This window comes from Pristis pectinata, chromosome 12, assembly GCF_009764475.1.
Source record: "Pristis pectinata isolate sPriPec2 chromosome 12, sPriPec2.1.pri, whole genome shotgun sequence".
NCBI classification, from domain to species: domain Eukaryota; kingdom Metazoa; phylum Chordata; class Chondrichthyes; order Rhinopristiformes; family Pristidae; genus Pristis; species Pristis pectinata.
Genome location: NC_067416.1, coordinates 37,179,378 through 37,710,079, shown reverse-complemented (window position 1 = coordinate 37,710,079; position 530,702 = coordinate 37,179,378). Strand labels below are relative to the sequence as shown.

Sequence of the window (530,702 nt, the reverse complement as noted above, 5' to 3'; positions counted from 1 at the left end):
CAAAGAGTGTCACTGAAGTCACATTGAGCTAACCTCATCTAATTTTCTGCAGCTTGCCTCCTTAGCAACACATGGCAAGCTCCAAACCTGAAAAGGGCTAGGATTACATACTGACTGAGGCCACATACCAAATCCTCTTAAAACTGCTGTTTCCAAACTTCCCATCTTTCCTGCAACTGGAGGACTGTATTGTCAGCTATAATTGGGGCCATTTAGAAAGATGACCTGTTAAATAAAGGTTCAGACTTGTATGATGTATCTTTTGTTTATCATTGCACAAGATAGAATGTAAGATAGGCTCATAGCTGCTATGCACTAGTAGAGTTGTGTGGTTCTCATACTGTACCATTAAGCTATCAGCTCAGGCTAATAATTCGGGTAATGAAATCCCTCTATAGCAGCATGACAATTTCAATTCAGTTACACAATCTGGAAATAGAGTACTGGCATCAATAAAAGTGACCATGAAATTGATGAATTGCAATTAATATCTAACTAGTTTTGAGAAAGGAAACCTTTTGTCTGCCTTTTATGTTTCAACAGGCCCCTCCAATACTCAGTTGCATCATGTAGCTATTTAGGCTAACTGTATGCTATCATCCCAAGAATGAGTAAACAAGGTGTTTTTCAAACTTGTAACATTCACCAGTATGTTTTGTCCTATAACACAAAATAATGCTAGGGGAGGCTGCCCTCATGTTAGACCTATCTAAACTCTATTAGGATATGCCCTTTACATCCACGAGAGACTATTCATGAGTTAAGTGGCTGATGCACTTGGATGAATGATATATCTGTAATAGCTTGTCATATAATTTGCTGCTCTCAGGATGGTTCAGTAGCAAATTCCTCCAGCCTCTTTGTTATGCACCTAGTATTGGCGAAAGTAGGGGGAGGTTGGTGGCAGGTACACTCCCTTTGTACCCACACTGAACAGCAAACTGAAGAGCATGCAACAGGCTGTGATGTTGGAGGCCTTCGAAGGCCTGTATAGTAAAACACCCACTGATCTTTCCAAGCATCTAGATATCCATATAGCATTCAGTAAGATGCTGATGGTGACATAAGACATGTTTCTCCACTTACTGCAGTTTATTTCTTGGAGATATCAGGAATTACGGCTGAGGAAGATAGCTTAAATTTTCTCTTTCGAACCATACTGGAAGATACCAAAATGCAATGAGTGAAGGATGTCTGTATTTGTACATCGTTACGTATGTAAGTTATGTGTTTGGAGGTTGTAATGATGTCATTGCATGCATGTACAATGTAAGCATTGCATGTAGTAGGTTCCTTGCTGTTAAGAGTTGGAATAAATATTATTTGAAACTCTTGTGTCTTGTAATTGTTATCGTTAGAACTTAGCAAAACTCTAGCAGTATCCATTAGATTTGGCAATATGGATCAGAAAGGTTTATAAGAAGGGACAGAAAGGAGGAAAAAAAAATCAGTGTGCACCTTTAAGGGCACATCCTTAACCTATGGATTCTGAAATCTCCATGGCTGTAAGCAAGTATGGCAAAAACAGCAGGAATTGGATCTTGATGGTTGTACTTCCAAACTACAAGGTCAATAAGCATGTTTTGCACAGTCCCCATGGGTCAGATCAAAGTGAGACAGCAAGAGCTCCAGACAGCTGTTGATCACTGTGAAGCAACAGCAGCCATTAAAGCTGCAATAATCAATTTCCAAAGGAAAATTAATGCAGACGGTGTTAATCTGCAGGTAGTGGAACAAGATGAAAACAAAAACGCAAACATATGAGCAGTTAATTCTTTGGCACCATTTTAGTGGAAAAAGAAAATGTTTCAAGCACAAGTAGGCTTGATAGACAGCCTTAGGTCTATAATAAGGTATATGGATTATTGACATCCTGCTTTTCATAGCCAATAGTACTCATGAAGTAGAGGACAGTGCTGAAAACATGCAGGCATTGAATGCTGCACTGAGAGAACATAAAGCAACATTACTTATAGAAGTAAGCATCAAAACACCTAGTTAATTTGGAGGTAGTTCAGAGATTGGAACAGTACTTCACAAATATTTGAGATGGCGAAGGGCTATAAATTTAACATATGGTTTCTCCCACCTTTCAATCCATGAGTGATTATGCAAGTTCTCGTGTGGGCACCTCAGTGGTACAACTGCCTCACAGATCCTGAGATCAGGGTTCTTTTGTCATCACCCTGTGACCATGTGGGTTTCCCCTGTGTGCTCTGGTTCCCTCTCACATGCTGGTTCACAGGTTAATTGGCTACTGTTTTGCCTCTAGTGTAGGTGGGTGGCAAGAGAATCTGGGGGTGGGGGGGGTGGTGAGGAGAGAGTTGTTGAGGTTTCAAGAGAAAAGATTACACGGAAATAAATGGGGGAGTAGGTTTGATGAAATTGCTCTGAGAGTCAGCCTAGACACGATAGACTAAATGGCCTCCTTTGACAGTGTATAAGAAAGTTGAAGTACTTCATTGAACTCAAAATCTTAACAACGTATTGTGACTTTAGATAGTTTTTGTATTATGCACCCATAGGCATGTTCATGTGTAGTCCAAGATACTCAAGGATTCAGTCAAAGCTCTTGGTCACTAAAAGCCTGATGTTTGATGTGGAGTATAAAATTGTGATCTCCAAGCAACTGTAGTGTAAAACAAAAAGAAGCTGATTGACAAAATTGAAGACTGTTCTATTATGGGGAAGGATAACTATGACAAGCAGTTTAGTCATTCACCATCAGGAAGGAACAAGATCAGTCTCAAGATTTACGCGGGAGAAATTTTGACGCAGATGACTTGCATGGAATGATAGCCAGTGTTTTGAGTTGTCCTTGGTTGTAGTGGACCAGACTGGGTGATTAGTGATAATAGGCAGAGATTGGTTTAACAAGACTGCACATTGGTTGGACATAATTGTTTACTGCTCAAGCTGATGTTCTGATCAGATTAATACATGTATCGTCTGGTATTGGTAGTGAAAGTTTGATTTTCATATTGCAACTTATGAAGATTTTCCAGTCAGAGTCACTGAGATTGGTCAGGTAAATCAACATGATGTGTTACTAAAGAAGGCAATTACCAAGAGTTTTGAATATCAGCCAAAGATTGATAAAGAATCACAGGAACATGCGTCCTTGTCAACGTAAAGCAAGTTTAGTTTGGGTAGTTTTTTTACCAGTACATATACAATGAGCTGAATGTTCAGGGTCGTAAATTTTCTAAGACCTTCTATGGTTTCCAGACTAACACCATCTAACACACTGTTACAACCATGGAAATGGTTAAGTCAGCCACTTCAATGAGTCCAACTTTTATCAAAGGGGAAATGATTTCATTGTGCCCATCGATGCATTCTCAAAATGGATTGAAATCAAACATAAAGGTAGAATTTGTACAATAGCAGAATGCACCATTGAAGACATGAGTATTCTTGCTACATATGAAATAGCAGCAGAATTAATGTAAGGCAATGAACCACACTTCATTTTGAACATTTGACAGTTTTATGAAGTGATATCAGGTATCTCTTGTTTCCTCTGTATTAGTCTGCTATTAATAGGCAGCCGAGAGATCTTTATTTGAACAAGCCTTGTTCCAAGGTTACTCCAGCATCACAATGAATTGTCTAAATACTATATGACCCCACACTCCACCACCGTTGTTATTCCAGCAGAACTTTTAAAGAATGTTGTCTTTGTACGTGATTGAGCTTGGTACAGCCTAAACTAAAGGAGGGAATAGAGAAGCAGCAATTGAAGCAGAACACAGTGTTTTAAGGTTTAAAAAAAAACATTTTGACTGAGTGAGAGTCATCAGACCAGTGGGCAAATACAAAAGTTGGAGTGAATCAATCCAAACCTGTGGTCCGATAAAGTACATAGTTTGTACTGGAAATCATGTCAAATGTCCATGTAGATCAGATCACAGCAAGAGACGTTCTTGGAAAGACTGAAGTAATATATAATGTTGAACCTATTCCTGACATTGACACAGAGTCCAACATTGTCCAAAAATCACAGATCGACAGTAAGTCAAGAGTTTACAAGTTCCTCGGTTCCAGGAATGAACTTGTCAGAGACAAGTACACAATTGGAGAGGTCAGACCAACTAAGGAAACCAGTCAATAGATTAAACACAGACTTTGCAGATTCAATCTTAAAATTGTTTACAAACATTTTTTCAAAAATAGAAAGCAGGTCATTGCCAGTGCCACCCTGATTTTTTCTTCTCTATTTTAAGCAGTAATGAGCCAGGCTTTGTCCAAGTTGATGGGTATGTTACACTTTTTGAAGGAGTCTTAGAGAATTTCCTTCATCGGGAGAATGCAGACACCCAACAAAAGCAGTAGAAAAAATGCACCACCTCCCTTACTCCCCTTCCATCCAACCTGGCCCATCAGTGGCAGAGGCTATGGATCCCAGAATAGGCTCATCACCCACCTCAGACCCAGAGAACTGGAATGAAGGCCAGTCATTTTCAGCCCTGGGAAACAGTCTAATAAGAAGAGAGTGTAAATAAGTCCTGTGATCACAGCAAGTAGTGAAATCATCATGTGGCTATACAAACCCCATTATCATGAATTCCTTGCTGTTAGAAGTAACACTGATGTTGGAAGCTTTTATTCTTTGTTAATGTAAGGAGAACTTAACAGTATCCAAGGTCCACTTTAATACACTTTAATGGAGTCATTGCTGCTGAGTCATAGTTCTTTTGGAAAACAAGGCACATATCTCCAACTTAGGTCAGACTTAATCAAAAGCATAAGCTTCCCCTCAATATGTATTCCCCTGTAATATTGGTGTTTGGGTTGCTTTAGAATGAAGGAGTCATGACTGCTAGCTGGGAAGTGACATCTACATGCATGGCCCAGTTTTGAGGGACAAATGAATTGCACGTTAGAGGAGTGAAGATTTTATTCTTTACAAGTTCTGTAAAATTATTTTCTATCCAGTCCTCAGGATATGTGTCCCATTAACAATACTCTTGACTCTGGAGAACTATTTCATCAAAAAAAGTAAATTGCTCCCTCTCTTATTCCATGCTGGTTTTCCATGAGGAATATTATGAGACTGCCTACTCTGGTAAAGTAGATATCTCTTGCTTGATATCTCCGCAGGTTTGTGTGAACCTGATATCTTTATGCCTACAAGTGTGATGACCTTGCCAGCTTCTGGCAACGTCATTCTGCGCTAGAATAATTGGAAGTCTGATTTTTAGGACAGCTGTTAATTTATAACAAAGGAACAGGAAGAAGCTGTTCAGTCCCTCAAACTTGTCTGCCATTCAGTTCGATCGTGTCCAATCTGAGACTCAATTCCTTACCACCTTACCAAGGTGTCTTTACCAAGGAATAATCTATCACTCTCAGTTTTAAAGGCTCTAATTGAGCTTCAGCATGCACAAGGGAGATTGTTCCCACTTCCACTGCATCTTTGTGTGGGAAGTGTTTCTTAATGCCATTATCATATGGCCTGACTCTAACTACTGAAGATTATGGCCCCTTCACTTTCCCCGCCAGACAAAAATAGTTTCCCCAATTGAACTTGTTCAACAATTCAAACACCATCAGATCACCACTTAATATTTTACTCTCATTGAAATACACAACAGGTTTATGCAACCACTCCTCATAATCAAACATTGTAAGTCTTTGCTTTCATCCTGGTTAATAACATAAAGGAACTTTCCATTATTGTTTCCAAGAATAGGGTATAATTGTCTATAGATAGGGCTTCTTTGGAAAATGTGGATGCTTTAGTCAGCTCCAGTACAATCCAAGCTAGATTTCATCTCTGCTTTCATTCTCCACGCAAAAAAGAAACACTTTTTAAAATCATAATTACAGCATTCTAAAATTTATAACTGCATAAATTAAAAAAAGAAATGGCAGCCAAAATATTTAGGCAGAAATCTAAAAATGAATCTAACAAATATAAACAATAAAAATGACAGCTGGTGCAAAGCTAGATCTAAATTCAACTTTATAATATTACAAAAAACTTCACATATTACAAAGAAGATCTTGTCTGTTGTTTTCAGGTCTGCTGTTAAACCCAAGTGGGAGTTTGTGTACAGCACACAATGAACACTACTCTGACAACAAAATTCTCTCCAGCCATTGTATTAAGGTACCACCAATGATAGCAAATGTAAAGCTAAGCCTACCAATTACAGGTTTGTGTTTCAGAGTTAACTGAATAAAAGTAGTAACTCAGCGGGAACCCTTTTATTTATGAATGGGACATTTGTAGATTCAAGCTCCATGCCGGACACTTGGGATGTGTGCAAAGACAAGGAAAATGGAGTTTTTTTTATTCCAAAGTAAACTTTATACAAGGAAAATGGAGTTGAGTGACAGGTCAGCAATGACTAACTTGAATGGCGGCACAAGTCTGAGGGGCTGAATAGTCTACTGTTCCTTCGTTACAGATGGACAAATTAGTTGTGATGACACACCTGTAAACAACGATATATAGGAGCAGGTGACCAAAGGTTTAATCAAAGTTTTACACGGCATTTTAAAGGGCTGGAGTGGGGGTAGGTGGGCTGCTTCTTGCTGCTGGACAGCTCCTGCTGAGTTACTGCTTTTATTTAGTTAACTCTGAAACACAAACCTGTAATTGGTAGGTTTAGCTTTACATCTGCAATCATTGGTGGTCCTTGAGCTTGAAGAGATGCCAGATGGAAGACTGAGCTTCAAAATGGCAGCTCTGGTTGATATTACAATCTGGCTATTTAGCATACTCCCCGATTATATTACCTGTGCACTCGCTCATGCCCTGACCAAAATGTCATCTGGTGCAACTTGCAACACAGATGTGCAGGATAGTTTCAGAACTGATTTGACCTTTGTACAACTACAAATAGGCCACTGTGGTACTGAGCTATGCCACCACTATTTTAAAAAATTCAGGCAATCAATAAATGATAGCAAATGTTAAGCTAAACCTACCAATTACAGGTTTGTGTTTCAGAGTTAACTGAATAATATTTTCTTAAAGCAGTAACTCAGTGGGAGCCCTTTTATTTCTGAATGGGACATTAGTGGGTTCAAGCCTCATGCCAAGATCTGGACCTGTACAGATGGAGGGTCTCGTTCCAAAACGTCGACTATCCATTTCCTTCCACAGATGCTGCCTGATCCACTGAATTCCTCCAGTATCTTGTTTGTTGCTCCAGATTTCAGTATCTGTGGTGTCTTGTGTCTCCACAGGACAAGATTTATCAGGCTGGAAATTCTCAACTTATAAATTGCACTTGAAAATACACATTGAAGTGGCAATGCGTGAGGTACTTGAGGTAGTTTTTAGCAGAATCACTGAAGATGATTTTCTAATGCACATGATATGCAATACATTATGCTCAAAGGCATTCCAAGTCTCAGGCCTACTGTGTAATTATGCACTGCAACTACATGCTAAAATCATATGAAAATAAGAAACTCAAGATCATGATTTTACACCATGTTGGTTATTTGTCAATGAGAACTCTGCTTCAGCAAGTAGGGTCCACTTACAAGAGCTTTGCCTTTGAAAGACAATTCAGATTCAGAAACAAGCACCATATGTCACATTTGGAAGATGGAAATAGTGGTGGGTAGCCGAGGCAAAGAACTTTCTGAAAAAAACCAAGGGATCTTACCTGGAACATCAAAGATATTGGGATCATTGGTGCGACTTCATGGTGATCTCCATGTTAGCAGCATTGGTAAGAACTCACCTTTTATCTGACCATGACTTCCTTCCTCTCTTAAAGGTCAGTACCCATATCCAGGGTTTCTTCAACATGTTTTTTTGCATGCTGATTAATGTCATCGCTGCCCACCCAGCGTCTTCCATGCAGAAGTGCATCAAATGCACGAAGGACTGTAATTGAATTTCTCAGTGTGTGGGCCAAGTGTCAATCACTTTTAGTAGTCAACCTTCTTTCAATGAATACTGCATTGTATGCAAAAACTGTAGCACAGAACCAAATTTCTAGCATACCAGGTTCACACATTAGCCAAATCTTCCTTATTCCTGCAAATCTGTAAACATGATGGCATAATAACAGGGAGGAAAGTAAGTTGTGAAGTGGACAAAAGGAGGTTGACAAGGGATGCAGATGGATTAGGTGAATGAGCAAATATCTGTCAAATGGTGTATAATGTGAGAAAATGTGAAAGTGTCCACTTTGTCAGGAAAAATAGAAAAGAAGCATATTATCTAAATGGTGTGAGACTGCAAAGCTCTGAAATGTGGAGGGATCTGGGTATCCTTGTGTCTGATTTGCAGAAGGCTACTATGAAGGTACAGCAAGCAATTAGGAAAGCTAACAAGATATGTTAGCTTTCCTAATGTGTACAAAATGTGTACAAAAGTAGAGAGGTTTTGCTCCAGGTATATAGGACGTTGATAAGACCACTTCTAGAGTACTGTGCACAGTATTGATCTCCTTATTTAAGGAAGGATGTTAATGCATTGAAAGCAATTCAGAGATGTACAATGCTTATACCTGAAACGGGCAGGTTGTCGAATGAACAAGATTCGGATGGACTATATTGTTTTGGCTGGAGTTTAGAAGGATGAGAAGAGATTTGATTGAAACTTACAAGATCCTGAGGGGTCTTGACAGGATGGGTGTGGAGGTGATGTTTCCTCCTGTGGGCGAATCTAAAACTAGGGGATCACCTTAAAAATAAAGGGCCATCAATTTAAGACAGAGATGAAGTTATTTCTTTTTCTCAGTTGTGAGTCATTGGGGCTCACATCCTTAAAGGGCAGTGGAAACAGAATTTTGAATATGTTTAAGGCAGAGCTAGGGAGGTGAAAATTTACAGTGGGTTATCGGGAATGCTGAATAGTGATTACAATCTGATCAGCCATGATATTGCTAAATGGCAAGAAGGCTTGAAGCACTGAATGACTACTTTAGCTCTTAATTCTTATGCATGTATATATGTTTTCAAAGCAGTGATATTTTTCAAATGTTTTTCAAAGTAAATGCTCAAATTTCTGGTTGCCAAATCAGACTTCCAGAATGTTAGAACAGAGGAGTTCAAAAGAGAACAAAAGCAGATCTTTATATTATTCATTTGCCTTGGGATTCAGTCACTCACCAATCAAACACCAAAAATGGCACATCTAAAATAACCGTGAAGTCTCCAGCATTAAGCACCGTCAATGTCATCACTGGTTGGCAGCATGTACTAAGCACTGCCATGATAGCCACAGATTTGGGACTGCTTTGAGGTTTCATCAAAAATTTTTTAATGAACCAAAAACCCTTTTGTGCTGGAGCTGCAACTTCATGCAAGAAGTACTGTTAACAGATTAATATTAAACATTCATGACAGTTACGCAGTCTAGGGTTTTCCATATGATGATTATTTGTCACTTACTTTCCCATGTCCTATGTGGAAAGAACAGTTACTTAAAAGTTTGAATTAAAAAATACAACTTTCAAGCAATGTAGAACTGTATGTTTTTGTCTTTCAATGGAAAGGCATTATTAAATGTAGCTTGATTTTTAGGTATTTTGACTTCGAACCTCACTCAGTTTATGGGATGTTGTTAAGAGAATTGGTTATAAATTCCCCTATCCTTTTCATGGTTGGAACAGGAGTTTCAGACCAGTTGAATCACGTGTTTGATACAAGGCAGCCACCTGGAGGATGGATTATTAATACACCAAGTACTTTAAGGTTTCACATCTTTAACTTTTCTTTAATGGGATCTTTAACTTTTCTTCAATGGATTTTCATTCAATTTCCTCCTTCATTGTCCATTCTCAACTTGGATTCCGTGTTTTAAGGCTTTAGAGAGTGTGCAGAGACAAAAGTTGAGTGTTATACTTCACCTTTGTCTACAAACAATCTGCTGGAGGAATTCAGTGGGTCAAGCACCATCTGTGGAGGTTTGAAAGGAATCGTCGACAGTTTGTATTGAAACCCTGTATCGGGACTGGGAGTGGAGAGGGGAGATGGCCAGTAGAAAGAGGAGAGAGGGAGGGGTGAGACAGCAGCCTGAGGTGTCTAACGAACTGAGGAGAAGTGAAAGATGATGGGCAGGTTGCACCGGGTGGGGGAGGGGAGATGGTGTGGAGGTGGGAGATAGTGGCAGGTGGTTGGTAGATGGAGGTAGACTAAGAGAAAAAGTGAGAGTGAGAGACAGGTGGAGCAAGATGGGGGGAGGTCAGTGTGAAGATTGGAGACAGCTGTTAGAGGGAGATAAGGAAGAAAATAAAAGGCCATCAGTGCTGGAACCTGATAAGTAAAGAAGATGATAATGGGAACCATTAGAAGAAAGGTGAATGGCAGATAGAATCAGAACCAAAACCAAATAGGGGAGGGAATTCCCTAACCCTAACCCTAACCCTAAGAAGCCCTGGAGGGAAAGCCTGTGAGTGAACTGTGTGTGTAGTGGGAGGATGGAACCAGGACGGGGAGGGAGGGGGAAGAAAATGGGTAATGGGAGCTGGGGGGGGGTGGTTGGAAAGGGGACAAAAATGGGAGGACCAGAGGAGGATTGGAAGAAGGGAGGGGGTTTAAAGGGGGATAACTTCACAATTCAGATGTTGCAGATTCCAGCATCTACAGTCTCTTGTGTCTCCTTTGCCTAAAAACATATTGTTTCTAATTACCTCTGCAGGTGTCTTCTCCAGATCCATTCTGTTCAGGAATACAAAGGCTTTCTTACAAGCATAGAGGTAAACAGAAATAATCCCACTGAAACTGGACTTTTGAAACTCAATAATTTAAAACATACAAAATTAGATAAATCCCCTGTATCCTCTGGTTATCATTTGATTAAACCATACCAGTTTATATCCTGTCTCCTTTAACTTTTTCTGAAATCATTCCACCACCTCTTAAGATATTTTCCTTCCTTTCAATGTCTGTTGTATATATAAGCACTGGCTAATTAATGTACACATTTTGATGCCTGTAGGTTTAGCTTACTTGCTGTGCAATAAAATAATTCATTTGCCTCCGGGAATCATCATGATGTAACTGAACATATTTTTTGCTGGAAGGCTTAAGCATAACTGTTTTACATGTGCATCATGTTTGTAGACATGACCTTCAAGTTTAATCTGAATTCATTTTCAGTTCATTTAAATTTTGCACATGAATTAAAACATACACATATTTCAGTGAAATAAATGTCAAAGTGGATGTAGCAATTAGATGCACAGGATGGAATACAGTGATGGAAAGTAGGTGTAGTAACTGATTTTGTGGATAGTACATGGACTGGTGATATCCACTGGTTTCATCTTTTAATCTATACTGCTAAATCGCATTTATTTCAAAACAATTCATGTGAACCAGAATTAGAATGTCATTTTGTTTTATCTTAGAGCTAAACTTGATGGAGCATTCCCCTTTTAATCTGAGTAAGCCATTCAGCCCCATAAATCTATTCTGCCATTCAGTTATACCATGATTAATCTGAATTTTAATTCAATTTTCTGATCTTTGCTCCATGTCCTTTCAAAATATTTGCCTAAATGAACCATGTTGATCATAGTCCTGAAAATTCCAGTTGTCCCAGTATGTATAGACTTCTACATTTCCACTGCATTTTGTTTGGAGAAAGTATTTTCTGATTGTATTGCTAAATGTCCCTGCTCTAATTTTCAGAATGTGCTCTTTTGTTCTTGATTCCTGCACTCAGAGAAATAGATTATCAAAACGTCTTAACAATGTAAACATGTCTATCAGATCACCTCTGGATGTTCCAAACTTAGATCAACTTAGGTTCCTGCCATCCACATTTCTATTTTTTTCTTGTATAAGATTTATAGACGAAACTGATCCTCAGACTCTTAACAAATTAACTGCCAGTTAAAAGCAAAATTTAGAGAGTGCATGAGATGATAATGAGATTATGTTGGCAAGATTTCATAGTTATGGTATGCTCAGGTTTTGAATGTATTATGCAATTTCTTTGTTTAATGTATGGGTCCTACAGGACCTTACTGACCTGGAATAGAGGTTACTTGCCCAGCTAATGGCTATGCTCAATATTGCCACATGCTTCTCAATTTCTAATGACCTCTCCTTCATATTCTTTAATTTACATGTGACATATAACTCTAGAAATTCTAGTCCATCCTGGGCAAGACACTAATGACCACTTTGGTTGTCGAATACAGGACCCACTGCTCCCCAATTGTAAACATTAATTGCACCCTAAGGTCGTTAATATATATCAAAAAATAGCCATGGTCATAATATTCTAATATCAAATGTCTTATCAGTCACCACAGAATGCTTTTGTCTAATCTGAAATCTAGCTGCATTCTGTCATGTAGTTAATTCTTTATTGCCATACTTCTCCAAACACTGTCCACTCTAATCCTGTTAAATCATTGCTTTTAATGCGGCAGGCGGGCATAAGTGGCTAAGAACTCTACTGCTATTTTCTGATGTTCTTATTATATGATATTTTATCAAATATCTCTTGAAGGTCCACGTACACAAAATCAACCACAGTACCTGCATTAACCTGTTTGTAATGTCAAAGAAGTAAATCAAATTAATACAAATGATTTTCCTTTAAGTGGTTATCATTTAAACCTTTTTCAGAACAACTTTGTCTTGGATTTATCATCTTTTTCCTTCTCAGTGGTAGTAAGCAGTCACTTCAGATGTTAATTTCTGCATGACTCAGTATTCTGATTTACTTGCATGAATATTCAGAATGCAGGTTGGTTACTGCAAAATTCAGTGGAAGAGAAACATTTCAAGGAAGAGGCTGAAGAGGAAACAAAGAAAACAGAGCCAGAAAATAAGAACAGAAGAAAAAGCAGGACAAGAGTCACAAAAGCTGTTGAGATTGTGGCCCCTGTTGAGCTTTTACAGGGGTAGGGATAATCAGAGAGAGCAGAAGTGTAGAAAACAGGCAACAAAAGGATTAACAGAGGGGTTTGAGGAGATTATGATTGATTTCTTGAATCAGGTTTTCTAAACTTACAGTTTTTTAACGTGCAAAAAATCGTTTTAAAGAATTATTGATATTCTCATACTCCAGATCCAACAGCCCCACTCCCTCCAAAGCTGCTACGCAGTTCCACCCAATCGCTTGGTACTTGCATCGGAAGACGAACCTTTAATTACTGCTGTTTCCCATCAAACCTCTGTTACCACACCCAGTGTTCTTCCAAGCCCAAGGACCTTTCTCTCCAACACTTCCATAAAGACTCTCCCAACAGTGCCAAAGCACGTGACCTCCTTGCACGTGCTCTACCGTCAAGCGTACCACTATTCAAAGAAAGCAGTTGTTTTCCTCAGTATCATTTCCCTTTGCTAATACTTATTCCTCAATCAATAGCATAGTAAAAAAAGATTGTCTGGCCATTATCACATTGCTGTTGTTGAAAACTTGCTGTACAGAGTCTGTGTGGAGCTCTTCCTACATTTAAGGAGTGACTGCAATTTAAAAATGCATCAAAAATGCATTGGCTGTAAGGTCGTGAAATGGCCAGATAACTAATGTCTTTCTTTTACAACTTCCTGTATCTTGGATAAAAAAAATTACATATTTATCTTCAATCACATTGGTGACTCATGGGACAAGAACATTGAATTATTAATTGAAGTAGTCACTGATTGGTGAAATGTTGAAAGAATGGGAGTCTTGTGTTTATATGACACTTTTCACAATAGTAGGACAGCTAAAAGCATTTTATTGCCATAAACTATATTTTAGTCACCATTATAATACAAGAACTACAGCATCACATTATGCACAGCATGATCCCACAAACCGCAAAGTGATAATGATAAAATAATAAAATTTAGAGATTGTCAGTTAGTCATGTCACATCCATTGCATCAATGTATGTTCAGGCAAACAGGTAACTCATTGATCCCTAAATAGAATTTGCTGAGTTCAACACACACAAAACAATCCTAAATTATATGGGAATCTTTTAGTACTGTATCAAGACCTAAAGGGTAAAGAGGTTACAATATCCTGATGTTAGATTTATTTTTAACATTTGTAGGTAAATCCCTGATTAAGAGGAGCTAGAGAGAGCACACCACATGTCAGAGTGAAAGTAAAGGAATTAGTGGTTATTACAGCATTTATGACCTAAATTACAGAAAATATTGGTTTATGTGCAATGCAGGTGTAAAACAAAAGATTGTATTTCTAAACATTGAACATTTCCACCATAAGTAACAGATGCCAGTAAAAATTATTTTCAAATGCTACAGTAGTACATTTAGGTTAACTTTAACATCTCACCTTTATCACTTAATCATGCAATGTTCCAGAGCTTTAGTCTGGACTCACTATGTGTAGATAATGAAAGCAGATTAATTGTGCTGTCCCACTTACATTGGAGGTGCTACGTATTAAAGCTTCCATATTAAAATAATGCAGCTAATTTTCCTTTAAATATAGTGTGAACCCACACTAGAATTCTGCAATTAAAAGTACATTTCTGTAAACTACAAACAGGAATCATTATGTGGTAATTGGAGATGGTACAGCAATTGGAATGGTTAAAGTTAACTGTAGAAGGCAAGCCACAATCCATCAAAATGCTTCCTATCTGGATTAGACTTTGCATCCCTGGTAAAATTGCAACCAATTCTAGAGTCCTTAAAATGCAGATAACCAGAATAACTTACATTATACAATATCTTAAACAAATTGAAACGTCCTAAGTTGTGTAATTAGACAAAAACACATCTGACACAAAGTCACAAGAGGAAATATTAGGACAGGTAATCAAAAAGCTGTTCATAGATATAGCTCTTCAGGGAGGAAAGGAAAGTGGAGATGTTTCAGAAGGGAATTCCAGAGCTTCAGATCTAGACAGCTAAATGTGTGGCCCCCAATAATGGGCAAGAGAAGCAGAGGGATAAGATAAGATATCTTTATTAGTCACATGTATATTGAAACACTCAGTGAAATGCATTTTTTGCATAGTGTTCTGGAGGCAGCCCACAAATGTCGTCATGCTTCCGGCGCCAACATAGCATGCCCACAACTTCCGAACCCATACGTCTTTGGAATTTGGGAGGAAATCAGAGCACCTGGAGGAAAACCACAGAGACACGGGGAGAATGTACTGCATGAACATCTGTAGATTCTCAGCAGGTTGAAAGGCCAAGTGAGGAAATTTAAAGTCTTTATTGCTACAACACTGTCATATGCAGCAACCTCTTATTTTTCTATTCTAGACAATCCTTTTTCTGTATTGATTAATTTCATATTTGGACACATTCATTTCGTCTTATTTTTCCTAATGAGATGAATGCAGTTCTTTTGAGTGTGAATGAACTGTGAAAGCTAAATATAAACTGTTAACCAAAGAAGTGTTTGATCTTGATTGGAAGAGGTAGCAAGCAAAAATGAAACATACTTCATGCAGTGGAAAAAGTTGGAGCACAATTAAATTTTTAAGAAGTCTGTGGACCATCCCTTGTCCAGTAGTCAGTGATAAATGCAGCCCATGCAATGTGGCTCATGTTCCAACAACAACCTAAAGAAAATACGATTGAGACAATGGAGATTGGATTCCAAGGAGTGGTTATAAGTATATTCCTATTCAGAAAGAGAGGTTTGAGAGGGATATGATTTTCTTTTGGCTTTTAAAGATTCTAGGTTACGTATAAAGTCACAAGCTGCTTCACCTTGTCTGGAACAGTGGAACTAGAACTAAAGCTCTGATTTCTTTAATAACACAGAAGCTTGATCAAAGTTAGCGTCACTTTTACTCCAAAATATACTTTATTCATAAAATGTGTAAACACAGAATGTTCGTCAATGTGTTATAACAAGTAATGTTATTCCATTACTTAACATGAAGACATCATCAGTTATTAGCTATACACAAAGAAAATAGTTTGTGGGGCTTTAATACAAATTTAAACAAATTTGCATGCAATAGCAGAAGCATCCCAAAATGAGATCTCCGACAGTTTTTATTACACAATTTTAGTCTAGGATATACTGCAGCCCCTGTGTTTCCCACCAATCCCAGAAGTCCTGTAAAGAACCAGTGGACATCAGGTGCCTCCTCTCCGTAGCCACCTGTGCATGGACATATGGTCAGAGGAAGGGCAGGCAGCCAGCTTGGATGGATCGCTCTATGGCATACTGCCCGGACCTGTGAATGGCTACACTGACCAGGCCCAGGAACAGACCAATGAGGTGCTCCTATGACCTATGCTCCTCCCTCAGCACCACATATGAAAAGATCGGGATCATGGGGCTGAAGTGCAATCAGAACTTAAGGAACAGTCCTTTCAAATAGACAGGGACTGCTGTCTCTCACATTCCATATAGATATGGAAGGCAGACTCCTCCAGGCTCCAGAAATAGCTGGCGGCCCTGGAGTTCATGAACCATCTTAAAAATCAGTTGCATAGGACTGGTCTGTGCAGCACCCTGCACTCCAGGTCCTTGATATAAAATGGGAGGACTCCTGTGCAAAGAGACCTCCTAGTGGGACCCCACTTGCTGCCAGATGTCAAAATGGACCACCATGGTGAGTCTGGACAACAGACAAAGGCGAGGAGTGTAGAGGAGCAGCCCCATGTGGGGAACATCTCCACATGGTATGGAACAGCACAGAGGGCATTTCCAAGAGACAGCCTATGTTCTGTGGAACTGGCTCCCATTCTGGCCCAATGCAGGTTAGCTCAGCCAGAACTACCCCATACCCATGAACCCTTTCCAAACCTATTGTGACAAGACTGCCAGAGGTTTCAACCATGGGTCTCAGTGGAATGCAGCTTACTCCTCCACTGTCTGGTCCTTCCTTTTGTCCTGCCACCAAGGCATCTAGAGCATCTCCCTGCAGGGAGCACTTTGACTGGTGGTGGACATGTCCCAGGTTCTGAAAAGGTCTTAGTAAAAGACAGGCAACTCCTACAGAGCAGCAAGACTGATGCTTGCCATTGGGAGCTGCATGTCAGTGCTCCTTGTAGAATGAGCATGTCACCAATGCATGCCATCTGGGAGGATGCTCTATGCACATGTATCTCTGCAGGGACCGAAAACATCTGGGTAGAGACGCATGCCAGTGATTGACCACCATCCTCAATCGGGAGACTCAGAATAACAGCAGAGACCCAGTGTTTTCTCTTTCTGCATAAGTAATCCGCCTGTTTCTTCCGGACCTTGGTGGTAAAAGCAGGATGTGGGACCAAAGTTAAAAATGGTACCACAGCATGGAGGTCACCTGTTGTTTAAGTGTAGTGTAATACACCAATTGGCTACTGCCGCACTACAGGCGTAATGCCTGTATACTTAAAGAAGCCAAACCAACAGCCTTCCTAGTTTGATCTTAAAGCCTTGTCTCACTAATCATTGGAACTTATGGAGCCTCCAGGGGCAACACCAACCATCCAGGGTGATCACAGGCTGACAGCACTCCACAGTAAAGTTGTGCAGGCAGGAAGAACAGTCCCACTCTCTTTAAGAACTGCTGGTTGGCCTGTGTGACAGAAGCCACGTTCCTTAAGAAATATTGCAGAAGGGACAGAAATAGGCACAGGATTCTGCTTTGCATATTTTAGATTGGGTTGATTCTTTCAGGTGGTTGCAATTGTCAGGGTGGGGAAGGAAATAAAATCAGCAAAATCCAACATACCAGGGATAAGCCACCAGTGCAGGGCCATGTACCCAGTAATAAGACCATCCAGCACCTGCCTTATACCCAATTTCTCCATCATTAACTTCATCAAGCATTTTTTTCTACATCAAGGATGTAGATCTTAATGTTTTAATGAAGCAGGTTAGTCAGTAAACAGGATAGGTTGGAATATTTATGTGATATTGGTGAACACAAGGTGGCATTGTTTCATTTCCTTTGCTCACAAAGATTTGATTCTCAAATTCTATTGTAGTTTTTCACTGTTAGTTAAAACACAGGCATACCTCAAAGCCTTTTTTGGGTGGGGTGTAGAAATATTATTCTTCATCACTGGGTGTTAACAGTTTAAAATAGCATTCATCCAGATAGATATATTAATAGATGCCTGTTGAATTTCATTACTAGTCCTGAACAAACTATTGTACTTTTTTATGTATCGTAAGACAAAATGCAAAAAGTAAGTTATTTTTGGCTAGTCACATTACACTTCTAGAATTTCAGTGTCCAACGAATTTCTAAACTTGCCATTTTAAGGTTTCAACTCTTAAATGATGTTATGTTACTGTAACAAAGCAACTCAAATAACAGGGGCAGATTTAATTCTACATTAACCAAAAAAAAACAAAAATAAACACATATGCAACAGAGCAATTAAACAATTCACTTCTTGTTATGTCATCTTTCATCCAAACTCCCTCCATCTTATTCCTTATGAGAGGGCATGGTCGGTGCTGTCTATGATTTTTATTTGGTTAACTTCTTTTTCTTTTGTCAGTATCCCAGGTAAATTAAACCACAGATCCAAACTTCTATCATTAAAAACATTAAGCCAAACTTTTTAATTTCACCATCCAGATGCACAGATCTTCTCAGCTAAAGGAACTGCAGAAAAGTTACAGAGGGGAATGGACCATGCAGCCTATCCCACAGTGTTATGTTGTCCTCTCCATTACAAGTTAAACACTCCACGCCCATCTAGAACCATTTATTCACTCGCTCGAGACAAAAAAAGAATTTTTAAAAAAGTCTGCGGAGGAATTACTTTCCGACACATCCCTTAAATGAGCAAAACTAGTCCACCTGAGTGGTAGAGACACAAGACAAGGTTAAAGCTGATTGTGCCATGTGGATGATCCATCTCAGCCTCCTCCTGAGGTCATCACCATCACAGAATTCTTCATCCAATTTTGTTTACTCCATGTTATGTCAAGAAACAGTAGAGTGGAACAGAGCTAAGACTATGCACTCGCCAGTATCACAGGTGCAATGTAATGACTTGTGCTGCAGAGTTAGCAGTATAGCCATATTGTTTCATTTCATTATCATCTTCCCAGCAATGTATAAAGTTGGCAAGTTGTGTCCTTTTCATAAGAAGCAGGACAAATCCAAAACCAGCTTGTTATCTCCTCTCGATCCATCCTCTCAATCAGTCACAATGTGGCACTTACCAATAATTTGCTCAATAATACTCAATTTACTTTTCACCAGGACCACTCAGGTTCAGATTTCTTGGGTCAAAAATGGACAAAAGAGCAAAATCCGGGAAATCAGGAGGCAAGATGAGAGAGGCTGCCCTTGGTGTCAAGAGCCTTAGTAAAACTAAGGTGGTTATTAAAGGGAAAACCCTCCATTGGCTGGGATAAGATAAGATAAGATCTTACTTAGCACTAAAATAGATTGTTGTGGTTTTTAATGGTTAATAATCTTAGCCTCTAGACATTGCTGCAAGGCATTCTCAGGGCACTGTCCTAGGCCCAACTATAGAGTCATAGAGCAATACAGCACGGATACGGGCCCTTCAGCCCAACGAGTCCATGCCGACCACAGTTCCCACCCAGCTACACCCTATTTCCAGCTTTTGGCCCATATCCCTCTAAGCCCGGCCCCTCCATGTACCTATCCAAGTGCTTCTTAAATGATACTATTGTACCTGCCTCAACCACTTCCTCTGGCAGCTCATTCCATATACTCATCACCCTCTGCATGAAAAAGTTGCTTCTCAGGTTCCTTTTAAATCTTTCCCCTCTCACCCTAAACCTATGCCCCCTAGTTTTGGACTCCCATGCCCTGGGGAAAAGACTGTTATCATCCACCTTATCTATGCCTCTCATAATTTTAAACACTTCTATAAGGTTGCTCCTCATTGTCCTACGCTCCAAGGAATAAAGACCTAGCCTGGTCAACCTCTCCCTATAACTCAGGACCTCTAGTCCTGGCAACATCCTCGTAAATCTTTTCTGCACTCTTTCCAGTTTAACCACATCTTTCCTGTAACAGGATGACCAAAACTGTACACAGTACTCCAAGTGTGGCCTCACCAATGACTTATACAACTGCAATATAAGGTCCTAACTCATATACTCAATGCCCCGACTGATGAAGGCCAGTGTGCTAAATGCCTTTTTCACCACCCTGTCTACCTGCGACGCCACTTTCAACGAACTATGCACTTGTTTTCCTAGGTCCCTTTGTTCCATTGCACTCCCTAGTGCCCTACCATTCATGGTATAAGTCCTACGCTGGTTTGACTTTCTAAAATACATCATGTTACACTTATCTGTATTGAAATCCATTTGCCACTCCTCAGCCCACTTCTCTAACTGATCAAGATCCCCCTGTAATTTACGATAGCCTTCTTCACTATCAACAACACCTCCTAAATTCATGTCATCCACAAACTTACTGAACAAGCCTTGTGCATTCACATCCAAATAATTTATATAAATAATGAATAACAAGGGTCCCAACACCGACCCCTGCCGCATACCACTAGTCACCGGCCTCCATTCTGAGAAACAACCTTCAACCACCACCTCTGCTTCCTACCTCCGAGCCAATTTTGAATCCACCTAATTAGCTCTCCCTGGATTCTATGGGACAAAACCATCCAGACCAGCCTAGCATGCGGGATTTTGTCAAAGGCCTTGCTGAAGTCCAAATAGACAACATCCACTGCCCTACCCTCATCTAGCCTTTTGGTTACCTCTTCAAAAAAACTCCAAAAGATTCATCAAGCACGACTTTCCATACAGAAAGCCATGCTGACTCTTCCTAATCAGAATTTGTCTATCCAAATGCTGGTAGATCCTGTCCCTTAGAATTCCCTCCAGTAACTTCCCCACTACTGATGTCAGACTGACCGGCCTGTAGTTCCCTGGCTTATCCTAGCTACACTTCTTAAACAACGGAATGACATTAGCCACCTTCCAGTCTTCGGGAACTTCACCAGTGGCTAATGGTGAAGCAAATATCTCTGCAAGGGCATCTGCAATTTCTTCCCTAGCCTCCCATAAAATCCGAGGATGCACTCAATCAGGCCCTGTGGATTTATCCACCTCAATAAGCGCCAAGGAGAAATATTCATTAAAAATCCCACCCATCTCCTGTGGCTCAATACTTGGGCAGCCCTGCTGATCTCTAAGGGGACCTACTCTCTCCCTAGCTGTCCTTTTACTCTTAATATAGCTATAGAACCTCTTGGGATTTTTCTTAACCTAATCTGCCAGATCCATCTCATACCATCTTTTTGCCCTCCTGATTTCCCTCTTAAGTGTATACTTAATCTTTTTATAGTCATCAAGGGATTCACTCGTCCCCGATCTCCTAAACTCAGTGTAAGTTTCCTTCTTTTTCTTGACCAGAGCCTCAATATCTCTCATCATCTGGGGTTCCCTAAACTTGCCAGGTTTACCCTTCATCTTAACTGGAATATGCTGCATCTGGACTCTTGATATCTCACTGTTAAAAGCCTCCCACGCCATTCATTCCTTTCCCTTCAAACAGGCTCACCCAATCGACCTCTGCTAGATTTTGCCTAATTTCCCAAATTAGCCCTGCTCCAGTTTAGGACCCTAACCTGTGGACCTGTCCTATCCTTTGCCATCACTATCTTAAAACTAATAGAATTATGGTCACTAGTGCCAAAGTGCTCCCTGACTGCCACTTCAGTTACCTGCCCTGCCTCATTCCCTAAGACGAGGTCCAGTATTGCATCTTCCTGAGTAGGACCCTCTAGATATTGACTCAGGTAACTTTCCTGAATGCATTTCACAAATTCCACCCTGTCCACGCCCCTAACACTTAGGGTGGCCCAGTCAATACGGGAAATTAAAATCTCCCACTGTTACTCTTACAATCTATCTTCAGCACCTTATCAATGAACTTTCCTCTATCATAAAGTCAGAAGTGGGGATTGGACCCCCATGTTTACACAAAGTTTAATTCTATTTGTAGACACGAGGATAATAAAATGGTATATATGACCATGCAGGAAGTTCAGACAATGGTTGATAAGTGGGAAGTAACACTCAAACTACAATAGTACTTGACAATGGCCACATTCAACAAGAAAGAGTCTGGTTACCTCAGATGAACGGTCTCAAACCGAGATGTCAACTGTCCATTTCCCTCCATAGATGCTGCCTGATCCGCTGAGTTCCTCCAGTGCTTTGTGTGTTGCTTTGGAAAAGGATAAGGTTGGACTTGGAGTTAAGGTCTTAAACTGGGGGAGGATTGACTTCTGTAGCATCAGACAGGACCTGGCAAAAATAGATTGGGAGCATCTGATAAGTGGGAGCTGTTTAAAAGTGAAATAGTAAGAGTTCAGAGTCAGCATATCACTGTAAGGGTAAGAAGCAAAGATGGTAAGATTAAGGATCCTTGGTTTGTAAAGGAAATTGAGGGTTTAATCAGGAAAAAGAAAGTGTATGTCAGGTATGGGAAATTGTTATCAATTGAGTCTTATAAAGTTTATAGAGAATATAGAAGAGATCTTAAGAAAACAGTTAGGAGGGCAAAAAGGGACATGGAGAGAGATAGAGTCTCTCAGTCTTTGTGTGGAGCTAGGGGGCATGTGTGGTGTCCTGAATGAATACTTTGTCAGTAATCACCAGGGAGAAGGATGTTGGGGATAGAGAGGTACTGTATACACTGATAGTCTGGAAAATGTGCCTATCAGCAAAGTGTTTGAGATATTGAGGCATATTAAGGTGGACAAATCCCCGGGACCTGATGAAATCTACCCCAGGGTGCTAGTAGAAGCAAGGGAAGAGATTACTGAAGATATCTGATGGAGACTCTTGCATCATCTAGTCATAAGTGAGGTACCAGAAGACTGAACAGTAGCTAATTGGCAGTAGGGAAAATTCAGGAAATTATAGGCCAGTGAGCCTTACATCTATAGTAGGGAAACTATTGGAAAAAATTCTTAGGGATGAGATTTATGATTATTTGGAAAGGCAGGGACTGGTTTGGAAGAGTCAGCATGGGAAATCTTGCCTCACAACTCTGATTGCATTATTTGAGGAGGTTACTAAGAAAATTAATGAAGGCAAAACGGTAGACATAATATATGTGGATTTTAGCAAGGCTTTTGACAAGGTTCTGCACTGTAAACTGGTCCAGAAAGTTAGGGCACATGGGGTACAAGGTGTGTTGGCAAACTGGATCCAAAATTGGCTTGGTGATGGGAAGCTTGTTTTTAGAGAGTGGTGAAGGGTTATTTTTCTCTGACTGGACGTCAGTAACCTGTGGTGTACCATAGGGATCGGTGCAGAAACCTTTGATGTATGTCATATGTATAAATTACTTGGATGAGAATGTCTCTGCTCTGATAAGTAAGTTTGCTGATGACACAAAGATCAGTGGAGTTGTAGACAGCAAGGATGGTTGCCTAAGAATGCAGAGAAACATAGGTCAGCTGGAAAGTTGGGCAGAGCAGCGGCAGATGGAATTTAATCCAGGAAGTGTGATCTAATGCATTTTGGGTCATCCAATACTGGCCAGACATATACAGTAAATAGGACATACCTTAGAAGTATTGAAAGACAGAGGGACCTTGGGGTGCAAGTTCATAACTCCCTGAAAATGATGACAGGGGTGGATAGGGTAGTGAAGAAGGCATTAGGCATGTTTGCCTTCATAGACAGGGGTATTGAGTATAAGAGTTGGGCAACATATTGCAGCTGTACCAGACATTGGTTAGGGCACACATGGAATATTGTGTCCAGATCTGGTCACCACACCATAGAAAGGATGTGGTAGCACTAGAGAGGGAGCAGTGAGATAGGGTCTCACAGAACTCCCATTGAAGAGAAGAGGAAAACTTCTTCAAAGTCGGCATACCTTGAAGAGACTTCACAGTGGAGTAGCAAAATAGAGACACAAGAGACTGCAGATGCTGGAATCTGGAGCAACACACAAAAAGGTGGAGATCAGACCCTTCATTGTGATCTCTGTTGCTATTTCCTCTCTCCCCTCCACCAAGTGCCTATCACAGCACCCCGCCCCCCACCCCGCCCCCCAACCTCCCAACCTGGATCCACCTATCGCCTGCCAGCTCTTGCTTCACCCCTTGCTTTCACCTTTTTATACTGGCTATCCCCCCTCTATGTTTCAGTCCAGATGAAGGGTCTCGACCCGAAATGTCAACTGTCCATTTCCCTCCATAGGTGCTGCCTGACCAGCTGAGTTCCTCCAGCTTTTTGTGTGTTGCTTCAGATTCCAGCACTTGCAGTTTCATGTGTTTCCATGAGAACGTGTGTCTATTTCACGAACATGCTGATAAAGGCTGGCAGAGGCCAACTCTACTGGGACTAACTGTCTAGGTAAAGTTTCTTCTTGTTTAAAAAAATGCCACTGACTGATTGGAAACCACTCCAGAGGTTATGAGTTTCAGTCAGTTTTGCATTCCCAGCTGATTCCAACAACAATGAAAAGAGGTAGGAAAATATCAGCCATGGAGAAAAGGAGATCACTTACTACCACCAACAGCCAAGTGGTTTATTATCATTTGCAACCTTATGTAAAATCAATGGAAAATTCTTGTCAGTCCATTTATAATGACACTGGAAAAAATAACAGTGCTTTCCATGCCGGTACACATGTGCTCATTTATTATCTCCTAAAGTTATCTATTACTCCCTTCACAGAGCATCTTCACAAAAGACATTCAGAACAAACATATGAACAGACAAGTTAGGGGCAGGAGTAGGCCACTCAGCCCCTCTATTCCACTGTCTATTCCACAATCTATCATGGCAGATTTGATTGTAACCTTCCACCTCTTTGCTGATCAGGTATCTATCTACCTTGCATTAAACTACCTCACCACCCTTTGAACCTCTCCCCAACACTGTAACTTAAAACCTACCTTTAGCCTACTGAGACTTAATTTTGAAATAAAATTGTCAGATATGAGAGATGGTTCTATATGGTTGTGAAGGCTACCGATTGGAGGATACTCAGACACCTCATAATAGCACTGGAAGGAAAAAGCTAAGTTTAAATATTGAGCCCATAGGATTGAAATAGGAAGAATTTTACATTTACTCAATTATATTTGAAACAGTGGTGTTCCAACATTTATGCGACCTAATTTCATTTCAACAAAATTACTACATTGCTCTGAATTTATTTTATAAGTAAGGAGAGGTAGGACTGAAATCATAAAGAACTTCACAGGGTTGCAAGTAGAGTCAAAAATAGCAGGGCCTCAACAAATTCCTATCTAACTGTAACTCCATTCCTTGTAACATCCAGTTATACTACATATTTGTACATACTATTTGATCAGGATAGAGAAGTACATCTTTACAAGAAAGCTTTCCTGTTGTCCTATCACAGAGATTTAATTGGGATCATGGAAAATGCTCAATTCAAAGCATTTCCCGTCACGGTAAATTATGAATTATCACATTTTTGGCAATGAAAACAAGTAATCCGCGATATCTAAAATACACAGTAATGTGATATAATCTCAAAAATGGCCTTCTTCCAAGTCCCACAGATAAAACTTGGCTCTAGTTCAATATGCAGTGCCAATTTATACTGAAATGCAATAAGTCTCCAAAGGCTCAGTTCAGCTGCACTTTCTGATAAACTAGGTTGTCCCAATTTTTTTAATGGACTTCTGGCCCCATACAGGCAGAAATGATGGTAGTGAGCCAACAGGTGTTTTTTGCCACTGGGCAGAATACATATATTAGAAGCTTATGATGCAGCACAAGAGCCAGTAGTTTGGATTTATATGCTCTAAAGTACAAATATTCTGAATGAAAACAATGGTGCCTTTATGCTTGGGAATATAGTAGAGCAGTAGGTGCATTGTAATAAAAACTGTTCTGAGCAGGTTACTTCAGCAATGTTGCAGGTCAAGTTCTTGACAATGTTTAATTAACAGCAAGCTTCGGTTAAGTGATTTTCTTTTTAACCTCTACTGAATGATAGAAATTCAAGCAGAAAAAATAAAAGCAGCAACAAAAAACCTCTCCAAAAGGATTTGGTCAATGCTTCTGTAAAGCCAACAGAGGAAAGTTAGAACTTGTAAACTGAAGGCCTGTGTTTCTTCCCCACCCCTTCCTCCCACGCTCATATCTACCAAACCATTGGTACCCCAGTGAATCTAAATCCGATTTTGTTCCCCAGTCAAGATAAAGGAATGACATATAGGATACCTGGCCTTCGAGTTGGAATGTAAGAACATTTAAAAAAACAGAAGTAAGCTATTTGGCCCCTCAAACCTTGCCCACCATTCAATATGATCATAGCTGAAGTAATCCAGGCCTCATTTTCTCTTCAACTGCATGGCACTCAATTCCCTGACCTTTCAAAAACTTATCTACTTCCTCTTTAAATGCTGCCATTGATCTAGCCACCACATCCCTCCAGACATTAGAACATAGAACATAGAACATTACAGCACAATACAGGCCCTTTGGCCCACTATGTTGTGCCGACCTTTAAACCTCGCCTAAGACTATCTAACCCCTTCCTCCCACATATCCCTCTATTTTAAATTCCTCCATATGCTTATCTAGCAATCTCTTGAATTTGACCAATGTACCTGCCTCCATCACCTCTCCAGGCAGCACATTCCATGCCCCAACCACTCTCTGGGTAAAAAACCTTCCTCTGATATCTACCTTGAACTTCCCACCCATTACTTTAAAGCCATGCCCTCTTGTATTGAGCATTGGTGCGCTTGGAAAGAGGTGCTGGCTGTCCACTCTATCTATTCCTCTTAATATTTTGTACACCTGTATCATGTCTCCTCTCATCCTCCTTCTCTCCAAAGAGTAAAGCTCTAGCTCCCTTAGTGTCTCCTCATAATGTATATTCTCTAAACCAGGCAGCATCCTGGTAAATCTCCTCTGCACCCTTTCCAACGCTTCCACATCCTTCCTATAATGAGGCGACCAGAACTGGACACTGTACTCTAAGTGTGGTCTGACCAGCGTTTTGTAGAGCTGCATCATTACCTCGTGGCTCTTAAACTCGATCCCACGACTTATGAGTGCTAAAATCCCATAAGCTTTCTTAACTACACTATCCACCTGTGAGGCAACTTTCAGGGATCTGTGGATATGGACCCCCAGATCCCTCTGCTCCTCCACACTACCTAGAATCCTGCCATTAACTTTGTACTCCACCTTGGAGTTTGTCCTTCCAAAGTGTACCACCTCACACTTCTCCGGATTGAACTCTATCTGCCAGTTCTCAGCCCAGCTCTGCATCCTATCAATGTCCCTCTGCAATCTTCGACAATCCTCTACACTATCCACAACACCACCAACCTTTGTGTCATCTGCAAACTTGCCAATCCCTCCTTCTACCCCTTCATCCAAGTCATTAATAAAAATCACAAAAAGCAGAGGTCCCAGAACCGATCCTTGTGGGACACCACTAGTCACAGCCCTCCAACCTGAATGCACTCCCTCCACCACAACCCTCTGCTTTCTACAGGCAAGCCAATTTTGAATCCACATGGCCAAGTTTCCCTGGATCCCATGCCCTCTGACCTTCTGAAGAAGCCTACCATGTGAACCTTGTCAAATGCCTTACTAAAATCCATGTAGACCACAGCTACCACACTACCCTCATCAATCTGTCTGGTCACCTCCTCAAAGAACACTACAAGGCTTGTGAGACATGATCTGCCCTTCACAAAACCATGCTGGCTGTCCCTGATCAGACCGTGATTCTCCAAATGCCCATAGATCCTATCTCTAAGAATCCTTTCCAGCAGCTTGCCCACCACAGACGTAAAGCTCACTGGTCTATAATTCCCTGGACTATCCCTACTACCTTTTTTGAATAACATTTGCCACCGTCCAATCCTCTGGTACTATTCCCGTGGACAACGAGGACTCAAAAATCCTAGCCAAAGGTTCAGCAATCTCCTCCCTCGCCTCGCGGAGCATCCTGGGGAGTATTCCATCAGGCCCCGGGGACTTATCTGTCCTAATATTTTCTAACAGCTCCAACACAGGGTCTCTCTTGATATCAACATGCTCTAGAACATTAACCTTACCAACACTGTCCTCAGCATCATCAAGGCCCTTCTCCTTGGTGAATACTGAAGAGAAGTATTCATTGAAGACCTCACCCACTTCCACAGCTTCCAGGCACATCTTCCCACCTTTGTCTCTAATCGGTCCTACTTTTACTCTCGTCATCCTTCTGCTCTTCACATAAGTGAAAAATGCCTTGGGGTTTTCCTTAACTCTACTTGCCAAGGCCTTTTCATGTCCCCTTCTTGCTCTCCTCATACCCTTCTTAAGTTCCTTCCTTGCTACCCTATAATCATCAAGAGCCCTATCTGATCCCTGCTGCCTAAACCTTATATATGCTGCCTTCTTCCTCCTAACTAGATCTTCCACCTCTGTTGTCACCCATGGTTCCTTCACCCTGCCATTCTTTCTCTGCCTCACCGGGACAAATTTATCCCTAACATCCTGCAAGAGATCCCTGAACAACAACCATATCTCCACAGTACATTTCCCTTCAAAAATGTCATCCCAATTCACACTCGCAAGTTCTAGCCTTATAGCCTTATAATTTGCCCTTCCCAATTAAGTATCTTCTTGTCCTCTTTGCCCCTATCCTTGTCCATGTCAATGCTAAAGGTTAGGGAGCGGTGGTCACTGTCCCCCAAATGCTCACCCGCTGAGAGATCTGTCACCCGACCCAGTTCATTACCTAATACTAGATCTAATATGGCATTCACCACACTCTGCCAGCAGAAATTCCTATGCACCTCCATTTTAAATGACTGTACTCTAATCTTGTAACTATGTCCCTTACGTTGAGATTTTCCCACCAGTGGAAATATTTCGACACCTACCCTTTCGCACACCCTAGGAATTTTAAATGTTTCAGTAAAATTCATTCTTCTAAACTCCAAAGAATATAAATCTAATTTTTTTTCAGCCACTTGTGAGAGGACAACCCTCTCGTCCCAGGAATTAACCTTGTAAATCTCCTTTGGACAGCCTCCAATACCAGTCTTAAATAAGGAGACTAAAATTGTGCTCCAGGTATGGCTTCATCAGTACCCTATACAATTGTAACAATACTTGCCTATTTCTAAATTCCAACCTTCTTGCACTTAAGGACAATATTGCCATCTGCCTTCCTAATCACTTGCTGCACCTGTCTACTAACCTTCTGTGATTTGTGCACAAGAATATCTGGATCCCTCTGTACTTCACTCAACTGTAATCTCTCTCCATTTAGATAATAGCCTGCCTTTAGATTCCTCTTACTGAAGTGTATCACCTCACACTTCCCCACATTAAGCTCCATTTGCCATGTTATTGCCCACTCTTTCAATCTATATCCAGTTGCAGAGAACTAACATCCTCTTCGCAACAAGACCTCCCACCTATTGTATGTAATTGGCAAACTTGGATCATTTGCATTCCTCCAGGTCATTAATATAACGTGTAAATAATTGAGGGCCAAGAACTGATCCTAGTTACATCCTTCCAGCTGAAATAGACCCATTCGTTCCAACACACTGTATTTTATTCAATAGCCAAACCAATGAACTTTTTATTAGTATAATTTAATTAAACATGACAAAAAGTTAACATAATCATCAAGAATCACAGCTTGGTTGGCAAATGGAAAACACTGATATTGCATTGGGTGCTGAAGCTGATGAATTGAGGCTGAATTTCTGGGAAGAGTAATAACTGCCCAGGAATACAGAAACCAGGTTTAGGTCATTTGGCCACTTTCACTGTTCAAATTGATCACAGTTGATCTGAAACGTGCAACCTCTTCTCCTTCTTACGTGATCCCTTGGGATCAAGAACAACTTGCTTCCACTCCAGTTTTGTGGGTTCTGTGGTGACTGATGAGGCCAATGTGGCAACTGCTGACTCCTCAACAGATGATCCTGAAGATTGGCTGACAGAGCAGAGGGGATGGTGCTATGTGAGTTTTTACCATTTATGCAGGTGTGTTTCTGATACATGAACTCAAGGTTCTCAATGCCTCCCTAGACACTCCTCCACTCTGAGTAGTCGTGGGCCAGGAATTCCCAATAGACAGGGGATGTTGCATTTTTTCAAGGAGGCTTTGAGCATATCCTTGAGCCTTTTCCGTTATGCTTGATAATCTCTTCCCATGACAGAACTCCAAGTAGAGTGTCTGTTTCAGGAGACCGCTGTCAGGCAAGGGAACAATTTGGTCTACCCAACGGAGCCAACTGAGTGTAATTCAGACCTCAGTGCTGGGGAAGCTGGCCTGGGAGAGGATGTTGATTTCCTTATCCTCCCAGGGAGTTCGGAGGATTTTGTGTAAACATTTTTGGTAGTATCTTTTAAGAGTTCTGAAGTACCTACTGTACATAGTCCAGCCTTATAAGGTAGGCTTGGATCACTACTGCCCAGTAGACCATGAGTTTTAAGCCAAATATTAGGTCTTGATCTTCAAACATCCTTTTCTTCAATCAACCAAAGTCTGTGCTGATGCATTGAAACTAATAGTGGATGGAGATAGTCTGCTTCACTGAGGGGTGGGAAATGAGCCACTTTTTTTAAAACAAGAAACACACAGCATATCTAAAAACCTGGACTAAACCCAAGGACTCCAGAGCCTTGTTCACAGTTCTGTTATGGATTGTGAGGTCCCCTTGATGTTGCTTATTGATAATCCAGGAGCACTTGATCTATAATTTATTCCAACCCTTCTCTGAGGTCCCAGAAATCCCTCTCCCATGTTGAAATAATGCCACATCATGTGCTCAAATTAGGATACTGGTGTCACTCCCACATAATGAAGGCAGGCAGCTTTATACCATCTTCCTATACCAATAACCCACTACCATAGCTTTTTCATATTGCTTTATCATTTTCTGATTTTTGACTCTGCTCTCTCTATTTTTGCCACAAGGGCAAGAAAATGGCATTTAACAGGAAGGTTGGCTGGCTAGCCCTGGGGGAAAAACTGCTGAATGGCCCTCTTCTGTGCTGTAAATGCTTTAGAAGTTTATCTACTTTAGCAATTCCATTGTAGGCACACAGAATGAACAGCAAACTTGAACTGCCCTGCCCAAGATCTTCGATCCATTAAAATAAAGGAACAGAGAATCGCAGACTGGATGTATGTAGTTTCCGCATATACACTTCCCATTGCACACTATCATTATTGTTTCCTTCAATTCTTTATTCTCAAAGTTCTATCCTTTTGGCTTCTATGACCTGTTTTTTCCCTTCCGTCTGGTCTTAAGTGTCCTATTGTTAGTTCTGTTTTTTTGCTGGATGATGTCACTCAGGGACAAAAGTGACTGATCAGGAAAAATGAGCAGCTCCTTACGAACTTAGAAAATGGCACATGTGGGGGGGGGGGGGGGCAACACAAAGTGCCTCCAGATAACGAGAAGCAGAGGAAAAGATTAGCAAGGATTCAAACTGAAAGGCCAAAAGTAATGGGAGAGGTGTTCCCACAAAAACTGGAGAAGATTTGGGGTGAAAGAATTCCAATTATTTTAAAACTTTTGTTACTTGGGTGTTAACCATTCCTTTCCCCTAGCATTTTCACAGTTCTCTTATTTTAACTCTTCCAAATTAGTTCTTCTGTTACAGCTTTATTATGCCAAAGGGTTCCTTGTAATCAATACTTTTCAACCTGTAAAACAGCCACACCTGTATCCTTATTCTCATTAGAAAAACCAGTAATTTTCATTATACCAGTGAAATCTATCCTCACAAAGAGAAAGTAGTAACCTCATTTCACATGCTATCTCTATATTCACCTCAACCATACACCAATACACCATAAAGTAGATATAACTTTTACTGTTAGTCCTCTGAAACTTTTCACAGTTTTGAATGTCTTAAGCAGATATTTCTCAAACTCTTTTGAAAATAAACAATTGTTTGAGACTTTCTCCACAATTATGTTGACTGACATGGTAGCATAGTGGTTAACATAACACTATTACAGCACCAGCGACCCGGGTTCAATTCAGGCCGCTGTCTGTAGGGCGTTTGTACATTCTCCCCGTGTCTGTGTGTGTTTCCTCCCACATTCCAAAGATGTACAGGTTCGGAAGTTGTGGGCATGCTACGTTGGTGCCAGAAGCGTGGCAACACTTGTGGGCTGCCCCCAGAACATTCTATGCAAAAGATGCATTTCACTGTGTGTTTCGATGTGACTAATAAAGAAATTTTATCTTAACTCTCGTTCCACATTATCTTCACTGCTCAATTTCATGACCCTAATGTCCTTTCTAAAATAAAAATACTTTACATGCAATGGCCTGATACATATGTGTAGTGTATGGCACTAGATTGACATACCAGTGGTGTAGAATATGAGTTCTGTGGTATTTGCAATTTGCTGTGTGTCTGCCTTGTGTTGCCCTAGTGCTGGCTTACCAGCAGGGGGAGTCAGGAGGAGGAGGGATGAAAGATGACTGTACCCAAATGAACCAGTGCACTCTTCCTCTCTATTATCATTCCAGAACCAATAATGTCTTCCTACAATTACATAGGGCTTTGGGGAGACCACACTTGGAATACCGTGTGCAATTAAAGGGCAAGACATTTAGGACTCCGATAAGGAGAAATTTCTTCATTTGGTGTGGTAAGGCTGTGGAATTCATTAGTTCAGAGGGCTGCAGAGGCTAAATTGCTGAAAATATTTAAGGACGACTGAATATATTTAAGAAGGAGAAATTTCTAGATGCAAAAGTATCAAGGGGTCTGGGGAGAGACAGGATATGCTACTGGGGTAGACGATCAACCAGAGCCTATTTAATGGCAGAGTAGACTGGAATGATCTACTCCTGTGTCTATTTTCAATGTTTCTAAAGGCACAGCCTTCTCACGTTCTGCCAAAAGAAACATGATTTTCTTTACACTGTTCATTTTTTGGGAAGTTATTATCACTATTTATCACTAGTAAAGCCAGTATTTGCTGCCCATCCATAACAGCTCTTGAGCTGGTTGTGGTGAACTACCTTCCTGGCTTACTTTCTGATGAAGGTGCTCCCACAGTGTGGGAGTTCCAAAACTTAGACCCAGTGACAATGAATGAACAGCAATAAAGTTCCAAATCGAGATGTGTGACATGGAGATGACAGTGCTTGCTACCCTTGCCCTTCTTGGTAATAGAGGACCTTGGTTTAAGAGCTGAAAAATTCAATGATGCTGGAGAAACTCAGCAGGCCAGGCAGCATCCGTGGAGAAAAGTAGTTGGTCAACATTTCAGGTCAGGATCCTTCTTCAAGACTCAGTCCTGAAGAAGGGTCCTGAAGCAGGGTCCTGACCTGAAATGTTGACCGCCTGCTTTTCTCCACAGATGCTGCCCGGCCTGCTGAGTTCCTCCAGCATCATCGTGTTTTTCATCTGGATTCCAGATGGTTTAAGAGCTGTGATTAAAATTGCAGAGATAAATAACTTCATGCAGTTTGTAGATGGTTTATATAGTAGTCACACACCAGCGGCGGAGGGAATAAGTGTTTGGAATGGCGGATAACGTGCAAATTAAGTGAGTTGCTTTGTTCTGGATGACGTCCAAGAGCTTAGGTTTAGTCTGGGAGTTGCACAGAAGGACACAAAGATCTGGAGAGTGTCAGGGATTGAGGAAGACTGTTGGGTTCCATCAAAAGGTAGATGGTCAGGGATTGGGATGAGAGTCAGTTGCCTGGGATTGAGGGATCAGAAGGGGGCTGATAACCAGGGGGGTGATTTTTAGTTGGGAGTGGAGTTTAATAGTTATTTAGGGCAGTGGGAATCAATGATTAAGGAGGAAAGAAATTTGTTAACCAGCAGGGGCTAGTGTGGATTGATGAGAGGTTGGGGACTGGTTGGGAGGCGAGGCATGCAATCAGTGGTCAGGAGGGCAGGATGGGGTTAGGTAGGGTCATTAGATCAGTGGGGGTGTGGAGGTGTTAGGTCAACATAATTGGTTAATGCAGCTGGCTGATCAAAGGTCACATGAGTGGTAAGTGGGTAAAGGTCACTCGCTGAGATAGCTGAGGGGAGGGGTACATCCAGGTAAATACATTACTTATTGGGGACCTACCTAAGGTAAGACTCCATAAGATGGGCCTCTGTCTACGTTAATGGTGCTGAGGTGGAGATGGCTGAGAGCTTCAAGTTACTAGGTGTAAATCCTATCTGGATGTATCACGGCTTGGTACGGCAATTGATCTGCCCAGGACTGCAAGAAACTGCAGAGGGTTGTGGACACAGCCCAGCACATCACGGACACCAGCCTCCCCTCCTTGGACTCTGTCTTTACCTCTCGTTGTCTTGGGAAAGTAGCCAACATAATCAAAGACCCCACCCACCCGGGTCATCCTCTCTTCTCTCCTCTTCCATCCGGTAGAAGATACAGGTGCCTGAGGGCACGTACCACCAGACTTAAGGACAGCTTCTACCCCACTGTGATAAGACTATTGAACGGTTTCTTTATACAATGAGATGGACTATGACCTCATGATATACCTTGTTGTGACCTTGCACCTTATTGCACAGCACTTTCTCTGTAGTTGTGACACTTTACTCTGTACTGTTACTGTTTTTACCTGTACTTCATCAATGCACTTTGTACTAACTCAATGTAACTGCATTGTGTAATGAATTGACCTGTACGATCAGTTTGTAAGACAAGCTTTTCACTGTACCTCGGTACAAGTGACAATAATAAACCAATTCCAATACCAATAAATATCACCAATAATCTGGTCCAGCCACATGGATGCTATGGCCAAGAAAGTTCACCAACGTCTCTCCTTCCTCAGAAGGCTAAGGAAATCCGGCATGTCTCTGATGACTCTTACCAATTTTTACAGATACACCATAGAAAGCATCCTATCTGGATGCATCACAGCTTGGCATAGCAGCTGCTCTTCCCAAGACTGCAAGAAACTGCAGAAAGCTGTGAACGCAGCCCAGTCCATCATGCAAACCAACCTCCCCTGCATTGATTTTGTCTATACTTCCAGCTGCCTCGGGAATACAGGCAACATTATCAAGGGCTCCTCCCACCACAGTCATTTTCTCTTCTCCCATCTCCCGTCAGGCAGAAGATACAAAAGCACGTACCGCCAGACTCAAGGACAGCTTCTATCCCTCTGTTATCAGATTCCCAAATGGACCTCTCATACGCTAAAAGATGAACTCTTGATCTCCCAATCTACCTCATTGTGGCCCTTGCATTTTATCTGTCTACCTGCACTGCACATTCTCTGTAGCTGTAACGTTATGTTCTATGTTCTATTTTACTTTTTACTACCTCGATGTACTTATGTATAGCATGATCTGCCTGGATGGCACACAAACAAAAGCTTTTCAATGTATCTCAGTACATGGGACAATAATAAACCAATATTAATACCAAGTAGAACTCAAGCAGCTACACAAGTATTTTGAATGCTGACCTCTGTCTGAATGGTCCCCAGAAGGCTCAGTTTCTTGAGTTCTAGGCCATCTAGCAATAAGTTTAAATCAAGCTCCAAAATGCACTGTGGGGACTGTTGGATTTGACTGTTTTAAGTAGCTTTTTAACATGTATAGTGTTTAATACACCTCATGTAGCTGTACAAGGAATAACCACTTTTTAGCTTATTGGTTCGTCCAACGTTTTCTTATTGGTTGGTTTTGCCACAGGTATCTAATAGGTTTTCTTATTGGACTATTGTTAGCTGAGGACGACCTCTTATCTCAGGTATAAAAGGTGTCATTTTTTGTTAATCACTCTCTTGCCTCTTGCTGTCTTTCCCTTGGCCCTAGTTCATTTTTAGTTCTTTTGTCTCAGCTCATCTCCTAGTAGTAAAGCTAGTGCCATGTGCTCTGTGACTGTTTCTTGTTTTAAACTTTTCTAATAAAACTTTGTGAAGCACCAAGTTGTTGTCAACTCATTCTTGGACTCCTGAAAGAACCTGTGGATTTGAAAATAACTGGATCCGACACGACTATTTAAGTATGATGTGAAGTTTTCCACCTCTCCAAGACGTGCCACCCACACAGGTCCCAGCATCGTAAAAATGGTTTCATATGTCATTCGTATCAGTACAAAAAACAACCAGGAAAATCCAGCAAGAAAGGCAGTATCTGAGGAAAGAGAGATGGAGTTAATGTTTCAGCTTAAAGACCCTTCGTCAGGGCTGTCTGACCCACTGAGGGTTTCTATCATTTTATGTGTCTCTTTCAGATTTGCCTGTATCAGGACATAGAACATAGAACATTACAGCACAGTAAGGGCCCTTCGGCCCACAATATTCTGCCGACCTATATAAATTTTATCCACATTCAAACTATCCCTCTCTCTAATTCACCTCCTATAACCCTCTATTTTTCTTTCATCCATGTGCCTATCTAAGAGTCTCTTAAATGACCCTATCGTATCAGCCCCTACCACCGCCACCACGTGTTCTGTGATTTTTCATTTTTGATCCCAACCTTCACCACACATCAAAGGGTAGAAAATAACTCTGATAAACCAGCACCCTTGAGACTTTGGTTGTGTCAGACTAGCAGATTTTCCAGACTATTGGATGCTATTCCTATTAAAACCCATATTTCACTCTTTTTACATGTTACACAATAGTATAATAAATTTACCATGGAATCCAGTCAGTTTAAAGGAAGCAGGAAATTACTAGCACTCCAGACCCTGGCTCCAGCTGCAAACCTACCCATGTTTCTTCCTTCTGGTGTTCTGGACTCCAACCCCAGCTCTGGCTGCACAGCCTCCCATAGTCCACACCCCTGGCTCTGGCCTCACACCCCCTTGCACTCTAGATCCCCAGCTCATTCCAGACTAATGTGAAAGCCAGATGCCGACACATCAGGATTTCTGAACAATAGGATGCCAAGATATTGCTGTTTTAATGTATTTCAGGTCAAAATCTACCTTATTGAAAGTTCATTGACTTGAAAGGTTAGCTGTTTGTCTCACTACAGATGCTGCTGTGGTGGATGTGTATAGACTTGGTTTGTATCACATGGTATGACTTCCATACATTGTTATGCTCAGACAGTTTAGTCCAGAGGCTGTCTTCAATAAAGGATATTCTGTTTATAGCTCAACTCTATTTATTTATTTAGGCAAGGAGCAATGCAAAGAACAACTGCCTCTATCTCTTTCAGTGTTTATTTCAGATTTCCAGTATCTGCATTGTGACCAAAAGCTGATGTATGTGTCCAGGATATGACACAGCATAATGAAAATCTTGCCCCTGTAACCTTTGGATCTCAATGTTTTTTCCAACTCACATTTTCCAACACATATACACATTGGGGCTACTTTCACGACTGCTTTATTTACTGCAGATGAGTAATATCATGGTTAATTCATCCATCTTCCTCCAAGATCACAGGCTTTTTTAACAAACCTATCAGTAGCATTCCACAAAACAATTTTAATCATTTTAATGTGTGTAGTTAGAGTGGTTAGGATGATTAAGAACGCTGGCATGTTTTTAAATCAAAGCTGTACCAGCTTCCTCTGGAGATTACTGACACAGATTAGCCAGGTCCTGAATATAAAGGCACACAGCCATTCAGCACAAAAGCCATATTGCAAAACCAAAACCAGCCAACACTTCCAACTCTCATCCACTCTCTGGCAAAGCTGTATCCCTGAGAGGCAAAGAAAAACTCCAGCCAATTCAGCAAATGAGAAATTCCTCTTTGGTTCCATACAGTAATCAAACCAGGATGCAATAGTTGTCACAATCCCAATAAATGAGTAACTTAACCCTGTAACTGGAAATGCCCTCATTGCTCAGGAACTTGCGAAGTTCACTTTTACAAAGATTATAGCAGCTCCAGACTCATCACGTTTCAACGTTTTGTTCAGGAAACTGACGATTCTTATGCCTTTTATAGACGTGACCTTTCCTCTCACCCTCCCTATCCATTTCCAATGAGCTATTTAACAAGACCATCTCCAATTACTTCATCGTTTTGAAGCAATCATATCCCTAGCATGTTTCACCAAGGCAAATAGCCCCAATTCTTGGAGGAATAACTGAGACCCTTGAAGATCTGTTCATAGAGCCTCAAGATTTGTGCAGTCACCTACTTGATTGACCTAACCTTTTGTAATCTTGTGTATTTAGCAATGTGGCCCGAAATCCTGTGAGCTGCAGGCCTAGAAATCTAAAATATAAACAGACCTTGCAGCCAGGGTAGCATCTATGAAGACTGCAACTGAGTTTTAAAATGGAGGGCTATTTTATCTGCTTACCTCACAGCTGCTGACTGACATTAAGCCACATAAGAAAATATTAGGATAGCTTAAGTTCATTTTTTCTGGATGAGGGTCGCTGGCAAGGGCAGCATTTGCTGCTTATCCCTAAATGCCTGTGAGCTACCTTCTTGCTGTCATCTTTCTGGTGCAGGTGCTCCCACAGCGCTTTTGAGTAGGAGTTCTAGGATTTGGAGCCAGTGACATGGAAAGTTATACTTCCAATTCAGGATGGTATGTGGCTTTGAGGGGAGTCAGTAGGTGATGGTGTTCCCAGGTACCTGTTGCCATTGGTGATGGAGGATACATGAGAGGTGCTGTTGGAGTAACAGGGAAATAACTAGTGCTTGTTGAAGAGGGTAATCAATGCAGCCATGGTGCACCGGTGATGGGTGGGGAAATGAATCTTCAGTGTGGTAAATGGGGAGACAACCAAGTGGGCTGCTTTGTCTTGGATGGCACTGAGAGCCTTAGGTGTTGTTGCAGCTGCATTAGCCGAGGTAAATAGAGAGTATTCCATTACACTCCCGTGTTGTGCCATCTAAATAATCAAAATCTGTTCCAACAGAGAAGTTTTAGCAAAGATATTTTAACAAAGCTGAGGATATAGAGAATTTGAGGGAGGGAGTGCCAGAGATTGGGGATTTGGCAGCTGAAGGACAGGCATTAAAGATAAGCTGAAGATACACAGGGATCATATAGGATCATAGAATCATAGAACAGTACAGCACAATACAGGCCCTTCGGCCCACAATGTTGTGCCGACCTTTAAACCTCGCCTAAGACTATCTAACCCCTTCCTCCCACATATCCCTCTATTTTAAATTCCTACATATGCTTATCTAGCAATCACTTGAATTTAACCAATGTAACTGCCTCCACCACCACCCCAGGCAGCGCATTCCATGCCCCAACCACTCTCTGGGTAAAAAACCTTCCTCTGATATCTCCTTGAACTTCACACCCATTACTTTAAAGCCATACCCTCTTGTATTGAGCTGTCCCAAAGGAGAAAAATATCATTGATGGCATTGAACAGGAAAACTAAAAGGGATAGTTTTCACCTTTATTGTAAAGTGGAAAACCAAAGGAATAACTGTAAAAGACAGTGTGTAATCCACCATCTTAGTATTTTAAGAAGATGCTTAAAATATGGAATGGCTTGTACATCATTGTGATATATACATGGTGTATGCATCTAATAGTATTAAGACTTGGTAGAACTTATCATTTAGATTTCAAAGCACTACTCATTGAAGTCTGTATTTTCAGTTCAATCATGATTTACTCAAATCGAATAAAAATCAAATTGTATAAAAGATTCACCAATGCCTTCAGCGCCCACACAGCCTTTTGAACATTTGAAGAAATGAGTGAAGATCAAGACCTCAAACCAAGCACAAAGCTCACAGTGTAACAGGCAGGAGTGTCCCCTGCCCTTCTGCATGCTTCTGAGACTTGGACTACTTACAGCATTGGAGAGATATCACCAATTTTGTGTCCACAAAATCCTACATATCCACTGGCAGAATAAATGAACCTATGTCAGCATTCTCTCTTAGCCCAGCACCCCCAGCATTGTCATAGAGTCATAGAGCAATACAGCATGGATACAGGCCCTACGGCCCAATGAGTCCATGCCGACCACGTCCACCCAGCTAGTCTCAATTTCCTGTGTTCGGGCCATATCCCTCCAGGCCCCTCCTTTCTATGTACCCATCCAAGTGCTTCTTAAGTTATGCTATTGTATCTGCCTCAACCACTTCCTCTGGCAGCTCGTTCCATATACTCACCAACCTCTGCGTGAAAAAGTTGCCCCTCAGGTCCCTTTTAAATCTTTCTCCTCTCACACTAAATCTCTGCCCTATAGTTTTGTTCTCCCCTACCCTGGGGAAAAGACTGTTACCATCCACCTTATCTACACCTCTCATAATTTTAAACACTTCTATAAGCTCGTCCTTCATTCTCTTATGTTCCAAGGAATAAAGACCTAGCCTGGTCAACCTCTGCCTATAACTCAGGCCCTCTAGTCCTGGTAACGTCCTCATAAATCTTTTTTGCACTCTTTCCAGTTTAACCACAGCTTTCCTATAACAGGGTGACCAAAACTGTACACAGTACTCCAAGTGTGGCCTCACCAAGGACTTATACAACTATACTCAATGCCCTGACTGATGAAGGCCAGTGTGCTAAATGCCTTTTTCACCACCCTGTCTACCTGTGATGCTGCTTCAATGAACTATGCACTTGTACTTCTAGGTTCCTCTGTTCTATTAAACTCCCTGGTGCCCTACCTTTGAAAGTACAAGTCCTACTCTAGTTTGACTTTGTGGCCCTAATTACATGCTGCCAAGCAGGTTATGTAGCTCACATGTCCAACACCCAACTCCCTAAACACACACCCTTCTGAGCTCTGTATTGACATGAGATTATCAAGCAGGCAGAGGAAAAGATGCTGATGAAGCGTCTCGGAAGTGTCTATTTCTCTTTACACAGATGCTGCTTGTGATATTAAGTCTTTCCAATGTTTCCCCCTTTCATTTTGGAAAAGATTCAAAGATGTTCTCAAAGTCTCCTTGAAAAAGTGCAACATCCCCACCAACTCCTCGGAATCTGTGGCCAATGAATGGAAACAGAAGCATTCATATTGGCGTTGAGAACCTGATACTTCTGCACTGGGAGCACACAGAGGCCCAGTGTGAATGGAGGAAGGAATGCAACACCTCCCAACCCACCCATTGTTTCCCTTTCCACAGATGCTGCTTGATCTGCTGAGTATTTCCAGCATTTTCTGTTTTTATTTCAGACTTTATTTTCTACTGATTTCACTTTCTACAAGAGAATCTCTTCCATTCTGAAAGTTGATCTCACTGATTGGCTAAGAAAGATGGAGGGTCTGCTGGTAAAGTTGTATGTGATCAACATTCTCCTCTCCAGAAACCATAATAGAAGTGAGCCTGAATGAAAGATGCAGGACTGAGTATCATCCTGTGTGGCATTAAACCTCCCTAGATACTTGGAGAGCAGCAAACACACTCCATAATCAGTGTACACCACATGGACTGATGCCTGCAGCTGCCGTCTCAACCATAGGAATGAGGACTCCATATTCAATGAGCCAATTTAATTTCGATTGGCCCAGTAATTATAGGGAGGCTCAAAATGGCCCAAGAATTTGGAAAGGCCTGGGACACAAAGGCCTTGTTGAATTAAAGATGAAGTTACTATTAGCATTTTTTTTCTTCTCTTTCCAGTCCAACATTTGGCCAAATGAACACCCTAGTCAGTGGACAAGAAGAATCTGCCGCAGCAGCAGGGCATTCTTGAGAAGTGGGAGAGATGCCAAAATTGTGATTGGAGTGAGAGACTGGAAAAAGGAGGGTCAAACGAATTATATATAAATATGTGTGAAGTCACCGTATGAAGTATTTGATCATGTATGTACCATGCAAACCAAGAAGAACCTTGAATAAAAGAGACTTCTGGAGCTCTCCAGAACAAATCCAACCTATCAAGTCTCTCCTTATAACTACACCTCTCCATTCCAGGCAGCATCCTGGTGAAGAGATCTTGGTGCCTCCTGTATATTAGGCATATTGTGCACCAAGAATCACAAGGGTGCAGACATCACACAAGCATCAAGGTAGGATCCAAAAAGAATTAAAGCTGCTTAAGTAGTGAAGTCATTGAGCAGCTTGTGGTAGTTGGTGTGTCATGGCAGTTTCAACATGCACACTAGCAGGAAGAGGACATGGTAGGGGTATCAAAAGCAAGAGGGCTTAGGTTTTAGTGAGAAGAAGGAGTTTTAAAGGGAATACGAAGGGGAATTTTTTTTACATAGTGTGGTGGATATCTGGAACTCGCTGTGAGTGGAGGTGGCGGAGTCAGATACAATCACTACTTTTAAGAATCATTTACACAGGCCCTTAAATTGGAAAGGCATAGAAGGACACAGACCTAATGCGGGCAAATGGGACTAGTGTAGATGGGCAAAAAGCATGGATGTGGTGGCCGTTTCTGTGCTGTACAATTCTACGACTCAAGTTTAGGCTCAAGCAGAGAAGAATTCATGGCTAGTGAATGAGACAGTTAAACCTTGCAACTGTAAAAGTGGGATTGGAACAGAAAGGCAGCTCAGACATTGGGAGCTTTGGGATCTATTGGGTGCTGGAACCTTTCAGTTCTTATGTTGAATGGATGGAGCAAACTGTCCCTTCTGGGGCAAACTATGTCATTGAAATTGAGGCCAAGGGTGAAACGGCGCCTTCTCAAAGTGGAGCCATACAAAAATATATACGTCACTTTACAAAATTATAGAATCACACAGCACTTGGCCCTTTCAGCCCGCCTCATTCATGCCGACCGTAATGCCTATCTAGGCTAATCCCATTTGTCTGCATTAAGCTCATATCCCTCTATACCTTTCCTATCTAAAGACCTGTCCAAGTGCCTTTTATATCCTACAGAGGGAGGGAGAACAGCCAGAGGTCATGGTACATATCAGCACCAATGATATAGGTAGGAAAAGGGATGAGGTCCTGAAAAAAAGACTATAGGGAGTTAGGAAGGAAGTTGAGAAGCAGGACCTCAAAGGTAGTAATTTTCGGGTTACTGCCTGTGCCATGTGACAGTGGGTATAGGAACAGAATGAGGAGGAGGTTAAATGCGTGGCTGAGGGATTGGAGTAAGGGGCAGGGATTCAGATTTCTAGATCATTGGGGCCTCTTTTGGGGCAGGTATGACCTGTACAAAGAGGATGGGTTGCACTTGAATCCCAGGGGGACCAATATCTTGGCGGGGAGGTTTGCTAAGGCTACTGGGGGGAGTTTAAGCTAGAATTGTTGGGGGGTGGGATCCGAACTGGAGAGACTGGGGAAGAGGTGTTTGGCTCTCAAATAGAGAAAGCTTGTAGTAGGTACGAGAGGGAGGATAAGCAGGTGATAGAGAAGGGACGTGCTCAGACCGGTTTGAGATGCGTCTATTTTAACGCAAGGAGTATTGTGAACAAGGCGGATGAGCTTAGAGCTTGGATAAATACTTGGAGCTACGATGTGGTGGCCATTACAGAGACTTGGATGGCTCAGGGACTGGAATGGTTACTTCAAGTGCGGGGTTTTAGATGTTTCAGTAAGGACAGGGAGGGAGGCAAAAGAGGTGGGGGAATGGCACAGTTGATCAGAGATAGTGTCACGGCTGCAGAAAAGGTGGACGCCATGGAGGGACTGTCTACGGAGTCTCTGTTGGTGGAGGTTAGGAACAGGAAGGGGTCAATAAATTTACTGGGTGTTTTTTATAGGTCGCCCAATAGTAGCAGGGATATCGAGGCGCAAATAGGGAAGCAGATCCTAGAAATATGTGATAATAACAGAGTTGTTGTGATGGGAGATTTTAATTTCCCAAACCGATTGGCATCTCCATACAGTGAGGGGTTTAGATGGGGTGGAGTTTGTTAAGTGTGTTCAGGAAGGATTCTTGACACAATATGTAGATAAGCCCTCAAGAGGAGAGGCTGCGCTTGATTTGGTATTGGGAAATGAACCTGACCAGGTGTCAGATCTCTCAGTGGGAGATCATTTTGGAGATAGTGATCATAATTCTATCTCCTTTACAATAGCATTGGAGAGAGATAGGAACAGACAGACTAGAAAGGCATTCACTTGGAGTAAAGGGAATTATGAGGCTCTCAGGCAAGAAATTGGAAGCTTAAATTGGGAACAAATGTTCTCAGGAAAAGTACAGAAGAAATGTGGCAAATATTCAGGGGGTATTTGTGTGGAGTTCTGCATAGGCATGTTCCAATGAGACGGGAGTCACGAGAGGATACAGGAACCGTAGTGTACTAAGGCTATAATAACTCTAGTCAAAAGGAAAAGAAAAGCTTACAAAAGGTACAGAGAGCTACCTTTTGTTAGCTTTTAGGGATGTGGAAGAGTATAAGGCTACCAGGAAGGAGCTTAAGAAGGAAATTAGGAGAGCCAGAAGGGGACATGAGAAGGCCTTGGCCAGCTGGATTAAGGAAAACCCCAAGGCATTCTACAAGTATGTGAAGAGCAAGAGGATAAGATGTGAAAGAATAGAGCCTATCAAGTGCAGCAGTGGGAAAGTGTGTATGGATCTGGAAGAAATAGCGGAGGTACTTAATGAATACTTTACATCAGTATTCACTACGGAAAAAGATCTGGGTGATTGTAGTGAGGACTTGCAGCAGGCTGAAAAGCTTGAGCATGTAGATATTAGGAAAGAGAAGGTGCTGAAACTTTTGGAAAGCATCAAGTTGGATAAGTTGCCGGGACCAGATGAGATGTATGCCAGGTTGCTGTGGGAGGCGAGGGAGGAGATTGTGGAGCCTCTGACAATGATCTTTGCATCATCAATGGAGACAGGATAGGTTCCAGAAGATTGGAGGGTTGCGGATGTTGTTCCCTTATTCAAGAAAGGAATTAGAGATAGCCCAGGAAATTATAGACCAGTGAGTCTTACCTTAGTGGTTGGTAAGCTGATGGAGAAGATCCTGAGAGGCAAGATTTATGAACATTTGGAGAGGTATAATATGATTAGGAATAGTCAGCATGGCTTTGTCAAGGGCAGGTCCTGCCTAACAAGCCTGATTGAATTTTTTGAGGATGTGACTAAACACATGGATGAAGGGAGAGCAGTAGATGTAGTGTGTATGGATTTCAGCAAGGCATTTGATAAGGTACCCCATGAGAAAGTAAGGAGGCATGGGATCCAAGGGGACATTGCAATGTGGATCCAGAACTGGCTGGCTCACAGAAGGCAAAGAGTGGTTGTTGAAGGGTCGTATTCTGTGTGGAGGTCGGTGACCAGTGGTGTACCTCAGGGATCTGTTCTGGTACCCTTGCTCTTTATGATTTTTATAAACAACATGGATGAGGAAGTGGAGGGATGGGTTAGTAAGTTTGCGGATGACACAAAGGTTGGGGGTGTTGTGGATAGTATAGAGGGCTGTCAGAGGTTACAACGGGACATAGACAGGAAGCAAAGTTGGGCTGAGAAGTGGCAGATGCCATTCAACCCAGATAAGTGTGAAGTGGTTCCTTTTGGTAGGTCAAATATGATGGCAGAGTATAGTATTAATGGTAGGACTCTTGGCAGTGTGGAGGATCAGAGGGATCTTGGGGTCCGAGTCCATAGGACGCTCAAATCAGCTGCACAGGTTGACTCTGTGATTAAGAAGGCATATGGTGTATTGTCCTTCATCAATCGTGGAATTGAATTTAGGAGCCGAGAGGTATTGTTGCAGCTATATAGGTCCCTGGTCAGACCCCACTTGGAGTACTGTGCTCAGTTCTGGTCACCTCACTACAGGAAGGATGTGGAAGCCATAGAAAGGGTGCAGAGGAGATTTACAAGGATGCTGCCTGGAATGCGGAGCATGCCTTATGAAAGCAGGTTGAGGGAACTCGGCCTTTTCTCCTTGGAGTGACGGAGGATGAGGGGGGACCTGATAGAGGTATATAAAATGATGAGAGGCACTGATTGGGTAGATAGTCATAGGCTTTTCCCCAGGGCTGAAATGGTTGCCACAAGAGGACATAGGTTTAAGGTGCTGGGGAGTAGGTATAGAGGAGATGTCAGGTGTAAGTTTTTTACTCAGAGAGTGGTGAGTGTGTGGAATGGGCTACTGGCAATGGTGGTTGAGGCGGATACGATAGGGTCTTTTAAGAAACTTTTGGATAGGTACATGGAGCTGAGAAAAATAGAGGGCTATGGGTAAGCCTAGTAATTTCTAAGGTAGGGACATGTTCAGCACAGCGTTGTGGACTGAAGGGCCTGAATTGTGCTGTAGGTTTTCTATGTTTCTAAATGGTGTAATTGTATCTGTCCTCTGTCAGCTTGTTCCAGATAACTACCACCCTCTGTGTGAAAAACTTACCCCTCAGATCTCCTTTAAACTTCTCTCCTCTCAATTTAAACCTCTGCCGTCTAGTTCCAAACTTCCCTGCCCTGGGAAAAAGACTAACTATCTATCCTATCTATGCCTCTCATGAATTTTTATAAGGTCACCCCTCAGTCTTCTATGTTCCATTGAGAACAAACTCAACTTATCAAGTCTCTCCTTATAACTACACCTCTCCATTGCAGGCAGCATCCTGGTGAAGAGATCCTGGTGCCCCCTATATATTGGGCTTCCCCTTTTCCTGTCTTCAGTCCTTAAGAAGGGTCCTGACCTGAAACATTGACTGCCTGCTCTTCTCCACAGACACCACCTGGCCTGCTGAATTCCTCCAGCGTCATTGTGCTTTTCAGCATCCTGGTGAATCTCTTCTGCACTATCTTCATTGCTACCACATCCTTCCTGTAGTGAGGTGACCAGAACTGCTTTAGCAGACATCCTGTTGATGAAAGATAAAAATGACATCCATCACCCTCGGAGATCAAGGAGATTTACAAGTTTGGGACCAGGAGCCAAAGATGAGGTGACACCATTGACGATTATATAAAGACATTAAGAATTTATTGTGACATTCTCATTTAGGCATCTTCCTGAACCAAGCAATGTGGGACAAGTTCAACTGCAGTTTACCAGACAAGCAAATTCAATCTAGTTATTAAAAATGCAGCATTTGAGTGTGCATGGAAAATGGCCATTTTGATGGAGATGGCTTCTAAAACATGGCAAAGCACATTTGCAGGGGCCTGTCAGTGTCAATAGAATATATGGTCATACAGCAGCAGCATAGGGTAGCAATCCAAAATCAATCCCAAGTTACATGACCAGGTCTGGTGCATAAAGTGAGACAGGCAGTAGAAGCTCCTCCCAAAGTAATGGAGATCATCATTAATGTACCAGTTTAGAGTAGTAAAATGTTTTAATTGTAACAAAGGGGACGTATCCTCTGAGGTTAGACCTGTACTGGCAAGCCAGAATAATATACCACATTCTTAGTGCAGGGAAAACACTTATAACAGAGAGCTGTGAAGCAGAGGGTTGTATAACACTTAAGATTACAAGCAGCCTGAAGAGTGAAGTTTAAACAGTACATATACCACTATCAGCAATAATGAAAAGTATAGTAATTTTAAAATTAAATTGAAAGTTAATCAATGGAGGTATTGACACACCTGCTGATTGCTCAATTATGAGCATAAATATATATATCTGAGGGTTCAACATAGAACCATTAGGGAAGAGCAGAATCCTAAGTCATATATTGGCAGGACACTATAAATTCCAGGTCAGATGTAGTGTATGGTTTCTCATAGTGGTCAAAAAGTAAAGTTATCAATTATAGTAGACAACTGCACAATCAGGCCAAATCTTTTAGGGAAAGATCGGTTCATAGAATTAAAGGTGATTTGGAAGAATGTACTGTATTTAACATGAAAACTCATAGCCATGTCTAGATAAGCTCCCAGATCGATAAGCAGACCTGTTCAAAGACTGAAATGCCTGCATTAAGGGACACAAAGCCTGCGTACTTTTTAAGCCAAATGCTTGGCCAACATACCTCAGGCCTGGACTGGTACCATACTCACTGAGAACTCAAGTAGAAGAAGAGTTGTACAGACTCAAACAATATACTGTGTTGGTCAAAGCTACAGATACCCGCTGCTGTGGTGCCAAAGTAGACTAAACTGCCTCATTTTGGGGAGATTTTAAGGTACTCCTCAATCAATCCGTGAACGATGAACAGGGTCCCAAGTCTTTACCAGTTTGGAGCTGTTCCATGCATTTGCTCATTTATATATGGATAACAAAAGACGAGAATAAACCCCTAATAGGCTTTACTCATCTACCAAGTTGACTTACCAAAGTCATCACCTAATATATTTCAGGCATCATTGGCAAAAGGTATTGTTCTTTACATGAAGAGAAGTAGATTAGAATGCTTCTTATTACAAGTCAATTCAATTGACAGAAATTAGTTAATAGAGTTAGCTTTGTAGATGGTATTATAGTGTGCTTTGGAATCCATTGAATAAGAGATTGTTTCACATTGCAATCACAATTACCTAAACACAACGTTGGTACATTGGTATAAACTGTTCTAAGTAACATGTGAGGTCATGAAACACTATTGAATGTATCGTATAAGAACTCAGATCCATTCTTCCAGTATGTAGGCTTCCTGGAGAAATTGTATTGGATAAGGGGTCACAATTTTAGTCATTTCAATTTCAGGAATTTGTGAAAAGAAATGGGATTTAAAATCACTTTCCACTTTCTCAGTGCCTTAGCCTCAGATGGAGAAACTATGAGAGACCAATGTGGACCATGTAAGAGGTGCTAAAGAATATAAGTCATGGAAGATAGATTAAGTATAACTGTGAAGCATCAACTGGCAGAGTTTTTTTCTAAACTATATAAGTTGCTGTTTCATTCCACTGCATAGTGCATTTTTGCAGAAATGCTAATTCCAAGAAGATTTAGAATGCATCCAAGTCTAGTTCAATACAATCTGGAAGAGAAAAGGGAACAAAGGTGATAGAATCAAAGCAAACATCATGCGATGTGTTATAAAAGGAAGAGTTCTAGATTACATGATAAGGTTTGTGTGCTGAGATCTCCAGGAAAACTGGAGATGAGAAAATGAGATATCACAGAGATTCCTAGAGATCCCAAGAACTGCACTGTAAAAGCAGGTCAGAGATTCAGAAAGATTACTTGATAATAGCACAAGATACCCAAGGGAGGAAGATTTTGAGTTTGAATAAACCATGGGAGTCCTATATTTCTTGTAGAAGAGTCAGCACAGAACATGACTGAAGAGATTCAAGAACTGACATCTTCAAGGAGTTCAGAGGTGGATGCTACAGGAGCAACATCCATTGTGTCTTCATGATAAACACTGGTGACACCAGAACAGTTACAAAGAAATCCAGTCAATCAGTTAAACTTGTGAATCTATAAATATTGTTAAACTAGTTTCACTCTTTTAAAAGAGAAAAGCTGTGATCTATAACTAAGAGTGATATCATGGCAGGATTAAGATTAGGAATGAATTCACTCAGCCAAGATCTTGAGCAATAATAAACAAATGTAGTGTCTAGAAGAATGCTGACTGCTGACGTTAATTTCAAAGCATCCAAACAATTTCAAATTCTAACACTGGCACTGAAAAGTTAAGAATCATGTGCCTAAAATATTTCTGAATATCTCCGTGATAGAGAAGTTATATGCTTGCATTCAAATATAAAGATTGAAAAAGGAAAGCCCATTTAGCCCAGCAAGCTTCCTGTTTCCAAATCCTATATAGTGTTGATGTCTAATCCCAAGTGTTAAGACCATAAGACCATAAGCAAAGGAGCAGAAGTCAGCCATTCAGCCCATCGAGTCTGCTCTGCCATTCTATTGTGAGCTGATCCATTCTCCCATTTAGTCCCAATCCCCCGCCTTCTCACCATAACCTTTGGCTGCTCAGATACCTATCAATCTCTACCTTAAATACACTCAATGACTTTGCCTCCACAGCCGCCTGTGGCAACAAATTCCACAGATTCAGCACTCTCTGGCTAAAGAAATTTCTCCACACCTCTGTTCTGAATGGGCGCCTTTCAATCCTGAAGTCGTGCCCTCTTGTACTAGATTCCCCTACCATGGGAAACAACTTTGCCACATCTACTCTGTCCAGGCCTTTTAACATTCGAAATGTTTCTATGAGGTCCCTCCTCATTCTTCTGAACTCCAAGGAGTATAGCCCAAGAGCCGTCAAATGTTCCTCATATGTTAACCCTCTCATTCCTGGAATCATTCTAGTGAATCTTCTCTGAACCCTCTCCAATGTCAGCATATCCTTTCTTAAATAAGGAGCCCAAAACTGCACACAGTACTCCAAGTGAGGTCTTACCAATGCCTTATAGAGCCTCAACATCACATCCCTGCTCTTATATTCTAGTCCTCTAGAAATGAATGCCAACATTGCATTCACCTTCTTCACCACTGATTCAACCTGGAGGTTAACTTTTGGGGTATCCTGCATGAGGACTCACAAGTCCCTTTGCATTTCCGAATTTTTAATTTTCTCCCCATTTAAGTAATAGTCTGCCTGTTTATTTCTTCTACCAAAGTGCATGACCATACAATTTCCAACATTGTGTTTCATTTGCCACTTCTTTGCCCATTCTCCTAGTCTATCCAAGTCTCTCTGCAGACTCTCCATTTCCTCAACACTACCCGCCCCCCCCCCCACCTATCTTTGTATCATTGGCAAACTTAGCCACAAAGCCATTTATTCCATAATCCAAATCGCTGATATACAACGTAAAAAGAAGCGGCCCCAACATGGACCCCTGCGGAACACCACTGATAACTGGCAGTCAACCAGAATAGGATTCCTTTATTCCCACTCTCTGTTTCCTGCCAATCAGCCAATGCTGTATCCATGCTCGTAAATTTCCTGTAATTCCATGGTAATTCTTGTTTAGCAGCCTCATGTGCGGCACCTTGTCAAAAGCCTTCTGAAAATCCTAATACACAACATCCACTGCATCTCCTTTGTCTAGCCTGCTTGTAATTTCCTCAAAAAATTGCAATAGGTTTGTCAGGCAGGGTTTTCCTTTAAGGAAACCATGCTGAGTTTGGCCTATCTTCTCATGTGCCTCCAGGTACTCCGTAACCTCATCCTTGACAATCGACTCCAACAACTTCCCAACCACCGATGTCAAGCTAATAGGTCTATAATTTCCTTTTTGCTGCCTCGCACCCTTCTTAAATAGCGGAGTGACATTTGCAATTTTCCAGTCCTCCAGAACCATGCCAGAATCTATTGATTCTTGAAAGATCATTACTAAAGCCTCTGCAATCTCTACAGCTACTTCCTTCAGGACACGAGGGTGCATTCTATCTGGTCCAGGAGATTTATCTATCTTTAGACCATTCAGCTACCTGAGTACCTTCTCTGTTGTAATTGTGACTGCACACACTTCTTTTCCCTGACACCCTCGAGTGTCCGGTATACTGCTGATGTCTTCCTCAGTGAAGACTGATGCAAAATACTCATTCAGTTCCTCTGCCATCTCCTTGTCTCCCATTACAATTTCTCCAGCGTTGTTTTCTATTGGTCCTATGTATATCTACTCTCGCCTGTCTTTTACTCTTTATATACTTGAAAAAGCTTTTAGTATCCTCTTTGATATTATTTGCTCGCTTCCTTTCATAGTTCACCTTTTCCTTCCTAATGACCTTCTTAGTTGCCATTTGTACGCTTTTAAAAGATTCGCAATCCTCTATCTTCCCACTAATTTTTGCTTCCTTGTATGCCCTCTCCTTTGCTTTTTTACTTTGGCTTTGACTTCTCTTGTCAGCCACGGTTGTGTCCTTTTTCCATTCGAAAATTTCTTTTTTGGAATATACCTGTCTTGCACTTTCCTCACTTCTCGCAGAAACTCTAGCCATTTCTGCTCTGCCGTCCTTCCTGCTAGTGTCCCTTTCCAGTCAACTTTGGCCAGTTCCTCTCTCATGCCACTGTAATTTCCTTTACTCCACTGAAATACCGACACATTGGATTTCGGCTTCTCCTTTTCAAATTTCAAAGTGAACTCAATCATGTTGTGATCACTGCCTCCTAAGGGTTCCTTCACCTTAAGCTCTCTAATCACCTCTGGTTCATTACACAATACAGCTGACCCCCTAGTGGGCTCAACAACAAGCTGTTCTAAAAAGCCATCTCGTAGACATTCTACAAATTCTCTCTCTTGAGATCCAGTACCAACCTGATTTTCCCAATCCACTCACATGTTAAAATCCCCCACGATTATCATAACATTGCCCTTCTGACAAGCCTTTTCTATTTCCTGTTGTAATTTGTAGTTGACATCATGGCAGCTGTTTGGAGACCTGTATATAACTGTCATAGGGGCCCTTTTACCCTTGCGATTTCTTAACTCAACCCATAAAGGTTCTACACCTTCCGATCCTATGTCAGCTCTTTCTAATGATTTAATATTATTTCTTACCAGTAAAGCCATGCCACCCCTTCTGCCTACCTGCCTATCCTTCCGATACATCGTGTATCCTTGGACATTCAGCTCCCAAAGACATCCATCTTTAGCCACATCTCAATGATGGCCACAACATCATACCTGCCAATCTGTAGCTGTATTTCAAGATCATCCACCTTATTTCTTATGCTGCATGCATTTAAGCCCAGTATTCGGTACTTTTTGCTTTGATTGCTCTGCAACTCTATTGCATTGCAACTCATCCCACTGGTTGCAAATTTGCCCCATCACCTGCCTGTCCTTCCTGTCCTCTTTACTGCATGCTATCTTTGATTTATTACTGTTTTCCCCTTCATCAGCCCTATCACTCTGGTTCCCATCCCCCTGCCAAATTAGTTTAAACCCTCTCTAACAGCTCTATTAAACCTGCCCGCTAGGATATTGGTCCCCTTCGGGTTCAGGTGTAAACCATCCTTTCTGTACAGGTCATACTTCCCCCAGAAGAGATCCCAATGATCCAATAATCTGAAGCCCTGCCCCCTGCACCAGTCTCTCAGCCATGCATTCATCTGCCTGATCCTGCTATTCTTGCCCTCGCTAGCACCTGGCACAAGCAGCAATCCTGAGATTACTACCCTGGAGGTCCTGCTTCTCAGCTTCCTTCATAACTCCCTATATTCTTTCTTCAGGACCTCCTCCCTATTTCTACCTATGTCATTGGTACCAACACGTACCAAGACTTCCGGCTGCTCGCCCTCTCCCTTCAGAATACTCTGGACCCGATCCGAGACATCCCGTACCCTGGCACCTGGGAGGCAACACACCATGCCGGTGTCTCTATCAGGCTCACAGAATCTCAGTGTTAACCACAGGAGAAACTTACAAAATAATCAGGCAATAAGGTCAGACAGCTATCTGGCAGTAACAGCTTTGTTCTCTGAGGCTAGTCAATAAGAGTCCTCAAATGGTATTCTTTGGCTTCTTCCAGTAATGGAAGCACAGACATCTGCAGAGGAGTTGGTTATCAGGACAGACGTATTTTTCAAGAGAAGGAACATAACTGTAACTGCTAATATTTATTAGTTATCTCAGTATAATCATGATGATTTATCTGCCGGAAATAGCTCTTTGGTAGTTTATTCCTTTAGATCACACAGAAAGCTTGTTAAGAAGATAGAATATGGTTAAGGGGAAAGCAGTTTCCCCTTACTGGGAATACAGTTAAGCCCATACAGTTAAGGGGAAAGTGGTGCAATGGATGCAGAATGGGCTCAGTGACAGGAAGTGACTACTGGTTGAGAGGTGGTTTACTACAATATTCCTTGAAGGTCAGTTTTGTGTCCATTACACATTAAATTTTTATAAACACCCTGGAAAAAAGGGAGCAATATAACAAAGTCTGCAGTTGACAGGGAACTTGGCAATATAGTAAATAGTGATGAGGATTGATGTAGAGTTCAGGATGATAAATACTGGATAGTGAAATGGGCAGAAATATGGTAAATGGAATTCAATGTGGGGAAGCTTGAAGAAATGCAGTTTTGAAAAATTATGATGGAAAGATAACATATTATGAATGGCACCATTTGTAAAAGTGTAGACCTTGGTGCAGAAAAAAGCTGCTAAGGTTTAAGTAAAGAATTATTCAGGAGCATAAATAATGGAATCGAATAGAAAGGCAATGCGATCTTGCCAGAATTTTATAAATCACTGGTTAGGCCTTGGGTAGCTCTTTAGGAACAGCATATTTCAGGAAAGATATAAATCCCACAGAAAGGGGGACTTCCCTATTAGGAGCATCCTTCTCAGAAAAGGTTACAAGGTGACTGAATAGAGATTTTCATAGAGTTTCATCGATTCATAGAGTTATATAGAAATGGTAACAGTCGGCCCAACTTGTCCATGCCGACCAATATGCCTTCTATGCTAATCCCATTTGCCTACGTTTGGCCCATATGATGAGAGAGTAAATCTTCAAGATGAATGAGGGAGTAAATAGAGGTTAGTCAGAGGTAATAGATTTAAAACTACTGGTAAAGGTTTCAGAGAGGCAACCAGCATAATCTTCTTTCACTCAACTAGCTGCCAGGTCCTGAAATACGCTACTTGGTGGAAGAAGGTAAAGATTCTATGCCAAGGGCATCATTGCAGGAGCACACGGGTGTGGGCAATTGGGCATTCCAGCTTATCTGAGGAACCAGCTGCTTCTCTGCCTCGGGTATTTCATTTGGTTCTGTAAAGATAGCTAAGGTCACTACCAACACCACGTCCTACTAATAAAAGAGCAGGCAAACCACATCAACATGTGCAAAAGCAATAAGACATGAGCACCTGATCTGGAACTTCCATCACAATCCACCATCAACTCCGTTCCAAAGCAAATTAGTTGAATTAGTCTGAATCTGTAGTTCTCTAGAAGCTCAGCACAAAGACCAATAATAGCTTTGATATATATGTTATATAACCTTGTTTGGTACTGTTTAAGTCATAAGAACATCAGAAACTGATTGACAGACAAAGCCAACTAGTCTATTTAAGTCTGCTTCACAACCCACAATAGTTTGAGCACTTCCTACCCCCTCGTCAATAGCTACTTAATCTCCTGAACAAAGCTAAAACACAGAAAACCCTTAGAGACAATCAAGCAAAATACTCTCTGATCCACACAGGTAATTGAAACCAGGCTGGATGATCTCATAGACCAAGCGTTGTCCCAGAAAACCTTCATCTTCTATATGATCTGATCTCTGTCTGAAATTGGCACTGGCTTAGCTCCTCTCAAATCATTCAGAGCGTCAGCACCCACCACATGTACTTCGGAGGGAAATGAACCCCAAACATTAATCCTGTTCCTACTCTTGTATAGTTACTCTGTGGACCTGAATATCTTAAATGGGAGCAATCTCTTACCAGCCTTTAATTATTTTCATGGACCTCTAACAGACCATGCCTACATTTACGCTGCTTAAAGTAAATAGGTGAAGGTCATTAAACCTAAGCAGCTTAGATACTTTAAGGTATGGATCATTATCACGGAGCTTTACCCTTTCACACTGTGGAGAGAATAAAATTGAGAAGATTACCTCACATGTTGCCAAACCAACAAATTGCTGCATGGTATTAAAATGAAAATTAATGGCAACAAAATGTCCTGTTAGCCTTAGTTACAACTTCTCTACATTAGTCATAAGTTTTCTGTGATTTGAACACAATAGTAATTAAAACAGAGACACAAGAGACTGCAGATGCTGGAACCTGGAGCAACACACAAAGCGCTGAAGGAACTCAGCAGGTCAGGCAGCATCTATGGAGGGAAATGGACAGTTGATGTTTCGGGCCGAGATCAAGGGTCCAGGTGAAGGGTCTCCCAATGAATCTTTTCTGCACACTCCCAAAAACCTGAAGTCTGGTGCACACAATTGTGCATTATACTTCAGCTGGGATCTAACTAGTGACTTGTGAAGGTCTCAAATAATTTCCTTGCTTTCATACCTTAGGACCATATTAATTTAACCAACACTACTATAAGCATTTGTTAACAGCCTTCTCAACTTGTCCCCACGCTTCAAAGATTTGTGCAGGTATGCTCCTTGGTGTCATGGTTTCTGAACCATTTAGTTCAATGGCCTTTCCTCATTCTTCCCACCAAAGTGATCTCTTCAATCTTCTCTGCATCAAGTTTAATCTGGCACAAATTTGCTAATTTTATCAGTCTGCTTATGTCCTTCAGAAATGTATTGCTAACCTAAACCTTTTCATATTTTGAAATTTTGTTTCGGGAACAAACTTCAAAATTATGCTCAGGGTATCCAAGAATAGTGGTGCCAACATTAATCGCTATCAGATGCAACTAACCACCTAACTCTGGTCTGAGAAATAACTGTTCATCACCACTCACTACTTTGCATTGCTTAGTTAAGTTTGAAACAATGCTGCCACAGCCCATTATTCCTATAAGCTACAATATTTCTAGTAAGTCTCTTACACAGTATTTTAAGGTCCATTTATACATCAACTGCATTATTTTCATTAACCTGCTCCATTACTTGATTAATCAATTTGCTCAAACATAATTTATCTTTAACAAATCTCTAGGAGCCATTATTTATTTACCCCTATTTTTCAATTTATTAGGTTTATCTCAGGTTATTGTCAAACAAGACAATCTTACTCCTCTTTCATGGTGGCTGAAGAGGATGTACATTTTTTGGGTGAAATCAGAGCTCCAATTTATATTCATATTGTACATGGACATTTAGAATTCAGAACACAATTTGTAGGGTTCCAAAGATAAACACTATTGCAGAAAACAAAATTGCTGTAAATTCTTAGCAGATCAGGCAGCATCTGTGAACAAAGGAACAAACTTGGCAGCACATATCATAAAGGAAAAATTGAGGCAAAAACAAAGGAAGGGAAAGAAATGAGCAAAAGAACAGGGTAAAAGAGTGGAATGTTAAATCACAGAAGCCAACTGATGTGCTGCTAAATGAAGAGGCATATTCCAAAAAAAATTTGCAAAGGAATATATAAATGAAATTCATAATCAGAGCAGTTTCACAACTCACCATGGTAGTGTGCTGACCTGAATAGTGCACACAGAAGGGACAGTCAGTGTTCAACTACAGGGATCAATTCTGATGCAATTCATCTTGACTGAGTTAATTCCAAGGGTAATGGATGTAAGATCAAAATCAAGATTTGTTTTTTTCATTTGCCAATGAAACAAAGCAACTTATAATTTTCAATAAAAGGTTATGATCATCAACAACTGAAGCTAATCTATTATCCAAAAGCCACACATTTTAATTATTCTGTTACTGCAGAGTTGCACAACAGAAAGATTTGCGATTAGTCATCTTTCCATAATATGATTATTGGGATAAACAGTCTCACTCTGTGGTACTGTTTATATTGAAATGATGAATGTCAAAACAAGATTAGAGTTTGCTGGGAAAAAAACAACTTATTTACAGTTAACAGGGGATTGCTAAAGTCCATCATTCAGCACAAAATATATTTATGCTTAAAAATAGAAGAAAATTACCTTTGAAAATAATTTCTTTGGATATAAGAAATGTTGAGGATACTTAGAGTCATGCAGCATGGAAACCCCCTTCACCATCAAGCACCCATTTACACTAATTCCAATTTTTCCTCCCACATCCCCATTAACTCTTCCCTGATACTCCAGCCACCCACCTACAGCAGGGGCAATTTACAGTAGCCAATTACCCTAACAACCAACATGTCTTTGACATGAGGGAGGATAACAGAATACCTGGGGGAAACCCTTGCAGGCACAGGATGAAGAAGCAAATTCCACACAGGTCAGGATTGAATCTGGATCTCTGGAGCTGTGAGGCAGTAGCACTAACTTCTACACCACTAGAACAAATTCTTTTTGTCCCCAAGTGACAAGTCCCTTTCCTACCATTTGTGTCATCAGTGTATCATTATTGCATTGTATTGTGATGATAATGCAACCAAAGCTTGTATATAGTCACAGAGTTGTACAGCATAGAAACAGGCTCTTCGGCAAACCACATCTATGCCGACCATCAGGTCTATCTATACTAATCCTATTTGCCTGCATTAATCACTTATTCCTCTATTCCTTACTCATTCAATCACCTGTCAAAATGCCTCTGAAGTGCTGTTACTGTTCCTGCCTCCATCATCTCCTCTGGCAGCTCATTCCAGATACCAATTTGTCCTGGTGCAGGGTCTCGACTCAAAATGTTGATCCACAGATGCTGCCTGACACACCGAGCTCCTCCAGCAGCCTATTTTTTGCTCCAGATACCAACTACTCTTTGTGTGAAAAATTTACCCCTCAGATGCCCTTTAAACCTCCTTTCTCTCACCTTAAACCTATTCCTTCTAGTTTTAGACACCCCTACCAAGGGAAATAGACATCTACCCTATCAATGCCTCTCTTACTCCATCGCTCCAGGGAAAACAAACCCAGCTTATCCAATCTCTCCTGATAACTCAAGCCCTCATCTTTGTGAATCCTTGCTGCACCCTCTTTAGCTTAATCATGCCCTTCTTATAATGTGGTGACCAGAACTGCACACAATGCTTCAAGTGCGGCCTAACCAACATTTTGTACAACTGTAACATGATGTACCAATTATACTCAGTGCCTCAGCCAATGAAGGCAAATGTGCCATATACCTTCCTCAGCACCTTGTGTTCTCATTTTCAGGAAACTATGTACTTATACCCCAAGGACTCTCTGTTCAACAGCACTATCCAGTGCCATTCACTATGTATGTCCTGCACTGGTTTAATTTCCCAAAGTGCATAACTTCATCCTTGTCTGAGTTAAATATGGAAAAGAAATAAAATGCTTAATCTGGCAAACACATCTATTTGGAAGATACAATGGAAAATAACATGCTGATTTCGCTACAATTCTGTTCTTAAAGAATTTCCAGGCAAACCTACAAGTATTACATTGAAATATTGCAACTGGAGCTGTTGCATACACATAAAACATTTGTGCTAAATTTAAGGTCAATGGATTTTACAAAACTCAGGCAGCAGGAAATTCCATTTGTGTCTAACATGTAAATCCCAGTTACAGATTTCTAGACAAGCTGGGCCTGTTGACAACGATATTCATAATAAATAGATCCCGTTTACAGGAACTTCTGAAATATACATTAGCACCACTGTCCGCAAATAAATCTGATCTGGGATTAAAGGCAACAATCACTTCTCAAATTAGCAATGAATTAAAATTGGTAACAATATGGTAGGATATACTGTTTTGGAAGTTTACCAGGCTGATCACATTTAATAATATGTATTCCATGTGCCTATACTATTAAGATATATATATTCTATGTGATATGACTTTTGATATATTGTTAATTAGATACATTGATCAGCCACTACTCATAGCTGGGATGTTTGATTATAAACCTATCCTTATTACTCCCCTCACTTAACAACAGTGATGGACGCTACAAATTTTTAAAAAAATTGGGTGTCAAGGGTTATGGAGAACCAACATGAATGTAGAGCTGTGGCCAAGTTCAGCTTGGTCATTATCCTATTGAATTCAAGAGAAGGCTTGAGGGGCTATTTTCAGGATCTGGGCCTTTGCTGGTAGTTCAGCATTTTTGCCTGTCTCTGATTACCCGTGGGATAGTAGTGGTGAGCTGTCTTCTTGAACCAGCGCAGTGCTCTGTGAAAATGCTTCCACGGTGCTGTTAGAGGGGGGGTGGTTCCAGGACATAGACCCAATGAAGGATGATCATGAAGGACCAGTGATGGATTTCTGTGAGAGACTTTGTTGTCCAAATTCAGTGCCTAGGTCAATGCCAGGTGGTCCACCCATTATTGTTCCTTCTCTGTTTGTACATAGTGGTAATAGTGCAATTGAGTGGCTTGCTTGGTCATCCAGAGGGTAATTAAGAATCAATTACATTGGTGGATCTAGAGTCATATCGAACCCAGACTGGGTAAGGATGACAGCTTTCCTTCTCTGAACAACATGAATGAATTGGATGGGGTTTTATAGCTTACTCCTGCTCCTAATTCTTATATTCTTAGTAGAAATACAATTCAGCCTGCTCAGATATTTGGATGTCATTGATTTTTCTATTGATTTAAAAGAATACAAGAAACTGAAGTAGTGGTCGTGATCTACAATGCAAGAAGTAAACTTTGTGGTTGTCAAGAGCCACAAGAACAGACAAAGAAAATCTCCTTAAATGGCAGTGATCTGGCCACATCCTTATAAAAAGAATAAACTGTTCTGATCAGAACAAGGGGAGAAAATTGTCAAGGTGAGGCTATCGTCAATGAGGAGTCCTACAGGAGGAGAAATTTCTTCAATACACATTACCAGAAATCTCTCTAGAATGAGGGTTTGGTCCTGCATTGGTATTGTTATTGGTTTATTATTGTCACTTGTACTGAAATACAAGAACTTGTCTTGCATATCGATCGTACAGGTCAATTCATTGCACAGTGCAGTTACATTGAGTTAGTACAGAGTGCATTGAGATAGTACAGGTAAAAACAATAACTTTACAGAGTAAAGTATCACAGCTACAGAGGACATGCAGTGCAGGTAGACAATAAGGTGCAAGGGCACAACAAGGTAGACTGTGAGGTCAAGAGTCCATCTCATCGTATAAGTCTTATCACAGTGGGATAGAAGCTGTCCTTGAGCCTGGTGGTATGTGCCCTCAGGATCCTGTATCTTCTACCTGATGGGAGAGGAGCATCCAAGCCTCTACAGTATTCTATTGATTAGAACCGTAGTTCATTGTTTCTTAGTAATTGAATAACTTTTTGAGTACCAGTGTCTATGGCTGTTGTCACTGAAGCAGTAATTGAACTATTTTCCCAAATATAGGGATGAATAAAATAAATAATAACTACAACAAGAGCAAGTTGAACTGCTGTTGATGTGGGAATGAAGTGAAAGAGGAATGCAAAAGTTTAAGTTAACCTGACCACTTCTTTCATACTGGAAACACAGGCACAGATTATGAGTTACCTCAGCAATGGAAAATCTCTCAGCTGCTGGCAGAACTGGCAACCACAAATTGAGAAGCAGTACTCACAGAACCATTCCTGCAGCACAATTAGGCAGCAAGGAATAAAGTTTGGCCTGTGGCTATGCGTTCCCACAGCATCTAACAGTCAAAATAGGACTAAGAAGCTAAACCTAAGCAAGACCCTCTTGTGGTCCAAAAGCAAAATAATGCAAATGTTAGAAGTCTGAAATGAAAACAGAAAATGCTGTAAGTACTCAAGCAGCATCTGTGGAAAGAGAAACAGAGTTAACATTTCAGGTTGAAGACCTTTCATCAGAACTGGGAAAAGTTGTGATTTCTGGTTTAGTTCTCTCCCCTTTGACGATGAATATCTGATGAATGATAAAGAAGCAAATATTTATTTAGATATGGTGGTGATGGTAGCTAATTAGCAAAGTATTTTTTGATCTAGCAAGGAAATATAAGATGAGCTTCCGGAGCCAACATAGCATGCCCACAACTCCTAACCTGTATGTCTTTTGGAATGTAGGAGGAAACCGGAGCACCCGGAGGAAAACCTACGCAGATACACAGTAGTGTAGTGGTTACGCTAACCACTACACTACCATGCCTGCCCACAATATAGCTTGACACATCAGGTTATGAAAGAAACAATGTAAATATAAGCCTTTCTTTTACTTCCAAGCCCATAAAATGTTCTGTCGAAGGGCCGTTCCACGAACATAAAACATCAAGTATTAAACTTCACATTGTGTATGGTGGCTCAAAGTGAAGTTGTAAGACTAATCAGCAATACAGTTTTCTCTTTTGAGAACAATTCTTCTTATGTCCGGCCACCAAAGTCATTGCCCTTTCCATTGATGAGTACAATGAAAAGTTCATGATTGGCCACGGCAAGGTCCTGAACCATGCGAGGACTGTCTGCGAGTAGGTGTTGTATGGTTCAGGGTCTTGCTGAGGCCAACCGCAGGCCTCAGGTGTTGCAGTGTGGTCACATGTCACTATATCAGCCCCTGCCCAGCCAATATAGGCACTGGGATTCTTTAGGGCCTTCCAGGTCCTCCACATTTCCTGTGAGAAACTATAATGTCCACGCACACACTCCGTTAACCTCTGCAAGTGGTACTGCTACCCACCTGTGTTCTTGTGAGGATGTTCCCGATATTAGGTGCATTTCTGCAGCATTATGACCACACTAGCATTTATTGTCTATCCCCAATTGCTCTTGAGAAGGCGGTGGTGAGCCTCCTTTTTGAATGACTACAGTCCTGGTGAAGATGCTCCCACAATGTGCTGGGGAAGGAGATCCTGGATTCAGATTCAGGAATTATGGAGAAACAATATATTTCCAAGTCAGAATGGAAGTGGTGGTGTTCTCGTGCATCTGTTGCCATTGTCCCTCTTGGTGGTAGTTGTGGACTTGGGAGTTGCTACAGAAGTAGCCTAAATGAGTAACTGCAGTGCATTTTATAAATAGTTTGATGGTAGAGACAATGGTTTGATGGTATAGCAACACTATGACCACTTTGCATTACAGTGGATTTTTTTTGTTCTAATTGCATTCTTTCTTGTAAAAATTGTACATAATTTATGCATAATTTATGTTTTTCTTGTGAATGTTGTGTATCTGATGCTATGTGCCTGTAATGCTGCTGCAAGTAAGTTTTTCCTTGCACCTGTGCATACATGGACTTAGGCATATGACAAAAAACTCAACTTTAAAATTAATGATTAGAGTGCACAGTGTTCCATTACACCCCAAACATCTGACATTGTAGACAGATGAAAGACTTTGGAATGTCAGGAAACAAGTGACTCTCTGCAAGATTCCCAGTGCCTGACTCACTCTTGTAACCATAGTATTATGCAGCAGGTCTGAGTTTCTCATCACCCTTCGCCCCCAAGCCATTGATGGTGGTCAACTCAGAATGGTAATGCCACTGAACATCGAGGGTAGGTGGTGAAGTAAGATTAATGGCCTAAAACATTAACTTTTTTGCTGCATTTTCTGTTTTTTTTCATGGTTAGACCCTCTTGTTGGAGATGATCCATTCCTGCAGTGCAGATATTACTTGCTACTTAACAGCCCACGCCTGATTGATATCTAGGACTCGCGCACCATTGTCCTTAGGCTGGGATGATTGCCCCCTAACAACCACAACCACCTTTGTGGGAATGGTGACCCCAATCACTGGAATGTTTCCCCGATTCTGTTGTTTACAGTTTTGCCAAGGTAGCTTGATGCCACATTCAGTTAAATGCTGCATTGATGTCAAGGGCAGTCATTCTCACCTCAAGCTTGAAATTCAGCTCTTTGGTCCATGTTTCGATCAAGGGTGTGATGATGTCTGGAGCTCAGTACCTGGTGAAACCTGAATTAGACATGGGTTGCAGGCTTTTGGAGAGTAGCACTGTTAACGACACCTTCCAACACTTCATTGATGATTCAGAATACACTGATTGGGGGTGGTTAGTTGGATTAGATTTGTTCTGCTTTTTGTGAACAGGACATACACCCAGGCAGTTCTTCACATCTTGTGCAATGGTGGTGAAACTGATTCAATATTAGTTTGCAAACCGCAAATGGGAAATGGAGCACGGAGAAAAAGCAGGAGATGGAATTGAGCAGCTTGTCATTTGTGGCATCGACCCAAAGTGCTGGTAGGCATCCTTCTGTGCTGCATTATTGTAATTTCTCAGCTTATGGGTGGGTGGCATTCCTGGAAAACATTTTATTAAACAGAATTTCATAAATCAAAAAAAGCTGGGTGAATTGCAAAAGAACATTGACATTAAATGAGAGAGCAAAATTGTAATTGATGGGAGTCCAGTGTGGGGGAGGGGAGGTCATTCACATTGATCCCAAAAAGAATAGATTAGTTTATTACTTACAAGATTTGCAAATTAGTGTACAGAAATCAAGGCGAATGAAGTGCATTGAAATACACAGAGATGGAAGGTTGGGTACAGTAACACAGTAACCACATCACTGGGTGACTGACAGATTAAATGTGAGAGCAAAATTGTGATTGATGAGAGTTTATGGTCACACACCCCCATTTGTGAACTCAGAAATTCAATATCCATCTTGCTGGTATTGGCCCACCATACAGATGGACAGACCTCAGGATGCATGCAATACCAAGAACTGTCGATGGGCAACCAGGGTCTTTCAGAGCCAGTGGACTGTCCTTAATCGTATCTGTACATCACACATGCTTTGGGACTACCTGCTTCACAAGTGGAAGGAGATGAACAATCTATAGAGTGATTGTGTCCATCGATCTCATGGACACATCATGTCGACATGCGCTTATAAGATAAGCTGCCAAGGCACCTCATATCCCCACTTGGCATCACAAAGGAATAGCTTAACTAGACAGACAGGAGGAGTAATACTGTACCATGGAAAGATATGTTGGTTTTTAGAGGCTGTATGACAAACTCACCAGTAAATTACCAGGCTAAATGGGGTAAATTATGAGGTTAGGGTTACACAGTCTAGTCATTTCCTTGTACGTATATCCCTGTTCCCAACGGTTTCTCTAAGAAGATGCAGATATCTTAGAACATACGATATAGGAGCAGGAGTCGGCCATCTGGCCCGTCGAGCCTGCTCCGCCATTCAATAAGATCACGGCTGATCTGGCCGTGGACTCAGATCCACCCACCTGCCTTTTCCCCATCACCCTTAATTCCCTTACTATGCAAAAATCTATCTAACTGTGTCTTAAATATATTTAAATGAGGTGGCCTTTACTGCTTCCCTGGGCAGAGAATACCACAGAGTCACTACTTTCTGGGAAAGGTCTTGGACCATGCAAAGGGGATAACTTTAAAATTAGAGAAAGAACATTCATGAATAATGATAGGATGCAGTCCCACACACAAAGGGGAATGGAACTCTGGAATGATCTCAACACAAAGCTGATGAGGCTGGGGGTGAACTTTTAATTTCAAAATTAAGACTGAATCATTTTTATTCGATATGCCAACCAAGAGAAATGGAACCAAGATCGGTAAATGGAGTTCCACTGTGATCGAACTAAATGATGGCGCAGCCTCAAGGAAATGAATGGCCTATCCTAAATAAATAGCGAAGAGTTTGACCAGGTTTAGTTCAGAAATGTTGCTGCTTTAAATGGAAAATTAACAATGGCCAAAAGTCAATTACTTCAAATCAGCAATTTCATAGAACATAACAGCACAGCACAGGCCCTTCGGCCCATGATGTTGTGCTGACATTTTATCCTGCTCTAAGATCTATCTAACCCTTCCCTCCCACATAGCCCTCCATTTTTCTATCATTCATGTGGTTATCTAAGAGTCTCTTAAATGTCCCCAATGTATCTGCCTCCATAATCTCTGCCAGCAGTGCGTTCCACGCACCCACCACTCTCTGTGTAAAAAACTTACCCCTGACATCCCCTTTATACCTTCCTCCAATCACCTTAAAATTCCTCCAATAACCTTGTGTTAGCCATTTTCGCCCTGGGAAAAAAGTCTCTGACTGTCCACTCGATCTATGCCTCTTATCGTCTTGTACACCTCTATCAAGTCACCTCTCAACCTCCTTCTCTCCAAAGAGAAAAGCCTTAAGCTCACTCTTTTCAAGACCAGCTCTGGCTGTTACCCATCTGCTTAAATAATGGTCCAGATGAATGAGCTGTCAATTCACTTACCAAACAATGACAGCATATAGGAACATCTTGAATCTCAGATAAAGTGGATGGGCCAAGGAAAATTAAGACAAATGGTGCAAGGAAGCCATACCAACAGTTGGGTCTATTGGGTTACATGCACATTGCTAAGGAGGTAAGAAAATTTAACCTACCTTAAGCATGCCTTTAAGAATTATTTACAAGCACTGTCTAGATGAGGAAATGTTGCAAGGATAAATTATGCCTCTCCTGACATTTTGACATAATCATTCATTTCTCCATTAATCTCCCACTCTTTCCTTACAATCTATGCAAATTTTCCCCTTCAAGTGTCCATGCTTGGCTATGTGCAGATGCAAAATATATTTACACAATAGACTCTGGAGAGAGATTTATAAAATTATCTTTTAATGCAACATAAAACTGTATTGAAAATTCCCTTTGTTAAAGCTTATCCACAAACAATATCATTTTGTAAAAAAATCAAAAGTCATAGAAAGGTTACTAAATCCTTCCCCATCCCTCCCAAACCTGAAAATAAACATCTGTGCTATATTTACAGATAAATCATCACTCAAGGCACTGAGTTATTGCTAACCTTCAGCTTAAGCTGATAATCAAACCACTTTGTCCATTAGAAAGCCATTGTGCCTCGGTGTTAGTCTACGCAAGGTTAGCATGGCACCTCCTCACTGCAGTGAGACAAGCACATATTCTTCCAGTGTTTCGTACAGAAAATTCTTTCAGTCTACCTTCTGTAAACTGAAAAGCCTTCACTTTGGTGTACACAGATATCACTGACTTCTGAAAACTTTAAGAGGGATTCACAATAATGGATTTCCTCTTAGTTGCTAATCATTGAGAGAAAAAAAATCACAAAACTAAATTTTATATATGAAAGTGACAAAACAAAGCCTCTTCCCTTTGAGTGTGCAAATTTGTTTTCAATCAATCCAACAATTAAAAATCTATACAGACGAAATGCATAATTGCCATTGAAAATAGAAAACAATATTAAACTATTCACATATTTTTAATTACTGATTTCACTCATGCAGCAAAGATGGTGTTCACCTAAAGCTGGCTATGCAGGAGACTTAGCAGTTTAAGTCTTACAAAGTGTGTACTGTATATTTTTTTATAAATACAGTTCAGCCACTGTGGCTGCACTTGTCCCTGTTTTTAAAGGTCAGGCAGAACCGATCAATCTGGACGTGAATTTCAATATAATTGGGCAGCAGAAAAGGTAGGTACTTGGAATCTTCCTTCATTTCGGCTAAAGATCTTCACCACAAACAGCACAAACAGACATCATTTTTAAACTTTGTACATGGGACCAATGACAGTGCAAACAAAAAGGAACAAAGACATTGTCACAGAAAAAGAGAAGAGAAATGCTGAACCCGTTGCCTGGAGACCTTGCTGGGTTATAGGCTGCTACTGAAGCACTGAAGATGGCCTTGCTAAAGGAGAAACAAACAATCTTTTGAATTCCAAAGAAAACATTGAGTCTGAGAACTGATAGGCTTCTCCCCATTGTAGGAGTTATCCATTTTCTCAGACATGGTGATGAAGTGAAACAAATCTGTCTTTGAATGGGATCATGGGGATGGAAGATAGATGGGAGGGAAATTGACTTCATTTTCATCGATGTCACTTCTTAGTAGCTAATTACATGGTATCATCAGTGACACTTCCACAGATGAGACTGTGGAGTCCTCCAGGTTGGAGGTCAAAGAGTGGGAATTATCCAAACACTGGGCCTTGGGAACAAGCTGCTGGCTCACACAGTGCATGCCGGTTTGCTGAATTCCTTCAACTGAGAGATGAACTGGCAAAGCTAACTTTGTACTGCAGGAAATTCAGGACCAGAGTAATGTCAAAAACTAGCCTTCCCTGCCAACATTTCAAACTGGACTGTATGTATAGTGGCACACTAGACTTTGCAATTGTGCAGGCCATTTATTCCTGTCTATCAATGTTCATGTGAGTCAACAATAAAGCTCTCAGACAACAAAACACTTTCATATGGTAATAGGCGGGACATTCAGAACTGAACTGCAAACGATCCTAGAAAAACATGCATGCTATTTAGGTCCATCTGTTTCTGCTTCTTACATCTCCCACTGCCAAGTACATCCACAAACGTGCATATTAACTTTCTATTTTTTTTAAATTGAAAACTTTTATAGGAAAATGAAGGCACAAGTTTTGCCAGTATTATCTAGTTATATGGCCGATTCTGCACCAGCTCGATTTGCATGGGAAAGCTGCTGAAGAGCAGATACTTATTCTTGGTTTTCACAGTACCGATATAGAGCTGCACCAGTATCGCAACCAATATAGCCTTGCTTGTGCACATCTGTTGGAAGTCACAAGGAGCATTGGTTTTTGAGTTGATTTTGTGTGCAAATTGAGCCAGTGCAGGAACAACTAATTGATATTGTATCTACATTTTCATGTAAATTATGTCACTGAAATTGTTCTAATTTAGACCTGGTTATTGAGAGGATCCCTGGGAATGTATGAATTATGAACAAATAATAAACTGAATAAATCCAATCGGAAATTCAGGAGAGGCTTCTTAACCCAAAATTGTCAAGGATGTGGAATGTGGTTTCACAAGAAGTACCTGAGGTGAATGTTGTAGATCTATTTAAGAGGAAGCTAGACAGACACGAGAAACAATTAGAAGGATGTGCCATCAGAGGTGAGAGGAAGCTTGCACAAACAGTGGCATTGACCCAACTGAGGCAAATGCATGATTTCTATGCCAAAAATACTCCGTACTTCAGTGAAGGATCTGGCTGCATTAAAGTAATGATTTTAAAGTAACGTATAAAAAGTAATGATTTTTATAGCTCAGAAAATAAGCATCCTGAATGTGGCAAGCATGCTTAAGATGGCAGTAAAATGTAATTGGATTTAATTACTGACTGGAGGAATTGTTTCCGTACTTGAATTTGACTAAATATAGTTCTCTGATGACCAGGTATCCAAGCCACTTTGGACAATATAATTGATCCTACATAACATGCCTCTAGAATGGTGCCAGTTTCATTCAAGCCCCTGCACATGCCCACTCCATTTTATCTAATAAAATGCATCTTTCTATTTTTGAGGACCAGAGGAAAATATATGTTTCCAAAGGTCTAGGAAGCCAGGACATGTAAAATGCAGAAGCAACTAGATTTAAGTCCCTCTACTTAGCAGTACTTCCATCTCACAACCTGCTAACAAACTATACACACAATGCACTTAGGTTAGTGGTTCGAGTCTAATTCTGTGGTAGAACCTAACATTTCAGTGCATAATTTAAGTTTTTTGTTCTCTAATAAATAATATTGAGCAAGAAAGCTTGTGTTAATGAACATTCTCTAATCTGCGTATAGATTGGTACCATATTTGGTGAAACAGCAAAGGCAACCATGGAATACACATTGATAGGCCTGTTCTTTTTTCCATTTGGCACAACTATTTGCACAAAATCACGCAGGCTTTGGTCTTTGTAATCCAAACTCCTATAACATGGAGGGCTCTGTGCAGTAAATGCTCTCCACAGGGTTAATGTCAGGCACAGTTTGTGCCAGCCCTCTTGTGGCAGCTACAGGTGAGCGAGTTCCATTTCACTGCTACCACCGGCCACTGATGCTGGCAACTTCAGAATGATATTGTCGCGGTAACCGGCCACTCGCTCCACCTTCTAGGAACGTTGAACGGATATTTGGAGGCTCAAAGGGTTTTCGACAGTTTTTGTTCAATTCTGAAAAGGAAGCAAAGAGCAACAGTGTTCACTGCCTCAGAGATCCAGCTACCAGGTAAGATTCTATTTTAATCATTAGCAATGTATATGTAATTTAAATACTAATTATTATAATGCTACGTTGTTACTACTCTCTGTTCTCCATTCTTCTGTTTGTTTATAGATCCTGGACAGCCAGACTTGGATTGTTCAGTGCCCAGCAACATACATTCCACATAAGTGCCAAGCAACAGCTATCTTCTAACAAAGGCAAGTTTAACCACTTTAACATTCAACTGCATTATTGATAAAATCTTCTTCAACAAAGTTCTCGAGTTCGCCATTCATTCCTGCACTTATTCTCTGTGTCCCAGCCACTGGAAGCCAGCATTCCCTCATGCCTTCTTCACCACCCTATCTACCTGTGCTGCCACCTTCAGGGGTCTAGGGACTTGTACACCAAGTTCCCTTGGTTCCATAATACTCCTGACTATCCCTGATCAACTCCTGACTTTTCTGAGGGAGAGGAAAAATTTCCAATAATTTCGCAACCATTGACATTAGACAAATTGGCCTGTAATTATTTGGCTTATCCCTTCTGCTCTTCTTGAATAAAGGTACCACATTTATAGTCTTCCAGTCACCTGGCACCTCACTTGCTGTCAGTGAAGATTTAAGACCCCAGCAATCTCCTCCCTTGGCTTCCATATCCGTCCGAGATACAACTCATCGCACCTTGCGGATTCATCCACATTTAATACCTCCTTCTTAATGTTCTCTAGAAATTCACTGTCCCAACTGAAACCTCTAACTACAATGACTTTCTCCTTAGTGAATACAGATGAGAGGTATTCATTTAAGACATCATCCATGTCTTTTAGCTCTGTGTGCAGAATGCTCCTCTGGTCCCTATTGGCCCTGACTCTTAATATACTTAGAATATGCTTTGAGATTTTCTTATCTACTAGTGATATTTTGTAGCCACTCTTTGCTCTCCTAATTTTTGATGCACTCTCCTATACTCTCTATACACCTGAAGGGCCTCCTCTGTTTTCATACCTATCACCTGCTTCCTTTTTATTCCAAGGATCCTTGACATCCAGGATTCCTTAGACTTGCCATCCTTACCTTCACCCTTATGGGAACACCACCAAGTTCTGTCCACTGCTGATACATGGTGGCTGCAGTTTGTACCAACTAAAAACTGCGCTGCAGGTATTTGCCTCGGCCACTCGGGACAGCACCTACCCAAACCATAACTTCTACCATCAAGGACAATGGCAGTGGGACCATGGATATACCATCACCTGCAGCTTCTCCTCTAAGTTACACACTGACTTGGAAATGTATTGCTGGTCCATCATCATTGTTGGGTCTGAATCCTAGAGGTCCCTGCCCAACCACACTGTGGGATTATCTCCACTGGAAGGATTTCAGCGGATCAAGAAGGCAGCTCACCATTCTCTACCTTAAATAACCACTCTCTACCATCAGCACAATGTGCCTGTTGTATGCATTATTGAAGGAATATTTCACAGCAACTTGTTAGCACATCTTCAACAGCATCTTCCAAGCCTATAACCTCTGTAGGCTAAAGAGTCAGTAACAAGTGCGTGGATGCACCATCATCTCTTAATTTCAGCCTACAATTTCTCTGGCTTCTCTGGCTTCTCCCTGCAGGTGGGAAACTGCCTGTTTACTCTTTAAGAAGCACATAGTGCTTATAAAATATTCGTTAAGTAGCTTTCACTCAGCAGATGTATTTTACATGCATTGAGTGCTTTAAAAAGCAAGCTGTTGTTTTCTCACTAGCAAAGGTTAGGCAGCCAAACCACATGGCATCACATGCCTTACAAAAGAACGTTCTTTCCATAACAACAGTCAATAGCTCCTCCTCACTGGATGCGTTTGCCAATACATGTACTTCAAGAAAACTGCACAAATACTGACATGCAGCTCTGAACATGGGAACTGGTAAAAAATAGAAATCAATATTATATTGGACAACTACAACCACAATTCTTTCAACAGGTGTCCTTTACAACAGGGTTCAATCCTGATTTCTGGGGCTGTCTGTGTGGAGTTTACATGTTCCTTCTGTGAACATATGGGTTTCCTTTGCTGCCTTCGTTTCCTCCTGAATCCCAAAATTGGGTAGATTGGTAGTTTAACTGAATACTGTAAATTTCCTCTGGAGTGTAGGTCATTGGTAAAATCTGGGGGGATTAATGGGGTAGGTTGGGAGAGTAGAACAGATTAGCTGAAATGGGTGCTGATGGTCAGTGTGGCCTCAGAGGGCAAAGGACCTTTTTCTGTGCTGTTTGAATTCATGGTTTGTCACTTCTTGAGTCTACATTCTGAGCAGGGAGATAATCACTTCTGACCAAGTATCTCTGTGTCACTGGGAGGAGCTGGGAATTGTATAGTGTGGGTGGATCAGTGGAAGGATGTCCAGTAGACAGGATTACTTTCAAAGAGTCACTTAGAATTTAATAACAGAATTGCTCTGCCAGATGTCACTGTTTCTGCTTTACTGAGGTACCAAGTCAGAAGTCCTGGACATACAACCTGTTGCAGGTAGTTATTCTTTCCTGTGTTATGACTGAGCCATTGGGTAATTTACATTAAGCAGGTTAATGCCTCAATTAAATTAGCAGAGGGGAATTCAAGAAGTGCATTAAGTATTTGTACATTAAACTCCCATGACTTACATCAGGGCTGAATCTGAAAGGAACCTAGAAAACGATCAGAGGAAATCAGTCATGGTTGATCAAAAGTGAACAATGATTTTGTTTTAACAATTTATTTTGGCAAACAGTTGTTTACAAAGTGAGTGAAGATGTTATTGCTCCGTTTTATTCACTACAGTATAACTACATGCAGATTAGAAATAACCTTGTTGCTCATTTAATTTGATGCAAAATAAAAATGATCGAATCTTTGTAACAAGTTGAGAAATGTACAGAAGAAGTTTGTCAAGCTAATGAGGTTAGAACCTGTTTCATTAATAATACGATAATGTGTCTGATAATGTTCTTACAGCTGAGGCAACAGAGAGAAAGAAAATAAGTAAATGGCAGAAACTTTCAGAGTGCTTCTGAAGCAAACATCAGTCACAATGGAAACCAACATACTGAGGGTGTAAGATAGGTATGATCTGCATTAGCACCTAGTTACAGCAACCACAGCTGGAAAATGACAAGAACCTTGTACTATACCAAAGAAGTTACCTCTATTTTCTGGTATTTTATTTGTCACTTTAGACTTTGGGACATTTTAATATGCTAAAATTATACAGATGCAAAAGCAATACAATGCCGATTTTAGAAATCTGAAACAAGCAGGAAATGGCAGAATTACTCAATAAATCTGGCACCATCTGTGGAATGGCAAAAGTTGGAAACAGAGGTATAACAATTTGCAGCTGGGAAAGGTGTTGGTGGGGGGGGGTGGGTGAAGACTGAACTGCAGTTTTTCTTGTGCATTTTTGCAGCCATCCATCAAGCTTTTTGCTTCTTCATCGTGTGCCACAAATTCCAGAAGGAAAATGACCCATTTTCCAAATATTTATCCAAACAGAAGTTTGGTCAGATCCCAATCACCAAGGGTCAGTCATAGCACAGTTGAGAATAGTTATCTGCAACACTGTTGTATGTCCAGGGCTTCTGTCCTGGTACCTCAGTGACACAGAAACAGTGACACCTGGCAGAGCAATTCTGTTCTGCACACCACATCTCTGGAAATATTTACTGGGCGCGCAGGACTGAACACCAGACAGAGGGAAGATCTGCGATGGGGTGAGACTAATTCAGGAGGGTTAATGGGGCATTTAGAGGCTGATTCTACTTCTTAGTCTGTGTTTCTTAAAGCAGGGTTGTTGGACATGCCCAACAGGACAGGTTGTACTATGGGAGAGAGAAAAACTGAGCAAAAGTCATTGACAGATGATGGGAAGAAATGCCCAGTTCCAGCACAGGTAGAGCGAGTTACCTAAAATATTCAATATAGAATCTAGAAGGCTGCAATGTGCCCAGACTGAAGATGAGTTACTGTTTCTCAAACTTGCATTGGATCTTGTTGCGGTAGTGCAGGAGGCTACTGGCACATAGATTAGAGTTGGAATAGGATGGAGAACTAGAGGCAGACAACAGGAATGTCAAATCTCTCCTGCTGACCAGCTGCAGGTACTCCATAAAACCATCACCTAATCCGCATTCAGTTTCTCTACTGTAGGTGCAGGGTTTAATTAGCTATTCACCGATAACAGAAATGCTTGTAATTTAGCTCAGCACCCTCTGAATGGCTTCATTAGTTAGCTAAGTTCTGTGACCGATACCAGAAAATAGCCTCAAAATCAAGTAAGACTCTTTCTAATTAAGGCAGTCCTGTGATATTTAAGAATTTTGGCTATTACTGCACACTCGGGTATGGAATTGAGAATCATGCAGAGTTAGAGTCATAGAGTTATACTGCATGGAAATGGGCCCTTCAGCCCAACTTGTCCATGCCAACCAACTTGCCTACCTGTTACTCACATTCCTCTCTCCTCTACAATGGTGAGACCAAATGCAGACTAGGTGACCAATCTGCAGAACACCTGTGCTCTGTCCATAACCGTGATCTGCATCTCCCTGTTGCCAGTCACTTCAACTCCCCCTCCCACACTATCACTGCTATGTCAGTCCTCGACCTCCTCCACTGCCAGGAGAAGTCCAAGCATAAACTGGAGGAACAGCACCTCATTTTCCGTCTTGGAACCTTGCAGCCTAATGGCGTGGACATTGAATGCTCCGACTTAAAGTAATCCCTATCTCCTTCTCTCTTCTTCCTTTTCCTAGCCTCTTTTTTTCAACCCTTTTCTCTCCGTACCTTTGACCCATCCCCTGGCGGATCTGCTCTCCCCTCCTCCCTCGCACCTGCCTATCACTATCGCTTACCTGCATCAACCTATCACCACCCTGTGCCCACCCCGCCTCCCCTCTTTTGTCCACCTATCACTGCTCTGCTTTTCCCTCCTATATATTGAGCTTCCCCTTTTCCTATCTTCAGTCCTGAAGAAGGGTCCTGACCCGAAACGTTGACCGCCTGCTTTTCTCCACGGATGCTGCCTGGCCTGCTGAGTTCCTCCAGCATCGTCGTGTTTTTCATCTTGATTCCAGCATCTGCAGTCCTTTGTTTCTCTTACCTACCTGAGCTGGTCCCATTTGCCTGCATGTGGCCCATATCCCTCTAAACCTTTCCTGTCCATGAACCTGTCCAAAAGTCTTTAAAATGTTGTAATTGTACCTGTCTCTATCACTTCCTCTGGCAATTCGTTCCATATATCCACCACCCTCTGTGCAAAAAAAACTTGCCCCTCAGATCCCCGTTAAAGATTTCACTTCTCGCTTTCCACCCTGGGTAAAAGACCTCTGCCCCTTATGATTTTATAAACCTTTATAAGATCGCTCCATCACTCCAAGGAAAACAGTCCAAGTCTATCAAATCTCTCCTGAGAACTCAAGCCCTCCAGTCCTGGCAACAGTTGTGGGGGTGATAAGCAAGTTTTCCCTTATATGCTTCCTTTCACCATTTTCACAGACACCAACACAATTACTGCTGAAAATCAAAAAAACTTTGGATGCTGGAAATCTGAAATAAAAACAGAAATTGCTGGAAATACTCAGCAGGTCAGGCCATACCTGTGGAAAGAGAAACAGAATCAATGTTTCAGGTCAAAGAAGCTTGTTAAACCCAGTCAGAGACATCCCTCCTCCCTACTCTCTGTGCAGCCCAACGAGCTGTTTCTGTCTCCTTCCCAGTTCTGATGAAAGGTCTTCGACCTGAAAGGTTGAACTTGTTTCTCTTCCCACAGATGTGGCCTGACTTGCTGAGTATTTCCAGCATCTTCTGCCCTTTATTTTTCACCACAATTACTGCTAGTTGAGCAAGAAGACCCAGATTGGATACTGACCTGAAATGGCAAGCAGCATTTTCCTTCTGGCACCAAATGTGGTAATCCCGAGCTCCTTCAAATCCTGGTCAGTCAGAGTGAGGAAAGTCTGAATGTCAATCTGAGAAGTCATGAGAAGGACAGAGATGAATACTATTTCACTGGATATGGCATACAGAGAAAACATAGAAACACCCTCTCAACCATTGTTACCATCTTTCTGATACTGAATATTTACACGTCTGTTTCATTAATATCAAAATGCTACCAACTGATGTTTCATTTTATTGCGAAGGTGGAGATATTGAGTGACAATTTCACTCATACAAACAAGAATTCAATTCCGGCCGCTGTCTGTAAGGAGTTTGTAGGTTCTCCCCGTGTCTGCATGGGTTTCCTCCGGGTGCTCAGGTTTCCTCCCACTTTCCAAAAGATGTACATGTTAGGAAGTTGTGGGCATGATATGTTGGCGCCGGAAGCGTGGTGACACTTGCGGGCTGCCCCCAGAACACTCTACGCAAAAGATCCATTTCAATGTGTGTTTCGATGTACATGTGACTAATAAAGATATCTTAAATTTAGCAACCAAACCTTCAGTATCTTTATTCAAGTCACTGACATAAATTGTAAAAGGTTGAGGCCCCAGCACAATGTGTGATGTACACACTACTCGTTACATCTTGCCAACCAGAGAAAGACCCAGTTATGCCTACTCTTTTGCTTCCTGTTAGTTCCAATTTATGCCAGTAAGGGAGTAATTGTGCAGTGCGAGATCTGTGATGTCATGAAAACTGACGCCCGGAAATTATCACGTGATTTGCACACATGAAAGAAACAGGTGCCAACATATCCGAATTGAAATGAACTAAATTTGGGCTGTCACAAGCTAGCCTTTTATGTGTCTGGCTCCTCAGTGGAAAAATCACCCAAAACTTAACATCTTTGGAGCTAAACTGCCAAATCTCAATGTGCCTCATGAGAACAGTTTTAGAATTCAGAAGCAGCGGCACATTCCTCTGCTTGGGTTAAGCCACAGTAATAAACCCAAGAGGTGCGGAGCTCCACTTCACTAAAATAAAAACAGAAAATGCGACAAATATTCATGTGAAGCACATTGTAGCCCTCAGGATTTAACTCTGCTTTCAGCAATTTCACATCATCTCCCTTTCTAGTTTGTATCAGAACTGGCTGATTCCAATGAAAGGTCATCAACCTGTAAAATTAACTTTGTTCCTCTCTCTCCACACCCGCTGCCTGACATCCTGAAATTCACTTGGACTAAATTTGGGCTTTGTGCATTTGGTTCCACTTGTGAAAAATCACCCAAGGTGTAATACCACTTGGAGCCAAACTATCAACTTTTACTGAGCCCCTTGAGAATAGTTTTAGAATCTGGAAACAGCAGCGCATTTCTCTGCTCGGGCTAAAGCCACGACTTGCAGCATTTTATGTTTTTCTTTCGGGTTTCCAGCATCTGCTGTGCTTTGTATCTGACAGTTCCAGCAATGTTACTTGTTGCCCCACCCTGTTCTCATTCATATCCTTCTGTTTACATCTTCTCCAGACAGATCCGATGTGATTAACAAGCCTTCACTATCACCTCTCTGCCAGCACTACCATTATTTGTGCCATTCACTTGATCTCCACCCTTCTGCAGCTTAAAGTATGCTTAATTTCTAACTTTTCCTAATTCTTATGGAAAATCATTGACCTGAAGCACTAACTCTGTTTCTCTCTCCACAGATGCCGCCTGATCTGCTGAGCATTTCCAGCATTTTCTGTATACCTTTCAGACTTCCAGCAATATTTTGCTTCTTGAGATTTACTCCACATCTGGCTACACTGGGAAAGTGGAAATACTGAAGACCAAAATGAAGAAAAGGTCCCAATACTGACAATAACAACTAATGCTGATTCTTTATCACCACCCCACCAATCCCTTTCTCCTTACATCCCAAATAAATTTCCTTTCATTCCCTAGCAAGAATAAAAACAAGAACAAAAACTATTAAATTATCCTTGGGGGACATGCATATATTTCATTAATATGCAATGAGGAGTGGTTGGACTGACCTCTTGTTGCTGGAAGATATCTGTGTATTTGCCTAAGCCGAGCTTGCTGAAGAGTTCAGGCAACTCAGAGCCTTTGAAGGAATTATTGAGGCTGCAGCCATTGCTGCCCATCAGCGAGGAAATGCAGTCCATGTAATTAGTGCTGGTCAAGTAGTGCTCAGCTGAGGAGACAAGCAAAGCCAGATATTACACCAGAAAAAAAATCGTAAGCTCACCAGAGGTGAAACTGGTCAGGCAAAGCACGTTCATGGTGAATAAGGATGTACTGAATAATAAACCATTGTCTATCATTCTGGTAGTCCAATGATAATGGAGTTGATGATTAATTATGGAAAACACTATGGACTGGTCTACAATCCACCCAAATGGAATATATGGAAAACCCTGATTGATGGAGAAATTTGGGAACCACAGGTCCAAAGCTGCCCGTTCCTCTGAACTGATGTTGATTATCCACAAACCTATTTTATGTGGCTCACTAATGAGTAAACATTCACCAATAAGTCACATCTCACTGGTTAACAGGCATTCTGTCATGTATCTTGTGTACATTTATTGGATCAGTGGTTTTTGTGCTCCAATCCAAGTTAAAGTTTCAAGCTTATTTTTAGTACCTCTCAAAAATGACCTGACCATAAATAAAATAGATGATCTTGATCCACAGGAAAAATATTTCCCTTAATTTAGATAAGACAAGGGCAAATTAGTGGCTTTCCTATAAAGTCAGCTTGGGAACAACTGGTGTAGACAATTGCTCTATATTACTGTAAAACCTCAACACTATTGCCCGAAGTGATGTATTTCTGGTGGGATACAAGCATCCACACTGCTTCACCTGATGCCACTGAATGGACTGCTAACCTTTACAATTATGTCAGACTGCTTCCTCAGCTATACTTATGTTTATTCCAGACTAGGCTTTGCTTCATGCTTAACCACCTTGCAGCTGGTGGTATGGATTTTCAGAATGCTGCTAATGGAAATTTCTTGCTAAGTCCACATGAGTTATTGCACACCAGGCCAGCAGCAGAGAGCTATAGTCAATGAAATTTAACACAACATAAACAGTAGAGCAAGCACTTATTTTCACCTCTGCATGAATGCCAAATAATTGCATTCAGCATTTTAAAATCACAGTTGTGGTGACATGTCATTGACAATGTCAAAAGGGGATGGATGTTCACTATATTACACCAACAATGCTCAAACTGAAAGGTTGGGACTTAATAGACTGTACAAATAGTTCAGCCATTTCAAGCTGATGAAAGTACAGACAACAAGAAGAAATACCAGGTAAAAATATTGGTGTTGGTTTATTATTGTCACTTGTACCGAGGTACAGTGAAAAACTTGTCTTGCATACCGATCGTACAGGTCAATTCATTAACTGTTTCTCTGCTGCCAGAAATACAAGTGCCAGGGTATGATGGACTTGAGAAAACTCTGCACTCGGGTACTGCTAAGCAATGGGTGGCACTCTTTTACTGCAAATAGGGAATGATTTGTTACAGATCAAAATACGTCTGACTGCAAGACTGCAGTCGGTGTGAAAATATTTTGTTTCTTAACACCATCAGGACCTGCACCAGGGAAGTCCAGCTACATTAAAGTTTTACATGGCCTGCTGAGATTTGAAAGTGCTTGATATAAAGTAAATGACATCGACAGAAATAAATGGAGATATTCTAACACACACCTCCTCAATTTTCCAAAATTACTTCACAGAAACCCTTTGGGTCAGTTTGGCTGAGATCAGGAAATTAGAATTTAATTACATTTTAGATATAAGCATTGAAGCTGATGTTTTATAGGAGCTAGGATTTTATTTTTAAGTCTGTTTGAGGGCCCAGGTTCATGAAGACATCATACTGAATCATTTTCTAGGACCTTTTGACTATTCAGATTACAATACTATTATGCTATATCTTTTGTGTAAAAGGTCTTTGAAATCTGAAAGTCTCTCCCCCCCGAAAGGCTGCAGATGTAGGTTAAAATATTCAAGATCAAGATCAACAGATCATTATTCGGCAATATTACCAGGGGGTTGTCAAGGCAGGTAACTGTAGTTCAGGTAGAAATCAGCCTAGATCTTACAGAATGGTGGGACAGTCTCAAGAACTAGAGTGGACCATTCCTCCACTCCTGTTCCTGTGTTCCACTGATTGTGTAGCTAAGTCACAGGACATCTTCCTGCTGCCAGACTGCAGTTAAACCAGAGGAAGATAGTGAAACGGGGAGAGGAAGAACATGAAAACAGAAGGCAAAATTGTGGCAGTTCTAACATCATGATCAGACCCTGCATTGTTTCCATCACTGTTAGCTAATCCACACCTTCTGATGGCATCAGTTTAAACAACACTTTTTAACAGCAAATTATCAACATATTGGCAAGATAATGAAATGGAGCAAAACCATGAATATAAAAAGATTGTGAGAAGCACATTTATCGATAGCTCCTCAATATTACAGCACATTCTAAAGAGGAAAGCCCTCCGTCACAATACCTGAAATGCTTACATGGGTTATTTTTTTGCTTGGGACTGTTGATAGATGTTGGAAATTCACCATGAGAGCCATTCCGATCCCTCCAGTTATCAGACTCGCTGCCACCCCCAATGCACTCCCGACTGTTTGACCGTGATAGTGACACTGGCGACGATGACTACAGAGAAAGATTACTGTTAAATACTGTTGATACTTCTTCTCTTAACTGTGTGCAAAACTTGGGTGAACTCCTTCAAATTGTGACAGAATTCTATCCAAATCACATTAAGCTTCAGAAGAAGATAATCTTTATGAATTACTATCTTTTGGATGCTCATCTTACTGAGATTAGTTTTCCAGTTACAAGCAAGCTGTACTGATCCCCTCTCCAGCAAGTCATTTTGGATTCAACCACAAGACCAAAAACCATGAATCAGAGGAAGCCACTTCTGCCATTATGGTGAGTCCAGAAGAAGTCTCGACCAGAAACATCAACTGTCCATTTCCATCCATGGATGCTGTCTGACCCACTGAGTTTTTTTTTTAGCTCCAGGTTCCAGCATCTACAGTCTCTTTTGTCTCCAGTATGCCATTACATTCCTCAGTGGATAACATGGGCTGGGAGAGGCAGCAGCATAGCCTTTCGCCTACAAAGTAAATCAGCTAGCCTTACTGAGAGGTGCGAATTATCAGAACTAACCAGATAGGCTGGCGCTGTTATCCCTAGGAAGGGCTAGATTGAAGGGTGAGCTAGTTGAGGTCTTTAAAATTATGAAGGTACTTGAGAGAATTGAATGTACTTCTGCTTGCAGAAGAAACTGAGTGAAAGATAAGCATTTGTAGTGCATTTTAAAAAAACCTCAAGACTCAGAGAGTGGTTAAAATGTGGAACTTACCAATACACTGAATAGGTTAACCAAATAGCCGTGATTCATTTAAAGGAAAGTCAAATAAGGAAGAAAAGGAGTTAGATATGGAAGGGTAGGAGGATGCTTATGCGAATCACAATATTAGCACAAACCACTTCATTGACTGGCCTTATTCTGCAGGTAAATCAATGTGATTCTAAATATTTAGCTGCTTCTGACTGTGATTAACAATCCTATCTCCAGTTACAGAGATCTCTCACGGTCGGGCCGTTGTAACCATAACGGCAGTTGAGGATGGCAACAGTTTGGTGTAGTCTTGGGCAAACTGTCTCAGGCTTCTGATGATGGGAGATTCATTCATTTCCTGTAAATGATGCTGGACGACAACCAATCACAGCCCACCCGTGCCACACCCCAGGCACCAATCAACAGGGTTTGGCTGGAAGGTCAGTCACCTAACATTGCCCAAATGATAAATCACAACAGTAGTTGTAAAGCTGCTGCGGGGACAGGCTGCAGGGAGAGTGAAAAACAGGAAAAGAGCCAGAAGGACGGGCTGAGTATTTGATGCTGGGCTAGACAAGGAGACTAGAAAGAGAAGCAAGATGGGGAAAGTGTGTGATCAGAGAGGTAGATTTGGAAGAAAGCTGGGAAGGCAGATATTGGAGAAGAAAAGTGCACAATAAATGGAGAGGAGGCGATAGTGAGGACGGAAATACAAATATGCAACAGGTAGAAGCAGCACAAAATAAGTCAGATAGAGAAATAGGGACAGACGTGGGAGGCATGAGAAAGGAACAGGATGACAGAACGGTGGAGAAGAGACATTTTTGTTAATGCACAAGCAGGCAGAAGAGAAATAAGTTAGTGCCAAGGGTGAGACGTTACACATGCAGTGTATACCTTCAACAAATTACACTTTAATCACTGTGGTATAAAATTCCACACACCACTGAGAGCATGTTCAGAATGTAACCATCCACGCTCTCGCGCCAAGAACAAGATTAATGTTAATGTTCAGGTCGACAGCGGTTTAACTTTGGCCAAATGACATTCAAGATAATGGACAGTTTTGCACATTTCAAGAAAACAAAAAACTCTCTTCAGTGTTTTCTCAGGCACTGCCTTGTCAATATAGTCTAGAGTTCAGCCTTTAGGTGAAAAATAATGACTGAATTAGCCATCCACCAAACATTGTTAGTGTACCGTGTTTCAAAGTTTAACGTGTTTGATTTGCTGGAAGACAATCATAGTTCCAGGCCAGAAACTTAAAAAGGAATCTGCTAACAGCAGTACGCTGAGAGTAATTAATAACATGTGGCCAGGTTTCTGACTGAAATGGAGTACTCATCAGTCTTTCTTGGATTTTGCCATTGTTTACACAGCTAGAAGCTTACTGCATGGGTTTTAAAGCAATGGGATTCAGCACTTCTACATTCAGCCAAACCTTACAGCCAAGTAAAATATGAAATCTGATATAGATAAATCATTCCTTTCAAAATAAAGATATCATTATTTTTGGACTGTTGTCAGGTATGTTATTACCTGACATCTTGGTTAAAACTGAGTAAAAGGGACTACATGTCATATGATGCAGCAAAAGAACTCACTGCCACATTTTCTGGCTGCAAAAGTATCTCCCAAGCTAACCAACACTTAGTGGTAGCTAAAGAGACTCCACTTGGAGCATGCACCATAAAACAAAAAATGCAGAGCAGGGTTAAACTTTCACTACCTCGTAAGTGGTTGACATCGATGGTTTGTAGGACACGTGATTGGCACGTCTTAGTTCTTTGATTGTTTCTGCAGGCATTGATTTGGAGAACCCAAGGCCACTCCATGTGTTTGTCGGAGTCCTTATTTCAGTCACAACAGGCTTCTTCAGCATAGCTTCATAAAAACAGAAATTTAAGACAGTGTCACCAGAAAGGAGATGTTTCAATTCACCTAAGGTCATTTTTTTGGCATCTTAATATTGGCAATGAGAGTGCAACTCATCTACTTTGGGAGGTAAAGCCAAGTGGCTTTTTAGCAATTTGAGCTCCACAGGATAGGGTCAATGTCCTGCAGCCAATAGCACCTACGCCACTTCCAATAGTTCAGGAATAACTTGTCTCATCACTACCATAGTCCATTCAGGATGGGTAATAAATACGGACTGTACAGGCAAAGAATATGTTTTTATTAAAATGACAAAGCTAATTATATTCCAACAGCAAATATGCCTTTTGACAGCTCATTTTAAAATGGAATTGTTCAAGAAGATTAAATAAAAATGAGCTTGTGACTCATTAACCAGATGCAGGTGAAGGGGATCACGTTTCTGAGCTTGTTAATTTTATTCCATCTCCTCCATTTGCAGTGTTGTCAATGTCCCAGGACTGTTTATACTGTCCGAGTGCTGGATAAATCATGCCCAAAATGCTTTTGCAACCTTTAATCAAGATTCAAATCAAATTGTAGGTTTATTTCAGTTTTTTTTAATCTTGCCTTTTCGCAGCATTCCTCCATGAAAGGGAAACTGAAGGAACATAATTTGCACCCTTTACATCTCCCACAATTTACATGGCTTTCTATCATTAAACAAGGATTCTTGCCGGGTGGTAGGGGCTGATACGATAGTGTCATTTAAGAGACAGATGAAAGAAAAATAGAGGGTTATGGGAGGTGAAGTAGAGAGGGGGATAGGTGGAACGTAGATAAGGTTTATGTAGGTCAGCACAACATCGTGGGCCGAAGGCCCATACTGTGCTGCACTGTTCTACATTAAGTGAGATGTCTTTAAGTGAAATGCCACTAAAGGCTTTTAGACAAATACTATGCAAGATACTACTTACAACACATTTGGCATATGACTCACAAACTCAGGAATGTGTCTGGCCATTTACTGTCAAACTATTGGTCATTGCTACAGATCAGCGTTACAAAAAGTAATTAACATCGGCGCAAATTAGAATTCACTTCACACCAGTTAACAGAGAACTGAGAGCTTTAAATGTGCTGTTGCAACTGAACCTTTCAAAAAAAACAAAGACAATTCAGCATGAATGGTCAGTGCATTAGAGGCAGGCTCAAGAGCCTTTGCAGAAGCTCACAGCAACCCCTGGCAAGAGTTTGGAAGAGGAATCAATTTCTTGAGCTGTTGACAAACAGCAAGAGGTTAGAGGTTAGTGTCACACCACATACCTTTGGTTGCCAACAGCTTCTTCTGTTCATAGTCAAAAGCCTGAAAATGAAAAGAAGAAACAATGACTTAACAGCTCACTGAAATGTTGCTGCAACGCAGCAATTTCTCTAGGACGTTTGATGGTTCTACCGAAGGGGGAATGAAGTCACATCTGGACATGGCTCCCAGTCTCTGCAGTATTTTAAGACTGATGGAAACGGTATGTTAATGTTAATGCAATCAAGAAAAATATTTCAGTTCTGGTTCAACAAAACTTTCCAGTAAACATTAATTTATTCAAAGTGATTTTAGAAATATAAAATACTGAGTCCCCATTATGAATCTGACAAGCTACGGGCAGCAGTGTGGCCTTGTAGGTAGAGCAGCTGCCTCACAGCTCCTGTTCTATGCTGACCTCAGGTACTGTCTGTATGGAGATTGTACATTCTCCCTGTCACCCTGTGGTTTCCTTTGGGTTTCCTTCCACTTCCCAATGATGTACTGGTTGTGAGGTAAATTCACTGCTGAAAATTGCCCCTAGTTGAGGTGGCTGGTGGGAGAATCAGTGGGGGGGGGGGTTGGGTGGAAATTAATGGGCACATGTGAGAGGAAAAGTTGGAGGGAATTAAGTAGGAGAACGGAATCAATGGATTGATTTGAGAGCTGGCACAGACATGATGGACTAAGTCTTTAGGGCAGGCACAGTAGTGTAGCGGTTAGTGTAATGCCCCAGCGACCCGGGTTCAATTCCGGCCACTGCCTGTAAGGAGTTTGTACGTTCTCCCCATGTCTGCGTGGGTTTCCTCCGGATGCTCCGGTTTCCTCCCACTTTCCAAAAGACGTACAGGTTAGGAAGTTGTGGGCGTGCTACGTTGGCACCAGAAAACGTGGCGACACTTGCGGGCTGCCCCCAGAACACTCTATGCAAAAAAGGATGCATTTCACTGTGTGTTTTGATGTACATATGACTAATAAAGATATCTTAAATAGCCTCCATCCTTGTCATAAGGTAATATGACAAAATGACTCCCAAGTGATGTCAACCACGCTGAAGGGTGTTGGAGGGGGATTTAGGAGGAAATGACCCAGGCAACGTGACTACATTTTGAAAACAGTTTAAATAAAGATATATGTATGATCGTCTAGCACTTTCACAACTTCAGGGTGTCTAAAGGTGCTTCACAGCCAAGGAAATAGTTTGGAAGCATTACAACAGCTGTAATATTACAAATGTGGCAGCCAATAGGTGCACAGCAGATATGTGCAGATAAACTGCTGCAGTGAGATTTGTGAATTTAGAGAAAGGTCCGTGATAGGGTGGAGTGTGGGCAAGATTAGATGACAGAAGGGTGATGGGACTAGGCATAGGCATCAGTAAATGAAGTGAAGGTATGTCTGGAGAAGGTGTAAATAGCAGAAGATAAACAAGGATCCAGAATTACTGGTGGAGAAATTCTGGTTTGTTCCTCAATATAACACCATAAGGAAGATCAAACACGCAACATTCCCTCTGGTTGGTACTGTGGTTATCAGCCAAGATTTTTTTCTCAAGTCACTGGATTAGGATTTGTATCCAGGTGTGAATCCGACCAACCAAGGTAACATTTTGTACTCCTAATTCAGTCCCATGGTTCTGACAGTGCTTTATTGACTGGTGAGCAGGTACTGGTGAATAAGAGTGGTGCTGCTGGAGAGAAAGAAAAAAAGATGCCTGACCAGAGTTTATGTCAGTGACATCAGGAAAGAATATTCAGCTTAACTTTTACGTTAAAAGCTCTAGCAATTAACCTGCCATCGATTCTTTAGGATGCGGGAGAAAATAGGAGTACTCAGAGGAAACCCATGTGGTCACAGAGAGTGTGTACAAACTCCACATAGACAGCACCCAAGGTTAGGATCAAACCCAAGTCCCTGGAGCAAAGATAAAATAACTTAAGATAAGGTATCTTTATTAGTCACATGTACATCAAAACACACAGTGAAATACATCTTTTGCATAGAGTGTTCTGGGGGCAGCCCGCAAGTGTCGCCACGCTTCCGGCACCAACATAGCACGCCCACAACTTCCTAACCTGTATGTCTTTGGAATATCAGGGGAAACCGGAGCACCCAGAGGAATCCCATGCAGACACGGGGAGAACGTACAAACTCCTTACAGACAGTGGCCGGAATTGAACCCGGGTTGCTGGTGCTGTAACAGAGTTACACTAACCGCTACACTACCGTGCCTGCCCAATATCGATGGAATGAGGCATCGGCATTACCTGCTGTATCACAGTGCTGCCCTGGGACCCTAAATCAAACTCAATCTTGCCCTCACTCAATGGGTATGCCATCTTGTTCCAACAGTTGGCAACCTGCTGATCAGACTTGCTGGCCGATTTCAGTAACTTTCCAGTCTGTCGTCATTAAAGTCATTTGCACTTCAGTCTGGATGGATATCAACCAATTGAACAATAACTAGGGAACTACTTAGGCTTGGTCTATGAGACCCAGTACCACATGTGATTAACCACTGGTCCATTGGAAGCGTCCCTTCTTTTCAAAAGTCTCATTCAACAAACTGACCAGAGAACAATGACAGATAATCTAGTTGATCAAAGCAGCTTCATGAGTCTCTAGTAGGTCAGATTTGTGCATTCATGCCACAATGACTGAAATCAAGAACTTGTCTATATGTTTGATTTCCCACAGAATTATTGAATGCAAATAATTTTGAGTAATTTTTTTTAAGCTTAACTCATTTAATTAAGGCAAGCAGTTGTATAAAGGGGAAGTGTTGTCTTTTTCAAGAGTTCTGTGGGCAATAGCTATTCCTGAATTTAGTCGAGGAAGGCGAGGGCTCCAGTCATCTGAAGAGACCAGAGAAGCTGGAATTGTCCTTAGGAGAGTACAGGAGGTTAACAGGAGATTTAAGAGAGGTGTTCAAGGCTATGAAGGGTTCAACAAAGGAAGGAAAAATGTTTTCATTGGCAGGAGGGTTAGTTACAAAAGGACACAGATTTAAAACAGAGAGATTAGATGAGACAAAATAATGTTGTTTACACAGGGAGTTGTTATACTCAGGAATGCGCTGCCTGAAAGAATGATGGTAGTAGTTTCAATGGTAACTTTCATAATGAAATTGAGTTATACTTTAAGTAAACAATTGAAGAGCTGTGTGTAAGATGTAGACAGTGTGGCTAATTGGACAGCTCTTTCAAAGAGCACCACAATGGGCTGAATGGTCTCCCTCCATGCCGTATAGCTCTCTGACCAGCTTGCGTTGTATGGGGTTGATGGACTCTGCTCTGTAGGAATGAAACCAGAATTACAGAAGTAACCCAGTGACCACTCTGATGTTATTTAATGTTCCTACGACAACAACTTGCACTTATATAGTACCTGCGACATTGTAAAAAGTCCTGTGGTGATTCACTAAGAGTGTTATCAAAGAAAATGTGACATGGGAGATGTTAGGACAGATGGTCAAATGCTTGGTTAAAGAGCTAAGTCTTTGGAGTGTGTTAAAGGAGGAGGAAGAAAGATGGAAAAGATGAGGGAAAGAACTCCAGAACTTAATGCTTTGGAAGGCTACCAAATGGTGGTGACAATTGGGATAAGCAGGAGGCCCAAATTAAAGGAGCTCAGTTATCTCATCACAGATTAAAGATCTGCAGACAGGAAGGATGAGAATATTAGCTGGGCCAGGATCCAATGTAAGTCAGTGTTCAGGGGTAAGGGATAAGTAAGATTTGATTTGCGTTAGGTTACGGGCAGCAGAGCTTCAACTGAGCACAAGATAACAAAAGATTCAAGGTAGGCAGCAGCTGGGAGAAAACTGGTACAGTCTAGCGCTGGTCTGTAGCTGTTTGCTTGCTCCAGGCACGAGCCAGTTGTGATGCTGGATTCAGAATGAAAAGTAGCCTGTCGGTAATGTTTTGCAAAAGGCTGAAGTCTCTGCATGGGAAAACCATGAGTGATGAACCTCCATGGAGGTAAGATTGCACAAGTCACTACACCAATCAAATGTAAAGTGCTGGCTAATTACATTATTGTGCTCACCAATAAATAAACTGTTCAAGAGCAAAGCTTTGTAAAATTGAGTTAATCCCTAATGCCAATCACAAAGGTGCAGACCATCATACCTGGATATTTGCATAGGCCGACTGTGGAGCCAGTCGCAGTCGCTCCGAGTTCTGTTGGGCAGCAGCTCGTTCTGCTGCTCGCTCACTCCCAGGGGCCCGCTTGTCTGTAGCTGTGCCCTCAGTGGCACTGGAATCAGAATCGGAAAGCAGTCTGTCTGAAGTGCTGCAAGATAAAACCAACAGTCAAGTTTGGTAACTTAATTTTCCATGACTACCATCACTTCATGAAGATGTGCATTAGACAAAAATTACCAAGAGTCTATGGCACAGAAATGGACCACAAACAAACAAAACTGGTTAACTAGTCCAGCCTGTTCACCTCACTCTTATCAACATATTCTTCTTTTGCCTTCTTCCTTTCCTTTTACCTAATGTTCCCTTTTAAATGCATCCATGTTATTGCTTCAACTATTCAGTGTGGTAGCAAGTCCCATCTTTGAACCATTCTGAGTGAAGAGGATCCTACTGAATTCTTCACTGGATTTATTAGACGAGAGAGTTTCTCCCCCTCAGGGGGAAGAATTAACATTCAGGTAAAAAGAGAGTACAGATTTCTTTTTCACAGTTCATTCGCCCTTTTAAGATATAGATATCTTTTTATTAGTCACATGTACATCGAAGCACACAGTGAAATACATCCTTTTGCGTAGTGTTCTTGGGGCAGCCCGCAACTGTCGCCACACTTCCAGCGCCAACATAGCATGCTCACAACTTCCTAGCCTGTACGTCTTTGGAATGTGGGAGGAAATCGGAGCACCCAGAGGAAACCCAGCAGACACGGGGAGAACGTACAAACTCCTTACAGACAGTAGCCGGATTTGAACCTGGGTCGCTGGTGCTGTAAAGCATTACACTAACCGCTACATTTAAGTAAGTATGCTAGGAATTCCAAGTGTGCCTCATCCTTTGTCCAGCTTTGTGAAGGGCTTGTCCTCTTGAGAAAAGGCCCACAGTCTTTTTCTTGGGAATATGCCTGTACCGCCTAATGTCTAACTACAGGTAACCTCAACCCACGGCTTTAACAGGAGGATCTGATTATCAGTAGTTTGCACACAACCTCTCAGGTGGATAAAAGACACTTTGGTGAGATGAGATCAAGTACAAATCATTACTCTGCTTCACTTGACATCCCACGGAAGTGTAGCGGTTAGCGTTACGCTATTACAGCGCCAGAGACCCAGGTTCAATTCCGGCCGCTGTCTGTAAGGAGTTTATACGTTCTCCCTGTGTCTGCGTGGGTTTCCTCCGGGCGCTCCGGTTTCCTCCCATATTCCAAAGGCGTACGGGTTAGGAAGTTGTGGGCATGCTATGTTGGCTCCAGAAGCGTGGTGACACTTGCGGGCTGCCCCCAGAGCACTCAACGCAAAAGATGCATTTCACTGTGTGTTTCGATGTACATGTGACTAATAAAGATATCTTGTAATAAAGATATCTTATAATAATTGAACATTATAGGTTTTAAATGATGTCGCCATCTGATGTTCTGCTCTGAAAATACAAAATCAAATATTCAGCCTCAGTTACCTTTGTAGAATCACGAAAAGCTGATGATTAATTTACTGGATATGGCCTTTAAAATTCAATGGAACTAAACATAATGATATCTCACTTTGATTCAATGAGTTTCAAGGCAACTCATGGTAGCATGCATGTCAACCCTTTTAGTGGCCTAAGAAACTTTAATCTTCTATCACACTTTTTACCTGGAATCATCAATTATACAAGGTTACAGAGGTTTTCTGAAATATGACTGCCTGGAATTGAACAACCGACTGAGCCTCCATGTAATTCTCTTGGTTCTTTCTTTCACTCTCTCTAAATTAGAAATTTGCAGCTGATCTCTTAACTCTCTGGAACACTTATCTGCTTAGAGAATAACCAGATGAATTGCCAATTAAATCCCTCCACTTCTCTCTGCTGCTGTGACTACATATTGTTCTTCCAAAGGTAAATGAGGAAACTTCACAATAATGTGGGTGATCTTAACCCAACCTGCTCGGTGGAATTCTGTCAGTACAGATTAGATCCCTAAATTCCAGCCTTCTCGAACTGGTGCATCCAGCAGTAAAATACATCCCTCTGGTTGCCAGGTTAACTTCACACTAATACCATAATAGCAACACCACCAACTTTTGCTTTTCCTGGAAAGATAAACAAAAATCTTGGAAAGCTACAAAAGATCTCTACTTGAAATTTTAACAAAGTCAGACATGTGAAGAGGAAGAGCAAATGACTGCGAGTACTTTTCACTTTTTGGAAAGCACATCAACATCTCCCCTAATGAATATTTCATGGAACATAAAGGAGTTCTATAATACCTCTGTGTACCATAATCATTACTGAACACCTCCATTAAATCTCTCCTTCCCTTCCTCCAGTCTCCCTACATCAATAACAGCCCTGTAAGAATTCTGGTAAAATCTCCCCTGCACTGTTTCCAATGTCTTTTTCTTTGTGAATAATATATTTTAAATATTACATTTATGTTCAGCAGAGCAGTTTATTCCCTGCTGTGGTAGCCACAGTACAGTTCTCAAGTTACTCACTGTCGATGGCTGTTCTTGGTGCCCTGCAACAGTTCCAAAGCCTGTCGTTTTGCCACGGAGCTGGAAGAACCGTTGAGCATCTGCTTCAGTTCATTACTGTTGGCCGAGTGCGAGGGGCTTCTGGGCATGCCCACTTCCACAAAGGCATCATTGGAACCTGTAAAACCAGCAGAGTTGGAAGCCAACGCTCAAAGTGGCAGATAAGAAGATGACACATGAGTAGGCCCCATGAAACTGCTCCTCCCTCACTGAGATCATGACTGGTTTGACCTTGACCTGAAGCTCAACTTTCCTGCTCCCATAGGCCTTGGTCAACCAGTTACTTGCACAGACAGGAGTAGGGCTACTGTCAAAGGGTTTGGAGGAGGGTGTTATAGTCCAGACTTGGCACAGTAAAGCCAACAACCGATCCTCCACTGATCAGCTAGTGTTTGTGTCAGATCCAAAACTACAACGCAATCGCAACTGGGAATTAAAAACTATAGTTGATAAATTGTTTGCTGTTGGTTTTGGCAGAGTCCTGACAGAAAGAACTGGAGCCTCAAAAACAAAAATGGACATTCCCCCAGCCTGCTCACATCCTGATTTACAGCTTTTACACCACAGCTGGATTTTCTCTGTCCTAAGCCTGCTGTTGGCGTGCAAAAATAGCTTGTATCTGGTTGGGTCTGGTGACATTCCTGGAGGCGCCTCACCTAAATTCTCTTCTGGGTTAGTCAGACATTAATGTCTGATTCACGTACCACTGGTCAGCAGCAAGCCAAAATTTATCCTCGTACCCGGACGCTATCCTGTCCTCCTGGCCCAATCCCCTCCTACCTTTGTCCGTGACACATCACATGCTCTCCAACTTTTCCATAGTTTTAAAGTTCTCCGGCACGCACAACCTCACCTTCGCCATGGATGTCCAGTCCTTATATACCTCCATTCCCCTTCATGACGGCCTCACCACCCTCCGCTTCTTTCTTGACCAGAGACAGAACCAGTCCCCTTCTACTAACTCTCTCCTCCGCCTGGCTGAACTTGTCCTCACCCTAAACACCTTCACTTTTGATTCCTCTCACTTTCTACAGACCAAGGGTGCAGCCATGGGCGCTCGCATGGGCCCCAGCTATGCCTGCCTCTTCGTTGGCTACGTTGTGCAGTCTCTGTTCCAAGCCTACTCTGGCCCCACTCCTCAACTCTTTCTCCGCTATATCGACGACTGCATTGCTGCCACCTCTTGTACCCATGCGGAACCTGACGGTGTCATAAATTTCGCCATGAATTTTCACCCGACTCTCCAATTCACTTGGACTATCTCTGACACCTCCCTCTCTTTCCTTGATCTTTCCAAGTCCCATCTCAGGAGATTCCTTATCTGCCGACATCTACAAACCCACTGACGCCTACAGCTACCTCGATTACAGCTCCGCCCACCCTGTCTCTTGCAAGGACACTATCCCTTTTTCTCAATTTCTCCGTCTCTGCCGCATCTGCTCCCATGATGAGGCTTTCCACTCCAGGACACCTGAGACGTCCATCTTCTTTACTAACCGGGGCTTCCCCCCGACTGTGGTCGAGAGAGCTCGACCCCATATCTCAGTCATTTCCCACACCTTCGCTCTCACCCCCACCCCTTCCAGACCCAACAGGGATAAGGTCCCCCTTATCCTCACATTTCATCCTACCAGCCTACGTATCCAACACACCATTCTCCGCCACTTCCGCCATCTCCAGTGGGACCCCACTACCAAGCACAAGTTCCCCTCCCCATCCCTTTCTGCCTTTCTCTCTCTCCTACTCCCCCCCCCCCACCCACCCCGCTCCCACCCCAGGAACTTACCACTGCCCCCGCAATAGGTGCAACACTTGCCCCTACACCACCTCCATCACCTCCATCCAGGGACCCAAATAGTCCTTTCAGGTGAGACAGAGATTCACCTGCACCTCCCCTAATATCATCTTCTGCATTTGGTGCTCCAAGTGTGGCCTCCTCTACATCGGTGAGACCAAACGCAGACTAGGTGACCGTTTCACAGAACACCTGCACTCTATCCGTAACTGCGACCTGCATCTCCCCGTTGCCAGTCACTTCAACTCCCCCTCCCACACTATCACTGACATTTCAGTCCTCAGCCTCCTCCACTGCCAGGAGAATTCTGAGCGCAAACTGGAGGAACAGCACCTTATTTTCCGTCTTGGAACCTTGCGGCCTAATGCCACGAACATTGAATTCTCCCACTTTGTAATCCCCACTCCCCTTCCCCACATCATGCTTCTTATTTTCTTCCTTTCCCTAGCCTCTCGCTCTTTTTTCTACCCCCTTTTTTTTCTCTCCTTACCTTTGACCCATCCCCTGGTGGATGTGCTCTCCCCTCCTCCCCCGCACCTGCCCATCACTATCTCTTGCCTGCATCTACCTATCACCGCCTTGTGCCCACCCCACCTCCCCTCTTTTGTCCACCTATCACTGCTCTGTTTTTCCCCTCTATACATATATTGGGCTTCCCTTTTTCCTATCTTCAATCCTGAAGAAGGGTCCTGACCCGAAACATCGACCGCCTGTTTTCCTCCACAGATGCTGCCTGGCCTAATGAGTTCCTCCAGCATTATAGTGCTTTTCATCTAGATTCCAGCATCTGCAATCCTTTGTTTCTCAAGCGAAGATTCTTTATGTCAACTCCAAACTTGCAGCAATAACTGGACACAGTTTTACTATCATGCAATACAGAAGATGAAGAGATAAATAAACCCCGATACACAATAACTAAAACATTTCTTGCCAATGCACTGCAAGCTTCAGTTGATTCCCTCCAATAACAAAGCTCACTCTCATTTCAACTGAGCCAGCGCTACACTCTCCTTCTTTCACAGCTGTCCTGTGCAATGGGCTACAAACGGCAAACTTTATACACTGCCCACAAAAACTAACTGGAAACTCTGCCTCTTTATTTAATGTGTAAATTTCAACTGTCAAAGAAACTGTGGACCAACTTAAACTGCACAAGAACTTCAAGGCCCCATTGGATGCACATTAGTTTTTAATAGAATCACACTCTTTATCAGTAGTTTACCTTCTGTTGGAGTGGACTTGCTGGACAGCTGCTCTTGGGCATTAATTGAACTCTCCCGAGGTCCTTCAGGGTGGTTATTACTCAATACTTTATCAGCTAGACAGGGAGTTGAAATTCTAGTGTAAATAGCACTTGACGGCTGTGAAAACAAAATGTGATAAATCCTTGATCAGTTACACGAATCAAGTAGCAAAATACTGGAGAAAACTTGCTATGCAATGTTGGTTAAGCTCGTTTCATATCATGGCTATTCAGTGTGGACAACCACTAGTGTTCCAGAATTACAACAGTGTCTATGCATTAAAAATATTTTGCATTGAAGTCTCTTCTGAAAAAAGCTGTTGTCATGGAAGGCAGAACGGTGGTGCAGCTGATAGAGCTGAAGCAACACAGCTCCAGCAGCCTGGGTTCAATTCTGACCTCCGGTACTGTTCCTAGAGATACGTGGGTTGGTGGGTAATTAGTGACTGTAAAGTGCCCTTGGTGCATAGGTGAGTGGTAGAATCTGGGAGGCGTTGGTGGGAACGTGGAGTGAAAAAAATGGGATTAGTGTACCCTTTGTGTAAATGGATGGTTGGCATGGACTTGGTGGGCAGAAGGGCCTGTCCCTGAGCTCTGTGACTCTTTGAAAAGGCATTGCTTCAATACAAGTTCCAGGACCTGGAGATTCTTCATTTGCCACTCTGCATTAATGCTTCTCCCTCACACTGCCAAGAATCATCTTGACTCTGCCTTACGGTAGTGTAGCAGTTAGCGTAACGCTATTACAGCGCCAGCGACCCGGGTTCAATTCCGGCCGCTGTCTGTAAGGAGTTTGTACGTTCTCCCCGTGTCTGCATGGGTTTCCTCCAGGTGCTCCGATTTCCTTCCATATCCCAAAGACGTACGGATTAGGAAGCCGTGGGCATGCTACGTTGGCACCAGAAGCACGGCGACACTTGTGGGCTGCCCCCAGAACACACTACGCAAAAGATGCATTTCGCTGTGTGTTTCGATGTACGTGTGACTAATAAAGACATCCATCTATCTATCTACTTGGGTTTCAGACAGAGGCATTGTTAAAAAGGGAAATATTTTTCCTTTTCCTGTCATGAGTCTCTGCACTGGTCAATATGTGGATTCAGCACAGGTCAACTGTCCAAATGTGCCTCTCTTGTTCTATATCACTCTGTGGCAAATCTAAGAATAGGGCCTTGCCTGGTTGTGATGCTTCCTCACAAGACCAAATGGCTTAATTCTCTTTGTTTTCTATCTATACTCATGCCTTGGTGGTTTGCATATCATTACTTCAGTCCAGGGATGTGACTGGTTTGGTTTGCAGGGTCTGCTGCAGGTAAGTTTCCATTCCCTGAAAGTGAGCAAGTTATGCCTTCAAAAAGACCCCAGGCAACATGCAAGTGGTGCAAATATTTGATATGTGAGAAGTTAAATCCATGTCCAAGATATAAGACAAAGGTAAAGTGACTCCCTTATCCTCCAGGAGAGCATTTAACAATTGAGGTGAGTGAGGTTACAATCATTTACTGCAGCGTTATGTGTAGGGCTGCCAGCCCTCCAGCTGCACTCCTGCAGTCTCCAGGGATTAAGGATTAATCTTTACGACAGACACCTGAGCTGTGCGATGAACTTCAAAAAATTGTGGCTGAGTTGCAAACATAGCAAACAAAATTGTGGAGAAGTATAGTTGGGGTAGTTTGATACTGGAGGAGAACACTTTAAACTTTTTCTAAACTAGTTTTTTTAAAATCATGTCATTACTACGTGCCTGTGCATTGTTGAACCTTTGTCTTCTATCTATACTCATGCCTTAGTGGTTTGTGTATCACTGCTCCAGTCCAGGGATGCGACTGGTTTGGTTTGCAGGGTCTGCTGCAGACACAGGTCAATTTACAGTCTGGGAATGGATGGACAGACACCGAGTCCAGATCATGTCATGGAATGGTAGAGTCACACAACATGCAAACAGGCCCTTCGACATACCGAGTCCATACTGACTATCACACACCCACCAACAATAGTCCTACACCAGTCTCCTTTTACTCTTTCCACATAATTCCCCTGCGCACCAAGATTCTACCACTCAGCCACACTCTAGGGGCAAATTACAATGGTCAATTAACCTACCAACTCTCTGGGGTGTGGGAGGGAACTGGAACACCCGGAGAAAACCATGCGGTCACAGGGGGAACGTGCAAACTCCACACAGACAGCAGCGGAGGTCAGGATTGAACCCGGGCCGCTGGAGCTGTGAGGTAGCAGCTCTACCAGCTGAGCCACTGTGCTGCTTCTGTATGGGCGAGAGGGAGGCCAGGACCCAAGAAGCAGATGAGAGGAAGGCTGGGCCCCAGGAGTGGCTGAGAGAAACAACCAAGACCAAGGAGGTGGACAAACTGGAGCTCTGAGACCCAGGGAGTAGCAAAGGGGGAAGCCTCACCTGGGGCTACAAGAGTGTCTGAGAGAGAGGCCTGAGACCCAGGGAACAGTTTGGAGGGAGACCCCACAACTTGGGAACTGAAACAAAACAGATAATCTGGTCCATTAAGGAAGAGGACTGCTATGGTGGAATACTAAAAGTAATCAGAGGGGATCAGGTGAGGAGTAAGACGTTCAGACAGAATACAAGGAAGAATATTTTCGCCTCGAAGCTGGTTGAGGTTTGGAATGCACTGCCTGAGAAGGTGGTGGAGGCAGGGACCCCCACAACATTTAAGAAGTATCCAGACTAAGACTTGAGTCACTATGACATAGAAAGCTACCATCCAAATGCTGGTAAATGGGATCAGTATAGATGGGCAGCATGGATGGAATGGGAAAAAGGCCTGTTTCTGTATTGTAATATTGTATATTTATTTCCCTTCAAACATTTAGTAATTTACTTTTAGGCAACAGTGAGTGGGTGAGGCTGACAGAAAGTCACCCATTAAATGCGGGATTGATTTTACATTCCAATTGATGTGGACCCATTGGTAGCAGGAGATCCATATCCCCTCACAGTTGACAACCTTCATTGTTCATTTTATCATCTTTTCGATGGTAAGTTAACCTGAGCCCTCATTTGCTCTCCATGGTAGCTATCTCAAAGATGAGTAGAAGACTGAGGGATAAATACAGCTCCAACCAATACTTGAAAATAAAACAAAAACCCACAGATACTGGAAACCTATAATAAAAACAAAAAAATGCTGGAAACACTCAGCAGGTCAGGCAGCATCTGTGGAAAGAGAAGCAGAGCTAACGTTTCAGGCCAAACTGAAATATTTACTTATTCCTGAATCAACTTTGCTTTCAACAATATGATTATCCAGACATTAATGCACAGCTATTTGCTGCACCCAAATCGTTGCATGTTTCCCACTCCAACAGTGTCTACTCCGTGTCGTACTTCACTGGTTGTAAAGGTCTTTGGGATTTTCCGAAAGGGAGGAGGAAGGTGTCAGTCTTTTCCTTTCTACTTCTGTGCTTGGGATGGATAAGATGCAAATTGTCATGTTAAAACCTCTTAGACTTATGGAAGGTTAGGGAATATTTGTGAAAGAAAATTTGATTACATGCTGATGTGAGATAAATCTCATAAGCCTTGTGTGGTGATTGGTGACATAGGAATGTAGTGTATTACATATTTGCAAATTTTATTAATAAAGTATATTTCTGGGAAAAAAATTGCTTATTTTTGATACCTCTAAGAAATCACACATTCACAAGCTGCATTTTCATTAAGCTTCCAACCCATAGAGCAAATCAAGTTTCAAGAATGCTTCCTTTTACCTTGACGTGGCCATTGACACAGGACGTTGCTGTCTTATCGCTCTCTGGTGACAAGGCGCTGATCTGAATGTCCATGGGTGCTAGACCAGGGGGAGGCGATGGCGTGGTCTGGCCATACCCATGCAGACCTGACAGCAAGATACTGGTCAAGGTTGCCTGTGTTGTTGGTGGGATCATGAGGGGAGATACTGTGGAGAAACCTGTGGAGAATCAACAAAAAAGCAAAATGAAAACTGCAAAGAATCCCCTTTTATTTGTTTACAAGATTGCAACTTGAAGGCGGGAGTGAAGATTTCATGTGCCTCTACTTCATGAGTCACGACCACTTCATGACAGAACTGGGTATCCCTTGCTGATGATTTACCACCCAAAGGATAACATTAAGTTAAAAACTAGGACGCACAAAGTGGCAAGGGCTAGTGATAGATCAGAGGACTGGGAAGTTTTTAGGATCCAGCAGCAGAAGACTAAAAAGCTCGTAAGAAATGGCACGGTAGCGTGGCAGTTATCATAACGTTATTTTACAGCGCCAGTGATCAGGGTTCAATTCCTGCCGCCATCTGTAAGGAGTTTTTACGTTCTCCCCGTGTCTGCGTGGGTTTCCTCCGGGTGCTCCGGTTTCCTCCCACATTTCAAAAAAGTGCAGGTTAGGTAGGTTAACATGGGTGTAATTGGGCAGCAAAGACTCTATGGGTCGGAAGGGCCTGTTACCATGCTGTATAAATAAAGTTTTTTAAAAATAGTTTAAAAAAAAAGAGAGAAAATGAATTTTGAGAGGAAACATACTGCACATGTAGTATAAAAATAGTAAAAGTTTCTATGAATATACAAATAGGAAGAGGGTGGGGACGATAAATGTGGGGCTTCTGGAGAAGGAGGCTGGTGAATTAATAAGATAAGATTTCTTTATTAGTCACATGTACATTGAAACACACAACGAAATGCATCTTTTGCGTAGAGTGTTCTGGGGGCAGCCTGCAAGTGTCTCCACGTTTCCGGTGCCAACATAGCACGCCCACAACTTCCTAACCCGTACGTCTTTGGAATGTGGGAGGAAACTGGAGCACCCAGAGGAAACTCATGCAGTCACAGGGAGAACATACAAATTCCTTACAGACAGCAGCAGGAATTGAACCCGGGTTGCTGGCACTGTAATAGCATTACACTAACTACTACACTGCCGTGCCTGCCCCAGCAAACAAAGGAATGACAAACATGTTGAATAACTTCTTTGCATCAGTCTTCACAGTGGAAGACATTGCTAATATCCCTAAGATATCAGATGGACTAGTCTCAAATAACACGGCAGAACTTACAAAAACACCAATACAAGGGATAAAGCATTGGAGGAACTCAAAGGGCTAAAGGTGGGCAAGTCACCAGGACACGATGGCCTACATGCTAGGAACTTTAAAGGAAGTGGCTGCAGAGATAGTAGACCCATTGGGTGAAATTTTTCATCGCTATACCCCATGAGGGTATCAGAAGATTGGAAAACAGCCAATATGACTCCCTTGTTCACAAAAGGAGAAAGGCAAAAGGCAGCAAACTACAGACCAGTTAGTTTAACAGCTATTATTAGGAAGATGCTAGAGTCAACAATCAAAGAGGAAATAACTATTTAGGTAAGATGAATATAATTAAACTAGTCAACATGGTTTTATGAAAGGTAAATCATGATTGACAAATTTGCTTGAACTCTTTGAGGATGTAACAGGGATCTGTAGATGTAATGTATTTAGATCACCAAAAGGCGTTTGACAAGGTGCTACTGGGAGGCTGGTGCATAAATTTAAAAGCCCATGGTATCACAGGATGCGTGTTGGAATGGATCGAAAACTGGCTGTCTCATAGAAAAACAGAGTTGGAATAAGTAGGCCCTTTTCAGACTGGAAGGAGGTAACAAGGGGAGTATTGCACGGATCAATTCTTGGCCCACAATTATTCATCTTTTACATTAATGACCCGGAAGAAGGAACAGTATGTAAGCTTTCCAAATTTGCCATTGATACAAAAAATAGGTGGAAGGGCAAGTTGTGATAAGGATATTGTGATCGTGCAATGGGATACAGGCAGATTGAGTGAATGGGCAAAGGACTGACAAAAGGAATTTAATGGGAAGTGTGAGGTTATGCACTTCAGTACAAGGAATCAAAAGGCAGATTATTATCTCAATGGAGAGAGACTGCAGGTGAGTGAAGTACAGAGGGATCTAGGTGTTCTAGTGCATGAATCACAAAAGGTTAGCAGGGAGGTCCAACAAGTAGTTAAGAAGGCAAATGGTATTTTGAACTTCATTGCAAAGGGGTTGGATTAGAGGGCATAAGGAGAGGTTGGACAACTAGGGTTGTTTTCTCTGGAGCGGCAGAGGCTGAGAGAAGTTTATAAAATTATGAAAGGCATAGATAGAGTAGACAGTTGGCATCTATTTCCCTGGGTTGAAATGTCTAATACCAGAGGGCATGTAAGATAAGATCTTTATTAGTCACATGTACATCGAAACACACAGTGAAATGCATTTTTCACGTAGTGTTCTGGGGGGCAGCCTGCAAGTGTTGCCCTGCTTCCGGCACCAACATAGCATGCCCACAACTTCCTAACCCATACGTCTTTGGAATGTGGGAGGAAACCGGAGCACCCGGAGGAAACCCACGCAGACACGGGGAGAACATACAAACTCCTTACAGACAGCGGCCAAGGGAGTAAGTTCAAAGGAGATGTGTGGTGCAAGTTTTTTTTACACACAGACAGCGGTAGGTGCCTGGAATGTGTTGCCAGGGGTGGTGGTGGAGGCAGATATGATAGAGGGGTTTAAGAGGCTCTTAGATAGGTACATGAATATGCAGAGAATGGAGGGGTATTGACCACATGCAGGCAGAAGCGATTAGGTGTCATTAGCTTAATTAGTTTGGCACAACATCATGGGCCGAAGGCTTGTTCCTGTGCTGTAGTGTCCTATGTTCTAAGGGGCATTGACAAGGTAGATGTTGGGCTGTTTTCACTAGTGGGAGAGTCTTGAACAAGGGGACATAACTACAAAATAAGGGGGCGATGAGTTAAACCTGAGGTATATAGAAATTTCTTCTCACAGAGGGTGGTGAATCTGTGGGGATTGAGATTAAACAAATCCACATTTAGATTCCTACATTTTTGGATGACTTACAACCATGCAGATTTGCTGCCTTTTGTCTTAACCACACAGCCTACATTTGATAGTTAAACTCCGGGCACAAATGACACTCTTTTGCAGACAGATGCACATATTTAAGCTTTTGTTACCACAGGTTTCACTGAAATGGTAGTCCTTTTGACACCCAAGAGAAATGGATGGGTACAGCTCAGCAAGTGGAAATGGTGGAGTTATTCGAGCTTCATATTTAATTTTCCAGAAATCCCACTGCACGGTTGTTGAACTTACACCTCGACTATGGCAGCATTTTTGGCAGTAGTTATTTTTCCTTCTGCTGTTTCAAAAACCAGCACTGGATCACCACCTCAAAACTGGAATAACTAGAACTCTTTTCCAAAATTGCCTGGAATTTTGGAAATTGACTCTGCCTACACTTTCTGCTGCCTCAGGAAAGTAGCCAACATAATCAAAGACCTGTCCCACCCCAGTCATTCTCTCTTCTCCCCCCTTCCATTAGGTAGAAGATACCAAAGGTTGAGAGAATGTACCACCAGGCTCAAGGACAGCTTCTATCCTGCTGTTATCAGACTCCTGAACGAATCTCGTGTACAGTAAAGAACTCCTGATCTCTCAATCTACCTCATCATGGCCCTTGCACCTTATTTGTCACCTGCACTCCACCATTTCTGTAATTGTATCATTTTCAGACAAGAGTCCCAAATTTCCACAATGGGAATACAGACCACTTCATTTGGTAAAGATTGAATTTTATAAGAAAACAGATCACATCTTACATTACTTACTTATTATGACACAAGCTATCTTCCAACAGAACAATCACATCAGTCTGCTCCCCTCTTCTTAGTTCTTGTAATCCTGCAAACTATGCTCTCTCCACACAGGCCCATCGACTCCCCTTTGTCTGCCATTAATCTACACTAAGGGGTAATATACAGCAGCAATTAACCTACCAGATCATCTTTGGGATATGGGAAAAAATCAGAGCATTCAGCAGAAACCCATGTGGTCACAGGGAGAATGTGCAAACTCCAAACAGACAGCACCTTAATTAGCTCTACAAATGTTACAAAAATACCATCATACCTAAACCAGCGAGGCCTAGTCCAGCTGAAGCCAGGATATCGAGTCCATGACAAGAGAGTCCAATGGGACAGGTAACTGCAGGTGCTGTATTTGCCATGGCAACACCACTATTTTCCAAACCCAGCAGACATTTTCTTGCTTCATACATATTTACAGCATTTCTTTCCACGCTTTTCACAATCACTGACTGACCGGAGGAAAGAAGAGATAATTTTAAGTCTCACACATTACTTAAAATGCATCCTAGATCTTTAACATTCTCATGAATATGCACAAAGAAATCATTATTTTTAAGTTTTAAATAAACCACGATGACACAAGATGGTAGGCATGAACTTTGTGTCTTAGCCAGACCAATAGAGAATGTGAAAGGCATTTTGGAAAGAGGGAGAGGACTTGATAATGATCACTGCTTCACAGTTCCACTCACCATCTAAAGTGCAAAGACCTGGGAATGGGGCTTCGTGCCGGACACCAGCACGTTGGGAAGATCTGAACAGAGGGTGAGCTATTTGAACCAAAAAAGTGATGAGACATTTCCTTTTTATTTGTCTAGAATACGTCTTTTGCAGATTTCTGCAGATGAAATTTGTAAGTGGAATGTGAACAATGTGATTGTAAGAACAATTCTTGATTGTTATTCTATCAGTGACAGCTCTGGCTGGCCTACATTTTGATGTCAAGACAGAAAGGAGTCAACAATCCTAGTACAGTACAAGTATTTGTCAGATATGTCTTACAACACTTGGAAAATTAATTTCCTCATCAGAAAGCACCAAGGAATTATATTCCACTGAGCAACCAGATGTGCCCTGTGGTGATACAGGAATATATATCTGCAGTGGGGGAACAAACCAAATTCACCAACACATTTCTTACAAGACGGTTTGAGAAGGAGCACGCCACGCCAAGTTACAGCCATGCGGCATTTCCTGCTCTTCGATCCTGTGGGAAGATGTGTCAGCAAAGTAGTAGTTTGTGCAGGAAGATAAATTTATTCGTTTTGGAGCCATGCATAACTAATGTTATGGGGTGTCAATGCCTTACATATGGGTTTTTTGATGGTGCACCTCTCCACCACAGTGCTTGCTCCATCTTGTGCACACTTGGGCTCTGCGCAGATTGTGATTAGTGCTCATGATTTAAATTCTGTTTAAATCTTCATGATGCCAGGAATTGGGTATGAGTTTGAAAAGAGTAAGCAAATGAGACTGGAGATTTGAAACTTCTCTGGAGAAGTAAACCTTGCCACAGGGATTGGATGACACACAGACCACTCTGCTTTTGAGAAGAAAAGCTGGGAAGTATTTGCAGCTGAGGCAAAATATTATAGGTTTAGGTGATGTGGCAAACATCAGGTACAAACATGATGGGCCAAACGGCCTCATTCTATGCTGTAAACATTTTTGGCACCAAGTAGGGGAAAGAACACCCACTTGGATTGTATTATGCCAAAGCTGCCTGGATATAAAACACTGGATAAGATTTCCTCTGCGATTTAAGCAATAATACACTAAAAACTTTTGTTCTCAATGCAAAATCTGTCTCTAATCTGTTTCATTCATTAACAACAATAAACCCTCTGCAAATCCCTATGAAATTACAGAATTTGCTCAAATGTTGTTAGCATAGTTATAAGTTAGGTTCCAATAAGTCATTTTCACTTTAAAGGAACTCAGTACTGCAGATTTTTCAGCTATTGTAAGATAAAGTGCTTGATGGTCTATGTTATCACTGGGTAAAACAGTAAAATAACCTATTCCAAATAAGTAATTTCACCTCAAGACTGAAGGTACTCGAAGCACTCAGCAGCAGGTCAGGCAGCATCAGTGAGGGATGAAACAGAGTCAATGTTTCGGAACAAGGACCCTTCATCAGCAGAGTCCAAATGCCACTTGGTTTTGGATTTCCCGCTATTGTATTTTGTTTTGATCCATTTAGTTTCATCTGCTAGACTAAATCCAGCAATGTCCAGCATCACGAGCAACTTAACTCAGGTAATTTTCTGTAATTACGTTTTTGGTTAAAGCTACACTATTGTAACTCGGTGAATGATATGCTCTGGCTCAGTAGGACTAACATCTTTTTCTGATTTCTGCTCTTTTTGATTCCAGATTTTATGCCATGAAAAGCAAGGGAGGTGGTGGGGGTCGAGAACAACGGGACATATTTCATAACCCAGGCTGGACGATTCCAAGGCAATGGCAAGAAACACTGCTTCATGGAGAGCATGGTGAAAATCTAACTGAATGATAGAGCAGAGTCAAGGCACAGCGTGGTCTGCTCGTGGTCCTACATTATTTAATTCTCCCACTTTAAGTAATTCCCACCTCCCTTCCCCACAACCTCCACCCCCTCCCCACCATACTCTTCTTCCCTTTCTTACCCTCTCTTTTTTCTCCCTTTTTTTTCCCCTTTCTCTCCCTGCCTTTGACCCATCACCCCGTGGATCTGTTCCCCCCTCTCCCGCACCTACCTATCACTATCCCTTACCTGCATCTACCTCTCACCACCTTGTGCCCGTCCTGCCTCCCATCTTTTGTCCACCTATCACTGCTCTGCTTTTCCCTCCTGTACATTGAGCTTCCCCTTTTCCTGTCTTCAGTCCTGAAAAAGGGTCCTGACCCAAAACGTTGCCAGCCTGCTTTTCTCCATGGATGCTGCCTGGCCTGCTGAGTTCCTCCAGCATCATAGTGTTCTTCATCTAGATTATTTCCATTCATTTGAACCTTTGTTCTTGATTTTCCATTTTATGCTCACTTGCTTCATTAGATCCGATCAGGAAAAGAAACACAAACTCAGTAAGAGGAAGATTTATCTGTACTGCATACCTTGCTTGGTTGTTTGGGCTTTGGCTTGATGCTAATGAAGACATCCAACTGCTCCATTAACTGAGTGATCCTCTGTGGTTCCACTTCAATGTCTTCCTTCATATCGAACATCAACACAAGGGGGAGACAACCCTGGAGTATAGTATTATCAATTGGTTAAGTGCATTGATATTATATCAAGAACGTATCTGTTTTGCAAGCTGTTCTAACATTAAGGAAAAGGTCAATCCTAATTAAAGTTATTTCTATGGGTTTTGACTCACTTTTCAAATACAAATCAGCACATACCATGCATTCAACATCCTGAAACATTCCTTGGCACCCAGAAGGCAGTCATTTGGCCCATCGAGTCTATGTTGGCTCTCAGAGCATTTCTATCAGCCTTACTCCACCTTTTACTTCCCTCTGACCTATCTTTTTTCATGCACCCCATCACCTTCACCCAGATCCTTCTGCTGGCAACACGACAGGTAAATTACAGTGGCCACTTAACCTGCCAGCATGTCTTTGGGACATGGGAGAAAACCAGAGTGCATGGGGAAATGCACTCACTGATAGCACCCGAGGTCAGGATTAAACCCAGGGTGCTGAAGCTGTGAGGCAGCATGACTAACAATTGTACCACCCATTTCATCAGTAAACATTCATTTATGTTCCTTCTAGAAGTAGGTCATGCAAGAGCCACACTTGAATTGGTAGACCAACCTGTCAGTGCCCTTTAGATAGCCAATTTTATACAGGATTTCAATATGGACTTGACTAGTCTACACAACGAAAAGATCTCCAAGCTTGCCAACACTTTTGATAGGATAATGAAGCTGCTATTTAATAGTAACTACAGAGCTGAAACCTTTCCCAATCCAAATCTCTGGAAAAATAAAGGTTGACCTGCAGATGGAGTTGAACTTGGAAGTGAACTGAAGGTTTTTTATACATGTCAACAAGTGATACTTATGTAAAAGTTCTCTTAATGCTCAACTTCTACACGGTAAATGGAAAATAGACTCCTGGTGAACTGGTGCCTTTCATAGTATCAAGAATTCTTAAAGTGCTTCAGAGATAATTAAATGCTTTTGAAGTGAGTCACTGCTTTAATGAAGGGAATGTGGCAGCTAATGTGCACACTGCAGGCTCTCACCAACAGCAATATGATAATGGCTGGATAATCTGTTTTCTTAGCAATGATGTCTGGGGGTAAATATTGACCAGGACCAATGGGTTAACTCCCCTGCTCTTCTCCAAATGGTACCGTGGTATCTTTTACATCCATTGAAGGGAGCAGATGAACTCATATAGACTAAAGTACAAATTAGGAGCAGGAATAGGGCTGTGAATCCTACTGTGCAATTTAATAAGATCATGAATGATCAGACTATAACCTCAACTCTGCATTCTCATCTACCCCTGCTAACCTTTCACCCCTTTATCGATCAACAATCTACCTCTTAAAAATATTCATAGACTGCTTCTATCGGCTTTTAAGGAAGAGAGTTCCAAAGCCTCATAGCTCTCTGAGAGAAAAAGAAGTCTTGCCTCATCTTCATCTTTATTGGGCAATCCCTTATCTTTTCAGTTACCCTGAGTTTCTCCTACAAAGGGAGACAAATGAGGGAATCAAGGATCTAAGAGGGGGACAAACTGAAAAAAATCAATATTATTGAAGAAACCGTGCTAGGGAAATTAATATATCCAGCACTGCATTTAATATTTTACAAAAGCTTGAAAGAAGAAGCAACTGAAGTGTATGCACATGAATTTTAAATCTTGATTGATCTGGAAAAGTGCTGACTGCCTTGAAGAATCAGTTCAATGGCAGATTAAGCAACCATATCTGGATAAATATGGCATCTTTAGAATTCATATTGCGTCAGTCTCACCTTCATCAACTGGCCTGTAATCTGTGAAGTGGATCAATAGCCCCAACGTACAACCTGCACAGTTTTTATCCTCCTGATTTAATTGGAAGGAATACTGAGTGGGCAAAGAACATGGAAGCAAGGTTCCTTTAAGCCTGTTTGGTCATTCAGTTTAGATCCTAATTGATGTATCTTTACTCTGTTCACAGTCTTTGTATTACAACCCACATAACCTTGTCTCACATAAATCTATCAAGCTCAGCTCTGACATGTTAAATTGGCCGTAGTCACAACAGTTTTTTGGGCCAGAGATTTCCAGATTTCCAGCAGTTCTAATTCTAAGGTCATGTTCCTTTGTTCTGCGTTCCCCTGTAGGACATAATTTCTCAATCTATCCTAGAAACTCCTTTCATACTCATAAATACCTCAACTGATTCAAGCTTTCATCTTCTATACTTGAGTGAATACAACCCTTGGCTACAAACCCACGCTCATAATCTGACCCATTTGGCCTTGGAATGTTTCTGTTGACTCTCCGGAACTGAACTTAGTTTCTCTAAAAGAAAGGATGAAGCCAGTGCTTCATATAACACCAACACAATTACCATCCCTTTGTCTTCCAGCGCTGCAGAGCAAGATGCCATCGTCTGAGTAATTTTTCGTACGTGTCCACTAGCCTTTGGTAACACTGCAGAGGGAAAGGTCCTCCAACAGGCAAAGGTGAGAGATATGCTCCCCTTGCCATTACTGACCAATCAATTTGGATTGAATTTTTCGCAGGTCTTGAAAATGCATACAAGTCTTCACATGAGCCATAAACTTAAACCCAGTTTAAAAGTACCAGGAATTCAAAGCAAAGTGTTACACCTTCCAGAAATCTATTGATTTTTGAGCAATATTCCCATTTAAAGAACTTCAAGAACACCTTATTAATGAAGCTGTCAGCTGAAATGCATCACTTACTTCAACTACGTACAGTGGGGAAAATTAAATCATATCCACTCAAGCCAGGAAAATTGCATTGGCAAGATACCACCACGCTCCAGTGAAATAGGACATTCATAGTTTGATTGTAATGGGGTTCTTTGGTCACACTAAAGACTCGCTTGGGCCAATGCTCCTATTAAATTCTGTCACTCTGTTAAAAACTAAATTGGTGATACTGGAGAAGCTGCATTTATTACCTGTCCCAGTTGCTACGGCGATTACGTAGCTTGCTGGGATTTTTCTGCTGCCATTAAAAACTAACCACAAAGTCACATGTCAGCCAGACTGCGTAGGGAAGCCAGGTTTCCATCCCCTGAAGCACATTAATCAGTCAGTTTGTTTTTTAACTGCAGTCCAACAGGTTTAATGGTAATTTTTTCTGGTGCCAGCCCAGTTCAACCAGATTTAATTAATTCAGTTTAAAATTCATCATGCTGGGAATTGAACTCATGACTTCTGGGAAGCGAGTCTAGAACCATAAAAGTGCAATGATATCTTGGATGCAAGTCCAGTAACCTCACCACCATGTCATCATACACAAACCAATAGTATAAAAATATCAATGTTTTAACGTTTGAGAGAACCAGTCAGAAAAGGTTTCAACATTTATCGCAGTGATCACATGGCTAAACCATAAATGAATTATTGCTTTGTCAAATTAACAAGCCATTTTCACCCATAATAAAAGTTTCCAGTAAAAGTAATCATCAATGATTCTTCTAATGATCCATGTATTGATGTTAATGCATACCATGAGGTATTGTCTAGCTAGACAGACAGACTCAATAGTGCCCTGGAGGTAGACTGTGGACTTCTTCTGGGGATTGCTGGGATCTGGAAAGTGGATCTGAGCTCCAGCTCTCTGCATTATGTGCTTAATGTTATTCCCATTGCGACCCATCATGAAGAGATGGTGTTGAGGTGCAATGTCCAGTTGGGTGCTGACGGGTATGGCGCTCCCCAGACTGCCAGCTAGGTGCTCCAGCAACATGGCTGTCCCTTCCTGAAAACAAAACCAGACAGTTTGTATTAGGCACGCTGCATTCTAACAAAAGGCTCTGCCCAGAAGCTGGTCTGACGTCCATGTCTATCGCACTAACAGCTCAGAAACAAGGGCATTAAGGATAAATGCCCCATGCCCACTACACTCGAGGGTGGGGAAAGAGGAACAAGCTGGATTGCTCTCGCCGAGAGCCTACAGCAACTTGGACTGAATGGTCTTCTTCCAAGCTCTAACCCAGGATTACATAAATAACTTATCTAACTCAGTCAGCATATCTTGTCCTTTTCTCTCATGTGCTCATGAAGTTTTCCTTAAATGCATGCTATTTGCCTTAATAACCATGCACAGTAGCAGGTACCACATGTCTGAGCACTCCTTGAGTAAGGAAGTTCCTCCCTGTTGGATCTATTGATGATTCTCCTATACTTAATGCCCTTAGTTCTGTTTTCTGGCACAATTGAAAGTATCTTCTCCACATTTACACAATCAAATCCCTTTATCATTTTATTGACATTAAGTTGCCTATCAGAATCCGCTTCTCTCAGGAAAGGACTGCCAACCTTTCTCTCTTGATATTATGATGTATCGCTTTTTGATGTGTGTAAATTCTTAATTCAGTTACGAAACTGGAAAATGTATTTTAGCATCTTCTGCGTTGCCTCTATTTCATCTTCTTTAAACTTGGAGGCAACAGGTAAGCACTGTACTCTGTGCATGACAATTATTGATGCACCATAAAAAGCATCCTATCTGGATGCATCACAGCTTGGTATGGCAACTGCTCTGCCCAATACCCAAGAAACTGCAGAGTTGTGGACACAGCTTAGCACATCACAGAAACCAGCCTCCCCTCTATGGACTCTGTCTACACCTCTTATTGCCTCAGTAAAGCAGCCAACATAATCAAAGACCCTACCCATCCCGGACATTCTCTCTTCTCCCCTCTCCCATCAGGCAGAAGATACAAAAGCCTGAAAGCATGTACCACCAGGCTCAAGGACAGCTTCTATCCCGTTGTTACATGACTGTTGAATGGTCCCCTAGTACGATAAGATGGACTCTTGACCTCACAATTTACTTCATTATGGCCTTGCACCTTATTATCTGCCTGCACTGCACTTTCTCTGTAACTGTAACACTTTATTCTGCATTCTGTTATTGTTTTCCCTTGTAGTACCTCAATGCACCGTTGTAATGAAATGGTCTGTATGGATGGCATGCAAAACAAAGTTTTTCACTGTACTTCGGTACATGTGCCAATAATAAACTAATTCCAATTCTGTTCGACTTTAATATACATTTTGTTCAGTGAACGAAGAGTCAAGCCAAAGTGGCTCTCAATCAGTTTTGGTAAAAGTTCATTAATCATTGGGATCCAGTATTATGTCAGGTCATATTTAGGAGGATGTCAAGACTTTGGAAAGGGTTCAGGAAAGGTTAAATGGAAGCTGAGATCGTCCTCCACAGAGCACAGAAGTTAAGAGGAGATTTAATACTGGTGCTCAGAAAAATAAATAGGGAGAAACTGTTTATATTAGCAGAAGGATTAGGGCAAAGGGAACAAAGAATTAAAATAATATACAGAAGAACATGAGGAGAAGACTTTTTTTGCTGTTTTTGCACAGCGATTTCTTATGATCCAAAATCAACTGCCTGAAAAGGTGATGGAAGCAGTTTCAATAGTAATTTTCAAAAGAGAATTCAATAAATACTTGAAAAGGAAACATATGCAGGGCTGAGAAGCAGGAACAGGGTAATTGGATAGCTCTTTCGAAATACTTGTTCAAATACCCACCTTATTTGCTGAAAGATTCTATTCATTTTAAACTGGTCCAGAGAGACATGTTATAAATTTTTTTAAAATGTTTACTATGCACCGTACTGAAGGCAAAATCACTATCTTCACTGCCCTGGGGCCATTCTCACCTTGACTGCTGCAACATTGTTCTGAGACCCTCGAACAATTACTGTGGCACCATACATGCGTGATCGTTGTTTGAAGGATATGGAAATGTTATACGTTTGGGACAGATGCTGGATCGTTGGTGAGTTGGGGTCGGGAATTGGCTGCAAAATGCCAGCGATGGGTAAATCGAACATCATCACCAGAGGGAGCAGCTCCTAGGTGGCAAAACATTGCACAATAACTGTTACTACGAAAATACTACACTATGCATATGCAAAAATATCACTCTCTCTTATAAATAATAAAAAGGACTAACCGTTTCTGTTTAGGAAATTCTATTCACAGCTATACGTAAAATATTATTTTTATATATGAATATGCAATGTATGATTTTTTTTAAAAAGCAAGGTTAAACAATTAAATAACTTGCTGCAGGCTCCAAGACTTTTTTTTATTAAACATTATTTCTGAATTCATCTCTGCACATAATTTGATACAGTAATTTTATATCATGCACCTTCAGGAAATTTATGCTTTTGTATTCTGCCTTGCATTGTGTGAAAGGGGCAGTGTCGTATCATTTTTTTTCATGGGGGACGTAACAACTTTTATCTTGTTTCTTGAATCCGGAAACATCAAATCAATAGCCCAAGACCTATTCAGCCAAATGTCCTCTGCCAGCTCTTTGTGTGATCTACTGAATTTGTCCACCTACCCCTCTCTTTCCCCAAAACACAGTGGGTGTGACCTCTGGGGGGGGGGGGGGGGGGAGTTTTTATGTTGTCTTATGACCAGAGCCCACCCAGTGCTCTCCCCTTCCAGACTGCCTGATGCCACTGATGATGGGAGCACTGCAGCCAATACTGTGAAAATGACCTAATGCCACCTCTGCTTTCCCACTCCAGGTCCCAGAGCTCTTCAAACGAGCCAAGAGCTGGTAAGTAGCTCCAATATCCGGAATGGCAACAGTTCAATGGCAACACATATCTAGTTCACTGCTGAAAATGGTTCCAAGGTTCCTTGTGCAGTTGCACTCAGACTTTGGTCACAAATATTCTGAAGGCTTCCAACCACCCACAGGTATAAACAGTTACTTCTATCCACAGATGCACTATCAACCCCCTTCATGAAAAAGAATTGCAAATTTAGTAGAGAACAGTTTGATCTTCTTCAGTGACCTGGGTTCAATCCATCATATATGTTCTCCACATTCTATGCAAGCTAAATGAGAAATAAAAATCAGTTTACACAACATTTGGATGTTCATCTTTTAGAAGTCATATTTCAATAGTCTTGTATTTGGTTTGGTCATGTGAATGACCATGTACATCTATTGCTTGAAACCGTGATTAAAGATATGTGAGGTTATGCCAACAACACCACAATATCTGGGTCCATATATGAGTGCATCAGCACTGTCAGTATCAAGGGAATTTCACATCACCAAAACCACCCAACCACTCTCAAAATCAGCTCCAAAACTTACTCTTATACGACTTCTGGCTGCTTCCACACCGGACGGCTGTCCTGCTATGGAGACCTGTTAATCAAAGGAAAGCCAATGCAATCAATTAGAAATGTGGTTTGACAACATTTCCACGATGGAGAAAACCTTCAGATAAATTCCTGAGACCTTAGCCAAATCACTGCACTCTCTTGGTGATCCCTGGAGAACATGACACGTTCCTGCCAACTCCTTAAATATCTTAAAAAATGCATGAATAATATGCTAGTACTGAACATACAACAGAAGTCTGATCAACTCCCGGACACCAACTCATCTGCTGACAGCAAAGGTCCAGAAGCTCAATCCAGTTTCCATGAGCTCGTCTCATTTCACTATAGGCTTTATTTCTGAAGCAATTCCAACGAGCGGTAAGGTCACAGACCTGTAACACCAAAATCATTAAGGAAGGAAGACCTTTAATGCTAACTCTCATTCCTCCTCCAGGTGCTAACTGACCTGCTGAGTGCGTGCAGCAATTTCTTTCATTTCAGATTTCCAGCTTCTGCAGTATTCTAATTTTTTTTTCCACTCTCTCATTCAAGTCTCTCAACAATACTGCACACCTCACAAGAGAACCCAATCCTACTCCCCATTACCAAAGACTACGTCATCCAACTATCAGCTCTGAACTCCATCATCAACTACATCCACTAAAGCCAATTATTATTGGCACAATACCTAATCTCAAGCCTCATTATTTGGTAAGTTGTTATAAAGGAGTTAAGATAAGATCTTTATTAATCACATGTACATTGAAACACACAGTGAAATACATCTTTTGCGTAGTGATTTTTGGGGGGCAGCCCGCAAGCGTTGCCTTGCTTCCGGCGCCAACATAGCATGCCCATAACTTCCTAACCTGTACGTCTTTGGAATGTGGGAGGAAACCCGAGCACCCGGAGGAAACCCACACAGACACGGGGAGAATGTACAAACTCCTTACAGACGGTGGCTGGATTTGAACCCAGGTCGCTGGCGCTGTAAGTCATTATGCTAACCACTATGCTACAGTTCTCTGCATCACCCATTTAATCAGAATTTCAAGTTTTAGCCACACTGTACTCAATTCCATGTGTACCTTGGTTCAAACGAAAACCACAAGAGTAGTCAATAAGACCCAGAGAGTTCAGTGATAGCATCCCTTTTGAGTATTGCAGGTATACTTTCTTGATTTCAGTGTTTGTCAAATATTCCTGCAGTACTGCAAATGCAAAACTGCTCCGTAAATCCAGTCAATTTACACTTAACGCACATCCGTGGGCCAATTTGTCGGTACAATGCACAGCAGCTAATAAAGGTGTCATGGCCAGACAACACCTTCATCCTTTTCAACACCTGTTTCATTGTTTTCAACAACTGGGACAATAGGTACAAATTGGTTGCAGCAGCCTGAACTGATCTTGTTTAAGCAAATAAGCAGTAAAAATCATGCTTGTCATGTCATTAATTGCAAGTCAGCTTCATTAAAACATACTCCAAAATGAGAAGACAAGCTTTCATTGAGGAGAAGGGAACAAACAGTGACCATGGTGACAAACAACGTGTGAATCTGGCTCCCGTTCAACAAGAAGATTCATATTGTTTTTATGGTATGGCCTCTTACTTTGCAACTTGATTGCAAAATATAGAGCGATATTTTTGGATGAAGTATTAGCAAACATCTGAAATATGAATGCTTTCTTTCAAAAATTAAATTTAGATGTTGCCTGAAAACAATAAATTTTCATTTCCTTTACATGCCTCACATTTCGAAGCCCACTGTCTTGTGAAAGTGACTGCTCTCAACTGGGAGATATCATCAGCGTCTTCAGTGGCAGTGGTTCAAGCAATGATATCTGTTGTGTAGATCGATAAGTGCTTGTGATAGCATTGGAAACAAATCTAAGGGTGACACAGTGGCACAGCTGCCACACAGCGTCAGTGACCTGGGTTCAGTCCTGACCTCGGGTTTTGTCTGAGTGGAGTTTGCATGTACTCCATGACTGTGTGGGTTTTCTCCGGGTGCTCTGGTTTCCTCTTACATCCCAAAGATGTGCAAGTTAGCAGATTAATTGGCCACTGTAAATTGCCCCTAATGTGTAGGTAAGTGGTAGAATCTGGGGGGAGTTGACAAGAATGAGGTGAGAGAAAAGAATGGGTTTAATGCATGATTACCGTAAATTGGTGGTTGATTGTTAGCATGGACTCGGTGGGCTGAAGGGCCTGCTTCTGCGCTGTATCTCTCTATGAACTCTAAATCACTACCAGATACCTGTTATTCTTGGATTATTTATAATTTGCAACTAGTAAATATGAATCCAAACAGGTGCACTGCATCCATGAGTATCAAGTCAGAAGTCATTCACTGAATTTGCAAAGAGAGTTTTTCCCTTTAAAAACAGAAGCTATGGTGTAGCATCGACCCTAACCCTAAATTAGAATCCAATGCTCTGTTCCAGCGTCACTAGCTTTGTTAGCTCAACAAACATTTGCCATTCACTAATTACAAAAGCCATTAGTGGATGGAAATAAAAAGACTTGCTTGCAAATTATTAACATTTTCAGGAGAAAGATCAGCATCCAAAGTAAACCTCAAATAATTCACCATCAACTCAACATGGTGGGAGTGGAAAATGCCCATGTTTCCTGAAACCAGTCAATGACAGTCAAAGAAGAAGCAATGACCACTTGCGCTTTAACTTGGCACCAACCTGAGGCATTCCACATGGATATAACGCCTTGCTTGGCTAACAACACAGGTTTTAAGCTGCACCTTTAAAAAGGAAGGTAGGTTTCAGGAGGAAATTCCAGGGCTCACGGCCAGGACAGCTGAAGGCATGGCTGCCAGTGGAGGGAGCACAGAAAATTGGGAATGCAAAGTTCTTGAGGGCCGGAGGAAGTTTGAGATGGAGAGGGCCCAGAGCGCCGAGCAATCTGAAAACAAGGATGGGGAATTTTTGAAAAAAAGGCTTTGTTGGTGAACCAGGTCAGCACAGAGGTGATGGGTAAATGGGTGTGGGCCAAGATATGGCAGCAGAGATTTCAGTGCGTGGAAGTTTATGAAGAAGGTAAGGCTGCCCAAGGTAACACTGGACAAGTTAAATCAAAGAGATAACTGAAACATGGGTGAGGTTGGAGGCCTCCAGCAGCAGATATTTTGGGATGTAGTAGCAGACAAGCTTTGTCACCCAGAGGAGAAGGGGTCAGAAGCTTGGCTAATGGTCAAATAGGACAATGCCTGCTTCACCTCATGGCAGTAGCAAAGTACTGGGGCTTGAATCAGTGGTATGGGGACCGACTTTGTGGCTGGATCTTCCCATTAGAGAGAGAACCTCATCCAGGAGAGCTCAAAGGGTGGAGAATGGAAGCTCCATCCTTTTGACTTGTCCAATATTATTGCCTCTAGCGCAAGGGCTGGAGAACAGAAAGGTTAATTGGCAATTAATTTCTCTGGCACCTCTGTATATTCTCAGCTCATCTCCAAACATTTCAAGGTCAAAATGGAGCACTTTACAAGAGGAGTTACCATTGTTATTTAAGCAAAGGTTCTACGCACAGCAAGGAAATGAATTTTCAGGTAATCTAGCTTTGGTGTGATACTGACTGAGAGACGAATGTCAGTCAGGGCAGCCTGCTCTTCTTTGAGTGTTCCCACTAGAGCTGACAACTCAGATCTCGACTTCACGCTCCATTGAAAAGCTGTTCCCTCAGGGCAGCAGTGAAGCATCCCCCTCAGGACAGCAATGCTCTGTTCCCTGTACAGCGTTCCCTCAGGACAGCAGTGAAGAGACTGGAGGGGGATGTGAGCCTATAACCTTCTGACTTAAACCAATACTTGGCCACAGTACAGTGGAAATTTTCTGAATGCCTTACAACGAATCTGGAGAAGACTACAACAAGAACATATTACACAATCTACTTTGTCTTCAAATACATTAAGAACACCAAGCGAAGGCCAATGGAGTAATAAACCAGCTGCAAGATTGGATGACCATCCAAAAGGCCTGGAAACCAAAGGCACCAACTATGGTTTGAAATGCTGGCTCCATTGGGAATTAGAGTTGATGGATGGCAAGTGAGAAGGACAACTGGCCCAACTTCCCCCTGGCAGTTATGAAGTACAGAGCCCGGGAGTTACCTGATTGCTTTTCTCTGTCTGGTTATTCCGGTTAGAGTCAGGGAAATGAATGTGGCAGCCTGTCTCCTCCATTACTTTTTTGATGTTGTTTCCTCCTTTGCCAATTACATGGGAGTGCTCCGTGTGCGACACATCCATCTTCAGGGTTACCCGATTACTCTAATTCAAAGGCCAAGAGGGAAAACGATTGTAATTTAATGATTACTTTGCATCCATCCTACTCAGTTCACCAACTTCTTTAATTTTTTTTCATTACTGAATGGACTCAAATTATAGGCAGCGTTTTTCTTCAACAATGCTTTATTGTTCAAATAGGAAAACGAGACATGAGATTTGTATAGCGGTGGACTGGTATTACTAGTTGTTAACGCAGTGCTGGCTTTAATTAGCTCAACTGGAATTGTAGTGACCCCATAATTCTGCACCAAACTAGGTTAGTACATGGCCTGCATTCCCTTAGATGGAGAACCCAGAGGTGGAATGGGTAGAAGGGGAGCTGGAAGCCCTTGTGCCAGAGGTAAGGTCAGGCGATGGATGAGCGATTCCAGTTCCAGGAAAAGATCAAATTAAAATGAGGATAGCAGAAGGACTGAATACATCCAATTGCTGTTGATATATTTTTCATGAGAGAGAGAAAGAGAGAGCGAGAGAGAGAAAGAGAGAGCGAGAGAGAGGGAGCGAGAGCGAGAGAGAGGGAGCGAGAGCGAGAGAGAGGGAGCGAGAGAGAGAAAGAGGGAGCGAGAGAGAGAGAGAGTGGGGGGGAGAGAGAAACTGGGGAGGAGAGTGGGGGAGAGAGAGAGAATGGGGAGAGTAAGAAGAGTGAGAGATGCACAAAGAAGGGAGAGAAATGAGAGTGGGGGAGACAGAGGGGGAGAGAAAGAGAGGGTGGGGGAGGGAGAGAGGGGAGGGAGAGAGGGGAGAGGTAGTGGGGGAGACGGGGAGAGAGAGAGTGTGGGGGAGAGAGAGTGGGCGAGAGAATGGGGGAGAGAGAGTGGGCGAGACAGAGAGTGGGGAGAGAGAGTGGGGAGACAGAGGGGGAGAGAGAAAGAGAAGGTGGGGGAGGGAGAGGGGAGAGAGAATGGGGGAGAGAGAGTGGGCGAGACAGAGGGGGAGAGAGAAAGAGAGGGTGGGGGAGGGAGAGGGGAGAGAGAATGGGGGAGAGAGAGTGGGCGAGACAGAGAGTGGGGAGAGAGAGTGGGCGAGGCAGAGAGTGGGGAGAGAGAGTGGGCGAGACAGAGAGTGGGGAGAGAGAGGGGGCGAGACAGAGAGTGGGGAGAGAGAAAGAGAGTGGGGGAGAGAGATAGGGTGAGGGATACACAAAGAATGGAGAAAATTGAGAGTGGGGGAGATGGAGGGGGAGAGAGAGAGAGGGTGGGGGAGGGAGAGGGGAGAGGGTGGGGGAAAGGGACAGAGAGAGCGAGAGACCGAGAGAATGAGGGTTAAAATAGGTAAAGGGAGGGAGATGTAGAGAGAGAGGGAGGGATGAAAATAGAGAGGAGAAGGGCAGAGGGAGGGAGATGTAGAGAGATCAGGGAGGGGGAATGACCACGTCGGGGACAACAAGGATCATCGGTGGTGTGAGGGGGTAGGAAGGTGTGTGGCCAATGGGGTGGAAGAATTCAGGAGCACAGGGGAGGGGAAGGACGGGACGTGGGGCAAAGGGGAAGCAGGGGGTGCAAGAGGAAGGCAGTGGGAACTGAGTGGAAGGAGAGGATGGGGCATGACTGGTAGGAGGGGGTGCAGGAAAGGGGGCAGGTGGCAGCATGGGATGGGGACGTGGGGGGGAACGGGAAAGGGGCAAGGAGGGAGAAGAGGGCGTGGGTGGAGGAGGGAACGGGGACGGAGGGGACTGTGGGGATGGGTGCAGGGGGGAAGGGGTAGGGGAAGGGGAAGGGGAAGGCAGAGTGGAGTGGCGCAGCAGGGAGAGAAGGGGCGCAGGGTTTGAGGGGTTGGAGGACGGAGGAAGAAAGGCGAATGGAGGAGGGGGTCGAGCATTGATGGTGAAGGGAGAGAGGCAGAGGTTTTCAGTTCATGCACTAGGAGGAGTGAATGCTGCTGATTACAGTTCACAGAGCCACCGCAGTAACTCCACAAAGAGAGGCCCGTTGCTAGTTGACAATGCACGAGAGACACTCTGCCTTACTTTTGTGTCCAGAACAGACATGATTTTTTCTTTCGCTTCCTTCACGTTTTCTTTCTTTCCGCCAACTTTAATGTGGGGATCTGCACAAACAAAAGCAAAACCAGACATGAGATGCAAGCCAGCTGTGCTTGTTCAATGGCCCAGAGTTGCCAAACCAAGCAAGACCCTAGCCCAGGAGTTCCGAGCTTGGCTTCACAGAAACTGGGGGAGTGCGCTGTAGCGCATGCTGCGGAGTGCATCAACAATATATTGTGAAGGGCGCTGTGGGCCGTGCTGTGCAGTGCGTTATGCGGGGTGTTGTGGAGCGTGTTATGAAGGGTGCTGCAGAGTGTACTATGGAATGCATTGCAGAGCAGACTGTGAAGTGCTGTGCGGGAAGTGTTGTGCAGAGCCCGGTGGAGAGTGTCACGCATCTGTGGAGAGTATTGTGCAAGTTGTGCAGAGTGAGGTACTGCACGCCATGGAGCGTGTTGTATAGACAATTGTGCAGTGTGTCCTGGAGAATGTTAGGAATTGTGCACTGTGTTACGGAGGGCGTGTGGAGGGCTCAGTTGAGAGTATTGTGTAGTGCATTATAGAGGCAATTTGGTGGAGGGCACTGTGCTGGGTACTGCATTGTGGAGGGTGTAGTGCAGTGCACCATGGTGAGTGCTGTACAATGTGCCCTGTGGGTGTTGTGGAGCACACTGGGCAGTGTCCCATAGAGACTGGGGTGATGGACGTTGTAGAGGGCACTGTGGAGCGTGTTGGGGAGCACACCATCGAGGGCATTGAGCAGCATGCTGTGAAGACTTGTGGAACGTGTTGAGGAAGACTTTACGGAGAGCATTGTGCAGTATGTTGTGGAGAGAACCGAGCAGTGCACGGTAGAGCACTCTGTGCTGTGCACCTTGGAGAATGCTGTGGAATATGTTGAGGAGCTTGCTACGGAGGGAGCTGTGCAGAGCATTGAGCAGTGTACCATGGGGGAGTGTGTTCTGGAGTGCACAATGCAGTACACTGTGAAGCATGTAGTAGACAGTGTTGCGCAGCGCACCATGGGGAGTGTTGTGGAGTGCATGGTGAAGCACTGTGGAGGATGTTGAGGAGGACACAGTGGGTGGTTATGTGGAGGGTTATTTTGAAAGTCAAAGTCGAGTTTATTGTCATATGCGCAAGTACATGTACGCACAGGTGCAATGAAAAACTTACTTGCATCAACATCCGAGGCACATAGCATCATGTAAGCAGCATTCACAAGAAAAACATAAATTAAACAAAGTATACATTGTGAAAAGTGATGAGCAGGGGGTCGTGTTGAGGAGGTTATTGTGGAGGACATTGGAGAAGGTATTGAGGAGGTACTGATATGTTGTGAAGGGTGTTGAGAAGGCTGTTGTGGACAGGGTTCAACAGTACACAGAGAGTTGAGGTGGGGGGTTGCCGTGCAGTACAATGTGGGTTGTGTTGTGGAGATTGTTAAGCTGCACATCTGCACTGGTCATCACCACAAAGGCAGCTGTGTTCTGTCGTTGAGAATTTGGCTTCAGGCCCAGTGTGGCTGGGGTAAAGCAATCTGGAATTTGTAACATCTTTCCTGTCCTGTTTCAGACAGAGCAGGCCAACTCAGGTGAAAGGAGATGGTGCAAAGATAGACAGAAATACTCAGCAGATCCAGCAGTGTTTGTGAAGAGAAAAACCGAGTAAACTGATGAGCGTTAGAGAGATCCCAGGTTTTGAAGAGGCTCTAACATGTGGTATAAGGCAGCACACAGTTGGTGGTGGTGAGTCAAGCAAGTAGTTTGCAAGGGTGGGAGAGGTCAGACATAGTTGGCTGGTTTGGAGAAGACAGAGGAAGGGGGTGATTGGGGCATAAGGGGTTGGAAAAAGGAGCAAGGTTGATAAACGCAAGAATCGTGTCAGTCTTGATGATGCCATATCGAGGGTGATTGGAACAGGGAGAGTTACCCATGTGACCAGAAGTTAAACAAGGATGAACCAATGGAGGAATGGGAACTGACATGATATAGTTTGGTGTCAAGGAGGAGCCAAGTGATACAACATATTTTCAGTGACATTATTTACAATCAAGCTGCAAGAATAGTTGTCAAAATTCCAAGTCTGAGCCACAGAGCATAACATGATGCCCCAGAGACTTCATCCAACATTCTTTTGGTTTTGAATGTCTCACTAAATTCAGGCCCAGACAATCGGCCCAGATTAATGTCTGTTCTTCCCAGCCACAGCTCAGGGACTTTAGTTATACCTTACCCTATCAGATCCCGAAAGTATAGATGGAAGAGACAGCTGGGCTCTAGGTGCAGGCTTTTCCACCAATTTGCCTGTGACTGCTTGCTTATTATTTAAAAATGAGATGACTTGCAGTCTAATAGGATGAGAGCAAGCTATGGGAACAAAAGCGGTTTCTATGGAGTCACAGAATGGTTACAAGATAGAAGGAGGCCATTTGACCCATCTAATCCACACATCTCCATGCAAGCGTGATCCAGTAGCCCCAGTCCCCTGCCCCCTCCCTTTCCCTGTAAATTCTTTCTTTTTAGATACTTAGCCGGCATCCTATCAAACAAATGAATTTGCCTCCATTACTGCCTGTGGCAGTGAAATCCAGATCCTAAACACTTCCTATGTAAAAGATTTTTTTCTCATGTCATTTATTCTTATCAATCACCTCATTCTACGTCCTCTAGTTCTTGACCCTCACGCCAATGGGAAGGATTTCATTCTCTCTGCTGTCTATAACATTCATGACTGTAAACATCTCTATCAGATCCCGTAACAACCTCTTGCGTTCTCAAGAACAACCCCAGCCTCTCCAGGCTTTCCGCATAACAGAAGTTCCTCAGCCAAGGAACACTTTAGTAAATCTCTTCTGCACCCTCTCCATCTCCCCTAGAGTTTGGCAGTTAGAAGGAATCACATTATTCCATATATGGCCAAATCAGTGGTTTCTAAAGGATCATTATGACTCCATTTATAACACTCGGGATCTGAAAACTTTATTAGCCACTTTTTGAACCTGCCTTGCCACTTTTAACAAACAATGTATGTCTGATCTCCTCACTTATCCCCCAAACGTCTCTCTGGTATTGAAGTGCATGTAGAATTGTGCTCTCTAGTTTACATTCATTCTTCCTACCAAAATGTCACAGTTCACATTCCTCAGCATTCAGTTTCATATGCCACTTATCTGTCCATTCAAAGCTTGTCTATATTTCCTTGAAGTCTCCTTGTGTTTCCTTGGAGACACAAGAGACTGCAGATTCTGGAATCTGAAGATCTGCTGGAGCAGCATCCGTGGGGGGAAAGGAATTGTCGATGTTTCAGGTCGAGACCCTTCACCAGGATTCATGATGCAGTCCTGATTACAGGGTCTCGACTCAAAATGCCGCAAGTTCCTTTCCCCCCACAGAGGCTGTTCAACCTGCTGAGTTCCTCCAGCAGTTTGCTTTTTGCTCCACTGCTACTTTCCTCCACAATTCACTTGCACCTCCCAGTTTTGTTCCATCTGCAAATTCGGAAACTGTGTCTTGTATACCCAAGTGCAACTGATTAACTCATATTAAGGAAAACAGTGCTTCTAGTACCAATTTCTTGTGAACTTCACTCTACATTTTCCTCCAGTCCAAAACACCTTTCATTACTACTCTATTTCCTGCTACTTAAGCCAATGTTCTATCCGTGCTGATACAGCCTCTTTTATTTTATGGCCCTCAATCCTGACAACGTCTGCTATGTGGTCCTTTGTCAAATGTCTTTTGGAAGTTCATATGTACCACATCAATTGCCTTTCCCTCATCAACCCTCTCTGTTACTTTGTCAAAAAACACTTATCAAGTTAGTGAAGCATGATTTCACTTTAAAATTTCCATATTGGTTTCCTTCAAGCAATCCACATTTGTCTATGTCACTATTACTGTTCCAGAGCCTTCCTCACCACTGAGGTTAAACTGACTGGTCTTGGGTTTATAGTTTTTTTTAAAACAACTGCGTAATATGTGTTATTTTCCAATCCTTAGGAACCACCCTTGAACTTCTATTTCTAGACATCAAATCTTTTTTTAAAAAACTGATCAAATCTATCTGCTTTTAGAAATTAACTCTTGATCTCCCAATCTATCTCGTCATGGCCCTTGCACTTTATTTGTCTACCTGCACTGCACTTCCTCTCTAACAGCAAGACTGTATTCTGAATTCTGTTTTCTTTTTACTACCTCAGTTGTAATTATGTGTGCATTATCTGTCTGAATGCCATGCAAAACAAAAGCTTTTCACTGTGCCTTGTTATATGTGATAATAATAACTGAAACTTTCAAACTGCTCAGTCTTACCATCAATGGTCAAGGCCAATATAGCTAGAGGAACCTTAAGAAGCTTGCACACACACAACCAAATCATGGCTCTATTCAAGTACAAACCCTGAATGCCAGCAGAGCATATCTGTTCCCAGCAGCAGCACATTGTTATTGCATACAAATCATCAGGTAGTCACAAGTGACAAGTTTAGGTATATATTTACTCAACAAGCACCTACCACCCAATTAATGGAGTGAAATACTGCAGCTCAGGCAATATCTCTGCAGAGACAAACAGGGTTGACAGGTGAGATGGCATTGCATGCTTACTGGTGCCTCTGTCGAGAGCTGTCTGCTGGTTGCCACGCGTGGGTCAGCTTGTTCCTGACCAATGTCCCTGCGCGTCGCAACATGGAAAATCGGGAACAAGCTGGAGGTCCATGCATCTGACCTTCTGCCCAGTGCTGTAGACCAGCATTTCTGCCACGTGCTGCGGCACCACTCACTTAAATGGAGCAACAAACAATCTGCTGGAGAAACTCAGTGGGTCAAGGACTCCTGATGCAGGGTTTAAACCCAGAACGTCAGCAATTACTTTCCTTGCACAGTTGCTGCTTGATCCACCGAGTTCCTCCAGCAGATTGTTTGTTGCTCCAGATTCCAGCGTCTGTAGCCTCTTGTGTCTCCACTGTGTTTGTGTCCACTTGTGTTTGCTCACCTAAACTGCAAAAGTAAGTGCAGGTACGTGGTTGGATTTTTCTTATTTTACTTAACTTTAATATTTTTAATTGATTTCTATCACTTCAATGTATTTTATAGAATTTTGTATAATTAATACATTTAATTATTTAAATATGGTCATCGGGGACATTTAAAATTGTGATAAAGGTTATTGACAACAGTGAGCTGTCGAAGGGGCATCAGGGCAACCTGGGGCCGGGGTCTCAGGTTCTACTACCTGAGGCCTAGTTGCCACCAAAAGTCCACTGTGCTTCATGGGACGGCCATAGTAGTGTAGACTGGAGGATGTTTTGAGCCAACGGTGTGGCAAAACGCGAGCGCGTCTGCGGGAATAAGCACAGGGGGTGGAGGACGAGTGGTGAATGTAAGGAGCAGGACGCATTGCGGATGAACCCGTCCTATGTTTCAGGTCACTGATCTGATGAAAAGTCATCAGCTCGAAAGGGTAAATCTGCTTCTCTCTCCACAGGTGCTGCTTGGCCTATGGAGCATTCTGAATATTTTCTGCTGTATTTCAAACATTTTTCAGCGTTCAGGAAGCAAGAAAGTAAAACACTTGTGAAGAAAAACTATAAGAACAGTCTCATTCCCTGCATTTTGTCCAGGCCACATTCTGTGCAAATATAAGTATTGTCATATCTGGGAACCCTTACCGACCCAGTGACTCAACAGAGTGCAGGCCACATCCTGGTGTTTTGTAGCCACGCATGTTGCTCTGGAGGGGGTTTTGTACAGGGTGATCACCAGTCTGCAGTGACCCAGTTTGCACAGAAGTCCCTGGGGCCATGCTAACTATATTAAATTACCAAAGACTCTGGGTCACTGTCCCACCACCATCTCGGGCCCATTAATGGGAAGCATTAATTAACTTTTCTGTAAACTGATCAGGGTTGTAATTTGCCACATTGGGATTCACAATTGGCCCCATGTCCAGCAGTTAATGCAAAGGACGACAATGCTCTAACATGACTACAATGTTGGTGAAAGGTCTGTCACACATGCGTCACTTGTCACATCCTACATCTCTGACCATATATCCCAGAAGCAGAATCATCATTCTAATTTTTCCAGGGCTGCCAGGCAACAGGCGTATCACCTGAGAAACTTCTTCCTCAGGCTTCTTCTATGCTGGTAGAGTACAGATGGCTTAGTGGGACTTTAATGTTCCTCCACACCAGGCTTTGGAAATGTACAGGGACCTGTGGACTGTCCTGCCTATGTGTAGGAAATTGTCATAAATCATGATATTGTAAGCAGTGAGGATTTCAGCATTAAATTACAGAGATATTAATGGATTAAGTGGTTTTGAGGGGAGGAGTTATACTAAAATGTCCTGGACAACACAGAAGATGAACTGCTGGGTCTTTATATCTAGAGTAAAAGCTACACATCAAGTTACACCTATACAGAGCCCTGCTTAGATTGGAAAACCGGGAGCATTTCTGGGCACCACACATCAGGAACGATACATTGGCTTTGGAGGGATGAACTGTAGATTTATGAAAATGATACCTGGACTCCAGGAAAGACTACAGGAACCTGGGTTATATTTCCCTGATATTTAAAGATTACAGGGTAATTTGATTGGAATTTCCATGATATTTTGTGGGAAGTAACATGAGAGGTGTGTGGTTAGCACTTGAAGACACAGACTAAAAGGGAGAGTCAAGCCTTTCAGATTAAGAAACAATTTGGAACCATCTCCAGCCAACAACAGTTCATGCCAGGTCACTTGCTAATTCTGAATCTGGGATTGATAGATTCTTGTTAACCAAAGGTATGAATGGCTATTTGGAAAAGCCAGACATAAAGTATGCCAGGTCACTTGCTAATTCAACCATAGTCTCAATGAATGATAGAGCAGGTTTGAATAGTTAAATGGCCCACTCTTGTTCCTGTGAAGATCAACGTTACATGTTGTATTCTGAAGAGATATGGAAAAGTGAACACAGACATACAAGGGCACCACAACTACTTATAATGTGCACTGACATTCACCATGTGCCATTAAACTCACACTAGCTCATTCATTTTTCAAACCAGATAAGTTATAGATGCTATAAATCAGAAATAACAGAAAAGTCTAGAGATACTGGGAGATCAGGCAACATCTATGGAGAGAGAAACGGAATTGATGTTTCAGGTTGATGACTTTCATTGACTTGAAGCACTAACTGCTTCTCCCTCAACAGATGTCATTGAGCATTTCCAGCATTTTCTGTTTTTAAGTCCATCTTCTTGTTCCACTAAGACAATAATCTACTCTCCTGAATAAGAAAGATTCTCAGCTTGCACCACTCAACTGGAGAGTCCATTCAACTGTGCACCACTCCACAAAAGGAACTAATTCTTCCTGACCAGCCTAAATATGCTTTACACCAGTCTGAACTTATGGTCCCTTTTGTTACTATTATAAACTTGTCTCTGTTAGACCGAATAGCCAATATCCTTCATATAACTCAATTCTTCAAATGCCTGGGATCAGACTTTGCTCCAGAACTTGAACTTTTCTCTCATGCATCAGGATACAGAAGGCATAGGGCACAGTGACCTAGGCCCTGTACTGCTTCTCCATGACTTATACTTTATTTGCTCTTCTACATTCAACTTATTGTTTCGTAACATATCCAGAGTTGGATTTAACAATAGCTCATACCTCAGCATAAGTCTTTCCACATTCTTCAGAGGGTCTTTCTCATAAAATTAATCTTCTGTGTTAATTTTAATTCCCATCTTTGGATTCACGATGGCTCCTTTCTCTTCCATCCTCCCAGCGCCCCACTATCACCATCCGAAAATAGTGGGGCACTATCGGCAACAAAGCTAACCATGCCATAAATTTCTGCTTAGGATCTAGGTTATTGATGTAAGCTAAACAGAGTGGGGTTGGCTTGGTCATTACCACCACTCCCATTCCTCTTCCCCAGCCTCACCATTCCCATATTCCAACACTATTTCCCCAAGGAAGCAGCCAGTATTTACAACTCTTTAGCAACTTTCAGATGCGTTTCTAGACTTTGAATTCCCATTGCTCTAAACTAAACCAGCATTTTTCCCAAACTCTTTCTCAGAGTGTTCTTAAGGTCAAGACTCGCCACATTCATATGCAATTGGAATTTTTTCAGAGGGAGTGGTATAATTTGGAGTGCAAGGAAATCAAAGTTAATTTTGGGCCAAATTGATAATGATACTGGGGACCTAAAAGGCAACCTATGTGAAGCCAGAGGATGTGGGTAAGATTCTTAATAAATACTTTACAGCTGTCTTCACTGAAGAGGGGTCGATGCCAGTTTTGTAGTTAAGGAGGACAAATATGAAATGCTGGATGGGAAAGACTAAGTATTAAGGAGCTTAGTGTCTTTAAAAGTGGATAAACCATGAGGCACAAATGAAAAGAAGGTGCTAAAAGAAGGTAGGAAACTGCAGAGACTATGACTGCAATTTTTCAATCCTCCCTGCCATAGGAATGGTGCCAGTGGACCGGAGTACTGAGTAGCTATAGGCCAGTTAGTTTATTGGAATTATTGGAGTCAATTTTAAGAAGGAGTATAAACCTTCACTTGGAAAGATGCAGATTATTCAGGGGGTGGTCACCATACATTTTTTAAGGTCACGTCTCAGCAACTTGATTAAATGTTATGAGGCAGTAACAAGGAGAGTCAATGTGGGGGTGTGTTTGATGTCATCTACATGCACTTCAGCAAGGCTTCTGAGAAGTCCAATGTGAGAGATCGGTCAAAAGTCGAAGGGAGAGTTGCAAATTGGGATCTAAAGCTGGCTCAGTAGCAGAAATCAAAGGGTAATGATTGGCAGGTGTGTTTGTGACTGGAAGGCTGTTACCAGTGGAGTTTTGCAGGGAACGTGCTTTGTGATATTTATTAATGATTTAGATCAAAATGCAGAGAGCACGGAAGAGAAATTTGCAGTTGATGCATAAATTGGCCATGTGGCTGTCGGTGAGGTTGAATGCTTAGAGTGCAGGAAGATACAGATGGTCTGGCCAGTACTGCAGCAAAATAGCAAAAGAAATTCAATCTACAGAAGGCAAGAAAATACACAATAAATGGGAGGATATTGACTGGACTTTGGAGTGTTCTGTCCATAAATCCTCAAAGGTCACAGGAAGTCAGGAAGAAAGGTAGAAAGGCATATGGTATATTTTCCTTTATGAGTCAAGGCATAGAATACAAGACCAGGGAGGTTATTCTAGAACTGTACACAGTACTAATTAGGTAAGAGTTTGAAATACTGCATACATTTCTGGTGAACACATTACAGAAAGATGCGTTTGCATTGGGGAGTGTGTATAGGAGATTTATGTGGATGTTGCCAAGACAGGAAACTCATCAAATTGAGGTAAAACTGGATATGCCAGGTTTGTTTCCTTTGGAATGAAAAGGGGCAAGGAGAGATTTAATTGAAATGTATAACACTATGAGGGGCTAAGCTAGGGTGAATAAGAAGGACCTACTTCCATTAGGAAAGGTGTCAAATACCAGCGGCTCAAACTTAAAGTCACTGATAAAAGGATTAGAGAGAAAATGAGAACTTTTTTTATATTACCCAGACACTGGTAGGGATCTGAAACTCACTGCCTGAAAAGGGTAGTAGAGGCAGATTTAAAGAAGTACCCCTGGATGTGTACTTGAAGGGTTATGAGTTACAGAGCAGTGGACCCGGTGCCAGAAACTGGGATAGGCTGAGTGGCTCTTTTTTGATTGGCACAGATACAATGGCCTTTCCTGTGTCGGAAATTTTCTGTGATTCAATGCATGAACATAGTGAGTTCCCACTTCACTTTATGACCCTCGGGGTGCACTGTAATCTCTTCCGATATTTTTACCTTCCCAATCCACTTGGCATATCAGCTCCCTGAGAAAAGTCAATGCAACTGGTCAGACAGTATCATTCTATGCTGGTCAGGTTTGCCAGAGTTTGCTAAGTTATTATCGCACAGTTTGCCTTTAGAATTGCTCTGACATTGGTTCCTATTGCCTTATCTGCTAACAATATAAGATTAATGAGTCAGCAGTTGCCTGACAAGACAGACCCATTCTTCCCTTACATTCTCCTCAATCAATTATTAATTACGCAGTCTCCTCATTTCAACACGTTCAGTAGTTTTCTAACACGAGGTGGGCGTGCAGCATTGACCTGACCCAAAAAGAAGTTTTACGTGCTTGACATTTCGCCCACAAAATAATAATGCTCAAATACTGTTTTTAATTGATAAATCCTAATCTCTGTGTGGGCGTCTGGAGGCTGAGGGCATTTATACTAGCATTTAATTGATGAACTAAAAATAAATACAACTGCTGAAATAAGTGGATGCTAAATAAAGGTGACGGAAAATAATACAATGGAGTATCGACCTTTTGCTGCTAATTTTGGGTAAAAGGATCCTTTTCATCCTACTCCTCCACTGTAATGAAACTGAATGAATGAAGATATCTGTCCTTGATCTGATACATAGAAGCACCAAGTTAATCTCTGTAATTTTCCTAATTTGATCCCAATCTGCCACTAAGCGAATTAACTCAAAGTACTGGCAACAAGCAAGCTGCCCAGTCTTCCACTGTATTGACGCAAGTGGACCTGAGCTGATGCTTTACACTGTTTAACCACTCATGATGACCTTCATTGGCAGTGTGGCATTAGGAACTAGATCAGATCATGACAGGGAGCTGGGAAAAACATGACAATCTTGACTCTTGGGAGCATGGAAAAAGTGAAAGGCTTGGGAACACAGACCATAAGGGGCTAATGCCAGTCTTATTTTGTGCTCAGATAAGGTTCAGGAGGCAATCAGATGCTGTTGTGTAGAACATACAGTGTGAGGGTCAGGGGAAACAACAGGTGGTGTAGTGTGATCTAGAGAATGCTTGGGCTTGCTGCTACTGAGTCATAGAGTCATACAGCACGGAAACAGGCCCTTTGGCACAATTGACCCATGCCAACCAAGATTCCCATCTAAGCTAGTCCCATTTCCTTGCATTTGGCCCATGTCCCTCTAAATCTAAATCAAGTAACCATCCAAGTACTGTTTAAATGTTGTTAATGTATCTGTCTCAACCACTTCTTCTGGCAGCTTATTCCATATACTGACCAACTTCTGGGTGAAAAAGTTGCCCCTCAGCTTCCTATTAAATCTCTCCCCTCTCACCTTAAACCTATGGCCTTTAAGTTCTTGATTACCCAACCCTGGGAAAAAGACTATGCACATTGACCCTATGTTCTTCTCTAGTCTCCAACATGATGCCAAAGATTTGATGGCAAAGAGCTTGCCTTTGGCCTAACTGATATGGCATCATGTGAGCACTAGACTTCAGATCTTGTGTGACAGGGTATCCGACACAGCATGCCTACCCTCTTCTAGGAATCTGTCCACGTGCAGATGTGCCAGGGAAGCTGCTCAACCAATCAGATTGAAGAATCTTCACTGAGATACGCAGCGATGAAGGCAGGAAGTATAAATCAGATATAAATTAGATTTTAATAACATATTGGATGTAGGTAAAAATTGGGATAGGCCAATGGGATTAAGAGAAAGATATGTAGAAGACAGAAATGAAGGATTAATATCCCACGTTAACTAACTTTTGAAGGAATACGGTTCCACATTTGAAGTTAAACATTCAGAGAAACTGATTGTAGGAATTATCAGCAGAAATGTACTTAGTAGTGAACATATAAGCCCTCACTTATTGTATCTTTTAAAGGAAAGTCTATGGGAAGGTCAGTATGTGGAAGGGCAGCAGGTATCCCTGCCAGCAACTTCCAGACTTACACATTTCAATGTTCCAATGGACACTGCAGTTGCTGCCATCAGTTTTACTCAGTGAATGCTGTTGGTCCCATTGAGATAACTAACAAAATATCCATACAGTTATGTTATCAAACGTCATTTCTGAGAAACTACACAGCTCAATGGTCCAGACACTGACATTAACCTGACAGACCAGCAGACAAATCTTGCTCAGATTGTAGGGACAAAGGTCTGCTGGCTGCATGTTTGACAGCCAGGCGTTAATCCCAGGTGACCACCGGTCAATAGCACACGGATGTCCCTAATTTGACATAAATTGGCAGGGTCAGTTCAAAAGCTCACTGAAAAGCTAATTTGGGTAATAGAAACAAAGTCACCCTGATGGATGCAGTGGTTGGGAGTTGGTTAAACAAGAATTTCTGATGAAAGGGTAGCAACTTTGCTTGTTCTGAATCAGGGTCTCTGACATGAAACGTTAGCTCTGTTTCTCTTCCCACAGATATGGCCTGAACTGCCGAGTATTTCCAGCATTTTCTTTTTTTTATTTCACGTTTTTGGCATTCATGTTGGTTCTTTATTTAACTGCTGTTATCAGATTCTTGAATGGACCTCTTATATGTCAAAGATTAATTCTTGATCTCCCAATCTACCTCATTGTGGCCTTTGCACTTTATGTAAAACAACATATAAGTCAGTGATAATAAACCTGATTCTGATTTGTCTACCTGCACTGCACTTTCACTGCACCTTCACTGCACCTGCTACACCATGTTCTGCATTCTGTTTTCTTTTTACTACCTCAGTGTACTTATGTATGGCAGATCTGGCTGGATGGCATGCAAACAATAGTTTTTAACTGTACACGTGACAATAATAAACCAATACCAAGAATGAAAGCAGGGATAAGTCAGGTAACTACAGGCCAGTGAGCCTTGCATCAGTGGTAGGGAAATTATTGCAAGTAGTTCCAAGGGAGACGATTTATGTTCATTTGTAAAGGCAGGGACTGATTAGCGACAGTCAGCAGGGGTTTGTGAGGGGGAAATCCTGTTTCTCTAATTTGATTGAGTTTTTTGAGGAGGTAACCAAGGAGATTGATGAAGGTAGGGTGGTAGATGTTGTTTATATGGGTTTTAGCAAGGCAAGCTGATCCAAAAGGTGAAGGCACTTGGGATCCATGGTGAGCTAGCTAATTGAATCCAACAATGAATCAGAGGGCAGTGGTGGAAGGGTGTTGCTCAAATGGTGTACCACAGGGATCATTGCTGGGACTTTTGCTGTTTGTGACCTGAATGTGAATGTAGGAGGTATGATTAGCGTCTGCAGATGGCAGGAAAATTGGTGGTCTTGTGGAGAGTGAGGAAGGTTGTTTAACGCTACAGCAGGATATAGATCAGTTGGAAAGTTGGACGGCGCATTAGCAGATGGAAATTAATCCTGACAGGTGCGAGGTGATGCCTTTTGGGAAATCGAATTGGAGTAGGGATGTTTACAGTAAATGGTAGCACATTAAAGAATGTTGATGAACAGAGACACCCCGATGGTCCAAGACCATAGTTCACTGAAACTGCCAACACAGGTGGATAGGGTGGTGAAGAAGAAATATGGCTTTCATAGGCCAGGGCAGAGAATGTAAGAGTTGGGACTGTATATTGCAACTTTACGGAACTCTGGTTAGGCCACACTTGGCGCACTATGTGCTGTTCTAGTCGCCACACCATAGGAAGAATGTGATACTGCTGGAAAGAATGCAGAGGAGATTCACCAGGATGTTGCCTAGATTCTAACAACTGCTACTTAATACAGTGCAACAGGGCAAATTCAAAGTATACTGTAAGCAGGAAATGCTCAGAAGACTCAAAAATTCAGTCAGCATTTGTTGAGAGTGAAAGAGTTAATGTGTCAGGTCAACCTCAAGATTCAAAGTGACTCCATGTCACCATTTTGCTGCATTACCCACCTCGTTTCATTCCAAATGTGGGACAATTCATTTGCTTTGTGTGCAAGAAACAATTTAGAATTATCAGGAGAGGATTGTAGTGAAACTGAACAGCTGCACAGCTAATGAAAAAATAACCTTCTTACATAACTTGTGGAGGCACTGATTTGAGGTGACATCATATTTAAGTGATGGAGAATGCAGCTTTGCAACAGATGATGTATTGTAAACTCCTCTAATCATTTTGACCATGCGAAATCTCAAAGTACCTTTCGGCATCTGGTTATTATTAATGGGAAGAAGACCATTTGAAAACAGCTTTGTTTATGCCTTTGCGCACTTGCTGCTATGACAACAGAATGAAAATTACAAGCTGAGTTCCTGTGCTGTTGTGCAAGGGTCGGCTGGGGTCTGCTCAGTGAGGAAGTCTCACTGCCACGGTGACGTGGTGTTCAACCTAGACTGTCCCTTCGAGCTCATTGCTAAGATGGTCACTGTGGGGAAGTGATTGCACTGCTCTGAGGTTGTTCAGAAGCTAATTGCTGAAAGATGTTTTATGGGTTTCAGTTGCTCGTAAATTGCTCGTGGCTGACCTTGCGAGTGGCCAGGTTATCAAGATTAGGTCAGAACAACAGAAAATGCTTGGCTTTCCCTGCAGCCTTTCATTCAACCGAAGTCCTTCCAAACTACTTGAAAGCCAACAAAGCCTCTTGAAGTGCAGTCTCTATTGTGATATAGAAAATGCTGCAATTAATCTTGGCATAGCAAGCTCCCACAAACAGCAACATGTGATTTTGATGATATAAAAATAAAATGCTGGGGACACTCAGCAAGTGAGGCAGTGTCTGTCGAGAGAGAGAGAGAAATAGGGTCAATGTCTCAGTTCAACAACCCTTCATCAGAACTAGGGTTCTAGTGTGACCTTGATTGATGGGTAAACATTAGCCAGAACTTCCTCCCTTCTCACATTAGGATCTCTTAGAAGGAAGGTGGGGATCTTGATTTCATGGACCTGACTGTGCCAGTGGCAAACTGGCTGCTGTTCCTGACTTCCACGTCCATGCATTGCAGTGCAAGAGTCAGGAATGTGCTGGAGCTGGGCAGGTTCATCTAAGCACCCATTCTAGCTCTGCAGTGCACCGGGAGCGTAGCTCAGACTTGCCAATCTCGGTGCTTCACCCCAACCTCGGCATCTGTGGCACGTTCCTTTTTATGGGGTGGCCAAAATGAATCAAACCGATAAGTGAAAGTAAGTGCTTTGTTTTCTTTTATTGATTTTATATTGTTTTTGTTCAATTAGTTTAGAGTAATAGAATCACCCAGCAAGGAAACAGCCCTTTGACCCAATGTGCCTGTGCCACCTATCACATACCTATCCATAGCAATCCCACTTTCCAGCACTCAGCTTGCAGCCTTCTATGCCATAGCATTTCATCAGCTAAACACTTAATAAATGTCGCGAGACTGCCTTCCTCTACTACTCTTTCCAGCACTGTGTTCCAGATTCCAACCACTCTCTGGGTGAAAAAATTCTTCTTCAAATCCCCTTTAAATCTCCTATCCCTTGTCTTAAACCTAAGCTCTCTGGTTATAGATACTTCTGCTGAGTGGAAACTTTCTTACTACCTACTTTATCCACGTCCCTCTTAACTTTGTATAGTTCTATCAGTTTCCCCTCAACCTTCTCTGCTCCGAAGAAAATAATCACGGCCTATCCAGTCTCTCCTCAGAACTGAAACATTTCATTTCAGCCAACGTCCTGGTGAATCTCCTCTGTACTCTCTCCAGTGCAATCACATCCTTCCTGCAGTGTGGTGATCAGAATTATACACAGTATTCCAGCTGTGGCTGAACCAATGTTTTATGAAGTTGTACCATAACCTCCTTGCTCTTATATTCTATGCTCTAGCTAATGAAAGCAAGTATCCATTACATCTTATTAATGACTTTATCTTCCTGCTGCTTTCAGGAATCCCTGAACATGTACACCAATGTCTTTCCACTCCTCAGCGCTTCCTAAGGACCTACTATACACTGTGTATGTCCTAGTTTTATTAGTCCTCCCAAAATGCATCAATCCACATTCTTCAGGATTAAATTCCTTTTACCATTTCTCTCCCCATCCTACCAACTGATATCATTCTGTAGCCATCCTCCTCACTATCAACACCACCACCAATCTTTGTGCCGTCTGGAAACTTACTAATCATATCTCTTCCATTCACACCCTGAACAATAATGTATATAACAAACAGCAAGGTTCCAGCACTGATTCCTGTGGCACACCACTGGTCACAGGCTTCCAATTGCAAAAGCAACCCTCAAACATCACCTTCTGCCTCCTTTCACCAAGCCAATTTCAAATCCAATTTGTCAACTTGCCTTGGATGTCACAGGCTTGAACCTTTTGGACTAGTCTCCCTTGTGGGACTTGTTAAAGGTTCTTCCTGAATTCCATGTGTACTACATCAATCGCATTATACTCATCAGCACGGTCACCTCCTCGAAGAATGCAATCAAGTCAGTCAGATAGGACCTCTTGTAAAAGTCCAGCTGACTACCTCCCATCAATCCCTATCTCTGCAAGTGCAGATTCATCCTGTCCCTCAGAATTGCTTCCAATAATTTCACTTTCACTAATATCAGGCTTACTAGCCTTTAATTATCTGGCTTATTCCTGCTGATCCTCTAGTCATCTGGCATGTCCTCTGTGGCCAGAAAAGTTTTCGAAGTTTTTGTCAGAGCCCAGCAGTCATAGAGTCATACAGCATGGAAACAGGCTATTCGGCCTATCACGTCCACACCAATCAGTGGGCACCCATCCACATTAAAGCGACTCTGCTTCAGGCACGGTAGTGTAGCGGTCAGCGTAACACTATTACAGAGCCAGCAACCCCGGTTCAATTCTGACCACTGTCTGTAAGGAGTTTGTACGTTCTCCCTGTGACCATGTGAGTTTCCTCCGGGTGCTCCGGTTTTCTCCCATATTACAAAAAAGATGTACGGGTTAGGAGCTGTGGGCGTGCCATGTTGGTGCCGGAAGCATGGCGACACTTGTGGGCTGCCTCCAGAACACTCTACGCAAAAGATGTATTTCACTGTGTGCTTCGCTGTACATGTGACTAACAAAGATCTCTTGTCTTATCTTATTCTCTCTGGCATTCAACACTCTCTGGGTAAAAAAAGTCCCCCTCCCTTGCTTCTCATAGAACCCCAGGACAAGTTTTTGTTTAGTAACTAATTTTTTTGGGGGGTGGGGGGAAACAGATTTTAATATTTTTAATTATTTAAATCTATCTCAACTGTTTTCAAATGTCTTTATACCTCTGAGACTTTGCCCTGTGCAGTCCATCAGGGCAGGCCGGGGTAATGGGGTGGGGTGGGCCTGAAGATCCACCGCCTAAGACCTAGATGTCACTCAGGGGCTGCTGTATTTTGCAGGATGTCCACAGAGGGATGCCAAGAGCTCTAAATGACCTGTGGATTCACTAAAAGCCACAGGAATGGTACAAAGGGTGAGGAGTGGTGAGCACAAGCAGCAGGCTCATCGACTGCAATCTGGCTCATCGTCCCACCAGAAACTGGCACCTCAGTGATTACAGAACTGGATTACTTCTTGAATAATGGTAACTTCACTTGTGTTTTCCCTTTTTTTAAAAAATACAATTAGCTCTGCAACAAAATTTCACGTCTCCATAAAGTTCTTCTCTGGCAGACAGGATTTTTATTCAGAATCACCCTCTAAAATGACCTGCATGTTTATCTTGAGGATGCAGATAAATTGTAACCATTTACCACATATTGATTAAACAAGCTACAAATGTAAAATAAATTTTTACAATGCCAAAGCAACCATCCAAATTTCAAAATAGGAAGTGCTGGGAATGCTCAGCAGGTCAGGCTGCATCTGATTGAAGAGAAACAGGGTGACCGTTTTATGTTGAAGACCCCTCGTCAGAATGAGGGCAAAGAGATAGAGTTAATGTTTCAGGTTGAAGATCTTTTGTTGGAATGATTCTAATGAAGGGTCTCCGAACTAAAAAGTTAACTCTGTCTCTCTTTCCTCAGATGCAGCCTCACCTCTGAATACTTCCAACATTTTCTGGTTTTATTTTAGATTTCCAGCATCTGCAGTTTTTCTGATTTTCATTCGCATTTCAAAGCGGACAATCCAAGTCATCTAGGCCCTATTTGCAGAGGAAGTTCCGTGATGCCCTTCCCCCTATCCTCGGCCACAGTGGAAATGCTCCCGATAATTGCGTAACAACCATGAATTCCAACCAGGCTGAATCCACAGGAGCAGAAGTAGGTGTAAGCCCAGGAACCGGGTGGGCTGGAGGGTACGGGGATGATGGTGGGTGCCACCATTCCAGGGGCTGTTTTGGGAGCACTGTGTCAAAATGAGATGAGTTGAGTACAGATAAAGGAGAATTAGGATAATAACAGAACTCCCAAGAGCTGGAGTGGAATGGAGGGAAAAGTAACCTATAGAAGATAGGGTGGGAGAGAGGGAAAAGTTCATGTGGGAGCTGAGGTAAAATGGAGGGAGGAGTCAGTGTGGGATTAGGGTGGGATGGGGGAAGGGTCAGTGTGGGAGTGGGGTGGGATAGAGAAGGATGCATAAACTGTTGATGTGAAGACGCATCCCTATGACCGTTGATGTGAAGATGTGAAAACAATTTAATGATCAGATTTAATAACAGAAAGGACCAAATCATACGCACAATAACCCATAATCACAACAATATTTTCAAGAAACTTCCTGGCTAAAAATATAAAAACACCGCTTTTATTCTTGATATTTAGTTATGACCGCCCAATACCCTAGTGAACTCTCAGTACAACCACACACCACAGGCCCACTTTCTGGGCTGTTTGAGCTTCCGACACTTTTGCAGATGAAGTATGTGGTCTCGCCTAAATCATGGAATTTTATGGTGAATCCACTGAATCTGAATGAGTAGCTGGAACACTGGGCATTTTATCCTCATGTTTAACCTTGAGAATGACATCTTTACCCCTGCATACCAACCCCTCCCCCATACTGTTCAGCTAACATCTTCCCTCACACAGAGGTCCATCAACGTTTGCAACATAGTTTCTCCTGCCCTTAAAGTATTCATCACTAAATAGCCAGCCCTGTTCATCAAAGCATTATGAAGGTCTGATTCACTCCAAAAGCGATAAAGCAAGTCTGATAATGAGCACACTGGCTACTGTGGAACCACAAATGAACTTTACCTGCAGTGCCCCTGGGGAGTGAGCTGCATCTCTCATGCCTACAAGGTATCTACTATGTGCATTCATACCAGGTAATAAGCTAGTGCCAGCTCTCTGTCAAATAGTTACTTTAGAAAAGTTCACACATCATGCAAAGTCAATAACACTTCTGAAGTCTCCAAATATAATATTGCCAAAAAGTAATCTCCATCTCACCCTGTGGTCAAGCTTACAAATTGCCCAACTTTTTGGAAACACAGTGAAAACAACCTTGAGTGCCCAGAAGTGAAGCAAATTCCACTAGTAAATGTTATTCATCACTAAAAAGCAAGCAGTTCCCATCTAAGGTCAATATTTTTGGATAATGAGGGTGAGATCCAAGCAGAAAGAAAACATAATGTGAAGAAAAAGCACACTTGTAACATTAGTACTCATCATTCACTTCTTCGGGACTGTGCTGGAGAGAGATGGCCAAATGCTTTGAAAAAGGAGGAATAAGGTTTGAGCTCTGGACCTGCAGAATGTCAAACCAAGATACTTGGCACAGATGTCACTGTGGTCCCATAATGAAAATGACCTCTACTGCATCTCTTAAGTGCCCTTGTCCTCCTGTCTCTGCCTTATAATTCCCTACTTATACTCCACCATTCAGTTGACTTTGCTTCTCTTACCCTGGCCTCTTACGTGGAGCCCTGCCACTGCAATCCATACTTGCAGCTTCCCAGGTCTTATGTTCTCTAATTCCCTCCCTAAATCCCTTCATGTCTCTCAAACCTTTTAAGACACACTTTGAGAACAACCTCTGAAACCAAGCTCTCCATCACTACCTCGGGGCTGTCTGTTCACGTTTACTGTGCACCTCCATAAAGCACTAGGTGTTTTTCTGCTTTAAAAACCAGTGCCTGGAGACTGGAGTCCTTCCTTCTGGGTGCGTTAAATGGGGACGGTCGATAGCATCTGCACCCAATTGGGTGATGCACAACAAAAATAATTGGTGAAAATTCCAGTAGATAAACCACCAGGTGGTTTTCACCCTCCGTCATTAATTCATTCATTAACACACTGCTTGAGTGTTTGCTGACAGGAACTGCCTACGGAGCCACGGCATTCTCATGCTGACTGCTCGGATGCAAGCAGACTCTTTAAGTAAACTCTCCACGGCAGTCACAGTACAGGAGCATAAAGATTGCCATTGGAGGTGATGGAAGACAAGGGAGGCTGGGTGGGAGGGGGTGGGGGTTGTACAAGGCTCTGCAATATGTGTAGACATCACTGGTCCGGTCTCATGTGACCCCATACCAGTGGCCAGGTCCTTGCAAGGTGCGGGGTCCTCAAGGCGCCAGTGATTACAGCATCTTGCCCTGAGCAGCACGATACAGAGGTGCTGTGATCTTTGTCAGAGAAACCTGTGGACAAAAGCGCAACGCATAGAAGTGATTGTGGTAGGCACTATGGCCGAAATACCTATATACCAGCCGGTCCCTTTGCCCTCGATTACACGTATGTAATCTTCTTATTCATGCTGTGGGGTCCACTCCTTGTTTACAACTGAAGGATTGAGTCCTGGTGCAGGCTCTTGATCCGTAATTTTGACAATTCCTTCCCCCACAAAGATGCTGCTCGACCTGCTGAGCTCCTCCAGCAGTTTGTTTTTGCTCCAGCTTCCAGCATCTGCAGTCTCTTATGTCTCATACTTAGCAACAACTTGCCTTTAACCTAGAGAATCATACAAGTGCTTCATAGATTCAGACACCCATGCTTCCAGGTGTTTCTGGGTCTGACCCCTGTGTTTAAATGCTGACTGTATAATGGCTTCCAGTCTTGGACATCATTCACAGTTATAAGACCACATAATTAATTTCTATTGGTGGAATGTATCGGTAACAGGATAATGATAAAGTACAATGTATAACATAATAAAATGATCAAAAAAAGCTATCAATAATTCAGAAAAAAAAAAGACCAATGGTTCTGGCAGAGTCCCTTATTGTAGGATGCAACTGGGTAAAATTCAAAAGGTCTTGCAGTCATATTTGTGAAAGGTTAAAGAGTCTTTCCCGCAACTTTTTATTTGGGGCAGCAGTGAACCCTCGTCAGATCACTGCTGACCATTAAATTTGGGCCAACGTCTTCTCTGCCTTTCCATGTACGAGGCCAGGGGATGATGCTATCGTGCGTATTATCTCCAAACCAGCAAAGTTATAACCTGTAATGGGTAATATGCCACGAACTCATTGTGAAAAGCCCAAGTGTTCTTGAACTGACATACAAAAGTAGCTTGATGGCATAAAATTCCATACAGGGTCTCAGCCCTAGTAAAATTTCTAATACTTGGTCTTTATTTCACTAGAATGTATAAGTGTAAAAATGCAAAAAGAAACTAAATACAATGCTGTTTAATAATGAAACTACATATGGAATTTTGAGCCATTGACCAGCTGGAGTGCAGTTGTTACTCATTAGAGGGATCATCTTACTTATTACATGACAGACTGCTAAATCAGAAGCTTCCAAACTGGGGTCCTCCAGGAAATTCCAAGGGATCTGCCAGGTTTCTGTCTGTCAGGGCCTAGCAGATTTGGTTCACTGTGTATTGGGAGCTTTCTATTCTATACTTGTCCTATTGCTCTTGACAATATCACATTTCCAGTGCTGTAAACTATTAATGTGCATAACATTTATAATAACATTACTCTTTCCTTGAGGTAGCCAACAGGGTGTTTCAGAAGTTAGCAGACTGAATATGCCATTACCTACAGAGACCTGATGCAGAGTGCTGGTATTTTCAGAGGTCTCCTGGAATCTGGTTAATGTGGGATCCCTTGAGTACATTAATATTTGCAGAGGCAGGACAATATTTGAAAGTCTCTGAACAAGAGCTCCAGAACTATGTGGGCACTTGAAAGACATAGTTGGGAGCATGATATTTTATGGGGAGTTCCCCTGGGAACTTATTAGTAAAGGGGATCTGTAGTGTGAATGGAAATAATCATGCAGAAAAATGTCTGATTTAGGGGGATTTTGCAGCACTAATATAAAATCATTCTTTATGTGGTTCAGCAAGCTTAAAGAATGCATGGAATGCTCCCCACAATGGTAAAACGTGAAGGGAGGTGGAATAACTCTGTCCCGGGTGGGCTTGAACTTTTACCCAGATATTTTACAGAAAATTCCTGCACTTATTGAAGTGCATGACTGCATGCAGATGTGGGTGAGAGCTTGAAAAACGCATGGATCAGGGGTCAGACATCATCTGTTAATGCGCACACTTCCCATTCAAAATGGCCGATTCTCACCAGATCTAAACTGTATCTCCCCTTTAATTAAAACCAGTTCTGAGACCCGGATGTACCTTCCACTGCACCGAAGATTCAATTCTTCTCCACTTGTACTTTAAGTCAAGCACAGAGATGACATATTACTGAATTTGCAAGACAGATTTCATTGACATTTCTATACTAAACTGGGCTCTATTGATATCATGTTGCGAAGACAAAAGACATTTGTACACTAAAAATACTTTTTTGAGCAATTCCTCCCAATATATTCACAACTGATAGTAATATTAGGAGCCAATCTGTCGCTGACCACATGGGTAATAAATGTGCCCTCAGCAGCTCTAAAATCACATCACAGGAAGATCTCAGTTTTTTGTGCGCTGATAATCCTCCAAGTGAAACTGCCTGCCCCTAATCCCACTTCTTTCAGGGTGACCTTTTTACATTCCTCCTTTTCAAATACTGATCCAATTCTCTTTTTAAATGACATTTACAGCCGCAAAGTTAATAGTCACTTTCAATTAAAACACCACGTTCCCAGAAACCTTCTAGACAGGACTTTCTTCTGATCTCCCTTTTTTGTGCATTGGTCCCAATCCCGAGTCTAGACCCCCTCATTATCTGTTTACCACCTGAAGCAAACAATATGTCACTATTCACGTTCAGATTTTTCAACTTCTCAAGTAGATTCAATCTCACAAATTGGCTATTTATTAAATTTTATATTTTCTTGAGCAAAAAAAAGAGCAATTTGATCCTGGGCGTTAAAGGCATAAAACTCAAACTTGCACTCGTATTCCATTACTTCAACATTTGGGACATCCCAAAGCTCTATACAGCTAATGAAGCGCTTCTGAAATGCAGCCACTATCAAAACATAGAAAATAAGGCACTTGATTTGCATACAACAAGCAATAAAGATATGACCAGATAATCTGATTTACTGATGCTGGGTGAATGTCAAATATTGGCCTAGACATTGGAAGAACTCTCAACCCAAATCCTTAAAGTAGCCTGGATTCTTTTACTTTGGGGGTGGGAGTGGGGCAGCCGTGTGTGTGCGTGGGGGGGGGGGGGTGGTGGGGAGGGAGGTGGTAGTGTTAGGCAGACAGTTCAACATCTCATTCAATGAAAGTGGCACCCATGACAATGCAACACTCAGTTCCACACTGGACTAACATTCATATGATAGAGTGGAGGCCACATCTCCCTCCCAAGTGAGTATAAGTAGATCCCATAGCACTAAATGAACAATAACAAGAAACAAATCCAGTGTCCTGGCTAAATTTCCTCTCTAGTACAACAAGATTGAAACCAACCCTTCTGCAACGACATGAACTTGCCTTTATATGGTGCCCTTAAATTTGCAAAATACCCCAAGTTCTTTCATGGTGACATTGGTGAATATTTGGCATGGATTAGAAGGCATTAGGACAAGTAATCCAAAATTTTGGTCGAAAGGGTGGGATTTAAGAAATGCCTCAAAATATGAGAGGGAGAAATAGCAAAGTGGTGGATGAAGTGGACTTGGGGCATGTCAGAGTAAAGGCAAAGAGAATTTTAGATGAACCCAAGTTTACAAAGTTTGTGCATCTCATTTTCCACCTGAGATGTATTCATCTGTAAATTGCCGGCCAATTTTTCTTGCAAAGCTTCAAAAGTAATCCACAATTTGCAGGACATTGTGGGGCACCTTCAGAATGTACAAAGACACAGTGTTAATGGAATCAGTTTTGATAACCAAACACAAAGAATCAAACCAAAAAGGAAATACATTTCCATCAAACATGTTTTTTATAATATTGCTTCTGATTTAGATAAGGTGATGAATTTCAAAGAATAGCAATTTTCGCTGGTCATGTTAGGGAGTGAGTGCTTAAACGATTCAGGATATTCCACTATGCACTGTTTTAATAGAGGGAACTAACCCGTATGACTTAAAAACAGAAAGTGTTGGCAACGCTCAAAATTTGAGGCAGTATTTGTGGAAGGAAACAGAGTTAACTTCACCCTGAAACACTGACTTTATTTCTCTCTCAACAGATACTGCTTGAGCTGCTGAGTGCTTCCAGTATTTTCTAATTTTATTGATTTCTAACACCCAACCCCTTGACCTTTCTTCAGATTGCATTTAGATCAATGCCATACAAAGGTACGAAGCATTTGACCTGTCATAGCACCAATTTTCATTTATAGATCAAAATTAAGGGCAGCAGCTCTGCTTTACAAAAAAAATTATTCCAATTGGTCTATGGAACAAACTCACACATGGTTATGACCTGCAAATTAGAATCCAAACATTGTTCCCATTCAGCACTTCTGGGTCCCAGGTGCTGCAGCTCCCCGATTCCAATGTAACACAAGCAGTGGTGAGCCACTGAGGGATCAGTCCAGAGAAGAGGGAGTTATCTCTCCTATCTGTCAACCTTGCCTATAAAGCAAAATAAGACAGTGTCTCCATACTGGGTACGGAGTGTCTCCCTTTTGGGTTTCATAGGATGAAACCCAAGCTCCACTGAGTCAAATCCCTTGTCAGGGAGGGGCAGAGTTAATGTTTACCACCAGCCTTCATCCAAGTTGGGCTCTGAATTTTCCCTGGTGATGTGGGAGACCAGTTTTGAGAAGGGCACGTGACAATGCCTTGGACAGCAATTAAAGCCACAAACATTTAAATAAGTCAGTGTAAGTGGCCAGGAGTTCCAGGGACTGGCTGCTCTGGCACTTTGATCATCTCACAATTTAACAGACCTTCCATCCATTCCTCAAAGAGCCTTGGCCTTTCGTCGGTGCAGAGGGAGATCCCCAAGGCAGTTCCACAGCATGACTGGAAGCGCAGCTGCAGATTGTAACACAAGTAGAGGCTGCCCAGGTGCTGGGAGACTGGTCTTCACTTGGAAAAATGCAGTTATAGGGGAAACCTACCAGCAATTCGCTCTCTTCCTCTCTGGTCACGGTAATAATTTGATTAAGTGATTTAGTATGCTGCGGATTAACAAACTCCATGACCTGCACACTGATAGCCCTGCATTCTGCCTGGTTAAACATTAACTCTCAACAAATTATATATTCGGAAAAGTTAGGTGAATGCTGCGCTCACTGTGGTGAGGGTGTAATGGCATCAAACAACAGAGCTGCACTCAAGGAGAAGGCAAAAGAGGGAGAGAGGAAATGTTAGGTGGGAGGAGCTTGTGTGAGGCATAAACACCAGATGGGACGAATAACCTGATCTTGTGCTGTAGATTCTAAATAACTCAGCACAAATGGAGTCTTCGCACAGTAGTGTAGCGGTTAGCATAATGCTATTACAGCACCAGCGACCCGGGTTCAATTCTGGCCGCTGTCTGTAAGGAAGTTGTGCGTTTTCCCCGTGTCTGCGTGGGTTTCCTCCAGGTGCTCCGGTTTCCTCCCACATTCCAAAGATGTATGGGTTAGGAAGCTGTGGGCATGCATGTTGGCGCCGGAAGCGTGGCGGCACTTGCAGGCTGCCCCCAGAACACTCTACGCAAAAGATGCATTTCACTGTGTGTTTCAATGCACATGTGACTAATAAAGAGATCTTAATCTTAATCCATTGGAGTAGAGTTCACAATAAACTTGGTAAATGAAGCACTGCACTGCCCATTATGTGTGCATGTGTGCCCATTATGTGTGCATGTGTACCCATGGGTGCATGGGGGTGTGGTGGGATAGAGGTACATTGGAAGACAGAAAGGCTGTTCAGCTCTTTCAACCTGTGCTGCTCTCCTTCTGATCATATGTAGCCTGTGCATCAATTGCCTTGTTTACTTATTGTAAATGTTACGGATTAAGTTGCTATTTGGTGAATGTCCCTTTAAGACATACTACAGTTGTGTGTGTGTGTGTGTGTGTCTGTGTGTGTGTGTCTGTGTGTGTGGCGTCATTACGACAACAGCAGAAGATAATGACATGCTGATGTTTTGGTTCAGTCAGTAAACAGAAAGAGGGAGAGAGACACCCTGCCTGCTGGTCTCTGTATCGATGGATGAAAAACACTAACTGTGTCTGTCACTACAATCCACATATGGATTTGTGGAGTAATCCAGTGGAGTCCACTTTGTCATTAACCTGTAGAAGGAAACAGGTATTTCTGTGGATGGCCACGTCTCGAATGCCTTTCGGGATGGTAGATACTTCGGAACAAAGCAGTGGAGATCAGTGACTGAGGTGTTGCATGGGTTCCATCGTGGAACATTTGGATTTCGTAATTTCTCTCTATTTTCTCTCAACATTTTCTCTTCAGTCAACGGTGGTTTTGCATAAGCCATTGCTCATGTTTCACCTTATGACTTGCTGAACTGAACTTTGAGAACTATTCCTGGACTTGGGGTTTGGGAATTTGGCACACACACACTTCGAATTTAGTTTTTGGGGTTAATGTTTAATATCTAATATTTTTATTTTTCTTATTATCTTAAGTAGTTATTACTAAAATAGTTTCTAACACATACATGACACGGTGTGTTTCTTTTAAAGTTGCTGTACGTAAGACAAAATTCAACTGTTTATCTTTTGAGGAAGCAGTTATCTTTTTGAGGATGATTCACCACAGCCTCAGAATTAAAAGGTTATTCCTTTCCTCAGTTTTATTCAAGGAATGTTTTATATAAACCAGCAACCAAGATGATCTTGCAAATGAAAACCATAATCCGATCACTTACAATATGCCTGCAGCAGGGAATCACCATTCTGACAAATTCTGCAGCCTTGCCTAAATTAAATCTATAAGAATACAATAAGGAATAAATGTTCTCTAGAAAGAGGATGAATTTGTCTGTTTTCCATATCTAATAACTAAACAAGAAATCTCTTCTCATTCACAACTCATTACAGTACTGAGAAAGCAGGGTGTCAGATTGTTAGACGCTGTGCTCCTCCTACCCACACAGCAACTTTTTAGGCTGCTGCCCAATTATGATGATGTTACCCTTTTGAGAACACAGTGCAAAATGTGCTAACGTCATCTGGTAACCATTAAAATGGAATAACATCACCATCCTCATCAAAGGACTGCGTGACTGGAGTGGGATCCTTTAAACAGCTGTGAGCACTCATAAGCAAACCCTATACATTGGATATGTTCTGGTGCACCATGTTTTGCTTAATAACAAACATCAAAATAAAGGACAAACTCATTGTTAGGTACAAAATGTTTCACTAGTCTTTCGTTCCAAAATGGAAACCGCAGAGCATTGTAATTGAATCCTAACTTTGGCCAAAGTTAAAGCCTTTACGTACTTTCTGCTTTGAAATAACAATGGCTCACGTCTTAGATCTCTCACACACACAAAATATTGCTTTGAACTGGGATTACTGTTTAGAAATAAGGGGTTGCCCACTTAAGACAGAAATCGGGCATCTTTTTCCCCTCAGGCCATCAAGAGTCTTTGGAACTTGCTTCTAGAAAGAGCGGTGGAAATAGAGTCAGAATATTTTTAAGGTATAGTCAGATAGATTCTTCATAAGCAAGGGGCTGAAGATTACTGTGAGTAGATAGGAACACAGAGTTATAGTTACAATCAGATCAATCACGCTCTTATTAAATGGAGGATGAGGCATGAAAGGCAAGTAGCCTACAGTAACTCCTCATTTGTATGTATGTTGTATTCCAACCAACTTATCCAGTGCTATAACGTACATTGACAGTCATTGCCTCATATTTGAAAAGCAATGCAATGTTTCTAGATACTCCGTCCTTAAATTCCAACAAGATGTCCAAAGCCTTATTTTGCACTGTTCAGCTGCATTGTGTATTTTTTGCTTTTCAAAGTTATGTTTAAAAGTTAGCCAGAGGCACTGGATCACAAGTCAGTGCCACAGAACACAATGTGTGCTCAGGTGAGGAGTGAGCTTGAGGCAAAATCAAAAGGAGGAGGATCACCTGATCCGGGAAGAAAATTCCAAAAACGCATTACCCCTTGAGAGAAAGGACCCCAAAATTCGGCTGCAGAGACGTTAAACCTGAGATGCACTAACGCAAAAGCTGAGGATCCAAATTTCCACCTCCTTGTTCTGTGATGGCCTTATCACAATTTAGGAAAGATTGGCCAAACCAGGGGAAAATAGTGTGGCAGCTTATGCACAAATGTGCTCAGCACTGCTTGACCTTCTGTAATCACTGTAGTGTAGCAGTTAGCGTAATGCTATTACAGTGCCAGCAACCCGGGTTCGATTCCGGCCACTGTCTGCAAGGAGTTTGTACGTTCTCCCCGTGTCTGCGTGGGTTTCCTCCGGGTGCTCCGGTTTCCTCCCACATTCCAAAGACATATGGGTTGGGAAGTTGCGGGCATGCTATGTTGGCGCCGGAAGCATGGCGACACTTGCGGGCTGCCCCCAGAACACGCTAAGCAAAAAGATGCATTTCACTGTGTTTCGATGTACATGTGACTAATAAAGATATTTTATCTTATTTTGTGTTTAAGTTTAAATCCTTTACGTTCAAGCTGGCCACACAACAAGATCAAATTAATTGGGAATTTCTACTAAACACATTTGCTTTCAAGGCCCTAAAATAAGGCTATAAGGCATAGGAGCAGAATTAGGCCATTCAGCCCATCGAGTCTTCCCCGCGATTCAATCATGGCTGATTTATTTTTCCCTCTCAACCCCATTCTCCTGCCTTCTCTCCGTAACCTTTGACACCCTTACTAATCAAGAACCTATCAACCTCCATTTTAAATATACCCAATGACTTGGCCTCCACAGCTGTCTGTGGCAATGAATTCCACAGATTCACCACCCTCTGGCTAAAGAAATTCTTCCTCATCTCTGTTCTAAAGGGACGTCCTTCTATTCTGAGGCTGTGCCCTCTGGTCCTAGGCTCTCCCACTACTGGAAACATTCTCTCCACATCCACTCTATCCAGGCCTTTCAATATCCGGTAGGTTTCAACGAGATCCCCTCTCATTCTTCTAAACTCCAGCGAGTACAGGCCCAGAGCCATCAAATGCTCCTTATACATTAACCCTTTCAACGCCAGGATCATTCTCATAAACCTCCTCTGGACCCTCTTCAACACCAGCACATCTTTCCTTATATACGGGGCCCAAAACTGCTCACAATACTCCAAATGTGGTCTGACCAATGCCTTATAAAGTCTCAGCATTACATTCTTGCTTTTATATTCTAGTCCTCTTGAAATGAATGCTAACATTGCATTTGCCTTCCTTACTACCAATTCATCCTGCAAGTTACCCTTTAGGGAATCCTGCACTAGGACTCCCAAGTCCCTTTGCACCTCCATTTCTGAACTCTCTCCCTATTTAGAAAATAGTCTACACCTTTATTCCTTTAACCAAAGTGCATGACCATACACTTCCCTACACTGTATTCCATCTACCACTTCTTTGCCCATTCTCCCAACCTGTCCAAGTCCTTCTGCAGACTCCCTGCTTCCTCAACACTACCTGCCCCTCCACCTATCTTTGCATCATCTGCAAACTTGGCCACAAGGCCATCAATTCCATCATCCAGATCATTAACACATAACGTAAAAAGTAGCGGACCCAACAAGAACACCACCTGTCATTGGTAGCCAACCAGAAAAGGCCCCCTTTATTCCCACTTTTTGCCTTCTGCCAGTCAGCCAATCTTCTATCCATGCTAGTACCTTTCCTATAATACCATGGACTCCATAAACCAGCACAAGGACAATAAAGGTGATTTTAAAAGCTTTATGTGTGATTTTTATATGAATTTACTCAGAAATGAGAAATATACTCCAAAAAACTGTAGATATTGTGCTATATAATTTTTGAAAGTTTAATCTTAGTACTCCAGGGAGCTGATTTGACAAGATTAAAATTGTTTTTTGTAAGAAGCTTACGTCCAGTTGTTTAACTAGTTTCCACTCAAATATGCGAAGGTAAACATCTTAAGGTGATGTTTTTATCAAGGTTAAGCTGTAAAACCTTTCTTGCTTTGGGTAGATTTTGAGTTCAGCAATACGTGAATGAGCTTGAGCAGAAACTCAGGAAAGGCACTTTCGAAATTGGACCCAATTGGTGCCAGATTCTGTAATTGTGCTGAAGTGGAAACTCTACACCAGAGTTTCTAACACTCCTGTTGTGCATGCTAACTGTATGTAGCCAGAATTTTATCACTCAATAGCTGTCAAGTAATCAGCAAGCCTCGAATGTAACGATAGTATTTACAACACAAGAGTCAAAATCTATTTTGTTACTATGAACTGATATGAGGGGATAAAAATCTTTGCGTCTTTGAAGGATTGCAGGGATATAGACACACAAACATTATTTAAAGGCTAAATGATCCCATGACATTCCTGTGGTTGCAATCAGTTTCAGCTAGTGAAGCAACAGAACTGAAAGGCATTTGCAAAACAGACTCAAGAGGCAGAGTGTGGAAAACAAACAGGAAAACAGAACCATAGGCTCTGTGTCCCACAGAACTACATTTACTTATCATAGTTACTTGCTTCCGTGTTAACTCGTCTCCCTGGCAGTCCCTTGGGATCGAGGAAAACTCACTTCCACTCCCATTCTGTGGGTTCCGAGGTGACTGATGAAGCCAAGATGGGAAATGCAGGCCCTGGGAGCTCGAGGTGGCTGACAGGATGGTCAGTGGGTAGCTTGTGATCTGCTGTGCTCCTTCCACTGCTCACACAGGGTTTCTTTGTGCTCCCAGTGTGTGGACTCGAGGTTATCAGCACTGTCCAGAATGTTATTTCTCTACTGTGTGCTCCTGGGCCAGAGATTTCCAGGAGTAATTGAGGATGTTGCATTCCTTCAAGGAAGCTTTGAGCACATCCTTAAAGTTTTGTCACTGAGTAATCTCTACCCACGACAGAACTCGGAATAGTGTTTGGGGAATTTGGTGTTGGGCATACCAATGATGTGGCCCACCGAACACAGACACTGAGTGTAACTAAGGCCTCAATATTGGGGATGGTAGCCTGGGAGAGGACGCTGATATTGATTCATTTGTCCTTCCAGTGAATTAGTAGGATTTTGCAGTGATACTGTTTGTGATATCTTTCTAGTGCCTTGAGGTGCCCGTTGTAGGTAGACAAAGTTCTCAGAAGCATGTAGGAGAGCAGGGATCACTGCTGCCCAGTAGACAATGAGTTTTGTGTCCTTGACCTTCAAATACCAAGTAAAGGCACAGTGAAGGCAATGGTGAATTTTATCTTTGATGTCTGCCTTCACTAAGAAGCAGCTCCAAAGAGATCCACGCTTTCTTTGGTCTCACCATAAACCATAACGTTGGAGGATAGTGTGGTGCAGCAGGGGCAGGTTGGTAGAGGACCTTGACTTTGCAGATATTCAGTGCAAGGTCCATCCCCTTGGATGCATTGGTGAAGGAGTCGATGATGGCTTGGAGCACAGCCTGCAAGTGTCTGCTAACACAAGCACTGTCTGCAAGCTGCGGCTTGGGTACTGAGCTTTGGGTGACCTTGGTTCTGGAGTTGATCACTGTGGGTTGAACATTAGTTCCGAAGATTAGATCCACTCCAGTGGGAAGTTTGTTGGAACTGACATGCAACACTGCGGGGAGCATGACTGAGAACACTGCTGGGGCAATAATGCTGTCTTGTTTTCTGCTGGTCTTACGGAGGTTGGCTTTTGGAGACCCATGTTAATAAATAACATTGATCCACAATTTATGCGGACACCTTTTTTTTTAAAAACGTGTTCACTTGTGAATGTGGACGCTGCCAGCAAGACCAGCATTTACTGTCTGTCCCTAACCACCTCTTCAGTTCAGCCAATTAAGAGTCAACCACATTATTGGTTCCAGGATCTAATAGACACCAGACCGTATAAGGATGGCAGATTTCCATCCCCAAAGGACATTAATTAACTCAATAGGTTTCTTTTTACAACAAACTGGTAGCTTCATGATCACTATTAATGAACTAGCTCATTAGAATTAGAGTAAATTTTTAGTATTAAAATAGTTAATTGTGTTTACCATCTGTGAATCAGGTTTTGCTTGGTAAAATTTACCTACATACAAAATTTTACACTTGTATACTGGCGTCATCTGTTGGCATTAAGCTGCACTTTCGTTAAAAAGGGTTTCAGATAACCTGATGCTGGTGGTGAGCAGAATGTGTTAAAGTGAGTAGCCATTTAAGTGCGGAGTTTGCATTAAAATGGGTTTCAAATTCCTGATGCTAGTGATGAATTATTTAGTTACTTGAATTTAAGTTCCTCAACTGGCGCATTGACATTTGAACTTGCGTCCCTGGATCAGAGGCTCAGCTCTCCAGATGTTTGTCCGGTAACTCAACTACCAAGTTACTATATCCAATGTAGCATTTTCAGGGCAGTATCTGCTTATCCTTTTACATCAATGGTGCCGAGGTCGAGATAGTTGAGAGCTTCGAGTTCCAAGGAGTAAACATCACCAACCATGTAGACGCCATGGTCAAGAAAGTGCACCAGCGCCTCTACTTCCTCAGGAGGCTAAAGAAATTCAGCATGTCCCCATCGACCCTCACCAATTTTTATAGATGCACCACATAAAGCATCCTATCTGGTACATCACGGCTTGGTATGGCAGCTGCTCCGCCTGAGACTGCAAGAAACTGCAGAGTGGTGGACACAGCCCAGCACATCATGGAAACCAGCCTCCCCCTCTGTGGACTCTGTCTACACTTCTTGCTGCCTCGGTATAGCAGCCAGTGTAATCAAAGACCCCACCCACCCCCGACATTCTCTCTCCTCCCCCTTCCCATCGGGTGGAAGATACAAAAGCCTGAAAGCATGTACCACCAGCCTCAGGGACAGCTTCTACCCCACTGTTATAAGACTATTGAACGGACCCTTAGTACGATAAGATGGACTCTTAACCTCACAATCTACCTTGTCATGGCCTTGCACCTTATTGTCTGCTTGCACTGCACTTTCTCTGTAACTGTAACACTTTATTCTGCATTCTGTCACGGTAGTGTAGCGGTTAGCATAACGCTTTACAATGCCAGCAATCTGGGTTCAATTCTGGCCACTGTCTGTAAGGAGTTTGTACGTCTTCCCTGTGTCTGTGTGGGTTTCCTCTGGGCGCTCCAGTTTCCTCCCACATTCCAAAGATGTACGGGTTAGGAAGTTGTGGCCATGCTATTTTGGTGCCGGAAGTGTGGCAACACTTGCGGGCTGACCCCCAGCAGACTCTACGCAAAAGATGCATTTCACTGCGTGTTTCAATGTACATGTGACAAATAAAGATATTGTGGCGACTCGCTGTCTAGTCGGGCGAACCGGCTCGGCAGTCGGGTCGCGCGGCGTCGGAGTGACGAGGCCCAAGATGGCGGCGGGCCTCGTCTTTCCGAGCGACGGGGAGAACCCGCGCGCGGGAAAGTCCTGATGACGTAGGACTTACGTCATTGCCAGTTGTTTTGGGCGGGAACATTCTCCCTTAAAGGGCCCGCGCAAGGCGGGAAAATAAACCAGTTCTGTTTGGCAATCCTCCGAGTAGAGTCTTGTTTTATTCCGCGGTAGCAACCGCTACATTGGTGACCCCGACGGTCCAAACGGCTTTTGGACCCGCGAAATGGACGACAGCGCAGCAGCCAACGCAGTGGCCCTCAAGCTGCCCACCTTTTGGACACTTCGGCCCAGCGTCTGGTTTGGCCAGGCCGAAGCGCAATTCCACCTTCAGCAGATCACCTCTGACTCCACGAAGTACTACCATGTGGTTAGCTCTCTGGACCAGGAGACAGCCGCCCAGGTTGGAGACTTCATCCAGTCGCCTCCGGAGGAAGATAAGTACCCGGCTTTCAAAGACCTTTTGATCTGGACCTTTGGCCTCTCCCGTCGTGAGCGCGCCGCCCGCCTGCTTCATCTGGATGGCCTGGGGGACAGATCTCCATCCGCCCTAATGAATGAGATGCTGGCATTGGCCGAGGGACACAAGCCATGCCTGATGTTCGAACAGGCCTTCCTCGAACAGCTCCCCGATGACATCCACTTGTTAGCTGACGCCGACTTCAGCAACCCCCGTGGGGTGGCCGCCCGGGCAGATGTCCTGTGGAGGGCCAAGCGCAAGAGCGGTTCGTCCGTCAGTCAAATCACCAGGCCGCGAGCCCAACGCCCGCCTCGCCCGGCCCCAGCAACCGAGCAGCCACGCCCCAGGAACGCAGACGACCACACGGGTGACCAGCTGTGCTTCTACCATCAGAGGTGGGGTGCGGAGGCCCGTCGATGCCGCCCACCCTGCAAGTTTCAGGGAAACGCCAGGGCCAGCCGCCGCTGATGGCTACGGCGGCTGGCCGCCGACAGAGCCTCCTCTTCGTTCAGGACAAGAAATCTGGACGGCGTTTCCTCGTTGATACTGGAGCGGAGGTCAGTATTTTGCCCCCGACAGGCCGCGACACTCGTGACAGGCCACCAGGTCCTCTACTCAATGCCGCCAACGGTACAACGATACGGTCTTTCGGCACCCGTACGCTTCAATTACACTTTGGCGGCAGCCGTTTTACCTGGACCTTTACCCTTGCCACCGTCGCCCGACCACTCCTAGGAGCCGATTTCCTTCGGGCCCACAACCTGTTAGTCGACCTGTGAAGGAAGCGGTTAGTCCACTCTAGCACTCTCCGGACCTATCCCCTGGGAGAAATCAGCCCACCAGCCCCGCGCCTGGACTCCATTTCCCTTTCTGGCGACGATTTCGCCAAGCTCCTAGCCGAATTCCCATCGATTTTGGCACCTTCGTTTACAAATTCTAGGCCCACACACGGGGTACGACACCACATCATTACCACAGGGCCACCCCTTCATGCCCGAGCACGACGATTACCTCCAGACAAGCTCCGCCTGGCAAAGGAAGAGTTCCGTCACATGGAGGAGCTGGGGATTGTTCGCAGGTCAGACAGCCCCTGGGCCTCCCCCCTGCACATGGTCCCCAAAGCCACCGGAGGGTGGAGGCCCTGCGGCGACTACCGCAGGCTGAATGACGCCACCACCCCGGACCACTATCCCATCCCTCACATCCAGGACTTCGCAGCGAACTTACACGGGGCCCGCATCTTTTCCAAAGTGGACCTCGTTAGGGGATACCACCAAATCCCGGTCCATCCGGACGACGTCCCCAAAACTGCGATTATCACCCCATTCGGCCTGTTCGAATTCCTTCGGATGCCGTTCGGCCTTAAGAACGCCGTGCAGACCTTCCAGCGGCTGATGGACGCGGTAGGCCGAGACCTGGACTTCGTGTTCATTTACTTGGACGACATACTGATCGCCAGCCGTAACCGCCAGGAACACCTTTCCCACCTCCGCCAGCTGTATTCCCGCCTCCGCGATTTCGGCCTCACGATCAACCCGTCCAAGTGCCAATTCGGACTTGACTCTATCGATTTCCTCGGCCACAAAATCACCAGCGACGGGGCAACACCCCTACCCGCCAAGGTGGATGCTATCCGCCATTTTGCCTGCCCCGACACAGTCAAAGGCCCACAGGAATTCCTTGGGATGGTCAACTTTTACCATCATTTCATCCCTGCAGCAGCCCGTATCATGCGCCCTCTGTTCTCGCTGCTGGCTGGTAAGGGCAAGGACATCACCTGGACTGACGAGGCTGCGGCTGCTTTCGTTAAGGCCAAAGACGCCCTGGCAGTCGCCACGATGCTGGTACACCCCAGGACTGACGTCCCGACTGCCCTCACGGTAGACGCGTCCAACACCGCGGTGGGTGGGGTACTGAAACAGCTACTCGAAGGCCGCTGGCAACCCTTGGCATTTTTCAGCAAGCACCTTAGACCGCCCGAACTGAAGTACAGCGCTTTTGATCGGGAACTTCTAGCGCTGTATCTGGCGGTCCGGCATTTCCGATACTTTCCAGAAGGCAGGCCTTTCACCGCTTTCACCGATCATAAGCCTCTGTCCTTTGCCTTCTCCAAAGTCTCCGATCCCTGGTCAGCTCATCAACAGAGACATTTATCCTACATTTCCGAATTCACAACTGACATCCAAGATGTCTCCGGAAAGGATAATGTCGTTGCTGATGCACTTTCCAGACCAACCATCCACAACCTATCCTTGGGTGTCGACTACACGGCCCTAGCTGACGCACAGCAAGCTGACGACGAACTGCCCAGCTACAGAACCGCAGTCTCGGGTCTGCAGCTCCGAGATTTCTTGGTTGGTCCAGGTCAGCAGACCCTACTTTGCGACGTTGCGACTGGTCAGCCCCGCCCTATAGTCCCTGCAGCCTGGCGGAGACGCGTTTTTGACTCGGTACATGGGTTGGCGCACCCGTCCATCAGATCTACTGTCCGACTGGTCGCCAGCAAGTTTGTCTGGCATGGCCTGCGCAAACAGGTCAGTGAGTGGGCCAGGACTTGTCCGCACTGCCAGACGTCAAAAATCCAGCGACACACCAAGGTCCCACCACAGCAGTTCGAGCCTACCCGTAGGAGGTTCGACCACATACACGTCGACCTCGTGGGCCCTCTGCCGGTTTCAAGAGGAGCCCGGTACCTCCTTACCATCGTGGACCGGTTCACGAGGTGGCCTGAGGCAACCCCCCTGACTGACGTCACAACTGATTCCTGCGCCCGGGCGCTGAACTTGGGTCTCACGTTTTGGCGTTCCGGCCCACATCACTTCAGACAGAGGCACCCAATTCACTTCCAGTCTCTGGGCTGCATTAGCGAACCTGCTAGGGACGCAGCTGCACACCACCACGGCCTACCATCCTCAATCAAACAGGTTGGTGGAACGTTTTCACCGCCATCTGAAATCAGCCTTGATGGCCCGCCTGAAGGGTCCTAACTGGGTTGACGAGCTGCCTTGGGTCCTGCTCGGCATACGCACTGCCCCCAAGGAAGACCTCCGCACTTCGTCAGCTGAGCTTGTATACGGGGCGCCACTAGTTGTCCCCGGGGATTTCATACCTGCCCTTCGGGACCAAGGGGAACAACCCCCAGCAGTCCTACAAAGACTGCGCGAGAAGCTTGGCGCCTTGGCCCTGATTCCCACCTCACGGCATGGTCAAGCCCCATCCTGCCAGCCCAAGGAACTACGGGACTGTAAGTTTGTTTTCGTTCGCAGGAGCACACCTTGGGCGCCATTGCAACGACCATATGAGGGACCGTTCCGAGTCATACGGAATAACGGATCCACTTTTATTTTGGACATTGGAGGCAGGGAACAGGTTTTCACGGCGGACCGCCTCAAACCAGCCCATTTGGATCTGCAACAGCCTGTCGAGGTTGCCACGCCGCGACGCAGAGGCCGCCCCCCTAAGCGGCAGCTGGCACAGCCCATGGACCTTGGGGACTGTATCGCCGGTTCTGGGGGGGTTGTGTGGCGACTCACCGTCTAGTCGGGCGAACCGGCTCGGCAGTCGGGTCGTGCGGCGTCGGAGTGACGAGGCCCAAGATGGCGGCGGGCCTCGTCTTTCCGAGCGACGGGGAGAACCCGCGCGCGGGAAAGTCCTGATGACGTAGGACTTACGTCATTGCCGGTTGTTTTGGGCGGAAACATTCTCCCTTAAAGGGCCCACGCAAGGCGGGAAAATAAACCAGTTCTGTTTGGCAATCCTCCGAGTAGAGTCTTGTTTTATTCCGCGGTAGCAACCGCTACAATATCTTATCTTAATGTACTGATGTGATAAAATGATCTGTATGGATGGCACGCAAAACAAAGTTTTTCACTGTACATCGGTACATGTGACAATAATAAACCAATTTACTTATCGAAGTTCTTATCCAAAACTTAGTGCTGATCCCAAGCTTTTGCCTTAGCAACCAATCCCATCCTGACCCTAAACCCGATACTCGGCTTCTCTCCTGACTCTTTCCCTCTGAGCCGAGCCTGCTCCCAAGGCTCAGACCCAACCTCTCCCAAGGCGCCACTCCTGACCTGAACCTAGACCATTCTTCAATACCACATCTTCACTTCATTTATCAATGCCATGCCTAATTGCACTGCCTAGTAGCATAGACATGTACCCATCATCACAGCCAACCCTACCCACTGCTGCAAGGAACTCAATATCTTTCCACCTCTGGTTATAAAGGGACCAGGAATTCGTATGCATTGGCAGGCAAAGTGTGAGGCAGGAGGAGATGAGCTCCGAGTGGCACTGGGAAGACAGTACCCACAGATATTATGGCATCATTGTACTATTATGCTAGAGAAGGAAGCCATTCAGTCCATTGAGTCTATGTTGGCTCCTGGTAGACCAAACCCACCAATTCCATTCCCCTAATCCTTCCCTGCATCCTTGCAAATAATTTTCCATGCAATTCTGAAAGCCCCGGCTGACTCTGTTGCCACCACCGGTACAAGTAGTGACTCCGAGATCATAATCACTCTACATATTTTCTTCCTAAGTCCACTTTACGATTTGTCCATCACTTTAACTTTGCTTCCTGGAGCTTCTCTCTGTTACCTTGAAATAATCTTGTAGATTTCTATAAAATTTTGTCTCAGTCTTTTTGTCCAAAGGATATGTTGAATAATACAAAAGAAGAGCATGAAAGTGCAAAGGGTTCTTTGTGACCAACTGATTTGTACGTAAGGCTCAAAATTTATGGTTTTCCTGTGTCTCTAATGCTATGTGCCTGTGATGCTACTGCAAGTAATTTTTTTCATTGCACCTGTGCATACATGTACTTGTGCATATGACAATAAACTTGACCTTGATTTTTAACATCTCATCCTAAAAACAGCATCTCAAGCAGTAACTGTACTACCTCAGTAATGCACTGAAGTACCTGGTTGTGGCTTGTGTAGATATCTTTATTAGTCACAAGTACATTGAAACACACAGTGAAATACATCTTTTGCGTAGAGTGTTCTGCGGGCAACCCGCAAGTGTCGCCACACTTCCGGCGCCAACACAGCATGCCCACAACTTCCTAACCTGTACGTCTTTGGAATGTGGGAGGAAACTGGAGCACCCGGAGGAAACTCACGCAAACACGGGGAGAACTTACAAGCTCCTTACAGACAGTGGCCAGAATTGAACCTGGGTCGTTGGCGCTGTAGAGCGCTACGCACACAGTGCTCTGATGTAAGAGCCTTTAGTGCTATCGGTGAATCATGAGGAATTTTTACAGCCATCTGAAAGGGCAGGCAGAAACTCAGTTTAACATTTCCTCCAAAAGATGTTGCCTCCTACAGCGAAGCACACCGTCAACACTGCACTGGAGTGCCAATTTAGATTTTTGTGGAAGAATTTTTCATGTCACAAACAGCTAAATAAAAACATTTAAAAATACTCTTACAGAAAGATTTAGCAGTGGAATACACCATTATATAAAAAATGTCTACAATTTCTTTCTAACATGAGGGAAAATTCCCTAAATTTTTTATCACCACCATTTCCCACTGTACAATTAGTAGAGTGTTAGATTAGATCTGTTAGTAGTGTGTAGACCTTAAGGTCCTACACTCAGTGCAGCTATATATTTGGGGCCTTTACTCCAGACCTAATGAAGGCCTAAATTTTGTAGTTACAGAGTGTGGGCTGTGCCAGCTTTGTGGAACTGGTGCCTGTTTTTTTTAAAAAAGTGACCAAACATCCTTTTAAATTAATTGAATCAGTTAAAATAAAGGTTTTATTCTTCTATGAGAAGTACTGTCTTCACTGTCTATCATTTCACACAGTCCACCTTTGGTCCCTTGTCAACTTGTTTACCAGCACAGTTGTCACATGCCGTCCATTGGTCAGTGGGAAAAACAAACAACATTTATTTTGGGTACTCACCAGGATCTCTGCTGTGCGATTCTACAAAGACAAAGAATCCCAGCCTCCTGTGCAAAACATTCTAGAACTGAGAACATTATCCCCAGATTTGCAAGGCACCATCTGTACAAGTTAACTACAATTTGGAAAAGAAAGTCATTGATTTCAGCCAAATAAAACCTTAGTTCACATTGCAGTGGTGTGCTCCATGAAGGAGAAAGGGAAGTTTTAAGCTATAGCTACCCCACAATATAATTGGGATCCAATTTAAAGTGAGGTCTGAACCCAGATAATTAGTTTAAACTATTTCTCACATTACAGGTCTTCCCCAGGTTACAGCAGGGATCCGTTCCAGTGAACTGTTCGTAACCCGAATAGTTTGCATGTCGGAAATACGGCGGTGAACCGAGTTGTCACAGCAACTGGCAAATCCATCCCACTTCTTGCCTACATGCTCGTTCATATGTATGGGCCGTACGTAAGTCGAGCGTTCGTAAGCTGGGGAAGACGTGTACAATGAACAGAAGCACTGAGAACTGTGGTTTAAAAATCTCACAGGAGGGGGATACTTGAGCTAAGCATCTTCTTGTACAGGGCAGCTTCCTTTAACCCCATTTCAGTGCCTGTATATTTTATTTAGAATATTCAGTAATACTTTACCTATTGCTGTGAAAAGCCCCATTTGGGGCATTCGATTTTTAGAAGTCCGGTCTTTTGGTGGACATACTTGTTAAGGTGTAAAAATACATACAACTGTTTGCCTAATTTCATGGAGACACAAGAGACCGCAGATGCCGGAATGTGAAGCAACACACAAAGCACTGGAGGAACTCAGCGAGTCAGGCAGCATCCATGGAGGGAAATGGACAATTGACGTTTCGGGGTGGAGGGAAGGGGTAGGGCAAAGGGATCACCTCTTTCCCCTTCCCCACCCTCTCCATCTGCCCATCACCCACACACTCCTCCTACTGGTTCCCCTCCCCACCTGCCTCCCTTTATTCCACGCTCTAACTTTCTCTCCGATCAGATTCTATCTTCAGCCCTTTGTCACTTCCATCTATCATCTCCCAGCCTCTGACACCGTTCCCACTCACCTCCTCAGCCTATCACCCCTCCTCACCTGGATCCACCAATCATCTGCCAGCTTTTGCTCCACCCCTTCCCTCCACCTCTTTGTACTATCTCCCCTCTTTCTTTCCATCCAGATGAAGGGCTTCAACCTGAAGCGATGACTGTCCATTTCCCTCCATTGATGTTGGTTGACCCGCTGAGTTCTTCCAGTGCTTTGTCTCTTGCCTAGTTTCATGGTTGACTTTCATCTTATACAAGGTTTCTATTCAGGTATAACTCTTCCAAACATTGTCCCATGTTTGTGGTTGGTAATGTGTTTACAGGCTGTCTCAAGGGGTATTAAATCTGCTGTGTGTTCTCTGTCTGATCTATGTGGTTGACCCTTCCCAAACAAAATAGCTGAGCACGTCTTTCCATTGGGGAAAGCAAGCATGGATCTTTGCAGAGAAGAACTTGGTCTTTAGGTACAAGGTGCTTTGGACATTGCTGTACATGGAGCAAGTGTGGCCCATAACCTACTCCCGTGATGCAGCAACTGAACTACATTTGATTTCATCTGGTAATCCAAAACGGATCATTTCTGCAGAGATGCAATGTACAAATCTCCAGTGAAATGTAGAGAAAACATACCCAATGTGGCCCTCATTCTGATGATCCCCTTTGTGTGTAGCTGCACTAAGTTGTACGCTCATGCTGGATTCACAAAGCACCAAGTGTCACCATGTGCTGAGGTTCTGTCTGTCCCCAGTGTTGAGAAGGATGGGTCTGATCCCATTAGTGTAGGATGTTCCATTCAGTTGAACCATATCGTGCCGCTTGTCTCTCATAGAGAAGTTTGTATAAAAGAACATCTTTGATCACAACTTAATCAGGCAATAGTCTGCATGGAATGTTCTCAAGGCACTCCAGGTAAAGGATCCTGTTGGATGCTTCCCCGAGCACAATGTCAAGGTCTTTTGACAAACTGACTCATCACGATAACTTTCAAACAAGCCCCAAGAGCTTGCTTGGCTTGTGGTGAGGAGGGCCCTCCCTGACAGATGTTTATGCACAGCTGGAATCACAGCATCATTACATGCTGCCCTCAAAGGGATGAGACTGCCATCCATCCCGTTCTGGAGTGCACATTTGCCAAGGAGATTTGGAAGAAGATGCAGTGGTCTTCATAAAGGTTCATCCCAAACATAGGGCTCGACTCATTGTTCCCAGACTATGAAAAGCATCATTTACTGCTGGAAGGTTATCATCTCAATCGAAGGTGCACTTTGGTCTGCCCGAAACTTGCTGATCTTCCAATACAATGAGGTGTCCACTACTGAATGTTTCAGACTGGCACATTCAATAGTCTAGGACCATGTGTTGAGGATGGGCTGAAGCTCGGTGCTGCAAAGCCTCAATGTAGAAAGTCCACAGTTTGAGGCCTTTCTACCATTGCACATTAAGGGGCTACAATAAAAAAAACTTCTTGGACTTAACGTTCATGGAAGAAAAATGGAATTCATGCTAATATAATGCAAACCTTGTAAGCAAATGGAAGTGTCTTGTGCTATGAACGGTGACATATGAATGTTCTGTATTATATATTCGAACATTTTATGAATAAAGTATAGATTTGGGGGAAAAAACGCATAGACAATAAACCCTGGCCTCACTAGCAATTTCTCATGCTGAAAATAAACTTATTAAGAGTTTTTAAGGTGAACCCAGATAATGAACGGGTTCCATTTTTACAGATGTCCTTAAGTCGGTTTTGTCTATAAGTTGGAAAATTCACAAAATGGTATCCATACGTCCACAGTATTGTAATCAATGGCATCACAAAGCACATAAGGCTGATGAGAAAGAACAATTACTAAAAGTGGAGAGGGGAAACTAGTTCTGCCATCTATAGGAACAAACAGTGGACTTTTGAATATAATATCATGAGGGTGTAGCGGCTAACTACACACTATGGAATGAAGACACAGAGTCGCTGGTTCGAAATCAGAAGTCGAATGAACGACAGGGGCGCGGTGCACCTTTAATAACCCAAAACTTCTCGCGCTACAGTTCCCGCACTGACGTCACGCGCGGGTCACCTGACCTTCCCGTGCGCAGGCTTTCCTAGCCCGACGATGGGGAAGAAGGAGGGCCCCGCGCCATCTTGGATCGGGGCCTCCGACGACATTCGCAATGTCAGGAGCCGGTTCGATGCCAGTGCGGTGAGTCGCTACAAGGGCTCATTTGTACGTACAGGGGTTTGTAAGTCGGGCATTTGTAACCCAGGGACACCCTGTACAGTTCCATCATAGATTAAGTTCATCATAAATAAGTCTAAAGAACGAGGCTTGTTGCAAAAGGCAACTCAGAGGGAAACATGAAGGTTCTGATGGCTTCACCATTCACTGAGGATATATGTGCTGCCCGAGTGTAAAACCGTTATTTGAAAATACTTCACCAGTTATAAAGGCAAACATGGAGGCAACAGCTGCAAAAGCAGAGTGAGGTCTATTACACAGTTGCTTTATCTTGTTTTATTTACTGCATGTTTAATGAGCATACTCTAGTTCCCATGACAACCTGCTAGGAAGTTGTTGCATCAGGCCTGGTATGCCCTTGTGTCATAATGCACAAGAGGGTAGCATTCAAAACCTCTCGTTTATAGGGACTGAGGTCTTGTCATCACCATCCTTTCACAGTGAGTGACTTTAGTTCCCAAAGATAATAAGTGTACGTCGTCTGTGGTACAATGCAATGGGAAACCTTTAAACCTGACATTTACATCTTTTAACCAGCTATCTCCATGACAATATAACCTTGGCCAACGTTACTTTAACTCAATGCACCTTGCACATATTCCCTTGCCACTCCTCTTATGACTTTACAATAGGAGCGAGAATTCATTCCACTCCAGGACGCTTCATGATTCATTAAGACAATCTAAGCACTCTTCAGTCACTAAAGTTGAGCAAGGCTTCAAACTGCTGACAAACTGTACATTCTTCACATTGGACATCCACATATAAAGAACCTCATTCAGTACACATTTGAGGAGGTGTTATACTGCTCCGTGTGCCACATCGCAAGTCAAATGTTAAACCCGGATGCTGCCTGTGGTGTGTTTAGACATAAGCGAGCTTCAGGCATTATTGGAAGAAACTGGAATTTCTTCAAGATTTAGTCGACATTACTCCCTCAACCAGCTACATCGAAATAAATTAATTGGCTATACACTTTCTTTGTTTTTCAGGTCACTGTTTATTAAGTAGAATTTCTGTGGAGAGACAGAATTAATGTTCTGATGGGAAGTCACTGATTTGAAATATTAACATTATTTTTCTCTCCACTGTTGCTACAGGACTTGTTGAGTATTTTTCACATTCTCTGCAAACTCTTGCAAGTATTTTAGAAGCAAGTTGGGTTCTGTTGTCACACATCAGTTTTGCAGGAGTAGCTATTGATTTAGCTCTGATCTTCTGTAGAAGTCTCAACTATGCTTGGTTGTACATGAACAAATCGGCACATTGATTGCCAAAGCCTCAGTGGTATCTCAGAAGCCCATTATCTGTCCTTTTTATTGAGCATTTCTCTAATTCTGGGCATATTGCTCATGTTGATACCATTTTCTCTGTAGTCTTGTGGATGTCAATCCAGTATGAAGAGTTGATCTAATTCTCAGTTTGCATTGCTCTCTACTCATACAGGTTTTGCACAAGTTCTGGAGTAAATCCCCTTGCATCTTTTTGGAAATGTTGACTTCGTATCGAACTAGTATGACGTCATCACTGACCAACCAACAACCTCAATTAAAATTAAAATTTAATTTATCTTAAAGTCTAACACACATCATAAAACATAAAAACAAACTGTGGGCTGTGTATGCTTCACCTGAATTTCACCTGTTTCAGACATTCCTGAATCTCTTGCTGAGAAAGGGATGTGTAACTCCTCATCTCTCATCTTACCCAATTTTGCTGGCGTCAAGTTTACTAGTTTTATATCTTCACACCTTTATCTCCTAAAGTGAGATAGCACAAATCCTGGTTTTATCTCAGAGTAAAATCACAATTCTGAAATTTTGAGCGTTTTATTTGTTTTGTAGAATTGCTCTAGAGATCAATGATCCTTATCTGAGATAGCTTAAAGTGTTTCTTCTTTGGTAGTTCAGGATCAAGGATGACTTACTTCCAACTCCAATTTTGTGGGTTCAGAGGTGGCTGCTGAGGTCAATGTGGGAACTGCAGACTCTTCCACAGATGGGGCAAGTGGTGACTGATGAGGGGAGGAGGGTTGGGAAGAGGATCATTTTTGAGGTGGACAGTTCCTTCTGGTACTGCTACAAGGCCTTTCTGTATTCCCAAAACATGAATTCAAGCTTCTCACTATCATCTAGAGTACTCCTTCTCTATTTTGAGAGGTCATAGGCCTGAGATTCCCAGAAGTCAGTGGTAAGGTTCCATTTCTTCAAGAAGGCTTTGAACACACCTTTGAATATTTTCCTGCCCTCCTGGTAACCTCTTCCTGCATTAGAACAGAGTGTCGGTTTCGGAAAGCTGGTGTCAGACATGGAAATAATGTGGCCTGTCAAATGTAGCCAACTGAGTGCAACTAAAGCCTCAATACAGGGCATGTTGGACACTGACACTCATTCATTTGGCCTTCCAATGTATTTGGAGGATTTTGCAGACAGCAGAGACACCTTGGGATGCCCGCTGGGGTGGTCCAAGTGTCTGAAGTCTATACAAGGTTAGGGATCACTGCTAGCTGGTACGTATATAAATGCAAGGAAGAGTATTAGACAAGACTGTTGAACTCCAGGCACCTGTCTCTCCACATGAATTCCGGTCTCCTGGTATGCAAACGTGCAATATGCGTCAAGTTCCATTTGTCTTGTAAAATGCAAAAGAGGATTCAGTTTAGATTAGGCACTGGGCCAAACTGCAGCAATCCACTGCTGACCAGAGGGAATCAGAGGGAGAGAGGCGGCAGTCTTGAGACCCGATCAGCCCACTAACAACAGGAAACTCAAATAATGAACACCAGCCTCCTGCTTCTCAACTGATCGCTCTTGATAGAAACAGACTTACAGATGTAAGGATACAGGAATGCAAATGTGAAGGACGTGGAGAGAATGGTGTCGGCAAAAACCATGAAGGAAGCACTAAAAAGTATTGGCAATTGTATTTTGTAATGAAGGCTGGTACTGGGTGTTAGATGTTTAATGGGGTTGAGCAGCACAGAAAAGTACTGGCAAAACAGACAAGGGAAGGGATCAGGGTCATAGCAAGAGATACTGAGTCCCCCAACCAGGCCTGGCTGAGCCAAATGTGTGAAGAAAAGTTGTGACATTATGTTGGCCTAGGTAGTGAAAAGAAATTGTAGGGACGTATACTTGTGAGAGACTGGATACACTGCAGTTTGCGAGAGTTGGTCGGCCATGCAATGTAACCCATCACAGAATGTTGGAAGTCACACACTCTATCCTGGATGGATGTGATCATCAATAACCTGGGCCCTTTTCAGCGGTAGGGGCATCTAGCAACAAGACATGTCAGAGGGTGTCGTTGGGGTAACCACTCAAAAACCATTGCCCCAAAAGGGAGCCAACCAACAGATGTGGTTATTCTGACCCGGACATTCCTCTATCATGGCATCCAAGTCAAAGTATTACCTGTGATCCTCAACCTGAGACAAACTACCCAGCTGATGCCCCTTTGCCCACACAGTAACTGCTAATAGCCATGTCTGATAATCTGAAAGCTGTACTAAGATAAGAACGTGAGATAAGAGTGCAATGTACGCCGCAAGGGCCAGCAGGGGAGGAAGCAGCACTTGTGTATAGTTCTGGTCACCACACTACGGGAAGGATGTGGTGGCAACGGAGAGAGTGCAGAAAGATTCACCAGTATGTTGCCTGGAATGGAGGGCTGTAGTTATAAGGAGATATTGTGTAGCGGTTAGCGTAACGCTATTACAGCACCAGCAACCCAAGTTCAATTCCCGCTGCTGTCTGTAAGGAGTTTGTATGTTTTCCCCATGTCTGCTTGAGTTTCCTCCGGGTGCTCAGGTTTCCTCCCACATTCCAAAGACGCACGGGTTCAGAAGTTGTGGGCATGCTATGTTGGCGGCGGAAGCGTGGCGACACTTGCAGGCTGCCCCCAGAACATTCTACGCAAAGGATGCATTTCACTGTGTGTTTCGATGTACATGTGACTAATAAAGATATCTTACCTTTATTCTCACTGGAATACAGGAGGCCAGGGGGTGACCTTACAAAGGCTTCTAAAATTATGAGGGACAACGATAGGGTAAGTATTTTTCCCAGGGCAGGGGAGTCTAGAACTAGGTGGCACAGGTTTAAGGTGAGAGGGAAGAAATCCAGAGGGAAATTGGAGGAGTAGATTTTTCCACACAGAAGGTGGTGAATATCTGGAAGGAGCTGCCAGAGGAGGTGGTGGAGGAAGATACAATTACGGCATTTGAAAGGCAGTTGGACAGGTACTTGGATGGGAGAGGCAGAGAGGGAAATGGCCTAATACAGGCAAATGGGATTAGTGTAGATAGGCATCACAGCTGGCATGGGTGAAGTGGGCTGAAAGGGCTCATTTCTGTGCTGTACATTTCCATGATTCTACAATTGATGCACTTGGAGCTCTTTGATCTAAAATACACCTTGTGCCAGACTGGGCTGCAACTTGTGAAAAAGTTGCGATAATATCTTTATTAGTCACACGTACATCGAAACACACAGTGAAATGCATCTTTTGCGTAGCGTGTTCTGGGGGCAGCCCGCATGTGTTGCCACGCTTCCAGCTCCAACATAGCATGCCCACAACTTCCTAACCCGTATGTCTTTGGAATGTGGGAGGAAACCGGAGCACCCGGAGGAAATCCACGCAGACACGGGGAGAACGTACAAGCTGCTTACAGACAGTGGCCGGAATTGAACCCGGGTCGCTGGTGCTGTAAAGCGTTACACTAACCACTACACTACCGTGCACTGGATGGAACAGTGACACAGAAGGAGAAAGTGCAAGGACCCATCTCCGTCACCCCCTCCCTCCCCATTTCCGTGGCCACCCTGAACTTCAGAGATTGATGGAATTTTGGATCGGGGATATCTCAGAAGCAGGAGCTGCCGAGGACCTGAGGAATTTTGTCCGGGTTCCAACTCCCTCCCCCTCTCCCCTCTTGCCAAAGTCCCTTAGGAGTGGACTGAGTAGATGGCAACAAGTGATCCAAGGGTACAGATCTGAACACCCAGGACACAGTCAAGGGTTCCTGCATACGTTTATCTACCATGCTTCAGCCTCATACATACATAAACACTCATACATAAACACACCTCAAGCCAGGAAACTCAGGCCTGGGCTAATAGCTGAAGAACGGTTTTAGTTACGTGGAGATGGAGTCAAAAAAGATGTGCCTGTTCATATGATGTCTACCTCGACTGGACTCCAAAGATTTGAGATGCAGCTGAAGCTGCACTCTTTTGGAACTCTGAAGAATCAAAAATATACAAATAACTCACAAACGTTCTCAAGGGATTTTTTAAAAAATTAACGAGTTTCAATGTCAATGAACTGTGTTAAAGGCCTAATTGCCTGTTGAGTACTTTATATCAATATTTCAATTTGCACCATGTCTTCTTGGTTCAGATTCATTTAACATCACTCTTCTCCCAAATACGTGCTTAAAAGCTGATTGAACAAGTCATCTGGACAGAACATCCTGTTCACATTGAATACTTTGTTAGTTGACTTTCTGAAAAAAAACAATTCTTTAATCAGAGGGCCAGTAGGCATGCAGCAGTGTACTTTTCTATCTTCGTCACAAATAAACTGGGGCGAAATTTTAAAGTCAACCGTAAGGCGCTAACTGGGAATAAGTTAGAAACATAAGGAGGAACATAAGTACAGGAGCAGATTACACAGCCCCTCCAACCTGTCCTGCCAGTTACTTACATCCTGGCTGATCCTAACTCCACCCATCCATCTTGTTCTAAAACTCCTGATACCCCCACATTGCAGTTTTGACATTTCAATTGACCCCCCAGCTTTCTGGGACAGTGAATTATAGACGTTCACCTTCTGTTTTATGAAAAAGTGAACTCAGAATAAATGTGGTACACAAAGTTGCATCCAGCTAGAGCTGTCTACAACTACAACCCTTTTATATTCCTTTCCAGTCCTGATGAAGGGTCTCGACCTGAAACGTCGACTGTTTACTTCCCTCCATGGTTACTGCCTGACCTGCTGAGTTCCTCCAGCATTTTGTGTGTGTTGCTCCAGATTCCAGCATCTGAAGAATCTCTTGTGCCTCCTTTTATATTCTTGTCCCCTTGAAATAAAGGCCAACCGACCATTTGACTTTGTTTTTGCCCCTATCTGCTGGCTTTTACTAATATCGATCCATGGACCCCTAAATCTTCCTGCTCTTTTACCTTTCCCATCCCCTCGCCACCTGGTTCTGTCTGTCCATCATCCCCTCCTCACCTGATTCCACCCACACCTCCCCCTCCGTACTGCTATAAACTGGCAATCTTTCCTCTTCCCTCTCAGCCTTTCATAGTTCCTACATACTCAACATTTGGAAAATAGGAGAATGCAGATGCTGGAATCTGGGACAAAAACAGAATTCAGCGGGTCCAGCAGCATCTGTGGAGACAAAGGGTGCAAGTCGACATTTCAGGTCAAGACCCTGCATCAGGACCGAGAGGGAAGAGGAAAGATTGCCAGTTGATAGCAGTACGGAGAGGGAGGGGTGGGTCAAAGGTAGGTGAGTGATAGGTGGAATCAGATGGGGAGGGGATGATGGACACATAGAATCAGATGGGGAGGGGAGGGGAAAGGTGAACAAAGAAAACTAGGTGAACAGGTGAGCCTCTGCGGAAAAGAACACCAGGGGTGTGGGTTACCTGAGTGGGAAAATTCAATATTGATACTATTGGGTTGTAAGCTACCCAAGCAGAACATGAACTGTTGAGATATGAGAATATGAGATGTGAGAAACACTGACATTTCTCTCACAGATAGAAGTGTAGGATCTCACTGTTTTCCACATTGGATTCCATTTGCTGCACTCTTGCCCATTAACTTACAAAAGCCGCTTTGGAACTTTCTTCTCCTATTTACGGAGTACAATTTACTGTGCCAGTTCAACAGTGCCTTTGCCAAGTTGGATATCAGGCGTTCTGTGCCTTCATCCAAATTAAAACTGAGCCTCTAGTACAAATCCCTGAGGCTTGCCACCTGTTGTGACAATTTGAGTAGACACATTTTATTCTTATTCCATTTCCAAACCTTTATTTGAATCCACTACCCTTCTGAACAGGCTGATCCAACCCAGATGCATTTATTTTTGTTAGGTCTATAACTTGAAACATTATTGAATATTTTCAGGAAGTCCATAAAAATAAGATCCATTTACAACCCCCACCCATCCTCGTCTATTATGTTAGCCCTAATTTTTTTTTTAAAGCTGTTATTTTGTTGGACATAGTTTCCATTTTACAAATCCATGACAATTCTCTGAGTAGGTTATATTGATCTCAAGTGCTGAATCATTCTATCCATGGCAACAAATTCCATAACCTCTAGAAGTGCTAGCAGATTGCAGCAATTCTGACTTACAATGCTGTCTCACAATGCTCTTTTAACTAGCAATCTACATGAATAAATTTTATTTTGATAATACATTCTACTGAAGCAAAACCCAAAAAGCAGATTAATCACCAGCTTTATTAGATTGCAACGAGCAAATAAATTAATTAGAATGACAGACGCAAGATGGACTGCAGATGCTGGAAATCTGGAGCAACACACAAAACGCAGGTGGAACTCACCAGGTCAGGCAGCATCTATGGAGGGAAATGGACAGTTGACGTTGACTGACAATTTGAATGACAGTATTTTCACGTTTCAACATATCAAATATCTGCAGTGAAAAAGAGATTTTTATTCTACAGGAAGTTTTAATAACCACATGACATTCCTGTAATAATCTCTCATTCAGTGGTCTAGTACAACATACCGGGAGCACTGTACAAAATAGGATTAGCCAACAGGGAGTTCACTGATTGATATGGAAAGGTAAACGTAGATCCCATTCCTGCAGCTTCACATAATCACATAATGGGTGAAGAATTTAAGATTGATATTATATGCCACCACTTCAGCAACCATTCCATCAGCTCCCATCACTGCCAGGGAATCTCACTAGCTGTGAAAATGTATTGGAAATTTGGATCATCCAGCCAGTAAGTTTAATATGCGCAATAACAACAGGAGCTACGCTCAATTTACTTCAACGTATACATTACAACATTTGACGGTTCAGTTCAAACTGTTGATAGTAATCTTCCTGAAAAGTAACAGACTTAACCTCAAGCGTCCGTCCTGCTCCCCATTTACTCCTCTGATTTTCAGACCAATTCTCAAATACATTTTCTGTTTCACTCACTTTCTCGAAATTAAATAGAGCTACGTGTTAGTGAGATAAACAAAATTCATTTCATAATATCTTCAGCAAACTTTGCTGGCTGAGTTCAATAAGTCAATCACAAATGAGGGGGTTTGTATATAATTCAATAAAACTAGCTTTAACAGTATACGACAATTTGCACAAGAAAATTAATCCAGTGAACAGGAGAAATTAAACCAGAGACAAATGACCCTGAATTGGTTCATAAGTTTATATTCCACAAAGCAGACTGATGCAGGGTCTCAACCTGAAAATCAACCCTCTTCCTCCACAGATGTTGCCCGATCCGCCGAGTTCCTTCAACAGATTGGTTAATGCTCCAGAGTACAGCACCTGCAGTCTCGTGTCTCCAAAACAGATTATTTGCTGGGTTAGTTGCACATAATTTATTTATCACAATATTACATTATCATAACAGTTTATGTTTTACAAGATTAATTGAAATAGCATTAGGTCTGTCAGCCCCCTATGCTTACTCTGTTGTTCAGTTAGATCCATGGCCTCGAGACGTAACGTAATTCATCCACCTGACTCAGTCCTGAAAATTTCTGCCTGCATCCACTGCCCTTTATGGAGAGAATTCTAGACTTTTACTCCCCTTTGTGTGAAAACCTGCTTCCTACTTTTGCTCATGAATCACCTTATCGACCTTATCACCTTATCAAGTTATCAACCTAACAAAAATAAATGCATCTGGGTTGGAGCAGCCTGTTCAGAAGGGTAGTGGATTCAAATAAAGGTTATGTTGCCACATGTTAGGTTCTGAAATGCTGTACAGAGTTCATAACAACCAAACCATATGTCATAAAACTCACTGCAAATGACACAGGAGGGGATTCTGTCACATAAGGGGATTGCATTTAGCTTGCAATCCAAGGGAGACTACATTACAACTGGAAACAAAGCATCAAAACAAACTCATTTAGAAAATATTTGAGTGAAAAATGATATCCAAAACATTTAAGATAATCGCTGCTCCAAATGTGACTCGGTGATAACGACATAAGGACTTCAAATGATCAGAAAATGGCAAAATTAAATTAGTCAACCTCAAGCAGTTGAGCAGTTTTGTCCAACGTGAGGACAAGGTTGAGTGAGCTAGGGCTTTTCTCTCTGGAGTGATGCAGGACGAGAGGCGACTTGATAGTATAAGATTATGAGGGGCATAGATAGAGTGGACAGCCAGTAGCTTTTCCCCAGGGCAGCAATAGCCAATACCAGAGGACGTCTGTTTAAGGTCAGAGGAGGAAAGTTCAGGGGACATTCTTTACACAGAGAGTGGTGGGTGCCTGGAACGCACTGCCAGGGGTGGTTGTAGAGGCTGATGCAATAGGGACCTTTAAAATGCACATGGGAGTAAGGAAAATGAAGGGATATGGGCTGTGCAGGAGGGAAGGGTTAGATTGATCATGGAAGTGTTCATATAGTTTGGCACAACATCGTGGGCTGAAGGGCCCGTACTGTGCTATACTGTTCTATGTGATTAATTGCTGATTTGATGGGTTTTTTTACCCATTAACAATAAAATGTACAACTGGAAGTAATAAAATCATAATGGCAAGAAAGTGTCCACAATAGTAAGATTATAATTCTCAACTTGACAGTCAGTTGGCACTGAAATTCTAAGTTTGCAGAATGGACCGGATGTGCCAATGTTCCTTCAAAGGGTCGACTTACATTATTTTCTCAGCTGATATAGTTATAACAGGAGAGAATGAGTTTCAGGCTCTGGTGCAAAAACAGGCAACATTAAATCAGTACTTCTTCTTGTAATCCACCCAATTTATTCCCCCCATTTACGGGAAGGGATGCAAGATAAGCTGTTGATTCATAGTTGCTAATTATGTGTTAAAGCACAAGGGTAGCTCCACATAACCCAACCCATGCCCCGCAACACAAGACCCCTCAGCAGCTGCTCTGACAGAATCCAGCTCTGTCCCATTGATAGCACGGAATGGGCGACTGCAGAATGGGCAGCTGACAAAACAATTGGAGCTGTTGCATTCGTGAGAAATGATCCTCCCTCATGTCATCCCTGCCTTTTTGGGGATTTTTCCGATTCACTGCGACTCAGGATTCACAGGATTGCTACCTGTGCCACATGCTACTGAGGCAAGAAACAGGAAGATAGTCCAGTTTAACACGTGGCTAAGGGGGTGGTGCAGGAAGGAGGGCTTCAGATTTTTGGATCATTGGGCTCTCTTCCAGGGCAGGTGGGACTGATACAAATGGGATGGTTTGCACCTGAACTGAAGGCGGACCAATATTCTTGCAGGATAATTTGTTTATGCTGCTTGGGGGGGGGGGGGGGGGGGGGTGGTGCTTAAACTAGAGTTGCAGGGGGGTGGGAACCATATGGCAGGGCAGCAATTGGAGTGGCTGTGGGGAAAGTAGATGTTACGCCTACAAGCAGAGACAGATATCAACTGGTTGATGAGCATGGTGGAATGAATGTTCTGGGATGCGTCTATTTCAATGCAAGGTGAGGTCTATTGTAGGTGAGGCAGATGAACTGAGAGCACGGATCAGCACGTGGACTTATGATGCTGTAGCCATTAGTGAGACTTCGTTGCAGGAGGGTCCGGAGTAGCAGCTCAATGTTCCAGGGTTCTGATGTTTTAGACGTGATAGAGAGGTAGGTACTAAAGGAGGAGGGGCAGCATTACTCATCAGGGAAAATGTCACAGCAGTGCTCGGAGAGGATGTACTGGAGGGCTCATCTACTGAGGCAATATAGGTGGAACTGAGGAATAAGAAAGGATGACCATGTTAATGGGACTATATTATAGACCTCCCAATAGTCAGCGGGAATTAGAGGAGCAAATTTATAGAGATAAGATTTCTTTATTAGTCACATGTACATCAAAACACACATCGAAATGCAGCTTTTGTGTAGAGTGTTCTGGAGGCAGCCCGCAAGTGTCGCCACGCTTCCGGCGCCAACATAGCATGTCCACAACTTCCTAACCTGTACCTCTTTGGAATGTGGTAGGAAACCGTAGCACCCGGAGGAAACCCACCCAGACACGGGGAGAACGTACAAGCTCCTTACAGACAGTGGCCAGAATTGAACCCAGGTTGCTGGTGCTATAATAGCGTTACACTAACCACTACAGTTGCAAGAAATGTAAGGTTGTGATTTTAACTTTCCACATATTGACTGGAACTCCCATACTGTAGAGTTTGTCAAATGTGTTCAGGAAAGTTTCCTCAATCAATATGTAGAGGTCCCAACAACAGAGAATGTGATACTGGATCTCCTCTTAGGGAATGAAACAAGGCAGGTGACAGAAGTATGTGTAGGGGAACATTCTGGATCTAGTGAACATAATTCCATTAGTTTCAAGATAACTATGGAGATGGATAGGACTGGACCTTGGGTTGAGATTCTAAATAGGAGTAAGGCCAATTTTGATGGCATCAGAAGGGATCTGGCAGCCGTGGATTGGGATAGGCTGTTTCCTGGCAATGAGATGCTTTCTAAGTGGGAGGCTTTCAAAAGTGAAATACTGAGAGTACAGAATCTGTATGTTCTTGTTAGAATAAAAGGCAAGGCTAACAGGTTTAAGGAGCCTTGGTTATCGAGGGTTATTGAGGCCCTAGTAAAGAAAAAGGAGGCACCTATCAGATATAGGTAAGTTAGGATCAAAGGAGGCGCTTGAGGAGTATAAGAAATGCAAGACAACACTTAAGAGACAAATCAGGAGGGCAAAAAGAGGACATGAGGGTAGCAAGGGACAAAATTGGTCCTCTTTAAGATCAGCGTGGTCATCTATGCATAGAGCCAAGAGAGATGGGGGAGATCTTAAATGAATTTTTTGCATCCATATTTACTCTGGAGACAAACACAGAGACAATAGAACTGAGGCAAAAGGGTAATGAGGTCATGGATCATGGACCGTATCCGGATTACCGAAGAGAAGGTGTTGGCTGTCTCGAGGCAAATGAAGGTGGATAAACCCCCGGGGCCAGACAAGGTGTCCCCTCGGACCTTGCAGGAGGCTAGTGCAGAAATTGCAAGGGCCAGAGATATTTAAAATATCCTTAGCCACGGGTGAGGTGCCGGGGAACTGGAGGATAGATAATGCTGTTCTGTTGTTTAAGAAAGACTCTAAGAATAAGTCGGGAAATTATAGGCCGGTGAGCCTGACGTCAGTCATGGGTAAATTATTGGAAGGTATTCAAAGGGACAGGATATATAAGTATTTGGATAGACAGGGCCTGAGTAGGGATAGTCAACATGGCTTTGTGCGTGGTAGATCACGTCTAACCAATCTTATAGAATTCTTCGAGGAGGTTACCAAGAAGGTCAATGAGGGAAAGGTGGTGGACATTTTCTACATGGACTTTAGCAAGGCTTTTGACAAAGTCCCGCATTGGAGGCTGCTCAATAAGCTTGAAAGGGTGCAGAGAAAATTTACAATGATGTTGCTGGAACTTTAAGACCTGAGTTATAGGGAAAGGTTGAATAGGTTAAGACTTTATTCTCTGGTGTGCAGGAGAATGAGGGGAGATCTTACGGAGGTATACAAAATTATGAGGGGTGTAGATAGGGTGAATACATGCAAGCCTTTTCCCCTCAGGTTGAGTGAGACTAGGAGTAGAGGACATAGATTTTGGGGTGAAAGGGGAAATATACAAAGGGAATCTGAGGGGGAACTTCTTCACTCAGAGGGTGGTGTGAGTGTGGAACGAGCTGCCAGTGGAAGTAGTAGATGTGGGTTCAGTTGTAACAGTTAAGAGAGGTTTGCATAGGTACATGGACGGGAGGGGTTAGGAGGGATATGGTCCGGGTGCAGGTAGATGGGACGGCAGAAGATCAGGTCAGCATGGACTAGATGGGCCAAAGGGCCTGTTTCTGTGCTGTAGTGCTCTATGACTCTGAAGGATATACCCTCCAGTTCTTTGAAGAGTGAATTGGAATCTTGCACGTGGGTTTATGTTTCATCGGAAAGACAGCACCTCTGACAATGCAACACCCCCTCATCTGTGATGCCTATGACATTTAATATGCTTACTTTGCTGATCATTTAGCAGTGTGGAACACTTGACACCCATCATGATGATTAAGGGGCTGGAGGCCAAGTTATTGAGGAATCTACATCTGTTGAATACAAATTTGCTTAGGAAGTATTCAATCCATTACTCAGCTACAAAATGTGGATGCAGATGGGGTACTCTGAGCTGACCTGGCTCTGATATCAGAATAGAGAATCTACCATGAAGGTTGACTGGGGGGGGGGAGTTGTTGACATTTCTGGTTGAAACCCTGCATCAGGACTGAATGAAACACTAATTCCTGGCTTTAAATGGTAACAGTCACTAACTGAGTTATTAGGGAAGCAATTAGGACACACCACATGGAATAAAAACAGAATACTGGAAGAAATTGTGTTTTCATGCTGTATGATTCTATGACTCAAAAACAAAAGGGAAAGAGAAAAAAGTAAAAGGGCCAAACATGGGCAAATGGGACTAGCTTAGATCGGCATCTTGGTCGACATGAACCAGTTGGGCCAAAGGGCCTGCTTCCGCGCTGTATGACTCACCTCAGTGGGTCTATCAGCATCAGTGGAGGGAAAAGGTGTACGTTGACAATTTGGGTTGAAACCCTGAGTCAGGACTGGAACACATAGACCCACCATGACCAGCGCAGTGAACAACCAGATTCATCATTAATCCTATTACATCGCAAACTGGCCTGGCCCAGTTATGGACACCCTGTATGTTGAACTGAATATGAACTTTTGCTGATATTCTCCTTGTACCCAATCATGGTAGGTTTTAGCCCTGGGAACGTTGGCTGTGTTTTCATGTAGATAATTGTAATTAATTCAAGAAGTTGCTGTGGTTAGGTTCAAGTGATCTCGGGTAAAGAATGTTTTATCAAGTGGCTTCAGCCATCTATCTCTAGGAGGAGTATGAAGTCTGTGACAGAAACAACCAAAGCTTGAAACTGGCAACATAATCAATTCGCAACAGGCGTTCAAATGGTGCAACACAAGAGGTTATTAAAGAACATCATCGTGCATGGCATTAGGAGTAATATACTGGCCCAGACTGAGGATTAGTTAATGGACAGAAAACAGAGAGCAGGGATAGACATGTAATATTCAGGTTAAGTGGCTGTGACCAGTGGTGTACTGCAGGGCTTGCTGCTGAGACACCAGCTGTTCACAATCTATATCAATGAGTTTGTTGATGGGATCGTGCAAAACTATCCAGGATTACAGTGTAGGCTGTGAGAAAATGCAGAGAAGCTTTGGGGGTTTATTGCCAGGCTACGTGAATGGGGGAGGATAGAGCAAATGGAATATAATGTGGAAAAATATAAAGTCACCCATTATTCAGAAGTATCCGGTGCCTTTGTGTACAGATCAGTGAGCGTTAACGTGTAGATTCAGCAAGAAATTAGGAAGGCAAGTGGTGTTTTGGCCTTTATTGCAAGAGAATATGAGTACAACAGTAGAGGTGTCTTATTCCGATTGTACAGGACCCTGATATGACAGCATCTGGAATACTGTGCAAAGGTCTGGTGTCCCTATCTAAAGAAGGATATACCTGACGTCGAGGGAATACAGCAAAGGTTCAACAGATTAATTCCTGAGATATACCATACGAGTAAAAATTAAGTAAACTCTAGACTTTAGAAGAATCAGAAGTGATCTCATTGAAACTTACAAAGTTCTTAAGAGATTTGTCAGGGTGGATGTGGGGTTGATAATTCCCATGGCTAGAATATCGAGAATCAGGGTTGTAGTCCCAAGATAAGAGGTTGCCATTCGGGACAGAGTTGAGAAGAAATGATTTCACTCACAGGGTTGTGAGAGTTTGGAATTCTCAGCTCAAGAGGACTGTGCAGGCTCAGTTGCCGAGTATAATCAGATGGAGATTGATAGCTTTTTGGATATTAAAGGAATCAAGGGATATGGGATCTAGTGGAGGAAGAGAGCCAAGGTAAAAGATCAGCCTGACATTGAATGGTGGAACAGGTGGAAGGTGCCAAATGGCCTATTCCTATATTTCATAGATTCATATACAATAGGAAACCACTGTCCTAACTGGATTAGGACAATTGGAGCCTCTTTCATGGTAGGGTAGAGGAAACCACAAGGTACCTTCACATTCCGACAAACTGCAGCCTTTCATCAGATTCACAACTCCTTTAATGCATTGTACTGCATTTGCAATTTAGCACAATTAACAGGGAATGGTTCAGAGGAAAGGAGAGGGCATTTAATAGGATTTAAATAGGGGTTAAAATAACATCCACAGGATACTGTAAGTCCCAGCAGGAAGTCATTTCACAACATATTTGCAGGGCCACACAAATGGATGCAAAAGATCCCAAGGCACTATTCAGATGATGAGTTTTTCCTGATGCCTCAGCCAATATTCTTGCTTCAACCAAAAATAAATTAAAACAAATTATTGAGTCATTTTCGTTTTGTTGGGTGCAAACTGGCTGCCATGTTTCCTACCTCACAACAGTGGGTCTGCTCCAAAAATACCTTCAAGTGTCAGGAGGGTGTAAAAGATAAATTCAAGAGTCTCCTTTTCCCTCCCACAATTGGATGGCATTCCTTTTGCAGGTTAAACAGCAGGTACCTGTACCAGTCATCGGAAGAGTTCTTATCCAACTCAACAGCAAATATCCCCTCGGCAAATGATCATGTTATTGCTTATTTAAAAAAATCTCAGAGGGAAGGATATACTACATTAAAATTGCTTCTGCTTACCTCAGAGAACCAACTTTATTGTTTCCATTCAAAGAGATACTTTTCATTTTATGATTCCCAAGTACAGATATTTAGAAAGGTTATACAATTTCTATTTTTAAGGCTTAAAAAAAAGCCTTTTAATGATGACTGAAGACATCAAAGAACAAGCAAGCATGCATGTTCCTTTCAGATGGCTGATTTTACACAGAGCACACTATGTAGGCCTAGGGGACGCTTCCCAAGGGCTATATGCTATAGTCAGGGAGCAAAATGTCTGTGAATGGGAAACAACATAGGAAACACACACAAGAAAGGGAAAGTGTGAAACAATGAGGGAAAGATTGTGTGAGAGACCACGAATGAAAGCATGAAGGGAAGAAATGGCAGAACCAAATTGAAGAAAGCAAAGGAGTGGAATTCCAGTATTCAGACTCAGCAATGGCAATAGCATGACCATACATTTCCATATCAGAATTGTGTGCGACTTAGTGGGGAATCTGCAGGCAATGGCATCCCTGTTACCTAGTCTTTCCAGGTGGTAGGGGGTTTGTGATTTGGGGGTACTGCATCTTGTAGATGGTACACCCTTCAATCAACAGTATTTCTGTTACCTTGACCTTCCAGGTGGTCGGGGTCTATGATTTAGGGAGTACTGCATTTTGTAGATGGTTCATCCTTCAACCACAGTGATAAAAGGAGTGAACATTTTTCAATGGAGGATTGACTGCCAACTCAAATGGATTGCTTTGTCTTGGATGGCTTCAAACACATTAAGTAGTGGAGCTGCTCTCATCCATGTAAATATTCCATCACACAGCTGACTTCTTTCTTCTAGATGGTGGAGAAAAGCTTTTTCAGAATCAGACAGCTTGTCATTTGCCCCTGAATTCACAGCTTCAGAATTGTTCTCACATCCATAGTATTCATATATCTGGTATAAATAAGCTTCTAGTCATTAGTGACCTCCAGGATGTTGATTGTGGGGGACTTGCTAATGGTAATGCCATTGAATATAAAGGATAACAAGTACAGAAAATAGTGGAAGTACTCAGCAGGCCAGGCAGCTTTTGCAGAGAGACAAATGGAATTAGTGTTTCAGGTCAACGACCTTTCCTCAAAACCACGCCAGTTCTGCCAGCTTTGATGTAAAATCATCTACCTGAAACATTTAATCTGTTTTTCTCTCTCTACAAAAGCTGCCTAATCTGCCGATTATTTCCAGCATTTCTACTGCAGATTTCCAGTAAATGCATTTCTTTTTGCTATCTGAATGTTGAGGGTAACTGCTTCGTCTATCTGATGATGTTCATTTTGCTGGCGTAGTGGCTGAGCTGGAATTATATCCAATTTTTTCTGCAAGCAGGCATGCAGCTTCATTTTCCAAGAAACTACAAATGGATTTGAAAACTGCACTTCTTCATGACAGATGATCATTGACAAAGTAACTACAAATGGTTGGACTGCCCTGAGGGAAGTCCTATAGTAGTGTCCTGGGGTTGAAATTGTAGACTCCCAAGAACACCACCAGCTTCTTTTCTGCAAGGTACGAGTGCAACTAAAAGGTTTTCCTCTTCTTAACCAGTTTCACCAGGGCTCCTTGATGCCACACTCCATTAAGGGCAGATGCTCTCACCTCACCTCTGGAATTCAGATCTGTTGTCCATGTTTGCACTAAAGCTGTCAAGATGTCCTGGACCATGTGGTCCAGGCCAATCACAAACTGAACAATAACAAATAATAAATTTAGCAACTTGTCAGTGTGTCCTCTCCAATGCCATACACTATCATTGTGCTTACACCTCAAATACAATGGTTGTGTTGTCCGGAAGCTGTGAAAGAAACTATAGAAATGAACTTGTTTTTTATGTGCTAGGCTGAGAATTGTTTTTTACCTTCTGTCTTTAACACTTCTCTGCGTATGTGAAAGCAAGTAGATTAAACACAGCAGCAAGAGGTGTGGAAAACTTCAAGGGAGTAACATTGCTGTAAAAGAACGGTAATTAAGGGCCATTCTTACCAGCAGTTGAATATCATTGTTTACTTCATTTCATTATTTTTTACAGTACAATGATGAAATTAATGAAAACACTTGTAAAATGGGGGACAAAATGTGCTCTAACCCTCGGCTGTTGTCCAGGCATTTTGGCATAGTGTGCAGCCTGGGTGTGTTTCACAGGCCTTCAGGGGCCTCTTATGAATTACCAATTAATTTTTACCTCTCTCAAATTGCCAATGCTAACAGATCTTGGTGTTCTCATTATTCATCGATGAAGCAACAGCCTTTCCCAAACTTTCAAACCCATAAAATCCAAGCAATATCAGCCAACAAATACAAGTACAAGCAGAAATGAACTGCCTGAACTTCAAGGGGGAGGTAGACTGCTAGCAGCCAAGCGTCATAAATGCTGTAGTCATGGCCATGCTGTACAAGTGATAACAGCAATATTAGTGACTGCATAAAACACAAATGGTGGTCACTCTGCCCCCAGGCAGCTACTATCCACAGACTTAGATGCACTCTCTCCTCTTTCTACAACTACTGCAGAAGCACAGCTTCTTTCTGAAGGTTTCACCAACTGTAACTGAAATCCTGAAGCACTTTGTCAGCAGAAAGAGTCATGGACATTTGAAGCATTGCCCCTCAGAACAGAGAGTACAGATCAGAATGAGACTAGGGCTTTGGGTTAAGAGTATGAGTGCTGATTGCGTAAACATGGTTTGCACGTCAGTGTGATTGGAAATCTTGAAGGGTGATTAAAATAATGAAATGATTTGTTAGAGGAGATTGAGATAAGCTATATGATCTGCTGGGGGAATCTAGAACATAGGTATGTGATATAAAATTAGAGCCAGGTCTTTGAAGATTGAAAATTTAAAAAAAAATCTGAAATATAAACAGTAAAAGCTGGAAAAACTCATCAGGTCAGACAGCAACTGTGGAAAGAGAAACAGTTAACATTTAAGGTCCGGATGCTTCATCAGAACCTAGAAAGAGAGTAACAACTTAGCCGAGGTAGCAGAAAAGATGGGGGGAGGGTGATGGATGAATTGAAGGGAATTTCACTGATAGAATGAAATAATAACGAATAGGTAAAAGATAAGATTAAGATTCTTATAAAAATAAGATTAAGCACAGTCCAGATGAAGGGTCTTGAGCCGACACATCGACTGTCCCTCCGTAGATGCTGCCTGACCTGCTGACTTTGTGTCAGCACCTTGACTCCAGCACTTTGTGTGTTGCTCCAGATTCTAGTATCTGCAGTCCCTTGTGTCTCCAGATTAAGATTCTTTGTCTGTGTGTAATGTGTTGCTAATGTTGTATAGTCTGTGGTAGTGTTTTAGAGTCTGACTATACAAAACAAAACAGAAAAGAAAGGATGACAGGCAAAAATGGTCTGTTTTCATTAGAACAGAAAGAGCAAGTTATCTAAAGTTGAAGAATTTGATATTGAGTCCTGCAGGCTGCAACGTGCCCAGCCAGAAGATGAAGTGCTGTTTGCATTGGGCCTCGTTGTAATGGCACAGGAGACCACAGACCGAGAAGTCAGAGTGGGAATGGGATAGCAAATTTAAGCAGCAGACCCCAGAGCTCAGGGTCACTCCTGCAGACTGTGTAGAGCTGCGCTGCAAAGCGATCAGCAAATCTGTGCTCATCTCTTCCAATGCAGAGGAGGCCAGATTGTGAACAATGAAGACAGTAGATGAAATTTGAAGAAATGAATCACTGCTTCACCTGGAAAGACTGTTTGGGTCACTGGATGGTGGGAAGGGAAGAAGTGAACGAGCAGGTATTCGTTGAGGTTGGATGGGGAGGAGCCAGGTGATGGTGAATGGCAGGCAGGGATGGAAGAGCAGACCAGGGAAATCGTGAAGGGAGCAATCCCCTTCAGAATGCTGATGGGGAGCAGAATATGAATCTGGTGGTGGAATCTTGTTGAAACTGGTGAAAATTGCTAGGGATGAGCTGATGGGGTGGAAGGTAAGCAAGAGAGGAACTCTGTTTTTGCTCTGAAGAGGAGGAGAATATAACTGGTTTCCTTCTCCACAGACACTATTTGACCTTCAGAGTATTTTCTGCCATCTTCTGTTTTTACTTTATGGAAATCAGGATGTACTTTTTCTAGCCATGGAAGTCTAAGACATCCTCCCAAAATCCGTGGCTGCTGAGCAAGAGTCAACAGCAGACTTTTGTTGAATAAGGGTAACTGGGATTATGGAGCAAATCTGGGTATTGATCAGCTATCTCTTAATTGAATGGTGTTACAGACTTCAGGGTTCAATGGCCTCTCCCTGTTCCTCCAAAACTGGGTTGTCATTTGAAATACATCTGGGCAATGATAGGTGATAAGAACTTAAAGAACTGTAAGAAATAAAGGTAGCAGAAGCCTACCGAAAGAGTCAAGCTTTAAGGTTGGAGTCCTGTATTTGCTGGTACTTTACAACAGGCATTTCCTTTTACTGAAAGTTGATGACTACAATTTTGGTTTGTCAGACTAGCAAGACTTGATTTTCACTGCTACTTGTTTGCAACTTGTGAACAAATTGTCATCTGATCATTGTTAACTGAATATTTACATAACATGAAGTGTGAAAAGGGTGGTCATGGATTCTAGAGACACAAATACCTCAAAATTACTTGGGCACTTAAATCTACATTAGCAGAGGATTGATGTTCAAAATATGACTTTTTCTAGAGCTTCTGGGAAATGAATCATAGGTTCAATAAATGGGTTTTACTGGCCAAGTCCAAAGCATTTGTCACTAGGATGGGCTGTATTGATAAATTAATTCTCAGCAAATAATGAAATAGATATTGAGAAGTTGGGTTTTTCCACTTAAGTAAATACCTGATACATAAATGCTTTGTCAAGTTAAACCTGCTACCCAAGCTCTAGTGCTATTTGTTTTACTGAATTAAACTAATAACACAACTATACTATCATAAAAACTTATGTTTAACTGCAATGCTCAGCCCCTGCTCTTTTGATATTTCCCATCCCACATCCAACCTTTTCTTTTTAGTTCCATAACATCAAATGTCATCAATCAGTCCCTTTTCTCCAGCTTAATAAAAGAAGTACATCCTGAATTCCATCTTCTCTCACCCCATCTGCAAACTTTCCTTTGCCTACCAAGCACTTTGAACCCATTGCTATGTCACAATCTCTCTCTTCTCTTCCTGCTCAAAGCTCATGAATCAAACTTCCACCCAATAGAAGCAAAAGCACAATGTTCAATTGCACCTGCTCTGACTGCAGTTATGGCCCTCAGCACTTCCTGATCATCAGTGCCTTCTGTACCATCAGCCACTTCGCTCCCTCAACCCTCCCCATATCACTTCCAACATCACCACCTCCTCTATCCTTATGGTTGCTCCTGATGCATCCAAGGATTCCTTATGTTGATAAGTAATATCAGTAATATCATTTGGAGGGTTGGGGCTGCAGGGTTGATTTTCACATATACCGTTCCCTTCACTGACTTCATGGCTACAACCCCTTTCCTAAATTGCCATTAAGACCTTCAGATATTTACAAACTACTGAAAGAGTTGCACATCCCAAAAATGTTACACTCTATTGCCCTAAGTGGAATTACTTTTTATCGCTTTCTTCGGCTGTCATTTTAACTGTTTGTGTTGTCGTTTCTTCAGATAATTACTTCAAAATTGTGCACTTTTTAAAAAGAATTACTTAATTTTTTTAATGATACTTTTACCATCATCTTATGCATGTTCATATGTCTGTTTTGCACCTAATGAGATGTTTAAAAGCTGTGCTTATCACACCCTGGTTTGCTGGTTGTGAGAATTCTTCAATGAGTTTATCTGCTCTCCTGCATGATGACACCACTGCTGCTGGACACCCAAGACCTCCGGGAATTTAGTGTTGGAATCCGCGCCACAGAGATCGACGTAGCAGCCCAGCCCATCATGCAAACCAGCCTCCCCTCTACCGGCTCCACCTGCACTTCCTGCTGTCTTGGGAAAGCAACCAATATAATCAAGGACCCCTCCCACCCTGGTCATTCTCTCTTCTCCCCTCTCCCGCTGGGCAGAAGATACAAAAGCTTGAGAACACATACCACCAGGCTCAGGGACAGCTTCTATCCTGCTGTTATAAGGCTCTTGGATGGACCTTTCAAAACTAAAAGATGAACTCTTGATCTCTCAAACTAAGTCGTTGTGGCCTTTGCACCTTATTTGTCTACCTGCACTGCACTTTCTCTGTAATTGCAACATTATATTCTGCATTCTGCTTTTTTTTTAACTAACTCGAAGTACTTTTGTATGGTATGATCTGTCTGGCTGGCACACAAACAAAAGCTTTTCACTATATCTCGGTACATGTGACAATACTATAAACTAATACCAATAGCTTCATAGGCAGATTTCCTCAAGGCAAGCAGCAAGCAGGAGCAGAAACAATGCTCGGCAACAAATTTTTATCCATGCGTTCAAAGGCCTCGACAGCTGTTCACATTTTGTGACACTTCACTCAGTCATCTGATCAAGAGCATCTGAGCGATTTCTACCTGCCCAGCCTCGAAGTATCATCATTATGTTTGATAGAAATAAGATGTATCTGCATCTCACTCCCAGACTCACTACCATTCAAAGCTCCAAAAGCCTTGGATTACTATCTTCTCAACTGCCAACGGCTCACTGGGCCACAAAATAATAAGATTATGCTTACATCAGCAGTCGCTCATGATTATTGGTTGTGTCTGTGGCCAGAGTCAGATCCATCCCACAAACCCATTTGCGGTTGAAGGGAGGTGTGGGCGAAGGGAGTTTATGCAGGAAGTGGTAGTTCAGCTTAACATATGACAGATGGAAACCTGAAGTGCAAAGCAGGAAAGTCACATGGAAACAAGTGCACACGCCAGAGAAAGAAGTACAAAAACTCAAACATTTGTGACTTAGAAAGTAGATGTATATCGCTCCCAGTCCTGGAGCTTGGCTAGCACTATCCCATTGAAGGGAGCACTTTTCATAACACTTGGCGATTTCTTACCCAACAATATTATAATCCACTGAAGAAGGTTTTGTTCCAGAATATGAATATCACAGTGATGCAAACTTTGTATTCTCATTGCAGAGGATTTCCTTCTGATGGATTCATTACTGGCTGAAAGCCACTTACCTTTCTTGGACTTTGCTCCAATCTTCAGTTTGGATGGCCATGCTATTTGTGTGCCTGTTTCTTCCATAATCTGTTGAAAGATTGAAAAGCTGATGAAAATACCATCCAAATGCCTTGAATGCAGGCTTTATCACAATCACTGAACAAGGTAAGCAAACTGCACCCTCCCCACATACTGTCAGAGTCGGGGGACAATCTTACTAGAGATGCAATGAATCAGCTAAGAACACAAACACCGATTGAGAAGATTGCGAGACTACTATTTCAATAAAACAACCCATCTGATGGCTGCCACTACAATCTTTGCACCATTCTGCTGTTTTTGTGCTCGTCAATGTACTTATTGTTGTATTTGCACTTATTACTACCATATATACTGTTTACTCTGAGTTTCATCACACCCTGGTGTACATGACAATAAACTGATCTCAATCTGATGGAAGTCAGGGATGAATTTAGGGTCAGATGTGGAAGAAGACAAAGTCTTAAAGGACTAGAAGAGGTTACATGGAGCAGGAAGAAAAGATGAGTATGTTAAATTGGAGGCATTGGTGGACAGGGCATTGACGTGGGTCTTACCAAACAGCCAATAATGCTCTAATGATGCCATCTTCTTAAAGAAAAAGGAAGGTGTCAAGATGTGAGAAACAACTCTTACTTAAAACAAAATATTTCACCTAAGCTGCAATGTCCACAACAATCATGTTCTAAGGTTGCAGTCAAAAACCTGGCTACAGATCCCTTGGTCTGGATGGTGTGAGACTCACAGGAGGACATAGGCTTTATTCCTTTCGGTTTCACAAAACACAGAATGCAACACAAATGAGGGGTTAAACTAAAATTACAATGTGTTACACCCCCGTGTCTTTCAGAAACATTTCTAGTCCACCGGGAGCAGGAGAACGAGCCAGAGGGATGGTAGAGAGGGTGACAGAGCCCAGAGAATACGGTGACTGTTGAGACAAAAGGTAGAATTCATGGTGGGCAGTAGTCCTCCTCCCATGCTTGACTATCAGGCATAGTTGCACCATATACCGTTAGCATGGTGAGACAATGAATAGGGTCTGTTCCATGAGCCTGTCTGAGCAATTGCATGTCAAGTTATACAGCACAGAAACGGGCCCTTCGGCCCAACTTGTCTATGCTGACCAAGGTACATAGTACAAAGTTCATAAAATCCAACACAATGTATACAATAATGCAGTATATTATAGAAAAAAGGACAAAAATGTAAAACTCTACTGATAACAATTTGTCATGCCACGTGTCAGGCACAGGGATTCTGACTGCTGACGAGACAGGAAGCTTTAACACCCATGTCCAGCTGAGTTGGAGAGAACAAGAGCTGGAGGTGAAGGATGACATGCAGTGACTCCTGGCACTGACAGGCTTGCTGATCTTTCGTCTCCGAGTGACCTCCTCCACAACAATCACCATTCTCTTCTCAGATTGGCCAACTGTGCCTTCACAGCATTTTCTGGTTTAACATTCTACCTCATCCATGGAAGTTTGCTAAAATTAACCACCCAAGTGGAGATGCCTTTGGTTTTCACTACATTGTTCATAATCGTGCTTTCACAACATACTGAAGCTACTGTACTGTTACTTTCAATTTTCTTGCCAAAGGCAACCAAGAGAGGAATGTTGCAATAACAGAGGTTTCCTTGAAGTGCTTTTGTGGCAACATGCTCTCTCTGGAATACCCACCGGTAACAGGAAATCAGAAGCTCAGAGGTAAGTTGGAACATGGGGCAACTGCCAGGCTACAGTGTTTCAGGAAGGAAAAAGCAGCATTAAGTGGGACGGGGAAGTAGAGGTGAAGTAGGAGAAAATGGAGAAAGGAAAAGTTAACGGGGGGGGGGGTACATGACAGAGAGTGGTGGGAAGGAGAAGGGACAGGGAATAATGAAGCAAAGAAACAGAAGACTGAGAAAAGGAAGGAATGGGAGGGGAAAGGGAAAGTGGGAGAGAAAGAGAGCGGGAAGAAGGAGAGTAAATGTGCGTGTTAGAGAGCAGAGAGCAAGGTGAAAAACAAATAGAGATGATGGGCAGAGAACAGAAATGGCGCAATCGACTTTCAGCTCAGGTTGGTTCCCCTCCCTTTGCAATCATGCGATGATTTGGAAAAACAAGTTTAAGACATGGATCGATATTGACTTTCAAAGAGACCTTCTTCTTAGGAGGCCCCTCAAGGATGACTTACTTCTGCTCTGGATCTGTGCACTCTGTGGTCATAGAATCATACAGCGAACAAAAAGGCCCTTCCAGCCCACTTTGTCCATGGTGATCATAGTGCCCACCTAGGTTAATCCCCGTTACCTGCATTTGGTCCATATCCCTCTAACCCTTTCCTATCCATGTACCTTTTATACATTGTAATTGCACCTGCCTCTACCATCTCCTCTGGCAGCTCGTTCCATAAATCCATCACCCTCTGTATGAAAACTTGCCTCTCAGGTCTCTTTTAAACTTCTCTCCTTTCACCTTAAACATGCCTTCTAGTTCTAGATTCCCCTACCCTGGGAAAAAGGCTCTGACTATCTATCCTCTACCCCTCATAACTTTATAAACCTCCATAAGGTCACCCCTCAGCCTCAGTGAGAATAACCCAGCCTATCCAATCCCTCCTTATAACTACAGCCTTCCATTCCAACCAACATCCTGGTGAATCTCTTCTGCACTCTCTCTGTTGCTACCACATCCCTCCCATAGTGTGGCAACCAGAACTGTACAAGATACTCCAAGTGTGGTCTAACTAATGTGTTTTCTACAGCTGCAACATGACATCCCAACTCTTACTCAGTGCCTCAACCTATAAAGTCAAGCATACCAACTGCCTTCTGCACTACCCTATTCAACTATGTTGCCACATTCAGAGAGCTATAGACTAGCATCCCAAGGTCCCTCTGTATATCAACACTCCTAACGTCTCTGCCATTTACTATACTTGTCCAATCAGAATTTGACTTCCTAACGTGAACTACCCAACACAGATCCAAGAAATGAATGAATAATAAGAGTTCCACTCCAGCACAATGTTTGTTTGAGGTGAGGTGCAGCAATGCAGTGAGAAAGGTTGAAAAAGTAGTATCAGGGCAATGACGACGATAATGTTTGATGCTGGTCTGTTCTGAGATTGGATCTATTGTTGATCTGTTGGTGAGGATCATTGCTCAACATAAAATGAAGACAAATTTCTGCAGGCAGCCAAATTTGAGGACGGTGCACCACAGTCCCTCCCGTTTGATGGAGTCAAAGATTTTATTGAGGTGGAAGAAAGCCACATTGCTGCTCCCTGGGAGTTGTCGCAAGGTGAATATAACATCAACTCTACCTCTAGATGCCGGAATCCACCATGTGATTTAGGGAGCAAATCTTCAATCACTGGGAGAAGGCAGTTGAAGGAGACCCTGTCAATGACATTCCCTGTGGACAAAAGGCCGTCAATTCATGACTGAAGCTCCTTATTGCTGAGTTTTAGAACTTAAGCAGGGAACCCTCTGCTCCAGAAACCTTGTTCTTTCTAGTTGGTAAGTGGCCTTTCCAACTTCTTCTCAGTCAGGAGTGGCAGCAATGCTGGACCAAATAAGGATGGAGTCAAGTGCACTCACATCAAGGGTGGATTCGCAGTTGAGGTTATTCCTCTTAAATTCATTTCCATCCTTGGTTCTCAGTAGGACAGAGCCTTGAGTGTTTGGGCCACAGGAGGTTTTAAGAAACCCACAGACATAGAAGACTTATAATAGACACAAATGCAAACTGGTTTGGATACAGCCTCTTAAATGGTAAAAACAATTTTTCTTCTGGGGTCAAAGTCTTATGCTTCATAAAACCAATTTGTCACCAATTAAGATGCTATATTGCCTCAGCTGTTTACAAAGGGTATCATCTTCAAAATTGTGCAATAGTTGCTAAACATTTTCACTCCATATCCTTTCTGGCAATAAACTGACCCAAGAACACAGTCTGCATGTCCAAGTAAAAATTGGCACAATAACACAGCTACCCAGGTACTGCCAGAAACAGGCAATTATCCAAATCCAGGCCATGGTGCATTAAAGTGGAACATTTATTTAATACTAATAAATAACATTGAAACAAAAGATTAAAACAAAGAATTAGCTTTGGAGAGCTCAATCCAAACATGAACTAGTGCTTTGTTTAAATGCTGGGAAATTCAAACATTTCCTTAACAATCTTCTCATGACCAGTCATAAAATAAAATCATCTTGCTAATTGAGATTAAAACCATTACACACTGTAAATCATTAAAAGAGTAAAACATCCCCATTGAAGGTTCGCTGAGAGGGAACTGATGGCTAAGATCTCAGATATACCTGACTGGAGTTTCCTGACCACTAATGCCTCCAAGAGGTGTGTGAGCAGACATTGGTGATGTGAACTTTCTTCAGCCACAGCCTGCTCACTAAGGTACAATATTAGTCACTTTTCAGAACACAGTACCCACTAGTCGAATCCTAAATATGTACATTACAGTAATTTTTACAAAATCTATCCCAATACCAAGTCAAGCCTATTCTTTAATTGAGGGCTGTAATCTCCAAAGCAACCAATGGAGAGCTGGGAAATGAGAGCAACCTAAATAGTTACATTTTGGCCTGGCATGCATAATGGGTTAAATGGACTCCTCCTGTGAATAATATTCGATTTCTAGAGGCAAAAAAATGACCCGAGAAGTGACAGATTTTTGAAACTACCCAGTTGCAAAAGTACTAGGAAAAAAACAATTAATTTACAAGGAACAGAAGTTGCCGTACAAGGCTGTGGATTTAAATAACCAGGGTCAACATACAAAAACTGGATGCATCTCCAAAAGTTTCTTTATGCAAAATGAACAAAAACTGGGTTTTAATATTTAATTTGATATGCAGTCTTCAGGATGCAACCACTAAATAATTTCTGTGAAGCTCTGGTTCTCCATCGTTACCAGCTTGTTATTTTTAAATTGTTGGCACTATTACTGTACAATGATAACTCCTCAGGGATTGTAGTAATCTGAGCTGTTGATTCTGATGGCCCCCATTTGGCTCTTTGATGCAAACTGCTTTATATTCTCAGCCTTCGATACCAATGATAAACGCAGAGGCTATTTTAGTTATGTATCAACAGCATGAGAGTCTGATATTAATTTTCTCATATTTTTGGACTTGTAATGAATTGCAAATTCAGCAACAACAATTACATTTATATTGTGATTAATGGAGTAAAATGGCCCAAGGCTCTATGCAGGTGCATTATCAATCAGATTTTGACTGAGCCTATTTGAGATATTAAGATAGATATCCTAAAGCTCAATCAAAGAGGTAATATTTCCTGATGGTATCAAATAGATTGTACTCCTTAAAACAACACGCACATTTTCAATTTGGCTTTGCTACATATATTATTAACTCTGTGCAGGATTAAAACAAACAAATCATCTATACCATGAAAAATCCACTTTATTTTAAAATGAGCTGATTTCTCAAATTTTAATATCATCATGTGGCCTGTCTTAAATAGCAAATTGAACATTGTTGCTTTTATAGGATTGCCCATCCCTATTTGTCTTTGAGAAGGTGGTGCTGAGCCACTTTCTTAAAATACAGTGGTCCCTCTGACAAAGCTGCTCCCACAGTGCTGTTGAATAGGGAGTTCCAGGATGTATACCAACAATCATGAAGAAATGGGGATACATTTCCAAGTTCAGATGGTTCATGGTTTGGAGGGGAACCCGAAAGGAGTGGCACCGCCAAGTGCCTGCTGCTACTCGCCTTTCCAACGGGCAGAGATTGTGGGCTGTTGAAGGAATCTGGGCGAGTTGCTACAGTGCATCTTGCAGATAGTATGCTCTGTGGCCAGGTTTCAGCTACTTTGACTTGAATGGTGCTGAACTCCTTGAGCATTGCACTCATCCAGGCAAGGGGAGAATAGTCCCTCTCATCCTGATTTGTGCCCTATCAGCTGTGGAACAAAAGAAATAGAAGCAGCACTGGGCAACTCAGGCTCTAGCATCTGCTCTGCCAATCAATATGACCTTTTATCTTAGCGCCTCTTTCCTCTACTAACCCCTTATCCCTCAATTCCTTTAATGTCCATTTATCTATTGATCGCAGTCACGCACCACAGGATGCCCAGCCTCCGACCTGCCCTTGTAGCCAGAATATTTATGCTGATGATCCTGTGGATTCTGATCAATGGTGAGCCACAGAATATTGATGGGAGAATAGGCAATGTGGCCGATGAATATCAAGAGTGGGAGTTAAGACCCTTCTTACTTGAGGTGGTCATCTCCTGGCACTTGGACAAATGTGACATTACACATAGCTGAATGTTGCCCAGGTTTTGCTACCTGCAAGCACTGTTTGCTTCATTACCCAAAGAGTTTTAAGTAGTGTTGAGGGGTATGCAATCATCAGCAAGCTTCCCCATTTTTACCCTGAAGAAAAGGTCATTGATGATCCAGCTGAGAAGCAATGGGCCTAGGACACTGTCCTAATAACATCAAGTCAAACACAAAACATCACAGGTAACAGCTTGAAACCATCTTGTGTCAATGTCTAAGCCCATGAACTCCTGAATTCGTTGTTCAACATATTTCATCTGTGCTTGAGCACAAAATCCACAAATCCAGGCGGCATCACTACTGCACTGTTACACTTCTAGCAAACAGTGTAGCACTACAATAATTTTGAACAATCACATATTGAGGTTAGTTTGATTTTTGGCACTAAATTTATTATACTTAAACAGAAATATTGTACTGCAAGGGAAGTTATCCAACAAACCACCTGAACTACTGATAATTATAAATATCGATTATGTACTTTTTCAGCTGGATTCATTGGATAAAATACACTGCAACTCCTTTCCTAACTTACAAATATGCATCAAAATTAATTTTATTTCAAGTAGTCTGTCATGAACATTAGTAGCATTAATACTCAGGTTAATAAATAAGGCCATCATGCAGTATATAATGCCATGATTTTATTCTGGCTCTGATTTTTTTTTAAAAAGTCATAGTGGTAACATTTTCCAAGAATTTGAACTGTATTTACAGTTCAATTATTACATCAGGTTCCGGTTATATACCTCCTTGAATGCATGGTAGGCTTACTATATTCAGCATACATATGAAGGTCAAATCCAATTATTAATATAATTGATTGAATCAATTAACATAACCTGCTTAAGTCTAAGATCCTAGAATGGTCTCCGAAGACTCAGTCACAAAGGAGGAACAGACTGAAATGCAACTTACTTTCCTTATAAATCTGTTGCTCCACTCATTAATTTTCCAGGGAAAGTACCAGCTCTGGCTCGAAGGAACTTTGAGGGAGTGCAACACACAGGGAGGTGGAGGAAATGGTGAGATCAGACAATTATTATGTTTAATAGGCATGCAAATGGAGACTTAAATAGGGCAGACAGAAAAGGAAACAGTCCTAATGTGGGTAAATGGGATTATTGTAGATGGGCAAAAAGGTCAGCATAGACGTAGTGGGCTGAAGGGCCTGTTTCTGTGTTGTATGACTCTATGACTCTAAATTGAGTAATCAGCGTCCCTCATCAGCATCTAAACCTTGATGTCCCTCCACTAACAAGCAGTCAGATTCATGAACTTGTGTCTATATTACAATAATGCATATGCTTATAATGCTACGATTATGTCACATTGTCACATGCATGTTTAATATGACAAATAGGGAGGTTTCTGCTTAATTTTGTCAATAGACTTCAGCAGAAATCTGACGGACCTGCAGATAACAAAAATAAACAATGTAGGTCAGGCAACATCTTGGAAAGATAAACATTTCACTATTCAGGTTGTGAGTCTAAACATAAACACTGTTTCTCTTTCTATTGATGCTACCTGACCTACTGAATATTTCCAGTATTTTCTGCTTTCATTTTAGTTTTACAGCATCTGCAGTTTTTTTTTGCTGTTTTGGCTGTAGTTCTCAGTTTTGGTATAAGGGCCACAAGCTTCGAGAGAAACTGGAATCCACATCTTCCACATGCAACATTCCCATTTGGAAAGTTAATGGAAGAGGAAATCCAACTGCTCAGCCCAAAGGAACTGAAGGGGCCAAGAGAGTGTTAAGTAACTGATCCATTCTGGAATGAGCCTAGTTCTGTTGTTTTGAAGTACTGTTGGAATTTAGTACCTTGTTGTGTTCTTTTGTTTCTGTGAATTAGTCTAGATGTAAAAAAAATTGGACCAACTAGGTTTAGACCACACCTGACAATACTTCACCAGGCAAGGCAATGAGGAAATGTGCTGGCACCTCATACATTAGGGGCATGTATTTAGTGTAATTAGAGGTTCATTGATAAGTCTGGGTATATTAAACCATACCTCCCAATTCTGTCCATTCAGAGGTCTGGACCTGTGTTTGAAGACAAATATTATCAGGAAAACAGAATACTCTGCAACAGTGAAACCTGAAGTACAATGTGAAAATCAAAAAACTGCAGATGCTGGAAATCTGAAATAAAAACAGAAAATGAAGCCTGACTCGTTGACTGTTTCCAGCATTTTCTACAGTAGAATCTGCTGAGAGGGAGAGGAAGGTTTAAGATCTATTGGAATACAAAACAGCCCAAAAATGCAGTATGTTGCTTTATCAGTTCAGTATGTCATAGCATAGCAGAGCGCCAGTTCATGCCAATGTAGAAAGCATAAACAATTTAAAAAGAGTCTGGTTATTAAGTATCTCATCCCATGCCAAACTCTGTGTTGAGACATTAAAACAGGAAAATTCAAAACCTGCCAAGAGTTACTTACCTTTTGGATTTAAAAAAAAAACAACAAATAGGACTAACTTAAGTTATTTATTAATTACATCCTGAGGGGAGGGGTGGAAACTCAACAACACAAGACTAGACGTGACTCTAATAACTTTCTCAGTCACTGCTGCCACTTGTGTACAAGAATGTAATTTTCTTTAAAAATGAACAGAACATTTGGCAGTTACGGTTAACTTTTAAGCAGACACGATAATGATGTCCTTCCATTATGAGGGGCATAGATAGGGTGGACGAGCAATATCTTTTTCCCATTATTAAGCGATCCAATACCAGAGGGCATGCATTTAAGGTGAGAGGGGGTAGGTTCAGAACAGACGCAAGGGGTAAATTTTTTTTACTTGGAGAGTGGTGGATGCCTGGAATGCATTGCCTGATAGGGTGGTGGAGGCAAATTCATTGGGGGCTTTTAAGAGGGGCTTGGATCGGCACATGAATGAGAAGAAAATGGAGGGATATGGGCATTCAGTAGGTAGGAGGGATTAGCTATGTTGGCACAACATTTGTGGGCCGAAGGGCCTGTTTTGTGCTGTACTCTTCTACGTTCACCAGTTTGAACAATTAATAAAGCTTTGATATCACAATTGCCTGTATTGGCATGGGCATTGGTATATTATTGTCACATGTATTGAGATACAGTGAAAAACTTAGTTTTGCAAGCCATCTTTTCAAAAACATAAGTACTTTGAGGTAGTACAAGGGAAAGGCAGTAACAGAATGCAGAATATAGTGTCACGGTTCCTGAAGCATGGATCTTACCATGAACCTGCAGCCCAAAGGTGAACGAGTGAGAGACCAGGAGGGTGAAAAGCAAGAAGAAACAATAAATTAACGAAGGCGGGATGCAGGACCTGTCTTGTTAGAACTTTGTTTCTGTAAATTCATTGTAATTCCTCTCTGAAGATTGAAGCAGTACCCAACAGACATCAAGCATTGAAAACCAAAGATGCTGGAAATCAGAAATGAAAACAGAAAATGCTAAAAACACTCAGCAGGTCAGGAAGCATAATCATCCTTTAAATACACCATTAACCCATTTGACCTGCCCTGACCCTATCACAGATACCCACCTCTCCAGCCACCTTCTCTGCAACTTAAAATTATCTTTTTTTAATCTCACCTTCCCAGTTCTGAGAACGTTCTTGGAATTGAAATGTTAACTCTGTCTCTTTCCACAGATATTGCCTGACCTGCTGAGTGTTCCCAGAATGTTCTGGCTTTTATTTATGAAGTAATGGATTAAAGAGTCTCCACCCTCGACGACACAGTTGGGAAGTACGAAATACCATTCATTTTAGCAGATATTCAAGAACTCTTTAGTTTGCTATAAAATAAATTTAAAACAAAAACAATAAAGCCACCAAAATATCCTGTATTCAACACAGTCTGAAGTCCCACTTTTGATCCCTCACACCCAGTCAGAATTGAGCAAAGAGGTGCAATAAACTAACCTCCCTACTCGTGTTAAAACTCTGCTTATCCAAAATCTGGAGTCTGATTTTAATTAAGTTAGGGACAGGTTGGGAGAAAAGTCTAGAGCTGGACAGTAAGACAAGATATTTGATGGTTGTAACACACTTAAAATGCTGGAGGAACTCAGCAGGTCAGGCAGCATCTATGGATGGAAATAAACAGTCAACGTTTCGGGTCGAGACCCTTCATCTTGAAGCGTCTCGATCCGAAATGTCACCTGTTTATTTCCCTCCATGGATGCTGCCTGACCTGCTGAGTTCCTCCAGCATTTTGTGTGTGTTGCTCCAGATTTCAGCATCTGCAGAATCTCTTGTGTCTCATGTGTTTGATGGTTTTCATGGCTCCCTCAAGCACCTGAAGGGAACAGCTCGACACAATTGAACACTGGGTCTCCACTGATTCTGCCAGCTAGATCCTCCCACCTGCCCATTTCCTTGCGTCCCCTCTTATGATTCCTCCTTCTCTCCATGTGGCAATGAAGCCCTGGGTTAAAGTGGCCAGTTTACGGCGTGGGTAAATAACCACATGAAATGGTCACGTGTACCGCCATCGTGCAAAACCCCTTCCCCTAACCCCCATAACCACCCCACTCACCCACCCCCAACACCACACTCATCCCACCACCCTGATTTCATCCTACCCTCCCATGCACTGCCCCAAATCCTCGCCCCCACTACCTCCTTCCCCCCACCGCCCCCCCACACCGCTTTTTGCTCCAAGGGTTAAAAATCAGGGCTTCAGTCTTGAAGCAGCAATGAAAAAGTCGGTCTTTAATGCGGTTATGAAAAAGTAAAGGGAAGGAGGGTGGTCAGTTTAAACACCACACACTTCACTTAAAGCCAATTCATGTGAAATACCAACAGCAAAAAAAATACTTCTGCAGTCCGATTCCTGCCTTTATTTATTTACTAAACACAGCTGTTTGCATGGTTTGAAAAGGGGTCACAGCTGCTGAAAAAGACTTTGTTGGATCTAATTCATCTCTCTCTCATACAGTTTCATGACAATCAGTGTGTGGTTTCTGCCCAGTCAGACGGGTGTGATGGGACAGAAGGAAATTAAATGCTGCTTTGCTTTCAACTGACTTTCCCCTGTTTAGAAGCCAGGGCAGGTTGTAACCAATAACATAACAACCTCACTCAAGTTCGGCAGCTCATTAGGTGGTACCCTCAAGTTCCACGCAAGACAGCCAAACACAAAATCTGGAATGACATTTTGATGCAGTAAAGGGGGAGTCTGCACTGTCGAAGGCACAATTTCCTGGGTGGGACTTTAAACATCTGCCCCCTCAGATTGATGTAAGTGAACCTACAGCACTAATTCTAAGAAAAGCAGGCCGACTTTTCCTGGTACACGGCCAATATTTATCTCCCAATCAATGCCACTAAAACAGTTTGTTATCACAAACCTGTTTCAAGGAGCTTGCTGCTTGCAAATTTTCACATAATGCAGCAGTGCCTACTCTCAAATATTACTTTGCTGACTGCAAAATACTTTTAAGAAGTCATGAGGCTATGAAAGGTGATACATAAGTGCAGGTCTCACTGCATTTTCAAACTTTAAGGAATAAAACGGCCAACTCTTATGCAGAATCAACAACCCTATTAGACTCCTTCAGTAACTTATGAAAATTACCAGGGCTCCCGAAACTTTGGAGTGAACTTGGGTCACTGCGAGGAGGAGGACTTCAGGGCTATATGTCTACTTAACTGGAGCCTGATACCTCAATAATCTCAGGACAGCTAAACACGAAAGTCCCACCATTTTAGACTTCCATTGAGTCCACAATGGTGTTTAAAAGCAACATCATCACAATCTTAAATTTTAAAATGAGCCAAGTCCATTACACAAGCAATTAACCGTTAATACATTTACTCTAGAATGTTTTTTGTAATCTTAAAACAATAAAATAAATGATTCCAATACTCTTAAAGGTTCTTCTGCTAATAAATTATCAAAGTGTGTAATATTTCCCCCCCTTTTATTGGGTGATTCAGTGACACAGCTGGTAGAGCTGCTCCCTAACAACTCCAGTGACCCAGGTTCAATCCTGATGTCCGGTGTTGTCTGTGTGAGGTTTTCACATCCTCCCCATGACCAAGTGGGCTTCCTCCCACGTCAAAAGATGCATGGGTTGGTAGGTTAATTGGTCACTGTAAATTGCCCCTAGTGTGTAGGTGGGTGGTGGAGTTGATGGAAATGTGGGGAAGCTAGTGGGGGAAAAGGATTGCTCTATGAGTCAGCATAGACTTGATGGGCCAGATAGTCTTCTATGTCCTAAGGGAAGATGGAATATAGATAAAATATCAGTCCAGCTCTTGGTTCCTCAAAGCACGAAGCCATTTTACAGGAACTCAAGCAAAAACATGTCGTTTATTCAGCCATGGGATGTGTGCATCGCTGTAAGTCCAGTCTGTTCATCCTTCACTCCCCAAATAGGTGGTGAGCTGCTGGTACAAATGGTGAAGGTATTATCACAATGCCTTTAAGAATGTAATACCAGGATTTTGAGCCTGTGACAACGAAGGAACAGCAATATATTTCCAGGTCAGGAAATTGTGTAAATTGGAGGGCATCTTGCAGGTTGTAAAGAGTCCAAACCCCTGCTGTCTTCATCCTCCGGTATGTTTGAGGTCATGGGTTTGGAACATACTTCTGAAGAAGCCCAAGTGTGAATGCTACAAGAAGCTACAAGCTGCATTCAATTGGCTAAATGCAGGCTGTTAAAGAGTTGTGGATGAGCTGCCAGTCAAAAGGGTTAACTTCTCCTGGATGGTATTGAGTTTCTTGAGTGTTGTTGGTGCATTCACCTTGTAAGTGAAGTTTTCCGTCAGATTCCTGACCTGTGGCTTGTTAGTAGTCACGTGAATAACTGGCTCCTGAACTGTTCTGGTTGCTGCATGATTTGTGAGGCTTGCCGAGCTTGGTTTCCAGCTGATGGCAACCCTGAGGATGTTAATGGTGGGGAATCAGGAATGGTAATGCCATTGAGTATCAAGAGTAGGTGGTCAGGCTCTGTTAGAGGTGGCCATTGCCTGATGTTTGTGTGATATGAATGTTACTTGCCAATTACCAAGCAAGTGGGGCTCAAGGACAGCTTCTATCCCACAGTGATAAGACTATTGAATGGTTCCCTTATATGATGAGATGGACTCTTGACATTAGGCAGAAGATACAGGAGCCTGAGGGCACATACCACCAGGCTCAAGGACAGCTTCTATACCACTGTGATAAGACTATTGAACGGTTCCCTTAAACGATGAGATGGACTCTCGACCTCACAATATACCTTGTTATGACCTTGCACCTTATTGTCTACCTGCAATGCACTTTTCCTGTCGCTGTGACACTTTACTCTGTATTCTGTTATTGTTTTTACCCTGTACCTCAATGCACTGTGTAATGAATTGATCTGTACGGATGGTATGCAAGACAAGTTTTTCACTAAACCTCGGTACAAGTGACAATAATAAACCAATAACAAATACCATGCTACACGAAGGCAATGGGCAGCTTCATTTTCTGAGCAATTGCTAATGGACTTTGGACTCTGTGGGGCAGTTAGTAAAGCTGTTGCCTCACAGGTCCGGTGCCCCAGATTCCATCCTGACCTCCAGTGCTGCCTGTGTGGAGTTTGCATGTTCTTCCCGTGTTGTGTGGGCTTTCCCTGGGTGCTCTATTTTCCTCCCACATCCCAAAGACATGCGGGTTGGTAGGTTAATTGGCCACGATGTTACCCCTGTAACATGGTGGGGTGGGGTGGGGGGTGGGGTTGAGGAGAAATGTGGGAAGAATGGGGTGGAATTAGTAGAGATGGTCATTGCTGATCTGGTGGGCCAAAGAGCAAGTTTCTGTGCTGTATGACCCTATGACTATCTAATTTTTACTGGTTTGCATTCATTAAAAAATGGTCTGATAAGAAGCCAGATGGTTGCCTTTTTGATTACCACCCTGACATATCTGGATCTGCTTCACAAAGGTAGCAAAGTTTTGTAAAAATCCAGTCAAATGTGATATCAATTTTCAACAGTGTGTGAGTTAATAGGTTAACTGCAATGCATGACAGGCAAAGTGAGTGATCTTCAACCTCACACAGCTTTATTTGTTTAACAAACTGTATGCCATTCTTAACAAAGCCCTGGAAACTAAAGCTCTGGTAAATCTGCTTAATACCACTGCAGCTGAGGAGACTACCAATAACCATCTGTTAAGCAAAGTTCAGCCTTGAAAAGTCATCTGGTCTGTAGGATACTCATTTTAAAACCACAGCACTGTGATATTTGTTATGACCAGAGTTAAAATATAGAAGTAAAAGGAAATAGTAACAAAATCTTAAGTTCAACTGCTGGATTGTGAGGTGACAAGACTGATTGCATTGTTTCACAGGAAATTAGTCTGTACTTGTCTGATGGTGGACCTGAAGATTTTGGAAGAGGCAAGATCAGAGAAGAATTGGGGGTGGGGTGAGGGGACAGACAAGAGAACAGATGCGTAGGCAGATTGGGGATGGGGGAAAGAGCCAGTGGGTGGGGAAAGGGAAATGAGAGCCAATAGGTGGAGGAAAGAGAGGCTGTGGGTGGGTGGGTGGGTAGAGGGGAAAGAGTCAGAGTTTGGGAGACGATGAAGAGAGACTGAGGATGGGGGATGAAAGCTAGACTAATGGGGAAAGGGATGTGGAGAGAAACTTTGAGAATTGACGGGGAGGAAATTGAGATGTATAGCCATGTGGTGAGAGAGAAGGAGCAAGAGAAACAGATGCTTGGGGTAGAGTATGAGAAGTAATGACAATGCAGAATTACGCCCTTAATTATAACTGGAAATTAAAGCAGAACAAGCTTTAAATAGATTATAAAACCACCAGTTATCGCATGGACTTCTTGCTCAACCCATGGTACAGCAGAACAAATAAAGCTCAGCAGATTAACGTGGTGTAATTTCAAGACCACAGCCAGCCAACTCTGAAGCTTACCAATCAGAGTTCAGATTATCTACTCTAAAGATGCATGGCCCACTGGTGTACAGAATTCTTCTGCAATTTCAGTAGAGTAGAGCCCTACTCAAAATGAATGGGTTTGCACTAGAGAATGATCTTAAAACATATCTGCATTCTTAAATTAGGATTCCACACATTATTTCAGCTCCACAGCAACTATTTTACCCAGGTCTTTTAAATAAAACCTGCTTGTAGATCACACCTAAATATCAAGGGGTCAGCAAAAATTGGAAAAATGCCCAGTAAATATTTATTCCCCAACCAACATCACAAACACATATGATCTTGACATAATCAAACAGCTCTTTGCAGGAGCTTGTTGTGTGTGAATTGGTTGCTATGTGCTCTATACCATAACAGTGACCAAGCTACTGACGTGTCACCTGCTGCAAAGCTCTTTAGCATCTCGAGGTCATGAGCAGTGCTATAAAATGCAATTGTTTCATGTCTCTCCACTTACAGTTCAATTGCACCAGGGTAGATGATCAGTGAAATCTGAGAAGTACACTGAAGAGGAGAAGTCCATTTGGCCCACGATCCCAGTGCCACCTCTTTGAAAGAACTATCCAATTAATGGCGACAATGGCTAACACGAGGGGACATAATTTTAAGGTGATTGGAGGAAGGTACAAGGGGGATGTCAGGGGTAAGTTTTTTTTTACACAGGGAGTGGTGGGTGTGTGGAACGCACTGCCGGCAGAGGTTGTGGGGGCAGATACATTAGGGACATTTATGAGACTCTTAGATAGACGCATGAATGATAGAAAAATAGGGGGCTATGTGGGAGGGAAGGGTTAGATAGATCTTAGAGCAGGATAAAATGTAGGCACAACATTGTGGGCCGAAGGGCCTGTACTGTGGTGTTCTATGTTCTATGTTCTAATCCCATTTCCTTGCTCTCTTTGCGCATTTGTACAGAATTTTAATTTGTATTTATTCAATTTAATTTTGAAGGTGACTACTGAATCAGCTTCCACCTCCCTTTCACGCAGCAAGTTTTTGGCTTGTTTGGAGGTTGAACGGGAAATATCAAAGTCCATTGGGGAAATGAGACCATGGAAGATGGGAATTGTTTCCTGGAGAGAACCAGATCAAACCCACTTCCAAATATCTGGATGCTCCATTAAAAAAAAGTTGCTGTAGGAACTCTGCTGGTCAGGCAACATTTTGGGTCGAGACTCGTGATGGCCTGCTGCATGACCCCGACACGAAACATCGACTAGCAAAATAGGTAGTTTTGCTATTTTGCTCCACAGATGCTGCCTGACACTCAAAGTTCCTCCAGCAACTTGTGTTTTTGCTCCAGATTCCAGCATCTGCGGTCTAGTGTGTCTCCATTTTGATGCTCCAGATCTTCTCCAACCTCTTCCCTCAGCACTTCCTTTATAAGTCCATTGGTATATCAAATCTTTCTCAATGACAGTCTTCCAAGTTAAACTACTCAAATTATATCTTGCAAACAACAGACAGGGGCAAAGTTGAGCCAACATCAGATCCTTTAGGAAGCATATTCCACCAACCAAAGGCACAGAGTAAATAGAGAAAGAATCTAGCCCTTATGGTACCGCAAACTCACCTAACCCTTGCCAGAACAAGCTGATATTGGCAGATCACAATCCAGCATCAATTAGATATTAAGGGAATCAAAGAAATATGGGGTCAGTGCAGGTAAATGGCGCCAAGTTCAAAGATCAGCCATGATCTCAGTGAATGGCAGAGCAGGCACAAGTAGCCTACTCCTACTTCTATTTATTGTGTTCTAATCATTTTTTGACAATTTTCTGGTTGGTGATAAATGGGCAGCAGTTGCAGTTATCAGCAATGTGAACCTGCCCACAAAGTTCAGAGACCTCCGTGGATCCATTTTCTTGCACTAGTTTCTGTCTGGTGCCCCCTGTAGCAGATCACGGTGACAACGAAACCACCAAACTGCAGACTGAGGACTCTGTGCATCACGTATTTAGCACAAACAAGAGGTGAAAGGGGATAGATTCAGAACAGATCAAGCAGCTGAGAACTGGGCAGCAGCAGAAGATTCCACCAAAATCAGAGGCACACCTAGCAGAGCTACTGCTGTGTAGCTCCAGTAACTGTCCCTCAGTGCCGTCTGTGTAGAGTTTGCGCTTTGACTGCATGGGTTTCCTCTGAGTGCTCTGGTTTCCTCCCAAAGATGTGTGCACTGGTCAGTTAATTGGCCACTCTAAGTCACCCCTAGTGCACAGGTGAGTGGTAGAATCTGGGGGGAGCTGAACGTGGAGAAAACAAAATGGGATTAATGTAGGATTAGTGTAGATTGGTGATTGATGGTCAGTGCAGACTCAGTGGGCCAAGCTATTTTTTCTGTGACAATCTGTAATGTCTAATTGCGGCACATTTCTCATTCTACTGTTTCTACCAAACCAGGGAAACAAACCGTGGAGCGTTGAACATCATCCCAGGAGCAACATGCAGTCACACCTAAACCTGGGGTGCCAACTTGAGGAAGCTACAGTAACAGACTGCTTTGATGAAAGATTCAAACAATGCAAGAGCAAAATCAGATTCAGGTTTATTATCACTGACTTAGATGTTGTGAAATTTGTTGTTTTGTGGCAGCAGTACAGTGCAAAGATGTAAAAATTACTATAAATTATAAAACAAATAAATAGTGCAAATAAAAAAGGAATAATGAAGAAGTGTTCATGGGTTTATGGACCATTCAGAAATCTGATGACGGAGGGGAAGAAGCTAAATCGTTTAGACAAGAATGAAGCCCTTGCAACCATGCCCAAATTAGGGAGGGGTGCCAGAGTAGGTTTGGAACAAGGACTGTTGCAGGTAGCTAATAAAAAGTCAGGCATATTGGGGCCCTTGCGAATCCCACGGCTACAACTTTGATTTGTAGAAAGTGGGAGGAATCCAAAGAGAAGTTGTTGAGGGCAAGAATAAGTTCTGCCAGGCAGATGAGTGTTTGTTCCAGAAGGAAGTGGAGGGCCCAAAGACCTTCAGGATGGGGGATGGACGTGTATAGAGACTGGACATCCATGGTAAAGATGAGGCGGTTGGGACCAGGCACTTGCCAATAACCTGCTTCTCGATGTGTAATTTGGGTTTTGCCAGGATCTCTCATAGGCCCCCATCCGAGCTTTAGTCCAAACATGGCTCAAAGATCTGAACTCCAGAGGTGAGGTTAAGTGGGTGCATCTCACCAAATGTGGAATCAAGGTGCTCCAGTGAAAGTGAAGTCAATGGGCATCACAGACCTAACATGTCCAATGGTTGGAGTCACATCTTGCATAAAGAAAGATACTTATGGTAGTTAGAAGTCAATTATCCCACCAGAACATCACTGCAGGTGCTCCACTGTGGCCCAGGCCTAATCATCTTCAGCTGTCATCAGTAACCTTCTCTCCATCATAAAGTCAAAACTGGCACTACTCCCTGATGACTACATCACAACTCCTCAATTAATGAAGCAGTTCGTGCAGCAAAATCTGGACAACAATTCCAAGCTTCCAACATTCACGTATCAGACTTTCCAAAAAGTGAAAATTTAACCACTTCCCCTTGACATTCAATGACATTGCCACTGTCAAATACCCCATCATCACTATCCTGGGGTCACTATTGACCATAAGCCCAGCCAGAGCATCCACATTAATACTGTCAATACAATGTTACAGCAAGGGCTCAACTGCATCTTGGCAACGGCGCCATAAATGTGCATTTCTGAACCAGCCTCAATTGTAGCCAAGTGGGTCCAGAATATTGAAAGGTCACTCAGCCGAAATTTTCCTCTCTCTGCAGATGCTTTCTGATCTGTTGCGTATTCAGTATTAGCGTAAATCAGTGTATGACTTTATTTCATGTTTTCAGCATCTTTAACCATTCTGTTTTGGATTTCTATACATCTCCTCTGCACTCGCTCTATTGCTATCACATCCTTCCTATAATATGGGCAACCAGAAGTGAACGCAATACTCTTCCATGGCCAAAGTAGCATTTATACAGTCCCTGCCTATCCCCACTCTTCCTATATTCTATGCCTCAGCCAATGAAGGCAAGAATCACAAATGCCTTCTTTACACATAATCCTTCTGTCCTGGATCTGCACTCCCCCAGTTTCTCTACACTTTCTGATATCCTCTCATTTATCGTGTATTCCCTTGTTTACCCTCTGAAATAACATTTCCTCACCCCTCAACTGAATTCTATTTACCATCTTTGTTTGCACCTTAAATTGATACCTTCCTGCAGCTCAGAACTTACTTCCTTGCTGTCAAAACTTCTTAATTTTTGTCATTACATTGAAATTCAAGTCCTTGATAAATAACACAATAAAACAGGATTCCTAATACAAATCCCTGGGGAACCCTCGGCATTCAATTTTCCAGTCACTAAAACTCCTAATCATTCCCCTTCACTTTCTCCCACTGAGCCAATTTTTAATCCAACACCATTTCTCCTTGGTTCCCATGGGCTTCCATTTCCTTGATCAATCCGCCATGTGGTTCTTTGTTAAATGTCTTGTGACGATTCATGACGGCTACGTCAAATTCCTACCCTGAATGACCTCCTTATTACTTCCTCAATAAGATCAATCAATTTAGTCAGATTTGACTTTCCCTTAAAACAAAGATCAAGGATTGAAATGAAGAAAGGACAGGTTTTAAAAAAAGTTTGAGCAAAATGTAGTAACAATCTGAATAGGAGAAAATCAGGATCTGACCGAGTCCAGTCACATCAGGCACTCCCAATGCTTTTATTTCACAATTTGCAGAATTTTGCTTACTTTTACATGGCTGTTGCCATTACTAAACAGGAACAATAAATTAAAGGAAGACTTGCACAAGCTTTGCTAATGCATTCCAGGCTTGTGGTTTCTCTGTGATGTTTTACTGAATTATATTGCAGTCTGACAGAGAGAGCTCAAATTGTTTTCTAACTGTGCTGTGGTAAAGGATCCATTCTAGGTGATAAAAAATCTCCTGCATTTTAAGACCCTGGCAACCATGTCTGCTTCTTTGGCCAAAGGGCTGTGACTGTCTGTGGGTACTGAGAAATATTTTGCTGCAACTCAGTGAGACCCTTAGTAGAGCAACTTCTACGTATAATACTATGTCCATTCCAACAGATTAATGTGGAAGTTTTAATACCGAGCAAGTCTGTAAGCTTCAGCTCAACTTAAGTTCTGCTGTTTCTTGTATCCTAATGGGCTGGTTAGTGGCAAATAACATTCATCTCACAATAATGTCATGCAATGATCATCTCGAACAGATCAGAATCCAATCACCTGGACATTCACAGGCATTGCCATCACTAAGTCCCCTATCATTCATATCCTAGGGGCTACCAATGGCTCGAAACTCAACTGGACCAGTAACATAAATACATTGGCTACAACAGCAGGTCAAAGGCTGGGTATTCTGTGGCAAGTAACTCATCTCCTGAAACCGCAAAGCTGTTCCGCCAACTATATGGACCAAAATCAGGAGTGTGATGGAATACTCTCCACTAGCCTAGATCAGTGCAGCTCTGACTACTCTCAAGCTCAATACCACCTAGCACAAATATAGCCTGATTGATTAGCTCCCCATCCAGCACTCAAATCATTCATTCCCTCCACTCAGCAGCTCATCATGGCTGCAGTGTGTACCATCTGCAAAATGCACAGCAGTTTACTAACCAAGGCTACACTGACCCATAACCCCTACCACCAATACAGACAAGGGCAGCAAGGGTACAGGGGCACAACTGCCTGAAGGTTTCCCTCCAAACTGCACATCCTCTTCACTTGGAAATACATTGCTGGTCCTTCATCATTACAAGATCTAAACACCGGAACTACCAACCCGATAGCATGGTGAGACCACCTGCACCAGAAGGACAGTACCAATTCAAGGTGAATCACCAGTGCTTTCTCTAAGGCAATGACAGATGGGCAACAAATGATAGCTTTGCTAGAGACACCCACATCTGAGCAATGAATAATCTGAGCTCAATGATCTACAGATTAGATTAGATATCTTTGTTAGTCACATGTACATTGAAACATGCAGGAGGGGCAGGAGTAGCAGCTCAATTTTCCAGGGTTCTGATGTTTTAGACGTGACAGAGAGGGAAGTATTAAAAGGAGGAGGGGTGGCATTACTCATCAGGGAAAATGTCACGGCAGTGCTCAGAGAGGATGTACTGGAGGGCTCATCTACTGAGGCAATATAGGTGGAACTGAGGAATAAGAAAGGATGACCATGTTAATGGGATTATATTATAGACCTCCCAATAGTCAGAGGGATTTAGAGGAGCAAATTTATACATAAGATATCTTTATTAGTCACATGTACATCAAAACACACAGTGAAGTGCACCTCTTGCATAGAGTGTTCTGGGGGCAGCCCGCAAGTGTCGCTACGCTTCCGGCACCAATGTAGCATTACCACAACACTGGGTCTTATTAATAACAAGTTGCTATACCTGGTGTTGCTCCAGTTAATATGCTGGCAATCATGACGTTCATATTTACTTCCATGCAATCAGGTTTTATAACACTTTTATGTATTAAAACACAAATTATGTAGTTTAACTAAAAGTACCGATAAAAACATACACGCTGAAAATAAATATGCATACAAAAATTACATATGGTTCACTTTAAGTAATTATGTACATGCACAATGTGTAAATTTACTTGATTTCAATGTTAAAGTGCTTCAGAATACACTATTTCCTTTCTTTTGAATCCATTGTAAAAATGTATAGTTTATTTTTATCTGTAGCTCCAGAGCAACCAACATACAGCTGATCATGGAAAAAACACTGAGTTTTGAGATTAAAGTCACAACTTTTATTGATTGTCCTTGTGCCTTGTTAATGCTTAAAGCAAAACTAAGTCGAACAGGGACCTGAAGTTACTTGAATTGAAATTGTAGATCAGATGGGATAATTGGCACTGAGGAAAGAAGATATTTTCCGTAACTGCATCACCAGTCGGTATTGTAGTCTCAATTACATGTGGAAGTAACTTTTGAACTGATAATCTCCTGCTGTTACATAGTATTGGTGGATCCAAATTCCTGAGTAGCATGATTAGAGTTCCCTCTTTTAGTTCAAGATTAAGAGATGGCACACCAGCCGGTGACAGAGTGTTTAAAAATTCAACATGAAAATGTACAGCCTCATCAATGTCTGTCACACCATCGATAGATTTATATTGTACAGGAAGCTTTAAAAGAAAGTTTTTACTCATGGCCTGCAGTGTGTCATTTTTTTGGTGCTAAAACTGCTCTTTTACACAACCATATGCGGTTAAAATAATGTTGAGTGACATTTGGGAAAACAGCGTGCATCAGATCATGAAGTGATGCAACAATTTGGTCCAAGTTCTTCATTAAAATCATTCCAGTTCAGTCTTTGTGTTTAATTTTTCCCTTTTCCTAATCTGAGTAAATTTGAAGCAAACTCTCTCACAGATGGATCACTGTCAAACGCGTATTGGTCTTCATGTGTAATCATTTAATATTTTCCCAAATATATCACACTTTAATACAGGCTTTCAATTCCTCTGCTTTAGTACCCCATGCAATTACTGGTGGTGTTTGACAAGAATCTCCAGCTGGCACTAAAGTTACACCTCCCATCAATTTGTCATAGTGTCTAAGAACTTGCAATGTTCAATCTAATGCTTCAGTGGCTGTTTTGTGAGTCATTGTACATTCATCCCAGACAATAAGCTTACAATCTTTCAGAAGTTTTTCCTTTGCAGTTCCCCAATGTCACACATTGGAGTCTCCACATTTGTCAAAGTTAAAGGAGTTTAAATGCCAAATGTGCAGTTTTCACCCCTGTCAAATGTGTTGAAGCATTGCCTGATGATGTCACAGTCAGGGCAACCAGATCTAGTCTTCAAACTTTAGCTAAAAGTAGATTAATAAGGAAAGTTTTTCCTGTTCTACCAGAAGTATCAAACAAAAAATTCCTTAAACAACAATAGTATTGAAGGCATTTCTTTGGTATTTCATGAAACTTGGTTCTTTCTCTCATATATATTCATCCAACTGGTTTAAATCATAGCTGGTCTCCCACAGAAAGTTGTTGTACAAATTTTCAGTTTCTCTTTGTAGTTCAGGTAGACCAAAAGTAGTTGGGTCAGGTCCACCCAAATATTTAATACCTTGAAAATAGACCTGAAAGAAAAATCACTGAAAGCCCACCAATTTTCAATGGGGAAAATTAATATTAGGTCCCCTTTGGATTATGGAGGGGCTCCTATGGGGGTTTTAGGAAAACTAAGAGTGTAGTACACAACCTTATGCCAAACCTAATTTGCAAACTTTCAGATTTCTTGGTTGTTTTGCTACTGAGCTATGCACAAGACACACAAAATCGTTCTTCTGACACTCTGAAATATCCCATTCTTTTTTAGCAAGGCAATGATGGATATAAATTTTGAATTGAGATAAATATACCTGATTTCAAAACAACCAACTCAGAAGAAAATCTCAGCAATATACCTCAAAAATAGATCTGAAAAAAATTCTCATCAATTTTCAATGGGGAAAGTTAAAATTAGACCCTCTTTGATCTATGGAAGACCTCCTATGGGGCTTAGAAAAACTAAGAGTGTAGTGCACATTCTTAAGCTAAACTTAACTTACATGCAAAGTTTCTGATTTGTACTGAGCTTTGCACGGGTCACACAGACATTCTATTTTATTATACATCTTTAGGTTAGATTATCTAGGGTTTAAATCTTATTTCTCCCATGTTCTGTGACCTTCTCCAACCCTTCATCACTCAGAGATCCCTGCGGCCCTCTTGCGCATCACTGAGTTTCACTTGGATTAAAAGGTGTTGGATTTAAAACTGCTGTTGTGCCTTTAGCTGCCTGGGCCCTAATCTCTGAAATTCCCTGCACAGACCTCCCTGCCACTTCTCCCCCTCTCCTCCTTTGATTATGCCCTAAAAACATAATGTTGTCTTAGCTTTGTCATGGTCTAAATAACTCTTAAGGACTGGTGTCAGATTTTATCTGAATGTGTTCTTTTGTGATGTAGTGGGGCATTTCAGAGCATTAAAGATGCCTAAAGCATAAATTGCTGCTGTTGAGCAACTGAAGATGCTGTCATTGCAACTCAAGATGTTTTCTAAAAATAATCAGTATTTTTACATGAAGAGCGATAAATAAATGGAAGCTATTAATATCTGTGAATCAACGCCAAACTAGAGCCTGTCACTGACATTATTCACAAAGACCATTGTTGCACAGTGACCAGAGTACACTGGCAGCTCCTCTTAAGGGGGGGAGTGAGTAAATTACTGATTCACAAAGCAGGAACTCGGCAGCCTCCATCACAATCACTGAAAGCCCACCAATAAGCAGGATCAAGACCGAGTCTGCCTTTGATGCTCCCCCCTCCCCACCACTCCACCCTATTGCACCAGAGCAGCATAGTTTTATTGGGTTCTGCTTGGGCTCTCAAAGTAAGAATGAGCAGGGTTTGGTGGTCCCTGGAGCTGAGAGGCAGCAGCACAAACTGCTGTGGCACCATTTATTCACTTGATAGCATTTGATGACAGAAAAATGGGCCCAAAATCTCAAGTGGTTTACTCTCAGAAGGGAGGCTGGTGTGACCTAGCATTTCCTGTTGACTCTTGACAGTCTTTGAAGTGGCCACTGGGTTCTAAGTGAACTGTAGACGGCCAGTCCATTCCCTATCAATCCAAATAAATACAAGATCTTAAAGTGGCAGAAAGAGAGGAAGATATACCCACTTGGTGCACAGCACCAGAAGTTGCAAAGGGAGAGGTTGAAGGAGATCTGGGAGCGCTGGCGAACTAAACACTGAGGCACTGCAACAATTAGCAAGGCGCATCACCAGAGCAGAATTCTGCAACAGCCATGAGGAGGAAATAGATGAACGGAGCAATGGGAATGAATGAACTCAAAGTGAACACTTGCCGCTAAAATCATTTAATTTCGGTAGTCTATTGCACTCCCCCAGAGCGGATATCCCCCATGTCTTTTAATCCTCCACGCAGAAATGCATTTGAACACTTAGCTGCCTGCTGTTAATCCTTTCCCCTCTATAATATGCCTCTCATTTTACATTTTTTTAAACAAAGTTTTGATTTATTAAGTACAACTACAAATAGTCTCCTGCAATCGCTTGCCAGGCAAGTATCTTCACAGATATCTGGCCAACTTTTGCAGTGCACAGCCGAAGCCAATCACAATTAAAGTACAATAATTTGTTTTGAAACCAGGGCCATTTATAAGTTTTTACAGCCGGAGGATGATGTCAACTAGAGGTCCTACAACTAGAGCCGTAAATCATCCTGTAAAGGGGAGCATTTTTGCACCCAAGGAGCAGTTACACTAGGCAGTTCTGTGTTCCTGGCAGAGACAATGGGAGAGTCTTGTAGTCATCTATCAATGACTGAAAGTTTAATTAATCTGGGGAAATCAACATTTGTAGTTAGCAAAATAAAATTCATGTCAGACAACATGATGTCATATATTTAGAAGCACAGTGTAAATCAATTGGCTGTTTATTTAATAATATATTTTGTATAGTTTCACAGAGATCGGAAATGGGATGCAGAATATGCTGTAAATATTTGATTTCATTTTAATAGTTTCAATGACTCTGGCTCAAACCCTGCATGCAGTGGAAAAAGAAGTATGAACTATGATATGATTAACCAAAAGGTAACCAAAGGCCGAAATGAACATGCAGACCACACCGCACAATGTTGTTACGTCGAAACCAAAGGGTGCCAGAAGGCAAACTGACCAACAGCCGTTCTAATTAGAGAACTGCTGGAGCCCGAGTCAGTCCAAATGCAGTCCCACCCCAATGACGTCCCACCACGTTTGCTTGCGGCAATTTATTGCTTCTGTCAGATTTAGAATTCAAGGACAGAATCCATTGAAGATTTGCAAGTGAATGGTGGGAACAGTCTACAAAAACAAGCCTGCATTTACGTCATGTCTTTCACAATTCAGGATGTCTCCAAGTGCTTTGAAGCCCATTAAGTGCCTTGGAAGAGTGAAATGCAAACAAAAAATGCTGTAAATACCCAGCAGGTCTGGCAGCATTTGTATGGAGAGATGCAGTTAACCTTTCAGACTGATGGAAGGTCAGTGACCTGGAATGCTAACTCGGTTTCTCCTGCTACAGATGTTGCCTGACCTGCTGAGAATTTCCAACAATTTCTGTTTTTAATTCAGCCCTGATCTTGTTGATTGGTGGAGCAGGCTCAGGGAGACAAATGCACTCATCACCCTGCCACCACCCACCCCCCTCCCCCCCCCAACTCCCAATTTACACATACACATGTACTTCTGAAGTGGTCAAAAGTCTTCTTTGCTCAAAAACAACTGGCATTTAAACTGTGTCTTTAACATAGTAAAATGTTTCAAGATGTTTCATAGGTTTATTAAGCAGTATCCAATGTCAACTCAGTTCTTTGAAAAAATCATTCATGCATAGGGTGTGGGTGTTGCTGGCAAGGCCAGCATTCATTATCCACTGCTAATTGCCCTTGAGAAGGTGGTGGTGAACTGCCTTTCAGCAACGTACCAGTGAAAGGATTGAAAGTATTTCCACAATGTTGTTGGGGAAGGAGTTCCAGGATTTATGTTCATATATTTCAAAGTGAAGGCAGTGTGTGATTTGGAGCACTGTTTATGAGTGATGGCTTTCTAATGGACCCAGTGCCCTTGGGAGGTACTGTCAAAGGAGCCATGGCAAGTTAAATTCATACATTTTGCAGGTGGTATGCCCAGTACCTGATACTGGAGGGGAACAGTTTAGGATGGTGATGGGATGCCAATCAAGCTTTGTTCTGGATGGTGACAAGCTTCAGTAATGTTGTTGGCGCTGCACTTAACCCAGCAAGTGATGACTATTCCATCAGCCCTCTGACTTGTGCCACATACAGTAGATGGTGAAACTGCTTTGGGTGTCGGGAGATGAATCACTCACCACAGGTCACCCAGCCTTGGACTTGCTCCGTCACTTGTGACCACCCCAGTTAAAGTTTGATGGTAAGCTCCTTGAACCACTCCAGTTAAAGTTTGATGGTAAGCTCCTTGAACGCCAAGGGTAGGTGGTTAGACACACCTCCTTGAAATGGCCACTGTGGGACACTTCTGCTGCACTGCTGTCATTTGCCACTTATTAGCCCAAACCAGAATGTTGATCAAATCTTGCTTGATAAGAATATGGGCAGCTTTGCTACTTTTGGAGCTACAAATGGACCTGAACGGTCACCACAAACATCCCTACTTCTGATGTGATTGCGGGATGATCATTGCTGGGGCGAACCCAGGATGCTGTCCTGAAAAACTCCTACAGTGACAACAGGGGCTCAGATGAATGACCTCTGACAACCACAATCATCTTTCTTCGGTCCTGTGCATGACTTCAATCTGATTTCCACCGTCTTCAATTTGGCTGCAATTCCATGATGTTGGACTTAGTCAAATGCTGCCTCAACTCAAGGGTAATTGGCAGTCACTCTCAGTACAACTCTGAAATGCAGCTCCCCGTTCAGACGAAGGCTGCAATGAGAGCTGATGTAGACGAGTGTTGATGGAAGCTCAGCTGAGCCTCAGTGAGTAGGTTATGGCTAAGTAAGTGCTCCTTGACAGCACTGTCAACACCAGCCTTCACTTTGCTCATGACAGCGAGTAGATTGAATAGGCAATAATTACCTGGATTTTGACAAGCATGCGCCCTCTTCCACATCTTTAGGCAGGCACCAATGCTGTAACAGAGTCACAAGTAATTCTGGAGTTCTCAGCTTCAGCACTGCCACTGAGTTGTCCACTCCTGTAGCTTTTGTTGGACCTGACGCTCGGGCACCCTGCACTCTTCCCCCCCCCCCCCCCCCCCCCCCCCAACTACCTTTTCCTTCGGCAATGGGTTTTCTGTTGAACCTCAGCTTTCAGGAGAATCGACCCTCGAGGCACTTTGCGGTTTCCAAACCAAGAACATATTTGACCTACAGGAGGAGTTGCTGAGGCACCAGACTGGCTTATTCGTCATGGTCAAACCTACTCCATGAAGACAACCTCTTCCAACCCATCCTTCTAGAAGGTGGTGTACCCACTGCCTAGTCCTTTGAGTTGTCCATCTCCTGCCATTTGTGCCTCACTTAGGCTGGAGATGTCAGTGCCATTGTGTCTAAGTTCCCAAGCTGTGATAGCAGAGCAACATTCAGGTCTGTCACAACTGGGGGTTCTAACGTTCCATGTTCTGAACTTCAACTTGAGGACTGGAATTTGACTGTGAACAACATTTTTAACATGAGATAGCTGTTGAGATAGCCCAGCTATCACATGGGTTTAATGGACTACGACCTCAGTCTGGAAGCAAGAAGGTCTAGAAAAAACTAGAACAGGCTCTGCTGCACAGAGACAAAAAGGTAGATACATGCATGAAAATCTTTCCTCAATTACGCACACATACACACACACACGTGGGCTCATACACAAATTCCCTTGCCTCACTAGCATCTTCCCTCAGTCTCTTGATCCCCATAATCGTCAATCTTCCATCTCCCTAAATTGTCTCTTCTTCCAGTCCCCCATCTCCCATCCTCCTCCCTCTAACCATTACTTATCCACTGCTTCTTTCCCTGCTCTGTCTCCTTCCTCAGGCCTTCTGCTCCCCCATTCTCAGAATCTTCTCCCCCACAATCTTACCCCCTACCACTGGGGTCACCTGCTCAATGATGCCCGAAGCTGACGGTCTATAGTCTCCCAATGAGCTGTGGCAGCTCGTCGTATCCCAGTTCACCCATGGCCGCTCCATGGGGCTGGATTCATGGAGCGATTCAGGTCTCCGCCATGACCGGAAGCTGAGACCACAAGTATCACTCAGCTGCACAACCACGTTGGTCACTGCTGTGGTGACTGTTGATCATGTGAAGGCAACCAACAGCGGAGAGATCGACTTATCAGTCTGCTCTGCATTGGTACCATCTGGTGCAACGTTACCACTTTACAATGATCTCACCAGGGATGTGCGGTGGTCACTCCTACCACTCCTCTGTGGTCCAGATGCACCTGCAACAGGCGAGGAGAGAGTGAAGTAGGTTTCTGCTGGGTATTGGTTTCACACCATCACGTGTAGTCCTTTCACCTGTGTCCTTCAGGACTCCGCTGGCTTGGTCAGTGCCACTCGGTGATGGACAGTGAAACCTTTGCAATAGATCACATTCTGTGGCCTCAGTACTGTGTTCCTACTCAGTGGTGTTCAATGGCAGCTGAGGGATGATGATGCATGGCAATCAGCAGCAGGTTCCCTTGTCCTTGTTCAGACCAATGCCACGAAACTTTGAGGCCAAAAGTCCCAGCCCACTCCTTCCCACCTAAACACCAATCGGGCTTGCACTGCATGTGCCCCTGCCCAGCTACTGGGACATGACGTACCCAGAGATTACACAGGACATTGGCTGAATTCTCTGAGTACAACTGTGTCAGCCGTCGCTTGACTAGTTTGTGGAACAGCTGCCCCAATTCTGGGACATCCAGAGAAACAAAGGAAGACAGGAGCAGGTCTAGGCTATTTGGCCTTTCAAACCTGCTCCAAGATTCAATAAAATCATGGCTAACCTACCCCAATACCCTATTCCTGCTCTCTCCACAGACCACGATGCCTTTTGTGTCTTAAAATCGATCTCCTTTTTAAGTACATTTAACATCAGCCTCCAGCGGTAGAGAATTCTACAAGTTTACCACTCTGAGTGAAGACATTGCTGTGACCCCTGATTCTAGATTCCCCCAGGTCAGGAGAAACACCGTCCCTAATTCCAGACCTTGCAGCCCCGTCCGAATTATCTACATTTCAATAAGGCCTCCTCTCATTCTTCTAAACTCTGATGAATACAGGCTTAGTTTATCCAACCTCATCTCATACAACAGTCTGGTGAACTTTGTGCTGTATTCCATCTATGCCAAATACATCTCTTCTTGGGTAAGGAGACACAATACTCCAGGTCTGGTCAAACCAAGGTTCTGTATAATTGTAGCAAGATGTCTTTGCTCCTGCACTCAAATCCTCTTGTTATTAAGGCCAACAACAATCTGCCTTCTTAACTGCTTGCTGCACTTGCACTTCTGCTTTCAATGACGGCTGTACAAGGACAAATCCTTTTGTACGTCAACATTTCCCCATCTATTACCATTTAAGTAATACTCTGCTTTTCTGTTTTTCCTGCAGAAGTTCACTTTGTATTTACCCACATTACACTACATCTGCTCTTTATTGCCCAGTCACTCTAAATCACATTGAAACCTCTCTGCATTGCCCTCACAACTCATGATCCCACCCATTTCCATGCCCTTGACAATATTATATTCAATACCCTTATCCAAATCATTCATATATATTGTGAATAGCTGAGGACTAAACACTGATCCCTGTAGTACCCCACTAGTTACTGCCTTCCACCACAAAAAAAAGACCCACTTATTCCTACTCTCTGTTTCTTGTCTATCAAACAATTCTCATAAACCAGAATATCTGGTATATTTAGATATACCAGTATATCAAAACCCGAATCATAGAAATTACAGCACAATACCGAGCCTTCGGCCCACAATGTTGTGCCGACCTTTAAACCTCACCTAAGACTAGCTAACCCCTTCCCCCCACATATCCCTCTATTTTAAATTCCTCCATATGCTTATCTAGCAATCTCTTGAATTTGACCAATGTACCTGCCTCCACCACCACCCCAGACAGCACATTCCATGCCCCAACCACTCTCTGGGTAAAAAAACTCCTTCCGATGTCTCTCTTGAACTTCCCACCCACTACTTTAAAGCCATACCCTCTTGTATTGAGCATTGGTGCCCTGGGAAAGAGGCGCTGGCTGTCTACGTGCCTTAATCTTGCACAGTATTCTTTCATCAAACACCTTCTGAGGATCTGAATTTACTGCATACTCCGGTTCTCCCTTATTAATTCTACAAGTTACATCTTCAAAACACTCCTGCAGGTTTGACAATCACCATTTCCCTATTGGAAATCCATACTGAGTACGGGTGGAGGAGGACTTTGCAGAGACCACTAGGCTGGATGTGACATGGTGTCTGACCAATCTGGTTTGAGTGACCTGCTCATCTTTATCCTCATTGAACTTCGTAGTTGCGAACAATCTGCCTTCTTAACTGCTTGCTGCACTTAAGATTGTAGATTGTATACAATTCGGTGGCTTGCTCGGCAATCCCAGAGAACAGGTAAGAGTAAAGCACATTTCTATGTGGGGGGAGTCAAGTACAAGTCAGATCACACAAAGGACAGCAGATTTTCTTCTCTAAAAAGATATTAGTAAACATAGGGGAGTATCAGGCAAGAGCTTGGTTAGAGAGACAGATGTTAAAGAACCTCTTAAAGGAGGAAAGGGAAGCAGACAAGTTTAAAGAGAGAATTCCAGAGCTTAGGACCAGCAGGACTTAAGACTGTATACTGCCTTTTTCCATGTCTGAAATATTCTGCACATATTTACCGAGAACTGCTGAGGCCATTTTGTACTATCTAGATAAGTAGCTGCTCAGCTAGCCATCCTTCCCTTGTCTCAGTGTAAATATCTTCCAGTTATATCACGAGGAAAAAATTCTATTAATGATTCATCTGCCAGTGCCAGATAAACAGTCAAACTGTGCAGGCAGCTCCAGAGAAGGGGCCTCTTTCCACATTCCCCAAAAGATCTTGGCTCCTTTACAGGCCACATCTATCGTCTCCAGTGTTTTAACTGCTGACCTAAAAAATTGATGCAGATCTTTGAAGCAAAAAGTATGAAGAGCTTTGGCAGTCTGCTACAATTGCCTCCTCTGGGGACGCTCTGCAGAGGTTACAGCACTTGCACGTTCGTGCTGAACAGCAGTCCTGGTCTTCTACTTACAGTCCAATCTATCAACACTCTCCCCCATTCCTTGCCCTAACCCATATCCACAACCCTGCTTCCAATCCCAAGGACACCCATACATCTGCCACTGATGCATTTCCCAGCATGTCCCTGTGCCACAGTATTAAAATAAAACTTGCTGAAACTTAAGATGAAAAAACAATTACATTTTTAGAGCACTCTGCTCTTGCACCATGGAACCCTGAAGGCAAAAAGTAGTCGAGGTAAAGCCAGAAAAAGTGCTTCTGCCAATAAACTTCCACAAAAACAGTTTTATTTTTTTAAAAAAAGGCCTTTCTCATTTTGCACAAACTTAAAAGCAAAGACAAGCAAGGTCAGAGTTCAATAGTTAACCGTGCGTGATGTTAAAAGACTGGGGATGTGCAAGTCAACAGTTTAACAACTGCTCCAGCATTCTTCTTGTAAGAGGACTAACTCTCCTCAGTTGCACTTGGCACAAAGGCTCCTAGTGCTTGGAGGAGTGTAGCAGATACATAGGCATTTTGTTGGTGGGATTGGGACAGGAGGAGGAGGGATGATCAGTACAGGCTCAGCACTGGTTGACAGAATTCGGATTTCCAAAGTGCTAGAAGTGCCCATCAGACAAGTTGTCATTTCGTACTGCAAAACAGAGTGAACACTTCACATTACTGGCCTTTCTGTTTTCATTCCAGACTATCTTGTTTTAATGTTATTTTCAAAACAACTGGGTGAAAATCCTGAAACCCTGTAACAGTAGTGAGACTGCTTTCAGCACACAGCCTCTGGTGGCTTCGGAAGGGGCTTCTCCACCATTACCTCTTCAAGGTTGACTGCACTTGACAAATAAATGACAAGGCGTGCTTTTTCTATAAAACAGCAAGTCAGAAGTGTCAAGAATAAACTGCATAAAAGGGTAGTGGATGCCAATTGAATGGTCATTTTCAAAAGGAAGACAGATAGATATAATCTTGAAGGGGTAAAGCTGGCCAACAGAAAGGGACTAAATTAACTCTTCTTCAAAAAAATATAGTTGTACAGTATAGTGGAATTCCAACCGCTATTCCACAACCACAACAGTGGGATAAACAGATTATGCATCCCTCATTGCTCCATGTTAAAGTTGTCCAGTTTTGGACCCAAGGCATCTTGAGAAGTGGACTGAGATTTTCCAACCTTCACTAAATTAGGACCCAGAACACCAGGCAAGGGAGAGAGGGAAAAAAAAATTACACCTAGGTTCGAGCAACAGACTGCTCAGTGGGATATCACCAGACCATGCTGACTTCTTTTCAGAATAACATATGAAAGTCAATATCATCAAAATCAAACAATTATTTTTAAAATCAGAGAGTTTCATTTGGCAGCACACGGCCAATTTGGACAGCTGCTGATTTAAGTTCCATGCCAAAGGTCAAATCTAACCTTGCAATCCACACTAAAGAAGTGAAGAACTGTCTGAAATGCCACCTTTCACATGAAGCATTAAACCAAAGCACTTTATGACCTCTCATTTGGACGCCAAAGATTCCTGGAAGCTCTCAATGTTCCTTAACCAGCTCCACTAAAACAGACGTGGTTGCTTAGATCATCGCTGTTTGTGCACAAATGGCCCACATTTCGCCAGTGACCACACTTCAGAAGTATTTAAATTGGCTGTACAGCGCACTGGGGCAGGCTGAGGTTGTGAATGATGCATGGTCTTTGGTTACTGTATTCAGTCAGAAGAGAATGTTTACAGACTAGATCCCCTGGAGCAGGTGGTACCACATACTCAAGGAGAGAAACAAATTCTTTGGAACAAAGTGGCACCACTGACTCACTTGGGGCTATAACACAGTACATCCCTGAAGGCATGAGTCAGCTCAGCACGCATGTTCTGGCTGTCAGTGTTGGGAGGTTGCCCTCTTCGAGGATAACAATGGACCAGTTCTGTGAGGCCTCATTCTGAACAAAACACCCATGGCCAAATGACTGATATTGTTGAACTACACGAACCACCCCAAAAAAATTCAACTAGTGAGGAATTACGGTTCAAATGGAAAGCTCTGCCTGCACTTTCTCTGTAACTGTAACACTCTATTCTGCATTCCGGTATTGCTTTTCCCTTGTACTACATCAATGTACTGATGTGATGAAATGATCTGTATGGATAGCACGCAAAGTTTTTCCACTGTACCTCGGTACATGTGACAATAATAAACCGATAGTGAGCTGTGGAAATCTTGCTACTGCCCCCATTCCCAGACAAGATCATTGGAAAGTTTCATCGGAAAGTTTCATCTAACCCAAGTGAAACAAAGGAGAGAAGTGGAGCAAAAGATAGAAGCCCCAACCAAGAGTCCTTCTTCCATGTCCAAAATGCTATGTGGTCTAGGTTTTTAATTATGTCTGTGTTGAAGTTTGCAGGTCAATAATAATCAAAATCAGACAATTATTTTTTTTTAAATCAGATAGCTTCATTTGGCAGCTCATGAGAAACAATCTCGCCTCAGTTAGCAGATAGGGCATTCAAGTCCAACTGGGATGAATGAGTGTTGCACTTATCAGCTAATAATAATGGTATTATAATAAGTATGTGAATTACAAGAGAGCAGGCAGGTCAATAACTTGGCACCATGGATTTAAGGTGATAGGATCAGCGAGATTTGGGGTGGGGAAAGAGGGGATTAAGGAAACATTTTTCCACCCAGAGGTAGGTAGTAAGGATCTGGAACTTGCTGCCACAAAGGTCGGTATAGACAGAAACTGTCAGACCACTTGAATAAGCATTTGATGTGCTGTAACCTACAAAGCTGGGAATTTTGACTCAGCTGCTTTGCGGTTTTTTGGCTGGCATGGATAAAAAGGACAAAATGGCTGTTAATTTCCATGGTTCTATCCCACAGAAAGTCACACCTCAGTTGAAATATTAAACCTTTCTCTGGAGGTTACAAAAAGATCCCACAACACGATTTTCTGATGCTCCTTAAAATCTACCTCCGAGATCTAGTTTTGGTGAGCCCTCCTCAAGTATTTGGCTTGGTACCTGGCTAACACACCTGTGAAGTGTCTTGTGATATTTTTTTCAATCACAGTTAAGGCTCTTCAGTAATTGGCAATAATTGTTACCTAACCTTGTAATAAAAACTGAAGATACTGCCAGGCAGCTTCCATCCTTGCTGGACAGATGTTATTAAGAGTTAATGCCTTAGGTCAAAGACCTTTTGATAGATGGTCTGACAATGGGTCTGTGACTTGCTGGGTGTTTCCAACATTTTCTGTTTTTATTTCAGATTTCCAGCACCTGCGTTTTTTTTAATTCCCATTTACTTGACTTCATACAAACAGGGTTAAGTAAAAAATGTTCTGTTCTTTCTGTCTTCTATCAGCTTGCTTGTATTGTTGAAATAACAATTGGGGCCCCTTTCAAGAGGTGTCCCATAGGGTACCTATAAAAGTGTGGTTTACACATAACCTAATGAAGATAAAACTCTGTGTTTTTGAATCAATAATGAAGACTGCATCCTTAGGGGTGAGTGACGGGAAGAAAGCCAACAGTAAATCTTATAATCTTGTACTGGAAAGATGTGGTAAGTGGTGTCTCACATGGTCTTGTGTTCTGGCTGTTCTGCATGAATGCATAGCAATATTGTTGAATTAACATAGGAGATTTCTCATGTACCCCAGGTACCCTGTCACTGGAGTGGACTAAGCAACTTTTTGATAACTTAAGAGCAATGAGAACCCTGAACAAATTGGAATGATACTTCTTCAACATTGCTGAAATATTTTTTGGAAAAAAGGAAATAATGTACCAAAAAGCTTTCTTTTAAATATCTAATCATTAACAGTGCGTCAATAAAATTCTTGGCTTATCATCTGAGCTATCAGAACACTGAAAGGCATCTAAATACATTAGAATAACAGGAGATAATGAATATGCTTGTCATTTATCATCCACATGAATAAAACACTTTCCAGTTTTTATAGCTTAAGTTGCTGTTCTTGCAACTTTGTTAAGATGGTTCTCGAGGACTTTGAAGGATCTCCTTCACAGTAAAATCTGAGGATTTCAATCAGTGTTTAAACAGGGAAAAGAAATGTAAATGTTTAACAATGCCATCTCATAGACCAGTTGCTACTGACGAGTATTAAATCAAAATTCTTGAAATGAAGGAACTTTAAGGGCTTTTATTCATTCATTGATAAGATGTGGGCTTCACCAGTATGGCTAAGATTTACTGGTCAATTCCCCTTAAAATGACGATGCTTCAGAACAAGCTTCTGAATTAAGTGGTACGAAACATCGTGGGCCGAAGGGCCTGTGCTGAGCTGTAATGTTCTATATTCTAAAACTATAAAACCTCTGCTTGCTTGTGACATAAAAAGCTTGTTATTTCAATTTCACCTTCTGTTCATCATTTCCCCCCAACATAAACGAGCAATCCAAATGTAGCGTTAACTTCCCAAATATCAAGGTCGGCATTCAGTTCTCAAACCAGGCTGGTTTAATGGAGCTTATAGTTTTTACAAGAAAACAGAATATGTCAAAAACAACTGCACTTCTATCAAAGAAACATTTGGATCAGCTCCTCAACTCTGGATAAGTTTCAGAAACCCAGTTTGTATCCACAAGGTCACTTTGCAAACTTAAACTCATGCTTCAGGGCTTCTGAGTCAGTCCCTCTGAATCGAGGGTGACTTGCTTCCACTCTGGTTCTGAGGTAGCTAATGAGGCCAACGTGGGACCTGCAGATTCTGCCACAGATGGAGCAGGAGGTGGCTGAAGAGATGGTGGTTGGGTGGTTTGAGAGGGTCTTTGTGCGTTCCTGACACACGGACTCAAGGTTCACAATACCATCCTGAATACTCCCTCTCTGAATAGACACGGCCAGAAATTTTGAGGAGTTCGTGGGGATGTTTGCAATTGCTTTCAAGGACACTTTTAAGTACATCCTTGAATTTTGTTCACTACCTGACTGCTAATCTCCTTCCACAGCAGAGTGCCTGATTCGGAAGTCTGATATTGTTGGGCATGTAAGCAACATGGTCAACCTAGCACGGCCAATAGAATGTAACCAGGGCTTTGGTGCTCGGGATGTCGGCCTGGGAGAGGACACTGACGTTGGTTTGCTTATCTTTCCTGATGAATCTGAAGGATTCTTACAGAGATATTTTACCAGTGCCTTCAGGTGTTCACTGTAGATAGTCCAGTTCTACAGGAGGGCAGGAATCGCTGCTGTTCTCTAGAGTTTGTGCTAGATCCGTGTTCTTGATCTTCAAAAACCCTTATCCTCAATCAACCAAAGACTGTGCTGGCACAATAATGGCAAAGGCAGAGGTGAATTCCATCGATGTCTGCTTCACCAAGAAGTGGCTCCCGAGGTGTGGGACGTGATCCAGTTTTCCAGGGTCTTACTGTGAACGTTTCCTGCCAGATGCAGCGTGGTGCAGACCACCTTCGTGTGTGGCTGCATCAGGCTGTGTGTGGAACTAAAGTACATGGACGCCAAGATTCACTACGTGGGCAAACAGCTGAAGTTCTATCTGTGCCTGTGTAGTGGAGGATAGCTCTGGCCCCGTTGCCACACAACGTCCCAGTCTGCTGGACATTGTTCCATTACCTGTCCTTCGTGGAAGAGTTCTCCCAAGCAAGCACCTTTGCCTACATGTGCATCGGGCAGTGGTCAGCATGGAATGTCCTGCAGACGCTGCGGGACAGAGACTTTATGGGTACTGTGGGGTGGTTCCCTGAGCAAATGGTCCAAATCATCGGGCAGAATGCCTCATCACCAGAACTCACCAACAAGAACCAAGGCCTCGCTTGGCTGGAAATGAGAGGGGCCCCCCCCCCCCAGTCAGATCCTTCCTGTAGCGACGAAATATCACCCCCAACGCACACTGCCCTTGGGACGGCTGCAGTGGGGAAGAGACAGTCACTCTCCTCTTTGCAGGCTGTGGATTTGCTAAAGGGGTGTGGAAAAGGATGCAATGGTCCTCGTCTCTGTTCATCTCCAGCAGCTGTGTGACAGAGGACTCTCTGATCTACGGGCTGTTTCTGGGGACACACACCGAGGCAGACATCAAGTGCTGCTGGAAGGTCATCAATGTGGTGAAAGACACCCTTTGGTCTGCCCGAAACTTGTTGGTCTTCCAGCACAGCGAGATGTCCGCAAGGGAATGCTGCAGACTGACTCAGTCTGGAATGCAGGAGTATGTACTGAGGGATGCACTGAAGCTCGGTGCAGCCAATGCTAAGGCTCTGTGGGGAAGCCTGTCAAACATTGAAATGGTCTATCACTCCAGGGGACCACAAAAGTAGCAACAGTGCTATGGTTTAACAAAAAAGTTAATACTACCGTATGTATTGACCATGAATGTAAAAGGTATTGCACTGTGTTTATCTTTTGCATATATATTTTACTCTGAATAGTTTATTTTTGAAATAAAGTAAAAGAGGACAGGTTGTTGGAAGACCTTGGTCTTGAGGATGCTGAGTGCAAGGTCCATCGTCTTGTAGACTTCGAGCTGTACCTCCAAGCAGGTACAAATGTAAGCACCGCTTGCATACTGTGGGTCGACAACGGAGGCTTAAATGGCCCTGGTTGAGGAGTTAGTTACACAGTTTCCCATCAGTTCTGAAGATTAACTCCACTCCCTCAGGAACTCTTCCTGATGACCACCTTCGTCTGTGGCTGCATCAGGCTGTGCGTGGAACCCAAGTATGTGGGCACCAAGTGTCACTACGTGCCGAGGTTCTACCTGTCCCTGCTGTTGCGAAGGATAGGTCTGGCCCCATGGCCACACAGCATCCCAGTCAGCTGGACGCTGCCGCGTTACCTGTCCTTTGTGGAAAAGTTCTTCCAGACCAATACCTTTGACCACAAGTCCATCAGGCAGTGGTCAGCACGGAACATTCTGCAAGCACTGCAGGAGAAGGACTCAATGGATACTGTGGGGTGGTTCCCTGAGCAGACTGTCCAGGCCATCTGGCAGAATGTCTCATCGCCAGAACTCACCAACAAGCACCAAGATCTCGCTTGGCTGGTGGTGAGAGGGGCCCTCCCAGTCAGATCCTTCCTGTATGATTGGAACCTCACTCCCAGCGTGCGCTGCCCCCGGGAGGACTGCGCTGGGGACGAGACGGTCGCCCACCTCTTTGCAGGCTGTAGGTTTGCGAGGATGGTGTGGCGAAAGATGCAAGGGTCCTTGTCACTATTCATCCTCTGCAGCAGCGTAACAGAGGATTCTCTGATCTACGAGCTGTTCCCGGGGACACACACAGAGACGGACATCAACTGCTGCTGGAAGGTCATCAACTCGGTGAAAGACGCTCTTTGGTCTGCCCGAAACTTGTTGGTCTTCCAGCATTGTGAGATGTCCGTAAGGGAATGCTGCTGGCTGGCACATTCCAGGCTGCAGGAGTACGTGCTGAGGGATGCACTGAAGCTGGGAACAGCCAATGCAAAGGCTCGGTGGGGAAGGACTACAGTTTAGGGTTCTTCTGCCACTGGAGAGGGAGGGGCGGGGCCAGGCGAGAAAGCCCCTAAATATTGTAAATACGGGACCGGGTAGTTTCCAAGGAGCCACACGTGTGGCATCGGTGCTGTTTTCTAAATAAAAAGGTAACACAAATGAATGATCTGTACAAGAATGTAAAGGTTTGCACTGTTTTGTAATTGTATATAGTTTGTCTTTTATTATGAATAAAGTTTATTTTGTATAAAAAAAACCCTCAGGAACTTCAGAGTCAGAGTCATACAGTGTAGAGACAGGCCCTACCTATGTGACCATCATGTTTGTCTACACTAATCCCACTTCCCTTCATTAATTCCATATCCCTCTCTGCCCTGCTCATTCCAGTAGCTGTCCAGATGCCTCTTAGATGTTGTTACTGTTTCTGCTTCCACCCTCCTCCAGCAGCTCATTCCAGATACCAACTGCTCTGTGTGAAAAATTTACCCCTCAGATCTCCTTTAAACTTCCTCCCTCTCACCTTAAACCTATGCCCTCATGTTCTAGACACCCCTACCATGGGAAACAAACACTGGCTATCTATGCCTTTCATAACGTTATATACTATAGCTCTATCATGTCACCTCTCAGCCTCCTTCACTCCCAGCCTATCTAAACTCTCATTATAACTCAAGCCTTCCAATTCAGGTAACATCCCTGTGAATCTTTTCTCCACCCTCTCTAGCTGAGTCACATCTTTCCTGTGGTGTGTGACCAGACCTGTACACAATACTCCAAGTGTGACCTAACCTACTGTAACATGACATCCCAACTCTTATACTCTATGCCTCGGCGATGAAGGCAAGTATGTCATATGCCTTCCTCACCACCCTATCTACCTGTGTTCTCATATTCAGGGAACTAAGTCTCTCTGTTCAACAACATTCCCCAGGGCCTTGCAATTCACCTGCGTATGTTCCCTGTCCTGGTTTAACTTCCCAAAATGTATCACTTTGCATTTGTCCATATTCCCTTGCCCACTTTCACAGTTGATCTATATTCTTAGAAAACCTTCTTCACTGTCCACTATGCCACCAATTTATGTATCATCAGTAAAATTATGAATCACGCCACCTAAACACTAACAATTTCATTACAATGTATGACAAACAAGAGAGGACCCAGCACCAATCTCTGCGGCACACCACTTTGTTGGAAGTCACATGCACACTGTGGCAAGAGAGATTGAGAAAATGGTCGAGTCAACGACAGAGCTTTGTTAAACAACATTTTTTTACCGCAATTGATTCTGTTGCAGGCACGTTGGTTAGGATCATGGATTCCATGAAATTATGGCGCAAATGTAAGATGGAGATGAATTTCTGTCAGCGGTTGAATATGAGAAGGGTGTCCCACAATCCCTCCTGATGGATGGACTTAAAGGCTTTAGTAAGGTCAAAGAAGGTCATGTATAGTTAATTCCATTACCTGTTTTTGATCTTTCAAATTAATCTTGCCAAGTTACGTAGAGAAAGAAAATGAATCAGGCAATCCAGCAGCTGAATTGTAATCACAGCACAGAGTGACCAGCGGGAGCGTCACAGAGACACGGGCAGAGGGAGTGACCGGTGGGAGCGTCACAGAGACACGGGCAGAGGGAGTGACCGGTGGGAGTGATTAGCTTAGAATTGAAATGATCTCCTACCCTGATCACTCGGGTTTAATGATGTTTCTGCAGGTGGTGGTGGAAACATGGAATTCAAATTTCGATGTAACCCCCCCCATATCCCCTACGCAAGTGAGGCAGCCTGGCAGGCATTATGTCGAATTCCTCTGCCCACTTCCATAGTCCTCACCCCACTAATACAGACTCCCCTAGATTTGATCAGAACCAATGTGATCAATGTCCATCCTGACCCTACTCAGACCCATGCACATGCTTTTTCTCTTGGGTTGCATTTTGATATTTATTTATTTGTCACATGTACATCGAAACACACAGTGAAATGAGACTTTTTACGTTACTGAGAACGTGCTGGGGGCAGCTTGCAAGTGTTGCCACTCTTCTGGCACCAACATAGCACACCCACAGCTCCTAACCTGTACGTCTTTGGAACGTGGGAGGAAACCGGAGCACCCGGAGGAAACCCACGTAGACCGGGGAGAACGTACAAACTCCTTACAGACAGTGGCCGGAATCGAACCCGGGTCACTGGTGCTGTAATAGCGTTATGCTAACCACTACACTACTGTGGCGCCATTAAACTCATTGCATCCTGTCCACAATTTATTGCCTCTTCATTTACCTCAGCAACCCAGTTGCTCATTTCAGCCAGTCCTATACTCTGCCTCTGACCTTGTTGGTTCAAGTTGAAACAATTGGCTACAGAAACTCTATTCAAAGTTAATTTGCAAAGGATGATGCAAATATAAAGATGAAAATACCACAGGACGTATATTTCCCCAGTTATATATCCTTTCAGTGGTTCCCACCCATCCCCTCCCCAAAGCCTCCACCTCTTCTCCTCCAAGGACAGGCAAATATCTTTTGCAACTACTAAAATTTGCCCACTTAGCAAGAACAAGATTCTTCAATTTTTCGCAAATGGTTAGACCAGGTACGTGATTCGTACAGCAACATTACTGATCAGTTCTAAGTGGCTAATGATCTCCACGTGCTACCTAGTGGTATGACACTGACCCTCCCTCTCCCGGCACCCTTCCCCACTTTACTGCAAGGCTTCTCTGTCACCATATCTGTCTGTGGGACTAGAAACAAATACAAAGCAGACACAGAGGCTATTCAACCAGCTGTGCAATCCGAGCCATATCCCACTGTCCCACTATCCCAGCACCATGGGACCATGAGGGAGAGGAGCAGAATTAGGCCATTTGGCCCATCGAGTCTGCTCCCCCATTCAATCATGGCTGATTTTTGTGCATTGCACGAGTCGTGCAACTTCCTCCGCTTTAAACATTCAACCTTTATTCCTTTACAGAGTGCAGTGGTCTCTGTCACCGTGAGGCTATTTTACATTGATGCCTCCCCCCCTCCTTGACATCAACTCCTCAACTTGGGTCATTTTAGGTAAGTGAGCTGGAGCAGAATTGGCATTTAGCCTAAAATAGTCTGAGAAGAAATGCAAATTTTCAACACTTGGCAACATCTTAGTGAATCTACAGTGCACGTACTCCAAGGTATTAATACCCTAACTGTGGGTTATCCAAAACTACACGCAGCAGTCATTCTGTGACCCAATATAATCTTGTCTTGTTAGTGCCTCTATTTTTGCTTGCTGTGCCTCCACTTACAGCAATCTGCTGTAAGTGGTAAGTGGGCAAGTGGGCTACCTACTGAGCCAGAGCTACCCCCTAATGCAGAAGAGAAAGCTTGTCGAGAATCGCACAAAGATAAGCAATCAATAAGTTGCAGGTTTTAGACTGTTGTTTATTGCTACTGAGCCAATGAGCAGTTGTGATCCACCTGGGGTCACCTGGTATACAGTAAATGAGGTCAAGTCTAACTGTATTGAAAATAGGCAATGGGTCATGTTTCATCAGGGAACGATTTGGGGAACATTGATCATAATAGCATTAGACAAAGCAGCTTGGAAAAAGGACAAGATACAATCAAGAGGAAAAATATTGAAATGGAATAGGATGAATGTGCAGATAGGGTAGATAGTCTTTTTCCCCCAGAGTGGAAATGTCCCACAGTCAACAACTGTAACTTGCCTTCTATTCCATGAACTTCAGTTTTGGCCAACAATCTCTGATGGAGTTTTAAAAATACTTCAAAGACTTCATAATTAACATTGTTTACATTATCATGTTCATTGTTTATATCATCTCTTCAAAGAACTTCCAGGTCCCAGACAGTTCGATTCACTCCAAGTGAAATATAAAAAGATAAATATACTGGATATGGCAAACTCTATGGTCCCAACTACATCCTGGTGTTAGACCTCAAGACCTATGCTCCAGAACAGTCTGTGCCTCTGCTCAAGATGTCCCAGTACTGCAACAACAACAAGCACAGGGCATGTGACAGCTCAGGGATATCCCATGCATAAGTGTTAGGACAAATCCAATTGTACCAATTACTACCCCATTAGTCCATCCTCAAATGACAACAGTACTGCCACACTTAACTTGCTCATCAACACTATGTGAATTCACAACTACTGGGCTCCTGACCTCAAAACAGCCTGGGTCCAAACGTGGACAAAACAACTGGATTCCAAAGGTAAGATAAGAATGACAGCCAATTATCTTGGCTCCAAGACATCATTGCAGGAGTTCCTCAGGGCTGGATTCAAGGCCCTTAAAAGCTGCTATCGTATCTGTTTCCACCACATCCCCTGGCAGCATGATCCAGGCACCTACTGCTCTGTGTACAAAAACTTGCCATGCAAGTCTCTTTTAAACTTTCTCCACCTTTCGCCTTAAAGCTATGCTCTGTAGCACTTGACATTTCCACTCTGGGGAAAAGGCTATCTACCCTATCTGCACCTCATAATTTTATATACTTTTATCAGGTCGCTCCTTAGCCTTCGATGCTCCAAGGAAATCAATCCAAGTTTATCCAACCTCTCCTTATATAACATCCTGGTGAACCTCTTCTGCACCCTCTCCAAAGCCTCCACATCCTTCCTGTAATGCGGTGACCAGAACTGCACACGATACTCCAAATGTGGCCTGACCAAACTTTTTACAGCTGCAACATGACTTCCTAACTTTTATACACAATACCCTGACCGACGAAGGCAAGTATGCCATACGGAGACATAAGAAATTCTGCAGATGCTGGAATCTGGAGTTATACACAAAAATGTGCTGGAGGAACTCAGCAGGTCAGGCAGCATCTATGGAGGGAAATAAACAGTCGATGTTTCAGGCAGAGACCCTTCATCAGGACCATACGCCTTCTTTACCACCCTGTTTACTTATGTTGCCACTTAATGGAGCTATGGACATACACCACAAGATCCCTTTGTACATCAGTGCTCCCAAGGGACCTGCCATTTTCTGTATACTTTCCTCTTACATTTAACCTCCCAAAGTGCAACACCTCACACCTGTCTGGATTAAACTCTATCGGCCATTTATCTGCCCATATTTCCATCTGGTCAACATCCTGCTGAATCCTTTGATAACCTTCCACACTATATATAACTCTGCCAATTATTGTGTCCTCCGCAAATTGTCTAATCAGCCCACCTACATTTTCATCCTAATCATTTATATATACAACCAACAGAGGCCCCAGGGCTAATCATTACGGAGCACCACAGGTCACAGACCTCCAGTTAGAATAACACTCCTTCACCTCTACCCTCCGTCATCTATGGCCAATGGAGGGAATCCGATCTACCAAGTCTCCATGGATCTGATAATCTCTAGGATCAGCCAACCATGAGGGACCTTGTCAAAAGCTTTACTAAAGTCATGTTTGCAACACTCACTGCCCTACCCTCATTAATCATCTTCATCACCTCCTCAGAAAGCTATCAAATTTTGAAGACATGACTTTGTCCACACAAAGCCATGCTGACTATCCTTATTAAGTCTATGCTTTTCCAGGAGCAAGTAGATCCCATCCCTAAAAACCTTCTCCAATAATTTCTAAACCATTGATGCAAGGCTCACCGGCCTATAATCTCCTGATTTTCTCTACTGCCCTTCTACAGCACTGGCTATTCTCCAGTCCTCTAGGACCCTATGGCTAAAAAGTATATTGGTGCTGGTTTATTATTGTCACTTGTACTGAGGTACAGTCAAAAACTTGTCTTGCATACCAATCGTACAGATCAATTCATTAGAGTGTATTGAGGTAGTACAGGGTAAAAACAGTAACAGAATGCAAAGTGTCACAGCTACAGAGGAAGTGCACTGCAAGGTCATAACAAGGTAGATTGTGAGGTCAAGAGTCCATTCCATCATACAAGGGAACCGTTTAATAGTTTTATCACCATGGGATAGAAGCTGTCCTTGAGCTTGATGGAATATGCCCTCAGGCTCTTGTATCTTCTGCCTGATGGGAGAGGGGAGAAGAGAGAATGAACTGGGTGGGTGGGGTCTTTGATTATGCTGGCAGCTTCATCAAGGCAGCGAGAGGTATAGACAGAGTCCATGGAGGGGAGGCTGGTTTTCATAATGCGCTGGGCTGTCCACCTCTCTCTGCAGTTTCTTGCAGTCCCAGGCAGAGCAGTTGCCATATCAAGCCGTGATGCATCCAGATAGGATGCTTTCTATGGTGCATCGATAAAAGTTGGTGAGTGTCAAAGGGGGCGTGCCAAATTTCTTTAGCCTCCTGAGGAAGTAGAGGCACTGGTGAGCTTTCTTGGCCATGGTATCTACGTGGTTTGACCAGGACAGGCTATTGGTGATGTTCAAGGATCTCTGCCGAGACTCCAGCAACCTCCTCTCTTGCCTCTCTCAATAACCTGGGATAGATCCCATCAGACCTTGGGCACTTATCCATTTTAATGCTCTTCAAGAGACCCAACACCTTCTGCTCCTGAATATTGACATGCCCTAGAATATCAGCATACCCCTCCCTGATCTCACTGTCGCCCATGTCCTTCTCCTTGGTGAACATCAATACAAAGTACTCATTTAGTACCTCGTCCATTTCCTCTGGCTCCAAGCACAGTTTCCCTCTATTGGCTTTGAGTGATCCTACCCTCTCCCGCATTAAACTCTTGTTTTTAATGTACGTACAAAATTCTTGGGGATTCTCTTTAATCCTACTCTCCAAGGACATTTTATGGCCCCCTTTAAGCCCTCCTGATTTGAGTTGTTCTAGTTAAGTTCTCTCCTGCTTCCTTTATATTCCTCAAAGGCCCAGCCCAATTTCAGATTATTAAACCATGCACATGCTTCCTTTTACTTTTTGACTACATTTGCCGCATTTCTCACCATCTAAGTTTCCTGAACCTTACCATCCTTGTCTTTCTTCCTCACAGGAACATGTTGGTCCTGAAGTTCGACCAGCTGGTCTTTAAACAACTCCCACATGCCAGATGTGGACTTGCCCAATAACAGCTGCTCCCAATCTACTCTCCCCAGCTCCTGCCCAACAGTGGCGTAACTAGCCTTCCCCCAATTTAGCACTTTCTTCTCCGCACCACCCCCCCCCACCCCCCTGAGGTCCAGTCTTATCCTTATCCATAACTTGATTCCTGACTTCCAAAAACCACAAGCCAGGAAGTCAATGGAATTTCAGAATCAGGTTTATTATCACTGATGTATGTCGTGAAATTTGTTATTCTGCAACAGCAGTACAGTGCAAGACATAAAGACATTAAAAATTTCTCTTGTTTCTCTCTTCACAGATGCTGCCTGACCCACTGAGTGCTTCCAGCATTTTTTTTACTTTAAATAGGGAAACCAATTTGACTTAAAGCCATCTTCTTAAACTAACAATGGGGTAAACATACATCAGATTTCCAACACTGAAAATTAACGTGATGGAGTGCAGCTCAGAAACAAAAATGTTCAAATTACTCACCAAGGCCTCAATTAATGCATTAGTAGTCTGACAACGACCATATTTGTACAGTATCAAATACACAGTCACTGCACACATTGGAAAAGAGACCAAAAGGTCTCAATGCTCAACTGATGCAGTATTTTCAAAGACTATAAGCTGATGAAAACTGACACGCAAAGTAACGGCAGAGTCACTGGCCCCAAGACATTCCAAGATGTCCAATTCATTCCAAGTCATTCAGAAATGAATTACTAAATTCACATAAAAAAAAACATTCAGGCACGAAACAAAAAGTTGTATTTGATGTCTGTACAGACTTTCTGAATTAAATGTCGGACTCATGCCAGTTCTAAGTTATCCAGCCTGGAACTAAACTGAGGGCACTGTAGGTGGAGAACATGGTACCAGAACAAAGTAGGTGGAGAACACGGCAGTTAAGAGTTACTTGAATACATTAAGACCTTTACAATGTTGACTTCAATCTTTACAAAAAGTCCTAATAACCTACTGAAGACACACATTTATATAAAAGCTCCAAACTCATGATCAAAGGGTATGGTGGTGCCTTGACCACTTGTAATCTTGAGGTCTGGACTAATAATTCTGAGAATGTGAGCTGAAATCCAATTAGGATGGTTTAAAAATTTGAATTCTGTTTGAAAAAGATCTGGAAATAAAAAGCTGGTTCCAAATAAAGTGACTTTGAAGCTCTTGTTGTCAATACTGAACTCGTTAACCAAAGTCCTTTAGGAAAAATACTCGGCCATCCTTGCATTCCTTGACGTCAGTCCAACATCCATGTGGTTTAGACTTAACTCTTCTAGTGAACTATCAAGTAAGCCTTCGAGAGATATTGAACCACTGCAGAACAGAGAAGGCAAGCTCAACACACAGACTGTAGCAATCCAGGGTGACAGCTCTCCACAACAATAATCAATTGGCAATGCCTGCCCCATAAAGCTGAAATCATTTCTCGTTCGTGCATTCCTCCAGTCCCCATTTGAAACACCACTGGCAGTACTTTCAAATTGCTAGGCCTAGGGTTTCCTTAAATCATGGAATATCTGCTCAAAATCACGGAAAAACTGACAAAGAAAAACAAGTCATGGGAAACGGTGCATACACACACACACACACACACACACACACACACACAATTGTAAGTATCACTTTCATATAAAGAACTAACATTTTACACTAGAAGTTGAATTCATTCATCACACCCCCATTAGGAAGCATAACTCAACAGCAGAAGTGCGGGCTGCAGCGGCAGAATGATCTCCCGCAAAGTCCAGTGGCCAGGCTGGTTCAAAACTGATAGAACAAAGGAATGCTTCATCAAAAATCAAGGACATTTGCAAAAGTCACAGTATCTATGAGATACAGGAGCCCTGTAATGAAATCCTGGCCTTGCACATCCATGTTGTTCCATTGTTTAAGAAAGGCTCGAAGAGTAAACCAGGTAATTACAGGACTCAATTCAGGACAGGACAGGATTCGAAATTGGCTGAGTGGGAGAAGACAGAGTGGTTGTGGATGGTTGTTTCTCAGATTGGAGGCCTGTGACTAGTGGTGTGCCTCAGGGATCTGTGTTGGGGCCATTTTTATTTGTTGTATATATCAATGATCTCGACGATAATGTGGTAAATTGGATTAGTAAATTTGCGGATGACACTAAGATTGGACGTGCAGTGGACAGTGAGGAAGGCTTTCAAAGCTTGCAGAGAGATCTGGACCAAATGGAAAAATGGTCCAGAAAATGGCAGATGGAATTTAATGCAGACAAGTGTGAGGTGTTGCATTTTGGAAGGACAAATCAAGGAAGGATATACACAGTAAATGGTAGGGCACTGAGGAGTGCGGAGGAACAAAGGGATCTGGGAGTTCAGATACATAATTCCTTGAAAGTAGAGTCACAGGTAGACAGGGTTGTAAAAACAAAAAGGCTTTTGGCATCCTGGCATTTATAAATCAAAGTATTGAGTATAGGAGTTGGAATGTTTTGGTGAGGTTGTATAAGTCATTGGTGAGACCAAATTTAGAATATCGTGTGCAGTTCTGGTTGCCGAACTACAGGAAGGATGTCAGTAAGATTGAAAGAGTGCAGAGGAGATTTACAAGAATGTTGCCGGGTCTTCAGGAGTTGAGTTATAAGGAAAGATTGAGCATGTTAGGACTTTATTCCTTGGAGCGGAGAAGAATGAGGGGAGATATGATAGAGGTTTATAAAATGATAAGGGGCATAGGCAGGGTTAGGAGAGATTAGGAGAGATAAGTACGAGAGGACATGGCTTTAGGGTGAAAGGGGAAAGGTTTAGGGGGAACATTAGAGGGAATTTCTTCACTCAGAGAGTGGTGGGGGTGTGGAATGGGCTGCCATCTGATGTGGTAAATGCGGGCTCGCTCTTAACTTTTAAGAGTAAATTGGATAGATACATGGACGAGAGAGGTCTGGAGGGGTATGGGCTGGGGGCAGGTAAATGGGACTAGCAGAATAATGTTTCAGCACAGACTAGAAAGGCCAAATGGCCTGTTTTCTGTGCTGTAGTTTTCTATGGTTCTATACCTTGCTAATCTTCCACTTCAATCCACTTACGTTCCCTTTCCCAACTGCTTGCCAAACCTTCTATCAGTGAAAGCAGTTCTTCTGTACTTACTCTTAATGATTCCAAATTTGTTCTTTAAGTCTCATCTTTACTTTGAGAACAATGTCAGTGGAGAACATGGCAACTAAGAACAGCTTAGATACATCAATACCTTTACAATGCTACATTTTGACTTCAATGTTCACAAGAAATCTTGATAATCTCCTCAAAACACATATTATATCAAAGCTCCAAACTCAACATCAAGGGGCATGGTGATACCACGACCACTTGTAATCCTGCTCAAGTCTCGAGTCCAGCACCTCAAGTAACACATTAGTAAAAGCTCCTTTCTCCAGTGCTCTGACATCCTGTCTAAAGTGCGCTGTCCAAAATTGAACACAATACCTCAAATGAATACAATGATCTTTAAAGGTTTAGTACAACTCCACCCTTCTGTTCATGAAACAAAGGCTCTTACATGTGTTAAAGAAAGCTGCCTCAGACAAGGAATATAGTGGGTTAAGTTTATGTGCCAGTCAGAGGTCTGGGCATTGATCTGGAGAGGAGTTTCAATCTCATTTTGGTGATAAGGGAATTTAAATTCAAGAAATTAAGTAAATGTGGAATAAAAAAAACTATTATTGGTAATGGTGAAATGATGGATTGTTGCCAAGAACCATCTGGTTCACTAACGTCCTTCAGGGTAGGAAACCTGCCACCCTTACCTGCTTTGGTCCATGTGCAACTCCAGATTCACCACTGTGCTAGACTCTCGACTGCCTCCAGGTTTCAAGAATAATTAATGATGGACTACAAAAGCCTCATTGCTAACGATATCGCTACCTCATGAACAAGTATTTCAAAAATCCAATCCTACCCTCCTTTGAAGATAGTTTTGTGAGCTTCAAGTTCTCTCTAGCCCTGCAGTCCAGTTAATGCTCTGCCATTTATCTCTACTGCCTTTCTTCATTCTTCCTAACAAAAAGGATAGGATATTTGTTTATTCATTTTTCAGGATCTGGGCCTCACTACCATGGCCAGCATTTATTGCCCATCCCAATCACCCCTGGGTAGACTGCGATTAGCCACTGCCCCGAATTGCTGAAGGTGCACCCACTGTGCTGTTGGGTAGGAAGTTCCAGGATTTAAAACCAGCAATAATGAAGGACTGATGATATATTTCCATTCAGGATGGTGTCAGATTTGGAGAGGAACCTGCAAGTGGCTCCCATGTGCCTGCTGTCCTTGGCTTTCTTGATGGCAGAGATCCCAGGATTGGGAGGTGCTCTTGGAGAAGTCTAAGTGATTAACTGCAGTGCATTTTGCAAATGGTGCACACTGTAGTCACTGCATTTTGCATGTCATTTGCAGGAAATTTCAAAGTACTGCTAATCCAATTAAAAAAAAACTTTTAAAATACTTTCAAACCCACAACTTCTACCAGCTAGAAGGACAAGGGCAACAAAAGCTGGGAAACACCTCCACCTGGAAGATGCCCTCCAAGCCACATGCCATCCTGACTTGGAAATAGTTGGCATTCCTTCACCATCGCCAGGTCAAAATCCTGGAAGTCTCTCCATAACGGCATTGTGTGTATACCTACACCTCAATGGCTGCAGCAGTTCAAGGTGGCAGCTCACCACCACCTTCTCAAGGGCAACTAGGGATGGGCAATTAAATGCTGGTTCAGCCCACATCCCTTGAGTGAATAAAAAATTTTCTGCAGTAGTGCAGAAATCACAGCAACCACTTTGTAGAACAAGCTTCTGCAAACAGAAACGTGATATCAATCAGATAGTTTTTTTTCTAGTAATAGTAAGTGAAGGATAAGTACTGGCCAGAACACAGGACATAACTTGCCTGCTCATCATCAAACTAGTTTCATGAAATCTTTTACATTTATTTAACAAGAGCTCAATTTAACATCACAGGCAACAGAAAGCACATCCAACCATGCAGCAACCAATTCCGCACTGTAGTGTCAGATGAGATTTGTGTGCTCAAGTCTCTATAGTGGAAGGAGATTCTAACGAAGAATAAACACCAGCATAGACCAGCTGGGCTGAACACCCTGTTTCTATCCTGTATGTTTTATGCAGATCTATGCAATTTTCTCCAAGAAGCCTTTTTGTCACAAATAGTATCGGCCATATCTGCCATTTCTTTCTGTCGATGATCTCCAGAGGTCAGCCATTAGCCTCTTGACCATTGGTGACTTTTGTGCAATCTGTACATTTGAAATGTCATGCATGGCACAAATTCTGGTTACTGACATGTTGAAAAGAGCAGTGATCTTAAATTCCATCTCTAGGGGATACCCCTCCACACTTCCCACCAGTATGAAAAACCTTTGACAATTGTCCTGTTTCAGTCCCTTGGTCATTTTCCTCTTCACATTGCCTTTCTTCTTTCAATTCCATAGGATTTAATTTTGCTAACAAGTTTATCATGTGGTATCTCTGGAACTCCCTACCCTATAGGGTGGTGGATGTTAGATCATTAGAAGTACTTAAGGCGGTTTTGAAAGACTGGAGAATCGAAGGTTACATGGAACAGGCAGAGAAGTGGAGTTGAGGCCAGAGATCAGCCATGATCACACTGAACGGTGGGACAGGCTTGAGGGGGCAGGTGGCCTACTCTTATCTTCTTGCCACATAAATACCTGCCTCAGTGGCTTCATTGGCTCTCTTATATTTGAAAGAACTCCCTTAAGGATCATCAAACATACCTTGCCTTTAGCAAATCTGATACTGGATGCCACCAATTAATCACAGTTTTCCTCCCAAGTGATAATTAAATTTTGCCTGTGTTTACATGTTATTTAATTTTTGCCACAGTGAATATTGATGATGTCCTCAAGGGAATGAATTAGCACAATGTCTGAACTCCATTCCAAGAGGCTACTGTTAATTTCCCCCGACACCACTGTTGTTGGACAAATCACAGGTGGTGATGAGTCAGTGTACAGGAGCGAGATAGGAGAGCTGGTTGAGTGGTGCTGCAACAACAGCCTCTTGCTCAACGTCAGTAAATCTAAAGAACTGATTGTTGACTTAAGAAAGGGAAGGAGGGCAAACATGGGCCAGTCTACATTGGTGGAGAGAGTCAGCCGTTTTAAATTCATGGGTATTAACATGTTAGATGACCTGACCTGGGCCCAGCACATAAGTGTAATCACAAGGAAGGCGCGCCGGCGTCTTTACTTTCTTAGAAGGTTAAAGAGACTTGACATGTCACCCAACACTCTAGCAAACTTCAACAGATGTACTGTTTGAAATATCCTGACTGGTTGCAACATGGTCTGGTACGGCAATTCGAATGCGCAGGAAAGCTGCAGAGAGTAGTGGACTTTGCCCAATATATCACAGGCACATCCCTCCCCCACCATTGGTAGAATCTACACAAGGCACTGCCTTAAGAAGGCAACATCTATCATCAAAGATCCCCACCATCTGGGCCATGCCATCTTCTCGCAGCTACCAATGGGCAGGAGGTACAGAAGCCAGAAGTCCCACACCACCAGGTTCAAGAACAGCTACTTCCCTTCAATCGTTCCGTTCTTGAACCAACCTGCACAACCCTAATCACTGGAGTTTAGCAACACTATGATGACTGCACTAACATGGACTTTTTTTTTGTTCTAATTGAGTTTTCTTGTATAATTTTTGTATAATTTGTTTTTCTTGTCAATGTTGTGCATCTGATGCTATGCGCCTGTGACGTTGCTGCAAGTACTGTAAGTTTTTCTTACAAGTACATGTACTTGTGCATCTGACAATAAACTCGACTTTGATTTTGACTAATATTCATATTCTGTGGAGCACTCCCTCCTGTGACAGTATAAGTAAGCTAGGCAATAGGTTATATGATCCAGTGCTGAGTGAATATGGGGCAAATTTTCCTGTTTTTACACATTTGATCCTTTGAATGCAGCACATGAACTAATACCACACACAAAGCATTGTATTGCAGTGTACAGACAGGAAATGAGTCCAAACCAAAGTTACTGCTGTTATCCAAACCCAGTGGAAGATGACTGCACTGAAGAAACAAATGTAAGAGCCAACCTCAGCAAGCAAAAGCTGAGCAAGTGTCAAAAAGTCTGAAAATACATCCATTCACAACGTGATCCGCAGGAACACCAAGAGCAGGAGGCCGTTAGCTTACCTGCAGCTAAACCTACTACCCTATCACAGAGAGATGACTGTAGAAAAGATTATAAAGGCATCTCCACATTCCTTGTTGAAACATTACAGATGTTGTGAAGGCATTAATACTGTTGAAGTGGATTGTTCATATATTATCACAGTGACACGGAGGCATCTGTCTCCAGCATGGCCCTCAGTCACGCCAGCAACGTTGCTCTCTCCCCTTCTATCTGACGATTCTGCTGAACACTGCAACTTGCTGTGAGTGGGAGTCTCTATACTAACATCAATGGCGAATATTCCAACCAGAAATACAGTAGTGCACTCACTCCCTGACTCTATTGGGAAGGATTGAGAAGTAGGACCAAAGTGGGGGAGGGCTCATGAAAGCTGGAAGCCACTTTAAGGAACAAGAGCTGGTTATCGGCTGGATTCATCCACAAGGGTGCGAATTGTTGCTGACATACTTGCAGTTGAGAAGTACGATGAGATGACTTAAGTCCAGTAGAGCCATCTCATATCTGGCTCCACCAAGCACAATCTCAATTGTACTTGGTAAAGCCAATTATCAGATGGTAGATATGAGAGACTGGATGGGCTAGGTTCATTCTCCTTGGAGTGGAGGCAGCTAATCAGGACTGATAGAGGTAAACAAAATTATAAGGAGGCATGCATTGGGTGGATAGTGAGAAACTTTACCTCATCAGTGAGATGTCTAAAACGAGACAGTATAGGTATGGTGAGGAATAAGAGCGTTAGAGAGGATCAGAGGAATATTTTTTCACCCAAAGGGTGGATGAAATCTGAATGCATTGCCTAGTGAGGTGATGGAGGCAGGTGCTCTCACAACATTTAATAAGTATGCGGATGAGCACTTGAATAGCAAGGCATAGAGGGCTACGGAAATGGGATTGGTATAGATGGGTATTTGATGGTCAGAATGAACTGGTGGGCTGAATGGCCTGTTCCTGTGCTGCATAACTCAATGAACTTAAATTTTCAAAGGTTACTGGTCTGGATAACCAAGTTGCATCGTCTTGTAGAAACTGCACTTTGAGTTAATAAGCCAAAAACTATAAATGTTACCAGGACATCAGTCAAACTGTGATGAGACAAGATTCCATACAAGGACCCACTGCAATATTGAAGAGGTTGGAAGATACAATAAGGGTTTTATCAGTGGGACCTCCTCAAGTCACTTGATCATGCTGTTTGAATATTTCAAAATGAATCTTATTAAGAAAAATGGACAATCAATGAATTAGTACTTGGATTCTGTCAATTAGGTACACTGATATGGGCAAAAGCATAGGCTCTTCCAAGATTTCTCCATTAGATAGTGGCAAGGAAAGGAAAGTAGATAAGAATGTAAGAAATTAGGAGCAGACGTGGGCCATTAGACCTCGTAAACCTGTCCCTCCACTCTATGATTATGGCTGACTTGTTCCAGACCTCATTTCTTCTCATGTGCCAGTTTCCCACAGCCTTCAATTCCCTGATCCTTTTTTTCTTCTTTCCTCTTTAAATACATCCTGTGATCCAGCCTCAGTAACCCTCCAGAGTGGGGAATTCCAAAGATTCACTGCCTCTGACAGAAAAAGTTCCTACACACATCAGTTTTATATGACAGTCTCCTTATCTTATAACCATGTCCCCTTGTTCTAGATTCTCCCACTAGAAGAAACATCCTGACATCGAACCAGTTGCACCCATTAGGATCTATGTGTTTCAATAAAATTACCCCTTATTCTTCTAAACTCCAGAGAATATTGCTCTAATTTCTTTAACTGCTTGTGATAAGACAACCCTCTCACCCCAGCAACTGCTGAAAGGTAAAATCCCTTCTAGACTGCCTAGAATGCTAGCATATCCTTTCTTAAATAAGGAGAGCAAAACTGTGCACAGTGCTGCAGGTGTGGCTTTATCAGTACCCTGTATAATTGTAACAAGACCTCCTTACTTTAAACTCCAACCTTCTTGCATTAAGGGCCAATATGCCATTTACCTTTGAAACCACTTGATGCACCTGCCCGCTAACTTTTTGTGATTCATACACAAGAACACTTGGATCCCTCTGTACTTAACTCATCTGTAATCTTTCTCCATTAAGATACTGGTCTGCCTTTTGATTCCTCCTACCAAAGTGCATGATCTTACACTTTCCCACATTGAGCTCCTTTTGCCAAGTTTTCACCCACCCACTCAACCTATCTATATCCTGTTGCAGTCTCAATTATCCTCAATGCAGCATGCCCTCCCACTTTTTTTCGTGCCATCAGCAAACTTGGACACCTCACACTCTGCCCCCTCCTCCAACTCATTATTACAGATGGTAAATAATTGAGGGCCAAGGACTGGTCCTTAGGACACCACTAGTTATATCTTTCTAGCCCCAAAAGATCCATTTATTCTGACTCTCTATCCTCCATGCAATAACCAATCTTCAATCTACCCTTACGCACTTCTCCAACACCATGAGCTTTTGTGCACCTGCCTTTTATGTGGTACCTTGTCAAATGCCTACTGAAAAGCTACCTACATTGCATATAAAGGTTCCTCTTTATTGACTGTGTTCGTTATATCCTTGAACTCTAGCAAATTTGTCAAACATGATTTATCTTTCATAAAACCATGTTGACTTGGTTTGATTATATTAAGTTTTTCTAAATGACTAACTACTTCTTCCTTGATTATAGACCTCAACATCTTACCAACAACAGATGTTAAGCTAACAGACCTACAAGTCACCCATTTTTGTCTCCCTCCCTTTTTGAGCAATTGAGCCACATTTGCAGTTTTCTAATCCACTGGTATCTTCCTGGAAGTCAATGAGTGTTGGAAAAACTTCATCCAATGACTCCACTACCTCTCCAGCTACTTCCTTTAAAAACCTCAAGTGCTGACCTTCAGGACCAGGTGACGTGTCTGCCTTTTGTTCCATTTGTTTTTCCAATAACTTGCCCCCCGTGATAGTGGTTGTTACAAGTCCTTCCACATATGGTTTGAAACTAGCTCATCAAATATCTTTGGGACACAAGGAATACAGACGGTGAAATCTGGAGCAATCAACTGCGGGTCGAGCAGCTGAGATCCCCCAGCAGATTGTTTGTTGCTCCAAATAGCTTTGGGATATGTGCAGTACGAAGACTGGTACAAAGTACTGATTTATCTGCCAGTTCCTTATTTCCTGCTATTAATTTCCTAGTTTCATCCTCCAGGTGTACCACACTTAACCTAGCTACCCTCTTCCTTTTTATACATCCATAGAAGTCCTTGATGGTACTTGCCAGTTATCTCTCATGACCAATTTTCTCTCTTCTTACTAACTTTTTAGTCCCTCACTGATGGTTCTAATAAAGTTCCCAGTCTTGTGCTCCACCCCTAGCCCTTGCCTCTTTGTATTCTCTGCTCTTTGATTTAACCTTGACCCCCTTTGTTAACCATCGATAGTTCATTTTTTTCCCCTGATATCCCCCTTTCTAGTTGGAATAAATTTCTGCTGAACTTTCTGAAAGTTGATCCACGATCAGTCCAGTGGATTTGGGATTTTGTTTGTAAAGCCCAGCAAGTTATCCTTTTAAGAAAGAGCCCTGCTAAAATGACTCACTTTGGCTAGCTATTTAACCAGCACCAAGTGAATTGCATTTGAGGCAGCACAGAGGCAGTTACTTAATGGCAGGAAGCTTGGACTCAGTATTTCGATCAAAGATTGGCCCAATCACAATATAACCACGCCACCTTTTAGAATTAATCTTCAAGGTGCTTTGAATCCAACAGAAAACAATTTTAAAGAAAAGCAGCTCCCACTTCTGGCAAGTCAAAGGTGAATGAAGTATTTTATACAAAATGGCTGAAAGAGTAAAAGAAGAAAAAAAGACTTGAAACTTTGATGATTCAAGGTACTCTGCAGCCAATTAAGTACTTTTAGCATGCAGGCACTATTGCAATTCAAGGAACTGTGAGCCAATTTGAACACACCACCTCCCACAAAGTCGTATTCCAATTTTTCATGATGTTGGTTAAGAGGTGACCATTGACTTGCACACAGGGGATAGATCACACCCTAATCCTTCTAAACTGTGCTGCAAGATCTGTCGTGCCCACTTCAGAAAACAGATATGCCTCAGCTTAATGCCTGATCGGAAAAACATCATAGCAATAACACGCATGCTCCATCAACACTGCACTGGAGTTTCAGCCTAGGTACATCCTCAGTGGAGCTTCAGCTTATCACATTGGAAGTCAAGAAATGTAAACAATGAGCCACAAATGATATTCAAAAGGATGGAAAAAAGGCAAGTACCAGATCTAATCCTTAAACATTCCTGCTTCTTTGCATAGTTGTAGTCAGTTTTGCTTTTTAATTCTTCCCAAGATGTGACTGTTGCGAATGATTTATTGGCCTCTTCTGGGAACAGTTAACATTGGACATGGACCAGACCGAGCAAGGACAACAGGTTCCCTTCTCGAAAGGACACAAGTGAACCAGTTTTTTTTTTAAAACAGAAACCTGACTGATTCATAGCATCCACTGAAATGAAATATAATATTCCAGTGGCAACATTCAACCCCTAATGTCATCGTGGCGTTATCAAATATAATCACAGTCATTTTAACTGTAACATCATGCTCTTAAAGCAATGTTGAGGTTAAGCAGTTGGCCCAGAATGAGAGGATTTCTATAACCAAATCAGCAGCCCTTATCATTCAGAGTCAGAATCAGGTTTATTATCACTGACACATGTTGTGAAATTTGTTGTTTTGCAGAAGCAGTACAGTGCAAGACATAAAAATTACTGTAAGTTACGATAATAAATAAATAGTGCAAAAAGAGGAATAATGAGGTAGTGTTCATGGACCGTTCAGAAATCACATGGTGGAGAGGAAATAGCTGTTCCTAAAATGTTGAGTGTGGGTCTTCAGGCTCCTGTGAGAGTACTGAATGATGGATACCGCCTTCTTGAGGCACCACCTCTTGAAGATGTCCTTGACAGTGGGGAGGGTTATGCCCGTGATGGAGCTGGCTGAGTCTACAACCCTCTGCAGCCTCTTTCAATTCTGTACATTGGAGCCTCCATAACAGGCAGTGGTGCAACGAGTCAGAATGCTCTCCACCGTACATCTGTCGGAAGTTGCAAGAGTCTTTGGTGACATGCCAAATCTCCTCAAACTCCTCATGAAGTAGAGCCACTGGTGTGCCTTCTTCATGACTGTATCCATGTGTTGGGCCCAAGATAGATCCTCTGAGATCTTGACCCCCAGGAACTTGAAGCTGCTCACCCTTTCCACCGCTGACCCCTCAATGAAGACTGGTGTGTGTTCTCCCAACTTCCCCTTCCTGAAGTCCACAATCAATTCCTTGGTCTTGCTGACACTGAGTGCGAGATTGTTTTTGCAACACCACTGAACCAGCCAATCTACCTCAGTCCTGTACACCTCCTTGTCACCATCTGAGATTCTACCAACAGCGGTGTCATCGGCAAATTTATAAACGGCATTTGAGTTGTGCTTAGCCACACAGTCATGAGTGTAGAGAGAGTAGAGCAGTGGGCTAAGCACGCATCCTTGAGGTGCGTCTGTGTTGATTGTAAGAGAGGAGGAGATGTTACTACCGATCCGCACTGACTGTGGTCTGAAGGAAGTCGAGGGTGCAGTTGCAGAGAGAGGTACAGAGGCCCAGGTTTTGAAGCTTGTTGATTAGTACTGAGGGGATGATGGTGTTATACGCCGAGCCTGACGGTGTTAAACAGCAGCCTGACATATGTTTTGCTGTTGTCTAGTGCTCCAAAGCAGAGTGGAGAGCCAGTGAGATTGCATATGCTATAGATCTGTTGTAGTGGTAGGCAAATTGCAGTGGGTCCAGGTCCTTGCTCAGGCAGAAGTTAATTCTAGCCATGACCAACCTCTCAAAGCACTTCATCACAGTAGATGTGAGTGCTAGCGGGTGGTAGTCATTGAGGCAGCTCACCCTGCTCTTCTTGGACACCAGTATGATTGATGCCCTTTTGAAGCAGTTGGGAACCTCCAACTGCAGCAGTGAGAGGTTGAAGATGTCCTTGAACACTCCAGATAGTTAGTCAGCATGGATTTTCAGGACCTGAGGCCTGACATCGGCCTCCAAGACAGAGATCACAGGGTCGCCAGATGCTGTGGGGATTCGCACAGGTGTAGTGTTATTCTCCCTTTCAAAGCGTGCATAAAAGGCATTGAGCTCATCGGGGAGTGAAGCATCACTGCTATTTATGCTGTTGGGTTTCAATGTGTAGGATCTAAAATAAAGCATAATTCAAGAAGTGCAAACCCTTTTACATTATGAAAAGCTGATAACACCCTATATTTCCTAATCACAGACAACAGATTGTGCCTCCGTCAGCTGTTTGAAAGTTATTCAACACAAACTGGCCACCTGCTCATTCCTCGTGGACCTGCAAACTTTTCATTTTTAATTATACATCCTATTCCCTTTTGGAAGTTATTATTGGATTGGTTTCCACTGTCTTTTCAAGGCAGTGCATTCCAGGTCATAACTTGTACAAAAACACCTCTGCTCGTGCTCCTCTGGTACCTTTGCCAGTTGCTTTAAATCAGAGTTCTCTGGTTACTTGCCCTCTTGCCAGTGGAAACAACTTCTTTTCATTTTTTCTACCAAAACACATCAAGACTTTTAAACCCTCCTTTAAGACTCCCCGTAACTGCTCTAAGGAGATCAATCTCTCCACTTAATCAAAGTCTCTCAACACTGGAACCATTCTTGTAAACGTCCTCAGTACCATCCTTTGAGTGTGGAGTCATGGATGGAATGTTGCGGCTGAGACCTTGTCACTTCCTAGTAAATTCACAGCAAATTAATACGATTACTGCTTTGAGAAATTTTCCCTTCCCCAATGATTTACAAACTTACTCATCTGTTGCGCATACTTACACATTTTTTTTAAAAAACAGTAATAAATTCCAGAATTAAATTTTAGCTACATGCATCACTGCATCTTTATACCAGCTGTGCCTGAATCTCACAGGCAGCTGAATTTATACTAGGAGCAGAGAGACTCCATTTCCCACCCACCACAGTTCTTTGAGCAAGGGATAGGAAAATAAATCCAAATATCCTTCTGCGACAACACATTTCATCATTAACTAACTAAGCAGCGGCTGGACGCAGACCTTGAGAAAATATTGGAAGTGCAGGGGGCTGCTGATAGAGGTCAATGTGTGAAAAATGAGTCAGCATTACTTCCTGCAATAGAAAGATCGGAAGCAAGTGTCGAGACGAAACACAATATAAAAGATGCATATTCATGATAGCTATTCTTGAACTATTCATTTGGCTATCCCAATGGAGAAGATTAAGCTGATTACTGAAGTCTTCACAGTTGATACAATGCAAAACTGATTATAATCTGTATTTCAATAGTAAGGAACCTTCGATATACGCATGGAAAGTAATACCTTTACACTGTCCTTTCCCAGCATATACGGATCTCATTAAATAGTTCTGAGCTTATAGTTTGAAATATAATTCACAGATAAACTACTCATATTCAGCACTAATACCACCACTAAACCTTGACTGCTGAGGGACTGAGACATGGTACAGTACCTTCTGGAAGAAGTCTTCCCCACTCTTTCCTTTCCCTTCAGCGGCAGCTGTAAAATAAATGCTCAGGGTCAAACATATGTTACCATAAATTTCAATCAAACAAATAGTCAGGAATGCTGCAAATATTTAACTCTTCAACTTTCATTTTTATGCACAGTTTAAGTCTATGAATTGAACAGGTGTCCTGCCCAAGTGTATTGCAATGAAGAGCACATTTCTACAAAATAAAACAGAATGCTAAGCGATTACTGATCTCCCTATTGATTCAGAATCCAACTGAGTGCACTATTTCGTCTTCTACCAGCCAGGTAAATCCATTCCTCCCCATGCATTCTCCAGCCCACTCTCTCACTTGGTATAATGCCCAAGTCCATAAGAACAACCCCCATCCTAACCCATATATTCCCTGGTCTGCCTGCCAACACCAAGCGCACCCCCAGCTCACCAGCCCTATCTGAATGCATCCTGCCCTGTCTGCCAAACCAGAGTACTCACCTTATGCACCACTCATCCCAGAACCAATGCTGGCCCACCTGCCGACCCCAACAACCCCCTGCTGTATGTTCCCCACCAAGACAAAATAGCTACACAAATACATAGTAAACATGAAACAAGTTGTGAGTTTGTCAAAATGATTAGACTATGGTGTTAAATTTCTTATACTTGTACTCTGGTGCATTCAACAAGATCCCTTGTGGTAGGCTGATCCAGAAGATTAAGTCACATTAGGCATCCACGGTGAGTTGAGAAAAAAGTATACAGTAAATGACAGGACCCTTAACAGCACTGATGCACAGAGGAACTTTGGGGTGCATGTCCATAGCTCCCTGAAAGTGGCAACACAAGTAGAAAGGATGTTCAGCACACTTGCCTTCATAGATCAGGGCATTGAGTACAAAAGTCGGGAAGTCATGTTGCAGCTGTATAAAAGTTTGGTTAAGCCACATTTGAACTATTTTGTGCAGTTCTGGTCACTACTCCATAGGAAGGATGTGGAGACTTTGGAGAGGGCACTGAAGAGGTTTACTAGGATGTGGCTGGATTGGAGTGTTTTAGCTACAAGGAGAGGTTGGACAAACTTGGAATGCTTTTTTTGGAATGTCGGAGGCTAAGGGGCAACCTGATAGAAGTTTATGAAATTTTGAGAGGTATAGATAGAGTAGACAGCATCTTTTTCCCCAGGTTGAAAAGGTCAAACACTAGAGGACAGAGGATTAAGGCCAGAGGGAGAAAGTTTAAAAGGAAACGTGTGTGGCAAGTGTTTTTTTTTACACAGGGTGTGGTACATGCCTAGAACCTGCTGCCAGGGGAGCAGATACAATAGCAATATTTAAGAGGCATTTAGACAGACACATGAACCGGGAGAAAATGGTGGGATATAGACCCTGTGCAGGCAAATGGGATTAGTTTGGACTTGCATCATGGTGGGCTGAAGGGCCTGTTCTGCACTGTACTGTTCTATGTTCTAAATGTTGGGGCTCCCCCTGTCCATGAGCAGTGTCAGAAAACATCTACCAATGCTACTGAAATCTCTTGACTGTGCATTGGGTCCTTTGTATACAGATTAATTAGTGAATCCCAAATGGATCTGCACAATGTTATTTACATACCAGGTTAAGGATCAAAAAGTGGCAAGTGGTTTGTAGCATCTGTCAAACAAGCAAATGAAGTCAGGATTTACACTGGGAAAACTCAGATGAAATAAATCTTCTATAGCTGGGGAATCGAACTATAATTTGTGCAATCTTTCTTTGTTATTTAATCCTTGAAGTACAATAGGATTCTGGTAAATCTTCACTGCACTCCCTCTGAGATTAATACATCCTTCCTGGGGTGCGGAATGAGAATGGGGCACAGAGATCCAGGTGCCTTCTGGACTTTGTACAGCTGAGTCATGACGTAACGCCTCGTTCTCCAGTCCTCCAGATACAAGGACCACCATTCCATTAGCTGTCTTGATTCCCTTCTGTACTTGGCCAGGGCAATCTCATGATATTGTTCTATGAACCCAGAAAGCTATTTGAACTTTTTATTCTTTAGGAATACTATTCAGACCTCACGTTTGCTTATACTGAAATCCATTTGACACAGTCTGCCCATTAGTGTAATCTATTGATATCCTTTTGTAGCCCAAACAGGATATGATCAATTACCATAGAGTACCTGAAAATCAAAAACACTGCAGCTGTAGGGAATCTGAAATAAAAGAGAAAATGCTGGAAACACTCAGCAGGTCAGACAGCATCTGTGGAAGGAGAAACAGAGTTAATGCTTCAAGCCCAAGACTCTTCTCTCCCCCTCCTCAAGAATCTCTCGCCAAACTGTTATTGACCTGTACTCGTGTCTCCTTATCTTGGAAATGATAACATTGCCATAAGGTACCTTGCGATATCTTGTGAAGTTAAACATGCTGTTTAAATTGTTAATAAAAGCAGAAAGTGCCGGAAGCAGTCAGCAGGTCAGGCAGCGTTTGACAAAGGGTCGACAACTGTTTCTCCTTCCACAGAGGTTGCCTGACATGCCAAGTGTTTTTACCTGCCCATTACTCTGTCTCCTGCAACTCTGGAAATATCTTAACCTCATCAACAATTTGTCTGAAACTCTGTCAGTTCTGTCCTGGCCTAATATCTCCCTTGTGCTTCAGACCACCAGCTCACACTCACTGTATCACCTGGCACACTGAGCGAGGACCTAGACTGCTGGAGGAGCTCGGTAAACTTGAAGCCACAAAGAAAGCATGAAAACTTTAGCAGCAAAAGCAACCATGGAGTGAGGTGGAAATGGAGCCTTATACAAGTAGTAATATTATTCTGAGAAATATGAACCCATACATAAATAACTGGGCAGCAGGCTGTGCTTAGCTGAGGAATGTTATGATATGGGAATGAATAGGAAGTGATCTGCTACAATGGAATTCTGCACTTGGATCAAATATCTATTTATCTGAGCTCAACTGAACATTTTGTTTAATATGCAACATGCTCCCCAAGGTAAACACCAGGCCAGATGGCTTGACAATATCAGTGATGCAGAGTGTTCGCACTGGTTTTGAATTGGGATGTGCAAACAGGAAAAGACCCTCTGCTCTATGCTGCAGTCTTCCCAAACAACTGCGATATGTTGTCTATAACAGCATGAACATTCTCCACCCCATTCGAAGCCAGACTAAAAGAGACCGAGCCAGTCTGAAGAGGAAAGGAATCCTATGGAAATCTTCAGAAATAAATGAAGGCATGAAGTCAGAGAAACAAAGAACTCAACATTGTCCCTTGCAAACAAAGTTGTAGTGTACCAGTTACTTTCTGAATGAAAGTCAGAGAGAGAATAATGAGCAATCAAAAGCCTATTGCACATAACACCAACCAGCCCACGTCGGTCTCCTTTGGTGCCATTCAAGAAGCATTTTGCACTACAATATTCTCATTAGACCTTTAACATGTGAATCCTTTTCAAAACCACTGGATTTGACCAGAACTCTTTGATTGATGGATGACCACCTTGCAAAAGGAAAAAGCTAGGGCTAATTGAACTAATTGGTAAGACAGAAAAGGAGATAACTTGTCACTTACTTAGCAAAGAGGTCTGAGAAATGTTTCTAGAATTACATTTAGTTAATACGCATGTTGATTTGTGTGTTTGGTTGAACTATTCTGGTACCCTTTATTGTCATAATGTTCCAGCCTTGGGTGGTATAATTAAAAAGCAGTGAGCCTCCTGACAGTCCTGCTGTTGCCATGAAAGGGTTTGTATATAGACACAGTGCAGCAGACAACAGAATACACTGGCTGGCAAGGCCGTAATAAATCCTGGGAGTTCATAGTGGAAGTCACTACACATGTAAAGAGCGTTTATATGCTGCATGGTTCCACTGTGAATCCCAACCAATCACTAAATGTTGCTCCTTTAACAAAAGTAAAAATTCTCCCAGGCTACTTTACAGAAACATTTTCAAAATCTGGCACCATGCCAAAGAATGAAATACTGAACCAGATGACCTAAAGCTTGGTCAAAAGTAGATTTTAATGAGTAGATTTTAAAGGAGGAGCAGGTTTAAGGAAGTAATTCCAGAACTTAGGGCCCTGGTATGACCAACAATAGACTGATTAAAATAGGAGGCAAGCAACTGACCCAGACTGAATGAATACAGTGACCTGGGAGGTTTATATCTGAGAGGTTACAGGGATAAGGAAGGGGAGGTTATGAGGGGGTATGAAGAAAACAATTAAAATATTAAAAACTGCAGGGTTAAGATAATGCATTCTAAAGCCTTACAACCGTATATCAGCAACCTCTCTTTCTCTGGAAAGACAACTTGAGGAGAGGATAAATGTCAGTGCCGTTATTCCAAAGGCTAACAGATGCACATTTTCTCATAAATTCATTTCTCCTATTTTTTCATGACATAGGAGGTCGTCATTAAGCCCATTGAGTTTATGGCATAAAAGGTCAATATCCCATCAGTCTCATTCACCCACGTCCCTGTAACCTATTCTCTTTCACATGCCAATCAAATCCTCCCTCCCTCTCCCCACCAATTCTCCTGCCAATCTGGGAGTAATTTACAGTTGCCAATTAACCTGTCAACCACCTAGTCTTTGGTACGTGGGAGGAATCTGGAGCACCCAGGAGAAACGCACGCAGTCACAGTAGGAACGTGCAAACTCTATGCAGACAGCACCACAGGGCAGAATTGACTGCTCCCTCCCATCCTCTGAATGATGTCAGGGGATCTATCGTACCCATGAAAAATGCAGACTGAACTCCAATCTGACATCTCATTTGAGAAACAGTGAAGTATTCCTCAACCTAGATTGTATCACAGGCACATCCCTCCTCACCATCGGAAGTATCTATAGGAGGCACTGCCTTAAGAAGGCAACATCTATAATCAAAGATTCCCCACCACCTCAGCCATGCCACCTTCTCGCAGCTACCACCGGTAGGAGGTACAGAAGCCTGAAGTCCCACACCACCAGGTTCAAGAACAGCTACTTCCCTTCAACCATTCAGTTCTTGAACAACCTACACAACCCTAATCACTACCTCAGTATAGCAAGACTGTGACCACTTTGAACAGTTTGCACAATGGACTTTGTTTTTTTGTTCTAATTGTGGGCCTTCTTGTATAATTCTGTATAATTTATGTCTTTCTTGTGGATGTTGTGTATCTGATGCTATGTGCCTGTGCTGCTGCTGCAAGCAAGTTTTTCATGGCACTTGTGTATACATGTACTTGTGCACAGGACAATAAACTTGCCTTATGCTCAAGATTCCGTGGTCAGATTTGAATCTAAAACCTGGCTCAAAACCAGAGTGCCACACACACACACAGAGCCAATGTCCACATTATTGCAATCAAACAGAGATTAAATCAGTCCAGGGACCTAATTCTTAACACACCTGCATCCCCAAAGGAAACACACACACACACACACACACACACACACACACACACAGAGTTAAATTCACTAAGTCAGTTCTCAAAGAGTTAGCTTTCCCTGGGAATAGCCAATGGCTACACTCTGTTTACATTGAACTTCAGTATCCCAACTGTAGACAATGATTCCCAATCGCTGTTTGATCAACAAGCACAGACAGTTCTGACTGCAGCCCACAAGAATCCGTCTTTAAACCCTGCATCATTACCCAAGAAGGTGTCATACTGTTGGATTGTACGAGTAATTTGTGATACTATTTTAGACGTCTTGTCAGGCGATCCTGGATTGTAATTTAACCAGGTGTAGAAAATACCCAAAATACCATTGGCACAGGACAGTGAACTCTTCAACTGCGTGGGGTATAAACCCAAAATTATCTTGACAACCCAACATGAACTTCAGAGCATTGCAAACCACTGGAAAATGTGACTGACAGCCAGGTAGTTTAAGCTCAACACCACCAGCTCACGTACATTCTAATTACAGAAGAATAAATCAGAGGAATAAAAATGAAGTACACAAAACAAATATTCAGGTGCTGCAGGAAATGGTATCAATGGAATAATAACAGAGACTGTGCACAAAATGTATTAGCAATTCTAAAAGTACATCTTGCATTTATCTAGCACAACTCAAGACATCCCAGAGCCATTGGATTTTTAGGTCTGTCCAACACATCAAAGGGGGCCTTAGTTTGATGTTAGGTGCAGTAGTCCCACCAGAAGACACCCCTCAAACTATTGCCTGGAGATGATTCAGCTACCACTGAGTCACAGCTGATGCCTCCTCCCACCAATTCACTAACAACCTCCGCAACATCAAACAAGTAGAAGACCATAAGACGTAGGAGCAGAGTTAAGCCATTCGGCCCATCGAGTCTGCTCCACCATTCGATCATGGCTGATTTATTTTTCCCTCTCAACCCCATTCTCCTGTTTTCTCCCTGTGACCTTTGACACCCTTACTAATCAAGAACCTATCAACCACTACTGGAAACATCCTCTCCACGTCCACTCTATCCAAGACTTGCAATATTTGGTAGGTTTCAATGAGATCCCCCCCATCATCCTTCTAAACTCCAGCAAGTACAGGCCCAGAGCCATCAAACACTCCTCATATGTTAACTCTTCCATCCCTGGGATCATTCTCGTAAACTTCCTCCAACGCCAGCACATCCTTCCTTAGATATGGGGCCCAAAACTGCTCACAATACTCCAAATTTAGTCTGACCAAAGCCTTATAAAGCCTCAACATTACGTCCTTGCTTTTATATTCTAGTCCTCTCAAACTGAATGCTAACATTGCATTTGCCTTCCTTACTACTGACTCAACCTGCAAGTTACTCTTTAGGGAATCCTGCACTTGGACTCCCAGTCCCTTTGCACCTCTGATTTCTGAATTCTCTCCCAGTTTAGAAAATAGTCTATGCCTTTATTCCTTCTACCAAAGTGCACGACCATACACTTCGCTACGCTGTATTCCATCTGCCACTTCTTTGCCCATTCTCCCAACCTGTCCAAGTCCTTCTGCAGACTCCCTGCCCCTCCACCTATCTTTGTATCATCCACAAAGCTATCAATTCCATCATCCAGATCATTAACATATAACATGAAAAGTAGCGGACCCAACACCGACCCCTGCAGAACACCACTAGTCACTGGCAGCCGACCAGAAAAGGCCCCCTTTATATTCCCACTCGTTGCCTTCTGCCAGTCAGTCAATCTTCTTTCCATGCTAGTACCTTTCCTGTAATACCACGGGCTCCTATCTTGCTTAGCAGCCTCATGTGCGGCACCTCCTCAAAGGCCTTCTGAAAATCCAAGTAAACAACATCCACTGACTCTCCTTTGTCTATCCTGCCTGTTACTTCCTCAAAGAATTCCAACAGATTTGTCAGGCAAGATTTCCCCTTAAAGAAACCATACTGACATCAGCCTATTTTATCATGAGCTTCCAAGTACCCTGAAACCTCATCCTTGATAATGGACTCTAAAATCTTACCAACTACTGAAGTCAGGCTAACTGGCCTATAATTTCTTGTCTTTTGCCTCCCTCCCTTCTTAAAGAATGGAGTGACATTTGTAATTTTCCAGTCCTCCAGAACCATTCCTGAATCTAGTGATTCTTCAAAATCACTACTAATGCCTCCACAATCTCTTCAGCTACCTCTTTCAGAACCCGGGCGTATATTCCATCTGGTCCAGGTGACTTATCCACCTTCAGACCTTTCAGCTTCCTAAGCACCTTCTCTTTGGTAATAGCGACTGCATTCACTTCTGCCCCAACTCTCAAATTTCTGGCACATTGCTGGTGTCTTCCACAGTGAAGACTGACGCAAAGTACTGATTCAGTTTGTCCGCCATTTCTTTGTTCCCCATTACTACCTCTCCAGCGTCATTTTCCAGCAGTCCGATGTCCACTCTTGCCTCTCTTTTTTATATATCTGAAAAAAATGTTTGGTATCCTCTTTTATATTATTGGCTAGCTTACCTTCATATTTCATCTTTTCTCCCCTTATTGCATTTTTAGTTGACTTCTGTTGGTTTTTAAAAGCTTCCCAGTCCTCTAGCTTCCCGCTAATTTTTGCAATATCGTTTGCCCTCTCTTTTGCATTTCTGCTGTCTTTGACTTCCCTTGTCAGCCATGGTTGCCTCATCCTCCTTTTAGAATGCTTCTTCTTTGGGATGAAATTATCCTGCGTCTTCCGAATTACTCCCAGAAACTCCTCTGCCATTGCTGCTCTACCGTCATCCCTGCTAAGATCCCCTTCCAATCAACTTTGGCCAGCTCCTCTCTCATACCTCTGCAGCTACCTTTACTCAAAAATAATACTGATCCATCCAATTTTAGCTTCTCCCTCTCAAACTGCAGGGTGAATTCTATCATATTATGATCACTGCCTCCTAAGGGTTCCTTTACCTTAAGCTCCCTAATCAAATCTGGTTCATTGCACAACACCAGATCCAGAATTGCTTTTTCCCTAGTGGGCTCGACCACAAGCTGTTCTAAAAAGCCATCTCGTTGGCATTCTACAAACTCCTTCTCCTGGGATCCAGTACCAACCTGATTTTCCCAATCTTCGTGCATATTGAAGTCCCCCATGACCACCATAACACTGCTATTCTTACATGCCTTTTCTATCCCCTGTTGTAATTTGTACCCTACATCCTAGCTACTATTCTGAGGCCTGTACATAGCTCCCATCAAGGTGTTTTTACCCTTACAGTTTCTTAACTCTACCCACAAGGATTCTACATCTGATCCTATGTCACTTCTTGTTAAGGATTTGATTTCATTTTTTAAATCAACAGAGCCACCCCACTCCCTCTGCCCACCTGTCAGTCTTTTCGATAGGATGTGCATCCTTGGATGTTTAGCTCCCAGCTGTGATCTTCTTTCAGCCACGACTCTGTGATCCCCACAACGTCGTACCCACCAATTTCTAACTGCACTTAGAAGGGAAGTTTGTTGATATTTACAGTACTCAATTCCATTCAATGATAAATTGTTGCACGCTTACTAGAAAACCTAAGCATGAAGTAACATTCACACTATGTCAGGAAATGACCACTTCAGAATAAAGGAAGTCACACTTGATATTCAGGGTATTACCATAACCAAATCAACAGCATCTACAAACACGGGGCCTCCAGTGATTAGACACTGATATTGTGGTCACAACGGTCAGTCAGAGGATAATTATCCTGAGCTTCTCACTCCCAAAAGCAACACCAGCAGCTGCAAGGCATAAATCTCAAGAGAGTGATGGAATTCTCTTCATTTATCTGGATAACAATGACATTTCTTTCCTTCTTAAAGATCAAAATGGAATTACATGACAAGAGCGGTAAATAGCACAGTAAAGTGAACCTGTTAATGTAGAATTCCTAAATTTCTGGACTGGACTTGACCACCTAAGCTTGAACCTGGATGTGTGTGGCAAATCACGATTTAAAAAAAAAATTAAATTAGTTAATATTTTGAAGTGACTGGATCAAAGAATTTTGGATGTGAATAACCAGGGCTGCACCGCAAATTTATACGATAAATTGCGAATAAAGGTTGTTAACGCAGACACGGATCAATTTAAGAGTGGTGTGTGAAGAACGGAAGAACTGAAGAATCCAGCAACATTCCAGCACCTCAACCATCATCCTATACAAAGCAACCCTCTCAAATAGCACCACATCTATGTCTATGTAGCCACTCACTACGTCACAAGGTATACTGTAGCTACAATGTGTACCACCTACGAGATATACTGCAGCAATTCTTCTTGGACATCACCTTCCAAACCTGTAGCCTCTACTGTCTCGATGGGTGACGGCAGTATAAGCATGGGAAGATCACACTTCATAAATTCTCACCCAAGTTGCTCACCATCCTAATTTGAAGGTATAAATTGCAGTTTATTCATTACTTTGGGGTGAAAATCCTGGAGCCCCTATCCTACAGCATTGTGGGAATACCATCACTACAAGAGCTTCAACAGTTCAGAAGGCCAACTCACCAGCACTTCCTCAAGGCTACCGTAGCGGTTGCTACCGCGATGTGAAAAAACAAGACGCTAGTCGAAGGGTTTCAGAACAAGAACTGGTTTATTTTCCCGCCTCGCGCGGGCCTTTTAAGAGAGATTGTTCCCGCCCAATGCGAACGGCAATGACGTATCAGCTACGTCATCAAGTCTTTCCCGCGCATGGGTTCTCCCCGTCGCTCGGGGAAGACGAAGGCCCGCCACCATCTTGGGCCTCGCCGCTCCGACAACGTGCGACCCGACTGCCGAGCCGGTTCGCTTGCCCGGACGGTGAGTCGCTACACTATCATGATTTTGGCAATAAGCACTGATCTTGCTGGTCAGGATCACATCCCGTGAATAAAACCCTAAAAGTCAAAATGGAATGATATAACAACTTTAATCAAGTGTCATAGATAACATAGCAAAGTAATCCTGTATAACCCCATGTACGTGGCAAATTGTGATAAAGAATTGAATTAGCGAACATTTTGAAGTGACCAGATCAACAAAAAAATCTTAAATGCAGATAAATGGGATTACACTGCAGTTATATACAAGAAGTTGAGAGAGAAGACTGTCGAAGCAGACAAAGATCAATTTAAGAGTAGTTTGTAAAGAGTGAAGGAACTGAGGAATTGTGGTGATAACAAACAACAGGATCTTTTGGTTTTAATGATAACTCCGTGTGTTCTCTTATCTTAAAATCTAACAGAAACATATGGTTTAATACAGTGGACTTTCCACATTGGCAAAATGCTGCTTCTAAAATGACCAAAACTTAAACAAAAATACAAGTAAATCCTAGTCCTCCCTCAAAGGAAGGACACCGAACCTTTTGAGAAATAGCCCAGGGTCCAATGAAATTTGCCTTCATTTTGAAATATTAACCAAGAGTCAGAGCAACTGCAAAGCAAAAGCAACCAGGCAAAGGCAATAGACACAGCAGACAATAAATCCACAACATGCTCTTCTGAGTCATACACTGTGTGCTACGTTAGTGCTGGAACACAGACCCAGAGCCCAGCCCACATCAGAGTGAAGCGAAGACTCCCTGGAGGAAACATTTCCAAACCGGATGTCAATTTACACTAGTTTAATATCAGGCTCAAGCAGATTTGGGTTGGTATGGTAGTCTGGAGACACTAGAGCTGTAATCTGGAGCAAAAAAAGTGCCGGTATTGACAATGTAGACAACCTGGGTTATCCACCAGGTTTGGTCAACTGTGATCAGAGCCTTGATGTTGATCTGGGAGAGGACACTGGCATTGGCGTACCTATAAAGTGAATGAGTTTAAAGGATTTTGCAAAGACAGCTTTGGTGGCAACTCTCCAGTGCTTTGGGGGTAAGGTATCCTTGACTCCAAAGGGTAAAAGAGGGCAAGGGCCACAAGTTTGCTGTCAAATTTAATACCTTATTCTTTGAACACTTTTCCTCAGCATCTTGAAGGCAGTGATGGCACACTGGAGGTGCTGGTGAACATCTTCATCGACAGCTACCTTCATTGAGAGGTAGTTCCCGAGATATGAAAAGTGATCCATGTGCGTCAGGATCTCATTTCAGATCGTTATTGGCTGGGTGGCTTTGGGGCGGATAGTGTTGTATGTCTGGGACAGGTTAGTCGAGGACCTTTGTTGCCCAGATGTTTAGCATAAGGTCCTATCCCTTCTCAAGCTTCAGTGAAGCACTCAAATAATTTAGAGTGCGTCTATCAATTGTTAAATCAAAGACTGAGGTTGAGGTGATCTTGGTTCTAGGCTGAAATGACAAAAGCTCCGTGTTCAGCCTCCACTTCAGCAGGAAGTTTACTGGAGGCGAGGTGCAGCATTGCAGTGAGGAAGATGGAAAAGGTGGCTGGAGTTACGACAGAGCTTTGCATAACCCCAGCCTGCACCAGCGTGGGTCAGTGACAGACTCATGAGTAAGTATTGTGGCTTGCATGTCAGGGTGCAAGGGTAATACATGAGGAACGAGACCACCTGAAGAACGATAACAACACACCGAGACCAACAGGCAGATACATCCCTGGGCTCTTCCTTCCACGCAGGGAAGTCACATCTTTATGAGAGTTGCATGCCTAATTTGGCTCTATGTCTCAGTGGATTGTCACTTCCCATGCTTTTACAGGTTACTTTTCAAATTAACTAACCCTTCCTGAAGTGGGACTGATATTTGCTTTAACTGGCCAAAATATTGTTGCGTTTGGGGAGCAAGGACATTACAGGTTGTGTGCTATGCAGGTTAGATCATACAGAGAAACACAGGAAAACAGGAGCAGGAGTAGGCCATTGACCCCACGCTCCACCATGCAATCCGATTCTGTCTGATCCTCTACCTCAACAGTGTACTCCTACTCACCATGATTTTAATGCCTTTTGGTGCCTAGAAATCATCTATCGACTCCTTCATACTCAACAGATTTCCAGAGGCTCACCACCTTCTGAGTGAAGGACTTTCTCATCTCAGTCCCAAAATGACCTACTCTGTAAGCTGAGACAGTGAACCCTGATTCTAGACACTCACCCCACACTATCCTGTCTGCATCCTACCTGTTGAGTTCTGTCAAAATTTTGCATCTAGCAACAAATTGGTAAATTGGTTTATTATTGTCACTTGTACTGAGGTACAGTGAAAAACCTGTCTTGCATACCATTCATACAGATCAATTCATTACATGGTGCATTGAGGTAGTGCAGGGTAAAACAAGAGCAGAATGCAGAATAAAGTGTTACAGTTACAGAGAAAGTACAGGCAGACAATAAGGTGCGAGGCCATAACAAGGTAGATTGTGAGGTCAAGAGTCCATCTTATCATACTAAGAGACCATTCAATAGCCTTATAACAGTGGGATAGAATCTGCCCTTGAGCCTGGTGGTACGTGCTTTCAAGCTTTTGTATCTTCTGCCTGATGGGAGAGGGGAGAAGAGAGAACGTTACTAAATTCCACTGGAAACACGCTCAGTGTGATGGTGAGGGTTAGGGGAAAGGGCGGTTGTGGGCACAGGGACAGGGCAGCAGAAGTCGTCACAGTAGTAATAAACTTCCAAGGTGGACTTACATTACTAGATAGCACTGCGTAAACTGGGAATCAGGGCTCAAACTAATTCCACGGTGAAGAGGAGTCTATCAGAGCTCACATTCATGCTTCAACACTTGTGTCAGTGCGAAACCACTAAGTAGCTGCATTCCCCCTACAGCACCCATTCATCCATGTACCTGGCATGGTCCTGAACCCACATCACGGTCCTGAACCCACATCACGGTCACACAAACTGCAGAAGGTGCATCTAACTTGCTTTTGGGCATCTGAGCTCCATTGTCACACCTTCGCTAGCACAGCGAGGAGTGTTTGGTTATACCTTGCCTTTTGTGACCTTGGACGTCCTCCCCAAGCATCCACTTTTGTAGGTGGGACCTCAGTAAAATATCTCAACGGAAAGAGGATACATCTGATGACGCAGCAATCCTTCATAACTGCACGAGTTTTAGTCTAGCCTTTTTATCTGCATTCCAGGAGTGAGATTTGAACCCACAATGTTGTTTCTGCGACCAGAGAGCTACTTAACTAAGCCACAGTCAAACTGATGCATGAACCTGCACAGACAATTCCCACGTGTTTCTCAGCACAATTCGACTGGTGGTTGTAGGTTTACGTCCCATTCAAGAGAGTAAAGCACAAAAAAAAATCAAGACTACCACTCTAGTGCAATACTGAAGGACTCCTCACTACAGAATCACTCTGCTTCTCTCTCCAACACCCTGCCTGACGTGCTGAGTATTTAAAAAGAGAGTTTTGTGATTTTGTTTCAATATTGAAGGAGGTTGTGAATATACAACAATTCTGGGGGCAAGTCAAAACTGACAACCTGAAAGTGTTCATGGGGCCACTTCCATGAAGTACATTGGTTTAACAAAATACTTTTCCGCTCAGGTTTCAAACTTCCACACTTAACATCAGTTTTTGACTTTCTCTCCAACAGAATCCACTCTCCTGTTCTTTTATCCTCTCCAGTCTGGCCACTGCCCACTTTCATTCTCTCCTTGGGCCTTGCCCTCCTCACTGTCCCCATTACTTTCTTACTGAACTTGGTGCTCCCTTGTTCCTTCCTCGTCTTCTTGTTGCTCCTGATAGTCCGTCACTCCAATGCTCCTTCCCACCTTGCCAACAACCTTGATGCTTTCTATGCTCTTTTTAAAGCATTTGAGGCTCCCTGCAGTTAGTTAGAAAGTGTTTGTATTTGGATATTAAAAAAATGCAGTGCCTCACAGTTTTACAGCCATTAACTTTCCTCCGGTTGGTCCAAGTAAATAACACTCAGCAACAAACACTGAGTCTCTATGAAGCCTCTACAGCAGGCCAGTCAGAATGCTTGCAATGGTCAGATACAACTGGTGGGCCACATTGTGAAATGCTGCATTAAACCCAAGGCAGATCAGGTGGATGTGAAAGATCCCATAGTACTATCTCAAAATGAGGCAAGAGATTCTCACCAGTGGCCTGGTCAATATCTCTCTCAATTAGCATCATGAAAGCAGACTCTTTAATCATCCTCACATCGCTATTTTGAGGAACTTGTGGGAAAATTGGTTGCTGTCTTTTGTACGTTGCAAGATTGACTAAAATTCTTTGGTCACAAGGTACTAAATAAATGCAAGTGTTCCCTTTTTTCTCCCCAGAAAACCAGAGAAACAAGTACAATGCTGATAGCGAAAAAACTGCAGATGCTGGAAATCCAAAATGAAAATAGTAAATGCTGAAGACACTCAACAGGACATCTGAGGAAACAGAAACAAAATTAATGTTTCAGGTCGAAGACCCTTTATCAAACACTGCCTGACCTGCTGAGTGTTTCCAGCATTTTCTGTTTTTATTAGCATCTTATACAGACCCTCCCTGGGTAAAAAATGTCTGACTTATGAACGAGCTCCCATAAATATTATTAAATTCAATGAGAACCAGTCTTGAAAAGAAACCCTGTTTTCAAGTAACCTCCCCACAGTAATCAGACATCAGTTTTTCTTAAGAACACAGGCTGCCAGTTTCAATGTGGGAGGCCACTTAAGAGAGTTACTTTGAAAATGGACAAGCAATCACTTCTATTGATATCTGTGCAACAATACCTTGATAAACAATGTAACAGATACTGATACAGCCATCAAAACGAGCCATTCAGCGTGGGACATCTTAATTCTGTACTACTATAATTAGGCAGGGAAAGACAATAGATAACATGAGCATTTATCGGCCCTCATCGACACCATCCATTACAATACTGTGAAGGTATGGTTACCGTACCAAGTGATCTTGTGCATTTTCTGATTAATGGACAAAATCGACTTATGGACGTCTGTAAAAATGGAACCCTTGCAATAGCCCCAGGACGGCCTGTACAACACTTAACTAATAACTTATACAGCACTCTAAACATGACAAAAGGATAAACATTATAAAAACAAAAGGAGCCTGAAGACCCACACTCAATGTTTCAGGAACAGCTTCTTCCCCTCCACCATCAGATTTCTGAACGGTCCATGCACACTACCTTGTTATTCCTCTTTTGCACTATTTATTTTTGTAACTTATAGTAATTTTTAATGTCTTTATGTCTTGCACTGTACTGCAAAACAAAAAATTTCACAACATCCATCAGTGATAATAAACCTGATTCTGAAATATCAAGCCTGGAGAAGGAGATATTAGGACAGGTCAATAACAGCTTGGTAAGAGAATCCAGAGGAGGAGGGGGGATGTAGAGATGCAAGAGGACTTGGGGAACGAATTCCACAGCTAAGAACCTAGACAGCCAAAGGACGGTCAGAATTTCAGAATTAAGAAATTCAGATTCTTGTGGGTGGGAGAAGGGGAATGGTTATCATAAAAGGTAATTGATGTGTCTCTCTATCACATGAATTTTCAGGGCAGGTAACAAAGAAAAAGCTGCCTTACAATGGCCTTAGCAAAGAGGGGAACAGGACATGTTAACAACATGATCATCACGGAAAATGCAGTTTTTTTTTAAAACCAGATGGAGCATTTGGCACCATTACTTCAAATGAATTTACACCAGCTCTGGCCAGGATTTTGATTGACAATTTCCTAACCAAAATAAGCAAACTGCAGCACGCACACATTCTCCACAAATCAGGAGAAACTACAAAATCAAAACATTTTTATTCAGCTTTATTCTAGAGAACCACTTAACATGTGTCTGCGGTCTTGTGACGGAACTTGGAAAGCAAGACCAGCAGGGCCTGTTCCACCATAGATGTCCCATGAGCACTGTCTCACTCTGGATGTCCATAGTGTAAACAGCATTGATTTCCCCCCACCCCCACCCCATAGATACCCCATATTTTCGCACCTTAGAGGTCCTGTGATTTAAAATGCACTGCCCAAACTGCAATATCCCATTAAGAGTTCCCACGATATAAAGAGTATTGTCCCACCTTCAGTGTCCTGTGATAGAAACACCACAGTCCCATTGTGGGTGTCCTATCATTTAAACAGCAACATCCCACTGGGGATGTCCTGTGGCATAAAGAACACTGTCCCACCACTGACGTCCTATGATTTCAAGAGCAATATCCCACCATGGATGTCTGTGATATAAACTGTACTGTCCTGTTGTGAAAGTCCCACAATATAAACTGCAATGTCCCACCCTGGGTTTCTCATGGTATAAACATCAATGCCCCACCTTGGGTTTCTCATGGTATAAACATCAGTGTCCCACCTTGGGTTTCTCATGGTATAAACATGTCCCACCCTGGGTTTCTCATGGTATAAACATCAATGCCCCACCATGAATGTAAAGAACATAATCAGCAATGTCCCACCAGGGGTCTCCATGACATAAACAGCAGTATCCCACTGCAGGTGCCCAGTGATTTAAACTACACTGCCCCACCCTGGATGCCTTGCAAATCCTCAGTTTGGCTGGTTCTTCACTGTTTAATCATCAAATCCTCATTCAGAACAGGGCAACCAAAGGGGCATTATAAAAATTCCATGACATCATGGAAAGCTCCAAGTGAAAGAATCAAAACCATAGTTTAAAGCTGTGCCCAGTGTTCGGAAATAATTCCATGTTCAGAAGAACACAGGCAATGCTGCAACTTGATCCTGTTCACATCCTGGCACACGTTAGAGGATCTGTACATAAAAAAATTGTTCCACAGGCCTTTTCCATTTGATATCAGAAAAATAACTCCTAGAAAAACAGGAATGCTTGTCAGAGACACAAGAAATTCTGCAGATACTGTGTATTGCTCCAGATTCCAGCAAGTGCTGGAGGAACTCAGTAGGTCAGGCAGCATCCACGGAGGCAAATTAACAGTCGATGTTTCGGGCCAAGACCCTTCATCAGGTCCTGATGATCAGATCCCAAAACGTCGACTGTTTATTTCCCTCCATGGATGCTGCCTGACCTGCTGAGTTCCTCCAGCACTTTTTGAGGAATACTTGTCACTGGTTTTATACACTTTTATACAGAATTAGAGAGTCAGGTTTCAAATTGGGGTCACTCCGCAGCCAGATTCAAAGTAAGCAGATCACAATACTCCAAGTCTCCCGCTCCTGACCTCCCCCATTCTTTGTAATCTTACCTCAAAAAAAGCCAAGCTTTCTCTTTGGCTAAAGGTTCTCTGGTGGGGACATTGCCCCATGCCAATTGTAGGTCATTAATTCCCTCAAGAGGCTGATCCCTCAATGTACTTAATTAGCTCCAAGGTACTTTGAGATAGTTCTAAGATCCCAAAATGACAAATAGGATACCAACTTTCCACCAACCAACCCTCTCCTCCCAATGCGAGCCAGCCAAAGCCAGTCTGCATGTGCCTTGCTCTGAAGGGGTCAGGAGGCAGAGGGTGATGGTGAAGCGTTACTTATATGATTGGAAGCCTGTGACCAGTGGTGTACTACAGGAACAGGTGCTGGGATCATTAACAATATGGACATGAATGTAACAGGTATGATTAGTAAATGGCATGAAAATTGGTGGTGTTGATGGTGGCAAAATTGTCAGGTTTCAGAACGATATTGATTAGTGGTAGATCTAATAGGGATAGGACATAGCCCATGAATGGCAGGGGCCTAGGGAGTATTGAGGAACAGAGGAACCCTGGTGTATATGTGTCCATAGATCTCTAAAAGGCGGAAGCACAGGTAGATATGGTGGTGAAGAGGCATATGGAATGCTGACCTTCTTTAGGTGGGGCATGGAATACAAGAGCAGGGAGATCATGGTACAACTTCATAAAACTTTGGTTAGGTCACAGCTGGAATATGGTGTGCAGTTCTGATCGCCACACCAGACATGATTACACCAAAAAGGGCGTGGGGGAGAATTTCCAGGATGTTGCCTGGGATGGAATATTTCAGTTCTGAGATGTGACTGGATAAGTTAAGTTTATTTGCTTTGTAGTGGAGGAGGCTGAGAGGAGTCCTGGAGAAGGGTCCTGATCCAAAACGTTGGCCGCTTGGATTTCTCCATGGATGCTGCCTGGCCTGCTGAGTTCCTCCGGTATCATAGAGTTCTTCATTCAGGCTGAGTGGGGACCTGACAGAGGTATACAAAATTACGAGGAGCATAGATAGGGTGAATAGTGAGAAACTTATCCCCACAATGGAGATGTCTGCAACTAATGGGCTAGGTTTAAGGTAAGCAGTACGACAGATGGTATCGGAGGGAAAAGAAATACACCCAAAAGGTGAAATCTGGAATACGCTGCCTAAGAGGATGGTGGAGGCAAGTACTCACACAACATATTAGAAGTATCTGCCCGAGTACTAGAATCACCAAGGATTAGAAGACTGTGGGCTAAATGCTGGTAAATGGGATTGACATGGATGGATACTTGATGGTTGGCATGGACATGGTGGGCCGAAGGTCCTGTTTCTGTGCTGGATGACTCTATGACTCTGCAATCTCTTATCTTCAATTCAATTATCTTTGAAATATTCTGAAAACCCCTTTAGCCTTTGACTTTTTCTCTCCTGTCCAACCGAGAAAAGTTTTCACATATCTTGCCCAAAAAAAGGCAGAGACACAAATTAAAATAGTAAATGAAAATCATTCAAACTGCAGATTCTGGAAATCTGAAATAAAAACAAAAAATGATGTAAAAACTCAGCTCAGGCAGCATTTGTAGAAAGACAAACAGTTATAGAGTCAAAGAGTCACAGAGCAATATAGTGCGGATGCAGGCCCTTCGGCCCAATGAGTCCATGCCGAGCACGACGCCCACCCAGCTAGTCCCAATTTCCTGCATTCCGCCCATATCCCTCTAAGCCCCGCTCCTGCATGTACCTCTCCAAGTGCTTCTTAAATGATACTATTGTACCTGCCTCAACCATCTCCTCTGGCAGCTCATTCCACATACTCACCACCCTCTGAAAGAAAAAGTTGCCTCTCAAGTCCCTTTAAATCTTTCCCCTCTCACCCTAAATCTATGCCCCCAAGATTTGGACTCCCCTACCCTGGGGAAAAGACTGCTACCGTTCACCTTATCTATGCCCCTCATAATTTTATAAATGTCTACAAGATCACCCCTCATTCTCCTACGCTCCAAAGAATAAAGACCTAGCCTGGCCAACCTCTCCCTATAACTCAGGACCTCAAGTCCTGGCAAAATCCTTGTAAATCTTTTCCGCACTCTTTCCAGTTTAACTACATCTTTCCTATGACAAGGTGACCAAAACTGTACACAGTACTCCAAGTGTAGCCTCACCAATGACTTACACAACTGCAACATAATGTCCTAACTCCTACATTCATTGCCCTGACTGATGAAGGCCAGTGTGCTAAACACCTTTTTCACCACCGTCTACCTGTGATGCTGCTTTCAACGAACTATGCACTTGTACTCCTAGGTCCCTCCGTTTCATTACACTCCCAAGTGCCCTACCATTCATAGTTTAAATCCTACGCTGGTTTGACTTTCCAAAATGCATCACCTCACACTTATCTGTATTGAAATCCATTTGCCACTCCTCAGCCCGCTTCCTGAACTGATCAAGATGCCCCTGTAATCTACGATAACCTTCTTCACTATCAACACCACCTCCTAATTTTGTATCATCTGCAAACTTACTGATCAAGCCTTGTGCATTCACATCTATTTATACAAATAATGAATAACAAGGGTCCCAACACCGACCCCTGCAGCACACCACCAGGCACCGGCCTCCATTCAGAGAAACAACCTTCAACCACCACCCTCTGCTTCCTACCTCCGAGCCAATTTTGAATCCGCCAGGCTAGTTCTCCCTGGATTCCATGTCGGTGCATCTCAGTGCAATCTCTTCAATGGATGAAGAGAAGGGTACCCCTCAAGTGAGTTATTAACCCTGCAGATCACCCACAGCGATACAAACTTCTAACCAGCAGCAAATAGTGTGTGCACTGGGGGTCAAGGTGAGATGAGAGTTGCAAATGATCAAAAAAAAAGAGAACCAGAGCGAGGAATGGATGACACAAGAAAACAAGAGGAGGAGTACGCCACCTGGCCCCTCAAGGCTGCCCTGCTATTCAGTATGAGCATGGCCTATCTACACAGGCCTCAACTCCCCCTCTGTGCCAGCTCCTCAAAGCCCTCAATCCCCAATCTTTCAAACATTTATCTACTTCCACCTTAAATACTTCTAATGTTCTGGCCTCCACAACCCTCTGTGCTAGAGAATTCCAGAGATTCTCCACACTCTGCAAAATCAAATTTCAATGCACCTCTCTTTTCATTCACCGGCCCCTTATCTTGCAACTATATCAAGAGGAGATGATCAGAAATATCAGGATTGAACTTGGTGTGAGGAACAAATGAACATTGTGCTACTAGGGCAGGCAGGCAGGTGGTATTCATTCAACTGGCCTGCAAAGTCAGAAGACATACCAACTTGAGTAGATGGACGGAAGCTACAATGGGATATTCGTAAAGAGGGGAAAACACAGAAGATGGAATTCAGTGAGAGGAAATCTGAGGTAATCCACTTTGGTCCAAAGGTGAATAACCCAGAATGTTCTTTAAATGACAAGCTCGGGTCTATGGGATCACTGGGTGATTTAGGGGGCCCAAGTAGGGAAATCCTTAAAAATGACTCACGATCAGGTTAAACATAATATACATCTCATAATTAGCCAATTCTCCCTATTTGGTGGAAGTGCCTGAAGAATAGCTAGGATGGTCCAAAGCCAATCTGAATGATACCTCTGACCTTAAATACACACACTGCTTCTGCATTAATTCCTTGACTTACAAACTTTCAATTGACCAATTTTCACTCAAACGCCATTGACTGTAAGGTATGAATTTTCAATTTACATGAAGCTACTCTTCACTACAACAAACATCACTCCACACTCCGTACATGGAAATGCAGTACATCAAAATATCCATTTTGCATTTCACTCAGCCTTCACGATTTACAAGATTCTGCTTCATGGAACGTTTTCTAGGAATGCATCCTTTTTGTAAATCAAGGAAGAACTGTACTATAAGAAAGTAACTAACAAGTTCCTCTGCTCACTGCCATACCACGAAGACATCCCTAATTCTGTTAAAGAGAAAGTAAAGAGGTCAATGGCAGACTAACTCTTGGCCCCACCCATCCACTGGATCCACACTGGATTATGTTATTTCTTCCACTTGGTGGCTATAAACAAAAAACCTCAGCAGATGTGGTTGTTATGAAATGGTTTTCTTCTATAGGAGTGTGGTTCATTTTCATTTCCTCTAAAAACATCTGTAATTATACACCAACTCTGTCTACACCATCTCCCTCTCTCTACAGCAGAGAGATGGCCAATTTATAAAACATCCCGAGACATGTGAAATATGGAATAGAATGTGGCTGACCTCAGGACTTTCCTGCACTTTCTTCAATTAAGTAATCAAACCTTGGCCAAATCAGAGAGAAACGTATCCCAGGTGTGCAGGGGTCAGGAACATCACTCAATGGGACCTTTCCTGTTAATGACCAAGTCTTGAGGCAACAACCCTAAGGGTATGGATACCACCAATGTACTTTTAAGTAGTGCCACTAAATCCTTACAACACTAACTGCACTTCAAACCACGCTCATTAGACATTAAACCACGTGGAACGTCGCAGGCTTGTGGATGACTTTCTAAACACAAGTACTGTCTTTTTGCTCATGAACCACAAAGAAAATCACACAGTGTGACCACACCACCCAGGCACAATGATGTTTAAAATGGGGTGAATGCACAGCACATCAGTCCTGTGGTGGGGCTGGGCTACTCCTGTACATTGCTGTTTGTAGACACTGTTAGGCCTGAGTTGGGACCTTTGCTCCCAGCCCACCAGCCTATGAAATTTCTAGGCAGCTTCATCTGGTTGCTGACTAAGGGGAATGTAAGAAATAGAGGCAGTAGGCCACTCGGCCCCTCACGATGATTGCACCATTTAGTAAGACCAGGCTTTTACCTTGGCTCCAATTGCCAGCGCTAGCCACATACAGTATCCCTTGATTCAGACCTAAAAGCTTCTGTCTTCAATATACTCTGCAAATGAACTTCTACAGCTATCTTGAGTCGGGAATTTCAAAGATTCACTCTCTGGGTGAAGAGGTATCATTCAGTCCTGAATGGCTGACCTGGACTAGGAAGTCAGCAGAGAGCACAAAAATGGCCAATGCTCCTCTGCACCATAAATTAAAAGTAATACGGAATCTGTGCAGCCTCCAAATAAAGGCAATCACATCACCACAACAGTACACAAACTTCTTGTTTCAATGAAACTATAGAAAGGAAATATGTTTACAGAGTGCCTTTCATGACCTCAAGAAACCCCGAGCTCCATTACAGTTACTGAGGTAGAGTTTGCACAAACCAAGGACGTGCAAAAACTGTTGAAATAAAAAAACAAGCAAATATTGGTCTGCTTTAGTGATATTGGCTAAGCAGTGACCATCGTGTTTAAAAAGCATTTGGACAGGTATGAGGATAGGAAAGGAATAGAGGGATATGAGCCAAATGCAGGAAAATGGGATTTGCATAGCCAGGCATCTCAGTTGGCATGGATGAGTGAGGTCAAAGGGTCTGTTTCTATGCTATTTGGCTCTCCCTATGACTATGTCCTGCGCAATAATTTCCACTGGACAATGGAACAATTCAGCCTGAACAGGAGTTTGACATAAAGTCATGTTTGTTATCACCTCTTTCTGACTCTTGCAGGGGGGCATAAATTGATAAGAATGTGGGCAGAGTAGGTTGGAGGGAAACTTAAAGGGGGAAATGGAACTGATCTGTGGGCCAGCATAGACTTGATGAGCCAAAATGGCTTTTTCCTGTGTCAAGGAATGCGGTATGTGATGACACAGGTTTTCCAGTGTCATTGGACAGGAAGGTCCACACAGGCTAAAAGTGGCCAAACAGCCGTAGGGAGATAAGCATGCAAACTGAAAGGGCATTAACCAATTGAGCTTCAGTGAGAACCACAAATGGTCTTGATACCCATGGGCAAAGAAATTATAAATCCTATTAGCAGGCTACAGTTTTGTACAAGTAATCCAGAGCACAGTCCAGTTCCTTGGCTGTAAAACTGCAGAAATTTGAAGGATTTTTTTTATATTGATGAAACCAGCATCCCAAAATCCTTGGGGTGTGGGTGTGGAGTGAGGGATGGAGGTGCAGTTATCTGGCTGTGTACTTTGGTGAAAAACAAAGCAAACCTTCTAGCCGTCGGACCTTTAGGTAATGTTGGATCCAGTTACTTTCGAATCCACAGGTTCTTTCAGGAGTTCAGGAATGAGTTGAAAACAACTTAGTGCTTAACAAAGTTTTATTGGAAAAGTTTAAAACAAAGAAAGAGTCACAGAGCACATGGCACTAGCTTTACTTCTAGGAGATGAGCTGAGACAAAGGAATTAAAAATGAGCTAGGGGTTGGGGGGGGTGGTGAAGAGAGGAAGAACTGATTAACAAAAAATGCCACCTTTTATACCTGAGATAAGAGGTACTCCTTAGCTAACAATAGTCCAATCAGAAAACCTATTAGATACCTGGTGACAAAACCAATGAAAAAACACGTATTCACCTGATGGACATACCAATAAGCTAAGAAGCGGCCGTTCCTTGTACAGCCACTCGAGGTGTATTAAACACCATACATGTTAAAAAATCTACTTAAAGCAGTCGAATCCAACAGTTGGTCACACGCAGAGCGAGAGGGCGAGAGGGCGAGACACACAAACACACACCCTGCCAGAATATCAGTCCCTCTGGATTAGAAATCAGATCCACACACTTCATACCACTCGGTAATCTTGATGAAATAAAATTCCTTACTTTCACTGAGAAAACAAAAGGTGTTTAAATTGTGCATGCACAGAACTAGATTGGTACAAGGCATGTTATCTTTGGAGGCCATCAGAATTCTGTGGACCCTTTCATCTCAACACTTGACTACAATATGCGGGGGAGGGATAGAACATGACAACTGGTTGTTTGGAGGTGAAGGAAAGCTCCATTTACAAAATGGAGAGGTTAAAAATCTAATTAAAACCTTCTGTACAACAATGGATTTTTTAAAAAAAGTTGGATTAGAAGGAGGAATAATGCTGACTTAATACTGAGAAATGCTTTATTTTCCCCTCCTTCATTCAACTCTTTCCCCACAGAGAATTCCAGCTGCCAAGGTTTGCAGCTGTTTACACTTACTGCCAGAAACTTCATTTCCACTGACTGAAGTACCCCGGAGGTTAAGGGAGACCTGAGCACACAGCTAGACAATGCCAAGGGATGAAGGAGACATCCTCTTCACATTCTGGCCAGTGTTAATGGGCACAAGTCAAGCCCCACCTCTCACCCCATCACCTTTGGTTGTTATCTATGACTGTCACAATTTGATAGAGATCTTCTCCCCATGAGGTCATCCACAGCTATCATCTGTTTTGCGAGACGGACTCACCTCCCCCATAGTGTGCGCCTCCAAGTCAGACTTGGAAGTCAAGACTGAAAAAAGATACAAAGGGTGTGGGCGTTATTGAGGAAAATGTAAGTCTGCACGCACTTCCAGCTTAGCACACTGTGGAAAGAATACTGCAAACAGCAAAGAACTCCATCAGTGTCCCACAATGTGTTCTCAAACACGCAGGCCAAATAAAATGACCACAGAACCCCTCTCTCTGTGGCAAGGGCTGCTCCTATCCTTCCTTTGAAGCAAAGGTGTTTGGGGGAGGGGTGGATTACTTTAGAAACTTGCAATCAATCCAGTAGGAAGCTCTTGCCAAAGCCAAAGATTAATTTCAGCCCATTTAAGTTCATCTACATTCCTTTCACAGAGCAACATCAGCAACAAAATAATACCAAATAACAGTGCACACCACTTCTTAAAGGGTCCCCATTTTCTGGGTCTCTGTGATGCCTGGCCAGTGTTTACTCTTCTGGTCATTAAACTCATTGCTGTTCATGGCATCCTGCTGTGTCTAAAATGGCTGCCATGCAGACCTACATTAAATCAAAGGAAAGAAAAGCCTTCAATTGGCTTTGAAGTGCCTTGGAGTGTTGAGAGTTTGAGAAAAACAGTAAAAATGGAAGTTCCTTTATGAAGGACGACATTGTTGCTTTAAATACAAAAAGAACTGTTCTTTCTAACTCAAAAACAATCCAATTTAAAATGTAGAATAACCAATAACTTTCACTTGTACAGCACCTACAACAAAGCAAAACTTCTTGATGCACATAAAATACTGAGCCACAGAGAAATTAGGGCAGATGTTTAAAAGTTTGGTCATAGAAGTAGGTTTAAAGAGAGAAATGCAGGGAGGAAGAAAGCTTTAGGAAAGTGGTTCTAGAACTTACGGCCTGAGTTGCTAAAGGCACAGCCACCAACAATGGAGTGACTCAAGTAAGAGACAGCAAGAGGTCAGAACTGGAGGAGAACAGATACCTAAGCTTTGTAAGGCTGGATGCAGAAGAACCTGAGACAGGAAGAGTGAGACTATGATTTGATCTGAGAACAAAGATGTGAATTTTAAAATTATGTGGTTGATTAACTAGAAAGCAAATGTAGATCTATGAGCAGAGGGGTGTAAGGATTTGACATAAGTTATCCAGGCAATGGAACTTTGACTGCTTTAAGCTTATGGATGGTAAACAAGGAAAGCATTGGACTGATCGTCTAGGAGGTAACAAAGGTGTGGATAAGAGACACAAGAGGGACTGCAGATGCTGGAAACCTGGAGGAACTCAGCAGGTCAGGCAGCGTCTATGGAGGGAAATGGACAGTCGATGTTTCAGGTCGAGACCCTTCAACGGGACTGGGAAGAAAGATGGGAGATGGGCAGTATAAAAGGGTGGGGGGAGGGGTTGGTGCAAGAGCTGGCAGGTGATAGGTGAATCTAGGCGAGGGGGATGATGGGCAGGAGAGGGAGGGGGGAGAGTGGGAATGATGCAAGAAGCTGGAGGTGATGGTTGGAAGTGACAAAGGGCTGAAGATGATGGAATCTGATAGGAGAGGACGGTGGAGCGTGGAATAAAGGGAGGGAGGTGAACAGGGGAACCAGAGGGAGGAAGGTGTGGGTGATAAGCAGAGAGGGGGAGGGGAAAGAGAAGGGGTGATGGGGCCAGTGGATAAGGGAAAACAAAGGGGAGGGCAGAGGGAAGTGGTTACCGGACGTTAGAGAAATCGATGTTCATGTCGTCAGGTTGGAGACCACCAAGGCGGAATATGAGGTGCTGTTGGATAAGTGTTTGTTGCAAGTGAGATGGAGGGCCAGAGTCAGGAAACCTTACAGATCTGGGAACATTCTGGCTTCGTCACTAGATGGATACAGGGTCCGAGAAATATTTAAAGCGGCAAAAATATAGCACCAATGCTGGGAATGGTCTGGTATACTGACAGACAATTGTCGAGAAGAGGGATGGAGTCCGTTACTGACATGCTGCTTGTTGCAGCAACCTAATACAGTGACTCCAGTCTCCTCAGTATTTAGTTGGAGAAAATGCCTGTTCCTCTGACAAGCACTTAAGCAATTTAGAGAGAGGAGCTGGTTGCAGAATAAAGCTGGTTGCCATCAGCAAATACATGACAACCAATTCCGACACTAGATAATGTTACCAAGAACAATGCATGGATTATGAAACCGGAAGGGCCGATCTGGCATTCCCACAGATGATAGGGCAGGAGGAGGAGGAGGAAGAGATGTCATTGCTTTTGACTTGCAGGCTACAACTGATAGATAGCAATGGAGCCAAGTGCATATGATCCAATCCAGCTGGAATGAAATTGGAAAGCCACTGGAGGTGTAATCAACTGTACTAAAGTTCGTAGACAAGGTGAGTAGGATAGAATCCTTTGGACACGGCAACACTGGATGCCACTCACAACTCTGAAGGTAGCTTGGAACTGTTGCAGAGATTTGATTGGAAGGATTCCAATAAAGAGTTTCTGGGGAAAATGGGCAAAGGTTTGAAAGTCTGCAGTACTTTCAAGAGCTTGGGAAGCAAGACAGTACTCAGAACGAAGACTTGCTCCAGTGTTGATTGCTTTGTGGGGAGAGATGTTGATATTGGATTTGGGAAGCTGAGGAGACTGATATCAGCCAACAATAGCAGCTAACATGGGCTTTCAGGATCAGCGAGCAAAGGGAAGCTCGGTGGCCAACAGTTCAGTAATAAATGGGCTGACAGAGCTCCAGATATCTTGGTAAAAAATCTTTTATGGTACTTGGCTAAGCAGTGGGAATTTGTGGGGTGGTAAGGGGATAGAAAGGGGCTGGCTCCATTTTAAAAGACAAGAGGGGAGGAAGGCCAAGGTGTGAACTGGGAACATAGGAAGTGGAAGCATTTGGAGTGCGTTCAGTCCCTTGTTTGCTGTATCCTTCAATAAGATGTTGGTTGAGTTTTCCCCTTGGCACTAACCCCATATCCTTCGTTTCCCTTAATATCTTGATACAGCTACCACTGTGATAGCCCAGGTGAGCTAAGTGATGGGAAGTACAGCCAGGTTGAAGAGATTTCATTAGAACAGAAGCTGTCATCACCATCAGCCAGCTTTCAGTCAAAGCCATGATGCCAATACACAACAATCTCATGGAAGAGAAGGGAGCTGATGAAGGGAGAGGCAGAAAGGGCTGGTGGCAGCTGATTCAGGTTCAGAAGGTAGCAGTGGAAGAGCATTTTTCAGAGTAACCTCCAGCACTGCGGTGGGTAAGGAGGTCAGCCTGAGGCAACAATGGGCCCGTCGTCACTGCTGTTTACAGGAACTGAACACCTTTCAGGGCATGCCAAGTTGTACGCTTATCTAAGGATCCAAACCAGCAGTGGAACAGAAGAAAAGTCGGGGAACACTGCGGGAGCTAGGCGTGGGCAAAAAGGAGCAAAATGAAGGAAGGGCATCAAAGGCGGAAAGGTAGGCTAAAGAAAAAACAAATTTAAAAGGGGGGGGGTGGGGGGGGAGGTAGAGATAGATATAATGGGCTTGGGTCTGGAGCAGTTGCCATAATTTGAAGGGAATGGACACAGGGAAACCCAAGTTCTATTATTCTGATTGCATATAAATCAGGATGGAAATACTATAACCCTGCAGCTTAACATGACTTTGAGCAAATGCTGCTGACCGGCACATTCCAAGGTGCAGGAGTGCATGCTGAGGGATGCAATGAAACTCAGTGCAGTCACTACAGAGATTCTGTGGGGTAGGGGCCCGCCATCACTGGACCGAGGGGCTGACCCTGTATAACAGCCTCTCAAACACTGAGGAAACACGAGTAACTTTGAAGCATTGTAAAAGAACATATTAAATTGATGGTCTAATTAATGTAGAGGAAGAGGAGTAGCAATTGTATTTGCTGTGCATATAATTATGAATAAAGTCTATTTATGAAATTTAAAGAACATTGTTATTTCTAGTGTTCATCACAAGCAGGAAGATAGAGGGCCATGGATTTAGCACCCGGCGTCACAAGAACAGCGAGGGAAGACGGGATGGCAGAAGTGAACCTCTCCGCCCCAGGGGGAGGAGAAGGATTGAATAGATCACAATCCACAGCACACATACGTATCGCAACATCTCACCACCAAACGGCATGAGCAATTCGACTGGAACCGTGCAAGGTTGTGGGCTTACAAGGTTGGGGATGAGGTAGCAGGGGAAGAAGGATGGTGGAGAGACCCCACAACAAAAGCACAAGTGGATACATAACTGGATGCTTCTTGCAGATGAGTCTTATGAAAATTTACAATAGTGAAACAGACAAACTAAAACTTAGTTCTTTACTTAAGCCTCTCTCCTTTAAATTAACCAGCAGGAGGTGGACGTGCCTGAGAGAAAAGCCCTTCACGTTCTACTAATGTATTGGAATATAGGATGAACACCAATACATCTGTACAGCACATTTAATGTAACATAATGTCCCAAGGCATTTCACCAGGTGTAATCCAACAAAAATTGACAGCAAGCCAATGCAGGCAATAACACTAATCATAGCAGACTACAAACAATGACTGCTGGGCCTACCATGAATATACTTTTCATAGGAGGACTCTAGATTTAGCAACAACTTTAGCCCTACCAATCTGAATAGTTCTGCATGATGCAAGTCAAGCCTACAGATAAAAGGTTCTCAACTATTAGTCTGCTTCAGTACAATCTTCTGCCCTTAAAATAAATGGCAGTCAACTACAGTACTTACATAAGCAACTTCATACCGTAATGAATCTCCTGTGAGTGTCTCATTCTGAATCTCACTGCTCTAGTCACAGTAACCTTGCCAATTTAATCAAATGCAACAGAATCTTGTGTTCTCTGCAACTGCACTGCTAAAACACACCTTACTTACAATGCACTGCTGCATTGAAAATTGTGGAGCAATTTATCTTCTGTGGTTGCTGAACTCACTGACTCGTTAAATTAAAACATATTTCTATTACCAGACAGGTGGCTGCAGGTGTATACACACTGTGCCGTCTGTTTGAAGAGTACAATCTCGGGGGAAACCAAAATCTGCATGATAATAAGTTCAGATAAGATGGGAGAGAGTGGGTGATGGGGCAGGGTGGGGAATTGTGGAAAGCGTGCGAGTCAAACTAGAAAAAAGTTGCATTAATTTGTCACTGTAACTTTATGCACATATAATAATAGGTTGCTTACCTGATGCTATGTGCCTGTGATGCTGCTGCAAACAAGTTTTTCTTTGCACCTGTGCATACATAGTCATACAGTATGGAAACAGGCCCTTCAGCCCAACCTTTCCTGCCAACATTAAGATGCCCATGTAAGCTAGTCCCATTTGCCCACATTTGGCCATATCCTTCTACATCTTTCATAGCCTTGTACCAGTCCAAGTGCCTATTAAATGTTGTTACTTTACCTGCCTCAATCACTTCCTCTGACAGTTCATTCCACATACGGACCACCCTCTAGGTGAAAAAAATTTTCCTTAGGTTTCTTTTAAACCTCTCTCCTCTCAGCTTAAACCCATGTCCTCTAATTCTTGATTCCCCAACCCTGGGAAAAAGACTGTGTGCATTCACCCTGTGTCCCTCATGATTTTATACATTTTTTAAAACTCAGTTAATTTTCTCTAATCAAAAATGTGAAGGTAACTCACAGTTGAACCAACACAGGTTGACTGAATTACATGTACTTGTGCATATGAAAATAAACTCGACTATGACATCCAAGCAATTTCACACCAACACTGCGTGTGTGTCTATATCCAAAAGCATTTTCCACAGTACTTTTTCCAAGGTGTCTTAACAAGGGAAAAAGATGAAGAGAAATCTCTTTATTAGAGCATGGCAGGCTGAGGGAGCAACCTCATGTTAGCAAGAATGTATCAACACTAGAAGCAGAGCAACAGGGAGAGAACTAGCCAGCGGCATTAGTTCACGGCAGCTCTTTCAAAAGACCAACATGAGGAAATATGGGGCTAAATGGTCACCTTGTGTGTTACAGAAGTTTCATTGGGGTAATACCTTAGATTGTCACAGAGTGTTAAGCTCTCATGTTCAAATGGGATCTTTAAACAAAATGCTTTATGAATCTGGATATAATTCTGCATGACAACGGACCTGTACACGGAGGCTGGGCAATTACGAGCAACGGAGAGAGCAGTGCACGGTGCCAAGACAATAACCTCGTCATCGGCAACTGGGCCAATTGAAACTGCCCTTCAAAGCTCCTCGTGCGTAGGAGTAGGAAGGTCACACAAAGGTTCTTATTCTGCTGACTTCTTTATGAATCCCAACTGCAGTTCTAAGAGGAAACTGAGCATTCATCAAACTGAAAAAGAGGGTTGAGTAAAGAGGAGACCAATTTATTCTGAGATTTACCCAGGCAATCCGTGAAGCCCATGTTAAATTACTCCAGTTGTCCATTTTCCCTCTAGTGGCAGGTGGCTAGATTTTGTTTTTGTTAAACATGTATTAGTAATTTGAGAATGGTTAATGCCCTGTAGAAAATAAATATCTCCCCTTCTCACCTCAGTAAAAAAAATTCCAAAGTTTTGAAGCGCTCAATGAAACATTCAATTGATTTGAAGACTTTGCTATTCTGGGAAGGGAGGGACCGTGATTTCCCCCACCTTTTCCATGAAGAAGTATTTTCTGACTTCACGGCTAGGGTCAAGGTTTAGAGTTTTGGCCCTTGTTCGGGAGCATCACCTCAACTGGATCCTCTACTTCCTTATCGGGAGACCGCAGTCAGTGTGTATCGGTAGTAACATCTCCTCCTCACTGACAATCAACACAGGCACACCTCAAAGATGCATGCTTAGCCCACTGCTCTACTCTTTCTACACCCATGACTGTGTGGCTAAACACAACTCAAACGCCATCTATAAATTCGCCGATGACACCACTGTTATTGGTGACGAGGTGGTGTACAGGAGTGAGATTGATCAGCTGGTTGAATGGTGTCGTAACAATAACCTCGCACTCAACGTTAGCAAGACCAAGGAATTTATTGTGGACTTCAGGAAGGGAAAGTCAGGACAACACTCACCAGTCTCCATTGAGGGATCAGCGGTGGAAAGGTGAGCAACTTCAAGTTGCTGGGGTCAACATCTCAGAGGATCTATCTTGGGCCCAACACATTGATGCAATCACAAAGGCAGCACACCAGTGACTCACCAAAGACTTTTACAAGTTTCTATAGATGTATGGTGGAGAGCATTCTGACTGGTTGCATCACAGCCTGGTATGAACCCTCCAATGCACAGTATCGCAAGACGCTGCAGAGGGCTGTAGACTCAGCCAGCTCCATCATGGGCACAACCCTCCCAACCATCGAGGACATCTTTAAGAGGCGGTGCCTCGAAAAGGTAGCATTCATCATTAAGGACCCTCACCATCCGGGACATGTCCCCTTCACATTACTACTTTCAGGGAGGAAGTACAGGAGTCTGAAGACCCACACTCAACGTTTCAGGAACAGTTTCTTCCGCTCCACCATCAGGTTTCTGAACAATCCATGAACACTACCTCGTTATTCCTTTTTTGGCACTATTTACTTTTGTAATTTATAGATTTTTAACCCTTTGCACTGTACTGCTGCCACAAAATGACAAATTTCACATCATATGTCAGTGATAGATAATAAATCTGATTCTGATCCCCCACACCACCACTCTTCCATACACCCTATCAATTCAAAGTAAGGGACAGAAAGATTAGAAGCAGCGATGAAAAGGTTGCACAAGGCCTTCGTGGGATAAGGGCCAACAGAAGGGTAGAGGTGGGAATCTGTCTCGCTGATGGACAGCTTGCTTCGGCCTGGTCAGGGGGTAGTTTAGGCTCAGCAGACTAGGGTGTTGTTGGAGGAGACCAAAAGCAATGGGTTTGATTCAGTTGAAGGGACAGCCTGACAACATCTTTCCGTCACGTGTTGGGGGTGGACCTTAAGCTGGGTGCCAGTGTGCTGTCGGCAAGCATGGTCAACATCCATAGATGTCGTCACCAAGGGACACCAGGTAGCTGATGAAGAGGAAGGAGACAGGGATGGCAACTTATGGAGCTGCAGAAGTGTGGTGGGGAAGATGTTCTGGATACAATTACATTATAGAATCATATAGTAGCTGCAACATTAAAAAAAATATGCACAGATCCAAGCCACTCCTGTATAAAACTTTGGTGCAACAAATTAAAGGGGCACCCATTTCATAAGCAAAATAAAAATCAGAAAATAAATTTGCACCAGAACACCAGCATATAGCAAATATTATTTCTGTACTTGAAAAGGAATATCATGTGTCTATTGAATTGTAGGACAATTAACAACGTCAGCTGCAGGAAAGACAATAAAATCTTCAGATGTAATTGAAAAAACATCTGGAAAGGGAAAATTTAATAAGATCCAGCATAGATTTCAAAAGGGAAGGTCATGACTAAATAACTTGATTAAATTCTTTGACTCTAAGTAACAGAAAAAGCAGACCAGGGTAATGTGTTAAGTGGGTTTTTGAAAGGCCTTTGACCTGCTACTACATGGTGCTTGCATCAAAAATTCCCAACATGTGGCATCAGGAATGAAGTGGCAGAATGGATGGCAAGCTCAGTACAAAGCAGGAAACAGAGAATGGGGGCTAAAGGTGTTTAGTCAGAATTCCAGAAGGTGGGAAGCACACATCCAAAGGATTTAATTAGTTTACTCGATTGAAAGCAGTTCCAGTAAATTGTTGATTGGCCTGGAAAGAGTGAATCTTTTACCATTTATGCAAATGATTGGGAATCCAGAAACCCGCAGCAACATTTCTCCAGGTGCCACAGCTAAATGCTGGAGTAAATGAATGACGATGTAAAATGAATTTTAAAAAGAGTCAAAAATGTAAAATAGTCACTAGCAAGCCCAATAGAGAACTCTGTAAAAACTTCATGTAGAGAATGGCAAGAAGGTGAATCACGATACCACAAAGAGCAGCTGAAGTGAAGTACATTTAATCAGCAGCTTGATGTATGACAGTGAACGGAAGCAGAAGGTGTGCGATGAAGTGAGATGAGAGTGTGGGAGCAGGCTCACGCAGTGCTCCAACATCAGTTTGAAGCAGCTGCCTGGACAATTTGGTCAGTACTGTAGATGGTGTTGGTTGATTAATCCTGAGCAAAGCAAGCGAGAACTAATTGGATGGATGTATCCAAGGAATTTTCAAGTTCTCAATCTTCCTGAGCACTAGGAACACAGGAATTACAAGACAAAAATAAATCTCAGTCTAGCTTGTCCATGTTCTCCAACAACTCTGTCACACAATGTGATAGAATTGTTGATCACAGCAATCAATTGCCATTAACTGGTCCACAACAGATCCATATGTGCCAGGAAATTACTGACAGCATCCCATATTCTACTGTACCAATACAAGTCCAGTTAATTTGTGCTTTAGTGATCTGTTTGCACCTCTCCTTAGCTGCACACACTTACTGCTCATTCACTTAAATAACATTCCCGCAAGTTCGTTTTGAAACTCGGAGACCAGTTTCAAAACTGATGACAGTTTTATCCAGTCTGTGAATGCCACAAATGCAAAAAAAAAATGCTCTCTGTACAAAGGCCTTGAAAACTTCTTTTCCATTATATCAAAACATGTTGCACACAGTCCACGTACAGAACATCATGGTGTTGGCTCACTGGGACAGGCTGTCCCCTCCACCACACAAGGAAACAACTAGGGTAGGTCCACTTGGAATAGCTTTAAGTCTTGCCATATTCCTCCCTGATTAATGTGGTCTACTGAAAACAGAATCTGTGTTGTAGTCTTGAGGCACGATTTAAGACTACAGGATACTTCACAGAACTGGGACATCAAAGTTAAAACATATTTGAGGTATTCTGACTCACAGAAACCAAGACATTATGACCAAAAACAGCCCCTCCACCTGCAAAAAGATATTTCCACCTCCTCAGTGTAGCGGTGTTTGCTGAATCACTCATCATCGTCTCAATGGAGACCTCCGACCTTCAGTTCTATTACTCCATGTGAAGTGCCAGAGAAGACTGCCTGCTCCCATTCCCTTATTCATCTCCTGGGAAAGTTTTGTTGCCTGCTGCTAAGCTACCACAAAAAAAAAACATGCAGATGTGTCACCGTTTTCTGGGACCTAAAATGTATTGTATGCTGTTCGCAAGTCGAGTGAGCATCCTTCAATGCCATGTGTAAAATACTAAAAGCATTTTTAACAATTTCTTTGGTTAACTTACAATAAAAGTTTGACCAAAATCTTGCAGTTGGCAATTTTCTCGCTTCCAGTCAGTCAATCCATCAACAATGCTTTGCAGAGCTTCCCAAAGCAATAATCTGACCATCATGAACATCACCTATTACCACCAACTGAAGGCACAAGAGACTGCAGATGCTGGAATCTGGAGCAACAAACAAAATGCTAGGGAAACTCAGTGGGTCAGGCAGCATCTATGAAGGGAATTGGACAGTTGACATTTCAGGTCAAGACCCTTCATCTGGACTGCTCCAGACCAGATGAAGGGTCTCAGCCCGAAACGTCGGCTGCCCATTTCCCTCCACTGATGCAGCCTGACACACTGAGTCCCTCCAGCACCTTGTTTGTATCACCACCAACTCCCAGTTACCGACCAAGCCTCAGACCAGTCCTCCAGCAACCCAGGTTTGATCCTGACCTCAGGTGATGTCTGTGAGGTGTTTGCACATCCTCCTTGTAAATGCATCACGGCTCTTGTATGGTTTGGAAATGACATCCCAAAGATGTGCTGGTAGGTTAATTTGCCACTGTGACTTGCCCCTGGTTATGGTAAGTGGCAAAAGAATCAAAGGGGAATTGGTGAGTACATAAGAGAATAAAGTTCAAGGCTACAGGGAAATATGTGGAGGGGGAATGGGACTGATGGAATTCCCCTGCTGGAAGCCAGTATTGGAGCAATGGGCTGAATATCCTCCTCCTGCATCCATTTCCTACTCATGGGAGATGGGACAGTCAAAATAATGACAAAAATTAAAATAAAATTTAAAAAATCTGTACTTAATGTACCCAAGCAGTTCATCTATTCAATGGTAGAGTGAAGGCTGCCATTGCACACTCTTGGTCTCTCTATTAGAATAACTAAGAGTAACTGAGGACACAAATACACAAAGGTTGTAGCAGTAACATGAAAGAAATGCATGGCCAAACACTGCAGATTTCATTGAAAAACAAATTCCTTTTCAACAAAACTAAAATGCCCCAATGTACTTTGCAGGAGAATTACCAAACAAGAGTTTGAATGCTCCAAAATAATAAATGCATCATAGCTTTGTACAGCTTGGAAATAACATTAAAAGAAATGCTTGGGAAGACTGCCAACTTGTATGGAGAGAGAAACAAAGTGTTACAGGTTGTTATCACTGCATCTCTCTCCGCAGATGCTGCCTGACCGGTCGAAGGTTATCAACTGTTTTGTTCCTCATTTCAGGATTTCCACCATCTGCCACATTTTCCTTGTGTATGTGACCATGATTGACCCGCACCTGAACAATTACAACGAGAGTTATGAAACAGCAAACGAGCTGGCCACATTTGCACCTAATTCCTGGAAACCTCTGTCCAAGATTTAGTTAAGGAAGAGCTCAGCAATACTCAGGAAGCCCTTCACACCCAGTTCCAGGAAAAAGCACACAGTTGTGAGACCAATAACATGGGCCTCTATTCAACTTCACAGCAAGTGGGCCTTCGAAGACTGAGCAACCCGACAAAACAGAGCAGACATCTGGGATCAATAGGAATCGCATCCACCACAGTGAGTGTTCCATCACTGATTCAACAACAGCATTTAGGAATTTCCACTGCACATAATTGGCTCTGACCATCCATACTTCCCCCAAACGTAATTGGAGAAAAAAAGAAAACAGTCACCATATTTACATTGATATGATTCATAGCTGGGATCTTGGAGTGGTGCTGGTCTAATTAAAGTGCATTCCATCTGGTCTGGTTGCTCCCAGCCATACTGTAACCAATTGACAGTGGCCACAATTCAGGCAAGTTTTAAGGTCCCCATTAAGAATGATCAACGGAAACAATGCAGTAAAACAATCCCCAACCTCTCTTTTCATTTTCAATTTGAGCAGATGTTCCATCCCTCACCTACATTGTGCCCCTCAGCCCCCACTCCCACTGTGCTCAGCTCCCCTCCCAGCAGGTCTTATATACCTTCCCATGTAATAACATCAAAAAGAAGGGACAAATAACATGGTCGACTGAGACGTGTTTTCTCTCTAACAGTGAGGAAAAGAAATTTCCACAGAATATTCCCATGGCTCAAGCCAATGGTTACATTTTCAAAGAACAGTTGCCCATGTCATACATTTGACAATAATAGCGTAGATTGAAAAGTCTCACAGACATCAATGAGATGATTTATTGATGGGGGCATAATTTTGGTTTTAACACTGGAAGAACACCCTGCACTTCTTTTTTGAATAGTCCACCTGAACAGGAGGCAAGATACTGATTTACACCTCACCTAAGAATAGCATCTCCCATAATTGTGCCCTCATTTGGTGTACACCACAGGTCCTCTCTCACATTACATGGCCTGAATTTTCATGATGCTGAGATTTTTTTAAAAAGAAACAAGTACTGCACTCAGTTTCAGCAGATAGCCGACAATTAAGGCCTCAAGGTACACACAACATCCAAAAACATCTTGCAAATCCTCCTACTGTTTCATCGACAAATGAAGACAAACAATTCGATGTACACACAAATGTGGAGGATTGAAATCATTTATTTACTCAGAAGTGTTTCTGGCCACATCTGGATTTCAATTAGCCCCCATAGCTAGTGTTCAATGCCTAGAAACGTTGTCCTGTGGACACCTCTTGTTTAAGGAACAAGCTTTCATGCCTCCCAAAGATCTTCCAGTATTTCAATAGCACAACATATGCCTTCCAACTCAGGATGTTTGTCAGTTAAAAGCAAGCAGGCAAAAGATCTGGGTTTTCCTTTCTCAAAGAATGTAGGCAGCCATTTAGTTGGCAATTTTCATAGATTAACACTATGTTGATTAATTCCTAGTAGTTAGACATTTATAAGTTACAATTAATGAGTATGTATATACAGAGGTCCACATCCAATAAGATCTCCTGTATTCACTAACTTCCTCATAATGATGAAAAACAAATGTATCATCATTATCTCAAGGTATTAAAGAGACTTTGTAGACTTGTACCTTATACTGAAGCCATTTTATTTAATTCCAACACATTGGTTCAGTAGTTTTGCTTTTATGGTTCAACCTGCATTACTTCAACGTAATGCAGCATTTATTGACGAAAATCAAAATAAAACTGGAGATGCTGGAAATCCCAAATAAAAACAGAATATGCTGGAAATACTCAGCAGGTCAGGCTGCATCTGTGGGAAGAGAAACAGAGTCAATGTTTCAGGTCTGAGACCCTTTGTCAGAACCTGCTGAGTATTTCCAGCATTTTCTGTTTGTATTTCGACATTTATTCACAGTACTTCTGAACAATCTCCTCTAGTTGAATATTTAACTGGAAAACAGAAATCAAGACCTCAATCCCGCTCATGTTTCAAAATGCCAAATATCCACTGACCCCTTCAACCCTCAAATATTCTCTTCCTTCGAAGAAACTTAGTCCTACCACAGTACAATCCCAACACTTACTGAAGGTCCTCCAATGTAAATATGCACACGCACACTCCTTAATTTTCCTCAACTAGCCCACAGAATTGAAGGCATCTCCAGCAGTACAACTGCTGTTTCTAATCATGCTTGGCATAGACATTCTAATCTGGGCATCTCAGTTCAACATCTGAAGTACCAACTTTGACACTTGGAAGGTTAAATAGAAGGACAGCTTCTTTGTGAACCAGTCTTTGTCCATACTTTTATTATTTAAGTTAGTGGAGCCACAGTTTGCATTCATTACAATCCTTCTGCAATTCAATCACAAAACAGCACACTTCAAGGTGATTTAAAATCACTAAGTTACTTGTTTAAAATTGATTTTGGCAGATAGAAAGTATCTTTAAAATGCACCTTTGCGTTAAGCAGCCTGATTGTGGTGTGTGGAAGATCACACAGCACTAGCAACATCAATGAACCAAACCAGTCACAAACAAGACCGATCTTATACATTGGTAAAGTTACAACAGCTAATGGCAGGGAAAGAAATGGCTAGACATTGGATTGCATTACCTTGGGGTGTTAAAAACATTTTTGCATTTAACATTAATGCCAAATCTGGTCAACCCCACATCCCTCAAAAAAAAGAGCAAAATTGGTCAAAAACACTTGTGAAATAGCATGGAGCAATTTTATAACCAGAAGCTAGTCATAAAACAAGACCTGTGTAATTCTAAACAGGATCTCACCCAATCCCATGCAGCTCCTGACACTTTGCTGTACAGTATTCACAGAAAAGGTGGCATGAGCGTATTCTTGAATTGCTGCAGTCCTCCTCATGGAGTCTCTCCCAGTGCTGTTCGGGAGGGATTCCAATATCCTGTCAATGGGATGATTGACCTCCAACCACTATCATCATCTTCCTTTGTGCGAGGTAAGAGTCCAGCCATTGGAATGTTCTCCCCTTGAAGCCCACTGACTTTTGTTTTACCAGGGGGTCATAATAACACACTTGGTTAAATGTTGCCTTGATGTCAGGAGCAGTCACTCTCAATGCACACTCACCTCTGGATGCAGTTCCTTGGTAGACGTTTGGACCTGGGCTGTGATGAGGCCTGGAGGCAAATGGGCAACAACGAATACATTATTGTTCAGTAAGTGTCGCTGATAGGATTACTGATAACACATTCTATCACTTTGCTGGTGATTGAGAGTAGACTTGTTGGGTGAAATTCGACAGACTGTATTCATCTTGCAAACAGCATAAACCTGGGCAATTTTCCACATTAGTGGGTACATGCCAATGTTGCAAATGTATTGGAACACCTGTGGAGGTGTGGCTAATTGTGGAGATTAGGTTTTCTATACTACAGCCGGGATGTTGCCTTGTCCCGTGCCTTTGCTATATCCAGTGATCTCAGCCATTTCTTGATACAGACCAGGAGGAAGGCTCTATGCACAGGTGCACCACCAAGGCCAGCACAAGTTGAGCCTGTGAGGGAGCGGCCACAGTAGTGCGCTTCCCAGTTGGAATCCCCACACAATGAAGCAGTGCAGAAAGAAACTTCACATCCTTACAAGACCCATTAGGGTGATGTATACCCTAGCGCTTATACCTGCAGCATGTGGAGCCTCAGAAGATGATGCATTTAGTGCAGAGATCAGAGTTTTTTAAGCAAGTGCCAATCTTTCAGGAATACAGAGACATTGCAGCAAGCCATTTAAGTGACAACCCAAAAAAAAACTGCAGATGCTGGAAATACTCAGCAGGTCAGCCCGCATCTGTGGGAAGAGGAACAGAGCTAACATCTCAGGTCCAAGACCCTTTATCAGAAGTGCAGTTCTGATGAAGGGTCTTCAAGCTAAAACGTTAGCTCTGTTTCCCTTCCCACAGATGCAGGTTGACCTGCTGAGTATTTCCAGCAATTTCTGATTTTATTTAAGTAGTTGTAGGGACTAGTTTATTCATGTTATATCCAATGCTATTGGACCTGGAAAGCAGAATATCAGGGATTTCTGTGTGGCCCTATGTGACTAAGGATGTACTCTATAGTAACAACTGGATTGTGGAGATCACTTGGCTTGTATTGTGAATGAGAAGCATTAATCAGGGAGTTCCTTATAGCCTGTACTGACAATACCTGCCTCCTACACTCAGCAGGGAGATGAAGCCGTGGACACTAAGAAGGGCCATCCTCTATAGCCTTCTCCATCCTCCTGCTCTTACTGTTCTGTAGGCTCTGCCTCAGGGCCTGGGGCTCCAGGACTTCTTGCTGCTCTTCCTCTGGCACCAACCACTGTCTTCAGTTTGCGGGAATTGCAGTGTACAGCAGACATGTCTGCATTTGCTTACCTATACTGCAGGTCTCCCTGTCTGCTGCAAGCAACAAAACCTCATCTAGGTGACCAACATTTTCCACAATGATCCCGGTATTTTGTGGCTCTCGTATCTGCACTCAGCTGCTGTGGTTAGAGAGTGCATGGATGTAAGATTGGCAGGAGCACTTATCCCCCAGGACCCATTCCTCAGGGTGGTGCCATCTGCTGAAGATGTTTGGCAGTGCAGTGTCCATCAGAATGAAGGTGGTCACGTGCACTTCCTGACAACGTGGCGCACACCATAAGTTGCTGCTAATTTACAAGGCGCTGTAGACGGAGTGAGTGGAAACCTTTCCCGCTGCCGTAAGCACCGAGGTTCTTCATGGAGCCTCTATGAGTACGGTCAATGGCTGCTTGTACTCATGGGGACCAGCCCTGCTAGCAAATCCCAGTGCCCAGGATATCACCATTTCCCCAGTGAAGTCCAGTGAGTGAAATCATTGCTTTGTGCATTCAATGCCCATCTGACTGCTCTGATGCAGCAAATCGGGAGACGTGGCAGGGATCTTCTACAGCCACTTGTAAAGATCCCAGGGTATGGAAGGTGGAAGTCAACACGATCATGACTTCGACATAGGTTAGTCCAGGCATGAGAACGTCCCTGAGAGCCTTCCTGCAGAATGTCACGTAGCTCTGTGATAACAGCCTTGAAAACCCAAGCCAGCCAACACATTGCTCATCAGAAAAGGTCCAGGTGCAAGAGAGTCAGATCTTCACTGATGGACGTGCCTTTGCCTCCTGCCACAAGGTTCCTGAGCCACCTGTTTGGCCAGCAATGCCTTCAGCATGGAGTGCTGCCAGATTCCTGACTACTGAGACAATGCTATTAGCTGCAGCACACTCTGTAGGATTCAAGTGCTTCAAAGCTGCCTGCAGCTGCTTGAAACTGCCCAGGCAGATCTCCCGAGATCAGCACACTGTCCCCTTTAAATAATGACAAAAACAGCAAACCACCACAACATGCTCCAAGTTCTCCTGAGACTGGTCACAGTGTGGGGCTTTCCACTCCAATTTGAGATGATACGGCATGGCTGTGTAGGGGCAGGCACTGTAGTGTAGTGGTTAGCATAACGCTGTTACAGTGCCAGCGACCTGGGTTCAATTCCGGCCACTGTCTGTAAGGAGTCTGTACGTTCTCCCTGTGTCTGCGTGGGTTTCCCCCGGGTGCTCCGGTTTCCTCCCACATTCCAAAGACGTATGGGTTAGGAAGTTGTGGGCATGCTACGTTGGCGCCGGAAACTTGGCGACACTTGCGGGCTGCCCCCAGAACACTCTACACAAGAGGTGCACTTCACTGTGTGTTTTGATGCACGTGACTAATAAAAGGTACCTTAATCTTACCTTAAGTACACATTATGCTCATAATGAAGCTTTTGCAAATTGGAGTCAATATAGGTGGAAAGAGATGTTGCACCAAATAATATCATTATTAGTGTATGTCTGTTTTACTGCCATTGACTATGCAACCCAATTTCACCAAGAAATAATCCTTGTGTATAGGTAATAAGGACCTTTGCAATTCCATCTTCTCGGCTAAACAGACCTTTCAGGTCATAAAACACATTTCCTAGCCAACATGGTCACCAGAATAAGATCCTTTTAGCTCTTATGCTGAGAATAATATCACCCCGACACCAGAAGCAGAGATGTGCCCTCTGGAGTGCTCCAGCTCTGTGCTGATGACAAGGCTGTTGATGTTAATGACAAAATGATTCAATATTCCCTGCTTTTGTACTCAACATTTCTATTTGTGGATCCCAGGATCCTATAAATAAGATGGGGTTATTTTCTTTACAAAAAGGGTAATTATAACTTGAATTTCTTACCAACACAGTGGTAATGGCTTATTTCATTATTGCCTGTCTAGGTAACCCTATTCGAGGGCAAAGTGAGTTTTAAATGCGACCAGATGTGTCCCACTCGGTGAATTAACCAGCCCTATGTCACTGGTTCAATTCCTTGCTTAGCTACAGTGGCTATCAACTGTGGACTGAACATTCTGACCAATAGGCTGGACAGTAGACGGCACAGTGGCACAGCAGTAGTGCTGTTACCTAAAAGCTCCAGCAACCCTAGCTTAACCTTGTCCTCACGTGCTGTCTGTGTGGAGTTTGTACAATATCCCTATGACAGTGTGGGTTTCCTTCCACATCCCAAAGATGTGCAGGTTGGTAGATTAATTGGCCACTGTAAATTGCCCCTGGTGTGTAGCTGAGTAGGAGACTTGGTGGGAATGTGGGGAAAATTAAACAGGATTAGTGTAACTGGGTGCTTGATAGTTGGCACAGACTCAATGGGTTGAAAGGCCTGTTTCCCTGCTGTATTAATCTCCGAACGCGTGGACCTACTTACACCTCCAGACTGAGGGTAGATTTAATGGAGATGTAGACGATAATGAAACCTAGACATGTGAACAAGATATTCTCCCCTTCGCAAGAAAATCAACAACAATGGAGACAGACCTAAGGCATGCCAAGGAAGGACTAGGGTAGGAATTGAGCGATGGAATCCAGAATTTGTCGCCAGAAGGACAAAACAATAGAAGCAAAAGGAACAGTAAGCTACTTGCCCCTTCAAGCCTGGTCTTGCATTCAACAAGATTGTGGCTGATCTTTGACTTCAAACACCATTTTCCTGCCCCGTGCCATATCATTTGATTCCACCGTTATCCAAAAGCCTATCTAACTCAGTTCTGAATGCAAACCATTACTGAGCATCCACAGCAGTGAATTTCAGATTCACCACCTCTCAAGTGAAGAAGTGTCTCTTCTTTTCAATCCTAAATGGCCCATCCCTTATATTGAGACTGTGATCCTAGTACTGGACAGCTTGGCCTGGGAAACATCCTCCATGTCAAATCTACTAAGGGAAACAATGGTAGACACAGTGTTGCATTTAAGTAGGACTTGGATGAACGTGGACAGTGAGCTGAGGAGGTTAGTTACAACAGCTATTTTTTGGCTGGCATGATAGGCATAATGTCCTCCTCCTACACTGTAACCTTCTATAGTCCAAACAAACGTACCCTCATTTATTCTAATACAAAGGATTACAGATTATAGTCATTTCATTGCAGCTAGGCTGCTGAGGCAGGCTCATTGGTGGGAGGGAGGAGGAGCAACAGTTAAAACACAAGCGTCACGTGGGACTTGTTTGGAAGCATTTCCAATGGATGTATAATTGAGAGGTTTTCCAAAGAACTGAAGCAATTTAAATCCAGCCAGGCTACAACACAGTGTTATTTTGGTACCTTTAAGGTTTCATAAAGAGCTTATGACATAAACTGGCAAGTTGTAGAAACAGTGAATATAATAGATGCAGTTTTTAAACCCTTGGGATGCTACAAATTCTTGGTGATATCTAGGCAAGGTTAACTTGCAGTAATATTGGGCCTTGAAAGTGCCAGAGGTCTGTTTACCAATAATTCAAGCAGCTCTACATCATCTAGGATAAGGAAGCACCTGAATGGTCAGGTTCCCCACCCCCCCAACTTCACGTTCCCACAACCACTGACACACTGTGGACTGTCGACCAAATGCACTGCGGTTCCTTACACAGGCTACTCTGATCACATCTTCTACCAACAAGGAGAACAAGGGCAGCAGACACATGGAAACACCACCTCCTGCAGGTTTCCGTTCATGTGCTGGACCACCCCTGACTTGGCAATAACGTAGTAATAATGAAACTTAGGATGTAACACTGACTTGAAGGAATTTCTTGTCTGCAGTTCTATTAAAGTATTCAAGAACAATCTTTGACATTTGTTAGCACATGTGGTTTCTCCAACACTAAAACAACCATACCAAGAATACCTCAAGTTCAAACTGTAGTCTGTGCTGAATTAAAGTACAGCATAATTGACCTCAGCAGAAGCTTCCTGGAAAGATTCCACGTCAGGAATGTTGACTGGTATTTTCTCAACAGAGGCGCCCCCAGGATCTTTGATATTTTTGCTTTTTGCCTCAGCAATAACTGGGATTGGACAAGTTCCAGCTCCGTTTGCCGGTTCCCCAAGCTGTGCAAATCCCTGTCTTTCACCGAGAACATTCAATTGGATCCTAGTCAATTTACATTCACACGAAGACACACAACACTGCTCATGGATAAACAGTGTATGTGAAACCCTCATATAGTCTGATAACGTTATATATAGTTGCCTTCATTAGATTGGGATGAGAGCAAAGGGAAATGTTAAGACCAATTAAGATACAGAACCAGACACTTATTCCCCTTTGTGTCTCACTCTATTAGCGATTCAGGTGTGAGTGGGGTTGTTATATTCAAAAAGAACAACATTCAGAGGACCTCAGAGGCTTCATACCTGTGACCATCTACAAAAACAAAAGGGGACAAACCTGATTGGGTAACCAAGGAGGCATTGCCTGTTGTCTGTTACAGAGGAAGTCAATGCCAGGGTCCTCCTCAACTGCTTCTGCCCAGTGGTTGAAGAGCCAGTTCAGAATCGCAACGTGGATTCCATCCATCTCGAGGCGCAATGGACACAATCCTCACGGCACGTGAACTCAAAGTCAAAAGTCAAGGTCAAGTTCGTTGTCATGTGCACAAGTACATGTACACAGGTGCAATGAAAAACTTACTTGCAACAGCATCACAGGCACATAGCATTAAATACACAACGTTCACAAGAAAAACAAATTAAACATAAGTTATGCAAAATTATACAAGAGAACTGAAAGAGGAACACACAGGGAGCAGCACAACCACTACACATGGCCTTCTTTGACCTTTTAAAAGTTTGATTCCATCTAGCAAGAGGGAATGTAACATCCTTCTCAAATTAGGTTGCTCGCAGAACCTCATGTCCATCTTGTGTATGCTTCAATGTGGCATGCAAGCTATCATCTTAATGAAGTGGTCTAGAACAGCCCCAATCTCAGAGCAGACTGGGCTCCAAGTTATCCTTGGATTTTTCACTGAAGCATGAGTGAATGGGGCTTACACTTCACATCCACAACACAAATATCCTCCATCAACTTACTTGAATGCACAACACCACCCTCCAACAATAATGATCCAAGATAGACACTGGACAACGTGGATGTCTTCCCACATCTTGATGAAAGCAGACGTCTATGATGAAATTCACCACGCCAGCACAGCCTTTGGCCATCTGCGCAAGAGAGTGTTTAAACATCAGGTCCTCAAACCTGGTGCAAAGCTCATGGTCTATCAAGCAGCAATGATCCCTCCCTTTCTGTTAGTCTCTAAGTCTTGGACTACCTCCAGCAGGCACTTCAAGGCATTGGAGAGACACCACCACTCTCTTTACCAAAATCCTCCAAATCCATCAGTAAGCAAACAAATATCAGCATCCTTTTCCAGGCCAACCTCTCTATCATTGAGGCCCCAGCTGAATGCACCAGGCACCGGATATCATCCACATGCCTGACACCAGATCTCCAAAGCAGGTACCAAGGTCTACTCAGTGTTCCACCAAGAAATTACCAGGTGGACTGCAGAAACAATTCAAAAGATCTTCTCAGGGCCTCCTTGGAAATGCATAACATTGTCATGGATTCTGGCAATCCCTGGTCATGGCTGCTCAAAGCAGAGAAGGAATATTTGGGACAGTATTGAGAATCACAAACCCCCTTGCCAGATGTACACAGAAGCCCATCATAAACGGCAGGGGGAGCAGATCATGTCTGCCCCATCAAACACCTCCTGCTCCACCTGTGGCAGAGTCTTCTGGTCCCACATTGGCCTCCTCAGTACTGGACTGGAAACAAGATGTACTTGATCAAGAAGCACTGCCTAAGAGGAGGCATCTTGCCATAAATATTTCTGATGAAGGATCTAATGACCTGAAACATTAACTATTCTTTATGCAGATGATGCCCAACATGCCAAGTACTTCTAGAATTCCTGTTTTTATTTCAGATTGCCAATATCTGCAATTTCTTGACTTAAGTATTTTCTCACGCCCAATGTTATTTAAAGGAATTATTAGCCAGTGCGTACAAAATTATGCTCCATTCCAGCTTTCTCTTGACCATGAGTCTCTACGATAGTCCAACAATTCAATTATATGCTCGAAAAGCATATATATGCTAACAAATGTATTCAATTTCAAACTGGAACAACTATCGGAGCACTCCATTGCACGCTCTCTGAAGTGCATTTCGTGTTTCCCCTTTAATCAGCTTCGGTGTTTTTTTATTGTTTAGGAATGTCAAATAAACAAACCTTCACTTCCCCCAAGATTGAGATTTAGATTTTTCTTCCCAGCATGAACATGGATACATGCGTTCCTATGGAAAAGCCCCCATTTACAACAAACTGTGAAAAGTTCCACTTCAATCCTGGTTTCAATGGAGGCTCTTGCATACCTCCCATTCCACCTGCTCCTTCCACCTCATAAATATGCAAGTAGCATTTTTCTTCTCCCTGCTTTGCTGTTGACTCTCCTGTGTGCACTTACTTCAAGGTCACACTTTGTCAAACAGAAGCACTTCTCCATGTGGATTATATGCAGAGATCCAAAGTGTGAAAAACTGGTTTTGACTTGACTGTTTAAACCAAAGACATTCACACATTGACAAGCAAAAGAGGTCTTCCCAACCTGAATAGCATTGCAAGCACCTACATTTCCAATAACTTAACAACTCAGCATGCCATTCTATGCTGTGTGACTGTTCACAGAAATACACCACTATTTTGCAATAACAACAAAAGCACATAATTGCATAGTAACTTTAACATTCTAAAATGTTCCATGATGTTTAACAGGAACATTACTGAAGAAAAGTTGAAGCAAGGTGATATTAAAGCAAGGTAAAAAAGGTGGATTTGAGAGAGCATCATAGGGGAAGACAGAGAGAGCTTAAGAGGTAACTCTAGAGAGTGTCTCGGCAAATCAGGACACTTAACAATGGTGGTGTGCGCTGGAAAGCGCTAAATTTTTTCAGGGTGTAGGACCAGAGATGAACAACAGAAATATGGAGAGGTGCATGGAGGAACACAGAAACAGAGGTTACAATTCTACATTTCAATAGAAATTCTGAGCCTCAGGAAAAACAATTACACGCAGTACAATATTTACACAGCTTAACTACACATTCCAGTATAAGAAATTACTTCTATGGCACCTTTAATGCAGAAAATTAACCAACAGTACTTCCCAGAGCCAAAAGGAAAACAAAGGAGTTATTAAGAGGAGAGGTCCAAAGCTCTGTTCGAAGAGGTAAATTTTAAGGAGGGTCTTAAAGACAAGGAAAGTGCAGAGGCAGAGACAGACACGAAGGAAGGAGATATTGATAGAAAGCTGGAATCAGAGGAAATGTGTCATTTTTTCCTTCCCCTAATTTTTAATACCCAGAAGGTTGGTTCTCTACCAGTTGGACACTAACATCATGGATTTATCTTTAAAATGCTAGAAAACGACTACCAGGTAAAACTAACCACCAGAAAGTATCCAAATGAACAGGGTGAACATTTCTTTTCCTTCACCTTCTTTCTAAAAGCCTGTTTTCTTCCCACCCTTGGGGTAGCAATTGAAAAATATACAACAATATTTGGACAAATAAAATTACTTGAACATTTACCAAGCCAAACGGATAAAGATGGCAATCGAGCCACTGAGTACACACAGCCTCCACAGGAGAAACAGACCGAGAAATATATAACTTGTCCTGCCAAAACTAAACTGCTGCATAGCACATCTAGTGTTGATCTTACCCCACACCTATTAAAATTCTATTTATTTTTGGCCAACTTTTGAGCACATTACTAAAAAGATAAAGGAAGAATCTCAAAAATGTAATCACATAAACCTTCATCAATTTTGGCAAAGATAGAAAATCAATTTTCAGATATATCCATCAATCTTCTCCGGTTACTGATTTATACAAGTTTCTTCTTAGACAGCTCTTCAGAGGTGACTTAATTTGCTGTTGGGGCTCTCACAAGGGACTTGACATTACAGGCTCCAAACTGCATACTGAGGAGTGGAAGCTGGCTGCACGTGATTACTTTTAATGTGGGATGGCTGCTGCACCTCAGCTACCACGTGGGCTTGACAGAACGAGATCTTGGTCCAGAGGGAAAGGGATCCAAGGTGACTGGAGACCAGGCTGTACCACGTGGACATTAACTCTCAACAGTGGGTGGTCACGCACTTAGATGCCCTTCAGCACTTACTTTTTAATAAGGTTTTTGTTTATTAGTCACACGTGCATCGAAACACACAGTGAAATGTGTCTTTTTGCGTTACTGAGAATGTGCTGGGGGCAGACCGCAAGTGTTGCCACTCTTCCAGCGCCAACATAGCACGCCCACAACTCCTAACCCGTATGTCTTTGGAATGTGGGAGGAAACCAGAGCACCCGGACGAAACCCCCGCAGAAATGGGGAGGACGTACAAACTCCTTACAGACAGCAGCCGGAATTGAACCCAGGTTACTAGCGCTGTGCAGACAGATATGGCATGCACACACACACACTGGCCTCAAGAAAAGATGCCCTTGCCCAGTGCTGCCTTCTCACTCATCCCACCCCACCCCCACCATACACACTATATCCCCAAACCTCAGGGTGCCCGTGGCCCACTTGGCTCCTCCCACCATACACCCTTCCTCCCTCTCTCTTACACCCTACCACATAGCCCTCTCCATTCCTTGTGCCAGGGACCCTAAACTTTCGCCTCTCTTTTCTTCTGGCCCTCTGCTCTCCAGCCACCCCACCTTCACTGTCCTCTTTTCCTTACTCTTCCCCACATCCTCCCTCGCTCTTCAGACCTGGGAAGCAGGCCACCCTCCGCTAACACTGTGCGCTGTCGACCGAGTGGCTTTGCCTCAACAGCAGTCCAGGGTGGGGTTCTGAACGACAGCGTCTCTGGACCCCTGCTCCTTAACTCACACCCAGTCCCAGCTCCTACTCCCACCCCACCATCTGTCCCCATTCCCTGGTCCCACGCCACAACCACGTTCTCTGCTCCACACCAGCCACCCAAATACCTGCTCCCGTTCCCCGTCCCCTGCCCCATCATCTGGGCCCCTTTCCCCATCCAGGCCCCATCCCCCACCCCTCTACTCAGACCCTATTACCACCTGCACCCGCTCCTGGCTACACTGAGCAGCAGTCTGCCCTATTTATGACTCTAATCCCAGCAGAGTGCTTGATACTTAACGGATGCCTCAGTTTGGGGCAATTAGGGCTGGCATCCCACAAACAAATACAAAAATAAAAAGTATACAGCACACGATAAAGACAGCAACTATTTGGTCCAAACCAGTCCTTTGCAGCAGCAATCCAAAATCAATCCCTTCAGTCTGTTCTGAGCGCTTTCCATTTAATGTGGAGCTGCCTCAACTACTCCCTGTGGCGAAACAATCCATGCTTTAAACAAGCTGTGCAAATAACTATTAAATACCTCCAATTATATTGCTGCCAACATTAAATTGATGACCAAATACAGAAAATTGTCAATTAATTTTTAAAAATCTATTAAATCGCCACTTGGCCTTCCTTGCTGCAGAGGAAGCCAGACCAACTTTAATTACTTTCACCAAAACGCATTTAGCGAGATCACTCAACATTACTCTTTATAACTCCACACTGTAATTCCTCAAAAGTGCACCAAATGTCATGTTTCCTGAGAATCATGTGTAGTCATGGCTCATGCAAATCGAGTTTCTCAAGAAACAGAATAACCCTTGTTTTCCTACAGATGTCGGACAAAATGTGCAAATCCCAACACTAACTGAAGCAATTATACCAATTCACTGAGTGTGTCAAAATTTGAAGAGCACTCTGGAAAACTTTGGCTAAAGTTCTTGAATCTTTGGCTAATCAAAGCTTTTTTTTTTAAACAGTTTTTGTTTGGAAAGGGAAATCAAGTTAAGCCTACAATTTGCAAAAAGGATAAACTTGTGCACAAGCAGGATGAGAATTTAAAACTGAGTTGTTGCTGAAGCAGGGCCCATTGTAAGTCACCAACTGAGCGGTTGATGATGAGGGTTGTAATCCAGTAGGAGTTCTTAAGGAACAGAAGCTCATGGAGGGTGCAGGATGGGAGCCCAGCCAGGTGGGTTTGGGAGGAGTCTGGAGGGCTGGACTTGAGCTGCTGCTGAGATGAGACAGGTGTAGGAAACAGCAGTATAATGAACTTTGTGGTGAAGCGGGAATGGGAATGAGACCTTGGCTGGAAAGGATCTGGTTCAGCAGTGGTTCGAAAATGTGATGGGGATGGATGATAAAGATTTTGGTCTTCCCAATGTTAAATAAACAACCAAGGGTACTCTGTGGTAACCACAACATTGACTTTCCCTTCTCTCCAGCTCATCTTGGAGTCACCTGGTTTCCACTTGCCACTGTACTAGAAAGCACAAACATGTGAACTTCCCCATCATTCACCAGTGGAGCACAGAACAGTAAACTTAGAAAAAACATCCCTAACCCATCCAGATCCCAAATCGTCAAGTTCTGCGAACACTTGCAATTTTAAATCTTCAATGGATCTGGGAAAACAGGTAAAGAAAGGGTGAAAAGATGGACAATACAATGCATTGAAGTTTTTGTCTTAAAGAACTTTTCAAATACTTTGTGCTCAAAGTTGACTTTATCTTCTGGTTAATATGTACTACGCTGAAATAATTCAAACCAAATGAATATCATGAAGTGGAAAAAACAACATTATATAAGTCTGAGATAATGCTCTCTGAAATACATGCACATTTTTTAAGCATTGACAACAAACCAAACCACAACTTCCTCACATTTACAGTCTCTCCATTGCCCAATATCCATAGGATATAGTAGGGACCATGTCAACTGTGTTCTTGCAAAGGTCACACACAGAAAGGAAAGGTGCACAATGATTTTTCACTTACATAGCAACATCTGGGCTAGTCATATCTGAGAACTTAATGAGACACAGTGCTGCAACTTGTAGTGCTGCTGCCTCTTCGTGACCCGGGTTCAATCCTGGCCTCCGGTGCTGTGTGGAGTTTGCATGTTTTGCCTGTGACTGTGTGGATTGCCTCCAGGTGCTCTGGTTTCCTTCCACATTCCAAAGATGTCTGGGTTGGTAGGTCAACTGGCTACTGTAAATTGCCCCCAGTGTGTGGATGACGGGATTGGGGAGACTAAAATAACATGATGTGTAAACAGGTGCTTGAGAATCAGTGTAGATGTTGGCATCTCTGGAGCAGCAGAGGCTGAGGGGAGACCTGATGGAAGTTTATAAGATTATGAGAGGCACAGATGGAACAGAGAGCCAGTATCTTTTTCTCCTGGGTCAAAATATCCAATACTAGAGGGCATGCATTTAAGGTGAAAGTTCAAAGGAGATGTGCGGTGCAAGTATTTTTTAAAAAACACAGAGAGTGGTGGGTGTCTGGAATGCGCTGCCGGGGTGGTGGTGGAGGCAGGTACGACAGAGGTGTTTAAGGGCTCTTAGATAGGCACATGAATATGCAGAGAATGGAGGGATATGGACTTGGGTAGTCAGCAGGGACTAGTTCAGTAGGTTTATAATTACTAGTTTAATTAGTACAGCACAACATCATGGGCCAAAGGCCCTGTTCCTGCGCTGTACTGTTCTATGCCAGAATCAGAATTATATCACTAACATATGATGTGAAATCTGTTGTTTTGTGGCAGCAGTTCAGTGCAAAGACATGAAAATCTATAAGTTACAAAAATTAATAAATAGTGCAAGAAAACAAAAGGAATAATGAGGTAGTGTTCATAGATCGTTCAGAAATCTGATGGCAGAGGGGAAGAAGCTGTCCCTGAATCATTGAGTTTGGGTCTTCAGGCTCCTGTACCTCCTCGCCGATGGTAGTAACGAGAAGAGGGCACGTTCCAGATGGCAAGGGTCCTCAATGATGGATGCTGCCTTCTTGAGGCACCGCCTCTTGAAGATGTCCTCGATGGTGGGGAGGGTTGTACCCGTGATGGAGCTGGCTGACATTGGAGGCTCCATAACAGGCCGTGATGCAACCAGTCACAATGCGCTCCGCTCGTACATCTGTAGAAATTTGTAAGAGTCTTTGGTGACATACTGAATCTCCTCAAACTCCTAACAAAGTAGAGCTGCTGGATGCAGAGCTGTAATCGATAAACAGCAGCCTAACGTATGTCTTGCAGTTGCCTAGGTGCTCCAAATCCGAGTGGAGAGCCAATGAGATTGCGTCTGTGGTAGACCTGCTGTGGCGGTGGGTGAACTGCAGCGGGTCCAGGTCCTTGCTCAGGCAGGAGTTAATTCTAGCCATAACCATCCTCTCAAAGCACTTCATTACGGTAGATGTGAGTGCTACTGGTCGTTGAGGCAGCTCATCCTGCTCTTCTTGGGTACTGGTACGATTGCTGCCCTTTTGAAGCAGACCGCAGCAATGAGAGGTTGAAGTTCTATGTTCCATGGTGGGCTGAAGGGCCTATTCTTGCCCTCTACAACTATAAGACAGCAAGATCTCAGAGGATGTTGTTGAGATGCAAGGAGCACTATCACAACAGCAGAGGCAGAGACAGTGACAGTTTAGTCCTTGGGAGGAAGAAATAAAGGCAGCAGTGGGGGTGGAGTACAGGGCAAGGGACATGCACTGGAGACGTCCAATGCCAAGGGAAAACAGTCAGACTATGAAGGAACTAATGAAGGAAAAAGATTCTGAAACTGGCTCTCAGCAGGATGGAGAAACAAATCAGGATTTTTTGGCACAGTGACATGGGAGGGAGAGGGGAACAGGAGCACTGTAACACCGGGAGGGGAGGGACAGGGGAACGGGAGCACGGTGGACAACCGGGGCCGGGGGAACAGGAGTACGGTGACACTGGGGAGAAGCAGAGATTTCCACATCTGAACTCAAACAAACTGCATTGACCAACATTCTCATTATGCACCTGATCAACAGCCACATTCTTCAAGTGAACCCAATTCTAAGCTTCCACAGACTAAACAAAAAGTAAAAGAGCATCATTGTCATTCAGAGCAGGAGAGTGGGAAGAAAGGGTTGTGAGGAAACGGAGGGCAAATGCAATCCTAGCCCCAAACTGAGTGCTTCCTCAAACTACCAAACATTCTCTTCAGGGCTGTAAGTCTTCACGGCTGCAGTTCTAAAGGCAGATCAAGGCTTTTCTGATGCAAGGAGAGCTTCAGTGCTGGTCTTCCAAAACCTGAAGTTCAGTGATTGCCACGAAGGAAAACACTCAGAATCTCAGATACCAAAGGAACACTGTAATCACATCCAAAAAGGATGAAATTGGCAAACCAAGCCTGCACAAACACCGAGTCTAAAACGTAGAGAGACGCTATGTGACTCCCTTACATAAAGCACGTTGGGATTTTCTGCAGATACAAAAGCCTACTTACTAAAAATATCTTCTCCAGCAGTGAAGCACTTTTGGCACCGGTTGATCTATTCATGGTAAACTTGACAGCCAATTGGGCAAAGCAGAATACCAAATTAGATTAATATTTTCAAGACTTTTGGCCTTTATCCTCGTATATTCATGTTTATTATCCAAAACCATGCCGAGCGAACTTTCTCGTGCTGCCTCTCTTCAGTCTACACTTCTCACTGTCTTGGTAAAGCAGCCAACATAATCAAAGACTTCTCCCACCCTGAACATTCTCTGCCCTCCCATAGGGCAGAAGATAGAAAAGCCTGAAAGCATGCACCACCAAGGACAGCTTCTATCCCACTGTTATAAGACTACTGAATGGACCTCTTGTACAATCAAGATGAACTCTTGACCTCACAATCTACCTTGTCATGGCCTTGCACCATATTGTCTGCCTACACTGCACTCTCTCTGTAACTGTAACACTATATTCTGCATTCTGTTATTGCTTTTCCCTTGTACTACCTCGATGTACTGATAAGATGAAATTATCTGTATGGATGGCATACAAAACAAAGTTTTTCACTGTACCTCAGTACATGTGACAATAATAAACCAATCTCACCCGATATCTGAGCTGCAGCTTCAATCACAGTGGTGAAGCTGAAACCCACATCACTGAGGTTTACTATGTACCTTGCTTGCCTTAAGTGGCTTCCTCCATTTTGCATATTTTTTTAAATCATTTCCCGTTCAGGCTGCAGGCATAATCCAAAAGGTCTACTAACAATTATCAGCAGTACATACAAAGCAGCATGCTGACAGTGAAATATTCTTAATTTTTACTATTTGATTCATAGGAAACAAGTTATTTCTTTCTGACTTTAATAAAACTTCTGGCATTCCTGTATGTTCCCAAAACAGACTATTAATAGGTCCAAGTGTGATGACGTACACTTTCTAAACTTTTGAACTAAACGAAGAATTACCAAAAATACACCTTGGATATCCCATCAGATGTTTCTGAAGTAAAAGATATGGGTCCTTTCCTGGGAACAAATTAACCTCTTTCAAACACTTGAGATAAACTGTGTTCTGTTCCCACATCCAAGAGCAATGGTAGCAATAAGCATTCCTACATCATGACTTACTGAACTGTACCAAATGACACTTCGTCAATATGCAAATAATCAACCAATTCATTCTTCAGTTGAACCTGGCAGGGTAAATAGAAATGCAGTGTGGTATGTAGGGAGTGAGAGTTCACTCATGGGGTAGCTCTGGACAACAACTGAGCTTTCAGCCTTATACCACAAGGAGGAAAGATGCCAATAGTTTAAACACATTATCAACAAAACAGAAACGGAGGAAGGTGAAGGGGGAAAAAGGGAATCCTGCATTATTTTCCCCCAAATTAAGTGTTTTCTCAAAGAAGTTTTAAGCTTTCTCTTCACCGATGAATAAATTCTCATCTGTATCTTTCAGAAACAGGTCAAGATGAACGCCTTTCTAAAGTGGGATCCTGCCCAAACCCAGAACCCAAATCAACACGGCAACAACTCGGGGGTAGGGGCCCAAAGGAAATAAAGTGCTTCACACTGCAAAATGTCCTTCCAGGCAAAGCTTTGAATGGTGTACGTCACTCAGCAATTCCATTCCAACCCCACCCTCGCTGCCACCCCCACCTTCAGCTCATTTCTCTTCGAGAGACTGGACTTTATTTTCCACAACAGCCTGCTCAACTGCACCTCCTTCAAAACCCCACCATCCACATCCTCCATTATGCCCAGAACCTTGCACACCTCCATCACGTGTTCTGGGACCAACTATTCCCTTTTTCAACCCAATTCCCAGAATGAGGACCCAAGTGGATGAACACAATCCTCCAAGAAGTTGCCAGTCTATTCAAGTAGCCTTCAGAAGGAAGTGATTGAGCTGATGCAGATATAACTGCAGGACCGTTCCAAGGACTGTGAATTAAGAAGGATGTCTTGCCAAAGTTATGCCCTGACAGACTTCATAGAAGGCTTTCACCCTTCAGAACATCACATAACACTGGCTTTAACAAGAGCCCTGGCAATCAGCAAGCCCACTGCACAGACACATCCTATATTCCCATTCACCAGAAGAGATCTAAAATAAAGGATTTTGTTTATATTTCTGCAGCAATGTAGAAGCATCAATCATTGTTTGTCAAAACACAAAAATGAGAGGAGAATGAAGGAAAATGACTGCAGGTGATGGGGTCATTCTGACACAGGGTATGGATGAAAAGATCTCACGTTCTGTTGTACAGCCCTGCACAGAACAGGGCAGTGGCTGAGGGAGCAGGCTGATGTCAGGGTGCTCTCTACAGATGAAGCACGGTAATACCATCACCTTCTCATCTTTCTCTGCCTCAGTTGCAAAGCCAGGCTTTGAGGAAGCTCCTCTGGTAGGCTGCAAGAGAAAAACGTTACCGTACAAGTTGACTATCATTCCTAAAGACCTCCATTAATCTCTGTTTTATTCAATATGCTAATATATGCGCCTTCTGACTATGAAACTTATATCCAATTAACATCACCGTAATTAACAGAGGAAGAGAGATACAATGAAGTAAACAAAAAGTGATGTGAAAATAAAGCAAAAAGATAAAGGAATAAAGAGATGGAGATAGGCATGCAGAAATGTAAGGAATGAATAAAGATATGAATGCATGAGCTATGTGAGTAGGATAGATTTGTATTGAGATAAACTGTAACATACATGAATAGTGAGACAGGCACAAGTTGACAGACAAGGTGATTAAGATTAGAAATGTATTCACCAGCCTCACTGAATCTCTCTCCATTAATTACCAGAAATGAAATATTCTTTAACCTGTTACACAAAGCAATTACTGAAGCACAAGTCTGATGTAACTGGTCACACAAAGAACCACGACCACAACAAGCATTAGTACAGTACAAGCCACAAAATTTTATATTATAAAATACTGCGACAAAATGCTGGAGGCTCCAGGCTTGTGTTTGCCATGTGTTACAGCTCGACAGAACTGTGCTCATCTTCTAGTTGCGACAAGTGATACGAAACTGAATTTAGCACAGGTTCCTATCTCTTCAAGGGTGCACACACCTTTGAGATTTTACATCTAAAAAACATAACACTTGAGAAAGCTGAAGGAAAACATTTTAATTTACAGACAGCCACATTTTTGCAGCTTTTATTTTCCCCAAAAATAAATGCATACCATCATAAAGTTTAATAAATAATCTGTAAATTTCATTCTCACATTAAATGAGTGGTGATCTTCATGTTAATATCAAAAATATTTGTAGCAAAGTAGCAAATGAAAATAGGTAACAACCAAATACATTGAGGATGATGAGTGGGTCTTCAACAGTGGAGGCATTGACACAATGGGTGGTTTAGGTGCTTCACACAAAACTTTCACATATTATCACTGGCCACAGTCCATAAACTTTCTCTGGCCTCTGCAATCATTGAAAAAGAAATTCAATCTTTCCTTTGCTACTTGGAAGCTCTTACTGTAACAAAGCCACATTCCTCACCAACATACCCTTCACAGTTTAGGTGAAGGAACAGGCTTCTGGATGCAATATTGTTGAAATCATCATCTTTTGTGATCTCTGATGGTTTAATAGCTCCAGTCAGGAAGTCTCTGTAACAGAAGGGAAGGCTTTTGGAAATGCTCTGTGATAGTTTGCACTCAAGCAGAATGGATCCCAGCTGAGAAACTACACTCCTTGAAGAGTTGCTATACAACAGATTTGTATCAGCTGATCAGTTCCTCTGAAGTTTACGTTCAGTCCCGTAACCTTGCTTACAGATGTTTACGAAAACCCAGTCCTCTTGGGTGAGTGTTATCATTTGTTAAAAATCATCAGTCTTTTCATTTTGGACACAAGGAACAGGAGCAATAGACCAATTGAGCCTGTTCAGCCAATTCCCTGCACTATCCCCATATGCCTTGACTTACTTAACATCCAAGAACCTGTGTTTTGAATGAGCCGCCACTGTTCTCCACAGAGTAAAAGAGTTTCAAAGATTCAGTACTTTAAGTGAAGAAATTTCATCTTGTCTGTCCCACCCCTTATTCTGAGTCAGTGATCCCTGCTTGTGGAGCCTTGGACAGAGGAAACATCCTCTCTGCATCCAGCCTGAAGAGCCCTGCAAGAATTTTCTTCACTTCTGGTGATGGCAGTTAGGCACAGCCAAGTTTACCACAACAATCGAGAGAAGAATCCTCAGGCTGCAATTATGGAAAGTATTTCCTTGTATTAAACTTCAAAGTGCCTGAGAGTCCAGATCAATATTTTAGCTTGTGAACTGGTTTTAAAACATATGTGGTATACACCATCAATCATTAACCTGCCCCCAGCAGAGGAAAGAAAAACTTGAAGCAAATTCCAGACAATCATGTCCGGTGAATCATAATACCGGAAAGTTTTACGACTCCCTCCCTCTGGCCCTTCACCCACCCAAACTCTGGATTAACTGAGTGACCAGGTCAGTTGTGAAGCTTAGTCTGTCCACTCAGATAAAGCAGTTCCCCAAATCCCAACAGTTACTACTTGGTGCTGATAGTTTCAGCTGTGTGGCTTAATTGGTTGCAGTCTCATCCGAGTCAGATGGCTCGGTGCTCAGCCCCAACTGCAGGAGACTTGAGGACAAAAGCCCAGGACAGTGCTCTGGTGCTGTGCGGAGGGAGAGCTCGAAGGTGATAAGATTTGAAGTTGAGGCCACATCTACGCTCTCAGGAAGATGTAAAAGCATCCTCAAAAACATTAAGACTGGGACAGTTATCTCTACTGCTCCCAGCAAATCATTACGCTGAGTCAATATAACTAAAAAACATATCTGGCTATTATCACATTGCTGTCTAATGTTTCCTACATTCTAACAGCAACAACACTTCAAAAGTATTTAACCGAGAATAAAGCCTAAAGCAAGAGCGAAATAAAGGCCTCATAAATGCAAGCTCATTTTAAATCAACTTTGGTCCTATGTATTAAGTAAAGCACAGGGCTCATTCTATGTCAACACCTGATAAAGCATTTGGTGTCCACTTTCATATGGGAACGGCAGACTGGACTCATCTTGGGAAGGAGACTGGAAGCAATTTAGTGTCTATACTTCTGTAATCTTCAGCCATCTCCAAATAATGCATCAGTTCTTTTGATGTCTCCTCTTTCAATAGCAGCACGGGGCTCTTCACAACCTTAAGAATCCCTTTCGGCCCACTTATTACATGCAAACCTAATGAAAGACCAGTTTCCTCGTTTTGAGTACATACAAAGATCAGTTGTAATGGGCAATAGAACCAATGAGACACGGAGTACAACGCAATCGACCAATAGGATTTGCAAATCCTTCCAAACAGTTAAGTCAAGGTGGGCCAAATGGCCTCCCCACTACTATCAGCGGATCACTCAAGCAGTCGAGGTGACCACGAAATCCAGCCAGATCTCCAACTTCAAAGTGACTGAGTGTTTTTCATATCAGTTTAAGATCGACAATTAAGCCTCAGTGCTTGTAATTTCAAGATCCCTACTCTCGCTGCTAGCCGCGGAGCAGTAAAATTAAAGTGGGAGCATTCCAATATAAAAAGCTATCAAAGGGAATTTTATGAACCTTAATGTTCTCTCTGAATAACTCACTGGTAAGTCAGTGAATGGCTGAAACGCACACCAAGAACATCCCCAATCTGTAATGAGCTAGATGAGATAAGTTGAGCCAAGTCAACTGCAAGCAAAAAACAGTGAGGTAGTTACCCCCAGGAAACGATATAGTGTAGATGCCAAGCACAGGCAAGATCGGGAGCACATTTAGTTGAGGTGCCCTGACAATTGAAGACCTAGTCAACACACAATTTCAAGTCTCATGTGTGAGTAACAGCCACATTCACCAGAGACTGGACAGCGAGGAACTACACCCAGCCTATACCCTTTGCAGGTGGGTCAAACGGCACTTAGTAAGGCTGATATTTTGCATAAATTTAAATTGCTGAGCTTCCGTGACATCAAGAATCGTTTGATTCTAAACCTAGTGCAGTCTGCCACCAGTTCTATTGGTTCTGCAGAGGTCAGAAGCTGCCTGCTTGAATTATCAGTTTCTGCTGAGTGATACAACCTTAGCCGGGATGGCAGTGAGCTGCTACAAAATTGTAGTGGGTTGGGGTATAATCAAGATACCCAGGAATCCTGTCCCATGGCTCCAGACTACATGTTGGACACCTGAAGTCCTTTCCTCCAAAAGCAGACCCTTGTGCGTTCTCCACTTTCTTCAGCCCAACATTGCCAGAAACACTCAACACATCTGCTTCTCTGCTGCCTGACCTGCTTAGTGTTTCCAGCATTTTTTGTTTTTATTTCAGATTTCCAGCATCTGCGTTTTTTTTTTGATTTTCATTTACTATTGGGACCAACATTTGCTTCTTCAGCTCATGATTAATTTTTGTCCATTAACGCTTCAGTGTATTATCAATATATCCTCCCTCACATCCTCAAGTTCACCCTCAAAGGGCATTCAGTGCTGGTGTTCCAGTGGAAGTGAGGGGAGAAACTATTTGCTCATATGCCTAACCAAGGTAAGGGTGTCTCCCTTTGGTCATGAACATAAAAGCCTCTGGAGCAAACAAAATCCCTGAAGCGCTGAAACATGATGGAGGACAACTTCTGGTATTGGTTTTGGTTTATTATTGTCACTTGTACTGAGGTACAGTGAAAAACTTGTCTTGCATACTGATCATACAGGCATAAATTCACAACCTCATCTGGGAAAGGAGAGCATGCCAGAGGACTCAAGCACCACAACGTGGCCATCTTTGAGAAAGGCATCAAATTCAACTGCAGTACCTACAGAGGCATCTCCCTGGCTGCCCACCATGGGGAGAGTCATCCATACAGTCCTCCTCAACTGCCTCCTCATAGTGAGGATTCTATCCATGAGATACAACGGACATGATCCTCACCATGTGACAAATCTATGAAAAATGCAGAGAACAGCATTAATCATGGTACGTGGCCTTTTTCTAAACTTAAAACAGCCTTCCACTCCATCAGCCAACAGAATGCATGGAATATCCTTCTCAAATTTGACCTGCTTTCAGAATTCATCAGCAACTTACATCTGCTACATGATGTCATGCAAGTTGCAATGCTCACCACAGACCCAATCCCGGTCCACACTGGGGTCAAGTATGGCTGTGTTATCGCACCAATTCTCTTCTCAATCTTCCTCACTGCAATTCTGCACCTTTCAATCAGCACCCTGCTTGGGGGGGGGGGGGGGGTGATTGGGAAACTGTTCAACATCTCTCCAGGGACAAGATCACCCCAACCCCAGTCATTGATTTACTGTACCCTGACAACACTTACGCATGAAGCCAAGTTCCAAGCCATTGGCATTCCAAGCCAAGAGGATGGGCTTCACACTGAACACTTGGACAGCAAGGTTCCCCAACCAACCTGTCCACTATACGTCGCTGCCCTCCAAGAATTAAAATCCACATCTTGGAAATCACCTCTTATTGAAGGAAGACAGTGATGAAGTGTACTGCTAACTCCAGTGCAGGCTTCCGCTGACTGAAGAAAAGCATATTTAAAGACCAATCCCGCAAACCCAACACCAAGCTTATACTCTACTAAATAGCAGAGAGCCTCATCCTCCGATATGCTTTGGAGTCACAGACAACATAGAGCTGGCACCTCAAGCACTGGTGAAACACCACCAGCACTGGTTTGCAGGATTTTGCAGAGGCAATCAGGTGACCAATGTCAGTGCCCTCTTCCAGGGCAACATCCCCAGCAATAGAGACTAATTACGTTCAAACAGCTCTGGTGGGCAGGCACAGTAGTGTAGCGGTTAGCGTAACGCTTTACAACACCAGCGACCCAGGTTCAACTCCGGCCACTGTCTGTAAGGAGTTTGTATGTTCTCTCTGTGTCTGCGTGGGTTTCCTCCAGGTGCTCCAGTTTCCCCCCATTCCCCCCACATTCCAAAGTATGGGTTAGGAATTTGTGGGCATGCTATGTTGGCGCTGGAAGCGTGGTGACACTCGTGGGCTGCCCCCAGAACACTACGCAGAAAGAAAATGTATTTCACTGTGTGTTTCAATGTACGCGTGACTAATAAAGAAATCTTGTCTTACATCACACACATGCATGACACCAGGCCCCCTAGAAACAAGCATTCTGAACTCCAACACTGGGAGAGTTTCCCAGAACATAGATAAAGCGTCAAGGACATTCTCAAAGCCTCCTTGAAAAGGATTTAATGTCACCATTGATTCATGAGAATGCCGGACCCACGACCGATCAAAATGGAGAAGGAGCACCCAGGAGGGCAGTGGACTCTGGCGAAATCCATTCACAAACAGCAGAAGCAGCAGCAGGTTCTAGGCTCCCCACCCACTCACCGCATCAAGCAGAACCTGCCCCATCCGTGTCAGAGTCTGCAGATCCACACAGGGCTCTTCACCCACTTCAGCCCTGTCTGAGAAACGGAGTAAGAAAACCTGATGCAAGTTTAAAAGATTTTTAAAACTTTTTTTTAAAAAGTCCCATGCTTTATTTTGAAATGTAGCTTGAAAGATGAAAAACATTTGAAGGTCTTGATTTCAGCAGTAGCTGGATGTTCCTCCAAAAATAATGTCTGTATCTCGAGAGCCACCCCTCAGTGAAGGCAGACAACGGTGATGAAGTTCACTGCTGCCTGTGTGCCAGCACAGCCTTCAACCAACTGAGGAAAAGCACGTTCGAAGACCAAGTCCACAAACCCAGCACCAAGCTCATGGTCTACTAACCTCAATTAGACTATCATCAATCTAAAAGAATAATGAAGGCAAGACATATACAATCAAATGGTCTGTTACAATAAACCAACACCCAGAAGCTATTTACTTCAAAATCATCGAATGAAACTGTGAGTGTATTGGTTTAAATTGCTTTCAACCTCCAAATCTGGCCTAATTACACAGCAATGATAGCATATTAAGTTCACAAATTAACCTCTGTATGTCTTACTGTGGGTTAGTTAGGGTGACCATTGCATAATTAGAATCAGTGTAACTAGACAAATTCACAGATTGGGAAAGAAAGATTTCCATTTACATCTGTTTCAGGATCTCCCGATGTACTGCACAGTTAATGAAGTATTTTTGTATAAACAGAAGTCTCTCCTGTAATGTAGATCAACTTCAAAAAAACTAAGTTTTCCTTCAAAATAAGTTTATAATCTCAGTTCTTGACAATGGGGAGCCACTGATCAGGGACTGCATAAGATCTTGTACAGAGAGATGGTAGCCAAAGCACTCTGTGTCGGTGTAACATGCTGTATAGTTAAATGTAAACTCCCATGGGAAAACAAGATAGCAGCTGCCAATGACATCCACTGAACAACCACTGTTACAGTAGAGGAGAAAATGGGTCAATGAACGCTAGATACTGATGTCATGTAAAAGGCTGGTGCAGGCTCTTTTAACATTCAGAATGATTGTATCTGAATAGCTTAATAAATACACGTGTTTCAATCCTGTTGAAACTGACAATTTTTGAGTATGAAAAAACCCATGAAAATGATCAGATTGTATGGCTGTCAAACCCACTTTACACACCACTGTCAACTGGGCATAATCTCTAAACTAAATAGAAGTTACACAGGACAAATTATCTAACTGACCAAATATATAATTAGATCAAGTCAAGACAGGAATATGTATTCTCCCCTTCGATGTGCCTTTGTTGCACTGAGGCAATAGAACAGAATTATCTCAGTTTGTTGATTCATGAGAACATCTTAAAAAAAACTGCACCTTTCCCAAGTTCAAGTTTGTAACCATAACTTTTGATATGCATTAAAATATATTCCAGAATCTAATGCACATTGCTACAAAATCCTGAATTCAAATTATTGGACAGTTCAATCTCCCCACACATAGTTTCATTTTACTGTGTTACTTAATACAATTATTTTTACTATAAAAAGCAATTCTCTCTTCTCCCTTCAGGCAGAAGATACAATAGCCTGAAAGCACTACATTGAATGTTACAACACAGAAGTCCAGTCCAACCTTGCACAAGCCCCCTCTGATATAACCAGGCTCAAGGACAGCTTCTACCCCACTGTTATAAGACTATTGAATGGTTCCCTAGTACAATAAGATGGACTCTTGACCGCACAATCTACCTTGTCATGACCTTGCACCTTATTGTCCACCTGCACTGCACTCTCTCTGTAGCTGTGACACTTTACTCTGCATTCTGTATTGTTTTACCTTGTGCTACCTCAAGTGAATTGATCTGTATGAACAGTATGCAAGACAAGTTTGTCACGTACCTCGGTACATGTGACAACAATAAACCAAATCAATTTCATAACAGGAGTGACCCAAGTTCATTTTATCAACCAGCAACAACGCAATATCACGATACACACAAATATGTAGCGCTTTAATGTAAAACTAAACCCTCACTAAACTACACGACCGCACAGAGGTAATCCTACTCAGAGCACAGAACTTTTCTCAAAGCACAAAGATGTAAGGCAGCTCAAACCAAAACATATCACGCTGATGTTTCAGATGCTACAAACAAAACATATTGCAGAATTGACAAAAGAGTTCATTAGCTGATTTGGACGCATAACATCAGGTCAGTCATCTTCTTGGATTGCTACCCGGCAATTCTTTCCTCTTAGTCTGCAAGTATGGACAACCACTCCTCCTGGACGTTAGGATGTTTAACAGAGGTTTAGTAATGGTAGCGTAGCAGTTAGCGTAACGCTATTACAGCACCAGCAACCCGGGTTCAATTCCCACCGTTGTCTGTGTGGGAGTTTGTACGTTCTCCCCGTGTCTGCGTGGGTTTCCTCCGGGTGCTCTGGTTTCCTCCCACATTCCAAAGACGTACGGGTTAGGAGGTTGTGGGCATGCTATATTGGTGCCGGAAGCGTGGCAACACTTGCGGGCTGCCCCCAGAACACTCGACGCAAAAGGTGCATTTCACTCTGTGTTTCGATGTACATGTGACTAATAAAGATATCTTATCTTAATAAATCCAGTAGACAAATCAAGAAACCTCTATCATGACAATGGTTAGAATGTGGATTTAGCTTCCACTTGGAGTCGAGACAAATTGCATAGATGCATTTAAGGGGAAAATAGATAAACACAAGCAAAAAAAAGGATGTGTTGATGAGGTGAGATGGCTTAGAGGGGCTTGTGCAAGGCTGGACTGGATTTCTATGTGTAACATTCAACGTAGTTTTGTGCCTCTTCTGTAATCTATGTAGTTTCCGCACTGGCCCAGATCAGCCTTCCTAGTGTATTCAGGATATCGAATTACAGATTTTCAGTAAATTCTAAATTCAAGTCAAAAACAATTGTACCAATGTTCAGGTACACTTTACTGCTGTCTTTGTAATGACCGTGAATCTGATTGTTGTTTGAAATCCCAACACTTTAAACAAGAAAAACAAACTGCTGGAGGAACTCAATGGCTCAAGCAGCATCTGTGGAGGCAAAGGGGTGGTCAACATTTCAGGTCAAGACCCTGCATCAGGACTGAGATAATAGATGTAAGACAGCCAGTGTAAAGAGCCAAGAGGGAGGGGTGAGACAGAGGCTGGTAGGTGATGGGTGGAACCAGGTGAGGTGGGAGGGGGGGGGGGGGGGGGAGGGGGAGGAGGGGGGGGGGGGAGGGGGAGGAGTGGGGGGGGGAGGGGGAGGAGGGGGGGGGGAGGGGGAGGAGTGGGGGGGGGAGGGGGAGGGGGGGGAGGGGGAGGAGTGGGGGGGGGGAGGGGGAGGAGTGGGGGGGGGGAGGAGGAGGAGGAGGAGGAGGAGGGGAAATGATGCACAAATGGAGCCAGGTGGGTGACAGAGAGAAATAGATGAGGGGGAAAAAATTGGACAGATGTAGCCGGGGTGGGGGAGAGCGATGACAAGATGCTACTCTCAGCCATCACCGATCAGCAGGCACTTACACCAGCGACCCAGGGCACGCGGGTCGTTAACTTCGGAATAAAAGCTTCACAAACCTGTAGATCGACTCACTTTATTTTAAAACTGTACTTCAAAAAAAATGCGTTTGGGCCAAAAACCTGGAATGCCTGCAAAACTCGGCGGGCATTAACCAATGGGTTTCAAATTGTTGAATTGCTCAGATTTCTCTCGAGTTGCAAACAGTATGCTAAAGCTAAATAAAGCCTCAGGCTGAGACCGAGACCTGGTCTGACATCCTTCAATACTACTTGGCGACTGGGCTATAACTTGTTAACGTTTCTTCAAAACACTATTTAGGTTTTGCGAAGAGCAAAGGACTCCCCAGCCTGGAGCCTGGGTCGTGCTGTAGTTATACTGCAGGCTGTTTCGGGAGCTCAATGGATATGAGGGACCCTCACTGGGGGTCCAAGGGTACACTGCATCTGACTCAGTTAGACTGTTACCTCCGCACTCCGGATCAGCTGTAGAAGCGCGGGTTGACTCAGTATGTAGCGGGGCGTCCCGCAAGAGCTGTTGATATAGCGGCCACGCATTGAGTGCAGCTGTCAGAAGTACAACTGGCTTTCCTGGTGAAATAGCAATTTTTAGACATTAGCTGCCAACTGCTCAGAGAGCCGACCCCGCACACGCCCTTGGTTTGAGTTTCGGACTGCACCCTGACCCAGACACTGCATTTGTTGGCAGCCGCTGGTGAAAACTTCCCTGCTGTCTCCCACACTGCCCGACGAGCACAGAGAGGGTTTGTTTGCCCCCTCTCTCTCTCTCTCTTCTCTCTCTCACCTTGTAACATCGCCTCCAGTTTCTTACGGTCCACCCGGAATCTCTCCTCCACCCAGTCTGGGTCAGTACAGTGCGGGAGAGCGTGCCCATCGTCCTCGGAGGCTGCGAGCGGCGAGTCGGTGCTCCTCTCGCTGTTGGAGCCAGGGTCGGTGGCTCCGGGTTCCTGCAGCGGCTGGGGCGCCACCAGGTAGCCGCTCAGAGAGTCGCCCTGAGCCGCCATGGCTTGCAGCAGCGCCGCGCTCGGTCAGTTTCACTTCCAACAGGGGGCTGACCCGAGCCTGGGGCTGGCGTTGGAACTCCGCAACCACATCCAGTCTGCATCCAACTCTCTCTCTCTCTCTCCCCTTCCTTCCCTCTCTCTCTCTCCCCCAACACTGCAGAGCAAATCCATCCGCACAATTCCACCCAAAGTAGTCCCATTGCAACTTAATCTGTAACCTATTACAATAATCATTCCTCAGTGAAACGGACTTTCTCAACGAATGCAGGCAACGCTGAGACGCTGTTACAAACTGCTCAGCATTAACCCCTTGGAGGGAAATTCTGTCTAAAATGGAAAAATGGTCAACATTTCACGAACAGGCAAGAGACGGTGCTGTTAATCTGTGTTTTCTTTGTAAGGTTTTACAGCGGATTTTTTTTTTGGGGGGGGGGCTCTTCTCCAGTACACAAACTGAAGAAGTGAATGAACCCAACTTCCCCCCCCCCTCCCCTCGTCAGCTCGCCAAGATCTGAAGCGATTTCTACTTCCTAAAATACTTTAATCCCCAGAATCAGAGCAGCTACCACTTTCCTGCTCTCACTCCAATCATCAGATTCTGAAATAAAGCAGAAAATGATGGATGCAGTTAGCAGGGCAGGCAGCATCTTCGACCTGAAACGTTAACTCCGCTTCTCTACCCGCAGATGCTGGCTGACCTGGTGACTGTTACCAACATTTCCAGATTTTATTTCAGATTTCCAGCTCCTGCAGTTTTATTTTGTTTTCATCTTCGCCAACTTCTGATTTCAGTCCCTATTGCATGTGGGACAAGTTGTGCCAACTAATCTGCATATATCGTTGATAAAACGACATTGCTTTTAAAAAAGTGAATCATCAATCGTTTAGATTAGAAATTTAGACTCATTTCTGTTGTTGCCACTTCCAATTTGGGCATCCTTTTTGGATGCACTTCAGTGCCTCCACTGGTCATGGCCTGTAAGGGCAGCGTGACCAGTTTACATCGGCAGTCTCATTACACAAAGGTGAAGTAGCCAACACGTCTATCAAGCCTTCCTGAGTTAAAAGTTCCAAAGCACTCCGCAATACCGAAGCCTTTTTGCAGCAAAAATAAATTTATGCATAGCAAGGCACAAAATTTAGTGCAAAGTCAAAGTCGAGTTTATTGTCATATAAATGATATAAAGTATAAAGGATATAAATGAGCAGATAATCTACCTCTGTGATATTGATCCAGGAAGAAATATTACTCGAGAATGGGGTTGGACTCCCCATCTTTGAATAGTGATGTGTGTATACTACATCCAATTGAGGGAGTAGATTAAATATGACATTGATGATACCTGACAGCCCAGCACTGCCTCATTGCTATATTACAGAATGGCTGTGATTGTGTTCAAGCTACTGGAGTGAGTCTTGGACCCAGGACTTCTACTTCAGATGTAAGTGTCACCACTGAACCAAAGCAGAGCAGCCAGAATTTGGAATTGAATGTTAAAAGTAAGGTAACTGACTGCAAGATAGAGACTAAATTACACATGTACATCCTAATTCTATTACCAGTTAGTACCTAGCCTTGTTTTACTTGGATGGGGATTAATTTGGTGAAAAACTGCAAACTACTACTGATATTGAAATCACTTTGAATCTTCACTGTCCATCAAGAATGTGGAAGCTATCAACTCATCAGCCTGGCTTTAATAGTGAGTGAGAGCCACGTTATTCAGTCTGCACTGCAGATTCCATTAAGCCAGGGACTCTACGAAATTCACTGGTGTTATATTTTAATTTTCTACTGGCAAGTTTCATAGGGTGCTTTTGACTTTGTGCAGCCTCACAGATATCACTCAAAAAATGTAGACCCTGAAAGCATGCAGCCCAGTAGAGTCGACAACTCCCAGTGCTGTTCAGTTTTCTTTATAATTATTGACTTTTTATTATGCAAACATATTTGTATTTTACACATAAAATACATGTACTTATACAATAAGTGTAAACTTTTGCACACATATATATCTATTGCCAAGTAATATTTTCTTCATCATTTTCCAAATCAATGTTGATAGAGGTGTTTGGAAGTTACAGCAAACGTTGAATATCAGAAAGTAAATATTAAATCTTGTTTCGGTATTTGATTTTCCATTCTTTTGGCTTGCTTGCATTTACAAAATATCTTGGGGCACTTTCTGCATCCATATAAATGGTCAATTCTTTCATCATCAATATTGTAGTGCTCTTCCTTCTCCTCAACCACGTCCAGTTGTGTTAGCAGACCTCAGCGGCCTCAGGTTATGGAGGAGAATAATTGGTCAGCTTTGCTGCTCCTAATTGTTTCCCAATGTTCTCAGCTGGAAGTCCAAACAAGTTCAGGCTTGGCTTGGATAATCTATGGGCCAGTTTTGTTCTGAGGGAGTACTGCACTCTCAGAGATTAATCTTTCAGATAGGAAGCTATAAGCTCTCAGGTGAACATAAAAGATCCCATGGCACCATTTAAAGAAGAGCTGGGACATTTTCCTGGCACCCTTGTCAAAAGTTATCCCTCAACCTTCATCCTATATCATCTGTTCATTTAATTCAGCTGCCATACGTGGAAGATTTCAGCAAGTCCACTGCAGGAAGTGCCTACAGAACGATGGAGATGACTCTTCAAAAAGTAATTCATTGGTTCTGAAACACTTTGGGACACACTGATGATAAAACACAAAGCTCTATAAAAATGCAAGCTCATTCCCTTGTACCCTTGCGACTAGGATTTATCACTATCGATCCCAAACCCTTTTAACGAGGCCTATTGTGAATCAGAACTATCACCAAGATGAGTTTACACAAACTTTATTACAAAATTAAAATGAAATTTGTGACTGTTACTCATCTTAAAGGTCCTTCCTGACAGGGAGCTACCTAAGAACAGAAGGAAATATTCCAATATGGAAACCCTGATGCAGAATCTCCAGCCTTTCAGCAGTCCCTTCCTAAATAGACACTCCAATCATAGAAATAGCAACCTCTACCCCAGTATAATTACCCCCTATCTGGAAACATACCCCACTATGGAAAACCTTCAGAACCTCCAACCTTTCCTCTTCTGACCCTTCTGATACAGAAAGACAACCCCAATATGAGCACAAGAAATAAGAGCAGGAGTAGGCTTCATGGCCTCTCATGCATGTTCCACCATTTAGTAGGATGACAGCTGCTCTTCCTTTGCTCTTTTTCTCCTGCTTGCTGCTCATAAACCTTGACTCCTCTATAGACTAAATATATGTCTGTCTTGGCCTTAAATATTTTCAATGATTCATAAGAATACAAGAACATAAGAAATAGGAGCAGGAGTAGGCCTTCTGGCCTGTTGAGCCTGCTCCGCCATTTAATAAGATCATGGCTGATCTGGCCATGGACTCAGATCCACCTACCCACCTTTTCCCATAACCTTTAATTCCCCTATTGTGCAAAAATCTATCTAACAGTGTCTTAAATATATTTAATGAGGTAGCCTCCACTGCTTCCCTGGGCAGAAAATTCCACAGATTCACTACTCTCTGGGAAAAGCAGTTCCTCCTCATCTCTATCCTAAATCTATTCCCCGAATCCTGAGGCTATGTCTCCTAGTTCTAGTCTCACCTACCAGTGGAAACACTTTCCTGCCTCTATCTTATCTATCCCTTTCATAATTTTATGTGTTTCTATGAGGTTCCCTCTCATTCTTCTGAATTCCAGCACGTATTGTCCCAGGCGACTCAATCTCTCTTCATAGGCTAACCCCCTCATCTCCAGAATCAATCTGATGAACCTCCTCTGCACCGCCTCCAAAGCCAGTATATCCTTCCTCAAGTAAGGAGACCAGAACTGCACACAGTACTCCAGGTGCAGCCTTACCAGTACCCTGTACAGTTGCAGCATAACCTCCCTGCTCTTAAGTTCAATCCTTCTAGCAATGAAGGCCAACATTCCATTTGCCTTCTTGATAACCTGTTGCACCTGCAAACCAACCTTTGCGATTCATGTACAAGCACTCCCAAGTCCCTCTGCACAACAGCATGCTGCAAGATTCAGGTTCCACAGCTCTCTGGGGTGGAGGATTGCAAAGGTTTACAACCCCCCAATTCACATTCCTTCTCATATCTGTCAGAAATGGGCAAACCCATTATTTTGAAATAACGCTCCCAGTTCTGGATTCCGCCTCTCAATGTCCACCTTGTCAAGCTCCCTCAGAATCTCACTTCTTTCAATAAGATCATCTCTCATTCCTCTGTACTATAGTCAAGGCCTAACTTTCTCAGCCCTTTCCATCAGCCCAGGAATCAAACTTGTGAACCTTCTTCGAACTGCTTCAAATGCAAATAAATCCCCCTTAAATAAGTAGACCTAAACTCCACACAGTATTCCAGGTGTGGTCTCACCATAGCTCTTCACAGTGGCACCAAAGCCCTTTACAATGCATGTGCCTTCCTGACTATTTGCTGACCTTCATGTTGCCTTTGCTTCATGTACAATGCCACCCAGATCTCTCTGTACAACAACTTTCTGCAGTCTCTCTCCATTTAAAGCATATTCTATTTTTCACCAAAATAGATAATCTCACATTTCCCCACTTTATACACCATCTGACAAATTTCTACCATTTCACTAAAGCTATCTATCTCACTTGCAGATTACCTGTGTCCTTACAACTTGCTTTCCCGCCTGCCTTTGTATCATCAGCAAATTTGGCTGCAATACCCTTGGTCTCTTCATCCAAGTTGTTAATGCAGACTGTAAATGGTGAAGGCCCCAGCACTGATCCCTGTGGCACCCCACTTGTAGCAGCTTGAAAATAATCTTGATTTTCTGTTTCTGTTGGTTATCTGAACCTCCATCCATGCTAATATTGTACCCCCAATATAATAATCTCCTACATTGTGAAAAAAACCTTCAGAGTCACAGAGAGATACAGCTCTGAAACAGGCCCTTTGGCCCACTGAGTCCATGCTGACTATGAACCATCCATTTATGCTAATCCTACATTCTCGTCCACTCCCATTCCCCTAGATTCTGCCACCCTACAGTAGGGGAAATTTACAGCGGCCATTTAAAAAGGCCAAACAACCCTACCAACCTGTATGTCTTTGGGATGTGGGAGGACCCAGAGAAAGCCCACATAGTCTCAGGGAGAATGTGCAAACTTCACACAGACAGCGCCCGAGGTCAGGACTGAGGCCAGGTTCCTGCCACTGTGAAGCAATCGCTCTACTAGCTGCACCACTGTGCTGCTCAACAAGTAGGGTTTGTTCATCCTATTTATTGCATCCTCAATGTCCTCCAATAAACTCGTCAAACACATTTTCCTTTTCATAAAGCCATTATACAATTACTGCTCAATTCTGTAATGATTTTTTTCATCAGCATATGGCAGCTCAGTGATTGAGGTTGGAATGACCTTGATTTGGGAACAGAGTCCTTGAGATTTCAACCCACTGTGGAAAACAAACTTCTTCCTGAGGGATGGTCATGTGCTATTTCTTTAATTCCAGCACATGACAAACTAACTGGTCTATAGTTTCTTGCTGTCTCCCTCCTCTCTTGATAAGGTTTGTTAGGGTTCTGCTTTACAAATCCATCGAGATCTTTGCAAATCTAAGGAACTTTAGGAGTTCACATCCAATGCATCCATTATCTCTCGTTACAATATTAAGCCCTTTGGCATTCATAAATTCACTAAGTAGCTTATTACTCAGTTGCCTCCTTCCTTCCCTGTGGCTGGGCATCCTTCACCTACTCTTTCCTCGGACCCTCTGCCCTCCCCCACAGCTCCCTCAACCCTTCCCCACAAGTTCCCCAGACCCTCGTTCAGTCCCTAGCCCTCAGGAAGAAGTTTGTTCTCCACAGTGGGTTGAAATCTCCATTCCAGAATCAAGGTCATTCCAACCTCAATCACTGAGCTGCCATATGCTGATGAAATTTATGCATGCACATGTTGAGAGATTGACTCCAACTTACATCAACTTATTCACTTAAGCATACAAGACAATGGACCGTATATTATACAAAGGTCCTCTGTACACCTGTTCCCACTGCACAACACTGCCCTCCAACAATACAAGTCCATGATGAGACCTTAGAAAATATGGATGGCTTCCTATATCTCAGGAGCCATCTCTCAGTGAAGGCAAACAATGGTGAAATTCATCACCAAGTTCAGTGTGTGCCAGCTCAGCCTCTAGGCATCCGAGGAAAAGAATGTTTGAAGATCAACAGCGCAAGCCCAGCACAAAGTTCATGGTCTACCATTGAACAATCTTTAGACAGAGGTTGAGAGATACTTGATAAGTGGGTGCAAGGTTACCAGGAGTCACAGGAATGTTGAATTAAGGTTACAATAAGATCAGAAACAATCTTATTAAGTGGCAGAGGAGACTGGAGGGGTCATGTCCCCTACCCCAGCTCTCTTAAGTTGCCAAATAAGTGAGATTTTTTTTCTTCTTGTAATGCCCAAACGCAATTTAAAACCAGAAGCACAGAAAGGATTTGCTTTTCTTGCTTGGAGACCTTTGGGTCAAAGATGAGCCAGTATAATCTTAAAAATGCCTATACAGTACAATATAATATTTTATTCCTGAGGCGCATAGTCACACCAAAGAGAACACATTGGAGTGGCTGGAGTGGGATGAAATGTCCCGTCGTTGTAATTTCCCGTGATCATTATGAACTCATCGACTTGACTGGGACATTCACTGCATGTTGGGTTACAAAACACAAAGAAGTGTTTTTCCCCTTATGTCCCCTTTGGCAGCTGCCCAGTGCTGTGGTGCAGATGTGTTGGGTTCCTGGCAAGTTGCTTGCTTCTTAGAACAATAATTAATCAAAAATTTTGACTCAAGGAAGTTCTGGCCATTATCCTACTGGGATCAAACGTTGACCCTCTGGCAAAGCCGTCACTCTCAACCATCACACATTTATATTTTAAAGACGTGTCTTTATGATCACTGCCTATTTTCACTGACTGTCCCTTTTCCTTTCTTCCTGCCTATTCCTACAAAACATCATTTCACACTTTAACAATGTCACAGTGCCATCTTCAAACACACTGTCAAAGGAATAACACAATATGGCTCAAAATCTGGATGCCGTCTCTGTGTTTATCAGAAATTGGGTCCCTCTGCTCCCAAGTGCAGAAGGTTATGGGGCCACTTTATTCTGTGGGTTTTTGCATTGTTTGTTTCTTCCTCGCTTCATGTTACCCAATCCTCTCTTCAACCATCCACAGAGACGATGCTGTAGCTGTTCCAGTTTGCAGTGTGTTCTACTCCTTGCAGCACTGGGTAAAGGTAAAGGAATGTTTAAAAGCATCGAGTGCAGAAGTATTTAGCTTTGGCCCACGCGAAGCAAAATAACACTGGGAAGGGTTCCTCCACCTCCTGATGTTGGTGAACTGTTAACGTATGACTACGGTAGGCAAACCAGCTTTCCAGCATGCACACTCATCCTTAACCCCAGCCAGTGAATCAAATTCTACCCCTAAAGAAAAGGGACCAGAGAATGAGAGCTAGAGCATAAAACCAAGTTAGGGGAAATCAGACAGAACTGAGTGAACCATCAATAAATGAGAAAGCATGGAACAAGCCAGCTGCCTCAATAAGTACAGAGTTCAGAGTTTCATACCTTCTCTGAAGCTCTCCTCTGACATCACTCTCTCCCCGCACGAGCACAGCATTCTACATACATCTCAGTCGAATGGACAGGCATGTTAGTGTAGCAGTTAGTGTATCGCTTTACAGCGCCAGCGACCCGGGTTCAATTCCTGCTGCTGTCTGTAAGGAGTTTATACGTTCTCCCCGTGTCTGCATGGATTTCCTCCGGGTGCTCCGGTTTCCTCCCACATTCCAAAGATGTACGGGTTAGGAAGTAGTGGGCATGCTATGTTGGCGCCGGAAGCGTAGCGACACTTGCGGGCTGCCCCCAGAACACTCTACGCAAAAGATGCATTTCACTCTGTGTTTCGATGTGACTAATAAAAAAATCTTATATCCATTCTTAGAAGCTCTGCTACTAATGCCAAGCAGCTCAGTTACTTTCATGTGAACAAAATGCAGTTGAAAGAAAGAACTGGCACCTTTCATAATTTCAAGTCGTTATTTACAGGCAAATAACTAATTTTGGTGTGGTAAGTGTTGTAATGCAGCAGCTTACAAGTTCTCACAAACGGACGAAGTAAATAATCAGATGATCTGCTTCAGCAGTTGGTTGAGGGATGAACATCAGTCGTAACTCTAGGAGCACTCTCCTGCCTTTCTTCACATTGGGGTCTGGCATCATTTATCTTCATTGAGGGGGAGACACGGGTTTTTAGTTTCACCTTGTAACTTGGGACCTCTGACAACATACAGCCACTCCAACACTTCATTGAAACATCAGGTTGGATTGTGTGTTCACATCCCTGGAGTAGGATTTGAACCCACAGTCTGATTCGGAATCGATTGCACTACCACTGAGTCTCAGCTGGTGTGCTCTGAACAAGATAACTGTGAGTTAGAATTTACTTTGAGAACACACACCACCAGGCTTTAGGATGGCTTCTATCCTGCTGTTATCAGACTCTCAAACGGACCTCTTATATGATAAAGATGAACTCTCGATCTCTCAGTCTGTCTCATTGTGGCCCTTGCACTTTATGTGTCTACCTGCACTACACTTTCTCTGTAACTGTAATGCTATATTCTGCTTTCTGTTATCGTTTTCCTTTTGTACTACCTCAATGTACTTATGTCTGGAATGGTCTGACTGGCATGCAAACAAAAGCTTTTCACTGTGTGTCAGTACATGTGACAACAATAAACTAATTACCTTTTTGTGACTCAGCAAAGGAGGGTCAATCCATGAGTCAATTCTCATGGACCCCACACAGTCTGGGCTCCATGAGAATAATCTTGCTGCATGCTGTTCAAACTCCCTTCCACCCTGCTGCACGCACACATCCAATCTCTGCAGAATGCGTCCTCCCCGACACCAACAGAGCCAGCTCTCCTCAAATTATACTCAGTAACTTTCTGGAAAAAAAACAATCACTTAGCCATTAGTCCCAGCGCTAAAAAGAATGAAATTATGAGGAGGAAGGGCCTTTGACCTGAAACATCAACTCTGTTTCTCTTTCCACAGATGTTGCGTGACCTGAGTGTTTCCAGCAGTTTTTCCTTATGAGAATAGGTTGCATGAACCATTTCCCTTCAGAAAGGAAGACTGGCGTATGCTTAGGAGCATTCAAAGGATAGGATCGATAGGGGGAAAACTAGTTCCTCCGGGCAGGATGGTTCAGAATGAGTTGGGGGTAATCGTAATGTTAAAAATTTATTATTCAGGGTGATACTGCATGGACATATCCAAAACATTGTGGGCCGAAGGGCCTGTACTGTGCTGTAATGTTCTATGTTCTATATCAGGAAGTACTTCTTTATGTCTGGAGATGGAGGACTCCCTCTCTCTATGAAAAGCTATAAAGAAATTTCAAACTCCTATTAGAGAAGGTTTTTAAGGGCTACAGAATCAAATTGAGTCGGTAGAATTATGATACAGATCTGTCATGATCCGACTGAATTGCAGAAAGGGTCCAGTGGTCCTCCTCTATTTCCTACGTTCCAGTAGAGGGACTGCATCCAATGAGAAGGAGACAACCAGTTTGTATTCCATTCAAATTCAACCCAATCTATCTCAAACTCTACCGATACTCTACAGGCAAGATTCTATAGGCCAATTTTACCAATACACAGAACGAGGAGAAAAGATCACAGGGTATGTTGGGGTATGGGATATTTTTAAATTTTTTAAAAAATTTATTTACAGCGTGGTAACGGGCCCTTCTGGCCCAACAAGTCCGCACCGCCCATTTTAAACCCATATTAACCTACCCGTGCATCTTTAGAATGTGGGAGGAAACCGGAGCACCCGGAGGAAACCCACGCAGACACGGGGAGAATGTACAAACTCTTTACAGACAGCGATGGGAATCGAACCCCAATCGCTGGCGCTGTAATAGCGTCGCGCTAACCACTACGCTGCCGTGCCGCCCTACGCTACCGTGCCAGGAAGATTGTGACGGGAAGATTGACAAAGTAGTTGACATACAAAATTTGAAATCCATTCCTGAAATCAAAAAAAAGACTTGAATAAGCCCTGTGTGAATGTTGTTTCCAGCATGGACTGTATCCAAAACAATTTTTTTTGCCCTGAGTTCCTGTTTAGGTAATGAATTAAACCTAACAGCAGCTGAAGGACAAGTTAAATCCCATGATTATGACACAGGTTAATTATCTGAACAAACTGCAACCGCATCAATGCAAATCAAGCACTAATATTTGAAACGTACAGCACACAGGAAAGCCTTGCAATCAATGGTGCTGTGCCCTCTGCCGGAGAAATTAACTCCATTCCTTACTCTTTTCCTCCGGGTGCTCTGGCTTCCTCCCACATTCCACAGTTGTAAGGGTTAGGAAGTTGTGGGCATGCTACGTTGGCACCGGAAGCATGGCGACACTTGCAGGCTGCCCCAGAACACTCTACGCAAAAGATGCATTTCACTCTGTGTTTCGATGTACATGTGACTGATAAGGGTAACTTATCTTACCTTATCTTTTACTTTATTTCCCCCTTTCAAATATTTATCTGCTCCTCTCATGGAATGTACTTTGTCTCACTGTTTCTGGAAGGCCATTCAAAGGGTCATAAAGTAAAATTCTCCAGCCTTCTCCTGTCATTCCTTCAATAATCATATCCTACATTATCATCTGTTAGACAGCAGAATGACACCATCACCATTTCAAGGATGTGTTTTGCTAGTCAACCTGTCCCTTGTTAACTAGGTGCTGTTTGTTTGTTGTGACTGGTTGAGAGGAGCTTCAGTGCCATCTCTGGAAACAGCGAGAATAACAGAAGGGTAACTATTATCCTGAGGGTGGAGTAAATCCGAATACTTATAAGTACCATTAAAATTAAATCCTGCTGATTGCTCTCAATCAGACATTTAATGTTGCTAACTCGGTGACTGAGTAGGTCCTCTGGCAGATTTCTCACAGCCGTATTATGATGTGGGAGATTCCAAAAGCATGGTGGTATGTTGACAAGCGAATCAGACCAATTGGGGTCAGACCTGAGGAATTCAGCTGCAGCATCAAGGCCTTGAAAGGGAAGCCTCAGAGTTCAGATGACAAAGAAGGGAAGCCCTGGATTGCAAGAACATTAGAGAAGGAGGTGTTCAAAACACCACAGCAGGTCAGTCTGTATGTTTTGAGGCACTGGGGTTATTTGGATCAGAGCACAGTGGGAATGTGATTTAGAGGTGAACAGACATGGAGGGAGAAGTGGAGAGGAAAATTCAGGAGACTGTGGATTTGAAAATTTCTATAGTTGACTGTATCCCCTTCATAGTCCAAGCAGAATGATTATTCCACCGAACATCCAATTGGTTCTATTCATCTAACTACAACATCTGTCAAACTGTGCAGGAGAATGGCCTTAAACTGAACTGGGAATTAATACTGTAACTCCCACTGTGGTGTGAAGCAGCAGTCAGTATCAGGTTAGAATACTGGGGTAATTTCAATGCTGGGGATTTTTTGATGGAAGGGAGGTCTGTGCTAGAGGATTCTGCATCAAATGGTTCCATTATTTGGGGGACTTTGTTTCAAAGTTTTCTGTCTTGGGGGCTGTTATTTTAAGGGTTGTGTCTACTGGGTGGGGGGGGGGGGGAGGTGTTTCTGTATCAGATGATGTACCAGAGAATGGGTTCTGTGTGGTGATGTGTTTCTGTATTAGAGACTTGATTATCTGGGACTTCTGCATTGAGAGGTGTCCTGAAATATTCATGATTTGGCAGGGGGAGGGGGCGGTGGGGGTAGATGCACAAGGAGGATTCTAGGACTGGGAGACTTGCCTATTTAAGACAAAGGTGAGGAAGAATTTCCTCTCTCCTTGTAATGAATCTTGGGACTGTTTTACCCCAGAGAGCTGTGGATGTCAAGTCATTGAATGTATCCAAGACTTTGAATGTAATAAGACCAAGAAAGATGGACAGATTTTTGGAATGCAGGAGAATCAGGAATTATGGTGATTAGGCGGGAAAATGGAGCTAAGGCTAAGATAAAATCAGCCATCATCCTATTGAAAGGCAGCACAGACCTGAGTGGCCACGTAGCCTACGCTTGCACCTCATTTTGGGGTGGGGATTAGTAGTAGGTGATTCTGGAACAGGGTCTTCTAATTTGAGATTACATTTCCTTATTGGGATTTGCTACATTGGGAAGGAGTGTTTATTTTTAAAACAAAGGCTCCAGAGTGGGGAAAAGGTGGTGATTCTGCAAAGTTTCTTCTGCAGGTTGCAACCCCGAAAGCCAATTTTACACAAGGCCCTTTTGTTGAAGATTGTCCCTCCAGGTTTACCTGACGGTGTAAAATAAAATACCCATATACATGCACAACTCTCATTCTTATAGAGACACAAGAGACTGCAGATGCTGAAAATCTGAAGCACACACAGTGGCGCTGGAAGACCTCAGCAGGTCAGGTGATGAAGGGTCTCGACCTGAAACATCAACTGTACATTTCCCTCCATAGATGCTTCCTGACTTGCTTCTCAATGCAAGGGGGGAGTCCTTCATTTTAATGAACTAACTACATGGGCCTAAATTTATTGACAGCTTTAAAATGATATTCAGGATTCATTTCTGCAACCAGATTAGAAGCAACACAAGGTGTGTTACTGGTGCTGCATCTACTGGGTCAGTCTCAAGTGGTTGAGAGGTGTAGGGTCAGATTCCCTGGGAAAGCAGTCTCAGCTCACTTGGGTCTGCTGCCACATAGAATTTTAATCCAATGCTGTGCCACACCTGGTTTGTAGAGCTTCGTTCGATTTCCTGGGATTCTCTTTAATTGGACTGATCTCAGTATAACAGCTTAAAGGTGCTCTAGATCTTAAAACATTGCCACTTTAAACAGCTGGGAAAAGGCTCTACACATAATTTGTCCAGGCATGTGTGCAGTCACCTCCTGGGCAGCATGGCAAGAGGTCCAGCAAGGCAGACGCGGTGTAATGTAGGTGGAGTACTGCTCAACTGGAACCCAATCTCCAGCATGCAGTTCAGACAAGGAAACTGCTGTGTAAGTGCGGGCTGAGATATACAGGAAACATGCTTATTGAGCCCCATCTGGTGGCCATTTTGAGAATGGCAGCGGTCAGAGCGCAGACATGTAGTGGAAAAATGTGGACACCGGCCACAAAATTATGATAAATCTGACAATTTGCCAGATTCGAAAATGCATGAATTGAAGATAATATGCGAGCGGAGAAAAAAAAATGGATTCACAATCAGAGTACGGATAACAGAGTAAATAAAACAAGTTGGTATTGAAATACTTGATCATTCCCTCAGGATATTCCAAAGTGCTACAGAAAGTCCTTCCAAATTTGACCACTCGATTATATGGGAAATTTGCAGCCAATTTCTGTACAACAAAACCCCAAAAGGAGGAATAAGGTAATGTTTGGATCATCTGATTTTAGTACACTGATCCTTCGTTTTGTGCATGGGAATGTACTCCCCAGGAACAAGAGTGCTATTGGAACCAGCAGTAAACAGGGTTCTGTGAGCGCTTCTGTGCTGGGAACATGGCGGTCCCCCATTAATGAATCACCCCATGGGGTCAGTGTGGAGAGACCACCTGGGAGGCCTGGGCGAGTTGTGTGATGTAGGTTGCACGCTGGCCTACACGATACCTGGGTTTGTTACTGCAGAGAAACCTCTGGGCTGGCAGGAGACATGCAGCCAAAGAGAGGAGTCAGCAGTTTCCTCACATCCATCAGGAGGTGACGAGAGAGACCAGAGGATCCGAGAGGGCGGTCACACTTGGACTTCCCAGCAATGGACGTGGGATTAGCCCCACAATCTCGATGCTGAGCCTGCCCAACGCTAACCCTCCACAGGGAGCCTTTCCACACTGAGCCCACGGGACGAATCATTACTGGGGGGAGTACTAGCAGAGGGCAGGGAGTCGCACCAGGCTCCTGGCAGGACAGCGCACAGCCTGAGAGAGGGTCTTCTTTAAAGTACAGTGGGGTGCAGACACTGGGAGCAGGAGCTCTGTAATGAATCAGTGCCCTGTGCTGATGCACAAAGCTGGCTATCAGTGTCGTGCTGGAGACACAAGAGACCGCAGATGCTGGAACCTGGAGCAAAATACAAAATGCTGGAGGAACTCAGTGGGTCAGGAAGCATCCATGGAGTGCAACCACGAAGAAGGCACGCCAGCGGCCCTACCTCGTTAGGAGTTTGCACAGTAGTGTAGTGGTTAGCGTAACTCTTTACAGCGCCAGCGACCTGTGTTCAATTCTGGCAGCTGTCTGTAAGGAATTTGAACGTTCGCCCCGTGTCTGCATGGGTTTCCTCCAGGTGCTCTGATTTCCTCCCACATTCCAAAGACGTACGGGTTAAGAAGTTGTGGGCGTGCTATGTTGGCGCCGGAAGCGTGGCGACTCTTGTGGGCTGACCCCCAGAACACTCTACGCAGAAGATGCATTTCACTGTGTGTTTTGATGTACACGTGACTAATAAAGATATCTTATCTTGAGGAAGTTTGGTATGTCGCCAAAGACTCTTGCAAATTTCTACAGGTGTACAGTGGAGAGTATTCTGACTGGTTGCATCACCGCCTGCTACGGAGGCTCCAATGCGCAGGATCGAAAGAGGCTGCAGAGGGTTGTAGACTCAGCCAGCTCCATCACCGGCACAACCCTCCCCACCATTGAGGACCATTTTCAAGAGGCGGCGCCTCAAGAAGGCGGCATCAATCATTAAGGACCCTCACCTCCCGGGACATGCCCTCTTCGCATTACTACCATCGGGGAGGAGGTAAAGGAGCCTGAAGATCCACACTCAATGTTTTCAGGAACAGCTTCTTCCCCTCCACCATCAGATTTCTGAATGTTCCATGAACCCATGAACACTACTTTGTTATTCCTCTTTTGCACTATTTGTTTATTTTTGTAACTTATTGTAAGTTTTATGTCTTGCACTGTGTTGCTGCTGCAAAACAACAAATTTCAAGACATATGTCAGTGATAATAAACCTGATTCTGATTCTGATGTTTTGGATTGAGACCCTTCATCTGGAGTGAAAGAAATTGGATCAAGTAACTTGCTCCCCCCTCGCTCCTCCTTCCCCTCTTCTGATCTACCCAGTTCCTCCAACACAGACCCAACCAACCTCCCCCCCACAGCCCTCTATCACCCTGTTTCTTTCCCCTCCTCCACCCACTCTATCAGCCCATCACCCACACATTCCTCCAACTGGGTCCCCTCTCCTCACTGTTCCCATCTGCAGCCCTTTGCCACCTCCACCTATCACCTCCCAGCCTCTGTCATTAACTCCACTCTTCCCTACTCCATCTGCGTATCACCAACCACCCCCCCCCCCCCAACTTGGAGCCACCTGTCACCTGCCAGCTCTTGCTCCGCCCCTTCCCCTCACCTCCTTATACTGTCTATTCCTCCTCCATCTTTCAGTCCAGATGAAGGGTCTCAACCGGAAATGTTTTCTGTCCGTTTAACTCCATAGATGCCGCCTGACCTGCTGAGTTCCTCCAACCTTATCTTTGCACCAGTGTTCTGCTGTTAAAGTGATGAAATGGACCATGACAAGTGTTCTTCAAACTGTGCCATGGGATCTTACACTTGTGGGAATACAGGCAGTTCATCAGTGCCTTTTTTCAAAGTTGGCACCTCTGACTCCGAACATCAAGCTGGACTGGGTGCTCAGCAGAGGTTATTTTCAGAGCAACAAACAAACTAGAACAGTAATGACAGGAAGCAGAAGCAAAAACTAAAGAGAATGAAACAAAGGATAAGGTTTGGATAATTGGAAAGCAGGTTAACAGCATTATCCTAACAACAATAACGTGCAATTATATGGTGCCCTTAATGTAGTAAAATGGGCCAAAGAATTTAGCAGGAGTGTAGACAAAGGTATTTCACACAAACTCGATCAAAAGTGTAGGGCTTAAAGTGCATCTTAAAAGAAGAGAAAAAGGTGGGAGAGGCAGAGGGGGCTAGGGACAGAATTCCGGAGCTTGGGATGGAGGATGTCAAAGGTGGGGAGATGGAAATCGGGGACGAACATAAGGAACTGGAGAAGTGCACACATCTGGGAGGTGCAGGTCGAGAGAGGATTACAGAGGTCGGGAGAAGGCGGATCGTGGAAAGAATTAAAAACAAGGGTGAGCATTTTAAAATCGAATCTTTAGTCACCGTGGAGGTAGTGAAAGCAAGCTCAGGAGTGAAGATGGAACAGTGGCCAACAAAGTCTGGTGTTAAGTATTTGATGCATTAGAAAACATCGTCCCATTCTTAACGTCAAGGAAAAGACAGCACTCAAGTCCTTGGCCAGCTGAGGAGACACTGAAAGTTTCATTCCTGTAGTCCCCAGTCACCACTTAATCAACTTGAACTGCTTGATGTGTTGTACAATATTGAATAGCTGACAACTGTACCCTTTCCCACAAGCTATGCCGGTTTCACCAGCTGTTACATACTACAGAAGTGCCTTTGTTTAGCTAACAGCAATATAAAATAAGTACTGCTGTTAATTCCCTACACCTCAGTGCCACCATCAGTGATCCCAGCCAACCACACTGCAACAATACCTGGCTTGTGCAAGGAATTTTACCTGTGTTAGGTCAGTGCAAGTTATAGCTCACTGGGCAGCTGGTCTCTTGCCTCAGTCAGAAGGCTACGAATTCAAGGTTTAGGAAGTGGTTTGTTACAGCAACAACTTGTAATTATACAGCACCCATAATATACTGAAACATCCCTTGCACTCTACAACAGAACTACAAGATAAAACACTGACACAGCCAAACAAGGGCACATGGGTGGCATGGTAACACAACAGGTAGTACCACTACCGCACAGCTCCAGTGACCTGCATTTAGTCCTGATCTCAGGTGCCGTCTGTGTGCAGTTTGCACAATCTCCCTGTGAACTTGTGGGATTACCCCCAGTGCTCTGGTTTCTTCCTAGTGCTGGCATGTTAACTGGTTACTGTAAATTGCCTGGGGTGTACGAAGGTGTCTGTAGAATCTGTGGAGGGAGTCCAGAAGAAACGTTTCAACCCCAAGACTGGTGGGAAAGTAGAATTGGCTACTATTGGTTCTGGTAGGGGTGAATGGTACAGATGCAATTAGGAGGACTCAAATGAGAAGCAAATGGCGGGTTATACTGAAAGAGTTAGGGGAAGGAGGATGGGAAGAAGCTTGATGCAACTTGTATGCCAGCATGGATTGGTTGGGCCAAATGGTCTGTTTCTGTGCCATACATCTTATGTAAAATTATACTTGCAGATATAATTTATCCTTGCAGGTATAAAGTTTATACTTGCAGGGCTGTGTGAAGTTTAAGGAGATTAATCATTTGGGGAGATAGGATGAAATTGTACCCTCATGCATTGAAACCACCCCTGCTTTCTATGCGGGGGAGGGGGTGGGGGGAAGAAAAGTGATGTAATTTTTCCATTTACCTTCTGTCAGGACACTAGTAATTGAGGATGTCAATAAATTGCGAGTCTCTGCATTCAGGCAGCAGTCCCATCTTTTGAGGCACATCTGGCATGAGTCACCTGTAGGTGCCCCTTCCCAACCCTGTGCCTGCATCCTCGCTTGTAGTGTGTGTGAAATATCATTTCAAGATTATAAACAAGAGCATATAACTTGTTGGAAAAGGATCCTGACCTTTTTAGCAAGTGAAATAACTTTACAAGGCAACTGTTGACATTCTAAATTCTCAAGACAAAACTGGCTCAGCCCTATCCCTATCCCCTATCCCCAAAAGAGCTGGTCATTGACTTCAGGAAGTGGGGCAGAACACATAGCCCTGTACGTATCAATGATGCTGAGGCAGAGATGGTTGAGAGCTTCAAGTTCCTAAGTGTAAATATCACCAATGTCCTTGTCCAACCATGTAGACGCTATGGCCAAGAAAGCACACCAGCGTCTCTACTTCCTCTGAAGGCTAAGGAAATTCAGCATGACCCCATTGACCCCCATCAATTTTTATAGATGCACTGTAGAAAGCATCCTATCTGGATGAATCACAGCTTGGTGTGGCAACTGCTCTGCCCAAGACCGCAAGAAATTGAAGAGAGTTGTGGACTCAGCTCAGCACATAACTAAAGCCAGCCTCCCCTCCATGGACTCTCTCTATACTTCTCGCTGCCTCAGTAAAGCAACCAACATATTCAAAGACCCCTCCCACCTGGCCATGAAGATACAAAGCCTGAAAACATGCAACACCAGGCTCAAGGACATCCTCTATCCTGCTGTTATAAGACTCTTCAACAAACCTCTTATATGATAAGATGAACTCTTGCCCTCACAATCTACCTCTTCATGGTCACTGCACTTTCTCTATTACTGTAACACTATATTTGAATTCTGTTATTGTTTTTCCCTTGTACTACCTTGATGTACTTATGTTTTGAAATGATCTGCTTTGGATGATTTGCAAAACTAAGTTTTTCACTGTAGCTCGGTACATGTGGCAATAATAAACCAATTCCAATTCCAATTCCAATTTGTGAAAACGTAAAGGTGAAAACAAAATCTACTCAGAACCTAAGACTGTGATAACAGACATATAACAATATAGTGATGACTCACACTGCTAGACCAAATGCAAACAGAAGGAAGCCAAGTAAAGTATCAACCATTGACCAAGTGCTTCAAAAGAGCTGGTACACCATCTCCCCAACTGACTACTCATAGTCCTGACTGTGCACTTCAAAACAAAATAAAGGCAAGGAGTTCAGATTAACATTTAGGCCAACATCCACAATTAGCAGAGGTAAGGGTTGAGGGCAGGATAAATTACCCATGTGTTATTCAAAGATAGAGCCAACAACACTCAGGAATTTAGAAAGCAGATGGTCACAAGACTTGTTCCTCCTCAAAACAATATTTTCCACCACAACTTATTTACTAAATTGGCCAATATTTTTAAACTGCAATTCTGTATCACCAGAGGTGCTGCCTCTTAGATATTAAACTCAGACCTTGCTGACCTGCACCATTGATGTAAAATATTCCAGAGCATTACTTGAAAATGAATAACAAGTTCTTCCTGTGTCCTAGTTAACACTCATCCCTCATCTGGAACTAAGAAAAGGAGACGAAGTGATTATTCAACACACAAGATGCTGTTGGAACTCAGTGGGTCAGGCAGCATCTGCTGAGGGAAATGTACCATCGACGTTTTGGGTCGAGATCACTTGTGTCTCCTAAGTAACCCTTTGTTGTCCACAGGAACCTGTCATGTGATAACTCGCAGAACATTTTCTGACTTAATATACTTGAAATCCCACAAAGACAGTAATGAAAAGCAAATTTTTTGTTGCTGTTGCTGTCTCCTCCTTAAATTACGCTTCCCTGAGCTGTTTTCCGTTGGAGAATAACAGAGCTTTGAATTCATGCTCCTGTGCAGCTCGGATCCCCATTCCGTGGGAGAGAATTATTGGTTGAATATCAGTAATATTGCCGAGGCAGTGCTGGTTGTTTCTTGGTGTTGAATAAACTGAAAATTAAGTCAAAAAGATTTCCATTTCCATTGGATCAGCTTTAGTGTAGGTTTCACATGAAATGCTTTAGTGTAGATTTCACACGAAATTGGGTTGCAAAGCAATGCTAGATCATCTCCTTTGGCTTTTGATGATATACAGAATGGTCACATTGCCAACTCCTGAAATATACTTCTGGTAAAATATTTCATTTATGGATGAAAACTGGTCACATATTCCCTTTCAGCGCACTGTTTTAATTGCAGGTAGGAATGCTTCATTAAGTAGCTAACAAAGATGGTATTTAAGAAAATTGACAATAAAGGCTTTAGCTTTCATCTTGACATTGTTCTGGCTTTAAAAAAAAAACTCAATTTTTCACTAGTCCTTGCTTTATTACTTTAGGATCTGTGTTTTGTAAGTTAATACAGATAATGGTCAAAGTGATGAAGGATATTAAATGTATCACAATATTATTTCAAGAATCTCTTCATGAAATCAGTCCCATGATGTTTCATGAATGGGACATTGTTATGAACAAGTTCCTTATCTTTTTAGCTGTTTTACTCATCAAATTATATATTTTTTCTTCCAGAAAGTGATCTTCCTTAATATAAAAAAAACTGGCTCTTCACCAATTTTAAAGCAGTAATTATTTGATATGCCGATGACCTTCACACATTACAAACTACATTAAAAGAAGGATTATGCTCATCTCACTTACTAATTCTTTCTGACTCTCTATCATCTCATTTGTTTTCTGTCTTCCCCTTTTCCTCTCAACATTTGTTTCAACATTTTTAACTGTCCTGACTCTCCAACTAACAAGTTTATCGTAGCTTTTCCCAACCACATACTTTCAAATATTTTGCCCTGAATGGTCTCACGTTTGACTTCCAAGGCACTCAAACATCAACTCCATTTTCCCTTCAATTTTACACTAATTAGTGCACAACATCATAGCCAGCTTTCATTTGAGTTTTCTTTCATGATGATTGAGTGGTAGGGTGGGTGTATACATTGTGTGTTGGGGAGGGAAGGGGAATGCTATTACAGAGAAAGAGAGAAAATGGATGTTATGAAATGAATTAAAATTAGACTGTTGTTGCCATGCAGGGCACATGGAGCCACAGTGAGAAACTCGTGCTCTACTCTGTTTGAGTCCCAGGTATATATAGTATGGAGATAACATTTGGGCTCAATAGAGAGGAGAGGAAATGCAACAGGAGAATTCAGACACAATGGATTCCACAAGGCAGGACCTAATTAACCTGAAGGAAAAATAAAGCAAGACTGGTTAAAGATAATTGGAAAAGAAAATAATAAGTTAAAAATAAAAGTGAGGTGCATAATTAAAAGCAGAAGAGGCCAGGTACAAAGCAAATGTCAAAAAGGCTGCCTGACACATTGCTTTGGAGGTGAACAGAGGACCTTGGACGGGTTAAAGCTGTCACATGGTTAGCATGGACCAATCAACAACAGCGGATGGCCTCCATATGATGAATGTCATTCATTTGATTTTGGCTGACCCTTTTCGCTTAAAGATTGGTGAAACGATACCTGCTACCCAAGAGATCCAACCACAAGGACCAAGCAATCACAATACCATGATCCCCTTTCCCAATATTATTTCCCGTAATGTCCCAGTTCTAGAAATTCAGTGGCATTCAACAATAGTGATGGTTTCAAGCTGGCTCTACAAACAATCATACTGGATAATTCCCCTGACCGTTAAACTAGAAGTAAACCATCCACCTGAGATCCATGTCCACATTGTACAAGATAGTAGTGAGGCTGCATTTGGAGTATTGTGTTCAGTTTTGGTCACCCTGCTGTAGGAAAGATGCCATTAAGCCAGAAAGAGTGCAGAAAAGACCTATAAGGATGTTGCCAGGACTTGAGGGAATGGGTTATAGGGAGAGGTTGGGCAGGCTAGGACTTTATTCATTGGAGCATTGGAGACTGAGGGGTGACCTTATAGAGGCATATAAAATCATGTGGGTCATAGATAGGGTGAATGCACACCGCCTTTTTCCCAGCGTTGAGGAATCAAGAAATAGAGGGCATAGGTTTAAGATGAGAGGGGAAATATTTAATAGGGATCCAAGGGGCAACTTTTTCCACACAGAGCGTGGCATGTATATGGAATGAGCTGCCAGAGGAAGTGGTTGAGGCAGGTACAATAACGACATTTAAAAGATATTTGGACAGGTACATGGAAAGGAAAGGTTTAGACAGATATGGGCCTAATGCAGGCAAATGGGACTAGCTTAGATGGGTACTTTGGTCGGCATGGATGAGTTGGGCCAAAAGGCCCATTTCTGTGCTGTATGATTCCATAAAATTAAGATAGAAATTGAAATATGTATATTAAAATTTTTATCTTTAAGAACCATAATCTATATCCATTAAATTTCTCTTTTTTTTTAAATTTTATTTACAGCGGGGTAACAGGCCCTTTCAGCCCAATGAGTCTGCGCTGCCCATTTTAAACCCAAATTAACCTACCCGTACGTCTTTGGAATGTGGGAGGAAACCAGAGCACCCGGAGGAAACCCACGCAGACACGGGGAGAACGTACAAACTCCTTACAGACAGCGACGGGAATCGAACCCCAATTGCTGGCGCTGTAATAGCGTTGTGCTAACCGCTACACTACCATGCCACCCTAAAGCTTTTGACCCAGAAAAGTCACTAAGCAGTAATTACAGGTTAGTATGAGATAAAGAAAAAAAAGCTGATTTTTGGGATAATTTACAGCAATGATAGTTTGCTAAAACATGAAGATTTCATTAGAGAATGTTGTTTTAGGAAAGAAAATTTCAAGAGTGCACTATGAGGAATAGGGAATCATTAACAACATTGCACACATCCATGTTTGGACCTAAAATTGAAGTTGCTCTCAGTTTCATGGTGTTAATGAAAGAGAACAATGACAGTTTTGCCATCATTGCATTTGTAAGTATTAAGTCATTGCTTTTTCCTAAGATGGTTAATGCAACTCAAATTAGTATTCCACATAAGCCACCCAAAGAACTCCTGCAAAGATGGTCAACTTGAAAGTTTTAGTTAGTGGAGCAAATCTTAAAAACAGAACTTTATTGTAATACATTACTTATTGATACAATTTAAAGGACAAAGTCTAAGTAGCCCAACAGCATATTTTCATCAACGTTGCAACAAGATGCCCATATTTTATTACCACTAATCTGAAGTAATAACCAAAATGCTGCCAAACCATTTTCCTTCTCAATTTCATAATACAATAATCTATCTGTTGTCTGCGGCAGAGCTGTGCAACGTCAAAGGCTGATGGGTCAAATTTGGATTCAATCACTGCATCTCGATGCAATTTTATATCAGTAAGACACAGAAATCATCTATTCTTTATTAATTTGACATTTCATAGGCTTGCCCATCCCATTCAGGCTGCAGAGCTCTGGAAGAACCAAATTTAGGTGGTGGAGGATGGGAGGCTGACCAAGGTAACATTGAATAGTTGAGTATGGAAAAGTGTTTCAATAGGGCTAGGGATGCTGATGTCTCAGAGGCAGTCTCTGTTATGAAGAGAACCTGGAATTGAACAGGATTCTGTGTTTGTAAACCAGCCAAAGCTGCCTGAGATTGTTAACAGAGAGAGGGACTTCCAATCAATGCTGAATATAATTGCCGTTTAAATTTCACAGTGGGTTCCCAATGCAATATATAGATTCCTTGAAGCAGCACTTTTGTGACCAAGGTAAAAATATCAACTTTACTCAGCAACATAACGTGCTAAATTATGGCTGGAGTGTCAACATTAAATAATATGTAACATAGCCTCGAGCTGTTATATTCATCCACAATATTCAAAACTTTAAGATACAAGAACTTGAATCTTCTTTCCCCATCTTTTTTAAATCTTAATTTTTGATTGAGTGGTGGATTTAGTATTTGTTTATTCATCAAATATCTCTGCATCAAATATCTCTGCTTTATTCCCAGTTATTTACATTGTTTCACTTAATCCTTTCCAGCCTCACATGGTGGATATGTAGTTCTCATTGAACCTGCTGTCAGTATAGCTCCTTTCATTCATAGCTCCACTGCCAATTCTAAGCACATAGTAGCAAGTTATCATCGTCAAAAGGGCCTGGCCATTGGCTGGTTCCAGCATCAAAATAATACCTCAGGGAAGGCTGATTAAGGCACATGGGATTCATGGTGACTTGGTAGATTGGATTCAAAACTGGCTTAGCCATAAAAGACTGAGAGGTGGAGGGGTGTTATTCTGACTGGAGGTGGTGTTCTGCAGGGATCATTGCTGGGACCTCTGCTGTTTGTGATACACATTAATGATTTGGACAAAGATGTTGGTGGGCTAATTAGTAAGTTTGCAGATGACGCAAAAATTGACAGGGTTGTGGATAGTGAGGAAGGTTGTTAAAAATACAGCAGGATATAGATCGGTTGTCAATATGGCCAGAGAAATGGCAGATGGAGTTTGATCCAGACAGTGTGAGGTGTTGCACTTTGGGAGGTCAAATGTGAGAGGACAGTATACAGTAAATGGCAGGACCCTTAGGAGCATTGATGTACAGAGGGATCTTGGGGTGCAAGTCCATAGCTCCCTGGAAGTGGCAACACAAGTAGATAGGGTGGCAAAGAAGGTGTATGGCATACTTGCTTTTATTAGTCTGGGCATTGAGTATAAAAGTCAGGAAGCCAATGGTGCAGCTATATAAAACCTTGGTTAGGCCACATTTGGAATATTGTGTGCAGTTCTGGTTGGTGCAATACATGTGGAGACTTTGGAGACGGTGCAGAAGAGGTTCACCAGGAAGTTGCCTGGATTAGAGAATATTTAGGTTTCCTCCGGGTGCTCCGGTTTCCTCCCAAAGACATATGGGTTAGGAAGTTGGCGCCGGAAGCGTGGCGGCACTTGTGGGCTGCCCCCAGAACACTCTACGCAAAAGATGCATTTCACCGTGTGTTTCAATATACACGTGACTAATAAAGATATGATATTATTATAAGGAGAGATTGGACAAATTTGGATTGCTTTCTCTGGAGCGTCGGAGGCTAAGGGGCTTCGTCAACGAATATCTACACTTACTCAGAAGTATATAAAATTATGAGAGGCATAGATGGGGTTGGTACGTAGAACACAGAACATTACAGCACAGTACAGGCCCTTCAGCCAATGATGTTGTGCCAACATTTTATCCTGCTCTAAGATCTATCTAACCCTCCCCTCCCACATAGCCACATGAATGATAGAAAAATGGAGGGCTATCTAAGAGTCTCTTAAATGTCCCTAATGTATCTGCCCCCACAACCTCTGCTGGCAGTGCATTCCACACGCCCACCACTCTCTGTGTAAAAAATTTACCCGTGACATCCCCCTTATATCTTGCTCCAATCACCTTAAAATTATGCCCCATGTTGTTAGCCACTTTCACCCTGGGAAAAAGTCTCCAATTGTCCAGAGAGTCCAGGTAATCAGAGTCTTTTCCCCAGGGTGGAAACGACAAATACTAGAGGGTATAGGTTTAAGGTGATGGGGGAAAAGTTTAGAGGAAATTTATTTACAAGGCAAAGTTTTTTTTTACACAGTGTGGTAAGTGCCTGGAATGTACTTCCAGAGGAGGCAGTAGAAGCAGATACAATAGCAACATTTAAGAGGCATTTAGGCAGGCACATGGATAGGCAAGGAATAGAGGGATATGGATCAAGTGCAGGCAGATGGGATTAGTTTAAATTGGCATCATTGTTGTCACAGACATCGTAGACCAAAGGCCCTGTTCTATCTATGTACCTCAAGTATCACACTCTGCTTGTGGTGGAAACAAGACCCCTTAATCACTCACTTTCAAGAGTGAGGGCCCCAGAGGAATGGAAAATCGCACATATAACACTCCTGTTTAAGAAGGGAGGGAGGCAAAAGACAGGAAACTATAAGCCAGTTAGTCTGACCTCAGAGGTTGTTAAGACATTAGAGTCCATTAATAAGAACAAAATTTCAGGGTACTTGGAAGTACATGATAAAATGGGGTGAAGTCAGCATGGTTTTGTTAATACGAGATCTTGCCTGACAAATCTGTTACAAGTCTTTGAGGAGAGGATGTTTGCATTGTGTGGGAGTCCAGAATCTGAGGACACAGCCTCAGAATAAGGGGATGTCCCTTGAGAACTGAGATGAGGAGGAATTTCTTCTGCCAGAGGGTGGTGAATCTGTGGAATTTGTTGCCACAGAGGGCAGTAGAAGCCAAGTCATTGTATGTACTTAAGGCAGAGATTGATAGGTTCTTGATTGGTAAGGGGGGGGTTAAGGGTTACAAGAAGAAGGCGGGACAATAGGGTTGAAAAAATATCAGCCATAATTGAATGGTGGAGCAGACTTGATGGGCAGAATGGCCTAATTCTGCACCTATGTCATATGGTCTGTTCAAAACAAAACTTCACCATTGGCACTAATTTTTCCCCCCAAATGCTTTAAAGTGCAGAAAATGTTTTTTATGTTGGGGTTTTAAAAGGAATGTTTCTTTTCAGTTCTAAACACATACTTTCTGCCTAGTTGTCTCAGTGCATTCTGGGTACTGTTGTTCAGATGCAGAGGTCCTCCCACGTCCTCTTCTGCCTGCTTGTTGTTTTTAAGTGAGCAGAGTGAAAGCCTTGCCTTACACGTTCTTGCACAGGTTTTATCATAGCATGCACAGGTCTTTTTGGGAGAAATACATTTTGAATAATTTCTGCCATTAATTAATTAATGTTGTGGACAAATACTGTGATTGAATAAGTGAAAATGATGATTTAAAATGTATTTCTTACACACTGAATAACACAGATGTTACTTCACAGCTGCACATACATATCTTGGTAGCAATCTATTAGGAGATTAATTATTCAATTTTCTTCTTCAAAACATTCAATTTACTTTTAGCTAGCAATATATTGATTAGTGAAGTTAAGACAAATTGCCTATCATCATTTGCTCTGGAGAATCCTGATAGCTTTGAAGGATGAAACATTATAATTTTGCATCTAACACATATGATCTTGTTATCACTGTAAATTTTAGACTGAGGGGTAATGGTGGAAGACACATGAATATATTCACAGTTTTGGTCATAGGCAATCTAACCCCGCTCAGGTAATTAACTACAAACTCTAAATTCCATAGTCATGAATTTTATCATTTCTCACTAACCATCTTGCTGAGAAACCTGACAAATTACAACTAAAGTACTGGAACTTTCGTTCTATGGAACAGTGCACATCAGGGCAAGGTCAAAGCTGCAATTTATGTAAAATTCTTGAATAAAACAGAGAATGTAGACAGTATTCAAAACCCTGCCTACCAATCAATTGTGGTTGTAGCATGAGAATCACTGAAGTATAAAAACTCAAGTAGGATTTAATTGCAAAATTGACACTTAGGACAGAATTTAAGGTGTTCTCTGCAAGAATATCCTGGGATTATTGCAATTGTTGCACATAGTTGTTTATGATTGTTTGATCATTAGAATTTTTCTGTAAATTTATGTAGTGGAGTCACATGGTTGGACAGTTGCTTAGAGACCTATGCTTAACACAACTAGTGTGATTGATAGCGCAAACAGGTTATGATTACATATACTTTTAATATTACTGCTACTAAATCAAATATGAACAGATCAAAAACAAATGTTAAGCAAATGTTCAAAGAAAGAGCTGCTGAGTAATGTACATTGAAAAGTGCTGTGGATAAATTGATTACAGAACCACTGAACACGACTGTTCATGCTAATCAGCTGCATAAATAGATTCTTGCTTCCTTAGGGTGGAAAGGGGAAGGAACAGCATGGATTGCAACAATATGTGCTTCAGTGCACAGCTTAGGAATTCCTTTCTGCACCACTACTCTTAACTTAAAAGTGCTTTCTTCAATTCCATGTTACATAGTTGTTTTCTTTTCCTTTTAACTTGTCTGGCTGGAGGTCTGTGACCAGTGGTGTTCCACAGGGATCGTACTGGGACCTCTGCTGTTTGTGATATATATAAATGACTTGGATGAAAAGGTGGGTGGGTAGGTTAGTAAGTTCGCAGACAATACAAAGATTGGTGGTTTTATGAATAGTGTAAAAGATTGACGAAGGATACAGCAGGATATAGATCAGTTGCAGATATGGGTGGAGAAATGGCAGATGGAGTTTAATCCGGCCAAGTGTGAGGTGTTGCACTTTGGGAGATCAAATGTAAAGGGAGAGTACACTGTTAATGGCAAGATTCTTAACAGTGTTGGTGTACAGAGGGATCTTGGGGTCCAAGTCCATAGCTCCCTGAAGGTGGCTGCACAGGTTGACGAAGTGGTAAAGAAGGCATATCCCATGCTTGCCTTTATTAGTCAAGGCAACGAGTTCGAGAGTCAGGAAGTTATGTTGCAGCTTTATAAAATGCTGGTTAGGCCACATCTGGAATATTGCATTGAATTCTGGTGGCCCCATTATAGGAAGGACTTGGAGGCTTTGGAGAAGATGCAGAAGAGGTTTACCAGGATGCTGCCTGGATTAAAGGGCATGTGCTATGAGGAGAGGTTGGACAAATGGGTTGTTTTCTCTGGAGCTGTGGAGGCTGAGGAGAGATCTGATAGAAGTTTATAAGATTACGAGAGGCATAGTTAGACAGCCAGTATCTTTCTCCCAGGGTTGAAATATCTAATACTGGAGCGCATGCATTTAAGGTGAAAGGGGGTAAGTTCAAAGGAGATGTGTGGTGGTGGGTGCTTGGAATGCAGTGCTAGGGGTGGTGGAGGCAAGCATGATAGAGGTGTTTAAGAGGCTCTTAGATTGGCACATGAATGTGCAGAGAATGGAGGGAAATGGACATTGTGTAGGCAGAAGGGATTAGTTTAGTTAGGCATTTAATTACTAGTTTAATTAGTTCAGCACAACATGGTGGGCCAAAGAGCCTGTTCTATATTCTAACTTTTATTGAAGTATTGCTGATAAAAAGCCAATGCTGTTGATTACTAACAGGCATATTCAGTAAATAAACACATTACAAGTCTAGGAACAATTAATATGAATCACTGGGGTATTAGGTAATGCCATAATCAAATCAGTTTTGCTCTGGCATACTTGGTTTATCAAATGCCGATTACTTTTGTAATACAATATGAAGCTAGCTATTCATTGCTCAGGTAAACTTTGTTGACCAAAAGTCAAAGCCAAGACTTTATTTCAAAGTTTACATGGGTACGGGTTTGGATACTTTTAATATACTAGCTTGAGTCAGCTTTGACCCATTACAATGAAGCAAAGGTACAAACTGACCCTTTCGGTTAAGACTGCCTAAGTAATACCCAAAAAGGATTGCAACTGGCAAGGTCCTGGTAGTGATTCTCTTTGTAAAAATTATTTGTCTACCTACTTAAAAAAAAATTAAAGGAATTCAATTTATGAGCTTACCTGCTAAACCCAATCATGAACCATGTCCCAGCTGCTTTTGCTTTTTGACTTCAACAGTTCACTGTTACTATGTTAAATAATTTGGTCTGGGTAAACCAATTAGACAATTGCAGTGAAGTACAGTGGAAATCCCATTTCTGACAATAAAGAATTTTGCCCAGGGTATACTATCTTTGATTACGCTGCATTTAAGGATGTATCTCCAATGGACAGGCAATGGACAGTGTAGCGGTTAGCATAACACTATTACGGCACCAGCGACCCGGGTTCAATTCCGGCCACTGTCCGTAAGGAGTTTACGTTTTCTGTGTCTGCGTGGGTTTCCTCCCACATTCCAGACGGACGGGTTAGGAAGTTGTGGCCATGTTATGTTGGCACTGGAAGCATGGCAACACTTGCGGGCTACCCCCAGAACACTAGACACAAAAGATGCATTTCACTGTGTGTTTCCATGTACATGTGACTAATAGATATCTTAAAATGAGGGGGAAAAAAAGAGTGCAGGGCAATAATTGGAAATCAACTATCCCAACCACAGGACGTCACCGCAGGAGTTCCTCAGAGCAGTGTCCATGTCCAACCATCTTGTTCATCAATGACCTTCCTTCCATCATAAGGTCGAATGCAGGAATGTTCACTGATGTTCGCAATGTTCAATTTCATTTTATTCTTTAGAAAACGAGACAGTTCATACTTGCATGCAGACAAACCTCGACACATTCAGGCACGTGCTTATAAGTGGCAATACTTCACTGTGCAATTGCCAGGCAATGACCATCTCCAACAAGAGAATGTCTAATCACCTACCCCTGACATTCAATGGCATGCATACAGTGGCTATAACAAGAGGTCACAGGCTATATGTCCTGCAGTGAGCGATTCACCTCCTGACACCCAAGACTCTTCCACTATCTACAAGCCACAAGTCATAAGTATAATGGAACATTCTCCACTTGCCTGGGTGAGTGCAGGTCCAACAACTCAAGAATCTCCACATCCAAGACAGATCAGTCTCCTTAATTAACATCCCATCAATTATCCTAAACATTCATTCCTTCCACTACCGGTGCACAGTGGCTGCAGTGTGTACTATCTACAAAATGCACTGCAGTTACTCTGAGAAGCACTTTCCAAACCCGCCATCTCTACTCTGAAGGACAAGGGCAGCAAGTGCAGGGAACACCACCACCTGCAGGGGTGCAGAAGAACCAGTCTAACTAAGGGAACTAACTTTTTTAATAAAACTTTGGATTTATTAAAATCAACTAATTTAAATCCCTCCAGGATTTAAGCTCAAGTCTCCGGATCGTTAGCTCAGGATTTTGGATTACTAGCACACTATGGCACCATTGCTGTCTGTAGGATCATGCTCTGGGAATTGATTGCTACATTTCCACATCATAACAGCAACTATGCGTTGCTGACTGTAAAGCACTTTTGGATGTACTGAGAGCTTGCAGCCTTCTTTCACCAGATTACGAAATCCATGTCAATGTTGGGGAATACAAGATACTGAAACATTTTTATTTACATTATCAAGCGCTGAATATACTTCAATTTTTCTATATCTGGTTGCAGTATTTTTGTGTGTTGTGATAGTGATTTTCACAGTTGACTCCAGGAGCTCATGTTCTGCAAATATGTTGACACCCAAAGGTGATGAGATTTATTAAAATAAGCAGGTCATTTTGTCATCGTGTATCTCAGTGCTGTAAGCTCATATTTCCCCTGGCTCCAGAAATTCCATTGTGTAGGTTGGGCTACGTTAGACTTAAGCTGGAGCAGGAAAAGATAACAGTATCCCCATGATATTCACCATACAAGTGCAGTGATCAAATTCCAAAGGAATGCAGAATATCCAGTATTGATAGCCAGGAACACACACTGTCCAGTCAATCAGTACTTTGAAGAATGCACTTCCCTTGGGCGATTATGCTACCACTGCAACTATTTTATAGTGGCTAGGATACAGGGGAGCAAAATTGAGTGGCTTCACTAGTCAGGCTGCTCACCGTCTCCAATAATCCTCACAACCGCCAGTCTGACTAGATCATTTTAAAATTACAGGCAAGTCCAATGGGATTCCGATTTGCACTGGGTGGTATATTTAAACAATTAATAGATCCAAAATCTGGTGCAAAACAAAAACTGCCAAATGTTACGTGAATATTGGTAATAGTTTAAAAACAGAAGTAAACAGGAAAAATACCAATGCAATGTTAACTTCAGGGAAAAAAAATTCCAATTATACATTCTAAGGTTAGATGGAATGGACTAACTGTAAACCCCAATCCAAAATTCAATTTCATCATTACCTACTGCCCATTCCTAATCCCAATTTTTATAACATCTAACTGTTGCTGATTGCTGTATTTACTTCTCCCCCAAAAGTTCCTTTAAAAATCCTTACAACCCAGTTCATACTCTGGCTGACCGCCACCACTGCCTTAGTCAAAATAAACAAAGACATCCTGTTAATGCAATCTGTCTGCTCCTTTCCCAGCTTGTTGCTCTGCACCCGTTACCACAACTACCTATTCCATCACCCCCCACTGTCATGCTCAGAGACCATCATACCTGGATTTACTCTTCCTTGTCCTACTAGAACTGTTATACCAGAAACAGTTTCTCCTCCCACTCATGCAAGGTTTGTTAAGAAACATCATTTCAGCCCAGCTGGCTTGCTTTCCTTTGTGCACATCTTTCCCATCAGAAACCATGCTTGTAGACATAGGGTCAATCTCCAAACTTTTGGTGATGTCACCAAGTCCTCAGAGTCCACTACCTCCACCCATGATTATACAAACACCTGCCAGACAGGCTAACTGACATCAAACTGTGGGTGAACCAGAATATTCTCCAAGTTAACACTATCAAAATCAAAGTTGCTTTGTTGAGTTCAAAACAAATGCTCTATTTTTACTTGCAATTTTAGCTTATTCTTTAGCCAAGATTAAGTAACTTTTGATACCCTGCTGACTCAAATCTGAGGATCAAATCCCAAATACTATCAATCACATCATTATTTCTCCTCTCCCACTGACATCACTTGATTATTTTGAGGCCACTATTTGTGACCCATCACCTGAGCACCCTTTATACACTTCCAATTGATCCACAACTCTGCTACTCACATCCTACAGTGGAACAAGTCTCATAACAATTCTCAAAAATCAAAGTCGAGTTTATTGTGATATGCACAAGTACATGTATGCACAGGTGCAATGAAAAACTTACTTGCAGCAGCATCACAGGCACATAGCATCAGATAAGCACCATTGATTCATTCCATGTTTCCTATCATAGGTTGTCCTACTTTTCATTGCTTTCATCTCAACTTCAGGAAGGGGGGCGGTGCACATACTCCTGTTTACATCAACGGTGTCGAGGTTGAGAGGGTTGAAAGCTTCAAGCTCCTTGGAGTGAGTATCACCAATAGCCTGGACCAATCATACTGATGCCACGGCCAAGAAAGCTCACCAGCGCCTTTACTTCCTCAGAGGCTAAAGAAATTTGGCATGTCCTCTTTGACCCTCACCAATTTTTAGTGACGCACCTTAGAGAGCATCCTATCTGGATGCATCATGGCTTGGTATGGCAACTGCTCTGCCCGAGACCACAGGAAACTGCAGAGTTGTGGACACAGCTTAGCACATCATGGAAACCAGCCTCCCCTCCATGGACTTTGTCTACACTTCTCACTGCCTCAGTGAAGTAGCCAGCATAATCAAAGACCCCACCTACCCCAGACATTCTCTCTTCTCTCCCCCACCCCCCAAATCAGGCAGAAGACACAAAAGCCTGAAAGCACGTACCACCAGGCTCAAGGACAGCTTCTATCCAGCTGTTATAAGTCTATTGAATGGTCCCCTAGTACAAAAGATGGACTCTTGACCTCACAACCTACCTTGTTATGGTCTTGCACCTTATTGTCTGCCTGCACTGCAGTTTTTCTGTAACTGTAACACTTTATTCTTCATTCTGTTATTGCTCTCCCTTGTACTACCTCAATGCACTGATGTGACAAAATGATCTGTATGGATGGCATGCAAAACAATGTTTTTCATTGTACTTTGGTACATGTGACAATCACAAATCAATTTACTTTTACCAGCATATTCTGCAGTCTATCCCACAGACATTGATTCCACCAACCAGTAGTCTATTTTTATCTGAAAAGAGAACCTTTTACTAGCATTGTTCTGCATTCCAGAATTTCCCCTCAAATTCACTTGATCTGTTTTCCTCTCATGGCTTTAGCCAAGTCCTAGATGGCGCATACACTTCTCTCCCAGATTAAATACCATGGGATGTTTCACTATATTGATTACAGAAAAAGTGCTTTGCAAATATTCTATGCAAATCTGAATCTTTATTTACATGTCATAATTGAAGACTCTTCAGCTAATAATTTGTTGCATTCATTATTTCAGTTTACAAAAAAAAAGTTGCAAAAATTTGCACTACAGATCCTGTCCATAGGGGAGTTCTCTAACTCCACAATATGTAGATCACAAAACTGAATTTAGCTAACATTATTTCAGACAAGACTTGTGTATTTACAACCGGTAAATATCATCCCTTCTACTGAAGCCAAGAGGCTCCTCACATATGCCTAATTTAGACTGTATACACTAACTTTCTATGAAGTGACTATAACACAGTGCCTAGCATATCTGCTGTCACAAATTGTTTCTCTGCAGAGAAGTTCAAAGATCTGATGAAATCATTCAGGAATATATTCCATGTAGATTCATGAAATGGCAGGAATAGTAGTCAGTTTTCAACAACAGTTACCAGTATGGTCAATAAAAATAGTTCTCTTAGGAATAACCTTATTCTTCAGGTTTTTTCTTGCTGTTAACTGCCTTAGCTGTTTTTGAAGCTGTGGACGGCTTTGAAGCTTTAGCTTTTGTGGGAGTTGTTTGCAACGCAGTTCGATTTGATTTCGCTTTTGCCCGCGACAATCTTTGAGCTCTTTTCTTTTTTCTGCGAATGACATCTTCATGTCCTGTCTCAATCATCTGCTCCTCCCAGGACTTGATTTCATTTTGGTATCGGATTTTATCATCCTCAGCCAGCTGTCTGTACATCTAAAAGAGTAACAGTGAGTGCAAGAGATTTACACAAGAGAAGAAAAACAGTACTTCTGATGGCAAAGAAAGGAGGCTCATGCGAGGGATAAACATGATTACGACAAGTTGGGTCAAATGGCTCATTTCTCTGAAAATTTTATGTACATCAGGATCACAGAAATAAAGGGATTCTTTCCTTTGATTGATCTTTCTTTGACCATTTAATTCTCTTAAACAAGGGAGCATTAAAGGTACGAGCTTTGAAACAAAGTTTTACCAAAGAGGCTTCCACACAACCTCACCCGGTACCTCTACTTGTATGTTGGGGTTCAGGGTTGGGAAATCGGGCAAAAGAAAAGGATGAAGTGGAGAAGATAGGAACAGTGGGAAGAACTTGTGGCTTGAAACTTCAACTAGACACACAGCTAGGAAATAAACTACAGATCATGCTTTTCGCTAGGCCTTACAAATCAAATTTAAACAATATTCGCTTGCTCTGCTTCATGCCAGGTTTTGAACGCAATCTAGAACAGTTCAGTTCAAAGCTGAGGGCGAAGAGCTGTGGTCTTTTGGAAGAGAGCTTAAACTAGAGTAGCAAATGTTGTTTCTGGGATTAATTAATGTAGACATTATAGATCTGATGGCACCAATCAAAGTAGGGCCCAGAATTCTCTCTGTCATAGAATCATAGAATAGTACAGCACAATACAGGCTCTTCGGTCCACAGTGTTGTGCTGACCTTTAAACCTCGCCTAAGACTACCTAACCCCTTCCTCCCACATATCCCTCTATTTTAAATTTCTCCATATGCTTCTCTAGCAATCTCTTGAATTTGACCAATGTACCTGCCTTCACCACCACCCTAGGCAGCGCATTCCATGCCCCAACCACTCTCTGGGTAAAAAACCTTCCTCTGGTATCTCCCTTGAACTTCCCACCCATTACTTTAAAGCCATGTGATCAATAACCCTCCCTCACTCTATACCACTGTTGGTTACCTGGTGTGGTGTAATGCTTTATTGCAGAATAGCTAGTCTACAAAATGCTTTTTCACTGAATGAAAATTTTTGAGATGTCTTGGTGTGACCAGAGATTTTATGCAAATACATGAAATCACTTATGTCAATTTTACACAACCACATATAGACTGACAATATTAAGAGGGCTGGTGTCATTGAACATACACACCCAATATATACATATATAATTTATGTTAAAGATGTTAAACCAGTGATAACTTTTGTGTAGGACAAGAAAACTATAAAATCTAAACAAATGTTATTCATTGATCTAAAACTCATTTCCACTCAAACAAATGTTGATGATGAAGTTATTCTCATTCCAGAATATGCATTTACTTTTAGGACATATCTCTGGACTCTCTTGCTCAATAAATGCACTGGACAAGCTGCTACATGGGAAAAAAGGGATTGTTATTTCTAAGGCAATTTAATAAGTTCATCAGGATGAACAGAAAAAAGAATCAATTCCACAGCATTTGACAGGATTCAGGGCAGGCAATGGCACAGTGGTATGACCACTGGAGTAATGTTCTAAATAACCAGGGCAAAGTCCTGGGGACCAGGATTTGAATCCCACCACAGCAGACGGTGATAACTTTGAATTTGAATTCTGGAATTAAAAAGTTCAATGATGATCATGAAAACCATAGTCGATTGAGTAAAGACCCGTCCAGTTCACTAATGTCCTGCAAGGAAGGATATCTGCCATTCTTACCTGGTCTGGCAATGTGATTTGACTCTTAATTGCACTCCGAAATGGCCTAGCAAGCCATTCAGTTATAATAAACTACCAGAAAGCCACAAAGAAGCAAAACCGGATGGATCGCCCAGAATTGACCTTGGCACTGGAAATGATAATAGCAAAAACTGTCCTCAACAACATATCACCAAGAAGAACAAGGGCAGCAAAAACATGGGGACACCATCACCTGGATGTTCTTGTAGATCGCTGGCCAAAATCTTGGAACTGCCTCCCTAACAGGACTGCAGCAGTTGAAGGTGGCAGTTCACCACCACTTTCTCCAGGGCAATTAGGGATGCGCAATTAAATGCTGGCTCAGCCTGCCACACCCACATTTCTTGAACAAATAAAATAATTCCTATTTCTAGGGAACTTTCACCGTCTTCCCCACCACCCTCCCACCCCTCCCCAAATGCACGCACTAAAATTGATCCCGAGATGGTTTAAAGTTATGTCTTAAAATCTATCAAGGACCAATCCAGATCCACCCAGAGTTTTACTGCAGTGAAATTGGAGGCTACATATCATTGCGTGCTTACTCGCCAGTCAACTAGAAAATGAATTAAAATAAGTTGATCAGCAACTTGACAAATTAATATCCTGGGTGCTAAATCTGATATCTTGGATAACTAAGTAACAATCACCTGACCACAATATAAATCTTCCTTAGGCAATTTCACAGAAGTACAATTGTCTCTTGGGTGCAAGTTCTAATTGACATCAGCCATTATAAACAACGCACTCCGTTTTCCACAATGAAGGCAGCAGATAGCAATTCCATTATAAATGCACTCTTCATAGTTGCCAGTAGCTCAAGGTGAACCTTCTCAACCGGAAGGTTCAAAAACGATGAGCTAAATTCCAATAAACATGCAACAACAATTGGCTGGTTTTAGAATGATGAATTGGTCATTATTATTCTGGCTGGCCACGCTCAACTGTTTCAATTGCAATTCCCCACTTTTTCTTCACATTATGAAGTATCTTTGTCTCCCTTTATACACCTTGTTTTAAATTACAGTCTTTTCATGTAGTTCATGCAAATTTCTTCCTAGAGCGGTTTGGCTCTAAAATTACAATGTTGTCCTGAATTTGTCCACCAGGAAATGAATTATTTATCAATGCCATCTATTATTTTCAAACATTTCAATCGTCACACTCTTAATGACATCTTATTTTGAGCCCGTAACTTCAAATTATCCAATTTATTTACACAACTTCATCTCCTCCTACCAATTATTATTCTGGCATTGTTGCTAGGCCTTCAAAGTTATTACATCCCTTGGTGTGCAAAATTTAGCAGAATGCTGAAACATCCTATATGCTTCATTTGTGGCATGTCACAAAAGATCAACTCCAAATAGCTCAGGATTATGCATCTTTATTGAAAACCACTGCTTTATTACAAGCTGTAACTCAAATTTTGTATCCTGTAGAAGCCTTAAATCTGATAGCTAATTACAAATTCCCTGCAATGCAGAGCCTCTGACATAAGTATCTTCCCACAAACGTTCACACCTTAAGTTTTCAAAGGCAAATACTAGTAAAGACTGTATTAAAAGTGTTTGGAATAGAATCACATACACTGGGTTAGCAATATCCCTTGTACAGGGGCAATGTATGAGAAGTTCTGTGGGTGGTCATTACACATGACTAATATTCTATAGGCAGAATGAGACATGTTGTCTGATTATATGATTCAGAATTCATACATTGCATTAAAGAAACCTGCACAGCAACAAACTACATCAGATAAAGGTTAACAATATTTGAACTTGTGATATTTTAAAAAGGAGTATAAAACTTTGAATTCAATGATTAATAATACTGTGTTTTAATGATTCTGATCTCAAGAACATCTATCCAAATGGAGTTATTGCACTGTGAGAAATAAATAGTTTTACCAAACACAAGCATCATAGACCTGCTGTCCAGATATACTCCTTTCCTTTCAGGTAGAAGCCAGATTTTTTGAAAGATGCCCCAGTTCTGTCTCAACATGAAGGGAATTACTTATAGTATGAAAAATCTTATACTGACATGCAATGTTCAAAATCTGTTGTCAATCTGATATTTTTTTTGGCTAAGTTCTTATGCTCATTTATAACTAAAAATGCTGCAATTAAACATTCACCAACAGTAGCACTGCTGGTGTTTTGTATCTCAATTCCTTAGCCTGTACTGAGGAGAAAGAACTGTCCTGTACATAATTTTGTCTGCTCATCAGGCTGGTTTTTCAGAGCAAAAGAAATAACAAGAGGAGCAGGCCATTCAGCCCATTTTGCCTGCTCCATCATTCATCAAAGATTATAGCTGATCTTTTATTTCAGCATCATTTTCCAGAACTCTTCCCATAACCCTCAATTCCTTAACATCCAGAGATCTATCAATCCTGGTTTTGAATGAACACAAGTAAAGCTCTACATCCCTTTGGGTAGAAAATTCCAAAGCTTCACCACCCTGACTGAAGCTTCTCCTCAGAGTTCAACACCACTTTCCTTTATTTTGAAACCCTGCTCCCTAGCCCAAGATTCCTCAGTCAAGAAAAACATCTTCCCTGCATCTTGCCTGTCAAACCATTTAAGAATTCTGCACACTTCAATGAGATCTTTCATCCTTCTAAACGCTAGAGTACAATTCCATCCTACTCTCTCCTAATGTGGCAAACCTACCTTTCTTACAACCAGTGAATCTTGGCTGCACTCCCTCCATGGCAAGTACATTCTTTCTTAGATAAGACCACCAAAACTTTGTTCACCTTCCAGGTGCAGCCTCACATATTACAATTCTAATAAGACTTCCTTATTCCTTCATTCAAATGATCTCATAATAAAGGTCAAACCCCTCACTGCTTTCTGCACCTACATGGTAACATTCAATGACTTGTATACAAGCACACCCGTCCCTTTGAACACTACCTAATCTCTCAGTGACGAGTAAAATAATATCCTACAGGAGTTGGTGAATATTAAGACTACTCTGCTGATCAACATACATTAACGACCTACACAGGGCATCATGACAAAGTTCCAGATGACACAAATCTTGGAAATATAATGGAGATTCAGGAAAATAGTAGGCTTCAGGAGACAGAGACGGGTAAAAGGACAAATAACCGACCTGTATTAAGTTTCACTCAAGTATTTTTGTGTTAGTAGAAAAAAGTAGGACAGGCAATACAAATCAAATGATACAAAAAAATTCTAGAGGCATATGTACACCAAGTTGATTGGGTAATGGACCAGCAGCAAATTGTGATCAGTAATGCAGTGTGCAAGTGGTAGAAGCAAACTCAACAAAAAAAAAGTACAAATACTTGAAAGGCTATTAGAAGAGAGCAGTGGAGTGGAGTCATTTAGGTAGTTCTAGCAAAGAATCAGCACCACCATGATGGGTTAAATGGTCTCCTTCTAAGCTGTATCACTTGGTACAGAAACAAGGAAGGATGCACACCCTAAAAAAAAGGGATGAAATTATTTTGTCATAATTATTTCCTAACATCTACTTATCTGGAGATCACACAGTTTTGACTGTGTGGAACACTGAATTATTGGGCACTTCCAAATCACCTGAATGTCAAGTTTACTGTCTAAAATAATCACATTAATGCCAAAATACATTTTAAGCAAACACTATCAGCTGGAATGAGGACCATTCAGGATGAATTCCCCTTTTAATTTTGAAATAAATGTAACACAAGGCAAAGTGTCAAGGAATTCCCATGTGTTACATATGACCCTTTCCCACCACATGGGTCAAATTAATAACTGGGCAAAAACATCTGGCATGACATCTTCTTAATGGATGTGACAAGTCATAAACAGAGACAAACTAGCATAGAACTCTTCAGCCATACAGTGAAGCATAGAACTCTTCAGCCATACAAGTAAATCTTCCTTTACAGCATTAATGTGTAGTTTGATTTAAAGGCAGAGGTTCTAATGACTCAAATTCCATCCTTAAACCACTTCATTTGCAGTTATGGCTCAAGAATCTTTGAAACTCGACTGGACTTTTGATTTTTACTGAGCAAGAGCTCCCAGATTTAATACCTAACAAAACATCAGCACACTACTTAATGGAGAACACATGTATTCTACTGTCATTTCTCAACACAGAAAAACTCAATGACTAAAATGGATTTATTGACAGACAAGTAAAAGGATGCTGAGCAGCATGATGACTAGCATTACACAATTTTACACACAATCTTCTCTGATTCAATAGCAAAAAATGGAAGAACAGCAAACTCTGCCATTCTTTTCCGCAAGTTCTCAATAGGTACCCAGTGCTCACAGAGTTGCTTCAGGAGCTGATATTCAAATCCCATGCTCACCTCCTATGAGCAGATCCAGAATATTTATAGTCAAGTCTTTCTTGGTTTACTTATTTTGTTTCGGTGATCAGGAAATCCAAAATGTAAACAATTTTTAGCATTTTGAACAAGTTATAAATCAAGGTCAAGTGATCTACTAGTTCTTTTTCCTGATGTCTGAGAGCAGTTGAAACAAAAAACTCATTAAACTTGGATAGAATTGATATAAAATGCCCCAAATATTGCAAGGGATTCCACTAATTCCAGATTAAAGCCTCACTGGATCTTTGAATCAGGCATTTTCCAAGGACTTCAACATGAGGCAGTTGCAACTCATATTTAAGTAGATCTATAATCTCAAAGCGAAAACCCTCAGTAATTGAATGTTGCATATTCTATTAGATTAGAAGGATTTAGTGTTGAAAATAAAATGCTGTGTACCCAAAATAATGACACCTTACCTCAACATCACAAATATATGCACTACTTTTAACTGGGAATGGGATTGGCAGACAGAAAGTGGGGCAATTCAAATTTGCTATTATAAAATATTTGTCAGGTATTTGCTCAACAACTGAATGATCAGACACTAAAGGATCCAGGTAGGTTTGTTCAATGCAGCAGCTCACCTGGTCACTTCTGCATTCCTGGCACTGATTCAAACTTATCCAATTCTACAGTATTTTCATTTCAATGCTAAACCTACAGGCAAACATTAGCCTGAGAAAAATGTAAATTCAAGGTACAAATATTCAGAGGCCCAGGATTATCACTGTTGAAATCTTGTTGCAACACTTTAGCCAGGATAATACAGAAGATAGTGAGAAAATTCTCCGTGAAATCATCTTATTGATGATTTTCTATAACTACAATAGATTACAAATTGAATTGATGACATGATTAGTGGCTAGATTTCAGTGTACATTAGAAAATATTATTGGTGTAATATTTTAACAAGACTTTATAGGTATCCAAATTAATTTATAAATGCTCACTTCATACATTTTTCAACATGAACACGAAATATTGTGTATTGTTCTGGTCGCCACACCATAGGAAGTATGTGGCAGCAATAGAGTATAGAAGAGATTCACCAAGACGTTGCCTGGAATGGAGGGCAGTAGTTACAAGGAGAGATTGGATGGGCTGGGTTTATTCTCACTGGAATGTTAGAGGCTGAGGGGCGATCTTGTTCATGTTGATATAGTTATGAAGAGCATAGATAGGATAGTCACAGTCCTTTTCCCAGGGCAAGGGAGTCTAGAACCAGAGGGTACAGGTCTAAACTGAGAGAGGAGAAACTTAAAGGTCATCTGAGAAGCAAGTCTTTCCACACAGAGAGTGGTGAATGTCTGGAATGAGCTGCCTGAGGTGGTAATGGAAGTAGATACAATTACAATGGTTAAAAAGGTATTTGGACGGGTACTTGGATAGGAAAGGTATAGAGGGAGACACAAGAGAGATTGCAGATGCTGGAAATCTGGAGCAACATACAAAATGCTGGAGGAACTCAGCGGGTCGGGCAGCACCTATGGAGGGAAATGGACAGATGACGTTTTGGGTCGAGACCCTTAATCAGAACTGGAAAGAAAGGGGAGGTAGCCAATATTAAAAGGTGGGGGTAAGGGGAAGAGCAAGAGCTGGGGAGTGATAGGTGGATCCGGGTGAGTAAGGTGCAATAGGCAGGTGAGGGAGGGGGAAGAGTGGGAATGATGAAGGAAGCTGGAGGTGATGGGTGGAAGCGACAAAGGGCTGAAGAAGATGGAATCTGATAGGAGAGGACGAGAAAGGAGAAAAAAAATGGGGTGATGGGGCAGGTGGGAAAAGGGAAAAGAGGGGACAGAGGGGAGTGGTTTCTGGGAGTTAGAGAAATCGACGTTTATGCCGTCTGGTTGGAGACTACCAAGGTGGAATATAAGGTGCTGTTCCTCTAATCCACGTCTGGCAGTAGAGGAGGCTGTGGACATGCATGTCGGTGTGGGAATGAGAAGTGGTATTAAAATGGCTGGCCACTGGGAGATCCTGGCTGGTATGGTATAGATCCTGGTATGGAAGGATATGGGCTTAATGTGGGCAAATTGGATTAGTGTAGATAGACAGCAGGAACAAGATGGGCCAAGAAGGCCAGTTTCTGTGCTATTCCCTTTTATGATCATTATAGTACGGTTTAGAAATAGCAGTTCTGTTCACTGCTTTAGCACTCACTTAAACAATTTTGTTTTAGTTTTCTCCGATGTTAGTGAAGAGTTGGTTAATTGATACTAGTTTTTCTTCACCAGGTAATTCTAAAGTGCTAAGGCCAAAAGACACCTGGATCTGTGTTACTTCTTAAATGCTTGTCAAATAATAGCTCATTTATTGTTCGTAATTTAGTATTTATTTGACTCAGAGTGGAGAAGAATAACACTTCTCATTTCAAGCACTATGCCTCATCCTTGAGTGCAACACCTACTATATCACAGTGATATACTCTCCCATTTCTTGTCCCATTCATACTTGTACTCTACCTCAGGGGCTATAGATGCTCAGTCGTTGAATATAGTCAAGAATAAGATTGATAGATGAAGGGAATTAAGGTTAATGGGGATAGAACAAAAAAGTGGAGTGGAGGTAGAAAAGCAGCCCTCTCTCAATGAACACTGAAATGCTTGAAAGGCTATGGGAACAAAGCCTATCCTAAACAAGTCCTTAAACCAGCCTCAATAACTGATAAATAAAGAGCAGTTTTATTCTGTAGGTTTTGACTGCCAAGAAATGGACAACAAATGACCAAACTAATTCCACGCAGAAGCCTTGTATTCATTAGACAGACTCCATCAGTCACAAAGGGAGTTAAACCCAAGTTCCTGATGGGAAAATGTTAACACCCCCCAGGTCATGGTTTCTTGCCACTATTTTGAGCAGAAAAGTGAATTGGGCAAGAAATCATAAAAATGGAAATGTATGCTGGGACAGAAATTCTAAACCAATCGTTAAGAGATGAGGGGATCACTACGTATTTATGCAACATTTAATCTTGAAATACAAACAAAAGCCAACCTTACCTGTTTCTGTGTATCAGATAACTTTTGCCACTCATCCTGGAGATTCTTCAGCTTTGCCTACAAAGACAAAATGTTGACAATTTGTTTTGGGAAGAAACAAAAGACAGAAGACAATTAACATAGATAATACTAAATAACAGCACCAGTCAAATTGTGCACACTGACATTTAAAAAGGATAATCTTAGAAATCCAAATAAAGTCCAAATATCCAATATTAAATGTCACAGAAACATTTCTTGACTATATATCATTAATTCCAACAATTCACGTCTGGATCTATGAATCCCAGATGAAAGTAATCTCAACTAAACATTCAAAGAGTTATTTGTTAGCCCGATACATGAAAACAATTACAGGTCCTCCCCAGCTTAAGGAATGCCAGACATGTGTACAGTGAGCATTTGGGAGAGTGGTGGGATGAATTTGCCAACTGCTGCAGGCATCTTCTGCCATGTGGGAACTCAGTTTGCGGCTGCAGTTCCGACTTGCCAACAGTTCGTAATGCAAATTGTTTGCAGGGAAGTAACCCTGTTGTAACCAGAGGAGCACCTGTACACCTTCCAAAAGCGCCATTTCCAGAAATGTAATGCTGCCCTCTTGGCGAGTAGTCATGGACTTCCTGGAACACCTGCTATTCAAATCAGATGAGCTTCTGTTCCTCGTGTTGTGGTTTACCACTACTGCCCATTTTCCACAAAGTGTTAAAGAGCGCTACAGCACAGACACAGGCCCTTTGGCCCATCTGGTCCATGCCAGCCTGGTTTCTGCCTAGTCCCATCTACCTGCATCCAGGACCATAGCCCTCCATACCTCTCTCATTCATGTAACTAACCAAACTTCTCTTAAATGTTACAATTGAACCCACATCCACCACCTCCACTGGCAGCTTATTCTACACTCTCACAATCCTCTGAGTGAAGTAGTTTCTCCTTGTATATTTCACCTTTCGCCCTAACCCGTGACCTCTAGTTCTAGTCTCACCCAACCCGAGGGGAAAAAGCCGGCACGTATTCACCTTATCTATACCCCTCTTAATTTTGTGTACTTCTATAAGATCTCCCCTCATTCTCCTGCGTTCCAGGGAATAAAGTCCTAACCTATTCAACCTATCCCTGTAACTCAGGTCCTCAAGTCCCGGACCGCACTGCGATTGGATCTGTAGAGGATCCATCAGTTAGATATTACAACTTGCATGTCAACATGTAGTACACATAAAATGGAGAGAATATTTCCAAAGGCAAACAAAATTGAGGATTTTCCAATCCCTCTCAGATGATAGGGTCAATGTCTCTTGTTCTCTCAGGCTGACAAAGGCCACATACTGGTTGAGGCTACTCCTTGCACTTTCCTTGGTGCTTCTGGCATGGCAAAGATCAAATCATTTGTACCTGTTGATGCACAAAACCACACTGCAAATGGGGAGTAGGGCTTTGGCCAATAGGAATTTTGACACCAATAGCGTACATTGGGTTGAATTTGAAGATCATGAAACTCAGCAATGAAACAAATAGCAAGAAGAATATTCAGGACTTGTGAAATGGGGCAAATGATATATGATACAAAAGACATGAAGAGATGCAAAATAAACAAATGGTGTTACAGAGAAATCTGGAGGTGCAAATACACAAATCCTTGAAGGTGGTAGGACAATTTGAGAAGACAAAATCAGAACATGGATCCTTAACTTTATTAAATATTCATAGGGGAAACAAAGAAAAGGAAGTTACACAGAATCTTCTCAAATCACATTAGATGGCAGTTGGACTATCATGTCAGCACCACGCTGCATGAAGGACATTAGGGCCTGAACACAGGAAGAATACCATAAGGCATGCAGAACTTAGTTATATGGGGTGTCTAAGGAACCAGAGACTATTCTCCAACAGAAACAGGTTAAGGAGTGATTTAATGGTGGTGCTCACAATTGAAAACTATTTTACCATGTACTATCTCAATGCACTGTGTAATGAATTGAATCTGTACAACGGCATGCAAGACAAGTTTTCACTGTACTCGGTACAAGTGACAATAATAAACCAATACCAATAACCAAGTACCTGATATGCAATTCCCAGCGCAGAGGTGGAAGCAGATTTATTAATATGTTTCAAATGGGAGTTGACTCTTTAAAAAGGAAAATTTGGAGTATTATGTAGAATGGACTAATGGAATAACTGACAAAGACATAAATGCATTGATAGGCCTTCTATGGCCGGTACTCAACAAACACATCCATCAAATCTTAAATGTAAATGTATCCCTTGCAAGTACAAAGAATTTGATTTTACAAACTTGCTTGGAAATTACTGTTTCTTGAATAAAATAGGAATAAACAACAATGCACAAGTTGAAAGAAAAGCACTGTTTTAGGACTTCCATCACCTCCAATTCCAAGTGGATGAATTGATATCTGTAGGACCTCAAATTGGCAGAAGAGCAAATAACTTCTATAATTTATTTCTTTTAGTTTTTGACATAGAGTTACTTAGTTCAGCTCAACCTGCTCCAGTTGTGCTCCTTTGAAGTAACATACAATGCACGTGGAACCAAACTGAATGCAATAGTTTCACCCATTTCTAAAGCAATGGTAGAATGGAAGATTTTATTAGAATTCTGTGTATCAAAATTGAATATGAAAATACAAACAGAGCAGACAACTGCTCTAATCTGGCATTCAAGGAAACTGCATTATTAACAGTGTCTTGAAACATGCTGAACCATGGGAACATTTAAATAGTTAACATAAAACATTCAATGAGCTGCAGAAAACACTTTAGAAAAAATTCTTAGAGCTATTGGTTGGTCCAAAATTAATGCACGAGTTAATAGACCAAGGTTGCCACAGTCAAACTATCTAAGTAAAATGTTTGGGAGTGATCCAAAAAAGAAAGCTAAATTTTACTTGATGTAATTCAGTTTATTATTTGTGGGAAGAGACACAAAGAGTTTTTACAGCTTGTAAGCAAACTTGGTGCATACCAGATAAGTGAAGTCTCATTGTTAACTTGCCTTATATTTGCAAGGTGACTTACATCCGAAGTGGAATCCTTCAATAAAATGCTATCTTGTCATGTCAAACTTTGAAGATGATTTTGCTGTGTGAAACTGTGTATAAAAATATTGTTCTATTGGCCTCAAACCAAAAAGAATGAAAGTTTAACAAGTTTGTCCTAAGTGGAGAAGGTTTGAAGCCTTCAAGCTGAAAATATGATAAGAGCACTTAAAAGACACTTCACTTTGCTGGGGGGGCGGGGGGGGGGGGTGGGGTGGAGACAGAGGAAGAGGAATATAAAATATATATATAATGGGTTCATGCACAGTTTTCAAATTCAGAGTTCCATTCTCCAGTGCTGACAATCAATGACTCAGAAAATATATGGAAACCATTACAATCAGGTTAAAATATTTGTAACAGCAGAGCCTAATCTGAAATAGAATCCAAACACATTTCTCTATCATTCCCCACAATAATTCCAACATCAGAATACTTTTACATATAAATCTAATTCCTCATTAGGTAATAAATTTCGCTTAAAGCACCTTAACCTGATGTGCATTGCCATTTTTTTTGCTTAGTTAATGCAGACTATATCACAATTACTACAATGAGAAGCAATGCAACATTTGGGCAATATTAATGTTACACCTTTAAAAATAAATGCAACATTAAAGCAGAGGTGCCACCATAAATGGAAGGATAACACTGAAGTTCGCATGTACTTTTTTTCTCCCCCCCATTGTGATTGTGAATGGTAAGAGCAGGTTTTAACCTGAACAAGAGTATTTTAAGTAATTCATTTCTTAGTATTATAATTATTGCTTTGTTATTCTTACTGTGGAAGTGCACCTTTGGCGTCCTCAAAGTTTTCCGCCATGAAGATATTGAAAGCTGTCCGTGGACGTTTAGGCTTCCCCAACATTGTAAGCTTCTACATGCAACAAAAAATAGTTAAAGTAACAGTTCTTCACATCAAAACCCAAGTAGATACGTATCTGGACTTCAATAATTTCAACAGAAATTTAATGCTCCCCTCCTCCCCACCCCCAAAAATATTCTGCACTCCTGTGACACTTGAACCTGGTGCCAGGAACGTAATACATCATCCTGGAATCACTTTAGCAACCACAGGAACACTTGTCTCCCTTTGACGAATGAATTGCCCCATCATGATTGCTTCTTGACCTTCTTCCTCTCTATACAGCTGGGCCACTCACAATGCCAGAAAATGTCTCGGTTCCGGGAAGTGAAGGTGATCAGCCTCACCAGCATTCTGGCATTGCAAATGGCCCCAATTGTGGACCCTCTGAGCAATATGGAGAAAAATGGTGCGCACTACCAAAAATAGCGAAATGCTGACGTAGCCTTCTCCAGAATTATGTACTGTTGTGCAAAATAGAATAGTAATTCGTACTTACTCGCTTCTGCCTCATTGTTCTTTCGCTTGGCCAGCTTCTGTCTCTTTTCTTCCTTCAAACTGGCTAATTGAGTTGGAGTGAGTTGAGCTTCGAAGGCTGCCAATTCCAACTTATATTTTGCTTTACCATCACTGCTGCAATTTCATATGGCTGGAAGCAAGACAGTTATATTATCTGTTATTTCAAAAGGCAGTTAAGTCAGTTTTTGATAACAGGCTTAGCAGTAGTGAGCAAGTCAAAATATGTTGTTTACAGCTATTTTATTGCCAATAACTCTTGACCAGGAAATTGAAACCACTTACTTGTTTCTGATCTGCTGTTAACTGTCTCCAAGCTGAGCAATCCATTTAGTCCTTTCTACCACACTGAGATCTGTAAATAGATTATTTCATGTTAGGCCAAAACAAATTAGCGTCATGGGATTGGCTTATGATAATCTAGCACAGTGAAAGAATAAGACACAAGCTTCAACCATGGAGGAAACCCAAAATTTAGGTCCAGAATTGCACCCATTTGCTGATGCCTAACATCTCTCAAATTGCATTTAGGTATACAGATCCTACCCAGGTTATGAACACGGCTGCTGTGGGGCTGCAGGCACCTTCTGCCATGTGGGAACATGGATTGCGGCAGTATCATTGCTTCTTGCAGAGAAACCTGAATGGTTGAGTTAAATGCCCTGGTTTAATCACACATTTCCCTTGGTTGGCTTATGTTTTTATTTAAATATATTGCTAGAACTGCCACATTTCCAACTTGCAAACTGTTCTGTTACGAACAGTTCTCAGGAACGGAACCCTGGGGTAACCTGGTGGAGGACCCTGTACTTAAAAATTGCCAGAAATCAGCATAAACAACAAGTCCAAGAAAACTATTAGACCCTTCTATATTTCTGCTGCTAGTAAAAAAAATTATGTTTAGAAATCTGCAATCCGGAAAATTTCAACTTTTAAGTAGCTCTAAAAAATCCATTCCAAAATGCCAACAGTAGATTAATAGAAGAGATAATAAATATAGAGAATGCATACACTCCAATATTGCACCTAAAAGACCAGAAAAATTATTCCCGTTGCATTGTAATCTGAAAATGTGATGTTGTTAGGTAAGAGTGGAACTGATAGATCTCACATTTGAGAGTCAGTGATGTGGATGATTCAATCAGTGAAGGTTTTATGCATGAATACACAAGACTGAGGAAGTTTAGCCATTTGTAGATTGGTGAAAACTTCAATGCATATTTATTTAGCTGTACTAAATGAAACTAAGATGTTCAAACTGACATCTAGATGCAGTGTCACTCAAGTTTCTTTATTTACCAGTATCTGCTACTTTTTGTTCTGTTTTGAGTACGATTATCATGCCCAATCAAGTTAAGCAAAGAGTTGGGGCTTGAGGCATATGTAAGATTCCCAAAGAAGGTTCTCATGGTTGAAAGAGTAGATCTGCTTTGGATCTTGTGTTTTAAGGACATTCTTGCATTGAAGAGAGTGCAGTGAAGATTCACCAGGATGTTGCCTGGATTGGAGGACTTTGGTTATGGGGGAGAGATTTGGTAGGCTGGGTTTGTTTTCCCTGGAGCAAAGGAGTCTGAAGAGTGGCCTGATAGAGATATATAAAAATTATGAGAGGCATAGATAGGTAGATAGTCAGAATCTTTTTCCCATAGAATGATGACTGCCGCTGCAACTTCTAAAAATCTGATCTGCATCCTTAAGGAGCCTTTCCTGTTAGGCTTTACAGTGACAATCCAATTCTAGACGAGGTGAGGATGAATGGCTACTTCCACTATCATTCAGTCTACAGACGACATTGTTACATTGATCAAGATGATTTGAAGCATCTAATTTAGAAGCAACTATCCTGGACTTCCAGTACTTCTTCAGAGAAATTACTTGATTTTATTTGGATTAGTTGCTGTTGTTTCTATATCCTCTAACTAGCCTGTTTTCAGAGTATAACGACTTTTGATTTGCTGGAAACACAGACATACGTGGGTGCCTTGCTCTAACTCATTGATAACCAAGGTACAGTCAATAAATGTATGATTCCCTTTAATGTCAGACATGTTACATGATGCTTAGAATGTATTTTTTTCATATTTATATATTTATATGTATACACATACACACACCAAACCTTGACGTAATGATAGGGGCAATAGGTTGGCTCTGATAGTTTTAATTGCTAATCATTTCAGCTGATATTTCTGCCCTGACATTACAAAAGTTCAAAAGTGATCCATACCAAACATAGTGAGATTACTGGATGACCCATTCATTTGATTTCTGCCTGTAATTGTTTCATTCAGCCTCTGATATCACAGCCATCCTTTAGGTTTGGGAACTCCTCAAAGTCATTGAGAACAGTATTTTTGTATAGGCTGCTCACTGACAGCCTTCTTTTTCCTAAGCAAAAAGTGAAATTCTGCCAAGAGCCCAATTTTAACCTCAATGCTGACATGCCCCGCTCTCATCCTTCTCTATCCCTTCCATTCCCTCTTCTCCCTTGTTCCGTTTAATTTTTTTTCCCTCATAGGTATCGGCTTGTCCTACCTGCCGTGAAGCCCTCCAATCCAGAAATACTTGTGTCCAACTTATTTACAGCCACCCAGCCACTGCAGAAAAGTGCAACTTAAGAGTCTGTCTGACAATCTGACACAGTGCACTCAGTAGGGAGGATTGGTAATTATCAGCTGATATTATGCTTTCAAATTTTACCGTATCAAAAATAAAAAGAAAGTTGCTCATTTTATATCGTGGCAAACCTTTTTCTAACCAATCCCCAATAACTGGATCTCAAAAGCACCATGTACAATTCAAACTGTGCTTATTTCCTCCTGGTCTAAGTGCCATTGTATTCATGAGGAATACAAGGGAATAAGTAGTGTAGCAGTTAGCACAATGCTACTACAGCACCAGCGACCCGGATTTAATTCCCGCCACTGTCTGTAAGGAGTTTGTACGTTCTCCCCGTGTCCATGTGGGTTTCCTCAAGGTGCTCCAGTTTCCTCCCACATTCCAAAGAAGGAATGTGTGGGCATGCTGTGTTGGTGCCGGAAGTGTGGTGACACTTGCGGACTGTCCCCAGAACACTCTACGCAAAAGATGCATTTCACTGTGTGTTTCGATGTACATGTGACTAATAAAGATATATCTTATCAGAAAGCAAACAGAATGATTATAAAGATACATTTATATAGCACCCAATTCAATTTAAAGAAAAAAATCCTTAGGCCGTGTACTCTGTTGCAATATAACGTAGTCGATTGCACAGTGAATGGTCCAACAACTACATAGAGGTAATACCCTGTAAAATACATAGCCTGGAATTTTTGACTCCAGCCCAGTGCTAATGCAGGATGTATGCACGTCTCCCACAAGAGTTCCAGTTTCCTTGTCAGCATCTTCTGCCCCACCACCTATCATTGTGCTACATAGCTGGATTCCTTACGGAATCCATTAGGGCCGTGAAAATTTCCACAAGCTTCGCAGCAGCCAGGTTTAACCAGTCCATTCAAATCATAAGGGACTTCACTGGCTGGGAAGGAGGAAAGGAAAGCTTATTATTTTAGTTAAAATGTTTTTTTTGGTCACCTGTGTCTTTTAGTGTTCTGTCAAAATAATTCATAAATATTCACTGACCATGTTAACAGAGACCTTTGGCAGCCTTGGACAGAACTGTTGATCACAAGTTTTCTACAAGTGCAGCAGGCTCTCAGTACTAACGAAAGCCCTAGATACACCGGACCCCAATGGATTGTGGAAGACTGTGCCCTTGCCCACACCAGAACAACAGCATGATCGGGGGCAGGCTGCCAATGATTTCACTCAACAGGAATTCTGCCCCTGTTTTATTGCATTCGAGGTAAATATTGGCCATGATCTTTAAAACAAAAAATAAAACTGCAAATATACAATTGGAAATCAAAAGTCAAAGAACTGCAGATGCTGGAAATCTGAAATAAAAACAGATTCTATGGGAAATACCGATAGGTCAGGCATGTGTGGAAAGAACCATAGAACAAATATAAGCACAATACAGGCCCTTCGGCCCACCATGTTGCGCCAACCTTCAAACCACACCTAAGACTATCTAACCCCTTCCTCCCACATATCCCTCTATTTTAAATTCCTCCATATGCTTATCTAACAATCTCTTGAATGTGACCAACATATCAGCCTCCACCACCACCCCAGGTAGAACATTCCATGCCCCAACCACTCTCTGGGTGAAAAACCTCCCTCTGACATCTCCCTTGAACTTTCCACCCATTACCTTAAAGCCATGCCCTCTTGTATTGAGCATTGGTGCCCTGGGAAAGAGGCACTGGCTGTCCACTCTATCTATTCCTCTTAATATTTTGTACACCTCTATCATGTCTCCCCTCATCCTCCTTCTCTCCAATGAGTAAAGCCCTAGCTCCTTTAGTCTCTCCTCGTAATCCATACTCTATAATCCAGGCAGCATCCTGGTAAATCTCCTCTGCACCCCTTCCAACGCCTCCACATCCTTCCTATAATGAGGCGATCAGAACTGGACACAGTACTCTAAGTGTGGTCTAACCAGAGTTTTGTAAAGCTGCATCATTACTTCATGGCTCTTAAACTCAATCCCATGATTTATGAAAGCTAACATCCCATAAGCTTTCTTAACTACCCTATCCACCTGTGAGGCAACTTTCAGTGATCTGTGGATATGAACCCCCAGATCCCTCTGCTCCTCTACGCTGCCCAGAATCCTGCCATTTACCTTGTATTCTGCCTTGGAGTTTGTCCTTCCAAAGTGTACCACCTCACACTTCTCTGGATTGAACTCCATCTGCCACTTCTCAGCCCAGCTCTGCATCCTATCAATATCCCTTTGTAGGCTACGACAGCCCTCCACACTATCCACAACACCACGGATCTTTGTGTCATCTGCAAACTTGCTAACCCACCCTTCCACCCCCTCATCTAAGTCATTAATAAATATCACAAAAAGTAGAGGTCCCAGAACTGATACCTGTGGGACCCCACTAGTCACAGCCCTCCAAGAGAGTTAATGTTTCATGTTGAAGGCCTTTCTGACAAGGAGCCTTTGACCAGAAACATTAACTGTTTACCTTTCCACAGATGCTATTGGATATTTCTGAAATACAATGGGGTCTTCAGTTTCCACAGCTATTTGTAAGAGGATTTACTGAAGGACATTATGAAAAATAAGACGTTTCAAAGGGTACACCACCCTGTGCTACTAAAATGAATTTCATTTTAAATTAATTTTTTTACCTGGTTTTTGCTTAAATAAGATCGGTTGCTGCTCCACCACATAACGTAGATAAGCAGTGAGTGGCCGTTTTGGAGGGATGATGGGAGGCTTATCCAATGATAACCTTCGTATTGGTATGCAAAAGTTGCTGCAGCTGTTTCACAAAGAAAAGTTTCTGTTACTTCTCAACATTCACTGACAATGCAAGTCAAAGCAGAAATATAGGAAAATAAGAGTATTTATTTCCTTTTGACACTTGACGATAAACCTTGTCAAACATTGTGACAATATGGACCATTCAGAAAAGAAACAATGGCTATATATTTGGAATTTTAAAAGTGAGTTACAGTACAAAGTTTAAAAGCTGCACTCAATGAAACTGAATGCGATCAAAATGAACTTGCAATGCCAATCGACCTAATGGGTTCACGTTTGACAATTTTTGTTTTGACTTGTGGAAAACAGGTATTCAAATTTTACAAAGTCCCTGATAAACAGTTCAGGATTAGTTAACCAGCCTCAAGTTTGATCTGGAATATATGAAGCTTTGCAAAATAAAACCTTCTGAACAGATTAGTCAGATGGGATGCTCCTGTATCTGCTTATAATCACCATCAGTTCAGTAAACATGGAAAGGTTCATTGCAAAATTAATATGGTAGAGTTTGCAAACAATTAAATTTTTCTTCTAATGATGCAAAAGCAGTCTATAATCCACTGTAACTATAAATTGCTCTAAACTGCTTCCTTGCTGAGTAATTGTTTTAACTTCACTTACTAATTAAACCCAAGTTTAAAAAAATCTAGTGAAGAGGGAGTATGCTGCTCATCAAAGTTAAAAGGAGGGTATTTTCAAAGCACTGAATGGAACTAGAAATCAAACCAAATCAAAATTTAAGTTTCCTGTTCATTGTATAGTTTTGACCTCAAAAGTGGAATAAGTGTGAGCTCAGAAATAAGAGTGCAATTAATAAATCTCCCAAAAGTATTTTCTTTGTAGAAATATTTTTTGAACAATTAAGGGGTCACCAACAGTGCCACTTTGATTCATTAATCTGGTGTGAAGTGGGTTCAGTGTAAGGATGCAAAATTGGAACATGGCAAATCATAAGTATTATTGAAGACAATTTGAGTTTTCAGTAGCAGGATAAGAAAAATTAGATGTCTTAAACAGTGAGAATTCTGAAATCCATTTTTGGAAGCAATAATAATTGGAAACAGAATGAGTAGTACATTTGGCTCTTCATGCCTGCTGTACCATTCAATAAGATCAGGGATGATCTTTCAAATCAGTGCCACCTTTCTAAGTGCTGTATTCCCCAATTCTCTTAACATTTTGAATATAGTCAATGAATGAGTTTCCACAGCCCAGCTGGATGGAGAATTCCAAAGATTAATTACCCCATTGGGTGAATAAATTTCTCATTATCACCATCTGGTATGATCGCGTCCATACTTTGACCCTAGTTCAAGACACCCAGTCAGAGAAAATATCCCTGCACCTACCCTGTCAAGCCCTGCAAGAATTCTACGTTTCAATACATCAACACTCATTCTTCCACACACATGAAAATATAGGGCCAGAAAGCTCAATCTCTCTTAGGCCAATCTATGCCAACTGAAGAATGAATTTAGTGAAGCTTCATGCGACTCCATCCATTACAAGCATATCCTTCCTTAGATAGATAGACCCAACCTGTACAGAATGTTCCAGATGTGCTCTTATTAGGGTCTTACATAATAGTATTAAGTAATGTATACTCTTTTACTTAAAGTCTTGTGGTAAATATCAACATAACTTTTGCCTTCTTTGCTGCTTACTTACTTGTAAGCTAACTTTCTATGAATTGTGATCACACAGGTTCCTCTGAAAACCAATTCTTTTCAGTTTCTATTTTCTCCTGAAGTGGATAACTTCACATTCTTCCTCATTATGTTTCATATGCATGTCATCTCTCATTCACTGAGCCTGCTTATAACGCTTCAAATCTGTCTGCATTCACCTCATTACTCACATGATCATCCAGCATTACATCAGCAGCAAGCTTGGACACATTATCCTTGGCATTCTCATCCAAGTTATTCATGTAGATTGTGACAGCTGGAACCTCAGCAACAAACCCTGTAGCACTTCACTAATCACAAACTCCCAACTCAAATATTACAAGCCTTTTCCTTTGATCTTATACTATCTTTTAACTTCTCATTAGCCATAGTTTGATCATTTGATCACTTTTCCTATTGGGAATATTTGTAGCATTAACTCTTTAAATGTTAGCCAATGTTTATCTACTGTCATATCTCATAAGCTTGTTTCCCAATGTACCATAGCCAAGTCACTCTCATACTTTTGTGGTTTACTAGGTTTAGATTCAAGACGCTGGTTTCAAATTGAACCAAACCATTTTCAACCTTAATTTAAAAGCAATTCTACCATGTATTCATTATTCTTCCTTAAAGAGCCCTGAACTACAAGATTAAATAATGCTTTCACACTGCACAAAACTTGGATCTAAACAGGCCCCATAGTTGCTTCTTTAACAGGTCTAGAAAGCCAACGAGCAAACGTCGATGAATTTATCCTCCATTTGAATTGCCCCGTCTATATGTAGACTAAGGATGCCATAATTATGGTATTACCACTACTGGCAACCTCTCTGTTATGGAGGGATTGTGTTCCTAGGAAAATGTCCATAAAGCAATTTTCCATGATGTGAAACCCCATTTCCCATAGAATCTCATGTTATAGGTGGAGATGTGTTCCAATGGGATGTTTTTCCTCTCAATAATAATGATGAGTATCACAGCAGCTGGTTCATGGTGGAGTGGGGGGGGGGGGGGAGGGTGGAGAGATGGGGGAGTGGGGAGCACTTAAGAAATTGCCTTGTCAGTTTCTAAAGCAAATCTCTTCAGTGACAAGAAGCTGTGTTTGGAGACACAAGCAACTGCAGATGCTCATCATCCTTCCAGCCTTCAGTTTGAATGGAGACATACACTTTGAAATGTATATCAAATATACTGTAGGTAAGGTAGTTTAATGATATTACTCACAACAAACAACAGTAGTCGTTTAGGTTTACAACTTGCACCTAAATTTGCCGGCTCTGTTTCAGACATCAAGTAAATAATATGAAAAATTTTGAGGGAAAAAAACTGCTAGACAGTAAAATGAATCTGTGCATTTGTCAAGAAATAAAAGCTGAAAAAGTAAAAAATGTTTCTATCACATTTTGTTATTATTTACTTATTTCTCCCCCAACATAAATTCCATAATTTTGTTCCCCACCTTGGACTTTAGGAAGTGATTTGTGAATCCCATGAGGGTGAATTTCTGTAACCCGAACCATGACACAGTTGGGGGGGGGGGGGGGGGGGGTCACCTGCACTGTTGGCAGACCTTTAGACAACTCCCATCAATGCCCTTTGCCACTTGCTGTTCCTTAGCTCCACGCAATTTGATTCTCTTCATATAGATTCCTTCTAAGAGTCTCCCTCCTTATCAATAGTGTTTTTCGCATGGGATTAGTTCCACAAATATCAAATCGATCATTGAGCAGAGACCTGGCTACAGAGAAAGGTATTAATAAGGGAAATGATAAACTGCACAGAAGGGGATAGAGTACAAGTCTAAAAGTAAATCAATAAATGAGGCTGGAAGTTACAAAAATAATCAGAGGATGAATTTAAAGGCTTTGCATCTGAATGTATTTGCAACAAAACAGATGAATTGAGAACACAAATAGAAATTAATTTGATCTAATTACCATTATGAAGACATAGCTGCAAGAATGACAGAGACTGTGACTTGAATATCAAATGGTACATGACATTTAGAAAGAACAGGAGACTAGGGAGCAGCTCTTTGAATTAATAATCGTCTTAGAGAAGTAGATTACTCACGTTCAGAAACCCAGAGTGTAGCAGTTTGGGTGGAGATGAGAAATAACACAAGGCAAGAAGTCACTTGTGGGAGTGGTATACAGACCCCAAACAGTAACTACACAGTAGGACAGAGTATAAAGGAAGAAATAGTGGATAATTGTTGGAAAGTTATAGCAATAACCATGGGTGATTTTAATTGATTTAGGAAAGATAAAACCAAATGAGCAAAGGAAGACTAAATGAGTTCAGAATGCTTCTAGGATTGTTTCTTATAATAGCATATTTTGGAGCCAACCATAGAGCAATTTACATTAAACCTGGTATCGTGCAACAAATAAAGGATGAATTCATCTCAAAAATCAAGGTGCTGCTAATAGACAGCAATCATAATAGGGTTATACAAGAGATTCTGCAGATGCTGGAATCTGTAGCAACAAACACAAAATGCTAGAGGAACTCAGCAGGTCAGGCAGCATCTATAGAGGGAAATAAACAGTGAAGGTCAAGACCCTTCATCAGGACTAGGTTAAATTTTATATTTAGTTGAAGAAGATTAAAAAATGGGTTTATTAAATTTAACTACAGGCAATTATGACGGCATGAAAGCAAAGCTAGTAAAGTGAACAAATTAGTTTAAACAATCGATTGAGATGCAGTGGCAAACATTTAAGGGGATCTTTCAGAATACACAGAATAAATACATTCCAATGAGAAAAAAAATTCCAAGTTGAGATGCTACAGTCAGTGGGAAAAAAAAAGTTAAATATACCATCAGACTTAAAGAAAAAGCATAACATTGTGCAAAGGTGGGTGGCAGGTCATAGATCGGGCAAAATATAAAACTGAAGAACAACCCAAGAGATAATAAAAGGAAGGAAAAATTAGAGCAGATGATAAAGCTGGCTAGTAAGTTGAAAGATAAAATAAAGAAAAAGCTGCAGATGCTGGAAATCTGAAATACAAACAGAAAATGCTAAAGGGTCCTGGACCTGAAACATTACCATTTCTCTTCCCACACATGCTGACTGACCTGCTGAGTGTTTCTGGCATTTTCTTTTTATATCTAAATTGGAATAAATATTTGAAAAAGAATTAACATGTCACTGGTCCTATAGGTTGTGAGACCAGAATTAATAATAGAAAACAAGGAGATGCTTGACAAAACAAGTATTTTGCATCTGTCTTCATGATAGAGGATACAGGTTACATCCTGAAATTAGCTGTAAATCAAGAGTTGGAAGACCTCACGATAACTAGAATCACCAGGGAGGCGATGCTGAGCAAATTGTCGGGAGTTGTGGGTTACAAATCTCAGTCTTGAATGGACTTCATATTAAGCTGGTAAAAGAAGTGACTAGTGAGATAGTTGATGCATTGGTTTCAATCTTCCAGCATTCCCAAAATTCTGGAAAGGTTCCATTAGATTGGAAAACAGAAAAGATCTCTCTTTTATTCAAAAACCAAACGAGACAGAAAGCAGGAAACTACAAGCAGTTACCTTAACAGTTCTCATAGTGAAAGATGTTACAGCAGGGAACTTTCAAAATTGAGGTTTTGTGAAAGGGAAATTGTGGAACCAGATTTAGATTTTCAGAAAGCATCAGAAAAGGTGACACATCAAAGATCATTGCAGAAAATGTAAGCTCATGGAATAGGAAGTAACAAATTGGCTTGGATAAAAGACTGGGTGGATAACAGGAAATAGAGAGATATAAAGGGGTTTTCTGGCTGGCAAGATATAACAAGCAGTATGCCACAGGGATCAGTACTGGGGCCTCAACTTCTTACAATTTACTTAAATGATTTGAATGAAGGCACCAAATGAATGATTGGTAAGTTTGCCTTTTAGGGAGAAAAGTAAATTGTGAGGAGGTCAAAAAGTGAATAGGCAAAGATCTGGCAAATGGAGTACAACATGCAAAAATGTGAAATAATCTATTTTGGCAGGAAAAATAAGAATAAACTGTGAAGAGCTCTGAGATCAGAGCAATCTGGGAGTTCTAGTGCGTGATCTCTAAGAGACTAGTATGCAGGAAAAACTAACAGAATGCTTTTGCTTATTGGAAGGGGATTTGAATACTAAAGTATTCAATGCTAGTTATATTAGGCATTAGTGAGACCACATGTAGAGTACTGTGTACAGTATCGGTCTTCTTATACACAGAAGGATACAAGTACATTGGAAGCAGTTCAGAAAAGGTTTACTAGACTGATAGCTGGAATGGGCAGGTCATCATACGAGGAAAAGTTGGACAGGCTTGACTGATATCTACTGAAGCTTAGAAAAGTGAGGGGGAACTTGACTGAAACATAGAAGATCCTGAGGAATCTCAACAGGGTGGATGTGGAGAGGATATTTCCTCTTGTGGGAGAATCTAGAACCAGGGCTCACTTGCTTAAAAACAAGCAGTTGTTCATTTAAGACAGATGAGGTAAATTTTTTTCTTATAGGATTGTTAATATTTGTAACTCTCTTTCTCAAAGGGTGATGGAGGTAGAGTCTTTGAATATTTTTAAGGCAGAGGTAGATAGCTTCCTGATAAAGTGGCAAAGAGTGACAATGGGTAGACGAGAAATCAGGTCCCAAGGTTAGAATTGGACCAGGCATGATCTTATTATACAGCGGAGCAGACTCCAGGGACCAAATAGCCTACACCTGGTCAAATTATTAACTTTACTTGTAATTTTCTGATGTTAGTTAAAAGAGGGACATTGGCTAGAAGGACAACTTCCAAAGTTGTCACCAAATCTTTTAGGTGCACTCAATGCAGCATTGATTTTAGGTCTCATCTGAAAGCTTGAACCAGCAAACAATAAATCACTTCAACATTACGATGAACATGCGGCATGAATCCAAAGACTTCTAACCCACCAATCACCCTCCCCTCACCAATCCCAAGCCAAAACTAAAAGCAAAACCAACAAGGCATTGGATTGCTTCATTTTGCACTGATTGGTACTTATCCCTGTCAATGTTTCAGAAGGCAGATAGTCAGGATCTTTTTGCCTCATGGACACAGCTTTAGAAGTTGCAATGCTGTGAACAAGCACTAGATGCTCCCCAAATATTAATTCTACCCTGAAACCATTAGCGAGTGGATGAGGAGATTCAACCCATTCCTTATGGTGGAGGGAAAAAAATTACAGATAAGAAATGGAAAATATTAGGAATTTACTGGCCATTCACTAAATGGGAAAATGAACATTTTCAGTAACATGTACATTTCCAATATTTTCTGCTCCTATAAACAGAAAATAACCAACAGAAACACAGTATATAATAATCCCAATGATGTTGTTATTGTCCCCTGATGTATGTGCAAGGCCACTTTACAGAGAAAAATCAGAATCAGATATTTCTAACACATTAATTAAATCCCAGCATGCTCAGAATTTGATTTTTTTTTCTGTCACAGACTTGTGGGCCCAAATAACTCACCTAGAAGCAAGACTACTAGTTTTCATTACTCTACAAGACAAACAAATCCACTCTATGAAAAATCCAAATGATAAAAGTAGACTTTCTTATACAGTCATTCTGAACTGGGAACATTATACAGGATTTGCCAATTTATTTTAGCGATATGTACATTTTCTCCATTTCTACAAATCACACAGTGAATCCTATGAAAAGCATCTAACCAGAATGCAAAAGGAATTCAGTTTTTTTTTGATCACCCTGAGGTGTCATTGGCAAGGCCAGTCTTTAATGCCTACTGTAACGGCCCAGGATAAGGTGGTGCCGGTGACCTGCCTTCTTCATCAGCTGCAAGGCAAGGTTTTCTTGGACTTTGTTCCAACACTGATAAAGTATCCGTGATATATTTCCAGGCTGGGGAAAGTACACGAATAGTAATACATAGAGTGTGGTAAAGAGAGTGTTGTGTGATTAAGGTGATAAAGGGTTTGCTAATGTTATTTGAAAGGAGTAAGCTGGAGGTATAGGAGAAGAGTATAAGGTGTAACCATGGTAAAAAGGGAAGAGTATTATTTTGGGGGGGGGGGGGTAAAGGAGTATTATGTTGTCAGAGGAGGGATGGTTAGAGGTAAGGGGAGTGATGTTGCTGGGGGGGGGGGGGGGGGTTAGCAATGGAAACATGTCCCTGGGGAACTATCAGAAGGCCACATTGCTTGGGGGATGAAGGGGCTGTGAGCTGTTGAAGCCAGTACTACAGTCTTTCAAATGGAAAGTTTGTTGCTCTGCGAAGTGGGGTTGTGAATTTTGGGAGAGAAAGTAGTTGTGTTACATTGCTGGGGATGGATGTTTTTGTGTGGGGGATTGAAGAGGAGGGATGTTTATGGGGGGGAGGGGAATCTCCTTGTAGAGAGGGAGGGGGAGAATGGGGGATGAGAGGAAAAGGAAATTATCTCAGTGGGGACAGAAGAGAAGAGGACAAGGAGGGGATCTTGGGGGGGGGGGGAGCTGCTTGTGCAGTCTGAGGGAAGGAGATGGAAGCAAGGCGATGCTTTACTGTAAGCAGGAAATAATAGAGGGGGCAAAGGGTATCTCCTTGTGGAGGGAGGGGGCAAGGGCCATCTCCTTGCAGAAATGCCCCCTGGGCAGGGGGAGGGATGGGTGGAGGAAGGAGAGAGGAGTAGCACTCCAGCAGTGGCGGGGGGGGGGGGGGGAGAGGAGTTGATCTCCTGGGGGGGGGGGGGGGAGAAGAGGAGGAGATCTCCGGAGGTGGGGAGAAAAGGGGGCAGGAAGAGATCTCTGGGGGTGGGGTGGGGGAAAGGGGGAGAGGAGGAGATCTCCAGGGGTAGGGGTAAACAGGGGTGAAAAGATGATCTCCCAGGGTGGGGTGGGGAACAGAGGGGAGAGATTTCCGGGGGGGGGGGAATGGGGAGAGGAGGAGCACTCCAGTGGTGGGGGGGAGAGAAGTTGATCTCGGGTGGGGGGGGACGGCGAGGAGAGGAGATCTCCGGGGGGTGGGGGGGGAGGAGATCTCCGGGGGGTGAGGGGGGGAGGAGAGCTCCGGGGGGTGAGGGGGGGAGAGGGAGAGCTCCGGGGTTGGGGAAGGGGAGAGGGAGATCTCCGGGGGGTGAGGGGGAGATCTCCGGGGGGTGAGGGGGGGGGAGAGGGAGATCTCCGGGGGGTGAGGGGGGGGGAGAGGGAGATCTCCGGGGGGTGAGGGGGGGGGAGAGGGAGATCTCCGGGGGGTGAGGGGGGGGGGGGAAGAGGGAGATCTCCGGGGGGTGAGGGGGGGGGGGAAGAGGGAGATCTCCGGGGGGTGAGGGGGGGGGGGAAGAGGGAGATCTCCGGGGGGTGAGGGGGGGGGGGAAGAGGGAGATCTCCGGGGGGTGAGGGGGGGGGAAGAGGGAGATCTCCGGGGGGGTGAGGGGGGGGAGAGGGAGATCTCCGGGGGGTGAGGGGGGGGAGAGGGAGATCTCCGGGGGTGGGGAAGGGGAGAGGGAGATCTCCGGGGGGTGAGGGGAGGAGAGGGAGATCTCCGGGGGGTGAGGGGGGGGAGAGAGAGATCTCCGGGGGGTGAGGGGGGGGGGAGAGAGAGATCTCCGGGGGGTGAGGGGGGGAGAGGGAGATCTCCGGGGGGTGAGGGGGGGGAGAGGGAGATCTCCGGGGGGTGAGGGGGGGAGAGGGAGATCTCCGGGGGGTGAGGGGGGGGAGAGGGAGATCTCCGGGGGGTGAGGGGGGGGAGAGGGAGATCTCCGGGGGGTGAGGGGGGGGAGAGGGAGATCTCCGGGGGGTGAGGGGAGAGGGAGATCTCCGGGGGGTGAGGGGAGGAGAGGGAGATCTCCGGGGGGTGAGAGGGAGATCTCCGGGGGGTGAGGGGGGGGGAAAGGGAGATCTCCGGGGTTGGGGAAGGGGAGAGGGAGATCTCCGGGGTTGGGGAAGGGGAGAGGGAGATCTCCGGGGGGTGAGGGGGAGATCTCCGGGGGGTGAGGGGGAGATCTCCGGGGGGTGAGGGGGGGGAGAGGGAGATCTCCGGGGGTGGGGGTGGTGAAGGGGAGAGGAGAAGATCTCCAGGTGTGGGTGGGGGAAGGGAAGAGGACAAGCAGATGATCTCCTGGGGGGGGGGGGCGCAGTTTATGGACTGAGCGCGGGGGTCACAAACACGGCTCCCCACTCACTCCACGGACACCCTGGAGCCTCGACTGCGGTGATACCGCCCGCCGCTCACAACGCTGCAACGAACGGACTCGGAAGCCGCGGCGCCCTGGGGCCCGCAGGCTGGGGGGGCCGGAGGGGAACTCGGGCCTGGAGCCCGGGAGCCTGCGCTCGCCCACACCTCCTGCACCAAAGAGGCCGCCGGCAGCCCTTCACCCACTCCCGCCACTCACCTGACGGCCCGCGGGCAACCGAGCAGCCCCGCCAGCCCTCTGCCGAGCAAGCCCACGCTGAGAGACACCAGAGCCGCCATTACGTCGCTCCCGCCTCCCGCCACCCCAGCGCCGGGGGATTGTGGGACGGAGCGGGCAGCCGGTAGGGCCGCGACCACCCGACCGGGCGGCCAGTTTAGAGGCAGTGCGTCTCCCCCTCGCTGCAACGATGCCGGGCGACTCGATCAATGGTTCAAACCGACGACAAAGCATCGGTCACTTCCCAGCATTTTCTGGAATTTACGTGAGTCGGACAGCACGGAAAACAGGCCCTTCGGCCCGGCTGGTCCATGCCGACCAAACTGAGCTGGTCCCATTTGCCTGCATTTGGCCCACATCCCTCTCAAAGCTCAGATGCTGCTGCAAGTAAGCTTTTCATTGCATCTGTGCATACACATGCTTGTGCATATGACAATAAACTCGACTTTGACCTTTTCTCTCCATGTGCCTGTCTAAATGTCTTTTAGACATTGTCATTACTCCTGCCTCTACCTCCTTCTCTGACAGCTCCTTCCATATACTCACCACCCTCTGTGTGGAAAAACTTGCCCCTCAGGTCCCCTTTAAGCTTTTCACCTTTCATCTTAAATCTACGCCCTTCAGTTTTAGACTCCCCTATCTGGGAAAAAGACTAGCCATTCACCTTATCTTTGCCCCTCACAATATTATAACCCTCTGTAAGGTCATCCATAGCCTTCTCCATTCCAGGGAAAACAGTCCCAGCTGATCCAGTGTCTCTTTACAACTGAAGCCCTCCTGTCCCAGTAACTACCTTATGAATCTTCTCTGCACCTTTGCCAGTTAAATGAGATCTTCCTATATCTAGGTAACCAGAAATGCACACACTTCTCCCAAGTGCAATCTCACCAATGTCTTGTACAGTTGTAACATGATGTCCCAACTCCTGACCAATGAAGGCGAGCATGCCGAAAGATGTAAGACATTATGAGGAGATAAAACTGTGATTACAACCATTTATCGCCTTAAGGCAACAAGTCGAGTTGAGCCACAGACACCAGCTGAACTGTGCCTTGTGATAATATATTGTAAGCAGACACAGTCAAGGAATTTGCTTTCAGAAACCAAAAAGCCAAGGCAGCTGATTTGCCTCTCCTGTTCAAACTGAGCACCAGGAATTGGTTCCAGATAGGTAGTTGCTCATAAAGCTTTAACTTGCCTACCGTCTGGGATGTGGGAGGAAACTGGAACACTCAGAGGAAACCAATTATTAAGATAGGAAATAATTTATCAGATGATGACAGAAATGAAGTACTGTAAACTTTTAGGAGATTTAGAGACACAAGCAAAATTAGACCCATTTCCAGGCAAAGTCAGAGATTCTGTGCATAGCATATAGAGCTTATGCCTCACAGCACCAGAAATTCAGGTTCAATCCTGGTATCAGGGGCTGTGTGGAGTTTGCACGTTCTCTCTGTTACTACGTAGGTTTCCTCAGTGTTCCAGTTTCCTCCCATTTGCCAAAGACATGCAGGTGTGTAGGTAGGTAAATTGCCCCTAGTGTGTGAGTGGTAGTGTCGAATTCGGTCGGAGAGAAGACTCAAAAGACCACTGTTCTCGTTCAATCTCTTTATTACTTGATCTGAGGAGAGAGCACCAAGCCAGGCACCTACGTCCCTGGACCGGGTGATCTCTGAGATACACTGATCTACATACATTCTTATACTTTTTCAGAGGTGCAAACAACTACCTTACAAGGAACGATCATGCATTAGTCAGGCAGCATGGCACTTACTTTCTACACCGTGATTGGTTACAAAGGAATTTACTTAAAAAGTTACTATTTCTACAAAAGCTATAGTTCCTTAAACTTTTCAGACCATCTTATTCTACCAATTATCTTTGTATACATAAGGTTTCTCATGGTGGGCTCAGGGTTAGTTTAGTGGAGCAAGAGTCAAGTGTGCAGACTTGCTGAGACAAGAGCTGATTGTACTGTACAATCATATCTCAAGGCTGAAGAAAACTAGCTGAAGCAAGCAAAATCTCTGAAGCAAGGCACTGCAAAGCGAAGCACAGCTATTTCAAGCAGTCTATTACAGCCATAGTGATGTACCCTTAAATTCTCGTTTCAGGGCTCACAATCTTTTACTCTCCTAACCTTTCATTATACCTTATACACATTCTCAGTAGAATCTGGTGGGATTTGATGAGACTGTGGGGAGAATAACAAGATGTTATTAATGTTGGATTAGTGTAAATGTACAGTTGGTGATTGGCACTAGTTCCTGGGTTGAAGGGCCTGCTTCCACACTGTATGACTGTGTATACATGATACTGAGAGCTCTTTGTATTTCTTTGGCTGAATGGACAACAGATTTTTTTTAATACATCTGATAAGAGTTTAATAAGAGAGCCTAGGTGCATCTTCAATCAACTCTCTGCCTCAACTAAATAGCAGTGCTCAATTAGTTTATAAATGTGTACATTTGTTTAGGAATGAACCGTGAGTCAGCATGAACTAATTAAGTGTAGGAGAGAGGAGTATGGATGAGGCACAGATTATTTCAGAGGAGCTAAACTGTGTTCCCAATATTCAGCTGTGGAGCTGGGGAGTTCACCCTATGGCTTGACCAATATTTGTACATTGACCAATAATTAAATTTGGTCAGCTTGCATATTCTAAGTAATCCTTAACTAGCATAATTAACTCTAAAGTATGGCATGGGAAGTTGTGATTTCTCTGCAAGTTTTAAATTTATTGCATAAATAAAGACCAGGCTTAATGGATTCCTAAATTACAGTATTTAGTATTTTTCTTAGTTTTGTTATTGATAGAACTGCATAGCAAGATTGCAGTTTAAGACTGCAATATGTTATGTATTAGATAACTAAAGGTTATCTGAAGATCATTAGATCAAAAAGATGTGCATACCAGAATACTTAAGGAAATTGAGGAGGTGAAACACTAGCCATAATTTTCCAATTATCTCCATAAATTCAGCTGTCCCAAACACTGAAGAGAAGAAAAATACATTCATTTACAGAATGAAGGAAGTAGGCTCAAATTATTCTTAGTTTGTCTTATGAAATAATATTAATCAGAGCTTAGAGTAGATAATCAGAGACAGCCTGAATTTGTAAAGGAAAGACTATAAATTAATTTTATAGGAATAAAGACTAATGAGGTGTGGTGGATGTACTTAAATATTTCACTGCATTTTATAAGATTTAAGAAAAAGTGCATCACATAGGAATGTAGTTATATTGACAAAGAGATGGTGAGAAGCAGAAGCAAAAGATTAATGGATATATTTCAGTTTAACAAGATGTGCATCATTGGCAGCAAAGACCATTGGCTTCTTTTGCTTAACCATTTAGCAACTGATTTGGAAGCTGGCACAATAGAAACACTGCTGAAGTTTGCTGATGATACTGATTGTAGGAGCATGAGAAATTGAATATAGAAGCAAGGACGCAACTTTGAATTAGTTTGACCTGCAGTTTGGAGGTATAATTTTAGATAGGATATAAGAACTGTGGAAATGATACAGTGAAAGTTAATTAGAATATCAAGAATTAGACAATAGTTATGGAAAATTACTTGAAATACAAAAGATTACAGGAAAATATTGCAATTTAAAAAAGTTTTTAAATCATGAAAAAGTTTTTCTAAAGGGTGGAAACCCACAACAGGCAGTTTTTATTTCTACCCCTCTGCACTCATTTTGCTGATTTAGTGATCAGACTACAAAATGGACACATTTCATTTCATTCCTGCAGGATTGATAAAACATGGAACATTGAATAACCCCCAAGTTCTTCAAATTCATGATTCTACTAGAATAGGAAGCATTTTACTCTTTCCATACTGTCCCAAGGAGATAATTCTTCAGCTATCCTGACAGCAGTCTACATTCACACCCCAGGTGGACACAAAGCCTGCACTCAATGAACTATGCTCCATGCTCAACAGCCTTGAAACAGGATGCCTTGAGGCCCTATTCATCATTGCCGATGACTTCAACCAGGCCAACTTCAAGAATGTGCTGTCCCACCAGGGGCCCAAACACCTTTGACCATTGCTAGACAACCAAAGACATGTACTGAGCCACCCCCACCCACACTTTGGTAAATCACACTACCAGGATGTGCTCCTTCTCTCTGCATACGAACAGAAGCCGAAACAGGAGGATCCAGTACAGAAAGTCATACAATGCTGGTCTTAGGAAATAGATGAGCTTCTATGCGACTGCTTTGAGTCGGTAGACTGGTCCATGTTCAAAGACTCAGCAGCCAGCCTAGATGAGTATATCACAACCGTCTCAGACTTTATCAGCAAGTGTGTTGAGGACTGTGTACCAAAGAGGACAGTCTAGGTGTTCCCAAACCAGAGACCATTGATGACCCAGGAGATCCACTCTCTACTGAAGTCCAGGACTGTGGTGTTCAAATCAGGTGACCCTGACCGAAACAAGAAATCGAGATACAACCTCAGTAAAGCTATCATGGATGGTAAGAGACAACATCAGTCCAAAATAAATGACGGCTGGTCTGGGACTCTGTGGTAGGGCTTACGTGCTATAATGTGCTGCAAAACAAAATGTCAGGCAACATCGCCAACAACAGTGCATCCCTTCCCGATGAGCTTAACGCATTCTCTGCACGTTTTGAAGAGAAGGGGATTGGTATGTCACCACCCACTCTGACAGCCTCCAATGCACCTGAACCTGCAGTCACCATTGCGGACATAAGATCAGTCTTCCGGAGAGTGAACCCATTGAAAGCATCTGACCTGGATGGTGTCCCTGGCCATGTCCTAAGATCCTGCACAGATCAGCTGGAGGGGTATTTGCAGACATTTTTAACCTCTCCCTGCTTCAATCCGAGGTTCCCACCTGCTTTAAGACTACCACTATCATCCCAGTACCTAAGAAAAACAAGGTAACATGCCTTAATGACTAGTCCAGTGGCTCTGACATCCCCCATCATGGAGTGCTTCAAGAGGTTGGTCATGGCACGCATTAACTCCAGCCTCCCAGACAACCTCAACCCACTGCAATTTACCTACCACTATAACAATTCTATGGCAGACGCCATCTCCCTGGCCCTACACTCACCTCTGGAGCATCTGGACAGTAAAGGCACCTATGTTAGACTACTGTTTAATGACTACAGCTCCGCCTTCAATACTATAATTCCAAGCAAACTCATCACCAAACTCTGAGAACTGGGACTCAATACCTCCCTTTGCAACTGTATCCTTGACTTCCTGACCAACACCACAATCAGTAAGGATTGGCAGCAATAGTGCCATGATTATTCTGGTGTCCAACAAGCCTGTGTCCTCAGCCCCCTACTCTACTCCCTATACACTCCCGACTGCGTGGCCAGATTCTGCTCTAACTCTATCTACGGAAATAGAGAGCCTAGTGACATGTTATCATGACAACAACCTTTCCCTCAATGTTGGCAAAAGAACTGGTCATTGACTTCAGGAAGGGGGGGATGGTGCACATGATCCTATTTACATCAACAGTGCTGAGGTTAAGAGGGTTGAGAGCTTCAAGTTCCCAGGAGTGAACATCACCAATAGCCTGTCCTGGTCCAACCACGTAGATGCCACGGCCAAGAAAGCTCAGCAGTGCCTCTACTTCCTCAGGAGGCTAAAGAAATTTGGCATGTCCCCTTTGACCCTTGCCACTTTTTAATCGATGCACCACAGAAAGCATCCTTTCCAGCTGCATCATGGCTTGGTATGGCAACTGCTCTGCCCATGACCGCAAGAAACTGCAGAGTTGTGGACACAGCTCAGCACATCACATCACAGAAACCAGCCTCCCCTCCATGGACCCTGTCTACACTTCTTGCTGCCTCGGTGAAGCAGCCAGCATAATCACAGACCCCACCCACCCCGAACATTCTCTCTTCTCCCTCCTCCCATCGGCAGAAGATACAAAAGTCTGAAAGTACATACCACCAGGCTCAAAAACTATTTCTATCCTGCTGTAAAAAAGACCATTGAACAGTTCCCTAGTATGATAAGATGGACTCTTGACTTCACAATCTACCTCGATATGACCTTACACCTTATTGTCCACATGCACTGCACTTCCTCTGTAGCTGTAACACTTTATTCAGCATTCTGTTATTGTTTTCCCTTGTACTACCTTGATTCACTGTTGTAATGAATTGATCTGTATGAATGGTATGCAAGACAAGTTTTTCACTGTACCTCGGTGCATGTGACAATAATAAACCAATTTACCAATAATGTACACAGTCTTGAAATGTTGCAGAGGTGTGGCATTGGCGGTTCCACAAATGGCTTAGGTTAGGGGATTACAGGATATTGATGGGAACATTGAATTGTGACAAATATCAAGATCAGATGACATTTATCCCAGAGAGGAGATTGAAGATGAAGATGTTCTCACACATTAAGCTTAAGCACCACCATACCAATAATCAAATATAGTCACAATCAGCTCTCAAATGCCAAGAAAGTTAATGGTCTTTCATTGATATTTACTGCTTGAATTTTAATAATCTGCTCCCTGAAGCTCATTGGTACATAATTCATATTTGAGAATGTTTTTGTCCACTCACAACATCACCATTTATGGAAATAAACAGAAAGAAGGATTGACAATTACATATGCCTCCTGAATTTCCAATCTGTGAGTAAACATATTCTATTCTGCACCATTCTGTTTATATTTTATATATTCAAAATGGAATTTTGTAAATCATATCCTATAAAGAAAATCGTATTTTGAACACCAAAGAGAGGGGCCTTGATGACGCTGAGGACATTGTTGGTAAGGTTAATGTTTTAGAGCATGTAGTTATCAAGGAAGAGGATGTGTTGAAGCTGTTAGAAAATATTAGGACAGATAAGTCCCCGGGGCCTGACGGAATATTTCCCAGGCTGCTCCACAAGGCAAGGGAGGAGATTGCTGAACCATTGGCTAGGATCTTTGAGTCCTCGTTGTCCACGGGAATGGTACTGGAGGATTGGAGGGTGGCAAATGTTGTCCCCTTATTCAAAAAAGGTAGTAGGGATAGTCCATGGAATTACAGACCAGTGAGCCTTACATCTATGGTGGGTAAGCTGTTGGAAAGGATTCTAAGAGATAGGATCTATGAGCATTTAGAGAATCATGGACTGATTAGGGACTTTGGGAAGGGAAGATCTTGCCTCACAAGCCTGATAGGGTTCTTTGAGGAGGTGACCAGGAAGATTGATGAGGGTAGTGTAGTGGATGTGGTCTACATGGATTTTAGTAAGGCATTTGACAAAGTTCTGCATGGTAGGCTTATTCAGAAGGTCAGAGGGCATGGGATCCAGGGATGCTTGGCCATGTGGATTCAGAATTGGCTTGCCTGTAGAAAGCAGAGGGTTGTGGTGGAGGGAGAGCATTCAGATTGTTGGGCTGTGACTAGTGGTGTCCCACAAGGATCGGTTCTGGGACCTCTACTTTTTGTGATATTTATTAATGACTTGGATGAGGGGGTAGAAGGGTGGGTTATCAAGTTTGCAGACGACACAAAGGTCGGTTGTGTTGTGAATAGTGTGGAGGGCTTTCAAAGCTTACAGAGGGATATTGATAGGATGCAGAGCTGGGCTGAGAAGTGGCAGATGGAGTTCAATCCAGAGAAGTGTGAGGTGGTACACTTTGGAAGGACAAACTCCAAGGTGGAGTACAAGGTTAATGGCAGGATTCTGGGCAGTGTGGAGGATAGTAGAAGGGATCTGGGGGCTTCATATCAACAGATCACTGAAAGTTGCCTCACAGGTGGATAGGGTAGTTAAGAAAGATCATGGGATGTTAGCTTTCATAAGTCGTGGGATTGAGTTTAAGAGCCGTGAGGTAATGATACAGCTCTACAAAACTCTGGTTACACCACACTTGGAGTACCGTATCCAGTTCTGGTCACCTCATTATAGGAAGGATGTGGAAGCGTTGGAAAGGGTGCAGAGGAGATTTACCAGGATGCTGCCTGGATTGGAGAGTATGGATTATGAGGAGACTAAGGGAGCTGGGGCTTTACTCTTTGGAGAGGAGGAGGATGAGGGGAGACATGATAGAGGTATACAAAATATTAAGAGGAATAGATAGTGGACAGCCAGTGCCTCTTTCCTAGGGTACCAATGTTCAACACAAGAGGGCATGGCTTTAAAGTAATGGGTGGGAAGTTCAAGGGAGATATTTCACCCAGAGAGTGGTTGGGGCATGGAATGCACTGCCTGGGGTGGTGGTGGAGGCTGATACGTTGGTCAAGTTCAAGAGATTGTTAGATAAGCATATGGAGGAATTTAAAATAAGGGGATATGTGGAAGGAAGGGGTCAGATAGTCTTAGGCGTGTTTTAGGTCGGCACAACATGGTGGGCTGAAGGGCCTGTATTGTGCTGTATTGTTCTATGGTAACAGAAAAATTGCAATCTATAAAAGCTGACCTTATTGAATACTCTCAAAATATCAACATAAACAATTGTGAAAGGAATACTTCTAATTCACTGTAGTTTGGTAGTTCATCTGATTCCCTAAAACACATCAAAGGAGCATGATGGAACACCATCCACTTAACTGCATGGTACAGCTCTAATAATACTCAAGCAGCTCCAAACCAACCAGTACAAAGCTGTCCATTTGATTAGTACCCCCCACCTACCGCAATATTTACTTCTTCCTCTACAGCAGTACCATGCCTGCAGTGTGTATCAACAAATTGATGGGCTACATACAGTGACTCATCAAACCTGCTACCTCTACTGCAGTGTGTGCTTGATAATATCAGCAGCTACAAGTTTCCTGCCAAGTGACACACCACTGTGACCTAAAATATATTAAATTTCCTTCATCATCATCACTGGGTTCAAAATTCAGGAATTTTGTACCTAACATTACATCAGAAGTAACTTCACCATACAGACAGCATTGGTTCCTGCTGGCAGATCATACCCATCTTCAAGGTAGTTAAGGATGGGTAATACCGGTCTTACCAAAATGACACACATCCCACCAATAAATAAAAAGGAATTTGGTCAATAAAGCTATCATGCCTTAACGCCATGAATGTCATAAAAAAAATCTTTTTGAAAGATTCAATTTGTCTAACCAATTTCAAATACCAGATTCAACTTCAACATGGAATCCAGAGGAAGTCATTTAACCACTCAAACTTGTAGTTTAATTGATTATATCACAAATAATCTTCACGATAACTCCATTATCTGGCTTGGTTTCACAATTCTCTAAAACCTGATCTGAGAAATGACCATTAACGTCAATGACCTCTCCACAACAGGTTTGCCAACCCTACACTAGCTTGTAAATTTTTTTCTCATGTTAGATGTGAAGAGCCAAACAACTTTTGTTTTGCCTCCTTGTTCTGGATTCTCCCACTAGACAGAGTTTCTAATTACCTTAATCAAATATTTTCATAATTACTTCAGGAGGATCACCTCTTAATTAACCATATTCAAAACAATACTGATATAACCCACCTGTTCTTATAATTTAACCCTTCTTTTTGCCCCAGTATCTTTCTGAAGTATGGCAACCACCCTGCCCTTCCCCCAGAAACCAATACATTCTTCTTGAAGGACATTGCCTGAAAAGTTAATTAGATTTCCCCTGATTTTATGTAATTACTCAACTTTTGAAAACCCAGACTGGTTCTCTGACAGTGCTCTTTCTCCTGCAAGATGCCAAATCATTTCATGACCAGTGATGGCCACCTACCCCAGCTCAACAGGGTCACTTGCAAAACATTATCTTATTGGCAATTATTTTCCCAGCAAAAATTCTGCAAAATCAGAAGCTTTCCAAATTTACACTCTTCATTGGAGATTTTGCTGCAAATAATATACAACACATGCAAAATTTTAATGTTCCAAAAGACAGGTTTTAACTATAATAAAAGATATGGGGGAAAATAACACTCATCCAAAGTACACAGAATATAAACTCAAAACTGATTCTGCAATTAAGTGATTTTTGTGACCTCTTTTATTTGAACATAAAGACGCACAAGCTGTGTGATTTTTCAGTTTTAACAGTTCTTTAAGAAAAAAAATCTCAGGGATCCATAATTAATATTCAGCAGTTGTCAGACATGGAACCAACCTTCCTCCATGTGCTGCTTTTAAGAACCTCCATTCCCATCACTTAGCTTTGTACTTTTCAATTCAGCACTACTGTCATGAAAAGGTGAACTGAAATATGCAATAATACTCTATAAAAAAGATTTTTTGAATGCGACTGGTTCACAATTTAATCTAGTTTTTGTACCTCATGGACCAGCCACTGTGAATATGAATGTTGAATAAAACTAAGTACTTTAGATGTTGGCAAACACCCAGAATATTCTAGAAACACTCAGATCAAGTAGCATCTGAGGAAACTGGAAGTTAGTGCTTCAGGTCTACTGACCTACCACAAAACGATGTGACAAACGTTACAAGACCTTAAACATTAACACTACTTTCTTAAAGTGCTCTGAAATGACAAAATAGGCTTTTACAAAGAATAGGGGGCAGACTACATAAGGCTATAAACATTTCATGCAGCAAAATAAAAAGCAGACGGCTGGAAGTTTCAAGAATAAATATCTTTAAAAATTTATGAAGCAGAAAATTTAGTTTTTTTTAATATATATATAAGAAAGCAAAGCACTGGTAATGCATTCAAATGGCTTTAATTACCAGTAGAACAGTTCAATTCTCTGCGACTTAGATAAGGATGCATATTGCAGTAACTTTTTATACATAGTGGAGTGGCAAGAAACTCATTTGTGAATTCAAGATCTGCAATATATTATGAGCTGCAAGATAAACAGTTTTCCATGATTGCATCTAATTTCCAAATAATTTGTATCCAACTGGCAGACTTAATAAAAATCACATAACCACATGGAAAATGTGTCAAAAGCAGGAAAGGAGGATCTTGTAAAGAGTGTTATGAAAAATATTCAAGTGAAGGTACATTTTCCCCAGAGATAGGTAACAATGAATGCATGTCAAACATAAAAATTAGCATGAAATACATGTGCAGTTATCCCCCAATGACAGTGAAAACTAGATGAAAATAACTTTTGCACATATGACAGGGTAATAAAGAGTAACTTTCAATACACATGATACTTTGCATGCACTACAACACAAAGGTTGCTGAGTGATCCAGTTAATCACACAAGTTAAAAACTCACTTGAAGTATAAACTTTAGAATGATGCATCTCCTTCACTTACAGTAAATGAGTAGAATGCTGCCAAAATAGATGGGCCATCATTTAAACTTGGCAGAATTCATCAACAGCACTCAATGATGGCAATGATATCTATTCCTATGTTTTATACAATATTTTAGAATAAGGACAGGAAAGTGAAAAGAAAATGCCTCAAATAACAGTGTTTGTTAATACAAGAGAAAAATGAAATGCATAGAATTGCAAAGCAGATTTATTGGGGAAAGGAAATCAGAATTAGCATTAGAATGCTTGTAAGAAGGGGGTTTAAAAACCCACCATGTGGCACTTTAATAGTAAACTACTTGGTCCATTGCTCATTTGACAATTTCTGCAAAAACTGATTGCAGTTTTCAGCAAAGACCAATGAGCATTTTTCTATTTGCAGTTTTAACTAAAGAAAATTTACAATACTCATCACCCACAATGAATATTTATTGTGAACTTCATGGGTTCCATTTGTAAAAAAAATGTTGCCAGTTTTTCTTCTTGTGATGATTGTTGTACAAATATCACCAATTCTACATTGCATACTTCTGAGTCCAGTCTCTTGCTTGCTTGTTGTATCTACCAAAAGTAAAACAAGCAACACAAACTTAGCACAAAAATATACTTAACAGAGTTGTGATTTAAGTCTATGGAAATTTGAGAAGACCAGTTGTATTCAAAGCAGACTGTAAAGGAATATGTAATCTGTTATGTATTTGAACTTAGCCCTACTCTCTGGATCTAAAATGTCACTTTATTACACACAAACAGATTTAAGGGATCACTTAAACTGAATTGCCAAATGGCCACAATGCTGATTGTTCTGCGTTTCTCAATTTGCTCACGTCAGTCCTCTTGGGCAGCCTTCATCTCCACTGGTTCAGCTGCCTCACCTGACCCTGGAGCCCATTTTAAGCGGATGGTTGGTGGCTAGTCTGATGTCAGTATTAGGGCAATATTTCAGTAGGTTTCTTTGCGGTTTGTCCTCTTGACTTTTCAGTGTTCAGTCTGTATCTAGGAAGCCCATGGTTAGGGGAATGTATTAGGTCTCTTTCTCAAATCATTCAAGGAAAGGTTGGTTCATGGAAAAGGCTACTGACCAGCAGACATGCTTTCTTTGCTGAAAGGATGCCTGTGTTCTGAAACAAATCAAAACATAAGCAGCAGTGTAGGATGATTTTTTGGGCTCCCATCATCTTCTGTGGATAATGTGAATGCAAACCTACATGAGCATTTGAAAGAGGTACTGAAGGTTGGACAAAACAGGCCTTCGAAAGAAGAATATATTTTATTTAGTCTTGTAGTTACGTACATCTGTGGTTCTATATCCTTTTTTGTCTCTTTAGTGATTCAGTGAAAATCAGATAAACTGGTGCATTAGTTTTGCATAAATTGCAAAGGTTTCCAGTGCTAAGTTTCAAGAAGCAAACAATTAATAAAAAGCTTCACAGTTTCCTGAGAATCTCACCAAGTTATTTTCCCTGGTAAATTTAACCAGAATGGTTATATGGACTTTTTCCAATTAACTTTATAACATGTTTGCAACTTAACTGAATGTTCAACATATTTATAGGAGCAAATGGCTATTGCTGGGGTGCTTTCAATTTGCACTTTAATTAGTCAAAAATGGCAATAAAAAAACCTTGATTAAACAGCATTTGTAGGTGGCTCTAACAATCCTACAGATGGTACTTACTTCTCTTTATCCGTTTTGTACATGTGTGCAATTTCTGGAACAAGTGGATCATCAGGATTAGGATCACACAACAATGAGCAAATAGACAATAAAACTGTCAAGAAAGAAGAACAATGGCCATTACTCCCAAGTGTATTATAAATCTGCATAATTGCTGTAATTAACTCAGACAACAGATCAAATTAAATCCTTTATGTGCAGGAGAAAAAGAGCTCACAAATACGTTCCAGCTTTTTAGAACATCCAGAGTGTTTCACAACAAATGATGTATTTTTGAAGTGTAATCACTGTTGATTTTCATGCAAGCATGGCAGCCATTTTATGCAGTGCACAATCTTATAATCAGCAATGAGATTAATGACCAGTCATTCTGTTTAATGATTTTGGTTGAGGATGAATTTTGGCCGAGGATGAATTTTGGCCAGGACAGCAGGAAAACTCTTGAATTTCTTTGAGTCATAGAACCTTTTAAATTGATTGTATTGGCTAGTCAGAATATTTGTTGAATATCACATCCAAAGTATGCCATCTCCAATAATGCAGTCCTCTGAGTGACAGGTAAAGAGGTGTGATTTACTCCAATGATCAATGAGAGACCAAATGGATTGAATTGAGAAACAAATAAAGAGGGCAATCACTTTAGTGAGACTGTACAATATCACCACTGATAGTTAGAGGAAGGTGAGGAAATAGGTAAACAGATTTGAGGTGCAAAAATAACAAAGCTGCAATAGTTGGAAATTTCAACTGTTCCATCATCAACTGGGTAGGTACCCAAGTCAAGGATGTGGAAGAAACAGCATTATTGAAATACATTCAGCAGAACTTTGTTTTAATCAACATGTACAGAGGGCAGGGGATGTACTAGACTCTGGGCAATTGGAAAAGGTAGCAAACAGAGAATATACATAGGCAATGAAGATAATTCAGTTAGATTTGGTACTACTGTGGAAAGAGGCAAAATTAGAATGGGAGTAAAAGGTCCAAATTGGGGCAACTAAACTAGAGTGAAGTATGATTTAGCAAAAATGGACTGGAAACAGCTACTGGAAGATAAATTAGCAAAACAGGAGACAATTGAGGAATTGGAGTTAAAAAAATAAGGTGAAGCTCACAATTCTAGACTCTCCCTTGGGTATCAAGGAACAGGCAAGATAAAACAAGACAAGAACATTTACAACAAATCAAGAACTCAACATCACAGCAAGTATAGTAGGTACAGGAGTGAAATTGATAAGAAAATTAAGGCAGCAAAGAGGTTCCATGAAATACGCACAGGTAAAATCAAGGAAAACCCAAAACTTTTAAAGATACATGAAAAGAAAGATGATTAGAGTGGAAAGTGTGGATGCCACTGAAGACCAAAAGGCAGCCCAAGAATGGAGGTGGAAGGCACCTCCATAGTTTGCATGTCTTAAGAGTCACACAGTAATACAAAACAGAAACAGGCCCTTCAGCCCACTGAGTCCTCACCGACCACCCATTTTTTTTACACTAATCCTATCCTAACCTACTTTATCCTTCTCACATTCCCATCAACATGCCCAAGATTCTACCACTCATCTACACACTAGGAAAAATTTATAGTAGCCAATTAACCTACTGACTTGCACATTTTTGGGATATGGAAGGAAACCAGAGCACTCAGGAGAAATTCACAGTCACAGGAAGAACATGAAAGCTCCACACAGGCAGTGCTCGAGGTCAGGACTGAACCAGTGTCTCTGGAGCTGTGAGGCAGTGGCTCTACTAGTTTTGCCACTGTGCTACCCTAGTCTTGCAAGTTTGTGAAGAGGAGATGGTAGGGGCATTGATATTAAAGGAAAAACATTCTGTATTGTGTATAGTAAATAGAGGACACATTCAGGGGCTTAGCTCCTTTAAAAGGGTATAAATTGCCAGACCCAGATAAATGTATCTCAGGCTCCTGAAAAGTGACTGCGCTTATAATATTCCAATCACTTTAGCAAAAGACATAGTGCTGAAGGACTGAAAGTTTGCTGATGTGGTAGCTTTGTTTCAAAAGGGAAAATGAGATAATTCAACTATTGTCCAGTTTGACATTGGTCAACTATTAATCAAAAACAGTCCACATGGATTGCTGAGGGAAAGGTCATGTCTGACTATTTTAACTAAACTTTTTGGAGGAGCATTAAGGGGAGGGAGCTTTTGATAAACTGAGCACACCTTTTCATTCTGTACTGCTGCACCTCACCTCCTGTTGAAGAGGAGTTATCCTATTGGACAAAGGGGAAACTGTTCAATCTACTTTATTTCCATTCCAGGACTAAGTTCATCCTAATTTTGGCGATCAAGCTGCAATATGCGGAGGATGCCCGTGTGTACACACATTCAGAGGATTAGCTCAAAACTACCTTCAAGATGTTCACTGAAACATACGAGAGATTGGAACTGACAAAAGGTCCTAGTTCTGAAATGTTAGTTGTTTCTATTTCCACAGATGCTGCCTGACCTGCTAAATGTTTCCAGCATTTTTTGTTTTTACATTAACCTGCAAAACCCTCCAAAAACAGAGGTCGACAATGAGACACTGGGAAACAGGAACCAATTAGACAACAGACAATAGGAGCAGAAGTAGACCATTCGGCCCTTCGAGTCTGCACCGCCATTTTGAGATCATGGCTGATCCTCAACAATCAATATCCTGTTCCTGCCTTGTCCCCATATCCCTTGATTCCCCTATCTATAAGAAACCTATCTAGCTCCTTCTTGAAAGTGCCCAGAGAATTGGCCTCCACTGCCCTCTGAGGCAGTGCATTCCACAAATTCACAACCCTCTGGGAGAAGAAGTTTTTCCTCACCTCTGTCCTAAATGGCCTAGCCCTTATTCTTAAATCATGCCCCCTGGTCCTGGACTTCCCCAACATCTGGAACATATTTCCTGTCTCTATCTTGTCCAATCCCTTAATAATGCTGTATGTTTCAATCAGATCCCCTCTCAATCTTCTCAATTCCAGCGTGTACAATCCCGGTCTCTCCAACCTCTCAGCATAAGACAGTCCCGACATCCCCGGAATTAACCTCGTAAACCTACGCTGCACGCCTTCTATAGCCAGGATATCCTTCCTTAACCCTGGAGACCAAAACTGTACACAATACTCAGGGAGTGGTCTCACCAGGGCCCTGTACAAATGCAAAAGAATCTCTTTGCTTTTGTACTCAATTCCCCTTGTAATACAGGCCAACATTCCATTAGCCTTCATCACTGCCTGCTGCACTTGCTCATTCACTTTCAGTGACTGATGAACAAGGACTCCTAGATCCCTTTGTATTTCCCCCTTACCTAACTCCACACCATTCAGATAATAATCCGCCTTCCTGTTCCTGCTCCCAAAGTGGATAACCTCACACTTATCCACATTAAACTTCATCTGCCAAGTATCTGCCCACTTACCCAACCTATCCAAATCACCTTGAATTCTCCTAACTTTCTCTACACATGTCGCACTGCCACCCAACTTTGTATCATCAGCAAACTTGCTAATGTTATTCACAATGCCTTCATCTAAATCATCAACATAGATCGTAAACAGCTGCGGTCCCAGCACCGAGCCCTGTGGCACCCCACTAGTCACGGCCTGCCATTCTGAGAAACATCCATTCACCCCTACCCTTTGTTTCCTATCCGCCAACCAGTTTTCTATCCATGTTAATACCCGCCCCCCAATTCCATGAGCCCTAATTTTACCCACCAATCTCCTGTGCGGCACTTTATCAAATGCCTTCTGAGAGTCGAGGTATACAACATCCACTGAATCTCCCTCGTCTATTTTCCTGGTTACATCCTCAAAAAACTCCAGTAGATTAGTCAAGCATGATTTGCCCTTGGTAAATCCATGTTGACTCGACCCAATCCTATCATTGCTATCCAAATGTGCCGCTATTTCATCCCTAATAATGGACTCTAGCATCTTCCCCACCACAGATGTTAGGCTAACTGGACGATAGTTCCCCGTTTTCTCCCTCCCTCCTTCCTTAAAAAGTGGGATAACATTAGCCATTCTCCAATCCTCAGGAACTGACCCCGAATCTAAGCAACATCAGAAAATGATCACCAACGCATCCACAATTTCTAGAGCCACCTCCTTTAGTACCCTGGGATGCAGACCATCTGGACCTGGGGATTTGTCAGTCTTCAGCCCCATTAGTCTACCCATCACCATTTCTTTCCTAATGTCAATCCACTTCAGTTCCTCTGTCACCCTCTGCCTTTTGTCCATCCTCACTTCTGGGAGATTTCTTACGTCTTCCCCCGTGAAGACAGATCCAAAGTACTTATTAAATTCAACTGCCATCTCCCTGTTTCCCGTAATAATTTCACCCAATTCAGTTTACAAGGGCCCAACATTGTTCCTAACTAACTTCTTTCCCTTCACATACCTAAAAAAGCTTTTGCTTTCCTCCTTAATATTCCTGGCTAGCTTGCCTTCGTACCTCATTTTTTCTTCCCGAATTACCTTTTTAGTTAAATTCTGCTGCACCTTAAAAATTTCCCAATCTTCTATCTTCCCACTCAGCTTGGCTCTGCCATACTTCTTCCTTTTTAACACAATGATTGCCATCCCTCAATGAAGGTAGACATTAATGGAATTCATCATCACCTTTAGTGCAAAAGCACAGCTTTGACTGTCTGAGGAAAAGACCTTTTGAAAATCAAAGACCTGAAACTCAATGCAAAACTCATGGTCTACCTTGCAGCAGTGGTTACTGCCCTTCTATGTGCTTTTAAGACATGAACTACCTGTAAGCAGGCGCCTCACAATACTGGAGAGTATTTTGCCACAAAATCCTCCAAATCCATTGGCAGGATAATTGAATCAATGTTGGTGTTCCTCCCAAGCCAATATCCCATGCATTGAGGGCCGAATTATATTCTGTCAGGTCTGATTGCCTGGTCATGTCATTTGCATGCCAATACCAAGCTCCCAAAATTTACAAATCACTTCAAACTCAATCACACCAAGAAATTACCAGATGGACAGAGCAGAAAATTCAAGGATGTTCTCAATGTTTTCTTGAAAAATGTTTAAATTTGCTATTTGCAAGGAGGAGGATATTTCCCCTGACTGAGGAGTCCAGGACCAGAAGGCACAGTTTGAGAAGCAGTGGTAGGTCTGAGACGAGATAAAATTTCATCACTCAGAGGGCAGTGAATCTTTGGAATTCCTTACCCAAGACAGCTGTGGAAGTATGGTCATTATGTTCATTCATAAAAAAAAGATCGATTGTGGACATTAAGGAATCAAAGGATATGTTAACATGGGATAGTGATAGGAAATGGAAATTAGGTACAATATCAGCCATATTCTTGATGAAAGGCAGAGCAGGCTTCAAGGACCATCTGGCCTATCTAATTCTTATGTCCTTATGTTAAAAGTCATAACATTCCAACCTATTTTCAGGAATCACTGATCCATGGCCACTTAAATGGTGGAGCATCTGGGAAGAGATTGGTCACCAGGAGCACACAGAAGCCCAACATAAATGGCAGAAAGAGCACCTCTCCAAGACTATCAACCTATCAGTGGCAGAGTCTGTGGGATCCCATATTAGCCTCATGAATCAGTTGGTCAGAACTAGCTCCTTGCTTTACTTGGTGAATGCATGTCCACAAATTCTTGATGGTAGCAGGACAGACAGGCAGCAAATGAGGTGCCCAACTTTATTGGCTGGGCCATGCCATCTTCTCACAGCTACCATCAGGCAAGAGGTACAAAAGCCTGCAAGTCCCACACCACCAGGTTCAAGAACAGCTTTAACCATTCAGTTCTTGAACCAAACTGCACAACCCTAATTACTACCTCAGTACAGCAACACTATGACTACTTTGCACCACAAGGGGACTCTGTTTCTTTTGTTCTCATTGTGTTCTTTCTTGTATGATTTACATTTGTTTTTCTTGTGAATGTTGTGTCTCTAATTCTATATGCCTGTGATGCTGCTGCAAGTAAGTTTCTAATTGTATCTGTGCACACATGTACTTGTGCGTATGACAATAAACTCGACTTTGACTTTGGAATACAAGAACAGGCAGATCAGGCTAGAACGGTATAAAACAATGGTTAGACCAGAGCCATCATACAGTATACATTTCTGGTCACCCCACTACAGGAAAGAGACAGCAGATGCTGGAATCTGAAACAACAATCTGTTGAAGGAACTCAGCGGGTCAAGCAACATCTTGGGAGAGGGTTTGAGGGATGTTGCTCAACCTGCCAAGTTCCTCCAGCAGATTGTGCTACCATAAGAAGGATCTGGCAGCAGTATTTAGGGTCCAGAGGAGATTTATGTGACATCGTCACAGCTGGGGAGTAATGAGGAGAAGCTTTCTAGGCTGGGGAAAAAAGGAGTCCAAGGGAAGATTTAATTGAACCATGCTAAATGACATCAGGCTTAGTCAGCGTAAACTACAAGTGTCTTTTTCCCTTAGTGGAGAGGTCAATAACTAGCATGGCCAGCTTTGTTAAATGCAGGAGAATTGCAAAAATGTTAAATTTACTGAGTGCTGGGGGTCTCAAATTTGCTGCTTGAAGGTTGATGGTGCAGCAAACCCTCACCATATAAAAAGATGCCTGGAAGAACACTTGAAAGAGTCATAATATAAAAGGATATGGAAGCAAAAGCTGGAAAGTGAGATGAACCTGCCATCAAGTTTTGGCCTGACGACTTACTTCCATGCCACAAATTTCCAGCACAGTACTGCAGTTAATATAAGAATAAACATGAAGCTCTTAGGAGGTTGGCATTAGTAGAAATTTAGCACTGAAGACATGTTGCCCACTGTGCTAGTGCAGATCCACACAAATCCATAAACATAAATAATGTAATCCTTTTAATTTTTTTACCCCATCTGATTCTATTCTAGGTACTACTGTAGCCTCTATCTCAGCAGCCAATTGTGGTTAGGCATGCCATCACCCCTGCAACTCTGGAACCAGTTTTCTAATCCGACCTCTTCTTTTTTTGATAATCCTCAATATCCAAAGCCTATATGCCAAATCACATCAGAGCAGGTACAACATTTTCCAGATAAAATATCGCCTTGCACCCATCCACCTCCCTCCTTTCCGCACTACAGCTCCAAAACATGCATTACTCCTCTGAACAATAACTTGACCATTCCTCCTCTAGCCTCACCATACTTATATTCTGAATAGAGAGAGCGATCATGTGGGATGAATACCAAAATATAAGAAAGCTCCATTCATTTGAGCTTAGTTGGAAAACAACTCTTCAAATTTCATTTGGTGGCCTTCAGTTTCAAATGTTTGCTTTACTAAACAAAAAGTTTACTTAAATTCCAAAAGAGATACGGTATGAACAATGAAATGATACCCAAAGAGTATATTCAAAATGTCAAAGATATTGACCCTACCTTTCGATATTGTTAATGCCGGTGACCACTGTGACCGCAGAATGTCAAGACATATACTGCCGTTGCTGTTTATGTTTGGATGATATATTTTTGTTGTAAATGCAACCTTTATAAAAAGTATAAAAAGTGACTATTACCCTCAGAGAAAGTTACCATTTTCCCTCTCAATGTGCAGAATGTCCTAAATTCAACTCACCTTTGGTGGTTTAAAAGGGTAATCTGTAGGGAACTGAATTGCAAGGAAAAAAACTCCTCCTTGGTATGGGCTGTCATACTAGGGAAAAGGAAAAAAACATGTTAAATATATCAGGTACTTTCTTTTAAAGATGAAAATAAAATGTAAAAAATTCTGAACTACTCACTGGTCCCATTATAGTGGCTTGCCAAGCGAACACTAAACATTGAAGGCAAGAAATATTAAGCAACGTTTAGGACAAGAACAGGTGGAAAAAGATTCTTAAAAATGTGCATCTTAAAAACAAAACACCCTTACTATCATCTCCTGATGGACCTGCTGAACACTGAGCTGGTGGATCTCGCTGCAAGTCTTTTAATTCCTGAATGATCAAAAGAAAAATTATTACTGCAGCAAAATCACATTGTGCAAAAAAAAATTCACATACTTGCTGGAGTACCTGGCTAGTAAAATATTCGTTAGGTATATGTATGGTTTATGCAAATTTGGTTGCTGTAAGCTTTTATGAAAATCATCTTTAAACTCTTACGATTTCAGCAGAAAAAGAGTCTTTAATTAAAATGCAAACTAAGCTTTAGCCCATCAAATCCTTGAACCTGAAAAATAAATAAACTTGAGACATCTAACACTTGTCAATACTCACATCATGCTGTGCCATGGTAAGCACAAATACTAATGCTACATTAAAAACAAACTGATTCACAGGCTACACAAAATTGAACCAGCAATGAAAAACGTTAATACTCAGAATGGGAAAAGAAATACAATCAAGTTAAACTTCAATCAAATATGCATCAATTTGGATATCATTGTCCAAATAAACATACTTATTTGTATCTAAATATTAATGTTATCTCTCAGAAATTTTCCAGGACTGATTTCACAATGTACTTAATCCAAAAGGAGCTGTTTGACTGTCATAAAATCATTGTGTGGATTTAAATTCCAGGAACCTAAAGGTCTATATTTAACATATAATAAATGCATAGCATACATTGGAATCACACAAAATGTAAAATCCTGATTTTTATCACGACAGCAAGTTTGTATTGGTGCACTAATGCAACAGTTATTCCACACACAGACTGCTTGTCCATATACAAGGTGTGAAGTGATAAATATTCCCATCACAAGCTCAACAAATGATGGGAATAGACTGTTAAACAAAATTGATTTCTTTCAAGCTCAACTACAATCAACAGTTAATCCACGTGATCAGAATCTAACACTCCAGCAATCTGCTTATGTGTCATGGTAAAATATGCATTAAGATGAATATTGCAGCATACCATCCCTGATAACCAAAGTTAGGCAAAAGTAGACTCTACCTCAAAGTACACTATTGACAATCCATTCCATAAAAGTATATTTTTGTTCTACAAGCAGTAAAAGGAACTCTGTGTTCTAGAAATATTCAGCAGGTCTGGCAGCATCTGTGGAGAGAGAAACAGAGTTTCAGGTTGATGACTTTCTTTAGAACTAGAAGTTAGAAATCAAATGTTTTAAGTTGCAAGGAGGGATGGGTTGTGAGAACAAAAAGGAATGCAAGTGCCAGAGAAGACACTAAGAGAGAACACTTGATACAAGTGATAGTGTCACTGGCTGAAGGCATCTTAATCACAGCTGATCTATCTACACCTCCTCACCATATCAGCTACATTTAATAAGCCTTCACCACCATCTCACAATCAGCATCACCATCACTTGCGTCAGTGGGTCTCTTTATCATGGACTCCCTTTTATTCTACTCACCCCTCCCCTGCATCCTAAAATATGTTTAATTTCTACCTTTTCCTATGTCCAATGGAAGGTCCTCAACCTAAAAAGTTAACTCTTCTTTTTTTCTCTCTCCACAGATGCTGTCTGACCCATTAAGCATTTCTTATATTTTCTGTTTTTACTTCAGATTTCCAGCATCTGCAGTTTTTTTATTTGCATTTTGAACTATACATTCTGGTGTTTAATCATAAACAGACTGGTCAGAGTTTTCAACCAGTCCAGTACCATGCAAAGCTTTAATGTATTTAACCAGAACTCCTCCCTGGTGTTGCTTATGATTGAGAGATGGAGCACATGGATTAGAATGGCGTACATGCAGAGAGAACTTATGCTGCAAATGGATCAAGGAACAGAGGAGTTGGGTACCTCAGAATCAACAGCACATGGCCCAAGATGAAGCGAGAATGGGGCTGGTTGGCATCCTGTTATTTACAACAGGGATGGCAGGCAAGGTCAAACACTTTGAGTGAGCAGTGGGATTCTCATTGAGACGAATGCTCAAGCTATTCCAGAAACTGTTGATGAAAATGCTAGACTCAATTCTCTCCAACACTTTGTGCTTGTACAGATGCAGCTACTCACTCATTTGGTGCTCACAAGTTTGATTCAAGATAAAAGTGTTCTTCTGAGAATCCTTAAAATCTCGGTTTTTAAACTATTTTCTCACTAATAGTTTGTAACCAAAATGTTTAATTTAGCCTGTTTGGTACTGATTTAGTGTGATTTTAGCTCGTTAGGGTGCAGTTACTGTGGGATGGTCCATACACAGTTATGTGCACACAAATGCACCTTTTCACGGCATTCCTCAAAGCACAGCAGAAAAAAAGAGGTTGTGGGGGTAAAAACAGAACACAGATGTGCAGCTAATGCATCCGAAGTGCAGCTCTTGGGTCTGGGAGAGGCCAACCCCAGAAATGAAGCAGAGGCATCAGCTGACAGCAGAATAGAGGCATCTTCTACCAAGAGCAGAAATAGCAAAAATAAGAGACAGCAATCTGTTTTAAGATAGGATTCATAATCTTTTAATAGCACACAAAAGCTGCTAAACTTTGCTAATGACCCCTTTGTTTTTATCCAAGCTACTTATATTTAATACAGTCTGGAATACTCATTAAACAAAAAAGTGTTTGTGGCCATCAAAACATATAAAAATGAAATGGAAATGTGAAAGTGACTGATGAAACCAGGGAGAAAACTTAAGATTGCAATTTCATCAAGAAGCTCAGAAGACAACAAAAGAACAGTCTCATCAGTACTTCAAGTGGATTAAATACACTAATTTATCATGCAAATCAAAGAAATACAATCCATTGAGGAACAGATCTAAAATGTTGGAATGCAAATGCTTTAAACTGACGGATATTTAAGGAAAAGTGAAGACGTTGAGCAAGTACAAGAGACAAACAATTTCATATTTAAAGTATTTCCTTAAAGTAACATTTTTGCTAATGGGACAAAGTACAGCACACTTTACAAAACAAAATACTCCATTGTGCATCTCCCTAATAGCTCAGTTGGTGAAGCCAGAGTTTGACTGAGCTATACCTACCAGAACATCCCAGATTCGAATTCCCAGTCTGTGCTGAGTTAGCCGATCTCAGCTAGGGTGGCAGGAGGGGCTCTCAACAGCCAAGGGCTAGTGAAAGGTAAAAATCAGCCAGGGGTGCAGGTCCTGATCAGTATTCACCTGCTGTGAAGTGCGTGCGTGGACAGGATCAGGCTCAGCTGTGATGCCCCCCACTGCCGAACAGCTTGCAAAAACCCATTGTCTAGGTTCACATATGAAGAATGGCCACTTGAGCGAGGTATCGAATGGTGACATGTACATGTTGAACTGTACCCCAGCATGACTCAGTGCCTTCAGTGGAGAGAATGATAACTGGAGAGGAAAAATAAGGTTTTTTTGTAAAAACATTGTACAAAAAATATGGAGCTTCATCCTCAAATTCCAATGCTGTTGGTAGAATCAAACCATACTCTACCTACTCTTGACTTGCAGAGTAACACCCTGCTACCTTGCCTTGGCAACCATTTCCAGTATAGACAAGCTGAGCAGATAACTGCTGTTGTGTGCCTACCTGCAGCCTGATCCCATTTCACAGGCTACCTAAAAGGAAGCACAGTTGTGAAAGGCTCACTCTTAATGTTGATCCAAAGTTATAAAAATAGCCAAATGTGTTATTAATACAATAACTAAGTAATCTCAAAATGAACAAATAAAAAATTAAGTCACATTTTCTTGTAGTATTACACATTAAGTAGGTTACTAATGCTGCTAATAAAAACTGTGGCTAAATTGAGCAAATTGCAGCTTGATCCCGACACTAATGGAAACCTAAGTCTGGCACTAACAATCAGAGGATCTGCTATATTACAGATTTATGTAATATTTCAAATTCAAAAGCTGGGTTCAAAAATTCATTATGTAGCACAGAGTGTTGAGCAGAAAAAATGTAATTTCTTAAGTACCTGCTTCTTCCCCCAGGTAACAGCAATTTTTGTTTTACTTAAATATGCATCCAGTTTCCTCTCAAAAACTACTGTTGAATCTACATCTTCCACCCCATCAGATAGCATATTCCAAATCTTTGTCTTGTTTATAGCAAGTTTTCTCCATATTATCCAATTATTTTGCTAATCACATTAATTTGTGTCCTCTGGCTATCATTCTTTCAGCCACTGGAAATGCTGCTTCCTTATTTATTCTATTTAAACCCTGCATGTGTTTCAACATGTTAATGACCAGCCTTTCCAGTCTATCCACATAACTGTAATCCATATTCTTGAACTGCTTTACTAAACACCTTTTGCACCCTTTCCAAAGAATTCTTGTTCCTCCTCTTGTGCTGCACAGAAGTAGCTTCAAACAATCTTAGTTACTTCGTTTACATGGGTTCATCATAACATCCTGGGTTTTGTACTCTTCAGAAGTCCAGGATTCCATCTTCCATAATTTGTCACATTTGAAGGACTGTGCATAAAGACCTGTAGGTCCCTGCTTATTCACCCCATTTTAAAATTACACAATTTAACTTTGTCTATCATTTGTCTTCCTATAAAAGCATTCATTCGTTCATGGTGAATTGTATCTGTCACGTGTATTCCCTCAGTGCATCAATGTCCACCAGGTCTCTTACTGTGTTCCTCATCCTTGTATGAGATTGCTCAAGTACCAAACAACATGACACAAATTATTAGCCAAAAATATTGTATTCCACTCATCCATATGTATTCAACCCAATTTGAATGGAGGTAATCTCACACGCTACCTTGCTTCTTCCCGTACAAGTAGCTTGACCAATTTCTTCATGACTTCATAGTGCAAGACGTCCACCAGGAGAGGGAATTCCAAGCACCATTAAAAGAATGCAGCGTTTAACCATACACTCACTCTTGTGTCAATGCTTATGCCACATTGAGATTTCCAAGCTAACAAGATAAATGCTGTCTTGCCTGTTCACAACAGAATGGTATACACAGAGTGCAAGGAAGTTATCTGCAAGATGCAATTAGGAAGCTAGCCCATTGACTTCCAGATTTGAGCAGGAAGCCAAGGAGAACAGACTTGTTGATAAACAGCAGTTATCTTAAAAACAGATTTATCAATTGTCCTTTTCTTGACATGGGTTGGAAGGTCTCTCACTGCTTTAGAAATGTTTCACATACTTTTTATTTTATTATAGAAAAGACAGTTACATCTTCTAATATTCCCCTGTGCTTTTTTCAGTGTCTATTTGCTGGCATGATTTTCCTATGGCCTTTCCCCACCTGCCTTTATACCATTAACAAGCTTCTTGCTGAAGTTCTTATGGCAGCCCTGGCTCAAAGCATTTAACCAGCAAGTCTACTAATGCTCCAACATTTATATGTTTAGTTTTTCATTTGTATTGTTGCACTTATAATTAGTGTAGCTATTGATGAAACACTAAGAAGAGTTGGCTCTCAATCTGTTGTCATAAATGAATCTTGTATAAAGAATAGACATTTATAATAAATTAGTCCAGACCTGTTAAACTGACTTCAATTCAGGACTGGAGAGTGCACTATATCCAATTATAAACCAAACAGATTTATAACTAGGTCATTTACAAACTGAACAATAATTTCCAAATTATAACCGATACCTAGTATTGCCCATGGAACTCTAAAAAAAACTTAACCATGTACATTTGATTTTAAAAATGTCTATATCATACACAATGTTAAAACAAAAAAAGCACCATGGTTGCAAGTAATTAAAAAAACTATCAACTAATGCAGGTGTATCATTCTACTGGCAGTCTACATCCGAAATCCTACTGATGCATAATTTATCATAATCTAAACATTGCTAGTAGCATAGAGAAGATAGTTGATTGGCATGATAGTAGAACAGAGAAGGTACTTAACTGGCACAATGAGTCTTATTTTAAGACACTTTTTTTCTGGTGAACCGTTGTGCAATGGGACACAATCATTATGGGGCCTGCTAGCACCATTCACATATTCATGGATACAGAGTAAAGAACTCCGTTCTATATCAATAAATTTAAAATTGAGCCTTAAAAAGCCAGTCCCTCCAATCTTCTGGCAACACCAATTTCCATTTTAAAAAATACATTTATGGTTTGCTTTTGCATTTCTTTCAGCGTATTTAATATTGCAGGATGTGCGCATCTCAACTAAAGATAATGCTATTGCAGATTACATCAGGACTAATATTTTAAACATTTACCTCCTGACAGGCCTGGCCTGTTTCACATCAGGTACTCTTAAATTTTTACTTTTAATTTCATATTTTAGTAATTGTCTCCTTACTTAATTATGACACTTTCAGCTTGTGTTATCATTCTTTTTTAAAATTGAGTCCCTCCTGCTTTTCACGCTTTCAGAGACTTTCCTCTCTATTCTCTCATCTTAAAACCTGAACAACACTTTTCCCCAAGGTCAAATGACAAAGGTATTGATTCAAAACACGTGTTCCCCTCTCTACAGATGCTCCATGACCTGCTGCGTATTTCCTGCATGTTACTTCAATAAGAAGTTGGCCACTTACCTATCCTATCTTTCAGGATATTCTATAGTCAATTTTACTTCTCTTGTCCTGATGCTACAAGTAGAAATAAAACTATCTATCCTTCCAATTTTCTGTAATTACTGGCTCACCCTATGAGATATTATTTCTCCCCATCTGGAGAAATGAGGTTTGTCATCCCTTCTCACTATATTTCTCCTCATCACAGAAATTCAGCAATGTATAGCTGTCAGGTAACAAGGCCATTCAGTAATTCCTGCACAGTCATCACACGAAATCTTCCTTCGGGGATTTTCTGAGAAAGTCAACCAGATATCTTTCTCTTTTTGCTAACCCTCTCTAGACAGGTGGAGTCGGCAAAGGGTCGGTGGGGAAGAGGAGAAAGTGACTACAATGTACAATGTGCATTCCAGGAAACTATTATCCTGCCAGGTAGAATTTCTTAAAATAAGTCACTTCAGGCTTGAACAAGAACACTAAACAATACAGTTTCCAGTTGTTTTCTTGAACATCCATGGATTACTGAAATTTTCATAACTTACAAGTTCCACACAACATACTTCTACTATTCTGCCAAACTAACAGAAACCAAAAGAACATTATTTTGTGCTCTCTTTAACTTAGCATCACTACATCCAATTTATTTGGCTAATTTCTTCCAACACAAGTGTCTTCTTCTGGTATAATTTCCTCATTTCAATCCAAACTGCCTATTTATATCCTCCTGTAATTTATATACGTTTGTCATATATATAAATGATTTGGATGAAAATGAGGTGGGGTGGGTAAATAAGTTTGCAGATGACATAAAGATCAGTGGCATTGTGGATTGCATAGAGGATTGCCAAAGGATACATCAGTTGCAGATATGGGTGGAGAAGTGGCAGATGGAGTTTAATCCAGGCAAGTGTGAGGTGCTGCACTTTGGGACATCCAACATAAAGGGAGAGTTCCCTGTTAATGGCAGAATCCTTACCAGCACTGATGAACAGAGGGATATTGGGGTTCAGGTACATGGCTCCCTAAAAGTGGCTATACAGGTTGATAGGGTGGCAAAGAAGGCATATGGCATGCTTACATTCATTAGTCAAGGTATTGAGTTCAAGAGCCAGGAAGTTATGTTATAGTTTTATAAAACTCTGGTTAAGCCACATTTACAGTATTGTATTCAATTCTGGTCACCTCATTATAAGAAGGATGTGGAGGCTTTGGAGAGAATGCAGAGGAGGTTTACCAGAAGGCTGCCTGGTTTGGAGGACACTTGCTATGAGGTTGGACAAGCTGGGACTGTTTTCTCTACAGTGGCAGAGGCTGAGGGGAGATTCGATAGAGGTTCATAAAATTATGCAAAACATAGATAGACAGCCAATCTTTTTCCCAAGACTGAAATGTCCAATACTAGAGGGCATGTACTTAAGGTGGGCGGGGGAAAGTACAAAGGAGATGTGTGAGGCAAGATTTTGTTTACGCAGAGAGTGGTGGGGGCCTGGAATACACATGCTGGGGTGGTGGTAAAGGCAGATAGAGTGTTTAAGACACTCTTAGTTAGGCACACGAACATGCAGAAAAAGGAGGGATATGGTCAACGTGCAGGGAAGAGGGGAGAGATTAATTAGGAGTCATTGGTTTAATTATTTTGGCTTGACATCGTGGGCTGAAGGGCTTATCCTGTGGTGTGGTGTATTGCCCCATGTTCACACCTGGAATTGGACCTGAAGCTACAAACTTCAAGAATATTTTAAACAAAGAGATTAATACTGAAATTTTGCAACAAACTTTGAACCTCATATGATTAATATTAAATCTTGAAGAAAATCATTAGGATTCAGAATATTCAAATAACATGATTCCCCACAAAATGGAGATATACTTCTTCCCTAAGTAGTATTAGTCTTACAGCAACACCAACTTTGCCTTGACAGAAGAGAATGAATAGTGGTAAGAAATGACTGACAAATTAAGACATCAGGTTTTCTTCATAATTTAGTTCTTTCTCAGGATGCCAACTAATGTAGTTCCCATGAGAAAACAGCCTTAGTAGTCCAATAATATGGACAGATGTGTTCCTTCTTGAAAAACAAGATTTTAAAATTATAACGAATAAATGAATCATCATTGGCAGAATTCTTTTATGGCCACAAAATTCCTAAATATTCTGATACACATTCATACAACCCTTTACCAAGCCCACCTAACAAAATCAGTGATATGTGCAGAGTAGGAGTAGGTTGCAAGTAGAATATCATTTACATATTAAACAGAGAACTAGTCCAGGCAGTAGAGTCGCACAGACACTAATGTAATAACTTAGAATCCACCATTTGAGTGTTGACAGTAGAATTAGAAAAATTAACAGCTCTGCCATTCATTAAATAACATTTCAACAGGATATATCCTTTACTCTTCAGAAATAGCTTCATCAGGCTTGTCAGTGCAGCAAACATCATAATGACAACTCTGGCAGAAACACAAATCCTCCTCAGTTTTACTTTCCAGAAGAAACTAATTTCAAACTAAAATTTTACACATCTCTGTAAAATGAAAACATGGAAGTTAAGATGTCCATAGCACATTAGTGGAAAAAGAAATTGCAACTTTTTATATCATTGAGGTAGGCACAGGAGCCTGAAGACCCACACTCAACGATTTAGGGCAGCTTCTTCCCCTCCACCATCAGATTTCCCAACAGTCCATGAACACACTACATCGTAATTCCTTTTGTTTTGCACTATTTACTTATTTTCTAATTTATAATAATTCATGTCTTTGCACTGTGCTGCTGCAAAACAACAAATTTCACGTTATATAAGTCAATGATAATGAATCTGATTCTTCTGAGCTCCATAGTCTTCAGATTGGGGAAGGAGAAATGTATGAATCTATAAAATAATCCACATTTTTTTGTTGGCCTGGTAGAGTGCATCAGGGAAGGGAAGGTTTTGTAGCAGGAACCGGTGACATCGGTCGATGGCAAAGTGGACCATCATCAAATAACTCACCAGGCGTTATGCCGGCGGCCGCAAGTCGGGACTGGCGTGGGGAGGGGAGGTCCCAACCCCCACACAACGACCCCATTGTGGGATCGCCCGGGCCCGACCCTCTCTCCTCACCCGGTTCGTTTAGGGTGGTAATCGGCCAGCGAGGCTTTACCCTGGAGAAGAGGAGGGGGCGGCGATGGGGACCGGAGGCCTCGGGCCACTGCCCCCGCCGAACAATTAGTGGGGGGGGGGGAAGAGGGGGGGGGGGAAGAGAGGGGGGGGAAAGAGGGGGGGGAAAGAGGGGGGGGAAGAGAGGGTAGCGGGGGGGGGAAGAGAGGGTAGCGGGGGGGGAGAGAGGGTAGCGGGGGAGGGGAGAAGGGGGAGGGGAGAAGGGGGAGGGGAGAAGGGGGGTGGGGGAGGGGGTGGGGGGAAGGGAGGGGGGAGGGGGTGGGGGGAAGGGAGGGAGGGGGGGAGGGAGGGGGGGAGGGTGGGGGGAAGGGAGGGAGGGGGGGAGGGAGGGGGGGAGGGAGGGGGGGAGGGGGTGGGGGGAGGGAGGGGGGAGGGGGTGGGGGGGAGGGAGGGGGGGAGGGGGTGGGGGGGGGGAGGGGGTGGGGGGGAGGGAGGGGGGGGAGGGAGGGGGGGAGGGGGATGAGGGGGAGGGAGGGGGATGAGGGGGAGGGAGGGGGGTGAGGGGGAGGGGGGGAGGGAGGAAAACTTGTCTCCGCCGAGGCCCGGCCCGCACTCGTTTGCGAGTTGAGGTCTGATTCCCTCGGGGCGGAGGGGACCTTTACCTTCTCTATCCGCCTCTTGGCCATGGCTTGGGCAGGGGGGAGACCGAGCCGGGGCCGATTCCTGTCACCCACCGGGACGCTGCCGTTTCCACCGACGCCTCCCCCCGGCCCTCGCTCTACTTCCGGCCGCAAACCAGCAAGCGTCAACGCGCATGCGCGTTGGGTCCGCTGCACGTCGGGAAGCGTAGTGCGCCATGTCGCCTGAAGCGACGGAGTCGGGAGAACTACATTTCCCAGAGTGCACCGGCGCAGGGAGCAGGCGGAGGCTGCGGTTGTGGGGCAGGGTCTTCGATGGGAAACTTTCCGAAGTCCGTTTCTCTTTCCACAGACGGTCCAACCTTTTCTATTTTTATTTCAGATTTGCAATATTTGTAGCTTTTTTGTCCAGAAAGGCTGACAGAGCCGTGGAGCTCATTGATTACTGGGGTTTCTGTTTTATGATCAACTCATTTCCTTCTCTGCATCTGTTTTTATTTCAGATTTCTCGTACCTGTGGAGGCACAAGAGAGACTGCAGATGCTGGTATCTGGAGCAACATAAATCAAACTGCTGGAGGAACGCAGCGGGCCAGGCAGCATCTGTGGAGGGAAATGGGCAGTCGACCCTGCCCTGGGATTGAAAGAGTAGAGTGGCGATAGCCACTGTAAAGAGGTGATGGGAAGGGGTGGATCAAGAGCTAGGAATCGAAAGGTGGATTCAGGTGAGGGGTGGGTGGGGTGGTTGGTGATAGGCAGATGAACGATGGAAGGGTGGAGTTAGCGACACAGGCTGGGAGGTGACAAAGGGCTACAGATGATGAAATCTGATAGGAAAGGTAAGTGGAGCATGGAACCAAATAAGGGAAGTGGGGAAGTCAGATGGGAACAGTTGGGGGAGGGGACCCCGTGGGAGGAGTGTGTGACTAATGGGTAGATGGAAGAGGGGAAAGAAACGGTGATGGGTGGGGTGGGGGGGGGGGGGAGGTGTGTGTGTGTGTGGGAGGAACTGGGTAGATCAGGGACAGAGGAGGAGCAGGTTACCTGAAATTGGAGAATTCAATATTCATGTGGTCAGGTTGTCGACAACCTAGGCAGAATGTGAGGTGCTGTTCTTCTAGTTTGCCCTTGACCTCACCCTGGCAGTGGAGGAGGCTGAGGAGAGACTGCAGCTGTTCTAGAAGGTGATAACCACCATCTTCTCCAAAGCAATATATGATGGCCTTGCCAGTGATGCCCAGATCCCAAAAAATTAATAAAGAAGAAAAAAAGTAACAGGGACTTGAGATGAGGTGAGACAGGGCATGTTGGAAAACTCTGCAAGTATGGTTGAATGCAAAAAAAAGGAATCGAAAGAATGTGCTCGAACTGTGAGATGCAGAACACTATAGTTACTCAAATTCTGAAACAAAAGAAATTGCTGGAAATACGCAGCAGATCAGGAAGATTCTAGGAGAGAAAAACTGTTCCTGGAGCTTATATTCGCCAAAAACAAAGAGGTCAGAATGGAGAATTAAATTGACAGGTTCAGGGTCACCCTTACAGACTGAATGCAGGTATTCTGCAGACCATCCATCCAATCTACTTTTGGTTTCTTCAATCCCATCTTCAATATCATGGTCACCGAATGTAGTACACTACATTTGTAGAAGTGCAAGTGAATAACTGCTTTATCTGGTATTAGAAACCATTGTAAATTGGGTCAAAAAATAAACTGTTGGAGGAACTCAGTGGGTCAAGCAGCATCTGTGGAGGCAAAGAAATAGTTAACATTTTGGGTCGAGACCTTGCAGGTCTAGTGCAAGATTCTGATACGGGGTCCCAACCCAAAACATCGGCTATCCCTTTGCCTCCACAGGTGCTGCACAACCTGCTGTGTTCCTCCAGTGGCTTGTTTTTTTTTCGCTCCAGATTACAGCATCTGCACTCTCTTGTGTCCTGCAAATTGGGTGACCACCTTGCAGAACACCTCCATTCAGTCCTCAAGGATGATCCTGAGTTCTCACTAGCCTCACAATATTATATGGTAATTATTCTGGCTCCTTACTAAACTAATGTAATACTCATGGATTCATAGAGGTAAACAGCACAGAAATAGGCCCTTCAGCCCAATTGTCCATGCCTGGTAACTTTAGATCTATTTTACCATTCTTTCTTGGATCTTACAGGTCTTTACTTTATTGATCAGTCTGCTTACAGGACCCTGTCAAAAGTCTTGCTGAACTTAATGTTTGACTACATCAAGCACACTGTCCTCATCGACCTACTTTATTAAACGTACAAAAAATTCAAATGAGGCCTGTTATACACACCATAAATACAGAAAATGTTGGAAATAATACCTAAAGCAACAGAGTTAACACTTCAGGTCAATCATCTTTTATCTGAAATAAGAAGAGTTAGAAATTAAAGAAATCAATGAAGGGGAAGGGGAGCGTTGGACAGAACAAAGAAAATGGTTGTGATAAGCTGGAGGCCAAGAGAGTCAGAATGACAGAGCTGAGGTTGGTACTAGTGGAAGAGGGTGGATGAAGGTTTGTTAATCGACCTTCCCTTTATAAAAGTACTTTACACAGTTTACCCTTTCCTATTTAAACCATGGTATAATGTGAACTGTTCTCCAATTTTCTGGCATCACTCAACAACCAGAGAGATTGAACATTTGTAGTCAAAGCCTCTGCAATTTCCTTTATTGCTTCTTTTAACAGCTTTTGAAATATTTCATCAGGGCTTGATGATTTATCCTTTTTCAAAGATGCTCATCCATTAGTATTTCTTTTACTTTGGCTACTCCATCCAATACTTCACATTCAGCTTCCTTAACTACAATAAAAGCAACATCACTCTGGGCAGAGAGCAAAAAAATATTTATTAGTAACCTTACGTCAGCATCTCCCCATAAAGGTGAGCAGTTTGGTTGTAATTAACTCTACTCTTTCCTTAGTTACTTGATGTAATTGTGAAACAGTTTGCTACGTTGGACAGCCCATGTTGTTTGTATGCCTTATATCAGACTACCAAATCAATTTCAAGTTCTGTTCTGGGAAGAGATTACCAAGGTGACCTTGTGCTGACCCCGCCTCCCCTCTTTTCTCCACCTATCACTGCTCTGCTTTTCCCTCCTATATATTGGTCTTCCCCTTTTCCTATCTTTAGCCCTGAAGAAGGGTTCTGACCTGAAACGTTGACCGCCTGCTTTTCTCCACAGATGCTGCCTGGCCTGCCGAGTTCCTCCAGCGTCATGGTGTTTTTCATTCCCTCTAAGTCCATTATGGCTCAGAATTGGTTACCTCTTACTGTAAAACCACAGTCCCTAGTTCTAGATTCTGCAACAAGGGAAAACATTCTTTCTGCTTGTACCTTGTCAAGCCCCCTCAGAATCTTTATTGATTCAATAAGATCACAAATTGTTCTTCAAACATCAATATGTATAGGCCCAACCCAACACATGCCCTCCTCACATTACTAACGTCAGAGAGGAGGTACAGGAGCCTGAAGATCCACACTCAACATTTCAGGAACAGCTTCTTCCCCTCCACCATCAGATTTCTGAACGGTCCATGAACACCACCTCATTATTCTTCTTTTGCAATATTTATTTATTTTTGTAACTTATAGTAATTTTTATGTCTTTATGTCTTGCACTGTACTGCTGCCATAAAACAACAAATTTCATGACATATGTCAGTGATAATAATTCCGATTCTGATTCTTAATTATTCCTTATAAAACAACACCTTCATCTTGGAAGTCAACTCAGGAAGTCACTTCTCTGAATTGCCTTTAATGGAAGTACATCCCTCCTTAAATAAGACCAAAGTTATACACAATCCTCCAGGAAGAGCCATAGAGTCATACAGCATGGAAGTAAGCCCTTTGGCCCAACTCATCCATGCTGACCAAGATGCCCATCTAAGCTAGTCCCCTTTGCCCGAGTTTAACGCATATCCCTCTAAACCTTTTCTATCCATGTACCTGTCCAAATGCCTTTTAAATGTTATTGTACCTACCCTAACCAGTCCTTACTGTTGTAACAAGACTCCCCTACTTTTGCACCCCATCTTCCTTGCAATATATTCAAGTACTTACCTTCTTAATTATTTGCTGTACTTGCATGCTAACTTTCTATAAGCACCCAGATCACTCTGTTATATCACTGATCTTCGTCTCTGCCTCAGCCCATCTGCTGAGAAAACAATCTTCCAAGCCTTTGTCCTCTCCCAACTCTTGATATACTTACCTTGAGTTTATTCAAAATTCTGCCTTGTAATTTACAGGAAGCCCCAGTGTATGATCAGCTCATTTTACTGACATCAGTGGCACCCAGGGCTCAATTCAGGATTCTCATCCTTGCGTTCAAATCAAAGTCCTTTATGGTCTCCTGATCTCTGCTAGCTCCACTCATCTTTTATCTACCTGAGTTTCAGAAGAGCTTAATTGGTCTTGAACCTCTTTGAGACTCGGGCAAAGGGGACTAGCTTAGATGTGCATCTTGGTCAACATGGACGAGTTGGGCCAAAGGGCCTACTTCCATGCTGTATGACTCTATGGCTCTTCCTGGAGGATTGTGTATAACTTTGGTCTCATTAAGGAGGGATGTACTTCAATTAAAGATAATTTAGGATAAGGTAAATTCAATTTGTTTCTTGAGTGAAGGGTTTAATCTTTTAAGGATACTGGTGCAACTTCTTTGCTATACTGCTCCCTGTCTTGCTCTGAGAATGAAGGGGAAAGGAGAGAGTGGAATAGAATAGAAGAGTAAAAGATAAAATTGTGTTGGCAGCGTATCTTTTTGGATATTAGGGCAATAGGTAGAGAAGACGTACTGGGGTTACAGGTAAAGATATTCTAGTAATGTACCATTGCTTCAGTCAATTTGCACACAGTCGTACCTCAAAGAATACAATGATATTAGGATCAGAAATCAGTCAGTGATGACAGTTGATAGATAAATATTAAGCAAGTCACCAGGAGCAACATACTCATTCTTCTATGAAATGGAGACATTAGATCCGCCTGAGAGGGGTAGAATGGTTTAATACCTCATCCAAAAGAATGCATCATTGAACATTTCAACACTCCGTCAGTACTGCATTGAATGTTGGCCTGGATTTTGCCTCAACCTAGTCTTTTGACTCAGAACTGAGTGCCCTACAAACTAAGCTAAAGTTGACAATCATAGTTTAGTGCATATCCTTTATCCTCTGCAAAATCCAATCGCTACAGACAGCCTCAAGCACAAGATTCCATTATGTCAGGAAGGGTTCAGTTGGTAGATGAGCTAGCATCTTTCCTGAGCTAGCACAATGTAAGTTAAGGTTCCATTCCAAGAACTTGAGTACAGAATCCAGGCCAATGCTTCACTACAATCCATTTTTGGCAGTGCTAAATTTTGGATGAGACATTCAAACTGAAACCCTGCTTGCTCTCTCATATGGATGTGAATGGTCTTAAAGAAATAGGGTGAAGGGTCTTGACCCAAACCGTTGATTGTCCATTTTCCTCCATAGATGCATTATGGTCTGGCACAGCAATTTGAATGTGCAAGAACGGAAGAAACTGCAGAGAATAGTGGACTTAGCCCAATACATCACGGGCACGTCCCTCCCCTCCATTGGTAGTATCTACAGGTGGTGCTGCCTCAAGAAGCTAACATCTGTTGTCAAAGATTCCAACCATTCAGGCCATGCCATCTTCTTGCAGCTACCATTGGGCAGGAGGTACAGAAACCTGAAGTCCCACACCACCTGGTTCAAGAACAGCTACTTCCCATCAACCATTTGGTACTTGAACCAGCCTGCACAACCCTAATCACTACCTCAGTACAGCAATACTACGACTTTGACCGCTTTGCATTACAATGGACTTTTTTTTGTTCTAATTTCTTTTTTGCTAAAATTGTGTATAATTTACTGTATATTTTTCTTGTGAATGTTGTGTATCTGATGCTGTGCGCCTGTGATGCTGTTGCAAGTAAGTTTTTCATTGCAACTGTTCATATATGTACTTGTGTATATGACGAGAAACTCGACTTTCTTTCTTCTGCCTAACCTGCTGAGTTCCTCCGGCATCTTGTGTGTTGCGGGGAAAATTATTCAAATGGGTAATTATTCCCAGGTTAAAAATGAAAAGCACGATGATGCCGGAGGAACTCAGCAGGCCAAGCAGCATCCGTGGAGAAAAGCAGGCGGTCAACATTTCGGGTCAGGACCCTTCATCGTGTTTTTCATCTGGATTCCAGCATCTGCAGTCCTTTGTTTCTCAGTTATTCCCAGGTTCCTAGCCATTAGTTATTCCTCAATCAACCTGGATAAAAAAAAATTGTGCAATGCTATTTGCAGGGAATAGTCGTGTACCTATTGGCCGCTGCAGCACGATGCACTTCACTGGCTCCGAAGCGCCCGGGAACTTTCAGAGGACATGAAGCACGTGGGGAAGGGGGTGGGGAGCCCTGCGGCTGACGTCACGAGACAGCCAGCCGCATGCGCAGCTCCCCTTCCCCGTGACGTCAGCAGCCGGCCGGCCTGCGATTCGGAGCACGTGACGCCGACCGGGTTTGATACTTTTTGTTGCTGATCCCGAGCGAAGGGCAGAGATCGGACTCAGCCCGGTGATGGGGAGCAGTTCCACGCTGAAAGGTAACGGGAGGAGGGAGCCCACCCTCTTGTATGTGATTTGCCTGCAAGGAGCCGCTGGATGGGTCCGGCTGCCGTGCGTTCTGCAGGGCCAGCTGGGGGTTCGCTCTGTCTCAGGCAGCTCCCAGCTCCCAGCCCCCCCCCCCCCCCCCCCCAGCTGCAGGCAGGGTCCCACTGCACCCTTGGGGAGGCACAGCTGAAGGAACCGCCTGTGTGAGTCGGTGGTAAATGTTGCGCACCGATCGCTGGCGCTGGCTGCTGATCTGACACAGTGCTGCATGTAAGTGGACCGTGCAGTAATGTCAGCAGGAAGGTCAACCTTACCCAGCCAAAGGAACGCCATTTCTCCTGGCCGGAAAATCTAAACTGCACTGGCTGCAGCCTAGCCCTGTAAAATTGCAATAACTGGTTAGAATCGGCCTGCAAGCGGCACTCAACAGTTTATTGCATGCGGGTCTGATGCTGGAGTGACGTTACGCTGCCTACCTCAGGTCAAAGGTCACGCATGCCTTTCCCAATGGACCCCCCCCCCGACGTACCTGGTGGACGACCTTCCCTGTGCACTTGTCACACACGGTGCAGTAACAGTTTATAAACTATGGTTAAAGTCTGCAGGCTTTGTTGAACGAATGCATTAATTTTCAAAGCGCGTTAACGTGCCAGAATACAGAATCTGTGTTGTAATGGGACTACTTACCAGTTTTCTTTTTCTCCTTTTTCCCTGTGTAAATTAATTTGGAATTCCCACATTAGCAGTGCACAACGCAAATTTTCACGCCTTTGGATTACCTCAACTTTTAGTCTTTCAGCTCAATGCAAGTTACTTGAACTTGCTAATTCACTTACGGAAATCTCCACTCTGTGGTTTAGTGGAATAATAGGTATATATTGAAATATCTGAACAGATGAATTCTACATAATATGAAGTATTGTATGAATGTATTACTTCTTATTCATGGTATTAAGTATTATTGTTAGCAGCATGTGGATGAATTCCTACCTGTTAATGCTCAATAACAGTACTCAATAGGCAATGCTTAAGCAATACATATGCTTCTATTCCTGGCCATATTAATATAGGTACAATGCACATGTCAATGAGAGTTGTATGACACATTCGACTTTATTTTGCTTTAGCCACTGTACTATATTTTGCTATAGCCACTCCATCCTTGGCTTCGCTCTGGTTCCATGCCAGGTTCTCTCCAGGTTCCTGTTTTTTTTTGCTTCCAAAGTTCAGATGGTTTCTGAATGCCATTTGGTCAATAGTGAATGAGCTTGGCTTAACTGGAAATAAAAACAAATGTTTAATCTAATCATTCTTTAGTATTAACTCTAATCATACATTTACTCAAGCTGTTAGTAATTCACATATTTTTGTTAATGAGAGTGTTCTTATGTGTGTATGCACAAACACACTTTCTAAGACGTTAAGAGTCCCCAATACACAGTAGGTTTTTATGTCTAATTTGTATGTTAACATTGGCTCAAGTGGTTGTGCTATTTTCTCAGCATCAGGAGATTCTGAGCTTAAGCCAAGATAACAAGGTGGTCAGAGAAAAAGATTCAAGTGTGTTTTCAGAGCCTCTTGGTAAAACCTGCTATATACAGGAGTTACCAGGATGCTGCATGGATTATAGGGCATGCTATAAGGAGAGGGTAGACAAACTTGGGTTGTTTTCTCTGGAGTGGCTGAGGGGAGATCTGATAGAAGTTCATAAAAACTGAGAGGCATATAGACAGCTGGTATCTTTTCCCTGGGGTTGAAATGTCTAATACAAGAGGACATACATTTAAGGGGAGCAGGGGAAAGTTCAAAGGAGATGTGTGGGGCAGGTTTTGATATAAAGAGAGTGGGGGTGTCTGGATTGCGCTGCCGGGGGTGGCAATGGTGGCAGATACGATGAAGACATTTCAGAGGCTCTTAGGCAGGAACATGAATATGCAGAGAACAGAAGGATGTGGACCATATGCAGCCACAAGGGATTAGGTGTCATTAGTTCAGTACAACATCATGGGCTGAAGGGCCTGTTCTTGTGCTGTACTCTCTTCTATCCCTACTGATCCTTGGGAATCCATGGCAAATGACAGCTCAAAGTGAAGGAGGAACATTCGGGATGGTACTAAGAACCTTATTCCTTTGTGCCAGGAGAGCGCACAAGCACAGCATGGTGGTAGGAGTGCACCACCTCACAACAATGCACCCGCCTGTCTGCTCCATAAACTGCCTCCTGCCCCATCTGCGGTAGAGTCTCTGTGTCCCACAGTGGGTTCATCAATCATTTTGGATACCACAGAACCAGAGTGAAAATGAGTTGCCCTTGATTTCAAGTGGCCATGTAAGAAGGTGATAAGCTACCACTTCAGTATGTACAAAGAGAGCAATTTTAGTTATCTTTTGGATGAGGTGTTAAACTGTATTAATGTCCGTCCTCTTGACCGGATAGATCTTATATAAACAAAGATCTGCAGCAGCTTTTGAAGATCGAAGACATTGCCACTGTCCACGGTGATATTGAGAAGCAATTAAAGAGGCTGATGGGCTCCTACCTTTGATCTCAGTGAGGGAGAGGAAGCTGCATTTCAGTTCTTCAAACCCTTTATCAGGCCCTGATAGAGAATTCAGCTTTGGACACAAGTATCTTGGGAAGCATATTTTGGCCTTCGGGTGACAACAGCACAGATTCACTAGAATGTAAATGACTACATTTTGCTGACTGCAAAAATTTGGCTTGAATTTAATTTCCCCAGATCATTAGCTTGGATCTTTAGATTACAAGTCCAAAGATGTACTAATATACTACCAGGCCAATGTTTTTTGTTAAATAAAGCTATTTAGGGTTTAGGGTAAAAACACATAAACAGAACTGAGATAGAAACCAGTCAAGATGCATTAGAATGGCTGAATAAGCTCGTGGGGGTGGGGGGAGGCAACTGATTTATAGTACTCTTGTTCCTATGATTTCACGGCAACGAGCAAGCCCAGCTAAACTACTAGCAAGTGGCTTGGATATTGTCAAAGTCGAGTTTGTTCCATATGCACAGATACATGTATGCATAGGTGCAATGAAAAACTTACTTGCAGCAGCATCACAGGCACATAGCATCATATGAGCAACGTTCACAAGAAAAACATAAATACAAATTTTACAAGAAAGAATGCCATTAGAACCAAACAAAGTCCATTTTAGTGCAAAGTGATCATAGTGGTCATAATGTTGCTAAACTGTATTGGATTAGTAGTTTAGAAGTTTTGAGTTATGAAACCAAATTTCTGAAGTCCAGCTGCTGAATTGCAATTTAAAGAACCAAGTTATGTCCCTGCACTGACCCATAGGTTTCATAAACCAGGAATTTATTGGTAAAATTTATTGATTGCTCCTTCAGTTGGCTGTGAACACATCAAAAAACTGTATTGATCAATGTGGGTTTTTAGTACTTTCTGTGGTGTTGTTTCTGGGCTAGAGGGGCCAGTGCTCATTACTCTGCAATGGATTGCAGCATTCAATGAATATGCTCACAAAATGCTATGCTTTCATTGGACTATTGGGATTGATTAAGCTGCTGTAGCAGTTTCTGACATTTTAAGAAAAAAAACTTACAGGGTGCTTGGGACGTACCATGCACAGTACTGACAGCTGTTTGCATTTGTTATTTGCCTTTGCATATAAATAAAATAACACTAACCTACAGAAGCTTGCTTGACCAACAAATTATCAGAATTGAAAATTCCTCTGTTTCATGTTCGAGTTGCATTCAATTTAAGCATTAGGCAGTTTAAAGGTGTTTTTTTAATTGTTACATTAGTTAATTATTGTAGCAATAACTTTTAAGATGGGAACATGTCCTTATACATATAAATATTGTTGAGGTGGGTTTTAATTCATTTACATTAAGACAAGTAATTGATATATCTGTTCATGATTGCATGTAAAATAAAATGTACATGTCATGCAGCCTTTAGCATAATCAATAGTTTAACTCAATTTGTATTATGGGAAAAGTTTGTCATTATTGTGCTGCCTCCTGCATTGCTTAAAAATAAATAACTATGCTCACTTTGTTAAACAGTGTAGCAAAGTGCTTATTTAGTTTTAACCAAACAGTTTTCTCTGATTTCTTCCCTTGAACAGAATGGGCTGCAGCAATTTCACTGACAATTGGAGCTGCTGCTATTGGTTATGTGGCCTACAGAACTTTATACTCAAGAGACAAAGGCTGTAAGTCATTGGTTAACCTAGACATCCAGAAGGATACACCTAAAGTAGTTCATGCATTTGATATTGAAGATCTGGGAGACAAAGCTGTGTATTGTAGATGCTGGCGATCTAAACAAGTAAGAATGCCAATTCAGTTGCCTCATTTTATGTCATGGGGACTTGGGAATGTGCAAGGTCATGGGATGAAATTTGTAGACTTGTGTGAAAGATAGGGAATGTGTAGGATGGTCTTACAGGGGAGATGGAAGCATAATTCACTGCTATAAGTATCTGAAAATGTTGAATAAGTTTATAATAAAATTCTGACACAGAAGTAATATCATGAAATATCGGGGCCAGTCAGATGCACCAGAGTGATCTTTGTCAATCGTGTACATTCCTATGTTCCCATTACCTTGTGTGTATGCTTTGCTTTCAAGGTGCTTTATTTTCACCTTTTGATGACGTGGGTCAGATTTTTGCATCACAACTGGAGAAAGGGTTAATCTTACAAAATGTATTTGAGAAAGTATTCTTGTTTAAAGTTGGCAAAAAAAAACCCTAGGAAATAAAACACTGTGGTATGCTGTAGGGCAGCTCAGTACTGAAGCAAGGGCAGCATGGTGGAACAGCAGGTGCTGCTGCTTCATAGCTTGAGTGACCCGGTTCCATCCTAACCCTGGGTGCTGTCAGTGTGGAGTTTGCATGTTCTCCCTGTGGGTTTCCCCAAAGTGCTGTGGTTTCCTCTCGCATTCCAAAGATGTGTTGGTTGTTAGGTCAGTTGGCCATTATAAATTACCCAGAGCATTGGAGGGTGGGAGGAGAATCAGGAGTTAATTGGCACACAGAGTGGGCTGCAGTGGAATTAATTGGAAAATAAGATTGAGAGCTGCTATAGACTCAGTGGGCTGAATGGCCCCTTATGTTGTAAGGAAATGTTCATTAGTTCAAGTCATTTACTGTCCCATTCTTTGCCAAGTAGTTTTTTTTATATTTTTAAGGGTTGTGTGAGTGATAAAGTAATGTAGTATCTTTTTTGATAAAAGCAAGTGTTGCTGTTTGTGAGATTTTTTTTTAAAAAAGTATGAAAATCAAAATTCTGTTAGTGAACAAAGAACCTCTTTCCTCATCAATGGACCAGGCATCAACAAATCTGGGGTCAGAGAGCAATCCTGGAGAAACACTAAACATCTCTCCTGCCCGTCCAAAGTACAGAATGCCAAATTTGCTTAGTTATCTGCCTGCTAATCAAAGGAAGTATGGGCAACACAAAGGAGAAGATACTAAATCGTTAGCACTGACAGGAAGTTGGGTTTCAAAGACATGTTCTTGGGCTTTCTATCTCTGATTTCCTTGTCTTAACTATCAGAATTTAGTTCTATGATTGAGTGCACAAGAAAATAGGAGTAGGCCACTCAGCTCTTCAAGCCTGCCCAGCCATTCAGTTTGATCATCACTGATCTTTGCTGGCCTCAATTTCTCTTCTGTGCCAGTTCCCCATGACCCTCAATTCCTCTACTTTTTCAAATATTTATCCATCTCCACCTTGAATGCATCTAATGATCTGGCCTCCACCACCCTCGGGAAGAGAATTTCAGGGATTCACTACCCTCTGAGAGGAGAAACTTCTACTCTCAATTTTAAATGATTAGCCCTTTGTTTTCTAGCTATGTCCTCTTGTTTGCGACTCTCCCGCTAGTGGAAACATCTCCGCATCTACCCTGTCAACCCCCTTAGGATCTTGTGTGTTTGGATAAGGTTTAGATATTAGATTAGATATTTATTAGTCACATGTACATCGAAGCACACAGAGAAATGCGTCTTTTTGTGTTACTGAGAATGTGCTGGGGGCAACCCGCAAGTGTCGCCACTCTTCTGGCGCCAACATAGCATGCCCACAGCTCCTACCCTGTACATCTTTGGAATGTGGGAGGAAACCAGAGCACCTGGAGGGAACCCACGCAGACATGGGGAGAACGTACAAACTCCATACAGACAGTGGTGGGAATTGAACCCAGGTTGCTGGCACTGTAATAGCATTATGCTAACCTCTCATGCTTCTAAATTTCAAAGAAACCCAAACTGTCAAGCCTCCCTTGAAAGGACAACCCTTTCATCCCAGGAATTAGCCTGGTCAACCTCCTTTGGATTGCCTCCAATGCTACAATATCTTTTGTGTGTGGAGACCAAAACTGCTCTCTGTATTCCAGATGTGACCTTGCCAACACCCTATACAACTGTAACAAAACTCCACTGTTCTTAAACTCCAATCCCTTTGCAATAAAGGCCAATGTGCCATTTACCACCTTATCTACTTGGACCTACCTGCTGTTTGTGATTCATGCACTGGAAGTACTTGCTCCCTTGAGTTGAAGTGGCTCCTACTTGTCCACATAGTATGTATATGATAATTAGATATAGAAAGCAAGTAATTGTCACTAAAATTGAACTTCCATTGTGTAAAACTTACAAGAACAATGCAAATAATGCTAAACAGAAATGATGGTCTGGCTATTCATATATTTTGATTGACTTTTTGTAATCTTCTGAGCCTCAAAATAAATTAGCCTCCTTTATTTTAATAATGTATGAAAATTCAGTCAGTTCACATCGAGTTTCTGAACCCAAGTTGATGTCAATTAAAATTATTTTATGGACCTGAAGGAGGTATTGCACAAGGCAATGAATATTTATATTCAGCATGTTGAACTTTAGACCTTGGCAACTGAAAGCATGGCTGTGAGGGAAAAACTTTGAGTAAAACTGAACAGTCACAGATATCATGGGGGTGTAGGGGTCAGAGATGGAAAGCATGAGACAACTGTGTATGGGGATTTGAAAACAAGAAAAAACATAATGGAGTTGTTTACCGATTAAGCCATGGCTCAGTGAAATCAAAGACCAGGGAGTGATAGATCAATGCGACATGTGCATGTTACGACATAGGCAACAGAATTTTGAAAGAACTCAGGTTTGTGATGGGTGTCCTGTAGAAGACAGGCCAACATTATATTGGAATAGGCAGCTCCAAAGGTGCCAGAGCTATAAATGAGCAATTCAACAGACATTTATCTGAGACAGGGATAGAGTGAGGCCATGTAAAAACACTGGAAACAGGATGCCTTCCTGATGGAAGGGATGTATGATGCAAAAGTCATCTCTGGTCAAATATGTTGCCAAGGTTGAGATCGGTCTTGTTCAGTCCCAAGTAGTTGCTGGGAGGGAGAAAGATTCATTGTTTAGGAATGGAAGGTTTTGGTATTTGCATTATTTAGTTCACGAAGCTAACAGAAAGCTGCAGCTCTCTATAACTATCGTCATAGTTTCTAACTTTGCTCATCATGAGACCACTTGGGATCTAGCATTTGATTTCCAATTTGAAATCAAATACACTGAAGTTTTCAGTTGTCCCTCCTGATAGTTTCTTTATCTCATTGTCAACTTATCTGGTTAATCATAGTGTTCTATAATGCTTTTATCAGTTACTGGTGTTAGATGAATGCAAGTTGTTTAGAAACCAATCACTCTCTTATTCCTGTTCATTTAGTTGTTGCCATTTTTCCAAAGTGCATTCTTTCATTCCTTTGCACTGCTCTGTATTAAGTTTCATCTTCCACCTCTCTGTCCGTTTCACTGATCTGTCAATGAACTCCTGAATCCTGTTGTTATCCTTTTTGCTATTTACTACATTTGAATTTTATGCCATTGGTAAAGTTAAGTTTTTTTTATTTATACCCAAGTGTACCTCTTGTATATCAGAAAAAACTGGACCTAACACTAATCCCCATGAGGTACCAATATATATGCATTTCACCTATAATAAATTTCTTTTGAAAATGCATATATACCAGCTGCATTATTTTTCAACAACTGTTTCAACAAAGAACAATTTTGTGTTTTATGAAGGTAAGGAATTCAATACGCTAAGCAGAAAGCTAACAGTGTTTCTCTTTTGTATTTCAGTTCCCAATGTGTGATGGTTCTCACACTAAACACAATGATGAAACGGGAGACAATGTAGGGCCATTGATAATCAAAAAAAGAGAAGCCTGATTCAAGGATGATTTTAAAATCTGTAAAATGTGTTTTAATGCATACAGTATGTGATTGCTGCACGCCATCTCTGCTGGTCTAAAATGAAATAGACGTATACTGTGTGGTGCAGGCTTTAATTTTGAGCACTGTATGGCTTTGGAAACACTAATTTTGGCTAAGGTCATTTGAGATGTTCTTTTAAATGTCAGTGTTTTGGTAATTTCTTTCTGTGTATGTAAAGTAAAATATTGAAGTGATGCGATGTGAAATGAATTTCTTCAGATTGTAGTTAAAAAGAAAACATTTTGATCACTTTACCAAGATCAAATGAATAAAAGATTTGAAGTTGTTTGAAATCTGATTATTCAATATTCAGTCAAATAATATTTCCTCTCAGTTGGATATGAAAATACAAAACCTTATTCTCAAGGTCCTTCCATTTACTTTTATTTTTGGATATAGGGAAGCATGGAAAAGTAGGCGACTGGAAAGTTGGCATATTCCAAAGAAAGAAAAGTTTTCATTTTGTTACAAACCAATGACAAAAGAAACACACTGAGTCATGATTCAGTGTTAAAAACTATTTTATTAATCACTAGTTATGATAATAAGAAAAATAAAAGTAAAAATGTTAGTATGTTAGAAGTAAAAATGTTAAACTTTGAACATTAACCCCAAAACTAAACTCATCGTGTGTGTGTGTGTGGCAAAGTCCCAAACTCCAAGTCCAGGAATGGTTCTTAAAGTTCAGGTCAGCAAGCCATAAGGTGAAACATGAGCAAAGGCTTCTTCAACAACCACTGTTGTCTGAAGATAAGACGTAGATGTAGAGAACATAGAGAGAGTAGTTACGAAATCCAAATGTTCCACGATGGAACCCAAACGACACCTCAGTGTTTACTCGGTAGTGACTTCCTCACCCCGAAAAGCATCTGAATCGTGGCCGTCCACACAAATACCTGTTTCCTTCTACAGGTCAGTAACAAAGTGAACTCCACCGTATTACTTCCAATTTCCATACGTGGATTGCAGTGACAGACACAGTTATTGTTTCTCATCCATCGATAGAGAAACTAGCAGGCCTCTTCCCCCTCTCCCTTCGACAACGTCATTACGTCCTTTATCTTCTGTTGTCATAACCATGCCAACACACACACACACACACACACACACAAAAAGCTCCATCTTAAAGGGGTATTCACCAATAGTAACCTAGTTAATGCATGTGTCTCTGGTGCAAAGAAAGGAGGTTGCTGTCAGGGCATCCAAAATTCCTTTACTGCCATGAAGTATTATTGAAGTGGGGTCACTGCTGTAATGTGGGTAATGAGGCAGACAATTTGCACACAACATTCCTGAAAATAGTAGTGTAATAATCTGTTACTGTGACTTTGAAGAAATATGGGTCCTGTACTTGAGGATGACCATCTTGCTCTTCAGAAGAGTATATTAAGGCCTCAAATGTTAAAGCTAGAAAGTAGATTTGGTCTTGGATGAAAAATGAATTGAAAGATGGCACTGCCAACAATGCAACACTCCCATAGTACTGCACTAGAATGTCAGCATAGTTTTTTTTTAACTGAAGACTCTGGTACTTGTATTTGTAATCTTCTGCCTTGGGTGTGAGTACCATCAACTAGAGCAAAGTTGACACCAGTTGACAAAGTGCCACTGCCTTGAACAACTATCCAGGTTTGAATTAACATTTTCTATATTATATTTATTCTATTCTTTTATCTATGGCACAATTCTCTAATATAATTAAATCAAATGCTCTGTTACCTCAAGTTTGAATGTGGTAACTTTGAAATCACCATTGAAGGCTCTTGGTGTTTCAACAATATTGCCCCATGTGTCTGTTCAGAATAATTGAGCTTTCCAACAATTGCTGGCTCAGTTGCCTTTTTCCGGGTGTTAGTGTGTTGCTAAACCAGTTCATTTAAATAAAAATAATTACGCATTCAGTATCCATAACTTGCATGCTTTTGACAAGTAATTCTGGTCAGTGCACATATATATATGAAATATTTTTTCAAAAATATTTAGTCCTATTTAAAAATGTTCCAAAATACTTTCTAGCCAGTGAATTCCTCTGGTAGTGCAGTAGTGGTAGGTTTATATCCTGAAACTTTTATAAATTGTAAAAGGGTATTGTGTATATTTTGTATTTAGTCAAATCCAATGTAACCTGAATTTTCATGATGAAGAAAGTTTGTATTTTCATAGCGGCAACTGGATGGTGGGGTAGATTGACTACACTGCTGTGAAAGATAGCATGAGGGTCTTCAAAAGAATTTAATATGAATTATTTTAATCTTTTGTTGTTTGAGTTTACATGACATTTGGATAGAATTTTTTGTTTCAGGCATTTGCACAAGATGCCCAATATTGCATCAGCTGTCTGTTATATAGTCTACCTGATATTTAATTTTTGGTTTCAATGCAATCATTATTGGGTGGGTAGTCGATTTGCTGTTGGCCTAGATCAGGGTTACTGCCCAAGATATTTCTACCCCATTGTGTCCAAAATATCTATTTCAAAATCAAAGTGCTGGAGGCCTGGGAGTGCACCCATTGACTCTTGCTATTCCAGGAATGAAGACGTGTGATTAAAGAAGAGGTGAGGCTGGTGCTATACTAAATTTAGAAGTGTTTGCAGTAATGCTGGCTGTTTTTTTAAAAATACTTTATTGCTACCCTGTGAAGCCCACCCCCCATTACCAGGCGGTCGGTGACCAGTGGTGTTCCGCAGGGATATAAATGAGTTGGATGAGAATGTGGAAGGGTGGGTTAGTAAGTTTGCTGATGATACAAAGGTTGGTGGTCTTGTGGATAATGTAGAAGGTTGCTGTAGATTACAACAGGATATTGATAGGATGCAGAGCTGGGCTGAGAAGTGGCAGATGGAGTTCAACCCGGATAAGTGTGAAGTGATACACTTCGGGAGATCGAATTTGAAGGCAGAATACAAGGTTAATGGTAGGACTCTTGGCAGTGTGGAGGAACAGAGGGATCTTGGGGTCCACGTCCATAGATCCCTCAAGGTTGCCAGGCAGGTCGATAGGGTTGTTAAGAAGGCATATGGTGTGTTGGCCTTCATTAGTCGGGGTATTGAGTTTAAGAGCTGCGAGGTGATGTTACAGCTCTATAGAACTCTGGTCAGACCACACTTGGAGTATTGTGTTCAGTTCTGGTTGCCTCATTGTAGAAAGGATGTGGAAGCTTTAGAGAGGGTACAGAGGAGATTTACCAGTATGTTGCCTGGATTGGAGAGCATCTCTTATGAGGGATAGGTTGAGTGAGCTCGGGCTTTTCTCTTTGGAGAGGAGGAGGATGAGGTGACTTGATAGAGGTGTTCAAGATGATGACAGGCATAGATCGAGTGGACAGTCAGAGACTTTTTCCCAGGGCAACAATGGCTAACACGAGAGGATGTAATTTTAAGGTGATTGGAGGAAGGTATAAGGAGGATGTCAGGGGTAAGTCTTTTTTTACACAGAGTGGTGGGTGCGTGGAACGCACCGCCAGCAGAGGTTGTGGGGCAGATACATTGGGGACATTTAAGAGACTCTTAGACACATAAATGATAGAGAAATGGTGGTGGGGGGGTGGGGTGGGGCTATGTTGTAGGGAAGGGTTAGGTAGATCTTAGAGCAGGATAAAATGTCGGCACAACATTGAACTGTGCTGTAGTGTTCTATTAGCTGCAGGATTCCTTGTGTATGGCCCACTTATTAAAAATGCATAGTTAATACTTTGTCAGTGTATTATTATTCCATTACTATGTAGATGGATGTGTTGATTTGCACATGATGTAGAATAGGTTTTATGTTCTTGGAGAAAGTATATTCTTGTATTTAATAACTAACGTTATTTGGAGAAAGTATAGAAATTGCATGACACACCCAGCTACAGCGGATTCTTTTTGTACATTACTGGATATCTTGCTCAACCAATGAGAGAGCTTTCATCATATATTTGCTAATTTGATAGGATACCAGTGGAAAGCTGTATTGAAAGGGAGCACTAGTCAGGGTTCAAACAAGTTTAGCTTCAAAATCATCTGATTCATGAAGCTACCCTTTTGTTTTAGCACTACATTTTCAATTAAGAAAAATATTTAGACATTTTCAGGCATCTGGTTGTCACTGACATGGTCAGCAATTATTGCCCATCCTTAATTGCCCTTGAGCAGATGTGGTGAGCTGCTGCTTTGCGCCACTGGAATCTACCTCGCGAAGGTACTCACAGGATTTAGACCTAGCAAGAAAGATGGGCTTGCAATATATTTTCAGATCCAGGATGTTGTGCCTACCAGGTCACTTTCTCAAAGTAGTGCTGGTGACAAGTGTCAACTAAGCTCAGTGGTAGCACTTGAATTTTAGTCTGTGGATTTACATTCCACTCTGGGATTTAAACCAAGAACCTAGTCTGACACTTTAGTCATTAGGTGTCCGAGATGTGTCTTCTGAATTTCACACTAAGCTGAAGTCTCCCCTCAGAACTGGAAAAAAACAATCCAAGTTTGTCCAACCTCTCCTTGTAGCAAATACCCTCTAGTATAGGCAGCATCCTGGTAAACCTCTTCTTTACCCTGGCCAAAGCCTCCATGTCCTTCCTGTAATGGAGTGACCAGAAATGCACACAATACTCCAAGCATGACCTTGCCAAAGTTTTATATGGCTGCAATGTGACTTCATTACTCCTATAAATGCCCCAACTGATGAAGGCAAGCATACCATATGCCACCTTTCCCACTCTATGTACTTATGTTAGCATTATTTATAAACTCAGTAAGTTATTTATTGTAGTTTTGAGGAAACTCTTTGTTATCAATGTCACTTAGTCTCAGTGTGTTACTTTATGTAACTGATGGAGTCAAATTTCTTCCAACTTTTATGATTTTACCCACTGCCTACTATGACTCCTAATCTTCCCCAGACTTTGGTTTGGTCTCTTCTCTACCCCACTGTTCTCTTCACCTTCTCTTAAATGATCATCTTGATCTTGGAACTTGCACAATAATGACTGACGTGGAACCACATAATTGGCTAGTGTTTGTTCTATCTCTATAGATACCCTTCATGTCAAGCATATTTGTCCCTCTTATTCACATTCTTAGAATTTGGGTATCACTTGTCAGGCCAGCATTTTATTATCCTATCATCTTGCCTGGAAGGTAAGCTACCTTGAACTATTGCATGTTTAATACAGTTTTGAGTCCACTTCAAAGAGCAGTTGAGTCAACTCATTGGTGTGGGATCAGAATCATATTTAAGCCAGACTAGTTAAGAGGGCAATCAGGCATATGTAAATGAATCTTTGCAGCAATCTGATTAGATTCACATTGATTCCTTCTACTGACATGGCAGCCACAGCTGACAGTTAGCTATAATCACAACTACAAATATTCCAGTAACGTTAACAGCAAAAAATATCTTGCTATATATAGTGGCATTGAAACTCAGCAGTCTTTAACTGTTCCTTGTGCTCATTTTGAAATGATGTGTAAATGTGGCTCAAAGTTCTTAAATATTTTAAACCACCTATTATCCAGCATTCACCTTGTTCATCTGTTGCAGCATCTGAATTGGTTTTCCCAACAACTCTTAGTACTATGGCAGGCTTGAAAATTTAGTCTGTCTCCTAAATCCGAATAGTGTCAATGTAGGTGCCTGGAACTTGCTGTCAGGGGAAGTGGTGGAAGCAGAAATGATAGCAACATTTAAGAGGCATTTATTCAGGGGCACACAAAGGCAGGGGATGGAGGGATATACATCATGTCCAAGCAGCTGGGAATACTTTAAATTGGTATCACAGATGGCACAGAATTCGTGGGCCAAAGGGTCTGTTCCAGGGCAGTACTGTTCTGTCTTTGCTCAGGTGCCTCAGGCTTCCTGACACTGGGAAAAGGTAATGATACAAGCAGAAATGGGAGATTGGGATATCATCAAGATTGATAAAGGGTGAGAGAAGATAGTTTGCCACAGTCACCTGTAGAGGATGTAGTAAAAATGTTAGTGGATGTCAGTAAAGAGCTTCTCGAATGTAATGGATTTTATTGTTTTAGAATTATTCTAAAATTATTTAAATAGCAAAATAAATGGTTAATCCAACACCAAGTACGTTTTAAGAGCACCAAATGGGAGCAAAACACGAGAGAGAGGACCAGTTAATGCAAGCTGTTCCTCTTCTACTGGCTTAACAGTGAAACCATGTGAATAGGTTGGACCTGAAATACATCATGAGACAATAAGATTAAATATTGTCAGCAAGAAGTTAATGTTTTGAGTTTGCTCTGTGATTGGGGTAGGGTGGTGGAGTGGGAAATCAAACTCTGGTTAAGGCAGAGCCCATGCTGAACCCAAATTTTTAAATGGGATATAAAGGGAAAGTGAGTGGTATCTGACAGGTCCTTTATGCAACACATTATAATCAAATAGGGGAAGAGTTCCTCTGATTTCTTCAGAACACTGTCATGGTTTTACTGCCGAATAAAGCAAACCTTCCTGCATTTCAGTAAAGAGCTTGCATTTCTATTGAGCCTTCCAGGACATAAACCAAATAAGTGCTTTGATTGATGGTTACTTTTCATGGGATACAGTTTTGCTGCAAATTGTTACTGGAGGAACCCATCCTCACTGATCTCAGCAATGCTGTTGAAGAAGAAAGCAGCACTTGAATGCCCTCTGGCGTCTGCAATAGATGTAGGAAAAAGTTACCGTAGAATTCATTTAAGCTGTAGAGGAGGGAGACTGACACCTAGTGGAAGTAACCAATATTTCTGACTAATAACTCAGGACCTTTCTGTTTCAGCCAATGAGTTGGATGTGGGGCAGGACATATGTCTGTATTTACAATAAACAGTCTATTAAACAGCTAACTATATCTTATCTCCTAATTAGTCAAGGTATCAAGGGATATGGGGATAAGGCCAGAAATTGGGGCTAGATAGGAATAGTTTTAGTTTAGCTCATGGAGCAGACTCGATGGGCTGAATGGCCTATTTCTGCTCCTTTGTCTTGTGATTGTGATCTTAATGAACAGATATAAAATAACTCAAAAGAAAATGCTTCAACTCCTCCCAATCAAATAGTTATTTTTCACTAGAAATGCAAGGAGTGGATGATGGTTATACATGAATTGTGTGCTTCAATTTGATTTCAGCCACATTTAACAGTACAGGCGCCAAGCTTGAATGACGGTAGGGTTGTCTAATTATGGACACACCATCTGGGAATAGAATTTCCTCTGTATGCAGCCAAAAAAATTAGCATCAAAGGTGACTTAATTGAGGAATACTGGCATTTACATGGTGCCTTTTCATGGTAAGACATCTCCAAAAATCTTGGATCGTTCAAATATTCCTGTTGAGATTATTATTTAAGCAATGATATTTACTGTGGAATTGCACATCACCTACTTCATATTTACTTTGGTTATTATATTAAAAAAAGCAACAATATTTTCCTAATCCTCAGTTTTCACCATTGTAGTTGGTATCAAAGGAAGAAAAGGGTGGGAATAAAAGGATCCTGTTCTGGTTGGCTACCGGTTACTAGTGGTCTTCCGCAGGGGTCAGTGTTGGGGCTGCTTCTTTTTACTTTGTATATTAATGATTTGGATTATGGAGTAAATGGTTTTGTGGCTAAGTTTGCAGACGACACCAAGATAGGTGGAGGAGTAGGGAGTATTGAAGAAACAGGAAGGTTGCAGAGAGACTTGGATAGTTTAGGAGAATGGGCAAAGAAATGGCAGATGAGATTCAATGTTGAGAAATATGCCATTGGACACTTTGGAAACAGAAATAAACGGGCAGATTATTATCTAGATGGGGAGAAAATTCAAAGTACAGAAGTACAAAGGGACTTGGGGGTCCTCATGCAGAATACCCTAAAGGTTAACCACCAGGTCAGATCGGTGGTAAAGAAAGCAAACGCTATGTTGGCATTCATTTCGAGAGGTATAGTGTATAAAAGTAGGGAAATGTTGATGAGGCTCTATGGAGCACTGGTGAGGCCTCATTTGGAATACTTTGTGCAGTTTTGGGCCCCATATCTTAGGAAGGATGTACTGATGTTGGAGAGGGTTCAAAGGAGATTTACGAGGATGATTCCTGGAATGAAAGTGCTTACATACGATGACTGTTTGTCGGCTCTTGGACTGTACTCATTGGAGTACAGAAGAATGAGAGGGGACCTCATAGAAACATTTAGAATGTTGAAAGGACTGGACAGAGTAGATGTGGCTCAGTTGTTTCCCTTGGTGGGCGACTCCAGGACTAGAGGGCACAATCTTAGAATTAGAGGGTACCGGTTTAAAACAGAAATGAGAAATTTCTTTAGCCAGAGGGTAGTGAAATTATGGAATTCTTTGCCACGTACAGCTGTGGAGGCCCAATCATTAGGGGCTTTTAAGGAGGAGATAGGTATCTAATTAGTCAAGGTATCAAGGGATATGGGGACAAGGCTGGAAATTGGGGCTAGATAGGAATAGTTTTTAGTGTAGCTCATGGAGCAGACTAAATGGCCTACTTCTGCTCCTTTGTTTTGTGATCTTGTAAGACATCTCCAAAAATTTTGGATAGTTCAAATATTCCTGTTGAGATTATTATTTAAGCAATGATATTTACTGTTGAATTGCACATCACCTACTTCATATTTACTCTGGTTATTATATATAAAAAAGGCAACAATATTTTCCTAATCCTCGTTTTTCACCATTATAGTTGGTATCAAGTGGAGTGGAGGCCAGTGGTAAAACAGCAAGTTAAAAAAAACAATAAACAGTGGCCTTCCTCCATCTACAAAAGAAAATACTTATACTTTTAAGACCTTTAGGCATCCCAGCACCAATGATGACTTTTGTAGTGTCAACGTGATTGGCATACAGACAACATAGAGCTAATTTCCACTTAGCAAAATACAGCAAACAGCAATGTGATAACGAAGTGGTTATCAATTTTGGTTGAAGGCAAAGATTGACCAGGACACTGGCTAGAACTTCCCTAGTGCTATGGGATCTTTCACATGCATCTGAAAAAACACAAGTCTTTTTTTTAATGTCATCTGTTCCATCAATCTCAACAAGTTCTATCCCTCCAAAAGTGGCCCAAGCCCTCTATGAACCTTTGTGCAGTCTCATAATGGGGAATTTACAATCCCAGGTGGCCAGCTAGCAGAACAACATGAAGCCAAAGTTATTAAATTGATGGACCACATTTAGTTGGAACTGAGTGCTCCAAGGATACCAGAGGCAAGTAGCTAAGTCTGGGTTGGTGTAATATTAGTTGCATTGGAAACTGCCTGATTGGCAGTAATGTTACTACTACAATAGCATACATTTCTGTATTTTCTTTAAGATATTAAAATATGGCAAGGTTCTGTACAGGAATGTTGTAAAACAATTTTGACATTGAGCCAAATAAGGAGACATTAGAACAGGTGTGGTAATGGGTACTCTTTGATATCAACTGCCTTGGTCAATGTCATCCTGTAATCTTCACTTAGTTAAACAATCTTTTCCACTTTAGGTCCTTTTACAATTGGTGGTGCCCAGTCACTTTGGCTTGTCTTCATTAGAACTCCATTTGTTTTAATTTATTTAACTCTTCCATTTGGTTCTTCAACAAATATGGGACAAAACAAGGCTTACAGTAGGTTGGTTTTATACTTGACTCAATATAAATATGTAATCTATAATCCCAGTGTAGGCTTCTCTGAATATTCCAATGTACTTTCCTAATAGTATGTGTCGAAGCATAATTTCGAAGCATCCACTGAATACGTTTTTCCAGTCTAGTTTCTATGTTCTGAGTCAATCTTTTCCCATCAGTATTGTTCAATTAGTATAATTTTTAAATTAAATTTTTAAAAAAATTTTATTTACAGCGTGGTAACAGACACTTCCGGCCCAACGAGTCCACACCGCCCATTTTTTAAACCCAAATTAACCTACCCGTACGTCTTTGGAATGTGGGAGGAAACCGGAGCACGCAGCAGAAACCCATGCAGACACAGGAGAACGTACAAGCTCCTTACAGACAGCGACGGGAATCGAACCCTGATCGCTAGCGCTGTAATAGTGTCGCGCTAACCGCTACGCTACCATGCCACTGTAAACATTGGTTGTTCTATTTGCTGACCATTGTGGCTCACTAAACATTTCATTTGGCCTCAAGTTTTCAATAAATTTTCTGAATATATTTTCAAGTTTGCTGTACTCTTCAGTATTACTTGGTGAACTTAGATATGCATCTTGACCATAACTGAGCAACCTGCTTCCATGCTGATGCTCATGTCAGTGCCCTGACCATTTAGTCATACTTTTGGCTTGAAGTCAATCTGCTTTCCAACATTGCTGTTGGTGGCGTAAGTGCTACATTACCCCAATTCTCTGATGTTGACACCAGCTTTAGTACTTGTATATTACTTCTTTGCGGCTTTCCTACATTGAAAATTTCCCTTCTGTGAAGAAATCACACTGCTTGAGTTGCTTTGCTTAACTACTTTGCCTTTAGCTTTGCAAGTAGAGGATATCTTATTCTGACAGGAAAAACATGCTGCCATTTTAAAGTGACACGTATGCGATAAATGGTCTCTATTACATCTGCAGCAGCTATACGCACCATTTCCACTCATATGCTTCAATCTGTGCCTTGCAACTCCAGCCTTTGCCACTGCTCTGTAATAACTGTAAATTGTTGGAGTGGGGAAAGAGGTTTGGGTAAATGATGAAAACAAAAGGAAGTGCATGGGGTCGGCAAATAGTCAGGAGTAATGCTTCATGCACTAAGGGAATGGAGGACTGAAGGATGTAAGGTAACTAAACCAGGAGAAAGATATAAGAATTCATGAGAAAAACATGAGAGCAAAAGGATAAAGCGCGTGGCGAAGATAGATGTGATTTGTATGATCACATGGTATCAAGGAACAAACTGAGTGAAATGGAGCCACAACTTAATGCTGCAAGATATCGGCAATGGGAATAAAATATATCAGTTTATGGGGTCTACAGGAAAGACTGTGAAAAGGTTTGAATGTGAGGAATCGTTTTGGTGATCAGGAATGATGAGAAAGGAAATAACAAGAGCTTATCAGCAGTGAAGATTTTGTAGGTAGAATTAAGAAATAGGAAAGGATTTAGGACTCTGGTTGTCATTGTTAGCTCTGTAGAAATTAGGCAAAGGCAGTGTGGTTTCAATGGGGAAGTGGTTTAACTTATATTGATTGTTTAGTAAATTTTTGAAGTGTGCACAAAGTTTTCTGCGGCAAGAATGCAGGCCATATCCTAAGGTCATGGGCATGCACACGTCATTTTAACATATGCAAGAGAACAGTGATGAAGAAAATAAGGGCACTAAGGAGTGACACATCCATAGGACCAAGTCCCAAAGTTTTAAAGAACATGGCAGATTCCCTAACGAATTTCCAACGCTCTCTTGATTTTGAGATCGATCCTTTAGGTTGAAAAATTGTGCATGTTCATTTTTCAGGAGGCAATAGCAGGATATTTAGGAAGTCATACAGTCAAGCAGAGTCAATATTGTGTTATGAAAGGGAAATTGCATTTGACAGATTTGCAGCAGTCCTTTGAGGATGTCCAAGGTGGATAAAGGGAAACCAATAGATATTAGGAAGGCATTTAATAAGGTGCTGCATGAAAGTTTATTGCACAAGAGGACACGGGTACTTTACTGGCATGGATAGGGTCATGGCTAACCAACAGAAAGCAGAGAGCTGGGATAAATGAGTCATTTTCAGATTGGCAGTCAGTAACTGGTGGGGTGCAACAAGGAGCCTCATTTATTTTTAATCTATCCCGCGTACACTGAATGGGGGAAACGTGCTGATGGTACATAGATACAGTTAGCAAATTGTGAGGAGGACGCAACATGTACAAAGGGATATACATAGTTTTAGTGAGTGGGCTAGAAGTTAGCAAATGAAATATAATGTGGGAGAACGTAAGGTTATCCACTTTGGAAGGAAGAATTGAAAGAGCAAATTATTTAAATCTTGACAAGTGGGACTAACTTGGATAGGCATCTTGATCAGAATGGAATGGATGGGTTGGGCTCAAGGGCCTGCTTCAGCACTGTATAACTCTATGAGCGAGACTACAAAATGTTTCAGTACAAGGGACTTGGAGGTGAACCTAAAATACTGACTGTCCATTTTCCTCCATGGATTCTGTCTGACACGCTGAGTTCCTTCACCAGTTTGTTTTTTTTTTGCTTCAATAGGATTGAAATTGGCTGATTGGGCATATAAAATAACCTAATGAGCACTTCCACAGAGGCACTTGCAAGAGCTTCATTACTGTGTCAAAGCCAAGTCCGACAGGGATTCATGTACTGTGCCAAGCAATATCTCAACACCACCTTCATTTATATCTCTTCAAAAGCTTGTGCTTATAGTGCAGGGTCATTACAATGTACCAGCAGTAGCAAGTAGTGATGGATAATACACTAATGCTGATAAGATCAGAACCTAAACCTCAAAATTCACAGTATATAATATAAAATTATTATTCACATTTATTATTCACTCATTGTGAATTTATTTATTTATTCATTTATTAATAAACTCTGGGATAGACATTTTGGAAGTGACATTGGACAACTACAACTTGTATTTGAAATTAATACACATCAGAGCACACAAAAATTCTGTGGGCATACGAATATGTCCAAGTATTCTTTATTATTTCATTACATGATCTACATTGCCAACATTCTTGTTACAACTTGGCAAAATTTACAAACTTTACAAGTCTATCAAGGTCGGAAGTTTTAAATGCAGCAGTTTAGTCCTGTATAAACATTGGTGCCGAGATTATTTCAAGATAGTATTATTACAATATGGGTCATAATTCTGCTTGCTGCCATTTTTCTTTGGAGTTTTGATAACAGTGTGCATGATTTTGCAAAACCTTGTTGACCTTGACAAATGCTTAATGGAGCTTGGCAGTCCATGTCACCAGCGGAACTCTCACTGTCAGTCCCATTGGCAGGCACAAGAAGTCATGTGACCAATCCTCGTGCGGTCATGATATAACTTTTTCTCTTACCCTCATCTCTGTGGATACTTGCATTGGTCTTGTCACTGGTCTTTTCATGTGCATATTGTTCACAATCTAAAACCAACTGAAACAAAGTTGTAGCATTGACGCATTGGAAAATTCATGAATGAATTAATGAGTAAAAGCTGGAGCTTGAATAATTGCTGAAGTTAGATTCAATCTTTAGGCAAAAAAAACTGGTGTGAACAATCTCTGAAGCTGGTTGCTGCAATGAACTCTGATTTGCTGAATTCCTTCTAGTGAGATCTGGATCTGTTTCTGGCTGGCACAGAGATCACCTTTAGATGAAGTCGCTAATATTCGGCACTAATCAAGGCCACAATGATCTGCTGGATTAGCTTCCATCATCAGAGTGTGGAGGCTGGCGATATAAGGAAGACATTTTTCCCCCATTTTCTCACAGATAGGTCTGGGTGTTTCATCCGTCTTCTTGTCACTCCCAGATCACATAGCACCAGGTGGGATGCAGATCATCCCTATTAAGATGCACAATGAAAACCAGTGCATGGAAAAGGCTACATGGACCACAGGCTCTTTCGCTCTCCTTCAGATGACTGCAGGTGTTTCTGAAATCCGTTTAACTAACCTCATAATAAGTGAACAAAAGAACAACACAGAATTTACCTCCTGTGGCCAGAGACCTTAGAGGATACATCGCCACCAGAAAAGGGCCATTAAGAGCTGAAGTTTCTAACCTTAACGAATGAAATAATAAATGCATCAGTCATCTGCTACCCATTGAGGAGAAAGCTAAAAAGAGTTCTCCACTTTCAAAGCATCACAGTGCTCTCACTGGAGAAGAGTTGTACATCTTTCCAGTCGCATGATGGCTGGAGGGTGACAGGAGAGTTCTTCCAATGGAATCAGATGAGCAGGGAGGTGATGCACCCTACCACGGGGCCTCGGATTCACCCAATACAGTGGGATGGTCAGGTGCAAGTTGGCCGCTTGTCTGGGGACTCCAAGCTCAGGCTGCAACAAAGAGGGACATTTCTCCCTTCCACTCACAATTGATCACTGGTTAAATATTTAAACAAGTGATGCAGTTGTATGTCTGCACTTCACCAGAAAATGTAACAGTGACCAATTGACAACCATGTGGGCATTCAGTATTAGAGAAAAATGCAACATATATTCCAACTGGTCCCACATCGATGTCTCACACTACTGATGACAGAATGTGGAATTGGCCATTTTTGTTTTGATGGGTGGAATTCATTGGTATGCAGCAAAACACATTAACTTTAAAAGAAAAGTATTAGTCAGCAAACTTGCAATGCAATATCAACAGATTCTAGCTGTCAACACCCAAGATCTCTGTTATAGTTTGGAAGTAGATTTTTGGAGAAACAATCTTTGTAGCTTGTATTTGTTGTCATGAGGGAGACTGGGGAGAGTCAGCTCCCAACCTCTATCATATCAGCATATCCAGTCACTAAGAACTGTTGCCCTGGTCTGCTCTAATTTCCAAGAGGTCCTCCTGCTGTTAGCAGCACTGGCCAAAATTGTAACAGAGAATTGTGGTATAAAGCCGTTCAAATGTAAGTTATTGAATTGGGCCTTGTCCTCCTCAACAAAAATCAGCAAAGTTCTTAATTGTGCCTCCTACATTTGTCCAAATCATTGATATGCACATTGAGAAAGGTGGTGGTAAGCCTTTCTTTAAACTGCTGCAGGTGGAGTTACTCTCACAGAGCTGTTGGGCAGGTAGGACCAGGATTTAGACCCAATGTTGATGAAGGGCTGACGAAATGGTACCAAGTCAGGATGGTGTGGATACGGAGGGGAACCCGCAGGTGATGGAGTTCCCATGCACCTGCTGCCCTTGTCCTCTTTGGTGGGAGAGGTTGTGGATTTGTGCGGTGCTGTCGGGGAAGCCTGGGTGAACCCTGCAAAATCTCACTGGATAAAGCCCTCCAATCACTATATATCCTGTTTAACAAAGCCCTTTTATTTCTGTCACTTTCCTCTGGATCCAATGGCTGTTACTTGCTTGATCCAATTGCAATGTGGGATTTTGTCAAATGCTCTGCTAAAATCTAAGTAGACTACATCAAGTACACTATGCTCGTCAATTGGCCATTACTCCTTAAAAAACATTCAATCATTGGTCAGACGTGACCTTTCTGAAACAAATCAATTCACATTATCTTTGTTTAACTAAATCTTGATTTATGCCACCTTTCCATGGGTAATAATTATTATGAAAGCATGATTGCTTGGTAACTGAGGTTGGGAGTAAAATATTCCAGGGTAAATGGAAAAGGAGGTAGGGGTTTGGAATTGGCTCTGATAACAAGTGATGACATGTGGTAATAAAATGAGGAATGGTCTTGGCAGGGTATATCAGGATGTAAATCTGCATGAAACGACAAACATGCAAGTATAGTTGAAAGAGGTAGCCAATAACAATTATTTAGGAGGGAGAGTTAATTAAGAGACAAGAGGAGTTTGCAATAGAAATGGAAATGACTGTGGGCATTTAATCTTAAAATATTCTATAGATATCAAACTAGTTGAGTAGTTTGGCAGATGAGTTTCTAGAATGCACTTGAGCCAGGTTCCTGGGTCCATATGTCAAGGAATCAACGAGGTTTCAAGCTATTTTTAGATTATGTGTAATTTTTTTTAAAGTAAGTTTTTGGGATGTGGAGGCAAATCCAGCATATGTTGCCCATGTCTAATTGTCCTTGAGTCGTTCGTGGTAAACCATTCCTTAAACTGCTACCGTTCTTCTGGTGGAGTTACTGCCACAGAGCTGTTAGGCAGCGAGAACCAGGATTTAGACAATAATGATCAAGGACTGGGGACATACTTCCAAATCAGGATGGTGTGGATACGGAGGGGAACCTGCAGGTGATGGAGTTTCCATGCACCTGCTGCCCTTGTCACCCCTGGCGGCAGAGGTTGCGGGTTTGTGGGGTGCTGTTGGGTAGCCTGGGTGAGAAACTGCAGCTCGTTTTGTAGTTGGTTGACACGACAGCCATTGTGCACCAGATGTGCAGGGAATAAATATTTAGGGTGCTTGATGGGGTACCAATCAAGTAGGCTGCTTTGTCCTGCATGTTGTCAAACTTCTTGAGAGTTGTTGCTGCTGCACTTAGCCCTCGTATCCAGTGGCGAGTGACTCACATCCTGATGAATAAGTACGGTATTTAAGTGGCTGGTCCCGTTGTATTTCTTGTTGATGCTGACTCAGATCTAGGGCAACTCGTCACAAAGTACAGTAAAGTAACAAGCATGTAAGTAGGAAGTCAAGTAAAAAATGGACTTTACTGTAAGCATTTGGAGTACAAAAGTATGTTTTGCTGCAGTTGTATACCTGGATTACCGTGTCCAGTTTGCTTCCATTTCTAAGGAAGGGTTTGGAATAAAGACAGCATAGAACAAACTTGTTTGCCCCCTCAGGTACTTGCTTTCCCCTTGTGGAGCATTCCATTCAGTCTCATTCTTCTGTTCTTTCCCTTCAGCCATGCACATTACTTTCCTCGCGTACCTATCCAATTCCAATTTGGAAGCCGTGATCGATTCTGTTTCCATCATCCTTCCAGGCAGAGCGTTCCAGATCTGTTCCTCACATCCCTCTTGTATCTTTTATGCATCATTTGAATCTGTATCCCAAGGTCCTTGAAACATACATACACAAATAAAGCTTCTCTTTACCATATCTAAACCTGTCATGATCTTGCACACCACTGCCAAATGTCCCCTCAACCTTTGCTCCAAAGGTAATGATTCCCGAGTTATCTCATAGCTGAAATCCCTTGAAACCATTCTTATAAACCACTTCGGAGACACAAGATACTGCAGATGCTGGAATCTGGAGCAACACAAAAGGCACTGGAGGAACTCGGGGTCAGGAAGCATCAATGGAGGGAAATGGACAGTCGACATTTCAGGTCGAGATCCTTCATCTGGACTGGAAAGAAAGGGGGAGATACCCAGTATATAGAGGTGAGGGGAAGGGGTGGATCAAGAGCTAGCAGGTGATAGGTGTATCCACGTGAAGGGGGTGATAGGCAGATGAGGGCGGGAATAACGTCAAAAGCTGGAGGTGATAGGTGATTAAAGGGCTGAAGATGGTGTAACATGATTGGAGAGGATGGCGGAGCGTGGAATAAAGGGAGGGAGGTGGGGAGGGGAACTGGTGGGAGGAGTGTGTGGGTGACGGGCAGATGGAGAGGGTGGGGGTGGGGAAAGACGGAGGGTGACGGGGGCCAGTCGGATAAGGAGAAGAGGGGAAAGAAAGGGGAAAGGGACAGAGTGGGAGCGGTTACCAGAACTTGAGAATTCGATGTTCATGCTGCCAGGTTGGAGACTGCCCAGGCAGAATATGAGGTGCAATTCCTCTAATTTTCATTTGGCCTCGACCTGGCAGTGGAGGAGGCCATGGACAGAAATGTCGGTGTGGGAATGTGAAGTGGAATTGAAATGGCTGGCCACCAGGAGATTCCAGCTGGTGCGGTGGACGGAGTGGAGGTGCTCAACGAAGCGGTCCCCAATCTGATTCCGGTCTCACCGATGTAGAGGCCGCTGCACCGGATGCACCTCTTTTGCATTCTTTCTAGAACCGTCTCTATGTACTTGGCTTGGAGATGGCAGTGCCGACCCATTATTTGTCTTATTCCATGGGATGGAGTTTTGAAGAATGAAATGAGTCCTCACTTAAGTGTAAGATTCTGAGGGGGGGGTGAGGGGCCAAGGGGGCGAGGGGGCAAGGAGGCTGACCGTGCAGAGGCTGTTTTTGTTTGGCTGGAGAGTTTAGACTTAGGGGACATAATTTTATGATTAAAGGTCAGCCACTTAGAACTGAAGATACATTCCTTTACTCATGGTTCATGAATCTTTGGAATTCTCTACCCCATGGATGCTCAGTCATTTAGTAAAATCAAAGCTGACTGTGGGTGGACACCAAGAGATATGGGGGAGTGAGGTAGAAGATCAGACCTGACCTGAATGAATGGTGGAACAGGCTTGAGGGACTGAGTGATCTATCCCTGCTTCTATGTTTTATGTTCTCATTAAAAGTATATTTATGTTAGAAGCAGTTCAATGTATGTTTACCAGATTGGTTCCTGAAATGAAGGGGTTACCTAACATGGAGAGGTGGAACAGGATAAGCCTCCTGTACTCACTAGAAGTTGGAAAGGATTAGAGCTAATCTCTTTGAAACGTGGATTTTGAGAGGGCTTGCTAACTTTGCTCAGCAGATACTCAGTAATTGAATATCCTCCAGCAATGATATCACCAGGTTTTTGGACTCAAGGGACATAGGAAGTAGATAGAAAAGTGGTCTTGAGTCGAAGGATCAGCCACAATCTGAATGAATGACAGAGCAGGCTCAAAGAGTTGTATTGCCAACTCTGGTTCCTGATCTTTATGTTAACACGAGCAGTCCCTGTGCCTTTACGGTTTGCATGGTTCTGAGGAAGTGAAGGGTTAAGAATTGCAACCATACCTATAACTGGTAAACAAAATAAATATGCATTTATATTTCTCTAGCAAGGACTAGCAAGCTGCTGACCCACTAGTTAAGTTGGAATGTTAAGTATGTTAACTGTCTTTGTTTCGGGTAATGGACCATTCCGTTATGTCAGACTGTGGCGATACTGGGTGTAATTAACATCGAGTTGGAGGCTAGGTCTAAACAATGAAGGGTGATACCTGTCTTTGAGTGCCTTGATTATAACTCAGTTATACTAAGACAAGAGGTATGATAGCTGTCTCGGGATCTCTATAGCTTGACCGAAGCGCTGTATGCATGGGATGTGCGTGACAATTCCTGTATAAATGTCTGTCTGCCCTTTGTGCGGGGAGAACTCGGGAAGAGACTCTTAGTGAGTGCTGAAGAGAATTCTCCTAGCGGTGCACTGCTAATAAAGGTATTTGTTTGAATCAACCTGGTGGCACTGTGTTACTTACAGCGGACAGAAGGGGAAAATTAATTTCGAGACCACAGTTCAACCTCCAACCCATGTGGACCCCAACTCTTCCTCAGGCTAAGCTGCGTCACTCCCACCCTCATGTGCAGACCATGTGATCGCAACTTCTGCCAGCTGCAACATGATTCCACCATCAGACACGTATACCCTTCCTCTTTCAGCATTCAAAGGGATTGCACTCTTTGTGACTCCCTGGATGATTCTTCCATCTCCGCCAATCACTCTCCATCTTATGGCACTTTCCTATGCAGTTTCAGGAGATGCAATACCTTTCCTGTCACCTCTTCCCTTCCTACCATCCAAGGATCCAGACAGTCTTTCCAGGTAAAGCAGCAATCCACTTGCACTTTTTGTAATTGAGTCTACTACATTCAGTGTTCACAATGTGGCCTCCTCTACATCGGAGAAACCAAATGCAGATTGGGTAATTACTTTGCTTTCAATCTGCAAGAGTGACCTTGAACTTCTGTTTGCCTGCCACTTGTATTTTCCATCCCTCTCTGAACTCATTCTGTGGGCTTCTACAAGGTGATAATGAGGCCCAACAACACCTCTTCTTCCATCTGGGTACATTCCATCTTCCAGACTCAAAATCAAATTCTACAACTTCAGGTAACTTGCTCTTTCCTTCTGCCTATATCAGAACTGTCTATTTATGCCTGTCATCCTTCTATGATTTTAGCCCAGTTTTTCTCTCTACTAGAATAGCCTGGTCTGCTGGGCACATCTCACAGCCCTGATATTAGTAACACAGAGAAGCATAATGTTACTCTGTCACATTCATTCGCTTGGTCTCACCCTATGAGATATTCCCTTTGTTCTATCTGTCCCTCCCTGCAACTGAAACTAACTTGCTTCCTCTCTTTCACAATTCTCACAAAGGGTCTCAAATGTTAACTGTTTCTCTTTCCACAATTGCTGCCTGATCTGCTGTTTACAATATTTTCTTTTTATTCCCTTACTTTGCACAACTTCACCTCTGACCCATTATTTAGTACTTCACAGGCTGCATTACTTCAGTCCCAAACTATCACCAAATTAAGAACTGCACTTATGCAGCATCTTTCATACACCTTTCAGGGTGTCACCAAGCAGTTGACAGCCATTGAAATATTTAAGAAGTATTGTCCCTGTTGTCCACATTCAAATTTTTTCCATTTCCACTTGCATTATTTCCATCACCACTTGCACACCAGGCCTGATGATTGACGCTCAGCCCCAGCACCATGCCCGGGCTGCATTATTTGCATCCCCACTTGCACCTCAGCCCTGATGATTGACACACAGCCCCAGCATTATTTGCATCCCCACTTGCACCCCAGCCCTGATGATTGACGCTCAGCCCAGCACATTATTTCCATCACCACTTGCACCCCAAGCCTGATGTTTGACGCTCAGCCCAGCACCATGCCCGGGCTGCATTATTTGCATCCCCACTTGCACCCCTGATGTTTGACGCTCAACCCAGCACCTTGCCCGGGCTGCATTATTTGCATCCCCACTTGCACCCCAGCCCTGATGTTTGACGCTCAGCCCAGCACCATGCCCGGGCTGCATTATTTGCATCCCCACTTGCACCCCTGATGTTTGACGCTCAACCCAGCACCTTGCCCGGGCTGCATTATTTGCATCCCCACTTGCACCCCAGCCCTGATGTTTGACGCTCAGCCCAGTACCATGCCCGGGCTGCATTATTTGCATCCTCACTTGCACCCCAGCCCTGATGATTGACGCTCAGCCCAGCACATTATTTCCATCACCACTTGCACCCCAGGCCTGATGTTTGACGCTCAGCCCAGCACCATGCCCGGGCTGCATTATTTGCATCCCCACTTGCACCCCAGCCCTGATGTTTGACGCTCAGCCCAGCACCATGCCCGGGCTGCATTATCTGCATCCCCACTTGCACCCCAGCCCTGATGTTTGACGCTCTGCCCAGCACCATGCCCGGGCTGCATTATTTGCATCCCCACTTGCACCCCAGCCCTGATGTTTGATGCTCAGCCCAGCACCTTGCCCGGGCTACGCTCTCCCAGCTTGGCGGCCGTGCGCGTTGGCGTCAGTTCCGGCGCCGTGCGGCCGGACTCGGGGAGGGACGCGGAAGCGCGGTGCTCCGGGGGCGGAGGAGTCTCCATGGGTTTGAGGCGGCGGCGGCCGAGCCACGGCCTGTCCCGGGGAGTCGGGACGCTCGGCGGATAGGTTCCCTCTTTCACTAGGTTGGTCGGCCGGCCGGCGGGCGATGGAGAGCGGGGTGAGCGCGGGCGGCCAGGCCCCGGGCCTGGGGCTCCACCGCTTCCCGAACGGCTGCACCCCCCTCAGCCACCAGGTCGCCGGACACAAGTACGGGAAATCGGAGCTGGGTGAGTGCGCCGCGGGCACCGCGCCCCTCGCCGCCGGGGGAGGCTGTGACAGGGCTCCCGGCCCGACCGGTCATCGCAGCACCACACCCGTCCCCCAACTTCCAGCGGCTCCCCGGCGTGCAACCCCAGCGCTCTCCCCCCACCCCAGCACGAATCCCCAGGATCTCCCCCCCCCCAGCCCCGAATCCCCAGGATCTGCCCCCCCCAGCCCCGAATCCCCAGGATCTCCCCCCCCCCCCCAGCACGAATCCCCAGGATCTCCCCCCCCCCCAGCCCCGAATCCCCAGGATCTCCCCCCCCAGCCCCGAATCCCCAGGATCTTCCCCCCCCCAGCCCCGAATCCCCAGGATCTCCCCCCCCAGCACCGAATCCCCAGGATCTTCCCCCCCCCCAGCACCGAATCCCCAGGATCTTCCCCCCCAGCACCGAATCCCCAGGATCTTCCCCCCCCCCAGCACCGAATCCCCAGGATCTCCCCCCCCAGCACCGAATCCCCAGGATCTCCCCCCCCCCAGCACCGAATCCCCAGGATCTCCCCCCCCCCAGCACCGAATCCCCCGGATCTCCCCCCCCCCAGCACCGAATCCCCAGGATCTCCCCCCCCCCCAGCACCGAATCCCCAGGATCTCCCCCCCCCCAGCACCGAATCCCCAGGATCTCCCCCCCCCAGCACCGAATCCCCAGGATCTCCCCCCCCCCCAGCACCGAATCCCCAGGATCTCCCCCCCCCCAGCACCGAATCCCCAGGATCTCCCCCCCCCCAGCACCGAATCCCCAGGATCTCCCCCCCCCCAGCACCGAATCCCCAGGATCTCCCCCCCCCCAGCACCGAATCCCCAGGATCTCCCCCCCCCCCCAGCACCGAATCCCCAGGATCTCCCCCCCCCCCCCCAGCACTGAATCCCCAGGATCTCTCCCCCCCCCCCCCCAGCACTGAATCCCCCGGATCTCCCCCCCCCCAGCACTGAATCCCCAGGATCTCCCCCCCCCCCCAGCACTGAATCCCCAGGATCTCCCCCCCCCCAGCACTGAATCCCCAGGATCCACCCCCAGCACCGAATCCCCAGGATCTCTTCCCCCTCCCAGCACCAAATCCCCAGGATCTCTGTTCCCCCCCCCCAGCACCGAATCCCCAGGATCTCCCCCCCCCCCAGCACCGAATCCCCAGGATCCACCCCCAGCACCGAATCCCCAGGATCTCTTCCCCACCCCAGCACCAAATCCCCAGGATCTCTTTTCCCCCCTCCCAGCACCGAATCCCCAGGATCTCCCCCCCCCCCCCCAGCACCGAATCCCCAGGATCTCCCCCCCCCCCCAGCACCGAATCCCCCCCCCCCCAGCACCGAATCCCCAGGATCTCCCCCCCCCCCAGCACCGAATCCCCAGGATCTCCCCCCCCCCAGCACCGAATCCCCAGGATCTCCCCCCCCCCCAGCACCGAATCCCCAGGATCTCCCCCCCCAGCACCGAATCCCCAGGATCTCCCCCCCCCAGCACCGAATCCCCAGGATCTCCCCCCCCCAGCACCGAATCCCCAGGATCTCCCCCCCCCAGCACCGAATCCCCAGGATCTCCCCCCCCAGCACCGAATCCCCAGGATCTCCCCCCCCCAGCACCGAATCCCCAGGATCTCCCCCCCCCAGCACCGAATCCCCAGGATCTCCCCCCCCCAGCACCGAATCCCCAGGATCTCCCCCCCCAGCACCGAATCCCCAGGATCCACCCCCAGCACCGAATCCCCAGGATCTCTTCCCCACCCCAGCACCAAATCCCCAGGATCTCCTCTCCCCCCCCCCCCCCCCCAGCACTGTATCACCAGGATCCTCCCCCCCCCCCCCCTCCTCAGCACTGAATCCCCAGGATCTCCCCCCCCCCCCAAGCACCGAATCCCCAGGATCTCCCCCCCAGCACTGAATCCCCCTAGTCCACCCCACCCACACTCACCCCAGACCCGCAACACAGAAATCCCACCAACAGTCACCCCCTCCATCCACCTACTCTTATTACTAAAACCGAGCCAGACCACATGCCCACCACAGATCCCCTGATACTGAACCCCTGAGCCCCCCACCCCACCCCCATTTCACACCCCGGCCGGACCACACACCCCAGGACCCCAAGTACCAAACCCATCCAACACTGAACTCCCATCAACTGTGGACACCACACCACCCAACTTCCACTGGCTCCCTGACACACATGACAACAGTGTATTCCCCCCCATACCCCCCCACCCCACCAACACCTAACACCAAACCCCTCACCCCACCCACCCCATTACTAATCCCCAGCTGGACCATACACACCCCAGTCTTCCCCAAAAGTGAACCCTCACCCCATTACCAATTCCCAGCCAGACTACATGCGTCCCAGACCCTACCCCCCATGTGGTTTCCTGTATTGGATGAGCAGATACTCTTGCGTGTGAGGAAGTTCAATAAATCGTCACTGAATTAATAGATTTTTTTTTGCTGGTACAAAACGAAAATGCTGTAAAGACTTATCTGTTCATGCCTCACCTTCTAACAATTCAGGTAATTGACCTTTCATTGGAATCTTCGTACTCGCGGGCGTAGGTTTAAGTTGAGAGGGGGAAAAGTTTAAAGGTGAATTACAAGGCAATTTTTTTTACACTAAGGGTGGTTGGTGTCTGGAACGTGCTGCCAGATGAAGTGGTAGAAGCAGATACACCAGCAAGTTTAAGAAGCATTTAGACACGCATGAACAGGCAAGGGATAGAGAGAGAGAAAAAGGACTCCAGATGCTGGAATCTGGAGCAACAAACAGTCTGCTGGAGGAACTCAGCGGGTTGAGCAGCATCTTTGTTGGGGGGGGGGGGGGGGGTGGAAGAGGAGGAACTGTTGACAATTCTAGTCAAAGCTCTGCATCAGGGTGAAGAGGGTTGATAGCCAGTATAAAGAGGACAGGGGGAGTGGTGAGACAGGGGATTGGTGGACCAAAGAGGGGGAAGGATGATGGGCAGATGGAACCAGGTACGAGAGGGGGAGGGGTGGAGTTGGGAGACAGGCAGGTGGACAATCGATGGAGGCAGACAAAACAAGGCAGATGCAGCCAGATGGTGGGAGGGTAAAGGTGGAGGCAGCTAGGAGGGTGATAAGCAGGAACTCAAAAGGCCACCAGTGCTGGAATCTGATAATTAAGGTGATAATGGGAACCATTAGAGAAGAGGTGAAGGGCAGATAGAACCAGATGGTGGGGGGGAGAAGCTGGTGGGTGAAATCTGTGGGTACTGGATGGATGGAACCAGAGGGGGATGAAAATGTGTGATGGGGGGGCTGGAGGAGTGAGTGGGGGAAAAAGGATGAAAATGGGAGGTCAGGAGGAGGACTGGATGGAGAGAGAGGGGTAGGGGTGGGTGGGGGGGGGCCACACCGGGGGTGGGCGTTATCTGAAATTGGAGGAATATGGATCTTGTGCAGGCAGTTGTGATTAGTTTAGATTGGTGTCATGGTCAGTGCAGACGTGGGCCGAACGGCCTGCTTCTGTGCTGTACTGTTCTGTTCTCTGTATCTTCATGGATGCTGCCTGACTTGCTGAGTACTTCCAACATTTTCTGTTTTATTTTGGTTTTCCTCCATCTGCATTTTTCAGTATTTGGTATATTTCGGCAGGTGTTGGTTAAGGAGGCATATTAGTCAAAGCAGCATAATTTTCTGTACCTCATATGAGCAAACAAGCGCAGCCTTGATTTAATCCATCTTGTGCAGGACTGCACTTTCAGCTATTGAGGAATCTTGCTGCCTCTCCCAATCAACTTTTGTGAGTTCCTGTCTGATCAGCCTTCACCCAATTTCCGACTTCAACTTGAGGACGAGTCGTATCTTTTTCCATAACAATCATGAAGCTAATAAAATTATGTCACGTGTTCCAAAATGCTCCCTCATGGACACATCATCTACTTGCCTGGCCTCATTTCCTAAGAGGACGTTGAGTGTAGCCTCTTCTCTGGTAGGGACTTCTACATATTGCTTCAGAAAAGTGTCCTGGACACAATGTTACAACCATATTATCCTTACACCTATCTGTGATTTCTCTTCGTATTTGCTGATCAAACTCCCTCTAGCTATTGGGGGGCCTATAGTATAATCCCATCAAAGTGATCACCCCTTTCTTATTTCCATTTCTTAGTCTTACCCATATGACCTTGCTAGGCATTCCCCTGGGATATCCTCTCTAAGTACTGCAGTGAAGTTCTCCCTAATCAATAGTGTAACTCACCCTTCTCTCTTGCCTTCATCTCTGTCATGCTGGAAGCGTTAATACCCTGAAACCTTGAGCTGCCAGTCCAGCCCATCCCTCAACTATGTTTCCATAATAGCTGTAATATCACAATCCCATGTGCCGATCCATGCCCTGAGTTCATTTTCCTTACCTGTGAGGCTTCTTACATTAAAATAAATGCAGTTTAGCCCTTCAGACCTTCCACGCTCTCTGTCCTGCCCCTGCCTGGTCTGTCTACTGGGCTTGCTTGCTTTAACCTTGATATTTAGTTCAGCTTTCTAATATGTTACTCTTACTACGTTGGATCCTACTCCAGTTCCAGTCTAGTTTAAATCCTGAGTAGCACCAGCAAATCTCCCCACAAAGATATTGATCCCCCTCTGGGTAAGATGCAACCTGTCCCTCTTTGTACAAGTTACTTTTGCCCCAGAGATCCCACTGTTCCAAGTAGCTGAATCCTTCCCATCTGCACCAGCTCTTCAGCCGGGCATTCATTTGCCCCATTCTCCTATTTCTACCCTTGGTATCACTTTTTTGAAGCAAGGAGAATAACTACAACTTTTCCAAGCTAACCTTGCAGTTGAAGTTCCTCATCCCTAAAACCATTATGGTAAATTTTCTGCATCCTTTTCCAGAGCCCTCATGTCTTTCCCAAAATGAGGTGACTAGAGTTGGATGCATAACCATTGTGGTCTACTAAATATTCAGTTAAGATTCAACATAAACTCCCTATTTTTGTAGTTGATTTCTCCCCTTATGAATTTCAGAATTCAATTTGCTCACCTGTACTAGTATTTACACTCTGTTTGCAGAAGTTATAACAAGACCAGCCAAGGAATGTTTTAGAAATTAAGGCCCTATGAAGATTTCAGTAGTTGGAAGAGGGCCAGAGTTGGGCACTTTTATGGGCAAGGCAATAGGTAGTCTTATCATGGCATGGAAATGAAGTCCAAAACTAAGCTCTGGTCAGATTTGGCACCAAGGTTGCAAACAGTCTGGTTTCAGGAGAGAGTGATGAGTTTGTGGTAGGGATTGAAAATGCAGAGTCAGTGGAAATTACTGCACATCCAACACTGCACATCAAGGGAATAATTCAACAACTTAGGGGTGGTAAGAAAAGTACTGGTGACGTAAAGGTAGGTGAACTCGGCATAGATGTGGGAATTGAACCTTTGCTGTTGGATATTGTCGCTGAGAAGTGTGTAGATGAGAAATGGAAGTGGCCAAGCATCTTTGAGAGACTTTTGAATATAGCAGTGCAAGCACAGGAAGACAAGCCATTGCTGACTACCACTGTTTGGATAAGAATGGAACCAAGTGAATGCAGTCCCATGCACCTGGATGACAGTGGAGAGACATAGGAGATGGATGAGTGTATTGAAGGCTGCCGAAAAATTTTAGAACAAAGGAGGAAAGATTACTTCTGCCACAGTCATATAGAATAACAAAGAAGTTTTGGTACTGTGGTAGGGTAGAATCCTGATTGGAGAGACTTGAGCAAGGACCTTTGTTTAAGATGAGTGTGGTTTCGAGGTGCTACAATACATTCAAGAGAATCTGTTGTTTTTTTTAGAGTGGTAATGACAGCAGATTTGAAAGAGGGCAGTCCCTGAAGGTTGAACCATTAACAATATCAGCTAACCTAGAGGCCAGGAAGGGAAGTTAGATGCTCATGGGTCTAAAGTCATGTGAGGCAGAGTGGGACATTGGGTAGAGTTAATTTGCAGAGAGTTTGAACAGAATTAGGGAAACTGGAAGAAGAAAAAGTTTAGCATTAAGACTGGAAGAAACATTAGAATTTGTGGCTTGTTGGAAAGAAGGGAAGTGGTACAACAGAAGTAGCAGATGGGATGATTTATGTCTCGATGTTGAATTTGTCCAAAGCCATTGCACTTTGTGGGTGTGAGCTGAAGGAGGCAGGAGTGGGGTTAAAGAAAATACTGGGCAGTACAGTAGCCAGGGATTACTATTGCAGGCCTTGGGATAGTGACCAGTTTTTTTAAAATGAGAACATGGTCCAATGGTGGTTTATGTGCTCTATCCAAATCTGAGTAAATGTGGAAGCCATGTACTTTAAAAACCAATGCTCAAACACGTTGGTTGCATGGCTTTACTTTTGGAGTTGCATAGGTAAGGAGAGTGCTGGATGTATGAAAGCATAATTTCACAAGCGATTTATCTTATTTCTAGGTATGTTACAACATCCAGATGGCACAGTATTAAAACAGTTGCAACCACCTCCTCGTGGACCCAGAGAGATGAATTTCTACAACATGGTAATTGCTGTTTTTGTAGATCATTATATGAGGTGTAATTGGCCTTTATTACTGCTAAATTGTAACTAAAGCAGAGCCGAAAACTTGTGTACACAGATGCTATCTGCAAAATAGTGGATAAATAGGCCCAGTTTTGTGTGGCTGTGATATCCCAGCTGGAATGATACACTCGATAGATGCAATGTATGTTGTAGTGCAAGTCAAACCATGGTGCTATCCTGAGACTTATTGATGCAGGCTTGGTATGACAGAAAGATGGAAGCAGGTCATCTAAATGCATGCTTGTGAAATGGAAAGGTTCTTGTTGTGTCCAGAGGCACCCCCCCCCCGTCTCTCAAGCTACCTCACCTCCCAATCTAAACGTTACATCAGCCTGACAAATTTTACTTATGTCCGGTGTAGTGATATGGAGAGCAGAAATTCATGTGAACAATTAATATTGAATTAAATTTATCTCAAATAAATATTGCATAGTGATTTCAGATAAAAATGAGCTGGTTAACGTTTGAAAACAATAGGAATTTCTCTGTTATTAACCTAGAGGTAGCTTTGTTGTTTTCCTGTTACAACATCACGCACATTACATGGTTCCAATTGTTTACATCTCAAGTTTGTTAGATCCCTTGAACTTCAAGATCCTGATGACAAAATCTTCTTTCTCTAGCACTGATAGTTAATCCATATCTTATGTATGTTAGTGTTTGGGCCTTGATTAAACGAAATCATGGTTCTAAACAATTTCTGTTTGACACAATATACTCCTAGTCTCTGATTCCTAGCTCAGTCTTTGTTATATTCTTTCAGAGTTAATGGAGCTAGATGACCTGTTCACAAATGTCTGCCACTGTAAGCCTGCATTAGATTTCTGGAGCAATATGGGTTTATAGTCATGCTGTACTTGTGTAGATGACTGCAGAATGATGGCTTTAATACCACTGCCAGGATAGTAGGCATTGACCTACGCCACCTGCCCTTATGACTGATGTTGAGGACATGAAGTTCCTATTGGTTCCAGTATATGGCAGAGCTGGCATGTGATGTCCACTTGGCAGTGTGCGTGCTGTCTGTGTTCTCTGCACCACAAGGAATCTTGCAATTGTATGAAAGCTGCATATTTGTTCTTTCAGCTTTCATTGGCAAGGTTGAATGAAATGCGGTTCCTTCTCTTTGAATAGAGAGTCTCAGTAAACTTCTGTATGCTATTTTAGACAGCAGACTGTGAGATGTTGGTCTGAGTCTAGCTCCAGCCTTGGAGTAGCACGTTTGGTTTATGGCTACCATTAGCTCAAACATCACTGATAATGTAAGCCTTGCCCTGCTCTGGTTAAGATGTTAGCAAGTGAGATATTTCAGAGATTATTGAAATGCATGTTGTTCATCGCTGAGGTTCCAGTATTGCAAATCCTTTCTCCCCTCTCTGTTGGACTCTTCCAGCAGTTTGTCTTGCTCTGCATGCCCTCTGCTTATTCTGCCAGACATTTTGTATTCCGAGGGTTCTCTATTAATTTTGAAGTTAGCAAAAGGTCCTTCAGCACCTGCCATGTAGAAGTGAACGACTTTGGATAACTATAGAAAGCAACAAATGCTAGTGTAATTGTAGCACAGGCAGAAAAAAAGGATCAGCCAGCAACTAAACTGTGAGTAGTTGATTCTTTCAAATTGGACTAAGTACTTCTGCCAAACACAGTTTCAGCTGTGCAAAGTTTAACGTGGACGTTGATAAGCTTCAGAAAGGTAATGTTGTTATCAAATCAGTGCTGCATGCTGATTACAATTAAGAAAGTCATATTTAGGTTTATCGTGCTTTAGTTCCAGTTTAAACAAAACAAAAAGTCTTCTGTTCCAAAATACCTTAGAAATAACTCAAATCATTTTGTGGTGTTCTTCGTGGTGTGGCTCCAAAAATTATAATAGTTTTTGTGAACAGGCAAATTTCTCCACTTGAAAACATCTCTAAGACAATGGTTCCTCATCAACCCTCTTCTACTGAACCCTTCAATCAAGATCACAATGAGACCATGGAAAATGTGGAGCATGTTTCATTCACGGAATTCACTGAATAGTGAGGGCAGATAGTGATGATGTCCACCACACCACAAATTCCATAGCTCCCTGGAAAAGAATGTTTGAAAAGTCAAGACTTCAAATCCAGCACCAAGCTTATGGTCTACCCAACAAAGTAGAGGACAAGCATTCAGGAAAATGCTGAGCATTTGAAGTCACTTCAAAACGGGTAGTTTGAATTGTGCTCGATTTCCATATCTACTCATCATGTAAAGCAATGACTACCTCACTTGTGGAATTCTTTACATCTGACAGAAGACCCATCAGTCAACTCAGTTTACTGTAATTCAAGTGCAAGCAATTCGTTCTTAACTTTCAGAGATGAACAAAGAAGAAGGGCTCAAAATTTTTTTCTTTAACGGTGATTTTGGAATTAGTGGAGCACAGTTACTCTGCAGGTTAATGACAATTAGAAGAGCTACATGTTTGATGAGTCCCACCATAACTTAAGAAATTCTGAATGGGAGATATCGTGTTGCTGAGGCATGAAAGGGTAAAGATAGCAGAGGTTTGGATCACAAACTTCCAATTCTCTTTGGGTATAGATGGGTTGGCAGAAGATTGAAAAATTTTAAATTTTAAACATTTGTTCTAAGTGGTTCAAAAACAGCAGCCAACATGGGTAGTGCAGGAGTTAGCTGTGGTGAAGAGACTTTAATCTAGTTCAAAATTAATTGTCAGTTAAAAGAACACAGGTTAATAGGGAACAATCAGCTTTATTTGTTAGAGGCAAGTTGTGTTTGATTAAAGTTTTGAAAAGAGGGGATTGATGAAGGCACTGCTGCTGATGTGTATATAGCCCTTCCAAAGGTCTGTTAAAATGCCGTGTAAACAACAAATCATCAAAATTGAAGTGCAAGGTAGTAAAGCAGTAATAGCAGCTTTAATATAAAACTGGCCAAAGGATGGAAAGCAGAAATGGTTGCCTTTTATACTGGAGTAAATTATGCCATAAAAGCAGTAAATGCTGGAAACTCTCAGCAGATCAGGCAGCATCTGTGGAAAGGAAACAGTTAACATTTGAAATCGAAAACTGTTAGAAGTTCTGATGAAGATTGTTTGACCTGAAACGTTAACTGTTTTTCCTTCCCCAGATGTTGCATGACTTGTTGAGTGATTCTAATGTTTTCTGCTTTTGTTACAAATTTCCAGCATTTGCAGTTTTTAAAATTTTCATTTATAGGGTAAATTATTTAGCAGTTCCTCCAAGGGTCCATGGTTGGACCACTGCCATTTTTTGATAATTATTAATGACCTGGGTTTACATGGCATAACTTCATAGCTTGCAGATGATATAAGTTTCTGAAAAGTAGTAACAGTGAGGGGAACATGAATTTGTAGAACAGTGAAGTTGACCGATGCTGAAGGAAGGTGTAAAGAGGTGCATACTTGTTTGTAGTGAGAATGAGGCAAGGCTTTTCATAACAGGTACAATACAGCCGGAATTACATCCACTTTTTGGAGAATGTCAAGGGAGAGGAGTTTGACTCGAATGGAACTTGTGTTATGAGCCTTGAGTTATGTGGAGAGACTGGAAAAGTTGAGGGTGTCCTTGCAGCACAAAAGGCTAAGGTGAGATTTAATTAAGATATTCAGAAGTGTAAGGATTTTAGTAGAATAATTGAGAAAATCCATTTGGTGGCAGAAGGGTCAGTAAACAAGAACAGGGCTACTTACCTTAGTGTCACTTTTCAGCACTCAATCTGTAGCCTTGTCAGTCATAGCTGTTCAAGTGCACATCCAGGTAAATCTGCCTTTACACTTCCAGCTCAGGTAGTCCCTTGAAGTTGAGGATGATTTGCTTCCACTCCAATTCTGTGGGTGCTGAGATGGCTAATGAGGTCAAGGAGGCTGCAGACTCTGCCACTGGTGGGAGAAGTGGTGTGGTTGGGTAGTCTGAGAGAAACTTGCCTACCTGTTTGCTCTTCTGTCTCAATCTGTACACTTCTAACAATGTGATTGCCCCTTTCTTTTTCCTCAGCTTCGATCCACATGGCTTCACTTGTTGATCTCTCTAGCACATCATAGCTTCTCACAGCTGTAATTGATTTCTTAGCCAATAAAGAGTGGTAGAAGCTACTGGTTGGTTTGCTTAGCTAGCTAGTGGACTTGGAGGACTTCTACTCCCGCCTTTGTTTGCCTGAACCGTGCAAACCAGAGTTGCCATTTCTGCCCTCCTTGAAGCTTTGTTTCATTCATGGCCATTAAATCATAGTCCCACATGTCTATCTGTACTCACCTTTCAAAGCCTTTGCTTCCATCATTCCATGTATTAAAGTACACACTATTATACACTGCCAAATTTTGTTTCCTTTTGCACCTACCTTTGTTTCCTCCATTTTCCAAAATTGTTCCTCTTCTTTCCAGACTTAGATGCAACTTTTGGCATCTAATTTTGCCTTTCCCTTATGCAACTGCTCACAGGCTCCCACACTCACGCTAATTTAGTTTAACCCATCTTCAATTAACGTACTTATATGAAACTACTGAATTACTCTATCATTGACCTACACTTTTCCATGGCTCCATGCAGTTCTCTTCCTGTGTGTAATAAATGAAAATTTAAGTAGTAAATAGTTAGTTATAGAGAGAGACAGCATGAAAACCAGGCCCTTTAGCCCACTGAGTCCATGCTGATCATCAATCACCCATTTACACTAAACCTTTGTTAATCCCAATTTATATTCTCCCCACTTCTCATCAACTCTCACTGGATTCTACCTCTCACCTGCACAGTAAGGGCACCTTACAATGGCTAATTAACCAACCAACCTGCATGTCTTAAGGATGTGGGACGAAACCAGAACACTTGGAGGAAACTCACGTGTTCACAGGGAGAACATGCAAACTTCACACAGACAGCACCCAAGGTCAGGATTGAACCCGTGTCTCTGGCGCTGTGAGATGGTAGCTTTACTGGAGCACTACTATGCCACGTGAGGTTATGGATTCCCAGCCTTTCTTCCTTTGACTCATGTATTTTGTATAGTGACGTTGCTACATAGTTTTTTGCTTTCTATCAGTTGTCCTGTCCACTTTCCCCAAATTATATCTTGTAATTTGCATTATATGTTTAATTTTTCTTAGGCACTTTGGGATTGAGGATGGCTTGCTTCCACTCAGGAGTGAAAGCTGCTTTTGTGTGATTTCTTATAATGTGGGATAGCTATTGCAAACCAGCCATCCTGTGGTTTTGACAGTGAGTGGTTAGTCCATTGGCATGGAGATCCAAGACCTACAGAGACTAGGCACTGCCGCACACATGCACACTTAAGTACACACAGATGCACTCTGACCAGTCACTCACCATGAAGATGGGCACAAAAACTTGCACACACTTTTTTTTCTTAGCCCTCTCCCTCAACTCTCCACCCTGGTCCTTTCCCTTAATCTACCTCCATCTTATCTCTTTCTCATAACTACCTCACTGTCTTGGTCACTATCCCTCTCTGCCATAACCACCCCCCCCACAAATTTGCCTTACTCACCTCAGTTAGCCCATTCCTTCATCTTATCTTGTCTCTCTTGATTCGCATGCATCTACCCAGGCCCTGAGGCTCTGCTTCTCCCTAATCTCCAGTTGCTAGCTCCTTACTCTTTCTAAGACTGAAGCTGCCCACTGATCAGTGTGGCTCACCCACTTCAGAGCTTCCCAAAGCTCAAATGCCCTCCTCTTTCCCCTGCTCTGTCAAGCAATTACATCACCCAAAGCCTGCAGACTATCCCAGAATTCCAGACCTCTCTCCCAGAATTTGTCAGGGAAATCTTCATCAGTTTTAACCATCAAAAGTGAACTGCATGTGGTCCTCATTTCACAATCATACTTGTACTTTTCACCAGTGTTTTATTTAACAATTTTATTCACAGATCTACAGGCAATGCTGCTTATCTGATGCTATGTGCCTGTGATGCTGCTGCAAGTAAGTTTTTCATTGCACCTGTGCATACATGTACTTGTGCACATGACAATAAACTCAACTTTGACTTGGAATGGATTTCTTTGATTTGAACATTTCTCTAATCACTCACTTTGCACACAGTCTCCATTGCAGCACCCAGTTGAAATTATAACATCTTGATTATCTCTTCAATGGGGCAATGAATATCTTGGTTTTTCAGGTCCTCAAAGTCTACTTCTCCAGCCAAAACAAAACACCTCTAACCTTTGATGGATCTACTTTTAACCATTTTTTCATCCTTTTGTATCCTTGGTCTTGGTCTTCTCTTACCATAATGGGAAATCCAATAGCAAAATTACATAAGAAGCCAAATTACTTTTAAGCTGAAATAGGCTTCCTGCTCATTAACTCTCAAATCTTTGCTTCCTTCAAATATCTGGAGGTGCCCTTCTCACACTTCCCTCAGATTTCTGGGTGGGAAATAAGATCAGTTTAGTTTTATAAACAAGACTCGGCTTGATTTTACCTTGCAGACTCTCTTGTTTTTAACAGTATAACTTCAAGTTTATTGTCATAGGCATACATACACAGGGTATAAATGAAAATTAACTTCTTGCAGCGGCAGCACAGTACATTACAAATATGACTTAAATTAACATAAATTATACATAGCTTACATGACAAATAAACAACAACACTAGTGCAAGTTGAGAGAGAGAGAAAAAAGAGTTATAGATCGAGGTTGTGTCAGATTATTCAGGTCGGTTCAAGAACCTGACGGCAGTGGGGAAGAAGCTGTTGTTGAGCCTTGAGATGTGGGTCTTCAGGCTCCTGTACTTCCTGCCTAATGGCATCATTGAGAAGAGAGCATGACCTGGGTGATGGGGCTCCCTGATGCTAGATATTGCCTTCCTGAGACATCGGCTCTTCTAGATGTCCTCAATGGCGGGGAGAGCTGTACCATGATGGAAGTGGCTGAGTCCACCACTCTCTTTAGTCTCTTGATTTCCTGTGCATTGGAGTTTCCATACCAGGTCATGATGCAACCAGTCCGAATGCTTTCCGCTGTACATCTGTTGAGGTTTGTGAGAGTTTTTGAACTTCCTTAAACTTCTAAGGAAGTAGAGATGCTGGCACGCCTTCCTTATGGTTGCATCCATGTGCTGGGCTATATTATGGTAGTTATGTTTCTCAGGTCTCTTTTCCCTATTTCCTCGTAACTCACCTCTATGTTGCATTGTTTTTTTTCCCTCCAGGATCCACATTAGAGAGCTTTTCAGGTTTAATGGGAGCCTGAGCACTGATAATTTTTTTATACCTGGCACATGTAGTTAAGATCCAGGTTCAGGCCAGGTGGCCTGAAAATGGAGGGATGAGATGCTGCTTAGGCTTGGGGTTCCACCAGTGTGGCATCTTTCAGTGGGCTTTATTGCAGGCATTGCTCTTGATGAAGGGTGCCTGACCCTGAATGTTTTCCTTCCCTGTCATTTTGGCTTAGGGACGCTTGCCAGCCTCAGTTCCTCTATGTCCCCTCCTGGCTTGCCAATGTATTGAGCCCGCTACCCTGGATATGGCATAAACACCACCACCAAACAAATTTTAAATTTAATTTATAAAAAATCTTTCCCAGTCTCATCCAAGCCTGGCCATATAGTCTGGCTCCACTGGCCCCATGTGGAGAAGCCAGGCCCCAATACACATTGTACTGAGACATGAGTGATTCCTTGGGCCTTAACATTTGCAAACCAAAGATCCTCGACCAGCCTGCCCCTGTTGTGTAACACTTCCCCCAAGGTAAAGATCCAGGAGAGCCTGAGGAAAATTGACAACTTCAGATTTCAGAAGCCACCTTTCAACGAAGGCAGTCTGGTCACGAAAGTCACCATTGTCTTTAGTGTGCCAGCGCAGCTTTTGCAGTCTGAGGAAAAGAGGCTTTGAAGCCTTAAGCCTGGCACAGAGCTTGTGCTGCTTTTGGTAGCGGTTATTCCTGCCCTCCTGTATCTTTCTGAGATGTGCACTACTTCTAACATGTTCGTCAAACCACAGGAGAGCTACTCTTTGCAAAATTGCCCAATTCCTCTGGCAGGATAAGTGCATCAACATCTGCGTTCTCTCCCAGGCCAACATCGTCAGTATTGAGGCTCACATTACACTCAGTCATCTTCAGTGTTTAGGCCATAATCATTCACAGGCCGAACACCAGACTCCTGAAGCAGGCATTTCACTTCTGGCTCCTACAAGGAAAGAGACCAGGTGAAAGAGAAATGATTCAAGAGCGCTCTCAAAGCTTTCTCAGGAATGTGTAACTTCCCCACTGACATGTGGAAAGCCCCAGCCTATAGCTGTTTAGAATGGAAAAAGGACATTGAGGATGGAATTGAAACCTTGGGAATACTCATAAACCCAGCATAAGGTGGAAAGAGCACATCACCTCCCAAATTATCCACCTGTCCAAACCATCAAGCACCTCCTGTCTTACCTGTGGCCGTGCCTGCGAGTCCCACTGCTAGCCTTATCAGCGATTTTAGAATCCACGGAGCTAAAGTGGAAACAAGTTATCCTCAACTCTAGGAGACTGCCTGAGAGGAGGAGGATTCCTTGCACAGGCTCCTTTTTAATTTCACAGGATTAAAAATGTGCAACATTTCAGACTTTAAAATAGAGTTCTTCAGCAATTCTTGTTTGCACTCTTTCAGCTCCTTTCATCTTCGGTGTTCACTGCTATAAGCCTTAGCTTTTTACCTGGTAGGATTCGATGATTAAAAAAATTCAAGAAAACAATTACAAGTGATTCTTTTGTCCAGATATCACCATGCTAGCCAGATATGATATGGGCTGCATTAGTGGTGCCACTTGATAGTAAGATTTTTATAACAAGATTTGTAGTTGTAGAGAGGGACAGTAATCACCCAGCATTTTGGGTGGTATGTGCAATTTCATGGAGCCAACGTCACAGAATGCACCTATACAAGAGGTCCAACTCTGGGCTGCTTCCATTAGGGTTGCACGGGATCCTTAACTGCAAAACTTCAGATAATAGGAAACATCCTGTGTACACTGCTTGTACGGTTAAAGAAGCATAATGTGCAATTTTATGAAGCCAATCTATAAATTGAAGTTCTTTACAATTGTAAGCATTGCTATATGCATACTCAACAATGTATAGTGCTACAAGTTAACAAAGCAGTAAAACTTGAATGGGCTTGTGTGATTTGACATGTATACATGTCATCAATTTGTCATCAGTGTCAATATTTACTCTTTTTGTCTTTTTCCCTCTCTTCTTTTCCTCTCCTTCCCTCCCTCCATGGGGCACCTGGCTCCATACCTTTGACCCATCCCCCGGTGGATCTGCTCTCCCCTCCTCCCCTTACACTTGCCTATCACTATCTCTTACCTGCATCTACCTATCACCACCTTGTGCCCACCCTGCCTCCCAATCTTTTGTCTACCTATCACTGCTCTGTTTCCCCCCCTGTATATTGGGCTTCCCCTTTTCCTCTCTTCAGTCCTGAAGAAGGGTCCTGACCCGAAACGTTGACTGTTTTTCTCCACAGATGCTGCCTGACTTGCTGAGTTCCTCCAGCATCTTGTTTTTTCATCCAGATTCCAGCAAGTGCAGTCCTTTGTTTCTCTCAATATTTACTCTGCATTCTGGAATTATTGAAAGAACTCTTGTTGATCCTCGTAGGTCAGATACACCTGGTATATTTTTTTTCTATGACATTTTAAATTATGAAATTTCATTTAAATCTGTTGTAGTGCAATCCGTATGTTATAGGCTGTTCATTGGAAGAGAACTTCAGAATAATCTGTCAATAAATTCTAACCTAACTAGTTTAGATGTGATAGTAGGTCGTGCATGAAATTTGTGAATTCTGAGGTGCTTTGGAAGGACGGATGAGAAAAATTTCAAATTAGAGGTACATGATGAAGGATTAAAGAATAGAGACTGGGGATCAATAAATCTACAAAAGTGGGGACTGAAATTATGCTTTATCTTTTTGGAAAAAAGCATACCCACACAGCCCTAGGTTTTATAAATGGGGGCACAGAACACACAAGTTGTTTTAAACCTAAAGGAGCATTGATAAGCATTCAGTTAGAATACTGAATCCAGTTTTGAGTACGCTATTTCAGGAAGGATGTCAAGTTCATGGAGATATTTTCATGGAGAAATTCACAAAAGATGCTATTAGGGATAAAATGCTTGATGAGCAGGTTAGAGAAACATGGTCTTCACAAGAACAAAAAGATGAAAGAAAAAGAAATCCATGTGTTTGAAATTGTGAACTGTTTGGATATTTTGAAAAAGAAAAATCTAGTTACAATGCTTGGTCAAAGTTATAAGTTTAATATCACTTTAGAAACAAAACTTAAGAGAATTACTTTTACAGTGTTGGGATGTCAAAACAGAATCTGTACTAGTTTCAAACATGAGTTTGGATTAAATAATCTCAAAAATTCTTATAAAGAACACAGAAGAAATTCCTAAAATAAAGACTAAATGTATAGCTCTCTACAGAGCCATTATAGTTGGGATGGGCTGAAAAATTCTTCCTGCATGCTCGGATTCTATGACTTCCATGCAGTAAGTATTGGTATTGGTTTATTATTGTCACTTGTACCGAGGTACAGTGAAAAACTTGTCTTGCGTACCAATTGTACAGGTCAATTCATTACATAGTGCAGTTACATTGAGTTAGTACAGAGTGCATTGAGATAGTGCAAGTAAAAACAATAACAGTACAAAGTGTCACAGCTACAGAGTGCAGTGCAATAAAGTGCAATGTCACAACAAGGTTGATTGTGAGGTCAGAGTCGATCTCATCGTAGGCTTTCCTTCATGTTATCTTGCAGCTTACTTTGAGAAAAAAAATTGTGAATTAGAATGGTTGATTTAATTAATTAACTTTGAAAGTTCTGTTGCATATCTTTCTGGTCCCTCCTTGTTTTTGAATGTTTGTTGCTAGGTAATATTATTAATGGCTTCCATCAGATCTGTCGAATTCTCTGTTGATCCCACTCTGTTTGCTTTGTAAGTTTCTGAAACCTAAAATATTCATGTCAGCACATTTCTTTCCACAGATCAAGCAACATTTCCAATTTCCTGTTCTGTTCTGTTCCACGCACTATTCAAGACCTATAGGGGCAGATCGATGACCTGTGTGCAGGTCTTTAACAAAACATGTATTGTTTGATAAAATAAGTCACATAATACAATATGGTTTTGTTAAATGCTTCATTGAATTTCATTTATTTTATTTCACTGTTTGTCTGCTTTATTAAGCAGTAGCTGCAATAAAAATATAGATTGCAGTGGTTGCTTATTGAGCCAGGTAGATTTTGTGCCCTTTTGAACCCTAACAATGATCAACACCATTTTTGCACATTTTCCAATTTGTTATTCAGGGTTTATAACTGAGACACCAGGTGATTTGTTTGAGTATTTGTCTTCCCTCCTTCATTAAAAAGGAATATCTGAAACCTTCCTGGCCAAGAGTAGAAGTTAATTACCTTAACTTTTACGTGAGCACACAATTTTTGGAAATTTAATTTTCTGAGGAAGACCACAAACAGTTTACTCTTTGTAATAAAATGTTAAACCATTTTGATTAACTTAACTGAAAGCTAGATTGATACTATAGAACATTAGATTGTTATATAGTCATAGAGCAATATAGCAGGGATAAAGGCCCTTCGGCCCAACGAGTCCATGCCGACCACTTTTTATCCACCTAGCTGGTCCCAATTTCCTGTGTTTTGCCCATATCCCTCCAGGCCCCTCCCCTCCATATACCTATCCAATATGATACTATTGTACCTGCCTCAACCACTTCCTCTGGCAGCTCATTCCATATACTCAACATCCTCTGCGTGAAAAAGTTGCCCCTCAGGTCCCTTTTAAATCTTTCCCCTCTCACCTTAAATCTATGCCCCCCAGTTTTGGACTCTCCGATCCTGGGAAAAGACTGTTACCATCCACCTTATCTATGCCTCTCATAATTTTAAACACTTCTATAAGCTCGCCCCTCATGCTCCTACGTTCCAAGGAATAAAGACCTAGCCTGGCCAACCTTTCCCTATAGCTCAGGCCCTCTAGTCCTGGCAACGTCCTTGTCAATCTTTTCTGCACTCTTTCCAGTTTAACCACATCTTTCCTATAACAGGGTGACCAAAACTGTACACAGTACTAGTGCAGTCTCATCAAGGACTTGTACAACTGCAACATAATGTCCCAACTCCTATACTCAGTGCTCTGACTGATGAAGGCCAGTGTGCTAAATGCCTTTTTCACCACCCTGTCTACCTGTGACGCCGTTTTCAACAAGCTATGCACTTGTACTCCTTGGTCCCTCTGTTCCATTACTCTCCCTAGTGCCTTACCATTAGTATAAGTCCTACGCTGGTTTGACTTTCCAAAATCATCACCTCACACTTCTCTGTATTGAAATCCATTTGCCACTACCCACTTCCCTAACTGATCAAGATCTCCTGTAATCTACGATAGCCTTCTTCACTATCAACAACACCTCCTAATTTTGTATCATCTGCAAACTTGCTGATCAAGTCTTGTGCATTCACATCCAATTATTTATATAAATAATGAATAACAAGGTAGATGTTGATCAAAATAATGTAAATTTGCACAAATAGGTAATGATTTAAAACTGCTTTGTGACTGTGGCCATATGGTATTGCCTTGGAAGGTGTGGTTTTGTAAAGGGAGAAGCACTATTCTTTCTTTCTGCCCCTCCTGATTAATCTTCCCTGCCACCCTCCAAAAGAAAATCTGATGTTAGAAGAGTGGTTATGGTTTAAAAAAAAGTCATGTATTTTGAAAGCTGAAGACAATGCAGTAGTTTTATTTCTTGAACATTGTGTCCATTATATGTGGCTGGGAGATTGTGGAAACAGAAGTTGCATTTTGGATCTGTGAGTGTGGTCTACCATTAGATAATGGCGGATATTTTTCTCAGCGCCATTGGGCAATCTTTGCACCATGTCCCCTAATAACAAATCACAAAATTATCTTGATCTTAGTCTTGAAGGTTTCTATTAATCTTGTACCTATAGCCTTTTGGGAGAGGGAATTTAGATTTCCATAACAATTTGTGGGGGAGGAAAAGGGTTTCTTTCTTTCAGTCCTTAATGGTTTTATACTAATTTTAAGATTTTGTGTTTTTGCTTTGATTTTCTGGATTTGCTGATCTGTCTGGATTCTTTCAAGAGGTAATGGTTACTCTTAGAAGTCCTTGATAAATAAGGTGCATCTATAGAGAGAGAAGAACAAAGTTAATTTATCTGGCCAATGCTATTTTAGTTTTGATGACCTGCTCGAATTGCTGCAGTTTAAAATAAAACCATATTTTTTCATGCTTACATTAGTGAAAATAAAAAAAACTGCAGATGCTGGAAATCTAAAATAAAAACAGAAAATGCTGGAAAAACTTGGCAGGTATGGCTGCATCTGTGGGAAGAGAAACAGTTAACGTTTAGATGGAAGACCTTTCGTCAGGACCCATTTGTTCTGATGAAAGGTCTTCGATCTGAAATGTTAGCACTGCTTTTTTTTCCCCACAGATATAGTCTGACCTGCTGAAAACTTCCAGCATTTTCTGTTTTCATTTTCCCACAGTTCTTGATTCAAGTATGCAGTCTGCAAGAATTTGTTGTATGTGATATTTTCTTTTCAGCAGCTGCTGTGTAAAACTTGAATGTTGTTCAGTTTATGGCTTGCTTTTGCTACAAAATAGCTAAGTAGCCTGTCAGAAAAGTTTATGACCAAAGCATGTCATGGTGCTTCAGGGATGTAATTTAAGATAACATGCTCCAATGCCAGATTAGTCTGCATACATGAACAACAAGAAAGATTGCTTGTTTTAGATGACTGTCTTCAAGTGGAGGGACAAAGTGCTGTGCTCTTGCATGTACCCTCTTGATTGATAAGTTAAACTGGCATTCTCTTCCTCATCTAGCATGAATTTTTAGAAAGGCCTGGCTTCTATAAAGTTTAACAAAAGTTGGCATTTAGTTAAAACTGTTCTCAAGCATTCTAGTTGCAATAAATATAGCTGCAGAATCTACAAAAGACAATCGCAAAACAATAGTGCAATACTGTGACAGTTTTTTAAAAAAATTGAAATCCCTATCAGTATTAAAATCATTTATCTCTCTCCCCTTTCCCCTGCCTAAATCTATCATTAGTAAGAGAGATCAGTAGGGATTGTTGATAAAGAGAGTTTCAGGAACTTACAATATGTTATGGAATGCAAAGAATGCATGTACTAAATGCAGGAAGAAATAACTTCAGCCATGTATAACATTCAAAGTACTGGTTATCTGTAGTTCCATAATTAAAAGATAGGAAGCTGACAGATCAAAAGATACGCATAGTGATATAAATATTTTCAGCCTGAGGCATTGGGATAAAATGGTGCTGATTCTGGTCACAGTCATAGAGTTGTACAGCATGGAAAAAGGCCCTTCTGCCCATATGTGTCCAGGCTGACCAAGATGTATATTCAAGCTAATCCCATTTCCCACCACTTGGCCCATATCCCTCCAATCTCTTGTCATCCATATAAGATAAGATTTCTTTGTTAGTCGTATGTACATCGAAACACACAGTGAAATACATCATTTGCGTAGTGTGTTCTGGGGGCAGCCCGCAAGTGTCACCACGCTTCCGGCGCCAACATAGCATGCCCACAACTTCCTAACCCGTACATCTTTGGAATGTGGGAGGAAACCGGAGCACCTGGAGGAAACCCACGCAGACACAGGGAGAACGTACAAACTCCTTACAGACAGTGGCCGGAATTGAACTCGGGTTGCTGGTACTGTCATAGCGTTACATTAACCGCTACACTATCGGGCCTGCCCTACACTACTGTGTATACTTGTTCAGATACTACTTAAATGTATCTAATGTATCTGCCTTAACCATCTCCTCTGGCAACTGGTTCCATATATCTACCACCCACTGTGTGTAAAAATAAAAGTTGCTCCTCAGGTTCTTATTAAAACTTTTACCTCTAACCTTAAAACCATGTCCTCCGGTTTTTGATTCCCCGACCCTGGAAGAAAGCCTGCTCACCCTATCTATGCCCCTCGTGATTCTGTATACCTCTATGAGATCATCCCTCAGCCTCCTGCACTCCAAGGAGTAAAGGTCCAGCCTGTCTAACCTCTCGCTATAACTCAGTCCTGACAACATACATGTAAATCTTTTTTGTACTCTTTCCAGTTTAATCACATCCTTCCTATAACAGGGTGACCAAAACAGAACATAATATGTGTGGCCTCACCAACGTCTTGTGCAATCACAACATAACCTCCCAGTTTCTATATTCAATGCCCTGACTGATGAAGGCCAGCATGCCAAAAGCCTTCTTCGCTGCCATGTCTACCTGTGACTCCACTTTAAGGGAACTATGCACCTGTACTCCAAGGTCCCTCAGTTCTACAACAGTACCCAGGGCCCTTCCGTTCAATGTAAAAGTCCTACCTTGATTTGTCCTTCCAAAGTGTAACACTCCGCACTTATCTGAATTAAATTCCATTTGCCATTCCTCAGCCCACCTATCCAGCTGATCACGATCTCGCTGCAATTCTTGATAGTCATCTTCACTGTCTACAACACTACCTATTTTAGTGTCATCTGAAAACTTATTCCTCGTATATTCTCATCCAAATCATTAACATAGATGACAAATAACAAAGGGCCCAGCACTGATCCCTGACCTCCAACAGACCTCCAGTCTGAGAAACATCCTTCCACCATCACCCTCTGTTTCCTACCATCTAGTTTGCTAGCTCTCCTTGGATGCCATGTGATCTAACCTTCCAGAGCAGCCTACCATGTGGAACCTTATCAAAAGCCTTACTGAAGTCCATATATACTACATCTACTGCCCTCCCTTCGTCAACCTTCCTCATCACTTCATCAAAAAACTCAATCAAATTTGTAAGGCAAGGACTCCCATGCATAATGCCATGCTGGCTACCCCTAATCAACCCCTGCCTTTCTCAATGTAAATATACAGTGGCATGCAGAAGTTTGGGCACCCCTGGTCAAAATTTCTATTACTGCGAATAGCTAAGTGAGTAAAAGATGACTTGATTTCCAAAAGGCATAAAGTTAAAGATGACACATTTCTTTAATATTTTAAGCAAGATTACTTTTTTATTTCCATCTTTTACAGTTTCAAAATAACAAAAAAGGAAAAGGGCCCGAAGCAAAAGTTTGGGCACCCTGCATGGTCAGTACTTCGTAACGCCCCCTTTAGCAACTATCACAGCTTGTAAACGCTTTCTGCAGCCAGCTAAGAGTCTTTTGAGGTCTATCCACAGATTTTTGATGATGTTTAGGTCGGGGACTGTGAAGGCCATGGCAAAACCTTCAGCTTGTGCCTCTTGAGGTAGTCCATTGTGGATTTTGAGGTGTGTTCAGGATCATTATCCTGTTTTAGAAGCCATCCTCTTTTCATCTTCAGCTGTTTTACAGACGGTGTGATGTTTGCTTCCAGAATTTGTTGGTATTTAATTTAATTCATCACTCTACCAGTGAAATGTTCCCCGTGCCACTGGCTGCAACATAAGCCCAAAGCATGATCGATCCACCCCAGTGCTTAACAGTTGGAGAGGTGTTCTTTTCATGAAATTCTGCACCCTTTTTTCTCCAAACTTTCCTGCGTCCTCACCACAAAATTCAGCATTAGAAGTTTGCAAAGGAACATCTAAACAAGCCTGATGCATTTTGGAAACAAGTCCTGTGGACTGATGAAGTTAAAATAGAACTTTTTGGCCGCAATGAGCAAATTTGCACGGGGTTTTGCCATGGCCTTCACAGTCCCCGACCTAAACATCACCAGGGGTGCCCAAACTTTTGCATGCCAGTGTATCTTATCCCTCAGAATGATTTCCAGCAACTTGCCTATCATGGATGTGAGGCTAACGGGTCTATAATAACCATTTAGCCCTTCTTAAATAAAGTTACAACATTTGTTATCCTCCAGTCTTCTGGCACCTCACCGGAGGATAGTGATGTTGCAAATATCTCAGTGAGGGCTCCCACAGTTTCTTCTCTAGCTTCCCATAGTGTTCTTGAATATACCTCATCTGGACCTGGAGATTTGTCTACCTTTATCCATCTTAACACATGCAACACCTCCTCTGCTGTAACATGGACTGCTCCCAAAATATCTCCATTAACTTTGCCAGGTTCTCTAGTCTTCACATCTTTCTCCATGGTAAAAACAGAGGAGAAATAATCATTGAGAACACAGCCCATCTCTCGTGGGTCTGCACATAGATTTCCATCTTGGTCTTTGAGGGCCAGTTGCTCTTTTTCCTTTAATATACTAAAGTCTCTTAAGATTCTCCTTAATTTTCTCTGCCAGAGTTATCTCATGCCTCCTCTTGGCCCTCCTAATTTCCTCCTTGAGTATACTCCAGCATCCTCTGTATATCTCCAGTGATTCACTTGATCCCAGCCGCCTCCTTTTCCTTAACCAGACTTGCAACATTCCATGACGTTCAGGGTTCTCAACTTACAGCGCTGTGCCTTTTACTTCAACGTGAACATGTAGCCCTTGAACCTTTGCTATCTCACTTTTAAAAACTCCCCACTTGAGGTATCTTTGCCCACAAACAGCCTAGCCTAATCAACTTTTGCAAGCTCCTGTCTAATACAATCAAAATTCACCTTGCCCCAATTCAGAACTGGAACCTGTAGACCAGTTCTGTCCCTTTTCATAACTATTTTACAATTAACGGAACTATGGCCACTGGTCCCAAAGTGCCCCCTTACTGTGACCTTAGTCACTTGCCCTTCCTTGTTTCCCAAGAGTAGATCAAGCTTTGCCCCCTCCCTGATAGGGCCCTCTAAGTACTACATAAGGAAACATTGTTGAACACAGTGAATAAATTCCACCCCATCTAGATTTTTAACACTATGGCAATCCCAGTCAATGTTAGGAAAGTTTAAAATCTCCTATGATGACACCTCTATTATTTTTACAACTCTCCTCAATCTCCCTGCACATCTGTTTCTTTAAGTTCCGAGGACTACTTGGGGGCCTATAGTACAATCCCAACAAGGTGATCATCCCCTTATTTCTCAGTTCCACCCATAAAGCCTCACCAGATGATCCTTCAGTAATGTCATCTCTAACTACTGCTGTGATGTTCCCCTTAATCAAAAAAGCAACTCCCTCTCCTCCCTTCCCTCCACTTCTATCTTGCCTAAAGCACCTGTATCCAGGCACATTAAGCTGCCACTCCTGCCCTTCCCTTGGCTGCATTTCTGTAATGGCTATAATAATCCCACGTACCTATCCATGACCTAAATTCATCCGCCTTACCTGTCAGACCTCTTGCATTGAAGTAAATGCAATTTAATCCAACTGACTTTCCTTGCTCTTCGCCATGCTCTTTCCTGTCCTGCCTGTTCAATTTGCTGTCACTGTCTGTCACTGTCTATCACTGTTCTGCCTCTCAATTGCATCACTTCTACTTAGGACCCCACCCCCCCTGCCAATCTAGTTTAAACCCTACCTAGTAGCACAAGCAAATCTGCCCCCAAGTATATTGGTCCCCCTCCAGTTTAGGTGTAACCAGTCCCTCTTGTACAGGTCACCCCTGCCCCAGAAGAAATCCCAATGGTCCAAAAATCTGAATCCCTGCTCCCTGCACCAATTCTTTAGCCATGCATTCATCTGCCACATGCTCCTTGCTCCTATTCTTTCCCTCACTAACGTGTGGCACAGATGGCAATCCTGGAGGCCCTGCTTCTTCTTCTCAAACTCCCTATATTCATTCCGCAGGACCTCATCTCTATTTCTACCTCTGTGACAATGTGCACAACAATCGCTGGCAGCAACACCACCCCCCCCCCCCCCCCCCCCCAACACCTTCAGGAATGGTCGTGTTAAGGTTCCCTACGCTGCCAAATCTGTCACTCCCATGCAATGCAGTCAGGGGTGGTGTAAGATTGGAGTTCCTATTCATTTGAGTGGGATGCCCCTTCTGGAGACTAACTAACTTTTTTACTTAATTAAAAATGTTAAAATAAAATTAATTATTTCTTTGTGTTTTAATGTTATTCTTATTATAAATAATATAAATATTTTTAATTATGTAAATAAATGTTAAGTTTTTAAACATCTCTGCATGTCAGTGGCATTAAATGCTGTCAGAAAAAGCCAGCTTTGACAGGTGGTAAAGCCCCACCCAGCCTTGCCTCCTGTCAAAGGCTGTTATGGTAATCTGGTGTTAGTGCCTCAACAGCATGTCTCCTGAGGTCCATTTGCTGTTGAGGCCTCACTACCTTGCTGGCATCTTCCTGGTGTGGAGGTCAGCTTAATCAACCTTCCACATCTGGCCCAGGTAAGTGCAGTTGGGTGGGGACAGTGGCAAGTCTAGGCGGTGGCCTACATCCAGTGTTGTTCTTCTGAGCAGTGGACTTTCGAAGCACTGAGTTGGTTAGAAGAATCAGGCAATCGGGAGAAGCTATGGAAGATGTGCTGATACACTGATGTCGGCTGTTTTGGTCTGGTCTGGCCTGTTATTGTTGTAAGTCAAAAAAAAACCTGAAGATTCAGGAAATCTGAAACAGAAAATGTTTAGAAGTAGACAAAGAAGTGTGATGTGTTGCAAACAGCAGGTCTGGGTGTGCTAATGAAGAGGAGAAAAATGGAGCCAATAGCAGTCTTTGTCATGCTCCAACCCTCCTCTTAACAACTCATTGCAGCAAAACCTGTGGGTATGTCTTTGTCAGCTGTTAAAGTTTTCCTTAGTCATTTCATGAGCAGAGCTTGTTTTGAACTGTCCACAGACAGCAGTTAAATGTGTAGGTGGCAGGGCTTCACCATTTTGGACCCACATTTCAGCACGTTCAGTTTACTGAATACAGTTCTGGCAGGCGGCCAACAAATAAACATCTCAGTGATGAGTGTGATTGGCAAGCCATTCACAGCATGTACCAGGCCAATGTATATTTCTCTGAAATTTTAATTCTTTACGATAGGCTTGGTATAATCAGCAAGAGCACAGACTTCAACTTTTAAACAGTATGGTCAGTCTCAAAGATTGTTATTGTGATTACTGTAAAGTATTGAAGAAGTTGTGAATTTTGGTCATGGTGAAGAAAGTATAGTTATGGCCTTTTCTGTAATAAGGCACTTCCACTTGCTGTGGTTTGAATTCATGCAGGAAAAGGTGCAAGCACACTTGCTGGGGGGAGAAAAGAAGAAAAACTCTGAACTATATGAAAAAGAATGGTAACAAGATCTTAAAAAAATATTGAAGAATTGTGCAACTGTTTTTAAAGCAAAATTTGTTCCTTCATTAATGCAGGAATAAATTATCAGTTCGCTTTTTAACATGTTAAACACATCAATATTGAAAGCATGGCTTGATAAGCAGATGCAGAGAAAACTCCCTGTTCCCCCGCCTTCTCCTGCCCCCTCTGTTCCCTCACCTCCTTATCCCCCCAGCCCCCCCCCACCCAATCCTATCTGACTGTACCCTCCTCTCTTTGAGCTTTCTGCTTGTTTCTCCTGATAATATCTGATCCAGAGAAGTGTTCACGGTGTGTGAGCTGAACAGTCACTCAAGCTGTTTGATATTGAGATGCAATCACTTGCACGTGATGGGACAAAGATGTTATTGTTATTGGTTTATTATTGTCACTTGTACCAAGGTACAGTGAAAAACTTGTCTTGCATTCCATTCATACAGATCAATTCATTACACTGTGTATTGAGGTAGTACAGAGTAAAAATTATAACAGAATACGGAGTGAAGTGTCACAGCTACAGGGAAGTGCATTGCAGGTAGACAATAAGGTGCAAGGTCATAACAAGGTAGCTTGTGAGGTCAAGAGTCCATCTCATCGTATAAGGGAACTGTTCAAGTCTTATCACAGTGGGATAGAAGCTGTCCTGGAGGCTGGTGGTATGTGCCCTCAGGCTCAAGTGTCTTCTGCCTGATGGGAGAGGGGAGAAGAGAGAATGACCTGGGTGGGTGGGGTCTTTGATTACGCTGGCTGACGTAGAAGAGAGCAAAATTGGAGAGGGATTTGCCCACATACAAATTTATGTTTCTATTGGTTATTAGAATAATGTGTTCCATTGGACAATTCTAAAAGGTGATGTTTACTATTGTTTAATAGTGGAATTAAAACCGTGAGGAAGTATTTCTGAGTTAGTGTTTTGAAAGGACAGACAAAATGGAAGATGGAGGATTATAATGAGGTAGTCTTGATAATAAACAGTGAGGTAAGACTGGGACTGCAAAGCAGGAAATAGAATAAATCTGGGGGAATAAGAGGTTCGAGATGGATGCGGTTCATTAGAAATTAGAGTCTTGAACTTAATTTGAATTACAAAATTGTGAGGAGCGAATTAGCTAAGTTAGGGAAATTAGGTAAAAACGTGCTCCAGTAAATAGGCAATAACCATCCTTTTGTTGGAATTATGAAATAGTATTTAATGTACACTTCATTGAGAAATATGAACTCTCGGGGAAACTTAGTCCCTCAGTGGTTAACTAAAAGAATAACCTTAATATTACAAAGATGCTTAGTAAGCTTGAGGAATGGAAGCAATTAGGAAACAACCACAAATCTTGATGCAGTACTTCTGATTTTACAACACCTACATGGAATTTCTGCAAATTAGACATAATGATGGCCACCTTGGTATTTTTCATGAATGATCATGTTGTACCTGGCTAACTAACTAGAGTCCAACGGGTCAGTTCAGGTATCAGAAAAAAAAAATTAAGTTCCTGGATTTGGCTCAGTTTGGATTGGGTTGGGACATTTCTTTATCAATAAATCCTCTGAGGCTCAATACAGAGAGCCTCACGACCTAACCTGACACGACTCTAAGGGGAACCAATTACATGTGTTGATGTCAATGTTGAATTAGGTATCAAACAGTCAATGAATTGGATATTGGGTTAGAAGCTGGTTCAGGTTGGGTTTTAATTTTATACCCAAGCAGATCTCTTGCCCAAAATATCTACTGGATCTACTTTCAATATTTTCCCTCTCTAGTGTGAAACTTGTACGGTGCTGCTATGATTAATTCCTGTATCTTTTGGTTTCATTCTACTGTGCTTTTTATGGTTCAATGAGCTTAGTTAGTTCTCCAAGGTGCCCGTCTTCACATGAGATTTGGTGCTTGTGCTGTAACTATAACATGATTTGCACCTAAAATCAATAATTGATATCCAGATGTGCATTTTTTCAATGAAAGTTGTTGGATATTAATCAATGATTGATATTGTTTTTTTCAACCCTTTCATCTCTTTTTAGTCAATGATATTTAGGTCAAATTTTAGTACTTTCATTGTACTCTCAGCAAAGATCAATCGTCTTCACAAGAGGTTGGAGACACACTGGAGGCTTTGTTTTAATTAGCATGGTAATATAAATTAAATGGATTATTCCTCTTGTGATTCAGTATAATTCACTGAATTATTAGGAAAACCCAGATCCCACTCATATTTGCTGAAAATTGTTATTTAATTTGTGTAAGGGAATAAGACATAAACAGTCTTTGTTTATTTCTTTTCATACTGGAAGGCAAGTTTAAAAAAAATGGTATATCTAAATCACTTCTGCATGAAGGTTTAATCCAGGAACTTCTCAAGTAGTAACTTGAGTTGGGATTCAATTTCAGATAATCTCAGGAGCTGTAGTTTCAAATTAAACTCTGAATGAAAATATTTCACCAAGAGCATTTAACCAAGAGGATTACTGAGCCTGTCATTACATGTTTCTGTATATTACAGTCAGGTGTTTATCAACCTTATTTCCTTTTAAGTTTAGCTGAAATATTTTGTATGTATTTTTAATACTTGTATTACCCGAAAGCGATACTGAAGCTGAATCGCATATGAGTTAAGGGATGAACAGGATCAGGTCCAAAGGAGGTAAATATATTATAGCTGATTGGATGGGATTTGTTACAGCTTTGCAGAATTGGAGACCAGTTTAATTTCTATGGACTGTAATTGTAGAAAAGTGGAAGAGTGGATTAGTTATGCTGAGCCTGCATGGATAATAATCTGATTACTTAACCGAGTTTTATCAGATGATAATAGATTTGCTAGAAGTACATCCTTTAAAGTAATTGTCCTGAAATTAGTATGAAAACCATCACAACCCTTTTTTGATAAAGTTTTGCTCAGTGATATGTTCTTCACTCTGGCCTGGCTTAGAATGGGCTGACCTCTTGTACATACATGCTGGTCTTTGTAGGCTGTCCCACAAAAGATTAAAGCCAAACATATTGTTGTGCTGTTCTATTTTAAAACTTTCACAATGTTGGTTGCCACAGAGATGGTAACAAAATAAGGATGAATTTATTCAAGGCTACAAGAGGCAGTTGGCACCATCTGACAAGATAGTTTAGGTCTGGGAGTGGCCTTCTTTGAGGTAGGCATATTGATTTATCAACAGGTGCACTTTGTGGCTTAATGCCCATGTTTCATCTCTTTTATCTCACCCATCAAACCGGGCGTTAAAAATGGCTTTGCCATTCTTGATGGGGAGTATATTCCTCAACCATTGGGATGCTTACCTACCTTGAAATATTAATATAGATCTTGTTGCTATAGAAGCAGCTGAACAATGAGCAGGGGTTTTCACAGGAACAGAAGCTGAATATAGAACCATTTTAGCAAAATATTATAGATGGTAGAAATCTGAGATTAAAACAAAATGCTTGAGAAATACTTTGGTTATCAAGCAGAATCAGTCCATTTATCTGAAACCATAATCTTGCTTTTCTCTTTCCATGAATACTGCTGACCTGCAGAATTTTTCCAGCCTCTTTTGTTTCAGTTTTAGAATGTTACTTTGCAATATCAATGCAATGATGCAAAGATGGTGATTGTTACTGCTGATTTCATATTGAGCAACCACACTTGTAACCAATAGAGCACATTTATATTTGGTGTAGGCTGTTCCTTTCTTAGATTGTTTTTATGTAAAAGTTTTCAAGGGTTTTGCCCCATGGTTTCATTTAATATTTTATAGTCAATATAATTAAATTTGATTGTTTCATTCATCTTTCTGAAGTTACATGTATAAATTATCTAATCTGCAATGCTGGTGTACAGTGAAGATTTAATTTATAGGAATAAATGCATAGGGTCAGAAGTCTGTTAATATTCAAACCAATTCCGAACCTTCATAAGTTGAGTAATTGATGTACAAAAGGTTTTGTAGTTCAAAAATGTATGTACATCTGTTGATTATGAATGGCATTACGTTTCCCGAATGAGATTTTTATTAAAAAATGTATTTATTGATAAATACTTCTATGACACAAAATAACTTCCCTTGTAATTCTAATGTATAAACATTTTAGTTTCTAACATTCTTTCTGTTTCCAGGTATTTGGTTCTTCGTGTCATGATCAGGTATTCTTAGAACTACGTAAATTCCTGCCGAAGTTCCTAGGCACCTGGGCACCAACAACTGCACCTAATGGTATCCTTTGCACAGATCTGTAGTATCGAGTTCAGCTCTGTTCCTATTTTCATGACTCTGACTTAATGGGTTTAAATTGCAAATTTTATTTAATTATGCCTGACCGTAATAAACCTACTGTTCTCTGTGTACTCGGTCTTCACATTTTCTTATTTTGCATTCAATTCCTTTTTGTTTCAATGTAGTAAACTAGCAACTTCACCCCCTCCTCAACACCCCAACATGGCTTTGAGATCCATTTATGTGTGAACAGGTGATTAGTTTTAAAGAAGCATGGTCCTTTTCTTACAATGAGAATGCTTATGTGCCTCTGACATAAGAATAGCCATTTGTCTCGAATACAATGGAGTGAATGATGTGCCATATATGTTCAACAAATGCAAGCAAATTACATTGCTGCTTTTTGTACTTTTCATGGCTGATGAACTAATTTTTATATTAAAGAAAACTCCATTTGAAATCTGCTCATTAATTTTTCATTATGATTAATTGATTTGTGCGTTGTATCAGATTTTTTTCCCCTAGTGCTAAATTATAGATCAGTAAATAATCAGCATGAAATTGTGATATGGCTTGTAAAGGAAGTATATGGTAATGCCTTTGCCTTGAAAGTAATAATGAAGTAAGCAAACTAAGATGTATGTTTTTTCAAGGGATCTACTGAGGCAGGTTTGCTCTTTAACTTTGGAGTTCAGAGTTATATCTTAAACTGGAAGATGTGACACGCAGTTTCAGCAAACCATGCATCATGGATGTTAAAATTGGGAAAAAGAGTTATGACCCCGATGCTTCAGCTGAGAAAATACAACAACAGATCAGCAAATATCCACTGATGGAAGAAATTGGCTTCTTGGTACTTGGCATGAGGGTAAGAGAAATTTAATGTCAAATCAAGACTCTTAAGTTTGAAATATATTTATTTTTGCCTTTTAGTTATTAAAGATAAACTGTTAAGTTTAAAAGGATGGTGTTGTGGATGAAGTCATTGTTGCCTGGACAAGGTTAACATGTAAGCTTGCAGCTGTGCAGAGCAGCTGTGAGTTGTACTGACCAACAAGTGGACCAAGTGATGTAACCAAATAAAGAAAATGCAGAATATTTCCACATCACTGGATTTAATTGCAGTAACAATACTTAAACTGAGAACCAAATAAAAATATATAAATCCATTCAAATCAATTCTTCAATCCACGTTGTTTAAAGAAACAAAAGTGAACACACCAGTTATTAGTTGTTGAGAGGAAACAGAATTTTTGAAAGAATTATAATTCCATGACCAGAAATTTTAAATCCGAGTACTCGCATTTGTTCATGGGCTTTTTTCACGTGAATTTCCAATTTATTCTCATGGATTAACGAGACTGTCATTTGTCAGCACAAATGCATATTGTATATCTTGTGCTAATTTAGAAACTAAGTGTCTGGAAATATTCCCTTTACATAAGAAAAGGGAAAACTTTTTTCCATGATCTGTAATATAGTACTGAAAGATAAGTGTTAGTATTGCACAACACTTACTGTTTAAAAACAGGCATAAAAGTTCTGCTTTCAGCATTTGGTGTTCACACTTCCTGGTCCTCAAATAGCTTCCTGTTACATTTTTTTTGTATTTCTGTACTAAATTTGATGAACCCATTACCCTTAACTCGCATGAAGTCTCCCAATGTTGCCATTAACCTCAAGTAATGACCTTTTTTTATGACCTTGGGTAGGATTTTCTATTTGCTGATGTGCCAGTAATGTTATATCTTAGTTATCTTTCCTATGAAAGCTTGGTTTCTGCACTACCACAATACAAAATTGCTCTGATCAAAGTTACCAATAAAATCCTACAAGACTGAAACAAATGTAATCTGGTGGTCTTTGTCCTTCTCTGTCTATGTATAGTTTGTGACTGATTCACCCTGCCATCTTCCAAAGTCTCTCCACTGTTATGTTGCTGTTTGGGGCTGCTCTAGCCTGTCTATATCCAAATTATCCAGTTGTAGCCATGGAATCGTCAACAAATAGCTCTTCACCACTTGCCTACATTGTTATCACTGGTGATTGCCTCGGATATATGCTTGGCTCTCATCTACTCTGAAAACAAAGCTTTGGTTCCACATGTCTGTTGATGAGACTCAGCTTTACCTCACTGCTACCTTTTTTGATTCTCCACTTGTCAGACTGTTTGCCTATCATACCGTGATGGATGGAGCAGAAATTTTCTCCATTGAAATTTTAAGAAATTCATATTGTTTTGTAGTCATTGATTTCATCCCTTTCCCTGGTAATGGAATTAAAGCTAAAGCTTTCAAACTGAAACTTTCTCTCTCCAGCACCCCTTTCCCCCACAGTCACCTTTGTATTTGCTAGCTTACTGAGACTCCTGGTTAACTGAAACCTTGGTTTTAACATTGTTGTCTTTGTTACATAAGAAATAGGAGTAGGGCATTTGGTCCTTTGAGCTTACTCCCCCCTTCATCAAGATTATGGCTGATTACAGTAATGCCATTTTCCCATGATTCCCTTAGTATCTAGAAATCTGCTGATCTTTGTTTTGAATGAACTCAATGCCTGAATCTTTGACAGCCCTCAGTGTGAAGAGTTTCTCCTCAGTCTACCCCTTATTCTGAGAGTGTGATCTCTGGTTTTGGACTCCTCAGCAAGGCAAATGTCCTCTCTGCATTCAGCCTTTAGATCCCCGTAAATACTTTGTAAGTTTCAATGACATCTCTTGTCCTTCTGAACCCTGGAACATGCCAAGTCTACGGAATCTCTCTGCATAGGGGAAACTCACCATTCCTGGAACCAGTTAGCGCATCTTCACTGCAGTCCCTCTATGACACAATATCCTTGTTCAGGTAAGGAGACCAGAACAGTATGCAGTACTCCAGATGCAGTCCCACCAAGGCCCTATATGATTGCAGTGATTGTTCTCATGTCCTTCCGTTGTCCTGTCTTTCCCTCTGTCTATGATCTCCTCCTGCACTATAATCAATGCTGCCTAATTCTGGCCTCTTGTTGATCCCCAAATTTAATCACTCCATCATTGCTAACCTGCCAACAAACAAGGCTGAACACTGGCATTCTCTCCTTAAAGCCTTAGCCTCTCTAAATCTTTCTTCCTACAAGGTGCTCCTTAAAACTTATTACTTTGTGTATGCTTTTGGTCATTTTCCCTTCTGTTGCTTGGTATAAGTTTTTATTTGGGGCTTTTTGCTACATTGAGCTTGCTATATTAAGTAGAAGTTGTTGAAGTGGGAGCAGGACTGAACTATTCAGCAACTGTCGGCCACCCTGTTAAATCATGACTGATTGTATTTAGACTCTGGCTCTGTCACACTATACAGGTACTTCGTCAGGTGTAAAGTGCTGTGGGACTTCCTATAAGTTATGTAAAATTTCATTCCGTTTCTGTAATACCTGCTAGAAGTCTGTTGAACATTTAATTAACTTAATTTTTGGGTGTACAGTGTTCCGTAGTTTCTCAACCTTTTATCCATGTATAATTGATCAAATCTCATTCATTCTGAATACCTTTATAAGAACACTCACCCAATATCCTGTATTCAAGGGATTTTTTTAACTCTTGCCTTAGAATGTAACACTTTAGTGTTATTCAGGAAAAACTGAGGTGAATTTGCACAAAAGCCTTCTTCCTGAATTTTGTCCTTAATATTGATAAATTGAACATTGTCCTAAAATGGATAGCTAGTGAGATGCAAGGCAAAAAGGAAAACATAGGAGTAAATGGTAACTACTCAGAGTGGCAAATAGGATCCGATGAGGATCAGTATTAGTATCACAGAAGTCATCAACATAGGATCCATGCTAAGGAATCAAATGGGAATTTCACTGGGAGTTGTAAGAATGTGTAACTTGCTACCATGGAATGGTTGGAGTGAATAATATGATAAATATGCAAGTATTGAAGGAAGTGGAGGATTATGCCGATAAAGAAAGATGGCAGGGGTCTCAGTGTTATTTAAAGACTTGTTTATTGGATTAATTAAGTGTTGCTATAAGAACGTAAGAAATAAATTCAGGAGTTGCCCTGTGTCTTCTTGAGCCAGCTTTAACATTCAATAGGATCAGTCCCGATCCTGACCCTCAGGTCTACTTTTCCAACCACTAAAATTGTCCAAAATTTGATGGCAGAGCTTCCACAATAATGAGGTAGAAAACATCAGTCCTTTATGTGAGGAGATTTCTCCTCTCTACGTACAAAATATATATGACCCCAGCCAGAGGAAACAGCTACTAGGTACTTACCCTGTTAACCCTCCTTAATCTTGTAAAATCTGTGCTTGATGGTTAGTTTGAAAGATGAAATTGTTGTTCAGCTGCTTTAATTGTTCTTCATTTATTAAATTTTCACCCACTTTTACTTCCAATGCATGACAAGCAGTTGATGGAGCTACTTAATGCTTTAGCCTCCCTTTCATGGGTTGGAAATTGCATCCCTTCAAATAGACAGAGTCACTATGGTAATTTGCTGTGGCACTCTCATTGATAATGAAAGCAGGCTTAGCAGTGCAATGAAACTGAACTGGCAAGCAAGTTAAAATCCTAATCAACATCATCCAATATTGGTTTTTAGAACATGCATCGATAAACAACTGATTGTTTGAATATATTTAATCAAACATTTTGCTGTCTGTTGCAATGATTTGCCACTGAAGTTCTATTCCAATTTCTTTAAGTAGTTAACAGGACACAGGATTAGGGGAACAGTGAGAAGCAGAAAGAACATCATGTGCCGAAGTAGCATTTGTGTGATTACAAAAGCCTTAACTGAGGAATAGTTTGGGTCACAACTGTCCAGTCTCTACTAAGTTGAAAAGATAATACTGAAATGGGGAGATTTTCTAAATGACATTAAATTTAAATGTTTTTTAAGAAAGCAAGTGATTGCAAAATACTTCATCTAAAAAGTACTTCCCAGCCTTCCTTGTTCCTTTAAGAGACAAATCAAAAGTAATAATTTTAAAGGATAACTTTTAAGAAAGACTTTCAAATGTCCAAGGTAAACCAGTGATTGCAAAACTGGGAGGACCCTTTTGTTACACTAGTTTTCTAACTGGTGCTTACAATTTATGCCTGAAAGCCCATTGCAAATTAGATTTTTTTTGCAGCATGTTTGTTTCTGCGCATTCAAAGAGACAAATTTGTTTCGGTAGTAAATAATTTAGTGATACTTTCCCTTTATCTTCAAATGAAAGGAGAAATGACATTTTGCGTGTTTTGATAAGAAGTGTGCACATCTGCAGCTACCTATTGGCTCTTTGTTCTTGTGTTACGTTTCAAAACTGTTGTTGATCAGTAGCCAAGGATCAAGCATTTCATGCAGCCTATCAATTTTATTAGACAGTATTTAGCACAAACATTTGGTTCTGGGCTGTCTTTGACCAGTGCTTTTTTTTCCTGAGAAGTAGAAGAACAAACGTATGGATTTCATGGGGCCTCATTGCATTGACAATTATGTGGCGGCATTTTCAAATGCATGTGCTGAGTGCTTCTGGCATTTTCTGCATTTTTTTACTACTACATCCTGAACAAGAAAGTGCATTTAATCATTTTAATATATTTTTTATTGTTAATCAAGAATTTTCTGTCTTGGTTTCCCAGCTCTTATTGTAAGATTTAGTGCAATATGCAAGTTCCTTGGAGGTTTAGAAGATTTGTGACACAGATGAGGCCAATTGCCCCACTGTGTCTGGCAGTTGATAAAGAGCTACTGAGTCCTATCCCATTTGTCAGCACAAGGTCCATTGTTCTGCAGATTGTGGTTCTTCAAGTATGTATCCATGTGATGAGAGTTTCTGCTTCTATGCCATTCTTTCAAGTGGTGAATTTAGACTTAATTTTATCTGGCTGACTTTTTTTTTAAGCTGCTTTAATCCTATCAATCGCTTTACATCCATGCCTCTGGTTTATGACACCCCCCCCCCCCCAAAAAAAAAGATAAATAGGTTTGTTCTATTTCTTCTGCCTAGGCTTCTCATAATTTTATACCTCTCCTTTGACTCTTCCCTTCAGCCTTCTCTCTTCCAAAGAAAACAATGGCACCTTTCCTCATAGTTAAAATTTAGCAATCTTGGCAATATCTCTGCACCCTCTCCAGTGCAATCGCATCTTTCCTGCACTGTTGTGACTAGAACAGAAAGCAGTATTCAAGCCTATTGAAATGTTGCCTTTTTTTGTATGTCAGGCTTGAAAGTGATTTGTTTCATCACCTTGTTATCAGGACCAAAACATTTGAGCCCTCTGACTCTTGCACAATGTCCAGCAGGAGTTGGAAAATAACGATGCCTATAAAAGGCAGATGGTTGCCCTGTCATTAACGTATTGATACTCTGGCTGAGATCAGCTAATCTAGCAAAGACTGGTGATTAAACTTGGGTCCAGCTCTTTGAGTCGTAGGGGAAGCTTTGAAGATGTATATACGCTGTTACTTAAACATGGATCAAAAGTGAATGTTAAGTACTCTGTGCTATGCATATGAGTGCAAACAGCTTGCACCAGCACAGGCTTCTGTATCATTTTATAAATTCAGTATTTATTTTTCGGATAATTAGTCTTAATTTTACTTATCACCTCCCTTTAGAAATGCTCGGCTACAAAATGATGTTGACTGATGATGATTTGAAATTAAGTTTAAAAAATAAAATCCATACAACCTAAGATCAATTTACTGCAATTAGTTAAAAGTTTTGTAGTAAATTCTCAATTAATAATGCAGAATGAGTTTTTCATTTGTTCAATGGAAATGGATGTTGTTGAGAAGATCAGCATCCTTCTCCAATTATCTCTCAGAGGATAGTTGAGAGTCAACTGCATTGGTGGGTCTAGAATCGTATACTGTGCAGGCAAGAATGAATAAGGATGACAGATTTTCCTCCCTGAAGGACATTAGTAAAGCAAAAAGGTTTTATGTTGATTGGTAGTTACATAGTTGCCTGTGTGAATGGTAGCTTTTCACTTTTACTTGAATTTAAATTTCTCAGCTGGTATACTGGGATTCAAATCTACAGTATGTCTCTGGATCAACAGTGCAGACCTGTGTGTACTTTGCTGCTTCCTTAAGCACAATGTTAACATACCCTCATAATTTAATTTTGCATTCACATTTTAAGCATCTGTTGTATAGCCCACAGAATCTATCTTTAAAAAAATGCTTTTAAAACTTCAGTGTTTGTTGCATATGGAAAAATTAAAGTCCTCAAGGATTACTGGCCCTCAAAATGAGTTATTTCCCTGGAAGTAGTTTTATCTAACAGATAATCTTTTGAAAGCTATGATAAGCAAGGATGCCAGGATGGACATTTACAGCGTGTACACATTTACATTTAAGAGTGAACTCTTGACCCACCAGTTAATTAATGGCAGTTTTAAGTAGCAGCAAAACCATTTGTAACTGCTTTTTGTGACTCAGGACCTTAGATCAACTGTAACCATCTAGATATATGGATGTTTGAGGTTAATGCATTTGAGTATTGTTGTTCAAATATACAGTGGCATGCTAAAGTTTGGGCACCCCGGTCAAAATTTCTGTTACTGTGAATAGCTAAGCGAGTAAAAGGTGACCTGGTTTCCAAAAGACATAAGGTTAAAGATGACACATTCCTTTAATATTTTAAGCAAGATTACAGTTTCAAAATAACAAAAAAGGAAAAGGGCCCGAAGCAAAAGTTTGGGCACCCTGCATGGTCAGTACTTAGTAACATTCCCTTTGGCAAGTATCACAGCTTGTAAACGCTTTCTGTAGCCAGCTAAGAGTCTTTCAATTCTTGTTTGGGGGATTTTCACCCATTCTTCCTTGCAAAAGGCTTCTAGTTCTGTGAGATTCTTTGGCGGTCTTGCATGCACTGCTCTTTTGAGGTCTATCCACAGATTTTCGATGATGTTTAGCTCGGGGGACTGTGAGGGCCATGGCAAAACCTTCAGCTGATACCTCTTGAGGTAGTCCATTGTGGATTTTGAGGTGTGTTTAGGATCGTTATCCTGTTGTAGAAGCCATCCTCTTTTCAACTTCAGCTTTTTTACAGATGGTGTGATGTTTACTTACAGAATTTGCTGGTATTTAATTCATTCTTCCCTCTACCGGTGAAATGTTCCCCGTGCCACTGGCTGCAACACAAGCCCAAAGCATGATCGATCCACCCCCGTGCTTAACAGTTGGAGAGGTGTTCTTTTCATGAAATTCTGCACCCTTTTTTCTCCAAACATACCTTTGCTCATTGCGGCCAAGAAGTTCTATTTTAACTTCATCAGTCCACTGGACTTGTTTCCAAAATACATCAGGCTTGTTTAGGTGTTCCTTTGCAAACATCTGACGCTGAATTTTGTGGTGAGGCCGCAGAAGTTTTCTTCTGATGACTCTTCAATGAAGGTCATATTTGTGCAGGTGTCGCTGCACAGTAGAACAGTGCATCACCACTCCAGAGTCTGCTAAATCTTCCTGAAGGTCTTTTGCAGTCAAACAGGGGTTTTGATTTGCCTTTCTAGCAAGCCTACGAGCAGTTCTCTCGGAAAGTTTTCCTGGTCTTTCAGACCTCAACTTGACATCCACCGTTCCTGTTAACTGCCATTTCTTAATTACATTACGAACTGAGGAAACGGCTACCTGAAAACGCTTTGCTATCTTCTTATAGCTTTCTCCTGCTTTGTGGGCATCATTTGTTTTAATTTTCAGGGTGCTAGGCAGCTGCTCAGAGGAGCCCATGGCTGCTGATTGTTGGGACAAGGTTTGAGGAGTCAGGATATTTATAAAGCTTTGAAATTTGCATCACCTGGCCTTTCCTAACGATGACATAGCCCTAACAAGCTAATGAAGGTCTGAGACCTTGGTAAAAGTTATCTGAGAGCTCAAATCTCTTGAGGTGCCTAAACTTTTGCCTAGTGCTCCTTTCCTTTTTTTTCACTCTAAAATTGTGCAAAACAAAAATAATACACTAATCTTACTTAAAATGTTGAAAAGAATGTTTCATCTTCAACCTTGACTTTTGGAGATCAGTCCATCTTCTACTGACTTAACTATTCACAGTAACAAAAATTTTGACCAGGGGTGCCCAAACTTTTGCACGCCACTGTACTTGTTTGAAGTATTGATTAAAAATTTGGATTTGGAGTGGTGAATATAAAATTCATTGCTGCAATCAGAACGCTTCTTTTGCCAGTGATATGGTGATGTAGCCTATTGGTGGGTTTTGATAATATTTAAAGTGTAGTTTCGGTAGAACCTAACTGAAGGGATTCTCAAACACTGCTTTGTTTCAATGTAATTTTGCCAGCAGTATTTTCTGTCCTACTGGTTAGGAGTGATTTTAATATCTCCTTAGAAAATAAAAATGAAGTGAAGGTTTGTGTCATGGGATTCAATAATCTTTGAATGGAAGTGAATTAAAATATTTTGCAGTGTTTGATTGTAATTTTTGTTTTGCAGGTGTGCTTATTTTCCTGCTGTTTTGACCTCTACCCTATATCACTTGGAACCCTGTTGCTAGTTTTGTGTACTTTTTATCTTATGAGATATAAGTGTCACTGGAAAGGCCAGTGTTTATTATCCATTCTTAATTGCCTAAGAGAAGGTGGTGCTGAGCTGCCTTTTGAACCTCCATAGTACTGCTGGTCCATGTACTCCTACAGGTTATTTGGTGGGGAGTTCCATGATTTTGACCAGATAACGATGAAGGAGTGACAGTGTATTTTCAGGTCAGGATGTTGTGTTATTTGGAGGAGAATCTGTGGTTGGTGGTGTTGCCTTGCCCTATTTTCTTTGTCCTTGTTGGTGTGAGAATCATGAGTTTGGGAGGTGCTGCCAGAATGGTCTTGGCTCTGGTGGAGGGACTGAAACTTTAGGAGAGGTGTCCTCATCGCCTTGTCCTGGGTTGTACTGAGTATAGGAACATTAGAAATAAGATCAGGATTTGGTTATGCAGTATGTTCGTGTGAATTATCCACCATTTAGTAAGGTTTGGTTGATTTAATTTTTGTGACCACTTTTTATCTGATCCCAATAACACAATTTTACTATAGTCCAAGAATCTATGTGAAATTATGTCCCTCATTCAAGAGATTCCCACAAAGGAAACATCACCTCAGCATTTGCTCTGTTAATCTCCCTCTAAAATCTTATGTTTCAATTAGATTATTTCTCATTCTTCTAAATTCTAATGAGCATAAATCGAATCATTCCTCATTAGATAACACTTTCGAACCAGAAATCAATCTAATGAACCTCAGATGCAAGTATATCCCTCCTTAAATAAGGTAGTCAAAAATCTATGCAGTATTGTGGGTATGGCCTCATTAAAGCTGTGTATAGTTGAAGCAGATCTTTTATACTGCACCTCATGTAATAAATGCCAACATTCCACTTTCTTTCCTAATTATTTGCTGAACTCTGTGCTTCATGTATGAAGACTATTCAGATCCCTCTGTACAGCAATGTTCTATATTTCTATTTTTCATCTAATTTCTCCAAATTATACTCGAAATGATGTTTTCTTCCTCATTGACTTAACCTATCTGTATTCCTTTCAGACTCTGTCCTTCTGGCAACTTTCTTTCCCACCTGTTCTTTGTATTTGCTGGAAATATGGCTTAGTATTCTATACTCTCATTTAATTCATTTGTATTGTAAATGGTTATACCCCACTATTTACAAGTTGCTAACCTGAAAATGCCCCATTTACCCTGACTATCCGTGGTTAGCCAGCCATGACTGTGCTTAAATATCACCCTCAGCGCCATAAGGTCCTTTCTTGTGCAGTAACTTTTTATCTGGTATGTTACCAAATTTTGGAAATACAAATACACTGTATCTACTTTCCCCTTTTATCCACCATGCACAAAGAACTAATAAATTTGTCAAACAGGCTTTTCTGTCAACAAAATGAAGCCGATTCCTGTTGAATTTCTACATGTCCTGCAACTAATTTACTATTTGTAAACCTAGAAACATACAAAATAAGAAGTGGAGTAGGCAATTCAGCGCTTTGAGCCTGCTCCACCATTCCATATGATGACGGCTGATCATCCAAAATCAGTACCCTGGTCCTGCTTTCTCCCCATGTCCATTGATCTCTTTAGCCGTAAGAGTGATATCTAGCTCCTCTTTGAATATATTTAATAATCTGGAGTCAACTTTCTTCTGTGGTAGAAAATTTCATGGATTTACCACCCTTTGAGTGTAGAAATTTCCATTCATCTCACTCCCAAATGGCTTGCTTCAAATCCTAAGGGTGTAATCCCAACATCTGGATGGACATCTGAAGATGGATTTCCCCAACGTCTAGAACATCTTTCCTGCATCTTGTCTGTTCAGTTCTGTCAGAATTTTACAAGTTTCAATGAAGTCCCATTTCATTCTTCTGAACTCTAGAAAATATACTGTAAACCCAGTCATCCCAATCTCTTCATACATTAGTCGTCATCTTCCAGCAGTTTTCCAATGGCAGATGTTGGACTAACTGGTCCAGGATTTCCTGCTTTTTCTATTTCCTTCCTTTAATTCGTTTTCTTTGTGGTTTTCCAGTCTGCTGGGATTATTTCAGAATTTAGGGAATTTTGGAAGATAATCAATGCATCCACTAGCTGTGCAGCCACTTAGTCACCGGGAGCTTCTTGAGGGTTGTTGGAACTGCATTTAATAAGGAAAGTTGAGAATATTCCATCACGTTTCTGATTTGTGCTTTGCAGATAAAAGGGCTTTGTTGTGTCAGCCACAGGATACCCAGCCTATGGCCTGATCTTGTAGTTGTATATTTATGAGGCTGTTAGCATTGACTCCATTGCCTGCCCCCTCCCCCCCCCCTCCCCGCCCCACTTCCCCCTGGGGGAACTTGGAAATGTTGATGCTGTTGAAGGTCAAGTGTAGATAGTTAGATTGTCTCTTGTTGAAGATGGCCATTTGCCACATATCAACCTATTCCTGAATATTGTCTAGATTTGCCTAGAATGCCACTGTTGCCTAGATGACCACTTAGCATTAAAATGAACTTTTTAAATTGTCTTTCTTTATTGTAAAAATTGTGTATAATTTATGTGTTTCTTGTGAGTGCTGCTTCTATGATGCTAATTTCCTGTGATGCTGCTGCAAGTAAGTTTTTCATTGCACGTGCATATGACAATAAACTCGACTTTGACTTTGAGATCTTGCTACATTTAGGTAGAGAGGCAGTCGTCTTTTGGTGCTTTCGTTAGTTGTTCATTATCCCTAGTTGAGCCTTGGCTGAGATAGGCAATTCAACAATGAAGAACACCAAGTCGATACTGACCAGAACTGTTGGCCACATTGCTACTTGTTGGAAAATGAAGAAGGGCTCTTGACCACTTTTCTTGTACCTTACTTACAGATTCCAACAGCCAAATTTGATGTGGTGTAACTCTATGCAGACTGAGAACCCAACCTCTGTCTATTTGGTCTGCATGGCTCAGTGGTTTCATGATAGGTTATGAGCTGAGCTGATAAGATCAGAAAAAAATAATTTAAAAGGAGCTGCCTCTTCATTTTCTCTTGTTCTTGTAAATATACATACATAAAATAACATAAAAACTGTTAAATTCAGAGCAGTTAATGTGCAGTATGATTTCTGAATTTTGCAATTGTTTGTGAAACCAGTCTTTCAACAGCTCAGTTGGATAATAGACCAGTTTACTGCAGGATGTCTGGGTAAGGTCTCAAAAGATGTAGGTAATATTTGACAGTTAGTCTGCTTCATCCTTCTCTAGGTTACATCTTCCTATGGAAAAAGGCAGTAAAGAAAAGTATTGTTTAAATGGGTAAATTTCAATTCAGACCAATAATTGACAGGTATGTTAACATTACTGCATATCCACTTACGAGTAATGCTAATCCAGAACACCACAGTATACACGAACACTGGAAGATGCATCACTTGGCATGATTAGCTTTTTATCAATGAATGCTAAGACTTAGTCTGTGTTATCACAAGGCTTCAACAGTGTCTTTCATATACGTCCTTTTCACAGCTATACCACCCTTTCTGTATTGCCTTTCACACAGTAAGAGATCACAAGTCTGCTCTGGCTAAATTTTTGTCTTTTAAAGAAAGCTCTTGCAGATCTCATTAATTGTGCTGTTTCATTTGCACCTTAGTAATGGTTGTAATATATATTAAAGTATGTTGCACTGAATTATAGTTTGCTTCCTTGCTGAGACTGTCAATTGCAATTTATTGTGTGGAATTACCAAATACTTAGTACTTTCAAATTGTAATAACTAATTTGAAATTTTAAATTCTCAACACGTGCTTGCAAATGTTACAAACGAGTAGTGCTGTATCAATAGCAGCAGTATAAAATGTTTAGACATTGTATTAACAATCTTCTGATCATTTTGTAAATTTACTGATATCATCTGCAACTCAAAACTATGACTATTATACGAAATTCCATTTATTGCCATTCTAACCATAATTTTTTTGTTTTTTTAAGTGTTTGTGATTTGTATAACAACTTGAACATGCCAGTAATTAACTTTTCCTAAAATAAACTGACTATAAACAAATATTCAACCTTAAGATAAAATGATCCTTTGTAGATCCTTTTATAAGTGTATAGCTAATTTGCTATACTAAAGGTCTTTTCACAAGAAATTCACAGAAGTTTACTGATGGCATGGAGGATGGCCTACTGCGGTGCTGTACGGTGCAGCCATAAATCTTTCAGAATTGATAAATTATTAAGAGGAGTTGGTAAGGATGATGTCATCACTATCATCGTTATTTTTGGAAGATCATTTCTTATTTCCCAGATTTCCTAAATGATTTTGTCTGACAGATTCTAGCTCTGACAGTATTGTTGGGTAGGATTTAGACTTGGTGTAATATTTATCCATTCCAATTGAATCCACAAATCACTGCAGGCAACAAAACCTTGGGATTAAACTTGGGTATAATATTTATAATTGTTACAACAAATTTACAAGTGGAGATTTTGTCACTGAATTTTACAAATTATTTTTCTTGGTTGTTAAAGGAAACTTCCCTTAGAAATTTGAAATCTGTGACCATTTGGTTACAGGTGACTTTTTGCAGTGATTTTGTGTTTTATGTCTTTCCATTGCCATCCATCTTCTAATACATATCTTTGCTGACATTTATCAACTATGTTTTTCCACATGCTGGAAAGAAATTAGTGAATAACCTCCCAAGACCTGTTGATGAAACATTTAACTAGCATTATGTTAATTAGCAGAGGGAAACAACAGATTTTAAAGGGACTTAACACCCATTAGGTTCCCAAAAAATGTATTTGTAAATTTTAAAAAATCATCTTTCATCACTTCAGAATATTCTAAACATAGTTCTTGAATAGTCTCCAAACCTATAATTACCTAGCATATATCTGCTGCCTTTCTTGAATAAAGGTACCATATTTGCTGTCTTCTAGTCATCTGGCTCCTCCCCTGTGGCTAGCCAAGATTTAAACACCTCTGTCAGGGCCCCAAATATCTTCTTCCTTGCCTCTCATAGCAGCCTGGAAATGCATCTCAACAGACCCTGTGGATTTAAGCCCACTAAGACTCCTTTTCAATGATAATATGCACCAGAATATCACCATCTCCCTCCCTGAAGTCTCTAGCTACGATGTCTTTCTCCTTGGTGACGTTCAAGACCTCACCCACTTCCTGTGGCTCCATGTAGTGATTGCCCTTTTGGCCCCTAATGAGCCCCACTCTTTCTCTGGTTACCCCTTTGCTCCTAATATACATATAAAATACCTTGGAATTTTCCCTAATCTTATGTGCCAGTGATATTTCATGAGCCCTTTTGTTTTTAAGAACCCCACCCTTTTCATATTTATACTCCTGAAGAGCTTTCCCAGTTTTCATTTCTCTGAACTGACCATATGCTTCCTTTTTTCCCCAAGCCCTCTATATCTTTTGACGTCAAAGGTTCTTTGGATTTGTTACCCTTACCTGTTACCTTTGTGGGAGCAGGTTGGCCCTGAACACTCGTAATTTCACTTTTAAAAGATTCCTACTTCCTGAATGTAGATTTGTCTGCAAGTAACTGCTCTCAGTTTACGTTTGCAAGGTAATGGTATTAATGGTATTAAAATCAACCTTCCATCACTTAATTAATTTCTTGACTGATCCTCCATGCATTTGCCCGGCTTCATTCCATAGGATTAGATCTAGCACCACCCCTCCCTTTTAGGATTACCTACGGACTGGCAAAAAGGTCTCTTGGATTCACTTTAAATGTTTCTCTCCTGTGTAATCCTTTCCCAGTTAACATTGGGGATGCTGAAATTCCCTACTAATGCAGCCTCTGTGGTTTGCCTACATATCTATTGCTTTATCTTTCGCTGACTGTTGGGAGGCCTGTAATGTAATGCCATCAAAGTGATCACTCCTTTTTGTTTTTTATTTCTAATTTCTACCCATATGGCTTCATTTGAAAGACTTCTAAGACATCCTCCCTCATTACTGCAATGATGGTCTCCTTGATCAATATTGCGATGCCCCTTCCTCTTTTATATCCCTCTTGTATCCCTCGACCCTGCCCCCCAATGCTTGAAACTTGTATACACTGGAATGTTAAGCATTATATTCCCACATGCTGATCAACATCATAAGTTCATCTGCTTTACCAGGCTTCTTGTATTGAAATAGATGCAATTTAGCCTTCCAATACTCCCATTAGTTTTATCGTGCCTATGTCTGTTCTGCCACCTGGACTGACTGACTTTCCCTTCTATATTTGACTGAACCTCACCCCAACTGTACAGCTACTGTGTGTTCCAACCCCTGCTAAATAGATTTAAAATCTTCCCATTGGCTCAAGCAAACCTCCCTGCAAGGATATTGGACTCATTTTGGTTCAGGTGCAACATGTTCTCCGTGAACCGGTCCCATTGACCACAGAAATGTTCCCAGTGATCCAGAAACCTAAAGCCCTCTTTTCTGCACTATTCTCTAGCCATGACCTATCTTCCTATTCCTATATCGATAGAAAAGTAGGGGGGCTATGTGGGAAGGAAGGGTTAGATAGATCTTAGAGCAGGATAAAATGTCGGCACAACATTGTGGGCCGAAGGGCCTGTACTGTGCTGTAGCATTCTATGTTCTATATGCTCAAGAGCATGTGACACTGGAAGTAATCCAGAGATTACAGCCTTACAGGTCTTACTCCCTAAATTCATGTTACAGGACCTCTTCCCTTTCTCTACCTATGTTATTGGTATTGACATGGAACATGACCACTGGCTGTTCTCCCTTTTCCTTTAGAATGTCCTGCAGCTGCTCTGTGACCTCCCTGACCCTGGTACCAGAAGACCATGTACCATCCGAGAGTGTTGTTCAGAGCCACAGGAACACCTGTCTGCTCTCTGCACTACCAAGTCCCCTATCATTGTAGCTCTCCTAATGTTTTTCCTCCCCTGTTGTGCAGCAAAGCCAACCTGATGCCACGAACTTGGCTGTTGCTGCTTTCCCTGAGAGGCAGTTCCACCTAACAGTATCCAACATGGTATATTGGTTTGAGAAGGGTATGGCTACAGCAGTCTTCTGCACTACCTGCCTACTACTCTTCCTGGTGGTCTCCCTCAGCCTTTGCAGTCATTGCTTGTAGTGTGACCAACTCGCAAAACATGCTATCCACTATGTCCTAAGCATCATGGATGTTCTGCAGTGATCCATCTGTAGCTCCAGCTGCACATACAGTCAGTCAGGAGCTGCATCTGGACACACCGCGCACACATGGTCGCCAGGGATGCAGGAGATTGCCCAGATTTCCCATGTCTTGCCTGAAGAGCATTCAATGGGTCCATGTTCTCCTGCTATTCCCTTAGACCCAGCATTTAGTTACCCTCCTTTAACTATTGCACTGGTTATGCTAGTGATCTTGTAGTTCAAACATTAGCTACTGCAAAAAACCCAGTCCTTCCTTTGACTCCTTGAATGAGTTAAAGCAAGTTAGAAATACCTATCTGTTCTGCTCATCAACCGTTCTCCTTACCAAAGCCCACTTGTTCATCACCAACCTTGCTAGCCACCGACCACTGCACTCCAGGATCTGCTGTGGTTTCTGTGCCTCTCTTTTTATCCGCATATTTAAAATGCAACTCATGAGGAGATGAGTGAACTGCGTGCTTTATACCAACTAACTTGTTAAAATTGAATACTGAGGACTAATTAAGAAATTCACAAGGATCTATTGACTTCAATATTTTTGAAATTGATTGTAAAATAATTTAGATAAAAGTGATTGTGCTGTGATTACAGTCGATGGTGAATTCCACAAGTATACAGTGGTTTTGAAAATTGTTAATATTATCGAAGCAGCCATTGACAAGTGGCTCAGTTATATTGCCAAGGACTGAAGTTTAAACCAATGCATGGCTTTCAGTACTCTAATTTGAGTCTCTTTTCTTTTTTGAATAATTAATCATGTTATTCATCACAAGCTTACAAGTAATTTAGTGCTACTTATCATGCCAATTTACTCTTGTAATTGTACTGACACTGCATTAATGCTGTAGTGATTTCTGCAATACTTCAAATATCATTGACTACTTGGGGCATTTCAAATACAATTCTAACAATCTAAGATTTACAGTTGGACGAGATAGATTCCTCTGCTTCTGAGATAATGATAAAACTTTAATTCAGAACCTCCCTTAGTTTGGATTTCTTACTGCTTTACTTTTTCCTTACCATTTCTTAATCTCCAAATTACCCTGACCGGTTGCTCCAAGATGCACATCAGCATAATTCTTGGTTTAGAAAATACTCAATTGATACATTTTAGCATTAAGATTTAGATTAGAGAATGGTGCTGCTTTAAAAAGAGTGCTGTAATATATATGTGGGTCGGTATGCCTTTCAGAGCTGAGGATATATTGTAAGCTGACCTTCAATATAATGTTTTGCCAGTCACTGCTGTTCAGTGTTGAACTGCCTTCAATGAAGGACGTCATTTTGGTAGCTCTGTCTCTGTTGTTTGCCTGAGTAAGTGACACCATTAGAGAGTCTATAGACACCATATTAGTTTCTGTTTGAGCAGGAAGCCGGGCAGTAAGCAGGTGTGAAGATAACAGAGAATGGGATGATGACAGGAATGGATGTGGTCAATATTTTGCTGAGTGTGAGAAGTATGGTTTTAGCCATTTGTCCTGCGTGAGTGGAAATCTTTCTGAGGATGAATGATGTTCTGAAGCTCCTGGGGAAAGGATACAGAGCAATGCAGCCATTTATGAAAAGAGAAGCGTCCTAATTTGCTGGAGTTATTGGGCAAAGGTCACACCATAAGCTATGGGCAAAGCTGCTTACGCAGATGTTACAAAAGTTTTGAAGGGTTATATCTGAGATCAACTCTCAAAATCTCAAAAGGTGAAGGATTGACAGGTGCCTCCAAAGGTCAACAGAAACAGTTGGCGATACATGGTCAGGCTTAAGATGCTGACAAAAAGATGTGACCTCTAACCTTTTTTGATCAGGTGCCAGGGGACTTACTAGTGCGTGGACTGGTAAATTAGTCAAGTCAGGTGAAACTGTTTGATGTGCTGTGTTCAATGATGGAAGTGGGGATGTTGAATGATATTTAACATGCACAAAAAAATGGACAGTGCATGCACTGACTGAGAAAGCAATGAAAATCATGCTAATGATACAATGTCAAGTCAGTCTCCTGTAAGACCAGGGTGTGTATTGCGAATCCCTCAACTACTTATCATTGAAGTAGTGCTAAAGCGCCTCCTCTTGTTACTCTTGGGTTACTAATGGAGTCAGATGGATCCAGTTGCAGTTATGTGGCAAGAGTGTACACCAGCAATCATGGGCATGGATTGGATTCAATCTCTCAGTTTGAGAGGCTGTGTGTTTGAGAGGATCAGAACGTTATAGGTGGTGCTAATTTAGAATGCACTGCTTTATAGAGTGTTGCATACAGAATTGGTTAAGGAGAATCAAGTTAGTAAATGCATATTTGCTGATGATACAAAGTTGCCTACAAAGAAGCTTTAAGGAGATGTAGACCAGGTAAGTAAATGGGTGAGGATGTGAAAGATAGAATATAATGTGGGTAAATGTGAGGTCACCCACTTTGGATGAAAAAATAGAAAAGCAAGAGTCTTTTTTTAAATAGTAACAGAATGAAAGACTTTGACGTTCAGGAGGATGCCCTTGTACACCAGACACAAAGTACATATGCAGATGCAGCAAGCAATTAGAGGCAAATGTAAGAGGATTTGAGCACAGAAGTAAAGGTATTGTACTGCAGTTGTATAGGGCTTTGGCAAGACTACACCTGGAATACTGTGTGTAAGTCTGGTCCCTATACCCTAGGAAGGATATATGCAATAGAAGGAACTCAAGATACTTCACCAGATTGATTCCTGGGACAGGTGGATTTTTTCTATGATGAGAGACTAGGCACACTGGACCTAAATTCTTATGCATTTAGCAGAATGAGTGGTGATCTCAGTGAAACTTGCAAAATTTTTACAGGGATTGTGATGATATTTCCCTTGGCTCAGGCATCTAGAACCTGTGATTACATACCCAAAATAAGGGGTCTACCATTCAGGAAAGACGAGATGAAGTTTCTTCATCCATTATGTAGTGAGTTTTTGGAGTTCTCTATCCAAGAAGGCAGTTGAGACTCAGTGTATTCACAACAGAATGATGGATTTTTGGACATATAAGGAATCGAGGGATATGAAGTGAGTGCAGGCGAGTAGTGCCAAGGTAAGTGGGCAGCCAAGGTCTTACTGAATTGTGGAGCAAGCATAAGGGGCCGAAAAAACCTACCTCTGCTTCAATTTAATGTTTATTATGTTCAATGATAGCTTTCAATGGCAAATTGGATAAACACTTAAAAAGCAAAAAATAATGATGAGGACTTGAGGGAAAATGTGGATTGTACAACCAACAGGTACAGATTTGATAGATTGAATGGCCACTGGCTGTGTTGATTCTAGGAGAGTGGCTCAAGGCAATTTGTTCTCCAAATTTTTTTCATCATTCATCATCCTATTGTGTAACCTTTTGTAGCATGTAGGGAATTCTCATCAGAAGGAGAAGGAGGTAGTGTTGGGTCTCTTAAAGAGCATTAAGGTGGGTAAGTGCCCAGGGCTTAATGGGATATACCCCAGGTTATTGAGAGAGGCAAGAGATGGGATTGCTGGGGCCTTGACCAATATCTTCGTGTCCTCCCTAGCCACAGGCAAGGTCCTGGAGGACTGGGGAGTAGCTAATGTTGTTCCATTATTCAATAAGGGAAACAGGGATAATCCTTGAAACTATAGATCGGTGTGGTAAGGAAGTTACTGGAGAGGATTCTTAGGGATAGGATTTAGGCACATTTGGAAAACCCATGGCCTAATTAGGGACAGTCAGCATGGCTTTGTTGCAGGGCAAGTCACGTCTTACTAACTTGATTGAGTTTTTCAAGAAGTTGACGAAGGTGATGGATGAAGTTAGAGCTGTAAATGTTGCCTATGTGAATTTTAATAAGGCATTTGACAGCTTCCTTTGTGGGAGGCTCATCCAAAAGATTAAGATGCATGGGATCCATGGTGAATTGGTTGTTTGGATTCAGAATTGGCTTGCCCATAGAAGACAGAGGGTAGTGGTTGATGGGACTTATTCTGGCTGGAGGTCTGTGACTAGTGGTGTTCCACAGGGATCCGTACTTGGATCTCTGCTGTTTGTGATAGATATAAATGACCTGGATGAAAATGTAGATGGGTCGGTTAGTAAGTTTGCAGAGGATACGAAGGTTGATGGTGTTGTGGATAGTGTAGAAGACTGGCAAAAGATACAGCAGGATATAGATCAGTTGCAGAGAAGTGGCAGATGGAGTTTAACCTGGCCAAATGTGAAGTGTTGCACCTTGAGAGATAAAATGTAAAGAGACAGTCCACTGTTAATGGCAAGACCCTTAACAGCGTTGATGAGCAAAGGGATCTTGAGGTCCAAGTTCATAGCTCCTTGAAAGTGGCCACACAGGTTGATAGGTTGTTAAAGAAGTTGTATGGCGTGCTTGCCTTTATTAGTCGAGCATTGAGTTCAAGAGTCAGGAAGTTGCCGCTTTATAAAACTCTAATTAGGCCGCATCTGGAGTATTGCATTCAGTTCTGGTCGCTCCATTATCGGAAGGATGTTGAGGCTTTGGAGAGGGTGCAGAAGAGGTTTACCAGGATGCTGCCTGGATCAGAGGGCATTGGTTATAAGGAGAGGTTGGACAAACTTGGGTTGTTTTCTCTGGAGGGGAGACCTGATAGAGGTTTATAAGATTATGAGAGGCATAGATAGAGTAGACAGCCAGTATCTTTTTCCCAGGGTTGAAATGTCTGATACAGAAGGCATGCATTTAAGGTGAGAGGGGTTAAGTTCAAAGGAGATTTACGCAGAGAGTGATGGAGGCGTGAAGTGTGCTGCCTGGGGTGGTGGTGGAGGCAAATGCGATAGGGACTTTAAAGAGGCTCTTAGATAGGCACATGAATGTGTGGGAAATGAAAGGATATGGACATTATATAGGCAGAAGGGATTGGTTTAGTTGGGCATTTGATTGCTAATTTAATTAGTTCGGCACAACATTGTGGGCTGAAGGGCCTGTTCCTGTCCTGTACTGTTCTATGGTTAAGGTTGTGATAGTAGGTGATATTAACTTTCCACATATTGACTGGGACTCCCATACTCTAAAGGGATTGGATGGGATAGACTTTGTCAAATGTGTTCAGGAAAGTTTCCTTAATCAATATATAGAGGTCCCAACTACAGAGAATGTGATACTGGATGTCTTCTTAGGGAATGAGACAAAGTAGGTGGCAGAAGTGTGTGCAGGGGAACACTTTGGATCTAGTGATCGTAATTCCATTAGTTTCAAGATAATTATGGATAAGGATAGGACTGGTCCTCGGATTGAGGTTCTAAATTGGAGTAAGGCCAATTTTGATGGCATCAGAAGGGACCTGGCAAGTGTGGATTGGGATAGGCTGTTTTCCAGCAAAGAGATGCTTGTAAGTGGGAGGCTTTCAAAAGTGAAACATTGAGAGTACAGAATCTGTATGTTCCTGTCAGAATAAAAGGCAAGGCTAGCAGGTTTAGGGAACCTTGGTCATCGAGGGATATTGAGGCCCTGGTAAAGAAAAAGAAGGTGGCGTATATCAGGTATAGGCAGTTAGGATCAAATGAGGCACTTGAGTATAAGAAATGCAAGAGAACACTTGAGAGAAATCAGGAGGGCAAAATGAAGACAAGGTTGCTCTGGCAGATGGGGTGAAAGAGAATCCCAAGGGTTTCTATAGCTATATTAAGAGCAAAAGGATTGCAAAGGACAAAATTGGCCCTCTTGAAGATAGCATGGTCATTTATACATAGAGTGGAGAGAGATGGGGGAGATCTTAAATGAATTTTTTGCACCCATATTTACTCTGGAGACAGACACAGAGACCACAGAACTGAGGAAAAAGAGTAGTGTGGTCATGGATTACGGAAGAGGAGGTGCTTGCTATCTTGAGGTAAATTAAGGTGGATAAATCCCCAGGGCCTGACAAAATGTCCCTTCGGACCTTGTGGAAAGCTAGTGCAAAAATTGCAGGGGCCCTGGCAGAGATATTTAAAACGTCCTTAGCCACGGGTGAGGTGCCAAAGGGCTGGACAATAGCTAATGTTGTTCTGTTGTTCAAGGAAGGCTCTAAGAATAAACTGGGAAATTACAGGCTGGTGAGCCTGATGTCAGTCGTGGGTAAATTATTGGAAGGTGTTCTGAGGGACAGGATATATAAGTATTTGGGTAGACAGGGCCTGATTAGGCATAGTTAACATGGCTTTGTGCATGGTAGGTCATGTCTAACCAATCTTATAGAATTCTTCGAGGAGGTTACCAAGAAGGTAGATGAGAGAAAGGCAGTGGACGTTGTCTACATTGACTTTAGCAAGGCCTTTGACGAAGTCCCATGTGGGAGGCTGGTCCAGAAGGTTAAGTCGCTTGGCATTCAGAATAAAATAGTCAATTGGATTCAACATTGGCTTAGTGGGAGAAGCCAGCAGTGTAAGCTTTACCAGATAAGTAAATGGGCTGAAAAATGGCAGATGGAACTTAATGCAGACAAGTGTGAGGTGATGCACTTTGGGAGGACACACCAGAGTAAGACTTGCACAGTGAATGGTAGGGCTCTGAGGTGTGTGGTAGAACAAAGTGACCTGGAATACAGATCCATAGTTCCTTGAACGTGGTGCCACAGGTAGACAGGGTCTTAAAGAGAGCTTTTGGCACATTGGCCTTCATAAATCAGGGCATTGAGGACAGGAGTTGGCATGTTATGTTGAAGTTGTACAAGACTCTTGGGAGGCTGAATTTAAAGTATTGTGTGCAGTTCTGGTCACCTACCTACAGGAAAGATATCAATAAGCTTGAAAAAGTACCGAGGAAATTTACAATGATGTTGCTGGGACTTAAGGACCTGAGTTATAGGGAAAATTTGAATAGGTTAGGACTTTATTTCCTGGAGTGCAGGAGAATGAGCAGACATCTTATAGAGGTATACAAAATTATGAGGGGTGTAGATAGGGTGAATGCATGCAGGCTTTCTCCCCCAAGGTTGGGTGAGACTAGAACTGGAGGATATAGGTTTACAGTGAAAGGTGAAATATATTAAGGGGAATCTGAGGGGAAACTTCTTCACTCAGAGGGTGGTGTGAGTGTGGAATGAGCTGCCAGTGGAAGTGGCAGATGTGGGTTCAGGTGTAACATTTAAGAGAAGTTTGGGTAGGTACATGGATAGGAGGGGTTTGGAGGGATATGGTCCGGGTGCAGGTAGATGGGACTAGGCGGAAGATCAGATCAGCAAGGACTAGATGGGCTGAAGGCCTTTTTCTGTGCTGTAGTGCTCTGTGACTGTATATTCTATAAACACATGCATGGGCTTATCAAGTGCCGCCTTTCAAACTTTTTTTTCTTTTGGCATTCTATCCCCGAATATTCCACAATCCTCATTGAATGATCATTTGCAAGTGACAGATCATCCCCTAGAGCTGTGATTCTGGAGAAGCAGAGCAGAAGAGTTATTTTCTTACACTAGTGTGTGTTTTCAAGTGTGGTAGCACTAGTTTAACTTATATCCACTGTGTGTTACGTGAGGTTCTATGATTACGTCAAAGCACTAGATGTTTCTGTTCCTATTAAGCAGTGTGGCTGTGGATCTGATTCAAAAATAATTCCAGTTGAACTACTGGCACATCCAAGCTTACCCATTTGAAACTGAAGGATTCATAAATATGTTCTTGGTCACATTTCTCCCTTTTCTTTTTGTGTGCATTTGAGCATCGGAATATTTTCTGCAGAAACACTGTGCCCATTCTATTTAAATTTTAATAGTTTTTACTTAAATGATCAACAAATTATTGGCATCCAGCAGATCTGTTAAATGAAATGAACAACATTTGATCCTATTTATAATTTTTCTCTTCAGGTCTACCAGTTTTCATCTGATAGCTATGTGGCATATGATCAGCGCTATGGAAGAGGCTTAACGAAGGAAACTTTGAAAGATGGTGAGATTCTAATCTTAAATTTTTAAAAGATTATGCACCTAGCTGAGATTCTTTCATGTAATCTGAGATTATAATGGAACTCAATGATAAATGTATCTTGCTTATGAGTCTTCTCCACGAGCTTAGTATTTATTACTGAAGAGTAATGAGTGCTGGGCTGACGAGCTTTAAAACTTATGTTGGATTAAAAATGCATGTGAAAAAGGAGAAGGTAGGTCCATTGGATAGCTATTTCCCCAATACTAAACACAAGGAACAGTCAAGAGTTTTAATTTGTGCTTGTAGTGGACCCTCACTACAAATACCATTATTTCCAAAAAAGGGTCAGAAATATTAACCATGCAAAAAAAAAACCAAAAGCCTTGCTCTATGGCACACGTGTCTCGCAACATGGCTGTAGAAACACTTTTAATTCCTTAACCCTCTCCTTAAGACCAAGTTGGCTCATACTCATCCATTTGTTCTAGGGGTCTGTAGTCCTGCGGAATCTTGCACAGTCAATTATTTTTCACATATGTTTGTATTATAAGGCTGTTGTTATTTAAATCACGATATCTGAGCCCAGTCTTGTTCATATCCAACATTATCAGCCTTATTGCAGGGAGTGCAGAAAGTATCTAGCGTTAAATTGATTTATTTAAGCATGTCTTCTCCATGCCAGTGGATGATTACTGTGTGAGGAACTGGAATGTACAATAAACTAATGTGAGGTAGAACAGTCATTGTAAATATATGTGCAAATTTCTCAAGGTATCCTTCTTTTTGGTCTTATTTGTTTTCTTTGTTTGATCCTGTTTTGTTAATTTCCCTGAAAGAATATTGAGATAATTGATGCTAGCTTGCTTTTATGCCTGTGTGAACCTTCACGCAATTGATTGTTAATTGTTTGTATTTCCAATGTCAGTTGGTTCTGAAAATTGCATGTTATTGGAATGTACATAGCAGTGGTTTAAAGTGAAAATAAGTAATGATTCCACATTCTCCATTATCCACAAGAAACCCATCACAGCATGGTCAGCAAAAGAATCAAGTGGTGGTTAGAAATCCACATTTTCAGAATTGTTATCTTGACTGGAAAGCACAATAAGATTTAAACATTTTCCAAAAGTTAATCATTGAATATATTGGACATAGCATAATTCTGTAGATCAGAAAACTTGGATTGTTATTTTTAAATATTGTGTGGAAATAAAACTGAGACTTTGAGTTTGAATATTTTTTTTAAACCTACTGACAGTGTGAGTAAATTTTGTTCCAGTTCAAATGTGGCTGTGTAGAACTTAATATTAATTTAATTAAAATTTATCATAGGTAAGTGAAAAGTATACATGTTACAGTGCAAGGATTTTGCTACATAAAAATGACAATATATATGCAATCTGTAGTTGAAATCTGCAATTAATTTGACTTCCCAGATATTTGTGACTTAACTGTTCCACATTCTAAGGTTGTTTTGGGGATTGTTTTCTCTGATCTTTCCTTAATGCCCCTTATAAAGGAAAATTGTTTCTTTATCAGTTTCCTTTATTATTTTATATACTCCTGCTCACTGCTAAGAAAAATAGTTCACTATTTTGTAACGATGTTGGCCCATTCTCAACCAGCACTCCCTGTAACTGGAGTGGAATTCTTTGCATTTGTGATGAAATCTGGCTTCCTGTTAGCATATTTTTACAACAGGAAGCTAACTTCTAAGCACTTCTGTTATACCGTTAAATCTTTTCCCTTTTAGCTGAGGTATGTATTGAAATTGTACTTCCGTCAATCATTTTTGCATTCAAAATTGACTACTAAGTTCTCAGTTGATGTGCTGGTATAGTAAAAACAGAAAATGCTGTAAATTCTCAGCAGGTAGATAGCAAAACAGAGTTAATGTTTCAAGAGGCTAACCCTTTATCAGAATTGGGAAAAATTAGAAATCAAGCAAGTTTTAAATTGTAGAACACTAGGAGGGGCAAGGAGAACAAGAGGGAAGGTCTTTGATTGGTTGGAGACTAGGCGAGAGTGGATTTAATTAACCATTTTGTAGAACGCCACCGTTCAGTTCACAGGGGTGACCCTGAGCTTCCAGTTGCCTGTCAGTTTAATTCTCCGCTCTTTCTCTGATCTCTTTGTCTTTGGCGCCCTACACTTTTCTAACAGAGGTTGATAAAAGCTCAAGGAACAGCAACTCACCTTTTGATGGGCACTTTCTAGCCTTCTGTTCTCAACATTAAGTTCAACAATTTTAGATAATGAGGCATTCCGGTCTCATGTCTCACTTTCCAGCATTCAACTTCTTTTTCTTCCTCTCATGCTATTCAACATTACATTTATTTCCTTCTAATTTTACCTCTTCCAGGCATATCTTTACCACCTTCTTTCAGCCAGCACTACTACCACTTGTGCAGTTCAACCTCTCCTGGTCATTGCCTTATCATCTTGCCATTTGTTCTGTCTGTACCTTCCCCTTTCTATACGACTTAAAATTGTTTTATTTCTAACTTTTCATAATTCATTGACCTGAAAAATAACTTGCCCAGCTTCAGCTGCTTCCTTCCATCAAAAGATCAGAAGTGAGGATGTTCCCTGCTGATTGCATAATTTTCAACTCCATTTGCAACTCTTCAACAAATGAAGCAGTCCATGCCTGCATGCAGCAAGACCCAAATTTCATTTAGGCATTGGCTGATTAATGGCAAGTGACACTTGTGCCACAGAAGTCCCAGACAGTGATCATTTCCATCAAGAGAGAGTTTAACCACCTACCCCATGACATTGAAATACATGAGTCTCGCACCATCAACGTCTCAGCGGTTAACGTTGTACAGAAAAGAAAAATTGGACCATCCACTCAAGTACTGTAGCTACAAGAGCAGATTTCAGACCGGGTGTCCTGTAGAAGTGACTCACCTCTTGACAGAGCCTTTCCACCATCTGCAAGGCGTGTCTAAGTAGCCAGACACAATCCAGAACAAAGCAGCCTAAACATAAGCAACAGAAACAGAAGTAGGTCCTTCAAATTCTTGTGCTCCTTTGCCATTCAGTAAACTCATGGTTGGTCTTCTGCCTCAGTGCCACTTTCGTACACTAATCCCACATCGCTTGTTCCTTCATTGGACTCTGCATTATATCCAGTGGTGGAGCACAGTATTGTGATTCCCCAGAATCACAGTGAGGAATCATATTCTATCCTATGCGTAGTCAAACTTGGAGTATTATTAGAGACCCCATTATTTCAACAGATTTTTGGCCAGTGGATTAAGAGGCAACAGGTGAAGAATATTTTTTTGTCTAATTTACTAAAGTTTTAAATTATTTCTAAGCATTTTAGTTAATATTTTTGTTAAAATGCTTAAATGATTTATTGTTTCATTCTTTGCATTACTTTTAATATTTTTAAATGGCTTCAAGTGTCAGAATAAATGACATGATTTGACAAAGACCAAAGCTGTCCCAGCCTTGCCTTCTCTGAAGGATTGTCCTGGTGTTCTAGAGGCAGAGTCTCGGCTACTGTCGAGCTGGTTCAGTAACCTTGTGTGTGATCGTGGTTAGTGGATGCTAAGATAATAAGATAATATCTTTATTAGTCACATGTATGTCGAAACACACAGTGAAATACATCTTTTGCGTAGTGTTCTGGGGGCAGCCTGCAAGTGTCGCCACGCTTCCGGCGCCAACATAGCATGCCCACAATTTCCTAACCTGTACGTCTTTGGAATGTGGGAGGAAACCGGAGCACCCGGAGGAAACCCACGCAGACACGGGGAGAACGTACAAACTCCTTACAGACAGTAGCCGGAATTGAACCCGGGTCACTGGCGCTGTAAAGCACTATGCTAACCGCTACACTACTGTACCGTACCTTTTAAAAGGTGTAGTCCCATCAGCTTCTCCTCTAGCCTCAGCCATTGTTTATTGTATTACCTCCATCACTCACCTATCACCAATCTTTAACTACCACCTACAAGTTCAGACACAGACACTTTAAACGCCATGAGATTAATTTAGAGGCTGGATCTGCATATGGTGAAATGCCAAGCATGAGTGATCTGGAGCTGGGACAGGAGGGAAGGGAAGCCCAGCTGGCAGCCTCCGTGAGAGCAACATTGCATTCAGAGAGTTCATATGAAATATGTGCCAAGACCTAGGTGAAGGCTTCCTCTTCCTCCTCGTTCACGAGGTCAATGCAGAGACGATGTTTCCCCAGGCTGGGGATACAGGGGTTTAGAACTAGGGGATGAGAAGAAATTTCTTCACCTTGAGGGTTGTGAAAGTTGGGAGTTCTATACCTTAGAGGCTTGTGGCGGCACACTTGCTGAGTATATGCAAAATAGAGATCAATACATTTTCAGATAATAGAATCAAGGGATATGGTGTCAATGCAGGAAAGTGGCACTGAGGTAAAAGATCAGCCATGATCTTTTTGAATGGTAGAACAGGCGTGGGGCCTGAATGGCCTACTTGTGTTTATAGTGGCCCGCAGGTGGTGCTGTAGTCTAGCTTTATAAATAAGCAAGTAGGAAGGTTTGGAATAGGAATGATTAAGCAACCACAGGGTTGACAGCTTAATATTTAATGTTACATTGCACTCAACAATGAACAGTGTGGAAAATAAAACCAGTTGACATATGTGAATATGTTTTATTTAAAATCAGTGGAGTTAATTATAAATAGGAAACCAAAAGCTTGTGAATTTGATTAATTAACCATTCATTTTCTTTCTTGTTACTTTGATCTCACTCTCCCAATGAATGCATGATCCCCTAAGGTTAATTAAGAATTAAGAAAAAATAAGCTTAATATTGACAAATTTAAAAAAATATATTAAAACAAAATGTACAGCCTAGAAGGAGGGGATAGCTTGAATACCTCAGTTATTCTGTTTTGTCTTTTCAAAAGCTTCTCAGGATGTTGGAAATCTGAAGCAAACAAAAAATGCTGGAGTAATCAGCAGGTTATGGCAGGACTTGTGCAAAGCAAAACAGAGTTAATGTTTCAGGCTGGTGGCCTTTTTATGATGAAAAGGCAACAATCTGAAATGTTAACTTTTGTTTTTTTTTCACTGGTGCTGCTTGACTGAGTATTTCCTGCATTTTCACTTTTTGTTCTGTGTAATCTACATTGGGCTGGGATAACTAAGAACTGCTTGAAGAAATGTTGCCATTTTTAAAAAATCAGTGTTGAACAAAATTGCTCTTGTCTGCTCAGACTACCTATACAGATTTATGTATGCACAAGCTAGATTTTTTTCATTGGTCTCTGGTGTGTAGTTAACTGAAAAGAAAAGATGGCTATTTAGAGAGCAGTAGCAGTGGAACATCATTGATTCAGCTGTGCAATCTCCCTGCTCACGTTGGTACAGGATCTTGAACCAGTTCAGCTCTCTGATGGTGTTGATCTATATTGAACTTCGTAGGTTCAGCTTTCATTAATATGAATAAGTGTTGTTTTGGCAGCATTCTCAAGGGAATTCGTTCAGAATTCCTTCGGCCCAACTCGTCCATGCTGACTGTGTTGCCCAGTGAGCTAGTCCCACCTGCCCATGTTTGGCCCAGAGCCCTCTAAACCCCTTCTATCCATGTACTTATCTAGATGGCTTTTAAATGTTGCTAATGTGCCCACCTCAACCATTATTTCTGGCAGCTCATTCCAAATTTGCACCACCCTTTGCGTGAAGAAGCTGCCCCTCTTGTTCCTTTTAAATCTCTCGCCTCTGATCTTAAACCTATGCCCTCTTGTTTTTAGCACCCCCTCCCTGGGGGAAAAAGACTATGTATTTTCACCCTGCTTATGCCCTTCATGATCCTGTATACCTCCGTCAGGTCACCGTCTCAATCTCCTACATTCCAGGGAATAAAATCCTAAATCTATGCAACCTCTCCTTGTAACCCAGGCCCCCAAGACCAGGCAACATCCTGGTAAATCTTTTCTGAGCTTTCTAGTTTAATAACATCTTTCCTATAATAGCATGACCAAAAGTGTACACAATACTCCAAGTGCAGTCTCACCAACGTCTTGTATAACTGCATCATAACTTCCAAGCTCCTATACTCAGTGCCCTGGCTAATGAAGGCCAGCATGCCAAGTGCCTTCTTCACCACCCTATCTACCTGTGATGCCACTCTCGGCGAACTATGCACTTGCACTTCTAGGTCCCTTTGTTTCGTAATGCTCCCTAAGGCCCTACCATTCACTGTACAAGTCCTACCCTGATCTGATCTCCCAAAATGCAATACCTCACATTTATCTGGATTGAAAGCCACTTGCCAATCTTCAGCTTGCTTACGTAGCTGATCAAGATCCCCCTGTAATTTTTCATAACCTACACTATCTACAACACCACCTATTTTAGTATAATCTGCAAACCATGCCTTGTACATTCACATCCAAATCATTTATATAAATTACAAGCAACAAAGGTTGCAGCACGCAACCCCTGTGGCACACCACTGGACACAGGCCTCCAGTCTGAGAAAGAACCCTTGACCATCACCCTCTGCTTCCTACCATTGAACCAATTATGAGTCCAATCCACCATCTCCCCCTGGATCCCATGCGGTCTAACCTTCCTGAATAGTCTGCCATGAGGGACCTTGTCAAAGGCCTTGGTAAGATCCATATAGACAACATCCACTGCCCTCATCTACCCGCTTGGTTACCTCCTCGAAGAACTCCAAGAGATTTGTCAGACGCGACTTCCCACGCACAAAGCTGTGCTGACTGTCCTGAATCAGACTCTGTCACTCCAAATGTTGATAGGTCCTGTCCCTCAGCATCCCCTCCAGCAATTTACCCACCACCGACGTCAGACTCACTGGCCTGTAGTTTCCTGGTTTGTTTTTGCTACCCTTTTTAAACAATGGTACCACATTAGCCACTCTCTAGTCCTCTGGAACCTCACCCGTGGCCAGAGATGAAGCACAAATCTCTGCAAGGGCCTCTGCAATTTCTTCTTTAGCTTCCCACAAGGTTCTAGAATGCACCAGATCAGGCCCTGGGGATTTATCCATCTGAATGCACTTCAAAGTCTCCAATACCTCCTCCCTGCTAATTCGTATGTGGTCCAAGATAACACCACTCACTTTCCCCTTTCCCTAACTTCCATTATTTTCTCCACAGTAAAAACTGAAGAGAAGTATTCATTAAAAAAAATCACCCATTTACTTTGGTTCCACACACAGACGGTCATGCTGATCTTTAAGGGGACCTATTCTCTATCTAGGCACCCTTTTACTCTTAATATACCTATAGAATCTCTTGGGATTTTGCTTCACCTTGCATGCCAGATCCTTCTCATACCCTCTTTTTGTCCTCTTAAATTCTTTAAGTGCACTCCTACACTTCTTGTAGTCATCAAGAGATTCAGTAGTCCCCAATTGCTCATGCGCAGTGTATGTCTTCTTCTTTTTCTTAACCAGAGCCTTAATATTTTTTGTCAACCAGGGTTCCCTGAACCTGTCAGCCCTGCCCTTCACCCGAACAGGAACGTGCAAGCCTTGAACTCCTGACATCTCACTTTTGAAGGTGGACGCTCCTTTCTGTGCAAACAATCTCGTCCAATCAGTCACTGCAAGATCCTGCTTAATGGCCCCAGTTCAGGACCCTAACCTGTGAACTGGCCGTATACCTCTCCATAACTATTTTAAAACTAATAGAATTATGGTTACTGGACCCGAAGTGCTCACGGACAGACACTTCTGCCACATGCCCTACCTCATTCCCCAAGAGGAGGTCCAGTGTTGCCCCCTCTCTTGTACATCCCTCTATATATAAATATAGATCGAGGAAGCTTTCTTGGACACATTTCACAAAATCCACTCCATCCAATCCTTTCACACTGTGGTTGGTCCAGTCAAAATTAAGCAAGTTAAAATCTCACACTACTACCCTATTATGTTTACAACTAGCTGCAATCTCTCTACATATCTGCTCTTCCAAATCCTGCTGACTATTGGGCTTGTAATACAATCCCATCAGAGTGACCATCTCCTTTCTGTTTCTAAGTTCTACCCACGTGGCCTCACTGGATGATCCCCCTAAAGGCCGTTGTTATGTCCTCTTTCATCAAGAAGGCAAATGTCCCTCCTTTCTTACCTGCACCTCTCTCATGCCTGTAGCATTTGTATCCTTGGAACATTGAGCTGCTAGTCCTGCCCTTCCCTCAGCCATGTTTCTGTTATGGCTATGATATCCCAGTTCCCAGAGCCAATCTACACCCTGAGTTCATCTGCCTTACCTGTTAAGCCTCTTGCATTGAAGTAAATGCGGTTTAAACTAGTGGTCTTTCCTCTCCTTTTACTCTGCACCTGTCTCTCCTGACAACTAAATTTGCTCTCATTGGCTACAATATTATCCCCTGATTTCTCATCAGCCACTCTATTGCCCAGGGCCCGAGCTCTTGCCACTCTCATTTAAACCTTCCTGAGTAGCACTAGCAAACCTCCCAGCCAGGATATTGGTCCCCCTCCAGTTCAGGTGCAACCTGTCTCTCTTGTACAAAAGAGATCCTAATGATCTAAGAACTTGAATCCCTGCTCCAGCTCCTCAGCCACACATTCACCTGAGTTACCTTTCTATTTATACCCTCACTAGCACGAGGCACTGGGAGTAATCCAGAGATTGCTACCCTTGAAGTCCTGCTTTTAGATTCCCCCCTTATTCACTTTGCAGGACCTCATCCCTCTTCCTACCTATGTTGTTGGTACCAACATGCACCACGACCTCTGGCTGTTCACCCTCCCCCTTAAGAATGTTCTGCAGCTGCTCCAAGCCGTCCCTGACCATGGCATCTGGGAAGCAACACACCATCCTGGTGTCTCTTTTGTGGCCACAGAGTCTCCTGTCCGTCCCCCTAACTATCGAGTCTCCTATCACTACTGCCCTGCCTGACTTCTCCCTTGCCTGCTGAGCCTCAGAGCCAGTCTCAGTGCCACCAGCATGGCTACTGGTGCTGTGCCCAGAAAGGTCTTCCTCCATCCGGCCCCTAGAAGTATCCAAAAGGGTATACTTGTTGCTGAGGGGAACGGCCATAGGGGGATCCTGCACTGTCTGTCTCTTCCCCTTACTTCTAGTGATTACCCAACTATCTGCAGCCTGCCCCTTAGGTGTGACCACCTCACTAAAGCTCTTGTCTATGATGCTCTCAGCATCCCAGACAATCCTAAGTATGTACAACTCCAGCTGCAGTTCCTTAGTACGGTCAGCCAGGAGCTGCAGCTGGATGCACTTCCTACAGGTGAAGTCATCAGGGACACTGGCAGTTTCCCTGATCTCCCACAGGAGCATGCCACTGCCCCAACTGCCATCCCAGCTACTCTAATAGGAACAATAAGTCTAAGTAAGACCTTACCTGCACCTTCCTGTTCTTACCTGCTCAGCCTCCTCTCACTGAAGCCTCCTGAATCAAAGTCTCAGCACTGAAACTCAGCCATGGCACTTGCAGCTCAAACATGGCCACTCCCCAAAATGGCCACTCCGCTAGAGCCTGCTTCCCTTTTACACCTGCAAAAAAAAAACTTCTAAAAAGTTTGCATATGTTTTGTTCAGGAAATTTGGAATTTTAATGCTGTTTGGCTCCTTTCTCTCAAATTGTCAGACTGATTCCTGATTTCAACAATCTGAGTTCTTTCCAGAGTGGTTAAATTTGACTTGGCCATGGTCACCAACAGCAAAGATTATGCAGAAGATTGTCCAGGATCATAAATTCATGAGAACTCTTCCTTTGAAACATTTTATCTGAAGCTCGATTAACTACTTTAGACAATAATATCTTTACTTTTAAAAATGTCACCTTTGAAATGTTGAAATTAAACTAATTATTGTGACATAATAGGGAGAACAGCTTATTTTCAATCTATTCAAAAGCGATATAAGGGTGTAAAATATAATTAATATGCTGTTATGTGTTGTTATACGTAGGATATTATGCATTAATTTTAAGGTCAGTCAGTTGTTTAATGATCAGCTAGTGATGGTCCACTTTGGAATGGGGTTATAAAATGAGAGAAAAGAGGAGTAAACAATCTTCTGGAACTGAACTGGCTTGAAAATGACAAGTTTGGCAATGGTAGTTTGGGGCATAGTTGATCTAACATGGTAGGTTTGGTAAAACTTGTGGAACTACCATATTGCAAGGAACTGTTGATAATTGGCTATCTAATCTGGCTTGTCAGTGAAATCTGGATTCTTCCCACAAAGTTCCATATTGAGCTGAGAGCTAAAATTTTAATTGTTAAGATCTTTGGTTGGATAAAAATACTGGAAAATCTTCAGCAAACTCCTTGCTTTTAGCTGATGTAACTCAGCAGGTCTTGTGGACAAATTGGAAGCTCCAAAGTATTGTGCATAATCTTTCTGGACTTGAATTCGTCTGATATGTGCGCTGAATGAATTGTAAATGTTTGGATTTTTAGATCTCCAAACCATACAGTTTATATCTGTCTGGTCTGCTCTAATTTTCCCACTTCAACTCAGAATTATTTTTGAGCAGTTCTGGACAGCTTCTTTCCTACTTTGTCCTGGTACCTATTTTTAATGTGGCATTTTCAATTTTTAGTCTGGTTCCGTACATTGATTCCCTCAGTAATGGACTGGAGATTGGAGAATTTTTTATTGCAGACAGTGATGAGAGTGAGTGAACAAGAGGCAATAGTGCTTGTTCTGCAGACAGCTTCAGGGAACACCACTGTTGAAGAATTCAATGTGATTACAATGCAGAAACCTTACTTTGACCTTTATTGTAATGAGGCAATGCAGTGAACAATACTTCCCCTTGTAATTTATTGAACTTCATAAACTTTACTATTCTGCATTGCTAAATGGATGTTGAAGCTAGGCTAATTTGGGCAATGGCAACTCATTGTAGAGAAATAGATGTGCAACAAAGATAGAACATTTTTGAGAAGATTTCAAAGAGAATGTTTCTGTTATAATTCAAACAGTATGCCAGTACTTGTGTTACTGCTGTTCGCTGCAAGTATTTGTTCTTTTAAGTAGAAGCCCCCAAGATCTGGAACTCCACCATATTCCCACCCCCCCCACCTCCAAACCTCTCTTCCCTTACTGTTTTTGATGCCATGATACCACTTTGCTGCTTGGTGTCAAATTTTGTTTGACTATGTTCCTGTGAAGCTTCCTGAGGTATTTTACTACATTAAGAGTACCATATAAATGAATATTGTTACATTGCTGAAGTGCTTTTCAGATTCATTTTTCAGCATGTGGCATTGCTGTAAAGAGCAGCATTTATGGCCCATCCCCAACTGCCACTGAGAAGCTGGAGGTGAACCACTGAGATAAGTAATTGCAGTACATTTTCCCTTTCGTACATACTGCATCCTCTGTGCTGAATTGGGGGAGGGAATGCACGTTTACAGTAATGGATGGGGCACCAATCAAGCAGGCTGCTTTAACCTGGACATTACAGAGCTTCAGGTTTTGTTGGAGCTGTACTTATCTTTAAAGTAGTAAGTAGAGTATCTTTCAAAACATCAAGGCTTGTACTGGAACATAGCATGAGAAAGGTTAAGTTTTGAAAATGATCCGCCAGTTTAACTTCCCCTCTATGTTCACTTTCTTAAACCAACAGTAATTCCACCCTGGAATGGACAATTACTTCATGTGGATATCCTCTGTTGGCAACATGCTGGCCAACTCATCATGCTCCTGATGTGTTTGTGCATAATAGAAAGCCATAGATAAGGAGTTAGCCAGCATGGTCTGTGGCTGTTGCCAGGGATCAGAGGAAAAATCACTTGGAGCAATTGAGCAGTCGAGGGTGAAACTACTGTTGGTTTAAGTAAGAAATAGGCGTGGAGGGTTGGAGTTGAACCAGCAGATGATTTTCAAAATTTAATCTAATGCTGTTTTCAAGTACAAGACTTGTGTATATATTTCAAAACTTCTTTTATCCTCCCAGAGAGAGAATTCTTGACACCATGGTGTCCCTTCTTGTAGCAATGCCTTGTTTATATGTGGCATCTAAATAAATTGAAGACACCTAGGCTGTCACACCAAGTTGTGCTGTGCAAATGGCTCATTAATCAGATTGCTTTTGAAAAGTTCCCAGATACTTTCTTAACAAAAATAAAAATTTTTAAAATCAATCCCATCGACAAAGCAGATTGAGTCAGAATTGCCGGCTTTCAATAACTGGGCGGTTAAAAGGAGTTTGGTTCTGTGACTGTTCTACACATGATGATCTAGTGGCAGCAATAACACAGATTAGCATTCCACAATGCAGAAATGTCTGTTAGAGATCTGAAAAGTAATATGACATTGCTCTGTAAGGATCCAGAATTTGATTAGCTCCGGCTTAAAAATTACTGGAGCCTTCAGACTTTTCACAGGAAGGAAAACTGTTGTTTCATAATTTTAACAATTGACAGCCTCAGAAAAAATTGTGTTTTCACTTGCAGACTAACAGAACAAAAAAATGCACAGAAAGGGCATTGCATTTACGTTGCATAGTGGCTTTCATGATCTTAGCATATCCCAAAGTGCTTCACAACCAATTAAATGCTTTTACTCATTGGGCTTAGCAGCGTCAAGGGGGAAAGAAACAGTTTATGTTTCGGTTGACAACTTTGTGGAAGATGAGAGATTTTGAAGTTATTAAGCAAATACAGACACAAGGAAAGCATTGGAGTCACTGGATGGGGTAGGAGGGAAGATGATGAACAAGCAAAAGGATAAGTTTGAGACTGGATTTTATAAAGGGAAGATTGTGTCTGACACAGTTAATAGAATTTGAGGTAGTGACTAGCGGGCTGGATAAGCAGCAAGTGTAGTATATCTAGTTTTTCTGAAAGCACTTAATGAAATATCTTTTAAAAGGTATTTACATAAAGTTAAAGCTCATTGGCTTAGGAGTAATATATGAACAAAGACAGAGGATTGGTGTAAAAAGCACTGTACATTTTTTCACAGAATGCCACAGGAGTTAGTACTGAGCCTTCATAGATTGTTTTGTTAAGATCGTTTTGGGCTTTGGTGGAGATTGGATTTGAAGTCTGAGCACAGTTTTGTTTTTTGCACCTCAGGAAGGATGTGTTGGTTGTGGAAGTATATATTTCCATGATTGATTCTTGGAAGAGTTGCCCTATGAAGTGCAATTGAGTTGGCTTAGCCTATGCTCGAGTTTAGAAGAATGCGAGGTGATCTAACTGAGACATGCTGGTTGACGGAGTAGATGCTGAGAGAGAGTTATTCCCTCTAGGTGTAGAGTCCATAATTAGACAGCATAGTCTCAGTATAAGGGGTTAGTCGCTTAGGACTGAGATAAGGTTATTTCTTATGGCACAGGTTATAATTTTTGTAATTCTCTACCTCAGAGGCAGATGAATGCTCTGTTATTGAATAGGTTCAAGGCTGAGATCAATAGATTTTTGGACATCTACAGGATTGAATGACAGAATGATAGAAAAGTGGACAAAATAACAGTATTAGTCATGCTCAGTGAATGATGCAGTAAGGTGTGAATCGCCATGTTGCATACTCCTTTTATTTCCTTCTGAGATAATGAAGGATTTGGTCGTGATTGAACTACATCAGTTTCACTTTCCCATCCCATCCAGGCTGCAGCTTGGGGAAACGAGACCTCTGTCAGCTTCTTGGCAAATTTTGCACCTCTTTTCTTAGAATCTTGGCTCATTATTTTTGATACTTCATCTTTGGATAGCCCATTTATCGTAGGAGTCCAGCAAAAGGACAATCTTTGTTGTATTTCCTCCAGGACAAGCAATTGTACAGACTCTTAGACCATGGTACTTTAAAATTCCCAACTAGACTTCCTTTCTTTGTACTACAAGGGCCTTGCAATGTCACTTTTCAGATTAATTCTTTCCTATTTCTTCATGGTAACTTTGTTTTTGTGCACAAGGCCATTCTAATTCATAATTTCTTTATCTTATATCTGTTTTTCCACTCTTCCTATCAAAGTGGATAAATTTACACATCCCTTCATAATATTCAGTACATGGAAAATAAGAGTGGGAGCAGGCCATTCAGTCCTTCAAGCCTGCTCTTGGTGGATCATCGTGGTGGATCATCAATGTCAATACCACATTCGTTCTCTCTCCCCATGTCCCTTAATGTCTTTTGAGTCTTGAAATGCATCTTCTTATAAATATTTTCTGCGACTTTTCCCCCTACAGCCTTCTCTAGTAGTGAATTCCACATGTTCAGCACCTGCTGAGTGGAGAAGTTTCTCCTCATCTCAGTCCTAAATCTCTTGCCGTGTAGCCTGAGACTGTGACCCTTTGTTTTAGACATCGCAGCCAGGGGATACATTAGCTCCATATATAGAATGTCTTGTCCTGTCAGAATTTTATAAGTTTTAGTTCGATTCCCTCTCATTCTTCTAAGCTGTAGTGGAGGTAAACAATTTTTGTTTGATCTCTCCTTGTACAACAATCTCACCTTCGGAGGAATCAGTCTGGTGAACCTTTGCTTAACTCCCTCTACGGTAAGTATATCCTTTCTTGGAAAGGAAGACTAAAACTGCAGACATTACAAAGTGTGATCTCACCAAGGCCCTAAACAGTTATAGCAAGACATCTTTGCTCCTGTACTCAAATCCTCTTGCTATGAAAGCCAGCATTCCATTCGTCTTTTTAACTGCTTGCTTCACCTGAATGCTTTCAGTGATTTATATGACACCCAAGCCTGTTGGTAAGTCAGCACTTTCCAATCTAACAGCATTTGAATAATACCCTGCCTTTCTCTTTTTTTCCTACCAAAGTGGGTAAATTCATAGTTAACCATTTTAAGTTGCATTTACCATGACCTTGCCCACTTGGTCAATCTTTGTAAGTTGCCTTGAAACCTTTTTGCATCCAATCCAATCCACTTTAGTGTTGTCAGCCAACTTCTAAATGTTACATATTTCTTGTATATCCCTCATCCAAATCATTGATATATAACTATGAATAGTTAAGACCCAAGCACTGATCCCTGTAACTCCTGTAGTTACTGCGTGCCATCCTGAAAAAGACCTGTTTATTCTTATTCTGTTTCCTGTCAACTGATTTTCATTAAATGACAATACAGTACTCCCAATACCATCCTGTGTTTGATTTTTATATTTGAATAGCAAAACCAGTCTGTTTTCCAATATCCAGGATCTTTGTGTCATGTTTTGAATTTTTGAACAGTAGTCTTCCCCAATCCCAGTAAATTTCTCCTCTCCTATCCCAAGTATTCTTTCATAAAAGAGTTAAGGTTTTTGGGTCTCTGAAGCTCTTCGCCCAAGCAGCCATTCTCCCTGCAGAGCCTAGACAGGTAATGATCGTAAACCTTATCCTTTCATATCTGATCCTGTACTACTACTTCCAGTGGGGATCATAAACATTGAAAATCGTGACTAACTTAAAGCATTTTCTCTCTCAACCAATTAGGCTAATTACTGCACCCAGCTTCTGTCTTTTCTGCATGATTTGGGAATGATAGCCTGCTGGTTGTGGTATTGGATCTGTAACCCACTGATCTTGAATTTAAAATCTTACCACAAGTTGTGAAAATGAACTTGACGTACTTGGTCTAGAAACAATTGGGGGGAGGGGTGGGTGGGGAATGCAGGATTATAGAGGAGGTACCAGCTGACTTCATATGCAAGGGCTAAAACAAAATGCTGGCAGCTTGCCGCAGGTCAAATAGCAAAGGAGAAAAATGGAATAAGTTCCCCAGATCAAGGAACCTTCATAGTAACTCCTGTTTCTCTCTCCTTGGATGTTGCCTGACCTGCTGAGTGGAGTCAGCATTTCCTGGTTTTGTTTTGGATTTCCAGCATCTGCAGAATTTTTGATCAATTCTTATCCAAGAGGCTGTTCAACTTGTATATATAAAGTTGACTGCCCTCCAGGCAATGAAGCTAAATGGTACTCAATGAGCTATGAAACAGATTTACTTAAGTTAATGGCCATAAAAAGATGAAGAAAAACGAAGCATAAAACTGCCATTTCCCTTATTGAACTGCAGTAAAGTCGTGCTTAGAGATAAGTGAGTCTGTAGATTGGTTAAATGAGATGTGCATTCCTTGAGTTGGAAGAGGCACTTAACCATACCTTTATAAGGGCTTTACAGTTAAATCATTCATTGATTTGGCTGTTTTTCTATTGCATTTAGTTATTTTCAGTTTTATAGTTACAAAAAATGACATCTTTTATTCTGGAAATCAAGTGTTGAAGATGTATCCTGTAAACCATGTAAATAAATAAGTTAAACGGCATGAAAAAATTGAATACATATAGATGTTGAATTTAATATCTTTCCAGTAATAAATTTTTGCATGCAGCTTTAATTGGCAAATGCTCGTTGCAACATGAACCAAGGAAGTCTTACAATGAGGATAATAATAAAGGCTGACTGCTTAAATTGTGAAACATCTGGCAGTATACTGTGAGCAAGTTTTGCTCATTTATTGTATGTGGAGTGACAGCTTGGAGGCATTTTCTTGTTAGTATAATGGGAGGAATATTTCATCGCATCTTTCCTAAAATGATGCTTTTCGCGCCGGAGGTTGTGAAAATCTTAGCTTTAATAATTTTTATTCATTTGTTCAATCACTTAGAAAATACACCATCGTTGACATTTGGGCACCCAGTCTATAAAGACAACGCCTTGGGATAGGAAAGGAAGAATCCAACAGGATATTACAGTTAGACTTTGCCATTGACCTCAAAATAAATTGAAAACCTACCTCAGTGATCCTCCCAGCAGAAATTTCTAGAGGCTGCTGGCAGGAATCCTTCAAGGCAAGGTGCAAACCTGCCAGCAGGCCTCATCTTATAATATCTTTGGAAGTCAGTTAAGCCACGTTTCCAATCTAATCCCTTGCTGTTTGATTCTTGCTGCAGGATTGATCACAGTACTGAATTGGATGGGGCACTTCATTATTTAAAATGGAAAATTAGCTTATACTATATTGTATCGTAGGGGATGTCCTTTTAATTCCCCCTCTCCCCCACCCCCATGTAATTTTACCAATCCAGGCACCTAACCTAATTCATGAGCCAGTTTTGATGGGCATAGTGGACCAGAATTTTCAGTCAGCAGTGAACATTGACTCATCATTGACTGAAATAAATATAAACTTATCTCTGAGAAGTCTTCTCAGTAGGAATTCTGAGGATTTTGTTCCAGTGAGGAAAAATGTAGAGCTCACAGTTAATCTTTTTCTTGAAATTCAATGTTGGCAGAGCTAACTTAAAAGATCCAATGGCATTCTTTGAAGAGCAGTTGAGTTTTCCTGTGTTCTTGTGATTATTTATCCCTCAAATAACATCAGCAGAGCAGAATGTTGGTTGATGAGGGATATTGAGGGTCAGGTCAGGAAAAAGATGGAGGCATATGTCAGATGTAGGCAGCTGGGACCAAGTGAGGGGTACAAGGGATGTAGAAGTACAATTAAGCAAGAAATTAGGAAGGCAAAAAGGGGCCATGAGATATCCTTGGCAGATAAGGTAAAGGAGAATCCTAAGAGATTCTGTAGGTATATTAAGAATACAAAGGTAGCTGTGGAGAGAGTAGGCCCCCTTAAGGATCAGTGAGGTGATCTATGTATGGATCTGCAGGAAATGGATGAGGTCTTAAATGAATACTGCTTGTCTGTATTTACATGGAAGCTAGTGAGTTCAGGGGAGGGAACAAGAATATTCTGAAGCATATCAACATTACAAAGGAGGAAGTGTTGGAGGTCCTGAAGCAGATAAATGTGAGTAAATACCTAGGGCCTGGCCAGATGTATCCCAGAATGTCATGGAAAGTAATGGAGGAGATTGCTGAGGCCTTGGCAGGGATTTTTATAACTTCGTTTGTTACAGGTCAGTTACCAGAAGACTGGAGGATAGCTAATGTGTGCTTTTATTTAAGAAGGGCAGCAAGGATAAGCCAGGGAACTGCAGGCTGATGAGTCTTGCATCAGTGGCAGAAAAGTTATTGGAAGGGATTCTTAGGAACAAGAATTATTTGCATTTTCAAAGTTAACGACAAGTTGAGGATAAGTCAACCTGGCTTTATGTGTGGGAAATCATGCCTCACGAACTTGGTTGAGTTTTTTGAAGAGGTGACCAAGAGGATTAACAAGGGCTAAGCGGTAAATGTTGTCTACATAGATCTTAGCAAGGTCTTTTACAAGGTCCCACATGGTAGGCTGATCTGGAAGATTAGAACAGAGGTTTTCAACCTGTGGTCCGCGGATCCCTGGGGGTCCGTGGTGGGTTGTCAGGGGGTCCACGAGCAAGCCAAGAAAAAAATGGAAAAGTGACCTGTTACAAAGACGTAGCTTACTTGCTTGCTCCAGTTTTCCATTATTCAGAAAATTGGCCATATCTATTCTATCTGTCATAGGCGACAATCTTAGAGACTTAGATGGTGTTCCCTTCTGGTAAGCTGTCGCTTAATATTCGATTTGTGTAGTTAATAGTATTTACTACTCACTACTATTCTGTTGTGCACTGTAGTGTTAGCAAGACTGAGTAATGTTGTTGGTGTGCCTTAATAATATTGCTTACTTACCGTGCATTTATGTTAAACGAAAAGTGCGCAAGCGTGTAAATTTTAGATTAGTTTTGATAATTCTGTTTATCAGTAATAGTAATTAAACTGTCCAGTGTGTATTGCTGAGTATGGAGAAATTTCTGAAGAGAAAAGCTGACCAGAAACCAGAAGATTCCGATGACGAAGGGGATAGGAGTGACCGAAAGAGAAAACAACGCAAGTACGGTCCAGAATACATTTCATATGGCTTCATCGCAGTGGGGGCAAATGCGACCAACCTTTCTGCATTGTGTGTTTGTAAACACTGTCCAACGATGCAATGAAACCAGCAAAATTGAAGCGCCATTTAACAACAGTGCATCCAGATATTGTCAGTAAGCCGAAAGAATACTTTGAGCGGCAAAAGGAAGCTGTACCTCAAGTGGAAAGGCAAAATGACAGCCTGCGCCACTGTAAATGAGAAGGCTCTTCGCGCATCATATTTGGTAGCATTACTAATAGCACGTTCCAGAAAGCTTCACACAATTGGAGAAGAGCTTATACTGGCTGCAGCAGTAGACATGTGCGAAGTTGTAGTGGGAAAAGAATCCAGTCAAAAACTGAAAGCCATTCTGCTGTCTGATAACACAGTAAGCAGAAGAATTGGTGATATGGCGGAAGATATACAGAGCCAGCTGATAGCACGTCTTCAGCAAGTCAGAGTTGCGATTCAGCTCGATGAAAGTACTGATGTTGCCAGTGCTGCGCAGTTGTTGGTTTATGTTCAATATTGCTGGGAAGGAGAGGCTTTGGAAGACTTTTTGTTTTGCAAGGTGCTCCCAGGGCGTACAACCAGTAAAGAACTTTTCCGTGTGCTTGACACTTTTTTTTGTACCATTGGCGTGGACACAGTGTATTGGAGTATGCACCGATGGTGCTGCTGCAATGACGGGACGGAAGTCGGGTCTAATCGCACGAGTGAAAGAAATAGCTCCACATGTAGCAACAACCCACTGCATGATTCACCATGAGGCTATGGCTGCAAAGGATATGGATGAAAATCTTGTGGATGTGTTTTCCACATGCATTAAAATTGTTAACTTTATCAAAGCCAGGCTGCTCAATCATCGTTTGTTTGAAAACATATGCCGTGAAACGGAAGCCGAGTATAAGCATTTGTTGCTACATACAGAAGTCAGATGGCTGTCATGAGGCCGCGTTGTGCAGCGTGTATGTGAATTGTGAGATGAACTGCTCATTTTTCTAAATGAGCGTAACAGATCATTGGCACAGTTCTTGACAGATGAGACGTGGGTTGCCAGATTAGCTTATCTTGCAGATATTTTCAACATTTTGAACAGCTTAAATCTATCATTGCAAGGACCTGGCTCAAATGTTCTGAAAACGCATGACAAAATCAATGCCTTCCAGAAAAAACTCCGTATCTGGAAGGGAAGATGCGAGCAAGGCGTCTATGATATGTTTCCATTGCTGGCTGACTTTCTGACAGTGAACGAGACTAAGACAGAGGCCATTGCGAGCACCGTTTTGAACTATATTCAACAGCTGTCACATTATTTCCATGAGTATTTCAGCGACGATGACGCGACCATGTTTGATTGGATTCGAAATCCGTTTGAATGCATGCTTACTGATTTAACTGGACGTGAACAAGAAGAATTGGCTGAACTGTCATCTGACAGGACTTTGCGCTTGCAGTTCAACCGAATGTCACTGTTGTTCTGGATAACATGTTCCCAGGAGTATCCACTGCTGTCCGGCAAAGCTGTCAATGTCCTGTTACCATTTGCAACCACTTACTTGTGCGAAATAGCATTTTCAGCAGTCACTGCCATGAAAACCAAATACAGATCAAGACTGAATATTGAGGATGACATACACGTATGTTTGTCACACATACCACCACGTTTGGACAAACTCTGCAGTGCAAAACAGGCACAACCTTCACATTGAACTGAACACTGAAAGACACTGCTGGTAATTATTGGTGATTGAAATAGTCACTATTTCAACAGGGCCTATGTGCAGTAATTTAAGTGTTGTATGCATGAATTATCGATTGTTTGATTTTGTGGGCTTTGGGGGTCCGCCATCTAACAAGGACATGTTCTGGGGGGCCACAGCATGAAAAAGGTTGAAAACCACTGGATTAGAACACATGAGATCCAGGGTGAGCTAGCCAATTGGATACAAAATTGGCCTGGTAGTAGGAAGCAGATGGTGGTAGTAGAGTGTTTTTTTTAGATTGCAGGCCTGTGACCAGTGGTGTACTGCAGAGATCAGTGCTGGGTCCCCTGTTGTTTGTCGTATATATTAATTTGGTGGCATGATTTGTATATATGCAGGTGACACCAAAATTGGTGCTAGAATGGAAAGGTTACAACAGGGTCTAGATCAATTGGGAAAATGGGCAAAGGAATGGCAGGTGGAATTTAACTCCGATAAGTACGAAATGTTGCATTTTGGAAAGTTAAACCAGGACATGATATACATAGTGATGGCAGGGCTCAAGGGAGTGTTGTTGAACAGAGAGACATAGGGGTGCATGTACATAGTTTCCTGAAAGTGTCAGGGTGGCAAAGAAGGCATATGGCATGCTTGCCTTCACTGGCCGAGGCATTGAGTATAAGATTTAGGACTACATGTTACAGATGGACAAAATGTTGGTTAGACTGCACTTGGAAAATTGTGCAGTTCTGGTCATCATACTACAGGAAACATGATTAAGCAAGAGAGGATGCAGAAAAGATTCACAAGGCTATTGTCTGGAGGGCTTGAGTTATAATTAGAGATTGGATAGGCTGGGTCTGTTTTTCCTGGAGAGAGGGAGGCTGAGAGGTGACATGATGAAGGTGTATAAAATTATGAGGGGCAATGATTGGGGAGATGACCCTTGTTTTCCGTGGCAAGGGTGCATAAAACTAGATGACATCAGTTTAAGGTGACGGAAGAGATTTAAAGGGGATCTGAGGGGTAAATTTTTCAAGAGTAGTTGGTATCAGGAATGAGCTGCCAGAGAAGCTGTGGAGGCAGAAATAGTAACATCATTTCAGAGGCATCTGGAATGAGCAAGGCATAGAGGGATATGGAATTAATGGAGGTTAGTAGGATTAGTATAGATAGACATGACGGTTGTCATCAAGGCGGCGAGGCCAAAGGAACAGTTCTGTGCTGTACAACTCTATGATTCTATTATCTGTTGATTATAACATTGCTGTTTATAGGATTTTGGTGTGAGGTAAACATTACAAGAACATCTTTGACTGCAAGAGCTTTGGGAAATCCTGGGGTTATAAAAGACATAGTAAATGTGAGTCTCTTTTTCTTACCGGTTTGCTCACTTTGCCTGTTACATGTAATGACTTCAGGTTCTGCTGCTTGCATTCCTCTTGGTCAGTCCCTTGGGGTCGAGGATGACTTCCACTCCAGTTTTGGGTGTTCTGAGGTGGCTAATGAGTCCAAAGTGAGAACTGACAGACTTGACCTCAGATGGGGCAGAAGGTGGATGCTCGTTGATGGTTGGTTTTTGAGGTGGTGTGCTCCCCCTGCAGCTCATGCAGGGCTTTTTGTGTGCTCCAAATACATGGTTTTGAGGTTCACAGTACCATCCTGTCATGGACAGAGATTCCCAGGGGTCTGTGTGAATGTTGCACTTCTTTAAGGAGACTTTGAGAATATCCTTGAATCTTTTTCTGTTTATCTGGTAATTTGCTTCCATGACAGAGCTTGGACTAATGTTTTTTTCAGGGGTTTGGTGTGGAGCTTGCAAATGACGTGGCTTGCCCAGTATAACCTACTGTGAGTAAGCTAGGGCCTCGGTACTGGGGATAGTGGTCTGGAAAAGGATACTGATGTTGGTTTGCTTTTCCTTCCAGTGAATTTGGAGGATTTACTGGAGACACTTGGTAATTTTCCAGTGCTTTGAGATGCCTGCTGTAGGAAGTCCATGCTTCAGAAACATGTAGGAGGGCAGGGGTCACTGCTGCCAAATAGACCATGAATTTTGTCAGGTTAGGGATCTTGGTCTTCAAATATCCTTATCCTTGATTGACAAAGGCTTTGCTGGCGCATTGAAGGTGATGGTGAAATTTTTCATCGATGTCGCCTTGCACTGGGAGGCCTTGGGACCCACCTGTCAGTGAAGGTAGACATAAATGATGAAAATCACTACTGCTGCTTGTATTGTTGTCACAATGTCATTGTTCATTTAGTTTTCAATTTTAAAGTATTAGAAATTGAATATAGATTTTGATGTGGATGTTCAATGCTTTACTTACAAGGATTATGTTTTGCTTGTCTTTTTGTAGGCCTGTCTAAATTCTTCCACAATGGAAGCTATTTGAGGAAGGATGCTGTAGCTTCAAGTATTCAAGAGATTGAAAAAATACTGCAGTGGTTTGAGAGGCAAAGTAAGCTCTGTTTCTATGCAAGCTCCTTACTGTTTGTTTATGAAGGATCATCTGAGCTGACAGCAACAGGTGACAGTCATATGCCCTACAAACCAGCAGCACCAAAGGGTATAAAGCGGACTGGAGAATTGATGGAATACAACAACAACATTCACGTGATGGGCTCTACTGAGAATGGAATGGTGGAAACCTCGGTTGGTCAAAGCCTCTCCAATATGTATGCACTTCACAGGAAGGGCTGCTTCAGGGCACATCAAAGTGTGGTCCCACTACAGCTGAAGAACACAGAACAAGACCATGGCATATGCAAATGCTTAACTCTCATTTCACCTGGTCAGCCAAATGGCAATGAAATAAAACAATTGGAGAAAGATTTCATTCATACATCTAGCATGCTTCCAGAGCCTCCAGAGGTTGCTGTAAGAATGATAGACTTTGCACATGTGTTTCCTAGCAACACAAAAGATGAGGAGTATATATATGGGCTGAAACACTTAATCAGTGTATTACAAAATATGCTGGATGATTAATTTTTTTAATTTTTGGTGGGTGAATTGTAGGCAAGGAAATAAATGCGGGGGAATTATATTGATTTCTGCACAAGTTCTGATCCATCATTTTTTGTTTATAATGTGATTCCAGGTGTACTGTATGCCCTTTTCACTGTACAGTACTTCTTGTGATTGATTTGATGTTTATAATAGCTCAGGAAAATTTACCAACTCATCATTGACAGCCGCTGAAACAGGTCCAAAAGCCTGCAGAGGGCAGCTCAAGCCTAGTAACTACTGACAAGGAAATTTATGAGTTCCCGCTGTTTGTAACAAACCCACAGACTTCAGTGATGGTAATTGGTTTTTCAGATACATAACCAACTGCCTGCCAATCCTAGGCATGGAATTTGTGCCTATGGGATAATTCTATCTTCAGTGAAGACCAGGTTAGTCAGACTTACGATTGTTTTGGGGATGTTGCTGCCACTTTTCTGGAGATGTGTATTTTACTAGCCTTTTTTTACAGTTGAATTCTTGCAATTCGTATAAAATGTTTAATAGAAAATGTCAATTGTCTCTGATGCGTTCAGCTGAAATCCATGGAGTGTTGCAATGGCTTGTTAATTTATGAATGTAATGAAAGCTAATGCAAAATATCACCAGTGAGTCACCTGGTTACCCATTGGCAAAGATTTTCTGCTGTCTGGAGCAACACATGCATGTTAAGCAGATTTAAGCTGCTTTCCTTTTTTTTAAGTCTGTTGGTGGTCCAGAAGCTAAGATGAGGGAGGAGAAGACAGAATACTTTGTGGTGCAGGCCATCCACCTGCAGGCCTTCTGTTGAAGTTCAACTTGTAACTTTTAAAAAAAATACTCCACCAAAATTTTAATCACTCGTAGTCCCAATGCTTACTTCCCTTCGGAATGAGCATGCTTTGACTTGTTCATGACCCCTTTGCTATGTGCTAGAAGTGCTATATCCAATGAATTACTTCCAAAGTTATCTTTTGAACACTCGGTTTACTGAGTTATTGATTGTGTTTCCTCTCGTTAGCCTCTGGGCTAAGGTGTGTTGGGATTTACCTTTTATAAAACTGGCACTTTGGCAATTGTTGTTGTGTTAGGCTAACCATGTGTCTAAGAACTTTCATAACATGAACACTAACTTAGGGGATCAATAACTAATAGTCTCTTTGACTTGTCTGTAAGTGAACAAGCAACTGCACTTGCACAAAATATTTATGTACCCATGACTGACTTGTGACTCCAATCAGATGGCCCTCATCCTTACTAATTGGATGGCCTGCTTCATTTCAATATTTACAATTGGATGGTGGGAACTATTTGATAAACTTTTACTAAATTAAAAAATAGCCAAATTATTGGCACTGGTCAAGATGGTATTTCAGAATAACACAGGCACTAAAATGCAAACATTTTTTTGTAGTTCTTAAAAATGCACTAGATATTGAAACTTTGTGTTCCTTTCATTTACCATTTACATTTGCACAGACCCATATACTATCAATGTATTTTTAAAGCTTTTTAATGATTTAATTGCTATCACTTTGCCAGGGTTCATGAGGTGAATTTTGTGACATTAACTGTGGCAGTGGAGTTAAATGTGGTACAAGTGAATAATGCATGTGGAGATTATGTTAGTCATTTAAATGTATTTACCAAATAATGTGTGCTTTTTCTAAAAACAAAGTTATTTCTGAAATATTTTTTAATTGTAAACTATGCTTTTTTGTATGTTTGTTAACAGAGGTTTACATAATTCAGCTGTACATTTCTTATAGAACATACTACATCCCTTTGAACTATTGACTATTTATCCAGGCTTCAAAAAATAATTAATAATTACCTTCTCTTAGTGTTTAAGATCAAATCATCCACGTTATTCAATTAAAGGCAGAACAAAACACTCTTAGAGTGGTAAGTTCCTCTGAACAACAATGGGCATCCAAATTGAGTGGTGGGTGAAAGGTGAGAAAATGGAAAGTGCAGGGTTTTTTTTTGTAAAATAAAACACATAATTTCAATTATTTTTTTATCCAATCAGTTGAGTATAAGAAATGCTGCTACAAAATGCTATATTGGGAATATCAACAGGTTTTAATTACTTTTCTCACTTAATTTTGTTTGCTCCGCTACTGATTTTATTGATTTTTATATTTCTTTTAATGTTGATTTCAGCCCCCACCCCACCTTCCCCGCCAACTTCCAACTATCCCAGCCAATTCATTCACCAATTTGTAGTCGGGAATTGGACCTTTTGCTTGCTGTAAGCTTGACCAGGGGCTGGTGAGTTGTGAAGATATCACCTTTTGGATTGATCCTGTAGGAAATCCTGATGGACAAGCTTGGGCGTTTTTTACGAAAAGAAAGCTTTTTGAAATATCCTTTCAATTCTGTTTAAAATGAAACATTCCCTGATTTAGTTGCCTCATTTTTAAAATTGATAATTTGATGACCTCAGCTTAATGCATAACATAATTGCTTGAGTTCAATTTATAATAATTCAGAATTATGATTCCCAATGAATTTACAGCTGATTGAATTAACATTATCAAGGAGATAGATGGCTGAAGAAAGGGTTCACTTAGCCAACACCTGTTGGTCTTTCTGTTATACCCTTTTATCTGTAGGAATATATTCCATTCATTTAAGGATTTCAAATGATGCTTTTTATCATCTCATAATGGTCTATTATGCAAGTAATATCACTGTATTTCTTTGTGTTTTGCTCTTCAGGGTCATATTGTTCAAAGCAAGTTTAAGAAGCATAGGAAATGTGTAATTAAGTGCCAGTAAACATTCTCATCCATTATCTTGGATTAACTCATTTGTTTTAAGCCTTGTACTTTGGACTACAGGTTTTATTGGAACCAAGTATACAATGCAACCTCTAAATTATAGAAAATTATTTACAAATTCCACCAAACAACTACTGAAATTTTACTTCTATACTGGATGTGGTGTATTTTACATGAATGGGGATTTTGTAACCCAACTCACTTTTTACTTTGAAGATGATTAAATATAGTAGGATTTTTGTGGCTCTACATCTGCTCGCACGCTTATCTGAAAAAAATAGATTTTCTTCCACTTAGCATCCTTGAGTCCGATACGTTTTTGTCCCCAGATCAAAGGTTTGTATAAAAACAATTGAACTTCTCCATAAAAACTTTCCTGCAGTGAGCAAAACATCCATTCTAAGGCTGTTTTCCTTCTGCTACTGTTACAGAAAACTTTAAAATATTTGAACAGTTGCGGTCATAACATGTTCATCAGTGGCTGCTGCTGTGCCAGAAATTCTGCATTTGGCATTCTTGTATTCAGTTGATGAAATGGTAGAAAAGCTTTACCAAGTGTGAACTTCGCCACTCAGAAAATCAGCACCCTTAAAATGTCTTGTGAGGCATTCCTTCAGTGTCATTAATATTACAGACAGCTTTGCAGTGAACAAAATGGAATTATTTAGTATTCTTTCAAGATGCAGAGTTGCTAAGAAATTAAAATTATGAAATATGTTTGTTTTGTTAAAAAAGGATAATGTATGTATATTTGACTTGTTAAAAATGCTGTGTTTGGAAAGCTGAAAAGTACTTAATGCAATTATATGTAAAATGTAGGTTATATGGCATATTTTGACTGGCTACACAATATTTGGAGTTTCATATTTAATACACCTTAATTTCTTGTCTTTTGATGAAATTAACTCAAAATTATCAATTCTCACAGACAATCTTGATTAAATTAGTCCCTGTTCAAATTATTCAATGCTTATTGTACTGTTTCATGTATACTTATTTTTGTTTAAACCAATATTGAATACAAATGTGACAGATTTTACACTGAAACTGCATACTGAGAGAGGACTGAGGTGAAAATGGGTTGCCATTTTCATTAGTGCACACCTATCGTTTGTAATGAAGCATGGCATCAAATAGAGAATGGTACATGGACCAGACCCAAAGCTTAATTTCTGCTCAACTTGTTGCAAATGGTAGCCTTCTGCAGTGTACCAGAGAACTGTGAAACAAGGTTGCTAACTTAAATTGCTTTAATTCAGATGCTGAGTTCAGAGTGCAGCCTTGGTGGGATCTGTGGGTTTGAGAGCAAGTTGTGAGTGACATCCTCTCCCCACTGCAATCCCAATAAAATGAGGAATTCATTGTCATGTGAAATGAACATAACTTTCTTTCTTAACGTTGACCTATCAAGACTGGACATTAAATTTGAGCACAGGACGATATACTCACCATTCTTTGTGAGATCAGCTATTGCATAAATTTCAAACTTCTTAAAACATTTCAAACAAAATTTGTGTAAGTTAATGCAAAATTCATCTGTCATAATTTCCAGTTTATTTAGTAAAAACAAAAATCACTTGTCTGAAAACTTGGATAAATTATGACTTTTCACAGGAGCATTTGGAAAATGTGTTCCCTCAGTTTAAGATAAAGTATAATTTTAACTCCAGCTGAATTGGGCCAACAAGTGGTAATATTGCCCCCTTTTGTTAGTGAGCGTGCACACAGACACTTTAGTAATATGGGAAATGATGCTGGAATTAGTATGAAAGTATCAGAAAAGCAGCAAATGCACATTTATTTACTGTGGTAATTTATAATCAATCATACATAATGTGTCTCAGTCTGACTAATCTATCTTCTAATATAATATCTTTGTTTTGATTGTGAGTTATATGCATAACTTGTTTTGCTACATCTGGAATGCAGGGGTAATTGCTGATATGTATGGGTGCTATTTTACAGAGGAATCAAAAGTACTAACTGAAAGATTGCTTAATTTTGTAATTTAATATGATGAAAAGATATTTAGATAATTTACATAGCTGTATATTTGGCAGAAATGGAATTACTAATAAACTTTCTGTAAACAACGTGGCTTGAATTTGTCATCTCTTGCATCCAAAAGTAACAAGTACAATAAAATGGAAGGGTCAGTTGAAAAGAATTCTGAAATAGCTGTATACTGGCCTGATCTTCATTGCTTATCATTTTGCATAGCTTTATTCACATCAGGTAGTGTCTTTGCCTATAGGTGGAGGAAGTAGTATGGACGCCAATGGTTAAGGGACACTGACTGATCATTTTATTTGTATATTGTGAACGACTGGTTGTGATGGTTTTTATTTATTGTGTTGTTTATATACTTGCTGTAGTTCCCACAATTCTTTAGTGTGGAATATTTCCTTAAGCAAAGACAAAACCCTGTGACTGCACCAAGAACTCAGAAAAATGGTATTTCTAACAGCTTTCTTAAATTCTTCTGCTGCCTGATCAATCATGACCCATCCAGTTTGCTTCAACACACAGGCGGGACAAGACATTCAGCTTTGTGAGTTGATCAGCTGGTGGCCTTTCTGTCACAATGTTAGTTACCTATTGGACTTGTTGAAATTTCAACCTATTTGAATACCGTAGTTGTCAAAAATTCAGAATCTGAAGTTGTGTTTGATGTTCTGGAAACCTCAGCTTGTTAAATCTGATTTTTAAACATTCAAACCTGCATAGGTATCAGTATGTTATATTTGTATCACCTGAAAGTATTTTGGTTTTTTTTAAAGCATATGCTATTTCAAGAGTCATTCCATCACGCTGAGATTTTAACTGATCTACTTTCTCCCTACGCATAACAAAATGTTCCAGGAGCCTCATGCTTCAAAGATCATTTGACATCAAGACACGACATCAGCTCAGGCAAGCAAAAACTTGATCAAAAGGATAAATTTTAAGGAGCATCATCAGGGGTTTAGAGAGTAAATTCCAAAGCTGAGGATCTATTGCGGTTCAAGGCATAGCTACCAGTGATGGAGGCACGAGAGGTTAGAATCACAGAAATAGGAGACTTGTAAGGTTGAAAGTGTAGATGGGGGTAAGGCCCTGGAGGGATTTGAAAACAACGTCAGGTCAAATGAGATCTGAATGCAGTAAATAGTCTGCTTTGGCTTCATAGTAGGCAAAGGGGGATGGAGTTGAGGATCAGGATATGTAGATTGTGCAGGGATTGAAGACAATTAGTGACAGTGAGAAGAAAATGTTTAAAAGGAACTTAGGTCTCATCAATATTCAATGTTTAATCACGTTTCAAGACGTTTGTTTTTTCTGCACCCACCACACACACACACACACACACACACACAGTTTTTTTATTAAGCATCTTTTAAATGACTTAATGGATTATCCCTGCTTAATTTTAAATGAAGACAGCATTGTCCTATCAGCTTAAAAAAAAGCCCGTTGTTTAAAGTGATTTTTTTCCTATTTGAATAAAAACTAAGACACAATTTTTGTCTGGCACAAAGTAGAATTGAATATGGATGTTTAATTTTCGATTTAACATTCTTATGTTCACACATAATCTGGAATGCAAATACTGGACCTTTGCTTCATTATCCAGCTCATGTTTAGAAATGTGTTCAAAAGCCATATTTGATATAAAATAAGGAGAAAGTTTGTGTGAATCATGCACCTCTCAGAAAGCAATAATCAAATCAAAATCTTATTCCTCACCAAGCTGTGTAGAAACATTTAAAAAAAAACAAGGTGTTATTTAAAGTTGATCATGCTCCACATATTGTCCATATGAGTTACTCCTTACACAATGCTTAAGTTACTGATTAATGGATATTAACTTTGTAATGATGACACATTATATTGCAGGCCAACAGTAAAAGAATGGAACATGCAATCAGTGGTAAGGTGACAGCACCTCCTGCTGACCATGAAAAGCACTCATAAATATTGAGCTATCTCTGGTCATCCTTCCCTTCTTCTTATGCATGCACTGTCAGCAGCAAACTAAAGTGATCATGAGTGTCTATAGCTGTGATGTAATCAAGCTAGTTGAGCAGCTTATCATGTTAACATGTTCTTTCTGATTGGAATTAGGGAAACAATTTTTAATTAACTTTTCAAATGTAGGAAAAGGAGGCAGAATTAAGCCAGACCATCTCGTGAACCTGCTCCATGTTCAACAAAGGCCTGTGCTTCAAATTCCACTTTGACTGTCAGATCACCATGATCCTCGTAATGTTCAAAAATCTATTGATTTCAGCCTTGAATGTACTTAACAACTGAGGTGGTAGATTTCAAAGTTTTGCAACTTCATGCATAAAGAAATTACTCACCTCAGTCCTGGATGGCTTATTCTGAGTATGCACTCTATTTCACTGAGAGGAACCAGCTTCTCATCATCTATTCAGCCAGGCCTTCTCCAAATATGTTCATCTCAATGAGATCATCTTGCATTTTTTTTAAAAAAGGTGAGCATAGCCCATGCTTCAATCACTTTTTGCCGGTCAGCATCCTCAGCCCAGGAATTGATCTTGTAAACCTGCACCACATTGACACCATGGGGAAATATATTTTCACTTGGGTTTGAAACTCTGAGGCCACTATATCCTCCAGTTATGGAGTTCCCAAGACCGATATATTGCAAAGGGCTAAACCAGGATTAGAGTGCTTGGTATATCATTGGCTTATTTTCTACATGAGGGTCTTTTAGATATCAGCTATAAGTTGGTATTCCATGGTTTTGTCTGATTGGTACAGAAATGGATGTTCTCTCTTTTCCCCCCACCAAAATCAGGCAGAAGATACAAATGCCTGAAAGCATGTACCACCAGGCTCAAGGACAGCTTCTATCCCACTGTTATAAGATTATTGAACAGTCCCCTAGTACGATTAGATGGACTCTTGACCTCACAATTACTTTGTTATGGCCTTGCACCTTTTGTCTGCCTGCACTTTCTCTGTAACTGTAACACTTTATTCTGCATTCTGTTATTGTTTTCCCTTGTACTACCTCAATGCACTGTTGCAATGAAATGATCTGTATGGATGGTATGCAAAACAGGTTTTTCACTGTACCTTGGTACATGTGACAATAATAAACCAATTCCAATTCCAAAATGGGGATTCTAACTTGGGTGTACAATTAATGGTTCCCTTCATGAATTTGGAAAGCTTCTTAAAATAATAATCCATATAGATTGGAAGTTCTTGAAATAATGGCTAATATAAAAATAGCTTTATAAGAGAAAACTACATTAATGAATATTGTTAATGAATAGCACGGCACAAAAAGGAGCCATTGAGCTCATTATGCCTGTAGAAGCTCTTCAATGATTTGGCTAGTTAGTTCTGCACACCACTCTATTCCTCCGATCCTATGATTTTTTTCAAATATATATTCAATTATCTGTTAGAAATTATTAATACATTTGCTTCCATCACTTTTTAATGTATTCTAAACCATAAAAATGCTACCAAAAATATATTCTTACCTCCCCTGTGGGAGGCTTTACATTTATTATTCGTTTCCACTTAAATCTTAAATCATCTTACCTGACGATGGTTTCCAACTATAACTGTTAAAATTCTCAGCATAAACTAAGAACATTGCTTTGAATAATCTTCATGTTTAATTAGTGAAGCACTCAGAAATTCTCAATGCATGGCAGAACCGTGAGTTATAATTAGACTGATCAATGTAGCTTTTGGTCAATTTATCCTCAGTCACTTTCACTTACCATTATTGATAAGATAAATCAAACACTGCAGGCTAATTTAGAGCTTGCGAATAGATGTGGGCAATCATTGATTTGTCTTCACCAAAATACTGAATAGGTACATTGCTTATTTTAAAATATAGCTATCAAGCTATTTGCGTGGCACTTTGAAGTGAAAATTACCTATACCCTTTCAGAAGATTAACCCCTCCTTGTCCTACTAAAGACAGCTTTGCACCTGGATGCAGTCTATCAGCAGCATCAAAATACTGAATATTTTCCTCCATTGTTTTTTTTTAAGAAAACAATTTAATGATCCAACATACAAGTAGTCTTTGAATTGGCTGGTCAAATTAGTATTTTGGCTTCCAGCAACTCTATTTGCAACATGCATAAGAAATAGGAGTGGGAGTAGGCCGTCTGGCCTGTCGAGCCTGCTCCGCCATTCAATAAGATCATGGCTGATCTGGCCGTCGACTCAGATCCA

At 42.2% G+C, this 530,702-nt stretch overlaps 5 protein-coding genes across 10 annotated transcripts; 2 read left to right on the top strand and 3 right to left on the bottom strand.

The window, feature by feature from the left end:
• Nucleotides 1-65,552: 65,552 nt before the first annotated feature.
• Nucleotides 65,553-320,165, bottom strand: LOC127576995 (protein bicaudal C homolog 1-like). Of its 2 annotated transcripts, none has more exons than XM_052027840.1 (20): nt 312,213-312,578; nt 245,240-245,286; nt 183,820-183,889; nt 117,511-117,590; nt 115,368-115,526; nt 111,230-111,283; nt 109,764-109,958; nt 107,586-107,837; nt 103,992-104,123; nt 101,161-101,347; nt 96,927-97,126; nt 93,162-93,300; nt 90,106-90,262; nt 87,560-87,722; nt 83,453-83,492; nt 82,002-82,156; nt 79,431-79,575; nt 76,914-77,074; nt 74,862-74,961; nt 65,553-68,929 (listed from the first exon to the last, which is right to left on the bottom strand). In XM_052027840.1, exons 1-20 carry the CDS (start codon nt 312,430-312,432, stop codon nt 68,799-68,801), a joined length of 2,787 nt encoding a protein of 928 aa, XP_051883800.1. In that variant the 5' UTR covers nt 312,433-312,578; the 3' UTR covers nt 65,553-68,798. The 2 variants fall into 2 exon arrangements, with proteins under 2 accessions (XP_051883800.1, XP_051883801.1); XM_052027841.1 differs by lacking the exon at nt 312,213-312,578 and adding an exon at nt 320,073-320,165 and having other exon boundaries at nt 65,603-68,929.
• A 25,612-nt stretch (nt 320,166-345,777) lies between these two features.
• On the bottom strand, nt 345,778-376,073 carry tfam (transcription factor A, mitochondrial). The gene is given in 11 exon segments (XM_052026903.1): nt 345,778-346,518; nt 355,624-355,680; nt 357,748; nt 359,459-359,553; nt 359,808-359,816; nt 360,051-360,166; nt 360,169-360,190; nt 360,343-360,374; nt 360,377-360,412; nt 365,308-365,441; nt 375,469-376,073. Coding segments are annotated over 11 exon segments (840 nt in total). The 5' UTR covers nt 375,549-376,073; the 3' UTR covers nt 345,778-346,260.
• A 9,391-nt stretch (nt 376,074-385,464) lies between these two features.
• On the bottom strand, nt 385,465-406,735 carry ube2d1b (ubiquitin-conjugating enzyme E2D 1b). 5 transcript variants are annotated; one of them, XM_052026898.1, is made up of 8 exons: nt 406,556-406,716; nt 399,460-399,651; nt 396,291-396,354; nt 396,160-396,191; nt 395,994-396,071; nt 395,798-395,903; nt 388,402-388,495; nt 385,465-387,284 (listed from the first exon to the last, which is right to left on the bottom strand). In XM_052026898.1, exons 1-8 carry the CDS (start codon nt 406,577-406,579, stop codon nt 387,239-387,241), a joined length of 636 nt encoding a protein of 211 aa, XP_051882858.1. In that variant the 5' UTR covers nt 406,580-406,716; the 3' UTR covers nt 385,465-387,238. The 5 variants fall into 5 exon arrangements, with proteins under 5 accessions (XP_051882858.1, XP_051882860.1, XP_051882862.1 ...); XM_052026900.1 differs by lacking the exon at nt 399,460-399,651 and adding an exon at nt 397,322-397,426 and having other exon boundaries at nt 406,556-406,680; XM_052026902.1 differs by lacking the exon at nt 406,556-406,716 and adding an exon at nt 397,322-397,426 and having other exon boundaries at nt 399,460-399,598.
• A 6,299-nt stretch (nt 406,736-413,034) lies between these two features.
• On the top strand, nt 413,035-421,755 carry cisd1 (CDGSH iron sulfur domain 1). Its single transcript, XM_052027515.1, has 3 exons — nt 413,035-413,168; nt 417,299-417,501; nt 421,328-421,755. The coding sequence occupies exons 1-3, from the start codon at nt 413,144-413,146 to the stop codon at nt 421,415-421,417; spliced, it is 318 nt and encodes a 105-aa protein (XP_051883475.1). The 5' UTR covers nt 413,035-413,143; the 3' UTR covers nt 421,418-421,755.
• Nucleotides 421,756-442,412: 20,657 nt separating this feature from the next.
• Nucleotides 442,413-526,582, top strand: ipmkb (inositol polyphosphate multikinase b). The gene is made up of 6 exons (XM_052027735.1): nt 442,413-442,784; nt 449,217-449,302; nt 473,680-473,776; nt 474,472-474,644; nt 498,209-498,290; nt 521,075-526,582. The coding sequence occupies exons 1-6, from the start codon at nt 442,664-442,666 to the stop codon at nt 521,704-521,706; spliced, it is 1,191 nt and encodes a 396-aa protein (XP_051883695.1). The 5' UTR covers nt 442,413-442,663; the 3' UTR covers nt 521,707-526,582.
• The last annotated feature ends 4,120 nt before the right edge of the window (nt 526,583-530,702 follow it).

Coding starts and splice junctions, on each gene's coding strand:
- LOC127576995 (XM_052027840.1), bottom strand. CDS start 312,432: ATGGCGGCTCAGGGCGACTCTCTGAGCGGCTACCTGGTGGCGCCCCAG. Junction 107,838..109,763: donor ACAATGTTGCAGCAGTCAAG/GTGAGAATGGCC, acceptor TTTTGTTTTCAG/GAAGGGACAGCCATGTTGCT. Junction 74,962..76,913: donor ATATCTTCCAGCAACAAGAG/GTCAGTCCAACC, acceptor ATGACTTCTCAG/ATTGACATTCAGACTTTCCT.
- ube2d1b (XM_052026898.1), bottom strand. CDS start 406,579: ATGGCCAAGAGGCGGATAGAGAAG. Junction 396,192..396,290: donor AGGTCCATCAGGAGATGATA/GTAAGGGTGTTT, acceptor TTCAATGTTTAG/TGTTCGCTTGGCAAGCCACT. Junction 387,285..388,401: donor TACAAAACGGATAAAGAGAA/GTAAGTACCATC, acceptor TACTTTTGGTAG/ATACAACAAGCAAGCAAGAG.
- cisd1 (XM_052027515.1), top strand. CDS start 413,144: ATGGGGAGCAGTTCCACGCTGAAAG. Junction 413,169..417,298: donor GAGCAGTTCCACGCTGAAAG/GTAACGGGAGGA, acceptor TCCCTTGAACAG/AATGGGCTGCAGCAATTTCA. Junction 417,502..421,327: donor GATGCTGGCGATCTAAACAA/GTAAGAATGCCA, acceptor TTTGTATTTCAG/TTCCCAATGTGTGATGGTTC.
- ipmkb (XM_052027735.1), top strand. CDS start 442,664: ATGGAGAGCGGGGTGAGCGCGGGCGGCCAGGCCCCGGGCCTGGGGCTC. Junction 473,777..474,471: donor ACCAACAACTGCACCTAATG/GTATCCTTTGCA, acceptor TTTGGAGTTCAG/AGTTATATCTTAAACTGGAA. Junction 498,291..521,074: donor GAAGGAAACTTTGAAAGATG/GTGAGATTCTAA, acceptor GTCTTTTTGTAG/GCCTGTCTAAATTCTTCCAC.